General features: G+C 35.5%; 2 protein-coding genes across 3 annotated transcripts; both read left to right on the top strand.

The window, feature by feature from the left end:
* Positions 1-107,127: 107,127 nt before the first annotated feature.
* MEOX2 (mesenchyme homeobox 2) lies at positions 107,128-171,483 on the top strand. Its single transcript, XM_059073961.2, has 3 exons — positions 107,128-108,123; positions 155,844-156,016; positions 170,083-171,483. Exons 1-3 carry the CDS (start codon positions 107,610-107,612, stop codon positions 170,305-170,307), a joined length of 912 nt encoding a protein of 303 aa, XP_058929944.1. The 5' UTR covers positions 107,128-107,609; the 3' UTR covers positions 170,308-171,483.
* Positions 171,484-236,741: 65,258 nt separating this feature from the next.
* Positions 236,742-575,863, top strand: AGMO (alkylglycerol monooxygenase). 2 transcript variants are annotated; one of them, XM_059073960.2, is made up of 13 exons: positions 236,742-237,288; positions 239,280-239,410; positions 249,315-249,466; positions 341,693-341,796; positions 357,034-357,129; positions 383,269-383,335; positions 385,543-385,608; positions 385,699-385,778; positions 389,407-389,541; positions 391,008-391,124; positions 404,077-404,159; positions 409,704-409,809; positions 557,900-559,542. In XM_059073960.2, the coding sequence occupies exons 1-13, from the start codon at positions 237,163-237,165 to the stop codon at positions 557,972-557,974; spliced, it is 1,338 nt and encodes a 445-aa protein (XP_058929943.1). In that variant the 5' UTR covers positions 236,742-237,162; the 3' UTR covers positions 557,975-559,542. The 2 variants fall into 2 exon arrangements, with proteins under 2 accessions (XP_058929943.1, XP_066897785.1); XM_067041684.1 differs by lacking the exon at positions 557,900-559,542 and adding an exon at positions 575,798-575,863 and having other exon boundaries at positions 237,057-237,288.
* Positions 575,864-576,716: the final 853 nt, after the last annotated feature.

The raw sequence follows: 576,716 nt of genomic DNA, 5'->3' as shown, positions 1-576,716 counted from the left end.
GGCATCATTAGAAAATCTACAAACAACAAATGCTGGAGAGGGTATGAAGAAAAGGGAACCCTCTTGCACTGTTGGTGGGAATGTAAATTGATACAGCCACTATGGAGAACAGTATGAAGGTTCCTTAAAAAACTAAAAATAGAATTACCATATGATACAGCAATCCCACTACTGGGCATATACCCAGAGAAAACCATAATTCAAAAAGACACATGCACCCTAATGTTCATTGCAGCACTATTTACAATAGCCAGGTCATGGAAGCAACCTAAATGCCTGTCGACAGACGAATGGATAAAGATGTGGTACATCTTTACAATGGAATATTATTCAGCCATATAAAAGAACCATATTGAGTCATTTGTTGAGAAGTGGATGGATCTAGACTGTCATACAGACTGAATTAAGTCAGAAAGAGAAAAACAAATATCATACATTAACGCATGTATGTGGAACCTAGAAAAATGGTACAGATGAACCAGTTTGTAGGGCAGAACTTGAGACACAGACATAGAGAACAAATGTATGGACACCAAGGGGGGAAAAACCGCGGTGGGGTAGGGATGGTGGTGTGCTGAATTGGGCGATTGGGATTGACATGTATACACTGATGTGTATAAAATTAATGACCAATAAGAATCTGCCGTATAAAAAAACAAAAACAAACAAATCCAGAACTAATACTAAACTTTCTTTGGGTTATTTGTATGGAACTATGTTAATATAAATGTTTCAGACATTACATGAAATTTCTAAAAATCTTATATGTTCTGGTATAATGTTATAAGTCATAATTCTAGTTATTACTTTAAAATGTATATCTCAGAAATAACTAATTTTCCTTGTCAATTGCATTATTATGAACTTTCATCAAATCTTTAACCGTGGTCATTTTTAAGTCTTTTTTCATTTACAGACGGTTCTGGGTGTACTCTGATGCTTTCACAAAAATGTTCCTATAAAAGGGTTTCATCTTCAAGGAATTCATGGAAAAGACTCTGACAAGTACATGTTTTTGGTAACTGACTATACTGCTGAACAGAATAAGCATTTTCAGAACTCTAATGGAAAACTGATGAACTCATAAAAGTGCCAACAAAAGATCAAGATGAAAACCAAAATTAATTACATGGGACTGAGTGAACTGATGAGGATGATTATAATTTTTGTGACTTTCTGTTTGAATAATAAAAAAAAGAATGCAAAACTCAGATTAACTGGGACATATCTCAGAGTTGTGTTGGTAGTAAGCAAAATTGAGAGAGAATTTAATCTCTCTCTCTGAGACAAAAAAAGAAGTACATTTATTGCTTGTTAAAAAATGGTTATTTCCCCATACTCACTGTTCCTCAGTTGTGACAAAACTCTACTAATGTGGGCACAGTATCTGTCTGGTCCCATCTGCATAATCCCCAAGCAAAATATACTAATACACTGCCATCTCTGCTGGCATAAAAGAGAATATTGTCTCTGACCCAGAGGTCTCATGTCTTCTGCCAACAACCACGAAATAATAACAGGTTTTCTATCTTACTAACTTGCAAGTAGGGAAAATCCCATATTATACCATCACATTATATTACTGACTTAAGTATTGTTGTTTTTTTTTTTTTTTAACTTATTCTCTGTCTCTTCCACTAAAATGCAATTTCTTGAAAGTACAGACCCTTGATTTATGCCCAGCCATTACATTAAGCCTGGGACATAGTGAAACATTCAAAAAATACTTCTTGATTACATGATTAAATAACGAATACATTTTATCACAAAATAGTAAGCACCTAAAATTAGATGTATTTAACCTTCCATGCTGGGAGTAGTAAGCTATATTATATAATTTCTATTTTCTCTTCTATTGTTAAGACTATATACTTCTATTAGTGTTATAAGCAATCAATACTATAAGAAATTATAAAGAGGAGAGTTAAACTATAAGGCATGTATGAGCTTACACTGAGGAATCCTGCCTCCAAATATTTCAGAAAAATGAAAGTATGATTTTTTTCATAAGTTAATATATAGAAATGGGTCATTTGTATATAATTTATCATAAATATTTATGATAAATTTATCATATTTTAATAATATATTATCAATATTTATGATAAACGTATTTATTTGCATATTTAAATTTATCATAAATACGGTATGTGTCTGGACACTGAAAAAATTGTAAGAACAGTTGAAACTAAAATAAAATAATTTCTTGCATTCAAATTGATATATTTGGTAGAGTGATAATAAGTTTAAAAAGAGATACAATTCTTTGAGGGTTCTTTTGACGCTTGAAATGGACATATGAAAATTCATTTTTACCTTGTGAATGGTTGGCAGTGAAGCAAGATTGTTGTAGATATTTTATCTCAGAGGAATAGGTGGGTTTGACATCTGGAGGGAAGAGGTTTGAGCTCATCATTTGGGTAGAGTGGGAGGAAATGAAAACTCTGAGGAGGGTCAGAATATCTTTAAGAAGGAGGAGGATTTTGGCTAGTGACTAGATAAAGTTCCAGATGGATTGATTAGTGGTGAAGTACTGCAGAATAATGAACTATGTATGGGAGGAAGTTCATTTCAGTAACTCATTGTGTGGAGTCAGATCGGATAAGACAAAAAAATTCTAAGGGCTTTTTTACTTTCCATAGCAGAGGAAGTGTAAAGGATAGGAAGGAACACATCTCATTTCCAGAAGTTCTTTTCTAATTACCTAGAAAGCCATGTTTATGTTTCCTAAAAAATTGTACTCACAATCAAACTACCTCCAGTACATAAGCCAGACAAAGTCTTTCATGTCAAACTAATTATTTCAGACATCAAAATTTGACAAGCCATGGCTTTTCTCAAAAGACTGAGAGTGTAAATTGTTTTCCTTTATTGCTTCTCTTGAATAATTAACTCATAATAATTTTCTTCTAATTTTTAGATAAAGCTGAAAGAACACAATTATTTGATTGGAGTCAACATACTCCAAATTTCCTCAGAAACAGTGGACTGCTATCACACACATACGCACACACACACACACAAAAAAAAAAAAAAAAAAAAAAGAGAGAAGAGGGAAATTTATGTTATCTGATTACTTGTAGTAATAGTCTTGTGTTCATGACAGGGCAAGATTTTTATATACTACTGAAAAAAAAAGAATTTTAGGTTATGGTGCACAGATGACATCAACAGTCAAATGATAAGGTCAATAAAGAGAGCTGTTATAAGGTGTCAGACTAATAAAATACTTCTGGCTTGCTTCCTGAGTAAATCCTTAATAGAGAGGAAAACTATCTCTAAATTGATAATATAATCTCAACAACGCTGGAAAACGAAAACCACGTCTGCCTGGCCCAACGACACACACATTAACAGGCTATGCAGGGCATGACTCAAAAGGTACCATGCATAATATAGCAGCCCTGCACCAGTGGATTCAAAATCAGGAGGGATTTCTGTAAGACACAAAGCAGGCAGAATCAGATTAAGAGGGAAGCTGTGGCTTAACATGGTACAAAACACTTATAGACAAGCTGCCATAGACGATAGAGCAAAGTAACTGAATGTAAGGAGCAGAATGATAACCAGGGGGGCTGTTCAGGTGACTGTAAACCTCACAGGAATTAGACCTTCCTCTATATCCTGCTTTGGCTAATCTAGAGGAAGCAATGGTATCTGGACAATATCTTTAAAAGGAGCTGTGATGAAGTGTGAGAGTGGCATGGACATATATACACTACCAAACGTAGGGTGGACAGCTAGTGGGAAGCAGCCGCATGGCACAGGGAAATCAGCTCGGTGCTTTGTGACCACCTAGAGGGGCGGGATAGGGAGGGTGGGAGGGAGGGAGACGCAAGAGGGAAGAGATATGGGAACATATGTATATGTATAACTGATTCATTTTGTTGTAAAGCAGAAGCTAACACACCATTGTAACACACCATTGTAAAACAGTTATACTCCAATAAAGATGTTAAAAAAAAAAAAAAAAGGAGATGGAGCCTCACATCCAGAAGACAAACTACAATTACACCTCATACAGGCATATTCTATCCATTTCCCACAATTGATCATACCAATTCATACAAGCAGAAATAATTCTAATAAAATTTGAACAGTGTCATCAAATAAAACAATGGGCAGACAATAATGAACCACCAAATATATGAAGAAAAACCAATAATCAGAGTAACACGGAAGAAAATTTCCCCCATAAAAACTGACATCTTCAAATTAAATGCACATACAACAAAACCCTAACATGAATTAATGAAGAAAGAACTACACATTTAAATGCATGGTAAAATATAAAACTCTGATTATAAAGAGAAAAGTTAAAAGCTTCTTGAGAGACAAAAATAGCTTGCCTACAGAAGACCAAGAATTAGATCTGAATCTGGCTTCTTTCTCAATGGCAGATGCTATAGCACAAAGCGCAGTATTTATCAAGTTCAGAGAATATGATTGTGAATTTAAGTCTGAATCTTTTATCCATCCAAACCATCAATCAATAGAAAGAATAAATAAAGACATTATAAAACATAAATACTCATAAATTTCCTAATCACAGACTTTCCAAAAGAGAATTACTAGAAGATTATTCCCAACAAAATAAATCCAATAAATAGAACTAAAGTGGTAATAGACGTTATGTTAAGAAAAAACACTTTTTAAAATAGTTTAAAAGAAATACACGAAGAGTTAACAAATAAAATTGTCTAAAGAAATTTTAAGACAAATAAAAACATGATTATGTATATATAGTAAACATAAAATGTGTGTGTATCTATATTCTACAAACAAAACATTTATTTTAAAGTTGGGGAATTCACAAATTAGCCAGGAACTAGGCCACAGAGGATAGGAAATCTCTATAGATTCCAAAAAGCAGAGACCATGTGGCTCACATGGAAAAATAATGTGTATTATTTTTCAAAAATCACAATAAAAAAACTAAAAATAAATTAAAAAAATAAAAATCACAATCAGTATATCTACTTATTAATTTTTTTTTTTTTTTTTTTTTTTTTTTTTTGTGGTACGCGGGCCTCTCACTGCTGTGGCCTCTCCCATTGCGGAGCGCAGGCTCCGGACGCGCAGGCTCAGCGGCCATGGCTCACGGGCCCAGCCGCTCCGCGGCACGTGGGATCTTCCCGGACCGGGGCACGAACCCGTGTCCCCTGCATCGGCAGGCGGACTCTCAACCACTGCGCCACCAGGGAAGCCCTACTTATTAATTTTAAAAGAAATTATTTTATCTCTTGGGATAATGAAGAAATCAAGATGAAAATAAGAATCTCTTTAGAAATAAAGATAAGAATACTTTATATTAAAATCTCTGGGAGGTGACCAAAGCCATGCTCAAAAGAAAACGTTTACCCATAAATTGATTTACTAAAAATAAATAAATAAGAAAACGTAAAACTGAAGTTATCTAAGCTTCATATGAAGTAGGAAAATAAAAAGTCTAGAGCAAAAGAAAGGAATAAATTGATGAGAACACAATTTTAAAGATACACTTTGCTGAGCAGCAGAAATTAACACAACATTAACATTGTAAATCAACTATAATAATTTTTTTTTTTAATTTAAAGAGTAGTTATGGGGCACTTACCTGGTGGCGCAGTGGTTGAGAATCTGCCTGCCAATGCAGAGGACACCGGTTCGAGCCCTGGTCTGGGAAGGTCCCACATGCCGTGGAGCAACTAGGCCCGTGAGCCACACTACTGAGCCTGCGCATCTGGAGCCTGTGCTCCACAACAAGAGAGGCCACGATAGTGAGAGGCCCACGCACCGCGATGTAGAGTGGCCCCCGCTCGCCACAACTAGGAAAGCCCTTGCACAGAAACGAAGACACAACACAGCCAAAAATAAATAAATAAATAATTTAAAAATAAAGAGTAGTTATGATCAAAATGTCAAACACTATCATTTAAAGAGAAAGTTAAAGAGATAGATATAAAGTGGCAAGATGAAAAGAAAAAGAAAAAAGAAAAAACACCACTAAATATTGTCAGGAATGAGAAATAAAGCTGGAAATAGATATAAAGCTTTCCAACTCATTTTACAAAATTAGCATAATCCTGAAACAAACCAAAAGAACACAAAAAGATAAAATTAACTATTGGTCAATTGTATTTATGAACTGGTATGAAAAATCCTATATAGAATGTTAATAAATTGAATCAAGCAATATAGTAAAATAACAATGCATTATCAATAACACTTTCAGGAATATAAGAATGTTTCAGAGTGAGGGAATATTATAAATCAAGTCACTGCAGGTAAAGACTGAAGAAAAATAATATGATTTTCTCAATAAATTCCCCCCCTAAAATTTCCAAAATCAATTTTAATGGAATTTGTAGCCAGACTGCAATTGAAGGAAACTTTCTTAACTTGATAAATGTTATCTAATAGAAGTGCCACCAGAAAGCAACATACTATTAGTAAATCACTAACAAGAATCTCACTGCATTCAAGAATAAGATTATTGTCCATTATCTCCACTACTCTTTAGCACTGTGGGGACATCTTTAGCAATGTAATCACACAAGAAAAAAGGACTGAAGTATACATAGAAATGGTTAAAACTCTTATCTGCAGGTCATATGTCTTCATAAATGTATTTGTTTACTAAGCTTTCATAAAAAAGTACCACAAACTGAATGGTGTATCACAACAAAAATTTATTCTCCCACAATTCTGTAGACTAGAAGTGAAAAATCAATGTGTTGGCAGGGACATGCTTCTTCTGAGGGCTATAGGGAAGAATCCTTTCTTGCCTCTTCCTAGTTTCTAGTGGTGACTTTTGATCCTTAGTTTTCTTCTCTGTATCACTCTCATCTTTTCCTCTGTAGTCACATGGCATTCTCCCCATGTGTCTCTGTCTTCACCTGATGTTTTGCTTTTCTTGTAAGGACACCAATCATACTGGGTTAGGGCCCTCCCCTCACTAATGCCCTCATCTTAACTTGATTACATCTGCAAGGATCCTATTTCCAAATAAGGTCACTTTATGAAGTACAGAGAATTAAGACCTCAAAATACCTTTTGGGGTAATATGATTGTACCCCAAAAATAGACATACAAAGAATCAATTGAAAAACCACTGGACAATAAGCAAGCTGAAAAAGGTGACCATACGTAATATCAACATCAATTATTTATTTTCCCTTAGACTAAAAATAAAAAGTTAAAAACTGTAAGGAGAGAGAGAATGAGAGAAGGGGGAGGGTGGCTTCCATAAACAACAATAACATCAACAACAAAAGAATCTTAAAATTAGCATAAAAAGGTCATCACTATATGGAGAAAACTTCACCAATGGGCATAAACATCTGAATAAGAGAAAAGAAATTCAATGTTTCTGCATGGAAAGATACAATACAGTGACAACACTCATTCAATATAAATAAAAACACCCATTCAAATACAAGTTAATATATAAATTCAACTGTAACCTGTCACAAAAGAAATCAAGACAGCAAATTTTATATTTTTATAGAATGCAACAAGTTGTTTTTTTTTTTTCCCGAGATCATATGGAAGACAGAACTTTAAAATAAATTAAAAGATCAAACATTTATTGAAAAATAAGAACACTGAAGGGCAGTACTTGCCCTATCACATGATAGTAACAGTCACAGAATTAGTAAACATTGTAATAAATACCACTTCTGTGTCAGGCATTCATCTAAAAGCTTTACATATATATTATTTAATATAGCTAAAAACTCTTAATATCTTAATTTGACAGATGAGTTATTTGAGACACTAGATGACTAAGTATATTGCCCAAGTTATACATACCATTAGTAACTGTGTGGTCTAATTCTAGAGTCCACATCCTTGACCAATACCATATGCATCCTGATAATGAAATATATTATAAAGTCAAAGTAATTAAAACCATTTGGTATTGTCATAAGTATGGACATGTAAGTAATGGGATAGTACAGAGTCCATATACTGACCTATGTTAATGCGAGATTTCAAAAGTTCTCCAAATCATTATGAAATTTAACATGTGGAAATTCCTTATCCATTTAACAAATGTAAGTTAGATCTTATCTAATACTATCTTACCTAATAGTATTCAGTGTATATAATAATGCAAAATTACAAATAAATTAGAAGAAATATGAGAACCTGTTTTATAATTTGTTCTTTTTTTTTGCTGTACGCGGGCCTCTCACCGGTGTGGCCTCTCCCGTTGCGGAGCACAGGCTCCAGACGCGCAGGCTCAGCGGCCATGGCTCTCGGGCCCAGCCGCTCCGCGGCATGTGGGATCTTCCCGGACCGGGGCACGAACCCGTGGCCCCTGCATCAGCAGGCGGACTCTCAACAACTGCACCACCAGGAAAGCCCTGTTCTTTTTTAATAGACTTTATTTTTTAGAGCAGTTTTAGGTTCACAGCAAAATTGAGCTGTAAATGTAGAGTTTCCATATACCCTCTGTCCCCACATAGGCACATCTTCTCTTACTATCAACAGCCCACACCTGAGTGGTGGTAAAGTCATTACAATGGATAAACTTATGGTGACATCATTATCACCCAAGAAGTCCAGACTTTACATTATGCTTTGTCCTCGATGTTGTACACCATATGGGTTTTGATAAATGTATAATGATATGTATCCACCATTATAGTATCAGATAGAATAATTTCACTACCCTAAAAATAGGCCGTGTTCTGCCTAGTCATCCCTGCCTGCCTCTGCTCTCTACCTCCCACAGCTCCTGGTAACCAATGATCTTTTCACCATCACCATGCTTTTGCTTTCTCCAGTATGTCATATAGTTGGAATGATACGGTATGTAGACTTTTCAGCCTCTTTCATTTAATAATATGCACTGAAATTTCCTCCATGCCTTTTCATGGCTTGATAGCTCATTCCTTTTTAGCACTGAATAATATTCAATTTTCTGAACGTATCATAGTTTATGTCTCCATTCACCAACGAAGGACATTTTGACTGCTTCCAAGTTTTGCAATTGTGAATAGAGTTGCTATAAACATCCATCCTTTTGTGTGGACATATTAATACATTTTCAGCTCATTTTTGTATATACCAAGGAGCACTATTGTTGAATCATATGCTAAGTGTGTGTTTAGTTTTGTAAAAAGCTGCCAAACTGTCTTCCAAAGTGGTTGTAGCATTTTGTATTCCCACCAGCAATGAGAGTTTCTGGTATAATTTTCTTTTATAATCTACTTTTTTCACAGCAATTACCTTATGTATTCATTTGTTTGGTTACTCTTAGTCTGTCTTTCTTTACTGGATTGTCTTGTTTAGTACTGTCTTCCTAGGACATAAAACAGTGACTGACAAGTTACAAGTGCCTTTAGTAAATACATGATGAACAAATAAACCATTTAGTGCAGCTACTGAGACTATATAAAGAGCTCTGACAAAAGTAAATGGAGGGCTTCCCTGGTGGCGCAGTGGTTGAGAATCCGCCTGCCGATGCAGGAGACACGGGTTCGTGCCCTGGTCCGGGAAGATCCCACATGCCGTGGAGCAACTAAGCCCGTGAGCCATGGCCACTAGGCCTGCGCGTCCGGAGCCTGTGCTCCGCAATGGGAGAGGCCACAACAGTGAGAGGCCCGCATACCGCAAAAAAAAAAAAAAAAAGTAAATGGAAAACTAAATACAATCTAAAGAACACAAGTATATAAAAAAGAAATTAAAAGTAATATATAATCAATAAATATATTGAAAGAAGCTCAAATTCACTTATAATAAGAAAGACAAATCAAAAAAGCAATAAAAATATTTTTGTCCATAATACTGAAAACAATTTAATGAATAATATTGAGTATTAATATAGCTATGAAAAAACAGGCACTGTCACATACTCTTGGTGAAATTGTAAATTGGTAATTTGTAGTACATTACAAAATAAATATTTGTAGAAAAAATAAGGGCAGGAAAAATATAGATATCACTTTTTCAAAAAATTCTACTACTGGTAATCTATCTTGCAGAACTGGCTGTCCAGTTGTGTTATGTATAGTGTGACTCTTTTATGAGAGATATGTCTTTATGAATTACTTCTGTAATTTAAACAAAGTTTTAAAAAGCTAAATGAATGGTTAATTATTTCAATTCTATAACCAAATATGCATACTTTGCCAACTGGTCCAGTTAATGCCTTAATTCCAGGGGCTGAATGAAAAAAATGTTAGTTAAGTATAAGACACTTTTGCCATTGGAGATATAGCGTGTGTGTGTGTGTGTGTGTGTGTGTATGTGTGTGTGAGAGAGAGAGAGAGAAATGGCAACTTCTTAATACTGAATTTTCTAATATATTCATACATTAATATATCACTTTACATAAAAAGTTATTCCTGAATGATTAAATATTTTATTAAAGAATATGTTCCCTTGTGAAGATCAGTTATAGATTTTAAGTGCTTAAATCTTGTTCTTTTCAAGAAATATCTAATATTATATGACTAAAGGCTTAATTAACCATTAGAATCACCATCCCACCCCACATCCCATTCTCTCTCATTCTTACTACTCACTTGTGTGGAGGGAAATAGGAAATGATAAAGAACATAGAGGATTCCCCCATCATTTTTCCAAACCAAGTTTCTTTAACTGACCATGCTACTGTACAGCTGAAAGTTCCTAGAAAGCTCTGTTTCATGTACTCCTTTCAATCTCCAGAAAGTAATGTATTTAATTGAAACAGTGTAGGAAGATGTTCCCTGACAATGCTAACAATATAAATTTCTTAGTGTCTTTTTTATTAACAAAGACAATATTTTGGTCAAAATTGTTACAAATGGATACTTTGTGATTTTTAAATTCACATTTAAGTTATGCAAATGAGAGGAAAGTGAAAAAGGTCTAGCAAAAGTCTAAAATTCAATTAGACATTTCTTTTTCTTCTTTCCAATGGGTCTAATAAGAGGAAATAATCTAGTGGATTAACAAAAATGCACATATTAAAATTATTAAATTACATTGTACTGAATATATGAGATCTTTACTAAGATAAAAAACAAAGTTATGTCTTTTCAGCTATCCATATAATTCACAGCTGCTTAATTTTGTTATCCTGAGTTGGCTTCATAGCTAAAATAATTTCTGAAATCTGCTTTCTGAGATTAGCGGTGCCCTCTCCCCCAATTTGAGCAAAAATAATTGGAAAGGCACATGTGTACAAGCTTCCAGTTTATACAAGTTCATTTATTTGAAATCCCTTGAGCTCCTCCAATTAGAAAACAAGTTTTTGAGTTAATATCCTTCAATTGTTAAAAACTTGCGTCACTGCAAGAGCACAGTGAAACGTAAAAGTCCCAGCACACTGGCAGTTGATTGTGAGGGGATGTGATTGTTCCACATTTAGACTGGAAAGGGTTAGAAACTCTGCTTCCCAATGTGGTTAATGAATGAAAGGAAAATTGGACCCCTGAGCCAGAGTCAGTGACCTATGGGAGTGAAAAATGTTCACAGGTTAACAAGGGCAACTGTTCCTTGCCATAATTCCCTGAGGAGGTAAATGACAAAAGAGGCCTATAAACTTCTTTCTTGGCATTATTTATTAATCCATTTTCTTCCCAGAAAAAATACTTGGTGTAGCTCTGGAAGACACTGGCCTTGAACATCTTAAATTCTATGTTGGTTTCTTTTTATTAATGACTCATTCATTGATATATTTTACTTTAATAATTCATTTTGACATGCTTAATTTAGATGTACTAAGAGATTTAATTATCATCCCATAAAATTTTAAATATTAACAATATAATGCACTTCAATGTAAATGGCAAAGTTGAAATCAGAGCCGCTAACTTTTTAGTGACATAGTAACAGATTCCTTGTTATCTAAATGGGGCAAGTCGCTAAGGAGATTTTTTTCTCCCTTAAGTGGGAATTACATCAAACTTTTGTTTAAAAATATTGTTTTCTCCTGGACTGAAGGGAGTTTTCATAGCCATGGCCAAGCCACCACCCCTGGTCATGTTCAGATACAGAACCCCTGATTGGCTATTGATGAGTCATTCCTAGTGAGGAATTTTATCTTAACACCTGCCTTATCGTTAACATCCTTTTCAACTTCTAGAAAAACAATAACCAAAAAGGAAAAAAAAAATATTTGGGACCAGTCCAGTTTTGAAACACCTGGCTTAGAGATAAAGACTACAATTTTAGGCATTTATAATGTCTTTAGTTTTGGCCTGGAATTTGTTCCTCCTGTTGTGAGCATCTGCTGACTTTATCTTTGGTTGGGTCTTACTTCAGTCTAGTAAATTATAAAATGACAAGATATTCTCTGTTGCCATGGAAAACTCTGTGTATCAGAAAATCTCTGAAGCTCTAGCTTCACAGTAAACACATTCAATGAGTTGAAGAAACATTACAACACTAGCTCTAATGAATCAGTCAGTAATCCTTTATGATGTAAATACAATCTGATATTGATAATTTTCAACTGAAAGTTAAAGAGGATATCCCAGGCTTATGTGACCCTATGAACCAAAACAGAACCATTAAAAAAAATTACAGACAGGAAATACATAGCTGGAAACCAGAAGCACCAGTTTTACTTGGGCTATTAAAAAAATTCACAGTTAACTAAATAAAAAATATTTATTCTACTTATTTTTTCCTCGGTATCTAGATGTGTCCCATATTGTTGCTTGTGAAAAGGTTATTACAAGGGCATAAATTTGTTTTAAAACTATGCGCTAATTTGCTAGGTAAACAGCATAAATTACTGAGCAATTACATAATTTATGCTATTATATCAATTAGTTGTATTGATTTTTAAAAATGTACTTTTCTCCTGTGTACATACATGCTCTGACATTGGACAGTCCTTGCCTGAGGCTCATTTAGCTAATTTCTAGGCAACCAGAAACTATCTGGATGGAAACCATAGGGACAGTGTCTCAGCAAAATTAACCGGCTTCAGAGAGCTTGCCTTGCAAAACCATATTAACTAAGTGATGGCAAATGTCATAATACTAAAAACAAAGCTAAAACAAATAAATAAATAAAGACCTTAAATAGCTTCATATGGTCCCTTTTATGTTTTGCTTTCTGGAGACTCAGCTGGCACTAGCTTGATGAGAAGGAATGATAGAGAAAGGAAAACAAGTCAGCAAAGGGCAGAGGAAAGAATGTGAGAGAGGTTGTGGTTAAAACTATGATCACAGCGAGTATGCTCAAGAGTTCCTTTAAAATGACAAGCTTCAAACACTAACAAGTATTGCTGAAGATGCGGAGAAACTGGAATCCTCATTCGTTGCTGAGGATGTAAAATAGTTCAACCACTTTGGAAAAGAGTCTGGCAATTTCTCAAAAGGTTAAAGATAGTTACCATATGATCCAGTAATTCCTCTCCTAGGTATGTACCTGTTATGGATGGATTGTAATTAATTCACTGCCACCACAGACCAAGAGTGCACAGGCCCAGGGGGCAAGGCTCTCTCCTGCTAGGTTACTGAAGGTGAGGCCACCTCCTTGGTTTCAGTAGACCAGGCTGTTCCTGTCTGGGGCCTCAGGGGCAAAGTCATAGCCTATGGCTGAGAGGGCAGGGCCACCAGTCAGAGCCAACGGGATGTGGCTGGTGCCCTATGTGCCCTAACAGCGAGGCCCCATTCCAGCGGGCCTGGAAGGAGTGGTCACCACCATGGTAGACCCAAAGCGCAGAGCATCTAGTCAAAGAGGACTATTCTGAAATCATAAGATCTAACAGAAGCTACTTTGCTGAATTTTAGACTTAAGTAGGGCCTGTTATCCCTTTCTTCTTTATAATTTGTCCCTTTGGAATGGAAATTGTTACGCTATGCCCGTCCTATCACTGTAGTTTAGAAGCTCATAACTTGTCTAGTTTTACAGTTTCATACCTGGAGAGGAATTTTACCTCAGGACAAATTATACCCTGAGCTTCAGTTACACTTGACTTAGATGATATTTAGATAAGACTTTGGACTTGGAGTTGATGCTTTTGGGGCTGCTGGGATAAGGTGAATGTACTTGGCATACAAGAAGAATATGAATTTGGATGGGGCAAGACTATAGAAAGTTATGGACTGAGTTGTGTCACCCACCCCATTCCATATGTTGAATCCCCAATCCTCAATGGGACTCAGTTTGGATATAAGGCCTTTAATGAAGTAATTAAAGTTAAATGAGGTCATAAGGATGAGGCCCCAGTCTAAATAATCTGCTGTCTTTATAAGAAAAGGAAGAGACACCAGGAGTATATGTGTACAGAAAGAAGTCCATGTGTCAGTACAGTTAGAAGGTAGCCATCTGCAAGTGAGGAGAGATTTCACAAGAAATCAATCCTTCCAGCACCTTGATCTTGGAATTCCAGCCTATAGAACTGTGAGAAAATAAACTGCTGTTGTTTAAGCTAGTCAGTCTGTGGTATTCTGTTACAGCAGCTTGAGCAGACTAACACAAGGTGTGAAAAAGATATGTCTATGCAAATCTCTGCACATGAATTCCATAGAAGCATTATTCTTAATAGTCAAAATATGGAAACAACCCAAACGTCCATTAACTGATGAACAGATAAACAAAATGTGGCATATTCGTACAATGAAATATTGTTTGACCATAAAAAGAAATAAAGTACTGATACATGTGATGACATGTATGAGCCTTGAAAACATTAAGCTAAATAAAAGAAACTAGGCACAAAACACCACATTTTGTATGGATCCATTTACATGAAATGTCCAGAAAAGACAAGTCTATAGGAAAAGAAAGAAAATTAGTAGTTGCCTATATCAGAGGGTGGAGGGGTAAGGGGAGTGATAGCTTAACAGGTACAGAGTTTCTTTTTGGAGTGATGAAAATGTTCTAAACTTAGACTGTAGTGATGATTGCACAAGTCTGTGAATATACTGAACATTATTGACCTCTACATTTTAAATTGGTGAATTTTATCTCAATACTTTTCATTGGCATCCTCCAAGGCCATACTAATTAATACTGACAGGTGTTGTTCACAGATAGTATATCCAATGACACTGTTTATCAGGCATGACTCTCTCTAATATGGAAAGAACACCTCTGGTTTCTTCTTCCAGTCCTAAAAGTTTATGGCAAGCGCTTCATTTTCCTCTTTATCTCTTCCACTCTTCTTTCCTTTACCTTCTCTTCCCTTTACTTCTTTTAATGAATAATTTAGTCCTGAAAGCTTTAGATTAGGCAGATCAAGGTAAGTGACTACATCAGCATTATAATGGGAGATATGAGGCTCAGAGACGGGTGTCAGAGTCCAAGTGGGGTGAGGAGTGTGCCCACATGGCAAGAATACCTTGGAAAGATTGTCTGAGTTCTACTGGGTTAAGAAGGGTGTCTACATGAGGGTTTTCCTGGCATAAGGTGTCAGAGCCTAATCAAGGTGAGAGGGAATCCCTATAGAAGGGTTGCCCCATGTAGAGTGTCAGGGCCTGAGTGGGATGAGGAAAGAATACAAACAGCAAAGTTCCAAAGCAGGGAGTCAGAGAAAGAGCAGAGTGAGAAGTGCGTTCCTGAGGAGGAACAGCCTGGTGTGAGACATTAGAGCCCAAGAAGGGCAAGGAATATATCCAAGCAAGTGGGCAATTAGAATCCAAGCAAGGTGAGGAGGACATGCATGTAGAAGAACAGCCCAGCATGAGTTGTTGGAGCCCAAATGTGCTAACTAGGGTTTCTATGCAAGAAGGTGGGTGACCCTGAGTGGAGAGTCAGAGCCTGAGCAAGGTGAGAAGAATGTCCATATAGAGGGGCTGCATCGTATGAGGTGTTGAAGCCCAAGAAAGCTGAAAAGAGCACTGATATGGAAGAGGGTAGACAATGCCTTGGGAGTCAAAGCTCAGATGGGGTGATGAGGTATCCACAAGGATGATGTGATGGCAGGAAGATGAAAAATTGTTTACATCCAGGGAAAATACTTGAGTAAATAAATAAGGGGTACCACATTATTCACTGTATGAGAGAGAATTTACAAATATCACAATGGAGAAAGCTAGATAAACTGTTCTGTTACACAGGAATTAGAGGTTTTGGTGTGAATTCATAATCTCATCTATATACCTTATGGTCATGATAAAGGATATGCAAGGTATACAAAAGAATTACATTTGTTCTCAAATTTTAATGTACTTAAGAATCACCAGGCATGATATTTTAAATGATTCTCAAACATATTCCAGGAAAATCAGAAAATAGATCATGATCAAATAGACTTATCTCAGGAAAGCAAGGGTGGTTTAACATTTGAAAATCAATGTAATTCACTATGTTGATAGAACTATAAAAAAAGACTATGTGATTATTTCAGTTGACACAAAACTGCAACTGATAAAATTTAATGCCTTTCATAAGAAACTATCAGCGAATTAAGAATAGAAAGCAACTTCACTAATATGATTTATGACATTTACCAATTTGGCCTACTTTCACTGGGCTAAAACTTTATTAGGATAGCACTGCATATTGGTACGCTTCCTTAGCAATCATCCTTCCTTCCTCTCCTATCAGATTTGAATTGTGGTCTGAAGGCTATTCCATATTCTCTGATTCTCCCCTTTATCCTTCATAGCTACTTCCATGAATAATCTTTTTCACACCTAATCCCATTTTAATGTTTGACTTTCAGAGGACATGAATTATGAACATGTAGTTCCAAAAACATGTGTGTACAAATGTTAATGACAACACAATTCTTAATAGCTCCTTAATGGAAGCAACCCTGATGCCTATGAATAGGAGGATTGATTAATTGTGGTATGTGTAATGGTGTGAAAGGTTATTAGTACCCCTTATCCTGAATTTCCTTATCTGTGAAATGGAGATACAATAATATCTCCTCTATCATACGTTTTATGAAAGGTTAAATATATTCATGAATGTGAGGTGCTGAGAATAATTCTTAAATTTGGTTATTCTAATATGATTATATAAATTACCAGTTATCATTATGAACATGATTAGTCTTTTTTCTACTGAATATTAAAGTTTTTAAATTAATTTTCTTCATAATTTTTCTTTCTGCTTAAAAAATATAACTTCATATTTTGATCATGTCAGACTTGAACTCATCATTCTTCTGTTATTGATATGTCATTTGTGGTCAGAGAACATGTTTTATGGTTTCAACCCTTTTAAATTTGTAGAAATTTTTTTAATGGCTTAACATATTATCTGTCCTGGAGAATATCCCATGCGCACTAGAAACAGCATGTATTCTGCTATTGTTGGGCTGCAATCAACAGATGTGTGTTAAGGCTAACTGGGTTATACTGTTATTCTTTTCTGATATTCTGCCTAGTAATTATAATTATTATTGAAAGTGGGGTACTGAAGTCTCCAAATATTATCATTGAATTGTCTGTCTCTCCCTTCAATTCTGTCAGTTTTTGCTTCATTTTTTGGGGGAACTCTTTTTTCTTAAGTGGATATATAAATTCATAACAGTTTTATCATCTTGATGAATAGACTCTTTTGTCAAAATAAAATATTTCTCCTTGTCTTTAGTAACAATTTTTGTCTGAAAGTATATTTTGTCTGATTTTAGTATAACCGTTCAAACTCTCTTGTGGTTTCTGTTTGAATGGTATTTATTTTTTCATCATATACTTTCAACTTATTTTTGTCTTTGAATTAATGTCTCTGTATCTTGCAGACAGCATATAGTTGGACCTTTTTAAAAAATCCATTCTGCAAATATGTTTTTTGATTGGAAAGTTTAGCCCATCTACAGTTAATGTAATTATGAATAAAGTAGGATTTGCATTTGCCATTTTCTATTTGTTTTCCATAAGTCTTATGTTGTTTATTTTGCTGTTGCTGCCATTCCTCTATCCCTCCATAAGTGCTTCCTTCTGCATTAAGTAGAGGTTTTCTAGTAACATACTATTTTAAAACTTTTGTTTCTTTTACTACTTTTTGAGGTATTCTCTGAGTGATTGCCCTAGGATTACAATTAGCATCTTAACTGAAACAATCTAGTTCAAATAAATATCTACTTAATTTTAATATTATATAAAAGCTTTGCTCCAATATAGGCCCATTCCCTCCCCACTCCTTTGTGCTACTATCATACTACAAATTACATCTTTGTACATTATAATCTCATCAACACAGCTTTGTAATTATTGATTTACACATTTGTCTTTTGTATCAGATAAAATATTTACAAACAAAAAGATAAATATACCGTAATCTTTATTAATTTCTGTAATTACCTTTATCAGTGTTTCTACTTCTTCATGTTGAAGCAAGTTATTATCATCTAGTTTCATTTTAGCCTGAAGGTCTTCCTTTAATATTTCTTGTAGGGCAGATCTGCTAATAATAAAGTCTTTTAGTTTTAGTGTCTGAAAATGAATTAATTTTTCCTTTATTTTTGAAGAATGTTTTTGTAAAATACATAATTCTTGGGTAAGTCTTTTTCAGCAAGTTGAAATTGTCATCTCATTCCTTCCAGTTTCCATGGTTTCTGATGAAAAGTCAGCCATTGATCTTATTGTGGTCTCTCCCTGGGCTGCGGATTCAGACCATTTTTCTGCTCACTAGTCCTCTGCCAAAGCTCACTTTTGCCACCATCGGGAGTACGCACAAGGAGTTGGCCACAATTGTGTGGGTGAGGCACACAGAGCTGGCGGTGCCCGTCAAACACTGGGAGGATCTACAGGTGAGGCATCCCCAGTGGCTCATGGGCAGCTTCTTTATAAAGTCTATGGTGTGATCCATGTCCCTTTAATGCCCTGCGAGAGTCCTACCTGCCACTCTCCCAGCCTCTTTGCGTCTCCAACTCCTATAGCTTACAACACAGTACTTTGGATGCAGAGAGAGAGAAATGGGCCTTTGTGACAGCATCCCACCCACCCAGCTGGGAAAACTGGGTACTCACTCAAATGCTCTTCCCTTCCTCCTTGGGAGAAATCTCCGGCCAAGAAGGTCTCTCTTGGAATTAGACTATGCCACTTTGGGTTGCGGTGATATAGATAAAATCAAATCCTTCCTCTTACCCTCTCTAATGCCTCCAAAATTGTTTTTGTTGTTGTTGTTGTTTCAATTAAGTGCTGGAACTTCTCCTGGACTTCCATAAAAGCTCACCTATCCATAAGTAATTTTCTAATACAGTGTTTTCCAGGAGAGAACACAGACAGAGGGGGGCTCTGAGAGTACCTAGAGCCAGTTCAAAGACCACTGCAGGGTCCACTACCAAGACGAAGTCTGAATGCCTATTACCCACTGCTCGGGTGAGTCTTCCAGGTTCCTTGGCATATGGTGCTGGATCCCATAGCTCCCTCAGAGGTACTTTTGTCTGTGGATGGATGCCATATTGTTGTTGAAGGGGAAATACAATGAGGAATGTCTTATACAGCCATCTTGCTGATATCACTTCCACATCATCCATTTCTCTTGAATAAATGCTCCCAGTATTGTTGTAAGCCTATGGTCAATTTCCAGAGTTCTGGAAATGTTAATTTTGACTATTTTTGTTCACATTACTTTTATGGAAGCAAGGGTTTTCAGAATTCCTTACTTGGCCATTCCATGGTGCTTCTCCTGCCTTCCTTTTTCACCATAGAATATGGTTATCATCATCTAGACTTAAACATTTTAAATGATATCTTTGCAGAAGAACTATACCAATAAGATGAATAAACTTTCAGAAATGTAAACTTGATTGAGGTATCCCTTATTATTTAAACTGTCCAAGTTCTCAGATCAGACATTTCTGAATAAAAATCAAAGCTCTTATGATATCTAGTTCCAAATTCACTATTTCCTTCCAGGCATCCTATGACTCAGAAATGTTTGCCAAGTGTTTTGCCCTCACTCACAGCTTTCAGTTTTTACATACTCTGTTCCCTTTGCTTGGCCATCTTGCCTAATGAATTCCTTCTAGTCATTCTTCAAGTCAAATATCAAGTCAAAACTCAATCACTTCTTCTCTGAAGACTTTCTGTAATCCCAGAGGTAATGACTTTTTATATCTTCATCACGCTGTGTGCATTCCTCTATTAAATCACTTTTTACATAGTATGTAATTGTGGTTTGCCATCTCTTTCCCCACCACTTTAGGGGTTGGAATTACAGAATTTCAATTTTTTAAACCCTATGCTTAGGAAAATGCCTGCCATATAGTATGAACTGTTTGAATGTTGTCTGAATAACTGGGTGAGAGAGAGTTGAGAGTCATAGACAAGGAAGTTTGGAAGTGGGAGATAGCAATTAAGAGGATCATGGTGCTAGCTGTTTTCAACCAGAGAATATATTTGGATACTTTTCTTTATCCCTTTTCCAGTAAATGATAAATGGCTTTCTGCCCTGGTGAAGAGAGTCCCCTTTAGCTTAGTAATGCCTGAGTGCACTAAGTACACTAAGAATTAATGGTTCAGGGCTCAAAGGAAAAGATTTGGCACAGGCAGGGATGGGAGAAGAATTATGCAGCCAAAATATTTCTCTTCATTTTTTCCTCAACCTCTGTGAAGGGAGAAAACATAAAACTGAATATTATATTAAGCATTAAACAAAGATAATATTCTAACTCTATGATTAAAGGATAATGGTGTTCTTGTGATGGTGTCAGTTATAATAAACTAAATAAATTATAAGTAGTAATCTTGTTTGTAGGAAGTTATACTGGTTGACATGTCATATCTTTTCCATTTGTAGTTTCCCAAACTTTCTGATTTGTTTCCAACAAAAATTGATGTTGGTAAGATGAATAAAAACCTAAGCATGGGAAGAAGTTGATGGATAGCTTTATGTGGTCTGCATGGAAAAATCCTCCTCAGGAAGGAACACAAATTACTAACTGGAAAAGGGTGGGAAGAATAACTCATGTCAGTAAAAAAAAAGTTATGAAAAATCAAAAGGTCAGAACTTTGGATATTTGTAAGTTAAGGTGTATTTTGACTTGTCCTGGAGAGACTCAAAAACTACAATTGAACTGAATTATTTCCAGTGAAATTACTTGGCTCAAATAATTTCCTATTTCAATACCTTGCTTGCTATGAGGACAAGTGAAATAGACCAGTGCAACTAATAAGCCAAATTACATAATATTTGGGGGAGACCTTGAAACATGACAGTGTAAACTATATTGCATCCATATTTCTATTCATGCACCATTATTGTAATCAACAATTAGTTGTTCAAAGTAACCAAGACTTTACTTAAACTTTTTTATATTCCTTCTATACGTAGAAAGGTAGATTAATTTCTTGTACAAAAAGAGAAATTTATGTGTGACAGATATAAATTTCATCGATTATTTTAAAATCCAGAATTTTAAAAATACAAATAGCAAATACTGGCTTTTCTGTCACTTCATTTAAAATACTACTAACTGATTAAAAATAATGCTACTAATATATATATTACTTTGAGCAAGATATCATCTGTCAGTTATCTGGTATTCAAGAAAACAAATGTGCTAAAGACATTGATCTGAAATATATTAAATTTCCACTTCCTTTTATTAGCTGGTATCCCAGTTATTACATATATCACATATACATATAACTACATATAATATATAATCATATACAATTATATATGATATATACATGTTTTTAATTCAGTTAATTTATTCCAGTACTCAAAGAATATTCTAGCCTGTTAATAAAGGCAAAAATTGCTAACCCTTCCTAATTTACATGAAACGTATTATTAGTCCCCCTTTATAGTGAGGAAAGTGAGTCGCACAGAGCTTAATTTATTCATCCACGTTCACACAACTAGCAAGAAGTTAAGCTGAAGTTGGAACACAAGAATGTTTGACTTCATGTTTTTCCCTCCTCTTTTCTTCCTTTTTTCAACACTTACTTTTGAGTGTTCACTATACACCAGGTATTGTGCTGTACACCAGGAATTTAATCATGAGAAGATCCCCAAAAAGGAAATTAGTGAGTTAGGCAACAAATAATGTGTCATGGTTGACTGAAAATAGAGTTGGTATTTCTAACAGTACTGTCAAGGAGCATAAAGACAGGGACCATCAGAAATAATAGTAGTTGTCCTAGGGCGGGCTTTTGGACTGAGGACAGGGCAGGGGGTGAGGGATATCCACTAAGTTATGGGTTAGAAAAAGAAGTCCTATAGAGAAAGATCATGGATTAAAAAGAAATGACAGGGACTTCCATGGGGATCCAGTGGTAAAGAATCCACTTTCCAATGCAGGGGACATGGGTTCGATCCCTGGTGGGGGAGCTTCCCACATGCCACGGGGCAACTAAGCCTGTGTGCCACAACTACTGAGCCTGTGCGCCTCAACTAGAGAGCCCGTGTGCCACAAACTACAGAGCCCATGTGCTCTGGAACCCACGCGCCACAACTACAGATCCCACACACGCCACAGCGAAAGATCCCGCATGCCCCAATGAAGATCTTGTGTGCCGCCATTAAGACCCGACGCAGCCAAAAAAAAAAAAAAAAAAAAAAAAGGAATGATAACGGGAGATAAATAGTGGTTGAGATGACAGTGAGTATTAGGACATTCTAGGACAGAGGTAAAAGTGAGAATGAGCCCCAAATGAGTTTAGAAAGACAATTTCTCTAGGGCAGGTCAATATTTGCAATAGGCAGAAGTTTAAAACTTTTGGTTACAGGAATTAAATTCTAAAGGTAGAAGTCTGGTAGGTTTTAGATTAGAAAGGGGGGCAAGCAAAGGAATGACATTATTGCTGACATAGATGATGGTATGGCTAAACATCTATACCTAGGAAATGCCAAAACATGCAGATGTCTCTTAAGTGATCTTAGCTATATAAAGAGAGAATAAAAGTACCCCCAAATCAGACAGATCATTACAATAAACAGGGACAACAGAAAAAAAAAAAGAAGAAAAATAAGATTTGGAGAAACACCCATGGGGTTTTTCTTCCTTTCTTAAATTTCTGAATGACTAATTTGTCCCCGGATACCACAAACATCAACTACTCATTCCAAAACTGCTTAGAACATTTTTTTGAGTTTTTTAAAAAACATTTTTCAATCATTAGTCCAAGTTTATATAAGCAAGTTTAGATACAGCCCCTCTGAGCATTCTTATTTAATGATATACGGGATGCTGTACTTTTGAATTGGGTAAATTTCCACTTACTTTATATTTAGGCCTCCCAGGACCTTGTTCTATAATATAGAAGAAAAGCAACTCGATTCCACAGAGGCTACATGTAAGTTATGGCATTCTCATAAATGTTAGTTGGGCTACCCTAGAGAAGAAGCAAAAAGAGATACTCCATAGAATAGTCAGCAGTAGTGAATGAAAAATCTCTAGTTAGATCCAAGAGAGAGAGTATGGAATGTATTATAGCCAAGTGGCTTCAGTGTAGCTGTCACGGTTTATATTACATCATGGTTAAGAGCACAGATTCTAAAGATAGGATAACTGGGCTTCAATCTCAGCTCTGCTACTTACTAGCTGTGTGATGCAATAAAGTCATCCAACCCCTCTGCATCTCTGCTTGCTTATTAGTAAAATGAAAATATTATAATAGGATCTACTTCAAAGAGTATTATGACAGTTACAGGAGTTGATATATATAAAGTGCCTTGACCAGAACTCTACAATTATTATTATTGTTATTATTATTTTTTTGTGGTTGGTTACACAATGTATATAGGCTTTGGCAGTAAATAGTCTTAGCATGGACAAACCAGCAGTGTGCCTATTTTCTGCTCACGTAACTAGAATCTGACAGAAACTAAATTGAGACTCAAAAACCTCATTGACTACTCCTTACTAAAAATTCAGGTTCATATGACCACAGGCAGAAGTCATATAACTGACATTCTGAACTAAAATAAAACTACCTAACCTAGTATTACCAGTTTGATAATCTTGAATAAGAGATCTCCTACTATGCCTTCTATAATATAAATGTTTTCCTAACACACTCTCCTTTGCCACCATTATGCAAAGTATGGAGTACTGACCAGAAGATATCTCATCAACTTTGATCTGACCACGGAAGCAATTAGGTTTTTGCTCTTCTTTCCCAGACATCATATTTAGCATTAGTTTTTCTAGAAGTTTTAACATACTTTCACTCATATTGTTTGAATTTAGAGTTAACTAAACCCCTGGGCTGTCCTCAATATTCTGGAAGTTGCTGCAGTGACAGGCAAGATGAGCTCCACTTTATTGCATCTCTTAACTTAATAAACTACCTATTTTAGTTTATTTCCAGTGAAAAATGACTTCATGCTTGCTGACACATGTTCAGTGGTTATACAAGAAATGTTGATATTTTGTCTTTCGTGCATCAACTCAGTCTTCTCACTCTCTTGCACTTCCGCTTTCCAATTTCTTTGAAGCCACTGTCCATCTGACATGAAAAATGTACTTATAGTCATGTGGCTAATTATTTCAAGGAGAGGTGAAAAAAAATCTCGAATATGGCATGATTAACTCCATCTGCTTCAGCTAAAGCAATTGCATACTTCAGAATTTCTTTGCAAAGACAAATTTTCAGCAATTTACTTTTGTTAAATACTGCATTCCGTTCCTCCAATGCTGGACTGATTTTTTAATGTATCTTCAGAGAATCAACACTATCCCATAGCACATCTTAAAGATCATATACTTTTCCTGTGAAATTTTATGCACGTGAATTCTCTTTGTTAGCTTTTATCAAATTATTATCACTTCTCATGTCATTATTCAGGTTTTTAGCTCCTGGCTTTCTAACTTCCCATTGCAAAAGTGAATGGTCTCATGATGGTTGACTGTTCCGTTCAAGATCTGAGGTGAAGAGGTAGAGATGGGGATGAGGCCAGACTAAGGAGTGCTATTCATATCCTTGATATATGACTATTATCTCTGCTACTCAGTTTCATAGCAGCAATGTTTCTCCTGTTGCCATCAGACAGGATTATTTGCAATAAAGCTCTTAAGAGTTTTGCAACTAACCCCAAGGCTGGGGCTGGATCTGAGATGTGCTACTTAGTATCTGATAATCTTAGGTTTTTTAGACTCCCTAACTCTCAGATTCCTCATATGTTAATGAAGATAATTAAGACTGGAATATTCCTGGAGAGTTGTTAAAGGATTAAGATAAATTATTTAAAGTGTTCCATATAATGCCTGACACAGAGATTACTCAATAAACATAGCTATTACTATTTCTGAAAATATGCACTCTTCAAAAGTATTTGTGAAATAACTATTAATTTAGATTAAATTACCTTGTATCAGGTTATGATTAAATGTAAAAGAATTAGAATTTGTTGATGGCTTAAAGTAAACAGAACTTTAAGAATATATACGATTTTATAATCTTTTTGCTTAAACCCTAAAGTACTTGAGAAAAAAAGGAGACAAAATAGCAATATGATTTAATATTTACTAGGTCTAAAAATTAAAAAGATGACAAATGCCCAAATAAGAACCTATCCACTCCTTGATGATTTCTTCCACCACATCACTATTACACTTTCTGAATTCTTACACATATTCTGTACCTAAAAATTTACCAGTAAAGTATTAAACTCATGTTAATTTTGATAACTTTCACATTTTTTTTTTTTTTTTTTTTTTTGTGATATGCGGGCCTCTCACTGTTGTGGCCTCTCCCGTTGCGAAGCACAGGCTCCGGACGCGCAGGCTCAGCGTCCATGGCTCACGGGCCCAGCCGCTCCGCGGCATGTGGGATCTTCCCGGACCGGGGCACGAACCCGTGTCCCCTGCATCGGCAGGCGGATTCTCAACCACTGCGCCACCAGGGAAGCCCTGTTTCACATTTTTTAGCCTATATTTAAAAATGCAGTATACCCCTAATGACTTAAGATCCTTTAGTAGATAGGTGTATATGCCTTAAGCTTTAGAACAAAACCAGCATCACCTCCTCATCTGGTTTGACTATATTGGTCTTAATGAACGAAGAATAATGAACGAAGAATAACTTATTCATAATTACCAGAATAACTTATTCTGGTAATTCCATAGTTTGAGAAGATTGTGTTACATGGTGGGCCTGGATCTCTCTTCAGGAAAGGACTTCTTGTCAAGTATGGCTGGGACTGCTATTGGTGAACAGTGTTTAGCTGTCAGCCACCCTGGTGATTGCATCAGATGTAGAGATCTGCCTCACCTAAGGTTTTGTCCTTTCCTATGAGACAGCCTGCGACCTGGGACCTGAGACCCTTTGCTGCAGTGCTTGCACCTGGACAAATGTCTCCCAAGCAACAAAATACAAAGAAACTATAAGGGACTAAAAATAACTGCATGCATGCACATAATTAGTTGGGACTAATTATGAACAAGATACAAAAAGACCAAAAACTCAGCAAAAGTAGGGTACTGCACATGCACCTTGCACATAGCACCACCAATGGGGTAAGCAGACTACCTAAGCCACCCCTCTGGCCCATCCCCTGGACCTGCCCCTACCCTCACCCCATATAAGGAACCAGCTTGCCCCGCCTCGGGGAGAGAACAAGGGAAACTATTACTTGTTTTCACTCCCTCCTGCTGCAGCAGGAGCCCCAATAACGCCTTGTGTGAATTTCTTACCTGGCTCTTATCAATTTCTACTGATTAAGGGAGGCCAAGAACCTTGGTCAGTAACACCTAGAGTGACCCCACTTTCTCTTTGCAGTATCCTTGACCACCCTAACTAAAATTGCAGCTCCTTTCCCATAGCAGTACACATGCACTTCTATGTTTATTTCTTTCAATAACATTGCTATATGACATACCTGATACATTTATTTACTTATGTGCCACTGTTTCTCTCTCCCCTTCAGAATACAAGCTCAATGAAGGCAACATTTGAGGTCTGTTTTGTTTACTGCTATATCCCAAGTGCTCAGAAGAGTACCTGAAACATAATAATTGTTCAATAATTGTTTTTTAAATAGCTATGAACTGTAGAGTAAATATCCTACTCTCTGTTAAGGAAGAAAGGTGAAATATGTAGTGTTCAATAAAATAAACAAAAGTTGTGTTTGTAATTTGGATTTTCCCAAAGTTCAGCTTCAATGATAAAAGATGCTTATTTATAATGATGAAGCTCTACTTTATTTTTCCCTTGGTTATTTATCCATGAATGTTTATTTCCTTAGTCAAAATCTAGGAGGAGAGGAAAAATGTGTGGCAGTCAATATAGCTCCCTTTTATACACAGCTGCCCAAGGCCACTTAGCTATCTCTTTGTCATTAAAAAAAAAAAAAAAAAGTCTGAGTTTTGCTTCCTAAATTTGGCTTCAAATCTTCTTATACATACTTGAATCTCTCACATCCAGCAATTTAATTTCACATCAAGAACTCCCTTTTTATGGGGGGTGAGGGATAGTTTGGGAGTTTGGGACTGACATGTACACACTGCTATATTTAAAATGGATAACCAACGAGGACCTACTGGATAGCTTAGGGAACTCCGCTCAACACTCTGCAATAACCTAAACGAGAAAAGAATTTGAAAAAGAACAGATACATGTATATGTATAACTGAATCACTTTGCTGTACACCTGAAACCAACACAACACTGTTAATCAACTATACTCCAATGTAAAATTTAAAACAACAAAAAAACACACACACAAAATTTCCTTTTTAAAGAAAACCTATTCTTTTAATGGGTTTTTCATTCAAAGGCTTCCCAAGAAACTGTTTCATAAACTCTCCTCTCTATGCTTGCTCTCAGTACAAGGCACAGCAAATTATTAGCAATTGAAACTCTGCTTCTTTGTCCAATTGGGGTTCCAGGTCACTGGTCCCAGAGTATACCCAGTAAAGTATTCCCTGATAGCTGGGAGGAAAAGTTAGCTTAAAATATTCTTGTAAAAGTTTTACTGAGCTATATCTTACATATCATACAATTCATCCATTTCAAGTGTATATTTTAAAGATTATTAATATTACTATCTAGTATAAACATCATCATAGATCAGTTTTAGAACATTTTTATTTCTCAATAAGATTGTTCTTATCCACTTATGTTTAATGACCATTCCCAGCTTCAGGCAACCATTAATTTACTTTATTTCTTTAAAAATTTGCATATTCTGGATATTTCATATAAATAGAATTATACAATACGTGCATAATATGTCTGGCTTCTGTCATTCAGCATAATGTTTTGAAGTTCTTCCATGATATAGCATATGTCAATAGTTTTAGTGTTGAATAGTATTTCATTGTATGGATATGCCACATTTTGTTGATCCACCTATTTTGTCTATCAAGTTGATTGGCAGTTTTTCAGTTTTGGGACATGATGAGTAATGTAACTGTGAATGTGTCCTTGTGGGGACATATGTGCTCAATTCTCTTATGTAGATATCTAGTAATTTTATGTTTAACTTTTTGAGAAACTGACAAACCATTGTCCAAAGTGGTTGTAAAAATTTCATTCCCACCAGAATGTTTCTTCACATCCCCCATCAACATTTGCTATTGTCAGTTTCATTTATTACAGGCATTCTAGGTGGTTTGAAATGACATCTTACTGTGGTTTTAAACTGCATTTCTGTGAACAGGGGGATGGGAGTAGGCCAAGTTAAACATCAAAGACACCACTGTTTTTACTGAAGTTTGGTAGTTTTTCTTGAATAATCCATCTTCAGATAGTTGGAAGCCCTTGGTTGATTTCTAGAGTTCTGAAAGAGTTTGTTTTGCTGATATTTGTTGTTTTTGTGGAGGAGATTTACCAAGGTTCTCACTTCACCACTCCATAAGTCCTGCTCAAATCTAAAATGTTGTTATGATAAGTTTTAATTTTATAAAATTCATCTTTATTCAGAGATTTCTTAATTCTCCCTCTATATTATCTCTTTTTACTACTTGACTTCTCAACATTTAAAATGTTCTCCATTAGAAATTTATTTTGATAGAAGCTAGCCAGCTGTCTAACCACCACATGTTAAATAGTATTTCCCTTTTCTTCCTTGCATGCTTGTATCACTCCTTGCCAACTATAGGCTTTTTTCAAGCTTGTACTTTTATTAAGAATGATGCATTTATTTATACATTTTTTTGAACACAGAAAAGTTAACAGAAAAATAATAGCCCACTGAAATACTGAAATGCCACTTAAATGCTATTATCTATATGTTACATTATTTGTCTATTTCTCTATCTACTTATGCTTTCTGAAGTTTCACCTGTATGTAATTTTTACATGAACACACTGGCCAACAAATGCAGAGACATCCAATCATCGCGTCAAAAACTCTTCAACTTTCCATTATTGGGAAAATGCCATGATGATGATGATGATGAAATAGTAATAATAACAAACACATAGTGTCTGTTATGTAACAGGTTCTGTCCTACTTATAAATATTAACTCATTTAATTTTTATATCAACTCTATGAGGTAGGTACTACTATGATCCCCATTTTCCAGATGAAGAAACTGAGGCACAGAAGGGTTAAATAACTTGTCCATGGTGACTCAGCTAGAAAATAGTGGAGTTGGGAATTCCAGTTCCAGAATCTTTACTGTCAAATCTTATTACTATCCTGGTTTTACATGAGTTAACTACGGCATACAACGGTTAAGAGTTGTTCGACCGGTAACTGGTACAACTAACACTTTGATTCACTCAGGCTCTACAGGTGGCAGAGGGCAACTACTGGGGATATAGTACACACACGCCCCCAGGTTTAAGTTGGGAAGATAGTTTGGGGAGGAAGAGATTCCCACTGTCTATATTACCTAGGACTTAAGCTACATTCCAGAGATCCATTCCCTGACTTCTTGCTTAGAGGGGAGTGTGACAAGACAGTGCAGATGTACCCAGCTAGAAGAAAATTGGAAAATTGGAAGCAACAGGAGTTTGAATTCCAAAATGAGCTGTTAGAACATTTCACTCCAGTAGCAATCTGCCTATAGCAATATCCCAGCTACAAGGGCAGAACCACTCCAACGCCTACAAAGAGATGCTGGAAAAAGGTATAGACAATAAACTTATGAACCACCTGCTTGAGCATCTGTGCTCTTCTGTATTAACTGGCAGCCCAGGCTGACTGATACGATACTCTAGAGTCTAGAAGCACTAATGGCTCTTACATCCTGACAACTCTGGGCATGCTGGCAACACACACATCGACTGTGTCACACATAGTGGCCAGTTCAGACAAAGAGACCTTCCTAGAATACCCTAGGATTACCACCTCAGGCAGAGAGCCCCTCTCCCTCCTCAGAACCCAGGAAGGCTCCTGGCCATCCTACCCAGGCAGCACACAAAGCAGGAAAAGGGCCAGCTGAGATCTCTCTAAATTTTGCTAGACCATCTCCTCTTTTATCTTCTTTCATCTGCACAAAATTTTAATGTTCATTTCCCCAAACTTTTTCAGGGCATGGTTTTCAAGTGCTCACTCCAGCCAGTGAATGCATTCCTGTTAGTTTCAAAATGTTAACATTGACAGGTGACAGGTAGTAACAGTTTATAAGAATTTTCTATGTTTCTAAGCATTTGCTTACTTTAACTATTGGACGTAAACTTGGAATTTCTTCAACAGGTAATGGTAAACATATGTCATTGATTTGGAACTCAATATAATGCATGAAAGTATTTATGAGAATCACATGCACCTCAGAGTGTCACAGAGAAATACTCTGGCAGAATCTGCTTATGCCTTCTGTAGTATGTATTCAATCAGAGAACATTATATATTACTTTCTCAAGAGTTTTACAATTGAGCTTATTTAGTGGTGACTATGGAATAAATGTTTTATTATATATACAATAAATATATATAACTAAATTAGACATGATTAATATCATTGATCTGTTAGAATATGTATTATATAAGTTAACTTTGTTGTAGTAGACATAAGTTTTTTTTTAAACCCAGTTAAAATAATATTTCACTGGACTTCAGAATCTGGTAGCAAATCTACTGGAGGACTTGTGAACAACACAGATAAGGAAATTGTTTCCCTTGGCTCATGAGCCAGATTACACTGTAAAAGGCCATCCTGCCTACACACACACATTGACTACCTTGCACACACATATAAGTTCACTGATGTGACCATTCCCTCCACCATGCTTGCCCCCAGGGACGATTCCTGACAGAGAATGAATGCATGATGAACTGCATTTTGTCCTGTTGTTTATATATGAGAGTCCAAGAGAACATGGCTTGAGTTTTCAGTTGTGAATCATATCCAGTAACATGTTCAAGTCAGTTTTTTAAGAAAGGATTCAGGTAATGTTTTTCTCTATCTTCTGCAAGAACAAAAGTATTCTCTCTTGTGTTATGCAACTGTTGATAAGCCTGTCCTGAGGTTTTGTGTGTAGATGGAGTGCCTTATCCATGAATGGGGAGGTTTCTATCCCAGTCCGAAGATTTACCAACAGATTTTCAAGATAGAGAAAAAGGATGAAAACGGGGTATTTTATAGTTATAGGTGTTTGCTTTTGTTGTTTTAAGATGTAGAAATGGCAAATGGCAATTCAATGTTAAGGATGATACTATTATAAAAAATGATCGAAACATTTAAAGATCTTGGCAGTCTAAGTTCATTTAAAGCAATGTTTTTCAAACTGTGGTACCCTGAACAGCAGCATTACTTAAGGAATTTTTCCATTTCACCCATCAATTTTGTGGGCAAAGAGTTATTTATAACATTCCCTTATTACTTTTTAAATATCCATGGCATCAGTAGTAATGAACACCCCCATTTATTTCTGATACTAGTAATTTGTAGCTTTTCTCTTTTTTCTCCTTGGTTAGCCCGGCTAGAGTTGTATACATTTTACTAGTCTTCTAGAAGACCAGCTTTTGGTTTCATTGATTTTATCTATTGATCTGTTTCTATTTGATTTCTGCTCTAATTTTTATTTATTTTATGCTTACTTTGGTTTTAATTTGCCCTTCTTTTCTAGTTTCCTAATATAGAAGCTTAGGTTTCTTAGTTTAGACCTTTCTTCTTTTTATTTTATTTTATTTTTTAAATTTTTATTTATTTTTTTTAACATCTTTATTGGACTATAATTGCTTTACAATGGTGTGTTACTTTCTGCTTTACAACAAAGTGAATCAGTTATACATACACATATGTTCCCATATCTCTTCCCTCTTGCATCTCCCTCCCTCCCACCCTCCCTATCCCACCCCTCTAGGTGGTCACAAACCACCTAGCTGATCTCCCTGTGCCATGCGGCTGCTTCCCACTAGCTATCCACCCTACATTTGGTAGTGTATATATATGTCCATGCCACTCTCTCATTTCGTCACAGCTTATCCTTCCCCCTCCCCATATCCTCAAGGCCATGCTCTAGTAGGTCTCTGTTTTATTCCCATCCTACCCCTAGGCTCTTCATGACATTTTTTTTTCTTAGATTCCATATATATGTGTTAGCATACGGTATTTGTTTTTCTCCTTCTGACTTACTTCACTCTGTATGACAGACTCCAGGTCCATCCACCTCATTACAAATAACTCAGTTTCATTTCTTTTTATGGGTGAGAAATATTCCATTGTATATATGTGCCACATCATCTTTATCCATTCAGCTGTTGATGGACACTTAGGTTGCTTCCATGTCCTGGCTAATGTAAATAGAGCTGCAATGAACATTTTGGTACATGACACTTTTTGAATTATGGTTTTCTCAGGGAATATGCCCAGTAGTGGGATTGCTGGGTCATATGGCAGTTCTATTTGTAGTTTTTTGAGGAACCTCCCTACTGTTCTCCATAGCGGCTGTATCAATTTACATTCCCACCAACAGTACAAGAGTGTTCCTTTTTCTCCACACCCTCTCCAGCATTTATTGTTTCTAGATTTTTTGATAATGGCCATTCTGACCAGTGTGAGATGATATCTCATTGTAGTTTTGATTTGAATTTCTTTAATGATTAATGATGTTGAGCATTCTTTTATGTGTTTGTTGGCAATCTGTATGTCTTCTTTGAAGAAATGTCTATTTAGGTCTTCTGCCCATTTTTGGATTGGGTTGTTTGTTTTTTTGTTATTGAGATGCATGATTTGCTTATAAATTTTGGAGATTAATCCTTTGTTAGTTGCTTCATTTGCAACTATTTTCTCCCATTCTGAGGGTTGTCTTTTGGTCTTGTTTATGGTATCCTTTGCTGTGCAAAAGATTTTAAGTTTCATTGGGTCCCATTTGTTTATTTTTTCATTTTATTTCCATTTCTCTAGGAGGTGGGTCAAAAAGGATCTTGTTATGATTTATGTCATAGAGTGTTCTGCCTATGTTTTCCTCTAAGAGTTTGATTTGATAGTGTCTGGCCTTACATTTAGGTCTTTAATCCATTTTGAGGTTATTTTTGTGTATGGTGTTAGGTAGTGTTCTAATTTCATACTTTTACATGTAGCTGTCCAGTTTTCCCAGCGCCACTTATTGAAGAGGCTGTCTTTTCTCCACTGTATATTCTTACCTCCTTTATGAAAGATAAGGTGACCATATGTGTGTGGGTTTACCTCTGGGCTTTCTATCCTGTTCCATTGATCTATATTTCTGTTTTTGTGCCAGTACCATACTATCTTGATTACTGTAGATTTGTAGTATAGTCTGAAGTCAGGGAGCCTGATTCCTCCAGCTCCATTTTTCATTCTCAAGATTACTTTGGCAATTTGGGGTCTTTTGTGAAATTTTTTGTTCTAGTTCTGTAAAAAATGCCAGTGGTAGTTTGATAGGGATTGCATTGAATCTGTAGATTGCTTTAGGTAGTAGAGTCATTTTCACAATGTTGATTCTTTCAATCCTAGAACATGGTATATCTCTCCATCTATTTGTACAATGTTTAATTTCCTTCATCAGTGTCTTATAATTTTCTGCATACAGGTCTTTTGTCTCCTTAGGTATGTTTATTCCTACATATTTTATTCTTTTTGTTGCAGTGGAAAATGGGAGTGTTTTCTTAATTTCACTCTCATATTTTTCATCATTAGTGTATAAGTATGCCAGAGATTTCTGTGCATTAATTTTGTATCCTGCTACTTTATCAAATTCATTGATTAGCTCTAGTAGTTTTCTGGTCGCATCTTTAGGACTCTCTATGTATAGTATCATGTCATCTGCAAACAGTGACAGCTTTACTTCTTCTTTTCCAATTTGGATTCCTTTTATTTCTTTATCTTCTCTGATTGCTGTGGCTAGAACTTCCAAAACTATGTTGAATACGAGTGGTGAGAGTGGGCAACCTTGTCTTATTCCTGACCTTAGTGGAAATGGTTTCAGTTTTTCACCACTGAGGACAATGTTGGCTGTGGGTTTGTCATATATGGCCTTTATTATGTTGAGGAAAGTTCCTTCTATGCCTACTTTCTGCAGGGTTTTTTTTTTTTTTTATCATAAATGGGTGTTGAATTTTGTCAAAAGTTTCTCTGCATCTATTGAGATGATCATATGGTTTTTCTCCTTCAGTTTGCTTATATGGTGTATCACGTTGATTGATTTGCATATATTGAAGAATCCTTGCATTCCTGGAATAAACCCCACTTGATCATGGTGTATAATCCTTTTAATGTGCTCTTGGATTATCTTTGCTAGTATTTTGGTGAGGATTCTTGCATCTATGTTCATCAGGGATATTGGCCTGTAGTTTTCTCTTTGTGACGTCTTTGTCTGGTTTTGATATCAGGGTGATGGTGGCCTCGTAGAATGAGTTTGGGAGTGTTCCTCCCTCTGTTATCTTTTAGAAGAGTTTGAGAAGGATAGGTGTTAGCTTTTCTCTAAATGTTTGATAGAATTCGCCTGTGAAGCCAACTGGTCCTGGGCTTTTGTTTGTTGGAAGATTTTTAATCACAGTTTCAATTTCAGTGCTTGTGATTGGTCTGTTCATATTTTCTATTTCTTCCTGGTTCAGTCTCGGCAGGTTGTGCATTTCTAAGAATTTTTCCATTTCTTTCAGGTTGTCCATTTTATTGGCATAGAGTTGCTTGTAGTAATCTCTCATAATCTTTTGTATTTCTGCAGTGTCAGTTGTTACTTCTCCTTTTTCATTTCTAAGTCTATAGATTTGAGTCTTCTCCCTTTTTTTCTTGATGAGTCTGGCTAATGGTTTGTCAATTTTGTTTATCTTTTCAAAGAACCAGCTTTTAGTTTTATTGATCTTTGCTACCATTTCCTTCATTTTTTCTCATTTATTTCTGATCTGATCTTTATGATTTCTTTCCTTCTGCTAAATTTGGCATTTTTTTGTTCTTCTTTCTCTAATTGCTTTAGGTGCAAGGTTGGGTTGTTTATTCGAGATGTTTCCTGTTTCTTAAGGTAGGATTGTATTGCTATAAACTTCCCTCTTAGAACTGCTTTTGCTGCAACCCATAGGTTTTGGGTCGTTGTGTCTCAATTGTCATTTGTTTCTAGGTATTTTTTGATTTCCTGTTTGATTTCTTCAGTGATCACTTCGTTATTAAGTAGTGTATTGTTTAGCCTCCATGTGTTTGTATTTTTTACAGATCTTTTCCTGTAATTTATATCTAGTCTCATAGTGCTGTAGTCGGAAAAGATACTTGATGTGATTTCAATTTTCTTAAATTTACCAAGATAGATTTGTGACCCAAGATATGATCTATCCTGGAGAATGTTCCATGAGCACTTGAGAAAAATGTGTATTCTGTTGTTTTTGGATGGAATGTCCTATATCAATTAAGTCCATCTTGTTTAATGTATCATTTAAAACTTGTGTTTCCTTATTTTCATTTTGGATGATCTGTCCATTGGTGAAAGTGGGGTGTTAAAGTCCCCTACTATGATTGTGTTACTGTCGATTTCCCCTTTTATGGTTGTTAGTATTTGCCTTATGTATTGAGGTGCTCCTATGTTGGGTGCACAAATATTTACACTTGTTATATCTTCTTCATGGATCGATCCCTTGATCATTATGTAGTGTCCTTCTTGGTCTCTTGTAATAGTCTTTATTTTAAAGTCTACTTTGCCGGATATGAGAATTGCTACTCCAGCTTTCTTCTGATTTCCATTTGCATGGGATATCTTTTTCCATCCACTCAATTTCAGTCTGTATGTGTCCCTAGGTCTGAAGTGGGTCTCTTGTAGACAGCATATATATGGGTCTTGTTTTTGTATCCATTCAGCCAGTCTGTGTCTTTTGGTAGGAGCATTTAATCCATTTACATTTAAGGTAATTATTAATATGTATGTTCCTATTACCATTTACTTAATTATTTCCGGTTTGTTCTTGTAGGTCTTTTCCTTCTCTTGTGTTTCTTGCCTAGAGAAGTTCCTTTAGCATTTGTTGTAAAGCTGGTTTGGTGGTACTGAATTCTCTCAGCTTTTGCTTGTCTGTAAAGGTTTTAATTTCTCCATCAAATCTGAATGAAATCCTTGCTGGGTAAAGTAATCTTGGTTGTAGGTTTTTCTCCTTCATCACTTTAAATATGTACTGCCACTCCTTTCTGGCTTGCAAAGTTTCTGCTGAAAAATCAGCCATTAACCTTATGGGGATTCCCTTGTGTGTTATTTGTTGTTTTTCCTTTGCTGCTTTTAATATGTTTTCTTTGTAATTAATTTTTGATAGTTTGATTAATATGTGTCTTGGTGTGTTTCTCCTTGGGTTTATCCTGTTTGGGACTCTCTTTGCTTCCTGGACTTGATTAACTATTTCCTTTCCCATATTAGGGAAGTTTTCAACTATAATCTCTTCAAATATTTTCTCAGTCCCTTTCTTTTTCTCTTCTTCTTCTGGGACCCCTATAATTTGAATGTTGGTGCGTTTAATGTTGTCCCAGAGGTCTCTGAGACTATCATCAGTTCTTTGCATTCTTTTTTCCCTATTCTGCTCTGCAGTAGTTATTTCCACTATTTTATCTTCCAGGTCACTTATCCATTCTTCTGCCTCAGTTATTCTGCTATTGATCCCATCTAGAGTATTTTAAATTTCATTCATTGTGTTGTTCATCATTGTTTGTTTTCTCTTTAATTCTTCTAGGTCCTTGTTAAATGTTTCTTGCATTTTCTCTATTCTATTTCCAAGATTTTGGATCATCTTTACTATCATTATTCTGAATTCTTTTTCAGGTAGACTGCCTATTTCCTCTTCATTTCTTAGGTCTGGTGGGTTTTTACCTTGCTCCTTCATCTGCTGTGTGTTTTCCTTTCTTTTCATTTCGCTTATCTTACTGTGTTTAGGTCTCCTTTTCTCAGGCTGCAGGTTCATAGTTCCCATTGTTTTTGGTGTCTGTCCTCAGTGGCTAAGGTTGGTTCAGTGGGTTGAGTAGGTTTCCTGGTTGAGGGTAGTAGTGTCTGTGTTCTGGTGGATGAGGCTGGATCTTGTCTTTCTGGTGGGCAGATCCACGTCTGGTGGTGTGTTTTGGGGTGTCTGTAGCCTTATTATGATTTTAGGCAGCCTCTCTGCTAATGGATGGGGTTGTGTTCCTGTCTTGCTAGTTGTTTGGAATAGGGTGTCCAGCACTGTAGCTTGCTGGTCGTTGAGTGAAGCTGGGTCTTGGTGTTGAGATGGATATCTCTGGGAGATTTTCACCGTTTGCTATTACATGGAGCTGGGAGGTCTCTTGTGGACCAGTGTCCTGAAGTTGGTTCTCCCACCTCAGAGACACAGCCCTGACGCCTGGCTGGAGCACCAAGAGCCTTTAATCCACACAGCTCACAATAAAAGGGAGAAAGAAAGAAAGAAAGAAAGAAAGAAAGAAAGAAAGAAAGAAAGAAAGAAAGAAAGAAAGAAAGAAAGAAAGAAAGAAAGAAAGAAAGAAAGAAAGAAAGAAAGAAAGAAAGAAAGAAAGAAAGAAGAAGAAGGAAGAGAAGGAAGGAAGGAAGGAAGGAAGGAAGGAAGGAGAGAAAGAAAGAAAGAAAGAAAGAAAGAGAAAGAAAGAAAAGAAGAAAGGAAGGAAGGAAGGAAGGAAGGAAGGAAGGAAGGAAGGAAGGAAGGAAGGAAGGAAGGAAGGAAGGAAGGAAGGAAGGGGATAAAATAAAGTAGGATAAAATAAAGTTGTTACAATAAAAAATAATTATTAAGAAGAACAATTCTTTAAATTAAAAAAAAAAAACAAAAACAGGACGGTCAGAACCCTAGGACAAATGATGAAAGCAAAGCTATACAGACAAAATCTCACACAGAAGCATACACATACACACTCACAAAAAGAGAAAAAGCGGTAAAAAGTAATATATCTTGCTCCCAAAGTCCACCTCCTCAATTTGGGATGATTTGTTGTCTATTCAGGTATTCCACAGATACAGGGTACATCAAGTTGATAGTGGAGCTTTAATCCGCTGCTTCTGAGGCTGCTGGGAGAGATTTCCCTTTCTCTTCTTGTTCGCACAGCTCCAGAGGTTCATCTTTGGATTTGGCCCCGCCTCTGCGTGTAGGTCGCCTGAGGGCGTCTGCTCTTCGCTCAGACAGAACGGGGTTAAAGGAGCAGCTGATTCGGGGGGCTCTGGCTCACTCAGGCAGGTGGGAGGGAGGGGTATGGATGCAGGGCGAGCCTGCCATGGCAGAGGCTGGCATGACGTTGCACCAGCCTGAGGTGTGCCATGCGTTCTTCCGGGGAAGTTGTCCCTGGATCCCGGGACCCTGGCAGTGGTGGGCTGCACAGGCTCCCAGGAGGGGAGGTGTGGAGAGTGACCTGTGCTCGCACACAAGCTTCTTGGTGGCTGCAGCAGCGGTCTTAGCGTCTCATGCCCGTCTCTGGTGTCCGCGCTGATAGCCACGGCTCACACCTGTTTCTTGAGCTCCTTTAAGCAGCTTGCTTAATCCCCTCTCCTCGAGCACCAGGAAACATAGAGGCAAGAAAAAGTCCCTTGCTTCTTTGGCAGCTCCAGACTTCTCCCAGACTCCCTCCCGGCTAGCTGTGGTGCACTAACCCCTTCAGGCTGTGTTCGCGCCGCCAGACCTCTCCCTGCGACCCAATGGAAGCCGGAGCCTCAGCTCCCAGCCCCCGTCCGTCCCGGCGGGTGAGCAGACAAGCCTCTCAGTCTGGTGAGTGCTGGTCGGCACTGATCCTCTGTGCAGGAATCTCTCCGCTTTGCCCTTCGCACCCTGTTACTGTGCTCTCTTCCGTGGCTCCGAAGCTTCCCTCCTTGGCCACCTGCAGTCTCCACCCGTGAAGGGGCTTCTAGTATGCGGAAACCTTTCCTTCTTCACAGCTCCCTCCCACTGCTTCAGGTCCCATCCCTATTCTTTTGTCTCTGTTTATTCTTTTTTCTTTTGCCCTACCCAGGTACGTGGGGAATTTCTTGCCTTTTGGAAGGTCTGAGGTCTTCTGCCAGCGTTCGGTGGGTGTTCTATAGGAGCAGTTCCACGTGTAGATGTATTTCTGATGTATCTGTGGGGAGGAAGGTGATCTCCGCGTGTCACTCTTCCGCCGTCTGCTCTCTAACCTCCTTTCTTCTTTTTTAATATATGCATTCAATACTATAAATATCCTTCTAAGCACTGCTTTCACTGTATTCTACAAACTTCAATATGTTGTATTTTCATTTTCATTTGGTTTAAAATATATCTTTATTCATCTTGAGATTTCTTATTGCACTGGTGTTACTTAGAAGTGTGCTATCTAATCTACAAATATTTTGGGAATTTCCAGCTATCTTTCCATTTATTTTTAATTTAATTACATTGTGAACTGAAAGCATACTTTATATAATTTCTATTGTTTTAAATTCGTTAAAGTGTGTTACATGGCCCAGAATATGGTCTATATTGATGAATGCTCCATGTGAGCTTGAGAAGAATGTGCATTCTGATATTATTAGATAAAATAATTTATAAAAGTCAATTAGAGCCAATTGATTGATGGGTGTTGTTCAGTTCAATTATATTCTTAATTTTCTGCCTACTCGTCTGTCGATTGGTGATGAAATATCCAAATATAATAGTAGATGGATGTCTATTTCTCCTTGAAGTTTTATGAATTTCTCTCTTAAATATTTTGACAGTTTTTAAATGCATAAACATTAATGATTGTTATGCCTTCTTAGAGAATTGATTCCTTTATGCTTATGCAATATCCTCTATATTCCTGATAATTTTCCTTGCCCTGAAGTATGCTTTGCCTGGAATATTATTCTAGATTCCTTTTGATGAGTGTTAGCATGATATATCTTTCAACTTCCCTTTATTTTTTAACCTATTTGTCTTTTAAAAATTTTTTCTTCCAGTTTTGTTGAGATATAGTTGACACTGTAAAAGTTTAAGGTATACAGCATAATGATTTGATTTGTATAATGAAGTGATTATCACAAAAAGTTTAGTGAATATCCACCAAATCATATAGATACAAAATTAAAGAAATAGAAAAAATAATTAAAATTTTTAAAATATTTTTTCTTGTGCTGAGAACTCTTAGGATTTACCCTCTTAACAGCTTTCATATATAACATAGAGCAGTGTTAATTATTAATTATATTTATCATGTTGTATATTAAATTCCTAGTATTTATTTATCTTATAACTGGAAGTTTATACCTTTTGACTACCTTCATCCAATTCTCCATTCCCCCAAGCCCTTGGCTCTGGTAATCACAAATCTGATCTTTTTCTGTGAGTTTGTTTTTGAAGTATAATTGACCTAAAACATTATGTTAGTTGCTGTTACACAACATGACTCAATATTTCTATACACTTTAAATTGATCAGCACAGATAAGTCTACTTACAATATATGACAATACAAAGATATTACTGTACATAGTTATTGACTTTATTTCCTACACTGTATATTTCATACCTGTGACTCATTTGTTTTGCAACTGGAAGTTTGTACCTTTTACTCTCCCTCAACTATTTTTTCCCTTTCCCCACAGCCCCCCGGCAATCACCTGTTTGTTCTCTATAACTGTTTTATGTTTGTTCATTTTAATATTTTAGCTTCAACATATAAGTGAAACCATACAATATTTGTCTTCATCTGTCTGACTTACTTCACTTAGCATAATATCCTCTAGGACCATCCATGTTGTCACAAATGGCAAGATTTCATTCTTTTTTATGGTTGAATAGTATTCCATTGTATATATATATATATATATGTGTGTGTGTGTGTGTGTGTGTATACCACATCTTCTTTATCCATTCATCTGTTGATGGGGACTTCGGTTGCTTCCATATCTTGGCTATTATAAATAATGCTGCAATGAACAAAGGTGTGCATGTATCATTTCAATTAGTGTTTTTGTTTTCTTCAGATAAATACCCCAAAGTGGAATTGCTGGAACATAGAGTAGTTCTGTTTTTAATTTTCTGAGGTATCTCAATATTGCTTTCCATAATGAGTGCAACAATTTACATTCCCACCAACAGTGTATGAGGGTTCCCTTTTCTCTACATCCTTGCCAACACTTTGTACTCTTTTGGATAATAGCCATTCTGACAGGTGTGAAGTGATACCTCATTGTGATTTTGATTTGCATTTGCCTGATGATTAGTGATCTTGAGCATCCTTTCATGCTCCTGTTGGTCATCTGTTATGTCTTCCTTGAAAAAATGTTTATTCAGATCCTCTGCCTTTTTTTTTTTTTTTTTTTTTTTTTTGCCGTATGCGGGCCTCTCACCATTGTGGCCTCTCCCGTTGCAGAGCACAGGCTCCACACATGCAGGCTCAGCGGCCATGGCTCACAGGCCTAGCTGCCCCACGGCATGTGGGATCTTCCCAGACTGTGGCACGAACCCATGTCCCCTGCATCGGCAGGCAGACTCCCAACCACTGCACCACCAGGGAAGCCCCTCTGTCCATTTTTTAATCAGGTTTTTTGTCTGTTTGTTTGTTTTTCTGATGTTGAGTTGTATGAGTCCTTTGTATATCTTGGATATTAAACCCTTATTGGATACACCATTTGTAAACAACTTCTCCCATTCAATAGGTGGCCTTTACGTTTTGTTAGTAGTTCCCTTCTCTGTGCAAAAGCTTTTTAGTTTAATGTATTCCCATTTGTTTATTTTTGCTTTTGTTCCCCCTTGCCTGAGGAGCCATATCCAAAAAATATTACAAAGATCGATATCAAAAAGCATACTGCTATGTTTATCAAAAAGCATACTGCTTATGTTTTCTTCTAGAAGTTGTATGCTTCCGATTTAAATCTAGAATCCATTTTGAGTTCACTTTTGTTATGTGGTGTGAGAAAATGTTCTAGTTTCATTCTTTTACAAGTAGCTGTCTAGTTTTCCCAGCACCACTTATTGAAGAGTCTATCTTGTCTCTATTGTATATTCTTGCTTCCTTTGTCACAAATTAATTGATCATAAGTGCATGCGTTTATTTCTGGACTCTCTATTCTGTCCCATTGATCTATGTGTTGTTTGTGTGCCAGTACCATACTGCTTAGATTACTGTAGTTTTGTAGTATAGTTTGAAATCAGGGAGGGTGATACTTCCAGCTTTGTTCTTTTTTCTCAACATTGTTTTGGCTTTTCTGGGTCTTTTGTTATTTCATAGAAATTTTAGAATTATTTGTTCCAGTTCTGTGGAAAATGCCCTTAGTATTTTAATAGGGATTACACTGACTCTGTAGACTGCCTTAGGTAGTATGGTCATTCTAACAATATTATTTCTTCCAATCCATGAACACGGTATACGTTTCCATCTGTCTGTGTCGTCTTCAATTTCTTTCACCAGTGTCCTAGAATTTTCTGAGTCCATGTCTTTCACCTCCTTAGATTTAGTCCTGGGTATTTTACTCTTTTTGATGTGATTGTAAATGGGATTGTTTTCTTAATTTATCTTTCTGATAGCTCATTGTTAGTGTACAGAAATGCAACAGATTTCTGTATATTAATTTTGTATCCTGCAACTTTCCTGAATTCACTGTTGAGCTCTAGTAGTTTTTTAGTGGTGTCTTGAGGATTTTCTATACATAGCATCATGTAATCTGGAAACAGTGACTATTTTACTTCTTCCCTTTCTATTTGGATTCCTTTTATTTATTTATTTTTTTCTTGTCTGAATTGCTGTAAGTAGGATTTTCAATACCATGTTGAATAAAAGTGGTGAGAGTGGGCATCCTTGTCTTGTTCCTGATCTTAGAGGAAATGATTTAACCTATTTAAGCCTTAAATTCTACTAGAGTTGTAACTGTTTTCTTTCACTGCACTTGTTCTGTTTTGTTTGTTTTTGTCTTCTACTCTTTTTTTGCCTTCTCTGATTTAGTTGAGCATTTTATATGATTCTATTTTCTCACCTCTCTTAGCATATCAATTGTAATTTTTAAAACAAAATTTAAAGGTTGCCCTACTGTTTTTAATATACGTTTATAAGTAATCTAAGTCAATTCTCCTGTAACACTATGCTGCTTCATAGGCAGTCCAAGTTACTTATAACACAGCATTCCCACTTCATCCTTCCCATCCCTAGTAACACTGCTGTCATTCAGTATCCATAACCTATAATCAACAAGCACATTACTGTTATAATTATTTTAGACAACTGGTTTCTGTTAGATCAATTAAGAATAATAAAAATATTTTATTTTACCTTCATTTATTTCCTTCTCTAATGCTATTCCTTTCTCTGTGTAGATATGAGTTTCTGACCTACATCATTTTTATTCTTTCTGAAAAATTTTTAACATTTCTTGCAAAGTTGATCTACTGACAACATATTCCCTCAAGTTTTATTTGTCTGAGAAAGTCTTTATTTCTCTTTCACTTTTGAAAGGTAATATTGATGGTATAATAGTCTCCTTTGAGGCTAAGCCTTTGTTAAGAAGGACGGAATACTATGAGCTTATTTCCAAATAGTTACTTTATCCCTCCCCTCTGCTAGAAGCATAACAGAATTTTCCTCCGACTTTCACCTTGAGATCCTGGTGGGCTCCTGGAGGTAAAACTCAGAATATATGCCAGCCCCTTTAAGGCTGAGCCCAGAAAGTTTCATCTTTCAAGTTAGTCCAAAGTCAATCATACTTTAAAAAAATGTTCTTTTGTTAAAAGAACACTTAACATGAGATTTACCCTCTTAAAAATTAAATGTACAATATATTATTGTTAACTGTAGGCAAAATGTTGTACATTTAAATGTGACTCCTTCTGTTCTTGGTAAACTGTGATTCTCTGTATTCCCCCTGTCTCTTCAGTTTTCAGGGCACTCCTTTGCCCTGTGGATTCTAAACAGACCTGTTAATTCTCACTATGTTTAGCTTTTTTTTTTCCTTTTTGTGAGAATGGGATTGATTACTTCTAAGCTCTTTACATGTTGGACAGAAAGTTGAGAATATGTTTTTATTTGTAAAGCACCAATGGCAAAAATTAAAATCATAACAATGCCATTTTTTTAAATTACAAAAAAGATCTGCTAATTCAACTTTTCAATACTTTCCCATTGGTAACCCTGACAATGATGAACTTCACTGGAGAGCTTTGCGCCCAGAAAACAGGGATGGTTACAAAATCTCCACCACTACTTTATTTTATAGAATCCCCCACTCTTTTGTGTTCCAGGAAATGGCTTACTGTGAAGAACTACCCTTCTCCACGTGACATTAAAACTCGCTGTCCACTCTTTTGTGACTGCCTTCAGACTAGCGGCTGACCCCCTCCTTACCTATAACAACTGCAGATAAGGACCCTCCAAATTCTTACTCTTTGTCTCAAAGATGATTAGCAGAAATACTTGTCCTCTAATACCAGCTAGATGCAGAGATAAATGTCATATTCAGCTGGCTGAGACTCTCACTAATTATAAAAACATTCCTTACTATATAATCACCCTACCTATAAACTGTGTATTCCCACCTATATATACATTCAAAGCAAAACCACTCTACTGAGAAACTTTGATGTTCAGATCTGAGGTGCTCTCTCTATTGGAACAGCCTGAATAAAATCATTTTCCTTACTTGTCTGGATTTTTGTCTTCGACACACATCCTAGCAAATCTATACATAATTTCCCCTGTTTTATGAAACAGCTTTAAAGACTTTACTATCTTTTTTTCTTTTTTAGGCTCAATAACTTTTTAGCATTGAAGTATAGTTGATTTACACTATTGTGTTAGTTTCAGGTGTAGAGCATAGTGATTCAGTTATATATATATATTTTTTCAGATTATTTTCCATTATAGGTTATTACAATATATTGAATATATTTCCCTGTGCTATGCAGTAAATCCTTGTTGCTTATCTATTTTATGTATAGTAGTTAGTATCTATTAATTGCATACTGCTAATTTATCCCTACCCTCATCCCTTTTTCCTTTGGTAGCCAGAAGTTTCTCTTCTATATCTGTGAGTCTGTTTCTGTTTTGTATATAGATTCATTTGTATTATTTTTTAGATTCCACGTATAAATCATATCATATAATATTTGTCTTTCTCTGTCTTACTTCACTTAGCATAATATTCTCTAGGTCTATCTATGTTGTTGCAAATGGCAATATTTTATTCTTTTATATGGCTGAGTAATATTCCATTTTATACACATATATATGTATATAAATATATATATATATACACACCACATCTTCTTAAGCCAAATGCCTGTTGATGGGCACTTGGGTTGTTTCCATATCTTGGCTATTGCAAATTGTGCTGCTATGAACACTGGGGTGCATAAGACTTTATCATTTTAACTTGTTATGAATTTTTCAACCTGAAGCTTTGACTGATAAATTCAAGAATTAATAAAACTATCGGACATTTAATCATATTATCCCATGCCCCAAAGAATCAAGTTGCAAGAAAAAGTTATGATTTTAATGTCAATACAGATAAATCTGTGATATTATAAGAAACATCTTTTTTCAAAACATGATTTTTATTCTGAGAGCTTCCATAGAAAATTACTATATTAATAAGATTGTTTTCCAATATTTTGATATTTTAAGTTATATATAATCTTGTTTGTTATCTAATCCAAATCCTAATACCATCTTGACATAGAATCTGAAATAAATGCAAACAAACAAAAATTAAATATCCTAACTCTAATCACACATTCTTTCAGGAGGCTTATAAATGATGCCTCTTGCAATCCTATGTTCTCAGAACAACAGACTTTGATAGTGAAATTCAATTACAACCTATACTTGGCAGTATACAGTCTTCTAACAGAATGTCAAAATGGAAACCCTTCTGTTTCAGTTCTGGCTCAGATTTCAAATTCCAAGAAGAAAACAATAATGAGCAAGTGCTTCCACATTCCACACTGAGGTGAAATACTGCCTATATCAGACTAGCAAAGGAAAGAGCAAGGAAACAAAAATGAAAGCTGCTTTTCAAGTCCTAGTTAAATACTCACCACAGCACAAATAGTTCAAGGATTAAGCAGCTTAGAGAAATAACTTTTTTCTGGATAAAGTTGTTAAACTGCTATGGCATTTTTTTCCTGCCCTCCAAGGATGGTATTCTATTCTTAACTTAATTCACTAAGAGGGGGTTTAATCTAAGCATTTGGAGACCTTGATATATGTGCTCTGGAGTGAAGGAAGAGCATGTAGGCACCTGAGAAATCTGAGAGAGAGAGAGAGAAGTGAGGTAGCCATCACACACCTCCCTGCAATAATATGTGAGTGTGTTCTATAACCTAGAGTTGTGCCAAAAGAGAAAGAGCTGGTGGTCAGGAATGGAATTAAAAAGGACCATCTGCAGGTTTGATATTACCCAACCAAATGGGTACGCCTTCAGAAATCCAAGGCTGAGGAAGGAATCTGGAGTTGGGGGGCAAGGGACAAACAAACAGGCACATCACCTGAGTAACCAGAAGTGCAGTAGAACACTCCATGAGAGAAAGAGTTAAATTTCAATATCTACTAAAGCAAGATCATGACAGTACTAGATCAGTAAAACAATTCCTTCCCTTACCTCTCTTTTCTTTCAACTTCACTGGAGAGGGTAGAAATGTGGGTTAGCGAGCCGGCAAGTTGTGGGGGGTGGGGATGGAGAGAAAGAAGCAATGGTTGGCAAAATAGAGAAAATGAAGGCATATTTCTTTTTTGTTACAGGCTCCACACCTGAACAGGTGCAACAAGGGAGAATGGAGAGAAGAGATCATTAATTATAAGTGAAATGGGTTTTGACAATTACATGAATCTAGACATTTTAATTACTAAAATAAGACCAGACAAAGACATGAGGGCTGTCTTAGATGTCACCAAAGACAGGAAATAACTAGCCCCATAGAAAACTTTGAATAGGCAAAGGGGAAATAGAATATAATTCTTTTCTGCTTGCACCATATGGAGACATTCTTCCTGTGTAAAGTTACAGGAAATTGCTACTGTTTAGCACCATCCAAAATCAGGGTCCATTTTAACCATAAACTCCCTTCATGAACATAACCATTAAATTAAAAACACCACCTGTAACTGCCCCAGTTCTCAATGATCATCAAATTTTTGGAACTCTTATATTTCAGATTTCCTTCACCTTCTACTCTGAATTTAGTATAAAATATTTTGTGTTGATTTTTCTTATTTTAATGACATATAGTTGTCCCACAATATTTAGTGTTTAATATCTATCAGTCTATCCATCAACATCAATATGTTAAATTTATCCATCAATTCTAAATGTTTTCCCACCAGCCTTTGTCATTCTTCCCACTCACCACTCTGCACCATTCCCCAGCTCCAGGCAATCACTAATCTATTTTCTCTCACTATAGATTATGTAGATTTTATATATATACATATACATAAAACATATATAATTCACTTATGTAAAATTCCAGAAAAAAAAAACCTAATATGTATCTATATCTATACACAGAGAGAGAGGGAGAGAGGGTGAGCACGCGCATGTTAGTCCAGGGTCTGATGACCTGAGCACCAGGAGCACTGAGGAGAGGATATCAATGTACCAGCTGAAACAGTCAGGCAGAGAGTCAATTCAACTTTCCTCCACCTTTTTGTTCTATTCAAGACCTCAGTGGATTAGGTGATATCCACCCACGTTGGGGAGAGCCACCTTCTTTACTCAGTCCACCAATTTAAATGTCATTCTCTTCCAGAAACGCCCTCACAAACATACCCAGAATTAATGTTTAATCAGCTACCCGGGCATTCTATGGCCCAGTCAATTTGACACATAAAATTAACCATCCCAGAAATCATTCACTATGAACCCTTTTTTATCTGGCATCTTACACTCAACATAATTATTTTGATATTCAACAATTCATGTTGCAGAGCAGAATCTATTTCATAGATATTCATTTATTCATTCGCCTTTTGATGGACATTCAGGTTGTTTTCAAGTTACTGCTATGAATAAAACTGCTGTGAACATTTGTGTTCAATATTTATATGGATATCTACTTTGGTTTCTCTTGGATAAATGCCTAATTGTTAAATAGCTGGATCATAATATATGTTTAACTTTCTAAGAAACTTCCAAATAGTTTTATCAAGTGGTTGCATAATTTTTACATTCCCACTTGCAGTGTATAAGAGTTTTAGTTATTCCACTTCCTCACCAATACTTATTATTACCTGAATTTCTGATTTTATACATTCTATGGGTATATTGGTATCTCATTATAGTGCTAATCTGAATTTCTTTAATGACTTATGGTGTTGAGCATTTTTTCATGTGCTTATTTGCCATCAATTAGAGTTACAGCTAATAACCCAAAAGTAATATAAAATGGAATCATAAATACATTCAACCTGAAAGAAGACAAAAAAGGAAGAGGAAAAAGATAAGAAATGAGACAATTAAGAAACAAATAATGAGGTAATTTAATCAACAATATCAATAATCACATTCAACATAAATGATCTAAACACTCCAATTAAAAGACAGAGATTGCTAGATTGTGTAAAACAGTAAGATCCAAATACAACTGCATGAAAGAAATGCACTTTAAGTATACAGACAGTAATGGATGAAAATTAACGCAATAGGAGAAAATACCATAGTAACATTAGTGAAAACAATGCTAAAGTGGCTGTCGTAATTTAAGACATAAGAGATTTTAGAACTAAGAATATTAAAGGGGCTAAAAAGGGTCATTTCATAATGATAAAGGGATCAACATAAAAATGTAACAGTCCTAAATGTGTGTACACTAAACAACAGAGCTTCAAAATACATAAAGAACAAAGTGATGATACTATAAGAAAAACATAAACAAAACCATATATGTAGGACCAGATTGCCTCCTTCTCTCAATGACTGATATATCAATTAGACGGAATACCCTTAAGGATATAAAAACCATGACCAAAATTACCAACCAACATGAACAACTGATATTTATGAAACACTGCATTCAACAACAGATTATACATTCGTTTCAAGTGCACACAGAACATTTACCAAGAAAGGATTTATTCAGGGCCATAAAAGAAGTCTCAATTTAGAAAGTCTCAAATTATACTAAGTGTGTTATCTGACCATAATGGAATTAAATTACTAACCAATAACAGTAAAATATTAGGAAAGTCCCAAAATATCTGGAAACTATTAATATAAGACAAAATTTTAAATAATCCATAAATCAAAGAATATATGAAAAAAGAAATTAGAAAGCATTCTGAACTGAAGAAAAATGAAAACACAACCTATCAAAAATTCTGAGATGCAGCTGAAACTGTACTAAAAGATAAAATTATAGCACAAAATAGCTATGTTAAAAAGAAAATTATCACATCAGTAGTCTAATCTATATTCAGAAAGTAGCAAAATCTGAGAAAATGAATCATAAAGGAAACACAAGAAAGAAATAGTAATTATGAAAAACAGAAATAAATGGAAACAAAATAAATAAAAGTGAAAACTGCTTCTTTGAGAAGACCAATAAAACTGATAAACTTCTAATCAGATCAATAAAGAAAACAAGTGAGAAGGCACAAATTACCAAATTTGGAACAAGAGAGGTAATGTCATTACAAATTTTAAACACTCAAAGAAAAATAAGGGAATATAATAAATTTTATGACAATAAATTTGACAATGTGAAGAAATGAAAAACTTCCTTGAAAGACCCTAACCAACAAAGCTCATTCAAAAATAAATAGATCATTTTAATAGCCCTAAATCTATTAAAGTAATGAAACTATTAGCTAAAATCTTCCTATAATGAAAAATCCACAATCAGATAGTTTCACTGGAAAATTCTACTGAACATTTACATTCCACAAAAAACCTTCAAGAAAACTGAAGAGGGAGGAACATTTCCCAACTCTGTGTGGCCATTATGATCCTGATCCAAAACCACAAAATAATTACAACGAAAGAAAGCTAGATATGAGTATCCTTTATGATCACAGATGTAAACATTCCTAAAAAGTTTTAGCAACTCAATCCACCAATATGTAAAAAAAATGCATCATGACTAATGGGGTTTATCCCAGGGGTACCTGCTTAGTCTCACTTGAAAATTAACCAATGTAATTCTCTGTATTAACAGCTTAAAAAGGTAAAACTGTGTGATCATCTGAATAGTTGCAGAAAAAGTGTTTGACGAAATACACTATCCATTCCTGATCAAAACTTTCAGCGGTAAGAATAGAAGTGAACTTCAAACTACAAGAAGATCATGAGTTGGTTTACTACTGGACTGGAAAAGCTCTTTACCTCTCCGGATGCCTGGGTACCTGGTTTGTAACTTTAGGACCAGAAAAAGGCAGTAGGTTTTATGATGTGCTGTTTAAGGTCTGAAACTCTTCTGATGACCTTCTTGGTCAGTTTCTTTACTGATGCTTGCAACTAGTGTAACCACTTTGACAACCTTGCTTGGCAGATTAAATGGCCAATGAAAGCTTCTCAGGGAACTCTTCTGAAGCCAACATTCCTTGCACAGATCAGCCAGTTCAAGCTGGAGACACAGCATGGTATGGTACACGTGTGCTACATGTTTATGAACCAGGAACTCCCCTGTGGAATGTCTCTCAGCCCCTTGCTGCTTGCCTGCATTCTCTTTCTCATTCTGTACCTTATCCTTTGCCTCTAAACAGTACCCTCAAATGTGTGTGCACTGTGGAGTTTGGGGAATGCTTTCAAATATCAATAATGATAAAAATCTTTGCAATCTGTTAAATGGCATCTACAAAAAACTAACAGCTTATACTTAATGGTGAAAGACTCAATATTCTCCTCTAAAGTTAGGAACAATGCAAGGTGGTAATAATTTTCATTATTTCTGTTCAACATTATGCTGGAGCTTCTAGCCTGTGCATTCAGGTAGAAGAAGAACTAAAAGGCAATCATCTATGTACAAAATCCTACAAAATTTATAAAACAAGCTATCAGATCTAGTAAATGCGTTTAACAAGATTGCAAGGATACAAGATCAATTTACAAAATTAATCACAGTTATATTATATTATCAGTGAATAAGTGGAAACTGAAATTATGAAAATAATGCCACATAATATCAAATATATGAAATATTTAGGTATAAATTTGACAGAACAGGTATAAGACCTATACACTAAAAATTAAAAAACATACCTGGGATAAAATAAAGACCCAAATAGATGTAGAAATATCTTGAATCCATAATTTGGATGACTCAATATTGTTAAGACATTAATTCTTTGCAAATGTATCTTCCTGTTTATTTTGGTTGTGTCACGCAGCTTGCAGGATCTTAGTTCCCCGACCAAGGGTTGAATCTGGGCCACCACAGTGAAGGTGCTGAGTCCTAAACACTGGACCACCAGGGAATTTCTCTTTAGATTCAATGCAGTCCCAATCAAAATCCCTGTGGGCTTTATTTTAGAAATCAACAATTTGTTTCTCAAATTTATGTGGAAATACTAAATGTCTGCCTTTCAAAGACACTGTTATTAAAACAAAAAGGCAAGAAAAGGACTGGGATAAAATATGCCTAAGACACGTATCTGAGAAAGAACTCTTGTCTCGAATATATAAAGAATTCCTCTAAATCAATAATTAGAAAATTACACAATTTAAAAATGGGTAAAATATTTTAAGACACTCTTATTTTGATGTTTATGTTTTTATGTGGGTAAGCCTGGCATAGACTACATTTCTTTAGGCCACCAGCACCAATCACAATTAACAAAGATGTTTTAAATACGTCCAAACCTATAAAGAAGGATTTAAATGAAATCTGCTGCCATAAAATTTGTATTTTTTCCTAGAGTCTTTATGAAAGTTATAAATGGAATAACCTATTGTGAATTTTCAAACTACTGAATACAGCAGTTCAGCAATGCTATAAGACTCTCCCTGTGCAATTTTGGTGCCTTTTTTTGTTTGGTAGTCTAGACATAGCCTGTTTCTTAGACATGTTTATAAATGGATTGGAAAGGTGGTCTAAATAAAGGCATTACTGAAATACAAAGCGTCTTTTTGTTATACATTGTTGTTATTAAGAAGATTCCAAAAGAGGGCTTCTGGCAATGAGTCATATATTCTGACAGATGTTTTCTACAGATGAGAGTTCAGCTCCACCCTTCCCAACAATGTAAGTTTTAGAAGGAGAGGTCTGTCTTTTGGAGCCCTTGGGAAATAAGTTGTAGTGTAGACTGTGTTTCTTAAAACCACTCCTATAATTGTTTGAAATCCAATGGCAAAGGTCTTTTCTGGTAAATAAATAATTTTGGAACTTTAAAACTTTCAACGCACTTGTTCCTTGATTCAAAACTACAGTCTTGCAAGAGAACTTGAAAAACAAAGGAATGGAAAAACACTAGGAAAGCTAATTTTACTTCATGAATGTGAAATTAAGTGTGAAGACAAAGATTCCTTGCATCCTAAAGTATGGAAGAAGCTTAAGAAATTGCCTGATCCAATTTCTTCTTTCACAGATAAGGAAACTGAGGCCCAGAGTGAGTAGGAGTAAGGAGGTAGAAGTGGAAACCAACAAGCCAAGATCCTACTTCTAGTTCAGTGTTATTCCCATTACACCTTCTAGAATGACAGGAAGAAATAATCTCTGACAAAATAATTAAAAACACTTAGAGTGGTCAAATAAATTGCCCAAGATCATATAGCAAGTAAGTGGCAATGCTGGGACAAGAATCTATATATCTGAGACCCCAAAGAACATGATTTATACTATACCACTATATTCTTTATATAGTATTATAAAACTAATTAAAATATATTTTTGTTAAAATATATTTGAGTTCCATGAATGAAAATTTCTGGTTTGAATCACCACTGTATTCTTTAGCATATCAAAAATACACAATAAATGTTGGATATTCATTCACCAATTCACAAATATTGAATATTTTAATGTATATAATCTTTAACCTGATGCATACCAACTACATACTTAGGAGACAATGGACATTTGTGCTGGTTATAATTCTCTGACAGCAAGAACTTTTCTCCTCTGAAACTCTCTTAGAGATGATTTTTCATGACCCAAGATGATCTGGAGTGGTGAAGAAAGTTTCTAGTTGATTTAATTTACTCATAGTGAAAAAAGTAATAGAAGAATTATATAGATTTCTATTGATATATGGGCACAGACATATGCAATCCTACAATTAATTTCATTTTCCTAGAGGAATTAAGAGAGATTGGACTGAAAGAAAGGTGAGAAAATACTCCAATATAAAATTAAAAGTTAGGGACTTCCCTGGTGGCGCAGTGGTTGAGAGTCCATCTGCTGATGCAGGGGACGCGGGTTTGTGCCCCAATCTGGGAAGATCCCACATGCCACGGAGCGGCTAGGCCCATAAGCCATGGCCACTGAGCCTGCGCGTCTGGAGCCTGTGCTCCGCAATGGGAGAGGCCACAACAGTGAGAGGCTCACGTACCACAAAAAAAAAAAAAAAAAAAAAAAAAAAGAATCCACCTGCGAATGCAGGGGACACGGGTTCAAGCCCTGGTCCAGAAAGATCCCACATGCCGCAGAGCAACTAAGTTGAGCCCACATGCTGCAACTACTGAAGCCCATGTGCATACAGCCCATGCTCTGCAACAAGAGAAGCCGTTGCAATGAGAAGCCCACATACCACAACAAAGAGTAGCCCCTGCTCGCTGCAACTAGAGGAAAGCCCACCCGCAGCAATGAAGACCCAACACAGCCAAAAATTAAATTAAATTTTAAAAAAATTAAAAGTTAAAAAAAAAAGGTGATAAAATGAACAAAGAAAAATTTCCCAAGTATAAATGTATTTATCTTGATTCCCCTAGTAATCTGGGATTTGCTCCTGGAGCATCTCTCTCTAGCTATAATTTCTCATTTTCTATTTCTCTTTCAGTGTCTCAATCTTCCATCTTTTAAAACACGTTCACTGAAATCTGATTACTGTCCGTAAATCTAGCCCTATACTACCACTGTAATCACTGTTATATTGATAATCACTATGAAGTTATGAAACAATAATTTGTAGGGAAATAACATCGTAAACTTGTTTATACATGCCTCTCACAAATATGCTAAAAATTGGCTCTGCCTTAAAAATATAGCATATGAAGTAACTGTGCAAAACATACTACTTCTGGCAAGCATAATCTCAATTCTTTTATTCTTTGTAAATACTTCAATTATGTCTGCTAAATAGTTTTAAAATTTCCTTTTACATACTGCCATGATTAAGAGCAGACTGTACAAGGCTGATATATTTTACATGTTTTTAAAGTGCATGTGCATGTGGTGAGTTTTCTGTAGTTATATGTGCATTCTGATAAATGAAGTCTATTGCTCCATGTAGTCCTTGCTTAATGTAAAATCCCCCCCAAAAAAAAGAATTGTGGTTAATGTATTATATATGTATATATATTTTTTCTTTTTCTTTTGTGGTATGCAGGCCTCTCACCATCGTGGCCTCTCCCGTTGTGGAGCACAGGCTCCAGATGTGCAAGCCCAGCGGCCATGGGTCACGGGCCCAGGTGCTCCATGGCACGTGGGATCCTCCTGGACCGGGGCACGAATCTGTATTCCCTGCATCCACAGTCAGACTCTCAACCATTGAGCCACCAGGGAAGCCCAGTTTAATGTATTTTTAATCATTCTAAGTACAACTGTTTAAAATATAAAGTTTAAAATACTATATTAAAACAGAAGAATACATTTAATCTTAGTAAACTACACCAAAGTAAATAGCATATTAATAAAGAGCAGCTCTTACATATAAAGTTTAGTAAAATATGAGAAACAGAACTTAGTAAATAATTTCCAAAACAATTTAGTCAGATGTAGTAAATAAAATGAATAAAAGTAATGAAGATGCAAATAATACCTCTGCAAACATAAAAAGATCCTCATCTTCATTAATTTAATATAACTAAAATAATGTTATACTTTTTTCACAGCTACTTAACTAAATCAAAACACTGATAGAATACAATGTTGTCAAGGATGTGGTAAAAGGGCACTCAAATATTTGGTGTGAGTAGATATGAGTTTTGAAGCAAAGTCTGGGAATATGTATGTAATTTTAAAATTTGTCTACTCTTTGCCTCAATGATTCAGACTTTAAGAATCTACTTTTCGAGGGACTTCAAGACGGCAGAGGAGCTAAAATGTGGAGATCACCTTCCTCCCCACAAATACATCAAAAATACATCTGCATGTGGAACAACTCCTACAGAACACCTACTGAATGCTGGCAGAAGACCTCAGACTTCCCAAAAGACAAGAAAATTCCCACGAACCTGGGTAGGACAAAAAAAAGCGAAAAAAGAATTGGGATGGGACCTGCACCTCTGGGAGGGAGCTGTGAAGGAGCAAATGTTTCCACACAGTAGGAAGCAACTGCACTGGCGGAGATGGTGAGTGGGTTGAGGGGAAGCTTCGGAGCCACGGAGGAGAACACAACAACAGGGGTGCAGAGGGCAAAGCAGAGAGATTCCCACACAGAGGATCCGTGCCGACCAGCACTCACCAGCCTGAGATGCTTGCCTGCTCATCCGCCAGGGAGGGTGGGGCTGGGAGCTGAGGTTTGGGCTTCAGAGGTCAGAGAGAGCACTGGGGTTGGCTGCGTGAACACAGCCTAAAGAGGGTTAGTGCACGACAGCTAGCCAGGAGGGAGTCTGGGAAAAAGTCTGGACCTGCCTAAGAGGCAAGGGACCATTGTTTCTGGGTGCATGAGGAGAGGAGATTCCTTCCCTGACTGCCCAAAGAAGGCAGAGCACCACCTAAATGACCTCCAGAGATGGGTGTGAGCCATGGCTATCATCTCAGACCCCAGAGATGGGCATGAAACGCTAACACTGCTGCTGCAGCCACCAAGAATCCTGTGTGCAAGCACAGGTCACTCTCCATACCCCCTGGGAACCTGTGCAGCACGCCACTGCCAGGGTCCTGTGATCCAGTGACAACTTCCCTGGGAGAACACACAGTACACCTCAGGCTGTTACAATGTCACGCCAGCCTCTGCTGCTGCAGAATCACCCTGCATTCCAATTATAACTACTGCACCCCGCCCTCCCCCTGGCCTGAATGAGCAAGAGCCCCCTAATCAGCTACTGCTTTAACCCCATCCTGTCTCAGTGAAGAACAGATGCCCTCAGGCGACCTACACAGAGAGGAGAGGCCAAAACAAAACTGAACCCCAGGAGCTGTGCGAACAAAGAATAGAAAGGGAAATTTCTCCCAGCAGCCTCAGGAGCGGCAGATTAAATACCCACAATCAAGTTGATGTATCCTGCATCTGTGGAATACCTGAATAGACAATGAATCATCCCTAAATTGAGGCAGACTTGGGGTTTGGAAGGAATTGCAGACTTGGGGTTTGCTGTCTGTGACTGATTTGTTTCTGATTTTCTATGTTTATCTTACTTTAGTTTTGAGTGCTTGTTATCATTGGTGGATATGTTTATTGGTTTGGTTGCTCTCTTCTTTTTTTATCCTTAGTATTATTTTTTACTTTAATAATTTTAAAAAATTATTTATTTTCTTTCTTTTTTTCTTCCTTTTTTTCTGAGCCACGTTGCTGACAGGGGCTTGGTGCTCCGGCCTGGTGTCAGGTCTGAGCCTCTGAGGTGGGAGAGCTGAGTTCAGGACATTGGACCACCAGAAACCTCACGGCCCCACGTAATATCAATCAGCAAGAGCTCTCCCAGAGATCTCCGTCTCAATGCCAAGACCCAGATCCACACAAAGGCCAGCAAGCTCTCTGCTGGACACCCCATGCCAAACAACTAGCAAGACAGGAACACAACCCCACTCATTAGCAGACAGGCTGCCTAAAATCATACTAAATTCACAAACACCCCAAATCACACCACCGGATGTGGCCCTGCCCACTAGAAAGACAAGATCCAGCCCCAACCACCAGGAAACAGGCAACAGTCCCCTACACCAGGAAGTTACACAAGACATTGAACTAACCTCACCCACTGGGGGCAGACACCAAAAACAATAGGAACTACGAACCTGCAGCCTGCGAAAAATAGACCCCAAACACAGTAGGTTAAACAAAATGAGAAGACAGAGAAATACACAGTAGATAAAGGAGGAAGGTAAAAACCCACCAAACCAAACAAATGAGGAAGAAATAGGCAGTGTACCTGAAAAAGAATTCAGAGTGATGGTAGTAAAGGTGATCCAAACTCTTGGAAATACAATGGAGAAAACACAAGAAACGTTTAACTAGACCTAGAAGAATTAAAGAGCAAACAAACAATGATGAACAACACAATAAATGAAATGAAAAATTCTCTAGAAGGAATCAGTAGCATAGTAACTGAAGCAGAAGAATGGATAAGTGACCTGGAAGATAAAAAGTGGAAATAACTACCACAGAGCAGAATAAAGAAAGAAGAATGAAGAGAATTGAGGACAGCTCAGAGAGCTCAGAAACAACATTAAACACACCAACATTTGAATTATAGAGGTCCCAGAAGAAGAAGAGAAAAAGGAAGGGTCTGAGAAAAATATTTGAAGAGATTATGGTTGAAAACTTCCCTAACATGAGAAAGGAAATAGTCAATCAAGTCTAGGAAGCATAGAGAGTCCCATACAGGATAAACCTAAGGAGAAACACACCAAGACACATATTAATCAAACTATCAAAAACTAAATACAAAGAAAAAATATTAAAAATAGCAAGGGAAAAACAACAAATGACATACAAGGGAATTCCCATAAGGTCAACAGCTGATCTTTCAGCAGAAACTATGCAAGCCAGAAGGGATTGGCAGGACACATTTAAAGTGATGAGAGCTAAAAATCTAAAAGCAAGATTACTCTACCCAGCAAGGATATCATTCACATTCGACAGAGAATTTAAAACCTTTACAGACAAGCAAAAGCTAAGAGAATTCATCACCACCAAACCAGTTTTACAACAAATGCTAAAGGAACTTCTCTAGGCAGGAAACACAAGAGAAAGAAAAGACCTACATAAACAAACCCCAAACAATTAAGAAAATGGTAATAGGAACACACACATTGACAGTTATCTTAAATGTAAATGGATTAAATTCTCCAACCAAAAGACACAGACTGGCTCAATGGATACAAAAACAAGACCCATATATATGCTATCTACAAGAGACCCACTTCTGACCTAGGGACACATACAGACTGAAAGTGAAGGGATGGAAAAAGATATTCCATGCAAATGGAAATCAAAAGAAAGCTGGAGTAGCAATTCTCATATCAGACAAAACAGACTTTAAAATAAAGACTATTATAAGAGACAAATAAGGACACTACATAATGATCAAGGGATCAATCCAAGAAGAAGATATAACAATTGTATATATTTATGCACCAAACATAGGAGCACCTCAATACATAAGGCAAATGCTAACAGCCATAAAAGGGGAAATCGACAGTAACACAATAGTAGAGGACTTTAACACCCCACTTTCACCAATGGACAGATCATTCCAAAATGAAAATAAACAGGGAAACACAAGCTTTAAATGAGACATTAAACAAGATGGACTTAATTGATATTTGTAGGACATTCTATCCAAAAACAACAGAATACACATTCTTTTCAAGTGCTCACGGAACATTCTCCAGGACAGATCATATCTTGGGTCATAAATCACACCTTGGTAAATTTAAGAAAACTGAAATCATATCAGATATCTTTTCTGACCACAACACTATGAGACTAACCATCAATTACAAGAAAAAAATCTGTAAAAGATACAAACACATGGAGGCTAAACAACACACTACTAAATAACCAAGAGATCACTGAAGAAGTCAAAGAGAAAATCAAAAAATACCTAGAAACAAATGACAATGAAAACATGATGACCCAAAACCTATGGGATATAGTAAAAGCAGTTCTAAGAGGGAAGTTTATAGCAATACAATCCTACCTCAAGAAACAAGAAGCATCTCAAATAAACAACCTAAACTTACACCTAAAGCAATTAGAGAAAGAACAAAAAAACCCAAAGTTATCAGAAGGAAAGAAATCATAAAGATCACATCAGAGATAAATGAAATAGAAATGAAGGAAAAAATAGCAAAGATCAATAAAACTATAAGCTGGTTTTCTGAGAAGATAAAATTGATAAACCATTAGTCAGACTCATCAAGAAAAAAAGGGAGAAGACTCAAATCAATAGAATTAGAAATGAAAAAGGAGAAGCAACAACTGACACTGCAGAAATAGAAAGGATGATGAGAGATTACTACAAGCAACTATATGCCAAAAATATGGACAACCTGGAAGAATTGGACAAATTCTTAAAAGCACAACCTTCTGAGACTGAACCAGGAAGATTAAGAAAATATAAACAGACAAATCTGAAGCACTGAAATTGAAACTGTGATTAAAAATCTTCCAACAAACAAAAGTCCAGGACAAGATGGCTTCACAGGCGAATTCTATCAAACATTTAGAGAAGAGCTAACACCTATCCTTCTCAAACTTTTCCAAAATATAGCAGAGGGTGGAACACTCCCAAACTCATTCTACAAGGCCACCATCACCCTGATACCAAAACCAGACAAAGATGTCACAAAGAAAGAATTTTACAGGCCAATATCACTGATGAACATGATGCAAAAATCCTCAACAAAATACTAGCAAACAGAATCCAATAGCACATTAAAAGGATCATACACCATGATCACGTGGGGTTTATCCCAGGAATGCAAGGATTCTTCAATATACACAAATCAATCAATGTGATATACCATAACAAACCGAAGATTAAAACCATATGATCATCTCAATAGAAGCTGAAAAAGCTTTCAACAAAATTCAACACCCATTTATGACAAAAACTCTCCAGAAAGTAGGCATAGAGGGAGCCTACCTCAACATAATAAAGGCCATATATGACAAACTCTAACCAACATTGTTGTCAATGTTGAAAAAATGAAACCATTTCCTCTAAGATCAGGAACAAGACAAGGTTGCCCACTCTCACTGCTATTATTCAACATAGTTTTGGAAGTTTTAGTTAAAGCAATCAGAGAAGAAAAAGAAATAAAAGGAATCCAAATTGGAAAAGAAAAAGAAGAACTGTCACTGCAGATGACATGATACTATACATAGAGAACCCTAAAGATGCTACCAGAAAACTACTACAGCTAATCAGTGAATGTGGTAAACTTGCAGGATACAAAATTAGTGCACGGAAATCTCTTGCATTCCTATACACTAATGATGAAAAATCTGAAAGAGAAATTAAGGAAACACTCCCACTGACCATTGCAACAAAAAGAATTAAATACCTAGGAATAAACCTACCTAAGGAAACAAAACACCAATATGCAGACAACTATAAGACACTGATGAAAGAAACTAAAGATGATACAAACAGATGGAGAGACGTACCATGTGTTTGGATTGGAAGAATCAACATTGTGAAAATGACCATACTACCCAAAGCAATCCACAGATTCAGTGCAATCCCTATCAACCTATCAATGGCATTTTTCACAGAACTAGAACAAAAATTTCACAATTTGTATGGAAACACAAAAGACCCCGAATAGCCACAGCAATCCTGAAAAAGAAAAATGGAGCTGGCGGAATCAGGCTCCCTGTCTTCGGACTATACTACAAAGCTACAGTTATCAAGACAGCATGGTACTGGTACAAAAACAGAAATATAGATCAATGGAACAGGATAGAAAGCCCAGCGATAAACCCACACACATATGCTCACCTTATCTTTGATGAAGGAGGCAAGAATATACAATGGAGAGAAAACAGTCTCTTCAATAAATGGTGCTGGGGAAACTGGACTGCTACATGTAAAAGAATGAAATTAGAACACTCCCTAGCACTATATACAAAAATAAACTCAAAATGGATTAAAGACCTAAATGTAAGGCCAGACACTATCAAACTCTTAGAGGAAAACAGGCAGAACACTCTATGACATAAATCATAGCAAGATCATTTTTGACCCACCTCCTAGAGAAATGGAAATAAAAAAAATAAATAAACAAATGAGACCTAATGAAACTTAAAAGCTTTTGCACAGCAAGGGAAACCATAAACAAGACGAAAAGACAACCCTCGGAATGGGAGAAAATATTTGCAAATGAAGCAACTGACAAAGGATTAATCTCCAAAATATACAAGCAGCTCATGCATCTCAATAACAAAAAAACAAACAACCCAATTCAAAAATGGGAAGAAGAGCTAAATAGACTTTTGTCCAAAGCAGATATACAGATTGCCAACAAACACATGAAAAGGATGCTCAATAACACTAATCATTAGAGAAATGCAAATCAAAACTATAATGAGGTATCACCTCACACCGGTCAGAATGGCCATCATCAAAAGGTCTACAAACAATAAATGCTGGAGAGGTTGTGCAGAAAAGGGAACCCCCTTGCACTGTTGGTGGGAATGTAAATTGATACAGCCACTATGGAGAAGAGTATGGAGGTTCCTTAGAAAACTACAAATAGAACTGACATATGACCCAGTAATCCCACCACTGGGCACAGACCCTGAGAAAACCATAATTCAAAAAGAGTCATGTACCACTATGTTCACTGCAGAACTATTTACAATAGCCAGGACATGGAAGCAACCTGAGTGTCCATCAACAGATGAATGGATAAAGATGTGGCACATATATACAATGGAATATTACTCAGCTATAAAAAGAAACTGAATTGTTATTTGTAGTGAGGTGGATGGACCTAGAGTCTGTCATACAGAGTGAAGTTAGAGAAAAACAAATACCTATGCTAACACATACATATGGAATCTGAAAAAAAAAAGGTTCTGAGGAACCTAGGGGCAGGACAGGAATAAAGACGCAGACATAGAGAATGGACTTGAGGACACAGGGAGGGGGAAGGGTAAGGTGGGATGAAGTCAGAGAGTAGCACTAACATATATACACTACCAAATGTAAAACAGATAGCTAGTAGGAAGCAGCTGCATCCCACAGGGAGATCAGCTCTGTGCTTTGTGACCACCTAGAGGGGTGGAATACGGAGGGTGGGAGGGAGACACAAGGAGGGGAAAGGGGATATATGTATACATATAGCTGATTCACTTTGTTATACAGCAGAAACTAACACAACATTTTAAAGCAATTATACTCCAATAAAGATGTTAAAAAAAATAAGTGAGATCCTCAGTATAATTCGAGCTCCAGTATGGATTAAGGCCACGAAGATATGCCAACTGGTGTATTTCAGCAGACATTAAAGTTAATTCAGAACCTATGCAGTAGAGGTGCAAAGCCAATCCACACCCGTTTATATCTTTTTGATGTATAAATTCGTTCTGTAAATTTTAGATTTAAAAAAAAAAAAGAATGTATTTTTCAGTTATACGGGCCTAACCACGGTAGCACACACACACACACACACACACATGCACACACATATTCACACACTCACAGAGAGTAATACTGGTTGCAAACATTACATGCAGTTTCAATGTCAGTAAAGTAAATAAGAAAAAAAAATATAGTACCTTTATTCAAAGATTACTCTGAAACTATTAAATGGAATGAGATATTGACCTCTAAATCTACATATGATAGTCTATTAAGTAGATAAAAATGCCAAAACCAATATATGTAACATGATTCCAGTTTTGTAAACATGAAACTAATTAATGAATGTAATAAATGTATCAGAGTACACATGCACATATGTACAAATGTGTGGAAATCAGAAAAAATGTATTTAGCAAATTCTGTAGTGGTTACATTTGGGAGATGGAAGTGACCATGCAAACATAAGAATGACTTTCACTGTGTAAGGTAAAAAAGTAAAGAATTTGAGGTTATTGGTGGTTTCTCTTTTTTGTGACTACAAGTTTAAAAAGAGGAAGGAAAGATGATGGCACACTGGCTACTAAACTATAGATTTATTGCAACACATTATATCTGATTTATTAAATGAAATGTAGGAATTCTGCATCAATAGGAGAACCAAAAAATTTGGACTGTGGCCCAGGTAGAATTAGCCCCACTGGAAATAGCTGGTCTCTGGAAACTAGATAGATATCTATGATAGTCAGGTTTATGTAGGAACAGTTTCCAAGGTGATATAGTGGATGGTAAGCAACATACAACACCATGAGAACTGGGCATATCAGTCAATAAGCAAAGATCCAAGTAGTATATATAAAGTTAGCACCAAAGAGCTACTGCTAGTTAGAAACTCCAACCACTGGGTTAAGTTACTGGTCTCCTTATATAACCTTGGATCCTTGTGGGAAACACAACAGGGTATCAGGGCATACAGTTGTGTACTATGTAGCTACTGAAATATGGATAAGGGATGAAAAATCACTGTCCCAAAGAACAAGACAAAGACCACATTTAAGACCAGCTAAAATATTAATTTCAAGTTGAGATACTGAGCTACACACTCAGGAGACCTGTCTAGAACAGAAAAGGAAGACAATTCACCTGAACTAAAAAAGATCTGTCTCACATCCCTGCTTGCAATTTGGCTGAACCACCAGTAAAACACAAATTATTGATATTTCTCCTTCCCTCATAAAAAAATTGACAGTTTCAAATTTTCCTATTGCTCCCCATAGCACCATAATAATTTAGTCCACTAGACTCAAAATTTAGAATTGTCTGTAACTCTTTTTCTCCTTTATCAACATCCAGAAATCTCGACAACCATAACCCAAGTCCACATATCTTTGTTTCATTCTAATTACTTAAATAGTCTTTTGACTTATGTTTCTTTTTCTGATCAACCCTCCTGAGAAGTGTCAAGATAATCTTTTTCAAATTAAATCTTACAAAGTCTCTATTCATCCCAAGGACGTCAGCTATAATGAAATGCTGTCTCTCAGACAGCCATACTCCCAGACTCTCCCTTCTCAGATGGTTTGCATTGCCACGACCCTGGGTAATTTTCCAACTCTAGAAATTGAGAAAAGTTTCCCTCTAAGTATAACAGAGCAGAGTGGTTAAGATAATGGCCTCTAAAACAAGACTCGATTCGTTCTGAAACTGCATAATCACATTGCAGCGATACAACTTTTAGAAACATGATTTAATCACTTTAAGCTTAAGTTTACTTATCCATAAAATAGGCATAATATTTCATAAAATTTTTATTTAATATAATTGTTGTTAGAATTCAATGTTTTCTTCCATATAAAGTTTGTTGTTATTGTTTTGGCAGAGAGGCTGACACATAATTAACAATTATTATCATCATCATCACAATCAGCATTCCTTCAAAAGACAGCATTTTTCTTTCTTTCTTTTTTTTTTTTTTTCTTTTTGGTACACGGGGCCTCCCACTGCTGTGGCCTCTCCCATTGTGGAGCACAGGCTCTGAAAGCGCAGGCTCAACGGCCATGGCTCACCGGGCCCAGCCGCTCCGCGGCACGTGGGATCTTCCGGGACCGGGGCACGAACCCGTGTTCCCTGAATCGGCAGGCGGACTCTCAACCACTGCGCCACCAGGGAAGCCCCGTCTTTATGTATTTCTTACCAGTGTACTCATGTAGCCTTTTAAAAGTATACAAAATATTTTTGTTCCTGCAAAGAATATTATGAAGTTTTATATAAGAAGAAATAACTTACTGATATGATGCTTTCCTCATCTTTCAAATTCTCCTGCTTTTTCCTCCATAGCACAAGCCTGTGGTTCTTTCCACTCTAACCTTTTGGTGAAAAGCCTTCCTTGGAAATTTGTCAATCCAAAACTAAATCTCTTTTTGCTAAAGAAAATCCAGGTGCAGATTAATCCAGGTATCTATGTTCTTGAACTCATTATTTTCCAAGTTAAGGGCAGTGTTATTTTAATGAACCAAAAGTGGCTGAGGAAATAAATGAATGCCTCGGATGAGTACACGGGAAACTCCTGAACTAATTCAAAGGAAATGTAGCAATGATTCCCCGGAACCAAAAAGTCATCAGGAATCCCAAGGACGGCTCCATCATCTTCTGGCCACTGAGGCTGGCTCATCAAACTGAATTTCTTTATTAAGTGCCAAGGGTCCAGACGGACCCCTCTACTATGGCCTGTGCTTGGTGAAGTTCCGGGAGCAAGAATCCCCAGCAGCCAGGGCCCTGGGGGTTGTCCCATCTCTGCAAGCCTACAAGCAAGCCGGTCCTGCTGCTGGAGAGAGAAGCGCGGCGTATAACGCAGGAACCACTCCATCCTATCGTGCCTAGCTCGCTTCACGTGCTCCGCACTTGCGAGGACCAGTAATACTTCTCATGGGCGACGACGGTGGACAGGCTGCTGAAACTGATGTTGCACAGACAGCAGTACCTGTGGTTGCCGGGGCTCTGTAATGTCCTAATCCGTCTGAGTGGGAAAGGGACGTGGGGGGAAGCCAGCACAGCTTCCAGCGCCGGTGAAGGGCTGCGGGCTGGCGTGGTGGAGGGGAACCCGGCCAGACTGGGGCGGCTCCTTCAGTTCCGTGGAGGCTGTCCGGGGAGGGGAGGCGAGGGGCCGAGGCTACGAAGAGGTGGTGAGTGAAGGCGGTGAGCGTTAGGCCGGTGACCAGGCGCCCGCCCGGAAGCTGCACGACGATCGCTCCCCAGCAGGCCGCGCGCCAGGCGGAAGTGCTCCAGACGGTCTCCCAGGACCACGCAGTCCGGGTGCGTAAGGACGCACGACGGCAGCCCGGGCGCTGGCGAAGGTGTGCAGGCGCAGAGGCACCAGCGCTTTTTGTGTGCCAGGTGGGACTCGAGGCTGTGCAAGCTCACGTTGCGGGGTGTGCCCTTGTGGTAGTTGGCCAGTGGGTGCGGGGAAAGCGCGTCGCGGGGGGTGGGGGGACCTGGTGCCCCGGCTTGCTCAGGTCGATGGGAGTCTTTGGGGGACTGCACTAGGTCAGTAAGCCAGTCCCCTTCCCCTTTGGCTCTCGCTCCTGGCGTGGCGATGCAGAATTACCCTGGTGATTTTCTGCCACTCGTTAAGCCGAATACCCAATACATTGAATTTGCAACTATATTTTTCTGTTTAATGATCAACTTACACATTGCTGAACTTGGGCACTGGCTCACAGAATGTATAACCTTAAGGTTTCAGTGTCCAAAACTCTCCTAATATCTCTGACACCATTAGTAGGAGTGTTGGGAAGAGAATCAGATTGGTCGCTGACCCACCAAGAAACTGAATAGCTTTAAATCAAATGTCTATTCTTGTCCAGTCAGAAATGGCCAGAGGTGGAGCTTTCTCTACACCCACTGCTCAGTCGTCAGATACTATGAGCCAAAACAACGTCTCTGAAAAGGAAACCTAGAAAAGACAGGTGAATTGGCTGACACATTAGCGGCAGTGTCCTTTGCCTAAACCTCCAGCAACACCAAATTTAATATCTCAAGAGAATCATCACTGATTAGCCAGTCATAAGGCACTAGCGTCTTCTATCTCTTCTATTATTTATGCTAAGTATAGCTCATTGTTCATTTTTTGTTAATCTTCTACTGTGTTAATACTAGCAATATCTTTTTTGACATTGATGGAGGACCTATTCATATCACATATTCGATGCAAGGGGGAGTTGAGTTTAGTGGAATGGGAATTGAGTTAAAAATATGCAGGAATTGAAGAAAACTTAAGGGAAATGGTTCTTTGTTCTGTACTCAGACTCTTCTACCACATGCCTCAACTTCCAGGGGGAATGAGGGGCTTTCCAAAACCAAACCTGTATAGGTTTCCAGGATATTCTTTCCAAGACAAGGTCAGACGTTGATGGTAGGGAATCCAGTGGTTCCTTCTCTTCCTATTGTATGTCATAGGCATTATTGACCAGCAACATTCCCAATCTATAACACAAGGAAAGAACAGTCTTTTCAAATACATCATTCTTTCCACATTTGAATAGTCATTATATATTGGTATGCAGGGTCTTCTGCCCCAGAAGTTGTGTGCAGAAATGTACAAATTGAATAAAAGGTCAGGCCATTCTAGTATTCCACCTGAAAACGTCAAGAGTGGCCTTGGCCAGGTCTAACTATGCACTGGAATCAGATGGGAGTTTTGATAACCTACTATTGTCCAAGATCCACCCCTGAACAATTTAATCAGTATGTTTGGTTATAGGGTTACCCGTTGGTATTTCTTTAAAGTTACCCTGGTGATTCTTATGTGTAGTCAGGTTTGAGAAGCATAGGCTAGGTCTTTGGGGAATAAAAATTATTAAGAAGGCATAGAAGCAGATTCTAGCCAGCTGGCTGTACTTCTCCAAACTTAAGAAATAACAATAACATCAACAACAACAAAAAACCACCACTGGAGGAAGTCAGGAAAACCCAAGCATTCAAGAAACTGTGGGCAGCCTAGATGCTTCATAGAAAGGGCTGTCACTCAATCATAGCTCCCAAAACTGTGTTCTCCACCTCAGGCGTGGGGCAGAGGCCACTAGATTCAAATTAAGCTGTTCCAGATTATGTACTTTAAATACAAAGAAAAAAGCATAGCATGTTATGCTTACTGGGCCATTGTAGCTAAGATTTATTCATAAACTAATGATATTGATCCTAAGATTTTTCTGGGACTACTATCAAGATATAAGAAGGGGAAGAACACTGAATGATGAATAATAATAATTGTCATCTGGTAAGTTATAGTGCAGTTTTTTCAAAGCGTGGCCTTAGACAAGTCTCTTAATCAAGCTGCCTCTCAATTTCCTCGTTTCTACAGTTACTAAGTTGATCTGTTTGTTTACTCAGTCATCCATTCATTTATGCAGGGAACTTACACTGGTTATCTGTAGTCAGGCCTTGTCCAGTTTTAGGATTACTAAATGGATCCAGCATGCTTTCTGCCTTTAAAATCTTGACTTCCAAGTAAGTGGTTACAGTGCAATGTGAGTAGGAAGCTTGGGTAGATAAATAGAGGGACTGAAGAGGTCAGGAAAGATTACTCATAGGAGTGCCCTTTTTGTAGACAGAATTAGTAGGGAACTCCCTGGCTGTCCAGTGGTTAGGACTCCGTGCTTTCACTGCCAAGGGCCAGGGTTCTATCCCTGGGAACTAAGATCCAGCAAGCCGCATGGTGTGGCCAAAAAAGAAAAAAAAAGTAGTTAGAATTAGTAAACATTTAGTAGAATGCCATCATGAAATGAATGAATATGTCCTAAATATATGATATTGGGGTTAGGAGTAGGTGATTGAGAGAGAAAGCACACGGCCTTTAAAATAACTGTCACCAGTTCGGTGTGGGTGAATTTCAGGTTTCAGATAAAGAAGTGAGGAGATAATATCTTAATATGAGGGACTGTTGTTGAGTACCAGTGTGTATTTTTATGTAGTGATGGTGGGATAATCACATTAGGAAAATCAGTGTGAGAACTGTGGAAAGGATAAATTGCAGAATGGTGTGATTGAGGTTAGGAACACAGGGACTGAAGCGGTAGTTCAGAGGAAAAGTTATAATGGCCTGAAGTAAGAGCTTTTCTGGTAATACAATTTTCATTCTGTGTTAGAAAGAGAGAATGAAAAAGTGAATTCATAACCTCCAAAAAGTAACACCTACAAAGTATATTTAATGGCATTTTCACGGTACAAATAATGTATGTGTATATATTTAGAACTTGGAGGCCAAGTTTTCATTATCTTCTTCTAATTACCAGTTAACACTATTATATTACTGTGAGAATGAATACATCTATAGGGATGTTGACTAGTAGTACTGGGTTTGAAGATAGACCCAGATTTCTAAACAGCTCTATACATCTTTACTTATCTCATCTCTAATATAGCCCTAACGATTTTCAGAAAAATAGCATGTAATGTCAACTCTGTAGTTAAACTATACGAAACAAACCTATGGGAACTATCGAGTTATCAGTCTTTACTACTGAAAACATAACACAGTGTAAGTAGAGCTACTCTAAATGGTTCACATTACATTTAGGTAATATTTTGAGTGAGATGAAGACAGAGAGATTTTCACCCAAACAACTAGTTTAAATTGCCTACATTTGCATCCCAGATTGTTTTTGGTGAAGTGAACCAAGTATATAAAAAAGCTTCCTTTCCAAAAAGGAAAAGTCCTTTATATTGCTGAGGTCTGGACAAATGCAAACTGAATACTCTTTCTTCCTAAAAGTGAAACAATCAGAACATTATTTGTGTCCCTTTAAAATTCTTCATAAAGTTTTTAACAAAGTCAACCAAAATAGAGCTTTATGATCCAGCAAATGTTCTTTTCATTCATTTCATTTATAATGCATAATGGAGATTATGTATGAAAGAAGAAATGTCTTGAGGTAAATAATATGTACAACTTTTTATTGTTTATGCTTATAAGCAAATTATCTTTTTGAATCTTTAGTGTAGATTCAAGTGCCAAAGCCAATTCAGTTACCCATGGAAGCATTTATGTTTCATCTTGGAAACTTGCTTACCCTTTGGCCTCCCAGTTTAGACCAGTTCTCTTCTGCTTTTCTAATTGTGCAGTGAAAAGAGAGACATATTGGGCCTCAAAAGGACATTTATTTCAAAATGCTGAAATAATTTCTCTGATTCTGTCAAAAGAGGAGGAAAAAGAGGAAGAGGAAGAAAGGGAGGGTAGGAAATGAGAATAGGCCAATTGACTGTTAGTTTTGGAAAGAAAAACCTATACCACATGCCCATGAGAGATTTTAATGTCTTTAACTAAAGCAGTGTTCCAAGGCAAAATTTAGAATAGTGTGCCTCCCATTCAGCATGCTCTAAACCAAATGACTATACAAAAACGTCTTGTGATAACATTTTAATGATTTAGTAATATGTTTCATTTCAATTATTTTCAAGTACCACAAGAGAAAAATAAAGACTAATGGGCCTTTAAATGTAAAGCTCAAATCTGTATTAGGATAAAAGGTAGGATTTTTCTGTACCCTAAAATACCATGAGAAGGCCAGTGACACAGAAAGTCATGGAAGTATTCTCTGCATAACACACCATCACAGTTAGAAAGACATGGACAAAGTATGGACACTATATTGTCCTGGAGAAAATATTGGTCCTGACTAAAATTAATTGAATTTTCCAATAGTAATTAGCTTAGGAAGCTGTGTTTTTGTGTGACCCGTGGATCTATATATAGTGATCCATGGACTATCTGACTACATACTTTTGGCTAGCTGGAAACCACCTACATCATTTATTATGAGGCCATATAAAAAGGAAAAAATGATGAGTTCAAAATAAAATGTTTTATTTTAGACACCACTGTATATTGCATGGCTTAAGAAAGTATTTGAGTTATTTACAGTCAGAGGCCTTGTTTTAGAATCTTTTCTTCCATTGCATTTTGAACTGCAACTGGTAGATGGCACTGACAGGGTGTGATTCACTGTCAGGGATGAAAACATTCTTCCAGTCTTTTCTCAGAATTTCAAAAGCAAGTTCCATATTTGCAGAATCTGTTGAGGGAATGTTCATCAGTGTTACATATACTGAGAATTGATTTTACAAGTAATTCTCAGAAATGTCATTGTATTTTGTGAAGTGCTTTTGGTTGGCTGTTGTTCCAGATAATTAAGATGTCTAAATCTAGTGTTCCTGACAGACTTCTACTTCTCCAACACTTAAGCAAATTTTCCAGTTTTTCTTAAGTTGGTTTTTGTTTTTGTGACTTTTTTCCCCCACATCTGGGTGCCAGCGATGGATCATATAGGTATAGGAAGTAGAGGCTTTTTTAGGAGATAAGACCTTTCTTTCTTGTCAGTTGCTGTAACTATATCCTGTTCCAATTCAACTCTTTAATTCCATAACATCTAAACCTTTAAAATCATGCAGGGCTGGTGCAACATTTGTCTTTATCACCTTTCAGCCACATAACAGATTAAGACTATCTTGTTCACTTGCTTGCGAGTTTAATGAATAATTTTAAAACATAAGAAAAAGGACTGTGAAGTTTGTAGGAAAAGCAAATAATTCAGAGGGGAAAAGAAAGAAGAGGAACAAAACAAGGAAATATATCTTTCAGGTTTAATTTCCTTAGAGGTAGAGTGGTGGAGTCAGCCATTTTCGTGGTTCAGTCAACACAAGTTCAAAACATCTGACCACTGGAAAAATAGGGGTTTTCCACATCTGCATATTATGGGTCATTTCATAACAACAACAACAACAATAACAATACTTTTAGAAGTTTTTTTCTTAGATTTACTCTGTTACTAGAAATTAAAATGTAATTATCTGGAGGAGTTATCTGCTATTGGTTTAGAGTCTACATTTAAAATATAAATTTTAAAATAAATACATATACAATAATTGGCAAATGTCTTTGTTCAAAGGATTACAAAGTTAACAGGGCTCACCTGTCACCTAAGGATGTCCATTTTCTAATAGTTATAGCTAAAGAATTCCATAAAGACCATCTTAAATGTATAGTTTTTAGATTGGTATTCCATATTAAAAGCAGATAAGGGATATTCTTTTTTTTTTTTTTTTTTTTTTTTTTAGTTTTGTCTTGAAAGATTTTATGTTTCTTTTGGTGGGGGTTGAAATTCATTTTATTTTATTAAAATTGAAGTACAGTTGATTTACAATGTTGTGTTAGTTTCAGGTGTACACCACAGTGATTCAGTTCATATATATATTCTTTTCCCTTATAGGTTATTACAAAATATTGAGTATAGTTCCCTGTGCTCTACAGTAGGTCCTTGTTGGTTACCTATTTTACATAGATAAGGAATATTCTTAAAGATAATGTCTTCTCTTTTCTCTATGAAGATCATGGTATTTAGTATAGGCCATGTATAAACTGGGCACTCAAGAAGCCTTCTAAATTTGAGGCATTAAAATCTATACAATTTTAATACAACATTTTCACATTCTTAAATTTTAAAAGTATAGAGTTTGACTTTTTAACTTTAAAATTCAATTCTGGGTGATCTCTAAGTATTTATTTCTTGCCAAAAATATGAAAATAGAAAAAGCGGTAATGTAAAAAAATACTTTTATCATCTAAATTAAATACGTTATTACAATATTTTCTTTTCCTTTATAGATTACTTTTATTTCCAACTATAACTCAAATGCTCAAAATTCATTATACCATGTATAGGTGTGACTCAGTTAATTATGCCATCTTGAGCATCTGGTATATTGAAAGAAATGTTATACAGTGTGAAATAATGGTTCATATTCACTGCTGAGAATCATAGGGAAATGAAAATTCTCCTAGGGTGTCAAGAATTCGGGAACCCAAATGTATATCCTCCTGATATCAGTACACAAGTGTGGAAAGAACGAGACAGTAGTCATACAACCTGGGCTTCTTTGTTTGCATAGAACCATGATCTTTTTGACTTGATTTTAAACCAAGTCAATGGCTTTTAGTCACCCATTGGGTTTTTACTTTTTTCTTTTTTTCTGTTATAATTGTGTTTATTTGGGAAAAATATGCACATGTATGTATTAATTGAACATATATATATATATATACTTATATATGTATTTAGAATATATATTTAGAGTTCTAGGATATCAGAGGTCTAAATTATCCCAAGACTATTTGAAGATTTGTCATCATGGTAATGGCAATCATAAATCATGAACATTGAGAATGTCCTAACTACATCAGTCCCTAAACCACAACCCTTAATGAGCTTTTCTCACCCAATTATAAGCACTTTGCAAACTCCCCAAGATTGGATCTGTTTAACATAATTTGTCTTTTTAAAAACAAACACTTTTTAAAACAATAGGTAACTTATGGAAAAGGTAACTGGAAATATGTCACTGAATAAATGAAATTAGATGGGAAAATGCAATCATTTAGAAAGTCCAATTATCATTTTCAAGAAAAGAGCCTATTATTACTATATGAACATAGTTACAATTAGATTATAGCCAGATTGTTACTTTGCAAATCACAGGCTGTTATGTATCATTAAATACGTCCAACTTAGATGGTGATCTTGTAGATAGAGGTAATTAAAATAAAAGGCTTTTATTTTCACCTAAATTGGTTGAAAATAAAAGAAAATCTTTTTTTGTGGTTCAATGTATGAAGCACAGTATTACAAATATAAAAATTTTAAGATGTTATGAGAAACGCCAAAATGTCTTTAAAACAAACTTTTTCATACTAAGGTATTGTATATTCAGATATTGAAAATTTAAAATCAAGACTATTGATTAGAATTGGACAAGAAGTCAGAAATTCTGCTTAGTACTTCTAACTGCCTACCTGTATTTCTTCAACTATATCAGTATTATTTTGCCTCAATCCATTAATTTCTTCTTAAAATCAACTCAACCTTTATGAGTGTCTTAATTTAAAATGTACATTGATAAAATTAACTATTAAATTAATATTAATATTAAATAACATTAAATAGCTATTTTAATATTCTATTTCTGTGATAATATAGAGATTTTTAAATATCATGTAGTAGTTATTATAGATGTGAACATTTAATTTCTATGATTAGCAATAAAATGTCTCTTAACATTTCTCTGTACCTGAGCCTGGATTCAGAAATAGATTTTTTGTTGTAGTGTCTTTTTCAAACACAGGCTTGTTTTCTTCAGATTGGCAAGATATGTTATTAATTTAAAATAAGTCTTATGAAAATTACATAGGAAGAAAATATATTTTCAGATCATGTCACTTTATTATTTTTATGGCAGAAATACATAGTACTTTCCCAGTTTATATTCCACTTTAATGTGGTAGGTATGTGTGTATACATATATATATCCAAATTACTAACACAAATGAAAGGTTCTCTGTCTCTCTAGGTAGATAGATATATCTACAAAGAAGATATGACATATATTAGGTATTAGATAAATATTAGGTATAAGATATAAGTATAGATATCTATATTTCTATATACATTTATCTTTATATATAGAGAAATATATATATCTATAGAGAGATCTCTGTATATACATATCTATCTGTCTATATAGATAGGTAGAAAGAGGGAGAGTCAGACAATCTTTCATTTATTTTAAAAGTTAGGACATGTGTTTTCTATGTTTTGAAAGTAAGAAAACCTTATGCTAGCATATCTAACTGGAGAAATCATATTAAATCTCTAGTGGTGATTAAATAATTAAAATTTGTTCTTTAACATCTTCTGGAAGAGGACAAAAAGAATAATTTCAACATACACATTTTAATCCCAGATAATCGCCAGTTTAAAAAATGTATGGTCTTTAATATTCTCATTTGCTTGCAAATTTGAATAAATCCTTATAGCGCTTAATGGATATTTGTTGAGCAAAGGAATAAAAATCAGTGTTGTTAATGGTGGTTGCATTTCCAACCTGACCCACAATGTTTAGCCTACATATGTGCATAAAGGATAATTCTGTACTAGTATTGCAAAAAATATTAAACATAAGAAAAATTCAGTCCGAATCCTATCCTGAGATGCCACAATCACACCCCAGCTCTGACACTGGAATAGGAAGACCCTAGCAGGTTTTAGTATTTGGTATTTCATGAACTGTAAGCTACCATTTGTGGTGCCATGTCTGGGACAAGTGGTCTGGTAGGACCAGGGAAGAAGTGGAAATGCGGGTTGGAAGGAAAGCTCTGTTAGGGGGCTCTGTAAAAAGGGCTCCATTTTTATCTCCTTGTGATTCTTTTCCCTTTTTTTTTTGTTGTTTGCCTTCCCCATTAAGAATGTACAGGGCTTCCCTGGTGGCGCAGTGGTTGAGAATCCGCCTGCCGATGCAGGGGATACGGGTTCGTGCCCCGGTCCGGGAAGAACCCACATGCCGCGGAGCGGCTGGGCCCGTGAGCCATGGCCGCTGAGCCTGTGCGTCCAGAGCCTGTGCTCCGCAACGGGAGAGGCCACAACAGTGAGAAGCCCGCGTACCACCAAAAAAAAAAAAAAAAAAAAAAAAAAAAAAAAAAAAAAGAATGTACAGACATACAAGCACAGAGGAATAATAATTATAAAAGGTGCAGAAGACTTCAGATGAGGTTCCCATAGAGGGTCCTGTGTACTCAGAGCCACTCTAACGGCTGTGAATCTGATCACTTCCTTATATCTCTTGGAAGGTTACCTCTGAAAGAAGAATGACGGGATGAGATCTGTATTATCAGGAGAGGTGGGATGGGCACAATGGGAAGCAAGGGTGTGCTCTCCTCACCTTCTTCATGCTCTTTTCACTATCAGTCCTGACATGACAAATCCTGCCCTTGCTCAGAATTGAGGTGAAGAAATGTGACCATCCCAGAAATTAGATGAAGTGAGAAATGTGACTATCCCAGAATTTAGATGAAGTAGGAAACATGACTAGGTCTAAAGGGAAAACAATATAGTTATTGAAGTTAATGTGCATGTGTATTTTTATGTGTAAGTGTGTAGATATAGTCTAGGAAACATCAGATTTTGAGGTGATGAGATAGCAAGCAATCAAATGTAATAGGGAAGAAAGATCTGGAAATCCCTTGGAATATCATTTTTGGAAGGGGAAAAGATTTACCAAATCCCTAGGCTGGAAGGAAGACTGTTAATTCTAAGTGACATTTAGATTTAAGGGACATTTAAATTGGATTCAGGCAAATTGAGAATGTATCTCTACTTTTAATTGTGCACTGATTTCCTTATAAAAAGTACATTTCTTTGTTTTCAGGCACATTAGTTCCTCTCCCAGTATGTTCACAGAAAGTTTCAAAAGTGAGCTTCCAAAAATAACACAAAAATTATAACACAACATGTCATCATAAAACGATGAATCTGCACATTGGCAGAACCATGATATAACAGTAGTCAAACATTCTTACTTGAAAAGTTAATGATTTTCCCCATGTGACACTTTTCAGTTTTACTTCTAAAAATTTTTATTTCCATCTTCACTTTTCCACACTTTCAGCCCTAGATTTGATACCAAATTCCAAAGTGACTTTAGTGAAAGAAATTTGTCAAATTAATTCTTATAATCTCAGAAATATAGAATGTATGCACTGAAAGTATGACATTTTTTCCCCCCTTAAGTAAGTTCTGGAATTTAGTTTAAGGAACACATATCCCATATTACCAACTTTTCCATCCATGTTGATTTATATCTAAGAAGTAATATCAGCCTGTTCTTGTTTTGGAATTACTGCAATCCAGATCATTGTCAGTGTTACAACAGTAATAAATGAAATTATTTTTAATAAGCTATCACCATGGTACAATATAAATGAAAGGAGTATTAAGATAACGTTATGTGACTTAAAGTGGACATTTTTGCAGATCAGTAGTCATATTCTTACCAGTTAATACCATACACAGGACGGTGTGTGTGTGTCTGTGTGTGTATGTAAAATAAAGGCTGGTTCACTGTCCTAAATTTCTCTCATAGTACAATGGCTCCCCTAAGAGGGGTATAATATTCCATTGACTGGTTTGTGGATTCATTTGCTGTGAGTTATTTCTGGTCAGTGGAAAGCACGCAGTTAACTTTTGGGTATTATTTAAGCAGACACTCTATGATTTTACCAGAGATTGTTTCTGTAGAAATAAATCTGTGTACTATTTGTCTCGTCAGAAAGAGACCATGCTGACATGGAATCAGTGGAGGATTGGAAAATGGATCAGAGGTTGAGAGGAAAGAGAAAGGGGAAATCTGCTTATGTTAATAATATATATAGGATAGAAAAAACAAAATATGTTCTTTTATACCTCCAAAAAGGACAAGTTTTTGAAATAGTGTGTGCGTAGAGCTATATCCAGGAAAACCTTAATTGATTTAACTTCTCTACACATATATTTCGCTCTCTTCTCTATATTACATAAGCTTTTTGTCAGTGATTTCTGCTTCCCTCATTTCTGGGTATATTTCATCATTTTTACACCATCTTGTACTTGTTTTAGGAAGAGACGTAAATATGTAATTCTCAAAGTCCTGAAAAAAGAAAGTTCTCTTACCTTCTCATCCTATACATGAAAAAAGAGCATGTATATGCACACAGACACATATATATACACACATACCATCGCTTTTGACTTTTCATCCTAACAATGCACAGTGAAAAGGATATTACTTGTCTGTTGAGGAAAAGACATTTAATATATCACTATAACAGACAATGACTTTTAAAAATCCTTTAAACTACACATCTTTTTATAGTAACTGCATTTTTCACATTTAAAGGATGGATAGTTACCTTCTAAAGCAAGCTTCTAGACTTAGAATGTTTTTTAGCTGTAATACTTGAAGTGGGTATATAGTGATTGCCATATAAATTGTTAAAATTAGAGGCTGAATAAACATGCTAGATATTTATCTTCTTTGCTTTTCCTTTCTCCCATCATTTCTGTAAAGCAATGGCTTGGGTTTTTAAAATAGGAGCTGTGCCCGTCCTATTTACAGACAGCATTTCTTTTGGTTTAGGTTTAGGTATGAATTTGTCTAATAAGTGATTACTAATACTACCCAAGTAAATAGTGAAATCACTGTTCGCTATTTCTTCAGGAAGATATAATTCAGTAAGATTTAATTGAAAATATAATAGGGAAGTATTTTCAATGTTTCTGCTGATTTCTATAGGAGTGTTGTGTTACATATTTGTCCGATGCTTTTATAAGGGGCATTCTTTTCATAAACGTTGTGGTTATCATTCTTGATTGTTTGGCCTTGACAGTTACTCCTAAGGCTAATTTTTACAATGTATTTTTAAAACAAATGTAATGAAATTTTAAAAGATATTTTCACAAAAACACAGGTCACAAAACAAATATTAAAACCTTAATACAACTGAACATCCACATGCAAAAAAATGAATCTAGACGCAGACCTTACCTGCTGCACAAAAATTAACTCAAAATGGATTACAGATGTAAATATATAAAATGTGAATTCATAAAACTCCTAGAAGATAACAGGAGAATATCTAGATGGCCTTAAGTATGATGATGACCTTTTAGATTCAATTCCAAAGGCATGATTCATGAAAGAAAGACTTGAGAAGTTGGACTTCATTAAGATTAAAAAAAAGACCCTTCTGCTCTGTGAATGACAATATCAAGAAAATGAGAAGACAAGCCACAGACTGAGAGAAAATATTTGCAAAAGACATATCTGATAAAGTAATATTATCCAAAATATACAAAAAAACTTAAAACTCAACAATAAGAAAGTAAACAAACCAACTAAAAAATAGGCCAAAAAGCTTAGCAGACACCTCAGCATAGAAGATATACAGATGGCAAATAAGCATGTGAAAAGACCCTCCACATCATATATTATTTGGAAACTGAAAATTAGAACAACAATAAATTACCACTACACACCAATTTAGAATGGCAAAATCCAAACACTGCCAACACCAAATGCTGACAGGAATGTGAAGCAACAGGAGCTGTCATTCACTGCAAAATGGTACAGCCATTTTGGAAGACAGTTTTGCAGTTTCTTACACAACTAAACACAGTACCATACGATCCAGCAATTACAGTCCTTGGTATTTACAGAAATGGGTTGAAATCTTATGTCCACACAAAAACCTGCACACGGATGTTTATGGCATTTTATTTTTAACTGACAAAACTTGGAGGCAACCAACATATCATTCATTGGTGAATGGATGCATAAACTGTGATATGTCCAGACAATGGAATATTGTTCAGTACTAAAAAGAAATGAGCTATCAAAACATGAAAAAACATGGAGGAAATTTACATGCATAGTAAGTGGAAGAAGCCAATCCGAAAAGATTCCATGCCGTGTAATTCCAACTATATGACATTCTAGAAAGGACAAAATTACGAAGACAGTAAAAAGATTGGTGGTTAATTGCTCGGGGTTATGTGAAGGGAGGGATGAGGAGGCAGAGCACAGAGGATTTTTAGGGCAGTGAAACTATTCTATATGATACTGTAATCGTGTACAGATGTCCTTACACATTTGTCAAAACCCACAGAATATACAGCACCAAGAGTGAACGCTAAGGTAAATTATGGACTTTGGGTGATAATGATGTGTCAATGTAGGTTCACCAGTTGTTAACAAATGTACCACTCTGGTGGGGCGTGTTGATAGTGGGGGAAGCTCTGTGTGTGTGGAGGCAGGGGTTAGATGGGAACTCTCTAATTGTCTGCTTAATTTTGCTGTGAACCTAAAAAATAAAGTCCATTAAAAACCAAAATAAAAGTTTAGTAGTATGTTTTCTTTAAGTAAATTGAAATTATGTCAAAAATAAATGTAACTATAAATTAGCTTCCTTTCCAGGTCTCAAAGTACTTTAAAGACATCACCTCATAACTATTTTGTCCTTGAAAATATCTCAATACTTCACAGGAATTTTTATTAGTTATCAGCATACAGTTATTGAAGTAGATTTTAATGTTTAATTTCGTATTATAGATGAGAATGGGGGTAAATTTCAAAACAAATAATTACCTGGTAGAACTAATTCCTGATTTGGGCCAATGGTGAAGAAAATGGATAAAAGATCTTGGAAATCAACATATTATCTGAAATTTTTATTTTATCCACTAATTTTAACCTTCTACTAAAACTATCTTCAGAGTTAATAACCAAGATGGGGCAAAATCTGTTTGATTTGTAATGCTTTCTTTCTTTGTTCCTTTTCATTTTGGAAACTACTAATCAAGAAAAACCCAAAAGTAGATAGAAAAATAGGCATAAAAGAAAATCAATTAGTTTGGATTTCTCAAAGCTAGGCAATTTACATTTAGCTGAAACTAGCACAAATTAAAAGCTGAAAGTTTATAGGCCTCAAAACTGTCTAGTACTGATATATGAGATGAATCTGATTTCTAAATGTAGTTAAGTCTATTTTAGCTTTTCATAACAATTTTCCATAGCAGATGTTGAATTTTTAAATTTACTATTTATTTCCTTATTTTACTTGTTTGTTTTTGCAGAAGGGGTAGAGGGTTATTCAACATATAAATCTTTTGAAGTAACCAATTCTGTTTCAGCAACCTATAATCACTAATTAGTCTGTATCTACTCATAGATTTCCCAAATAGAATTCAGAATCTATGACTAATATTAATGGAAGTTGGACAGATGACTAGGCAAACCGTATCTACTGTGAGAAACAGTAACAAGTGTTCAGTATAATTCAATTAAATTAATGTGTGAATATCCTCTTGGAATTATGAATGGAGATTTCCAGAGAGTAACCCATAAATTAACCTGAGAATCTTCATTTAATGTGAGCAATCATTTTAATCCATGGGATGGAAAAATGATATTTTTTTTCTTCTTACCAATGATGAATTTTATGATGGTAAAATTTTTATTAATAATACCCAAAGTGTAATATTCTAGGAACCATTCCATTTGTAATTCTTTAAGAATCCTGTTGCTGAATGAAATGGGAACTGTTATAACCACAGTTTTCCTGCAGCACGGCAGTATGAATGGTCTTTTTCTAAGTGGCATTTCCATCACATGGATTGAATTTTAAACTTTTTTTCAGTGACCAATCAGACATTATAAAATAGTTATGCTACTGACTTGGTATGTGTTCAATGTCAAGCCACTTTTTTCCATTTACAGCTTGAGAAGATTGTAAAGCCATTAAAATTTTTAAACTTGTGGCTCAAAGGGACTTTCTGCAGTTAGACTGCTTTTAATTTTCACATTCTATTTAGTGAACACCTGCCTTTGTTTGAATAGTGAACTAAACAAAGTAAGACTTATTAGGTTTTCTTTTTTCTGGTATTTTTATTGTGGAGCTCAGATAAAAATAGATGCTCTTTTATATATTAAATATTTAAATAAAGAAAAAAGCAAAAGGGAACTGTTTATAGTTAGTCTTTACATATTCATAAATATATACTTGCAAGACCCTATTTTTTAAAACTTTGCCTTCAGTTACTTACAGTAATGGAGTATGATTGAAGGAAAGAATGCCTCGTTCTGTTTAACTGAGAATGTTGGTGGTTCTTGACCAGTAATTTAAGATGTAGTGGACTGATGCTACTGTCAGTATGCTCATTTCTGAGCACCCCATTGAATAATGATTTCGCTAAAGGCTGACATTGTATTGTTTACCTTTGGAACCAAATCTCCAATAGAGTCCAGCACACAGTAGGCAATTAATAGCTGCTAAGTTGAATTGAAATGACCATCTTTCAGAACGCAGCCTTTATTTCATCAACTAATTTTGAGTACTAACTTTGTACCAGGCACTCTTTGAAGGTGCTTGGGTTACAAAGGTGAAAAATTAGTCCCGTCCTCAAAAACTCACAGCCAAGTAAAGAAAAACAAATTTGTGGTGATAATAGGATGTGGCAAGTGATGTGCTAGAGCAGGATTCTCAACCCTAACTTCACATTAGAATCACTTGAGAAGTTTAAAAAAAAAATTCCCATGTCCAGGTTCCCTCCCAAACCAATTGAATCAGAATATTTGAGAGTGGTTTCAAGCCACCAGTATTTTGAAATGATCCACGAAGTAAACTCAACATGCAGAAGGTTGAGAAATACTGTGCTGAGGCAAGCAAGGTCGTAAGAAAGGTGTTCTTAATTCAACTTGATAGAATCGGGGAAATGTATCCAGAGAAGTTGTAACTTAAGCTAACCTTTAAATAATGCAAAAGGGAAAAGGTGGCTAATGGGAAGGAAGAGCATGATTTTTAGGAACCAGAGGTAGTTTGTTGTGATTAGCATTTAGAGTATATATAGGCAAAATTAAGGCTATAACATGTAAAAATTAGATATGTTACATAAAGGGAATACATGATTGACTCTTCAATATTCATTATACTCCAGATAATTATTCTCCAGATAGTGATATACCTATCATAGTAATTTGGTTCTTTCTCTAATAATTGGCTCAGTAAACAGGAAATCAAAGAGAAAAACTTCCTTGCTCCATGGAGAAGAGAAACAACTTTTTCTCCAAGCAGGGTGAGAATTATGTTCCATAGGTACTGCTGGAATCCATCTTGCAAACATGAAAGAAGCCAGATTGAGAATAATTAACTGACACAAGGCAGAGCCAAAAATCTTGAGAAGCAGGGCTTGAACTCTGAGGGACCTAGCCCAGAGCCCAATCTCTCTCTAAACTCCATGTTATGTGAAATTCAAAATAGCCTTCTTGTTAAGCTACTTTGAGTCTGGCTTTCTTGCAGCAAACTCATTGAATCAGTCCATCATGGCAAAAGATTTTTACTTTGACAGCAAGCAGAATGTATTGTGGCAATTTAGGAAGGGGATTTTAAAGAGGAAAGTAACACTGTTCTACCTTCAAATGGGATCTTTCTATATATGAGGCATTCTGTGTGTGCTTTATATTTGTATAAAAAAATCTTATAAACAAATCTGGGTTTTATTCTCCAGGCAATAGTATGTAGGTTGGTTTGATGAGGCCTAAAGCAGAAGCAAAAGAACATGGAAGTTATTTTTACAAACTGTGCAATAAAGATGATTATGGAGGAAAAGAGAAAGAGGCAAAACATATTTAGGAGATAGAATTTAGGATTGATAAGATTTGACAACTGGTTGAGTTTTATGGCGAAGAGAAATGGAAGGTTCTAGAATAAACTATTCCTTAGAAATATTTGACTATATCTAAATGAGAAGGGCTTGAGATGAATATGAAACGCTGGCTAGTTGGTCCTGGTTTTTGTCATGAACGTAACTTGGACAGAGAAAGTGGTACAGGAATAAAGTTACTCAAGTTTTCTTGTTACTCTGTGCATAAAATAAGTATCAACAATTATAAATTGTAAGTCAGAAGATTTCATGCAGCATAGAAAATGCATTGTGTAAATCTTATTGGAATTTCAAGAAGACTAGACCCTGAAGTTTTCCTGTTGAGCAGGTATGGTAAGTAAAACTGAAATGACTTTTTTCTATTTTTACTTGCTGTAAGTGTGTGAACTCTGACAGAGAATCTAATTATATAGTGTATTTTAGGTAAATTTTTATTTCAAAGGGTGTAAAAATATTGTTTATATTTTTCAGTAACCTCAGTCTCCAGCGTTTATTTCTCATGCAATTTTCCTTTAAATAGGAATTCTCCTTCCATAGGAATTTTCATTACCTTTAGTTAATGAAGTACAGATAGTATTACTTCATTGGTATAATATTCCTTCTCATATATTAGTTATAGTTTTATACTCTATACCTTTATATTGCACAGATCACACATGATTAAATATTGACTTTTATTTAGCATTACCAACACAGTGGAATTAGAATGGTGTTTTTGTAATCCAGGCCATGACCTTGTATCTATCATATTACTATACTTTTGAATTTAATACAGTTTGAGTAGCAGAGCTAAAATGGGTACATCTGAAAGAATGTGCCTAAAAGCCAAATTATTTTTTTTTCAAGTTAGAGCAATCTTATAATTTATTGTCTAAACTAAGACACTTTTTAAAAAATATATTTTTAACATCTTTATTGGATTATAATTGCTTTACAATGGTGTGTTAGTTTCTGCTTTATAACAAAGTGAATCAGCTATACATATTCATATATCCCCATATCTCCTCCCTCTTGCATCTCCCTCCCATCCTCCCTATCCCACCCCTCTAGGTGGTCACAAAGCACCTAGCTGATCTCCCTGTGCTATGCAGTTGCTTCCCCCTAGCTATCTGTTTTACATTTGGTAGTGTATATATGTCCATGCCACTCTCTCACTTCGTCCCGGCTTACCCTTCCCCTTCTCCGTGTCCTCAAAAATATTTTAAATTATGTGTATTTTCATCTCTTCAAGAGCTGTTAATCAGAGACTTCAAATTTACTAAAATAACACTTGGAATATAATGTTTCAGTTAATTTTCCAGTTAAATTATATATGACTCAACACTAAGGCAGCCTTTAAATCAGATATTTCAAAGAACTGTTAAAAATGATAGAGTATGCAGTTGGTGCTATTGCATGCTTAATGCTTGAGGGGCAACAGGAGGTACAGAACAATGGCTAACAATTATTGAGCACTTACTGTCTGCCCAGTACTGCTCCATTTACCTGACATAGAATACTTCATTAAATCCTCACTCCAGTAATACTTCTGATATTTTTTCACTTTCAGATGAAGACACTGAAGTACAAAGAGATTAAATATTGTGCCAAGGTCATGGAACAGAATTTAGTAAAGCCAGGATACAGATCTAGACTCTTAAACCCTGGCGACCCAAAGGTATTAATCTGCTGCTTCCCATAGGAATCTATGGAGATAAGTAAGCTTAACTGAAACAACTAGGGTGAAACACTTTTCCGCCCCGTAATATGAATTATAAAAGCTGTAAGTGCTTAGAGAAAGTAGAAAATCAACAAAGACTTTATGTCGTAAATACATGGATTGCAATGTGAAAGTATTGGACATTAGTGTAGTCCTTGCTTCCAAGAGCTCTGCAAACTTGGGCAAAGTATTAACCTCTCTGGTAAATTCATTGAGAATAAATACAGGCATACTTTGTTTTATTGTCCTTTATTTTATTGTACTTTGCAGATATTGTGCTTTTTTACAAATTGAAAATTGGTGGCAACCCTACATCAAGTAAATCTATTGGTGCCATTTTTCCAACAGCATTTGGTCACTTTGTGTCTTTGTGTCACATTTTGGTAATTCTCATAATATTTCAAGCTTTTTCATTATTATTATATTTGTTATGGTGATCTGTCACCAGTGATCTTTGATGTTACTGTTATAATTTTTTGGGGGTGCCATGAACCATGACCGTATAAGACTACAAACTTAATCAGTAAATATAGATGTTCTGATTGCTCCACCAACTGGCAGTTCCCCATCTCTGTCCCTCTCCTTGGGGCCTCCCTATTCCCAGAGATACAACAATATTGAAATTAGGCCTATTAATAACCCTACAATGGCCTCTAAGTATTCAAGTGAAAGGAAGAATCACATCTCTCACTTTAAGTCAAAAGCTAGAAATGATTAAGCTTAGTGAGGGAGGCATGTCGAAAGTCAAGATAGGTTGAAAGCTAGCCCTCTTACAATAAACAATTAGCCAGGTTGCAAATGCAAAGGGAAAGTCATTGAAAGAAATTACTCCAGTGAACACATGGATGATAGGAAAGTGAAACAGCCTTATTGCTGATATAGAGAACGTTTTAGTGGTCTGGATAGAAAATCAGACCAGCCACAGCATTCCCTTAAGCCAAAGCCTGATCCAGAGAAAGACCCTAACTCTCTTCAGTTATGTGAAGGCTGAGAGAGGTGAGGAAGCTTCTGAAGAAAAGTGTGAAGCTAGCAGAGGTTCATTCATGAGGTTTAAGGAGAGAAGCCACCTCCATAACGTCAAAGTGCAAGATGAAGCAGCAAGTGCTGATATAGAAGCTGCAGCAAGTTATCCAGAAGATCTAGCTAAGATAATTAATGAAGGTGGCTACACTAAACAACAGATTTTCAAAGTAGACTAAACAGCCCTTCATTGGAAGAAGCTGTCCTCTGGCACTTTCATAGCTAGAGAGGAGAAGTCAATGCCTGACTTCAAAGTTTCAAAGAGCAAGCTGACTCTCTTGTTAGGGCCTAATGCAGCTGGTGACTTTAAGTTGAAACCAGTGCACATTTACCATTCTGAAAATCCTAGGACTCTTAAGAATTATGCTAACTCTATTCTACCTGTGCTCTATAAATGGACCAACAAAGCTTGGATGACAGCACATCTGTTTACAACATGGTTTACTGAAGATTTTTAAGCCCACTGCTGAGACCTACTGCTCAGAAAAAAATATTTCTTTCAAAATATTGTCAATATGGTCAATGCACCTGGTTACCCAAGAGCTCTGATGGAGATATAAAATGAGATACATGTTTTCATGCCTGCTAACACAACATCCATTCTGCAACCCATGGATCAAGGAGTAATTTTGACTTTGAAATCTTGTTATTTAAGAAATACATTTTGTAAGGAATTTCATACATAATTCATTTCCTCTGATGGATCTGGGCAGAGTAAAATAAATTGAAAACCTTCTGGAAAGCATTCACCATTCTAGATGTCATTAAGACCATTCATAATTCATGTGAAGAGGTCAAAATATCAACATTAACAGGAGTTTAAAAGAAGTTGATTCCAGCCCTCATGGATGACTTTGAATTCAAGACTTCAGTGGAGGAAGTAACTGCAGATGTTGTGGAAATAACAAGAGAACTTGAATTAGAAGTGGAGCCTGAAGATGTGACTGAATTGCTGCAATCTCATGATAAAACTTAAATAGATAAGGAGTTGCTTCTTATGGATGAGCAAAGAAAGTGGTTTCTTAAGATGGAATCTAATTCTGATGAAGATTCTGTGAAGACTGTTGAAATGACAACAAACAATTTGGAATATTACATAAACTTAAATGATCAAACTGCAGGGTTTGAGAAGATTGGTTCTGATTTTGGAAGAAGTTTTACTGTGAATAAAATGCTATCAAACAGTATTGCATGCTACAGAGAAATCATTTGTGAAAGAAAGACGCAGTCAATGTGGCAGACTTCTGTTGTCTTCTTTTAGGTTTGTGTTGCCACCTTATCCTTCAGCAACCACCACTCTGATCGGTCAGCAGCCATCAACATCCAGGCAAGACCTTCCACTGGCAAATAGATTACAACTTGCAAAAGGCTCAGATGATGATTAACAGTTTTTAGAGATAAAGCCTTTTAAAATTAAGGTATGTACATTGTTTCTTAAAGACAATGCTATCACACACTTATAGACTATAGTGTAAACATAATTTTTATATGCACTGTAAAACCAAAAAATTCATGGGACTCGCTTTATTGTGATATTCACTTTATTGTGGTGTTCTGGAACAAACCTGCAATGTCTCTGAGGTATGCCTGCATAATCCAACTAAGAGTATTGTTTGTTCTGTTTGCTTTTTGAGAAGCAATAAATGATATATGTAGAAGACTAAGTAAATAAAGTATATAGTTTATTACTGGCAAAAGTGAGTCTTGGACTGGGCCTTTAAGCATTTAGAGAGAAGGAAAAAAAGAGAGTGAAAAAATAAAAGAAGGCATGTATTGCTATATCTTTGAGTCATATCCATCTAGTGATGGATATACTCCTGTCTTTAAACAGGGAAGACACAAAATCTTTAATGAAACGCCACTTAAAAAGATTTAAGTGGATCAGATTAGATTTGCATTTTCCATTTGAGGAAGGAATATTTATTTTGTCTTTCCCATGCCAGGTATAATTACTTGCTTAACGTTTAAGATCAACTATTTGCATCATGTTAAAAAGGGTATTTATCAGACTACAATCTTGCCTGACTGTAAGGTGATTTTTTTTCTTCCCTAGGAAGATGGAAAACAGAGATTTTGGCCATCGTGGATTTATAAACTTTGAGGAATGTAGGTAAATAGCTATATGTCTATTTATATTATTTAACCTATCAATTTTCAAAAACATACTTAAATTAAACCCTATGTAAAATAATATATTATTTAGAAATGTTGCTATTTTCTACTCTCCACTTTTATGGAATGCTTTCATTCCCTATATTAGATTGATTAGTGTTCTTCCAAAATTCATGTCTACCTGGTACCTCAGAATATGATCTTATTTGTAAATAGAGTATTTACAGATGTTACTGGTTAAGATGTGGTCATACTATTTAGATTAGACTGAGCTCTAAATCCAATATGACTGGTTTACTTATAAGAAAAAAAAGAGACACAGTGAGCAAGGCCACATAATGATGGAGGCATGAGTGATGTATCTACAGCCAAAGAACATCAGAGATTGCTAGCTCCCATCAGAAGGTAGGAAGAAGCAACAAAGGATCCTTCTCTAGTGTTTTCAGAGGGACCATGGCCCTGCTAACACCTTGATTTCAGACTACTAGTCTCCAGAACTATAAATTTCTCCTGTTTTATAATACTCGATTTCTGGTAATTTGTTATAGCAGCCCTAGGAATACATTTACAGTAATATATTTACATTTTTAATATACATTTCAACACCAGTGCATTCATACACACAAGAGTCACTTTTTGAATCTTCCAAGGCAGTTTTCAAGAGTACTAATCCTCACCTTCTATAATTTTGAGACACAGAACTTTTAAAAACTTCATAATTCTTTCACATGAAATTTTATCTCACTTTTTATGTACTGGTTGCACAATATTAAGACATTATTTTATTTTTCCTAGAAGTGTATCTGCTTGATCTCACAACTTAATCATTCCCTATTTTTAAGTAATTTTAAAGAGACTTCTTTACAGGACTCCAAACTAATTAGATATCTAACACTTGTAATTCTGAGAACATTTCCTAGGAAAAAAAATTAAATCTGTGTTAAATTTCTTTTCCTTCTTTTTTTTAACACTCTATTATGGGTGATTTCTATAAACATTAAAATTATTATTATCATTTACTTTATTATTGATTGAAGTTACTTCAGATTAAATGTCTTTCCAAAGGGTGGTTTGTAGTTCAAAATAAAGTGAGAGAGTGACCCATATGTGACTATGCAAGGATTCAAAGTTCCATAATGTGGCTTCCTGTTTCCTCTAAGATAATATTGGGAAAACATGCTACCTTAAGTTTAAGCAAACAGGAGAGTTGCTTGACTGAACTTAATGGTCAATTCTTGATCATTTCATAGAATGATGAAGTGTGATTTAAGGTTGACAACGCAAGTTATAAATTTGCATGAAAGAGTCTTTAAAATTCTGATCTGAAGTCCAAAGTACTTTCTTCTGATATGTGTCTAAAAATTGCATGTTTAACAACTTTCTGAGGTCTTAATGAAAGAGTTGTTTAGTTGATTTTCTTTACTAAGTTCTTATTGGTCAGAATGTTGATTTTGATTACATTATTACATATTATAAAATTTAGTAATTGTATTATTTCTTACTTATGTATTATAGAATTGATTACAGATACATAAGGAGAATATTGTATATCAAATTTCAGCATCCTTAAACAGTAAGGTTGAACGAAAAATGTACATGGAAAAGGTAAACCAAGGCCTCCAAGCAATATTCCTTATTATTATTTACAAATTCTTATTATTCTTTAATAATTATTCTTTAATATCAAAGTGTTAGTTTATTAAAACTCCACAATCCCATCCCAATGTATAGAAAAGATATAATGACTTTAAAAATATGTTTTACAAGTAGCATACTTCTCTCTCTCTCTTCCTTTAAACAAACTCCGTACTTATAGTAACCCTCTCTGACTTCCAAGAAGTATTATTTTTTCCTTATTTTTTGCCTTTTCCAACTAGTTCTCAATTATCCACTTAATAAATATTGACATGTATTAAATAAGGAGAACATAATCAGTTTCTTTCCTTCAACATTAACTTCTTAAAAGTTGCTTCTTCCTTAGGAACAAACAAACAAAAGCATTTCCACTATCTTTGCCTCTCCTGTAGATAACTGCACTATTTTCTTTTTTCCGGCTGTTGTACAAATTTTTGAAAAATGCTGCATTCCCTTCTTTCCCTTGCATTCCAGATCCAAGAATACTCTGCTGAAACATTCTGTATGCTGTTAACTGTATCCTTTTCTGTGTCTTTTCTCAAATATTATCTTCCACAATAGTTCGACTCTACTTGAAACTATTCATCACCCATTTATAAAATTTTTGCCTTCTCTTGGCTTTCAGAATAGTGTGCTATGTCTGCCACTTGCTTCTCTAATATTTCATCTGACAAGCCTTCCTTTTGGTTTTCAATTCTTTTCTTTCTCTCTGTGAGGCTACCAACACTGAACTCTTATTTTTATATTGTTACCTTTTATACTCTCAGAAAGCTCATTCATCATCATAACTTCAATGATCACTTGGCAACCAAGTCTTACTTTTATCCTTACTTCTAATGTATGCTCCAGTTCATCTAATAAAGGGATCTATTCAGTAAGCAAACATCAGCTCAAATCCCATGTATTTAATATAAAACTCACCACCTTCCTCTCTAAATGAAATCCCTTTTTGATGTTTCCAATTCTGTCAACTACAAAAATGTTCTCCTAGTCCCAAAAGGATGGACACCATGACCATCAATAACTACTTTTCTTTCTTTTTACGGTACTCGGGCCTCTCACTGTTGCGGCCTCTCCCGTTGCGGAGCACACGCTCCGGACGTGCAGGCTCAGCGGCCATGGCTCCCGGGCCCAGCCGGTCCGCGGCATGGGCGGTCCCCAGACCGGGGCACGAACCCGTGTCCCCTGCATCGGCAGGCGGACTCTCAACCACTGCGCCACCAGGGAAGCCCTATAACTACTTTTCTGATCCTAAAACATAATCAGTTGACTTGACAATTCCTATTTATCTAACTTGCTGCCCAAATAATGCCTAAGCACTCCCTCTAAATGAAATTTCAAACTTCCTTCAAATTTATGCTTTTTTATCTTCCTACAGAAGCTTTGCAATTCTCTCTAAGATGTAAAACCTTTTTTTTACATTCATAAAAAACAGAAGAATGTCTGTTTTTATATATCTAGCTTCCTCATGTATATAAATCTTCTCTTACTAAAAATACAGCAAGTTTCCTTAGGACAGGAATATGACTATTCTTTTAAAATATTACCTTTATGATGCACACTTCTTTGGAGCTCTTTGGGCTTATATCATGTCTGACTTAGTTGAATTATTGGATTATTAACAATTTTCTAGCAAAGTTGGGTAAGTGTTTAATAATTAAAACCCAAAGTGTTTTAGTACAGAATGAGCAATTATTTACATATAACATATTTAAAATTAAAAATGAGGCCCAATGGGAAAAGGTAAAGCAGAAGAAAAATCTGTAACATTTTTTTTTAAACCTTACTGGTTGTCACTTATTTCAAACCAGAATCACTATAACCAAATGCTGGCAAATGTAGGGATCTGTATATCCTTTAGTGCCTATTGAAGTAAGCATTGATTCATGTTTTTAAATGATAGAAATTTATTTTTATTTTAAGGTATATTTTTGACATTTTTAACCTTCATTTTTCCACTAGAGAACCAAATTATTAAAATTAACTTGAAGGTTTTCATTTTCACTAAATATAATGGTAGAATATTCATGCTTTATATGTACATTCTCTCTCAGTTAAATCAGTAATGCTTGTCTACATAAATAGAGAAAATGATTTTCATTTTATTTTGATTAACAATTCTTGCTCAATATTGACATGTGTTGATTAAAAGTGTAATTTGCTTTTATGGCACATGGTTAATATTATTTACCGGTTATATAACTGTCAAAATCTGTGATGTTAAGGAAACAATTGTGGACATTTGTAATAAACATAGACTTCTAAAAACGCTAACATCAGTCTAATCTGAATTTTGTAGCTCATTCTGTGAATGTTCATATTAACATGACTAAAATAGAGAAAAAACATTTTTATTAGGAAACACTTTGGGACTTCCCTCGTGGCGCAGTGGTTAAGAATCCACCTGCCAATGCACGGGACACGGGTTCAAGCCCTGGTCTGGGAAGATCCCACATGCCACGCAGCAACTAAGCCCTTGTGCCACAACTACTGAACCTGTGCTCTAGAGCCCATGAGCCACAACTACTGAGCCTGCGTGCTGCAACTACTGAAGCCTATGAACCTAGAGCCCGTGCTCCGTAACAAGAGAAGCCACCGCAGTGAGAAGCCCACGAACTGCAATGAAGAGTAGCCCCTACTTACTGCAACTAGAGAAAAGCCTGCACGTAGCAACGAAGACCCAACGCAGCCAAAATTAAATAAATAAATTAATTTATTTTTTAAAAAAGAAACACTTTGAAAATCTTGGGTATACACACACATGCATGTACACACACACACACACTTTTAAGAGTGGGAGTCTTGAAAAATTAGATTTTAAATTAGGTAATTAAATTAGATACACCTGTAAAAATACTGAGTGAATACGTGTGAGTATATATGTATCACATCAGGTAAGAATCACCATTTTCATTGCCGTTATTTTGATGACTAAATATAGCCTGTGATGATAATATTAAAATAAAGGAAGGGAACTACAATTTCATGACTGACTAATAAAGTTCAAATACTGTATAATGTAAATCCTAATACTGTTTCAGTAGTATATATTTTGCAAGGAGACTTTTATGGGTAGTTATTTTTAGTTAGAGTTGGCTACACAAAATAAAAGAATAATCTTTAAAATTTTAAGAGGATAATAAAATAATAATATTTCACATATATATTTTGATATGAATTAGGGCAGTCCACTTTTCTCAATCATCAGATTAGTTCTTTCAAGATGTAAGTTTGTATTAACTGAGACCACTTAGAAATGCTGGGTCAAATTACTAATAGCCAAATTAACTTTGTAATTTAACCAAAACAAAATTTTGACCCAGCAATCTGACTACTGGGTATATACCCTGAGAAAAGCATAATTCAAAAAGACACATGTACCCCAATGTTCATTGCAGCACTATTTACAATAGCCAGGTCATGGAAGCAACCTAAATGCCCATCGACTGATGAATGGATGAAGAAGATGTGGTACATATATACAATGGAATATTACTCAGCCATAAAAAGGAACAAACTGGGTCATTTGTAGAGACTTGGGTGGACCTAGAGACTGTCATAGAGTGAAGTAAGTCAGAAAGAGAAAAACAGATATTGTATATTAACATGTATATGTGGAATCTAGAAAAATGGTACAGATGAACCTGTTTGCAAGGCAGAAATAGACACAGACATAGAGAACAAACATATGGACACCAAGGGGGGGAAAGGAGGGGTGGGATGAATTGGGAGATTGGGATTGATATATATACGCTAATATGTATAAAAGAGTTAACTAATGAGAACCTGCTGTATAGCACAGGGAATTCTACTCAGTGCTCTGTGGTGACCTAAATGGGAAGGAAATCCAAAAAAAGAGGGGATATATGTATACATATAGCTGATTCACTTTGCTGTACAGCAGAAACTAACACAATATTGTAAAGCAACTATACCCCAATTTTAAAAAAAAAACAAATTTTGCTTTGAATTTTTCTCCACCTGAGAAGCATGCTTGTTAAATATTAGCATTTTAGAAAGAAAATATGTATGCAGTAATAGCAATAGGGAAGAAGTCAATGAGGTATGCTTGTACCAATGGTAATTAAGTAATATGTTACAAGTGCTTCAGTAATACACTTTCATTATTCCCAGATAAAATTCCTCTTATACACACATCATATAGCTCATGTTGTTGTATACATGTGCCCTTGTAAATAAGCTTGGCTACTATGGCAATGTTAAGTGATGTCACAGTTCTTTGGGGGCCATAGTTTTGTTAAAGTCCCCAGCAAAATCAAGTACCAGATGAGAAGTCAATGCTACTTTGACTGTCATCTGTGGCCTGGCTGGATGCAGCTCTCATGAAGTATGGAGAGAAAGTCATGATGAATAATGAACATTTCAATTGGTAGATTTCTTGTTTTTGCATCGGTACCTTTAAGGCTAAAGAACTGTATTGGGTTTATTATCTTAAGGAAATTCTTAGAACAATTGTCTCATTAAAGTAGAACCATGCCCACTTTCTTCATATATGTTATACTTCAATAAAAAATTTTGGAAAATATAAAAGTATGCTATCATTTGTAAGGGACATTCATCTAGAATTTGGGAATTCCTATGTTTGTTAATATCAGGTATATTCATGTTTCTTCCTCCCCAGTTAAACAAAGTATAACTAAATATGAGAAAGACCTCTTCAGATCCTTAGTGAGAGCTTCAAGAAGATAATAAGCAAATAATAGCAAACATCAGTGCTGTTTTGAAATGCAGTATTAGGTTTGTTGGTCAACTATCTGAGATTTAAATTTTGTCACAGCCCATAAACACATTACAACGAATTTAACTTAGGACCTTATGGGTCATTCACAAGTCATCAATAGCCTTTGTACTCTTTAAATAAAGAGGATTGAACTAGATGAGCTCTAAATTCTCTTCCAGCCCTAAGATTTGTTGTTGCACTTCCCTGGTGGCGCAGTGGTTAAGAATTCGCCTGCCAATGCAGGGGACATGGGTTCGAGCCCTGGTCCAGGAAGATTCCACATGCTGCAGAGCAACTAAGCCTGTGCACCACAACTACTGAGCCTGCATGCTGCAACTACTGAAGCCCACGCGCCTGGAGCCCATGATCTGCAACAAGAAAAGCCACTGCAATGAGAAGCCTGTGCACCACAACGAAGAGTAGCCCCCACTCGCTGCGACTAGAGAAAGCCTGTGCACAGCAACGAAGACCCAAATCAGCCAAAAATAAATAAATAAATTTATTTTTTTAAAAAAAGATTCGTTGTTAATTTTACATTTCAATGAATTTCCAGCCTGATTTAAACTCTGATGATGCCAAGGGTATTTTAATATTAAAGATATCAATAACATTATCTAAGTCATATACTAGAGATGGAGGAGGTAGAGAGAGAGAGGAGAGGGAAAGGAAGAGAGAGGATGTTTCTTTACTGCACATGGATATTAAACTGTGTTTTCTTGTGCAATACGTTCACTATCAAGTAAGGAAAGGAAACTTCTTTGGTTATGTGTTAGAAATTTGAATGTGCTATTTTTGCATTGTTAGTTAAATAACGTATTTCCCAAAATGATATCAACTGGGAGTAAAGGATAATAGTTTGAGCTCTGCAGTGTGTGTGAAAATCTCAAGTTGCTGGAACTCTGTGAACTTCTGCTTTAACACTGTAGCAACTCATGCTTCTTAAACAATGGAAGGCATCATGTGATACTCTGAACTTTTCCTTGTCATACATTAATATGAGAACACCTTCTACTGTTCTGACCCCCACTAAATATTAAACCTTGCCATTGCCAAAAAAAAAAAAAAAATCCCTTGCTCATCTCTACTTTCACACATGGGAGATTTGGTTTCAAATTTACTGTAACTCAAACCGTTAAGGACTATATTTGTCCAAGACAACACCTTAGTTTATACTCCAGACACTGCCATGCAGCCAGTGTAAACTCTCAGTCTTAGGTGTAGTGTACCCCATATGCTTCACCATACTGTACAGGCAGACAACTGAATCTTTTCACATTTGAGTCAATTCAGATTAGTAGTTATAAATTGGAGATAGCATAATAATACAGTTTTAGACTGATGGATGTTATTTAGAAAGAGGAACAATAGTTTCTAAGGGAAAGGTATAACGAAGATAATCACTATTTGACACAAACTTCTAGTCAGTCAATAATTATATGATGATTATTTCTATACAGGATGGAACTATTTAACATGTAAAAAGTTTATTCAAACCGCAAAGACTTTTTCTACTTCACAGGACATCTTTTTATTGTATAGAAAAAATAATGTTGTTTTCTTGATTATAAAAGTGACATAGCTTCATTATAAAATTAGAAAACAACTTTGAAACATCTGAAGAAATAATACAAATATCTACTAATCTCACCAACCAGAGATAACATTCATTAAACTGCTGTAATTTTGAGTATATCTATTGATATCATATATTTGTGTATATATAATATACATAACAAATATATACAAACCAAAGATGTATGATGTGGTTGTTTTTGGATCATCTTTTACATATGTTTGTAGCCTGCTTTTTTCTTAGAATTATATCATGATTCTATATTCTTATTAGTTTAGAACATGATTTTTAATAGTTGCACTATAGCATAATGATTTATCATAAAGCAATTAATTTTATTTTTAGATGTACATTTTCAATACAATGACTATCACTTCAGACAATTGATTATATACAAACTTTTTGATATATCTGATTATTTCCTTTGAATATATTAATTCATCTGAAATTATTGAATCAAAAGTTAACATTTACTGCTGATTTTGTCTTGGTAACCTGTTTTAACTACACTCTTACCAGTAGTGTATGAGATTTATTATTTTCTTAAATCCTTGTCATGGTAACTTGTTTTTTAAACTTTGTCAATTTGGTAGAAGGAAAAAATGCTATCATCTTTAACTTGCATTTTCGTTACAAGTAGCTTGCAATATTTTTATATTTCTTGATCATATGTATTTTTTCTTTGATAATTTAGAAGTTTGTGTCACTTGCCCCCTTTTCTGTCTGGCAATCCGTTTTTTTGGCACTGAATTCTGTACGGACTAGATCCTTTTTGGATTCTGTTAAGTAACACTGCGCTGTTCAGATCTTATGGAGATGTTCCTCATATAGATTTTTTTTCTCTAATTTTGACTCTTGGTAAATATAGGGTTATTACATTAAAATTTTGTCCACTAAAAGTATTTCTATAGTCATAAAGTTTGACAATCTAACTTTATATATATATTTTTTAAATAGAAAATCTGAAGGAACTGATGACTAGACACTTGAAGACAGAAAAAAGAAAATAATGTGGTTCAAATATTTACCACGGGAGTGTGCCTATCAAATAAATCAGTGGACCAGGAAAACACAGGTATGGCATTTCAGGGGCCATTTTGCTGGGTGGATTGTATATATTAGTGAGATTAGCAGTTTTCAGGTTGTGTCGCTAGCTCCTTTGTTTCTTTGTAGGTACTACCCACAAACCTGTGGTAGGTGAGAAGGCAAAACACTAGGCATGTGCTACCAGATTCCCTTTACCTGAGTCCATCATAACTACTCTCATTCTCTCTGTTAACTTCACATAGTTGGTTCTATAATGAATTTCTTTTGTAAAAGATAAAAGAGGGTCCTTCTGATAATTAGGGTTCTGAAATGACTGCTCTGGGAGGTTTTCCTTTCTTTGTGTTAAATTATTTAGTTATATCAAATTCTACTGTAAATCACCAGAAAAACTTTCTGGGGGCTTCCCTGGTGGCGCAGTGGTTGAGAGTCCGTCTGCCGATGCAGATGCAGGGGACACGGATTCGTGCCCCAGTCCGAGAAGATCCCATATGCCGCGGAGCGGCTGGGCCCATGAGCCATGGCCGCTGAGCCTGCGCGTCCGGAGCCTGTGCTCCGCAGCGGGAGAGGCCACAACAGTGAGAGGCCCGCGTACCGCAAAAAAAAAAAAAAAAAAAAAAAAAAAAAAAACAAAAAAACCAAAAAAAAACTTCCTGGAACTAGGAAGAGTTTCAATTCTAAAATAATAGAAATTTTAATCGGCATAATAAAATGTAGGTTCATGTTTATAGCTATCTCAGATTATTCAGGCATAGATGATATAGCGAGTTCTGAACATTATCTATGTAACAATTAGCTTACTTTTAGCGTAATTCATATACACAATATATAAATGAAGCATAAGTTATATACATAGATGTTAAATCTTAAGTTCTACAATGTTACTTGTTTGGGGGTATTTTGTTTCACCGTTAAAATGTCTTAATTCTTTGGAATTCAAGGGGTTGCATATTTCAACAAAATGGAAGGTAGGATTAGTCCATTTGTTATGCCACTAAACATCTGCTATTAAAAAATGTTCGTTACTTTTAAACAAAAGGCTAGATCCAGTAAAACCTAAAATAAAATGTCCCAAATGCTACTATAAATTTATTCCAAAGTAGTATAGTTAAGCAATGTTAGATAGCTTCTTCCTTAGAACTTAATAGTCCTTTTGGCCATACTGAAGAGTTTTTGTCACTCACCCCAATTTCTAGGTTTTATATGCTGAGAGGTCTTTTAAAATCATAGTTTGAAGCAAGTAAAAAAGTTAAGTGAAATGTGTGTAACCTAAATGTATGATCATTATGTACAAAATGCTGAGAATAGAGTTACATTTATCGTTAGTATATCATTTACTCATTCAACAAACATTTATGGAATCTTGTCTTAGGACAAGATGCTTTAAGATATTAGAGTGTTAATTGGGGAAATAGTGGAATGAACAAATATATATAAGTAAATACTTTCAAAAAAATTTTTACAGGGATTTCTTTTTAGATAGAATAAGATCTTTAGGATAGAGGATAATGAAAATTATCATTATGATAACAATATCTATCACTGATACACACACACACTAGACTTAGATTGACTTGCTAGTTTGTCAACATGAAATTATAGAAATAAAGATTTTTATTTAGAAATGAGAAAACCTAGACACAAAAAGTTAATTAACCTGGCCACAAAGTGCTAATAAGTGACAAATACAAGACACAGCCCAAAATGTCATCTTCAAGTCTATGCAGTGAACCATTACAGAATGGACAGTATTGATTGAAAATAAAATACAACATCTGAAAGGGAATGAACCTAATTTACACATAGAGACTGGCGTACCAACCCAGCTTCCGATACTTGAAGACAAATTCCCCAAAGAATTTGAACCACTCTCACTGTGTGTGGACACAACTATTGTTCTAAGTCCAGTGACAATCAGGTATGAACTTCTGCTCTGGAGCAAAGAAACAAAGCAAAAACTACAAAAATCAAAAATAAAACAAAACAAAATTGAAGCTGGGCTGAGCATTTTATCTGTTAATTTTCATTGCAGTTAGAGTTGCAGTTACACTTTCCTGATATGATATAGCAGCTACATGGGTTCTGAAGTCCAAAGATAAAGTGAAACTTACGGATCTAAGGGTTCTACTGAGTATGTTTATTGAATACTTTGTGCCAGACACTGTGCTAGAAAAACATTAACAAAAAATTCCAGGAAGACTCAAGGGATATACAGTTAGTGGTGTAAATTAGGCCTATTAGGAACAAATTTGAAGTCTGCCAAAGCCTGGTGTGGGAGAAACATTTACTGCTCACCAAACAGCCATGTGCTTCAGAATATTTTCCAGACCCCTTGCAAGTATATTAGGCTTTGTTCTGGCCTACAAACTGTAAGTAAAAATGACATGTATCACCTTTGCATCAAAGTATATAAGACCAGGTGTGTGACCCTCCACTTCCATCTTCCCCTGCTGTGGAGTTTTGTTATGGAGGAACACGTTGAGATGACTATTTCACAAGGTCAGTATCTGCCTGGAGAGCCAACCATCTTGCATCAAAATTTGCAGGAATAAGAGCTAAACTTTTGCCAAGGGAATAAGATGTAGAAGTTAACTCATTGTGGCAGCATTGTCTAGTTCATCATGAATAATACACGGCTCTTTTTTTTTTTTCTGCAAGGGCTATTGCTAAACAAACTCTTTCAAGCATATCAATAGTTAATTAACAGTGATGCTCCTGATGCACAGAGAAATAATTGAATGTCTTCAAATCGGATGTTTTGCCACTCTAGGGATTTCCTGTGCTTCCTTGAGGTCTTGTTCTGGAGATTTCCAGGTGTGGTACCACATTGTGAAGCTCCTAATCATGGGGTCAAGAGGATCAACTTACAGAGAGATTTCAGGTCTTACATCATTCTGACAGATCTATATGTAATTTGGTACCTATTTGTGAGGGAGAGAATAAAACAGAGAAAAAGTTAAATTACATCCTCTAGATCAGCATTGTCCAAGAGAAATATTATATAAACAACATTTGTAATTTTAACTATTCTAGTAGCTATATTAAAAAAAGGAAAGGGAAAGAAAATTGATTTTTAATAATGTATTTTATCGAGGCCAGTATATCCATCAAATATCATTTTAACATATAATCAGTATAAAAGGTTATTAACTTCACTTGAAGTCTTTGAAACCTGATGTGCACTTTAATCTTAAAGCATATCTTAATTTAGACTGGTCACATTTCAAATGCTCAATAACCACATGAGGCTGTATTTAACAGCACAGCTCTAGATTTAACTTAAATGTATTCCACGTTTATTAAGTTTATGTTAGGCATTGTATTAGGCACACTCACAACATTGTTGAATTTATTCATTGTAATATTCTTTTGAGTTAACAAATGAATGCACTCACAGAGTCAGAAAATGATAGAGCTAAGATTCAAAACCATTCTCCCTCCTGCTTCTGGAGATGGGGTGATGCTCTAGGCAAGTAGATTGCAATGGAGAGTCCCGTGTCATCCAACTAAGAACAGTGAGGCCCCCCAATAAGGTAATGGCACTGGTGATGGAGAGAAGGATGAAGTTAATGAACGTTAAAGCGGTATAGTCGGAACTGCTCTACCTAATGACTGATTGCATACAGGATGGTGAGAATGGAGGGGCTTGTCGAGGGTGAGTTCCTACTTCTGACTGGAGAAACTGGATTGGCAATGATGCAGTTCAGAGAGAGAATGACATGCGACTTGTTAAGCTGAAGTTGAGATTTAGCAATTTTGGATCACTGGAATTGCTACTACAGTGCAAGGAACCTAACCCATTTTTTTGGTTTGTTTTAGCCATGACTAGGTTACATTTGGTCACAAATGCCACATGATAATGATTTAACACCTGCTAACTACTTATGAAAAATAATATCTGCCTAACAGAACTACATATGGATTGGCAAGTCTTTAGTATTATTACAGAAGGAGGAACACCAACATCTAATTCAACAACCTCAGATTTACAGCACGTAGAAGCTTCTATGTGCTTCTTTATATCTTTTTAAAAGATACCCATTTAGCTTTGTCACCACACATGCAACAGTGAAGATTTTTGTGGGGTTTCATAGTTATGTGCTTATCTTTAGACCCGGAAGAGCAATTCCAAGTGATGCCACCTGGGCCTGAGCCGTCTGCCTTGGCAGGGTCTATCAGATGGTGGTAGGCCATGTACTTTGGAAAATATGATCTTAATAATCCAAAGCAACTCAGGGTTTTACTCTGATCAAATCACATCATTTACTGCATAATGCAGGATACAAGAGGTGACTAAGAACAAAACTTGGAGGAACCCAAGCATCTCATAAGCAATTGACAGGGACTACTGGCCCACAGATGGTAACTTGTCGTGAAAAAAAAAAAAAAAGTAACAGTAATCCTAGAAAGTCATAATTGAGCTATTTTTATTTCTCTATATTTACTATAAATATTCTTAAAGCTGTTTGCAGTAAGTGGAGGTGTTATTGTATTCGATAATGGGTAAAATTTATTTAAATTGACTTTGAGTATGTCTTCACAGACACCTACTGAAACCAGCACATGTAGTTATCTTAAATAAGGTATGCGCAGAAATTCTGTTGCAGATTGCTACAGGTGCTCTAGATTAAAGAAAAGAACTGTTAGGTCTCCCACTACTCATGCAGCCCACTTTCAAGATCAGTAGTAAGATTTACTGTATTTTGTCATAAAGTATTCTAAGATTGTTTAGACTATTTCAGTCATGACTGTTTTCCTGTCCATTAGTTACTTATGCCCTCAAGAAGTAGTCTTTAGAAATATGAAATTTGACAAAAGTGATAACTGCAATTCTGAGGTAATAAGGCAAGTTTCATGCAGAATGAATTTGCCAAGCAGGGGCTATCTTTTATAGCCACTCTGTGTTGAACAGGTTTCAACTGGTACTCATACACTCATGTAGTATGGAGAAAGCTTTACTTTGATTACAGGTCTCCCTGTTAGAAAAACAAAAACTGTTAGCTGATGGTAGGAGGAATTGCCTTATCCTGAGCCCTTGGGCTCACAGCTGATATTCCTTCTGAGTTCTGGTTAGTGATTTATTCTACCGGGATTCCCTTGTACTTTGAAGTGCTCTAGGATGCAGTTAGCCCAATACTTTTCTTTATCCCCCTCAGTCACTGAAAGCTGTTGAAAACCAGCTATTCCCTTCCCAAATACTAGTACCCCAACTTAGCAAAAAATCATCCTTTAAAAATAAATAAAATTTAGAAAAACAATTGACTACATTGAGTATCAGGTTACAGATTTGTAAGCTGAGAAGGCAACAATTATTCAGAACCTCAAACATTCAGTAGCTTGCACATTTCTAAGCATTGACCTCATCTGTACCTACATTTCACATTATGCACATGCGATTACTTGAAACTGTTTCTCAAACAGTATTTTGTTTTTATTACTTTTGTCAAAAATGTAAATGCCATATATATGTTTAAACATAAACCTTTCTGATTACTTATTTTTAAAATTCCAGTTAAACTAAAACATGTTCCTGGGATCCTTTTACCATTATTATAAGTGTACATGGCTTATGAATTACAAGTATAGAATTATTTTCTGCATATTTAAGCTTATCTTATTTCTCTTCCTTTCCCCCTGTTAAAATACTTTCTTCTGGCTTTCCCTTGACCTAATCTGTCCTTTGATCATCCTTCTAATTTCTTAGGTCAACCGAGGCATAAGCAGATATTTGTCATTTAGTCATTTTCATTCTTGTTTTGATCCATTTTCATATGTCTATTACCTTGTATAAAATTACTCCAGATCGTTTCTCAAAATCTTTTACAAATCTGAGCTGAATCAAAGTACTAATATTAAACTCTTAAAAATATTTTGTTATAAGACCTCTTGTATTTGGCCTGCACTTTCCATTTTATTTGGTAAGCAAAAAATTTTCCCTTTATTCCTATAAACACAAATGTTGATATCAAAGGCAGCTGGTCTTTCTTTGCCGAGTCTGAATTATATAAATTGGAGTGTGCAGTTGAATATTTTGGGGAAGCTATACCAACACAGCTAAAACACAGAGGTTTTTAGTGATACAAATCATAAACCCAGGCTCACAATGAAAGAGATACTTTAAGAATAAAACATGCTACAAATTGATGAAGCATGAAAAATAAAAACACATAAGAAAAACCTACCATAGTGTCAAAATTACATTAGTTGTGTTAAACTCTTCAAGTTGGAAAACTTAAAACAGAAGACTAAGGTTTTAACTAAAATTCCCCTCTTTAGTTTTGATTGAATTTTTCTTCCCCAAGATTTATGAACGTGTTCTAAATTCAATCTGCTTAAAAGTATAACATTGCTTTTTATGACATGGGAGAAATGGTTTATTTCCTATAAAATATGGATAGAAATGTAATGCTATGTGTTTGATGGTATAGAATATATAATGTAATAAATAGCATTTCATTATGGAACTGTTTTGCTTTCTTATGCCTCTACATCTTATAGTTAGATATGTAAAGGAGGCAATTTTCAACTATAAAAATTTAAGATGCATACTTTATCATTAAAAATAACATACAAGTTGAGTGCAAATGAAGATGTAGGAATCGAATGTAATTATTCCTCATATGCATCATTTTAAAGTAACTTTGTTGAATAATTCTAGATTTAAGACGTATGGACAAAAGGAAGTTCAGTTAGAAGTTTTTGAAATTTGAGAGGTAGTCATTGTCTTCCTAATTTGAACACCCCCGCAACAAAATATATAATTAGGACTTCATGAAATGTATGTGGAAAGCAACTGGAATTAGGGAAGACTGCATATATTTTGAATTTTTAATTAAATCATAAATTTAATATTATCAGTCATAATCTATATTTCATGCTAGTTTTCAGCACATTATTTACTATATGGCACTTGAAGAAAACAACCAATTTCTAAAAGAAATCATAAATCTAAATGTAGGAAGAGATAGAAATTAGAAAAACCTTATGCTGAATATTATTTTATACTTTTCAGAGTAATGAATAGTTATTCATGTCTTCTAGTATATGTAGAAGGATAACAGATTTTACTGTGAAAGCACCAATTATTATGTAAAAATAGTAATTTATTTTAAAAATCAGTAAAATATATAGAATCACTAAATAACATGCAATAGCCAAATTTTTCCTTAAATTTTATAGTTCATGATTCCTGGAGAAAGGCAATTCTTAAGTTCTGTAAAATGGAGCACATCATAAATCACATAAATTACCATTGAGTATTTAGCATCTTTGAATATATTTTCAAAATTCTTTATTTCAAAAGAACCGACTTTATTTCTTGGAGAAGTGTAGCAGAAATAATATTTATACTCTCAACAAAACTTTCAGAGACAAATTCTGGTTTCAAGATAATCTTCCATACTTAAATTCATATATCATGACTATATGTTACCAAGGCAATTTTATCTAGCAGGTAAAATTCAAAATAAAGTTGTATAATATCTGTAGCTAAAGATCATTTTTAATTCAAAATATTTTATTACCATTATATCTCATGTCACAAACTTAAAGAAGAATGGCAACTCTTAAAAGAATCGTCATGAGTCTTAGAATTTAAACATAAATTTTTCAGCTTGCTTAATTTAAGTTGTTTTCCCCTTAAAATATTCTTAATTAAAAAATACCTCTGCCTTTACTATTGAATATCATTTCATTAAGCAGAAGGATCATAGATATACACATTTATCAAGTTTAAAGAGCTTAGCACATGTTTAAAATAATTTTGATCATGTTTTCTACAAAAGATGAGCAGCTTACATTTTTCATATATTCAGCCTCTTGTTATAATGTGCTGCTTGATATCAAAATCTTGCATAAAATATTATTATTAATGAAACATTTTTTACAGAAATTCAAGTATATTGTAAATATACGGTAAATACTATGCTATATATAGTTTAAAATGAATGCTATAGAAATTCTCTAATAAATTTGGTAATTTTTACCATTCTCCATGAAATTAGCCATTTGAGGTAAAAAGGCATCTTTCAACATTGGGTTTTATAGATGTAGACAGTGATGTAGCTATTATAGAAAATGCTAGGGATTTTTCCTGTTATTATTGCATTAAAAATTATCTATGACCTAGAAAATAAAAGTTAATATTTTATGTTTTTCCAAATATTCTAAGAAATGAGACTTTACAAAAACTTTATGGAATAATTAATACATATTTAGAAATTCAGAGAAAACAAACCAGTCATATTTAATTCTGGAATGCATCAAGATCTGCTTTTTTTACATTTTTTTCCTTTGAATCACACTTTTTCTCTTCCAAGTAACATTTTCCTTATATTATACTTTCTATTAGACATCAAGTTTACTGATATATGTTTTGGGTCTACATTTAAAAACACCTTTTCTGCTAGCTTTCTTTTAACTGTGTGCCTTTCAAAGAGACTCCTTTCTTTTCTAATCTTTTCTAATTTTTCTTTACCAGACTTTTAGCCCCACACTCAGCTGACTGACTGAGACAGGTTGTAAAGAAATTTCTGGACATGTTGTTAACATCTGACACAGTGAGAATAAAAGCCAGCACAGTCACAAGGCAGGTTCAAGGAGAAGTGGCAGCTCCTGGAGAGGAAAACTGTGTGTTTGCTAGTTGCTGGTTACCTGCAACACACTGGTTAAATTCAAATCCATTCATTTCTTGTGTCTCTCCCTCTAAACCACTGTAATGCAAACCAAAAGGACCTTTATGGATGTTTTTTATTGATGTGTGCAAATCAAATGTATCTTTAATTAGTCTTGTCTGACATTTTCCACAATACTTTTAGTAGACAGTATTATATAAATATTTCTGGTGACTTTATGGAGGTGGTTGCCTAAATTGTTCTTTGGATAAAGCCTTTAATGCTTTCACCCAGGATCCATAGAGGAGCTACCCGAGTTTAGGAAGTTTATAACTTTTAATATCAGAGGACATATTGAAACCATAAACACAATGAAAATTCAAAAAATATTCCGACGATATTAGAAGAATATATCCCCTCCTTTTTTATCCTTAAAGAGCCAAGGGCGTGGGGAGTGGCAGGAAGAAACATTCTTAAGATCTAAGCCCTGGACGCCATCCTGCGAGCGCTTAAAACCCTTAGAAGCGTGCAACGTGAAGAACACCCCCTTTCGAAATCTAAAACAATATTAGATTCCCAAAACATATCGGCAAAGAAAGCCTTACCGTAAAACGCTTGCAGCAGGTTCCAGCTCAGACCCAGACTGAAAAGTTGAGCAGCTGGTGAACAAAAGTTTTAGCTTTTTTTTTTTTTTTTTTTTTTTTTTTTACGAAGTCTGCAAAACTAATTTCCCTCAAAATAGGGCTCAATTTCCGTTAAAGAAAGCAGCGCTTACAAATCTCAGAATTCCTGATCACCCCCACCCTATCCCACCTCTGAGCACTGGAAAACAATTCGAACTTTGACACGGATGTGAAGGTTTATTGCGAAGCCACTATTCTACAGGACAACTTAAAAGAAAAGGGAGATGATCAGGCTGAAGCCTGAGGGACGGGGCTAGGGAAAAGGTTCTGCCTTGGTGACATTTCTCAAAGATTAATCAATACTTTTTCCTAATTCAAACCAGATGTCTGGCCCAGTTTGCTGTACCCATTAATCCCATTAACAACTTCAAAGACCTGGTCCCTGTCCTCTGGACACCTGAGACAATGAAAATAACAGGTTGACGCTGCTGGTGGCACATTTGGGGTCCCGGGCAGGATAGGTGAGCGCCGATATTCTCCTGATGCGACACGTCCCAGGAGGGACGCGACTGTTTCTGCAGCTCATTATGAGCGGGCGGCGTGCTTACCTTGTGTAAACGACTTGGCCCCCAGCAGACGGTGTCGTCCCTCAAGCATGTGACGATATCAAAGCCCAGCCGCCACTCGCGTTAATTTACTGGTGGCAAGTTTTCTAATTCATTTTCTATGATGCAAGATTGTAACCAGGGAGACCCGAACTTTAAGGGATACCGAAGTGCAATTTTTTTTTCAGTAAATGGAACCATGGGGGGGGGGTGCGATTAAGCTGATTTATCTTTGAGCGGAAGAGAGATGGGTTTCTGGAGGAAAGCAAGGGGACGTGGGCTGGCTCCTGAGGGAAAAGACTGGAAATGTGCGTGCAATATACACTTCACTTGTGACCGGGACGTAATCGCTTCAGAATACTCCTGATCCAGGAAAAGTTCTTCTTGGTGGACAAGTGGCTAGGAAATGGAGTGGGACTAGGAAATCGGGAGGGAGGACATTTGCGGAAAGCAGAGGAAAAGACCCCACCTGGCACCGCAGGTGAGGATGCCAGAGCCAGGACATCTGCAACTGTCACCGCCCCATGCTTCCTACCACCCCACCGGGTCTCGTTCCTTGCAGCACCGAAAATGGCCCTTTCTTTGCTCGTGGGTCACTTCCCTACATCCTCGGATCTGACGTCCCAGCCCATTAACAGCCCACCCACAGACACCGGCTGTAAAAAGCTAGTAGTGCCCCTGCGCACAGGGCACGAGTTGATGTGAAGTTTGAGAAACTTATCTGAGCGCGCGCCAAGCTAGCTCTGGTCTTTTTCCTTAATCCTACTGGTGCTCCTCCACAGTTAGGAGCAGCCCAAGCTTTTCTGCAGGTGACAGTGCCCAAGGGGCACTGACAAGACACCTTTCATGAGAGCAGTGAGCAGGTCGGACCCTGGGTGCGGGGTTGGGGCCGGCGGGCGCGGCGGCGCGGCCTGGCCGATGGAGTGGGAAGGGGAGCCGCTGCCCGCCGGGGCTCGGGTTTGGGCGCCAGGCGCGCCGCTTGCAGTCCCGGCTGTTGGCAGGGGCGGGCGGGCGTGGGCGCGCTGCGTGCGTCCAGCCGGCGATAGGAAGTGGAACTGCGAGCGCATGGCGCGGACTGAGCCGGAGTTTTGGAGGGAGTTCGCATGTGGTCAGCACTGGGCTCCTAAGCCAGCCCCCAGCTCACGTTACACTCTATTTATAACCTCTCAGAGCCGTTTCCCCTTGAAAGCAGTTCTCTGGGACCACCTTCTTTTGGCTTCAACCTCTCCTACTCTTAACATCTGAGTAGCTCGGAGGGAAGCTCCTCCAGGTCCGAGTGTTTATATGTAAAGGAGACTGGCCGCTAGGGCTCAGGACCGGGATTATCCGAGCTCTGCTGAAACGCGGGCGGCTATTGCTTTGGGAGGGGGAAAAGTCACACGGTTTCCAGGGAAAAGTAACAGAGGGTTGGTGGCGTTTGGAACCGTCGTGAAGTCTTCTGCCTGGAACCCGAGACTTGCATGCTATGGAACACCCGCTCTTTGGCTGCCTGCGCAGCCCTCACGCCACCGCGCAAGGCTTGCACCCGTTCTCCCAGTCCTCTCTCGCCCTCCATGGAAGATCTGACCATATGTCCTATCCCGAGCTCTCCACTTCTTCCTCGTCTTGCATAATCGCGGGATACCCCAACGAGGAGGGCATGTTTGCCAGCCAGCATCACAGGGGGCACCACCACCACCACCACCATCACCACCACCACCACCAGCAGCAGCAGCACCAGGCTCTGCAAACCAACTGGCACCTCCCGCAGATGTCCTCCCCGCCAAGCGCGGCTCGGCACAGCCTCTGCCTCCAGCCGGACTCGGGAGGGCCCCCGGAGCTGGGAAGCAGCCCGCCGGTCCTGTGTTCCAACTCTTCCAGCTTGGGCTCCAGCACCCCGACCGGGGCCGCGTGCCCGCCAGGGGACTACGGCCGCCAGGCGCTGTCACCCGCGGAGGCGGAGAAGAGAAGTGGCGGCAAGAGGAAAAGCGATAGCTCAGGTAAGGGCGCGCCGGGCACCCTCGGCGAAAGGGGGCGGAGAGTTGACTGGGAAGATTCTCTCACTAGAATGAGGCGGCGGGCGTTATGGTACACGTCTTTCCTCCCTGGCTCCTCGCCGCCAAATTCGGCGAGGCTGCTTTGGTCCTTTTATTTTGGGGGCACGTGTTTCTCCGAGCGCAACACTCAGCCAACTGCGTTAAGCTCTCCAAGATTCAAACTAGTTTACCAGAGCGTTAAGAAAAAAGGACAAGTGACAAGTATGTGAAATCGATTGCGAAGCGTGACCTTCCATCTGAGCGATGGGGAGAGGATTGCACCCTGGGATGCAGCGTCCGCTGGCCGTGCGTGCGGGTGCAGTTCCTTGACTTTTCCATTGCAAGTTTCCCGACTCTGAGTGGCTAGATTTTTCCCATCGTTAACTGGATTTCCAAATTATTGCACAATAGTTGGAACTTGCAATGGAACTTGGCAGAGCATATGAGAAAAAAGTTTTCGTTTTTTTTTTTTTTTTTAAATTCTGATTTCAGAGTTCTTTAAATAGCACCCTATTCCAAATGGTAAAAATTTCCCTTTCTTGGGGAAGAAGACAGTCTAGGAATTCAGAGGATTTTAAGGAATGCCAAAGAATTGTAACTAAATACATGCTCAGACCCTTGAAGAAAGACGATTCTTAATAGTAGTTGTATTTATGTGATGCTAACCAAAAAGAAAATCTAAGTTTTTAAAGTGGAAAGTAAAATTCTCCTCCAGGTGAGTATTATCGGAAACAAGTACTGGGAAACAAACATCAACCCGGGTAGCGCTGGTACTGGAGGGTGTGTGTGCGCAGGAGGCTCAGACCTACGTGGGGATAACTTGAGCCGCCACGCAAAAGGGGAACCTTACTGCATGCGGATGCCTGAAGGCACAGGCTGCCAACTAAATTTGAGCAGTCCAGAGAAACTGAAGTTTTGCAGGCAACTCATCAAAGCCCTGACCTATCTATATCCTTATGAAATTGTTAAAAGATGCTTTATAATTAAGGAGGTTGTGAGTTTTCTTCTGTAGCTATAGTGCAGCCTGCGTTCCGTCTTTTCGAAAGCTGTCGTTTGTTTAATATAATATTTACATATTTTCTTTCTTTGCGGAATTGGTTTAACAGTCCTGGAAGATAATTCCAGATATTGGTTTGAAAGACTGAAAAATGTCTATCCTTTATAATGCTTTAGGTAAGATCCCACATGAATGACAACGAATGAGCCGCATATTCCATGTTCTTTTGCAGCAATGGTAACAGTTATTCTTAAGCGTTAGTATCGGATGGATTCTTCTATCACAAACTTAAAATCTGACTTTTACATTCCAAGGTCGGGTGAACTTCTAATGCCCCATCACAAATTAGTTTATATCCAAGAAAGCTGCCAGCAGTATCACGCATTTTAATGGTTTTTACTAACCATAAGTGAAACACTCTTCGGACAGAGAGTTAAAAGGTTAATCATAGCAAGGTTTCCATCTTCATTAGGAAAAAAAAAAGTCAATTTTAGAATGAGATCATTTTATAGAGTTAGCATTTGATATCAATATAACTTTTCTGGGATAAGAGGATCCGAGGTCAGTTTGGTCAGCGGCACTTTAGCAATTACCAGAAGCTCTTACTGTTCATTTTACTTTCTGCAGTGAGAAACCTATGTGATGGATTGTTTCATATGCTTCCTCAACTGAGCCAATGCACCTAAGTCTCATAGGGCAAATTGAATTTTCATATAGGCATATGTTATTCTGGTTGAGGAGAAATAAGGAAAGTGGGATCTAAGAACTGGTTCCCTTCAATTATTTTAATAACAACTTTCTTAAGAATATTGGTTATATTAACAAGTGCTACCCTGCTTTGGTGGGAAATAACCATATAGCAAAATAAGTTTATTTTTTCATGTTGAAGCTGGTAATTAAAGTCCTGGAAAAACAAACAAAAGTTTTCATCAGCTACATAAAGTATTAATAGATTACATCTTGAGCGGGAAATACAATTAGCCATCACCAGGGGTAGAATCACTGGGGAGTTAGAATGAACATTTTCTTTGATGAGATATTTTGAAAGAACTCTTGGCTATCTAAAAAGAAATATAACAATAGTTTCTGGTTAAATATCTGTATACTCTTTGAAAATAAAATTTAATTAGCTAAATTCAATATTTTAGTTAATTAATATTTGTTAGGTCTTTAGCTAGATTTAAATTCAAGGTAGCTTTTTTCCTGGAATGAAATTGTATTTGGTCTTCTATAATTTACGTTCACAGTTATTTCATTTCATATTATTGTAAGGGCATCTTGAGCTAGCAGAAACTAAAGCAAAGTACAAAGTCAGTGTAATTTTGGCATATTGTTAACACATATATCTCTCATTACTTATAGCATAGTTTTAATGTTTCAATATTTGCAAAAAATTATATTAATTTCTGCACTCTTGAAATTTTAAAATTGTGTTAGACAAAACTCACATCATGCATTATAGAGACCATTTATATTTTGTTAGGCAGTTTATAATTTCTGTATATTTCTAGTTGAGAGTAAATGTAATACATAAACCCAGGGCAAAGTTGGAACCAAAATTCTGTATCCTTGCATCTCATACCCAGATTGTTTGAATATGTGTATGACTGTGTGAAATTCTAATGGAATTTTAAGCCCTGGAAAATACTGGAAAACACCCCAATATTTATCCATGGTACTGATGCTAAAACTATAATACGTAACATTTTCCAGTCTGCATTTACATGTGTTCCCCTTCCCAAACACACGTGAACACATGCATATACAAACTCAAGAAGTTTAAGGGTCTAGAAGGAAATACTTATCGACTTTAGGCTTCCATTATAGTTTACTGACAATTGAAAACAACGAAGTTTAATAGAAAATCACACTATTTTTTTATATGTGTTAAGCATATTTGCAACTTTGAACCTGTGCTTTCCAGCACTATTAGCAAAACCAACATCTGCCATGCCTTCAGAGGAACTCTTAAAAATCAAAACTTTACAACTGTACTTAAAACAATCTATACAAAACAGGTGATTCTGAAAAAATGTCTATAAATAGTGTGAATTACTTAGCTTCAGTTACTTTTATTGTTCACCAAGCAATGTAGTAATAAGTATAAACTGCCTACTTTCAGTTAATATCACCAAAATAGATTAATCAATCTAACTTTAGTTTTTATGCAGGTAATATACAGTATAAATATGTAAGTATTTTATATTCAAATTAATTAATTTTATAAAAAATCAAAATTATATCAAAAAGGAAGGGAGTGATTCGAGGGTAGTGATTTTACAAGGTTTTGAATCCTATTAGTTTCTTGTAAAATTGTAAATATTTTATTATAGCTACAAGATCATAAAATACCTGTTGTCAAATTATGTCTGTCTGTATGCCTGGCTCTGCAGAATGATACACAAGTATTATGTTAATATGCTAGAAATTAAATACAGAGTAATGTCATACCTACCCTAACTCTAGACTTATATTACACTTTTTTCTTGATATTTCTATCGTCATGTTTTCTGAAAGAAAAAAAGTTACTTTATTATTCATCTCTGTGTTGCTGGATGATGACTTTTTAGTATTTGCTTTAGAATTTAAAATACAGTCTTTTGGATATAGATGATTATAGGACAGTATTGAAGAATTAAGGGCCTTGAATCTATGGAATTTAAAAAGTACCATTTTCAGTCTTTTTCTTGGAGTGGTAGATTAATTTTAGGTGTGAACATTTTTAAACGATGACCTGAGATTAAAAAACTGCTAAGTACCATTGACCTACATGAGCATTCTCAAATGATTACACTCAAAAGTCAAGAGCAGCAACTCGTTTAGAATCAAGACTCTTTATTGTGGAAAGTCAGCAGTGGATGGAAGGAAGAATGCAAATAAATACTGAAATAGTTTCTATTTCTCCGTAAATATCTTTATTTATAGTTGATTTGAAAAGGAAAAGCATCAAATGTAATACATGACACTGCTAAAACTTTCATATGGGTTAAAAAGCCTTTACCAAGTATTTAAAATTTTAATCTTTTTTACAGTAATTATCAATGGAAACCATTATGTTGGCACACAGTAAGCTGATCGCCACTAATAAACTGAAAAACATATTTTAAACATTACCTTGTTTGTCTGTGTTTGGAAACACAGACCCTTCATCACAGCGTTGGAATTTATAATAACATAATTTTTATTATAAGAGCTAAACCGTCTTAAGAAATTAATTTTAAACAAAAATAAAATAACAGTAGAGACAACCCATCCCCTTAGAATCAGAGAAACTTGAGAGACTAATTCTATATTTAGTAGAAGAATTAACTTTTTTTAAAAGAAATAACCTATGTGTGAATTAATAGCTGAATTATGTAAAAAAAAAAAATCCCCACATATAAATCTATTACATGTGTTTAGCTTAGTAATGGTGCCAGTTTTATTCATTTACCATATTAAAATATGTATATGCTGGGAAATTTCATTATTTACTGTATTAAAAATGGCAGCCAGAAACACACAAAAAATGTGATGGCTTCTTAGATTTTCATTTCAAATGAAAATAAACCATATAATACAATAATATATTTTAGTTTTAGGCTGTGTTATAATATAGTTTAGTTTTAGACTGTGTTCACGTCAGTAATTTATTTTTAAAATTTCAGAGTGAGGTTTTTTTCCCAAGAATTGCTATAATTATTACAAACATTTACGAGTGATAAATGATAAGGGTGAAAAGATATTAGCAAATAAAATACACACAGGAACTCCTTAGCTAGTATTTGTTGACTTAATAGTTGTGGATGATTTGTCTCTCATTTTTTTGCATTTTTGCCATGTTGTTTTTTATAATTATAAAAAATTTTGTGAGGAAAATATATTAGCGCGTGAAGTAAGACTACCAGGAGTAGAATTCTTTGCCACTTGATTGTAATCATAAAATAAGAAGGATTAATTATTGAGTGGCCAGCTAAATTACATTGTATTGGTGACTGATTTCAACGGTTTCATTTAAAAAAAAGATAAAACACAAACCAAGATCAAAGTCCACAAACTAGAAATTGTATTAGATATGATGTATTTACTATTTTTCATATTTAAACAGCAAAACACATTTTATTGTCACAACTTATTTCTCTCATGTGTTTTAGTCATTAATATGGTTTAGTTATCAATAATAAGCTTTTTGTAAAGTTTATAAAGAAAATCAAACACTAACATATTTCCAATTTTTGTTATGATACCTTTATGGTTATTTATTGGAATAGCTGTATCAAACTGAAACCCCCAAGTAGAGATGGAGTAACACAATAAAGAAAAACGAGTTACAACACTCTCTCATTCTCCACACTACTTCTAAATCATAGTCATCGGTGAGGTTCAAAATTCAATTGGAAGAAACCTTGTAGAATATTTTATTACTCTCGTGAAGTAAAACTTAAAATAGTAAAGGTCATTTTAGATCCCAGGCTTCTATTTGCATTACCTATGTAGAGGCATAAGTAACTTAAATCGGATCCTCTTTTCTCTAATGATTTTCTACGTACATTACAAAAATGTAAGGAATTTGTTTTCCCTTTAAGGAATTGTGTTAGATAGTATTTTATGATACAAATTAATAAATAATATATCTATTAATCCATTTGTATAAATTTCAGATGTTTTTTCATACTTCAGAGTAAATATTTCTTTTTAAAACCTTTTGAAATGCTTCTTACTAAATTAACTGAGAATCACTTGGTAAAAATATACCTTCATTTGGAATTGATTGGGTCAATTATTAATATTCCTTTATATTTGGAATTTTAAATATACAATTAAAGTCCCCTTATCCATGAAACCTTTATTTATAATGTCACACATTCCACAGCAATATAATATTTCTGAATTTAACGTGTTACTGCCTGCAAATTTGGTACTTTTTTGGTACCAAATTTGGTAATTTGGGTACTTTTTGGTACAAATTTGGAATATTGATTTTCATAGGGCTCTGAAATTATTTTATGATATGCTGTTTGATCTCTTCCATGTGCATATGAATAAGAAAAATCAGGTGAAATCTGTATTAATAAGAACACATTTTTGGAAGGGGTGTGTATGGGGAAAATTCTTTCAAAAATAATTACTTTGCTCTCTATACTATATAGATTTAAAAATTAATAAATTTAATCTTCAGTTTATCTGATATTATACCTATGTTACTTTTAAAAGTTAGCATTTCCTTAAAAGTTTAATACTTCTAAAATATTTGTGTATTTTGGTGACTTAATTCTTACATCCTTGGAGTTTTTAGTTTTATTGCAAATATGTTTAGTAGGTAATAACTCGTAGTAGCGAAAATGTTAGGGTTTTGTTTAAAGATTTAAATTCAGAAATCGTTGCTCTTCAAAATTTCATAGAATCAATTCGATGAGAATGTTTCAAATATATCGGGTTGGGCAAAAAGTTCGTTCGGGTTTTTCTGTAACATCTTACAGAAAAACCCGAACGAACTTTTTGGCCAAGCCAACATTTAACTATCCTAGTGTTTGTTTTCATAAGCCTTCTTGCTAAGATGTTATAGGTATGTTTCTTGAAGCTATATAGACTGTATTGGTTGAAATTGTGAATATAAGGTGTTTATTTTTTATAGTTTTTAGTCCCTACTGTATTTTAATAGAAAGGTTAATGGTATAAAAAAACAGTGAATGTGCTGAATTAACTAGGACATGGCAGCTACACTTAAAGCACACTGTATACATATAACTGATTCACTTTGTTATGCACCAGAAACTAACACAACATTGTAAAGCAATTACACTCCAATAAAGGTGTTAAAAAATACAATAAACATTGAAAAAGAATTATTTATATAAATGTATATATACACTAATAGATAGAATTTCAAATTTAATTTCTTAATAACAGATCATCTGAACTAAAGTATCCACATTAGAGATGATAATATGATGTTAAATGTGCTAGTTACAAAATAAAATATTAATTTTGAAGCACATACGGCTGTGAGGAGAGTCCAACAGGCTGAAGCTGATAATCAGTGCTAGTCATAAAATCAAATCTGCCAGCACCCTGCAGTTTCTGTTTTCTTTGTTTTTCTCTCCACACATTTCAAGAGATTTTATAATGCTGCAAGAAAAAAAAAATATCCCAGTTATCTTACATGACTGTGGGCAAGAAAAATGATTAAGATGAAGTCATCTCTCTCTCAGGCTCTGTGGAAACCTAGAGGAGAGTCCAGCTTGGGTTGGTGGATGCCAGTAGAATTTTAAAGGCCTAGAGTTTTGCTCTTTGAAAATATAGCCTTAAAGCTTTGCCAGAAATAACACCCAAATAAAAACTTATTTTTGCAAATGATAGTTATTTGCAAGTGTAGTGGTGAAATATATTCGGTGTCTGTATAGGCGGCTTCTTACAACTTTCTGTACTGCACAGGAAACTTTTGGATGAGTATTCTTAGCCTCCTGAAAAACTAGCAAACTAAACTGAGGTGTATTCTTATTAGTTTAAAAAAATGGCCAATGACTCTTATCAAATAAACAATGAATACCCAGTAAATTTCACAAAATATTGATTTTATTTTGTTAGTTAAAATACACAGCTCAGTAAAATAGAATTATGCCGTCAAAAACTTACTGGGAACTAAGTTGATAAATAGTAGCTTTGATTTTGTAGGATGCCAGTAATTTAGCAAATGGCTTTCACATTTTAAGAACCATCAAAAGAGAGCTTTACTCCCAACTGGATACATTGACTTTTAAGTGATATCCTTCTTATTTAATATTTTCAAAGGTGAAATGAGTTTTTCAGTATTTTCAATGTCTTTAACAATGAAAATCTCCCCAACTACAGGATACATTTACTTTGTTGTTTTTTTTTTTCCTTATTTGTAGTATAAATGGATCTGGATGCATTAAACTAGAGAATATCTACATGTAAACTACTAAGAAAGACTGAAATGACAGGAAGACCAGAGGTTAGGCACCCAAATTTAGGGGCCTGCTGCCACACACATTTCCAGGATTACTATCTTTTGAACATTTACCTTCAAAATTCAGGGACTTGTGGAGGCCTTTTCTTCCAGAACTATTCTTTGTTCCTAGAAGTAGAGCACCCCATTTTTTCTTGGATACCCAGATGTTTGGGAAAATAAGAAGAAACAGCAATACTACTTTTTTTTTCATTTTTAGTCAGTAGCTTATAGATTATGAAGGATTTATCTTATTTCTTTGTTATCCTATTAGACAAGGAAATAGGTGGCTCACCCATAGCAATAACTGAAGGGAGGTTGATGGTGACTATTTAATGGTGGACAGTGTGTCGGGAAGCAGCAGGATGGGGCATCACTCAGAGCCTGTCCACAATTGGAAAACATTAACGCCTGTAAACCTGACAAAATAGAGGGAGCTTTTACACGGATCTGGAATCCAGTAAGAGCAGCAGGACAGAAGCCTTCCAGCAAAGTTGGGACTTCAGGTGGAAGATTGCAGCTAATCTCAAATATCATGCAGTAGCCTCTCTGCATGCCTTCCCATCTCCTTCTCTTGTCTCCCACTGGCCAGATATAATCAGAATACAGAGAAACAGATCCCAGAGGTCTCGGTGGATAAAATCCATAGAGGTCAACCTAAAGGAATGCAGGCCATAGAAGAGAAATGTCAAGAGTTGATCTGGGACAACACAACAGATCCTTCTGTCTCTTCTAACTATGATTTAACTTCTCTGTAGTGTAGTTTCCTAAAAATTAAAGTGAGTCAGTAAACATAAAGTACTTAAAACAATGTCTGGCTCAGTAAGTGTTGTTATTTTTATCTTCTATCAATGTAGGTGCAATTATGTTGTGGGTATACACCATCTGGAAACAATCTCTGTCTTATGTTGCCTGTTTATTTGTACTTTACTGCAAATATTACTGTAGGAGATGTTGCTTGCCTGAGATTGCTATTTAAAATAATCTGCAACTGTCCCTAGAATTATGGCGCATGCCATTTTCCTGAAATGTAGGATGAGTTTTAGACCAAGCTGTGGAAGAGACTCAAGTTTCCTTCACTTAATAACCCTTAAGATTCCCATTCTTTACCCTTTTTGTTTGGACATCTCCTAACCTTTCTCAAATGTCTCCTACCACTTCTCCATCGAACACCTGTTTTCAAGAGGAATGTACAAAGGGGTATTTAGTCAAGAGGGAACAGAGCTTAAACCAAAGGGTTTTAAATATGAAAATAAAATATCAGGTCTCTCTTGCCGTTGTTAACTAGGAAGTTGGACTTGACATTTTTCTGCTGTGTTATAAAGTTCATTGCTGAGAGAATTTACATATTATAGCCCTATGTTATTTTTGATGGTTCCATTTGGAGACCCTCATGAATGGTAAATATGCAAATGTTACAAAAAACTAAAAATGTATTATATCTCACATAAAATGCATAAAAACAGTTTTATAATGGTGATAAGTCATTTTTTCAAAGGAAATGATTATTTATTTGTTTGTTTATTTATTTATATTTAATAAATTCCTGAGAATTATTGCTTAGGTTGAGGCAATAGAGAACAAAACCTGCCCAAGTTGTAAGTCCTGGGTGATTGGCTAGTTTTGTTCTATTCAGCTTACTCACCTCTCCTACGCCCACAATTTAATGTGGCGAATTCAGAAATGTATTTCAGGGAAATTTTAGATTATTATATGTGATGCTCTGTGGCAGTTGTTTTTGAATAAATAGTAGAATCAAATACTACATTAAAATTCTAAATGTCAAGAGCTAACTCTTTCAAAGCTCTTAGATTGACAGCAATTTAATCCCTAAAATGAGAGAGTTTTAAAGGACTATTGATTACTTCTCTGCTAGATAATGGGAGGGCTGAGAGGTGGTAGGGACAGGGGTACAGGAAGAAAACAAAACATTACATGTTCAGTAATACACAGAAGCAACAAGAAAGAGCCAACTTCATCAACTATTTCGTTCCTCTTGGGTTTCAAGGGTAGGCTTGATTTGTCAGTTTTCTAAATGACTTATAATCGATAATGTTTCAACAGATGATTAGAATCAGAATTATCAGGACACTAGAAGAGACCCAAGGCATCACGCAGTTCAATTAATGTATCTTCTAGATGAGAGAGTGCACCCAGAGAAGTTGAGTAATGTCTGTGCACTCAGCCAAGTAGTACCAACTGAACTTCCATATCTTAACTTCAGCCTAGTGCCCTTAAAAGGAAAATCTCATATCATATTTTGAAACTTTAAGGTTTAGTCTTCCCAATGAAAGTAAATTTCAGCTCATTTAAAATGTTGGCTACTGCTTTTGAGTGAATAAAAATTTGGCAAAATGCTTTACCTGGGTGTAAACTACCTCTCTCTGAATCTGAATTTATGATGACCTTGGTCATTTTTCATTCTTGTTTTATAAATATGAACACTGTTATTCTTTCTTAGCTTCAGTTTCCTGATGTAGTTCTTGCTATGGGTTACCATTGTGCCTGCATATTTTTGACACCTTGTACAATAAACCATAGCATTTTAAGTTTAATATATGGTATTGTGCAGATGGACTTTGCTATATGATATCTATAGGTAATAGGTATTTATATAAAGGGAATCATATTTTGGGTAGCCACTTGTGAACTGAAGAACCTGTCTCCTGTTTTAAAATGTTTAATGCAATACTAGTAGATTTTATTTAATTGGGCTTTACCTATAACATATTTGCATTTTGTGTGCAATGTAATAAATAGCTACAAGTAGACACCAAGCAACTTTCCCTTGTCTCAAGTCTTAACTTTAACTCCATTTAAAAATAATTATTGATGTTATTTTTTAATTGAATACAATCTTTTTTTTTGCCCAGAAGATACTAAAAAATGTTAATGATTGACCATTTTTTGCTTTTGCTAACCAGATGTGCCTTCCTTGTTTCTCCTCCTGTTCTGCTGACACCCATCTTCCCCATCATCTGTAAACACCAGACCCATGTGCTTCTCCCCAATACAGTGAACCGTGTAACCTCTGGAACACTCTAACACCGACCTCTCATAGTAATTCCAGATCCTTAGTTCTTACTAGACCCTCGAAAACAAAATTAAACATAAAATATACACTTGGTTCTTCCAAGAATTTTTTTCCTCTTTTGTCTAAACACAACTCTATTTCCAAAGTGATAAAAAATAATTCCTCTTCTACGTAGTTCATTTTAATTTACAGTCAAAATCCCTTCATGTTAATGGTCTCAATTGATGATTTTCTACTCCTTTTCCACTAGACTTAAATTCAAAGTCAGTCATGCCGCCTTTTCCTACACAGCTCAGGCCAAATCCATTCTATTGCATATCACTCTATATTATTTTTCGTATTCCTACTTTGATGTTTCTTGCACTTAATTTTGTTCTCTCTCCAGAATTTCTGATGTAGCTCTCTCTTCCAAATATCTTTACTTCTGCTCATTCTTCCCTAATGAAATCCTACATTCAACATATAGTAATATTTCGACTTTGTCATTCCTCTTCTTGGAATTCTGCATTAAACTGAAAGTATTCTACACTGACAATATGAATGTTTAATTATAGGCTTTGATGCATATGCATGGAGTGGCTAATGGTCGTCAATGATATACCACTAGGTTTTACTTGTACTGCTTCTTGTGTGCAATTACTTTTTGTTTAATATCATTTATATCTAATTATATGTTATATATTACATACAATTAAATATATAATATAATCTCATACATATTACATATAAAATCTGATAGATATATTTAGAGAAGTTTTTTTCTGACAAAGTCATCTTTCATTTAGTCTTTGGAGTACAATGTGAAATATTACTTTAAAACTGTGTTCTGGGGCTTCCCTGGTGGCACAGTGGTTGAGAGTCTGCCTGCCGATGCAGGGGACACGGGTTTGTGCCCGGGACCTGGAAGACTCCACATGCCGCGGAGCTGCTGGGCCCGTGAGCCCTGGCCGCTGAGCCTGCACTCCGCAACGGAAGAGGCCACAACAGTGAGAGGCCCGCGTACCACAAAAAAAAAAACCCCAAAAAACTGTGTTCTGATAATTCCTAATGTGGGTACCTAAATATATATAGTCATAATTTCATTCAAGAATTTTTCCCACAAGATTTTCTGCATCTTCCATTTGACAAGACATGCTACATATTACTTACTATCCAATTTCTTCTGCTAAAAATTTAGGGATATATATTAATAGGATTCCATCTACAATCTCCCAACTCAGTCATTAAAGGCTTTGTTGACCAGCAGGGCCAGTTTTGTTGATATTGCTTTTTTTTTAACCAATATTTCCTCAATAAATTTTGTTTATATCTACCCCTTTTTAAAAAGTTTATTATTTTGAGAAAATTGTATAATCACATATAGTTGTAAGAAATAATACAGAGGGATCTCGATACCCTTTACTTAGTTTTCCCCAGTGTTAATATTGTAATATAGTTATACAACCAGGAACTGACATTGGTAAAATCCACTAATCTTATTCAGATTTCACTAGTTCTATTGCACTCTTGTGTGTATGTGTGTATGTGTGTGTGTATTTAGCTCTATGCTGCCTGCCAGATTTATTTTGTATTTTGATTCTGAAGCCTGTAATATCTTTTTCCAATATGTATATATTATTTTCATTAATATACAGCTTGTGACACCTTCTCAGGTCAATACCACCCTAAGCTAATGACTGCATTTCTCTTACCACATTAATGTCTGTATTCTGCATAACAACACAGTTAAATTTGCTGTTTTATTTTGCATGTCTCTAGTCTTTGATTTGAATTACATGTATTCCCAAAGAAAAAGTCTATCTTCTTTTTCTTTTAATGTGGTATCCAGCATTAGGATAGGTGCATAGAAGTGCTTGGTAAATGCCATCTGTGGCATAGAAAATGCTTCACTAATGTTGAATGAATTGTTTGTATCAGGGGTTTTCTGAGACTCTTGGTTCCAGGATTCTAGTAGTTGGGCAAATTCAGAAGATTGTTGGTCAATCCATAAGGGAGTTTAATGAATATTGACTTTAAGTAATTATCTGTATTTGTTTCTGAATGATTTTTATGGATGCTTTCTAAAGTGAAATACCTTTGATTACATGGCATATACTTACCATTTGTGAATTAATCGAGACAAAAATAAATACTCATTTATTAGAAACTTTATTATAAATCAGCGAAAATCATCTACATTTTAAAAGGTAAGGTGCATATACTTTCAACAATTTAGTGATTGTTAAGCCCAGTTTCCCATTAACTACTGTATAGAAATGTCTTATTCCATTATTTTGGGGTGCGGCGAGATTTTATGAAAATTCTGTGCAGTTATGCTGTGAATTGTTGAGCTTTTGCACATTACATACAACCAAGTAATCATAGTACTTAAAATGTCTGTCTAACAAAGCCAAAAAATTAAATTAAACTTGAAATTATCAGGCATTTCAGGAAAATATGGAGTATTGATCAATCAGTATTGTAGTGTTGGATAGTGGCACAAATGGTGATTTGAAAAAGAAGGTAGATAATTTTCAAATTTTTCAAGTATGCTGAATTTTTAAAAAGAAATGAAAAATCCCTTTTCTGAGTGCCTTGATACTGTGATGCTGATTCAATCCATGATGCCTCAGCCTGTATCATTCTGCTTTAAGTATGACTGGTTAACCAGATTCAAACAATGGTATGTGATTAGACAATGTGGATCCAAGACACTGACAAGTGACCACACATGAGTTGGTCTGGCTAGTAAGGAAAGAGCAATGACAGCGAGAAGTGGGCAGGCTAAAAAAAATCATCTCAGGCTTCCCTGGTGGCGCAGTGGTTGAGAGTCCGCCTGCCGATGCAGGGGACACGGGTTCGTGCCCTGGTCCGGGAAGATCCCACATGCCGTGGAGCGGCTGGGCCCGTGAGCCATGGCCACTGAGCCTGCGCGTCCGGGGCCTGTGCTCCACATCGGGAGAGGCCACAGCAGTGAGAGGCCCGCATACCATAAAAAACAAAACAACAACAAATCATCTCACTTGTGGTTTTGAGCTTAGTCACACATCACATGAGCTGTCTCATGAAAAGAAAGTTTGCAGTAAGTCTACTAATTCAAGTAAGTTAGCATTTATTTCTGTAAAAGAGGTAAAATTAATCCATATTGCAAAACATTTTGACAATTTAAAAAAAAATCTGTTATCCATGACGCTGATACTGATTCTACTTTAACAATTCCTTCAGCTCATAAAGAAAAATAACTTTCAGATTTTCCATGCTTCTGGACCTTTTCATTAACATGGTATCATGAGATTACTTTATTAAGACCAGTAACTCCCAACACTGATGTTACATTGGAATGATCTGGGCAATCTTGAAAAATTCTCGTGCCTCATAGAGTATGATTAAGTTAATCTAAAGCAGAGCTGGAATTTTTAAAATTTTATAATGGAAAATTATATCATTAAAAGAATAGAGATAATAGTATAATGAACCCTCAGGTGCCCATCATGTTCAATATAGATTAACATGTGGCAAATCTTAACTCATTTATACCATTCCATTCCTCTCTTACCTTGTTCCAATTACTTTGAAACAAATCTCAGATTTCTTGTTATTTCATCTGAACACTGATACTTTTAAAAAGCTCTCAAGTGATCTAATGTATAGCCAAGACAGAGAACTACCGATGGAATACTCTTGTTTCTAGGTTAAAAAGCTATGAGGAGCAGGGACTCTGTATTCTAAACCTTACCCTTTTCTGCCCATGGAGAGCAATGTTAGACACGGTTGCTCAATAAAATATTACACATTTCTTAGAAATGGCTATTTGTATATCTCTGTTTATCACCAATAATCATAATACTCTCCTATGCTGTGTAGTATGGTAGTCGCTAGCTATATATGACTATTTAAATTTTAATTAATTAAAGTTGATTAAATTTAAAAACCAGTTCCTTTGTGTCAGTAAACACATTCCAAATACTCACTAGCCACATGTGGCTAATTGGCGAATGTAGTGCAGTTATAGAACATTTCAATCTGTTAGAAAGTCCACTTGAACAGTGCTTCTAGACAAAAAGACAAGCTTTCTGACTCTTCGGCTATTGAAAGAGTCATCAAGAATGGGAACCTTCTCAAGTAGAGAAAGATAGTGAGAATTCAAATACCACACAAAGCCAAATTCAGTTAAAAGTATAGCTGTAAACGTTGAAAAATATCTGAAATTAAAATGTAAGGAGCATTACTTTGCTAAAAGATTTCTTGGATAAATGCTTGCTTTACTCAACCACATGTTTACTAAAATAAGATACATTCATGGGTTTGAAAAGGCCAAAGTGTACCTTAAAATAATGGTTAATTAAACATAATGTGTAATGTGGGATTTGGGCACTTACCAAAATAAAAGCAAAATGAGAGATGTTAAATTGTTGAATTATAAATGCAGAATTAAAACGAAGTAAATCACAACATAATGATGAATGTGAATGTAAAAAATAATAGAATTTTGGAAGTGGGAAGGCAAACAATGAAAGCATATTCAAAAATGTAAGGTCAACTAGGGAGATTCTTCGAGGCCTCTTGAGGAATAGGGAGGAGAGCATTTTTCTGGGAACGGGTGGGGAACATGCCAGGAATTAGGCTAGATTTTCCAGGGGGAAAGTATGAAAACTTAATAGAATCAGACAGTGGCAATTAATGACAAAGAATTATTAACTTTTAAAGCCTCTCAAAAGATTTGGTCTTTTATAGTCCCTGGTATGAATTCCAGAATTGCAAGTCAGGTAGCTGACAAACAGAAGAGTGTATTAGAGAAGATTTTTAACTTTGGGGGAAGAAAATGAGGATAAAATATTCATCTTGGCATTAGCAAAGAGCAAATGCAAGGAAAAGTGAAGTATAGGGAGTCTCACATCTGTCCTGTGAACCATCTGGGCCTGTTTGGCTGCAGCCATACATTACACAATTAAGCTGCCAACCGCAGAGTTTTGAATATGTGGGAAGCAGGACTATTCATCAGTGGATTCATCTTTAATAGAGATTAATTGGTAACTAATTGATGATTGAACTGCTGGTGATTTATGGGAGAGAAGGCGATATTAATACTACATATTAAGCAAAGATCTCACTGGATACTTTCATGTTAGAATTTATGAGTTGAGAGTGTATATTCATGTAGGAAAATGTAGGAAAAATGTTAATGATTGTGTTCGGACTATCTTAGGAACACAAAAAAAAACAAACATATATATTATAGCACTGGGCCAAGCATACGTAAGTGTCCAGGCAACTTTCACTGTTTTTTGAGAGATTTTGGAATAGAATCAGGCCAGACCGAATGTAATTTGTAATAAAGTGTTATTGGCAGTGTAGAAGAAGAGTAAAGAAAACATTTTAGTAATTTTCAGTGAGCGAAATTTTGTATTGAAAATTTTCTCATAAGATGTTGGTGGCCATTGATGTGTAAATGTGTGGATGTGGTCATCTCTGTTACTAACGGCAATTGGTTTTTTACTTTAGATGAATAAATCTTAGTTTTTCCAAGTTAAAAAACAAAAGATGCTTTTTCCATGGACTCAGTAATAGAGATAAGGGGTTATATTTTTATGAAAACCAGATAGAAGAAAGTCTGCATTGGCAAAGCATCTCTATTTTAAAAAGAGCATCGCTAATTAAAGAATGTTAGCTAAATGCAATAGAGTTGAATGGATGTTAGTACACAGTAGACATAGGTGACTTCCAGATTGAATGGTTTTACCTTGACAACTCAGGTTGTGAAAAAGCCAAACTAAACCAATAGGAAATTTAAATATGTTATTCAAAGTGGGTGGAATAAAGAGTTTCCACAATTTAACAGTGTCCTGAAGAGGTGCTGAATGAGGGAGGGGCTGCTTCACACAAGAGTCACAAGCAGAACTATTATTAAGGGATGTTCTTCATGAGGTAGTTGTGCTATTCTCAGTTCAGCTATAAATACCCTCACATTTTCTCTACCCTTCTCCTAATATTAGAAACAAAAACTGAAACACAGAAAGTTCTCATTTTACATTTTCTGATATAATTATACTTCTTTTTGAACCACCTATTAACATTAGGAAGCAGCATTAGTATTTTAGATAAAGCTGAAATCCTTACAAACAAGTAACTCAGAGAAAGACTATCTGGATAAATGGTAATTAGTATCAAATTGTAGCCTATCCTCCCCCTGCCCCCAGAAACACAGAGGACACACACACCAATGCCATTGGTATTTCAGTAGCCTCATAATTCACAAACTCAGACATAACTCATTAAATGAGTACTCTGTGCGAGGGACTTGGTTCTGTGATGTGGGTACACTGATAGGAATAGAACACCTTGAGGTTTCTGGAAGGGGCTATAGCATAGTAGGGAAGGCAAAGATGGAAACATCTAGATGCAGCAATATAATAGAAGAAATAATAATGTAGCAAAGGTGATGAAAACCTCCTGAGAAATCCAGGAAGGTTTCAGAAAGTACATGACACCTCCCTCAGTTCCTCTCATTTCTTACTTCTCCCTTCTGAAGCCATGAGTACCTAAAAATCTGTGGCCTGGATCAGATCACCCTTGGAGAAAAATATGAGTATCCTAGTTGAATTTTGAAGATATGAGATGCAGAGTAGGTTTTGGGCTCCTGGGATCCTGTACAAAAACATGCACAAGAGTTCCCCAGGACACTCATATCCATATCCTTAATCGTTATGATTTAAGCATTCATTTGTCTTATGCACCAAGTTTTGTGGGGCAGTAATTGATTTTACATAGCTAAACTTTGTAATTCAAAAATTTTATCCCCAGGTTATTATTTGCTAAAATCACAGTGAAAGGTAAAAGATGCTAGCTGGTTAAATATATATGCTGTATTATACTTGGCATGATATCGATGTTATCTTGATAAGGCAGGAGAGGATTAGGCCCATGGAGTACATTGTGGAGTACATTTATAGGCATGACTGTGATGTTATTAGCTCTCCCGTATATGAAGGGCTGACTTTACTAGAATATTGTGAAACAAGTGAAATGACTTTTAGTCCTTCCTAGGTTTCCCTTCTTGAGTCTTCTTGACATTTCTCTCCATCTTTATCTTGAGATCTGTTAAGACTTTCCTGCAGACTATATTTAAGCACCTTCACAGAATGGTAGAACTGGAAGGGATTCTAGAATTTATCAAAACCACCCTGTCAATCTTAAAGATGAGAAAATTGAGGCTCAGAGAGTGACATCCCTAAAATAATGTATGCAGAGATGGGGCTAATAACTTCCAATTCAGTAACTTTCTCTTATTTCTATAATCTGCTGTTTGAAAATGTCACCCCATTTATTTAATATTAAGATGTCAAATAGCTACACTCTCTCTTGCTCAACTGTTCACTTTCTATAGTAAGGGTACTGATAGCATATAAATCTACTTTCCTGGACTAGCAATATTATCATTTTATTACCACTATCCACTTGGTTTGAATGAATACTGAGTGTTAGTTAGCTGATTTCTTTTACTTGAATCTGGAAGGAGTAGAATTTCCTTGGATGGGATCTCAGTGTCTGCCTTGCTTAACATTTACTTCCTGGTAAAACTGGTCATTCATTGAGGAGGAATAATTTGGGCCATTCTGGAGTTGATATCTATTCTTCATATTTACTCTGAAAATTTAAACATTAACATATATTTTATCAGTGATTAATGTAAAAATGAAATCTATAGTATTGTTATACTTGAAATTACTTCATGATCTGGCCTTTGAGGGTTCCCCAGTATTGCAAAAGTGTTCTTTCTCAATTCCAGACATCTTACTTGAATTTTTTTGTTTCATCACTTTTTGCTTTTAATATTCCTTTGGTTATCTTCCAAAACATATTCAGTGTTACCAGTTCATCAGGGTGCTTTTTTTTTTTTTTTTTTTTCTCTTAGTTTAGGGTAATAGTAGCTTTCTTTGCTCATTTTCTTTCATCTAAGTTATTCTGGAAATGTATGTGGAAGAAGTTGTATCAGTTCACACATTTGACTATATTGAATCGCATGGGTTTGATTTGCCATAATGTATAACATTGTCTTGAACATTTAGAGTGTGCTTAGAAGAAAGCCTGAACTGTAAGAAAAGGTTTTTTTGTGGGTGATGTCCACTTAACTAATAAATCTGTCATCACTGACTGGTCTCCATTTCCTCAGAAATAAACAAATCACTATTAAGTTCTTTGAAGCAGGAGACTGCCAGGAAACACGAAAGTCACTTTTGCTTCATCCTCCAAGATAAAGTATTTAATAAGTGGAAATGAGATGCAACAGAAGGAGCCATGGGGTCTTCACACCTGCTAGAAAGTCCAGCAGGTCTCCGCAGAGCAGGAATGCAAACAAACCTCAGACCTTGACGTTCAGCAAAAGCGCATAGACGAAGCCAAGAATAAACTTTGGAAGGCCCTTGGAAACTTCTTAAGTTGAAAGCCTGAATTATGGAAACCTAGGAAATTTGAAGAGGAAAGGCCAGGAATCTGGAGGCCTGTGACCTCCAACTGAATTAGGCATATAGTTGTTTTATCTTTAGGGTATTTCATTTTCTACTTTAAATCAAATGGCAATTGATCCTTATATAAGAACATTTATTAGAAAGACAGGGCCTTGGTTAAGGAGTAAATGTCAAGCATCCATCACTGAGGGCTTTTTGTTTGTTTGTTTGCTTGCTTTTTTAATTTCAGAGAATTCCAGACCTATGTTTTATTTTTGTTTATCTCGATCAAAATAAATGGGTTTCTTTAAAGTAAATGCACATGTATTCTATCCAGGAATTCACTTGGGAAATACAAAGTCAAGTCAGAGGCAGAACAAAAAAAGAAGCCAAATGTTAACACTCCTAGAAAGACCAAAAAGCAAATAAGATACAAAGGAAATAAAAAAAAAGAAAACTCAAGTATATCTCCCAATTAAATTTAAAAGGGTGATACATTGCTATTTTCTTTAAATTTTGTGTTCATCCCTTATTTTTAATTAAGGAATTTATTTGTCTCAGTAACAGAGCAAATTTCTCTTAACCCATTTCCTTTACATGTAGTTCTTAGCTCTGTGAGCACCAGTTACTGTGATTGATATTTGTTTTAACATCATAATGCTAAAAACAAAAACAAAAGCAAAAGCAAAAGCAAAACACACGATCCAAATTACAATTTTTGTTTGAACTAAAAGCTTTTTTCATCTCAAGGTTGATAAACCTCTTAACTCAGGTGATAGACTGATACGTACATACATACATACATAGATTTCAAATAGATGATGTAGAAAGGACCAAGAGCATAACTGGGGAGATCAAGACAGTAAGTTATTTTGTGTCTGCCAATAGCCCAGTGACTGGAATAATGCCATTACTGTACTCAGGCTTCTCACTGCCTGCTTTATACTAGTCTGTCACTACTTTAAGGATGCCTGCACTCTGCAATTATTTATAATGGTTCTGCCTTCAAGAAACTTGCACATTTACTTTTCCTTTTAAAAATAAATTTAATGCTATGCCATCAGATATTTTAAAAATTATTATAGAAATTTCTCTTGCTTGACATGAACAGATTTGGTGCCAAGATGAGAGTTCTTATTTCATTCCATCATTTTAAAATGGAATCTTTCTATTTATCACCTTATCATTGATAAATTTATCATTATATTGGTTTTCAGAGATTCCTGGTACTTTTAAACAAATAACAGTTTGTAGCTACCAAAGAGTGTCATACCAGTATGCTCGTGCAGCCTCAGTCATTGGGAGCTACAATAGGAAAGTTGATTTTCTATCCACAGGTTTGGCTTTGGTTATTTACAGATGTGGAAATGACCTCTGTGTTAGTATATTTGAGTCTTGAGTAATTTACATCTCTCAATTATTTGATAAAAAGGTATAGAGGCCTTTTAATTCTAGGGCAGTATTGATAATACCTTAGACTTTGAGCTCCAGAACATGAAGAATTTATTGTCTGTTAGGCTATTACTTTCTAATTATGGGAAACATTGATTGGTTTAATGGAACTGTGTTTTTACATTTTCATATGTAGGACATTAAATCATAAATCTCTTAGAATAGTTTCATTCTTTATAAATCTCAGGATGAAATACAAATAAATTACCAAAAATACTCAGTCACTGCACTGTGTGGATAGTAAAGAGGATGTGGAAAAATGTTGAAGGAATGGGGGCCTGCTCCATTGTTCTAAGCCAAAAATATCAAAATTTGGCTTATAAGACTATGGAAACTAAAAGTCTGCTTATTCCTATAGGGGATTAATGCATTACTCAACCTTGAAAATTTATATTGCCTGGCAACTACAGAATATGTTTGATTTCCAATCCTATCTTTATTCCTTTATTTTGAATCCAGTATCATTCTCAGGTTCGATCTGCTGACAGTTAAAATCTCTTTGGAACATTGTACAGCTGATATTCTCCTCACGCTACAGGAGCCATTTGATATATCCACTTTATTGATTATAGAGTTGATTCAAGATTTCTTCCTATATCTGCTTAATTGCTTTTAGTTTAAGAAAATGGAGAACTGAAAAACACTAAAAGTCAAACCTTTGCCTAAAGAACAAGTATTATGTATTTCATTAATATGGCACTGTTCCTTGAAGACCTCAAAGTTGTTAAATATAGAATTCTCTAAATAATAGTCTTTGGTTGATTTTATTTTTTCATTTTCAAAGATAATCCAGAAGGCAAATAGCAGTTGTGGTGTTGATTTTCCACTCCAGATTTCCTTAGTCAACACCAGGAAAGAGAATAAAGTTTAGTGAGGGGGAGCAGTGAGTGGTCTTGTCCTTTGTAATTCCAGGGTGTAAGGATGGTCTTGCCTAAAATAAATATGAAATGGTTAACTGTGCAAAGTTCTAACTACAAAATTATGTTCTTTTACCCTATTGAACTTGACTCTTCCCATTGTGTAATGCTATCTCGTATTATGTGATTAAATATAATTATGGTGGTAGTAGCACCTATATCTGCTACCCCAGCCAGTCATTATCTGTTGCTGGAAAATTTGTCAATTAGCTCAAGTGGATAGAGTGCTAATAATGCCAAAACCACAAGCTCAGGTTTTGTGACATTAGCTTCTTTTAGAGAATGACTTTCTTTGGTAGCTATAGAGCACTGCCCTAATCATCACCAGTCATATAATGAATGCATTCTCTGTTACACAGGGAACTGTGTGTGTTTGCTCAGCCATAAATGGAAAACCCATGCAAGAAGGCCACTTTGAAATGGCTGATCATATTTTTTGGATGATTGATTTATCACCCCAACTTGTTCAGTCATTCAGTCATTTATAATGTGCACATTGAGTGCCTCCTATTGGCAAAGTGCTGTACTTTCCTTCCTCATTTTTTAAATGCAAGTATGAACATTGATTTAAACATCCTTCAAGGACCACTGACTGTGTGTCAGCACAGTGCTAGAACTTTAAAATGGGATTGGTTGTTTTCGAACCAGGGTGATTTCATATCCAAGGTGACAGTTGGCAATATATAGAGACAGATACTTGTCACAACTTGAATGTAGGTGAAATGCTATTGGAGTCTACTGGTTGGTGGCCAAGGATCCTACTAAACATCTTCCAATGCACAGGACAGTGCCCACAACAAAGAATTATCTGGTCCAAAGGTCAGTAGTGCCTAAAATGAGAATTCCTTGGGGTGAGGATGGGGAGGGAGGGATGGAGAGACTCTAAAGAATAAGGTCATTTTCTTGCTCTGAAGGCACAACCATCTAAACCTACCCCGATTAAAACCCTCAGATTAATAATATACTCCGTGTTGTTCACAGCCCACACTTTCTTACCCATGTTTTTTTCACCAATACTCTAGCATTCTCCATATGGGATCTTCAATCCCAGGAGAGCATTACTTTCCAAAGGGAAGGGCATTCTGTGCTAATTTGTGTTTGTAAAACTTCGTTCTTGCTATGTCCTTTGTATGGAATACTCTTATTTCTACATCTACAGAAATTCCTCTCATTCTTAAAGCCCCACCCCAGACGTCACTTCCTCCTTAAAGTCATCCTTAACTCACCCTAGAAAAGGTATTTACTCCCTCCCTCTCAATAGTCTTGTAGCTTATTGTGCATACTTTATTTTTGAATGAGTCATCTGCATTAAAATTTTGTATTAACCTATATCTCCTAACCTTGATAGCAGAGATTGAGCCTTTACCTCCAAGTTCATAGGATGGTGTCTGACATGGAGTTACTGTTTTAAGTATTTGATAAAAGAATAAAATAAATACCTGAATCAACTGTAGAAAGAGAATGAAGGACCTAAATTGCACAAAACTTTTAAATATAAATAAACGTGATTCTCTTTACTCTCAAGTTTTAAAAATTCTGTGTTTGGACATTAGTCATCCTTTGACATCTAACAGACATAAATATGAAATTTGCATTCCACACAGGAGAGTAAAAGCTCATTTCCTTTTCTCCTACTACTAATCCCTATACTTGAAAATAAACACATGGAAATTGCTTGCAAAAAAGACGTAACTTTATGGTTTCTACACCACTCGTATTTTAAAATAACATTGCATAGTTTATAAGTTTATACATTAAAAGTAAATTTGGGGGCTTCTTTTTCCAGAAAGATAGAATAAATGTACTTTTGTGGATTCCTTCCATTAAGTACCACTGAAAATACTGGACACTGTAGTTAAACAAACTTAAGATGATTCTGAAAGGTAGAGAAAGGAAGGCAGAATGGCTAGGGAATTTGACGTGAGAAATGACATGGTGGTCAGGTCCCTGAGTTGGCTTTTGCCTTCTGTGTCCCAGACTTGGAGCTGAAGAAGACAGCAACCTCAAAACGCCAACAAACACAAACAAAAAGTCTCTGGCAAAAGTCTGCTGTCTTTGGGCAAAGGTCCAGAAAAGGGGTAGCCTCACAGAGCAAAATACTTCAAGACAACAACTGCTCTACTCAAGCAAAACAACTTTTGCTCTATGAAAGCCCCTATTCAGAGGGTCAGGAATTAAAGAGGAGTTAACTATTGATGAATCTCACCAAGTTGGATAATCTCCAGAGAAAGATGGTGAGAAAAAAGTCAATCCCAGAGGTTATAAATATGTTGTATTATTCCATTTATATAACATGCTTGAAAGGAAAATTTACAGAAATAGAACAGATTAGCAGTTGCTAGAAATAAAGGGATGGAGCCCAGGGGGCACTGGCCTATAAAACAGTAGTATGAGCGATCTTTATGGTGATGGAAATGTTCTGAATCTTGACTGTTTCAATGCCAACAGCCTGACTGTATATTGTGCTCTACTGTTGCAAAATTACCATTGGGTAAAACTCGTCAAAGAGTACTTGGAATTTCCTTGTGTTATTTATGGCTGCATGTGAATCAACAATCATCTCAAAATTTAAAAGTTAATTTAATAAAAAATTATGATGCCTTAGTAGTTCTTTAGCATATCTTTATATAAAATAATATATATTTATTTAACTTTTTATATGGGCCATTATATAGTTTATACTCATAGTGTATATTTTCTCTTCCAAAGAGAAGATGTTAGTGCTGCCTTTCAAATAGGAACTACTTCTTTTGGCTGAGAATAGAAGATCTGCTTACATGACTGGTGTTTACAAAAGATGTCACAACATATGTTCCATGCTTTTATGCCACATACATTTTGTTGAAAATATTGTAAATTACTTAGAGTATTCAGGGAACATGAGTAATTACAAAGGAGTTTTACTCTTAGTGAAAAGCTTCTATAGGGGTATCCTAAGAATACCCTGTTACAACTAGTTCACCTACCATAGTTTCTTTTGAGCAGTAAAAAAAAAAAAAAAGCATAACTGCATTTGAAAATGAATTTTCAGAAAAAGTCAAAAGAAAATGAATTAAGTGCTGAGATGCCTCTATGTTCAAAGCAGTCGAAGAATAACACCCTATCATTATACCCAATAGTAAGTATCACCCTATTAAACATGGTATTTTGCAAGCTGTTTAGATCCCTTTTTGGAAGAATATAAGTCTGAGAAGCCAATGAGTTTATCATTGGATGGGTTCTAGATCATTCCTTCTTCCCAGGGTGTGCTTGTTAAGGTCCAGTGGCCTTATGCTGATGCAGCAAAATTAACTAATCATGTCAGTTTATTAATAATGTGGTCCCCTATGTAATTAAAGACCTTGAGAATTTTGAAATGATATGGCTTTGAAGTTTTTATATTGGGAAGGTTCAAGCTATTAAATGTTGCTCATGTGGTTTTTTCTCCTTATTTTGCATTTATTTCATTCTTTGCATTTCTTTTGATGTGGGTTCAAAATGAAGTACTTGGACAAGATTGTTGTGTTCAATGGCTAAATGCACAGACTTTAGAGGAAGAATCCTCAGGATTAAACCCTAGCTTTGGCCAGCCGTGCATGTGTTATTGGACCTCTCTGTGCCTCAGTTTCCTTATTCCTGAAATGAGGGATTGAGTCAATAAATGTAGGTGCTTAGAATACAGCCTGGTACGTAATAAGCACAACTTAGGGGGTAGCCATTACTATTATATCAACATCAAGAATGCTGTAAAATTCCACTATATTCTTAAAGAATTTCTCTTTTTTTAGTGATCAGAAATGGTATTGTATCGGAATTTTACCATAGGCAATAACTTACCATCTTTGACCATCAAGCTTACACTAGAATTAATTGATTGGTTTTTATTCAGTGCCTACCATGCACTACTATTAGTGATGATACATTAAATCATCCCTGCTTTTATTTACTCTGGACAGGAGAATGAAGACTTCCATAGCAGTATAGAGGAAGCTTATACCATATTTCATTTATAAATACCAAAATTAGACATTCAAAACGAATCTTTTATTCCCCCTGTTTTAAAACCATCAGTGGCTTTTTAAAAAATTTATTTATTTATTTATTTATTTATCTTTTATTTTTGGCTGCATTGGGTCTCCATTGCCGCACGCGGGTTTTCTCTAGTTGCGACAAGAGGGGGCTAGTGTTGGTTGCCGTGCGCGGGCTTCTCTTGTTGCGGAGCACGGGCTCTAGGTGCGCGGGCTTCAGTAGTTGTGGCACTCGGGCTCATTAGTCGTGGCTCACGGGCTTTAGGGCGCAGGCTCAGTAGTTGTGGTGCACAGGCTTAGTTGCTCTGCGGCATGTGGGATCTTCCTGGACCAGAGATCGAACCTGTGTCCTTTGCATTGGCAGGCAGATTCTTAACCACTGCAGCCTGGTTCAGGAAACCGCCTCTTTCCCCATATCCTCATTTCTAGCACTTTGAGGTAGTTAGTGTTCCTGGCACATTCAAGGTGCTCCATCTCAGTCCTCTGTTCACTCTGTTTCTAATGCAATTCTGGGTTTCTCTTTTAGGCAAACTCTTCTCCATTTCCAAATTCTGGCTCACATTTGCCTTCTGTGGGTTCCATCTTAACTAAAATAAAGCAAACTGAGTGCTTCTCTCTTTTCAAACCACTATGGAAGTACCTCTACCCTACCCCCTTCATTATATTGACTTATTTCTTTTCAGTCTAATTGATTTTATATTTCAAAGTTTATAACTACAGGAAAAAACAATGAAGAGTATAATTGACATCCATGTTTTTTTTTTTTCTCTCTCTCTTTCCCTCTCTCCCTGCCTCTCTCTCTCTTCTTTTTCTCCCTCTCTTTTTGCCCCCCACTCTCTCCTCTCTAATACTCTGAGCTCCTCAGGGGCAGGAGGAATTTTTTGCTCACCTTCATGTCTGCTGTGCCCAGAACAGTTATTGGCACATAGGAAGCATTCAGTAAATATTTTATGAATAATTGCATCCACAGGAGATGGAATTAGTTTAAAATGTTCTTGGGATAGAGTACTGAGACCAGCATCATTTGAACATATGATACCTACCTTGATAAAATAAGAACATAGTTTCTTAGGCAGAGTAAGAGCAAATTCAAATATCCAGTGTGAATCGAGCTGATTGGTTATTGTGGTAATCTTAGCACGAAATGCTGAACCTGACTCAGGTGTTGTTTACCTTCTCAAAGGAAAATTACACAAAACATTGCGACTAATAGGTTGTGGGGGGATGGGAAAAAGTGGAAGGAATCAAAATGCTTTAAGGATTTTGAGCCTGGAATTGAGAAAACTGTCATGCCACTGATAGGGAGTTTGGAAAAGGTAACTAGTTTAGTTTTTTTTTTTTTTTTTTTTTTGTGGTACGCGGGCCTCTCGCTGTTGTGGCCTCTCCCGTTGCGGAGCACAGGCTCCGGACGCGCAGGCTCAGCGGCCATGGCTCACGGGCCCAGCCGCTCCGCGGCATGTGGGATCTTCCCGGACCGGGGACGAACCCGTGTCCCCTGCATCGGCAGGCGGGCTCTCAACCACTGCGCTACCAGGGAAGCCCACTAGTTTAGTTTTGAGGCGGAAAACAACCAAGAGGGAATGCCAGAAGGCAGTCAGAAGTGGGACTGAGAGAGCTCTCCTGACATCCACCCTACTTAGTTGTTGATCCCCAAAACCTTTGATCTGTAATCCTTTCTGGTCACCAACTTTGAGAGTTTAGAATAAATTGTCTTGCAACACACACAAGTCCATCTTAGCCTTTATCTCTATAGTGTTGTCTAAATTTGAAAGTCTTCTGTTTTACTTTTCCATGAGGTATCAGGCTCTCTGCTGAACTAGAGCTCTGCCCTGAATTTCAGATGGTTTGTCAGCAGCATAGTGTCCTGATCTACCCTTCCTTGTTCCACGAGCCTGTACTCTGGGCACCTGTACTTTTGCCATATCCCCTTCCTTACCACTGTAATAGAACTTTTTTTTTTTTTTTTTTTCTGGTCAGAAACGTATTACTTCCTTAGCCTGTCATTCAAGGCACCAGATGGCCTCAGCCTATTTTCTGGGGTGATTCTGTCATCTATTCCATGTGTATTGTATAATCTAGGTACTTGCTATTTTCTGCGCTCACTAGTTGGTTTCTAATCTTACTTTTTACTCTTATTTTCCCTGTTACCTGGAAAGGTATCTCTGCCATTTCCCATTGTAGAAGCCCTGCCTTTTTTAAAGTACCATCATAAATGTAATTTGTTCATGAAACTTTTCATAATTGCTCAATTTCATGTGATTTTTTTTTTCTTCTTTGATTATCCATGGGCGTTTGTATCTCTATTCCGGCACTAAGCCTGTTCTTTGAAGTTTTGAATTATTTTTGAACTTAAAAAATGAAGTTACATGATATATGACTTACCAGTTTGTATGTATTCAATAAATATTAGTTGAGTGGAATTCATATGGTAATTGACACCTTGAAGATGGAGAACTGTTAAGATATGAAAATTTGTAATGGAAGATAGCAGATTAAGCATAGCCCTTTGGAGAATTCCCCATTTTGAGAGAAAAGAATAAGGGGAACAGAAATGAGGAAGCCCAGACAGGGTGACTTGCTTTGGTTATTCAGGGAGTTGTGGGAGGCCCTCCCTAGAACTCAGGTCAACTGCAGCTTATTAATCCTTTACAGAGTGAGACATTTCTTCTCCTATTTTATAGTTGTACTGCAAGTGGGTGCCAGAGGAAAAGGGTATTCCCTGCCTAACTGGACTGCAACCTCATACCTCTTTAAGTCCTCTGAATGACCAATTATGTTGCAAGGTTCTTAACAAAGGACCCTTGATTCAGATCCTGAAGCACTAGGGTATTAATGCTGCAGCACTTTCTTTGCATACTAGTTCAGTTAAATTTTTCTCAAAGCTGGTTCCTATTTCTGGTAGTAACTCTTCAGTTCTGGAACTTTAGTTCCAGCCAAAATAAACTATTGTCTCAGGTCTGTATTTTTCCTGAAGCACCATGGCATTTTTATGGAATGTGGAGACAGTTTTATGTATGACTTTAATGGTAACAATAAAGGACCCAGATCCGCTTCTCTGGCCCGCTATCCTTACCTCTCTAGTCCAGCAGTGATTATATAGACTCCAAAAAGAGGGCCATCTTAAACCTTCCAAATGAAATCTGTCATTTATTTACTGTGTGATGAGATATTCACTTTCCTGGTTTTATTTTTTTCCTCATCCACAGCAGCATCAATTTTTTTTTTTATGTGTAGTTGGTTACATTTCTAAAGAGGAAAAAGAAGTCCCCTACTACATGATTGTATGGTTCAAAATTGTCTTGTTATCCAATTAACTAATGCTATTTAAGTCAACTTTTAAAGTAGCTGTGCTTTATCTGTAAACATTTATTATTCATGCTGCTAATGACAATTCGGAGAAGAAAATATTACATTAAATCTTGAAGACTTTTTAAATATGAAAGAGACAAAACTGCCTATTCTTGGTATTTCTTCCAATATGTATTAATTTAATTAAAAAACACATGTCATAAGGATGAATTTGAATACTTTGGGAGTATTTCTAGCATGATAGGATATTCAGCATTTTGAAGACCAGATTTTCCCACTTTAATGAATGGATAAAGGAAATCCTTCTGAGATTATTATGTTTCCATTATTTGAGTTTGTCTTGTGAACTCTCCAAAACATGGTTTGTAAATTGAGGCATTTAAAAATAAAAAGAGTTCTGAAGTCAAGTATTTGTAAGAAGATGAGCTAATGCATACATGCTAATCCTAGAAAAAGTGATCGTTCTTTTCAAAGTTAATTAAATTTTAAAAGTCCTATTGTTTTGTTAATGGTCATCTTTTAAAATGAGAAATTATGTTCTACCAATTTCAGGAAAATTGCACTAATAAACATTCCAGGATTCGTAGTTGTTATTGGCTATTAAAAGCAATTATAAAGTTTAAATCTTGTAGCGTTGCCACTAGAATGTAATAACTGTTCACAGCAGCTTTAGTTTCATGTTCCATAAAATTGAGCTTCCTGTCTTTACATTTTATAACCTAGATCATGATCCTTGAGATTTTGCTATGTTAATGCATACAATTGCTAAGGAAAGGAAATAGTGTAATATGAGAAGACAAAGAAATTGAACCATCAAAGTAGACTTTTGCATAGTAAGCAGAATCTTGGTGCTTGTTGAACTTAGCTATAGAATTTACTAAAACATATCTTTGAGCCATATGTCTGAAAATGTCTTACCATTTTAATGGGGAAAGCACAGATACCTCACTGAGATACCGTTATGATGAGTTCATGAGGCAAACCTGGATTATTGGTAAAAATGAGCAATGAAAATATTCTTCCAACACTCATTTTATGTATATTTAAGTGTCACAGGTTTGTGGGAATTGCATGACGGTTTATTTTTCTCAACAGAAACCTTAATTCATATTTTTAGAGCATAATCATTATCAAAAAAGACGTTACTTAAGCTAATAAAAACTTTCTTCCTGTAGAACTATTGAAATACCTAAAATAAAATGATTTCTACTACTAGTCTTATTTATGAACATTAGATAAATTTTAGCTTTAGCTATGGGTTAACATAATAAATATATTTGTTATATTTTTTTCTTGGTGTGTATACCATTCTCTGTAACACGGAGAATGTGTGGATAATACTGTATATAAATTGCATTTAGTGTGGCAAATATATTTTGAAATATACACATCACATTCAATATAGTTCCTTGAGGATAATGAGCTATCATTAAAGAGAAAATACTTGTTAAAATCAATTATTATCTTAGAGGGGAAGAGTTAATACAGATTCACTAAAGCATTACCAAACCACTAATCTGGATATTAATTTTATGTCAGTGTGATTTATTTAAGTGAAAAATGCTGGAGCTCTTCTCAAATTCGTGATTAAATATAATTATGAATTATGGAGCTTTCTCTTTTTATTATAAAAAACTTCTTAAGTTCCATGGAGTACTTTCTTTTAATAAGTCATTGCTTTATAGCTAACTAAATGCATGAAGAGCTCTGTTTGTAATATAATGAGCAATTAAATTATAGTCACTTGAGTATAGTATTTCCAATAGCCTTGATCTTTAATACCATGGATTTTACTGAGTTTGACATACTTCAAACTCAAGTTCAAAACTTTTCTATGTTGCAAAGATATTCTCTTCTTCAGTTGAGAAATAGTATATTCCAGAGTTGAAGGGAGGAAATGTGTAGGTATTTGAAGGAGACAATAATAGAAAACCAGTATCACTTTTATTTGATGTCTGGGGAGAAAAAGAATATATTGTAAAAATATATTTTCAAAGTGCTATATAAACTTTGTCCCAGATAAAATGTTCTATTTATTTATGGGGATGTTTATAAAGTACTTTCATGTATATTATCTCATTTGTTCATTTAAGAAACCTGAGGCTGGCAGTAAACTGAGAACAAAAGGATTACAACTATTAAATAAATGAACAGGGTTTCACACCACTGAAGTTTTCACAAGTGTGTTGCCGTTTTCATTTCCATAGCTATTGCCAGAAAACTTGGTGTTTTAGTGTAAATTAATTGACATTTCTTGTGTGGCTACTAACATGGAGCTTAATTATAAACACATTCTTTTTAATTTCCAGTATTTCATAGTAAGTGCTCATTATGGAAGATTCCCTTTGATGTTGTAATTAAATATAAGCTTAAAAATAGGAAAATTTTCCCTTAGTACTGCCACAAGTACATACCTGTAAGCACACACTTAAATGTGTGTGAAACAAAATGCACATGACACAAAAATACTCATACACATTTCTCAGAATGCTACAAGGCTTATATACATAGTAGTTTTCTTTTGTTTACTATTTGAAAGCCAACTATTTCTAGAGACTAGGTACTTTGTATAGTTTACTTACATTGTCTGGTACTTAAAATAGCATGATAACCAAGAAAGCATCTAAGAAATACTTTTATCTTTGTTGACAGTTCTGATAATTCAGGTACTCTGTTGTCTTCCAAACAATTATTCATCTTTTTCTTTGTTTCAATTTGCTAGTTCCTTAAGTAATTTCAATGTGGAAACATCTTCAAGAGAAAACAACACCAGTATTCATCTTAAGAGAAAAATATTATTGCAATGGTGGGAAATTTGGAGGGTTTTTTCACTCTTATGCGACCGTGTCTGTGCTTTTAGTTTCCAATACTTGGATATTGAAGGGTGGTCTTTTTCTTCTTGACATATTTTATTCTATGCTTTAGGTTTGCACAGCTATTATTTCATTTAAACGACAAAACACTCAGATGCAGTGATCATTGCTGGATACCCCAATAATCTATGATTAGCAACAGCTCCCTGTGTGCTGAACAGAATTAAAAAGAAATATTTTTCACTTACTTATAGCAACTTCTAACCTTTTCTTTGTTCACAGTGACATAAGCAAAGCCTCTGTGATTTACCCATTTTGATGAATTGATTGTCAGATCAGCACAGCAGGAAGGGTTTTTAATGAATCATAGATAAATGTCATCAGTTCTATAGATAAACTTAGAATACTGCTCTGAATAGTATTGTCAAATCATTGAGATCATTCCCAGGTTAGCTAATCATACCCTCTTAGCCTAATCTATCTCTCTTTTCTAGAAGGTTCTAACCATAGGTTGTTATCCATGATGTTATGATAGTTTCTGAATCCCAGTATTCAGCTTTGTGAAATAGTAAGGTGTTACAGCAGTGTGCTAGGGCCAGTTAGTAGTGGCTCTAGAGAGGCAATTTTTAAATTTTCAGGAAGTTTGAGAGCTAGTTGCCATCACATTAACTTACTGGCTTGAAATTCACTATGGTGAGAGTATTTACAACATGAAAATACAAACCAGAGCATTTCCCCCCACCTTCCAGCACACAACTGGATAAAATTCATTTGTAGTCATTCAAAAAGAGAATTCAAATATTGCATATGATTGAAAATGTAAAAATCTAGAAGTGCTTTATGTATGTACCAAAATTTGCCTGAATTTGACTAAATGCCTATGTGACCAATGGTGACTAAATAAAACAAAATATTTTAGATATTCAGAGTATAAATATATATGTACTCACACATACAAACATATATACACTTTTTATCTTGGCTTACTTTGAAAATAAAAGACAATGATGTTTAATTACACTCAGGAAAAATGTATGCTTTAATTTTGGCTACACTTTTTAGTAGCAAAGCTGTAAAAAGAAAGTATGAAAGAAATAAAATCATACAGGCTTGCAACACCCATTTATTTTTTAAAAGGAAACAATTAAACCTTGCTGATTAGCCAAAGAAATTATGAGCACAGGTGGGTCTTTTAACATGTGTGTTGGTAGAAAGAGCTAGAAAATATAATCACCTCCTTTTGAAATCAATATCATTTTTTAAAAAACAAATCAACATGTATTTAACTAAATGGTAGGTGAGAAATGACAACTAAGCAATTCAAATAAAATTAAAAGACTAATAAATGTGATTTAGTAAAAATTTCAGTTAGTTAAATCTTACTCATGATATGTTTTAAGCTTAATAATATTATTAATAATAGGTGTGTATTATTGGATTCATAATACATCTCAGATATACACACTGTAAATTTGCTCATTTTTCTCTGTATAGCAATCATGTGTGGATTCTGTACATGCGGAATCTGAATTTCAAAAGACTTAAGACCACACAGATTGTAAGTAGCTACAGTGGACTTCTAGCTTAGGTTGGCTGGCTTCAAAGCTCCTGATACTTTCTCTAAGTCATTCTTCCCTTTTAAATACATAAAAGTTGTAAGTAATATGTAAAGCTGTAAAATGTATATAGCTTTAATTGTAACCACAATTCTGTTTAATCAAGGCAAAACTTTAAAAAATGTATACTATTCAGATTTTTTTCCACCTATTGAAAATTATTGCAAGAGAACAGAGGATACACTTTGCATGTGTGTGTGTATGTGTGTTGGAAAATTACATTTTAGAAATAAATTTTGTACTCCTTTTGTACAACACAGGTGTTGACCCACAGGTGTTAAGTAAAACATAATGTTGATACTTCAAGCCCCTTTCCCTCCACAGTGTAGTGGAATACTGAATGCTATTCAATACCTAACCTTCATTTCAAAAGTTACAGGCTGTGATCTGTGACATGTGAAAAAATTATTAAACTGTGAGTTTTAACGGAATGCCTTATTTGATGTAAAATTACAAGCCATGAATTGTCAGGAGGACCTAGATGAAAGCTTTCCTTTTCATAAACTTAACTCTGTACCATTTATATATTATCTTGGGAGAGATTCAAAAATAAGTGTAGAGGGTTTCCCTGGTGGCACAGTGGTTGAGAGTCCGCCTGCCGATGCAGGGGACACGGGTTTGTGCCCCGGTCCGGGAAGATCCCACATGCCGCGGAGCGTCTGGGCCCGTGAGCCATGGCCGCTGAGCCTGCGTGTCCGGAGCCTGTGCTCCGCAACGGGAGAGGCCACAACAGTGAGAGGCCCGCGTACCACACACAAAAAAAGATGGATTATAGCATAAACTGGTATGCAAATGCCACTTTATTATTGAGCCTCAGAGTTCAACAAGATTGTCAGATCCCAACACTCCTTTCTCCACAAACAGGCAGATCCCAGACTCGACCATCGTTCCTACCTTCTTTTGTCCAAGAAGTGTAACTCTAGAATCAGTCTTTCTGATCTCAACCTCTTCCTTCATCTCTCAGAATAATATATATATACTAAATGGAGGTTTATCTTTTCCTCTTATTCATTGCAACCATTCTGGCTACACTGGTCTCTGTCATCAGCCACCTTTGCTTCCGTATTCTTTATCACATAGCCTGGTAGTTCTTAACATTTTACCGTCAAAAATTCTTTTAAATTATCATTTCATCTCTTCAGACAGATCTTTTGTTTCAGATTTTTTTCAAAGTAAATTTCACTGCAGTTTTTCCCAACTCAAAATATATATAAGTAGTAAGTAGTAGTAATAATTATGAGGAGAAAGAGGATGGTATGACTTGTACACTTTGAGAACCATCAACACTTCTGTCATTTTAATATTATTATGCTCAAACATTTACATCAGACATTTTAATTTTGTAAAATTATTAAATCACAAGTTGATTTAATCATAGAGCACTGATTTTATTTTTATTGTTTTTTATTTTTTATAAAGCATGTACTACTTAGTGTATGTAAACAGAATTCTATTTGTGGAGAGTAGTACCTAAGTAATGTTCCATGAATGTAAGTCATAAATTCTTAGACTTCTCCCAATTGCAAAAATCCCTTTACAAAAACAATCACAAATTGACTTAATGCAGATTGGTCACCCTGAGGCTGTTTTCCTTCTTGCCAGTACAGCTGCAGCAGAGAAATGGATCACAAAGCATTGAATTCTACCAGCAGCAGTCAAAAGGAAACCGATTGCTGCTTGGTGCATGGGCCGGAATCCCAATTTGGCTGGGATTTTCCAATTATTTTTATTGTATTACTTTTATCTATTAATTATGTTTATAACTTATCTTTTATTGCTGTGAAATTAAAGAAAAATCAATTTATTAGTCATTTGCTATTAATCTTCCCATATAGTTATTTCTGAGGTTAAAAAATACATATGTGATTAACTTCTCAAGCCCCCTATGTGAAGAAAGTTGTAAGTAGACTATATATGGGTTCATAATGCTGTTTAGTAAATACTTCTGATTTTATTTTTTTAATCAATTTAAGAATGTTAGTTAAACATTTTGTATATTCTAATATCGAGGCAGAATATGACTCTTCTCTACCTAAAACCATATACCTGGCTGCTAGGATTCTTTGCAGGAGAATAAACACATGCAGGTAGGCGCACGCGCGCAAACACACACACACACACACACACACACACACACACACACACACTATCTGACTCCAGGTTTGGTTAAATTTCATCAAATATCCCAATAAAACTTTCAGAGGAAACAAGAATTCATACATTGATCCCACTGGGCCTTATACAATGTCACCTCAACAGTTTAATTGGAAAAATCATAATTAAACCTTCAGCTTCATTTGTAGACTAGCCAAAAATAATACACAGATCCTTTGAGAGATTTGTGCATTTTTCAATGTAAAATAAAGCTCTGCTAGTTACTGTGTAAATTCTAAAGTTCCTAGGTTTTAGGTTGACTTCTGTTTTCAGAACAAAATTTTCATATGCTTAAAAAAAATACTTTCTAACTCCTGATTCTATCAAATCTATCATTTTCAATTACTGAGGTCCTTAGAGCCTAGTTCCCCCCTAATAATGGCTAGAGCTTGCAGTTGGTTACTGAGTGCCCACAGTATGCAAGTACTATGCTAAATGATATACTTAATTTTATCTCCTTCACTTTAATTCTATGTTAAATATGCGGAAAAGGAAGTTTAATGGTTGAATATGCAGATAAGTGGCAGGGTCTTAACATCTGCTCATTTGGCATTTTAGATAATAAAGATTCTGTTTGTGTAGTTTTCATAGCCATATTTAGTATCACAATTAAATAGTGATGTTTCTGAAATCCTTGTTCTTTGGAAGACGCCATGCAAAAGGTAAGGATATTTAAGGAGTTGGAAAAATGCTTTTATGTCTCTTTCTATAACTGAATGACACTTGAGGCCTATAAACATGACCTGATAGTATGTGATCTCTGATGAGCACTTTAGTCACTCTGAGTCTCTTTATTTCTTATCTATAAATATAGCAGGTGGAACTAGATGATTGGTAAGAAACTGTTCAAGTTCTAAAATTCATGCATATTAAATCAAGATTTATTAATTAAACCAAGATTTACTAATTAAATTATATATATTTAATAAAATAATCGATTTATTATAGCTCTTACGTGATTTGACATATTGTAGAAACATAGTGTTGACCAAAAAACTTCATGAGCAATTTTAATCTGCAGACAGTCTAGTCATTGACTTGGAGGAGGTAAGGCTTGGCTGTGGAATAAAAGTGGTGGTATTTGCACATAAGACATTTACTTCTGAATCAAGTTGGTCATTCCTAGAGAGAGTTGTGTAACTTGGAGTTATTGATGTTTTTGTTTTTGTTTTTTTTTAAAGAAGATGTTACGGGTAGAAGTTTATTAATTAATTTATTTTTGTTGTGTTGGGTCTTCGTTTCTGTGCGAGGGCTTTCTCTAGTTGTGGCAAGTGGGGGCCACTCTTCATCGTGGTGCGCAGGCCTCTCACTGTCGCGGCCTCTCTTGTTGCAGAGCACAGGCTCCAGACGCGCAGGCTCAGTAGTTGTGGCTCACGAGCCTGGTTGCTCCGCGGCATGTGGGATCCTCCCAGACCAGGGCTCGATCCCGTGTCCCCTGGATTAGCAGGCAGATTCTCAACCACTGCACCACCAGGGAAGCCCTGATGTTTTGTCTCAGATATTATCTGTACTCAGTGGTTCTCAACTGGGAGTAATTTTGCCCCTTGGGGGCACTGAAAACAATTGGAGACATTTTGAGTGTCACGACTGGGGTAAGGTTGCCAGATTTCACCAATATAAATACACAATTCCAAGTTAAATTTGAATTTTCGATCAAAGATCAATATTTTTAATATAAGTATGTCCCATGCAATATTTGGGGTATACTTAACTAAAATGCTGTTCATTGCTTATCTGGATTTTAAATTGAAATGGAAGTCCTGTGTAGTATCTGACAACACTGAAGTGGAGATGGGAGTTGCTGCAGGCATCTAGTGAGTCTTAGAAGCCAGGGATGCTGCTAAATATCTGACAATGCTCAGGACAGCCATCACCCATTTATCTTGAATATGCTCATATTTCACTGCATATAAATGTAATAAGAATTATCCAGTCCAAAATGTCAATAGTGCTGAGGGTGGGAATTATGAACTATGTATAATCAGTTCCTTCACTTAATATAACATTTAATCTCTTGGGTTTTAAATTTTATAATCGTGACACTGCTTTGGCACTTTTCTATCTGAATATGTCTCCATATTCAGATAGAATATGGACCTGTCTCCATCTGCCATCAATTATATGAAAGATGTGTGGTTTGAAAAGTTAATACAAAGCAATATTGAGTGATGCTCTTTTTTTAAGCTGAAGGTCATTCAAATTTTTATAACAGAAGAAAGCCCCTTAGGATTGTCACTGAAATCATAACTCATGACCACAGCATGGAAATCAAAGATCCAGAACAGATTCAGAGTTAGGTGCTTAGCATTGGGAATATGAACATGAATAAGGCAAATTTCTTAATATTAAATTACCTAAAGTCTAGAATCCAGAGAAGCAAAGCAGACATGAAATAAATGAAAAGCTCAGTAATTTATAAGAGTTACTGCTATAAAAATATATTAAAGTCACTTGCCAAAAAATATGTATGGTGAATTGCCAAAAAAGGCTGAGAACAATGGCATAAATGCAAGCCCCCACACTCTTAGAAAACGTAGACTTGTCTTCCAGTATATAAAAGAAACCTATGGAAGCTCGGCTCTTCCATGTCCATGGAATTTATCAAGCTGTTAGCAGAATTGGTGCTGAATTTTCTAAGGCCTCACCGCAAAAGCTATATGGTGCTGTCTGAAGTCGAAAGGGATCTCAGTCCCTTTTGACCTGTTGACAGATGTAAATTAGAAATGTCACGATTCTTCTGGCCATTGCCAAGTGACGTAGATCCTTGATTTCTGAAAGAGTTTCTTTCCCTCCTCATTCTCTCAGGGACACTGTAACACCATGTAACCCCATGCCGTTTGCTGACATAGAGCTGAATAGAAGGTGAATGAGAAATGGATTAGAGGTTTGCATCCTCTTCATGTCCTTGACTATTGCTTATGTGTGTATTAAAATGTAAATATCAATGCCCGTATTCATCCCCAATTACTGAATAAATGAGAACAATAGTTGACATCAAACATTTATGTTCTAGTAGGGGAAGTAAAGTATCCATACAGTGGCAGAATATGGTAAGCATTGTAAAAAGGAAATATGACCATTTCATGGGATTCCAGAGGAGAGGTGCACTTTTAAACTAATGTGATCAGGGAAAATATAATGGAATGCTGTATGTCAAAAGCTCTTCTCTAGGGGTTCCTGGTCCCATTGGAGGTGGAAATGATGATCCTTGTGAAAGCCTTTGCTATCAGGCACAATCCAAGCAGGTACATGTGCCTTGTTCTGTTGCATACCCTTTTCCTGGGATATAGCTAGAGGCACAAAGTCAATTCTAGTCTTCTGTAATGAGTTTCTGAGCCTAGAAGTGGTGTAGCAAGATTGGAGACATTTACGTTTACCCTGAAGATATGTGTTGATTTTGTTTTTGTGTTAAATACTTTGAATTTGGTAGTGAGAACTAAATCTGTGCTAAATTTGACTCAAGTTAAGTTGCACTATATTTCCATTTTATGTGTCTTTGGCTTCTTTTTCAATTTTTAGCAAAAATACTGTTTTTATTAAATATATTTGAATTGTACATCAATCATGATATTAACTTCATCAAAATTTCTTAGTTCTTTGTCATTTCACTTTGTATTTCTGTCACAAAAGAAGAAAAATTTAGTTGGCCTCTTACTATCAGAAAGAACTACATAGTAAATAAATAATAAAAACACCAAGGTAATGAATTAAAAACAAATCAACTGTTCACGTTTCATTATTTAAAAACAAAGGGACTCCATCGAGAAGAAGCTGTAAGGTAAAACTATATTCATATATTGATGGGCACAAAAAGTACAGAATTGAAATGAGTTATTGCTTAGGTACCTATTTTATTTTGATAATTTTTATTACATATATTTTTATTGAGGAAAACTGACATACAATATTATAGCAGTTTCAGGTGTAAAACATAGTGATTCAGCATTTGTATATATTGTGGAATGATCACCGCAATAAGTCTAGTTACCATTTGTAACCATACAACATTAATACGATATTATTGACTCTATTCCCCATACTATACTTTACATTCCCATGATTTATTTATTTTATAACCAGAAATTTGTACTTCTTGATCTCCTTCACCCATATCATGGCCCCCCAGGCCCCCAACTTCCCTCTGCAAACATCAATCTGTTCTCTGTATCTCTGAGCCTGGGTGTTATTTTGTTTTGTTTGTTTGTTTTGTTTTGCTTTTTAGATTCCACATATAAGTGAAATCTTGTAGTATTTGTCTTTCTCTGACTTATTTCACTTAGCATAATACCCTCAAGGTCCATCCATTTTGTCATAAATGGTAAGACATCATTCTTTTTTACAACTGAGTAATATTCTATTGTATATGTATGTACACCACAATTTTTTTATCCATTCATTCATCCATGAACATTTATGTTATTTCCATATCTTGACTATTGCAAATAATGCTGCAGTGAAGATGTGTATATGTTTTTGAATTAGTTTTTAAATTTTCTTTGGAGAGATACTCAGTGGTGGAATTGTTAGATCATATGGTAGATCTATTTTTAAGTTTTGGAAGAACCTCCATACTGTTTTTCCATAGTGGCTGTACCAACTTACATTCCCATCAAACAGTGCATGAAGGTTCCCATTTCTTCACATCCTCACCAACACTGTTATTTGTTACACTGTTATTTGTTGTCTTTTTGTTAATAGCCATTCTGACAGATGTGAGATTATATCTCATTGTGGTTTTGATTTACATTTCCCTAATGATTAGTGATGTTGAGCATCTTTTCAAGTGCCTTTTTTTGTTATTGAGTTGTATAAGTTCTTTATATATTTTAGACATTAACCCCTAATTGGAAATATGATTTTCAAATATCTTCTCCCATTTACTAGGTTGCCTTTTCATTTTTTTGATGGCTTACATCACTGTATAGAAGCTTTTTAGTTGGATATAATCCCATTTGTTTATTTTTGCTTTTTTTCCTTTGACTTTGGAGTCATATAAAAAAGAAATTGTTAAGACCAATGTCAGGGGGCTTAATGCTTATGTTTTCTTCTAGGAATTTTATGGTTTCAGGTTTTACATTCAAGTGTTTAATCCATTTTGCATTAATTTCTGTATACAGTGTAAGATAGTGGTTCAGTTTCTTACTTTTGCATACAGCTGTCCAGATTTCCCAACACCATTTATTGAAGAAGCTGTCCTTTCTCCATTGTATATTCTTACCTCCTTTGTTGTAAATTCGTTAACCATATATGGTGGATTTATTTCTGGGCTCTCTCTTCTGTTCCAATGATCTCTATGTCTGTTTTTTATGCTAATACCATATTGTTTTGGTTACTATAGCTTTGTAATATAGTTTAAAATCAAGGAGGGTGATATTTTCAGCTTTGTTCTTCTTTCTTAAGATTGTTTTTGGCTATTTGGGGTCTTTTGTTGTTCCATACAAATTTTAGAATTATTTGTTCTAGTTCTGTTAAAAATGCATTGGAATTTTTATAAGGATTACATTGAATCTGTATATTGCTTAGGATAGTATGGACATTTTAACAGTATTAAATATGAACATACTGATTACTAATAAGAAGATTGAATCATTAATCAAAAACCTCCCAGCAAACAAAATCCAGGACCAGATGTTTCACTGGCAAATTCTACCAAACATTTAAAGAAGAGTTAATATCTATCCTTCTCAAAGTCTTTCAAAAAATTGAGGAAGAGGAAACACTTCCAAACTTATTTTATGAGGTCAGCATTACCCTGATACCAAAACCAAACAAGAACAACATACACACATAAAATTACAGGCCAATATTGCTGATGAACATAGATACAAAAATTCCCAACAAAATATTAGCAAACCAAATCTAACAATACATTAAGTATTAGCAAACCAAATCTAATGATACATTAATGTATTAACAATACATTAATATGATCAAGTGGAATTTTTCAAGGATGGTTTAACATTTGCACATCAATCAACGTGATAGGCCACATTGTCAAAATGAAAGATAAAAATCATATGATCATCTCAATAGATGCAAAAAAAGCATTTGACAAAATTCAGCTTCCATTTATGGTTAAAAAATAACCTCTCAGCAAAGTGGTAGAAAGGAAATGCATCTCAACATAATAAAGGCCATGTATGACAAAGCTACAGCTAATATTATACTCAATGGTAAAAGGCTGAAAGCTTTTCCTCTATGATCAGGAACAAGACAGGGATGTCCATTATTGCCACTTTTATTCAACATAGTATTGGAAGTCTAAGCCACAGCAGTTAGGAAAGAAAAAGCAGTAAAAGACATAAATTGGAAAGAAAGAAGTAAAAACCATCACTATTTGCAGTTGACATAATACTAAATATAGAAAACCCTAAATACGCTACCAAAAAAACTGTTAGAAATAATAAATGAATTCAGTAAAGTTGCAGGACACAAAATTAATATGCAAAAATCTGTTGCATTTCTATACACTAGAAATGAACTATCAGAAAGATAACTCAAGAAAACAATCTCATTTACAATATCATCAAAAAGAAGAAAATATCAATACCTAGGAGTAAATTTAACCAAAGAGGTGAAAGACCTATACATTAAAAACTATAAGACATTGATGAAAGAAAGTGAAGAAGATACAAAAAATGGAAAGATACCCTGTACCCCTGGATTGGAAGAATTAATATTGTTAAAATGCCCGTATCTACTTTAAATTGGCTAAAATTCCTATAACTGCTATCATCTTAAAATTATAGAGGAGGGAGGAGGCAAAGAGAAGGACTTTGTTATATTATTTGCCAGTTTATCCTAGGAATGCAATGCAATGCCAAGGTAAGATTATTACCTACTGTGGGGAAGCATCTATGTATAAGGTGTGGGTGACTTTAAGAGACCCAAATATTTTATTTTTATGTATATTCTGAGGTATTTGTTTTTAAATTATTTATATCCAGATTCATACCAAGTTATTAAATTGGTACTAATTTAAGAACAATCTTGTGCTATTATGTCTCTCTCTTTCGCTCTCATTCTAAAATGTGACCTAAAAATACATAGATTTTATAAAGTATCTCAAGTATTCATACTCTTTTCCTCTATGTAATTACATTGTGTGGTATGATTCTGTAATGTTACCAATTATAATATTTGCTTATGTAGGTAGCTACTGCTAAATACTGACACAGTCATGTACACTGAATTTTGATTTTTCTGACTTTAAGAATTAGTTGTATAAAATTATGCCCAAGTGTACTGGGAAAAAGTCAAATCTGTAAACTAAAATTTACTCTGACATAATAGTAACTATTCTATTACATAAAAGTTTTAGCTCTGCACAGTTAATCTTTCAATATCTCCCACCAAGTAAGAACCTAAATGCCTTTAACAGAAATGAATTGGGTATCCTTTATAAATCATTTGTTCAAAACATACAATTGGCAACACAAATGTAATAAAAATAAATATATCTTCAGTTTCACTAATGTGAGATTTATCTGACTTATTTCATTCCTGAAAGCATACTAGACAATCCCATGAGTAATCAAGGAGGCAGTGAAGAGGGAGGCTGGATGGTAAAAGAGTACATTCACCAATTGATAATCACTAGTCCAGCCCATAGAATGACTTTTGCATGTTGAATACAACTATTACTAAACTGTTACTAAAAATGGAAATTTCTTTTTTGTTTTTGGTCTTTGAAATTTGGGTTTGCTTTGTAAGAGAAACTGTTATAGTAGCTCTACCTTTTTCCCATCAATGGTATAAGAAACAGTGGATATTTTCAATGCTAATTTCTATTCTAGATTTAGCATAGTAGTTTTCAATCCTTTTTTTCCCTTACATACCGCAGTGTATAATAGCCACATTCATTAGTAATAGTAGCTCACTATGATTGTAGTTCTCAAATCTGGAGAGTGGATCACCTAGAGGATTTAAGAACTCCTGGGGAAGATTATTTACTCTGAAAAAAAAAAAAAAATCTGGAAAGGCTGAAATGCCCACTCATTAAGAAGCTGGAGTAGCAAGTTGGATAAGTTTCCCATAAGGAAGGCAATTTCCCATTTAAATGTGAAAATTACTAGCATCAATAGGATTATTCTATAAATTACCCTACATCTATCCACTATCTCTATGACTATATAAATATAATTATTAGCTTCCTATATCTACTATTTGTGGAGCTTTGTTAATAATAACAGAATATCTCTCATTTTGAATAGCTTACAGAACGTTAATACAAGAAGTTGCAAAGCACTAGAATAGACTGTGGCTTAGTATTCATTTTTTTCTTCAGAATATGAAATAAATATTCATTTTAGTCTAAGCTATGGAGACCTTCCTTTACATTTTGATATTTTACAGACATTGGTAAATTATGTTCTTCATTTAAACAAGTTAATAAGTTTACTCAGAGTAGCCAAAAATATACTCAATCATACTTTATTATTTCTCTTTTGCTAAAAGATATTCTGTGCCACTAGTGAACAGACCAAGCCCTCACATTACTTGTCGTCAGTAAAACATTATTATCTTTTGGCATCCTCTTGCACTAGGGGAAATAAAAAGTCACATGTGGAGAAGTTCTAAATACTAGACACAAACGATCCTTGGAGGGCAATTTTTATCCTCCACGGAAGTATTGCAGACTTCTTCCATTAGCATAGTCCCAGGGAGCAAAAGGTTAGGGAACTGGGACTGCCAACTATACCTGAACACATAAGTCAACATTTCCTCCAAGCCGTGAGGGAGTGTGAGAGTGCACCCACATGTGCATTAAAGTATCTGAGACGAGAAACAACAATTGTACTATTTTACATTGCAATGTACTGTACAGATGGTGACATTTTGTTTGCGGTTGTAGGCAAGAAAGGAGGGCAGTTTCCAGACTCCCCCTTCAACACCTACCATTTGGCATAGGATATGGGAGGTTGAAGAAAACGGAGGGAGTTTTGCCTCAGTTGAAACAGCTGGGAAACAGATGGAAGCTAATGTGCAATTTGCCAAAAGCCTCGTCCAAGGCTCTCACCCCTTTTCCACCAAAAAAAAGCTAGTCAGGTGATAGTAGTAGAAGCTTCAGGGTCAGCAAGCGAAGGACTTTGCAAAATACAGGGGAAAAAAGTCAAAAAATGTTTAAAATCCAAGATTATAGAAAATATAAGTCCAGAAATGCAATCCCAAGGAGCATGTTTTTCACAGGAAAAAAAAAGTGGGAGCATCATGGGTGGAAACCACAGGAGAATCACAGATCCAAGGATAAAAGTGTCCACATAATTGACATTGGTGCTACCTCAGCTACATTGACATTCTTTTTTAGGTAATGAAATCAAGAAGCACATACCCACTCTTTGTCATGTTAATTACAATATAATTGTTCCATTTGTGCTTATTGTAAGTGTGCACAAGTCACATAATTTTAATCACTGGATTTCACTTTGTGAGCTACTTTGGTTTGGAATTCAGGCACTTGGTAAGTTGCTTTTGGATATAAATGTTGAATTATAGCCAGAATTTTGTTCAAATTCAGTCACTGGATGTATAAACCTTCTCTTGTATATTTCTAGTTTCAGTGGGCATGCATATAGATCCACTGCATGCAACCCTTCTTCCAAGAACTGGCCCAAGTTTTGTATGTTTGTGTGTGTCTGTGGCATTTTTGAAGTACTGCTGAATACTGCGAAAGTTAAAAGAAATTGGTTTCAAAAATAAATACAACTTAGTAGGCTTTCCTCAATGTGAATTTGTTCATTCATGCTTATATAAGGGAATGTGTTAACCATGAATCATTCCAATTGAATTGCTTATGAGAAAAAATGCCCTGGCTTTGCTTTCAGTTTCCAGAGTTGCATTACTGAAGGGAAAAGAGCATTGTCCCCACATAAAGAATAATCAGCCACAGATTTCAGACTAAACATGGCTCCAAACTGGCAAAAATATACTTTTGATTCACGTGAGAACAAGAGTCCTTGTGAGAGGGACTTATCTGAATATTCTGGGCTGTGACTGAGTTTGCCTCTGCCAGTACAGCTGATGGAAAAGTTAAAAAAAAAAAAAAAAGAAATCAATCATTGGAAAGTTTTGTTCGCATAATACCAGAATAGCAAAATGCACCAAAAATGTGGAGGTTGGCAAATCTGTGGCTTCAAAAAGTGGATAATGCAGGTTCCACTTAGATCCAGGTAAGTTCACATGGTGTAAACACAGCCCAGCTGAGAACTCACACATCTTCTAATCTGTAACTCATCTGGTCCCAGTGGCTTACAATCAGATACAGTCAGCCTGTGTCTAACATATCACAAACGACTTTTTGCACTGAATAAAGCCCTGACTGCCCTGTCAAGTTGGGGAGGCAGTCAACACGGGGCTATGTGACAAGCCCAGAAATGTGGTCTGTGAATTCTAAAGAATTTATGACAGTGCCAGTGCGCCAGTCAGTGAAACATGCCCTGTGATCCCTCACAGGAAATTAATGGCCAAGTATGCCAAAATTTTGATGCATACCTATTGCCACTGCTGCTACTAGACCTAGAAAACTTTACATTTGGCCAGCGTAGATTCTGGTAAGAATCAAATCAAAACTGTTTACATTAGAGCACCTTGTCTGGCGGATTTCCATTATGCAGACCCCTCTTGACTTTAGTTAGACTTCCCCCAGCCAGACAGAAAGGAAAAGAACACTAAAAAACCAATATCTTATACATAGCATATTTAAGCATCACTGGATGAAGAAACAAATACCACCTTAAAAGGTCCTTCATAAAGCTGTACCATACTATATTTGTCAATTAAAAAAAAGTCACACTTCGTAATCTGATTGACTGTCATTTTTCCTATATCATTTCTCTCATTTGGCTTCATAGAAGAGTTCATTGTATCACTACCTGGTAAAGGCATCACTATTTGTGTGTACAGGCTCAAAAATAATTAGAAAACTGAAATAATTTTTGAGAGAGTACAGACATGCCACTTTATCTTGATTATGCTGATATTTCACTGAGGTAAATTTGACATGAATTATTAGAGCTGGTATGATTATCTATTACTTTTTATATGTAGATTTTTTTTTCCATTATAGACACACGTTCTGTTCTTCAGTATATTAAGAATGTCTTCTAACCTACATCTCAGGGATATTATGAAGATAAGTAAAATAATTCTATGTTAATTATGTCTTGAACTCTTAGAAGAAAAGATGGCATGATATGCTTGCTGTAAATTATGATTTTTTTCTACAGGGCATTATAAGATTTGGTGTTTGGGTACCTAATTTTAGGTGTTGTGCATCTTATGTTTATCTCATATGTAGGGAAAAAACATTTAAAACTCTGTTCACATTTTGAGTTAAATGAACAAAATTGTATTTATAGATTCCACATTGCACTAAGTATTACTCAAAATAAAAGAAGAGCATTGCTATTCCCTTCAAGGAGACTGCATTTAAATTGAAATTTAAAAACCAATACACACACACATACACACACACACACACACACACACACACACACACACTTACATATGCTTACTCTGAGCTTGAACTGACTTTTATGGTCCAGTTGCTAGATATTTGAATTGCTCAGATAGTCACATACTGAGTCACCACTCTTTCTTAGGATCACTCTGTTTAGTCATACTTAGACCTCAAGAATTTATGTTGAAAAACTTATTAAAAGAAATTTTATATCTGAATAGTTTCAGATATAAAATTGTTTTCTAGAGGGGCTTTGTTTTATCTTGTTATTATAACAACATGTTAAGAGCAGTTAAGTCTTTTGTTCCTATTTCAAACGAAGAAAACTAGACACTTCCCCAATTAGGTTGTGAGTCACTTGGGGGCACCCTGGGAAAAAAAGAAATTTATCTCACCCTGTTGAGATAAGTCTTACTGTCTTTGGTCTCTCTCTATTTTTACCATGTCTAACGCTACCTGAAAAAGTAGTTACTCAGTAAATGTTTCTGGTATGAATGATATGATTGAACATGTTTAAATGAATGAACTAATTCTAATTCTCTCTTTTATTTTCAGACTCCCAGGAAGGAAATTACAAGTCAGAAGTCAATAGCAAACCCAGGAAGGAAAGAACAGCTTTTACCAAAGAGCAAATCAGAGAACTTGAAGCAGAATTTGCCCATCATAATTATCTGACCAGACTGAGGCGATATGAGATAGCAGTGAATCTGGATCTCACTGAAAGACAGGTAATGTCGGATATTGAGATTATATGATACTTTTAATTGCTTTGGGTCAACAGTCTTCTCCCGCCATTTTTGAAATATCTAGATCTGTGGTTCTTAAATATCATTGGAAAGACAGATATTCTCTTTCATGATGAAGCTTTTGCCCAGCAAAATGACAAAATTAAGAAATAATAAGATAGCCATGTTTTATAGAAAACTGCGTTTATTCAGTTTGAGGAATCATCCTTTGTTCTGTGATTGTACCTTTCTTATATTTTTTTATTTTAAAACATTATTTCTTTTATATAATGACGGCATATGGAGAGGAATTTTATTTGCTTATATTTTAAACTCTCCTTATTTTGCATAATAGAAAGTTGGCAGTCCCATGTTAGTTTCCTCTATTGCTCAGGTTAGGGTTTATGTTGCACATTAACCCCCAAACCTCAGTGACATAAGAAAAAAGTTCATTGTTTGTTCACTCTCCATATTAACTTTACAAGTCCAGCACTCCAAATAATCACTCAGGGACCCAATCTGACCCTCTGGCATCCTGACATGTGGTGTCCTTGGTAACCACAGGAGGTAAGAAAGCGTTGGAGGTTCATGCATTGACCTTTAAATGTTTTCACCTGGAAATGACCCATGTCACTTCCATTTACACTCTAATGTCCGGAAAGAGTCAATGGTACCACTTAAATTCAAGGGAGCTGGGAAATTATGGGAGCAAGGCTACATAGATAATTGGTAAACATTTCTACCCCATTACTTCAAATATTTTTGAAATTGTATTGGTCTCAAAAATTCAAAATTCTGGTGCCCACTCATTTAGAGAACACTTTGAAATCATTAGTAACCTGTGGACACCAGTTAATAAGACCTAAATAATATTTTAAATTAATTACTTTTTAGGTCCTTTCTTGTATTTTAATTGAATGGCAAATGATTTGCTCTAGTCGTGTTCCCAGAGCACTCCTTATATGGATTCTGATTTTCCCTAGGAGAATCTACCCTACTGATGGTTAATAGTTGCTAATCTTTAGGAAAACATTCCTGAAAGGCAAATGCAAACATCTTTATGGACAGTGCAGTTTTGATTGGCACTCTTAGGAGTAGAGTCTCATTTCCTCTTCCACTGTATGCACCTCCTCCAGGGATCCCACTGGAAGCAAAGAAAGATCAACATGGTGTGGACAGATGAATACTGTCTTAGGAGAGCAAGTTATTTTATCCAACTTCTTCAATCATCTGCTTTCCTTATGTTAATTTCTGCATTTCAGGTTTTAGTAGGATAATTCTGGGTAGTGAAAATATACAGAGGAACACTTTTATGTGGTTTTATTTATTGGCAGTTTATATTTTATTAAATATTACGACTAGTACCGAAGTTATGGAGCACAACATTTTCCTTCCCTTGAACTTCACATACAAAGTTCTCTCCATAAGTGTGCAACATTTGGCATGCTGGAAAGTAGGATCCAAAATCTACATCGTCAGACATCTGTTTTTTTGCTTTTATTTTTGTTTAACTGGAAACAGAAAAAAAGGAGGGTGGAATTATACATTAATGTTTTTGTATAGAGACAGTGAATTCTAGGAAATGAAACAATATTTTAAATGATACATAAAGGAAATAAGAAACTAGGGTTTGCTTGTAATCTACAGAAATATGGGATGCATTACTGTGTTTAGTGTAGAGAAAAGTCAAGATCTGTGCTTTCTTTTCTCGGAATGTCCTATGGTTACCTGTCATTATCTGATCATAGTGCAGAGGTCTCACTTTGGCTAAGAATAATGTCTTTTTCGGAGAAATTCTGTAAATTTGGTTTGGGAATTTTGAAGGTATTTGGGGTATTACTTCTTTTTTCCTAACTGGCTTGCCATTCTTGCAAAAGAATCAGAAGCCATTATGTGAAAAACTTATGTACATATATATACATACCCCCACACACACTATATACATGCACACGCACAATTTTAATCTTTGTTTTTTAAAAAGAGTCCCTTTAAAATTTGTATCACTTAGCCTTTGCTGTGTAACAAGCCACTCAAAAGTCTTAATGGCTTTAAATAATAACCAACATTTAATTTGCTCAAAATTTTGAAGATCAGAGATTTTGACTGGGCTCAATTGGCCTGCTTCTGGCCTTACCTAGCCCTCATGGAACTGTAGTCAGCTGGTGGGTAACTAAGAATTGGTTGGTGTAGGCAGCCTCACCTGGGACATCTTGTCCCTGTTGCATATGTGGTTTCATCTTCTAATAGGCTCTCTGGGATTCACAAATGGTGGTAGAAGCATTCCCAGGAGTATTTAGAGGAAAAACACCAATGTACAAGGGCTTTCAAAGCTTCTGCTTGCATCATGTTTACTAATGTCCCATTGTCTAAAGTGAATCATATGACCAAGTTCCGTGTCATTGTAAGAGAGGACCGCCTATGGGAGTAGACACATGGAAGGAAGGCAAAATATTTTGGAGGTCATTAGGGAAACAATCTAACTATAGCCTCATAGAGGGGAAAAATAACAACAACAACAAACACTGAGAATTAATTAGGTTTTCAAAGAATTGAAAATTTTGTATTGTGTGGAAGAGTTTTTTTATCCTATAAATCTCTATTAACAGTTTTGCAAGTTAATAAGAAAATATGATGGATGCATGTGGAATCTAAATTCCCAATCAAAATTATGTCTTTAGTTTTTGTTAGTCAGAAAAAAAGTTAATTGTTATGAGAAAAATCTGAACAATAATCCTAGATTTGCCAATTGGAATTGGGTATTCGTAGGCAAGTAACAATCTCCTCAAGGCATAAAATGGAAATTAAAACTACCTTCTCTTTCTTCTACTCAGGTTTATATGTCACAATGAATGTGAAAGAAATTTTAGCATAAACTATAAAACAAATCTATCACCCAGAAGGGGGAAAACTTCTTTGCTATGCAAGGCATAGTGAGTTAATCCTTTTGTAACACAAATATTTGTTGAGCTAGATGATAGAAATAAAATTTTGTTAAAATAAGCTGGACAAGTCTGGTAGAACTCATGGAAGAAGCAAAAATTGAACAAGTGTTAACTATTGTGATGAGTGTTGAATATCAAAAGAGAGGAATGACAGGGTCATCTGAGAGAATGTTTCTGGTTATGCCAAATGTTCATGTCTTTTTCCTCTACTTCTGTACACATTCAATATCTTAAATTAAGAATCTGAAGACTTTTTTTCTGGGCTGAATTTTACTATGCTAAATTCATCAGAAAAATATTGTATGCTGTCAATCAATTTTGCTATTCTTAAAGATCTGAAAGCATATTCCTCCAAGATGCCAGAGTGCTCATTCCAGTGAGATATTTTCAGTTTATTTTCTCATGGTTGGGCTTTTAAAATTATAAACATAGAGTTATAAACTGAACCCTTTGCATTCATCTTCTTTTAATTGAGGTACAGCTATTCCATTACTTTGATTTTGCATTAATGTCATACATACTTACCTATGTAATCTATATCTTGACATATGAAATGTTAAATAACTCCCCTTTTATAGGATTTCCACATGTAAAATATTCTAATTATAGATGTACAATTTTTCAGTTCCATTCTGCTGCAAGATTTATTTTTTCCATACTTTAAAATACATGAGATTTATTAAAGTAACTTAAATGTATACACCAAAGAATATTATATCTAACTCCATTTTGTTCAGTGTTTTCCTTAACTTTAATAGAATGTTTAATCTCCTAAGAAAACTTTTATTGATTTTTTAAAAGGCTTTCAGATTCAAATATAGAAAAAGAACTTGTATGTTTTAATAAAGTAAAGGGAAAAAACAACAAATATTGAACCATTTCCATTAATAGCACAATTGTTTCACAAGAAATAACTTTCTCCTAAATGAAAACTTACTTTATAACCAGAAACAGTTTTTAGATGTAATTTTATTTAGAACATTTACATAATTGCCTATAAAATACGTATATGTATAATTGATATGTTATTTGTAGATACTGCTCCCTTGTTTATATCACCCCATCAATATACTTGCCACAATGCTCTGATGGGCCACATACATGTGATTATAAATATTTGCAATAATGATTAGGTTTCCTTTTAGAAAAAAGTAAGGTACACTAAATCCTTAAATATCACTCGGGACTCAAATTTTCAAATCTGAAGAATAGTTCTGAAATCTCCAAAGAAATCGGACTTTTATGTTTGTGTCTCCTATAATGCAATGCCTATACAGGTAGGGGAAGTCTGTAATCCCCTTTTAACTCCATTGGGCCAAAGAAGAAGAAGAAAGAAGGAGAAAAAGAGGCTTATCCTACAAAGGAATTCCATGTTAGCACTTAGGTGTTAAAGAAAATTGCTTTATGTTAAATAAAAATGGATACACTGGAACAAAGTTGAGCTTTAAATATTTTAATTATATAGTGGTTTTTTGTGGAACAGTTACCACTCTAGTAACCTTCCAGTTTCTAATTTACAACCTCAAGTGTACAACATGTTCTCATATACCCTTCTCAGTAAACATCTAATAATCCTCAGTTGGCAGAGCCACTTGGAATACTTTGAAGAGCCAGTCAGTCTAAAGACCCTCCTGTCCCAAGACTTTTTTTTAAGTTTGACAAGCTTATTCTGGCTTTTTCATCCATCCAGATACACTTGGAAAAAGCTCATGCCAAATTTTTAATGTCTCACAATGGGAAGAAGAGGGAAGGCAGCTGCATAAAACTATAGGAGTGACAAAATGGACATATTTATAGAGTTAAGGCTGCCAAATATAGAAAGAATGGGAGATCCTTCCTTTTCACAAAATCATTTCACAGAGTTAATCAAAGGTGCAGTGTTGCAGATTTGTAAGCTAAGATTACCAGGATAAACAGCCTGAATTCATGATACCTCTGCCAAGATAAATGGAAAATCCCACCTAGTTGGATCATATTACATTAGTGGGAATGAGAGGGATTATGTTTTGTTTGTTACTCATAATTCATTAAATGGCTCAATGCCAAGTATTTTCCAAATAGACGTCCGTTTTTTGGATGACTGTGAAGGAGAATTTTTCCTGTGCCAAATAAATAGTGGTTTTGTGTTTTACTAAGCATTTTGCGCAATCCGTCCCCTTTGCAGGTTTATTTCTATACATTTCTATGAATACTTTCAGTTACTTAGGTAATAAATTATGTCTCCAAGATCAGACATATTGTCTATTCAAGGTAATCCAAGAATACCTGTTGTAGCCAGTGATCTTAGATATTTCCTCATTTCTTTAGAGTAGTATTTAACAGTCACGTAGAGTAACGGTTAGATATTTCTTTTGTTTAAATCATGGTGTGCCTGCTAATTTGAGAGATTAAATATGATTTGACTCTGATGGGAAAAATGGGGTAGAATAGGGTGGACAGTTTGATGGTGGAATATACAATGGAATCTTAGTTCAAAATAAAAAGAGATATTTCCTGAATAATGCTGTTTGTTTTTTTAAAGAAATGCATATCAACAATGTGTGGTGAGCTCTAAAAGCCACATTCAGAACTGCCTTAGGTTCCACAAAACAAAGGCTATGATGTAAAATTTAAGAATATCAATAATAAAGAAAAATCTATAAGGAGAAGATTAACAATTCCACCCTCTCCTAAATTAATTTTCAGAGATATTAGCTGTATAAAGTAGAAGGCTGAGAAATAAGCATTTGAACCCTAACCATTTACCAATGTAAATATCCAAGTTTGAAATAATATAGAAAAAAATTAGAAAAATAAGACTCCACCCTTATTGAACCAGCCTTGAGAGTATGTAAAGAATCTATTTTTTAAAACGTTCTTAGGTAGATGAATAGAGAGATAGACATAGACATATACAGAAACATCACTATCTACCTATATGTATATACACACACATACAAAATGAGCCTTAATTTTAGGTATTTCCTCAATAAGGAAACAAATAACTAACTTATATTTAATCAACAAATTGACAGTAACATTCTGAAACATATCATGCATTGCAACACAGATCATCATTTAAAGTATAATGTTAAAGAAAAAATCTTCTGTAATGAAAGATTACTCCTTTCCCACAGTATCCTTGAGATCATATAAGTTTTTTTCATGTAATTTAAAATGAATTCTAAAACTAAGAAGCTTCTGGAAATTTTGAGAAGCCGGTTCAAGTTTTATGTTGACATATTCAACTTTAAAGAGACGTTCTGTTATCTAAAAATGTATATAGGGCATTGCATATGCTCTATGATAACTATAAAATAGTAAATACAGATCTAATAATGGACAATTTCTAGAAAATTTGGCTATAAAAGACTTTCTACCAATTAATCTCCCTATTTCCATGACTCCTCATGAAAACCTGAGATGCATTTAACTTAGGATGGATTTTAACTTCATTTCTCTTTTTCACTTCTAATTCTTATGCTGAACAGTATTTTTTCAATTTTTTGAAATTTTCCCAGTTACTGAAATTACTGAATACTTTTGTGGTCAGTGTATATTCATATGATAGTAATAATTGCCATTATAAGTTCTTAGAATAATTTTGGAGACAGCCCCAACATCTATTAAAAGTGTAGTGAAGGTTCACATGTATTCTGATATTGAAATTAGTTGTCAAGAAATAATCAGAATATTTAATTAGATTGAATCATAAGAATTGCCAATATTCTACTGCTCTTATAAGAATGGTGAGTTTCTGTGTTTCAATCAAATATTTACATTTGATAGATTTCACTTAATTAGACAGTGGCTAGGATAAAGTTCATTTCTTAAAATTGTATATATTGATTGTGATATATTGCTAACTATTGTTAAACATTATCCCAGAGATTAGGCAAGATGTTGCTAGCAAAGGTCATCATTCTAGTTGATCTTAGTAGTTTAAACAAGATAAGTACCAGTTGTGGGTCAGAATACACAATTTCCATGTATTCAAGAATTGCTATTCAGGAATTTGTTAAAACAGTAATGGAGAAAAATGCCTAATTTAGTTTTGATATTTCCACTCAGATTTGCTGAAGTCATTTACTCATGATATACTGAACTAAACAATATTTCACTTAGAATAACTAAAAGATGTATCTGGTTTTTAAAATCTTGTATAGAAATAGTGTAGTGAATTTTCACTTTAAATTAATATTAATAAAGTAGGTCATTTGAATTGAATTTCATCAGGTATGACAAAAGAGGTATAATTGTTAGCATTTACTACTACTATGACATTTCTAAAGGGTCCAATTTAAAAGTGGTCAGTCCTCTAAGAATTTTGTTCATCATGTGAATGATTACTCTGGCTGCATTTTTTTAAGGAGAATATAATACATATGATTGGCTTGTAATAGTACCCATTGCATTACCATTTATTATGGAGAATTTCATTTGTTGCCTAGAAAATAGTTTATTTCTTGTTCAACATGTTATTTGCCCACGGCTGCCAATGGCTAATGTGTATTCAGTTTGTTCAAAGACATGTGAAATAGTAAATGTTTTATGACTACATTTTTTTTTAGTGAGCCTGGTTCTCAAGTATTCTAAGTACAAAAAGAAAAAAAGAGACTTTGAAACTGAAAATTATAGAGGCCAGAAAATGATTTCCTGGTCTTAAACATTGTGTTAAAATAGAGGAGAAAGATGAGTGGCAGTCCTCTATGCAGGGATTCAGGCTTTAGTCATGGAATATGTCCTAACCCCCTTCACCCCCCAACACACACAAAGACAGACAGACAGACACACACACACACACACACACCCCACGTCCCAACCCTATGTTGCACTGCTATAGAAACAGCAGTCAACCGGTAGCTCCCACGTGCTTCTTGGAAATAGCCGAGGGATTCCTCCTCTTAATCAGATATAAATCTATTCAGACAAGAAGAGTAAATAAGCTTTTTTATCCCCCATTTTTCATCCTTACCTTATAGAGCATTCTTGGTTCTAATTCTTCAGTTTAACCACTGACTTTGCCACTGAATTACTTTGATAAGTCTTACTGGGATCCTTTTATTGATACAGTAGGTTTAGTAGATCAACTGCCATGATCAAATTTAATCACACCTGTGATAAAATTATATTCATAAAATTACTCCTTTGCATGTTTTCACATGTTAAAGATGTGAATAAATATTTGTTAGTGTTTACAGTATTTCAAGTGTTCATATACAAGAAGAAACAGTTGAAATAGTAAATCTACAAACTCCAGATGTTTAGAGACATCTAGATATGTCACTGAAATATTTAGTTTTCATCCAGCTGTTATGTGTTATGATTGTTTCTTCAAAGGACAGACATTTATGGTAGTCTATAAATATGGGTTATAGTATTATGTAGATTCTACTTTCTATCAACCTGTTTGCCTCTGGCCATCTTAGAAAATTGTATGACAATGCAGCTACATATTTCATTTGTGTTCTCCTGATATATTGTGAACCCTCAAGGACAGGTATTATGAACTTAAACATAGAAGGCCATATGTGAATGACTAAATAAAGAGATAAAACGAACGTTTAGCAAATAGTAACAATGATTCTCAGTTACAGTATTTTTATTAAAGAGAAAAATTAGATTTCTAGATTCTGAAATATAATTTAAACAAATTAGCTACAGTAAGATTCTCTTAGTTGCTTTCTTCATTAACGAGAGTCAAGATGTGAATAAATGTTTTCCTATTTATTTAAATACTAGTTTGATTATCCAGGCAATGTGAATACTAAATACTTGTAAACTAGGGGATTAAAAAGTGAGGCTTGGGCTTCCCTGGTGGCGCAGTGGTTGAGAGTCCGCCTGCCGATGCAGGGGACACGGGTTCGTGCCCTGGTCCGGGAGGATCCCGCATGCCGCGGAGCGGCTGGGCCCGTGGGCCATGGCCGCTGAGCCTGTGCGTCCAGAGCCTGTGCTCCGCAGCGGGAGAGGCCACAGCAGTGAGAGGCCCGCATACCGCAAAAAAAAAAAAAAAAAAAAAAAAAAAAAAAGTGAGGCTTCATAATAATCAGATGTTCTGAAAAGTAAGGTTTATAACTGAGCACTTTAAATATTTACTACTAATACTGCAGGCTATTATTTCCTTTGTTATTTTTTTATTTTGAAGGTTTTGTTGAAAAATATTACCTTCATGCAGAAATATTAAGAGCCTATAAGTTTGGTTCGTATTGCTTTGGTTTCATGAAAAATGATATTTTTTCATTACTGAGATTCTTGTGGGAGAAAGAATTTATTTTTATCTGAGTTATTAATCATACTATGTAACAAACATACTTCATATGGAATCTTGCCCTAGATCCAATCTTAAAAAAAGGAAATACTAAAACCAAAACTCGTTAACCAGCATTTCCAGAGAAATTGCCTATAGCAGATAAATTGACTTTAAGCCCAAATAAAATAATAAAAGTTCACAATATTTATACATCATACTCCAAGATGGACAGATTTGTTTTAGTTGTATGCAAAATATTTGATGATTCAATTTCCTAGCACCTAAGGTACTACCTTAGGTTACTAGAACAAAAAATTCAGAGACACACAGAATGCCAGTAACAACAAGAGCATGAGATTCCCAGAGGAAAGAAATCATTTGCTATAATAATTGTGTGGCGGCAAAACAGTGTCGGACATTGAATGTAGGGGTAGAGTTCATGCCATCTCATGGAGCATTGGGGGAACCTCTTATTAGGGGATTAGCAATGACACCAACTACAACAACAAGCAGTTTAAGGATATTCTGTAAAGATGAAGCTAATCTTTACTCATCTCAGTATATGCCAAAGGCCTCATATACAGTCAGTAAACTGCCCTTGAGGGCAGGAACTATTTCTTATTTATTTGTACACATTCCTCAATCTAACCCCTCTTACCTGTTACTAAACATTTAGTAATATTGAGTGTATGAAAGAATGACTAGAGATTCCAAGTCACCAAGGAAACACAAGATTAGTTTTAATCTACTTAGTTTATAAGTGCAGATTATTATATGAAACACATTTGAAAATTTTAATCAAAATAATTTGCATATTTTAAAAATTGTCAAGCATATGAATGATTATTCATTAGCTATCTTACAAAAGTATTTTTTCAATCCAGCCAATGAATCTGGATTATTAAGTGATAATAAATTAAACTATAAAGTTTCTTTATTTATAAAACCATGGAGTTATTATTCTAATGGCAATATTGACATAATCCGGAATTACTTTTATAGATTTGTTTTTAATACTGTGATAGTTGTAGAAAAACATATGCTTTTCCCCAAAATCTTCCTCTCCTTATTTCAGTTCATCCCAATATTTTATAGTATATTTGAAAATACAACTGGACACACTGACTTTTGAAGTTCTGTACTCTTCCTTCCCTTTTTTATATGGTGTACTCATCATGCATCTGTTTCTGTGTTTTGTTCCATTAGTAAATTCATGGAGTTCCTGTATCAAATATGTAGCTTGAAATAAGAAAATACCTCAAGGTATTTCAAGAAATACCTCAAGAAAATACCAAAAGGTATTAGAATTATTAGATTTATTATATAATCATCAAATGCTTTCACATATACATGCATATATCTATATATCCATATATATGTATGGATACATAACTACTATTGAAAACTCTGAAGTCTTTCATTTGTCTGTTTAAGAAAATGAAATGGCAAAATTTCACATGGTAGACATAGGAAACAACACAAAATAACCTATACTGTTTCTAAAATCAATACCATATTCTTACATTTTTCTCATTTAGAATTGCACATAACAGGTTTTATACTGGTATTATAGAATTAATGCACCCCTCCTCCCAGAAAAGGAAATAAGTGTAGATTTAAAGAAATCTATTCCTCCCATTTTCTGCCAAGATTATTTTGGCTGGATGTTTCACTCTTTGGTGACAATGATGATGATGTGTTTCTTCCATCTGGAATTGTCCATGGAGAAAATGTCCCTATGGAGAATCTTGAAAAGCTCATTATTCCAATATTACAAATATGAAAATTGAGGCAGAGAGAAGTACAATTTTCTCAAATTCACACAGAAACTCACAAGTGAAGCCAGGAGTAGAGCCCAACTCATGTGGAAGAGATCTAATGAAACATGCAATGTCAAACTTGCAAAGGTAATTAAATTGAGTAGTATAATTACCTAAATTACAGTACAGGAAAATAGTGTCATATTTACAAACCTAATTATATTGAGTAGGAGAATTACCTGAATGATAGTAATCATATGGATGGAGTTCACATACTTCATATTCTTTACTTTTGTAACCTGAAGGCTTAAAAAGCAGGAGTTTGAAATATAACAGGAACAAAACCAAAAAAAAAAAAAATCAATTTGGAGCCAAACAAACCCCCAGGTTTAAATTCTGGCACCACATTTTCCCATCTGTGTACTCTTAGGCAAGTCACTTAACCTTTGAATCTCAACTGCCTCAATTATAAAATAGGAATTATATAGAAAAAATTTTGAGTATTTGAAAAATGCATATATAGCACCTATCAGTATAGGGGCTTAGCCCTAAGTAGATATGTGATTAAAAATCACAGGTTGTCATTTGGCTATTAAGTAATAATAATACAAGAACACCAATCAGCTAGTTTTTAATCAGTCTATTTTACTACATATTCTGTGTTTCTAAGCAATCTTTTCCTACATTTTCTTATTTTTGATTGGTAAATGGATTAATATATGTACGGATAATGTATGATATAAAATTTTAATTATGGCCTGATAGAACAATGAAAATCCAGAGTTGAGAAATGACTTGGTTTAAATATTTTTTGGTGCCAGCAGCTGAGGAAACTGTACAAATTTTGATGGAGTATTGTGATTTGAAGACCACTAAAATAAGTACATCTTTAGAAATGTAATATGTTTCTCTTTACTTTCTCTTTAGCACTCTGCTTTTACAGAAATTGAGATTGTTTCTAAAATGAAAATGGAAAATATTCAAAATATTTCTGGAGTAGAATAAAACAGAACTACCTCTGCCAGATATAAAGACTTACTATGAAATTATTATAATTAAGACTGCAGTTTTGTCAAAAGGATATAACAAATGAGTGCATCAATAAAGCTATGTGTAAATGGAAACTTGATGTATGACAAAGTTGAAAACAATAATTTCTGGAAAAAGGGTGGATGATTCATTAAATGGTCTTGGAATAACTTATTATACAACTGGAATAAAGTAAATTTAGAAATTTTCTTTGCAGTATATACTAAAATCAGTACGTCATGGATTGAGCACTTCAATTTGAAATGCAAACCTTAAAACTTTTAAAAGAAGACAAAGAAGAATATCCTAATGGTCTCAGAAGAAAGAAGATTTTTAGAGATGACATGAAAAAGATAGCCATAAGAGAAACAATTGATAAATTTGAATATAATAAATTTTAGAGTTTCTGATCATCAAAAGATACTCTAAGGAAAGGAAATGGACACACTATAAATTGAGAGACTATAGTAACAGCCATATAACCATAAAGCATTAAATTAGCATTCAGAACATATTTTAAGAGTCCATAAGGAATGAAATTAAATCCAGAAACAACTCAGTGCAACCCAAAGATGTGGAGACATTTCACAAAAGAAGAGATACAAATGGGCCATAAACACTTAAAGATGGTGTAGTTTATAGTAATCAGGAAATGCAAACTAAGAACATGGTGCGATAACGTTTATAGTCATTATATTGGAAAAAAACTGACTGATAACTCCAAGTATTGACAAAGATGTGGACTGATAAGAACTCTTACACCCCGGACTGTAGGGGGTTAAATTGATGAAGCTTTGGAAAATAATTTTTCTGTATTATCATGTTAAATTCAACATTCATACATGCTGTGTATGATGGCAACTCCTGGATGTATACTCAGAGAAGTTCTATCACATGTTTATCACAACACAAATGCAAGAATATTTATAACAGCATCATTTATAATGGAAAAAACCAAGTTGTTCAAGTGTCCATGAACAGGAGAATGGGTACACTGTGATATATTCACACGATGAAATCGTATACAGTCATGAAAAATGAATGAATGCAGTCCCTTGAATCAACATGGATAAGACAAGAAGGCTATAGTTAAAAACATTCCATTTCAATAAATCTAAAAGACAGGTGAAATTAAACAGTACTCTTTAGGGTCACATGCAGTGAAAAAAGCTGTTGTCTTTGTTTATTTCTTTGTTTCAAATAAGGGCTTGGGGATGATAAACACAAAATTCAGGCTTGTGGTAACTTTGAGTGGGGTAGACAGAGAAATGCAATGTAAAAGGAATAGTTAGCCTAATAAGAATATACAGTGATGAGAAGTGCAACAGGAAAGGAAGTGAGTTCCTCCTAAACAAGAAAATGAAATGATGCCATTATTATTATGGTTGTGGTCATGGATGGTCATTTAATGCATGTCTCTACAAAGCTGATGAGACTAACATAATATACAATCTCAGTATTAACAATTAACAAGTATCAGTGAAAATTTTGGATCTTGATCTTGTTTTGAGGAGATCACTGGAATCACATATATGTAAAGTAAAATAAAAGTACTAAGGGCAGAAAAAAAAAGCATAGTTCAAAAGAAGATGGACTCACTCTGAGGTGGAATGGTCAAGTAAAGCTTTGGGAATGCAGCCGTGGACTGCAGCGGCACAGAATGACCTTCCAGATGTAGCTTCATCAGTAGCTCCCTGAGCGTTTTAAAAATGGGTTCAGGAATTGACAGCCCAGGGCGGGAGGAGGGCTGTTGTTTGACCCAGACAATTATTAAATGTTCGTTCTAATTCACAGAAACTCTTTGTAAAGCTAAATACCTTTGAACAACCTAAAATGATAAGAGTACTTTCCCATCTATTTTTTATACTGTATGTCATAAAATGTGAAATATAGTACTTGGTACCTTCTGAAAGTTTTAAAATTATTCTCATGAACATGGGACATGATTAAATTCTATGTTGATTTATTTTCATATTCACTGTTTCATAGTGTGTTTGTATAAGCCTTTGAAAAGCTATTTTTTTCACTGATGACCAAAGGGGAAGAAAAAAATGGTCCACTTAACTTTCTTTCGTGCTTTCTTTTGTTTGCTCCCTTTCTTCGTTAAAGGTGAAAGTCTGGTTCCAGAACAGGCGAATGAAGTGGAAGAGAGTAAAAGGAGGACAGCAAGGAGCTGCTGCTCGAGAAAAGGAACTGGTGAATGTGAAAAAAGGAACACTTCTCCCTTCAGAGCTTTCGGGAATCGGTGCAGCCACTCTCCAACAAACAGGGGACTCTCTAGCGAATGAAGACAGCCACGACAGTGACCACAGCTCAGAGCATGCACACTTATGATATACACAGAGGGGATCAGCTCCATTCTCAGGAAAGAAATGTGATGGCAAGCCTTCTTCAAACATCGTTTACACAGAGAGATGACTAGGACCGTGATTTTTAATATTATTAAATTCAGGCATCTCGAGTCTGTTTCTCATGATATATAGAGGGTTTACACTCAGTGCCACTTATTAAAGATTCTTCTACAGTGAAGATGGAGGTGAACTTGTTTTGAATATTCCAGATGTGTTGGTCGTGTGTATGGCAGTGAGCAGCTTTGTGTTTGCTTTTGCTTGCACTGAAAATTAAATTGCTATCAAGAGCAAACTATGAGACATGTGCATTGAAGGTGCCTCCAGAGTGAAGATGCAGAAGGTGAATTTGCTCTGAACATTCCAGATGTCTGAGGTCATGTGTGTGACAGTGGGCAGGTATTTGCTCTTGCTTGCACTGACAGTTACACTACTATCAAGAATAAACCATGAAACATTTTATCCTGAACAGCCACAGTGCCTGACATCACTCTTAAGTGGGTTAAAAAATGTATTTTAACTCTGTATATATTACCCTTAAGTCATTTTACTGTCTTCACTAAGTTTAGCAATGCATTCGTATTAGCTGATGAAAATAGGCACTCATGATGACAGCCAGAACCAGCTTCTTGTCTTTTTATACATTTTGTCATCCCAGAAACAATCAGCACATGCTTACTTGTGTTTGAGTAGAGAAAAATACATTAGAGTCTGATAGGACATATTCTTGTACCACAGACAAAACAAATCTTATGTTGCATTTTCTATCAACTGCTGCTAATACATTATAATAAAACTTACCTAGCTCCTCAATTCTTCCTATCGTATAGCTTGGAAAAAAAATTTAGAATCATAGGCAAATCAGTTACTTGCAGAAAGAGCTTTGTATGACAGACATTGTCTGATTTTATTTCTATAAAATGTTAGCTGTTGTGAATATGACTTAATTAACAAGAAAAAGGGTTCCCCCCGATTGGCCACGGTGTTAGACAAGTTGCAAAACAAAATTGATTCCTCAAGTTGGTAGAAGGTAAAATTCTGAATGTTTTCAAATTAAATTCAGTAAAAACACATTATTTTTTCATATATGATGTATTCATGCAGAACAACAATCTTTGTATTTTGTAAAAAAAGTGTTTAATAAATGATCCTTTGTAAATAATTTTGGTCTCCCTACAGTGATTTCCTAAATGTTTACAGGTTTTCATGATAATGCTGAAGTGCCAATTCGTCTGCACTTGTGTAAATCCAGATAATCATAATTAGTGAATCATCTACTTTTTTAAATTTCTGAACTTTTTTATTACTGAAAAAAATCCTTGTGTAATAAAAAAGCATCTGAGAATAGGCATGTGGTAAGCCATTTCCCTGATTTGAAGAATATGCCAAATAGATTTCTTTGTATGTTTTATGAAATCAAAGACAAAAGTAGGAGAAAAAGTAGTATTATTCACCACAATGTGAGAAACAACACAGTCATACGTTTTTAAGCTTATGTATAAATAGAGATGAATTATCCAATGATTGTTTCTAAGTAAAAATATCCAGAGTTGTTGATGTGAAAATAAGCTAAATAAGCTAATCAGAATTCTTAGTCCTAGTGGACATTACCAATATAAGAAGTTAAGCATTATGTTAACTTAATGTACTTTGTATCATGCATGATCACACATACATTGGATACCTACATCCTACTTAATAACTTTATAACACTGTTTTTCTTGTGTCCCATATTTTAACCCAAAATATTTTGAAATATCCAGCAGTTCCCCCATCCCCTAAGTAATTAGAAATAAAAATAAAGAACACTAATCCGTAAAAATTTCCAAAAACCTCATTATTGGATTTCATTTGCTTTAGAATGGTGAGACTGACAAAAAAATAGATTTGGTTAATTTTAATTTGCTTAGTCTAGCATGATATATACAGAGTATTCAAGAAATAGAATAATTAGATTGTTCATATCACATTTTTCCCTTTGTGTAATAAATTTTATCACGGCAGTTAGCAATATTTCTAAATTAACTTTTGGGGGGAGGCAATTCAGATTAACATCTTCCAGGCATAAAACAGACACTCTTCTATCAATTACTTGAATGAATACAAAGTATATTTGTACTGATGACATCTACTTGGGTGGACTGACTTTCTTACTTTGGATTTAAAGTCAAAACATCTTGACAGATTAGAGAAGTGGGAAGATAAAAATCCAATTGAGTTCTATAGGGACAAAGTGGAGAATATTTCATTTCAGCAGGAAAATAATCTCCAGTAATAAGAGGAAAGGACAGCTGAAAAGCAGCTAAAATGAGAGCTAAGGGCTGTGGCCAAATAGAAAGATATGAGAATTACCACTTAGCATGATAAATGAAGTAGGAAAAAGTGATTCTGAATAGATACAACATTTAGGGAATGTGAAGCATTTGTATTGTGGACCATTCCTTTATTAGAGAATCGTAAGCTATTCTAAAATGATGTAATGAAATTTGACTCCGGAGAACGTTGAGAATCACTAGGCAGAATAGGCCACTGGCTGACCAAAAGGGGACATCATTTTATTCACAGTGGATTAAAGTGATCCACCATATAAGATGCTGGAACACATTAGCAAAATGATGACACACTGACAGGTAAACAAGCAGGCTAGGTTAATTTTAATTGGAAGAACTTACTGTCTTTTTGGAGTATTTTTGTATTCTCTTATCTTAAAAGTGGTGCTTAAGTTTGTTAGACAGTGACTCAACATCCTTCTAGAATTAAAATCCCATAAGGAAACTTCAGATATACTCACGTACTATCGGGTTTAATTTACTCCAGAAATGACAAAATCTAAAAGAACTTTATTTCTTTTCATTCTACACTGGGATCCTGGCTTGCCATGGTATCTTTTCACATAATGCCCTTTTCATATAATTCTGTGTCAGAGTTTGAAGCTCCATGGAACTTTATAATTGCATGAAAGTACCTTTCTCTGAAAATAGTATGGAATCATGGTTAGAGTCATTTTTCCAGCAGGATTTAGAGGGATGAACACTACAATGTTTTTCCAAAAGCTGATCCACATACTTTTACCTCATTATTAATATGATCCCAATTACCTCTTACTTCCCATATTTACCTATAGGGTTGTCAACCTATATTTTCCCCTTCATAGACCTGAGAACTGAAGTTGCCATTTTGTTGTTTTTGTAAACAAACTAAATGCACTTAAAATTATCCCACCCACAGGTTTAGTACACTCCTGAATGACATTACATAAAATAAATGTGAGAATAACTTGTGAAATTCAATAAGGGCTTTCCTTAGGATAATAGGATGAGATTGGAGGGTGGATAGAAAAGTGAAGTAAATTATAAAAATATATATTTTATGTTTCTAATGCTACTGGTTTCCAATAACATTTTTTAAATTACTGGCATATTTATAATGGCAAAGGCTAATTTTCTTCTGAGAGAAGTTTAGAGAAAACTATAGAGCTAAAATAAAATCAGCAACAAGATGGTAGCTATCCTAAGTTAGTGACTAGAAAGGTTTACTGTAAAATTTGTTCACCTTAATTTCTAAATATATTTAGGCTGCTGAATTTTAAGAATAAGTCACTTATACCACAGCCTATTTTCTAATAAAAGGGTATTAACATAATTCAGTTAATATTAGAGGTGATTGGTATTTAGATTACAATGCAATGTTTAAACTATCAAATACAAATACATAATTGGTGTAGTTATTTGAACCATTTGGGGAATAATTGTATTTTCTTGTTAGCTCCTTTTGTTGCATTCCTTCAGAAAAAGCAATCTGTAAGTAAAAACAAATTCAGAGCTACTGTGAATTCAGCATTTAGTTTGATATTCTAAACATTTCAAATCTTATGAGCATTAGAAATCTGCAGGATCGATCTGCAAATACTGTTATAAAAGTGGGTTTTTTTGTTATGTTTTCATTTTCCCTAAATATGCCTGAAGCTAACCAGAATATTGAAGAACAGTCCTTTTCATGGCTACCTCAACATTTCTGCTTTTAGCTCTTATAAAATAGCGCTAGAGGTAGTGGACAAAGGAACAAAAACGGCCCCAGAAAAAGATGGCTACACCAAACTCTGAAAAACCTATAAAATATGTACTTCAGGACATAAATATGGCTTTTCTTTATCTAATTCCTTATTATATATTTTAAATACTCTCATCTTGACATTTAAAATGGTTAAATATATTGAGAGTACATTTAACAGAGTAAACATTTTTTTTTTACTTTTATATCTTTTTTTCTCCATAATAGCTACTAACTTTTATTCAAACCCAGCTTCAAACTGTGGTCAAGAAAAAAATCAAGAAAAATGTTTACTGGGTTACAGTATATTCAGCCAGCTCAGTGAACCCCCTTTAGGATATTGGTCACTTTTGTGTCAAGATGATTCTCAGAAACACTTTCCAATGGAGAATGAATTTGTAAATATAAATTATTGTCACATCCACTTCATGTAAGGGATGCTATAGTGATTTAGTGTATAGTAATATCAAGTTTAGGCTATAATTTATATTTCTGCCTTTTATGAACTAAATGCACTGACACAAACATGTATTTGCTTTAAATGAAAGAGAAATCACAGTGTTAAGGAACAATTACATTATCCTAAAAGTATTTAAACATACACTGCATTTTTGCATACATGTTAATAATATTGGTAGTTGAAAATATTAAATATTATGCCACTTTTTATATTTAGTACACATGTTAACTTTAAAAATATATCATTACTTGCTCAGTTTGATGAAATGTTAGACCCACACTATACGTTTAAAGCCAGACTACAAATCCTAGGTAAATTATTTGCTTGGCTTTCACTTTCTTTAGGGAACAGTTCAATTTTCTTTGGATTTGCCAACACTGGGATATAGTAATTTTTCATGACATCAGGCCCGTAAAGTGTAAGAGAATGTTTTCATGTTTAAAAACATTGAAAAGTAGACAGAGAACATTTTATCTAAAATGATAAAATTGAAAAAGACTTCTTCAATTGTTCAATAGAAAAAGATAAAGTAACTCATGACATTAGAAATTTTATGAAAGTAGCATCAACTCAACTTCTTTTAGAAGAATTCATTAGATATTCTTTTCGAATTTGCCTCTCGGACCACCACAAGTTTTGACAAATTTTGGCTCTGTAGAAAGATGCAATTTTAGCTGATGTCAAAGAATGATGATGGACAAGATCTATCAGTTGTAACTAAAATGAAATACTTACTGAATGTCATACCACTCATGAGGTTAGAGTCAGAACATTTATAAGGAGACTGTCTTATTAGAATGTTCAGTTTGACAACAGACCACAAGTCAGATTGATTAAATGAAAAGGTGCTTAATCGTGACCATTCTCTTATCTGGTAGCCTTGTGAAGACTCTATCAGCATCTTTACTGTTACCCTGATTACTAAAATGTACTATTGACATAGAAATTGTGTAAGTCTCTTTAACTAGATTTAGGCTTACTTGTTGGCAATATTCAAATTATGTGTAGATGTTCTCTTAGGAGAGATACTGTCTGCGTGTTCTTGGAATATATATGGGTAACAGGAACTTTTTATGTACATTACACAAAATTTTAGAAAATATTTTTCAGCAAAAATGTATATTTTGAGTAATAGTTGAAACATAGCATACATGCTGCTCTGTAAGCTGTTTGTTTTGGTTTGGTTTGGTTTTAATAATATAAGCATATTTAATACCTAAATAGTATTCCCTTATGTGGATGTAGTATGCAATATTGAATAAATCCTTTATTAGTGAATATTTACTCCCCCTCCCCCAAATTTTCCCTAAACAATATTGAAATGAACTTCTTTTTACATTCCTTTTTGCAAAATCTAATTTTTCCCATGAAGGGATTTTTATAGGAGGTAGATTATTTGGGACAAGGAGGTGTGCTCATTGCTAGGAATTTTTGTACCCATTGCCGATTTGCCGCCTAAAAATACCAATTTACACACCTACCTATGATTATGCAACAGTTACTCTTTTCCAAACAGCATTTGAAGTTCTAGGTGGTTCTCTGGGCAGAAGGACAGAAGAATGCAGGGGTCCTTTGCTAAAGCCACTTACAAACTATTTAGGGAAATTTAACTCATGAAAATAGTTGTCCTCATTTCCATTCTTCTTCTGCTATAATCAGTTCTCCACACTGCAGCCAAAGTGGTTCCTTTAAAATGCAAATCAGATTAATAAGTGGTTCATGGTGACTCTTGCAAATGTAAAATTTCAAGTGAAAGCTGTAGTCCATAATGTAACATTTGTAGGTGTTTTTAAAAGGCAAATCAGATCATGTCCCTCCTTTGGGTACAATACTCCAGTGGCTCAGAATAAAAACCAAAACCTTCACCTGGGCCTCAAAACAGTCAAATCTGACCACAAACTGCTGACTTGTCTTGTCTGCCAATACTTTTTCTGCATGGCCTCAGCTCCAGCCACTCTTGGCTTCCTGCCTACCCTTGACCACGCTGAGTTCATGCCTCTCTCATTCAGGCCTTGCATTCCCCAACCCCTCTGCCTGGAATGCTCTTCCACCACATAGGTCTCGGACTTACTCCCTCATTTCCTTTAGCCTTCCACTTCCTCATATAGGCAATCGTGATCTTAAATAAAACGGCACCACCTGCACCTGTCACATTCTACCCCTTTAAGTAGTATTGTTTTTTTCCTTTTTAGCTGTTAGGTAGGTATCTACTGATTTTTTTCCCCTTATTGATTGCAGACTTTCTGGGAGCAAGGACTTTGTGTATTGGGCTCATTACTCAGTCTCTAGTACGTTGAAGTGTCCTTGGAAGCCCGACCACCAGCCCATATCCTGAATTTGTGGGAATTAGAAAAGGGCCCTTCTGCCTCAAAATATCAGAATGCCAATGCTCAGTGAGCAGAGTGTGCGTTGTAAAACTGCATAGTAATTGTGAAGTAAATCGCATGACCTGGTGGTGAGCAACGCATGATTTGCACAATTATAAACATCAATCCTGTGCTTGAAAGGTTATATTACTGAACCAAGTTCCTTTGCCCTGTGAGCGGCAAGCCAAATGCTGAGAAGCCAAGGTTTGCAACCAAGAAAGTTTATTCACAAAGGCAGCCAAGCAAGGAAATAGAGAACAAGTCTTCGATCCGCCTCCGTGAAGGCAAAGGGGCTGGGATATATATATATATTTTTTTAATTAATTTATTTATTTTTGGCTGTGTTGGGTCTTTGTTTCTGTGCGAGGGCTTTCTCTAGTTGCGGTGAGCGGGGGCCACTCTTCATCGCGGTGCGCGGGCCTCTCACTATCGCGGCCCCTCTTGCTGCGGAGCACAGTCTCCAGACGCGCAGGCTCAGTAGCTGTGTTTCACGGGCCCAGCCGCTCCGCGGCGTGTGGGATCCTCCAGGACCGGGGCACGAACCCGTGTCCCCTGCATTGGCAGGAGGATTCTCAACCACTGCGCCACCAGGGAAGCCCCTGGGGCTCGGATATTTATGGGGTGCGCCTGGTGGTCCTAAGCTGGCGAAAGGTTATTGGAAGCGGGAAGACGTGAGTTAATCCGCGGAGGCGTATTCCATATCTGCGGAATTGCAGCTGCATATTCAAAATGGAGGCGCTTAGAACAGGGGTCCCCAACCCCCAGGCCACGGACCGCTATGTGTCTTCCGCCTTTGAGGAACCGGCTGCACAGCAGGAGGAGAGCGGCAGGTGAGCCAGGGAAGCTTCATCGGCAGCTCCGCTTCGCTCCCATTACCGCCTGACCACCCTTCCCCCACCCATGTCTGTGGAAAAATTTTCTTCCACGAAACTAGTCCCTGGTGCCAAAAAGTTTGGGGACCGCTGGCTTAGAAGGATCTGAGGGTGGAATTTTCCAGTCCTCTGACTTCAAAAGGCCATTCATCTGCACAGGCCCCGTTTTAGGGTCGGTGGTCCCAACTGGCCTTAGCGGGCTCGCTACTGGGCAAGAGCTGACTTCAAGTTCTTGTAAAACAGCTGGGCTACTTGAAGCTGGGAAGGTAGGCAATGAAAGAGAGGAAAAGAAAAAGGAAAAATATTGCCAGCTTAATCAGTGAAGGCCCTTTACAAGCAGAGGGCTTTTTTTTTTCTTTTTTTTTTTTTTTTTTTTGCGGTATGCGGGCCTCTCACTGTTGTGGCCTCTCCCGTTGCGGAGCACAGGCTCCGGACGCGCAGGCCCGGCGGCCATGGCTCACGGGCCCAGCCGCTCCGCGGCATGTGGGATCCTCCCGGACCGGGGCACGAACCCGTGACCCCTGCATCGGCAGGCAGGCTCTCAACCACTGCACCACCAGGGAAGCCCAAGCAGAGGGCTTTTGACAAGCTGTTCCCATATCTGTTGCTCTTCAGGACAAGCTCAGGAGTTCCCGTTAGCCGTCAGCTTCTGTTAAGTCCGTGGGGCATGGTTTCAGTTGTAGCAAGCAATAAATATTTGTTGAATTAATTCATGAGTGAAATGACATGACATCCATTCAAAGATATACCTGTAGATCCAAATTCGTTGTAAAATGTAGCTCTGGAACATTTTCTTAATGGGCAGTACATGGGTGTCACAAGCCAAAGCAAAAATTTAGTTAGAGTCTTTGAAATTGTACTAATAATATACCAAGTCGGATGAGAATAAATAGAAAAGTTGAGAATAGGCTTTAACAGATGTTCATTTATAGTTGGAGAGAAAAGGGAAAACTTTGCTTCTGCTCAGGTGCCTGTCTTGAAATTCTCACAATTTTTTTTGCAGACAGTTTGGCTGGTTTCCAAACATACATCATTGCTTGTCTGATATGAGCAATGCCATCTGTGCAGTATGGAAATCCTTCTTTAAAAATGGACTGCTAATTGTACTCTGGGCAAGTGCTGTTAAAGTGAAATCAGGTGTCAAGCTTACAGTGGTCTAAAATGACTATGCTATGTTGAAAAAGAATGGCATTACCATGTTGTAAAATGGAATTTAAGCATGGCATGTAAGCATTCCATTTTTGGGGTGTTGTAAAGGTCAGACTGCATAGCAAAGCTGTAAAACTTTCAAACTACTTCCACCATCAGCAATGGAATAAAGCTTTACTTTAAATCAAGGATATAGGCTACATCAAAGTTATATATTTCCTCACTAAAATATCTTTCCAATTATAGTTTTTCTGAAAATTACGTGAAGCAGGAACTGAAAAATATGACTACCGATTCCAAAATAATTAATTAATTTTGTAAAATTAGTCAAAATTAGTTTTTCACAGTTATTAAATGGAACCCATTTTATTATTGGAATAAATAGACTCACTGGAGTCTTTTTTAGCCCTCTGCAGGGCAAAATAACCAATTTATTTTCCTTAAAAGTATTAATTAAATAGAATTATTATAGGCTACCACAGTTATTATTCTACAGATTCATGATGACACACTCACCTGATACTGTGCTAATTCATATAATGCAAGATAGAAAAACCTCTCAGACAAATTTTAAAGTATGGGTATAGATGGGTCTCCAATAAAAAGTCATCATCGCTATAAACTCTAACTTTGTTAATGCTTACGGCATGTGACCTTTCCTATCTGTGATATGGTTAATGCATTATACCGTTTAATCCTTGCAGCAGCTCTGTAAGAGTCCAGTATTGTTCTAGGCTACAGATGAGATCATTGAAGCTTAGCAAGTTAAAGCATCTTGGCTAAACCCACACACCACTAAATGGGGCTTATAGTCAAATCTGTTGAACCCCAAAGCCTGTGTTTTGACCACTCCAAAAATAGTCTCTTCATAAAGCAAGCATATTAGGTAGAAAGATTTCCCTTATTAGCCCATCTAATCGCAAAGGAAATGTCACCAGCATAGCAAAATATTGTAACTTACATACCACTTGATCTCAGCTAAAATTTCAGCCACTGTAGCCAAGGCAAACAGAGCTACAAACAGGAAGTTTAAAAGGCCCCTCCTTTACCATGAATCTAGTGGGTCTGTTAAAGCCAAGAGACTTAAGTCAGGAAGACTTATTCTTACATGTAGTTCCAGTTAGCTCTGTTATCTTGTTTTGTTACCTAGTCCAAGCTTGTACTGCTCGCCACAGGACAGGCCACCAAATAGACTAGTCGGTGGGGCAAGGAACAGCAACTTAATTCAGAAAGCCAGCAGACCAAGAAGTTGGTGGATTAATGTCCCAAAGAACCATCTACCCGAGTTAGAATTCAGGCTTCTTTTATACAAAAAGGCAGTGCAGGAGCAGCACCCTGGCTGGTTGTTAACAAATTTCTTGGTGCAGGAATCCTTTGTTCTGGCAGCTGTCCATGTAGGTCTGCTCACAGTGTTCCTATAAACCTCCAACAAGACAATTGTTATTTTCTGTTCTGCAACTTTTTATGAAGGTCAGAGCCTTGAGAATGGGCTATTTGCATATTTCTGGCTATAGGCAATACTCTTAGAAAGATGCAGAGCCAGCGTGACCAAGCACAGGCAACAGAGCACAAGGGTTGGAGCTAAAGGAGTAGATCCAATATGGAGTCAGATTTGTTCTTCTCTGTCACAGTTTCTCATCTTGCAATGGATTCAAATTATCAAATAAGACTTGGAAAGTTGTTACTGCCAGACGCTGGGTTTTGAACAGAACTGGAAGCTTAAGGATCAAAGGAGAATCCAGAAAAATGATAAAAAGTCATTTGGAGCTGTTAAAACGTAAACTGAGGTATATTAAAACTTTTAAGAGTCTGAGCAAAAAGTGATTCAAATTGGGCAGCAGCAAACCAGAGGTGGTTAGGAGCACTCTGCTGACAGGAGCTTGAAGAGAGACTTATATAGAGAAAGTTTGGAAGCAAAGTAAGAAAAATATTGATTGGTTATAGCTTAAATCCTAGTTTGCTGTTTGTAATCGGTTGTCCTTAGCATTTTAATTTCATATCCTTGAGGCATTTATAGGCTTAGATTTTGGTTTGCTTACATTGGCTGCCACGGCATTAGAGCCACCTCCGTCTAATTAAGGAAACGAATTAACTTTACATGATAAATCTCTGCATTACAGCAGGATTTAGTTCATTAAAGTGTGTTAAAAACAAGACAACAGGGCTTCCCTGGTGGCGCAGTGGTTGAGAATCCGCCTGCCGATGCAGGGGACGCGGGTTCGTGCCCCGGTCCGGGAGGATCCCACGTGCCGCGGAGCGGCTGGGCCCGTGAGCCATGGCCGCTGCGCCTGCGCGTCCGGAGCCTGTGCTCTGCAGCGGGAGAGGCCACAACAGTGAGAGGCCCGCGTACCACAAAAAAAACAAACAAACAAAAAAAAAAAAACAAGACAACAAGGCCCCAAATTGAGTTGCTTATGCTAAATCTCATGTCAGCAAACCAAGACTTAATTAACATTTTGGCTCTCCCAGAAAATCAATCTTCAGGCATTCAAGTATCACCTGATCAGCACTAGTTAGGTAATCTGTCGATTAGGTAACAGATCTTTGCCATCCCCTAAAGGAAAGTAACTTTGTAATAACCAGCCCACTTCTTTGTCAGTATAACGTTCTTGTTCCTGTTCCCTTTTGCCTCTAAAGGTTTTTCATTTCGTACATGTCCTCAGAGCTCAGATTGGAATTGATTTTTGCTCACATAAACGCTTAAATTTAATATGCCTCAGTTTATCTTTTAACAGTCCTGGAGTTGGAAGAGGGAACTGAAGAGACCCCCAACGGCCCCAGGAGCAATGAGCCAGCAGGTGAAGGTACCTGTCGAGCCCCTTCAGTGCTGCCTTTGGAGGTGGGGAGTAAGTCCCTCTCCGATCATAGCACTGCAGCTTTTGCATCATGAGCTTTCAGACTTTGAGCATTTCTGGGTCTGGGGTAGGGCTGGGTCTGCCTGGGTCCAGTGTGAGGTTTCAGGTGGGTAAAATTTTGCTTTAAAACTGCACAAATGGGTTAACTTTACCAAAGATCATCCTGAATTACAGTGGCCACAGTGGAGAACTTTTAACCTAGATTAGCTTATCCAAAAAGAGATCTCAGCCAAACCTTCACCATAAAGGATACAGGGAAATTATTTTTCCTCCTCCACAGTTGCTGGTGACCAGGGAGAGATTTGCTGGGACACCCCACTTGCTCTAGAGCCTGTAGAAAGGATGCTGGGAAAACTGACAGAAGCCAGCAAAGGGTAAGAATTTTTATCAAAGCTCTCCCAGATGTCTATTTTTGTTCCCGGGTAAGAGAGGAAGGTGAAATTTCATATTGCCCCTTTTTTTCACATTGGCAGGAAAAAACATGTGTAAGAGTTAGATCTCTGAATTGTGACTTGTAAATTTGCTTTCAGGTACTCTTTGGTTGTTGATCCATCCTCTCCAGGGACAGCTATTGCCTTCTTGTTTGGCTTCTTGTTCTGTGTCCTAAGAACTTGGCTTTCTGCCTGACTGGGGCACACAGGTTCTTGTGTGTCCAGGCAGCTTAACCGTCAGGTTGGGGGCCCCGAAAATACGGCTTAACAGAAATGTGGGTTTCACTCCATTTATGGCTAGGGTCTCACCAATCGTTGCCGGCTCTCAGGGACATTTTCTTTCTTTTGGTTTTCCTTGGGTGTGGCTCTGGATCTTAGGAGGGTAGTATCTTTACTTTCTTTGGGGATGCTTCTTATATCCATGCGATTGTTCAGTACTTCCAGGAATATTGACTATTTGTACCAGCTGAAACCTGATAAAATTTTCTAAAAAATCTCTATGGTGAGATGTTGGTGAAATTGAAAGCTGATATTCAAAGCTGGATAGGAACATTTTTTTTTTTTTTTAAGCTTTCTTCCCTAAGAAGCTAAGATTCTGAGGCCTTTGTGGAAGGATTTACCCCAACATTCCAAAGATATGTTCCAAATGTAGAACATAGGAGTTTTTTATTTCCACCTTAGTTGAAAATCTTCTCCTTGTTATAAAGAAGCAAATTAAAGATAATGTGATGGCTGGGTCAGCCTCTTGATATCATTCTGATTGCAACCCCATTCTTTGAGGAGTGAAAAAACAACTGTACTCGTTTTACAAATCCAGTCTTTACAAGAACAGAAATGCAGCTCTAGAAATAATTCAAAGGCCACCTATCCTTTTGACCAGTCCCCAAACCTCCTCTAAAAGGCTTGCCGATATTGCAAAAGATCTGGACTTAGAAAAAAAAAAAAAAAAAATCTCTTCCTAGAGAAACTGATATCTTTTCTTTGTGCTTTTGAGAAGTAAATGTTCTACCCAGTCTCCTCTATGAACCCAGAGCTGTAAGACCTCTGTTTACATCTCTCTATATGTTTATGTGTATCTATGTATGTACATTATATAGATGAGTGATTTTCTTTCTGCCTCCAATGGAATTTCCAAAATTAATTTGTAAAACCTCAATTTAACTGGCTTAAAGAAAACTAAGCATTTATATAAATCAAGCATACTCTCAGAAATATAGAAACTAACCCAAACATTTTCAAGTTCAAGTGATCTAGGATAGTCTTCAGTAAATAAAAGCTAGTTTAAGCTTGTTGGTTTAATTAAAACAGGCATATCTTTAGAGCTATTAATAGTAAATATAATGCAGGCATGTAACTTTTATTCTACCTAGGTTTACTAAAAGTCAAATAAGCTCATGTTATCTCTGTTACAGAATTTGTCAGTAAGAGAACTTAAGGTGATGATTAGCTGTTCAATGTCTCATGGAATTTTCACAAGTAATCTAAATGTATTGTTAAGAACAAATAAGTTAAATAGAAATAAGTAAGATAAAAGTTTAAAAATGAGCTTTTCAACAATAATTATCTTTATGGTATGTCTACTTAAAAATACTTTCCAAAATATTTTTGGTAACTTGAATCATTACATTTATGCTGAGAAAATTAAATGATGAATATTCATTGAATATCTAGATTGTTTTGGAATAAGATAAAATACTGAAAAATTAATTACTGAACACAGGTTTATTCATTTTGGGCTTTCTTTTACCAAGGAGCTAGAGATATTTGGGTCTACTAAACATGTGTGTGCCACACTGGAAAGTTTACTATGAGGAGGAATACATCAATACTTCTAGAAATGCAGAGATGTATTTATAAATTTGCCAATATACAGCATAACAGACAGTCCACAATTTCTTCTTAATTTTCACTAGGAATTAAGGATTCTAAGGGTTAAGAATTCTAATAAATATATGTAATTTAAACTACTTAGAGGGTGAAAAGAAACAGCTGTGTACAATAAATAGGTAAGGAAAGTAAAGTGACTGGTTGTTGCAGAACGAGTAAAAGGAAAAAAAACATAGGACAAAAACTGAATGAATGTAAGAAAGTTTAGAAGTTTTGTGGAAAAGGAATCCTGGGAAAGAAATTTTATATGTGCTCAAGCTTGCTAAGATTCAAAGGGATTTATTTAAATTTTTTAAAAATGAGGTTTAATATTAAAAGTATGCTGGGGCAAAATTAGAATTTGGTTTTCTTCCTGTTGAAAGGACAACGTTTGTTTAGATGTTGGTCTTCTCTTATAAGAAATTGTAAACAAAGATATTGCTTTACATTTGAGTAATCTGCCTGAACAGCAAAGATTTTCCATCTTAAAATAATTTACTGGGCTTTACATTGTCTTTATCAGGTTTTTGATTACTTAAGAAATCCCAGTCTTTTCAATATTAACAACTGTACAACCTTCTGTTTTTGCCTTTAACATCTTCTGCTGTCACTTTGGTTAAATAGAAAATTAAATGGTATTTCATAATGATTCTGAATTCCTCTCATGTAATCTAAATTTTAATTGAAAAATTAATCTACCATGTATATTTATAGTGAGTGACTCACTAGCCAAAACCTATAATACATTTTTAGCTAACATAACCATAAAATATGCAATGTAACAAAACTATGTAGGATAAGCAATGTTAGATTTTACCAACATTGATTAATGAGTGATTACTTTTATGATGGCATAAGACTATTCTATTACTTAGACCTTATTATGTGATTGTCTGTCTGACGAGTTCAGTGGCTTGTTGTGTGTGTTGTTTGGCTTATAATTGAATTTTGCTATTAATTTATATTATCTGTCTTTGCTCAATGATAAATAAAAGTTGTTTTTTTAAAATTTTTTTCTAGAGGTCTAGGTTAGATACAATACCCTAGGGTCCTGCTTTTACTGGTTCAGTCCTTTCCAAATACCAGTGGATTTATCCAGTCTTCCATCTGAAGGGATGATTGAGGAGTATCTCTGCCTATGACATTATAGCAAGTAGTTGGCAGGGACTACTTTCAATAATCAGGGACGTTTAATGTCTTGGATTAGCTTTAAATGAGCTCTGAAATAGGGAACTCTCTGTGAGGAGGACATGAGTATGAGCTGAAATCTAAGTAGGTGAACTGAGATTCTGGATCAGTTGTTATAGATTGGCTCTTCAACACTTTCACCATTTTTCTGAAAATGGATATAGTTCAGTGTTTTGAAATTGCCCAAATCAACCATTTGATCTTTCTACCAAAACAAAGGTGTGTACTTTTCCTTTCATGAAATGCTTTGTAAACCCTCTTCTATTCATTCTTCATGTGTAACCAATATAGACATTCTTTTTAGATCTCTGCCACTCTCTCTTTACTATAATAAAGAAAAAATATATATTTATAAGGTTTCTGTTTATATCGAATACAATAAGTGCATATTTTACTTTATTAATCTGTTTTTAAATGGATTAATCAATTTTCATCAATTGTTTGTTTCCTTATAAAGCCCAGAGCTGATTTAAAAACCAGTATTCTCAATGGAAAGAAGCAAAATTCCTTGGAAAGGGATTTTTAGGTAAATATGCTGAGAGAGAAAGAAATTAACATAGAATATCATGTGTTAAGATATGTAATATAAATTAGATAAAGGCTTGCAAACAATTGAACATGTAAATCATTTTTTAGTTATATACAGTTTTCAAATATTATTAAAGCTCTCTATATAACCTGGGATTGAGACAGGAAGGTCTTCTGTAAAGTTGCAAACTGAGAATATGTTTCCAGCATATACTGATATTTCAGTAGCATCAAGTTCACAGTTGAATGGAAAAACTACGCTGAGATAAAAATTTTTTTTAATTGACTATGAGCTTAGGAATTCTACTTCATATATGTAAAGTAATACTTCCATTTCACTTTTGTAAATTCATTTTCTTTTATGCACTTAAGAGAGTTCATTACCAACATGACAGTCTGTACTTTTTTGACTTTAACCACATAGCTATTTCAGATGAACTTTAACAGGTGGCATTCACATCATGTATATTCAGGCTGCCCAGTGATGGCAAATGCAAAGAGTCAGCTCCAAACGTATAAGAAATATTGTTTTTCTAGATACTTTTCCTGTAACAGAACACATCTCCACCTGGAACAAATCCACAGATACTTCAAAGTATAGTAAATCCCCATCTAAGCTTATTTGACCTTTCATTTCTTAAACCCACTCCTCCTGTGTTATGTCCTACTCAAGTGATACCACTAAGATCCTCCTAGATGCTCAAATTTTAATTCTGAGTTTCTTCCCTTTGACTCCTTCCCTGCCCTCAAACTCAAACTGATGGTAGATAGTTCAGTTAACTTCATTTTACGTCCATCCCTTACACTCCATCTTTGCTCTCATTAACTTGACCGAGCCACTCATTATTATTAGAGACCTGAATGATTTTACATTCCTCCAGAAGGATTCAAGTTTGCTTCTGGAATTCTTTTGGGTAGGAACACATAATTCAATTAGGAATGAGGTTTTTTTTTTAGCTGAATTTGTCTACTTGAGGCTGGTCTATTTCTAATTTATCCTTATTCTAGTTTGTTTGAGCCTCTCTTCATTATTGGAAACAGAACTGTAATTTTTGTCCCACACTTTACACCCAATCTTAGTCCCATCAAATTATTGAAAGTTTTGCTGAGCTTCTGATTTTATCATTTACTTCTTTCAGCTCAGTTATTTAGCCCCTGAGCTGATACTTAGAATCAGCAAATGGTTTAATGCAGAAAAAGTACTAAATGTCAGAATCACTAAAATTCGCTTCCTTTCTCCTCAGGTCCAGGGCTTATCAAGTCCTGCCTGGATCACTCTCTAATGCCTTCAAATAGAGATGCTTAAAAAAAATGCTTTTTTGAGGTGAAGTTCACATAACATAAAATTAATCCTTTCACAGGAGATCAATCAAGTAGCATTAAGTACATTCAAAATGTTGTGCAACCACTATTTCTGTCTACTTCCAAAACATTTTATCAACGTAAAAGAAAAACTCTATAACCATTAAGCAATTACTTCCCATTAACCCTCTCACCCTCCATCAGTTTTCTGCCTCTAAGGATTTACCTACTCTGGATATTTAACATGAATGAAATCATTCAATATGTGACCTTTTGTGTCTGGCTTCTTTCATTTAATATAATGTTTTCAAGAATCATATATGTTGTACTATGTATTAGCACATTATTCATTTAAAAATTTTTTTAATTGAAGTATAGTTGATTTACAGGTGTACAAGTTTCAGGTGTACAGTACATATTCTTTTTCAGATTCTTTTCCTTTATAGGTTATTACATAATATTGAGTATAGTTCCCTGTTCTATACAGTAGGTCCTTGTTGGTTATCTGTTTTGTACATAGTACCATACTGTGTATATGTTAATCCCAGCTTCCTAATTTGTACCTCACACACGCCCTTTCCCCTTTGGTAACCATAAAGTTGTTTTCTGTGTCTGTGAGTCCCCCTCTCTTTTGGAAATAAGTTCATTTCTGTCTTTTTAAAATTTTAGATTCCACATATTAGTGATATCATATGATATTTGTCTTTCTTTGTCTGGCTTGCTTCTCTTAGTATGATAATCTCTAGGTCCATCCATGTTGCTGCCAATGGCATTATTTCATTCTTTTTATGGCTGAGTAATATTCCATTGCATATATAGACCACATCTTCTTTATCTGTTCATCTGTCAATGGGCGTTTTACTTGCTTCCACATCTTAGCTATTATAAATAGTGCTGCAATGAACATTGGGGTGTGTATGTCTTTTCCAATTACAGTTTTCTCCAGATATATGCCCTTGAGTGGGATTGCTGGATCATACGGTAGCTCTATTGTTAGTTTTTTAAGAAACTTGTTCTCCATAGTGGCTGCACCAATTTACATTCCCACCAACAGTATAGGAGAGTTCCCTTCTTTCCGTACCCTCTATAGCATTTATTATGTGTAGACTTTATGATAATGGTCATTCTGACTGGTGTGAGGTGACACCACATTGAAGTTTTGATTTGCATTTCTGTAATAATTAGTGATTTTGAGCATCTTTTCAGGTGCCTCTTGGCCATCCATATGTCTTCTTTGGAGAAATGTCTATTTAGGTCAGCATATCATTGATTTTTATGGCTGAATAATATTCTGTTGTATGTTTACATCACATTTTGCTTCTCTGTTTATCTGTTAATGGACACTTGAACGGTTCCCACCTTTTGGCTATTTCAAATAGTGCTGCTGTAAGCACACATATCCAAGTATTTGTTAAGTACCTGTTTTCAGTTATTTGGTATATATACCTAGAAGTGAAATTGTTGGGTCATATGGTAATTCTTTGTGTTTTTTTTTTTTTTTTTTAATAATAGTAGCCATTCTAATGGGTGTGAAGTGGTATCTCACTGTGGTTTTAATTTGCATTTCACTACTGATGAATCTTGAGCATCTTTTCATGTGCTTGTTGGACATATGTATATCAGGTTTGGAGAAATGGTTATTCAATAATGCTAAGATGTCAATTCTTGCCAATGCAATCTATTTAACACAATCTCAATCAAAATCCCAGCAAGTTATATTGATTCTGAAGTTTAAATGAAAAATCAAAAGACCTAGAATAACCAACATAGTACAGGAGAAGAAAAACACAGTCAGAGAATTGACACTAACCAACTTCAAGACAATATAAAGCTACCATAATCAAGATGTGTGGTATTGGTTAAAGAATAGAAAACTAGATCAATTGATCACAACAGACAGCCCAGAAATAGACCCACACAAATACAGTCAATTGATCTTTGACACAGGGCAAAGGAAATTCAATGGAGAAAGAATAATCTTTTCAACAGATGGTGCTGGAACAACTAGACATCCATATACAATTAAAAAAAATAAATCTAGACATAGACCTATGCCTTTCACAAATATTAACTCAAAATAAATCATTATCCTAAATATGAAATGCAAAACTGTAAAATTTTTAGAAGATAAGGTAAGAGAATGTCTGATGTTGGGTTTGGCAATGACTTATTAAATGGAACACCAAAAATGTACTCCATGAAAGAAAAATGTGATAGGTTGGTCTTTTTGAAGTTAAAAACTTTTGCTCTGTGAAAGACACTAAGACAAAGGAAATACAAGCCAAAGCCTGGGAGAAAATATTTGCAAAACACATATCTGATAAAGACTTTTATCCAAAACATACAAAGAAATTGTAAAATTTAACAGTAAGAAAGCAAACAACTGAATAAAAAAATGGATAAAATATATGAAAAGACCCTTAACCAACAAGATATACAGATGACAAATAAGCATATGAAAAGATGTGCAGCATCATAAATCATTAGGAAATTAAAAATTAAAACAATGAGATACTACTACACACCTATTTAGACCACGATTAGAAAAATAGCGCCACCAGGGCTTCCCTGGTGGCGCAGTGGTTGAGAGTTCGCCTGCCGATTCAGGGGACACAGGTTCGTGCCCTGGTCTGGGAAGATCCCACATGCCACAGGCCCGTGAGCCATGGCCACTGAGCCTGCACATCCGGAACCTGTGCTCCACAACGGGAGAGGCCACAACAGTGAGAGGCCTGCGTACCACAAAAAAAAAGACAAAAAAAAAAAGACAAAAAAAAAAAATAGCAACACTAAGTTTTGGCAAGAGTGCAGAGCAACAAGAACTGTCATTTATTGCTGGTCAATGCAAAAGTATAACCATTTTGAAAGACATTTTGGTAATTTCTTATGAATCTAAATATAATGTTACCATATGATCCAAACACTCAAACTCCTCAATATGTACCCAACTGAGTTGAAAACTTATGTCTACATAAAAACCTGCACATAAATGTTTAGCAACTTTATTGATAGTTGCCAAAACTTTGAGGTAAAAAAGGTATACTTCAATAGGTAAATGGATAAACCAACTGTGGTACATCCATACGATGAAATATTATTCAGTGATAAGAATAAATGAGCTATCAAGCCACAAAAAGAAATGAAAGGACTTTAAATTCATATTGGCAAGTTAAAGAAGTTGATCTGAAAAGGCTATAGAATGTATGATTCCAACTGTCTGACATTCTGAAAAAGACAAAACAATAGAGACAGTAAAATGAACACTGGTTGTCAAAAGGAGGGCAGAAGGGGAGAGATGAATAGGTGAAGAACAAGAAATGGATTTTTAGGTGTACAAAATACTAATCTGTATGATTCTGTAATAGTAATAGATCTATGACATTACACATCTTAAAGAATGCATAGAACTCTACAACACAAAATGAATTAAAATATAAATTATAGTTATCATTGGATTAAAAAATAGAAAATTAATAAAATAAAGCCAGGCATAATATTTGCATTAGCAATAATCCATATTCAAAGAATTTTATTTTCAGTTGTTTTGAATTATTTACGCATTTAATTAGGCCCTAGTTTGCAAGCTAACATTTTGCAACTTTCTCTGGTATTTATTTATTGATGTCCTACTAATCAGTAATTTAATGGCTTACATCAAGTTTGGTTTTCCTTTGGCATTCTGTAACTGTAAATACAATGGAAAAATTTGGGTATCATTATTTGCTTTACATTATACTGAAGTGTCTAATTTTTCAATCATCTAACTGACTTATTCCTCATGGTCTTTTCTACCTGCCCCCCTACCCACTTAAATATGGTTCTGCACTTATCTCACATTTCTTTTTCCTCTCTATCTATCCTACTTTTGTGAATTTATTTCCCAGTTCTATGCAGTTGAATATTTATCATTGCCATATTTAAATTTCTAACTTGAATATTTAAAAATTTGCTATAAATGTCTTATTTGACCTTTCACCTGAAAGCTCAACATATCTAAAACTGAATTTATCATCATTTTCCAAAATGCACATCTTCTCATTCCCATGAAATGTGCCCTCATGCTTATAAGAACTCAGCCTTGAATAGTTGGAATAATTATTTCAAATACCCTCTTGCCCCAGAGCCAGGCTTCCATTGTAATGGCTCTTTTATCCATATCTTTTATCTGATTCCTGTCATCACTACCAGGTTCTGACCACATCACATCTGAAGCCATTTCTGAAGCCTGCTAATTGTCCCTCTACTCTACCTTCTAGGTCTTCCAATTCTTTTTATCAAATTCTGCAGGTTTGATTTTCTGTTAACACCATTTTCACACACTAACTTCGCTTCAGAAACACAGGGTTCAATTGTCATAGACGCATTCATCGTCTTCCATAATTTGGCTCTTGGATACCTCTTCATATTTCATTCTCACTACAGGAATACACCAGCCCTAGCCCCCCAAAAAACAACAAGAAAACCACAAAAAAACAAAAAGCAAAACAAAACCAAAACAAACAAACAAAAAACTATTGATTTGTTCACAGAATTTGCCTCCAGGCGTACATTCCCAATTAGTATATTTTATTTCCTTCACACTCTCACCCAAATATCAACATCCTACTCATCTCCCACCTTCTCTGGTCTCACTCTTTTCAGTTTCTGTAGATCTTATTGATTTTAGTATTACATTTTACTGTAACTCATCTTTTTATGTCCTGTTTCCACAACATCATTGCAAGTTCTTGTTGGGGTGAGGGGAGTTTCCTATCCTGAGCCCAGATAATGGCCATAATTTATACCCTGAAGTGCAGTCTTTCCTACAAAGAATAGTAACCTTGCAGTCAGAAAAAGTCCATAAGAGAAAATACCACAGAAGACTTTTCTCTTCTGAAGGGAGAGGTGGTGTGTTTTGACATTTATTGATTCAAAAATGCTTACTGAGATCTTAATTTTTATAAGAACTTGGACTGGGCTGTAGGACACCAGCAATGAAGAAAACACTAGCATTTTTATTAATTATTTTTCTAAGCATATTGCATTTTGCCTTCTTAACTTTCTAGGGCCTATACCTTTTTTTAAAAAAAAGAGTTATCAGGCATATGCTGTGTAAATATTTGCAAAGTTAAGGAGAAAAATTCTAGTACTCAAAGCAGCAAGGAAATTCTTTGAGGAAAAAACTATTTAAACTAGAGCCATATGCATCCTTTTCTATGTGGCCATACTATGCCAAGGACACAGGCCCTTAACTCTGCTTTATAGATTAGCACAATGGAGTTTTTCCAGGTGGGCCAGGGTCTATGCCAAATTTGCCTCAGTGAAATCTACAGAACAGGCTTTCCTATTTTAAGAACTCATAAGCTATGAAGACAGAAGTCATCCAAGTCTCCATTTTCAGAACTCATAATGGCAGTATTTCTTTCAGCTTCCTCAAACTTGCTTTGAAATAGGTTTGCATTTTGTGGTGATTCTTAAAAATTAATAAGTTCTGTAAAACTCATGCTCTGTTGGATCTTGGTTCATCCAACATTTCTCGGGATATTTATATTTTTATATCAACAAGAAACCTGTTATGTAATACTTGTTTGCAGTAGGAGTTATTAAAAGCATGCCCTTTAGATTTTTGTTGGAAATTAGAAACGAGTTCATTTCAAATATTTTCATATCGATATCTGTACTCTGCTAATTTAATAAGGATTGCAAAAAATTTAGAATGAATTAACTGGCATCCTTCATAATGACATGGGGTGATTAAATGTCTTCACAAGGACGGTAATAGCAACCTCTGCTAATAATCGCTAGAACCATAATTATGTCAAAAAATTTTATTTCCTTTTGAGACTGTGTTTACAGTAAGAATTCTCCAGCAATACAGAACTGGGAGAAAAAGAAGAAAAAGAACTCAGAGAATAAATAGAACATAAATAAACATATGGCAAGATGACAGACTTAAATAACCATATCAATAATTACATTAAACGTAAACATTCTATGTACCACAATTGTCAGGAAGCATTTGTCAGAATGAATATAAAAGCAAGACCAAACTATATAATGTCTACAGAAAATACTCTTAAATATAAAGATCCAAATAGATTAAAAGTAAAAAAGTAAAAAGATATCCAATGCTAGCACTAACCAAAAGAAAGCTGAAAGGGCAGTATTATTATTAGACAAACTAGATTTCAGAGGAAAAATATAAATACTGCTAAAGAAGTGTATTTCAAAAAAAAGTGTATTTCATAATGATAAGAAGCCTACTGATTAAGATGATATAGCAATCCTAAATATTTACCATCTAATAACAGAGCTCTAAAATACATGAGGAAAAAGCTTATAAATCTAGAAGGAAAATAAAGAAATCCAAAATTATAGTCAATTTTAATACCACCCTCTCAAAAATAAAATGAACAAGTAGAAATCTGTAAGGACATAAAAACTTAAACACTAACAACTTGGTGTATTTGATATTTATATAACACTTCAGACAACAGCAAACTATACATTTTTCTCCCCAGTGCATAAGAAACATTAAGATAAACCATATTCTGGGTCATAAAACAAGGCTCAATAAATGTGAAAAGTTTCAAGTCTTAAAAAATACATCCTTTAAATACAAAATGAAACTAAATTAGAAATCAATATCAGAAAGAGCTCTAGAAACATTGAAATATTTGCAACATACGTAACACACAGCAATAATCATATATAAGAGTAAATCATAAAGGGAATTAAAAATATGGAAAACTAAATAAAAACAAAAAATAACATCAAAGCTTGTCTTATTCTCAGATGACATTTTAATATATATATAGAATATCTGTATCTACAAGATACCTACTAGAACTAATTAGTGAGTTTAGCAATTTTGTAGTATGTAAAATATAAGATTAATTGTACTTCCATATACTAGTAAGGAACGATTAGAAATTGAAAGTAAAGGATGAATACCATTTACAATAGCATCAAAAATTATGAGATAGGGATAAGTATGACAAAATTTGGTCAACAACTGTATACAGAAAGCTATAATACACAGTGAGATAAAAGGAAGTCCTAAGTAAGTGGAAAGATGTGTCAAATTCATTGATCAGAAGACTCAAGATGGTTAAGATGTTAATTCTTTCCAAATTGATCTATAGAGTCCATGCAATGCCAATTAAAATCCTATCCGTTTTTTGGTAGAAATTGACTACAAATTCTAAAATTCATATGGAAATTCAAATGACCTAGAATAGTCAAAATAGGTTTGAATAAGAAGAACAAAGTATGAGAACTAATACTACTAATAAGAGATTTCAATACTTATACAAAGCTCCAATAATCAAGAAAATGTATTGATGTACAGATAAACAAGTACATTAATGGAACATAATACAGGGTCCAGAAATAGGTCTGCACATATATGGACAACTGGTTTTCAACAAAGAAACAGAACAGTTCAGTGGAGAGAATATAATCTTTTCAATACATGTTGCTGGGACAATTGGCTATCCAAATGCAAAAAAAAAAAAAAAAAGTTATGAATTTTGGTCCATACCTTGCACCATATACAAAAATTAACTGAAAAGATTTCATATACCTAATATAAAACCTAAACCTATAAATCTTGTAGAATACAGGAGAAAACATTTATTTTCATGGGTTAGACAAAGATTTTTTAGGTATAAAGCAAAAGCACAATACATAAAATAAAAACTTAAGTTGGACTTCATCAAAATAAAAAAACTTCTGTGTTTCTAGAGACAGTGTTAAGAGAATGGAGACAAGCCTAAGGCTGATAGAAAATAAATTCAAATCATAACTAATAAAGGACTTATATCAAAATATATAAAGAATTCTCAAAACTCAATAAAAAGCAAAACAAAAGCGACAATGAAAAACACAACTCGGGCTTCCCTGGTGGCGCAGTGGTTGAGGGTCCGCCTGCCAATGCAGGGGACATGGGTTCATGCCCCGATCCAGGAGGATCCCACATGCCGCCGAGCGGCTGGGCCCATGAGCCATGGGCGCTGAGCCTGTGCGTCCATCTGGAGCCTGTGCTCTGCAACGGGAGAGGCCACAACAGTGCGAGGCCTGCGTACCACAAAAAAAAAAAAAAAAAAAAAAAAAAAACAAAACAAAAAAAAACACAACTCAATGAAAAGATGGGTGAAAGATTTGGACAGACAGTTCACCAAAGGAGTTATAGAGCTGGCAAATAAGCACATGAAAAGATACTCAACATTAATATTCATCACCTATTTGAAAAGCTACAGTTAAAAGGATTGACTCTGCTGAGTATTGCAAAGGATAGAAACTGGAACTCTCCTACTCTCACTCTTGGTAGAATTGTAAAATTTTATGACAACTTTGGACAGCAGTTTGGCAGTTCTTAAAACGTTAAACATACACTTACCTTATGATCCAGCCATTTCACTTCCAGGTATTTCCCCAAGAGAAATTAAAGCATTTGGTCATACAAAGATGTGTATGTGAATGTTCACAGCAGTCTTATTAGTTACAGTAAAAAACTGGAAAGAACTTAATGTTCATTAACAGATGAATGAATAAAACAAATTATGGTAAGTCCATGTAATGGACACTATTCAACAATAAAAATGAATAAACTATTGATATACACAGTTGCATGACTCACAAATGCTGGGTGAAAGAAGCCAGCAGAAAAGAAATATAGTACCTACAATATTATTCCATTCAAGGAACATTTTTAAAATGTAAACTAATTTGTAATGACAGAAAGTAGTTCTGTGGTTGGCTGGGGCTGGGGATAGAATTAGGAGGTGGTTTATGGGGACAGAATTAGAAGGATATACTGATCTTCCTTCATTTATGATGAGGTTACATCATGATAAACCCATCATAAGTTGAAAATGTTATAAGTTGAAGTGCAGTTAATACACCTAACCTACAGAACATCATAGCTTAGCCTAGGCTGCCTTCAACATGCTCAGAACATTTACATTAACCTACAGTGAGACAAAATCATTTAACACAAAGCCTATTTTATAATTAAGTATAGAATATCTCATGTAATTTGTTGAATACTGTATTGAAAGAGAAAAATACATTGTAGCCTGGATACAGAATGGTTGAAAGTGTATAGGTTGTTTACCCGTGTGATCAAGTGGTTCATTGGGAGTATCATACCACATATTGCTACTGAACCAAACTTGGGTCTGCTCATCCACACACAGTAAATCCAATCTACTGACACCAGGTTGTGGTAAAGGAAAGTATAGCGTTTATTGCAGGGTGCCAAGCAAGGAGAACAGGCAACTCATGCTCAAAAGACCCAAATTCCCTGATGGCTTTCAGGGAAGGGGTTTTAAAGGCAATGTGAGGGAGGCGGCCACATGGGCATGATCAGCTCACGCTGAGTTCTGAGATTGGTTGGCATCAGGTGAAGTTTCAAGCATCATCAGCCTTCTGGTTTCAACCAGTCTAGCGTCTATGTTCTTGCAGTCAGCAGTTTTCAGTCTGCTTCCTGTAAAAACAACTGAGGAGTGTGTGTCAGGCCTTTATCTATAGCTTTCAGGGAACTGTGAATTCAGTGATTCTGCTGTGTGGTGGATTTATAGTTGAAATTGTTACCAGTTTCGCAGTCCAACAGCTATTCTTTGTTTCTACATCTTCACATTTCTTAATCATTAACTCTTGAGTCAGCCTTTTGAGACTTGAGAGGCTCAGGAGAGTAAAGTAAAAGTCTTTTACTCCCAAGGGTAGGGACACAGGGGCTTGTATATGGTTTCAATGCCCCCTTTTCTTTGATAGTAATCTTGAGGGGAATGGGTTCAGGAAAAAAAAAGGGAGTAAAGTTTTGGGTTGAGAGTTAATCATAAACTCAGCAGAGGAACTCAGTTTTAGGGGGACTCAGTTTCAATATCGCAAGCATGGGAAAAGACCAAAATCCAAAATTTGAAGTATAGTTTCTACTGAATGCATATCTTTTTTACATCATCGTAAAGCTGAAAAATCGTGAGTTAAATCCTCATTAACTTGGGGACCATCTGTACATATTATAAAGGCTGTGAGGAAATTTTGGATGTGACAAATACGTTCATTATCTTAATTATGGTGATAGTTTCATGGATGTGTACATACATATATGAATAATGGACTTTAAATGTGTATAGCTTGTTGTATGTCAATTATACCTCAAAGAGATGTTTAAAAATACTTTTATCCAGGTTGCACTTTGAGCGAATCTTTTATCTTTGCATGATTTTGGAAGAAAATGCCTTGGTAATTTGGAAAATATCTGTCACCAAATTATGCTGTTAAGCTAATGGTGGCCTCTACAAATTTTCCAAGATGATATTTTTTCATTCAGAAGATAGAATTCTTGTCAAATGGCAGATTGACTTACTTCAGTTTCTTGAAAATGTCTCTAAGTCAGAATAACCGTGGTTTGTCATTATGTCAAAATGGTTTCTATGAAAAAAGTGGAGAGTTAAGCTCACAACTCAATCATAAATGTGCTTTTTCTTGAGATTTACATTGTACTTCAATGTGCAATAGCAGGGCTTGATGAGCACTCTCATCTTGTCACACAGAATATTATAAAGACGTGAACTCAAGGGTTGAGGTTTTAATGTAATTAACAATTTTAACTGCTTCAGCAAGGACACGTTTAAATGTAACTGTTTTTTCCTTTTGGTTTTGCACTGCCACTGTGCAGTGATGAAGAGTACACTGATTCCTAGTACAGTTTGTTGTCAGCAGTTTCACCCACCATTGCTTTTGTACACAGTGAAAAAGGCATATAATGTCTTAGTGCCATTATAAAAATAGTTTTGACCTTTCAGCCCAGGAAAGAGTCTTGGGGAACCCTGGGGTTTTGCAGACCACACTGTGAGAACCATTGGAAGTGATGACATAATTGCAAGATAGAAAAACAATTTGAGGCATTGTAAAGGCAAATAGTAGGGGGGAAAAAGCAATGAAAAACACCTGGGAAAAAAACTAAACAATTAATTTATGTTCCAAATATAAAGCAAACTAAAATGTGGCAAAATTTTAAACAGTTCAGAGAGTGTCTTAAATATGAATGCTGTTCAATTTTTCTTGCATAGTCCAGGGTTCCTGACATTAGAGCAGATGAAAAAGAAATATAATCCTTGTCTATTCCTTGGCCAGTAGTGACCAATATTTATACAGTCATGTAATTCAGATCTTATTTATTTTCAACCTTAAAGTGCACAAATCATGTAAGACCTGCTTAGACTTGCAAAACAAATTCATGTATTATCATTGACTTTGTGAAAGAAGAACTCACCAAGGATGGGGTTTGGAAGTGGCAACTGGCAGGAAAGGTGCAGGAAAGAGCAAGGCTGCTAAAAAATAGGAAGCAAGAGATACCGTTGAATGTTGATTGAACAAGGAACTCAGATTTAAATAAAGTTTTTGAAGTTACAATTGTAATAATTATAAATAATCCTACAAATAGTGACATTTAAAGGAGAAGATGTGGAGGAGTGTGATGTCATGAGTGAGCGAAATCTTCACTTTCCAGGGCAAAGTGATCAGTGGTTAATAGAGGAAACCAATGAATCCACATTGGAATAGGAGAGTCATAGAAATAGCTTCTGACAGAGTTTAAAGTATAAACAATAGAATTCTGTTTCTAGGGAATAGAACTGATGTAAGGAGGAAGATGCTTTTCGACATTACATCTTCTGTAGTGTTTTTTAAATAAAAGCAGGTATTGAGGGCTTCCCTGGTGGCGCAGTGGTTGAGAATCCGCCTGCCGATGCAGGAGACACGGGTTCGTGCCCTGGTCCGGGAAGATCCCACATGCCGCGGAGCAACTAAGCCCGTGAGCCATGGCCGCTGAGCCTGTGCGTCCGGAGCCTGTGCTCCGCAACGGGAGAGGCCACAACAGTGAGAGGCCCGCATACCGCAAAAAAAAAAAAAAAAAAAAAAAAAAGAAAGCAGGTATTGAATACATAATTATGTTAATAACAATGTATAATATTAAATAATATGTATTGTTTATATATTATTAACTGTAAAAATTATTTATATTTTTGTTTTTTTAATTTGTTTGCTTCTTTATTTAAAAGAAATATTCCAATCACTAAAAAGTTGGATTACAATAAGTACAAAGAACTTTTTTGCTGAATCAATTTTGAGTAGATTGCTGATCTGCTTGTTATATTATAATTTAAATATATTTATATATTATATACTGCAAAATATATTAAATAATTATAAAATTATATAATTAACAACATATAAGTAAACAACTATTTTATATGTTTTATATAAATAAACAACTATTTTATATGAGTTATGGTTTAACTCATATGCATTGCTCTCATGATAATGATACCTTGAGTCTGTAAAGCTTGATCCCCTTGAGTTTATAGACTTTGTTTATTCTCTATATTCTAATATTTAGTACAAGGTCTGGCATATGGTAGGTGCTCAATAACTATTAAGTAAATGTATAGCCCTCATGATATTCTTGTGGGTCCAGGGAATACTGTGATATCCTTTAAATAATTTCATCTGATACAACTTCACTTTTCTCCACCTATTCTATTGTAAAACAGAATTACAGTCTGGTAGTAAGTGCCCTTTTCAAGAAAGGGAAGGAAGGAAATTAATGTTTTTTGAGTGCCTACTTTTTGCCTCATGCATCATTTGATTTAATCTTTATAATAATCGTAGGTATAAATTATGATAACAAGACCATTGCAGTCATCCTGCATGCCCTGCTTGTAGAGGGCCAGGCAAATGGAAGAGCCTCAATAAAGAGTCGTTGAAGAAATAAATATCATTTAAACAAAATTATTTTAGTTGAGAAACAGAGGAAGCAAAGCATCAGAAACTTAAAGCAACTTTTTCAGAGCTTTGTTAGAGTCACTAAATGGTTTGAAATGTACATCTGGCAGAGCCCAAAGCCTGGGAATTCACATCATGCCCTAGTGTGGCACTAGGAAGCAGCCTGTCAACTCTGTGTGACAGCTCAGCGTTATGAGTTTTGTTTTCTAAATTAGTCTGGTTTTATTTGACTTCAAGGAAAGGACTTTATGTCTGACCCTTGAACAATCTTCCAGAATAATAACGGCAATGTCCATTTCATCCCCGATTAACAGGCTGATTCTTTACAGCTCCTTTCCTAGAGGACGCTACAGCTCTGTGAGTAACATGCTATTGATTTTCAGGGCCCAGTTTTCCTCTAAAAAAAATTTGCAGGAAATTGATACCAGTGATGGTAGCTATTATGTTTCACATTCTTACAGCCTCCAGGAATCTGGCTGCCTGAGTTTTATCATGTAGCATGTTAGGGAGTGAGATTCAACCAGGCCTTGATTTAGCATTGCCTTTGAAGCTTCACCAAGCAACCTGGCTCAGTCATGATGGCCTAATCCAAGCATATTCCATTTTCTGTTAGATATGTCAGTGCCATATATATAAATTTTTAAGTGTAATACACACACCCCTAACCTATAGGTGCTGGCCAAAATGCAGCTTTTGGTTTGGCATTCTCTGTACTGAGTCTGCGCTATACTTGGTAGCCAGACTAATAATAAATGTCATATAAATCTCTAAAAATAGACCACTGCCAATTTTGATATAGTCTGCAAATAGTTGGAAAAACAGTATAAGAGTCGCTTTTTCAAGGATGGTCTCTTTTTTGTTAGCTTATTTAATATTACAAGATAATGTTAAATGACAGAAATAAATTACATTGGCTCAGCTCTGAATAGGATTTCAAATGTAATAAGTGGCTGCTTATTTCACGTTGTTCTGTCTATAGCTTCTCTCCAATTTGCACTTCATGAGTTGTGTTTAGTTGAGGTCCAGGATTCAGAAACTCAAGCAGGAAGCATGTGGGGATTCTCTGCTTTGAATTGTGGATGGGTTAGAAATAACCCAGAGAAGTGAGAACATTGCCTGCTTTCCAAGTGGGCTAAATTTCTGATCCCACTCAAGTTGGATGGATATCATTATGTCTTCTAGATATTTACATATCTAAATGGATTTAATGTGAAGCATTCTGAAGTCAGTAGGTGGGAAAATTCTAGGTTATTAAAATTTATATTGTTTTTAAAAATATGGCTATTTGAATCAGACTTCACTGTTTCAGCTTTCACTTCCCAGGAGGATCAATATGACTATATTCTACCTCCTTCTTGTTGCCCCCTTTACAGTCCTTTCTGCTAAGGCACTGAGCACATTATCCCAAGGGTGGGCTCACATGGTTGTCAGTGACAAAACTGCAAGCTCCTCAAAGTTAGGTTCTTTATCTTTGCCACCTTTAATTCATAGTGATGGTCCAAAAAAATGTTGTATTTACCTTCATCATAGTTCCCTTCGACTTTGGTTGCATTTTAAGTTATAAATATGACCTTGAATAATTTAAGTACGCCTTCTGACCCCCAGCTTCCTCATTTGTAAAATGGGATAAAAATATACAGCTTGGGAGACAAGGATTAAATAAGATAATACAATATTAGTTAAATTTTAGTCATGTGAGTATCAAATTTGAAAATTCTGCCAGGCCAATCATTTATCAAGTGTCTTTAAGTTAATTGCTTTTAAAAAATAATACAACTGGGACTTCCCTGACAATCCAGGGGTTAAGACTTCACCTTCTAATGCAGGGCGTGCGGGCCTAGTCGGGGAACTAATATCCCACATGCCTTGTGGCCAAACAGAAACAAAAACAAAATAAACCCAAAAACATAAAACAGAAGTGGTATTGTAACAAATGCAATAAAGACTTTAAAAATGATCCACATCAAAAAAAAAAAATCTTAAAAAAAGTAATACAGGGCTTCCCTGGTGGCGCAGCGGTTGCGAGTCCGCCTGCCGATGCAGGGGACACGGGTTCGTGCCCCGGTCCGGGAGGATCCCACATGCCGCAGAGCGGCTGGGCCCGTGAGCCATGGCCACTGACCCTGTGCATCCGGAGCTTGTGCTCCGCAGCGGGAGAGGCCACAACAGTGAGAGGTCCGCCTACCGCCAAAAACAAACAAACAAACAAAAGTAATACAACTATTTAAAGAAGAAACTTTGTATTACAAACATGAATGCATACTAAAGAATACTTTCTATAGATGGCAATTTAAAAAAATAACATAACAAAAATTAAATGTCATTAACTAACATAATAAAAATAACTTAAATACAAATAATAAAAATTTAATTTACAAAGTGCTTATAGCTGAAGAAAGTTCCTGAATGAATAAAGGAAACTATTAAAAATTAGTTGGCAATGAACTCAGCATTGGACTGTGTATTGCTCTCTTTAAGATGAAGATGAGGTTCTTCATCTGTAAGACATCTCAATGTTTTTCCTTTGATATCAATTAGCATAGGAATGCCAAATGATATGTGTGCAGCAGGAATTAATATTGTATCATTAATTGGATTGTCATTTAAAATTTTAATAGAGGTGGGCAGCCTTACCGTCTGTACAGGAGGGGTACATATGATTATTAATTTACCTCAAGATATGTTGAGTTATCAAAGAGACACTACATGTTTGAAAACTCAGGAATATTCAGTGTTTCATAGGTAAAGTATTAAGTACATGAACGGGCAAATTTGCTTTCTTAGAGAACTTCTAAGAAAAATTTCTAACTTTTTCAAGGAATATTACAAATAAATTTAACAAAAAAATATTTAAATTGGCTGATAGTTTAAACAGAGCTGCCAAACATTTACCTTAAAAGAATATTGAAAAAGTTAAAGATAAAAGCAAGATAAAGACTAGTACAAATCATGTATTAATGGTTTTAAAAAAGGAAAAGCCCATCATTGCTGCCTAGTTGTAGGAGGCTCTAATGCAGGTTGGAGCTAGCATGGAGCTGGAACTTGCCAGATTGCTCCTTTTGCTGTTGGGCTTAGAGGCCTCTGCCCTAAAGCAGGCATGACCTAGTCTCTAAACCCACTATCCAAGCCATGGATCACACAGTAGGGCATTGTATAGTCCTAGAGATAGCATGGATATTTGCATATTAGGTCATAGTATAATAATAATACCAATGAAGTTGGAAAATCCTGAGAAATTGTGTGCTTCAAACATTCTCCGTCTCTCTCTCTGTCTCACTGTCTCTCTGTCTCTGTTTTTGTCATGCATGAAAAGCTGACATATTAAGCTCTTTGGTTGACAACATCTACCTGGCTAGTGTCAGGAGAAGTAGAATTGACAAGACTTGGAGATAGAATGGATGTGAGAGTGGGAATACTCAGGATGTATCTACACTGGAGAAATATCTATACTTAAAAAGTGGCAATATTCACAGGGGTAGGACATAGGAAAGATAAACAGCCTTGATGATAGTGATGTGAGGAGAGGATCAGGGATAAACAATGATGAGCTCAATATTGACATGTTAAGTTCTAAATGTGTCTGTAGTATATGAGTAGGGATATACAGGAGTCAGTGTGTATTCAAAGAAGACCAGTTGAAGATTGGCCTATTTACACTATTCATGAAGAATGAGAAGGATCGGGCTTCCCTGGTGGTGCAGTGGTTGAGAATCTGCCTGCCAATGCAGGGGACACGGGCTCGAGCCCTGGTCCAGGAAGATCCTGCATGCCACGGAGCAGCTGGGCCCGTGTGCCACAGCTGCGAAGCCTGCACTCTGGAGCCCGCGAGCCACAACTCCTGAAGCCTGCGTGCCTACAGCCCGTGCTCTGCAACAAGAGAAGCCACCACGAGGAGAAGCCCGCGCACCGCAACGAAGATCCAATGCAGCCAAAAATAAATAAGTAAAACAAATACATTAAAAAAAAAAAAAAAAAGGAATGAGAAGGACCCAAGGATTTTAGGAGGCTGGGAAAAGTACTCAAGGCAGAGGCAAAAATAAGCCTCAAGGGGGCTGAGGTGTATTTGAGATACTGACGGAAGATCACAAGGAGTGAAGTGAAGGGGGTGGGGCACTCAGGGAGGTAGTTGCTGGGACAGCCTGGGGTCAGTGCATGTTCCACACTCAAATCCAGGTAACGTGGGCATGAGAATGTGTTCTCATTTTCTTCCAAAAGCAATGAAAAGGAATGTAAAAAGTTTTTTTTAGCATCTTTATTGGAGTGTAATTTGTTTATAATGGTGTGTTCGTTTCTGCTGTATAACAAAGTGAATCAGCTCTACCTATATCCCCATATCTCCTCCCTCTTGCGGCTCCCTCCCACCCTCCCTATCCCACCCCTCTAGGTGGTCACAAAGCACCAAGCTGATCTCCCTGTGCTATGCAGCTGCTTCCCACTAGCTATCTATTTTACATTTGGTAGTGTATATATGTCCATGCCACTCTCTCACTTCATCCCAGCTTACCACGTCCCCTTGATGTGTCCTCAAGTCCATGCTATTACGTCTGCATCTTTATTCCTGTCCTGCCCGTAGGTTCTTCAGAACCTTTTTTTGTTTTTTTAGATTCCATATATATGTGTTAGCATATGGTATTTGTTTTTCTCTATCTGACTTACTTCACTCTGTATGACTGACTCTGGGTCTATCCACCTCAGTACAAATAACTCAATTTCGTTTCTTTTTATGGCTGAGTAATATTCCATTGTATATATGTGCCACATCTTCTTTATCCATTCATCTGTTGATGGACTCTTAGGTTGCTTCCATGTCCTGGCTATTGTAAATAGTGCTGCAATGAACATCGAGGTACATGTCTCTTTTTGAATTATGGTTTTCTCAGGGTCTATGCCCAGTAGTGGGCTTGCTGAGTCATATGATAGTTCTATTTTTAGTTTTTTAAGGAACCTCCATACTGTTCTCCATAGTGGCTGATTCACTTTACATTCACACCAACAGTGCAAGAGGATTTTCTTTTCTCTACACCCTCTCCAGCATTTATTGTCTATAGACTTTTTGATGATGGCCATTCTGACAGGTGTGAGGTGATACCTCATTGTAGTTTTAATTTGCATTTCTCAGATGATCAGTGGTATTGAGCATCTTTTCATATGTGTGTTGGCAATCTGTATATCTTCTTTGGAGAAATGTCTCTTTAGATCTTCTACCCATTTTTTAATTGGGTTGTTTGTTTTTTTTGATATTGAGCTGCATGAGATGATTGTATATTTTGGAGATTAATCCTTTGTCAGTTGCTTCATTTGCAAATATTTTTTTCCCATTCTGAGAGTTGTCTTTTCGTCTTTTTTATGGTTCCTTTGCTGTGCAAAAGCTTTTAAGTTTCATTAGGTTCCATGTGTTTATTTTTGTTTTTATCTCCATTTCTCTAGAAGGTGGGTCAAAAGGATCTTGCTGTGATTTATATCATAGAGTGATCTGCCTATGTTTTCCTCTAAGAGTCTTAGAGTGTCTGGCCTTACTTACATTTAGGTCTTTAATCCATTTTGAGTTTATTTTTGTGTATGGTGTTAGGGAGTGTTCTAATTTCATTCTTTTTTTTTTTTTTTTTTTCTGTATGCGGGCCTCTCACTCTTGTGGCCTCTTCCATTGCAGAGCACAGGTTCCGGACATGCAGGCTTAGCAGCCATGGCTCACGGGCCCAGCCGCTCTATGGCATGTGGGATCTTCCCGGACATATACCCTGCGTTGGCAGGCGGACTCTCAACCACTGCAGCACCAGGGAAGCCCTAATTTCATTCTTTTACATGTAGCTGTCTAGTTTTCCCAGCACCACTTATTGAAGAAGTTGTCTTTTCTCCATTGTATATTCTTGACTCCTTTATCAAAAATAAGGTGACCATACGTGCATGGCTTTGTCTATGGGCTTTCTATCCTGTTCCATTGATCTATATTTCTGCTTTTGTACCAGTAGCATGTTTTCTTGATTACTGTAACTTTGTAGTGTAGTTTGAAGTCTGGGAGCCTGATTCCTCCAGCTCCATTTTTCTTTCTCAAGATTGTTTTGGCTATGCAGGGTCTTTGTGTTTCCATACAAATTTTGAAATTTTTGTTTTAGTTCTGTGAAAAATTCCATTGGTAGTTTGAGAGGGATTGCATTGGATCTATAGATTGCTTTGGGTAGTACAGTCATTTTCACAATGTTGATTCTTCCAATCCAGGAACATGGTATATCTCTCCATCCATTAGTATCATCTTTAATTACTTTCATCAGTGTTTTATAGTTTTCTGCATACAGGTCTTTTGTCTCCTTAGGTAGGTTTATTCCTAGGTATTTTATTCTTTTTGTTGCAGTGGTAAATGGAAGTGTTTCCTTAATTTCTCTCTCAGACAATTCATCATTAGTGTGTAGGAATGCAAGAGATTTCTGTGCATTAATTTTGTACCCTGCTACTTTACTAAATTCATTGATTAGCTCTAGTAGTTTTCTGGTAGCCTCTTTAGAATTCTGTATGTACAGTATCATGTCCTCTGCAAACAGTGACAGCTTCACTTCTTTTCCGATTTGGATTCCTTTTATTTCTTCTTCTTCTCTGATTGCTGTAGCTAAAACTTCCACAACTATGTGGAATAATAGCAGTGAGAATGGGCAACCTTGTCTTGTTCCTGATCTTAGTGGAAATGGTTTCAGTTTTTCACCATTGAGAACAATGTTGGCTGTAGGTTTGTCATATACGGCCTTTATTATGTTGGGGTAAGTTCCCTCTATGCCCACTTTCTGGGGAGTTTTTATCATAAATGGGTGATATTTCTTGAAAGCTTTTTCTGCATCTATTAAGATGATCATATGGTTTTTCTTCAATTTGTTAATATGGTATGTCACATTGATTGATTTGCGTATAGTGAAAAGTCCTGGGATAAACCCCACTTGAACATGGTGTATGATCCTTTTAATGTGCTGTTGGATTCTGTTTGCTAGTATTTTCTTGAGGATTTTTGCATCTGTGTTCATCAGTGATATTGGCCTGTAGTTTTCTTTTTTGTGACATATTTTTCTGGTTTTGGTATCAGGGTGATGGTGCCCTTTTAGAATGAGTTTGGGAGTGTTCCTCCCTCTGCTACATTTTGGAAGAGTTTGAGAAGGATAGGTGTTACCTGTTCTCTAAATGTTTGATAGAATTCGTCTGTGAAGCCATCTGCTCCTGGGCTTTTGTTTCTTGGAAGATGTTTAATCACAGTTTCAATTTCAGTGCTTGTGATTGATCTGTTTATATTTTCTATTTCTTCCTGGTTCAGTGTCAGAAGTTTGTGTTTTTCTAAGAATTTGTCCATTTCTTCTACGTTGTCCATTTTACTGGCATATAGCTGCTTGTAGTAATCTCTCATGATCCACTGTATTTCTGCACTGTCAGTTGTCACTTATTTTTCATTTCAAATTCTGTTGATTTGCATCTTCTCCCTTTTTTTTTTTTTTTTTTTTGTTGCGGTACGCAGACCTCTCAGTGTTGTGGCCTCTCCTGTTGCAGAGCACAGGCTCTGGATGCGCAGGCTCAGCGGCCATGGCTCACAGGCCTAGCCGCTCCACGGCATGTGGGATCTTCCGGGACCAGGGCACGAACCCGTATCCCCTGCATCGGCAGGCGGACTCTCAACTACTGCGCCACCAGGGAAGCCCTGCCTCTTTTTCTTGATGAGTCTGGCTAATGGTTTATCAATTTTGTTTATCTTCTCAAAGAACCAGCTTTTAGCTTTTTTGATCTTTACTACTGTTTCCTTCATTTCTATTTCATTTATTTCTGATCTGATCTTTATGATTTCTTTCCTTCTGCTAACTTTGTGTTTTTTTGTTCTTCTTGCTCTAATTGCTTTAGGTGTAAGGTTAGGTTGTTTATTTGAGATGTTTCTTGTTTCTTGAGGTAGGATTGTATTGCTATAAACTTCCCTCTTAGAACTGACTTTGCTGCATCCTATAGGTTTTGGGTCATCGTGTTTTCATTGTCATTTGTTTCTGGGTGTTTTTTTAATTTCCTCTTTTATTTCTTCAGTGATCTCTTGGTTATTTCGTAGTGTATTATTTAGCCTCCATGTGTTTTTATTTTTTAAGTCTTTTTTCTGTAATTGATATCTAGTCTTATAGCATTGTGGTTGGAAAAGATACTTGATGTGATTTCAGTTTTCTTAAATTTACTAAGCCTTGATTTGTGCCCCAAGATATGATCTAGCCTGGAGAATGTTCCATGAGCACTTGAGAAGAAAGTGTATTCTGTTGTTTTGGGATGGAATATCCTATAAATTTCAATTAAGTCCATCTTGTTTAATGTATCATTTAAAGCTTGTGTTTCCTTATTTATTTTCATTTTGGATGATCTGTCCATTGGTTAAAGTAGGGTGTTAAAGTCCCCTAGTCTTATTGTGTTACTGTCGATTTCCCCTTTTATGGCTGTTATCATTTGCCTTATGTATTGAGGTGCTGCTATGTTGGGTGCATAAATATTTACACTTGTTATATCTTCTTCTTGGATTGACCCCTTGATCATTATGTAGTGTCCTTCTTTGTCTCTTATAATAATCTTTATTTTAAAGTCTATTCTGTCTGACATGAGAATTGCTACTCCAGCTTTCTTTTGATTCCACATGCATGGAATATTTTTCCAACCCCTCACTTTGAGTCTGTACATGTCCCTAGGTCTGAAGTGGGTCTCTTATAGGCAGCATATATATGGGTCTTGTTTTTGTATCCATTCAGCCAGTCTTTGTGTTTTGGTTGGAGCATTTAATCCATTTACATTTAAGGTAATTATTGATATGTATGTTCCTATGACCATTTTCTTAAATGTGTTGGGTTTGTTTTTGTAGGTCCTTTTCTTCTCTTGTGTTTCCCACTTAGAGAATTTCCTTTAGCATTTGTTGTAAAGCTGGTTTGGTGATGCTGCATTCTCTTAGCTTTTGTTTGTCTGTAAAGGTTTTAATTTCTCCATTGAATCTGAATGAGATCCTTGCTGGGTAGAGTAATCTTGGTTATAGGTTTCTCCCTCTCATCACTTTAAATATGTCCTGCCACACCCTTCTGGCTTGAAGTTTCTGCTGAAAGATCAGCTGTTAACCTTATGGGGATCCCCTAATATGTTAATTTTTCTTCTCTGTTGCTGCTTGTAATATTTTTCTTTGTGTTTAATTTTTGATAGTTTGATAATATGTGTCTTGGCATATTTCTCCTTGTGTTTATCCTGTATGGGACTCTCTGTGCTTCCTGGACTTCATTGACTATTTCGTTTCCCATATTATGGAAGTTTTCAACTATAATCTCTTCAAATATTTTCTCACTCCCTTTTTTCTTTTTTTTTTTTTTTTTTTTTTCTGTGGTACGCGGGCCTCTCACTGTTGTGGCCTCTCCCGTTGCGGAGCACAGGCTCAGCAACCATGGCTCATGGGCCCAGCCGCTCCGCAGCATGTGGGATCTTCCCAGACCGGGGCCTGAACCCGTGTCCCCTGCATCAGCAAGCGGATTCTCAACCACTGCGCCACCAGGGAAGCCCTCACTCCCTTTCTTTTTCTCTTTTTCTTCTAAGACCCCATAATTTGAATGTTGGTGTGTTTAATTGTTGTCCCAGAGGTCTCTGAGACTGTCCTCAATTCTTTTCATTCTTTTTTCTTTATTCTGCTCTGTGGTTGTTATTTACACTATTTTATCTTCCAGTTCACTTCTCCTTTCTTCTGCCTCAGTTATTCTGCTATTGATCCCTTCCAGTGTATTTTTAATTTCATTTATTGTGTTGTTCATCATTGTTTGTTTGGTCTTTATTTCTTCTAGGTCCTTGTTAAATGTTTCTTTTATTTTCTCCATTCTATTTCCAAGATTTTGGATCACCTTTACTATCGTTACTCTGAATTCTCTTTCAGGTAGACTGCCTATTTCCTCTTCATTTGTTTGGTCTGGTGGGTTTTTACCTTGTTCCTTCATCTGCTGTGCGTTTCTCTGTCTTCTCATTGTGCTTAACTTACTGTGTTTGTGGTCTCCTTTCCACAGGCTGCGGGTTCGTAGTTCCTGCTGTTTCTGGTGTCTGCTCCCGGTGGGTAAGCTTGTTTCAGTGGGTTGTGTAAGCTTCCTCGTGAAGGGGACTGGTGCCTGTGTTCTAATGGGTAAGGCTGGATCTTGTCGTTCTGGTGGGCAGGACCACGTCCAGTGGTGTGTTTTGGGTTGTCTGTGAACTTATTATGATATTAGGCAGCCTCTCTGCTAATGAGTGGGTTTGTTTTCCTGTCTTGCTAGTTGTTTGGCATGGAGTGTCCAGCAGTGAAGCTTGCTGGTCATTAAGTGGAGCTGGGTCTTAGTGTTGAGATTCAGATCTCTGAGAGAGCTCTCGCCGATTGATATTACAAGGGCCCAGGAGGTCTCTGGTGAACTTGTGTCCTGAAGTCGGCTCTCCCACCTCAGAGGCTCAGACCTGACACCTGGCTGGAGCACGAAGACACTGCTAGTGTTGGAGCATCTCCTGCTGAGGCGAGGGATGGCTGTGTCTCACTCCAGGGACAAGGACACTGGCAGCAGAAGTTCTGGGAAGTACTCCTTGGCATGAGCCCTCCCAGAGTCTGCCATTAGCCCCACCAAAAAGAGGGAGTGTAAAATTTTAAGGGGGAGAAAGGATTGGTATGATTGACGTACTAAAAAGATATTTCTAGTTGCTCTGTGACTAGTGGATTCAAGCTTGTTGGAGAGAAAGGGAAAGAAGGAGTCAGAATTGGATCAATGGTTTTCAATTTTTTTTTTTTTTTTTAACTGCAATTTACACTTAGATGTAAATTTTCAACCTGTGAGATGTGAATGTCTGTGAGGGGTGTGTATGTGACTGCAAAAAAAATTCATGAAATGGTGCTTGATGTTATCACTGGTCAGGAATGATGGCATTTTGAAATAATTTTATTATCTTCTTTTGGTTCTGTTTTATTTTTAAAATTCTACTCACATCCTACCATGTTGATTTCACAGCCCACTAGTAGGTTGTGATCCTACCCTGGTTTGCTGGTAGAACTTACAGGAGTTGACGTTAAACTACACATGGGAAGTAAGAAAAATGGAAGCATTAACGTAGATCCCCAGATGTATGCTGTACAGTGAAATTTGACAGAATAGCTGAATATTCCCCATAAAGCCACGGTGGAATTGGGAACATCCTGCATATTGTAAGGTGAATCTATGGATTAGTGTGTTTTATCTGTTATAAATACCAACAAATATGCTATTAACGTGTGTGCAACTATTTGCATGGATATATGGGTTTTTCTCTGTACATTTCTAGGAGTTAAATGGGTACTTCATAAGATAAGTCTATGTTTAATTTTTTAAGAATCTGTGAAAAGGCCTTCCATAGTGATCTGTACCATTTTCCATGCCCACCAGTAGTACACGATGGCCACAGTTCCTCCACCTCCTCACAAATGCTCATTATCACCAGTCTTGTAAAATCCATTTTAATTGGTATTTAATGATTTTAATTTGCATTTCTCTAATGACTAATGACATTGAGCATGATTTGAGTACTGATTTGCCATTTGAATGATGTTTGGTGAAGTGTCTCTTTAAATCTCTTGCCGACTTTTAAAAATATTAGGTTGCTTTTGAGTTTTGTTTTTAGAGTTATTTGTTTATTCTGGTTCCAGTTCTCATAATAAATACAGGATTTGTAAACACTTTTCCCCAGTCTGGGGTCATCTTTGATTCTCTTAACAGTGACTTTTGAAGAGTGGACATTTTAAATTTTGATGTAATTCTTGAGGGAGTGGGAAAGGTGCAGAAGGTATGTGGCTTTGGATATATTTGTGTGAGGTATCTTCTTTTACTTTAAAGAACGCCTATGACTCCAGAGTTTTCTTCATGAGTGAAGAAAGCAACAAGCAGATCATAGGCATCAAATTCAACGCTTTGCACAGGGCAGGTGACAGTGATGTGCAGTAATGTTCCAGAGACATCAGCAAAAAGGAACCAAAGATATCTTTGAGAAATTTCTGATTTCAGTTGGCACAGAAGAATTCTTGACCAGGTGATGGCAACAACAGCACATTGATTAATTATAAGGCAAACAAGTTCTGGTAGTGTTGTGGAGTCATCCAGACCCAAGGGCAGAGTTTTACGTTTAGGTTACATAAGCAAGGTGGGACTGTCCTTTTCCAGCAAGGAACCCTGACCCCCAAGTAAGATTCCTGAACTTCCTGCAGAAGGAGGACATGGGGGAGTGATGCAGAAGCATATGTTCCTGAGAATTGTTTGTTCTGATGCTACTGTATAGCCTTATTTGCTCTACCCCCAAATGAAGATCCAGACATCCCAGTTACATGTTTGAAGTATAGAGCAGTATAGTTCCTTATACAAAATATTGAATAAATTTAATTCCTTTCTCCCAAGAAAAAGTCTGAAGTGAAAGTCAACTATGATTCAAAAAGTAGTGATCTCTTTATTTTGGGAGATGATGCTTGAAATAAAAATTAAAAATAAGTGAAAAATATATCAGTTTGATGGGATCACGTATTGGTGCCCTAAAACTCTTCAGTTTTTTCCATTGGCATCACCAGCATCCCATTCAATGCTGGCTCTTCTTAATTACAATCTGTGCTTTTGTGAGGATAGTAAAAATTTACAGGTGTCTCCTGAGAATGCCTATCAAAATAGGGCACTACTAGAGAATTGCTTTTTTCACTCATTAAATAATCTATTAACGTAAAAATTCTTTACCTTGTGACAAGAAGAAATGAAAACATCTTACACCAATACACTCAATAAAGCTTAAGAAAGCAGAATGAAATAGGTGATAAAAATTAAGCAAGAAAAATGTGGGTAGAATCAACGTGGATCCAGGGTGAGTTTTGTATGCCACCAGTTGGATCCTACACACTTGCTAGATTTATGTCATAAATTTGGCAGTAAGCTACATATTAAACCATCTGAAGTGGGAAACATGATTAGGTAGGTGATCATCCATAAAGTTATATAATGTGAATGCTGTTCAGGAGAAACACATTATTCTTGGTACTGAAACTAGAGAGAAATTCTTAACCATATGTCCTAGAGAATGATAAGAACTGGATTTATGTCTACGATGAATTGCTTCAACTCTGTTTTATAAAAGAAGGTTCACGGGGCCTTTCATCAGCAGACATCAGTTCCTGTGATGGATATTTAGGTAAAGGACTTTGTCTGATCTGCTGGTGTTATTAGAAACATACTTTTGTATGTGGTGTAGAACAGTAATCCAGCCTTTTTACTTATTTTCAGAAATATACAAATCTTTTATCATGATTTTTCTCTCAAATCAGTGGGTGTTAATTACTATTACCAAAGATAGGTTTCCATTCTTCCTCCCCCTCACCCCCCAGAGAACAGCCCTAAAGAGACCCTAAGTAAGATAGCAATCCCCCAATCATGCACTGTGTCATACACATTCTCAGAGCTGTTTGCAACTGTTAGATTAACAGGGATTCTCTAGTAAATTACAACTGGGAAACTGCAAGTTGAACAAATTAAAATAAATTTCTTTGTTGCTGGACTTGTCAGAACCTTTAAAATATTTATTACACACAAAATTTATCTTTAAGTGTTATGTGTATTATTTTATTTTCCAAACTTATTTTCAAAAAAAAGCCTCTCTTTGCAGAGACTCTTATGAGCTCTTTCAAGAAATACTCTTGAGATCTTCCACATTCTTTTATTGTGTACTGTGCATTTGGATTAATTCTAACATTGACTCAAAATCAATCCTGTAAAGAGTGAGTTACATATATTCTGACACTGATATGAGTGCAGAACTTTGAGTTGCTCTTTTGGCACTGAGTACTGTTAAAATAACAATGAGATGTATTAACTTGATGGGATTTTAAAGAGATAACTTCTGAAATACTATTTGTTTTTTATGCTCTGAACTGAAGTGCATGCCATAAATTTCTTTAAAGATCATGTTGTACCTGATCTTTGCCTTCTAAGTCGTGGAAAGGACTTTGGCCCAAAGTAATAAAATCTGATCTAAGAAAATAGATTAAGTTTCATACATTGCCATTTTCTAATGAAAAGTATTAATACAAAGGATTCAAAGACTCTTAGAGACAATATTAAAAATTTGGCAACACATAGCTATGTTGTAGAAAAAAGTGCCCTCCAAATACATAGGAATAAAATAGGAATGAAGATAATAAACTTGCATTAAGACAACTTACATATTCTACACAAATTATGCAGCCATATAGATCTGAAAAAGAGAATAAAAAATAAAAATAATCCTGGATATACCAAGTGCTATAAAGCATGCAGAGCAATTGGAACTTCCATACTGGTGAGACTGCTAAATGATGCATACATTTGGGAAAACAGTTTGGCAGTTTCTTACTATTAAAAGATACGCTTGACATTGGATGGGCGGAGTCAAGATGGTGGCATGGGAAGACGCAGAGGTTGCATCTCCCCATAACTAGTGCACCTGCCGGAAGCTGGTGGGGGACCTCAATGCCAAAGGAGTTGGGAGGAACCCCCAAGCAACCTTCTAAAATGTGGGGGGACTGAGAGGGGTGGAGAAATGGAGGCTGGACAGGACTGGCGCCCCTTAGGGGAGGCTGGGAGGGGAGAGGGGTTCTCACGCCTGAAGGGACCCTCAGGGGCTAGGATCAGGAGGGAGCACACCTAGTGTTTCCCCTGCCCAATCAGCCCAGGAAGCCTGCCTGGCTCTCAGGCTGGGTTCTATGCCCTCAGAGGCCCCCTCCAAGCCACATGGGTCTTGGGGACATAGGAGGGAGTCCGGGGGAGAACAGGAGAGGCATGTGGGAGGGGCCCTCTAGGACCAGAGGAGCAGGAGAGGCACAGAGGGCATTAGCCCTGACCACTCACACTGGGAAGCCTGCTGGTCTCCCAGGCTGGGTCCTCCCCCATCTGAGATCAGAGGCAAGCTTGAGCCTCTTCTGTTACCTTTAGCCCAAGCCCTACCCACCCCCCAAGGGCCTTTTCCAGCCCCGTGGGTCCTAAGCATAGGCCACACCCACTTCATAAACTCCAACCTCCCTAAGCCCCGCCCCCCACAACCAAGGCATTTTCCACCATTTTTTTTCCTCCTCCTTTTTACTATTGTGGTTCTGTTTTACCTTCTGATTATTGTTTCATCTATATTTTTATTTTTATATTCTTTCTAACATATTTGTTAGTTTTCTTGTCTATTTTTTACTCTTTGTTATTGTTCTGCTCCTTTTTCTCTTTTCTTTTTTTTTTTTTTTTTGCCACCTCATGCGGCTTGTAGGATCTTGGTTCACAAGTCAGGGGTTGGGCCAAAGCTCCTGCAGTGGGAGCTCCAAGTCTGAACCACTTGACTAACAGAGAACCTCAGAACCCAGGGAATATTTGTTAGAGTGCGTTCAACTGTAGATCCTAATCTCGAAACCAAAACCCAGCTCCACCCAACAGACTACAAACTCCAGTGCTGGAAGCTACAGACCAAACAACCAGTAAGTCAGGAACACAATCGCACCTATAAAAAAAAAAAATATATATATATATATATATATATATATATATATATATATATATATATATGGCAAAAAACGATGTCACAGATGAAGGAGCAAGGTAAAAACCTACAAGACCAAATAAATGAAGAGAAAATATGCAATCTACCTGAAAAAGAATTCAGAGTAGTGATGGTAAATATGATCCAGAATCTCGGAAATAGAATGGAGGATTGAATTCAGAAAATAAAAGAAATGTTAAACAAATATCTAGAAGAACTAAAGAATAGAGGTGAACAACACAATAACGGAAATGAAAAATACACTAGAGGGAATCAATAACATAATAACTGAGGCAGAAGAATGAATAAGTGAGCTGAAGGACAGAATGGTGGAAATAACTGCTGAGGAGCAGAATAAAGAAAAAAGAATGAAAAGAATTGAAGACAATCTCAGAGACCTCTGGGACAACACTAAATGCACCAACATTCAAATTATAGGGGTTCCAGAAGATGAAGAGAAAAAGAAAGGGTCTGAGAGAATATTTGAAGAGATTATAATGGAAAACTTCCCTAACATGGGAAAGGAAATAGCCACCAAGTCCAGGAACCACAGAGAGTCCCATAGAGGATAAACCCAAGGAAAAACACACCAAGACACATATTAATCAAATTAACAAAAATTAAATTCAGAGAAAAAATATTAAAAGCAGCAAGGGAAAGGCAAAAAATAACATACAAAGGAATCCCTATAAGGTTATCAGCTGATATTTCAGTGGAAACTCTGCAGGCCAGAAGGGAGTGGCAGGATATACTTAAAGTGATGAAAGAGAAAAATCTACAAGCAAGATTACTCTACCCAGCAAGGATCTCATTCGGATTCAAAGGAGAAATCCAAAGCTTTTCAGAAAAGCGAAAGCTAAGAGAATTCAGCACCACCAAACCAGCTTTACAACAAATGCTAAAGGAACTTCTCTAGGCAGGAAACACAAGAGAAGGAAAAGACCCACTAAACCAAACCCAAAACAATTAAGAAAATGGTAATAGGAACATACATATAGATAATAACCTTGAATGTAAATGGATTAAATGCCCCAATCAAAAGACACAACTGGCTGAAAGGATACAAAAACAGGACCCATATATATGCTGTCTACAAGGAACCCACTTCAGACCTAGGGACACATACAGATTGAAAGTGAAGAGATGGAAAAAAGATATACCATGCAAATGGAAATCAAAAGAAAGCTGGAGTAGCAATACTTGTATCAGATGAAAGACTTTAAAATAATGCTGTTACAAGAGATAAGGAAGAACAGTACATAATGATCAAGGGATCAATCCAAGAAGAAGATATAACAATTATAAATGTTTATGCACCCAACATAGAAGCACCTCAATACATAAGGCAAATGCTAACAACCATGACAGGGGAAATCAACAGTAACATAATAATAGTTGGGAACTTTAACACCCTACTTACACCAATGGACAGATCATTCAAACAGAAAACAAATAAGGAAACACAAGCTTTAAATGACACAATAGACCAGATAGATTTAATTGATATTTATAGAACATTCCACCCAAAAGTGGCAGAGTATGCTTTCTTCTCAAGTGCACACAGAACATTCTCCAGGATAAATCACATCTTGGGTCACAAATCAAGCCTCGGAAAATTTTAATAAATTGAAATCATATCAAGCATCTTTTCTGACCACAACACTATGAGATTGGAAATTAATTACAGGGAAAAAAACTGTAAAAAATACAGAAACATGGAGGTTAAACAGTGTCCTACTAAATAACCAAGAGATCAATGAAGAAATCAAAGAAGAAATTAAAAAATACATAGAAACAAATAATGAAAACATGATGACCCAAAACCTATGGGATGCAGCAAAAGCAGTTTTAAGAGGGCAGTTTATAGCAATTCAATCTCACCTCAAAAAAACAAGAAAAATCTCAAATAAACAATCAAACACTACACCTAAGCAACTAGAGGATTAAGAGCAAAGAAAACCCAAAGTCAGTAGAAGGAAAGAAACCATAAATATCAGCACAAAAATAAATGAAATAGAAACAAAGAAAACAAGAGCAAAGATCAGTAAAACTAAAAGTTAGTTCTTTGAGAAAATAAACAAAATTGATAAACCCTTAGTCAGACTCATCAAGAAAAATCAATAAAACGCAAATCAATAAAATTAGAAATGAAGGGCTTCCCTGATGGCGCAGTGGTTGAGAGTCTGCCTGCTAAGGCAGGGGACGTGGGTTCATGCCCTGATCCGGGAAGATCCCACATGCTGTGGAGCAGCTGGGCCCGTGAGCCATGGCTACTGAGCCTGCACGTCCAGAGCCTGTGCTCCACAAAGGGAGAGGCCACAACAGTGAAAGGTCCGTGTACCGCATACACACGCACACAAAAATTAGAAGTGAAAAAGGAGCAATCACAATAGACGCCGCAGAAATACAAAGGATTATAAGAGACTACTATAAACAACTATATGCCAATAAAATGGACAACCATGGGGCTTCCCTGGTGGTGCAGTGGTTGGGAGTCTGCCTGCCGATGCAGGGGACGCGGGCTCGTGCCCCGGTCCGGGAGGATCCCACGTGCCTCTAAGCGGCTGGGCCCGTGGGCCATGGCCACTGAGCCTGCTCATCCGGAGCCTGTGCTCCGCAACGGGAGAGGCCACAACAGTAAGAGGCCCGTGTACCGCAAAAAAAAAAAAAAAAAAAAAAAAAAAAAAAAAAAGGACAACCATGAAGTAATGGACAGATTCTTGGAAAGGTACAATTTTCCAAGACTGAACTAGGAAGAATTAGAAAATACAAGCAGACCTAACACAAGTAATGAAATTGAAACAGTAATTAAAACTCTTCCAACAAACAAAAGTCCTGGACAATGGTGTCACAGGCAAATTCTATCAAACATTTAGAGGAGAACTAACACCGATCCTTCTCAAAATCTCCCATAAAATTGCAGAAGGAGGAACACTCCTAAATTCGTTCTACAAAGCCACCATCATCCTGATACCAAAACCAGAAAAAGATATCACAGAAGAAAATTATCGACCGATATCACTGATGAACATAGATGCAAAAATCATTAACAAAATACTAGCAAACAGGATCCAACAATATAATAAAGAATCATACGCCAGATCAAGTGGGACTTATCCCAGGAATGTGAGGATTCTTCAATATATGCAAATCAATCAATGTGATACACCACATTAACAAATTAAGGAATAAAGACCATATGATCATCTCAATAGATGCAGAAAAAACTTCTGACAAAATTCAACACCGATTTATGATAAAAATTTTCCAGAAAATGTGCATAGAGGGAAGCTACCTCAACATAATAAAGGTCGTACATGACAAACCCACAGCAAACATCATACTCAGTGGTGAAAAACTGAAAACATTTCCACTAAGATCAGGAACAAGACAAGGATGTCCACTCTTGCCACTCTTATACAACATAGTTTTGGACGTTCTAGCCACGGCAATCAGAGAACAAATAGAAACAGAAGGAATACAAGTTGGAAAAGAAGAAGTAAAACTGTCACTGTTTGCAGATAACATGATACTATACATAGAAAATCCTAAAGATGCCACCAGAAAATTATTAGAACTAATCAATGAATTTGGTAAGGTTGCAGGATACAAAGTTAATGCACAGAAATTTCTGGCATTCCTATACACTAACAATGAAAAGTCAGAAAGAGAAATTAAGAAAACAAACCCATTTACCATTGCAGCAAAAAGAATAAAATACCTAGGAATAAACCTACCTACGGAGGTAAAAGACTTGTACTCAGAAAACTATAAAACACTGATGAAAGAAATCAAAGGTGATATAAACAGATGGAGAAATATACCATGTTCTTGGATTGGAAGAATTAATATTGTGAAAATGACTATACTACCCAAAGTAATCTACAGATTCAGTGCAATCCCTATCAAATTTCCAATGCTATTCATCACAGAATTAGAACAAAAAAATTTTACAATATGTATGGAGACACAAAAGACTCCGAATAGCCAAAGCAATCTTGAGAAAGAAAAACGGAGCTGGAGGAATCAGGCTCCCTGACATCAAACTACACTACAAAGCTACAGTAATCAAGATAGTACGGTACTGGCACAAAAATAGAAATATAGATCAATGGAACAGGATAGAATGCCCAGAGATATACCCATGTATATATGGTCACCTAATTTATGACAAAGGAGACAAGAACATACAATGGAGAAAAGACAGCCTCTTCAATAAACAGTGTTAGGACAACTGCACAGCTACACATAAAAGAATGAAATTAGAACACTCCCTAACACCATATGCAAAAATAAACTCCAAATGAATTAAAGACCTAAATGTAAGACCAGACACTATAAAACTCTTAGAGGAAAACATAGGAAAAAAACTCTTTGACATGAACCACTGCAACATCTTTTTGGACCCTCCTCCTAGAGTAATGAAAATAAAACAAAAAATAAACAAGTGGGACTTATTTAAACATAATATCTTTTGCACAGCAAAGGAAACCATAAACAAGATGAAAAGACAACCCTCCGAATGGAAGAAAATGTTTGCAAATGAAATAACAGACAAAGGATTAATCTCCAAAATATACAAACAGCTCATGGAGCTCAATATCAAAAAAACAAACAACCCAATTTAAAAATGGGTGGAAGACCTAAATAGACATTTCACCAAAGAAAACATACAGATGGCCAAGAGGCACCTGAAAAGATGCTCAACATGACTAATTATTAGAGAAATGCAAATCAACACTACAATGAGGTATCAGCTCACACCGGTCAGAATGGCCATTATCAAAAAATCTAGAAATAATAAGTTCTGGAGAGGGTATGGTGAAAAGGGAACCCTCCTGCACTGTTGGTCGGAGTGTAAGTTGATATAACCACTATGGAGAAGAGTATGGATGTTCCTTAAGAAACTAAAAATAGAACTACCATATGACCCAGCAATCCCACTACTGGGCATAGACCCTGAGAAAACAATTCAAAAAGAGACATGTACCACAATGTTCATCTCAGCACTATGTACAATAGCCAGGACATGGAAGGAACCTAAGTGTCCATTGACAGATGAATGGATAAAGAAGATGTGGCACATATATACAGTGGAATATTACTCAGCCATTAAAAAATCGAAATTGAGTCATTTGTAGTGAGGTGGATGGATGTAGTCTGTGATAAAGAGCAAAGTAAGAAAGAGAAAAACAAATACCATATGCTAATTCATATATATAGAATCTAAAAAAAAAAAAATGGTACTGATGGACCTAGTGGCAGGGCAGGAATAAAGATGCAGACATAGAGAATGGACTTGAGGACACAGGGGGGAAAGGGAGGAGAAGCTGTGGTGAAGTGAGAGAGTGTCATGGACGTATATACACTACCAAATGTAAAATAGATAGCTAATGGGAAGGAGCAGCAGAGCATAGAGCGGTCAGCTCGGTGCTTTGCGCCCACCTAGAGGGGTGGGATAGGGAGGGTGGGAGGGAGGCTCAAGAGGGAGGGGATATGGGAATGTATGTATGCATATCGCTGATTCACTTTGTTGTACAATAGAAAGTAACACAGCATTGTGAAGCAATTATACTCTGGTAAAGATGTATTAAAAAAAAAACAACTGAATTATCCTGGCAGACCCAGTGTAATCACAAGAGTCCATAAACTAGAAAGAGGAGGACCGAGTAGGGCAATAAGAGAAGCATTTAACCCCCTGTCATTTAAAAATGGAGGAAGGAGGAATGACTTTCAAAGTCCATGCTGGTACTGATATGCAACTGTAGGTTCTGCATAGCAAGAAAGAGTTATGATCACCTTGGTCTCCAAGGCCATAAGATATATGTGAGAGTTTGACCAAGATGGTGGAGTAAAAGGACATGCTCTCATTGCCTCTTGTGAGAAGATCAGAATCACAACTAACTGCTGAACAACCATCGACAGGAAGACACTAGAAATCACCAAAAAAGATACCCCACATCCAAAGACAAAGGAGAAGCCACAATGAGACGGTAGGAGGGGCTCAATCACAATAAAATCAAATCCCATAACTGCTGGGTGGGTGACTCACAAACTGGAGAACACTTATACCACAGAAGTCCACCCACTGGAGGGAAGGTTCTGAGCCCCATGTCAGGCTTCCCAACCTTGGGGTCTAGCAAAGGGAGGAGGAATTCCTAGAGAATCAGACTTTGAAGGTTAGCACGATTTGATTACAGGACTCTTGACAGGACTGGGGGAAACAGAGACTCCAGTCTTGGAGGGCACACACAAAGTAGTGTGTGCATAAGGACCCGGGGAAGGAGAAGTGACCCTGTAGGAGACTGAACCAGACCTACCTGCTAGTGTTGGAGGGTCTCCTGCAGAGGCGGGGGGTGGCTGTGGCTCACCATGAGGACAAGGACACTGGCAGCAGAAGTTCTGGGAAGTACTCCTTGGCGTGAGTCCTCCAAGAGTCCACCATTAGCCCCACCAAAGAGCCCTGGTAGGCTCCAGTGTTGGGTCGCCTCAGGCCAAACAACCAACAGGGAGGGAGCCCAGCCCCACCTATCAGCAGTCAAGTGTATTAAAGTTTTACTGAGCTCTGCCCACCAGATCAACACCCAGCTCTATCCACCTCCTGTCCCTCCCATCAGGAAACTTGCAGAAGCCTCTTAGATAGCCTCATCCCCCAGAGGACAGACAGCAGAAGCAAGAAGAACTACAATCCTGCAGCCACATTCACAGAAAGATAGACAAGACAAAAAAGGCAGAGGACTACGTACCAGATGAAGAAATAAGATAAAACCACAGAAAAACAAGTAGATGAAGTGGAGATAGGCTACCTTCCAGAAAAATAATTCAGAATAATGATAGTGAAGATGATCCAGGATCCTCAGAAAAAGAATGGAGGCAAAGATCAAGAAGATGCAAGAAATGTTTAACAAAGACCTAGAAGAATTAAAGAAGAAACAGAGATGAACAATACAATAACTGAAATGAAAACTACACTAAAAGGAATCAATAGCAGAATAACTGAGGCAGAAGAATGAATAAGTGACCTGGAAGACAGAATGGTGGAATTCACTGTGGCAGAACAGAATAAAGAAAAAAGAATGAAAAGAAATGAAGACAGCCTAAGAGACCTCTGGGTCAACATTAAACACAACAATATTCTCATTATAGGGGTCTCAGAAGGAGAAGAGAGAGAGAAAGGACCCAAGAAAATATTTGAAGAGATTACAGTCAAAAACTTCCCTAACATGGGAAAGGAAATAGCCATCCAAGTCCAGGAACTGCAGAGAGTCCCATACAGGATAAACTCAGGAGAAACATGCCGAGACACATAGTAATCAAATTGGCAAAAATTAAAGACAAAGAAAAATTATTGAAAGCAGCAAGGGAAAAATGACAAATAACATACAAGGGAACTCCCATAAGGTTAACAGCTGATTTCTTAGCAGAAACTCTACAAGCCAGAAGGGAGTGTCATGATATACTTAAAGTGATGAAAGGGAAGAACATACAAGCAAGATTACTCTACCCAGCAAGGATCTCATTCAGATTCAATGGAGAAATCAAAAGCTTTACAGACAAGCCAAAACTAGCAGAATTCAGCACCACCAAACCAGCTCTACAACAAATGCTAAATGAACTTCTCTAAGTGGGAAACACAAGAGAAGAAAAGGACCTACAAAAAGAAACCCAAAACAATTAAGAAAATGGTTATAGGAACATACATATAGATAATTATCTTAAACGTGAATGGATTAAATGGTCCAACCAAAAGACACAGGCTTGCTAAATAGATACAAAAACAAGACCCATCTATATGCTGTCTACAAGAGATCCACTTCAGACCTAGGGACACATACAGACTGAAAGTGAGGGGATGGAAAAAGATATTCCATACACATGGAAATGAAAAGAAAGGTGGAGTAGCAATACTCCTATCAGATAAAATAGACTTTAAAATAAAAAATGTTACAAGACACAAGGAAGGACATTACATAATGATCAAGGGATCAATCCAAGAAGATATAACAATTACAAATATATATGCACCCAACATAGGAGCAGCTCAATACATAAGGCAACTGCTAACAGCTATAAAAGAGGAAATTGGCAGTAACACAATAGTGGGGGACTTTAACACCTCACTTACACCAATGGACAGATCAACCAAAATGGAAATAAATAAGAAAACAGAAGCTTTAAAGGACACAGTAGACCAGATAGATTCAATTGATATTTATAGAACATTCCATCCAAAAAGAGCAGAACTTTCTTCTCAAGTGCGCATGGAATGGTCTCCAGGATAGATCACATCTTGGATCACAAATCAAGCCTCAGTAATTTAAGAAAATTGAAATCATATCAAGCATCTTTTCTTACCACAATGCTATGAGATTAGAAATGAATTACAGGGAAAAAAAACGTAAAGAACACAAACATATGGAGGCTAAACAATACGTTACTAAATAACCAAGAGACCACTGAAGAAATCAAAGAGGAAATCAAAAAATACCTAGAGACATGACAATGAAAACACGATGATCCAAAACCTATGGGATGCAGCAAAAGCAGTTCTGAGAGGGAAGTTTATAGCTATACAAGCCTACCTCAAGAAACAAGAAACATCTCAAATAAACAATCTAATCTTACACCTAAAGAAACTAGAGAAAGAAGAACAAACAAAATCCAAAGTTAGCAGAGGAAAGAAATCATAAATATCAGAGCAGAAATAAATGAAATGGAAATGAAGAAAACAATAGCAAAGATCAATAAAACAAAGTTTGTTCTTTGAGAAGATAAAGAAAATTGATAAACTCTTAGCCAGACTCATCAAGAAAAAGAGGGAGAGGACTCAAATCAATAAAAGTAGAAATGAAAAAGGAGAAGTTACAACAGACACTGCAGAAATACAAAGCATCTTAAGAGACTAACACAAGGAACTCTATGCCAATAAAATGGACAACCTGGAAGAAATGGACAAATTCTTCGAAAGGTATAACCTTCCAAGAGTGAACCAGGAAGAAATAGAAAATAAGAACAGACCAATCACAAGTAATGAAATTGAAACTGTGATTAAAAATCTTCCAACAAACAAAAGTCCAGGACTAGATGGCTTCACAGGTGAATTCTGTCAAACATTTAAAGAAGAGCTAACACCCATCCTTCTCAAACTCTTCCAAAAAATCGAGGAGGAATGAACACTCCCAAACTCATTCTATGAGACCACCATCACCCTGATAGCAAAACTAGACAAAGATACTACAAAAAAAATTACAGACCAATATCACTGATGAATATAGATGCAAAAATCCTCAACCAAATTCTAGCAAACAGAATTCAACAACACATTAAAAGGATCATAGACCATGATCAAGTGGGATTTATCCCAGGTATGCAAGGATTCTTCAATATACGCAAATCAATGTGATAAACCATATTAACAAATTGAAGAATAAAAACCATATGATAATCTCAAAAGATGCAGAAAAACCTTCGACAAAATTCAACACCCATTTATGATAAAAACTCTCCAGAAAGTGGGCACAAAGGGAACCTACCTCAACATTATAAAAGCCATATATGACAAACACACAGCAAACATCATTCTCAAACTGAAAGCATTTCCTCTAAGATCAGGAACAAGACAAGGATGTCCACTCTCACCACTGTTATTTGACATAGTTTTGGAAGTCCTAGCCATGACCATCAGAGAAGAAAAAGAAATAAAAGGAATAAAAATTGGAAAAGAAAGTAAAACTGTCACTGTTTGCAGATGGCATGATACTATACATAGAGAATCCTAAAGATGCCACCAGAAAACTACTAGAACTAATCAATGAATTCGGTAAAGTTGCAGGATACAAAATTAATACACAGAAATCTCTTGCATTCCTATACACTAATGATGAAAAATCTGAAAGAGAAATTAAGGAAACACTCCCATTTACCACTGAAACAAAAAGAATAAAATACCTAGGAATAAACCTACCTAAGGAGACAAAAGACCTGTATGCAGAAAACTATAAGACACTGATGAAAGAAATTAAAGATGATACCAACAGATGGAGAGATATACCATGTTCTTGGATTGGAAGAATCAATATTGTGAAAATGACTATACTACCCAAAGCAATCTGCAGATTCAGTTCAATCCCTATCAAATTACCACTGGCATTTTTTACGGAACCTGAACAAAAAATCTTAAAATTTGTATGGAAACACAAAAGACTTCGCATAGCCAAAGCAGTCTTGAGGGAAAAAAACGGAGCTGGAGGAAACAGACTCTCTGACTTCAGACTATACTACAAAGCTACAGTAATCAAGACGATATGATACTGGCACAAAAACAGAAACATAGATCAATGGAACAAGATTGAAAGCCTAGAGATAAACCCACGCACCTATGGTCAACTAATCTATGACAAAGGAGGCAAAGGTATACAATGGAGAAAAGACAGCCTCTTCAATAAGTGGTGCTGGGAAAACTGGACAGCTACCTGTAGAAGTATGAAATTAGAACACTCCCTAACACCATACACAAAAATAAACTCAAAATGGGTTAAAGACCTAAATGTAAGGCCAGACACTATCAAACTCTTAGAGGAAAACATAGGCAGAACACTCTATGACATAAATTACAGCAAGATATTTTTTGTTCCACCTCCTAGAGTAATGGAAATAAAAACAAAAATCAACAAATGGGACCTAATTAAACTTCAAAGCTTTTGCACAGCAAAGGAAACCATAAACAAGATGAAAAGACAACCCTCACAATGGGAGAAAATTTTTGCAAACAAATCAATGGACAAAGGATTAATCTCCAAAATATATAAACAGCTCATGCAGCTCAATATTAAAAAAAAAACCAATCCAAAAATGGGCAGAAGACCTAAATAGACATTCCTCCAAAGAAGACATACAGATGGCCAAGAAGCTCATGAAAAGCTGCTCAACACCACTAATTATTAGAGAAATGCAAATCAAAACTACAATGAGGTATCACCTCACACCAGTTAGAATGGGCATCATCAGAAAATCTACAAACAACAAATGCTGGAGAGGGTGTGGAGTAAAGGGAACCCTCTTGCACTGTTGGTGGGAATGTAAATTGATACAGCCACTGTGGAGAACAGTATGGAGGTTCCTTAGAAAACTAAAAATAGAATTACCATATGACCCAGCAATCCCACTACTAGGCATATACCCAGAGAAAACCATAACTCAAAAAGACACATGCACCCCAATGTTCATTGCAGCACTATTTACAATAGCCAGGTCATGGAAGCAACCTAAATGCCCATGGACAGACGAATGGATAAAGAAGTTGTGGTACATATATACAATGGAATATTACTCAGCCACAAAAAGGAACAAAATTGGGTCATTTGTTGAGACATGGATGGATCTAGAGATTGTCATACAGAGTGAAGTAAGTCAGAAAGAGAAAAACACATGTCGTATATTAACACATATATGTGGAACCTAGAAAAATGGTACAGATGAACTGGTTTGCAGGGCAGAAATTGAGACACAGTTGTAGAGAACAAACGTGTGGACACCAAGGGGGGAAAGCGGCGGGAGTGGTGATGGTGGTGGTGGTGGTGTGATAAATTGGGTGATTGAGATTGACATGTATACACTGATGTGTGTAAAATTGATGACAAATAAGAACCTGCTGTATACAAAAATAAATAAAATTTTAAAAAAACTACACTGGACATTCTAGCAGCTGAAAATGAGACTGTTAATACTCAAAAAAAAAAGATATGCCTACTAATATTTAACATAGGAACATGATATAGCCTTTCAGTTACTTCCATAATAAGATTATTCATAATAATGTGCAAATTATATATTTTATGTTTTCTCTATTTGAACTATAAAAATTTTGTCATGCAAATAAAATAAACATACTAGACATGATTTTCAAATTAAAAATGAGTATTTTTTATGCATATGAACAGGGCTAGAAAATCTATATATGGAAATCATTCTTACATTTGGCTTGTAGCTCTTCTATTCTTGTCAGTACTTTTTCCTTTCTATTTGTAACTAATTCTCCTATTTTGAGCTTTGAATTTCAGATTTATATATCCAATTGCTACATCATCTCCACTTAGATGTCTGTAGCCATCTCATACCATGTTTAAAGCCAAATCCCCCAGTTTGTCCATTGTAGTTAATAACCACTCCATTCTTTCATCTACTTAAACCAAATTTTTGAAACTATGCCTGTTCCCTTATCCAGTCAGTTAGTAAACCTTGTCAGCTTTTTTTAAAAATTAATTAATCTATTTTTATTTTTGGCTGCATTGGGTCTTTATTGGAGCACACAGGCTTTCTCTAGTTGTGGAGAGCAGGGGGTATTCTTTGTTGCAGTGTGTGGGCTTCTCATTGTGATGGCTTCTCTTGTTGTGGAGCATGGGCTCTAGGCATGTGGGCTTCAGTAGTTGTGGCATGCGGGCTCAGTAGTTGTGGCTCGCAGGCTCTAGAGAGCAGAATCAGTAGTTGTGGTGCATGGGCTTAGTTGCTCCGCAACATGTGGGATCTTCCCGGGCCAGGGCTTGAACCTGTGTCCCCTGTGCTGACAGGTGGATTCTTAACCACTGTGCCACCAGGGAAGTCCTTGTCAGGTTTATAATCAAAATGTATCCAGAATCTTTCCACTTCTCACTACTTCCACTGAAACCTTCCTAGTGTAAGTCACTTTCGTGTAGTTCCTGGACTGTATTAATCACTTCTGAATACTCCCTTGCGTTCATCCTCCTCCTCTAAAGCCTATTCCTCACAAAGAAACCAGACTGATGTCAGATTATGTGATTCTTCTGATCAAAACCCTCCAATGCCTTTTTGTCTATATTGGTTAGGCCACCATTAGCCTCAAATAATAACAAATGAAACACAAAACACATTATAATTATAAATTTTGCTTACAGAATTTTCTGATTGATGGATAGCTCTCCTCCAAGTAGCGACTCAAAGACCAAGACATCTTCCATTTTGAGACTTTGTCATTCATCATGTGACTTCCAAATTTTAAAAAGGTGGACCTAAAATTACGCATAGTGTGAACTCATTTACGTGAAATAATGTCCCTGAAAAAACCTTAAACATAAGATGTATTGATAGTTAAAATGTTAATGAGTCTCTAATTTGATTAGTGGGATTATGATGGTTTGCTTTTTTTCTTAAGCATATTCTGCATTTTTCGATATTTCTACAGTGAACTAACTTATATTGCTTTTATGACCTTAGAAAAATAAACTTTTAAGGAGGGTGATATAAGATCATGTTTCCAGTCTAATTCCCAGAAATTCACTCAAATGACTAAAAAGGATATATGAAGAGGTGTTATCGACTGAATTGTGACTCCTCAAAATTCATATGTTGAAGTCTTTCCTCCCAATATGGCTGCATTTGGATATAGGGCGTTTACAGCAGTAACTAAGGTCAAATGATGCCTCTTGGGTGGAGCCCTAATCTGATAGGACTGGTGGTCTTATAAGAGTAAGAGAAATGACAAGTATGTGTGTACACAAAGGAAAGGCCATATGAGGACATGGCAAAAGGACATCCATCTACAAGCCAAGGAGAGAGGCATCAGAAGAAACCAAACCTGCCAACACATTGATCTTGGACTTCCAGCCTCCAGAACTGAGAAAATAAATTTATGTTGATTAAGCCACTACGTCTATGACATTTTGTTAAGGCAGCTTTAGCAAATTAATATAGGAGAGAAAGAACTTCATCAGTTCTGGAGTAAATGGAAAAGTAAATATCCCCTTTTTCAGAGGGATAAAATTGTAGTAGCACCAAGAAAAAAATGAGTCTCCTTTCTTGCATCCACATTGAAGTTCAACTTAATGTGTGATTTTTAACACTTAATAGAAAGATGATTACACAATAAGCTACTTCTCCAACCCAGTTTTGCAAAAGCAGAGTTTGATCCCTCCATTGTGGTGGATGAACCCTGTAATCTGCATGTGGTCAGGACTGGTGGTGAGAACTACAGCTAAGACTGACTCAGTCTAATTGGAATCATTTTGGCCGTTGGTGCCAAAGACAGCAGAGGAGGATGGGGTCATCTAGGGTGGAGGGGAGGATAGAATTTCTCACAAAAGAGAGAAGCCAAATGCTGAGAACCTTTCCCATAAACAAATTCTTATTTTTCCCAGTTGTCAAATTGTCCAAAATCAAAAGACAGGGTTTCTGACTGGAAGCCGTTCATGATGGACCTTGGACACTCCAATGGTCTTTTTGTATGACAAGTAATATAGGTCAAGAAGAGAGTCAAGATGAGGAAAGCTGGCCACCACTACAGCAGTTCCAACTGGCTGAAAAAACAGGCAGAGACTGGTGGAGACTTGTCATATTCAGAGCTCCCCCCCCCTCAGGTTGAATTAATAAGATAAACCTAATCTCCAAAATGTCACATAGGCCTGAAGATATAGTACCAAGGAATAATCATCCACATGTGTTTATTTTGGGGAAAAAAAAGCACAAAAAGACCTGTACCCATTCAAAGATAAACAAATTGGGGATGAGGCCACAGAAAGAGATTTCCAAAAGTAGATGAAGGGCATCCTTTTGAGTATCCTGAGTATTACCATCCCCAGGTAATTAAGAAGAATTTTAGGCAGCACATGAAGAAGTTAAATAGGAAAAAAAATCTGAAGAAAAAAGAGATTATATGATAAGAAATAGACATAATAGAAATACTAAGAGAGTTAAGGAAAGGATTTAAGAAAACAAATAATGTTACTGTAGAATTTAAAGTAGAACCTGAAGGAAAAAAACAGTGAAGAAAAATACACCTACAGCATAACCTTGAGCAAATCAGAGCACATTAGAAAATAAAAGATGAAAGTGGTCAGAGACAATATATGTATGTGAAAGACAAATGTGATCTGCTAAACAGATAAATCACATTTGTGAATAAGTATTAAAAAAATGGAATAGAAATAATAGCCAAAAATACAATTACAGAAAATTTCCTTAAAGGAAAGGAAAATTAGAATCTGAGGTTTAAGGAGGTTTACCTCTTTAAAATATTCCTATCAAAGAAACTACATACCAAAATGATTTAATTTCAAGGACATAAAAGTATTCTATGAACATCTAAGAGGCAGAAATGGCTAACCTAGGGAAAAAAAAAGTCAAGTTGAACTCAGACTTCATATTAATCTGAAATGTTAAATACGAAAAGAAAATGCAGAGCTCTACATAGAAACTCTCCTCCTCCCCTTATCTTACAATGAACACCTTAGAAAATTGTTTTTCCGTGATTTATAATTTCATGAACATTGAAATTGTGTCACATGCATAAGATGCTATGATGAGGAAGACTTTATAATTACTAAAGAGTGTTATGTTTAGTGTTAGTTATAAGGTATTGCTTCTCATATCCAAGTTCACACTTCATTGCCTGATCTGCAAAAATGGATCTGAGCCCTTAAATATTGGTCGTGTGCTAGCTGACATAACGTTAGGCTTTGCCAGGAGTGGGCCCTGCACAGTCACTGTTGAAGGAAAAGGTTTTCCTCTCGGGTTTCTTGTGCTCACTTGGCAGTACCACACAGCACTGTGCAGCATCAGGATTCTCCAGTGCCCAGTTCCTGCAATGCTTGGAAGCCAGAGCCTTTACCCCCTCAGGTGGTTTTGTAGGGAAGTGCCTTGGTGAGATACCCATGGTAAAGAGCTTCCTTAGTCATCCTAGAGGGCATATTTGTTGGATTGAATCCTTGGAAACTTCCCAGGTGAAATCTGAAACTGTCCCCCATACACGGAGGGCAAGGGGAGACCAAAGAAAGAGGCCACTCCAGATTGGGAGGTGGCAGGTTTAACAGGCAAGAAAACTTACATACAAGGCTTGTCTGCAAGCAGCCACAGAACAAGTAGACCTCTGCACCCATCTGCCAGAATCTTAAAAGTTTATATGAGGTCTTGACTGGTTCAGTCACTAGTCAGTCCAGACATTTCAACAATACATTGCTCTCTCAAGACTGTGTCCTTGAAAATGGCTCCAGCTGTGGGAAGGGTGGGCAGAGCTATATGTATTCCAAGGACAGGGGAGGAGATGAGGAGCCTCTGAGTGCCTCCAGTTGGGTTAAAGCTAGTGGGTCAGCCAGCAGTCTTGTCCTCCTCCAAAACAATTTCTGGCAAGTTCCTTAGTCCAGCCCTAGAGGTACTGCCTGCCCCTTTCATCTGCTATTGCTATACTGTTTCTGGTTCCCTTAAATTTTATTGGTCACTCTGTCATTATTCCAATTCCCAATTATAGCTGACAATTCTTTATAATTTCCCTGTTTGAATTACTGTGATTTCTCTTTGTTATCAATATCACTAGAGGTTCCTAATATCAATAGGAATGGACAGTTATCAATATCACTAGAGGTTCCCAATCAGTTTTTGTTTGTTTGTTTTTCTTTTCTTTCTTTTTTTTTTTTTTTTTTGTGGTACGCGGGCCTTTCACTGCTGTGGCCTCTCCCGTTGCGGAGCACAGGCTCCGGATGCGCAGGCTCAGCGGCCACGGCTCAAGCGCCCAGCCGCTCCACGGCATGTGGGATCTTCCCGGACTGGGGCACGAACCCGTGTCCCCTGCATCGGCAGGCGGGCTCTCAGCCACTGCGCCACCAGGGAAGCCCCCAATCAGTTTTTTAAATGATTTTTATTTACAAAAAGTTTCTGGTGGCTTTTTGTGCTGAGTTATTTGCAAACGTGGGCACCAAGAGTAGCAGGTTTTCATGTCTTGCATTCTCATGAGATGCTTCTTACTCATATTAGGCTCTTCCCAAGCATTTCCACTTTAACTGGATTAAAGAAGGGACTGCCAGCAAGGCCCCATTGACTAGGAAGTTGTGACTGAGATATTTGGGCAGAAAGACACCTGGGACTATCTTGGGCTTCCTATTTCTAGTTCAGGTAAAGGCTTAACATCCTCTGTTCTACATACCTTGGCTTCACCTGACAGATTTCCAGTGAAAGTGTTTGTCTCTGTTGAATTTTTTTTTTGTGGGGGGACAAATATTTGACCTAGAGATTTATATTTACCTAAGTTACTCCTCACATATATAGGTAAGAAAATATTATAGTATAACATGCATTCATATATGTAAACTTCCGGAAAAAAGAAAGAAAACTTTGCACTCTAAGCCAGTACAAAAAAAGAAGAATGGAGAAAATAAGGAATACAAGGATTGGTAGTGAGCATTAGCAACATTTAAATACAGAGTTAAGTTTAAATGATTGCAGTATATAGATTCATTTGTTCCAGACAAGTTTACTGAATGCCTGTGATGTCAATGCTTCCAAATCAATCATGAATTTAGTGAAGTTCTAGTAAAATACCAATAGAACTCCTTCAAGTTTAGTCTTAATAATTCATGAGAGCAAATGTGAAAAAAGTTTACAATTTCTGAAAAACAATATTCATAAATGAGCAACTGTTCTACAAGTTACCAGAACTTATTACGATAATACAGTAATTAAGACAGCATGGTACCAGCACAAGAATAGACACATGCATCAGTGGACCTGAGTGGAGAGCCTGGAAACAGTCAAGTAGAAGAATAGTGTGAAAAGTATTGACTCTAATTAATGGTATGGGAAGAACTGTGATCCATCAAAGGGAGTTAGGGAGGTTATAACATGAAATAATGACTTCATAACATTTACAAAACTAAATTCCAGTTGATGGAAGGAATGATGCCTAAAAATCCTAGAAGAAAGCATTCGAGAAGAAAATATAAAACATCTTTTTTACAGAATTCTGGTGAAAAAACATTTATAAGCAAGACCCAAAGTCAGAAGTAATAAAATAAAAGGTAATAGCACACACACAGTTACAATTGCTGTATGACAACATATTTATAGCAAAGTTAAAATAAAATAAAAAATGAGAGAACATTTACCACATAGATGAGAGAAATATATACATATATGGAATAGAAATAGCCCATAAATCAATACAAAAAGACAATATAATAAAATCATGTGCAACGTGTATTAAAAAGTAAATCACACACAAAGAAAAGCAAATGGCTAATAAATGTATTGAGAAGATTTTCAAAGTCACTGGGGAAATGCAAATTAAAACAAGATGTCGTTTTTTACCAATTGGCTAAAAACTGTAAAAGATTGATAGTAGCCAGCATTAGCAAGAGAGAAATGCAATTTTGGAGGTGAAGTTGGCATGACTATCAAAATATAAATTTTATAAAGCCTTCAACAACGTAATTCCACTGCTAGAAATCTAATTCGAAAATGTGCACAAGTGTACAAGGTATTTATACAGTGATGTTCGTTGCTGCATTAAACTTATTAGCCGAATTGCAAGACTACACTTAATTGCACAACAATGGGGAAACAGTTAAGTAAGTTATGATGGTGTACTGGCCCTTGGTTGACTTTTTCTTTAGATCCAGTCCTCCCCTTCTCCTTCCCTGCTGTGTTCTCCAGGAGCTGGCCCCTGCAGACTTCCTTTCCTAGGATCCTCCCTCACCTGGCTTTGGACTCCTTTAGGCCAAGGGAAAGTACTGCTGGGAGATTGGTTGGCAGGAAGTACTTTTTTCATCCCCTCTCTGCTCTTCCTTGACAGGCCCATCATGTTTCTAACTTTTCCTGGGTGACCACAGCCCCCACGCTTTACTCACATAACCTCTTTTTCCATCTATAGTTTAAGGATGCTAGTGGCTTCCTATTGATATTAACCTTTAGATTGCCTCTTTATGCCCATTTGGCTTTTTACTTCTTTCATCATCTCTGTAATTAATTCTTTGCATTAAAGTTCTTTACTTTAAATACTTTAAATAATTTTGTTTGCCTGCTTGGAATACGCTCACAACAGTGCAGCCAGTAAAAAAAAAAAAAAAAAAAAATGCTGTATCACCATATACAGAGTGGAAGAATTTTCCTGATAAGTTGTTGACTTCAAGAAGGAAAGTTGCTATATCTTTATTTAATATGGTCAGTTAAAAAAAAATCAATGTGTGTGTGTGTTTAAATGTTAAATGATGATAATGATAATGATGATAACAATTAACATTTGTAGGGAGAAACAGTTATGACAAAATACCCTCCAGGATAAGTTGTTAGTGAGAAGTTGAAGGGAGGCGTGTATGTACTTTTTGAGGGGAAGGTGTGCTCCTACTTTTAACTTTATATACCTCTATGTGTGGATTTTTTTTCTCCCATGATGCATAATATTTGTAATTTCAAAGAATTTTTAAAGCAGGTAAAATATTGTGTCTAATACGATCACTTTCATTAAATATGTATGTCCATATGTATTCATTTGTAATGGGAATCCCCTGAAAGTACAGTCAGTTCTGCAATATTTTGAAAGTACAAATTTGTTTCAACAGGATTAATATATTACGGAATAATTTGAGTGTGCCATCTATGTTTGTATGTGATTTTGTCAGGGATAAATTCCAGGTGAATGCTAAAGGTAGCACCCAACTAAACAGAAAGGCTTAGGAAGACACAAAATGCACGCATCTGCACGCACCTTAAACATCTACCAGTGTCCCCAGTCTACCTATGTGTTATGAACTATGGTATCCTGACCTCTGGTTTTACAACTTTTCTGTATGATTGCAGATAAGCCTCCTTGCATACTCCACAGTAACTCAAAATCTGCAACTCTTCCAAGGCCCGCTTCCATGAACAAAGGTCAGGTCAGGTCTTTTTCAAGATGAAATACCATATTTATTGTAGTATTTATGCATTTCTTCACCATATAACATGTGTCAACTACAAATTGGCACTTGCCATTGGTACTTGCCATCTACCTCTACAAGATTAAATCATGTGCTGCTGCAGCTGCTGACTTTCAACACCCCCTGAAAGGAGCTCAGGGTGGAGAGCAGAAATGAGGCACTCTGTGCTCTGGGAAAAACTGGCAAAACAGGTCTTCAGATAGTTAGATATTTTCAGGAGCCAATTTATGAGCCCAATTCTTGTATCTCCTCACATCTAGAAAAGCACTAAAATCTTTTATGGCGACATCTGTTCCTCGTGACTAGCAGTAACCATCACGAGACTAGTAGAAACCTTCTACAAAAAATACGTGCTTGATTGCATGTACACCCCTTCGCCAAAATCACATATATACTGACCTTCCCCCCTACCTCTTTGGAGCAGTTTTTCAGAGCTATCTGAAATGCTGTCTCCTGGGCTCTAGTCCTCATTTTGCCCCAGATACAACTTAACTTGCAACTCTCACGTTGTGCTTTTTTTTTTAAGTCAACACATGCATGTGTAAAAGTGTGCTACCATTTTTATTAGGTTCCGATTCTTTTCTCCTTGTGGACCATTAAGATGTTTTTGAGTATTGCACTCTAAGTATTGCCCCATGGTTTTTATTGCACAAACTTGCATAGTGCAGTGATTTTTAGCAACAAGTATGTCATGACAGTGGAACTGATTATACATATATTAAAATGTTAGTAGTGTCTCTGGGTAGTAACTTGTTTGTTGCTTATCTATAGTATTTACTTATTTCTCCTAAAACAATCATATATTAATAATCTAATTAAATCTACATAAACATTTTTAAAAGATGAGGTGGTAACCAAAGCATGACCGCAGCTTTTCTAGGTGGAGGGCTAATCAGGAAAGCTCCAGGTACTCACTGGTGATGCAATCAATTAAGGGCCTTCTAGTCTAAGAGGCACAGTCAACCTATGCTCCTTCTGGAAAACAGAGATAAGGTCTCTCAGCAACATCTTAACAGCTTCTTCAGAGTCCCCATTAGTACTAAGAATACAGATGTGAATAGTTGCGATCCATTAAACAATGCAAATCATGCAAGAAGCTACATGCCCCTAAATTGGTTTTCAGACATTAAGATATTAACATGATACACATCCAGAAATATATAGGTAATCACCAGTAAGATATGTTCAGTGCTTATTGACTTTTGAGCTTAGTCTTATTAAGTGAGATTAGAACACCTTGTCTTTTCAGGAAATGTGACTCTTTGGGGAGACTACAAACCTGAACACGATGTGAATTTCAAAAGGGAGAGAAAAAAATGTATTTTCCTCATGTGATTGGAGCTTTGAATTTCCACCCACTTTTTCAGAGCGAACTTTCACCTGCTATCACTTTTTTTCCTTCTCCTTTCCAAGGAGGTATCATGTGGTTTTGTTTGTTTGTCTTTTTTCTTTTTTAATGATAAATTATTCCACCTGCTGCCAGACTCCACTGTTTATCCTTGATTTGGGCAGGAGCCCTTCCTCCCATTCCCTTCCCCCACGTGGGCTGTTTCTGGGACAGCGTCCCTGAACTCTGAACTCGTTCCTGATTGATCCTTGTATTTTCCGGTCTCTCCACACAGAATCTGCTGTTGGCTGTGCTCTGTGGGGCTTTGCTTTTAGCTGTTCTCCGACAAAGGGCTTGATCTGTGCAGCACATCTCGTCCTCTTTGTTCAGCCTCTGGCTCCAACCACTGAATCACAAATACTCTCCAGCTGGGAGTCAGACAAGGGCAGAGATGAAGAACCCAGAAGCCCAACAGGATGTTTCGGTTTCCCAGGGAATTCGCATGATGTTTTACGTGATGAAGCCCAATGAAACGTCATTTGAAACCCTGGAAGAGGTGCCTGATTATGTACAAAAGGTGAGACTCTTAGGTTGCTTCTGTGTCCTGGCTATCGTAAACAGAGCTACAATGAACATTGTGGTACATGACTCTTTTTGAATTATGGTTTTCTCAGGGAGGTGGATGGACCTGGAGTCTGTCATACAGAGTGAAGTTAAGTCAGAAAGAGAAAAACAAATACTGTATGCTAACACATATATATGGAATCTGAAAAAAAAAAAAAAGGTTGTGAAGAACCTAGGGGCAGGACAAGAATAAAGATGCAGATGTAGAGAATGGACTTGAGGACACAGGGAGGGGGAAGGGTAAGCTGGGACGAAGTGAGAGAGTGGCATGGACATATATACACTACCAAATGTAAAATAGATAGCTAGTGGAAGCAGCTGCATAGCACAGGGAGATCAGCTTGGTGCTTTGTGACCACCTAGAGGGGTGGGATAGGGAGGGTGGGAGGGAGACGCAAGGGGGAGGAGTTATGGGGATATATGTATATGTACAGCTGATTCATTTTGTTATACAGCAGAAACTAACATACCATTGTAAAGCAATTACAGTGCAATAAAGATGTTAAAAAACAAAAACGGGTGAGACTCTCCGGGAAGAGGCTACTCTTGCTTTTCTCTTAATAAGAAGTAAGTTAAACACATTTGGGGGTTTCGTTCATGTTCATTCTTCAAATAATTCTAATAAAAAATAATAGTTTCAAAAAAGCATGGGGCAAAAGTAGAATTTCCACTTGAATTGAATGTCCATGCAGTATCCATGACCATCTTCTCCTATTAAACTTGTCTTCCCTGATATGTTACTCCAGACTATGATAAAACTTTAAAAAAGTTTTCCTGGACACAGTGGCCTTACAAATTTAGCTGTTAGAAGCTCAGTACCTAGTGGTTATGTGACATCACTAAACTTTGTAACAATTTTGTTTCTAAAGGGAAAACTTGTCTACCACCTCCCAGGAGCGATTTGCTCTTTATTTTAGCAGCATAGTTCTGCAGAATGAATACACAGCTGACTGAGTTCAACCCTGACTTCCCAAGTCTCAGCTTAAACCAAGTTTTCTTTGAAACTCAGGTGTTCAGAGGCATGTTTCACTTCCGTTTCCTGCCTATGATTGGAAGTGGAAATATCCAGAATTAGAACTTGAATGTTTAAGTTCCCTACCCTGTCAAAGTTGTTCCTACAACACTTACTAGTTGAGATCAGAAATAGAAAAGAAAATGACATCAGAGAGTATGTTCTTGTGAGTTCAGTTTAGAAAACTTCAGTACTCATAATCAGCTTCCAAATGAGTGAAACCTATAACTTTTTCAGGATTTGATATCACTCCTTCTTTCTGATTTTTTAAAGAAAAAACTGTGGTACTTGCATCTTCATAAATCATTTTTTTAAATATTATGACACCAAACCTAGTCCAATATTTGTCATCAATTGTGGATGACAAGAATTTTTTTCTGTGATATAAGAAAAAAATACTGTATGAATAAAACTTGATGCCTAAAACAAGCATTTAAAATGACCTCATTCTCTGAAATACTCAGAAGCAAATTCTTTGTTCTTACAGTTTCAATTTTGTGATTCCTGTAATTCTAATATGAAAAACTAGAATTATGTGCATCCTTAAGGAAAGCCTTTTAAAATGGGCCTTAGACATGTAGATAATAGACTTCTGATTATTGCACTTATTTTCAAATGTATTTTTTTAGATCTAACTTGAAACACGTCCTGCCTAATCTTTTTATTTTCTTGGCAGAATTATCATGGTTACATCTATAGTTATATTTCATGTCCAAACTGGATGATAGAATTTGAGCACCTGTTTAGCGTGTGTCTGAAATAATCAGATTTCTTTGCCTGTTGGGAGGAAATGATCCTCTAGGATAGGTATATACCTTTTCTGCTATGAACTATCACTCTGGGCCTCCCACTTTGGGAATGACTAATCAGGAAACTTGGAAGAATTTCATACCGAGCACAATAGCATCTCTTTTCTGCAATTTCCTTTCCAGGCAACTCCATTTTTCATTTCCTTGATGCTGCTTGAACTGGTTGTCAGCTGGATTCGCAAAGGGAAGCCACCGGGTCCTTTGGATGATGCCTTAACATCGATGTCAGCCGGTGTTCTGTCTCGGCTTCCGAGGTGAGTTAGCTGGTCAGCAACACTGAGTGAATAAACTGAAATTCTCCAAGTAAGATTGAAAAGAAACCCACTGTATGGGGAATTGGTCTATTTTCACATACATCCCCAAAGAACTCAGCTACTGTCATTATTTAACTTTTTGATGTTTTGTTCATCATGGATTTTTTACATTTGTTATTAAAAATATTCTAAGTATTATTTATCTTAATTTCTGAATTTATTGGTGCCTTCTTAAATTTTGTGCCCAAGACAAGTGCTTCACTAGTCTTACGCTAGTCTCAGGCCCGAGTGATGTTCTAGTTATCTATTGGAAAATTAATTTGGCCTCAGGTAAATTCACATGCTGTAGCAATCTGGGGTGCAGACACTCCCTACTCAAAGTCATACAAAGTTCTGGATTACTACAGTGGTCTCTTAAGTGGTATCATTGTCTCTAGTCCTACTTCATTTACAGCCAAACATTTCCATAATGTGAGTCTGGTGGAAACTCTTCATAGGTTCCTTATAGCCTGAGGATAACTTCTTGCCTGATCTATGGAGGCCTTTGTTTATCCAGCTTTGCTTCTGGTGCCTTCTTTCTTCTTCCCCCTTTGCAATAGTTGTTCCCTCCATACTCTGCTACTTACCATTACCAAGATGTCTCACGTGGTCATCTGAGTGGCCAACACCCATTCATTTCTTAAGTCTAAGCATAGACTTCTCCTGAAGAGTCATACTCTTCAGCAAATCTTGCCTGTTTTCCAACCCTATTTTAGGCACCACTTCACTATGGGCTCTAGTCACTGTGGAGTATTGTGCTTACCCCATCATAGAATTGTCACATGATATTAAGCTCACCTGTTTGCCTCCCAGCCCTTCCTGCAGGCTTGCGTGCGACTTGAGAAACAGAGGTGTTCTTTTAGTTTTAACTCCTGTGCCTGTACTGATGTATGATACGTGGTCGATTTTTTTTTTTGAAAAAAACACATTCTTATAGTGTTATGTTGATGGTGAAGTCTGAGGATGAAGGGACCAAAAGGCAGTAAACAATTAATGACCTACTACTGTTTAGAAAGTAAATTGTAATGTGTTTAGAGGAGATACCAATGAATGGAAAGCTCTTCGGTATATGAGTGTTTTCCAAAGAGCAGAGGGTGAGGGAAGATTCCCTTAGAAATCTGTGCTTTGCGTTGCTGAAGAATGTTCTCATTCCAGTTTCCCACCCATTGCTTCTTTTACTGTTTTAAGAGCTTTACTTCTAACCAGTGCTCATTGCTTTGGAATGTTTGTACGAACCGCCCAGTGGGAAACCAAGGTGGATTTTGAAAAAATAAAATGAAAACTTAATGATATCTGAGGAAAGGTAAAATAATTTCATATAATTGCATAAAATTGTTTAGATAGAAAGTAAACCTAAATGTAAAATATTTTTCATAAATGTTACTATGAAAAAGGTAGGATAATAGTTATAAAATAATAATAGTAATAACCATCATAAAAGAGTCTCTAAAAAGCTACTCATATGGTTGCACATTCCTGTCAGGATCAGAGAATAATATCTCAAATTATTCTCAGTTAATTTCCGGAATACACTAATTAAGAGTTTACAACTACCCATAATTTCCTCTATTTCATGTCTCCCTTGAACAGAACTGAACAAGAAATACATTCAACATACTCAAGGGACATGTATGTTTGATTATTGAAAAATACCCAGTTGGTTCCAATAATTCATTCTGAGAAAGTTAAGTGTATAGGTTTATGCAAATTGGATGGTTGATGAACTGTCAAAATAACTTGATAACTGAGAAGTGCCCTGCAGGTACAATTATGGATCACATATTTTGTTGAGCTGGAATGAATTTATTAAGAACTCAGGGAGACATAAGTTGAATGAATGCTTCAGCATTTCTTTTACTTTTTAAAGTTTGACTCTGGTCACAAGTGAGATTAGATTCTTCTCTTATACTATTGTAACAACTAGAAATATGAACTGTATCCTCAGTACTCTATGTCTGTTCAACACCGTGATTAAAAGAATAAAAAGGTACAGAGTTCTAACAGGAGACCCAATGATTAAATAGATATTTCTGCTAAAAAAGAAACCCCTAAATATAAGGGAAATGGCAGGGGGAGGAGGGGAGAGAGAAAGAGAGAGAGAGAGAGAGAGAGAGAGAGAGAAACCCAAACAAACCAGTCCTTCAGGGATAAGCCTGCAGTTCTTTTTCTTCACATCCCACTACTCATAACACTCCTTAAGCTAACACAAGCTGTGAACTCTGGTGCCCTTTGAAAGAAAGGGAAAAGGTTGTGAACTTGAATTTGGAGCATATTTTTCTATAGTTGTATTTTGAATGAGAACAGCATCTTGCTTCTCTTTTTGTTCACAATCCTAAATTATGAAATGTGGATAACTTTGTAAGTTTTCTAAAGAATTTTGTCTTTCAAAGTCTTATCTGAAAGATCTCAGCAAAGCAGATTATTTGAAAATAAAATTTCAAAATATTTTCGTATACTGTGTTGCTATTAAAACGAATTCATAGATATAAGCAGAGAAGGAAAGCTGATCCTTAGGATGCACTCCCCTCAATCCCCTTTCAGCACAAGACGAGAAGGGGGATTTGACAGAAACTCTTAGAACAATATTTCAGTTGAAGCCACAGCATCAAGGGGAATCCTCCTGCAAATCGTTAACAGCTGAAGGTTAGATTAACATGGCATTGATCATACCCTCTCGGAGGGACTAATTTCACTTTCTATACCAACAACAGGGGCTTGCCACGTCCTTAAAATACATGATTGCAAGAAAAATGGTAGTATACCATTTGTTAATCCCCTGTGAGGAATTATACTTTGGATAATAATTTGAAATAGGCATGTGGCCTCTGAAAAAAGAAGTTGGGGAAATCAAAGTGCAACCATGAACATGTTTTTCCACTTTGCCATTCATGTAATGGAAATGCTGTGTGCAGACTTTGAGGAAAAACAATGTTTATTTGAGGATCTCAATTTCGTTATTACATAAAAGTCAAAGTACCTTGAAGATTGGTAGCATACTTACCATATTGATGGAAAAGATATATGTGTATCTTTTCAAATCTTTATGTAAGGGAAAATATTCATCATAGACAAGATTGTACCTTGTTTACAAGCCTGTTGGACAGACCATGATCTGTAATAAAACTCCATCTGTCCTAAGAACCAGATTCTGGGCAGGCCTGCATCTGTTTTGCTCTTCTGGAATCCAGTAGGCAGACTTCCGAGTCAGAATCTAGTCCTGAAATTATCGGCAGATATGTGTATTTATTGTAGTTAAATGCAGTATATCATATGCAGATAATCTGCCTTTATATCAATTACTTGCATTTGTAACTATAAAAAATTAAACTGAACAAAATAATGACTAAATCAATTTTAAAAAATCTATCTGAAACTTGTGAAATATCCTGCTACTGAGTGAAATGCTAATGAGTGAAAAATAATTACGTCTTTTTTTCTTGCTTGTTGAAGCAGAACTCACAGTTTCCAATCCTTCATTAGAAAATCGGGACTTCAATTTGTTACTTCCTTCCAATGTTTCTGCTTCCATAAATTGCATCCTCCCCAGAGAAATTTTATTCCTGATATAAATATCTACAGTATGTTTGTTTTTAATGGGTTCATTTATTCTGTTGAAACAGCAGATTATAAATCAAATTGCAATAGGTTGGAGGGATAATTTAAGTAGGTAAATTTTCAAATGAGTTGGGGACACTCTACTTTTAATACACATGGGTCACCGCCAATTTTTACTATGGAGCTAGGTCTGCAATGTTGGACCAAAGGTATCTACAGTTTTACTGGCCATGGCTGCCATGGAATTTTCCACTCCTGACAAGAAAGTTTCAATTCATAAAAAAAAAAAAAAAAAAAAAAAAAATTAAAGAGGAGGAAATTAAACTTATTTTAGATATGTTTGACTCCTTGGGGTGGGACTAGAGAATAAACGAAAATTGTGTACTGCATTTTTACACTAGACTTTAGTAGCAGAGGCAATACTGTTTTTGGCAACGTGGACTTCTGAAAAACAAGTACCTGTCATTTGGGATGATGACTTTAGTCAACAGTTATTCATTGTCCTAAGTAAGAGATAAATTCATTTATGTAATGTTAATAATGGTATGTTAATAATGTTAATAATATAATATTTTTATTAACTTAGAAAATTATGAAACGAACACCCCATGAGAACAAAATATATCTAAAAAATCTGCTGGTTTGTTAATTATTTTTGCTAGAGAGAATGCCCCCTTAACTTTTACATGTCCCCTTAACTTTTACCTTAGAAACCTTATAAATAGACTTTGTTATTAATGGTGTGACTTCAGAGCTAGCTCTTAGACTATCCTTCCCAAATGAATGCAAGCTTCCTTGCACTTATTAGTCTGGCTTTGTGTGCTTATTCAGTAGAGTAATTGAATTACTTGAAGTAATTTACTTCTTGCAAAGTAAAAAATGTAGCACATTTACTTCTTCCAAATCTACCACATTGTGTTTACAAAAGTCTATGGTTTTGTGGTTGTTTTAAAAAGAAATTAAATTAAATGATTGTTTCATAAATGTCATTTCACAGTAGGAAATAGCAGTACAAATGTCTGCCTGCAGAAGGTAGAGCTTGTGTTATGTATTTCGTTATTACTGAGCAAAAATCAATATTCCACTAGATGGAGCAAAAGTGGCAGTAGCTTTACAGATAGAGAGTGCAAGTTCCTGGGCCAGGTATAAGAGATTTTGAAATAAACAATGCAATTTCTCAGAAAATTCAATATATATAGTTATATATATAATATATAGTTATATATATTAATTTATTTATAACTTCGTGAAACTTATAAGGGCATTTCAAATGATCGCATTTAAATATTGGTTTATTTTCTAATTTATGACAAGATTGTTAGAAATAAAAAGTCTAATTTATTTTTTTCAATTTTACATAATCTGGCCAAATTTCTCTAATGACAGTTGTAAAATAGTACAAGTTGGCAGATGTCTGTGAACACTGAGTATGTAATTCAACTTACTTTGAAAGTTGCTTTGAAATTTTAACAGTTTGCAATGAGAGCCTTACATCAAATTTCATGTGCTTGAGTAATGATTAGAGCATGAGAGTATTTGAGAGCTAGATAATTTTAGGGTCCATTCAGCCTAATGCTCTCATGTCAACTTAGCTGGGAGATAGTGAGATGGTGAACATCCTGTCCAGTGTTACCTTTCTCTATTTTTAATGATGGGAACATTCAAACTCAGACGACTTTGATAACAAATTAGCTTTGTAATTCTCAATCCTCAAATAATATTTATTCTCATTTATTGATTATTGAAAAATTTCAACATTATAAAGTAACTTTATATTTTTAAAAATCCAGCATCAGTACTGGAATACTATTTTGGTATCTTACCACATTTTACAGTTACTAAACATTGACAGGACAGATTTTATTTTTATTGAAGTGTAGTTGATTTAGTGTTGTGTTAATTACTGCTCTACAGCAAAGTGATTCAGTTATAAATATATATATATATACACATATATACATTCTTTTTTAAAATATTCTTTTCCTTTATCATAGGATATTGAATATAGTTCTCTGTGCTATGCAGTAGGACCTTGTTGTTTGTCCATTCTGTATATAAATGCTCACATCTGCTAACCCCAATCTCCCACTCCATCCCTCCCCCTTGACAACCACCAGTCTGACAGGACAAATTTCTAGTGTGGACAGAAAAGCTTACATAAAACACATGAAAAATTAACTGTCTTTCATTTGCCAGAAGATATACTTCAGACACAAGAGAAATAGCTATTTGGAGGGAATTTAAAAAGAATATAGGACAAAATGGGAGGGGAGTCTCTACACATACAGGTTGTTAATTAGAGGAGTCTAATGCCTCCTTATATTTAGATTATTTTCTCCGTCTTGCATTCAAACTTAATGAATAAAAGGGATCTAGCATTTGGTTATTCAAAGCCCCTGTGCTACCTAATTTCCATCTCCACATGATAAAGTAAGCTCACTATATATGCATATTACATATGTCTCTTTCCACAGGATAGGAGTTAGAGTTGTCGTTTGAATTCCAGAGTGCAGAGTCATATACTGGGATTGGGGGCTGGGAGAGAATGAAGGAATTGGGAAGAGAAAGAGGAAGAGGGTTAGTTTTACGATTCAAGGTCCGGTGGGAACATTTTTGAAAATATAGGTGCTATTTCCTGCAATCAAGGGCTTTCCAGAACTTGATAATCATTTCCCAGGTGTATCTCTTGCCGAATTGTTTTTAGTGTGGGCACTCCATGGCTGTTTTTTCCCATTTATGATGGAAGAGGATCATATTCATCTTGCTGATAGAGAACTGGGAATTTAATTCCCACAGCTTCTCCACTCTTTCCCTTCACCTTGAGGAAAGTTTGGCTTTGTGCTAAGGTGTGAAAAAAAAAAAAGAAAAAGCCTTGACTGTAGTATGTCAAGCATATTTCAGCTCGATTTGTGTCAACCCTAATAAGTAAGTTGACAGAATAATAAATTGGGTGCCTGCTCAAGACCTGGCACCTGTACAGGAAATAAAGTATTTCAATTACAGGCAGGTTCTTTTTGTTTTACACATGGAAGGTTTCCAGGGACCCTCTTTCTATTATTGAAGTTTTGGTATCTGAAAGCCTATTTCAATTGTCACTAGAAAACTGACAAGAAAGACAGCAACTTTAAAAAGAGATACTGAACTGGTGGGACATTGATGAGGCAGGTGGCTCTATTTGCCCTCCTCACCAATGTGTCCTCCCTTTCTTGTGCTGTGCCTGGCACCTAGTAGGCACTTAACATGAATTTTTTGAATGATTGAATGAGTCCGTGAATTGACCTGCTTTGACACCATGTAGTAAAGTGGATATTAAAAAAACTGTAGATTATTTCAACTTTCTATTGCATTTTCCTAAGTTTTAATTTTTTCTTTCTAGATCAGTCTTTTTTAGGGTTATCAACTGGGGCAGTTTTGCCCCCGGGAGACATTTGGACATTTTGTTGTCACACCTGGGGTGGAGGGCTGTGCTACTGGCATCTAGTGGGCAGAGGCCAGGGATGCTGCTGAACATCCTACAATGCACAGGATAGGCCCACACAACAAAGAATCATCTGGCCCAAATAGCAACAGTGTCAGATTTTAGAATTTCTGTTTTAGAAAAATTAAGTTAGACCATATAAAATTGATATTATTCACCATTTTTTTTTCTAAAACTTGAATTTTATGTGGTTAATCCTCTACTAATGAGTACTAAGGAGCAATTATAAGGTTTCATAATTTGGGTAACAGTTTTCACAGGACAGACCCCTACAACACAGAATTATCTTGTCCAAATGTCAATAATGACACTGTTCAGAAGCCTTAGTCTAGATGTATAAGAATTACCAACCAAGCTAACATGCTTTAAAATAAAATTCCTTCTATTCTCTCTACCTTTATAAATAACCTGGATGACAAATTGGAAGACACATTTCAAATTTCAAGTTCTTGGATTCCTCAGAGTTCCAGAACAGGGTGAGAGGCCCTGGCCCATGGCCTGTCTTGTCTCATGAGGTACCTCACACACCTGTGTGTGCACACCCCAGCTGGGACTGCTCGTCCCAGCTCTGTTTACACGTCCAAAGAAGCCACTTTTGTCTACCTCGTCATGCTGAAGACTTTACACACCTGCATAGGTGGACCCTCTGGAGGCCTGGACCAGGAAAGAGGCCCATGCAGTCCTGAAAGCAGGCTCAGGGCCATTTGACAGAGGATTCTGGAGTATCCAAGGCATTGCCTGAGTTGTGACAGGGGTGCTGGGTAGGTGGTCTCCTTGGATCAAGGACTCACACTTAAGGACAAAATTGCTCTTTCCAACCATATAATTGTTGGAGGAGTTCATGGAGACGATGCGACCCTGGTTGACTTATAAGCTGGACTTACCCTTACCCTTTCACTTACTCTCTCCCCTTCCATGGAATGTAAGTTCCACCTACAATCCCCTGCTAACAGCTGTTTCAAGGACGCAGCCTTGAGAGAGTAAGGTATTGTTGAGACCATCTGGACTGAATAAGTGACTTGAACCCAGTTAAGACCTTTCTAGAAAATTTTAACATTCTGGAGTGAGACTATGGAGATTTACATGTCTTAGAGCCACCGAAGACAAACCTCCTCTCTTAAGTTCCTTGTTTGTTAAAACTGCCACTTCCCAGTCTGGAGTGTTCTGTCTCTTTCTTTAGTTTCTTCTTACCCTCCATGTATGGGGACCAATTTACAAACCTAGAGTAATCTTAAATTGAAAACTGAGTTTTAAGATCTGATGATGTGTACACCTTTTTCAAAGTGTAGGCATTTGGCATTTCTATTAGTTATTTATATTAATGCTGTTGTGAAGAAACCTAGTATTTTATGTTACTGATTAAATAATAACTTGAAGGATTCAAAATGTGAGACAATTTTAAAGTTATTAAATCACAGTTAAAGTCATATCATAACTAACGTCAACATTAGATTAAAAGTAAACATCCGAGTCTCCAACAAAACCAGTAACATGCTAATTCATAGACGCTATGTAAAGGGAAATACTAGTAAAATAATGAATTTTAACAATAAACTAATGAGCTGCTTCTTTGACTCTTATTTAAAGTTAGAATATTTCAGAACTTTCTCACTTGTTCATGGTTTATAAATAAATCTTTATTAGGTAGAATAATTCATTTTACATATGAGTGATAAATATTAATGAAAAAGTCAGTTCAGTCATATCTATAAAAGTGATAGGGCTTCCCTGGTGGCGCAGTGGTTGAGAATCTGCCTGCCGATGCAGGGGACACGGGTTTGTGCCCCTGTCCGGGAAGATCCCAAATGTCACAGAGCGGCTGGGCCCGTGAGCCATGGCCGCTGAGCCTGCACGTCCAGAGCCTGTGCTCTGCAACGGGAGAAGCCACAACAGTGAGAGGCCCACGTACCGCAAAAAAAAAAAAAAAAAAAAAAAGGAGGGATAAAAGGAATGATGATCTTAAGTCCGATCCTAAATTTGATCACAGGAAATTTAAAAGGAAAAATACTACTCTTTATAAAATTGAAGTATATTATGTAGATTTTTGAAATAAGAATTTACAGAAGCTTGGTAGAATATGTAGTAAGAGATATGCTGTTTGGGTTTTAAAAACAATTGTTTATTTCAAGGGAAAAATTATTCCCTTATATTTTGAGATCCATAATTTATATCACTATAAGAAATACTGATATGCTATGAGAATCCAATTTGTAGTCTTAAGAATAATATCTAGAAAACATAGTGGTGTGTGTGTGTGTGTGTGTGTGTGTGTGTGAAAGAGAGGAGGGACTAGACAGGAAGAGAGAGAAGAGAGTTAGTCAGAAGCAACTTTAATCTAAAGGCAAACTTTATGGGATTAATATATTTTAAGACAGTAGTCATTTTGCAGTCCCTTTAAAAAATATGCTATTTATAATTTTCCACTTTTAACATTTCCTTTAAAAAGCACCCTTCTTGTGTTCTTTACTAAGATTTAGAAATGACAGTCACAGAAAAAGTAATAGTTTTGTCATTTTTATGTTATATGGTTTCCATGAAAAGTATTTTTAAGAGACATATAAAGGGAACTTCCTAAATTCCATGAAATAAGGGAATAGTTGGCATCCATGATTCCTATGAAACAAAAGGAAACATCATGTGAATCATTTTGATACCAAGGAAACTGAGCCTCTTCAAAGGTATGATAGAGCAGTAAGAAACCAAGAGAAAGGAGGAAAGGATTTTATTTTTATATATGAACATATTAATTTTTAAATATTATCTAAAATGTTTTAGCATAATTTTATATCTAAAATATAGTTTAATCATTGCTTATACATTTTATCTTTCCAGTTTGTTTTCCAGGAGCATTGAACTGACCAGTTACATTTATATCTGGGAGAACTACAGGCTCATCAGTTTGCCTTGGGATTCTCCATGGACTTGGTATTTAACTTTCTTGGGAGTTGACTTTGGTTACTACTGGTTTCATCGTATGGCTCATGGTAAGTTGCAAACCAAGACTTTTTTGATACTCAACTTATGTTGAACTGTGTTTGCCACATAGTTGGCATTCAGTAAATATTTATTGAACAAGTGACTAAATGAATAACTTAGTTTATTTTACAGCATCTAAAGATTAGTAATGAAAGTTCATTTTGTAATTTAAATGAAAACAATCTGAAGTCATTGTTGAAAAAAAGTGAAATTACTAGAGGTACATGTTTCACACCCCTTGTATCTAATTTATTTTTAAAACCATTTAGAAAGTGCTGACTATAGCATCACTTCACACCCCAATTATCAAGGGTCTTTCAGAAGAGCTTTGTAACAGCATGGAATCCTAGGTAACCTGCTGTCATATGTAAGCCTGATTCATGTTCTTGGCAGTATTGCCATATTTACAAATGAAAATGCAATTAGCTAGGCATTAGCCATAATGCACTTTAGTGTGACCACAGCTTTGCAAAATTTCTCATCTGCTACAAAGCCTTCTTACGGTACTGGTTCACTGAACTTGCTTTTGGGGATTCTTGGCCACACCTTCCAAAGAAATGTTTTGTTATGGAATGGAAAATGGAAGAGCATGGAGCTGTCTAAATCTCTCGTGGGATAAGCAGAAATTGGAGAACTATTGTAGAGCTAAGATGAACAAGTGGTCTCTAAGGAATTAGGCATGCAAAATATTTCTGAAGGGAAACGGAGGAAAGTGCTAATTTGGAAAAACTACTGAAGAGCAGAACTCAGGATTTCAGTGGGTAGTTGGGTTGAGTGGGTGGGGAGGAAGGAAGGAAGAGGAAGAAACCTGGAATAATAATAAAAAATAGATGGGAAATGGAAAGAAGAGCTCTGAGATCAGGTTGAATAACTGAGCTATGTGTGTAGGAGTATGTGTGACCAAATATCCTTCCCAAGCAAGGATGAAGGAAATTGGAGTAGCATGGACAGCGTTATGCTTAAGGCAGTTAAACTTTAAACATGGCATTATTTTGTTAAGCACTTTAAATGTGTACATTTAATGAAACTATAAAAAGTGTTAATTCATTAAAAAGTTTGGAGTGAACAAATAAACTAGAAAAAGTTATTTATTTTGTGTGTGATAACCTTTGTCTTTGAAAATAATAGGTCAGCTCCTTACATCATTTCCTTATATATAAATGTAAGAGGATACTCCCAAATTGAACGTGATTAAGAATAAAATAGGGTTGATGTGGTAAACTTGGTATTTTTTTTCAAAATAGTAGTTTACTACCTGAAATAAACCCATTGGCAATTTTCCTCACTTTCTATGCAGCAAATGGGTAATGCAGAAAGCATTTACATTGTATTACTTAATTTCAGGAACCTTCTAATATCGCACTGTCCTGTACAGATGTGCTTGTTTGGAAAATCTGCAAATTTGCTTAATATTTGAAAGTGCATTATAACAGGAAACAAAGAACCAACAGAATATTACTAAATATAAAACTTAAAAAATACATTGATTGTAAGTGCTCTCAGAGAATAGCAATAAAGTAAAATAATATATTAAAAACATGGAACCAAGGCTGTTTAAAGTATGCTTCCCATTAGAAAATTTTGAACCAAGTCCAGTAAAGGCAGGCATTAAAAAAATCTGAAAACCTTCTGGAAAAACACTCACCACTTTCAGGCTATGATGCTTACTCATAAGTTCAAAGACTTTTGACTTGTGATGGAAAGCTAGTTGGAAAAAAATGATATCTCACTGTGCAAATATATAACATAGTTATAGACTATATTCCCTGCACTGTACATTTCATACCCATGGCTCATTTATTTGAATCTGGAAGTTTGTACCTCTTAATCTCCTTCACCTACTTCTTTCTTCCCCACCACCCCCATCCCCTCACAGCTACCTGTTTGTTCTCTGTATCTATAACTCTGTTTTTGTTTTGTTATGTTTATTTGTTTTGTTTTTTTAGATTTCACATATAAGTGAAATAATACAGTATTTGCCTTTCTCTGTCTGACTTATTTCACTTAGCATAATACCCTGTAGGTCCCTCCATGTTGTCACAAATTGCAAGATTTCATTCTTTTTTTATGATTGAGTAATATTCTGTTATGTATATACATACCACCTCTTCTTTATCCATTCATCTCTGATGGGTGTTTAAGTTTCTTCCATTTCTTGGCTATAGTAAATTGTGTTGCAATGAACATAGGGATGCATATACCTTTTCTAAGTACTGTTTTTGTTTTCTTTGGATAAGTACCCAGGTGTGGAATTGCTGGACTGTATGGTAGTTTTATTTTTAATTTTTTGAGGAATCTCCATGTTGTTCTCCATATTGGCTGTACCAATTTACATTCCAGCCAACCGTGCACAAGGTTCCTCTTTTTACACATCTTAGATAACACTCCTTATTTGTTGTATTTTTCATAATAGGCATTTTGACTGGTATGAGATGACATCTCATTGTGGTTTTGATTTGCATTTTCCTAATGATTACTGATGTTGAACATCTTTTCATGGCCCTGTTGAACATCTATATGTCTTCTCTGGAAAATGTTTATTACAATATTCTGCCAATTTTAAAATCAGGTTGCTTGTTTTTTTGATGTTGAGTTTCTATGAGTTCTTTGTATATTTTGGATATTAACACCTTATCAAATATATCATTTGTAAATATCTTCTTCCATTCATTGGTGGCCTTTTCATTTTGTTGATAGTTTCTTCTGCTGTGCAAAAGCTTTTTAGTTTGATGTAGTGCCATTTATTTATTTTAGTTTTTGTTTCCCTTGACTGAGGAGACACATTCAAAAAAATTTTTTACTAAGACTGATGTCAAAGACAGTATTGCCTATGTTTTCTAGAATTTTTATGGTTTCAGGTCTTACATTTAACTCTTTAATCCATTTGGAATTTATTTTGGTGCATGGTGTGTGAGAATAGTTCAGTTTGATTCTTCTGCATATAGCTGTCCATTTTTCCCAGCACCATCTACTGAAGAGGCTATCTTTTCCCCATTGTATAATCTTGCCTCCTTTGTTGTAGACTAATTGCCCATATAAGTGTGGGTTCATTTCTGGGATCTCTATTCTCTTCCATTGATCTGTGTATCTCTTTTTGTATCAGTACCATACTGTTTAGATGACTGTACCTTTGTAGTGTAGTTTGAAATCAAGGTGTGTGATACCTCCAACTTTGTTCTTCTTTCTTAATATTGTTTTGGCTGTTCACTTTTTTTGTGTTTCCATACAAATTTGTCTCGTTTGTGCCAAATATTTTTGCTCCAAAGGAGAATTTGAAAAGTTTCTGTTACTAAAGGCATATGATGCATTAGCAAATAAGATCTATGAGCAAAGCCATTTTAGACAACAAAAGGCCAAATCAAGTGGAATCTATCCTCTTTCACTTATTAAACAAGTGTAATTGTGACTGAATTTAGTGTCATAATATTAAAATATACAATAAAAGAGACTAAGCATGGTGAAGTACTAGGAAAATACTCTAAGTGAAAATTCCAGCAAGAATCATTAACTAACTTAGAGACTTTTTTCTATGATTATAATCTTTTCATTCATGCATCCAGTCATTCATGCATTAACTTTTTCAACAAATATTTAATGACCATCTATCTTATATGAACCCTATATTAGGCATCAGAGGTAGCTTGGATAATAACATATCTGAACACCAGTTATTCATTTTATTATGGGTAAAAGACATTAACAATTAACTACAATAATGATAGGGGAAGTGCAAAGATGATTTTGGAGTGAATTCTTAAAATTCATACAAGAAACTTTGTCCTTCTCATTGGCATTAGTTCTTAAATTTCCAAACTTCTGAATATGCTGATTAACTTTTCTCAAAGTGGTTATATAAAAACCAAATGGAATTATGTTAAAAACTCATATTCCTTCAGACCCCAGGGACTATTCATTGGAATGAAATCTCACGGCGTTCCTCACCTCAGCACCAAGACCAAGCTCTACCCAATAGCCTACAAACCCCAGTGTTGGAAGCCTCAGGCCAAACAACCAGTAAGACAGGAACACGATCCCATTCATTAAAAAAAAAAAAAAAAAAATGAGATGGTAAAAAAATATGTCACAGATGAAGGAGCAAGGTAAAAACCTACAAGACCAAATAAATGAAGAGGAAATATGCAATCTACCTGAAAAAGAATTCAGAGTAGTGATAGTGAAGGTGATCCAGAATCTCAGAAATAGAATGGAGGCATGGGTTAAGAAAATACAAGAAATGTTTAACAAAGATCTAGAAGAACTAAAGAACAAACAAACAGAGATGAACAACATAATAACTGAAATGAAAAATACACTAGAAGGAATCAATAACAGAATAACTGAGGCAGAAGAATGAATAAGTGAGCTGGAAGACAAAATGGTGGAAATAACTGCCGAGGAACAGAATAAAGAAAAATAGACTGAAAAGAATTGAATAAAATCTCAGAGACCTCTGGGACAACACTATATACACCAACATTCGAATTATAGAGCTCCCAGAAGAAGAAGAGAAAAAGAAAGGGTCTGAGAAAATATTTGAAGAGATTATAGTTGAAAACTTCCCTAACATGGGAAAAGAAATAGTCACCCAAGTCTAGGGAGCACAGAGAGTCCCATACAGGATAAACCCTAGGAAAAAAACATCAAGACACATATTAATCAAACAAACAAAAATTAAATTCAAAGAAAAAATATTAAAAGCAGCAAGGGAAAAACAAAAAATAACATACAAAGGAATCCCCATAGGGTATCAGCTGATTTTTCAGTGAAAACTCTGCAGGCCAGAAGGGAGTGTCAGGATATACTTAAAGTGAGGAAAGAGAAAAACCTACAACCAAGATTACTCTACCCAGCAAGGATCTCATTCAAATTTGATGGAAAAGTCAAAAGGTTTTCAGAAAAGCAAAAGTTAAGAGAATTCAGCACCACCAAACCAACTTTACAACAAATGCTAAAGAAACTTCCCTAAGCAGGAAACACAACAGAAGAAAAAGACCCACAAAACCAAACCCCAAACAATTAAGAAAATGGTAATAGGAACATACATATTGATAATAACGTTGAATGTAAATGGATTAAATGCCCCAACCAAAAGACACAGACTGGCTGAATGGATATAAAAACAAGACTCATATATATGCTGTCTACAAGGGACCCACTTCAGACCTAGGGACACATGCAGATTGAAAGTGAAAGGATGGAAAAAGATATTCCATGCCAATTGAAATCAAAAGGAAGCTGGAGTAGCAATTCTCATATCAGATAAAATAGACTTTAAAATAAAAACTGTTACAAGAGATAAGGAAGGACACTACATAATGATCAAAGGATCAATCCAAGAAGATATAATAATTATAAATGTTTATGCACCCAACATAGGAGCACCTCAATACATAAGGCAAATGCTAACAATCATGAAAGGAGAAATCGACAGTAACACAATAACAGTAGGGAACTTTAACCTCCCACTTACACCAATATTCAGATCATCCAAGCAGAAGATACATAAGGAAACAAAGCTTTAAATGGCACAATAGACCAGATAGATCTAATTGATATTTATAGAACATTCCACCCAAATGACAGAATACACTTCCTTCTCAAGTGCACATGGAACATTCTCCAGGATAGTAGACATCTTGGGTCACAAATCAAGCCTTGGAAAATTTAAGAAAATTGAAATCATATCAAGCGTCTTTTCTGACCACAACGCTGTGAGATTGGAAATCAATTACAGGGAAAAAAAAACTGTAAAAATCACAAATACATAGAGGCTAAACAGTGCACTATTAAATAACCAAGAGAACACTGAAGAAATCAAAGAAGAAATAAAAAGATACATAGAAACAAATAACAATGAAAACACGGCGACCCAAAACCTATGGGACGCAGCAAAAACAGTTCTAAGAGGGAAGTTTATAGCAATTCAATCTCACCTCAAAAACCAAGAAAAATCTCAAATAAATTATCTAACCCTACACCTAAAACAACTAGAGAAATAAAAACAAAGAAAACCCAAAGTCAGAAGAAGGAAAGAAATAATAAAGATCAGAGCAGAAATAAATGAAATGGAAATGAAGAAAACAATAACAAAGATCAATAAAACTAAAAGTTTGTTGTTTGAGAAGATAAACAAAATTGATAAACCCTTAGCCAGATTCATCAATAAAAAAGAGAGAGGATGCAAATCAGTAAAATTAGAAATGAAAAAGGAGCAATCAAAACTGACACTGCAGAAATACAAAAGATTATAAGAGACTACTACAAACAACTATATGCCAATAAAATGGACAACCATGAAGAAATGGACAGATTCTTGTAAAGTTACAATTATCCAAGACTGAACCAGGAAGAATTAGAAAATATAAACAGACCTATCACAGGTAATGAAATTGAAACCATAATTAAAAATCTTCCAACAAACAAAAGTCCAGGATGATGGCCTCAGAGGCAAATTCTATCATTTAAAGAAGAGCTAACACCCATCCTTCTCTAACTCTTCCAAAAATTGCAGAGGGAGAAACACTCCCAAATTCATTCTGCAAAGCCACCTTCACCCTGATACCAAAACCAGGAAAATATGTCACAAAAAAAGAAAATTATAGACCAATATCACTGATGAACATAGTTGCAAAAATCCTGAACAAAATACTAGCAAATGGAATCCAACAGCACATTAAAAGGATCATACACCATGATCAAGTGGGATTTATCCCAGGGATGCAAGAGTTCTTCAGTTTATACAAATCAATCAATGTGATACACCACATTAACAAATTAAGGAATAAAAACCATATGATCATCTCAATAGGTGCAGAAAAAGCTTCCAACAAAATTCAATACCCACTTATGATAAAAACTCTCCAGAAAATGGGCATAGAGGGAACCTACCTCAACATAATAAAGGCTGTATATGACAAACCCACAGCAAGCATCATACTCAATGGTGAAAAACTAGAAGCACTTCCACTAACATCAGGAACAAGACAAGGATGTCCACTCTCTCCACTCATATTCAACATAGTTTTGGAAGTCCTAGCCACCACAATCAGAGAAGAAAAAGAAATAAAAGGAATACAAATTTGCAAAGAAGATGTAAAACTGTCACTGTTTGCCGATGACATGATACTATACATAGAAAATCCTAAAGATGCCACCAGAAAACTATTGGAACTAATCAATGAATTTGGTAAGGCTGCAGGTTACAAAATTAATATGCAGAAATCTCTGGCATTCCTATACACCAACAAGGAAAAATCAGAAAGAGAAATTAAAGAAACACTCCCATTTACCACTGCAACAAAAAGAATAAAATACCTAGGAATAAACCTGCCTAAGGAGGTAAAACACTTGTACTTACAAAACTATAAAACACTGATGAAAGAAATCAATGATGAAATAAACAGATGGAGAAATATATCATGTTCTTGGATTGGAAGAATCAACATTGTGAAAATGACTATACTACCCAAAGCAATCTACAGATTCAATGCAATCCTTATCAAACTACCAATGGCATTTATCACAAAACTAGAACAAAACATTTTACAATTTGTATGGAAACACAAAAGACCCCGAATAGCCAAAGCAATCTTGAGAAAGAAAAATGGAGTTGGAGGAATCAGGCTCCCTGACTTCAAACTATACCACAAAGCTACAGTAATCAAGGGTATGGTACTGGCACAAAAACAGAAATATAGATCAATGGTACAAGATCGAATGCCTAGAGATAAACCCACATGCACATGGGCACCTAATTTACGACAAAGGATGCAAGAACTTACAATGGAGAAAAGATAGCCTCTTCAATAAGCGGTGCTCAGAAAACTGGACAGCTACATGTAAAAGAAAGAAATTAGAACACTACCTAACACCATACACAAAAATAAACTCCAAATGGATTAAAGACTTAAATGTAAGACCAGACACTATAAAACTCTTAAAGCAAAACACAGGCAAAACACTCTTTGACATAAACCATAGCAAGATCTTTTTTGACCTGCCTCCTAGAGTAATGGAAATAAAAACAAAAATAAAGAAATGGGACTTAATTAAAGTTAAAAGCTTTTGCACAGCAAAGGAAACCATAAACAAGACAAAAAGACAACCCTCAGAATGGGAGAAAATCGTTGCAAATGAAAATGCAGACAAAGGATAATCTCCAGAATATACAAACAACTCATGGAGCTCAATATCAAAAAAACCAAACAATCCAGTTAAAAAATGGGCGGAAGACCTAAATAGACATTTCACCAAGGAAGACATACAGATGGCCAAGAGGCATATGAATAGCTGCTCAATATCACTAATCATTAGAGCAATGCAAATGAAAGCTACAATGAGGTATCACCTCACCCCAATCAGAATGGCCATTATCAAAAATTGTAGAAACAATAAATGCTAGAAAGGGTGTGGTGAAAAGTGAACCCTCCTGCACTGTTGGTGGGAATGTAAATTGATAAAACCACTATGCAAAACAGTCGGGAGGTTCCTTATAAAACTAAAAATAGAACTACCATATGACCCAGAAATCCCACTACTGGGTATATGACCTGAGAAAACCATAATTCAAAAAGAGACATGTACCACAATGTTCACTGCAGCAGTATTTACAATAGCTAGGACATGGAAGCAACCTAAATGTCCATTGACAGATGAATGGATAAAGAAGATGTGGCACATATATACAATGGAATATTACTCTGCCATAAAAAGAAGCAAAACTGAGTTATTTGTAGTGAGGTGGATGGACCTAGAGTCTGTCATACAGAGTGAAGTCATAAAGAGAAAAAAAAATACTATGTGCTAACACATATATATGGAATCTAAAAAAAAAAAATGGTACTCATGAACCTAGTTGCAGGGCAGGAATAAACTGATAGACATAGAAATTGGACTTGAGGACATGGGATGGGAGGGTGAAGCTGGGGTGAAGTGAGAGTAGCATCGGCATATATACACTACTGAATGTAAAATAGTTGGCTGGTTGGAAGCAGCAGCATGACACAAGGAGATCGGCTCGGTGCTTTGCGATGACCTAGAAGGGTAGGAGAGGGAGGATGGGAGGGAGGCTTAAGAGGGAGGGGATATGGGGACATGCGTATGCACGTGGCTTTTTCACTTTGTTGTGCAATATAAACTAACACAGTATTGTGAAGTAATTATACTCCAATAGAGATCTACTAAAAAAAACCCCTCATATTCCTGAAATGATGATGCCAGTAATAGTATTAATATTAATACTAATAACTAGAAATCAACTATTATTGAAAGCCATTGGAGAAGCAACAAGTATAGTGGTAGAAAAATGTAGATTTTGAAGGCAGAATATTGGAAGACTCAATATTCTCAGCATGTCAATTCTTTCTAACTTGCTCCATATATTCAATTTATTCCCAGTCAAAATCTTAGCAAGTTACTTTGTGGGTATTGACAAATTGATTCTAAAGTTTATATGGAGAGGCAGAAGACTAGCCAATACAGAATATTGAAGGAGAATAAAAGGATAGCCAACAAAATATTGACAGAGAAGAACAAAGTTGGAAGACTGACACTACCCTACTTCAAGACTTATTATGAAGCTATAGTGGTCAAGAGAGTGTGGTACTGACAAAAGAAAGACAAATAGATCAGTGGAACAGATTAGAGACCCCCAAATAGATCCACATAATTATGGTCAACTGACTTTCAACAAGAGAGCAAAGGCAATGCAATGAAGCAGAGTCTTTTCAAAAAATAGTGCTGGAACAACTGGACATCTACATGTAAAAAAATGATTCTGAATACAGACCTAACAACCCTTCACAAAAGTTAACTCAAAATGGACCACAGACCTAAATAGCAAACAAAACTATAAAACTCTTTGAGGGTAACATAAGAGTAAACCTATAAGATTTTGGGTATTGAGATGACTTTTCAGGTACAACAAAAAAGGCAGGATCCATGAAAAAATAGATAAGCTGGACTTCATTAAAATTAAAAACTTCTGCTCTGTGAAAGACAGTGTCAAGAGGATGAGAAGATAAGCCAGATGGGAGAAAGTATTTGCAAAATACACATCTGATAATGGACTGTTATCTAAAATATACAAAGAACTATTATAGACAATCTCTGTAAGTAGATTATAAGGAATGATCCCTGGAGCTAAACTGCCTGGGGTCAGACCTTGGCTCTACTACTTACTATGTACTACTGAGCAAATTATGTCTCCTCTTATTTTTCCTTATTTGTAAGATGCAAATAACAATAGTGTAACCCACATAAGATCATTGTGAGGTTTAAATAAATTGCAATTGAGAAAACACTTAGGGCAGAGACTGATACATAATTAAGTAAAACAATAAATATTAACTATTATGTTGTCAGGTCTCTCTGTTCATATATTATATATAATAATATTATGAAAATTATCATCTTTTCTTTAAATGATACTTAAATATATTAGTTGTTAAAATAATTATCTTTCTCAAAATGCATAATTAAGTTTACTTATCCTCATACAAACTCAATTTTTTCTTATTGTTACCTGCAGATAATAATAATACTTAATGAAGGATCTTGTAAAGATGTCCTATATATTTGTATCATTGGGTATATGTAGAAATGTATTATATAATATATACTAAAGCTAGAGAATTCTGATTATATCAAACAGGTCATGTGGATTTTGATTTATCAATTTTAACAAAATCATCTCTGTGTTTAATAAGGTGCATATTATTGGAAAATGAACATTTCAGGCCTCACCACCAGGTCAGATATATAGACAATAGGGAACACTGAAAGACTGTGTTTTAGGCTTCCACTCATACAGATATGATATTAACAGTCTTTTCCTAAATGAATAGTTGTCAACTATAGTAATAAAATTACAGTATCCTTTGCTTTTAAAATTGTTTCTTTCCTCAAGTGAATGTCATATAATTTGAAATTTTTTTTGGTAGGTCAAACTTATTCATACTCTTTTTTCCTTCAAACATCATTGTTTTTACCTTGTTCTTTTGGAAGAAACAAAATCTATTAGAATTTATAAATTTTATCTATATTTTAAAGTTTCTTGTGTTGCCTTCTCAGCTTAATTAAATATTAATTTGTCAAAAGATTTTTCCTTAGAGATTGAAATCTCTTTTCCAGGACCTAGAAAATGACTTGAAAAAAATCACTAAAACAGATTTGTTCTTTCTTCTCTTACACTAATAGGTAATTTGACTTTGTCCTTTTTCTTACAATTTGAAGCCTCATATTTCTTAGAATGCTTTCCAAAATGTAATTTTGTGTTATGGGCATTTCTAAAGTATGTGTTTGATTTTTTTCCCCTCTCCAAATTCACACAAATCTTGATAATGCAAAAACCCCCCACAACTGTAGGATTTTGCAGTATGTTGCTTGTGCTGCATCATTTTTTTTTTAAACAAATGTTCAGTGCCAGCTCTGTGCCTTAGAGCTGTTTGAAGCACTGAAGGGGACATGTCCTCTAACGTGAAGTGCTTATACCATGAGTTAAACAAACGGTACAGGCAAGTCCCAGAAAAATGCACCAGATGTGCAGGTGGTAGTTAAATCAACAAGAAATTTTATTTCATTGTACTAGATTTCATTAGCAGTACTCCCTTTTTCTTTAGAAATTTTGAAATATAGTGGGAAAATATGTCATTATGCAGAATTTTAAGGGCTCCATCATGGTGATAATATTGCTTCAGGAAAAAAAAAATTGCTCAAAATTAAAGAATAGAGTGACTTGCACTTAAAGCATAAAGCCACGTGAGTCAGAAGTATTGATAGAAAGCAAAGAAAGCAAATGAGTTTGAGTAGAAGATATTTAGTGCAGGCAGTTACATATAAATCATATTTATAACAGTAATCTATAATTTAAAAAATTTACTAAAAAGAAACTGTGCAAGCAATCATATAATTTAAGACTAAAGCCAGATAATGGTTATAGAGACACATTGTTATCATCATAGCTTATTTTTTAGACTAGATAAAGATCAGTAGAAAACTGGGATATGAAAAAGGATAGATATAATTATTAATGTTAAGAAAAGAGTTTGATTACTATTTTATGAAAATGGAGATGAATAAGCATATTGCAGTGTAAAGAAATATGTAGCCACAGGATAACATGAACTTCTTGGAAGGATGATCCATATTTCCTTAGATCCTAAGTACCCCCCATCTTTTTACTGACTCTAAATGCATACTTCAGCATATACACAGATCAAAAACTTCAGCAGGGAGAACTAAAAGATACCTCTCTGAGTGGTTTTGCCAAAAGATTGTGAGTGAAGGGTGAGCACTGAACTTCACTAAAATTTAAATGTAAGTAGGATGTTCTACAGGTGGCAGGAAGTCTTCTTGCCATTTTTAAATCCTATGGGACTCCAGAGTTTGAATCTTCTGAACTTGAATTAAGTATAGTAAACAAAAATATTTGTGAATATATTAAGGCCAGATAAGTACCAGACCTAATAGGACAAGAAGTCGTCCTATTAGGCATTGAAAACCTGTCACTTTATGAAATAATATTAATACTGCCTAACATTTACTGAGTTCTTTCTCAGTGTTTCTAAGTGCTTCTTATACATTTTCATATTTAATTAAAACAACCAGGTGATGACTTCTATCACAGCACTTTGACAAAAGAGGAAACTAAAACAAATATTGTTTAAGTAACTTGCCCAGCTGTCAGAGTTGACGTGCCACAACCTGAATATTTTGATCGGGGGCCACTGATCTGAATCTCTTGGCTTTGTTATTACTCTAGCCTCTTAATAAAATTAACTTTTACTTAAATAAAATATATACTAATATCACCATCTGTCCAATCTATTTATTTTAGATTGTTGTTGACATATATAAATCCTCAAATATTTGGTAGGAAAGAAAATTTAAATTTAGTAATTTGGTTGTTAAAGTGTCAAAAAACTTATTGAAAATGAGAATTAAGCTCCTGTAGGATACAACGGGGCTTACCCTTTTTCTCTCCTCATACAATCAATATTATACTCATATTGCTGTCCTTTTAAGCCTAGAGCACACTGTTTGTTAGCTGATTGACTTGTGTTGTGATACTCTTTGTGGCTGCACGTTAGAATCACCTTGGAAGCTTTAAAAAACCTAGACTAGAAACAGAACCACTTAAATTAGAATCTCTGGGCAAGGAACTTGGGCTTAGTTGTGTTTGTTGTTGTTGTTGTTTTTAATGTCTTTATTGGAGTGTAATTGCTTTACAATGGTGTTTTAGTTTCTACTTTATAACAAAGTGAATCAGCTATACATATATATATATATATATCCCCATATCTCTTCCTTTTTGTGTCTCCCTCCCACCTTCCCTATCCCATCCCTCTAGGTGGTCACAAAGCACCGAGCTGATCTCCCTGTGCTATGCGGCTGCTTCCCACTAACTATCTATTTTACATTTGGTAGTGTATATATGTCCATGCCACTCTCTAGCATTTTGCTCTTAACTTTTCATATTTGCATTTCTATTCTCTTACACTGAAAATCTTGACTTGAAATAATATTAATGTATTTAATTATTTGCTATGTCATATAGTACATGTATTTTTCCTTGATGAATTGACAAATTTAAATTATGAAGTGTGAGATCCTTATCTTTTGAAAGTACAAATCTTCTTCATTGGTGCTCAAGCTCCCTCCTTCTTATATTCAAATTGTATTTCCTTTGCCCCCAAAAATGTGCTTGTTTTATAACTGTGTGGACCGTCCGTGTCTGTTCTTTCAGATGAAGGCTTTGTTCTTTACTCTATAGAAGCAAGTGTTAATGGAGCATATGCCCCTCGTCCTCCTGTGCTCCTTTCTCCAGAGCCAGAAGAAATTCAGACTGCTTATTTTTATACTTACTGATATCCTGGGGAAAAAGGTAAAGTAGGGTTTATAAAACCTGGACAAAAGAAGGATGTAACTTTTTCAGTTCTCCCAAGGGCTGAATCTCGGCTGAAATAACTGACAGTTTTGAGACATACAGAAGGAAATGATGAGTTAGGATAAATGTCCAGATGTGTGCACAACAGATGTATAAGGTTACATTTTAAGACAAGGAATGCAATACCTGTATTTTTAGAGGGGAAGTTGTAAATAGTAAATACATAACAACTATTAATCATAGTCTGACTCTTCAAGATTTTAAAGTAGCAAATACATTTTTCATCTCTACACTATTTAGCAGTGCTTAAAAAAAACTTTATATAAGTAAAACCATATCAGAAAGATCATAGATTGAATTAAATCAAATGGGGATTTAGAATATGATAATTCTTGCTTTATTATCTTTAATATGTGGTGGAACATTTTTGGTGAATTTGTTTTTACCGTGAAAGAAAAGTAGACTTTTTTTAAACCTTTACTCATCTATACCTACAAATTTCTTGCTCTTCTTTCTTAGACGGTACTAAACATCCTCAGAAACACCTTGCAAGTATTCCGAGTCACCACAGGCTAGGGCATACTGTTAAAGAAAGATAGCAAAATTACTTTGTTGCTTCTAAATCCTACAGAACATGTCATCCTTTAGCAGTATATTTCTTAATTCTGTCTTACGAACTAGTATGAATAATATCTTAAAATATATAGTATGAAAAATGGAGTATTTTCGACCTGAGAAAGCTATTGTTCCTGTGTAGGATAGATACTGCCCTCATTCAAATATTCATTTATATATAGCAAAATATTCTTTTTGTTCTACATGGTTACCATGCCTTGCATGCTTCTTAGAAGCCAAAACATACATCCATGGGAATGATGACAAAGCACATCCTAACTCGGGAATTTTAAAGGGCTCTAGGATTTGAAGTTGACACTTCTTTGGCTGAGTTCCAACACACAACTAGGGAGAAGAAAGAAGCCATTTGGGTTCCGTGTGTCCCTAAATCTCATGTAGTTTTGGAGAGAACGGTGATGTCCAAAGTAAAAGTACGATAACTTGCTCAGATAATAGGAAGTTGCTTCGCAGTGAAATAGGTGACCTTTAATAATGAGAAATTTGTCAGTGGAAATGCACTAGAGAGTTGGACCAGGGTGAAATCTTGTAGTCGACTCAGGAGCATAAACAGACAGAAAGTGATTCCTCACATTGGATGAGAAATTTTAAAAGTCACAGCACTTCCTTTTCATCCTTTGTAAATGCACCCAAGGGAGGAGCTACCTCTCTGGGGTTTAACTTCCTCCTGTTGTAGACAGCTGGTGGGAGGAAGAGAGGGGGAAACCACAGAAAGAGGTGTTCAACCCTGGTTAAGGTGTTCAAGTATCACAGAGCTCATCAGTGTCTTCCCTTTCTCAGAATAGCCTCCCAATGCTAACAGAGATGTTGCTTCCCTCCTTCCCTTATTTGTTTGAGTGCAGAGGTGGGGAGCAAGCTGCCAAAATGTTGACCTATCTCTGGAAAAGTGTCCACACTTTAATCAGTACCTCTAAAGACCATAAGAGAGAGGTGTTGGATAGAAGGGTTAATTTAGTTATTCTCATGAAATGTACCACTAAAACTGTTTCTTTTCTTCCCTCACTGACATTAAGAAGTAATGCATATGACAATTCTTTTATCAAGATGTAAAAGCATTTTCATATACTCATATACTCTTCTAAGGCATTCATTTACTTCCTTTCTTAGTTTTCAGATGCCCTTCATTGTCGGACAATTTCATACAGAGGATAAGAGGAGAGGTTATTTATGTATTTATTTTTTAATTGAAGTATAGTTGATTTACAATGCTGTGTTAGTTTCTGGTATACAGCAAAGTGATTCAGTTATACATATGTGTGCTCATATATACTTTTCCATTATGGTTTATTATAAGATATTGAATATAGTTCCCTGTGCTATACAGTAGGACCTTGTTTATCTATAGTAGTTTCTATCTGTGAATCCCAAACTCCTAATTTATCCCTCCCCACTCTCTTTCTCCTTTGGTAACCATAAATTTGTTTTCTATGCCTGTGAGTCTGTTTCTGTTTTGTAAATAAGTTCATTTGTATCATTTTTTTTAGATTCCACATATAAGTGATTTCATATGATATTTGTCTTTCTTGTGTGACTTACTTTACTTATTATGATAATCTCTAGGTCTGTCCATGTTGCTACAAATGGCATTATTTCATTTTTTAATGGCTGAGTAATATTCCATTGTATCAAGATACCACATCTTTTTTATCCATTCATCTCTCAATGGACATTTAGGTTGCTTCCATGTCTTGACTATTGTAAATAGTGTGGCTATGAGCATTGGAGTGCGTGTATCTCTTCGAATTAGAGTTCTCTCCAGATATATGCCCAGGAGTGGGATTGCTGGATCATATGATAGCTCTGTTTTAGTTAGGGAACCTCCATACTGTTCTCCATAATGGCTGCACCAATTTACATTCCCACCAACAACGTAGGAGGGTTCCCTTTTCTCCACATCCCCTCCAGCATTTATTATTTGTAGACTTTTTCACGATGGCCAGTCTGACTGGTGTGAGATGATACCTCATCATAGTCTTGATTTGCATTTCTCTAATAATTAGCTACGCTGATCATCTTTTCATGTGAAGAGGAGAGGTTTTAAAGTCAGATTGACCTGATTTCAAATTCTGACTCCATCATCTATTAATTACTGTGACCTGGTACAAATTACTCAATTTTTCTGAGTCTCAATTTATTTTTTTGTAAAATGGGCATTAATATTATACACCTCTCAAAGTGCTTTGAGGCTAAATGAAATAATTATGTGTTTGATGGCTGGCACACAGTACATACCTTATCCATGATACTTCTTGTAATTACTATATGGTAAGTATGTGTTGACTATTTCATGAATTCCAGAATTCCAGACTGTAAAAGATAGTGCTAATTGATTGTAGTGCATTGTCTCACTGATGCCATACAGTCTCAGAATCTTTTTTAGCAGAGTGCTCTAAACAATTACTTCTAAGAATGAAACTTACGTTCCATCACTTTCTGAGAATGGAATGTGAGAAGATCAGAGCAGGAATCTTGTCTTACTCATCTTGGAAAATTCACCATCAATTACCAATTGGTATATTCTACATGTTTATAAATGCCTTCTGAATTAATATTCTAGATGAGTACTAGTCATTGTACTACTTTGCATTTACACTTTATCTTTTTTAAAAATTAAAATAATACCTTCCCTTACATCTTTTAGTCTTGAATTGCTACAAGAGACGCAGGGTAAGTAGGTTTAGAGAGCCAGGAATTTATGAGTTCCATTTTGGACGTGTTGAAATTGGAGTATCTGTTAGACTCTCAAGTGGAAATGTCAAGGAGGAAGTTTTATGTAAGACTGATGTTCAGGGAGGAGGTCCGGGCTGGAAATATAAATGAGCACATTGTTAACACACTGATGGTATTTAAAACTATGGGAGAGATTGAGGTCCAAAGGAGTAAACCTAAAAAGGGAAGATGCTCCAAAAGCTGAGCCCTGTGATGTTCCATTATTTGTGTTTGGCGCGCAAGGGGGAGCCAGCAAATGAGACTGGGAAGGCAGCAGAAAAGTCACAGAAGAAATCGAAGAAAGTATGGTATATCAAGGAGAAGGTCATGATGAACTGTATCAAATAGTGCTAAGAGATTCCTGATTTAGGAATAGTAGGCCAGGTTGCTGGGACTAACTTCCTCTCTGAGGGCAACTAAAACTGCTGGATGAAATGTAAAAACGGTCTTAACAGCTTCAGAGACATGTCCAAATAGTGAGGAATCACCAGGTCACATACTGAAGACAGCAAGGACACCAAAATTAAGGTAGCACTCCAATCCACTTTTATTGTGTGGGCTTCTGTTAGTTTTCTTTTCCTGAAGAAACAGCTATTAAAATGAATGGTGATTTTTGTTGTCTTTGGGAACAAGGGGGTAGAGACCCCAAAGATGGGGACTCTATCAATTAAGCTGAGACCTCAAGATGTAAGGGTCGAACAAACATAAACCCACCCATTCACTTACACTCCCACTAGAGTGCGGGAGAAATTGTCTGGTTGCTGGGAAAATAAAGGAAATAAAGAAAGATAAAAACAAAACTGATCCCTAAGAGTTTGTAAATCAAACACCAGCCCAAACATAATTATAGTCAAGATGTGCACTGCCAGGTTTATACAAGACATTTCAGGCCATGAATGTAGTTTGAAGTGGTGCTCCAGCTACCTGCCAACTAAAGCAAATGCCTCTGGAAAAATAGTGATGCTTATCTATGCCTCAATTATTTTTTCAACTTTTCAACAGCAATGACCAGCACATATCACAGAAAATCAGGCACACAAGGAAAGAAGCAATTATATTTGACAACCAGCAAAAACAACAGACAAATGGAACTCACTTGCAGAGATTTCAGACACCAATAGTATCAGATGCAGATTTTAGCAAGTACATTATTTATTTATATTTTTGTGGTATGCGGGCCCTATCACTGCTGCGGCCTCTCCCGCCTCGGAGCACAGGCTCCAGACGCACAGGCTCAGCGGCCATGGCTCACGGGCCCAGCCACTCCACGGCATGTGGGATCCTCCAGGACTGGGGCACGAACCCGTGTCCCCTGCATCGGCAGGCGGACTCTCGACCACTGCACCACCAGGGAAGCCCGCGAGTACATTTATTATGTTTAAAGACATTTTTTAAACCTTGCAAATAAATAGACATATTAGGAAAACAATTTTAAGTGGCATTGCAAATTTGCAAAAATAAATAGAATTTATAGAAATGAAAAATACAAATTTGAAATTGAAAACTGTGTACTCAGATTTGATAACAGAATGTATGAAGCAGAAGAGAATATTTTTCAGTAGTAGAGCAAAAGAAACTATAAAGAATGTAGCCTAGAGGAAAAAAAGGGGTGAAAACCGTGGAAGAAAGTTTATAAAAAAGAATAGAGTGAAGTCTTATGTACGTTGAAGAGGACCATTTCTCTAAAACTTCATAGTTCCTGGAGCTAATCCTAACATTACTTCAAAAATTTTCCAAATAAATGAAAATGTTATTGAAATGGAAAAAGCCTTAGAAAATATTGTCTGAAGACACTGACCTATAAATTACTGACCCCAAATAATCAATTTTATTAAATGTGTAGGTAAAACTCTCATTTATATATTTCTCAGTTGAAAAAGAAATATCAAATTTCATCCTAAGTGAATTATAATGAGAGAAATCAATGTTGTTTGCTGAAGTTATTTTTAAAGAGAATACAAGAGATTAGTAAATTCAAAAAACATTAAACGTGTGATTCTGAGTGTGCAACGTTTAGATGAATGATACACGCTGCATCAAAATAAGTTCTATTTAATTTATTTAAATTATTTTGTCTGGTTTCTTTTCTTAATCAGTAGTATCTAACTATTTGCCCTTAAATAAGCTACTTATTGTTTCGAAACCTCCCTTCCCTTAACGAAAAACTAGAAATAATAAAACTCTCCCCTTTTGATTAGATTATTATAGGTCTCATTTGAGGTGATTTGTGTCAGACTGTTAAGGGCTACTCAATTCTAAGAAGTGGTTGCAAGCAGAGCTTCTGAAGCTCCCATAGAAACAAGCTTATTCTGTTAATTTTTAGCATGATTGATGGTTTCTTTTTGTTATTCATCCATGTTCTCAAAAGAAGCTAAATTATCTAGAAGGTAGTTTCTAGATCTAATTACATTTACCTGAATGGAATGTATTAAGATATATCTCTACGTTAAATTTTCACACATTATTATTTACATGACATAAAAAAATAGAAATATGCCAAAAATATGGCTAAATTTTATTTGCTTTCATTATAAAAACACACTTTTCTACACTCAGTCAAGGTTAGTATGGGTGAGGGGTGAAAAGGGAAAAGAATCTGTTTTGGGGCTTGATGTGCACAGGCCGTGTCTTGTGTTGGCATTCTTGTTGGTGGGCTCTCCTTGGCAATTGTATCTCTTCCCTTGTGTAGTGGGTTGAGTTCAGTCTTGTTACCATATTCTTTTTTTTCTTTTTAACATCTTTACTGGAGTATAATTGCTTTACAATGGTGAGTTAGTTTCTGCTTTATAACAAGGTGAATCAGCTATACATATACATATATCCCCATATCTCCTCCCTCTTGCGTCTCCCTCCCACCCTCCCTATCCCACCCCTCTAGGTGGACACAAAGCACTGAGTTGATCTCCCTGTGCTATGCGGCTGCTTCCCACTAGGTAGCTATTTTACATTTGGTAGTGTATATATGTCCATGCCACTCTCTCACTTCGTCCCAGCTTACCCTTCCCCCTCCCCATGTTCTCAAGTCCATTCTCTACGTCTGTGTCTTTATTCCTGTACTGCCCATATGTTTTTCAGAACCTTTTTTTTTTTTTTAGATTCCATATATATGTGTTAGCATACGGTATTTGTTTTTCTCTTTCTGACTTACTTCACAGTTAGTATGACAGTCTCTAGGTCCATCCACCTCACCACAAATAACTCAATTTCATTTCTTTTTATGGCTGAGTAATATTCCATTGTACATATGTGCCACATCTTCTTTATCCATTCATCTGTCGATGGACACTTAGGTTGCTTCCATGTCCTGGCTATTGTAAACAGAACTGCAGTGAACATAGTGGTACATGACTCTTTTTGAATTATGGTTTTCTCAGGGTACGTGCCCAGTAGTGGGATTGCTGGGTGGTATGATAGTTCTATTTTTAGTTTAACACAGACCTGTAGGTAATGAATTCTCCAAACTTTTGTTTGTTTGAAAAAGCCTCTATTTCATTCCCATTTAAATTTTTATTATGGTGAATTTTTAACACAGACAAAAATAGGTACTTAGCACTCATCATCCACCCAACAGACATCACCCCATGACAGTCCTACTGCTTTCACACCCATATCCATTCAAATTAGTGTTGGAGCAAGACTTAGACATTGTATCAGTGCATTCATTTGATCTGTTAATGATTTAGTTTAATATCTAAAGAATAAGCCATTTTCCCGTCTTTTATATATTTACCTGACCAATGTCACATGTAAAAATGGTTAAAAAGAATTGCTTCATATCATGTGCTATCCATTCAATGTTCCAATTTCTCATTGTCTCATGAATGTCATAATATTTTTGAGCTTAGTTTTTTCATAAGGATAGCAATAAAGTCCTTACATTGCAATGGTTGCTTTATTGGTTAAATCTCTTTTAATTATAAATTTCACTTCTCTCTCCTTTTTTCCCCCCTTGTAATTTATTTGTTAAAGGAATTGTGTCTCTTTTTCCCACACGAATACTCTTGATAGATAACTACTGCATTGTAGTTATCTGTCAATGCTCAGGGAGTAATGCAGATGCCTGGAATAAACACAAATGGCCACAGAGGACAGCAGGGTCATAAAAATGGTATCATAGAAGGCAAGTGTAGCACAGGTTCCAAGCACAGACTCTGGAATCTGATGCCTGGTGTTTGAATCTCAGCTCTATCACTTAGAATTTTTGCAACCTGGGCAAGTTTCTTAACCTCTTTATGTCTCAGTTTCCTCATTTATAAAAAGAAAGTAACAGTATCTACCTTTGTATCATTTATGTGCAATTCCTGGCATATAGTAAATGCTCAATTACTGAAACTTCACTTGGTTCATCTTTAGAGGCTTGGAGAAAAATTCAGATTACTGAGTTCAAAGTATCTTTCCAAGTAAATTTAGTAATTTGATTTAACTTTTGAATTTAATTAAAATCAGACAAATCATAGTTCAAATGAAAATTAATATTCCTTCTAGGTAGCTTTGATCTTTATAAGATTAAAATTATATTTTCGTGACCCTCTCTAAATTTGCCATTGTGGTAGTTTAGACTTTGGCAACTTGCCAAGTATGTAGGTGGACACTTCATTTTAAAATACTGAATTTTGTATCATGCTGAAGCTATTAAGCTTTAAAGTCATCAGACTACTTATCTGATAGTCATTTTTGTTTTACTTTTCTTCTTTAAAAACAGAAATAAAGAGTATATTTGAACTACTTAGACTCACTCTGTTATTAAAATGTAAATAAGAACAATATTTCTAAAAATCATAGAGATGGGACTTATCCAGAATATTTTAAAGTTTCAACTGCTTGGAGATTTAATATCAGTTGATTTTTATCGAAGTAGTTGTATTTATTATGCTCATATCAACTCCTCTTTGTCTCCAGGAATAAAAATTCAAGACCTCTTGCAACTCTGTAAAACAAGTAGATGCTCAATGCCTGTTTTTGTTTATTTTAGTAACATAAGAAACTAATTGGAAGGAAGAGTGACATAGTCCTTGGTTTCATTTGGAAAATATGGAAATAACATCTGCCTACTTGGTTGAAGTGGCAGAAAGTAGTTTTAGCTGTAGACTTGAGTTAGCACAGATATCTGTAAATTCTGCTAAATTATTGACTGTCTTTCAACCAGACAGATGCATCTTAGCTTTATATTATCTTCTATGAATACCAGGTCTGTGCCTCACTCTAGCTTGATTGTATGGTCCATCGTCTGTACTGCTCATAAATCCTGATGACCTTGAGAAGAACAAAAAGAAAAGCAAACAGCATTTTCTCCTGTTATTTTTAATAGACACTATCTCTCTTATTTTAAGTAGAATGAAAAGATTCCATTCATTTGTATTTTCATTATTACTAAAAAATAGGTAGCAGCTTAGCAGTAGGGGATTTGATGTGAAGCATGGATAAACCCAGAGCTATAGGTCTGTGCCCACTGGAGAGCATACTTGGGGAACTGGATTAATGCCTCTTATAATAATCATGAAATTAGCATTGACATTATAAACTTGAGAGCTTGGAGCACATAATAATCCTAGAAAAACACATTAGAGAAGAAGGAGAAATGCTTACTAATAATACTAAAAACAATAATCTTTTTTTCTTTAAAAAAGAGATGAATATTGAACTGAGTGTTTTACATTTTTCTGAGGCAATATTAGAAAATAATTCCTGGTTCAGGACTTTTTTCTGGGACCTGTGATTGAATGTTTTCTCTTAACCTTTTTTTTTTTTTTTTAATTTTAGTTAGAAAAGGAAAAATCTGTCTTACCAGATTTTTAAAAATCCTGTCTAAGTAATAAACTTGTATCCAAGAATGTAGTTGTTAGAAAGTACTGTTATCTATTTAAAACTTACGGAAACACTTAATTTTTAAGGCAGCATTAACTAGGGTTGAATTATGGAACAATTCCTCCGGAAGTTCATGTCAGAGGAATGTTATTGCCAAATAAATCCACTGTGATCAGTTGAGCGACAGTGAATAGGAAAAGCACTTAAACTAATTGGACACTCAGGGGTACCTTTCCAGAGTCTGTTGTGACATGTTAGCTGTGTAACTCCCATTAAAACCAGTGGGGGTTTTGAAGTTGAAATTCATCTTTACAGATTAAAGCCTTCCTTCTTAACACGTGGCGCTGTAGAAACCATCAGAGAAGCCCAGGGTTGGAACATATCAAATGTTCTTTGGAAAGTAGTGATACTAATTTTTTCCCCTCACATTTATCATTATAAACTTTCTAGATATAAATTTTGATGCATTCAACTGAAGATGGAAAGAGAAGATAAGATATTTATGTTAGAATTTATGCATTAAAATCATGATTTTTGCAGTTGATGTGCTGGATAAGAAAATCATTACTTCCTTTTAAAATGTTTCCTTATATTCCATCCAAAAATGTCTCCTTCTTAGATCTCCACTCCCTCTGCTGGTATTAAGATACATGCCTACATTTCTTCTGGAAGAATTAGAGGGCTTTTAGATAAATTGGTTGGGGTGCCTCTAGGATTGCTTTGGGGAGAAAGAATGATTTTTAAAACTACACAGAGACATCTCCTTATGTAATCTGAAAAATAAAAGCTTATTTTACTTATTACAGAAATGTAATATAGTTTTTATTAGTTTTTTGAAATGGGAAGGCAAGAAATATGATTTACTTCCTATCATTGACTTTAGAGAAATGTTTGTGATATTGTCAGTTAGAGAATACTAATCAATGTTTACATTTATTGCATGCCTTGATTCATGTTGTACAAAAGGTTTCTATTGTAATTTTAAGTCTTTCAATGGTATTTAAATACAATATTTGAGTGATATTCTTGAAAAATATATTAATTGTTAAATCAATAAATACTAGATAGAATAAGCAAAATTGGCCCCCAACTTCCTGCTCTGTCATTTAACAATTGGATGGTCAAGGATAATTTAACTTCTTTTATCCTACTTTTTTTGTCTGTAAAATTGTGATAACAAAACCTCCTTATCCAGGTGGTTGTGAGCAGTAAGTGACTCAATAGATGTTTAGCACTGACAATTTGTTTGATGATGATCTCTATCCTAGATTGAGACAGGCCTTCCAAACTGCCTCCGAGAAAGGAATGAATAAATAAATTGAGAGAATAAATGAATAATTTAGAAGTTGTGGACACTTTGGCTCTGATTTGTCTTTTTCTGAATCAGTGCCTCAAATCCAAAAATAACACCATGATAATGGTGGCTTAGGGCAGTGGTGTGGACAGATAAAGGAAGGTGTGTGAGGGAAGTTATTATTGTTATCATTTTGTGTGCCTAAATTTAAACCTCTGTTCCTAGCACAGAGTCAGAAATAGAATACATGATGGAGTTCCCATCTGAACACAGATTTTCAGGCATCAAATTCAGTGTTCTTTTTTCTATCACACTTAACACTGTCCTGCCCATTCAAGACTAAATGAAATAAGAAAGGAATTTTCTGTTTCTCTAAATATATTTTCCTCTTTTACTTTCCATATTTTTGCTTCTACCTACCTAACATATACTTACCTAAAACATTATTTTTCATCTTAGTTGCCAAACTGAAGTCTTCCTTTCTGCAGTTCATCATTTATTCCTTAGAATAATTTGCCCAGGCATTTCCTAGGGTGACCCTTACAGAATCCAGGAGAAGAGATGAGATGGAAGTTTATGAGCAGGCAACACAGGATGCAAATATTAGCCAGACCCTTGCAACCATCAGTGACCCTCTGGAGAACTGACCCTGTGAGCTGAGGACCACTGCTTTGATAATTTTAAGAGGTCCATTGTTTATTATAAATTGTCTCCCTCTCCGAGGTGACAGCAGCAGTATATATGATTATAAATTACTTCCCAGCATCCTGTCTCTGGCACTCACCCATGCTACCAGAATGTGTGTGGATAGGGGGTTGGGCAGTGGTGGGTAGTGAAAGAATGTTTAGAAATGAGGGAGGAGGGGCAGGGCTGCATGCAGTTGATCTCCTCTAATCTGAAAAGGTGTGAAAAATCAGGGAATTTTGGAGAGATTAAAAGAAAAAGATTTGAGTCATAAAATTACAGAATGTCAATTCTAGAACAAATGGTATTCTAAGATATTTGACTTAAAACCCTCATTTGGAAGGTGAGAAAAATGCATGCCCAGAGAGGATAAGTGGATTAATCTGTTGTCTAAAATATGAGATTTGTGCTTAGGTTTGTGAACTTCAATACTGGAGAAACCTTACTGCCTCCGAGCTGTTCTTTTTATTTATACTTGCTGAGTAGTTTTGCTAAAATTTATTTTAAAGGCACAATGAAATTGCAATATTAGCTAAATATAGAATTAATTTAGCCACCTTAATGGGAAACGTCCTTGAAATCAGTTAGGTTCTTCTGCAGTTCATTTTGATATATTCCCTTGGGATTATTTACTCTTGGATTATAACATTTTAATGGTTTCTACTTTTCACAGAGATTTCCTCTCCTTCTTCTTTTATGCTTTCTACTTTTTTTTTGTTCAAGTACACTCACCTTCCTATTAAACTTATAATTACTGTCCTGAGTCTACTCTTGATTTTAAAAACTCATATGCTGCTGATACCCTTTCCCCACTATCACCACAGATCAATCACTTAACACTCTTTTCGTTTAGTTCTCCCTCATTTCATCTCACTCCTTTCTCTGTAGGATGCAATAATGCAGTTCTTGTGTACTAATTTGATTTGACCCAAACCCAGTCATTAAAGTGATTGAATCATTTAGTCACATACTTTATTATTACTCTTTTAATTTTTATGGAAATTTCAAATATATGCAAAAGTGGAAAGAATACAACAATAAACATCAAGGTACTCATTATCCAATTTCAGAATTATCAACATTCAGCCATTCTTATTTCATCCATCACAAGCACACGATTTTGCCTGAAATGTTATAAAACAATCAAAACATTATGTTTCACCTATGAATATTTTAGATCACAACTGTAACAACACTTTTATTTTAAATAATAACGATGCTATTACCACATGACACAATTTATAATAATTCCTTAATAGCGTCTAATGAACAGTTTGTGTTTGTTTTTAACAACTGATTGTTAAAATTAGAATCTAAGTAAGGTGTATTTACATCAAATGTTTTATAGCTTTTTAAGATCTCTATAACAATCTACCCTTTTTCTGTTGAAAAAGTATGTGTCATCTTCTTTTCCAAGACCTTCACATATTTAATTCTCTCAATACCATTTAACTTTTAATTTCCTTCACCCTAATATTTCATGAAAGCCATAATTAGATCTAGAGAATTGATTAGATTTAAGTCGAATTTTGCTGGAAGGTGGGAAGGACAAAGATACTTCCAAGGTGATGCTATATACACCTATGTTAACATATCATGTCCAGTGCCAGGTTAATCCATCCATTTTGAAGGTCCACATCAGCTCTCAATCTAGGAACTATAACACCCAGTGTCAGAACTTTCTTAATTAATGATCTCATCAGGACTTGTCAGATGGCAATTTTCTAAGTGTATTATTTCTCCTGCATTGAACAATTACAAAGAAAAGTTTCCCCTTACTATATATTTATTTATGGTTAACTAGTTAACCAACTATTTAGTTCAGGAAAGGCAGGGTAAATTCTTGTTTTGTTCCTGTTAATTTTCAGATTCATGAATTCATGTCCTAGCAAAGATGATCCATGAGTGTACCTTTCTTTTGGAATATTGTAATAAAATCCTGGCTTTATGAGCTTTCTAAAATGTATTTGCTGTTTTAAATCCTTGAGAGTCATCACTTGTTTTCATACTGGAGTACCTCTATGACCTTTTGATATGACCTTAATGGTCTTTGATAAACTTTTTGCTTTCAGTCAAGATAAGCTGACCTAGCTTGATAGTGTACATTTTCTGACCCAAATCTGGAGTTAGTTTTTTTTTCCAAAAAATTCTGATTTCATTTAAGGTAGATAGTATACAGGGGTTACAGTCCAGGTGCTACGATGTTCATTTCTAGGAGATTGTCACTGCTTATAGGCCATTTTAGTGGACAGAAGTATGAAATACTTTTCTTTCTTTAAAAAAAGAAATATGGGAAATTAGAAAGCGTTTGTGGGGTTTCTTTGGACTACACTTGAAATTTTTCTGTAAGTTTGGTGTAATATCAAAATAAAAAGTAACACAAGAACATATGAATTTATACTGATACTTGCAAATAAAAATAAATATTGTAGGGTTTTCCTTCTTGGATTTTTAAAATCTTTTTCACTTAAAATGAAAATTTTGCTTCCTAATAAAATTAATGTAATTACTTATCTACTGTATCCTACTCTCTTTAAAAACAAAGCCCCTTAATGCAGTTTTAGACTACTTTGTGGCTCTTTTTGTCATTTGGATATATCTCACTAAGGATAAACACTCAAAATATTCTGTTTAAAATCACTAGAAATAAAGTTACTTTGATGTTCCATTAACTGGGTATTCAGTTAATCACACTTGTTAATTTTTTTCAGTTTCTAAACTTTGCTTTTTAAAATTTTAATCTTGTTTCTTAATTAGATAAAATATTTGCATCCAACGTCAAAAGTATGTCAACACACATTCAGAAAGAATTCGCTTTAATATAACAGACATGTACATACACCGAATTCTGTCCTTTCCCATCTGCCTAAACATTTTTTTACGAATTCTTATTTCAAAATTCAAATGCTTCTTTTTAGAAAAAAAAATTTGTGTGTGTGTATATATATGTGTATATATAATTGTATTCTCTCCTTTTCTTCACAAAAATTGCTTGATTATGGTTAAGTATCACTTTGTACATTGCTTTTTTCACTTAATATATTTGGAGATCATTTTGAAAAAGCTTAAAGAGATCTCCCTTGTTTGATTACAGTTGCATATTACATTGTGGGGATGTATCATAGTTTATCCAGGCCGTTCAGTGTTGTTGGTTATTTGGATTATCTCAGTCTTTGGCAGCAGTAAATAGCCTTGTCTATATATTCTTTATTATTTCTTGGCAGTGTATATCTAACATAGGTTTTTTAAAGGAGACCACAAAGGGAAAGTGAATATGCAATAACTATCAAGTTATTGTAAAATTCCCTTCCAGTGGCATTGATCCATTTTGTATACACATCAGCCTTGAATAGAGCACCAGTTTCTTCACATCCTGTCCAAAATGAGTGTAGTGTCCAACTTCTAAATATGGGCCAATCTGATAGGTGAAAATAGTATCTCAGAGCAATTTTAATGGCATAGAAATGCATTTGGAGCACCTGTGGTTGGTAGAATAAATGTTCATGTATATTATGAGTTTTCATGCACATGTATCTCCCAATAAACCCTTTCCGAGGCAAGCGTTTTCTTCAAAGCTGTGTTCAGTTCTGTGCAAGGCAGAAGGCACACATGAAGGGAGAGCCTGGGGTAAACATTTTATTAGATAGATGGCTGCAATGGAATGAAAGCATCATCAGCATTGTTCTCAAACTTACCACCAGAGAGGATGAAGTGTCCATATGTGCTGCACTGAAGTATTTATCACTTCCTTGTGGTCACTTAATAATGGTCTTCTCTGAAAAGATCTGAGAACCCTGATTTAAAACTTTAAGTGTTACTCATTTTAAGAACAAGGATAGGAGAATACTTGTGAGTCTATGAATCTTCATATTTTCTTCTTTAACCACTCATGACTCATGCAAGTGCAAATGTTCTTTGAGGAGGACATGACTTATGTATCAGAGATTTTTTTCATATTTAGGTATCAGATAAAATGTTCTTACATTTTAGAAACTGCTGCAAAAGAGTTTGCAATTTATAAACACTGCTGGGAAAATATACAATAGATGTCTTCAGAAAGTGCATTTCTCACTGTTTCTCATTTATATTCTAAAATCACAATGAAACAAGAACCAGACACCCTTTACATGTTTGTACCTCTGATTAAATTAGACACTTGTGGTAAATCAAAATGTATTTTGTACGTGAAGGTATAGGAAGCCAAATTGCTATTTGGGCTGGAGATTTTCTAGAGAAAAAAATAAGCACATTGTTTTGATTTGGTCACTGCATCAGTAAGTTTAATTTTCCAATTGACTAGAGAGATGCTGTAATACCTTATACAAACATGATTTGTAACCTTCTAACCTCTTTTATTCTGAGCACACAAAATTAAACTATTTTTCATCTGTAACAAACTGCAGAAACATGGGCATGGAAAAGTCATTCTTTGCTTCCTCTAGGTATACAAGTGACTTAAACAATATAAATAAGAATAATGTCTCCCAAAAAGGGCAATCTTCAGTTTCCTGATGCAAAAATTGGAGTCACTCTCAAAACCATTAAATCATCCCTTTAAGCTCCCCTTTTTGTTAATATACAAAGTAAATTATCACTATCACATTTTTCCACAGGAAAAACTTTTGCAAGGAGTTATATCCACTTATTTTTTGAGTGCCAAGAAATCTCAACTACTTTTTTCTTAATTCTATCTTTTTGGACAGCTTGTATTGTTTTGTTCTTCTGTAATAGTAGATATACTTAACATTCAGACAGCCACATTAATAGTCTCTGTAAGTCTGGGGACAAATTATGTTTAATCAACGTCATCTAATTCACTGAGGGGAAACGACCTAACTTTCCACGTAGACTAAGTGTGTGGAAGGGGCAGCCTACATAGTATAATTTGAAGAGCCTTCTTGCTGCCGAACATTTCTGCCATCAAGCATGGAATGGTGCCCCGCAAATATATAGTTCCAAACATTTCTTTTAATTAAGGCATTGGTCTCTAAATAAGCTGTTTATCAAAATCTCTCAGTAAGGTTTCTAAACACTCAATTTCTCAAGTCCCACTGACCTACTCTAAGATTCTCCTAGAGACAAACACAAAACTTAATAATTTTTTTAATGTTGATATTTATAGGCTTTCAGTTTGGGAACCACTGAGTTAAGGAACTATAATATTTATGTCCCTCTGTTAAATTGCAATTGCCCTATGAGTGGAAATAGACTGTATTGGGATTCGCAAAACAGGTGAGTGCCAGGCAGTGTTAATATCAGTGCAGCAAAAGATGCTTTTATTGCAGTTCACCTGGCTTCTCTGTGTTTCTATAAGTGTCTTCCTGTCTCTTCACACTTTCTTTCCCTCATCAAGACATGGTTTTAAAAAGAATCTAATAATCGTGTTCAGAGTTGAGCTTTAGAGTTAATTCCACTGAATGTGTATGCACTCTCACTATTTGTAAATATCAAAGGAATGGATGTCTAATGGTTAAATAAGGAGATATTCTTTTACAGCTTTCCTTTATGAGATGTGACACCTCATTTCACTTGTCAAAGCCATCTAAGAGGTTCTTTACTCCTTGCTAATATTTATACCTGTATTTATAGAGTTCTTTACAATTTAAAACACTTTCTCGACTATGTTTTTTATTTGATGCTAAAAAACAAATCCATGTGAAATAAGATGGTTTTATTGTAGAAACAAAAACTCAAAGAGGTAATGTTGCTTGAGAGACCATACGAACAAGTGGTTACAGTCTGCAGCTTTGGAGCATGACAGGTCAGTTCCAAATCTTGGCTACATGATGGATCCCTGAGCAAAATATTTTACGTCTCTGGCTCACCCTTTCTCACCTGAAAAATAGGAACAGTAGGGTTGTTGTGAAGATTAAAGGTGTTTAAGTGATTTTAATAAACACCTCAGTGCTCAACAAACAAAAGCTATTTGCACAAATAAATGGGACAACTAGGGTGAGGATTCCAGTTCTCTGACTTAGAGTTCATTGCTCTTTCCTCTCTAGCACACCTTAGTTGCTTGTTGCCAGATCTATTTCAGATATTACAGCTAGCAGAGAGCTGGGCAAAAATGGAATACAGTGTAGATAAGTTTTGAGAGTAGAGAAATAGGTTCAAGGCTAGGGGCATTGTGAGGGACAGCAGGTCTGTGAAGTACCACTGAGGTTTGGGGTAACTGGGAAAATGATCAATAATTAATAAAATAGTGAATGACTGTGAATAAATGAATACTGCACGAGGGCTGAAGTAACTCAAATGGGCCTTGCTAATTTCATTAAATTCCTAAACTACTACTAATTTTGAAGTAGGACTTTGAAAACATATATTTAAGCAGTATTTTATTATGCATATTTCAATCACCTAGAAAAGTTGAAAGAATTGCTGGTGAACACCCATATAACCATCCACTATCTAGATCCTACAATTGCCTTTTTGTTATATTTGCTTTATCACAGATCTACCCATTTGTCCAGTCATCTCACAGCAATTGCAGTAGGTGAGGTATTAACATTTCCACTGGTTCCTCCAGCCCGGATTCCTACAAGCTAGGGAGAAAGTGTCAGGTGACATCAGAACACAGAGTGAGTTACACTGCAAGAGAGAGACTTTGAATTTAGGGAACCCAGGTCTTTTATAATAGACAGTAAGCATCCTTTCCCTTTGTGTCAAAGAGACTCTCTATCTGAAATGTAGTAATTTGTTATTCACTGCCTGTGTAGTTACTCTCTGAAGATGGTAGTGTGCTCCCATGGGAGTTGAAGTCTTTCCACTCACCTTAAGGATAGGTGTGATGATATTTGCATGTCACCCAGGCTGTGTGAGACAATATTCAATTATATTGCTTCTTTAATATGCTTTTAGTGTTTTATAGGTATTATAAACTGAATGTTAGTATTCTCTCAAAATTCATATGTTGAAGCTCTAAGCCGTTTGTGCTCATATTTGGAGGTAGAGCCTTTGGAAGATAATCAGGTTTATTTTAGGTCATGAGGGTAGGAACTTTATTATGGGATTGCAGCCTATATAAAGAGGAAGAGATCCATGTGCTTGCACCCGGGAAAGGCCATGTGAGCACACCCTGAGAAGGCAGCTGTCTACCCACCAGGAAGAGTGCTCTCACCAAGAACCAAATCTGCCAGCACTTTGACCTTGGACTTCCCAGCCTCTAGATCTGTGAGAGATAAAAATCTATTTTTCAAGACGCTCAGTCTCTGGTATTTTGTTACAGCAGCCCGAGCAGTCTAAGACAGTAGATGTGCTTAAAAATAGAGCTATGGGAAGCTCTGGACTATAGGAATTTAAAATCAAAACCACTTTTCCCCTTTAGTTACTGTGTAAGGCTTACAAAATCTCTCCTTCTATTTTTAAAGAGAAATGATGTATGAACTAATTTGGTAAGACTACTTGGGCATCAAGTAATTCTAAGCAAACAATATTTTGATGACATAAGGGTAAATGAATCAGAAACACATGGACCAAGTTATCTCTGAAATACTTTGGAGCATAAACATGAAGGGGAAGGGGCAGTGTTTGGAAGGATGCCAAATCCTACGGGGCACTCAAGTTAGCTTGAGAAGAGGGGGGGTCTTACTATTTAGAGGAGCAACCAGAGGCTTCTGAGTCCTGGAATTTAAGGTGCCAGAATCTTAAATATTTGAAGCACGAGGCAAAATGCTGTAAATCAAGTGTGTACTAGCAAAGGTATCAATGCATCAATGGTTATTTTTGCTTATGAGAGTTGTATTTGCCAAAGTTTTGTTTACTAAAGTAAACAAATAAAAAACTCATACTTTTGGTTATACTGCCATGCTAAAATTTCTTAGGTCCTAGAGGCATCAAAAGTGAGGCAAAATTATTTAGAATTTATTTATAATTAGTGACAGCTGCCTGTTTATCCAATTTATAAAGATTGGTCAATAGAGTCACAAGAGGGCGGTGACTGCGTATCAGTATTACAGTTTCTTCAGGACACTGTATTTAGTCTGGTAGGTTGTGACTGTATTTCTAAGCTCCTATATAATGGAGCTCTTGATTCAAGAACTTTTTCATAATACTTGAGGATATTTATACATTTAGCACTTTCTGTAAACTAGCTACTTACTTGCATAATTATCAAGACTACTGAGGAAAAAAGCAACATTTTCTCTGCTCAAACCTCCAACCACGGTGAATGTGCTTCTCCCATGTGGAGCTTGGTCTATAAGTACCTTTTCTAGATGGACTGTGAACAGCTTCACTGGACCCTTACCTAAGTGTTCACTACAGCTGTTTCAGCTGACGCATGTTAATCAGTATAAACACACTACAACATCATTTCATGTATTTATACTATAATTGCACATTTTAATTTCAGTCATTAAACATATTTAGAGTACATTAATTTTTAAATGAAGTAATTATTTTAATTGTGGCATGAATATACTCAACCATAATGTGCTCAATCTGGTACTAAATTCAGTTTTCACATATGCTTCAACCTGTGAATAACTATGCTCAAATATCCTGAACCCCTTATGTTTTAATTTTGATGAGCCTCTGTTTTCAAATCAAAACCTGGTAGAGCAGTGCCTTGTGAAAGGCCCTTTCTCTCTGTCTTAAGAAAGTAGTCAGGATGGATTTACTTAGTCCCCGCTATGAGTAAATATACTCTGCCAGATTCTGAAGGTATACAGTGCTGTGGGATTCACTCATTGAGCTTGAAAGCCTTAATTTAGTGTTAAGGAGGAAATAAACATGCATTACAAATAAATATCTGTAAAACCATGTCCCAGTTTTGATCTTTGTACAGGGATTAGGTAAGTAAATATACTGGTCCTTAGGAAATACACATGAAAAGATTTAGGGGTAAAGAAACACGAGGCCGCCAAGTTACTAACAAATGGTCAGAAAACAATCTGCTGTGTGTGTGTGTGTGTTCATGTGCACACAAAAGAGAGAGAGAAAGGCAGTGAATAATAAATGGGGCAAGTGCAAAAAGATTGGTCAGTATGGGTAATGATTATATGCGTCTTTCTTGTACCTTGTTTGAAATTTTTAACTAAGCTTGAAGTTTTTTTTTTTAAAACAAGAATAAAGCTCTGATATAAAATTTTATTAGAGCAATTCGGCAATGTCTAATTCTAGCTCCTTAAGATGTTTATAAATGAGGCTTAAAACAAAATTTTTACTCTTAGGCATCTATCCTAAGGAAATAATTGGAAAATTGTTTATTGCAGCATTGATTATAGTACCAAACACTTGAAAAACATACTGAATATCTCATAACAAGAGAAGAAAGTGATGAGGTCAGAAATGGCAAATTTCATTTGTAGGAGGCAAAAGGTCTGGCAAAAAACCAAACCAAACCAAACCAAACCAAAACCAAAGTAGGACCAGAGGAAAAAGATATAAAGAGACCAGGATTAAGGCAGAGTTTTGGAAGCAGTCTTCCTCCCTCCCTCTCTCCCTCTCTTCCTTCCTTCCTTCCTTCATTGCTCTATGAATTCAATGTGTATTTTTTGCATGCCTACTAAGTCCCAAGGACTCTACTAGCATTGGGAAAATAATGATGAACTAGGTAAGGAACGTCCCTTTATTGAGCTAATGGTCTAGTAAAATAATAACAACAAAAGAAGGTGATTAAGAGTGTTTAATAATGTAAAAACCTTGAGTAAGAAAGAACATAAAGAAGGTCAGAAATATTTGTGGTCAGACCCATTCAGGGAGCATTCAGGAGCAAAAGGGAAGGGTATTCTTTAATGTAAGTGCATGTGGATTATCTGAATTTTTACTATGTGAACATATTCCACTTTTGTTAAAAAAATAAATTAGTTTTTCATAAGTCCAATATCTACCACTTTGTGAAAGAGTCAAAAATAATTTAATGAGGTTAAGATTTCCTATGTTCTTCATTTTGCAAAGTTATTCCTTTTCCTTAATAGAGGAACCTGAAGAAGCCATTTACTGAGAAATTTAGAGAGTCATTCTGAACTTCTGAACAGAAGTTCCCAGAGTTCTTGGCTTATGATGCTCTTACTGTCTCAGTTACTTTTTCGTAGCATCCCTAGGCTAAGAGAAATAGCCAACCGTCCTGTTTATTAGGCAGTTAGGTCAAATCAACTTGAAAGTATTTATGTCCTAACAACTTAGTAGCTGTTTGAAAAGATGACGTATAAACTGCAAACATTTATTTCATTCTTAAAAAACCATAATTACTTTCTAATGGGATATGTGTGTCTATTGGGCACTGCACAGTTTCTCAAATCTGGGAATCAGATTGTACACCAATGCTCTCATTTCCTTTCCTGTATTGCGTAATGCATGGTACTTATGTTTTATGAAAACCCCACTTCACCAAGACAGGATGTCTTAGAAAGTAATGTGGTGCAATGTAACGTTGGACCCATGAATGCTTTGAGTTAGTAATTTGTATGGTATCACACAGATGTCAAGTATAGCTGTGAGGGGGCTGGGGTACCTGAGGAGCAATTTGGAAACTGCAATTCTAGACAATTCCATTTCTGGCTCCACAGAACTTGTGTACCCTTGTGGAAAAGCAGAACATTTCCATTGCTAGTGAGTGAATTATTATTATTTATTATTATTATTATTTGTACTTGGTCTCAGAAGGACCAGCTGCAAACTGCAGTAAGTTGCATTTATCCACCTTGGTAGCTCAGCAGAAGGACACTGCCTTATCTCCAGAAAGGAGTTGTACTAACCCTGAGGTGGAGTAGAATGTAAAAAAGGACTAGACTTTGACAATCGGGTTCTAGCTGTGTATTAAGCCAGTCATTTCACTTCACAGAGATTCAGTTTCCCCAAATGAAAAACACATCTTGCTCTATTTACAACCCTAGAATGAGTCTTATCAAATAAAATGTTCTGTCTGAAAGCACTTTAGAATGCAGGAAACGCTCCATAAATATGATATTTTAATACTGCCATCACTGTTGGTGTTGCCACTGTGCAAGGTCTTAGTGGCTAGATCATTTATTCTAGAAGTAGTGCACATATTCCTAGCTTCGGCTAACTAGAGTAATTGGTGTGAAGTCAGGACAATATCTCTCCTTCTCTCAACCAGCTGAAAAATGATATTCAGTCTCTCTGATTTTAAGATTCAGAAAATGGCTACTTAGTTCCTCTGCAAAGATATACATATTGTTTATTCACTCCAAATATAAAAAAACTGCCCAGAGAGAAGTCTTTTGTCTCCATCTTCTCGATTCCCTGTAGGGTGCTCTTTGGTCCTCACAAATAACAGAAATGTGACTTTAGCATGAACTAATGAACACCGTGTCTTTAAGATGGATCATAAGAGAATCCATTTGCTTCTGGGATGTCATCCTAGGTTGTGCTGTTAAAGTGTAGCCTCGAGACATAGTACTTTATTTTTTGTTACTAGTATGATGAAGTGAAATAAATGAGTTAATATTGTTCAAGTCCTTCGAACGTTATATACAGTGCTTATTTTTTGGTATGACACATAATAAGTATTATATTTAAGTGTTTAATAGCAGAAACTTGGGTGAATTTATTTATTTTCAGTCTCATAACTAATGGAGAGCAAACAGAATAAATATCAGTGAGACCATTTCAGCAAGTAATGTTAAGATCGCTGTGGGATTGAGACTGTTCCTAGCACTACTTATCTCATAATACCCTCTGTAGTTTATTTTTCTATTTCACATACATGACATTGAAAAATAATTACTTGCTCACATGTTTGTCTCCCCAGCTATACTAAGAGATTCTGGTTGGTAGGGACTTTTTCTCCATCATCTCTGTGTATTCCAGGGCCTGGACATACAGTAGTTGTTTGATACATCTTTGTTAATTAATGGACTGATAAATGAAAGAAACAGTAAGTAAATGTAATCCTACCTAACTATAAGATTGAGCAGATTAGAATTCTCAGTTTTATGGACACTGAACCATCAGGATCCTCCTTTATGCATCCACTTGGCATGAAATCATGATGGTAGGTGACATTCTTACCAAAGTATTGATTCTTGAGCTAAGCTAGTATTGATAACTAGTTTCATCAGTATAGGTGATTAGTGACTGTCTTCAAGTATCTTATAAATTTTGATTTTAAAATTATAAGACTTTTTTTTTTGGAAAACGTGTTTCTTATGACCTCAAAGTCTGGGGCAGACAACAGTATTCTGTCTTTTCCCCCACATTTATTTTGTATAAGAAATGACAGGATTTCTTTTTATTTTCTTGTATTGATTTCCCTCTTTACTTGATTTAAATTCCGTATGCTCCCTGCGTTTAGAATTGTCTATTACTAAAATGTTCCTTGCAGATTGTTCAGTTTATGGTGCACAATATTACTTTTTCATTGGTAATTGCACTGCAGATTATTATATGAAAAAAGATCCATTCTTTTCTTGAGGCATAAAACCAAGTTCCTGTCTGTGTTGCGGATGTTAAAAATCCCAAGACACGTAAGGAAGAAGAGTGGGAGTATTAACTCTAGAAAAAAACCTTTGGCCAAATACCCTTGAAAAGCCTCTCTCATCACAGCACAGGGGATTAAGATTGTTAAGAACGATCTTTCTGAGAGAACTACTTTATGCAATTATAATAAAATATTGAGCATTTCTTTGGATTTTATGCACATTCCTTTCCAAGAGGAAATCCCAAAACATTTTGTAAAATCTCACAAATGTATACTACCACCAAGTAAAATGAATGATTTAAATAAATTATCAACATTTCAGAAACAATAATTTAGTTGATCCATAAAATATCCCAAATACTAAATTGCTAAAAGTAAGTTTTTCCCATCTAAAAGTATATGATGTTTACAACTCAGGAGTCTATTTTTATATAAATCTACTATTTTAAAATAGCTTAGGTAAGCCTTCTAAAAGTAGAACAAGGATAACATTGAAATAAGTTACTGATAGTACCCTGAAATTAGACATCTTTCAAATTCAGAGTGCCATGTGCATAGAGTAGCATAAGTTCTAAAAATAATTTCTTTTAAAAAATATTTGAACTTTCTTCCACTTATTTATTTGTAATATTTTAAATTGGCCCTATTGTGCTTGGGGCCATTTACTCATGATTATACTGAAGTAGGTTTGCTTTCTTTATTGCAAATTCTTCTCCCTAAAACTCACGATCTTCATCTTAAAATGCAAACCCTATCACCCTTTCGAAGTGGACACACGCTCTGACCTATTTATTACCTTGGATGACATCGGGTTGACAAACCACAGGAGTCTAGGCTACTGTGCCCAATAGAATTGATGACGACGATCATTGCAACCAGGGCTTTAAGTGTACACTGGTTGTTAAGATAAACACAAAATGTTGGTGCCAAGAGAATCAGCCCAACAGAGCTGTAGATGGATGTTATTTTTACGAAGAAGTCCTCTGGTGATAAAACAGTGTTGACCCCGTTAGTGGGGGCTCCATAAATCTTTCCTGGCTGAAGGTTCCTGGCCGTGTAGGTTGGAGGGTGGACAAAAGAATCAAAAGATCCAGGATGTACTGTACGTGTGAGGATTGCCTATGGGACTCTGCAATAATATAACAATAGCCAAGACTGCAAGGCACAGCTTCAGTTCCTGCCTGCTTTCAACTGCTTCTAATAACAGTTTTAATTTTAGGTTCTTCTTTTTCTTCTGCATTAAAGAAAATTCTTACAGTTGTATAGTTTTTACTGTCATTTGGGGCTTTCGTTCCCCAATGAAAGGCTTCCCATGATTCTACATGATCTTATAATAAATATTAGTTATTTTATTGTTATTTTTATGGCCATTATGAAAGTAATGTTTCTCAGTTATTTATGTTGAACATGTTCAAGAGCCTTTCCTAAATTCAAAAAAAAATCATTAACAACTACAGACTTCACCTTTTTTATACTAGTGGTCATAGTTTGAAGACACAGTATATAATTTGTTGAATTCTCTATATTTTGTCAATTACTACAAATGAAATTAAGGATAAATTGATTATCTTACATTGTAACTATTTCCCAAACCATTCTATTTGATTAAAAATCTTTAGTTTTAATAAACCAACTTATCACACAATCAGTTTATCAAATATTGTCATTTATTTCCATCCATTTTAAAATATATTATTACTGACACAAATTATATTTCTATTATTGTTTACATATAGTGTAAGGATCACAACAGACTGTTTTTATATACCTATCATTAGGCATAAGCAGGTCAAACATATAGTCTTTCTTGCTGGCAGTTCTAAACTATCCTGGAAATAGTTTGTGAGAATCCAAATTCAATAATCTTTAAATATTTATTAAATACTCCTAACTATTCAGCACTGTTAGGTGCTTTGTAGCTTAAACAAATATGTGATGTGATCCTTAATGATTTCCTAAGGTTAGATCCAAGCCTGATAATTCCCCATGCTTTGCCAAATACATGATAAAACAAGGTTTATGTTATATGGCCCACGACAATGTCAAGTATGGGCTTGTTTAAAAATTGTTGAGTCTGGTTGCTTAAAGTCACTTTCACATATTACCAAAAAAATATTACCATGAAGACAGAGAGTATGACAGAGGTCAACTACCTTTTTAGTACATTTCCCTGAAAAACAAAAGTCCTCTTCTTTTGTAATAAGGTATCTGGCTGTAAGTACCCGTTGTGAATGATCAATAATCAAAACTATTAAAAAAAAATCATTTGCCTGGGAAACTACAATTCCAAAGAGCATCTTTAATAATCTAGGCTAAATGGCTTCACTAGGAGTATAATATTTAAAAACTTTCTATGTTCTGTTTAGCTGAAGTTCAAGTTGAATAGCTTTTGAAAGTTGGGAAAAATGTGTTCCACATTTCAATAAACTTAGTGGCTTTATGCCTTGTTCTCTGCTTATGGGCCAGCAATAAAATGTGCCGCTTCCTTCTCTTCTTAGAAACAGAGCTTCATTCTAAGTAGATCTTGGGGGAAATTATATGTTTATTGTTAAGGAGATAAAACACTGATGACTTAAAGTTTTAATTCTTGCTGTTTATTTTTTTTAAGATTTTTAATTCGTTAGGTCATTATCCTCAGAAGCTGATGTTCTATTCTGTGTCTGTTCTAATCACATTGCAGGTGAAAATACATTTTAGTTGTAATTGACATTCTAAGAATTAATAAAATATTTTCAAATATTTTTAAGGGCTCTGAATATAGTTTTTATCACTTTTGAAAGCTCTGCCTATTTTATATACTTTTCTCCTCAAAATGTCTGACATCATTTGGCAAAAATGGTTTAAATATAAAATGGAAGGTGTGATTAGGAAACATGTTTAAATAAAATAGTAAATTTTCTCATTGTTGTTCATAGTGTTTCAGGAGAGACTGGATTCTTGTGTGTTTAGGAAATTTGCAATTTTAAAATGTATTTTTAAAAATAATTTTATATATAAGTAAATTTCCCAAACAAAACTTTCTGTATAAACAGAATCACTGTCCAATTGATCAGATACTAAACTTATTATGAAAGTGAAAATATACTCTTTAGCTCTTCTTCTCTACAAATGTAAGTATGTTATTCAATTTGCTTTAATATATTCACTTATCCTCCAAATTAAATTTGCCAGGACAGGAGGTCGTAAGATGCTCTAGTCACAAAGCTTATGTGACCATATATGGATTTTGACTTATCTGTGTTCCATTCCATGGCTAGTCTCTAATTCCTACTATAATTTAATTGTCAGTGATTTTGTTTTGTTTCACATTTTTATTATTTTTTACAATTCATTTTGAGTCTTTTTTTTTCACCAAGTTGGAGCATAAAATACAACTTTTTATTTAAAACCTTTATTAAAAACTTTAATCCACTATTACTTTAAATATAATAGATTAGAGTCAATTTTGGAGTAGTTAATAATAAGTAATTCCCTGTTGTTTTCATTCATTCTTAACTTTTCTTAATGTACTTAGGCCAAATGAGATTTGACAGATCTTCTATACAGGATGGGAGGGATGGAGGAGGTGTCTGGTGGTGTCAAAAAAACAAGGCAGCAAAGAAAGATACTCTTGTCAGTGGTTCTTTGTTTTTGTCTCACTTGCGTATATTTTTGTGCAGCATAACGTAGAGCAGACAAGTTACTTAAAGCAAAATAATTTTGCCCATTTTTTTCCCAGTGAGTAAGAGATTTCCCATAAAGGACATATTTAGTCAAATTAATCATGATTTTTTTTGAGATAAGATATAAAGAAGTATTACTGTATTTTTTCAGAAATCTAAAGTGAGTATTGTTAATTTTATTTTCCATGACAATAAAACCACTATTACCATGCAGGGTGTATTATAATTGGCCTCTTATAATTTAGCTTAAGTTTTCTTAAATTAATTACAGCACAATTTCTTTTTAACTACCACATTTTGTCAGTCTCTCTATATTTACTTTTTCCTTTTTACAAACTTAACTTGATTTTTTTTTCCCCTATGTGTTTATTTAGAATGGTTTACAAAAATTCAGGAGTCATTTGAATGTTTTGCTCTGTCAAACAAAATCTCCATATGTTCCTGTTTAGTAGGTGTTATCACTTTCTGAAACTTATTTCAGTTACTGAGACAGTATTTTTCGTAAATCCAGGATCACAAGATTGAACTGCACGTAGGCCACGTCACTCTCTAGAAACAATATTCTGCTTCCTAAATCCAAATTACACACCCTTGACCGTCTGGAGACTTTGTGTTGAGGTGTTCCTGGAGACCACTGAGGTTGGGCGATAGAGTCTAGATACTGAACAGCCCTTTTGCAGCCCAGGTCAGCTTTCAAACATTGAATAGCAACACTTCTGCACATATGAAAGGTAGCTTGTGTTATCTCCAAAGGATACAGTAAGAGTACAATGCATGGTACAGTGGAAAAAGTGGTTGTGTTGCAATCATACTGTTCTGTTTGTGAAATTTACAACTGCTCTCGATAAGCTTTTCTTAACCCTACAAAACACAGAAATTGCAAAAACGTAGTTAAGTAGAATTGAGCTTCACTTAAGAAGACCAACAAAAAATGTCTCTGTAGTATACCAGTAGCCTTAGAATATTTCATGCCTTAGAGCCACAAATAAGTCCTATTTATAAAAGAGACGTTGATACAAGGAAGCAAAGCGTGCTTCACTGAGAAGGTAGCCTTATTTGTGAACAAAAGAATTACTCCTCCTTGGTTATAAGAATAGTAAGAATGGCTTACACTGCTGGTGGGAATGTAAATTGGTGCAGCCACTATGGAAAACAGTATGGAGTTTCCTTAAAAAGCTAAAAATAGAGTTGCCATATGATCCAGCAACCCCACTCCTGGGCATATATCCAGACAAAACTCTAATTGGAAAAGATACATGCATCCCTATGTTCATAGCAGCACTATTTACAGTAGCCAAGACATGGAAGCAACCTAAATGTTTGTCGACAAATGAATAGATAAAGAAGATGGAATACTGCTCAGCCATAAAAAAGAATGAAGTAATGCAACATGGATGGACATGGAGATTATCATACAAAGTGAAGCAAGTCAGACAGAGAAAGACAAATATCGTATGATATCAATACAAATGAACTTATTTATGAAACAGAAACAGACTCACAGACATAGAAAACAACCTTATGGTTACCAAAGAGGAAAGGGGATTGGGGAGGGATAAATTAGGAGTTTGGGATTAGCAGATACAAACTACTACATATAAAATAGATACACAACAAGGTCCTACTGTTTAGCACAGGGAACTATATTCAACATCCTGTAATAAACCATAATGGAAAAGAATATGAAAAAGAATATGCATATATATGTATAACTGAATCACTTTGCTGTATACCAGAAACTAACACAATGTTGTCATCAACTATGCTTCAATTATAAAAAGAATAGTGAAAAGGAGTAACACAATCCTGGTAGTGATCAAGAGGGCACCTTGTGAGGAGTGTGAAACCTGTAATTTGTCATCTAAGTTTTCTTCCAAGGCTGCCATCAATCTCCATCAGGCCCCAACTTCTCCCATACCCCCTACCAAAATGGGAGAAATATTTCTGTTATGCTTTAAGAAATGAGTTACAATGTGCATTTGTTAACACTGAGCAGGTCTCCCTCACCGCCAAAGCACAAACCACCACAGAGACCCCAGGTGAACATGAGAAAATTGATGAAGGCTGCTAAAAGCTCATGACTGCAGATACAGGTCATGTATACAGACCTATCTCCTACCAACCTCGCCCCTTGGAAGTTGCAAGAACTCACTGCTGTGGGGAGACCTGATCTGGCTGTGCCTAATGGGCACTGAGGAGGAAGAGGAGAACTTGGAATTAGAAGAGGAACACTGAACAGATGTGCTGGAGACCTGATCTTTAGCATCCCTGGCCCTCTGCCCACTCCTTTTCTGTGCCAGCCTCTGTGGGTCTGATCAGTTTTTACTTAAGTACAGTAAAAAGTCTGAGTAAAATTAAATATGGGTTTCTTGGGTTTGTTTTTATCTTCTGGGCTGACATTTTTGGCCATCAGTCTCTCTCTCTCTCTCTCTCTCTCTCTCTCTCTCTAAGTCTTTCATTTTCCCATGCTTAAAAACAAAGCAACTTTTTCTTATCACCATCTGTCTTGTATCTCTCTGTACTCATATCGCTTTGTCTTATGTAATCTCTCATTCACTTCTCATAGCTGCCAGCCTTTAATAGTTCCCATCCACCTCCTACATATTTAATTTATGTGTAAACTTAGCTGCATAGAAATCATAAGACCTTTTAAACAGGTTGGTCCTCAATATATTTTTAAGTATGTGATATTTTTTTCTCCAGCTCTGAGACATCTCATATTTTAGTGTTTTTCTTCTATTTTCATAGATTTTACCCTTTTATTTTCCTTTTTTATAATTTCATTTTCAGAATTTGGTACAGAAGAAATGCTACCACAAAATAAAAATGGTAAGTATCCCTGTTTTTTTCCTAGCAAATAGAAGTGTTTAAATCAGGCACTGTTTCTTCCTTACTGTTTGATAGAATTCATTCATGAAAACATCTGGGCCTGGATATTTAGTTTGGGTACATTTCTAATTACAGATTTAATTTCTTTAGGACACATACCAATATACAGATGTTCTAATATTGTTTCCTTTTCCATAAGTTTTCGCTTATAGGTATTTGTTCAACTTATCTAAATTTTCAAAATATGTTGCCATGAAGTTGTTCATAATATCATCCTATTCACATTTTTTTAAACTGTAGAATTTAGTGTATCTTATTTTTTTGTTCCCTATATAGGTAATGTATGCCTTCCTTATATTTTTCTTGATCAGTCTTGCTACTGGTACATCATTTTTTCAGTTTTTTAATAAGAACATCTATCACTTTGTTTGAGTCTCTCTATTGTACATTTATTTTATGTTTCTTTTACTTCTGATCTTTTATTATTTCCTTCTTTCTCTTCTCTTTGAGTTTAATTTTATTTTTTAACTTTTAAATATGGACATTTATATCATTGATTTTCAACCTTCTTTATTAATTTGTGAAAAACTGTAAGTTACACTCAGCACAGCTTTATACATATCTCACAGTGTGATTTATGTTTTTATTATCATTTAGTTTGTTGTGACTTCTTTTTGGACCATTGTGTTACTTATAAGTGTATTGCTTAATTTCCAAAGTTGGTAGTATCCTGGTTAGATTTTTCATATTGATTTCTAGCTTAATCTCACTGTGTTCTGAGAATATGCTCTGAACTATTTCAGTCTTTTGAAAATTATTAAACTTGGTTATAGTCCACCATTTAGCCCCAAAATTGCTACAGGAGCTCTCAAAAGGAATTGAATTCTGTTTTGCTAGATCCTAAACAAGAAAATTAACAAATTTGATCTAATTTCTATATCCTTATTAAGTTTTTTTGTCTCCTTGTCTTAGTTATTGAAAGGTATGTTAAATCTCATAGTCTGAATACATATTGATTTATTTATCTTTTAGTTCTGTCATTTTCTTTTGCTTAAAAATTTGGAAGCTATACTATTAGGTATATACAGTTAAGACAGAGTTTCCTTACAGATTGATCTTCTTATCATTATGAAATATTCCTCTTTATTGTTAGAGATGTTTTATGACCTTTTAGAAGCAAGGAAACTGTCTAGTTCTTCTTCACATTCAGCTTTGATGTCTTTGGCAGAGATTCAAGGACTCTGTGGTAACTCCCAACACTTATGTCACTCTCAGAGTGTTCTCAAAGTCCTTTCCTACTGACAAAGATTCCACTGCACTTTTCCAGACCTTCCCATTATTAGGAACTGTGGATAGGATCCCTGTAATAAAATACTTTGTATTCAGAACCATCATATTTTCTCCCCTATTTCCTTTTCCTTTTATATGCCACTATTTTCCTTTAAAGCAGTAAAGAGGAACTATTAAAATATAGAAACTATTAAAATCTAGAAAGTAATTTAAATCTAATTTACTAAATTAAATCTATTTAATCTATTAAAATCTCAAAGTCCACTTTGACACTGTAAACTCAAAGTAATTTTCCTTTGAGTCCACAGTCTTGTGATGTGGCAATATATATTAATTCTATATCTGCTTCCATTTCTCTCTGACGCCTAAGAACCTGTAGCTGGGAGGGTTTCTTATTCATTAATCAGTCATCATGACCAACACACAGTTAGTTCTCACTCACTTAACCTTAGGTGGGGCTTGACTGAGGCTTCAAACAATTATCATCACCTTCCTGTGGCAATAACAGATGACTTTTCCAATATATGTATGTAATGGCAAGACTCAGAAAAAATATGGACTATAAGATTCAAACTATAGGGACTTCCCTGGTGGTGCGGTGGTAGAGAATCCACCTACAATGCAGGGGACGCAGGTTTGATCCCTGGTTGGGGAACTAAGATCCCACATGCCGTGGAGCAAACCACATGCCACAACTACTGAGCTGGCGCGCCTCAACTAGAGAGCCTGTGTGCCACAAACTACAAAGCCCACACGCTCTGGAACCCATGACCCACAGCTAGAGAGAGAAAACCCACACGCCACAACTAGAGAGAAGCCCGCGCACCGCAACGAAAGATCCCGCATGCCTCAACAAAGATCCCATGTGCTGCAGCTAAGACTCGACAAAGCCAAAAGTTAAATAAATAAATAAATAAATAAATAATGGGGGGAAATCAAAAAAAAAAAAAATTCAAACTATAAACTTTTCTTATGAAATGGGAAATAAAGAAATTTCCATCTAAAAGTGACTTACACTTTGCTGCTAAAGAATTCAGCTAATTTGGGGGAAGTGTTTGAATTAGTATGGAGCCAGAGGGAGATTTCCAGCCAAAATCAGGGCAGTTAAAATTTTTAACCTAATCTTACGCTGCTTGTGATATCCCGTTATTGATTTGCTGCTTAGTGATAGGAAATGCTATGACTTTTATTCTATGAAGCTGTATGATTTTCTCTGTATCTTTATTGCCTTTAGTGCTCTCCTCTGCCCCCCATGGCATCAACCACATGCTTAAGGCTACTCAATTCTGCATTTCTACTCCATCCCCCATTCCAAACTTTAGGAAGTTATGTTCAACTGACTCGAGACATCATTACCTTTCTCCTAGAACTTGAAACTGAAGATGCTTTGAACAGAACTTCTCTATGCTCATAAACATATACTTTCTTCCACATGACTGAAGCACCCATACTCTAATCTGAAAAAATGAATTTTCCTTTATTACATGCACCAGCAATTTATGATCACTTTCTAATTATTACCATACGAGACTAATAGTTCCATCTCAGAAATAACTACCGACAGAACATTTCTATATTTGTTTTGTTTCAAGCTCACTATCTTCTCAGGCTATGGTACCTGCTTCTGATTTGGTCACCCTGCTATCCTCCCTTTTCTTGTCCATCTACCTTACCAACAAGCCAGAGTAATTTTCCTAAATAAACCTGTTCATGTCACCTTTTTGCTTAAAGTCATCCACTGACTCTTGGCTGCAAAAATATAGTTTAAAATTCTTACCAAGGACAACTTCTTCATAACCTGGGTCCTTCTTACAATCCCGGCCCTGTTACTAACTGTTCATCACCACGCCTACCATATACTTTTTTGCAGCCATCTATTTATATTCCTTGTCTCCCTTATAGAGAGGAAATGCCCAGGCTTAGGGGAAGCCCTCGGTATATATGGAATGCATGAGAAGAAAGATGCATGACAAGACAGGTCAATTTTTATTGGAAATGACTCTCACTAAATTTTGTCTGTCAGTGTTAACCCAGACCACAATGGCTTCTTTGTTTTCATCCCATGGTAATCCATGCAAAAAAATGGTAATCTCTTTCTGCTTTGAGCCATCTGTATTCAGTGGAGCTACTTAATAACGTAAAACTGTAGCTGTGGACTAGAGTGGCTAGAACATTGGCTCAGGAATCTGGAGATCCTGGTTCTAGTCCTGTGAATTTGAGCAAATCACCTAATGTCTCAGTGGCTCATTTTCATCTAGGTCTTTTCAGCTTTACAATTCTGTGGATTTAGACTGAGCTTTAGATCACTTGTGTTTGTATTAGGTCCATTCTGTTTTTCTGCACTCTGATTGGATTCTTCCCTTTCCTGGTCCTGCCTCATTTCACTTTTGTCATTTTAAACTCTGGTATCACAAACATAAAAGGGCCTCTTATTTTGGGATGTCCCTTATTTTCCATACCAATTAAGTCTTGTAGTCGCTATCATTTCTGCAGAGCAAATGATTATGTAAAATCATGCATCTTTGATTTGTCTCTACAGATATGTATATTGATTCTAATGAAATCATTTAGAATGCATGAGCAATTGTGTGTCTAACTTCTTCAGCCTCAGAGCTGTATCACTCACAGGCACAATATTATTGGCTCATTTGTCTGACATCACATGATATAAAGTTACTATACAAACTTACATTTCCAGTGCTACCTATCCCGGATGATGAACCACATGATAGATTAAAGTTCTAGGGCACCAAATTTAGGATAAAGCTGCTTATCCGCGGTGTATATCTTTCAAAAACCAAATCATTAACTCGAAAATAAAAGAGGAGGTCTTAAGTCAAAATAATTGCTTAAGATTTTATCTGATCTGAAGAGTCTTGTCTTTAATGTAAATAACAGACTCTGGCTGGCCTTGGAGTGAGAACAGGAACACGATCAGCATTGACAACACATGCCATGGCCAGTGTCTGAGGTTCCCATCGTTCTGTGTGGTGTCCTGTTCAGTTCAGCAAATTCCAGAGGATTTTGCACCCCATTGACTGTACTAGTGACGAGATCTCATGTCTGTCAGCAGACGGGAAAGTCAACAGCCTGTTGTGTGCATGTGTTGGACTCAACTGTTCTGGTTTTTGTAGAGTGTATTGGCTGGTTTGCTTCAGTGATCACTTTACAGTCTGCTCCACACTGAGTTTGGAAAGAAAAAACCTGTGAAACATTTTCCTTGTACTTCAGTATGTCTTCAGTGATACTTGAGAGAAGTGGTCCTTCCTCTTATAGAAGGACCCATTTTATAGACAAGGAACTAAAGGCTAGAGGGATTAAGTGATGTGCTCAAGGTCACATATCAAATTAGGGAATTTGTTAGGTATATGAATTTAATTTCTCCTAACTCAGAGTCCAGGCTTTCCCTTGTCTCTGCTCATTTTCCAATTAAGGCTAGAGCTGTATTTAATTCATATGTATGATTAAACTATCACTACAAAGAGGCTTTACTTTTCTGTACCCATGAGTGGATGTTAGCTGGTCAAAGACGGAGCATTTCTCTGGAGGTTATGTCTCTTTAATATGCACAGGGGAAAGGTTCAAGGGCTCTCCCTCTTATATTTTGGGAGTCCCTCCAAAATAAGAAACATGGTTGCACAGTGGCCCAAATTCAACTGACATCCTGCACAGAAGCCTTTCTCAAATTTGGCTGGGTATCAGAATCACCAAGGGTTATATGATTATGTATTTATTCATCTATTATGTTTTTATTTATTTACATGTTCATATAGATTCTCAAGTGTAATGACAGAGCAGCAGAATCGAAATCTCTGTTGGCAAGATCAGGGAATCTATATTGGTTTAATGTTCTGAGGTAATTCTGACTTGCAGTCAGTTTTTGGACTCACAGCCTTTGTGGAAGGAGGACTCAGCTGTTTGTGGTTTTCTGCTGTAGCATAAGCGTTTGTAACACTACGCGCTACAACTGGAAATGTTTAGGTCATGTAACATCTTTCAATACAGTTTGGAAAGTTTGCTCCACATTGACAAGTCCATGCTTTCCTGCTCTTTTCATAAGGTATTATGTTCTCCATAATATGCAACTAAACAGCCATCAGAAATGGACAAGTGTTTTTTTGGACTGAATTATGCCTGGGAAGTGTAGAACATCTCTTTTTCTCTACTGGTCTTCTTGCCCTAACCTAAGGGGCAGTGACATCACTTGGAACAGTTGTAGCATTTTAAATGTGTGTGTAGAAAGTAATTTCAAACTTTGAAATACCACACAGAAATTCTAGGGGAACAAAGCTTTAGATTGTCATCTATAAAAATTGTCTTTATGGATTATTCATGATAATTCCTACATTTCATCAAAGTGTCAAGCATGAACTCCAAGTTAAAATTATGGCTTTCAAAGCAGAGGGAAGGAAGGAGTGATTAAGCTGATGTGTGCATTATTTATAAAAGGAGCGACTGTGGGGAAATGTTGACATTTAGGTGAATAGCTTAAAATTGCTCACTGTAAATTAGTAACCTCTAAGTATACTTGCCTCTTTATTGTTAGACTTTTTGACTTAAAAATCTGAAACTGACTTAATCATTCAACTGCTTTCCTGTATGAGAAAACCAATTTCATAGCAGTGATCCTGAAGAAGAAACATAAAATCAAAAAAGAAAGGAAACATCACTTTTGAGGGTGTAGAGTATCAAGGCACTACTATTTCTTGTGATAATTAATGGTAAGAAATTTGGAATCCAATAAGGAAAAAAAGTTATCTTACAGGTTCACTGAGCATCAGAGAGCTAGTCATACTTCACTGACATTTTAGATACCAGCTACCTAGAAATATTAGGCGGTCCCCAAGAATTGCCTACTTTTTCCTCTCAAAGTTTGTGAACTATGAAACTTTTTATTCTACTGGCAAATAGACAATTTTTTCTCATTTCCTTGCCCCAATTTCTTATTCATTTACATTCATCGTATACTGCTGTGCTGAATATAGTTATACCTTGAAACATGATAGGATTATGCAAGGAGACAGAGTGAATGTGTATGTAACAGTTATTTGATGAAAACCTATGCTGTTGTCTCTGGGGAAGATTCTGTAATCCAGTTTAGTTACTTTTGTCAGTGGCATCCAGCTACTGCAGCCAAGTGATCCTTTCTTGTTTATACATTGCTCTAGGTTGTTTCCATCTTCAGTGCTTTATTTCAAAGTTTCATTCACTCCTTAATCTGAGATTCTCAACTTTGCCTAACACATAAAGCCGTTTGGAGAATGTGTCTTCTTAAAAAAGCACTTTCTAGAATGGATAGTTAATGACAGACATAATTTTGTTGTATATACATAATTTGTTTAGCACACTGATGTAATTCAGTGAAAAAAAAACCACGCTCAGAGGATTGGGGGCTTTGTTTAGGTACACCCTCTGGTCTGAAGTAGATCATGATGGTTAAGAGGCAGTCTTGAGACTCAGAATGCTGGGGTTCAAATCCCAGCCCGATTGGTGAGTTACTTTGTTTCCATTTCCTCATCTATAACATTGGGAGGATAATAATAATAAAATTAATCTTGGAGGGCTGTTGTAAGAATTAAATTATGTGACATGTGAAGTCCTTCAAATACAGCAAGCTTTCACCTATTTTGCTTTACATATGTTTTGCAGTGTTTGGAAATGGGCATCCAATGTTTTAAAGTCCAGGAGACATAACCTTATCAACAACTTTCAAAGTTTGATAAAAGGAAAACACCTCTTTGGTTCTTTATCATTTTATTCTCCTCGCAGAGAACACAAACCAACAACTAGTCAGAAAGAACTCTTTACAAAATAGAAAAGGAAAAAAAAAAGATTAAAATCACCACCACCACAAAGCCAGATTTGTTATCTTCTCCCAATTTTTCTAAAAGAATCCACTTTGAAGGAGAAAGTTGTAGATAAAATAACATACTTTATGCCCATATAAATACAGAGACAAAACAGCAATATTCTTTATCCATGTCCTGCCCTCCATGGAGCTTCTTGTCAAATAAACACATTGGGGCATGAAGAAGCATTCCATGGAAAGGATATCTTCAGAGACTGAATTTTTCATGAATGTTATAGTTCACTACTTTCAGTAAAATGTCAAGAGTGATACAATCCATCTGTGGATTAATGTACCCTCACAGAAATCTTTGTAATGTGAGATCCTGTTTTGGAAAACTGTTACCTTGGTTTCTACAATTCCTTCTTAATATCCTCTGCTTATTCAAACAGCAATGATTCTTGGTAATTGAGGTCATCTTCTAGTCCTTAAGGATAAGGGCAAAACAGAAGTGAACTGAGATTTCTACTTTGAAATGTTTTCCCACTTTGTACATATTTATATCAATAAGTTTCCTCTTAAAGTGACAATTCTATCACTTGCCTAGAAGTTTTGCCTCAGTCCAATTTGAACTAGACTTAACATTTCACTTGCTTTGATTATTAAACTCCAGTACATCGCTGATGTTCTGTTAAGTGATGATTTGGAAGTATCTCTACCTCAGGGTTTGAAAATGAGGGCTCACAGAAGTGAATTTTTTATCTGTCTTTTTTAGATCTCATGTAGAAAATACAACCATTTACATTTACAGCTCAGTTAAATCCTCTTTACGTCCTGCATCTCAAGTCATTTTCCTTCTTTAGTTTTTTGCCTACAGTCATGTCTAGCTGAGTTACAACATTAGAAATTCTAAATAAGGAGGAAAAGCATCATTTGATTTACATTTAATACACTTAAATTCTTTCTTAGTAAGTATAATTGTAGATTTACAGATTCTTGATATTTTCCTCTGAGGAAAATTAGGTTTGGCTATGCTAAAGAAATAAATGACAAACATATGAGAGTTCATTTTACAGTGTGGAACTGTAAAAATAGGATGTCAGATCTCCTATTGTTTGGTTTCCTACTCGGGTTTGTTCTAAATGTGCAGTCAACAGCTACTTTCAGGTCTACTCTTAATCACATTACACAAACTCAGTTATCTTATAAAACAGTTCACTCACATAGAAAGATGGAATATTTTGGTCTAATAACATGTATTTACAGCATACGCCAATAGTGATTGGTATAAGTTAAGGCACAACGTGTAGGTCAGTATTGCCATGACAAAGTTCCTTTAAATATTATCAAGAAATATGATCACATTAATGTTATTAAAATATCAAATACAGTTTTCAAAATAAAAATATTTTAAAATTAATTGTGACATCGGGTTCTTCCTGTGATTTCGCCACACGACTGTGCAACCTTTCTCAAGTCAGCACTACATTTCACTTTCTTATGTGTGAACTTGAAGGTCTGGGTGACGTCTAAGGTTGTTTCTCAGTTCTAAAATATGATTCTACAGTGTTTCAGCATGCTAAGGATATCCCAGATTCAGTTCTATATTGCCATTTTACAGAGGGGAAATCAGTTAAAATAATTTGCTAATTGCATACATCTGAGTGGTCCAGAGCACTGAGTACAAGGTGCTGTGAAATTTAGAGATTTGAGTCATTATAGTCCTTAAGTTCAAAGGCTTGAAAGTGTGTTGCAAGCTGCTAAAATTCAATACGTCTTTCAAAAACTTTTCATCAGAAATTATAGGCTCAGGCATTTTGAATGACTAGATCATTCAGAATCAGGCTCATCTTTATTGTTATAATTTTTTTTTGGGGGGGGTACTTTATTTTTTATTGAAGTGTAATTGTACAATGTTGTGTTAGTTTCACGTGTACAGCAAAGTTATTCAGTTATACAGATTCTTTTTCAGATTCTTTTCCCCTTATAGGTTATTACAAAATATTGAGTGTACATTCACTGTGCTTTGCAGTAGGTCCTTGTTGGTTATCTATCTATTTTATATACAGTAGTGTGTATATGTTAATCCCAAACTCCTAATCTGTCCCTACCCCCCTTTCCCCTTTGGTAACCATAAATTTGTTTTCTATGTCTGTGAGTCTATTTCTGTTTTGTATGTAAGTTCATTTGTATCATTTTTTTTAATACGAAATTCTTTGTTTGAATGCTCCAGTCTCTGGGCAGCCGAGTCACTCTGCTAATCAGTCTATACTTAAATGACTTCCAAAAGTGCAAACCGATCTGCTGCTTTTCCTCCTCAGAGATTTGCTATCCCATTTGTTTTTAAGCTTTTTGAAAGAAAAAAAAAAATTTTGGCTTTACATAAGAGCTGTGCCGTGTGGAAGTTTTGCAAATTTTAAATTGCAGTCAAGATCACCACTTGCAGGTGAAACATTATCTGGTCATCTTGTCATTAGTGCTGACAGCTTTGGCTGGGGTCAAAGTTAAGAAAAATGCTGGAATGAACTTGGAAACAGTCATATGTTCCTCATCCGTCACCTCATTAATCACCAAGTTAACATTGTCTCTGAAACAATGCTACTTTAGTGTAGGGTAATCCTCATTTATAGTTATGCTACTAAACAATATTCAAGAGTAAAGATTCCCCTCCATGCCCTGCCAAGTATGGCTGAGACACGACAATCATGACATTATTCATTGATAATTAAAGCAGAAAGAAGGATCCTGGGCCATGCTCTCATTCTTATACAGAATAGAATATGCTCATAAGAGGTTCCATGTAGACCTATAATTATTATCTCATTTTTGGGGGGTACTATTAGTATCATAGTTTATGGCTAGAAACACAGTGAAGTCAGAAAATATTAAATTTAAAGTCCTGTACTTCAGTGTGTTACCTCTGTTCACTAATGTCTGTGGTATTTAATATCTCATCTCCAGCTTGCAAAGTTCTGAGATCATACCAGTGTGCGACATCAATACAAAGAATTATAGAGGAAATGGGGAAATGATAATGATGACAATTGGGTATGATTCTGATTTATGTGCACACTAGTCTAGAGGTATAAATAGACCACTTAGGGAAATGTGTTCATCTGAATGTGTTGGAGTTGCAATAGATCACTAAATCCAGAGGGCAAATATATCACCACAAATACTTAATTTTTACTTAGAAACAGCTGTGTGTCCTGGAAGGATCTGGTTATTCTTTTAAAAAATATACAATTTAGGTCTAAGATTATGAATATGTTTAGTTATTCATAAAAATATATACATGCCATATATAATAAAAAGAAATGTGTTACCTATTCACACTCCCGAAAGAAAAGGGTACATTTGAAGTAAATATTTGTATATATGGGTATTCTAAAAAGCTCTGTAAGTATATATATTATTAAATGTTTATGTTCCTGTAGTTTACTGTCCTTGAGAATTAAAATAACAGAATTAATAACAATTAAAAAATAGTGCAGGGAGCTTAGCTTGGTGCTCTGTGGTGACCTACCTGGGTGGGATGGGGAGAGTGGGAGGGAGGCCCAAGAGGGAGGGGATATATGTACACATATAGCTGATTCACTTTGTTGTACAGCAGAAACTAACACAACATTGTAAAGCAACTATACCCCACTAAAAAAAAAAAGAAAGAAAAATAGCAACGTTTCTAAGTGATCTAAAGTTACTTAAAGTTTAATTCTGGTATTACATAGGTTTGAGAGGAGCAGTTTCACTTAGGTCATATTAGAGTATTCTAAAGTTTTCCCATATTTTAATATAATAAGACTTCAAATTGAGATTTTATTTGTGAAAGTCAATCTATTAACAGGCTAATTATGGATACCTGAAGTTGTAATATTATAGAAAGAGATTGAGTCTATTATTTCCTACTGTTGGAAGATGTATAAGCCCCTGTAATAGATAAAAATTTTTTAATGTGAAAAAACTGAAGTCATGGTAATACAATATGACTATTTTGACTATTAATGTTACATTCACTTTCAAATTTCTTGCTATATGCTTCTTAGAGCTGTGCCATATAGCTTCCAACACTTTACCAAACTCTTCCTACAAAAGTTAAAAGTAATCTCCTAATGATTGAATTACATGGCATATATCCAGACCTTATTTTATTTGATCTCTTTCCATACGACTCCGTCTTTCTATTTCATGACACCTCTTCCAAGTCTCCTACATCTTTACTACCCTTTCTAGTCATTCACCATTCCTTTTATTTTTATTTTTTTAATGGAGACCTTAAAAATCGTTTCCATTAGGTTTTTGTTGTTTGGTCCATTTACCATTAAGTCAGCTATTCCTGAATGAGATCATCCATTCTTTTGGTTTTCTCTAGATGCCTTTCCAAGTGTGTTGAGCATTACAACCCTCTCTACTGAGATCTAGATTTCTATTATTAACTGTATCTCCCAGACATTTCTTCTTGGATATCCTCTAGCCCCTTCAAAATTAATGTGTGTTAAGGTGAAACCTTATTCCATACAGGCTCTCCTCATGTATTTTATATCTCTATTAGTTATGTTGCCATCTCAAAGGCATCTCACAGGTAAAGGTGTTGCTTCTTTTCTCTAATTCTCTTTCACATTCGGCCAGTCGCAAAATCCTGTCAATTTACTACAAGAGGTTCTTGAGTCTGCCCATCCCTTTTCATTCTTATGGTCCTAGCTCACTCTATTTCTTGCGGTAAGGCACAAGGAGCTCAGCTGACCAACCGAGGTTACACAGCTGGTAACTGCCTCAGCAGGTGGCCGAACTCCAGTGAGTCTCTCTGGCTGCATGTTCTTTAGTCAGTTATTGAATGGTACAATCCAGCCATTCATTTTGTTAAAATTGGTTTTGTAGATGTTGTAGTTGTGGTTGCTTTTACATGGGCTTTTACTTGATTAAAAATCTGTGTTAGACATTATGGATAAAATATTAACTGACTTTCCTCAGCTATCATACATGAAGATACTGTGATATTACTGTATTATTTCATCAGAAGTTCCATCTCAGTAGCTTTTGAAAAGAGGAATAAACTATACATTTATATATGAGATTTTCAAAATAGTCTTCAAATAGACAAAGTAAAAGTCATAAGATATTAAAATAGCTTATAACAGGGGAGTTCTAAAGTTCTCATTTCCAAAATGAGATATATATTTTTTCAAAGATTAATTGAGTTTATACCTCTGAGGTACCATCTTATCAAGTGTAGAAAAAAAAAATCACACACATACACTTATACATATGCACATATGCTTGTATATAAATTATATATACATATATATGTAATTTGTGTACATAAATACATATACACTTGTATGTATACATAAATATTTAATGCATATGTATAATTATTACATGTATTTAGTACCACATATATGTATTATGCATGTACATATACAATTGACAGGACTACACTTTTCCTACAGTGAAGTTGTTAAGCAGTATAGGAAATTTCAAACATGAATGATCTTGTCTTTGAACGTTCAGAAAAAATAATTCTTGTATTATATAGAAAATATATCCTTGGCATAGTCATCTTGGTACCAAGGTCTGGTACTGTTACAATTCAGGGCAAAGATAAAAACAAAAATAAAGAAATCTTTGCATTGTGTGTGCTGCCACTTGTAAGAATATTACAATGGATATATCAATTGTAATAGTATTGTTGCCATCACCATTTTGGATTAGTGATTTAGACCCAACATTTAAACTCACTACCTTCTTGATGGTTATCCCAGAAACAGATGAGAATTTAATGAATTGCCACCTATTCGGTCAGGAGGCGGGAAGAGAGCTGTTAGATCTGTTAGAACATCTTGTTAAGTGAGGCAAAGGAAGAGTTACAAATGAAAAACAGACTATTAGGTTTGCTGAGGTCAAAGGAGAAGTTGAGTTTGTGTGGGAGGTGACGGGGGCCTCACAGGGGTCAGGGGTGGGACAAATCCCTCACCCGCATCTCAGGATCATACTATAGTGAACAGTGAGCATCTTCCTAAAACATTAACTATAGAATCTCCCTTCTAAAAGGATTCAAGGTCTTCATCTTTCATTATATTTCCTTAAAATTATAGAATTATGAATATGGCTTAGTGAATTCAAATATAGATTTATTTAACAAATCCCATAACTGCCCCAGAAATAATATCCCAAAAGTACAGATACCTGTTATTTAATATGGTGCAAATACCCTGTGTAAAATTCTGGATTTTCTATTTGCCTGGAAGAGCCATTATAGATACAGTGTTGGGGTGTAAATATTTTCAGGAATCCTATTATTAAATTTCCATGCACTGTTGTAAAGTTTTATTCCTTTTGTATACATTTAAAGGCTTTTAATTCTGGTTTTGGGGGGTTTTATTTTTGGTAAAGAACAGTATGATGCCTTCAATTAAAACAAGCTTCATTAAGAAACACGTATGTCCAAACAAGTAAAAATACTGTAACCATTTACACTGTCAGGACAAATATTGTAGCTGCCATTCCTTTCCCATAAATTAAGCCTGATGTGTCTGGCCAAGTTTGCCTCCAACAACAGAATCCTCTTGCTCTTCTTAGGCCTTTAACGTTCCCTAAATGTCCCCCTTTCCTGCTCAATATATTTCACATGTCCATGTGAAATCAGGGGAGCCATAGTAAATTCAACACATCTATTAGGCAAGTAAGAATACAACATTTCATTGTTGTCTGGATCGTGCTTTCCAGGTAAAATCCCTGGAGACTATTAGATTGAATAACATTTACATTCTTCCAGTCTTTGTTCTATATTTTTACATTTAGCAGTACTGTAAAACTGTATGATCCATATTTGACAATGTTCTTGCAACAGTACTTGAGAATCAACAGGTCCATGCTAGTAAATACTGTTTTATACCCCTAATTTGTAGTTACCTTACTAAGTCATCACTAATCCTTGTCCTCTCTATTTCCTGGTGACCCTTATCTACTACTGTTAACACAGTAAAAGACAGTAGAGTGCCTATGAAGTATGGGATCTAGACCCAGCATTTTACTTGAAACTGACTTTGTTGTTTATCAAACATTTACACAGTGTTTAAAATGGGAGTACTTAAAACTGCTTGAAATGCTTTACACATATTAACTTATTTCATTCTATAGAAATACTATGAGAAATGTATGATTATTAGTTCCTTAAATAGATGATTAAATTGCATCACAGAGAATTCAAAGTCACACAACTCTCAAACAGCAGAGCAGTTATTCAGACCCATGTAGTTTACTTCTAAAATCTGCACTCTTAAATTTTTCTATGCTACTTCTCCATTTTACAACCTTGGGCAATTTCCTTAACCTTTCTCAGCCTTTCTTCATATATAAAATAGGACTGCTAACTATACCTAGTTCACAGGTTTGTGAAAATTAGATGTGATAATAGTCATAAATGCTTAGAGCAGTACTTGGCATGTAGTGTTAACTACTGTTATTTTCAACATCACTTTCCCTACTGACCTTCTTTTATTTCTTTAGAAGCACTGTGCTCCTACCCTAATCAGGATTTTGCACATGCAAGCTGAAATTCTCCCTCTCTCTACCTCTGACCCTCTTGACCTTCATTTCCAATTAGCCTATATGCTTAGACCTGTACAAATGTACCTTCTTCAGGGAAGCCTTTCCTGACCTTCATACTGGGTGAGCACTCCTCACCCTTTAGCTTTGGCTCCCTAGAAAAAAGAGCCTGAGGTAAAGGCATATGTTTTTTCCATTTGGCTGGACACTTTCTAGGTAAGTGCAATCCCAAGGAAGAGGGAGTGAGGAAAATGAAAGGCAGGCATTAAAGGAGAGAGATAGTAAATGCAAGGGAGTACATTACTCAATTGGCCTAGCTTCTTGTCAAGCTGATTGCTCCTTTACCCACTGCATCTTCCAAGAGTCCCGATAAGCTCCCTAATTGGTCCACCAGGGTTAGGAATGGAAAATAATTTATTCTTCTGGCTCTTGTTTCCATTAGCCAAAGGTGGTCCATAAGGTTTTAAGGCCTTTACATTTTTGTGTGCATACCTGGGTGCCAAGCAGATCTACCTTGGCTCTTGCTTTGAAGGTAACATCAGACTCACAAGGTGAAAGGTTAGAGGTGCTTTGCAAAACCTTGATGTAAGACACAGTCCATGTGCACCCTTGAGTCACATGAGAGATGAAACAGCCACCACTACAGGCCACCTGGGTGTGTACTGGGGACTGTAGGTGGCTGCAGTATCAGAATTTGGTCTCATGATTTCAAGAAGAGCACAGATAGGATATCTCAGGTTATAAAGCAGGTCAAGTACACAAACTGAGTAGAAGAGATGCAGAATTCAGACCAGTATGCCCTCTTGTTCACATTTATAAATCCAGGTCTCTTTTCCTTTATACTATTTATCATAGTTTACAGTTGCATATTTTTTTGTAAGATTATTTACATTAATTCTTGTCTACTGCACTAGACCAAAAGAATCCTTAAGGATAGGAAGGGAGCATAAGGTTCAGATTACCTGGATTTGAATCCTGGCTTCACTAATTACTAACTCTGTGTCTTTGGGAAAATTATCTCACTTCTCTGTGCCCCATTTCTACACTTATACATCAGGATAAAGATAGAACCACTATGACTATTAAAGGAGAGGCACTCAATAAATATTAGCTATTGTCACTGTCATCACCGTCATCATTCTCTTTGTGCCTGCAGCAATTAGCACATTGCTGCCTACAGAACAGGCTCTGGAATAATAGAGCATGAGATCTGTGATGACTGAGGTTTTGGTCTTCTCCATTCCTTTTTGGACCTCGGACTTATAAAGGAGAATTTAAAATGTACTAGGTATTTCAAGAAGAATGTTTAGAATGATTAGATAAAAGAGACAATGAACACCAATGTGTTTGTTCCATTTGTGTTCTGGAAAGTGAATCTTACACTGATTTAGAAGAGGCTTTACAATAGTCTAGAGTAGTTTTTATAATAATAAACTCTTTATTGTATTTGTCTTGGTTGACCTGTAGGACAGTGGTCTCCAACCTTTTTGGTACCAGGGACCGGTTTCATGGAAGAGAATTTTTCCACAGACTGGAGTGGGGAGGTGGTTTTGGGGTGATTCAGGCACATTACATTTATTGTGCACTTTATTTCTATTATTATTACATTGTAATATATAATGAAATAATTATACAACTCACCATAATGCAGAATCAGTGGGAGCGCTGAGCTTGTTTTCACTTGCCACTCACTGAGAGGGTTTTGATATGAGTCTGCAAGCAATTGATTTATTATGCTCTCTGTGCAGTCAGACCTCTCTGCTAATGATAATCTGTATTTGCAGCCATTCCTCAGAGCTAGCATCATCGCCTCAGCTCCACCCCAGATCATCAGGCATTAGATTCTCATAAGGAGTGCACAACCTAGATCCCCTGCATGCTCAGTTCACAGTAAGGTTCGTGCTCAAATGCCACTGCTGATCTGACAGGAGATGGAGCTCAGGTGGTAATGCAAGTGATGGGGAGCGGCTATAAATAGAGATGATGCTCCCTATTTTGCATAAATTCGTTTATAAATCAATATTATTCTTCCATTATGGATCAGACATATGAAATGTTTATATAGGACATTTTGGCCAATCACATGATAGATCTTAGTATGCTCTTGTCCCTGTGATAGAGTTCTATAAAGAGAAATTTATAACTTTTGCAGTTAGTGAATCAGAAATGTAGACAGGTTTGGATAGTTGATACAGACCTACAGTTGCTACATGTCTTTTGGGTGCATGACTGTGATTTAGCCATGCCTATTAAACTTTTATTTTTAGTGCTCAGTAGTCAAGGCTTATCATTTTGCTACAGGAAATATGGTTTCTTTTAAGTTATTCCTAGTATATTTTCATTCTTAATTGGGTATTTGAATTTGCAGGACTTTGCCAGTGATTGCACACTGTAGAAAGAAAAACTTCTATGACATTAGTAGAATTGATTTTCCAACAGACTAATAAGTAATCTCAATGACTTATAGTTGATGGAACAATTATATAAAAACGTTTGATTTTTACAGCCTTGAAACCTTCCATCTTTTGTAGAACATCAAATAAATTTGAATAGAATAATTTCACTTTACCAAAATTTTACAATACATCAGTGTCAACTGATATTTATCAAGATCATGTGGTGTGTTGGGCATTATTTAGGGTACTGCAAATATGTACAAAGAAATTAGCTTTCTGATATGCTGTAAAACTTATCTTACTTAGAAATTCTAGGTTGATATAGGTGATAAAATGGGCCTACATTATCCTACATATTTTGTGTCTTCTTTTTGTTTTAGAAAACTTTTTACTTTTCCAAGTAAGATTCTTCTGGGTCCAGCTTAATAGCATTCAACCTTAAGCTTGTGGACCTGTGGTCATTTGCAGAACTAATATGAATTATTTCAAACATTTGTGCTGCATAAATAAAGAAGGGGTCTTATTTCATTTATTTTAGTGTTTGTAATATTTGTCTATCATGACATTGAATCTCTGGTCCTTTTGCCAAATATAACCACAAAATAGTATTCTTATTTTCCTAGGAGTCCTGGGAATTTGTACCACACTTCTTCGAGTAAATACATGTGTAAATATGTGAGCTTCTCAGCCCCCCAAAGACCCTGGTTTTCCTTTCTTGGCAAGGGAAATGAATTCTAAAATCCTGAATCATTTACTGAGTATGCTTTCCTTCTGATCTCCCAGGGGTCTGATCAACAAAGTGCCAAAAGACGTGCTCCTTCTAGAGAGACTAGCAGCCCAGGTCTCTCTGCAGGAGGATTTGATGAATGTTAATGAAAACCCCTACTGCTCAGAAATAGACAAGTTCGAGCTCTGGTAAAACAGGTCCTTGGTGGTTATGCTAATATCTAAGTAGATCACCATTTCCTATAGTTTTTACTGAAGCTCTTTATGCTTGACTTTAAGTATAACCCATTATGGTTGTTATTATTATCTAGAGGTGGTAAAGATGAAGTTGCAACATTGAGAGGAAATATGAATGATGCTGTTTCTCCTCAGCCTTTATTTAACATGTGTTTTTTGAAAACAGAAAGGTCTTTTTTTTTTTGAAAACAGAAAGGGTGATCAAGTTGTTTTTATATACATGGGGTTAAATATAGGATATTTATAATTAGCTGGTTTATATATATATTTATGATTATATGGGATATATATGATTATATGGGATATTTATGATTACTATATTTATGATTATTTTAAAGAAATGCTATGCCAATCTCAAAAGCATGCAGCATTGTAATGAGACAGTTAACAGGGGGTCAGAAATTTCCAGCTACTTTGAAGCAATGACTTCTGGTTTGATGACCCGTGCTTTAGCTGGGGATGTCCCCTCATCTCTGGACACTTACACAACTTTCATTTCCTTTGTTCAATAGCAGGCCCCACTGAAGCAGGGACTACCTCTTTCTTCTTCAACACTGGCTGTATTACACACTAGGCACACAATAAACGTCTGTTGCGTGAATTACTAGAACATTATGATTATAATTCAGTGAAGAAATCACACACTAATATATCACAATCTTTATTTTGTTGATAATCATAGAAATTACTTTAGCTTTCTCAAAAACTCAGTTTAATTCCCAGTTCAGAAGTTATCGTTTCTTTTTATTTCATATTTTCCTAAACTGCTGCTTCATAGACGTTATTTTTGCTCCAACTTTCTCTGATCAGCTGCCTATAAAAGTTCCAAATTACGAATGTTTCTTACTTTCTTACTATTGTCTTATTTTTAAATCATGTCAATGTGAGTCGAAAATCTTATTTCTAAATGGCATATAGCCAAGGTCAATATTTAATTTCTGAGTTCTCACTGAAGAGTTTATTAAATTAATATTCTTTCTTTTCAGCCATTATTTAATAGTCATATGCATTTTAATATAGTAAGTATAATTGAACACAATCTTAGTTAAATAAGATAAAATATTTTCCATAATTATGATGAATGTACTTTTCTGAGGCTCATCATAAAGAAAACATTACTGGAACATGTGTGATTATAGATATTATGTCTATGAAAAATTGAAAAATGGGGACTTGCATCTAAGTTTTGACAAGCAGGTTTTGTTAGAAAAAAATGTGAAATTGGATAAATAGCCACTTTGAAACCTCATGTGTCTCTTTTGTTCACTATTGTACCCCCAGGACTGCAAAGTACCTGAGTAATCTTGCTACACCCACAATAAGCACTCATTAGGTATTTACTATGACAAATAAAATTTAATCGATGAATGAATGAAACAATGAAAATTCTAATAAATATTAATCACAGCATTGCTTAAAATTCAATATCAAGCATGCCCTGTAAAACATGCCATCCTTCTTATAGAATCCGGTAAGATGAAGGAGACTACCTGTATCTGAAAGAGTAACTATTACAGTTTGCCTTGTCAAATAGCTTGACATATAGACATTTTGCTCTTCTTACTCTTATTTTTCTGTCTTAGTTTAAACTGAGTAAAAATCTATGCCTTTTTAAAAATACACTTTGTTTAGAACCATCATAGAATCTATGAACACAAGTTATTCATGGCTTGGGCAATGTTTCTTTTTTTTTAATGACTGAAAATCATGTCTTTTGCAAAGAAAGGTCAAACCTAAATTTTATCCATCCCTGAAAAGTTGAAAATGAATTATTTTAAGATTCAGAAGGGTTCATTCCAGGACCTTTTATGATATCTATGCCTCCCTGGGGAGAGGGCAGGAAATGAGAGCATTCTGAACACGACCACTCCTCCCTCCCTCTCAGCATCCTGAGGCCCTTGCACAAGGGCCTCTGTCATCTGAGAACTCCCTCGAACCCCTGCCCACAAGCACCTTTCTCACTGTACCACTTACACTGTTAAATGAACCCTCTTAAACTACCTTTATTGATTCAGTCCTTATAAAACAAAAACAAACAAAGAGTTTTAAGTCAGAACAACTCATTGGATGATATTATTTACCTTGGCTTAACGAAGTCAGTCAAATTGATGAAACCAGTGTGTGCATAGACACGGCTTAAAGTGCTAGAGCTGATGTTTTAAAAAACCATTAAATTTTATGATATAGTTTTAAAACAGGACATGTGAGTGTGAGCAGTATTGCAAATTATCAAATATCTTTACAGGGGTTCTGTATGTATTAGATTGTACTATGTGAAATTGCTGATATTCACCTGCTTCTGACCTAAAAAAAAAAAATGGTAATTTTGTGGGCTTCAGTCTGTCATATAATGGAAAATAACTCCCTAATGTAGGCTGACATTTTGTAAAGTCCTGAGTCATGTTAAGCTAATTAAAAGAAGGAAGAACATGTCACAGGGGTGGGAGAGGGGAGTGTCCTTTTTGGATTTGGAAGCAGAAGTTCAAGGTTCCACACTTGGCTCTATTATTTAGTGGTTGTGTAGTCTTAGGCAACTCTCTAATCCCCTTTGATCTTCAGTTTTCTCTTTGATAAAGCAGATGTATTAATAACACTCTCAACAGTTGTTGCAAGGATTAAAGGAGGTGATGTATGTGAAAGTACTTTGCAAACCATAGAGATAAAATCCAAGATAATATGCAGACTTCTGTTTAAGACTGTCTAGCAAAAGTACGATGAATAATGAGAAAAACAAAAAAAACTTTTCTCTTGTATAACTGATTTCTATCATAAAATGAAAAAAGCTGTAAAATATTATACTTGTTGCTTTATAAGACAGACATCCCATGTGCATTTTTAAGCTATGATATCTGCCAATAAAATTCCCAGGCTAGGCCATTCCTTTCCTATGAAAGCAAGTCACACCACTCCCAAGCTTCATGCAAACTGTCAGTACCATCTAAAAATATTCCTGCATATTATGAATTAATGCTTCCCACTTTGACATTACAATATCATTTTTATATACTCTCTCAGCACTTTCCTCCAAGCATGATTTTATTAATGCTCATTTTCAGTACAAGACAAAAATCTTTGCAAATATTTGTTCTTGTTTTTCTTTGGAACTGTGAGAGAAGACTGCTGGCTTTTGAAGGAGGGACAGGATGTATTTTTGGGCTGTAGTTGTACTTGGCTTGATCCGCTGAAGGAGAGATGGTGTTCTTAGGTGCCAATATTTGGTTTAGAGCTAACAGCAGAAAAATAGCTACTTTTGTAATCCAAGTGATGCTTTCTTATAGGCAAGTGAGAGAATAAATAGAAATAGTCCTATGAGCTAAATTACCTTGGTTTTTTTTTTTTTTTGCTTCCTAGTTCTAAATATTTTTATGTAAATTTATCCCAATTTACTTCATTATGTAGTATATAATTGGAATTACAATTTTGAATATCACAGGTGGGTTAGATTTTAAAAGTGTATGTATCTGTACTAAAGAATATAACATGGCAAGGATGTGATTTCATTATTAACTGTAAAACTAAGTTAAAGCAGGTGTAATTTATTCTTCATATTTGTGTCTTCTGCATAAAACATGACTGTCATAATTGACAGTTGGAGTCCAAATAATGATATTACTGTAATCATATATCTTATAAAAGGTATTTACATTTTAAGGAACTAGGTGTATAGTCTTATCTTTGATAAACTTATCAACTAAATTTGAGGCAAGTAGTATTATCATGGCAAGCTAATCCACTGTAGCTCTTTTCTAAGACATTTAAAAGTACTGGTAATAATTTCAATAAACCTTAGTTACACACTATGTCTGTGTAAACTTTAGCAGGGTAAATATTAAACCCATAGCAGAGTTTCTCAGAATGTACTGCACAGAACAAATATTCTACTGGATACTGAGAGGAATTTTGTGGGAAAATTATCAAATTGTTGAATAAGTTAAGAAAACCCAAGTTTAAATAAAGTTAAATGTGTTTCTTCACTCTGAACCTTTGTTATCTTACTAAGTATCAAATATCTCTAGGAGGAGGATACAGATTTATTAAATTTATCTGACTACTGAATTACTAGTAGATTTTAGAAAACTCTGATTTTGAAATATAATATGCAAAAGGAATCAATATTTCAAATTGTTTGTTGGAAAAGTTGATAGTCTTAAAATAAAAATCCCCAATTTTCTTTGGAACACTAAAGTTCATTTTTTAAAAAAAGACAATATTGTATGTTACATTGATAAGAATTACTAAATGATAACTTTACAGATTGTTATACCAGTTTATAGTACAATATCATGGATACTGCTTACACTTAAACATGGCTGATTGACCACTTTCATTTATCTCTGCTTCTTTGAGAAGCCTCATGAAAATTACAGTAAGACACTGACAAAGAAAGCCATAAACCCCAAGAACGTTAAGCAACAAGTGGAGGGTACTGCAACAAAATCTTGAAAGCTGAAAGTTGATGAACAAGAATTAAACTAATTTGCTGAATCAAGAAGGCTGAAACCCAAATTTATTGAGTATGAAGCCAAGAATAAAGATGATCTGCCTGAGAAAACCCTAGAAAATCTCAAAAAGTGGAGACAGTAGGTGCATCTGAAGAGGATGTACAGTTGGAGTTAAAAACTGAGGACAAGTAGAAATTCCTTCTAAGCATTAGTGTTCCCCAGGTCCCCAGAAGAGCTGGGCAAACTTTATTTCCTTATTCAGGGGAAGACAGGAAGCTTACTTTCTGGTCTCAGTGAAACAGAAGGCCCTTGCACTTGGGAATAGCAAATAGAGATGAAGGCAAGATAACTAAACTGAACACAGGAAAACTGAGGGAATCTTTCCTCCCCACTGGCTTCAAAAATATCTGGAGAGTTCTTATAACATCCTGGTCCACAATAAGAGGATTTCTCCCTGACCTACAGATATTCAAAGTGTCAGAGAAATATGAAGATCAAAATAAAAAACAAAACAACAGCAATAGCAATAAAAGTAACTTGGGTGAAACAAAGACAATGCAAGGAGCAAAAGAAATAGTTTTTAAATCCTATTATAATTAAATTACAATTATGTCTTTAGAGAAGGAAGAGTAGATACTGTATTTATGAAACAAGAATAGAATGCTAAATAAAAGAAATAGACAAGAACAGAAGTGAGTTCTTACAAATTAACTCTATGGGAACAGAAAGAAAATACTACAAACAAGGGTTGAAAGATAAAGTTAAGAAAATCTTCTGGATAGAATAAAAACAAAAAAAGAAGAAAAAACTAGAAATAAGTTTTTTTTTTAATTAGAGGATTAGTACAGGAGGTCTAATTTAGTGTAATCAACATACTTTTAAAATTTAAGAAGAAAGTGAGAGGAAGCCACATACAGAAATTTTCCATGTACCCCTTCCCCCCACACATGCATAGCTGCCCCATTATCAATATGACCCACCACATGGTGCATTTGCTACAATTGACTAACCTACATTGACACATCATAATTACCCAAAGTCCATAGTGAACATTTCAGCTTACTTTTGGTGTTGTATGTTCTATGGTTTTGGATGAATGTATAATGACATGTATCCGTTATTATGGAATAATGTAGAGTATTTTCATTGCCTTAATAATCCTCTGAACTCTAGCTATTCACCCCTCCCTCCATTCCAACCATGACACCACTGATCTTTTTACACTCTCCATAGTTTTCCCTTTTCCAGAAGGTCCTATAAATGTAATCATATATTATGTAACCTTTTTAGATTAGCTTCTTTCACTTGTTAATGTGCATATTTAAGGTTCCTGCATATGTTTTCAGGGCTGGATAGCTCATTTCTTTTTGGTGTTGCATAATATTCTATTTGGATATACCACAGTTTATCCATTATCCTACTGGAAAATATTTTGGTTGTTCCAAATTTTCACAATTATGCATAAAGCTGCCATGAACATTCATGTGTAGGTTTTTGTGTGTATGTAAGTCTTCAGCTCCTCTGAATAAATACAAAGGTGTGCAATGCAAGGAGCAAAAGAAATCGTTTTTAAATCCTATTATAATTAAATTACAATTATGTCTTTAGAGAAGGAAGAGTAGGTACTGTATTTATGAAACAATAATAGAATGCTAAATAAAAGAAATATGCAAGAACATAAGTGATCCAGTGATCATATGGTAAGAGTATGTTTAGTTTTGTAAGAAACCACCAAATTGTTAGAATCATACAGTGTGTAGACTTTTCAGATGGGCTTCCTTCACTTTTCATACTTAAATATCTTTTCATGGCTTAATAGCTCATTTCTTTTTAGCACTGAATAATATTCCATTATCTGGGTATAACACAGCTTATTTATCCATTCACCTACTTAAAGACACTTTGGTTACTTCCAAGTTTTGGCAATTATGAATAAAGCTGCTCTGAACATCTGTGTTTAGGTTTTTGTGTGGATATAAGTATTCAAATCTTTTGAGTAAATACCAAAGAGCATGATTGCTGGATCTTGTGCTGAGTATGTTTAGTTTTGTAAGAAACTGCCAAAATGTCTTCCAAAGTAGCTGCACCATTTTTCATTCCTACCAGAAATAATGAGAATTCCTGTTGTTCCACATCCTCATCAGCATTTGATGTTGGCAGCGTTCCAGATTTGGGCTATTCTGATAGGTGTGTAGTGATATCTCATTGTTGTTTGAATTTGCCTTTCCCTGGGGATATATAATGTGGAGGATCTTTTCATATGCTAGTTGCCACATGTATATCTTCTTTGGTGAGGATTTCGTCTTTGGCCTATTTTTTTTTTAATTGGGTTGTTTGTTTTCTTATTTTGGAGTTTTAAAGGGTCTTTGTGCATTTTGGATAACAAGCCCTTATCAGTTGTGTCTTTTGTAAATATTTTCTCTCAGTCTGACTTGTCTTCTCATCCCCCCAACATTATCTTTCACAAAGCAATTTTTAATTTTAATGAAGTCCATCTCATCAATTCTTTAATGTTCGATTTGGTGTTGTATCTAAAAAGTCATTGCAATACCAAAGGTTATCTAGATTTTCTACTATCTTATCTTCTAGGAGTTTCTGAGTCTTGTATTTTACATTTAGGTCTGTGCTGCATTTTGAGTTAATATTTGTGAATGATTGTAAGACCTAGATTCTTTTTTTTTTCCTTGTAGATGTCCAACATTCTAGAACCATTTGTTGAAAACACTATCTTTGCCTCACTGTATTGCCTTTGCTCTTTTGTCACAGATTAGCTGACTATATTTATGTGAGTTATTTCTGGGTTCTCTATTCTGTTCAATTGATTGACCTGTCTGTTCTTTCACCAATACCACACTGTCTTTAATACTGTAGTTTACAGTAAATCTTGAAGTCAGGTAGTGTCAGTTCTTCAATATTTTTCTTTAATAATGTGTTAGCTATTCTGGGTCCTTAGCTTCTCTACAAAACTTTAGAATCGATGTGTCAATATCCAAAAAATAACTTGCTGCAATTTTGATTGGAATTGCATTGAATCTATAAATCAAGTTTAGAAGGACTGACATCTTGACCTGACCATAAGGAGTCTTCCTGTCCATGAACATGGACTATCTCTCCATTTATTTAGTTCTTCTTGAATTTTATTCAGTAGAGTTCTTTAGTGTTCCTCATATAGGTCTTACACATAATTTATTAGATTTATACCTAAGTATTTCATATTTGATGTGCTAATGGAAGTGGTATTGTGTTTTTAATTTCTTTTTTGTTTGTTTTAAGCCACCAGGTTTATCTTTTTAAATTTTTATTAGAGTATAGTTGATTTAAAATGTTGTGGTAATTTCTACTATATAGCAAAGTGAATCAGTTATACATACACATATATCCACACTTTTAAAAATTCTTTTCCCATATAGGTTATTACAGAGTACTGAGGAGAGTCCCCTGTGCTATACAGTATGCCATTATTAGTTATCTATTTTATATATAGTAGCGTGTATATGTCAATACCAGTCTCCCAATTTATCCCTACCCCCTTGCTTTCCTCCCTGATAACCGTGTTTGTTTTCTACATCTGTGTGTGTGTCATTAATTTCAACTTCCAGTTGTTCATTGTTGGTATATTTGAAATCAATTGACTTTTGTATGTTAACCTTGTTTCTTGTAACTTCCTATAATCTCTTATTATTTCCAGGAGCTTTTAAATCAATCCTTAGGGATTCTTCACACATACGATCATGTCATGTGTGAACAAACACAATCTTCCTTCCCAATCTGTATACCTTTTATTTCCGTTTCTTGTCTGATTGTATTAGCTAGAACTTCCAGTACAATGTTGAAAAGGAGTTGTAAGAGGAGACATCATTACCTTATTCTTGATCTTCAAGTTTTTCACCATTAAGTATCTTGTTAGCTATAGGCTTTTTATAGATATTAATTATCTAATTAAGGAAGCTCCCCTGTATTCTTAGTTTACTGAGACTTTTTACCATGAATGGGTTCTGGATTCTGACAAATGCTTTTTCTGTATCTATTGATATGATTATGTGATTTTTCTTTTTTAGCCTGTTGATGTGATGGGTTACATTATTTTTTGAATGTTGAACCAGGCTTTGCATACCTGGGATAAATCCCACTTGATTGTGATGTATAATTCTTTTTTATATGCTGTTGGAGTCACTTTGCTAACATTTTATTAAGGATTTTGCATCTATCTTTAATGACAGATATCAGTCTGTAGTTTTCTTTTCTTGTAATGTCTGTGTATGGTTTTGGTTAACTAACTTTTTTTTTTTCATCCAGAAAGAAAGAATAGAGAAAATGGAAAGAAACTTATTATCAAAGAGATAAATAAATAAATTTTTTGAGACCTAAGGGATGGCAGTTCCCAAATTTAGCATGTTCCAGTTAAGTAAATGAAAATAACAATCATACTTAAACACTTCATTATGAAATTTCAGAACATTAGGGATAAAAATGTACACTAACTTCCTGAAGAAAGGTGAACAAATCAGATCAGTCATCCAATGGTGATGGGATAAAAATGGCATGAAATTTCTCACCAGCACCAAGATGCTAGGGTCTAGTATATCAATGTGTTCAAAATTCTGAAGAAAAAAAATAATTCCCAACCTGAAATCATATACCTAAGCAAACTATCAATCAAGTATGTGCATAGAATAAAAATATATTCAGATGTGCCTGATATCAAAACTTACCTCCTGTGGACTAGAAGTGGTATTTATCAAGAGAAGAGAATAATTAAAGAAAGAGGAAGAAGAAGTGGTATCTAGGAAATAGGAAATGCAATGGGAGAGACATTAAAGGAAACTCCAAATTTGTTGTCCTCAGACAAAAACTATGAAGCCAACCTGAGAACAATCAATCTGGATTGAGAGGCTGATGACCCGAAGTCTTCATGAACTATATCCAAAAAGAAAAATAAAAGAGAACTTTCATAGACTACCTGATATATCTGAATGTATTAAAAGAGAATCTTTCTGCAGCAAAATTTGGGGACAAATTACTGATAAATAGAAAAGCAAATTTCAGGTAAACAAAATGTGGAAGAAGAAGAAAATTTCATAATATGCTGCATAGCTCAGTGGTGCATAATATTTTCAAAGTCACAAAATATACACATTTAATATTTCTTTATCAAAAATAATGATGACAACCTTTTTGGGAGAAAGTGAAGAGAGGAAGTTTGTGGTATGTGTGTGTGTTTGTGTGTAAGTGTAAGTTTTTGTGTAAGCACATATTCTCTACATGTGTATTCTCTGGAGTACACATCTAGGGGTATAATTACAGAGTCATGTGGTAACTCTATATTTAACTTTTTGAGAAACCTTTAAACTGTTTTCTAAAGCAGTTGCACATCCCCATCAGCATGACTTTACATCCCCATCAGCTATGTATGACTGTTCTAATTTCTACACATCTTCACTAACACTTGTTATTGTCCACTTTTAAAATTATAGCCATCTTTGTAGGTAAGAAATGGTATCTTACTGTGGTTTTAATTTGCATTTCACTTATAACTAATGATGTTGAACATCTTTTCATGTGTTTACTGGTCTTCTGTATATCTCTTTGAGAGAAGTGTCTATTCAAATATTTTGCTCACACTTAAATCAGATAATCTGTCTTATTGTTGAGTTACAAGAGTTCTTTATATGTTTTGGATACTAGGTCTTTATCAGATACGTGACTTGAAAATATTTTCTTTCATTCTGTGGGTTGTCTTTCACTTTTTTGATAGAGTCCTTTGATGCATAAATGTTTTACTTTTTAATTAAAGCCAATATGTCTATTTTTTCTCTTCTTGCTTGGGCTTTGGTATCATATCTAAGAAAATATTGCCTAAGCCAAGGTCACAGAGATATACACATATGTTTTCTTCCAGGAGTTTTATAGCTGTAGTTCTTATATTTTGGTCCATTTTGAGTTATTTTGTGCATAGGATGAACACAGTGATTTGCAAACAGAGGTTGCACGGAAAAAATTTATTGAATTAAACTGAGTTGAGGGTGAGATGACTAGAGCATTGTCTTCTGATAGAATTTTATTCCACTGAGAAAGTATAGAGCTAGAATTGTCCAGGCAGAGAGATAAAAGGTGAATACTTTAAAATGCATTCCACACCCAGTATGATATATGGGAAAAACACGAAATAAAAATTGTAGAGACTGAGATTATAGTTGATTGGTTGAGAGTATGATTGTGATACATAAACTATAGTAAAGTATGTGGATCACTATAAATTGTTGCACATAGGTAAGAAGTGATTATTTGTACTATTAGTCTAGTTTTGTTGCCAAATTGTTTTGTGTAAGTTACTCACTCTCTGCATCTCACTTTCCTTCTCTACCTGAAAACTTGATAATGTCCAGGGATTGCATATATTGCAGTGAGAAGAATAAAAAAACAAGTGCAGGCAGAGGCCAGGAGATTTGTCATAGTGATATTCTAAGGAAAGCAAATAAAAAAATGTACATCAAGAAATAAGAGTACCCAAGAACTGTCATTCAGGTGAGATAAGAGCATGGAGGACCAGAATAATTAATAACTGGGAGAAGAAAATCCTAAAAGCAAGTTTTATGCAAATTGTATAACATATATCAAATACAAAGGGGAATAATTTAATTTTTATTTTTTATACTGCAAAAGTAAGCTATGAGATTCACATACAAAATTAAGCAGTACATTAACCCTTAACTGATAGTGAAAGTTGGGAGTCAAGATTCTAGTTCCTAGATATTAACACTGTAATAACTCTATAACATTTAACACTTGGTTATTATCAGGTTACAATTTTTGTTTGTTTGTTTTCCTTCTCTCCTCCTTCCCTCCCTTCCTTCCTCTTTTCTTCCCTTTTCTTTTTTCTTTCTTTTTTCCTTCTCTTTTTCTTTCTTTCTTCCTCTCTCTGTCTCTCTCACTCTCTCTCTCTTTCCTTTGTTCAAATTTCCAATTTCTTAAAGAAATATCAATTTTACTGGCTAATGATATTACTAGCCATTGTTTGTACCATACCAAGTCAGAACCAGCCTATTCCTAGCATGAGTGTTTGTGCAAATGAATGTAAAGTCCTGTTGATACAATGCTCTCCTGCAAACATTTGCCAAAATGCCATTGTCCTTCTAATGAAGAAACTGAAGCCAAACATGATTAAGGAATATAATATAATAATAATGTAATGATTTGCATTAGTTTATACTAGAATTTGAGGCATTTAAAGTCTTGTGCCTTTTGCATTACTAGAAAAACCCTTATTATAGATTAGAATGTTACTATGTTCAAGTATCCCTTTTGAAAGTGAAATGGTCCCTTATAATCATGTCTGAGAGCATAGTACCAAGAGGTCAAAGGTTATACAGAAGGAGCGGTCCCCAGGAGGTCCTTGGGGAAGAAAGAAAGAAAAAAGTGAGGGAGGAAGGAAGGAAGGAAAGACAGACTCATGTCTTTATACTATTTCAAAGTGTCTAACAATATTTTGTTTTGAAGCAGCTGTGAATCAGTAGCACAAGGTCAGTGTTCCCTTCTCTTTCAATGGTGGACAAAAATCCCCATAGCCATTCAACACAGTATAATAACAGATAAATGTTATCAAATTAAAGGCAATGTGTGAAGCTCTCTGTAACCCTGGGCCTCTCACTAAGCCCGTTGTCTGCACATGTGCCATCCAACATTGCTGAAATAGTGACATTGTCTTGAGACACTTCAATATTATACACTTTTTGAAACAACAGAGAAGGATGTAATTATCTCATTGTAGTTTCATGTGGCCAATTTTTATTAGCCTAATTCTTTGAAAATGGATAATTCATATGAGTTGTGTTTCTCTGTTAACCAGAATATTTAATTACCCAGAACTCCTTATGTCCTATTTTAGAAAGATTATTAGAGTCACTCTTACCTTGTTAAAATATAGGAAATAAATTATAAGCATTGTCTTCTTTGAGCCTTATATCTTCCATTACAGTGAAAATAATTTTATATCATATCCGGTTTCTTTTCTATTAAAAATAATGTATGTAGCCCTCTAGAGAATTGCTTGCTTTCCCTGATGAAGAGGCTATAAGAGCCCAGCTACGATTCTGGTTAAAAAAGAGCTGAGAGTATTGAAACATCTTTTGCTGAAATTTTTATCTTCTTATAGCAAAATCTGATGCTAAACAATTTTCCTAACATATTTAGCTTCATCTTTCACTGCAAGAAAACACTGTGATTAAACAAGTAACAATAGTTAACATTATCTATTGAAGATTTTTTCTTTATTTTTGTTCAAATTTTATTTTTGCCCCTTCCAAAGTATTGCATAAAAGAATTTGTTTAATTTTCTTGTTAGTATTTCACGTTTTCATTCCTAAATATATTTTTCAAATAAAAGTAAAAAATTGTCAAATGGCTCCATTCTATTAAAGGAGAGTGAATTGGCCAGCAACAGGCCTTTGAGTAAAACCAAAGAAAGTAGCATATACTCATGAACATTTGATTGCTGGGAGCACATTTTATGGCTAAAAAGGTACAGAATCCAACAGCTTTATGCATTGACAGTAATATCAGGCACTTTGTATTTGTGTGTGTGTGTGTGTGTGTGTGCGTGTGTGTGTGTATGTATGTATGTGTGTTTATGTGTGTGTGGTTGTGAATAGATTAACCAAGATGAATAATCTCATTTACATAAATATTCACTCTAAAATCCATAGAGGGACTTGTTCTTTTCTTCCTTTCTTTTTTTTTTTAAAGTAAATACACTTAAATAAATATTTTTGGTGAAATTTCAAAATATTAGTGCAAATATTTTGAGGAAAAAAATAGTATTTTCAGTAAATTTAACTGAAATATAAGTTTAAAATGTTTAGTTGATATAATAGAAATCATCTGTGATATTTTACTAAAACTTCACTGAGGCTTTTAAATAAAAATTAAGCTTCATGATTACATAAATTAAATTGGAAAAAGAGTTGAGCAGAAATTCATTTAAGTGTCTGTGTCTTAGAACTAATTATTGTAAAATTTGAGAAAAGGGGCTTTTAAGATGTGATGAAGTGTTAAGTGGTCCTTCTTCATTTAAAACAAGTGATGTTTGAATTCCATTTTTTCTTTCCCTAAATGGAACATTATTAAATTGTTCATATTTTGTATTCTTCGCTTTGAACATTAGTAATAGTTCCTAAAAATACACAAAAAATGATTTTTTTTTTTTTTTTTTTTTTTGCGTTACGTAGGCCTCTAACTGCTGTGGCCTCTCCCGTTGCGGAGCACAGGCTCTGGATACGCAGGCCCAGCGGCCATGGCCCACGGGTCCAACCACTCTGCGGCATGCGGGATCTTCCCGGACCGGGGCACGAACCCGCGTCCCCCGCAGCGGCAGGCAGACTCCCAACCACTGCGCCACCAGGGAAGCCCCCAAAAATGATTTTTTAAACCAAGTAGTACTTTACCTTTTTTAAGCCAAGTAATACTTTGTAAAACTAAAAAATATACGTCAATTGGGTTAATCTCAATGTCAATGTTTTGAATTTGTTTTAAAGGAAGGCATACTCTAACAATTATTTTGCATTATATATATATATATATATAATTTTTTTAATGAAAGTTGCTCTCTTAGTATACTAAACTCCAGCCTTCTAGAAATTATTATTTTAACATTCAGACAGAGCTTCAACCCTAACCTTTTCTGAGGATGTAACCTGACTAATCAGGTCTCAGCTATATAATCTTTCCCTGATCTCCATTATATGCAATGTTTACGCAACTAGTGGTTTACTATTTTCTAATATTTACTTTTTCATATGAATATCTTTATCTTCTCTTTCTGTATAAAGAAAAAACTTTTAAAAGTAGGCACTAGGCATCACTCACTGTACATTTTATGTCATGTAATGCTGTGGGCAGGTACCTATATTAGAGCTCAGAAAAAAGTATGGGCTCTGGGGCCAGATGGGCCTGGATTCAGATTCTGGCTTTGCATCTTTGTAGCTGTGATCTTGAAAAGTTGTTTCCTCAATTTCCTATTCTTTAAAACAGCAAGAAAATAAGAGTTAACTCGTTAAGCTTAGCAAGGATTATCTCAAGTATCTGCCTAGAACTGTACACATTTTCACTCTTCAGTGTATGTTATCTTTCATTTCTCCTTCAAACTGCCTTCACCTTTCCTCACAATTGCTTGCAAGAATCATTTCTTTTTAGTCTTTACTACCCACCACTCTTTATTATGGTTGCTTTTTGGTGTCCCTAATTCAAAAGTAATATAAAAAACCTGGTAGAATTTTACTTACATTTGGTAAAGTCTTGGCAGTGACCTAGGTAAAAACTAAAACAAACAAACAAAAACCAATCTAAACTACTAGAGAAATCACTCATGGCTGTTAAGATCAACTTGAGTTTTTATGCTTAATGGTTTTGCTTGCAAACAACTGGATATCTATTTCATTGGACAGTTCAAAGAATTAGGTAATTTGCTTAAAGCACGGAGACAATAAGACCAATGTGGTAGGTCAGATCACCATGTGGTTAATTGTTTTCACTGGATTTGGTGGTTTTGACTACATTTGTGACCTGAGGCAATCAAATGAGTAACTCATTTCTATCAATCAGAATCCAACTCATCTATAAGAAAGAAAAATCCACATTCTATTTCTGCTTGATATTATAAAGGTAGCCATATTGCTCTTCAAGAAAAACAATACCCTCACTCACTCACTGAGATGAGAACATTGCAGACTTTCAATTTAAATGACTTTGCCACCATCACACAGCTTCTGAACATACTGCTTCCACAATAGCACTTTTTTTTTTTTTTGCACTGAGGAGCTCAACATATCTCAAACACCTGTTTCATGTCATCTTATATAAATTCCTTTCATTTTACTTACATTGCAAGGGTTCCCTCCTATTGCTCTACTCTCCATAGGGGTGGAGGTATAGCTGGAACATGTTATACTGTGGAAATTACGTCTAAAAAGCACACTGACAATTGCTATTATTAACACAATTGATCACTAAGCTCTTTTGTCTCCAAAAAGAGGGTCAAGACATCCTTAAATAGATCCAGATTCTCCCAGGCTACCATGAGGATGATATTTTGGTGAAAAGTTTAATGAGAGAGGAAATTTCAAATCTCTTCTACCATTGGTTAGATAAACAACATTGGTCCCTTTCAGCTAACATGGTCATTTATTCCCCTCAGTCCCGCCATTTGGTTCCTCAGCCTCTAACCACTAAGTTTTGAGCACTGGGGGAAAGGTTTCATTGGCATCACTTACTACCATTAAAGCACTTCCCTTCTGAATGTTGGCTGCCAAAGTATGTGGTATCCTGTGGAGCAAAAGGATGAGGACATAGATTGCAGTGAGGCTGAACAGTTTGCACTTCCTAGCAGTGACACCAGACATCAATCTTTCCAAAAGACAGCCGAGAACACATGAACATAAGAACTCTTTAAAAAGAACAAACGAGGCATTATCCAACCAAAAAAAAAAAAAAAAAAAAAAAAAAAGCCACCAAAGCATTTTCCTAGTAAGTTTTCCAAAGATGAAAATGCACTGAAATAGGTTGTCATGATCGTTGCTTAAAGAAACAAATAAAAAGCAATCTCTACTTTATAGAGTAGATATTTATGAGGTTTAAATTATTTACAGCATAGTGTTTGAGAATCATTTAATTGCCTCTCAAAGTATGAGGGTGTTTCATGTTTTACATGTGCATATCAGCTGGCCTTACAAAAGAATGCTAATTTGGTCACAGTTAATCTGTTTCACATGGTCTACAGCATCAACCGTGACATCATTATAGGAAATCACATTATGCAACTCTGCAACACCAGGAGAACTGGGGTGGGTTTTTTTGGCCATATGACAAGGTTTCAGACAAGATGATCACAAGAAAAGAGGGAATTACTAGGCGAAATGTGTTCAAATCATTGTTTTGACCTATGTGAATTTGTCGTGTTATCTGCTAATAGATTTATGGCTGCTTAAATTCACACTGCACTGCAAAGCTCAGAGATCAAGGGCAGTTATTGTGGACTCATGGGTGTTAGATTGTGCTGAGAAATGTTGCACATGTGCCTTAAAATTTGGTAATATTTTGCTTCATGACCTTTTACCTGGAACCTATTTAATTGATCTTCATTGCTTGCAAAATAACTTTTAAAATAACAGTTCCACATACTAATGACATTATAAAACATTTCCAACAACTTGTTTTCAAAATTATATTGAAATACAATGGTCCTCTTAGGGAAGAGTATTTTTTCAATAAAATATCTGATCCTTTGTATTTGACAGGGTAGAATTAAGTTCAGTTCACAGAACACCACACGTATTTGGAATGGCAGAAAGAAAGGGCAAGAGGAGTGTGTGGAACCCTTAACTTCCCTTGGATATCACGAGCAAGTGTGGGTTACCTAGCAGCAAAACCACAGGGATAGCCCTTTGTGTTTTGACAATATCTTTGTTTTCCATTTGGGGATTTGAAAATTTTTAGGGTGTTTTGTGTACCCATATTCTTTGATTTTTTTTTTTTAATGTTTGAGGCTTCTGAAAAAAAAAATAATGCTAAAGTGCTGTATCACCTTCCTATTCTCCCAACCTCATAAGTGTATCAAAAATAAGTAAAGATTAACTTCATGATAAGGTAAGCTTAACTGTAAGCAGGTGAGATAGCTCTAGTCATAACTTCTTGCAGATGGTTAAGAAATCTGTAAACAGCATCCAGGTGGACAGGCTCCAAGTTTGATGTTCTAACTTCAGGACTAGAGGGGCAGTAATACACCATTTAATAATATTCAAAATACCTTGAGGAATTAGAGGAAAATTTTCTGTAGTATAAAAGCTGTCTCATTATTTTAGAGTTTGTGTCAAATAGGTTTTGAGTTTCTTCATATACTGTTCCTTATGGATTTTTCCTAAAAAGTCAAATCTTTGACGAAAGAATCTTACATTTTATTGTTGACTTTCACAAATAATGTTTTTTTATGTTACCTTTGCCATTCCACTTTTCTCTTTATATATTTTTTTTATATATGGTTGTTCCTATTAGTAATAAAACCAACTTTAAGCCTGTTTGCTACCATGTATTAGAAGACTATCACAAACTAATGTGGAGTCATTTAAAAAATTTATTCATTTAGTGATACTGGGTTTTGTCCTGATCATGTGCTAAGCATTGCATAAATATCAAAAGAGAGGTCAGGGCTTCCCTGGTGGCACAGTGGTTGAAAGTCTGCCTGCCAATGCAGGCGACACGGTTTCATGCCCCAGTCTGGGAGGACCCCACATGCCGCGGAGCGGCTGGGCCCGTGAGCCATGGCTGCTGAGCCTGCACGTCCGGAGCCCGTGCTCCTCAACAGGGGAGGCCACAACAGTGAGAGGCCCATGTACCGCAAAAAAAAAAAAAAAAAAAAAAAAAAAAAAAAAAGTCAGAAGGTTACAAAAAAGTACTGAGATCTAGTTCTGCTTTGAGACCTTCCCTGGCTGTCATCTCCCTTGCCTGGGTGGCCAAGGTGGTAGTAATGCCATTAAGAAAGAAGGACGACAGGGGACAGGAAGTAAGACCATGAGATAGACTCAGGGTACAATATGTATAGAATTCTTAAAAGGAATTCAGACCCAGAGTCCATGGAAACCTGTAGACTGAAGTATTTGGGAGCCATCAATTTTTGGATCAGTGATTCTTGACATCATTGGTGGTAGCACACCATGAAAATCAGAGTGAAGAGTAAAGAAAAACAAGAGTTGGTCCCTTTAAGGTGGGTGAGAATCAGGAAAGAAGTCAGGGAATTGCACCTGGATGAATAAAGAGGAAAACTGGGAGCAAGGGGTGTTACTAAAGCCAGAAGAAAAGATTTTCAAACAGAAGCAATGGTCATATGTTTCAGAAAGTTCAAATAGGACGGCATCTAAAATGAGGTCTTTAGTTTTGGCAATAAAAGAGGCCAATAATGATTTTGGAGAGAACTAAGTGCTATTAACGATGAGCTTAAGAATGAATGCGAGGTAAGTAAGTAAATAATCTGCTCTTTTAAGATGTTTGAGATAAAAACAAATTAAGGGAAAGCCAAGGGTTCATGTTTTACAAAATGAAATGTTTAGATATGACTTGAAATTAGGGAGATGGAATCAGTGGGAAGGAAAAAGAAAAATTTAAAAAGCATTGATTTTACTAATGAAAATACATGTATTTAGCAAATAAAATCAACAGTTATTTATTTGATTATTGATTATTCAAAAATAGCTTTATTTGGTAATCATAGAAAAGAAAATACACTAGTGATCTACTATACAAAGATAATAGGCGCTGTGGAAAATACAACAATGGACAAATTAATCCCTCGAATTAAGAAGTTCATAAAATAAGGGAGGATACAAAATAGCAGAGTTATTTGTGACATTAGAGACCAAGGAGAATAAGGATTACACAATAATTGTAGCTGGGAGGGCTGAATATGATTTCCTGAAGAAAATGACACATGCAGTTATTCTTGAAAGATGAAGAATATTTTGACAGGTCACACAAAGATGGGATCAGGAAAGTGCTGAGGGTGTTCAAGATGCCCAGAGAATGGATGGTACATGAGAAAAAAAAGAGGAAGATACATATTTTTTCATGTACTATTCATGTGTCACAAACTGTTACTCTTCCGATTTTATTTGTCATTTGAAAATGTAAAAACCATTCTTAGCTTGTTGGCTGTACAAAGCAGTTTGTGGGCTGGAGTTTGGCCTGTGATGTCAGTTTGCTGACCTGCACTAGATTGTGAATGATATAAATGCAGAGTATCTTACACATAGATATCACACAGTGAATATTTTCTTGTTGTACCGAGGCAAAGAGGCCTTAATCCAGGACAGCAGGTATGAGATAGGAAAGGAAAAAATCAGGTGTTTTGGTGGATTGATGGCAGTCAGTCGGGGAGTCTTGCTGGGGGCTAGAGGGAGGGAAAAGGAATGATCAAAGGTACAATAGTCATAATACAAGATCAGAAACAGAAAGAAGAAGCATGGGCAGAAAACAATGAATTCATTTAACAAATAGCATTTGGGGTTGAAGGTCATGCAGCAATGCAGTCATGGTTGGGGACTTGGGAGGTAGAATATGAAGTTTTGTCTATTAGAATGATGGGGGATATGGTCCTGCACAACCACTTCCATCTCTCAATGGCCAAAGAATATTCCAAGACCTCTTCCTCAAATAGTAGTGAGACTCGGTCGTCATTGATAGCCTCCCTTTTAAACCAGACATATATTCAGATTTCAGATATACATTTACTTTGCAGGGAACAGAGGAAAGGGCAAAGTAACTGATCACAGTAACAAATAACATTCAGTTCTATGATGTGTCAGCAAATGATAATAACAGAGTGAGGAACAAATGCGTAGAATGAAATCTATCAGATGCAGATTGGTTCCTCAAAGATCAGGGACAATGCTAATCTATGTCAGAATGAAACCATTCACAAAGGATAGACTGACCTGTTCCAGTTGGGACATCCAGTGCTGATTCACTCTGGCACCTTCATTGGACACCATCGCATTTCTTGCAAATTCAGTAATCTTCCAAGCTTCTAACTCGTTTGCTATGAAGCAGTAAAAATTAGTTTCAGAACACAAAGGCAAATGGTAAGACCAATAGAAAGCCCTTATTATTGGCAAAGAGATCCTGGTAGGTTTTGTTGCTGCTGTTGACAGGGGTAATCTATATCCACTCAGGAGGCTTAATAGAGGGAGAATAAAGACAGATTGCAGCCACCTTCTAACTAGTGGTTTTAGTGCCATTTTTTCCTGCTTTCCTGTCTTTTCCTGACAATCCCTGGTTGTTTTGCTTTCCTGTTCACTTCCTTACGTTGCTCTCCTTTCAAACTTTGGAGGTTAATTTGTTCTTGGATTCTGTGACTTGTGGAGACAAATTATAGAAATCATTATTCCAAACATAATACAGCAGAAGTTCACTGGGTCTCACCACAGGCGAGCATGCTGCACGGGAGTGCTTGCCAATTCTAGCTCACTCTATTGACATAAAGACAGTTCTTCTCCCACGATTTCTGCCCCCAGATTGTGCTAGTTAGGTTATTAGGAATGCCAAATATATGTCATTAAATCCTCTGGAAGGTTTCTTGCTTTTATTCTATGTAAAGCATGTGGATTCCTTAGAATCTGAATATATTGGAAATCTCATGATAAAATCACTAACAGCCCCCAAAAGCTAAACCATGATATTACTGTGCTGTTGCTAACCAGGACCCACATGCACTAGAATCTGGTTTTATTAAATGGATAAGTGACCTTCATGAGGCGTAAAAATTGTCAAATTCATAATTGTTTTAAAATGTAATACTGATAACTTTTATTTCAAAGAATTTGTATTTAATTCTGCCAACTTTTGCAGAGAGGGATAGTTTTCCTATAAGCACAGCTTATTTTCCACATGGTTGAAAGGTATGGGAATCTCCCTTAACCAAAAATCTCTCTTCACTAGTCTATTGTATTTCTGGAAATGTCAGTATTCAAGCCACTTAATACTTTAGTTCAATAACACTTTTTCTATTGAGTGAGGAAGAGCTCCTTCCACGTATTAGCAAGGATATAATCAGGATTCTCTAGCAAATTACTTGGCCCATGGCCTAGGGCTGAGGTAATATCAAATAGAAAGAAGAGAAATCTAGGTGAATATTTAGTCTTGGCAAGTATCAATACCCCAAATGGCTAAGAGCACAGGGATATAAATGGAGAATGATGGAGCTTAGAGTAGGAAGAGTGTGCATGACATCAAACTGTTATTCACAACATTCTTTTCAGGCAGACTATAACCTTCTAATAGAGTGGACAGTAAAGTTACAAATTTCCATTTTATTCTTAAGCTAGTAGACAACCAGTTTATCTCATGGGTTGGAAGTGTTGCAGAGATTATATGGACTGACAACCTACAATAAAGCTTAGTCTACTCTGAGAGACGGAGTAGACTGCAAAGTAGAACTCTCTCTACGTTCATATGTAAATGCACTACTATTTCTTTCTACTCTTTCGGTGGAGCCTTAAGCACCATACTATGTATCTGTGTACCTAAAAGTGGAATGTAATATGAAACTACATGTATTTTATATCTGTCTACCTCGAATATAAATACATAAACATGCATACACGCAAATGTACAGTAAACATATGAGTGCACCTGTGTGTAAGTTACACTGGAAATGTACCTCATTTTCTTTTCTCTTTATAGATTCACTTTCATCCTTTCCCTGATTCAATTCTTAAAATATGTATATGAGCAATTTCCTCATATGGATGAGCAATAATTAGAAATCTTGGTTGTAAACTGGCTCTTAGGAACGAGGTGCACATTTTCAAAGAGAAATGCCTCCTTTTGAACTTAGGTTCTAAATCTGCCTATATAAAGACATAGTTCATCATAAAACTGAAAGAAAGCTGTTCTATAGGACGTAATTACCATGTTCAGTAATATTTCAGGTGGGAAATGCTTTTAGCCTTTCAACTTGGGAAACCAAGAGCATTTCTCTCTTTGCAGTGGGATGAGGAACCCCCTCTCACTTTCTATTCCACCTGCCTGGCCTAGGTTGAAGGAAGTACACCTTTAATTTCAAGATATGGCTGGTTTTGTGTTTTCTGGTCTGGGACAAGGGCTCTAACCTGGAAGGTTAGTTGAAGATGGTGAAGTGTAGTGAGAGATTGGAAGTGAGAGACTTTGCAGGGCTAATCCTAGTGCCCAGTATGAGTTCCTTTCTTTCAATCACTCCTCAAGGCCTGTCTGCTTCCCTTCCTATTCCTAATACCTCTTGCTTATCATAGGAGCCTTTATTCCTGGGATTGTAATCTAACTCCCTGTGGAAGAGAACATGGTCCTATAGCTTCTCTCCTTCTCTGTCAAGGAAAGCTCAGTTCTGCTAAAGTTTTCTAAAAGTTCTTACTCCTTGATCTGGCAAGGCAACGAGGAAAGTTTTCCTATTCTATATATGTTTAGGTAGTAAAGGTAGAAATAAGTTCATACATAACTAATAAAATGGTGGTCTTTGGTGAACAAAATTTAGATTCATCTGCATTGTGAGGAAAGCGAATAGTCAGGCTTGGGCTTTCCAGAGCAGGGTGGTGATGAAAGGAGAGGAGTATAAGGACAGGAATAGTGTTGAGAAGACAATGGGGACTCGAGGAGCATGGAAATGAGACTGGGGTATCACATGCTACTAACAAGATATGTGACATTTCTCTTTCCTTCACATTCCCAGCCCTGTTACACACACCTGCCCCAAGGCAAGGCAAACCTTTCATTATAATGAAATGAGGGGAGACTCAAGGTAGTAGAAGAAAGAGAAAGAGAGTAAACATGTGCCGGATATGTTCTGGATTCCCTATTGCCATCTCTTTGAAGCACTCATTTTGGAAGGCTAATGATAAGAAAGTACGTTACTTTGAGCTATGCTAGTTGGAGGTTGCTTTTAGAAACACAGTTACCTAGTATGCTATGAAGTGCTTTCCTCATAGAAGTCAGTCCATAGGAAACACTGAGTGATAGAGAACATAGATCTGTAATAAGGTCACTGATATTGGGGGGTTTTGCATCATATTCATATGTATTAAGAGCAAAAATTACTAGTGGGGAATAAGGTCTCTGAGCGATAACAAATCCCAGTGACTTAGCACAATAGATTTATTTCTCATTCACATCCTGCTTAAATAAGGGTCAATGGGAGCTTTCTATTCTACACTGGTAGTCAGATAGCCAAGATCCTTCTGTCTTGTTTCTTTGCATACCCTAAGGCCTCAGCATCCTCCATTGAATATCCTGTCTGGCAGTTGGAGGGGAACAGAGAGAGTGCAAAGGATCACACCAGTTCTCTACCACTGCCCGGGGTGACACACATTATTTTTACTCACACTGCATCATTGAGAATCAGACACACAAACCCACTGAGGGGCAGTGTGGCTAGAAAATATGGTTTCTGCCAATGATAAAATTTATTAATATGTCATAAGAAAAATAATCATTACTTATTCAAGTTATTAAATATCATATATCCCTTTCCTCATTTATAAAAGGGAAACTATACAAACATCTACCTCTAGTATAGTTACAGATAATATGAATTATATGAATTAATATATATAGTGTGTTTAAAATATCGCCTAGAACATGATAAGCCCTTCTGTGTGTTTACAATCATTGCTATTATTATTATCATTAATCAGTCTCATCTTTGAGTAAAGTCAAGGAGGAACTCATTGCATTTCTAACCATTAGGTAAGTAGGCAATGACCCAAATTTAAATTGTATGAGATATTGTAAAATCTCATTTCTGGAAAATGTGGAGAATAGACATATAGAAAGACAGGTAGGGAAGGGGTCACTTAATCTGTCAGACAGAGTGAAAGCTAATGTCTTCTTATATTTCATGGAAGCCTTGGTTATAATAATCTTTCAAAAGTTGTTATGAAACAATGACTACAAAGTGATACAGAACATGTATAATTTACACAGAATTATTTTTATTTTAAGGGATGTAAAAGTTTCCTGTATTAGCAAGTTCTTTCTATATCTTTCTTTTGCTTCTATTTAGATGTAAGTTCTTTGAGGGATGTTTTTTGTTTGTTTGATTGATTGCATGTTTTTATCTATCAGAATATCCACAAAGATATACATAGTAGGGATTCAATAAGTTAGTGCTAAATAAATCCTTATTTTTTAAAAAATACACAGTTTAAATGAAATCTTATCAAGTATAATCTTAATTTTTAGACTTTCCTAAATGAATTTAAAATAGAATACAATTGAACTAAATATGGACATGTCAAAATTCTGAAATTTTAAAATCACATTTTTCATTTTTAATGATAGTGGATATGGTAGGTGGAAATAACATTCTTTTATATCTTCAATTAATTTTAACATTTCATCCAAATAACAATAATAAGCATCATATTTTTTCTTGCTTTTGCATTGTATAGAAATGGAAGTTTTGATTGAAAAGATGATATACATTCTTAAGGATTTATTTTTGCTTCATACTAAAAAGCTGTATCTTCTTTTATTTTTTGTTTAAATTTTGAAAGAATTTAAACATGAATGGAGAACTAGTCTTTTAAAATTCTGCATGCTAGCTTTTAAAGACTTCCATTTGAACATAAATTTTAAAAAAGTGTTAAAGTTGTTATTGCTAGAAAGATTAGAGACAGTTTAGTGTTTGTGACAATTTTAGAGCCATCATTTGTTACCTCCTCTAGAATCTACATGTTGCCAAACGTATAGATAAAAAGTGAATATTTGGTCAGTCCTTCAGATGACTGGTTTCTATGATGCTGAACATCTGGATATATGCAAAATGTGTTGAACAAAAATATGGAGGTCCAGCCAGTTTATCAATTATATTCTCATTGATTTGACATTTTTAGATATACTTAGTCATTTATGTTTTGGTATTAAGTGGACAAAGGACAGATTACAAAAAAATACTCAATGAAGACTATCAATCACTATTCACTGAATTAGCAATATCATCAATTTTATCATCACTTTGATTTGTTGCTATAGGAAGTGAATGAAATTGTGATGACAAAACTGATGATGTCATCATCAATGCATTCAATGAGGGTATATTCTTTGTTATTTCACCAGCAATTAAATTTTCCATTTAGACTTAACTTTGACAGTTGGAGTCTGTTACTAATATTTTGATTGCTTCGTTCATTTACTTTTTTGAAATCATTTATCAATCATGCTTATCTGTTGGAAAGAGATAGAACAAATTTTTAAAGGATTCACTTATACCTCGTACTGATATTTTCAAATTCAGAGTGGCAATTGTTTTCATTCAAAAATTGACTAGTTCAGTGTTTTGTAGTGTCAGATTTCCTGCAAAAGGCAGTAAGCAGTAGCTCCAATTCAAGAGATTTAACACCATCATTTAATAATGTGTGTTGAGCTCCTTAATGTTCTTTACTTATTGGAAATTACCAAATACATGTCATCTGGGGCTCACAGAATAGTTGGTCCCAGTCACCTCCATTTCTGAAGGAGAAATAAAACTCCAAGAGGGGAAGGAATGCATCAAATAAATCACTGTTGAGAGAGAGAGACACAAAATTTTAAAAAGCTTTCTTTCCTTTAATGAAACTTTTTTCCCTCTCCCTTTTAATTTCATTTTTATTACTTATAAAATAAAGAATTTGAACTAAGTAACCTCATAAACTCCTTGCAGTTCTCATGTTCCATAGTTACCACGCAATATATTAAATGTTCCATCAAGTGTTACTAGCATGCCTTTCTTGGTGCAAACACCAACATTTTGCAACTATGCCTGAACATTTTTTCCTTCACAGCTCGAAGGTTTTCCAAATTATGAGTGAAGGCAATATCATCACCCCCAGGATGCCCCAAGACTTCCTGTCCACTACTGAAGATTAAATAGCTATCATATAGCTGTAAAAATTCCTTGTAGACCTTGTTTGTGTCTCAGATTAACCTAAAGAATTATTTCTCTCCATTTGATAGGTGACGAGAAATGACAAAAGAGACTTAGATATACTTTAGATGTGTAATACATATAGAATCTGTTAGCTTCTAAATTACAAGTTTACTCTGCTTACAAATTTGTCCTCATTCTGAAAAGTTTCTTGGAAGTAACCTCTGTTCTTATACACACTAAAAATATCTTTTAATATAACTCTCGAGTATATAAATTGGATTTCATCAAAATAAAAACCCGGTGTTCTTCATTAGGTACTGTAAAAAAAAATGAAAAGTCAAACCGCAGACTGGGAGGAAATATTTGTGTGCAGAATATATAAAGATATCTCAAAACTCAATAATAAAAAAACAACCCAATTAAACTGTGGGCACTAATTTTGAATAGACAAAGAAGACATATAAATGGCAAATAAGCACATGGAGAGGTAATCATTGTCATTCGCTATTGCAGAGAAGCAAATTAAAATTTCAATGTGATAATAATACACACCTATTATCATATATGTTATATATGAATGTTATCATATAAATAAATAAAATAAAATTAATAATGTTAAGGGCTGTCAGAGATGTGTAGCAAATTTAACTCTCACATACTGCTGGTGGTAATACAAAATGGCACGGTCAGTTTGGAAAATGTTTTGACAGTTTTTGACAACCTAATGTAAACATCCCATACAATTCAGTAATCTCACTCCTGAGTATGTGCCAAAGTGCAATGAAACAGGTTCATATGAAAACTATACTAGAAAATTTATTGATGCTTTATTTGTAATTGCCAAATACTGGAAACACTTGAAATGTTCAACTACTAAGTGGATCAAAACAAAACAAAACAAAAACTGTGGTACATCCATACAAATGCAATACTACTCAGCAAAAAAGGGAACAACTGATAAACACAGCAAAATGGAGGAATCTGTGATGCATTATGCTAAGTGAAAGAAACCAAATCAATGGATACTAGGGACTGAGAATGAGGTCAAGGAGAGTTAATCACAATATTAATTTTCTACTGCTTTGTAACACATCCGTGACTTCTCTCACAGCTTCTGTAGGTCAGAAATCAGTGCACAGCTTAGATCAGTGCTTCTGGCTCAAGGTCTTTCATGAGACTATAGTTAAGCAGTTAAGCTGTCTTCTGGCTGTAGTGTTATCTGAAAACTCAAGTGGGGGTGGATCGGCTTCCAAACTCACTTACATGGTTGTTGGTGGGATTCAGTTTCTTGTGGAGTTTGGGTTGAGGAGCTTAGTTCCTTGCTAACTGGTTAACCTGAGGCCTCTCCTAGTTCCCTATCATATGTGCTTCTCCAAAGGGCAGTTCATAGCACAGCAGGTGACTTTGCTCAGACAGAGTATATGAGAGTACAAGAGATAGCACCTAAGACATAAGCCACAGTCTTTTTATAACCTAATATCAGAAGTGACATCCCATCACCTTTGCCAACATTACATTTACTAGAAGGGAGTCATTAAATCCAGCCCACACTCAAGGAGTGGATTTATATAGGGGGTTGAACACCAGTAGGCAAGAATCACTGAGTGCCATCTTAGAGGCCACCTCCTATAGGAATCCTCTGGATCCCATGGATTCTTATTTCTTTCACATTCAAAACACACTCACCTCTCCCAAGGTCCTAAACATTTCATCCCATCACATTATCAGTTCAAAGTCCAGAATCTCATCATCTGAATCTGGGAGCCATGGTAGAGTCAGCCTGCTATACACAAAGTACAACAGGGAACTTTGGGGTGTGATCAACACTGTTCCATATCTTATATTGATTGTGACAGTGATCACACAGTGGTGTTTATTTGGTAAAAACTCGTAGAACTAAATATCAGAAGGGATGGATTTCACTGTATGTAAGTTGTACCTTAATTTACAAAAAATAGAAACAAGGTAACAAACTCAAGAATATAACATACATACAAACACACATATTACATTAAATTTTGGCCAAACCAATGGAATGATTGGTCAATGTATTAATAAAATATATTTAAAGAAATCTATATTTTGGCACTGGAAAGTAGCATTATTATTTCTGATATCATTAAAAAGCCATAATAACATATCATATGCTTAGAAAATCAATAATTTTTTCTTAAAGGAAAAGAAAATTATTATTGTTGACAACTTATAATTTTATTAATATTTTTTCACAGAAAGAAGTTTATTGTGATAATATCAATTTTTTCTCCTTAACATTTGGTTTTCTTCCTTAGAACAGACAACTCATCAATTCAAGTATTAGGGAAGATGAACATATATATAAATGTACTATTAACTTTTTCTCATTTTATTTACTAAAAAACTGTGGGGACAATTTTCTATAAAATGTATTTTTATAACCACCTTTGAAAATAATTTGCTTCAAGTAAACTGAATATAGACTGTGAAAAAAAAATTCTATATTTCTTCTTGTTTTTCCCAATTCTGAAAAGTGACAGAGGTAAGGCAGTGGGATCCAGTTACTGCACCCTGTTTATACAGCTGTACTTCATTGAATGAAGGCTTGTGTTACACACAGTTTGTGATAGGAAGTAAATGCTTTTAAAACAACTATAGAGACAGGTCTTTAACCTCCACCCTCGTGGATTCTTTGTTCCACCATTTAGCTTCTGTGGAGATTACAAGGAGGTAGTTCCACTGCATATTATTACCCTCTAATTAAACCCCATCTGATTAGCTCATCCACTAGTGAAATCATAACATGGATACATTATGATGAATTTTTTAAAACAAATCCTGAAAGGTCCAACAAAGTAGTGTTTTTATTTGTAATGAAGTTTTTATGTGACAAATTCTGAAGTGTTCAATAATGGGTATGTTCTAAAGAGAAAGTGGTGTTTAGATTACTTCAGATGTTCAATCTGTAAGAAGGTTTAAAAGATTTAGGAGATTCATCAAATTTATTACCTCTTAATAATATTCCACACAACATCCGAAGATTTCAAGTGCCATGGGATTCTTTGTATCTCTCTTATTTATAGCTATATAGGCTAGTCAGTAAACCAGAGATTTAGATTCTAGGTTATTTCAGAGATTATGCTTGGCAAGTTAGAGATCATTATACTGAAGTAGTTCTCATTTGTGTAAGAACAATTTCCTTCATTGCTCGAGTAGAAATACAGGGTCATTACTAGGAATGATTAAAATGATTAAAATGTGAAACCAGTCAGGATCTAAGTTAGATATAAACTGATGGTTTGTGAAAATACTTGCCCCACTTGAAAATATATGACTTTAATAGAAATGACTTCTGATTGAGCTACGTATTCATAATCCTGTTCATAATCTCATTCTCACAGAACTAAACTATGAATATATGGCAGCTGCAGAGACCAATAACTCCATATTTCCACTTTTAGGTTCACTGTTCAGTTCCCATGCATCCAAGCCTAAAAAATTAAAAATTTCTAATCTATACTGGCAGGGATACAATTATCACATCATATGTTTAATTCTATCTCGTATATTTGTAGCAAAGGACAAAATATAAGTTAGTTTAGCTAAGAGCATACTTTCTTTTACTAAAACAATATATGGCATTTTGATCTGTAATTCTGGTAGGAAATGAAAAATGAGGGCAGAATGAAAAATGTGGGCTTGTTTTCTTAAATTCCATATACTTAGGTGGTTATTATAGTGGCACATTTGCTGTTGAAAAGGCAAGCAACTATCCTTTAGGTATATATGAATCTCAAGACAGTATGAGGACAATTTACTTAATGTTCAGTGAAAATTAACAATTTGCATTTTCTTTTTTATTTTGAGGACAAACAGCAATTATGTGGGACAGTTTTAGAAATGGTATACTGTTTTGGTGAGGTATGGGAAGAACTATATGTAACTATTAGTTTTGAATATATATCTGTAAATAAAACTGAAACCTTAAATCTTAGGGCCAGATGTTATTCTGCTTTGCCTCTTATTCCAAGAGACAGATTTTGAAATTTCTTAAAAAGCCATTAGGGAAGAATATTATGAAACATTTCATTCCAAAATTTATACACCAATTTCTCCCATCAGAGTACTCTTCTTTAATTAGAAATATGTTATTACATGCTGAAAAATTATCACAATGCATTGACTGTATTTGTTACAACATTACCAGTTAGCTTTTATGATTTGTCATATTGTAATATGTTAGGAAAGTGTAAAGTTTGGAAGTCATTTCAGTTTGCTGAAGGCATTTAATTATACCATATACACTATACATATTTATTGGCTATGTTTCAATATTTTTATTTCTTTGTAATTTATACCCTCTCTGCTTCCAAAAATGATTTGAGGCAGCTCATTTTAATTATAATTATATTGGCTAGCTTTTTCAGAGATGTTCGAGGTTTTTCTTCTTCACTCAGCAGAGCAGCATGCATAACTGAAAATGAAAGTTGCTTTGTTCTTATTGTCATGGCTCATTTCAAATTGTGTGTTTTGCAGAGGTTAATATTATGTGGGCTGCACACCAAACACACCACAGTTCAGAAGACTATAACTTATCCACAGCACTGAGACAATCTGTCTTCCAACTGTACACTTCCTGGGTAAGTTTATGAAATTGAATAAAGGTGATAATATAATTTCATTTAGTCGCAACTGTTTCTGTTTCCTCCAAGTAAATGAATAGAAGCTGTTTTACAAAAAATGCTTCTTTCTCCTCTGTAAGGCCAGACACTAAAGTGTTTCTTTCTCCTCTGTGAAACCAGACACACATGAAAGAAGTGTTTTTTTCCAATGGTAGTCTTCTACTTGAGCCCCCAAAACTCACAGTGAGAAAGTGGCTGGCTGTTCTTTATTTACTGTCAACTATGGAGTGTGATATATAGACAATGTATCTCAATTCAAATATATGCAAAGATTTCATTAGAAAGTTTTAAAAACAGTTTTAAAAAAATCAGTTCCCATTTCTGCATGCTTGAGTAAAATCTAATTAAATCCTTTGCTTTTTATCTGTATATTAGCATAGTTAATTCAATGCTCAACAGAAAGTTTGGCTCTAAAGTATTTTAACATAAGGAAATGACAAGACTAATGAATACCAGAAATTGCCTCTAGTTCTAAGATTCTTCTGATTCTCTGGGCAAATCTGATCCACTTGGTATCAGACCTCATCTGTGATTGTCCCTCTTTAGCTCTTCTGAGCTGTCTAAAGTACTGCTGCTAAAATGCACCTTGAACTAGAAAGTCAGAGTTATCAATGTATAAGTGCATTCATCAGTAGCTGTTTACTAATGATAAATTATAATGATAATAATATAAATGTTAAACTGTATGTTCTTAATAGTTTGCATGTATAATACTTCTATTAGATATGATTATTGAATATTTTCTATTTGCCAGACAGTCATCTAAGACCTCTTTATGTATTAATTCATTTGTTCTTCATGACAACTTCAAGGCATGGGTACTGTATAACTCTCATTTCAAAATGATAACTGAGTCCATAGTTCAGTCACAAAACTAGTAAAGGGAGGGGTAGAATTTGAACTCATTCAACCTGGCTGCAAAGATCTTAACCTCTACACTAAATCCTCTTCTATTTACCTCTTGTTTTTCACTTATGTCATCTCTCTTGAGCCCTGCCCACCATGCTATGCTAGATCAAGTATTACCATTATCCAGGTATCTGTAGGTCAATGAGGTTAATTACACAACCAGTAAGTGACAGAGTCCCATATTTGAAATCAGATACCTCATAATCAATAGAAAGATATACTGGCATGTGTTCTGACTCAAACAGGAGCATAGGCCATACAAATGGATAAGCCAGTGATGGCACTAATACATCTGCTGAAAAGGATATTGAAGGAAATCCACCCCCTGCTCCCCACACCATACACCTATGTTACAGCTTATATTAATTTCCTAGGCCAGTTGTAACAAAGTACCACAAACTGCGTGGTTTAGAACAACAGAATTGTATTGTCTCACAGTTCTGGAGGCCAGAAGGTTGAAACCAATGCTGGCAGGGTCATGGTCCCTCTGAAGACTCTAGGGGAGCAGCTGTTCAAGTCCTTTCTCCTAGCTTCTCCAATCTTCACTCCCCATGGGAGTCTGATCTTCGCATGGGGGTCTCCCTGTGTCTGTGTTCAAATTTCTCTTTTTTTATAAGGACACTAGTCATATTGGATTAGGAGCCCACCCTACTCTCTTATGACCATATCTTAACTAATCACATCTGCAATGATCCTATTTCCAAATAAGGTCACATTATGAGGTATTAGGGAATAGGATTTTGACACATGAACTTTAGAGTGACATGATTCAATGTATAACACAGCTCTAAGCAATATAGATGGAAAAGATAGATAGATAGATAGATAGATAATTTCCCCCTCACATCTTCTATCGCCAGCTTGTGCTGGAACTTTAGATGGTTAAAAGTAGAGGAAAAGACTACCTGTTACACAGCTGTATATACCTCAAGACTGGTCCAGTGAATGGAGGGAAGGACAGGCTCCTGACTGGGGAGGAGAATACTGTCCACACTACCTTCTTAAGGAATAGCTCCATTAATACAAATTTCTATTATCCTATACAAAATAGACTGACTATATGACTGATTAAAATAATAATCTCAAAAATATTTATTCTCTCCTGATTTATATATTACTCTTTGCATAAGGATAACTCAAGCCACCAGTAGTTACATTTTGGGGGAGAAAGTCTCCAAGGTATGTAGCTATGTTGGAAGTTGCTCCAGGGAAATCAGTGTCGTTAATGAGTTAATTATCTGAGGAATGATCAAAGGAAAATTTTCTATCTGAGCATCAGAGATTTCAGAAGTAGAAGAAACCTGGGAGATACTATATTTAAATCATCTATTTTTAAAGCTACAAAATGAATCTCAGGGGAGCCCACCCATCATCCAGTATTGAACATTGTTGGTTGGAACAGTCCAGACATCTGACTCCCATCTTTATCCTGGTCTAGCTTGTGTCCTTTCCTCTATTATATCAATGCATCCAAAGATACAGATTAGTGAAAACTGAAGTGAAATGCAGGTTCACACCTATTTATTGCCAGACTAAATTCCCTTTATAACCTCTTATCACTTTGCCAAAGACACAGAAAATATGCTGAATAAGTAAATGAGCATTGGGAACGCATTACAGCTGTTAATTTGGGGTGGAGATGGGGAGGAAGAGAGGATTTCCAGTATGAGACATGAAAGGTAGGGATTGTCAATCAGCCTGGATTCTTGGTTAATATTTGTAAGTGTGCCAGAAAGTAACTTGGATGGTTTCAGGATCTGTGATGGTTGCCAGTCTGTGATAGGTCTTTCTAGACATTAAAATCAGAGTTGTCAGGTCTCTTCATTTTCTTTGAATCTTTTGTAAGATTCTTTTCATCGATACAGCTATATAAGGCATATAATTTGATAGCTACTAAGGTAACAATGTATTTTAGAACAAATAATAAATGGGTCATGTCTTTGGAGAGAAAATTGATTTGTGAAATGAAAAGCAAAATTAAGGTCAGAGTGCTTTTCTTTGACATTACTATGAAAATTAGGGTGGCAGGAGTGTCATTTAAAGTAGTTAAAGATGAGAATTTATAACCATACTTTTTGCATTTTTTAAATCCAGTTTTAGGTGATTTACCGTTACTTATCCCCAAAGAGCTACAATTAGTGGAGTACATTTTTTTCCCCAAATTATTGATTTATTTTTTATTGAAGTGTAGTCAGTGTACAATATTATATGTTACAGGTATATAAAATAGTGATTCACAATTTTTAAAGGTTATAGTTCAGGGCTTCCCTGGTGGCGCAGTGGTTGAGAGTCCGCGTGACGATGCAGGGGACACGGGTTCGTGCCCTGGTCCGGGAGGATCCCACGTGCTGCGGAGCAGCTGAGCCCGTGAGCCATGGCCGCTGGGCCTGCGCGTCCTGAGCCTGTGCTCCGCAGCGGGAGAGGCCACAACAGTGAGAGGCCCGCATACCGGAAAAAAAAAAAAAAAAAAAAAAAGGTTATAGTTCATTTATAGTTATTATAAAATATTGGCTATATTCCCTGTATTTGTTGGGGAAGCTAGTAAAGTAGTCGTGTTCAGGCTTCAGAGACCACACTAGGCCTCTCTCTGACCTGACAATGACACTAAAGCTGGCTGCATGCCAAACTGCTGAGCTACACCCAGGCCAAAGGGGTGGCGCCAGCACACTTTGTAAACCACTAGATAAGATAGAGAGTAAAGTCCTGGGACTTCTTGCACCTTGAGGTTCTGGCCAGCCCCTGGGGATCAAGAACATTCCAAGACTTATGAGTTAAGACCAAGGCATTTATGACAATAACCAGAGCTGCAAACTTGCATGTAGGCTGATTGTTATCAGCTTGCGGCCTGGTGCTAAAAACTGGGCTCCTTCGAGTGGCAAACTGAAGTCTCACCTGTGGGGTGGATGCACCGCCCGGGACCCTTCCCAACTGGGACTCCAGCTTGCTGTTTGAATCTGGATGTAGGTGTCTGCCCAATCTGGTGATATATACTCTGTTATGTCTCTCTAATACTTTTATTCATCCCCTTCTAATGACTGTATATTGAAATTAAGTTAAATAATCTTCTATTAAAAAATTAATTAAATCTACTCATTTGTATGAGATGAGTGGTTATTTTGCCAGTGAATCCAATAAACCGTGAGACAGAAAGCAGGCTTTCATCAAAACAGTATTGTACAATATATCCTTGTTTATTTTGTACATTATAGTTTATACCTCTTAATTCCCTATCCCTATATTGCCCCTTCTGGTAGTGCCTTTTTAAGTGAGGCTTATTCATTATATAATTAAATATATGGTTTTCCTTGCTACTTCAGTCTCTTATTATACATCTTAATCAATATAATGATAGTCTTAAACATGATAGTCTCTCCACTTTGCAAATAATAAAATGTGTTCAGACCCATGAATATTATGTAATATATAATAGGGTCAGGGTTAACATCTCATTTTCTTCCAACTTTATAAATAAAATATCTGAATGCTAAAGTTTTATATTCAAAACATAGTTATAGAAGTGCTCAAAAAATAAAAGAATGGGATAAGTCAAAGAGTCACAGGAGCCAATTTGAAAGAGCTCCCAATAGCCAAAATGTGGAACAATTTGAACAACAAAATATATAACATAGTGTGAAGTTATAATCCAAAGTATAAAATAAATATCTTTGAAATCAGTCCACATTGACATCGATAAATGATTAAATACAGAAATAAATAGGAACAAATAAATGGGAAACAAAATCCCCTAAAGAATTTCAAGAGAATTTCAAATTATATATGTAGATACTGCCCCCATCCAGGAAATGGAGATTAATGCCTCCTTTACCATTGCCCTTTGAGTGTGGACTCTAGTAACTCCTTCACAAAGAATAGAGTATCGAAAGTGACAAAGGGTGGGGTAGAAGTGGAAGTTCAACTTTAGAGTGGAGAAACTTAGCAAACACAATAAATCACAGGTCAAAGTTTACATCATCAGGTTATATTGGTAGCAGGCACCCTTTGATAAGATGTGATAAAAATATGCTGTTGGTATGCTATTGGTAGTATGTACCCTATGACAAGATACATGGGAATGGACCTTCACGCCTGTGGTCTTTGTCACCAAAACCCATAACCCCAGTCTAACCATAAGAAAAGACATGTGTCAAACCCAAAGTGAGTGACATTCTACAAAATACCTAACCAGTACTCCAAAGTGTAAAGGTTATGAAACACAGAGAACGTCTGAGAAACTGTCACAGATCAGAGGAGACTATAAGAGACAAAACTAAATGTAATGTTTTATCCTAGATGGATCCTAAAGCAGAAAAAGAATATTAGGGGGGAAGAAAAACAGAACTGATGAAATCTAAATAAGGTGTAGAGTTTAGTGGAGTTTAGTTAAAAGTAATGTACCACTGTCACTTCCTTAGTTGTTTCAATGCAGCTTGGTAATATGTTAACAACAGAGAGACTGAGGGGAGCAGGGGAGGTAATGTGGCAACTTCCTATATTATCTTTGCCACCCTTTTGCAAGTATAAAACTATTATAAAACAAATAGTTCATTAAAAATAGAGCTACATGTCCATACCTGCATTTTCGAACTCAGAGCCACTGTAGATCATATACCAACTCTAGAAAAAAACAACTTAGATCTAGCCATTAGCAATAGACATTGATTCCTGGAATCCCCTAGAGTATCATAAAGAACAATGATTCAGCCATGTAATTGTTAAACTGGCTGTTGTTCTAAAGTAACTATGTTTCCATTCTGAATCTCTCAATCCAACGCTCATTTTCCAAAATGTCAGCTCTGAACAAGCTAAACTTCTTTATAGCTGTTAGAAAGGAACCTCATAGAGTCCTTATCACAGGCAGAGCTGGTCTACACCTGATCCAACCTGTTTCCAATCTCATCTTCCACCCTCCCCCATTGTCACCCCATCCAGTTTAACAATTAATTTTCAATTCTCTAAATCTACCATGACATAATGCCTTGATATTTTATTGAATATACAGTTATCTCTGCCTAGAAAGTTATTTATGCTTTACCTCTGATTGTTATATCCTTCAAGATTCATTTCTCTTTTACAGCCACCTTCCTAACTTCCCCTAGGTCACTTTTTTTTTTTCTTTCTGTCCTCCCATAAAGCCTTGCATATTCTATTATAATACTTATTTGCATTGCTGTCTTTCACACCAGCATGTAAACTTTGAAGGAAATGAACCTACTTCTATTTTGTCACTGTTACATACTTAGCATGTATAAAGTGCCTCATGCAGTCAGTGCTTAATAAATGCACATAACATGAATGAATGAAACAAAAAGTTTAATGGTTGTCAAAGAAATTATTTTTCTAAGTTACCTAGGGTAAGACCAGTGTGTGAAATAATTTAAATCTGTCACTCATTTAAATGTTTATGATCTAACAGATCCTCAAAAAATTAGAGCACAGGGTGAGTAACTTAATTACTTTTTGGAATAAAATATATTTTTTAACATATTTGAATAACATATGAAGCTACTGAATGGGAAATACTAAGCTGTCTACATTTCAATAGGTGAGTGTTTCTTTTAAAAGCAGTAAAAAATGATAAACAGTTAGTTTAAATGACTGGGTTATGTAAATTTTTTTAGCGCTGTAGTATATCTCAGAGGTACTTGCTTTTTAGGTTGGTATTATCAGTATTACAAGAATTAATAAAATATGTTTAGAGCATACTAGCAGTCTAAAAAGAAGTAAATTTTAACTAGTTTCAGAGGAAAGACATACAGTTAAAATATCAATTTGTGAAAACCTTTATATCTATAAGTTAGGGAATATGTAAATGTATGATGATATTATTTTTGAGCATAATAATTTCAAAATACATATTAATTTAATTGAGGAAACAGTAGAGAACAATTCACTTGGAAGAAAGAAGTCTGGGTTCCAGCCTTAGATCAGTTATTAGCTAGATTTGCCACCCTGAACAAATTAAGTAATGTTTGAATCTCAGTGATTTTGAACATGAAATTCGGCATTAATATTTGCTCTGCCTTCTCATATTGTTATTGGAAGATCACCTTAAATAATGAGTATGTAAATTCTTCGAACTATATCAAGTATGATTCACATGTATAATATTGTTTTTATATTACACATAAAATCGCAGAGGAACTTTTAGTGAAATCTCAGATCTTTTTATTATGACATACTCTCTGCCAAACTACATAAGCAAAGACTGTTTTTCAATATATGGGAGTTGGAGTTATACAGAGATAAATCTGAACAAATAAAGACACAGGAAACTAACAATTCTGATGTAAAGCAGTCAAATGTAGTGGGAATAAAATTCTCTCAACTCTTATGTCACAGAAGGAAAACATGCCTTGAGCCCCCCATGAAGTAAAAAAGACAAAACTTCTCTCAGGACCTTGCCTCAGAACTCCAAGGTATCCCTTCACCACCCTCAACCTCCATTCAAAGACATTAGTAAGACAAAGTTTATGTCCATACATTAAATAAAAGAAGCACTTTGCCAGTTTGTGTGTTGACCAGTTATAGATCCTTGATCCTAGCACAGATTCTAGCACAGCAAAATGGAACTATTCTGGTGCTTACCAAGCCATTTTGAAATTTGGTAAAAATAAAATTTTCCCCTAATTTTTGATATTTTTCTTTACAGAAATCTGATAGTCACTTGTAGTCCTTATAATGAAGGATAAATAAGGGGAATCATAGTGAAGACCTCTACATAAAATAACATTATCTTATTGGCATTTAAAAAAAATGTTCAAGTGGCTAAAACACTCCCTTTACATGTTATTTTTCTTGTTTTGAGAAACGCATCTACTCATGTTTTTTTCTATACACTTTTGACTGACAGAGGTCTTCACGGTGGCAGAGGTTGGGATATGAAGAGTAGTAAGACATGAGCTTTTGTTCTTAAGGTGATTGCTTTCCTTGGAGGGATTCAATCAAGTCTACAGCCATTGTAACACAAATTGTTAAGGATTTAGAGAGAGATGTCTGGTCTGAGAACCAAGGAGGGTCAAGTGAAGCATCACAGAAGAAACGAGGCTTGAGCCCAATCTGTAAGAAGAAAAAAAATTTGCCATGATTATGGTTGTAAGTGGAACATTATGTAGAAGGAGAATGTCTGAGAAAAACAAAATTATGAACAAATATGATAAACGTAGGGAATGGCAATTAACATGTATGGTATGTGTATTATTTTCTTAGAACTGCCCTAACAAAGTACCAAAAACTGTGACTTAGAACACCTGAAGTGCATTGTCTCACACTCTGGAGGCTAGAAATCTAAGGTCAAGTTATCTGCAGGATTGGTTCCTTCTGAGGGCTGTGAGGAAGCATCAGATCCACAGCTTCTTGTGGTTTGCTGGCAGTTTTTGGTGTTCCTTGTGTTGTAGATGTATCACTCCGATTGCTGCCTTCCTCGTCACATGAAGTTCTTCCTGGGTTCATGTCTGTCTCTGTGTCCAAATTTTCCCTTTTTAGGGGACATAATTCAACCCATCACAGTATGAGTATGGCTGGAATATAGGATGTATAAGAAGGCGGAATGGGGAAAAGGGGAGATGGCTAAGAGCACAGAAATGGGAACAGAAGGTGGGCCAGATTTCTTAAAGAAGACTTTCTAAGTGGAAACACAAGCACTTTCTCCAAACATAACAATTTAAGTAGATGCATTTTAAGGACAGAGATGAGTGCTCTACCTGCAATCAGAGGAATTGGCTCTGTGTCATTGCTAATCACAGACTTAAGGAATTATTCAATCTTTAGTTTCTCAATTCTCAAGGAAAATGTCTGTAAAGTATTACAGAAATAAACAAGAATCATAGAAGTGCAGATATTAGGTTAAACTACTTTATTAAAATAAAGTAGACATGAATCTGGAGCTCAAAAGATTTTTTAAAAAATATTTCTTTCAAAGTAATTATACCCTGAGCTTCAACCATTTTGCTTACAGCTTATTCATGGACAGCTCTCCTCTGTCAAGCCCTGCTTTTTCTCCCAACTTGTCATTCCTCGTGGCTTTCCTTCCTACTTCATCTAACCTAAGATGCTTAATGCCCATGACTCTAGCAAGCACAGGCTACCTCCTTCTGCTACATCTGCCCTTAGGTCCCCAAGCCTTGCTTGAATCCATCCGGTCACTCACCTGCTTCACTCCCACACCCAGCTTGCTGAGCGCCATGGGTGTTCTCCATCACCAGCTGGGAGTTTGGTACCCCTCCACGAATGGTTTCCAAACCCAAATGAGCTGTCAGTGCTGCTTACCAAGCCATAAACATGAACCTCTCCCCTACCAGGGAGAAGCCTTTCTAAAATTCCTCAGTCTCCTCAAGATCTTTCCACTGCTGCCCCTGTTTGTCAGCCAATAAATGAATTTAAAAGTTCACAGAGAAATTAAGTTTTTCTGGTTTTCCCTCTCTATATTTCTGTTCAGATATTTTCATTAAGATTTGTGAATTCACAAGTACATACACTTTAAAAAATTTTAAATTTAATTTAATTTAAAAAATTTATATTATATTGGAGTATAATTGATTAACAATGTTGTATTTGTTTCAGGCATACAGCAAAGTGATTCAGTTATACATATGCATGTATCTATTCTTTTTCAAGTTCTTTTCCCATTTAGGTTCATAGATAACCAACAAGGACCTACTGCATATACTTTACCTCTAGTTTTGCAGAAAATGTTCACCTCTCTTCAGTAGGTCTAATCCTTAGATTGGTGACATTCGTCCTACTGTGTTCCTCTGTTGGACTTTGTCCTGTCAATGACTCCTGGCATTTGTCCCTCTCTTCCTTTCAACTGGCTCCTTCTGAATATACCATAAATATATTCATGTCTCTCACATTAAAACACACACACACACACACACACACACACACAATATCTTCTCCCTCATCCATATGTTCTATTCAAGAAATACCTCTAGCTCTCTCCTTCCTTGTTCTTGGAGAAAGAGAGAAGTAAATCAAACCTACCTCTGTTTCATCACCTCAATGAATGATTCTCCAACTTACTGAGGTTTGCATTCCAGGCCTACTGCTCCACTGATCCATAGCTGCAAATTCAGTGTCGTTTTTTAGGTCAGTTGATATTTGCAGGACATATTTGCTTCCTCAACAGCTTTCTTGGAATATTCCTCAAGGGCTTCAACACAATATACTCTAAGATGAACTTTATAAATCTACTTTTCCTCCTATTCATCATCTTGGTGAACAACATCACCCTTCACACAAGCCAGGTATCTGGGTGTCTTCTAATTCTCCTCTGTTTCTCTCATCTCCTATGTTTAAATAGTTAGCAAATCCATTGATCTGTTGTATATATTCTGCCTCTTCATTCCCATGGCTGCTGCTGTGGTGAATGTGCATGATTTTTCACTGGGCTATACAAATAGGATTTCATACCACTTTTATATTTCTTCCAAGCTTAAAAATCACACGTTAACTACTCTCTCCTGGCCTAGGATAAATCCAATCTCCTTAGAATGGCATTAAAATGCTCCCTCTCTGGTTTGACCAATGTCTAAATTATCTTTTGTTTTTGTTTGGCTGTGGTGAGCCACAGATTTCCCCAGAGACTTCCTGTTGAAAGCTATAGATTGTTTATTTAGAAAATCACACATTCTCCCATACATACAAGTTCACACTTTATTATAGTCCTATCCAGGGGGTTCACAGACTCCTTGAGATCTATCCATGAATTCCATGGTTCCCCCCAATCTCTTGTCCATTCTCTAATGGCTTCTGCAGTGCCAGAATACTTACAGTTCCCCCTCAAGGCCATGTTGCTTCTTGCTTCATGATGCTTCCTCATACAACCCCTGCCTGCCCCATTTACTTGATGAACAGAATAAAACCCACTCATCTCCTTCCCATTAGCCTAAGGTCATCTCTAGACCTATTTTCATTCTCTCCTCACACATACAGATCTGTGTTGTTTCTCTCCTTCATGACCCTATATGACCTCTATCAAAAGATAATAAAATAACCAAAGGTAGGTAATGTAATTTAAGGCTAAAGAGCCGTGGAGTCAGAATAACATGGGTTTGAATGCATGGCAGAAATGGATATATTCGGGAAACAGTATAATATCCTCTGGCCCAGGTACTGAGAGTTTAAGTTTGAGGAAGGAGAAATTTCTTCTGACAAATTAGTACCGTCCAAAGCTTTATGATGGAGGTGGCATTTAAACCAGTTTTAAAAACTGTATAGGATTTGGAAGTAGAGAAGAAGATAAGAATTCTCAGAACTAGATGACATTTACTAAGCTGATTTCAATTTTAGAAATCGGAACCTTGTATCATGAGACTCTTTTCATAGTATTATATTAATCAAAAGAAATTAATTTTAATATGGTTCATGTGACTTACTCCCTGACATATATCTTTATTTCTTATTAGAAATGTTATTTTTATAATTTATGCTGAGTTCATTTTTCTAATTGTAATTTCATCATTACATTTACTGATTTGTAAGATTTGAAACATTGTTTCATCAATTTTTTTTTTTTTTTGGTGGTACGCGGGCCTCTCACTGTTGTGGCCTCTCCCATTGCGGAGCAACAGGCTCCGGATGCGCAGGCTCAGTGGCCATGGCTCACGGGCCCAGCCGCTCCGCGGCATGTGGGATCTTCCCCAACCGGGGCACGGACCCGTGTCCCCTGCATCGGCAGGTGGATTCTCAACCACTGCGCCACAAGGGAAGACGAGTCAATTTTTTAAAGTTGAAGTATAGTTGATTTATAATGTTTCAGGTGTATAGCAAAGTGATTCAGTTAAATATACATATATGTGTGTATATATATATATATATATATATATATATATATATATATATATACACACACATATATATATATACTTTTCCACATTCTTCCCCATTATAGGTTATTACAAGATATTGAATATAGTTCCCTGTGCTAAAGTAGATCCTTGTTGTTTATCTATTTTATATATAGTACTGTGTATCTGTTAATCTCAATATCCTAATTTATCCAAACCCTCTTCCCCCTTTCCCTTTGGTAATTATGTTTGTTTTCCATGCCTGTGAGTCAATTTCTGTTTTGTAAATAAATTCATTTGCATCATATTTTTTATTCCACATATAAGTGATATCATATGATAATTGTCTTGCTCTGTCTGACTTACTTTACTTAGTGTGATAATCTCTAGATCCATCCACGTTGCTGCCAACAGCATTATTTCATTCTTTTTTTTAATGGCTGAGTAATATTCCATTGTATCAAGATACCACATCTTCTAGAAAAAAAAAAGAAAGAAAAGAAAAAAAAAAAAGATACCACATCTTCTTTATCCATTCATCTGTCGATGGACATTCAGGTTGCTTCCATGTCTTGGCTATTGTAAATAGTGCTGCTATGAACATTGAGGTGTATGGATCTTTCAAATTAGAGTTCTCTTCAGCTATATGCCCATGAGTGGGATTGCAGGATCATATGGTAACTCTATTTTTACTTTTTAAGGAACCTCCATACTGTTCTCTACAGTGGCTGCACCAATTTACATTCCCACCAACAGAGTAGGAGGGTTCTCTTTTCTCCACACCCTCTCCAGCATTGATTATTTTTAGAGATTTTTATGATGGTCATTCTGAGTGGTGTGAGGCCATACCTCATTGTAGTTTTGATTTGCATTTCTCTAATAATTAGTGATGTTGAGCATCTTTTCAGGTGCCTGTTGGCCATCTGGATGTCTTCTTTGGAGAAATGTCTGTTTCTGCCCATTTTTTGATTGGATTTTTTTTTAATATTGAGCTGTATGAGCTGTTTGTTTATTTTTGAAATAAAGCCCTTGTCAATAGCATCATATGCAAATATTTTCTTCCATTCCATATGTTTTGTTTTTGTTTATGGTTTCCTTTGCTCTGCAAAAGCTTTTAAGTTTAATTAGGTCCCATTGTTTATTTTTGCTTTTGTTTCCATTACTCTAAGAGATGGATTCAAAAAAATATCGCTGCAATTTATATCAAAGAGTGTTCTGCCTATGTTTCCCTCTAGGAATTTTATAGTATCCAGTCTTACATTTGGGTCATTAATCCATTTTAAGATTATTTTGGTATATGGTGTTAGAAAATGTTCTAATTTTATTGTTTTACATGTAGCTGTCCAGTTTTCCTAGTACCAGTTATTGAAGAGACTGTCTTTTCTCCATTATATATTCTTGCCTTATTTGTCATAGATTAATTGACTGTAAGAACGTGGGTTTATTTCTGGACTTTCTAACCTGTTCCATTGATCTATGTGTTTGGTTTTGTGCCAGTACCATACCGTTTTGATTACTGTAGTTTTGTAGTATAGTCTGAAGTCAGGCAGCATGGTTCCTCCAGCTCTGATCTTCTTTCTCAAGCTTGTTTTGGCTATTTGGGGTCTTTTGTGCTGCCATACAAATTAAAAAACTTTTTGTTCTAGTTTTGTGAAAAATACCATTTGTAATTTGATAAAGATTGCATTGAATCTGTATATTGCCTTGGGTAATATGGTCATATTAGAATACTGATTCTTCCAATTCAACAACAGGGTGCATCAAATACGTTTTTAGGAAATCTTATGGGAAATTCCTTAAGAAAGTGTTCTATGGACTAACAAGCTTGTGGTTTGTACTAACATGATAAAGTCTCTGAGAAGTTCTATGGTAAAGGAAGTTCACTTGCCTTACTCAACTCTTCACAGTTTATCTGTGAAGATAAACTATTATTTTCCATAATAGCTGTTGTTATCTCAAAGGACTATTTCTTCACACTTTGAGGAATTATAATGAACTATAGTCATCTTGTATGAACTCTTTTTCCAGATAGAACTATTTATTAAGCATCAAGATAAGTTTGTTCTATATTTTTATTTACATCTCAAAGTTTCCAAAATATTCCTTAACTTAAAATACTTAAATCATTAGTCATGTATGTGTTTCAAATATTTTTTTCACCTATTGTAAGAGAACTATATTAATATATTCTCAAATCAAATCACAATATTTGAGATTTTTTGGAACTAAAAAGATGGTTAGATTTCGGATGGTCTTCTCCTTCACCAGTCATTTGAGGAAACTGTAGCCTAGAGAAGTTTAAGAAATTTGTAAATATTACAGAGCCATTCTGTAGTGGAATGAAGGTTTAAAAGGGAATGTCTTGAGTAAGAGCCCAGCATTCTTTTGTTGTTCACTAATCTAATCCATTGCTTAATAATGAATTTATAAATAATGAAACTGATCTTGTTGTGATGACAGCTGAGATTTTTCATGACTTAAAGTTCGAAATAAAAACTCTAAGAGTTTACGGAAATGTCTGATTTCAAATATATCCTCATTACTAAACGTTGTTGAAATGGTATTTGGCCTAATTGAGAACAAAAGCTTTAAAATAATTCAGAAATAAAATTGTAGTATTCTGAAAACATGTTTTTAAAATATCTCATCTTTTGGAAATATTAACTTTATAAAACCCAAAATGTAGAGTCGAAGTCTGATTCTTTTTCTTCCTGTTTTGTTGTTTAGTTTTTCATTTAATAAAAAGTTTTCTTACAACATGAAACCACTCATGGGGATCAAAGTCATTGGGAGAACACAGCAGATTGTGCTTACTCGTTGATTCTAACCACTGGTTTACGAATAAGTTGTTTTCCTAGGGCAGAGCCATTTCCGTCTGTTAGGAAATAGGGACCTTAAAAACTTGTTTCCACAATGGCATAATATCATAGCTCTTGCTTTACTAACTTTGAAAAAAATCAGGAGATACTGTCAACCACAAAATAATAAAGTAAAATTTAAGAGGGAAAATGTATTCTTTCCCCTTCTCATATGAAGTTACTGTCCTTTACTATAATTTCATTTGGTTACTCAGAATGCCATAATAACACAGTGTTTAGGAGCTGTAAATATATAAAGGCACATGCTCCTACATTTCTTTTACTTAAAGAAAGTGAGTATTTTTGAATATATTAAAAAACCTCTTTACTTCCAGGAAATACACCCAACCTTTTCAAGATTAAGGAAATAACATACATTGTATGCTATGTTAACGAGACAATATTAAATGTGAAATAGAAGTCCAGTGGACTTAGCTCCAACATGTCTATAACTTTATCATCATGTGGAAAAATTAATGTTGCAAAGTCAAACATGGCAATAAAATGTATAGAATAAGATATATTTGCTAGAAATAAGGCATATTTGCTGAAGGATAGACTCAAAATATTGAATCATTAGTAATAGTATACGTTATGTTGAGAAATCCTATGTGCAAATTTACAATGTTTTAATCTCTCAGATATTCTACTCTCCACTGGCCCTCTTCATACCACCTTCAGTCTATGCTGTTCATCTTCAGTTCAATCTCCTCTACCAGTTTTGGATCCACACAAAGGTAATTTTTTTTCTCAAGTTTTATACCTAAGTAGCCTAAAGCAACGTCCTAGAAATCCACTAGCAGATGATTTATTGTGTAAGAAAAACCTTTGTCTGCCTTCTTTAAGGAGAAACATGTGTTCATTTTTATTCCTTTTTACTGAATATATATTGCAACATTTATAAGAAGCAATGAGGCCAGTTGGTCTCAATTAAATAAAATAATTTTTGAACTGTTAAGTACCAAAATGTTTTAATACTGTACTCAATACAATATCTTCCTGTATTACAGTTTATTAAACATAAAGATGTTGAAATTCATTTCAATTTAGAGATAAATTTATATATATATTTGTGAATATTTTGTTTATATATTTAATATATACTAGTTATAATTTATATGTATAATATAATTTATTGTTATATAATGAACAATAATTATATAAGATATATAATGTTTTTACATTTTTATTTATATATACATATATATATCAATAGGTGGAAACTGCTTGAAAACTCCTTGAAAAACATTTAATGCTTAAAGAAATTATCTAAATATTTTTTTATTGGAAATCTTCCTCTAGTTTTAGAGTTTAGGTTTTATTTAAAGAGTGTTCAGTAAGGTTTTTCTTCCAGAAAAGTGAATAGATATAATTTCTTGGGTCTTCTGTGGTATTTCAAATTGTCGGACTTGAATGTTTGCAGATAGACCATTAAGCAACTGATTGTTTTATGAACTATCATACTGATCTGGTTGTTAAATACCAAAAATCACAGACCCTGAAAAATTCTTACTTATGCACATTAGAACCCTTTCAAGCATTTGGTATTTATCAGAAGCCTTTTGAAGTTCTAGAGGAAGCATGCTGACAGGTGTTGCAACTGGTTGAACACTACCACAAATCACAGCTGCATTAGATGCCAAAGCTTGATACAACAAAGTGCATTATTTCATTAATCTGCAGTATTTCATGCTACTGATTTACTTGGAATAAAGAGACTGTTACCATGACTTTGGACGTATGTGGCATTATTTAAAGATCTGTCATGAAATAGTATTGCATTTTATGGTAGCTGACATACATCAAACAGTCAATACTACAACCATCTGAAAGAGTTGTTGAGGCCAATTCTGACTCTAGAGGTCAAAGACAAATTTGTTTAAATCAGTGGAGGGAAGCTTTCTGATGATTTACATGGAGGGGTTAAAGGAGAAATACATTTTTATAGCAGCTCTGGTCCAGGTCATGCCATGTGTTGGGTCTGGTATTAGTCTGGATACAGAATAATGGTGCCTAAGTAACTTTCGCCTTTTCCTGTGGCCCTCCGAGAAGCCCATGAGCCAGGGCTTGAGTTCTATACTAAGAAGTAAACGGGGAGTAGAGGAAAGCCAGTGGTCAGACATTTCTTTTAAGCTCAGAAGCTCCATGTGGCTTCATTCTAACTTGAAAGCAATGCATTAGAGCCTCTCACTTGTGTTGTACTTTAGACTTTACAAGTATTGTACGCGTATAGTTACTACAGTTCAGCGGCACAGAAGTAAGAGCATACCTTCTGAAATTAAGGTTTGATTCTTGGAATTTTAAATTATACATTAGCTGTGAATACATTTCTAAAAGTTTTACAGCTGTGTACTTAATTGCATTAATTATTATAGACAGCATACTACCATTTGTTTACGAATAACAGAACCACTCAGGAAGTAGAGCCAAGAGATTTGTAGCAGTGGCTGCTTCTGGAGAGAGGAGCAAGTGATATAAAGAACTGGAGTGAGGAGAAGACTTAACCTTTTTAAAAGAAAAAAAAATATTATCATGCTTTTGCCCTACTTTTTAGAGATGAATATATATTAGATTAAGAAATAACAAATAGGGGCTTCGCTGGTGGCGCAGTGGTTGAGAGTCCGCCTGCCGATGCAGGGGACACGTGTTTGTGCCCCGGTCCGGGAAGATCCTACATGCGACGGAGAGGCTAGGTGCGTGAGCCATGGCTGCTGAGCCTGCGTGTCCGGAGCCTGTGCTCCGGAACGGGAGAGGCCACAACAGTGAGAGGCCCGTGTACCACACACACACACACACACCCCCAAAAAAATAACAAATAAAAACGAAAACAGTGGCCTTCACCCTAGAAAAATACCCACTTTGTGACTCTAAAATATGTTAAGCCCTTTAGGCCACTTTGGCACTGTTTAATTTCAGGCATCATACTTGGGTCTCCATTCATAGAAATAATATATGAGCCATAGATGTGGAAGTGTTGACCAAAGAGCCCTGTACATACCTGGATGGAAGTTTGATTTCTTACAGTTATTTCACTTCTGCTGACATCCATAAAATCACTTTTCACTCTGAGGGGAATCTGGCCTAAAGGAAGTACGATTTTCTAAAAGTGAAGAAAAGTTTATTCACTTCAATCAGATGAGGATAAGAGGAAGAAAAAAAAAACTAGCAACATGTTTTTGAAAGATTGTAAATGAGACATAAAGAAGGTCATATAACGAACTAAAGAGTTTATAACGAAATTTTCTACTTAGTTTTGAGTTACTTCAATGAAGAAACAATAACATCTATCTCTTCCTTTTTTTCAAAATTACAAAACATTCTGCTTAAAACTGTACACTGTTGCTTAATTTTTATGACAACATTTTTGTTTATTGTTCATTCATCTAAAGTGTCTGCAGTCCATAGTCAATTATACGCTTTTCTTGTGAGTTTGCTAAATGTAATTAGAAAAATATTTATTTAATACATGTTTTAAACTTAGTAACTATGGAATATTGGAATTATTTTTTAAGCTATTAGATGATATTTGGGTGTCAGCTGATTTAGATAATACAGTAATGGTAGTAACTTTATCTGTTACCTTTGATTTAACTTAAATTTGCTATCATATTGTTCATATACATATCAGATGATGCTTGAGCAAAGAAATATAAAAATAATTACTTGGTATTGAAGATTTGAACCATATGATTCGATGATTTTTATAGTGTTAAACTGAAGCTTCTACATGGAACATTATTTTCAGTTACAAACATGAGTGATCTCTTTATGTACTAATATGGACAGATCTCCAAATAAATCAAGTTACATAACAGGGTATAGTGTATACTAATATTTATATGTTAAAAAAGAAAACAACTCTATGTTTTATATGTTCACATATGCCTAAAATGACTCTAGAAATACATGTGGTTAGCCAACTGTTTTCCCAGGGGAGGGATATTTGGGATGCCTGGGAGATAGGATTACAATGAAACGTTAACATTAATTTTACCCAGTCTAATGTGGGTTAAGAGCTATCTTTTGGTGGTAATACTTCCCTAATAACTAACAATGTTGAACAGTATTACATGTATTTATTGGACACTGATACATTTGTTAACGAACTGTTCAAACTCTTATTTTTTAAGTTGTTTGCCTAATTGATTTGTTAAAATTCTTTATAGATTCTAGATATAAATCAATGTCAAATATATGTATTTTAAATATATTCCCTCAGCTTGTAGCATGCCTTTTTATTTTCTCCCTGATGACTTTTCATGAAAAGAAATATTAAATTTTGAAGATTAATTTATCATTTAAAATTTTTATGGTTAGTTTCGTTGTATTTTCTCTAAGAAATATTTGACTATCACAAACTTTCAAATAAATTATCTTACGATTTCTTTTGGAACTTTCTGAACTTTAATTTTCTCTTTGGGTCTGTAATATTGGAACAAATTTTTGTGAATGGCATTTGGTAGGGGTCAAAATTCATTATCTCTATGCACACATCCTCTTACTCCAGCACTATTTGTTGTGGAGACTTTCTTTTATCCATTGAGTTATATGGGTTCTTTCTTGAAATGAAATTGGCCATATATATGGTTGGATCTAATTTTAGACTTCTCTTTCATTGATTTATTTGTCTCCTCTTATACAAATCCCTAACTTTATAGATTACTGTATCTTTATAGGGAGAATTGTTTGTACAAGTTGTAAACTAATTTAAACTTCTCTAGGCTGTCTCCCATGTACGATTTTATGGGCTTTTATTTCTTTCTTTCCTGTATTTATGTTATTTATTTTTCTTGCTTTATTAGAGTTCACAGACAGTGTATTTTAAATCAAATTTTGGAAAAAATTTCTGGTCATTATTTCCTTAAAGATTATATCTATACCTTTCTCTCTTTCCTCTCCTGGGACTCTAAATACATGTTTATTAGATGACTTGATGTTGACTCACAGATCAATAATGCTCCATAATTTTTAAAATTTCACTTTTTTTTCTTATTTAGATTGGATAATTTCGATTAATTTGTCTTCACGTTCATTTACCCTTTTACTTGCTCTTACCAATCTGCTTTTAAGCCCACTAGGTGGATTTCTCACATCAGATATTATGCTTTAAGTTTTAGAATTTTTATTTCTCTGCTGAAATTGTCACCTATTATGACTATCTTTTCCTTTAAGTCTTAATTATAATAATTATGTTTAAATTCTGGTTTGCTAATTCCAACATCTGAGTCATGCACAAGTCGTTTGCACTTCAATCGGCTTTTTCTTCCTCAATATGGATCACTTTTTTGTCTTCTTTGTATATTTAGTAAATTATTACTAGCCAGTCTTTATGGAAAACTTGTTGTAGGGACTCCAGATTCTTCTATGTTTCTCTGACCATTTATTTATTTTTTATTGTAGGAGGCAGCAGAATAATTAGCTAACTGTCTTGTGTTTTTGGAGGCTTTGATGAACACTTTGACAGGACATCCGTCTTTTAGTACTGGCTTTAGTCCTGGGGCGTATACCTTATCTTTGGTGGTCTTTAATATTAGGACAAGGCCTATCTTTTCTTGTTTTTGTTTTATTTTTTAGGGTTTTTTTCTTTAATTAATTAATTTATTTGTATTCATTTTTGGCTGTGTTGGGTCTTCATTGCTGTGCACCAGCTTTCTCTAGTTGCGGCGAGTAGGGGCTATTCTTCGTTGCAGTGTGTGGACTTCTCATTGTTGTGACTTCTCGTGGTGCAAATTGTGGGCTCTAGGCACGGGGTCTTCAGTAGTTGTGGCACATGGGCTCAGTAGTTGTGGCTCACGGACGCTAGAGTGCGGGCTCAGTAGTTGCGGTGCACAGGCTTAGTTGCTCCACTGCATGTGGGATCTTCCTGGGCCAGGGATCAAACCCGTGTCCCCTGCACTGGCAGGCAGATTCTTAACCACTGTGCCACAAGAGAAGCCCATTTTTTAAATTATCACCCTTCATTTTTCTTTTTTTTTTTTAACATCTTTATTGGAGTATAATTGCTTTACCTGTTGTGTTAGTTTCTGCTGTATAACAAAGTGAATCAGCTGTATGTATACATATATCACCATATCCCCTCCCTCTTGTACCTTCCTGTTTATTTTTGTTTTTATTTCCATTTCTCTAGGAGGTGGGTCTAAAAGGGTCTTACTGTGATTTATGTCATAGAGTGTTCTGCCTATTTTTTCCTCTAAGGGTTTTATAGTGTCTGGTCTTACATTTAGGTCTTTAATCTAGTTTGAGTTCATTTTTGTATACAGTGTCAGGGAGTGTTCTAATTTCATTCTTTTACATGTAGCTGTCCAGTTTTCCCAGCACCACTTATTGAAGAGACCGTCTTTTCTCCATTGTATATTTTTGCCTCCTTTTAAAAGATAAGGTGACCATATGTGTGTGGGTTTCTCTCTGGGCTTTCTATCCTTTGCCATAGATCTATATTTCTGTTTTTGTGCCAGTACCATACTGTCTTGATTACTGTAGCTTTGTAGTAGTGTGAAGTCTGGGAGCCTGATTCTTCCAGCTCCGTTTTTCTTTCTCATGATCACTTTGGCTATTCGGGGTCTTTTGTGTTTCCATACAAATTGTGAAACTTTTTGTTCTACTTCTGTGAAAAATGCCATTGGTAGTTTGATAGGGATTGCACTGAATCTGTGGATTGTTTTGGGTAGTATAGTCATTTTCACAATGTTGATTCTTCCAGTCCAAGAACGTGGTGTATCTCTCCATCTGTTGGTATCATCTTTAATTTCTTTCATCAGTGTCTTATAGTTTTCTGCATACAGGTCTTTTGTCTCCTTAGGTAGGTTTATTCCTAGGTATTTTATTCTTTTCATTGCATTGGTAAATGGGAGTGTTTCCTTAATGTCTCTTTCAGATTGTTCATCATTAGTGTATAGGAATGCAAGAGATTTCTGTGCATTAATTTTGTATCCTGCTACTTTACCAAAATCATTGATTAGCTCTAGTAGTTCTCTGGTAGCATCTTTAGGATTCTCTATGTATAGTATCACATCATCTGCAAACAGTGACAGTTTTACTTCTTCTTTTCCGATTTGGATTCCTTTTCTGTTTATTCTCTGATTGCTGTGGCTAAAACTTCCAAAACTATGTTGAATAATAGTGGTGAGAGTGGGCAACCTTGTCTTGTTCCTGATCTTAGAGGAGATAGTTTCAATATTTCACCATTGAGAACGATGTTGGCTGTGGGTTTGTCACATATGGCCTTTATTATGTTGAGGTGGGTTCCCTCTATGTCTGCTTTTTGGGGAGTTTTTATCATAAATTGGTGTTGAATTTTGTTGAAAGCTTTTTCTGCATCTACTGAGATTATCATATGGTTTTTATCCTTCAGTTTGTTAATATGGTATATCACATTGATTGATTTGTCTATATTGAAGAATCCTTGCATTTGTGGGATAAACCCCACAAGATCATGGTATATGATCCTTTAAATGTTCTGTTGGATTCTGTTTTCTAGTATTTTGTTGAGGATTTCTGCATCGATGTTCATCAGTGATATTGGCCTGTAGTTTTCTTTTTTTGTAACACCTCTGTCTTGTTTTGGTATCAGGGTGATGGTGGCCTCGTAGAATGAGTTTGGGCGTTTTACTCCTTCTGCTATATTTTTGAAGAGTGTGAGAAGGGTAGGTGTTAGCTCTTCTCTAAATGTTTGATAGAATTCGCCTGTGAAGCCACCTGGTCCTGGGCTTTTGTTTGTTGGAAGATTTTTAATCACAGTCTCAATTTTAGTGCTTGTGATTGGAATGTTTATATTTTCTCTTTCTTCCTGGTTCAGTCTCAGAAGGTTGTGCATTTCTAACAATTTGTCCATTTCTTCCAGTTTATCCATTTTACTGATATATGGTTGTTTGTAGTAATCTCTCATGATCCTTTGTATTTCTGCAGTGTCACTTGTTACTTCTTTTTCATTTCTAATTCTGTTGATTTGAGTCTTCTCTCTTTTTTTCTTGATGAGTCTAGCTAATGGTTTATCAATTTTTTTTAACTTCTCAAAGAACCAGATTTTAGTTTTATTGATTTTTGTTTTGATTGATTTTGTTTATTGATCTATTGTTTCCTTCATTTCTGTTTCATTTATTTCTGATCTGATCTTTATGATTTCTTTCCTTCTGCTAACTTTGTCATTTTTTTGTTCATATTTCTCTAATTGCTTTAGGTGTAAGGTTAGGTTGTTCATCTGAGATTTTTCTTGTTTCTTGAGACAAGATTGTAATAAACTTCCCTGTTAGAACTGCTTTTGCTGCATCCTATAGGTTTTGGGTCGTCGTGTTTTCACTGTCATTTGTTTCTAGGTATTTTTGATTTCCTCTTTGATTTCTTCAGTGATCTCTTGGTTATTTAGTAGTGTATTGTTTAGCTTCCACATGTTTATATTTTTTAGTTTTTTTCCTGTAATTGATATCTTGTCTCAAAGGTTGTGTTCGGAAAAGATACTTTATAAGATTTCAGTTTTCTCAAATTTACCAGGGCCTGATTTGTGACCCAAGGTATGATTTATCCTGGAGAATGTTCCATGTGCATTTGAGAAGAAAGTGTATTCTGTTGTTTTTGGGTGGAATGTCCTATAAATATCAATTAAGTGCATCTTGTTTAATGTGTCATTTAAAGCTTGTGTTTCCTCATTTATTTTCATTTTGAATGATCTGTCATTGGTGAATGTGGGATGTTAAATTATCCTACTACTATTGTGTTACCATTGATTTCCCTTTTTATGGCTGTTAACATTTTCCTTATGTATTGGGTTACTCCTATGTTGGGTGCATAAATATATACAATTGTTGTATCTTCTTGGATTGATCCCTTGATCATTATGTAGTATCCTTCTTTGTCTCTTGTAATAGTCTTTATTTTAAAGTCTATTTTATCTGATATGAGAATTGCTACTCCAGCTTTCTTTTGATTTCCATTTGCATGGAATATCTTTTTCCATCCCCTTGCTTTCAGTCTGTATGTGTCCCTAGATCTGAAGTGGGTCTCTTGTAGACAGCATGTATACAGGTCTTGTATTTGTGTCCATTCAGCCAATCTTTGTCTTTTCGTTGGAGCATTTAATACACTCACATTTAAGGTAATTATCAATATGTATGCTCCTATTACCATTTTCTTAATTGTTTTCGGTTTGTTTTTGTAGATCTTTTCCTTCCCTTGTGTTTCCTGCCTAGAGAAGTTCCTTTAGTATTTGTTGTAAAGCTGGTTTGGTGGTGCTGAATTCTCTTAACTTTTGCTTGTCTATAAAAGTTTTAATTTCTCCATCAAATCTGAATGAGATCCTTGCTGGATAGAGTAATCTTGGTTGTAGGTTTTACCCTTTCATCAGTTTAAATAGGTCCTGCCATTCCATTCTGGCTTGCAGAATTGCTGCTAAAAGTTCAGCTGTTAACTTTGTGGGGATTGCCTCGTATGTATGTTTTTTGTTGCTTTTCCCTTGGTGCTTTTAGTATTTTTTCTTTGTATTTAATTGTTGAAAGTTTGATTAATATGTGTTGTGGCATGTTTCTCCTTGGGTTTATCCTGTATGGGACTCTCTGTGCTTCCTGGACTTGATTGACTATTTCCTTTCCCATGTTAGGGAAGTTTTCAACTATAATCTCTTCAAATATTTTCTCCAACCCTTTCTTTTTCTCTTCTTCTTCTGGGACCTGTATAATTTGAATGTTGGTGCATTTAATGTTGCCCCAGGGGTCTCTGAGACGGTCCTCAATTCTTTTCATTCTTTTTTCTTTATTCTGCTCTGTGGTAGTTATTTCCACTATTTTATATTCCCGGTCATTTATCTGTTCTTCTGCCTCATTTATTCTGCTATTGATTCCTTCTGGAGAATTTTAAATTTCATTTATTGTGTTGTTCATCATTGTCTGTTTGCTCTTTAGTTCTTCTACTTCCTTGTTAAATGTTTCTTGTATTTTTTCCATTCTATTTCCAAGATTTTGGATCATCTTTACTATCATTACTCTGAATTCTTTTTCAGGTAGACTGCCTGTTTCCTCTTCATTTGTTTGATCTGGTAGGTTTTTACCTTGGTCCTTCATCTGCTGCATATTTCTCTGTCTTCTCATTTTGTTTAGCTTACTGTGTTTGGGGTCTTCTTTTCACAGGCTGCAGTTTCATAGTTCCGTTGTTTTTGGTGTCTGCCCCCAGTAGGTGAGTTTAGTTCAGTGGCTTGTGTAGGCTTCCCGGTGGAGGGGACTGGTGCCTGTGTTCTGGTGAGTGGGGCTAGGTCTTGTCTTTCCGGTGGGCAGGGCCATGTCCAGTGGTGTGTTTTGGGGTGTTTGTGAACTTAGTATGATTTTAGTCAGCTAATAGGTGGGGTTGTGTTCCTGTCTTGCTAGTTGATTGGCATGGAGCATCCAGCACTTGAGCTAGCTGGCTGTTGGGTGGAGCTGGGTCTTAGCATTGAGACAGAGATCTCTGGGAGATCTCTCACCTATTGATATTATGTGGAGCTGGGAGGTCTCTGGTGGTCCAGTGTCCTGAACTTGGCTCTCCCACCTCAGAGGCTCAGGCCTGACACGAGGGCAGAGCACCAGGACCCTGTCAGCCACATGGCTGCTAGTGTTGGAGTATCTTCTGCAGAGGTGTGGGGTGGCTGTGGCTCACCATGGGGACAAGGACACTGGCAGCAGAAGTTCTGGGAAGTAATCCTTGGCAAGAACCCTCCTGGAGTCCGCCATTAGCCCCACCAAAGAGCGTGTAGCCTCCTTTTGTTTGTTTGTTAATGAAATGCATAAGGTGTTTACAGAGCCCCTTTAACTTGGTAGAATATGAATTCTCAATTTTCTCTTGCCAGTACCAGGTAGCAGTTGAAATTCCTGCTCATTACCCTCGTAACTTTTCAGCAAGTTCCTTAATGTCTTGTCCCATGCATGAATAATATAAGAGTCAGCCAAGACTCTTAATTCAAGATTCAGGTTTGAGGGCCGTTTGTGAGCTGATGATGTGGCTCCTCCCCTTGTGGTGCCACAGGATTTCTCCTTTCAATTTGCAGTCACTCTTGCAGTCTCAAAATTTGATCTCTGACTTCTAACGTAGTGGGACCAGCACTTTCTCTTCAAGCTCTACCACCTCCAGCTCCCCTTTTCCTTGCAATCAGGACATGACTTAGTGTGGCCATTCTAGTAGAATCCTACTGTGCAGACTATATCCACCAAGAACAAACATCACTGTTTTGCCATCACTTGCCATCAGTGATCTACTTGACAAGCTGTGAAGAAAACAAATTCTCATCAGCAACACCATAAAATCATGCAACTGCCCCAGTCAGATCTTTTCTCTGTGGATATATTCATGATAGACCTGTACAGTAAGGGTCAGTAGAAATTAGCATACAGGAGAACTGCAAAGTGTAATGTGCACAGTTAGAAAGCATGAGAAGCATACAGTGGTATTTTGAAGCAATATAGCTAGTGAGACTATAGAAGCCAGAAATTTGCAGAAGCCAGGGCAAATAGAGAAGAATAGGAAAAAGTAACATGATAGCAGCAAAAACAAGAGAGTGGTAGCAGCATGAGCAGAGATTTAGGACACCTGAATTCTTGATGATATAACTAATAAAGTATTTTTCTTATTGCCCCGTTGCATCTAACATTATGTTTGTTGTGGAAGTTTGGCAGTGTTTATCTATTTTTCAATATCTTATCAGGTCTACTCAAGACCCAGTCATGTGTAAAAATTTAGCTCTCTTTTACCTAGCTATATCTATTTTAATATATCTTTTTAATAAACCATTGAGAAAGAATGAAATATGTAATATTTGTGATATAAATTTTGTCATAATTGCAGAGAAACGTGTTTATCTCACATCTCTGTAGCTGTTGTTTTTGCCCTTTGTGTAGGTGGGAAATGTATTGGAATTATTAAGCTAGTCAACAAGTCTTTTTCATTAAAAAATTTATATTCGTTTTGCATAAAGAAAAGTGACATCTGGGAAGACATTCTTGAATATTTCATGTACTATAATTATTTAAAATTAAATATGAGTATTGTAATCACACAATTATTCATCTCAAGTGCTTTTTTTGAAACACGATAAAAGTAAGAAATACCATTTGCATACTGTAAACTGTGTTTTCCTTTTGGGGTCTTAGAGGTTAAATTACCTTAATTTAAATCCTGACTTCATTTATTACGATCACTGCAAATTTGTGTGTGTTTATTTTTAATTAAAGTATAGTTGATTTACAACGTTGTGTTAATTTCTGCTGTATAGCAAAGTGATTCAGTTATACATATATATATATTTTTTCATATTCTTTTCCATTTTGGTTGATCACAGGATATTGAATAGAGTTTCCTGTGCTACACCATAGGACCTTGTTGTTTATCCATCCTATGTATCCAAATGTATCCATTTATCCATCCTTGCATCTTCTAATCCCAAACTCCCAGTCCATCCCTCCCCAACCCTGCCTCCACCTTGGCAACCACAGATCTGTTCTCTATGCCTGTGAGTCTGTTTCTATTTCATAGATAAGTTCATTTATGTCATATTTTATGTCACATGTAAATTATATCATATGGTCTTTGTCTTTCTCTTTCTGACTTACTTCACTTAGTATGATCATCTCTAGGTCCATCCATGTTGCTGCAAATGGCATTATTTCCTTCTTTTTTTTGGTTGAGTAGTATTCCATTTTATATATGTACCATTCATCTGTTGATGGACATTTAGGTTGTTTCAATGTTTCGGCTGTTGTGAATCATCACTGCAACTTTGGACTGTTTACCTTCCTATGCCTCAGTTTCCTCATATGTAAAATAAAAATAGTAACACTACGTAGCATTGTTGTGAGGCTTATAAAAGAGTTCATGTTACAATCTGTTGAGTAGAACAGTTGGCACATAAAAAGTACTAAAAAATATTTTCAGTGCTATTATTATTGTTATTATTTCTGCACTCTAGATACCTGTTTTATTGTATGTCACTTACTATCCATTCCTAGTCATCATTATAATTGTGTATATTTTATGACATATTTTAATATAATACATACTTTGTTTTGTATGAATTACTAATAAGAATAAATGCAGTTGGATTCTTTTGTTTTTTAAAAAATTTATTATTTATTTATTTATTTTTAATTTTTGGCTGTGTTGGGTCTTTGTTGCTGTGCACGGGCTTTCTCTAGTTGTGGCAAGCAGGGGCTACTATTCGTTGCAGGGCATGGGCTTCTCATTGTGGTGGCTTCTCTTGTTGTGGAACACAGGCTCTAGGTACACAGGCTTCAGTAGTTACAGCATGTGGGCTCAGTAGTTGTGGCATGCAGGCTCTAGGGCGCGCAGGCTCCATAGCTGTGGCACATGGGCTCTAGCATGCAGGCTCAGTAGTTGTGGCGCACAGGCTTAGCTGCTCTGTGGCATGTGGAATCTTCCTGGACCAGGGATTGAACCTGTGTTCCCTGCATTGGCAGGCAGATTCTTAACCACTGCACCACCAGGGAAGTCCCATGCAGTTGGATTTTGAACTTGAATAATTAATTAATGCACAAATTTACTTTAGGAAAAAAAATTCATTCTTAACTCTAAGAGTTTCAGATTGTTATCATGAAATGCATTGTTCAGGTTTTTTAAAATCTTTTTTTTGTGTGATTTAGAAACTAATCAATATAAAACATTTTTAAATTTGCCAAGTTCAGTATATCTTGTTAAATATTTTAATTATTATATCCCCACAGACATTCACTGAGCTCCTAGCCTATTACATTCCTACTCTTGCATGTAATAACAAAAGCCAAAATTGGGTTAAAGACAGGAATAATGAGATGCAATATTCTGGAAGGAGGAAAAGTATCTGAGTTTGAAAGATATTAAAAAAAGACAAATTGGGCTTCCCTGCTGGTGCAGTGGTTGAGAGTCCGCCTGCTGATGCAGGGGATATGGGTTCCTGCCCCATTCCGGGAAGATCACATATGCCGCGGAACGGCTAGGCCCGTGAGCCATGGCCGTTGAGCCTGCGTGTCCGACAGGCTCCACAATGGGAGAGGCCACAACAGAGAGAGGCCCGCGTACCGCAAAAAAAAAAAAAAAAAAAAAAAAAAGTTTAGCAGAATAAACAATTACAGTCATCCCAGGCCAATAATTCTGTTACTGATAGCTGTTATTGGCTGAGATATCCCAAAGAAAATATGATTAAATGACAGTTCTGTTTGTCTATTAACTTATTTCATTTTGTATATTACATACTTAGCTGGCACTCAGTTTTTCAGCATTTTATTAAATTATTAGATTTATTATTTATTTTAAAATTAAATTTACCTTATTTTATTGCATTATAAAAATGTTTGAAAATATTAAATTTTAAGTATCTTAACAAATATTATCTCATTAAATCTTCAAAGCAACTCTATGAAATACGAATACTATTTCTTCCAGTTAAATATACTAAGTAACTTATTCTGGGTCATGTGATTGGTAAATGTCAAAGCTGGGCTTTGTATCCAGTAGTCAGGATCCAGATTCCTTTTTCTCATCCACTATACTATACAGCTTCCCTATAGATGGGTCATTTCTGATCCTAATGTTATAATAAAATAGCTACCATGTATTAAGCACTGAGTATGTGCAAAGCAAAAATTTTTCATTTAATTCCCATAAAATAATTTGAGTCACTAAAGACCAATTAAACTTTTACAGGTTGTAAAGAATTAATGTAAGTTCAAATAACTTCAGTTAATGGAGCTTTATTTTAAGGGGACAACATATAGAAGTACATGCAGCAGGAAACCATACCAGAAATTTAACAGACAATTTTAGAAAACTGAAATTTTTATATTCACTAACTCTGTGAGCAAACACCATCCCTTTTAAAGCTAAGAATATTGAGATTCTACAGTTTATATAAAGTAACATAGCTGGCTCAGAGCTAATTTTTTGCCATTACTCACACATCATACTTCTTCAAACAAAATTTTTGATTACATCTCAGCATAGCATGGCAGAATGCCACAGGGTTCATAAAGAATCAATATGGTACAGTGAAAAGATCATGGCTATCGGTTACTTGAGACAGAACTCAGTTGTAATATTACCTATACCAAACTGCTGTGTGACCTTCAGACACATCTACTTGTCCCTCTTAAAATTTAATCTATTCTCAGAGGCTGCTCCTGCTGAAAATTCTTTGGTGATGTTCCATGACTTGCTGAGTTAAGTCTAAATTTCTTGCATTTCATGTTTCTCACGCACTGACTTTCAAATAGATCTCCTGGTATATATCCCATTACTTTCCATTCTGTACAATTCAGTCAAACTAGACCATTTCCATTTCCCAAATACATCTGATATATGATCATTGTAGTGCCTCTCCTTTTTATATTTTCTACATGTTGCTATTCTATACATTTTGCAAGGCCCAACTCAGTTCCCTCTTCTCCATAAAGTGTTTCCTTTATTAAGAGCAAACACCTATGTAGCTCAGACCATGTGTCAGTCACTATGTTAAGTATTTCACAAGATGCACTTATTTGATTATACAATATATTTACTAATGCAACCCTACTGTCCCCGTTCAAAATGAGGAAATTGAACTATATAGAGATGAACTTGTTTAATGTTGTTGCAGCTAGTTTGTAGTAGATCTGTGATTCAAAACCTGGTAAACAGGGACTTCCCTGATGGCGCAGTGGTTAAGAATCTGCCTGCCAATGCAGGTGACACGGGTTCAAGCCCTGGTCCAGGAAGATCCTACATGCCGCAGAGCAACCAAGCCCGTACGCCGCAACTACTGGGCCTGCGCTCTAGAGCCCGCAAGCCACAACTACTGAGCCCACGTGCCATAACTACTGAAGCCCGTGTGCCTAGAGCCCGTGCTCCGCACCAAGAGAAGCCACTGCAATGAGAAGCCCATGCACCACAAAGAAAAGTAGCCCCCACTCACTGCAACTAGAAAAAGCACGCGCGCAGCAATGAAGACCCAACGCAGCAAAAATTAATTAATTAATTAATTTAAAAAACAAAACAAAAAAAACCTGGTAAACAATTCTCTCTCCTTTCCTCCTTTGAAGTCCTGTATCATTTATTTCACATCTCTTGGTACCTGTGTTAAGTATATAGTCTGGAAAATAATACGCTTTCAACCAATAGCAAGTATGAAAAAGCAAAAAAACAACCAAAACTAAACAAACCCTGCATATTGGAACACAGAGAGAGAGCTAATAGAAGCAAGTGTAACTGTTGCTGGTCACCCGCATGCATTAGAATTATTTGTTCTTACTCAAGATATAGAATCATGGTCCCGTTCTGAGAACCACAGAATCTAAACCTCTGGAGAGCAAGTGTAGGAAACTGCATTTTGAGCAAGCTTCTCAAGAGATTAGACTGAACATTGTTGTGATGAAGTTTGAGCACAATGAATGCAAGAGCTGACAGTAAACTTCTTGAAGACAAAGACTATGTTTTATACCTCTTTGTTTTCCCATTGTCTTAAACTTGGATGATTATCAGTAAATATCTTTTTCATGAATGAATGAATTGATCATGTTAACCACATTCTTTATAATATGTGTACATATTGAAGAGAAGGAGAAACAAGAAAAGAGTACCCATGGCAAAGATTTGAATGAGAGAGAATGTACTGTGGAATGAATTGTGTTCCTCCAAAATTCATATGGTGAAGGCTTAATGCCCAAAGTGATGATATTTGGAGATGGAGCCTTTAGGAGGTAATCAAGTCTTGAAGGTGGAGCCCTCATGATGGGATTAGTGCTCATAGAAGAAGAGACAAAGAGGAGAGGATACAGAAAGAAGGTGGCTTTCACAAGATGCTGAATTTGCTGGCACCTTAATCTTGGACTTCTTACCTTCTATCACTGTGAGAAATAAATGTTTGTTGTTTAAGCCACACAGTCTATTGTATTTAGTTACAGCATCCCAAACTGACTAAGACATGATGTACAGTTAAAAAATAAATAAGTAAATCTTTAATAAATTTTGAGGGATAAGGGGAGAAGTTGTCCTTTAGCTTGTCCTGAGAAGGAAAATATGCAAATAGGAGCAGGGCAAATTAATTTATGACAAACAGATACTTGTAGCTTCCAAACAACTAATTGAGAAATCATGCTATGATATTTGACTTTAAGCAATTGGTATTTACAAATATTTAACAGACTAAAATTTATAATGAGTGACAGGAGATCTGACCTATGAGACTGTAAACATTAAAATGCAGATTTATATCTAATGCTTAGTAACTGCCAGGTACATGGTCAGTAATCACTGACATTTGTTGATTAATGAATGTAAAAGCGACACTGAAATTGGGAATATGATCATCATGGCAGACACAATGTACTGAGCCTTAGAACGAGTCAAACATTTGGAATATGTGTAAAAACTTCCTGAACTCTCAGTTTATCAGTTACCGTCTTTAACATGATGTTACTACCACCAATAACAATGTGGTTCCTTTTCTCACTGAGTGACCAAACTGGTAAATATAAAATGATGTTACACAAGAATGAAGTTTTACATAGTTATGCCTATGAATATTTCCCATTTTTCTTAGGTCAATTTAATTGGTGTTGCTTTTAAAAAGTCACTTGGAATCTACCTCCCTTTGAAGGAACACATTCAGCAGCTACTTACATTCATTTTTCTAAGGAAAAGTTAAAAGTGTTGCTCAAAATGTAAGCTGAGATGAATTCAAATAGAATGCTAACTTGTCCACCTCTTGTCCTCTTGTTTGAGGAATAATAGAATCATAAGTGACAAGAGTCAGCCTTTAAGGTAATTTATTGCAAACACAGTTCTTTAAATCCCTTGTTTATTGTATAAACATAGCCTAGTCTCATTCCTCTTAAAACCAAGCTTTTAACTCTTTAACCCTATGGTATGGATTCATCAAAAATTTACTCCCTATGAAGCTCTTTATGATCTCAACAGTCCTGATTCCTCCAGATTGTTTTATTTCCAAACTATAAATATTTTTTTTTCACTTCTCAGTGTGGAAATTCAGCTACCTCCATATTACATGCTTACTGAAGTAGAAAACTGCCTAATCAGATAGGAAAACATTTGGCTGTGAATAAATCAGCATTTGTCGAGGATTTCAAAGTGTGAAAGTAGGCAGACAAGCCCAGATCCTAAGAGCTCTGCTTTCTCTTGCTTCCCTGTAGAGAAATCAGAGGCTAATATGGCCTCCACTACCATCTGTCTAAATACTTGAATGTGTTGTCTTGAATTAACACAGCAGATCTAGTGGGAGGTATAATTAAGATTTTATTTTTACATCTCATCACCAGATGCTCTACAATATAAATGTATCCATAAATGTCAGATTGATTAAGTTTTTAATAAGGAAAACAATGGGTGTTTAAAGATCAACTAATTCAGAACAAGAAGTAAAATTATTTTAATATGTTGACTTGTAGTGTTTATGGATTTTATCCTTTTTCTAAAACTTTAAGTGAGGAACTGCTATAGATTTTCTTGAGGGAGAAAAACCTATTCATACATATATATATATATATATATATATATATATATATATATATGCAAACAATAAAAATCTAACATTGTCACTCATTCTACCTTTAAATTAATAGTTAAACTACCTGCTAATAAATTGTAATTTCCATTGTTTTACTCTGTGACCTTTCAAAAGATCTTAACACAGTACTTTCCATAAAATATGCACTCAGTAAATACCTATTGAATAAATGAAACCCACATAGGTTATTTTAATTTCCATACAGTCAGATGAAGTTTATGAACAAGGGAGAATTCTCTACAACATTCTCTGGCAACAAGCAATGGAACTGTTTGCAAAGCAGCACTATAGAAAACTAAGCAAAAGCATTTATCTCTATTAAGGGTAATTTTCAGCTTGAGACCTGGAAAAGGAACTCAGTTTGCTTCTTGTTAAATAACTCTTGTGCCAGTTACACATTCAGATTTATTGTAAGCTCAAATGTCTGTGCTGTGCATTGTAATTGAAAACAAAACAAAACAAAACAAGAATGATTTTCTCATCCTTCCCCCCAAATCACAAAATTTTATGAGAAAGATAAGTTTTTAGAAAAGCTTTGTTTCTGAAATAGCTTTACCTTTCCATTGAAGAGAACATTGGGCTGTAAATAAGCTTCCTGTGTGAAGAACCTGTATATCACTTTATTTCTTTTTGCCTCTAAAACCTAATAAAGTTCATAGAAATTCAATAAATGTTTGCAGAATGAATGGAATCCCTGACAAGAGACTTCTTGCTCTGATTATTCTGCAAGTAGCTTTAATAAAAGACTTTGATAAGGACTTATAAATACAGGTTTTAATCCTCTGAAACAAATTATTTCCAACCCTAATAGAAAACCCTTATTAGTAGTTTGGTACCTGAAATTGTCATTGATTGGTATTTGAGTTTGTATTTAATATTTAGTATATATAATAAATATATTTAATAGGAATAAGTATATGTATATACATTAATATTTTTGTCTTTCAGGTTTTTAAATCTGTAAATGGGACTAAAATACTGGAGGGCATTATTGAAAAGTCATAGAAATATTTATGATCAATTACTTTTCAAAAAGATATGCATGAGCCTGTAGTTAATTGTAAAGATCTTTCCAAATAAAAGATTCTCCAAATTTTTAATACAAAAACACCCATGCATACACATATATATAGATAGGTAGAAATGTAGATAGATAGATAGATAGATAGTTGAAAGAAAGAAGGAAAAAGTTAAAAAGAGAGAGAGGGGAAGAAAGGAAAAAAGGAAAGAAGGAAGAAAGAAAGAAAATTAGATGAGAAAAAGGCAAGTAATCATAATATAACTGTTAGTCCATTTAATTTTAGTTTGGGTTTGCACTGAATCTTGCCACTAATTTACCTGAAAAGTTTTGCTGTTTTTAGTCTGCACTTCAAGCATATGTTTCTTAGTTAAATATAACATGACAATGATTTTTATATCAGATGATAAATGTATTGGGAACTGGCTTAGCATTTCCCTAAAATACTGATGCAGTGAAACCCACAGGCCTGCAGTGGTATGGGTCCCTCTGGAACATCAATCACGCATGATGCTGTAAGGAGAAGTCTTGACTACTTAGAGTCAATGTCGTCACTGTAACCTACGCTCATCTGAATGCAGGCTTTTTTCTGCTATGGAGATTTCATTTCACTTCACCCTCAACCCAGTTACCCCTCAGCATTTATCATATTGTTAGCACATTCATTTTTATAATGAGAATTCTGTAAAACACATGCTTTTAAAGACATATTTTCCCTATTATAATTTTTTCCTCTCAGACAGCATGCGTGAATATTTGTAAGCGTCTCTGATTTGGAAAGAACTTTACATATAACTATAAGCTCATGCCTTCTTTCTTAAAAGTAAGTTGTTATAAGGATTTCTATGGCCTTTCAATAATATATTTTAGCATTTTGGTGCCAGTCTGCAGATAGAAAAACTGCACGGTAGAAATGTAATATGGTATTCACATATTATTCTGAAATTGGAAAAAAAAATAGAATTAAGAGTTTTTAAAATTAGAGTTAGAAAGTCTCTTCCCTATCCTCAATAGTCAAAGTGAGGTGAGAGGGGGCAATTTTCTAAGCAATACAGACAAATGAAATACTTTTCTCTTGAATTAATCACTTTTGTTGAAAGGAAAGCTTGTCATCCAACTTGACCATCCGGTAATTATTTCTGTTTTCTTAAGTGAACTATAAAAATCTAACTCATGTTTCCCAATCAGAAGAATCCATGAAACTAATTAAGAAATGTATAGAATGGACTAAATTACTTTTATAAGAAATAATTTCAGACAAGACGCTAATTTAGAACACTTACTTTGATGCTTGTAGAGGTCAACTCTAAGAGATTTTTCAGTTTCAATTGGAAAGACCTACTGAGGTATGTTTTTCATGTAATGTAAGGTAGTGAGAAAACTTCTGAGAACTATATCATGGAAAGAATTAATTGCAATCGGTTCATAATAGACATTTAAACATTTGATTTACCACATGTACTTAGTTTATCAATTTCCAAAGCCAAATGATTTCAGGCTGGTAACCTACGTACTATGAAGGTGTCATCACTCTGTTAGACTTCTAGGTTATCCAGCTCGCTCAAAGTGTAACTGGAGGGTGGGTGGGGTGCGGGTGTCATGAGAACTCGCAAAGGAAATTTCAAAAGCACTTGATGACATGGAAACTACATTTTCTATTTCTGATTCATTTCATTGAAACTGAAGCCCACACAAACCAGTGCTAAGAGAGCATAAAGATAATTCAACTGCCAATGATTATCATAATTCAATTATCTCATCATCTAGCCTCTGTGATTTTCTGTGTGTGTGGTTTTTTTTTGTTGTTAGCCCTTTATTTTAGTTATTTATCTTAATTTTTCACCTCACTAAAACAAAAATTATGTTTGGTCTCACTTTCCTGGCTTTAAACTCTAAGAACACTCCAGACTCATGTTTTGCCTCTAGCCTTGGCAGTAACTACCAGGCTCACTCCCTATTGCACCCCTTCCTCCAACTTCCCAATTAGAAGACAGAAATTATACAGAGCCTCCCTCCTGAACTCCACAAGACTAGAACACAGTAAGACATTCATACCTACACAGAGTTTCTCCACCTTGGCACTATTGACATTTTGGACCAGATAGCTCTTATTTTTGGGGAATGTCTTGTACCCTGTGGGGTGGTTAGTGGCACTAAAACCTACTACTCAGTAGATACAATACACTTTCCCCAGCTGAGACAACCAAAAATATCTCCAGACATTGCCACCAGTCGCCTGGGAGCATAATCACCCCTGTTTAAGAACCATTACTATAAAGGCAGAAGTGTGGAGGGCAGTAAAGTTGATTTATCTACCCAATATAATCTTGCTGAAAAATCACTATGTGCAAACCAATGTTATATGTGCTGTGAGAAACTTCAAGAAGGGTGAGGCCCAGTTTCTGTCTTCACAGAAATGAACACAAATAATTAGGACATAGGACAGACCGACATCAAAAGTAGTGGTATCTTGATATGTACTCAGAGAAAGGAAAACAAAATTCCCTTTGGAAAAATCCAGAAGAGTGCTTGGAAAATTTAGCTAGGTCTTGGAGGTAGAGCATGATTCCAACAGGTCAGGATGGGACATGAGGGTCTTAGAGGCAAAAGAAAGAACATTGGGATAGGTCTTGAGGAAAAATGTGAACAGCTTTGAATTCCAGTTGGTTTGGACTTTATTTAGTTCATTATGAAGATCCTTTTATTTGAGTTCATTTTAGTTGTGATGAGAGGAAATGACATGATGAAATGACACTATGAAACACATGGTTCCTGTTCTCTTACTTTTACATTTAACTCTTCTTCCCTACATCCACCATAAATTGTGGAGAGAGAAATAAGGAGTTTGTGACCACTCCAGCAAATCCAGTCCAGAGCACTTCTGCTGGATAAAGGTTAATCAATAGAATGGATGGAGCTTATAATTATAAAATTGTTACTTTTATTATTTATTTATTTTTAATAATTTATTATTAAACAGTAAAAACAGCTTAAGAAACAATCTTTTGGAAAACAATGATTTCACAAAATAGACAGAAAAAAATGTTAAAGTTACTGTCTTTGAAAATTGGGTGGGAAATTAGCACCCAAGTTTTAATAATACAGAAACTAAAAACACAATATAAATAAGAAGGGCAAAGGCAACAACCTAAAGCACTCTGTTTAGGACATTGATTCTTTTTTTTTTTTTTGTGGTACGTGGGCCTCTCACTGTTGTGGCCTCTCCCGTTGCGGAGCACAGGCTCCGGACGCGCAGGCTCAGCGGCCATGGCTCACGGGCCCAGCCGCTCCGCGGCATGTGGGATCCTCCCGGACCGGGGCACGAACCCGTGTTCCCTGCATTGGCAGGCGGACTCTCAACCACTGCGCCACCAGGGAAGCCCTAGGACATTTATTCTTAACCTCTGGGGACTTATGAATCCCTTTGAGTATATTATGAAAATGGTAGTTTTTCCCCAAGAAAATACCCACAGTCACATATTCATAAAATTTGGTATGACACTTCAGGGTATTCCTGGCCTTCTGAAGCCCATAAATGGCCCTTCTAGGCATCCATGGCCCTCAGATTATAAAACCCTGATAGAAAACTACAGTCTACAAGACACAGACCGTTGCTTCAGAGACCTAAGAAGCCCCAGAAGTGCCTAAAATACCATGAGCGCAATGTAGAACCTGGGCTCTTTCTAAATAACTGGATTTCATTTGGAAATGTAGTCAAAAAGCCCTTAGTTATCATTTCCCGTTAAAGTTCTAAAAATTTAGATTTCTTTTACTTGATGGAAAATGTGCTATATCTCTTAAAGCAACATGATAGAAAAATAGAAGGATTAGTGAGTTGAAACTGAGAAGACTTTAGGGCTTCTTCTAAGAGGTTTAAAGTTGGATTAGTAATTAACTTCTCCGAGCTTCAGTTTTATGCTTTTTTGTAATAGAGTATTGCACTATATTATTTTTAAGTCCTCTATATGTTCTAAAATTTTATAATTTAAATTAACTCATCTAAATCTTAGAAAAAGCAAGACAAATAACTTCTAAGAATGAGAATAGCTCCAGTTATTTTCACAGTAAAATATTTTTAAGAAGTGATTCAAAGCTAGATGCGGTTGAATTTCTAAATGACTGAATTTGCAAAAGTGGGTGATAAGTCGTCACACTCAGCTCTTATTAGTTATTAATTACTTCTCCATGACTTTGAACCAGAAGGATTTACTACAAGAGAGGTTCTGACTGGGCTGTCTGAATGATGAATCACTTCCCACACCGAGGTGGTCTTCCCCAGCTCCAAGGTACTCATAGGCACTACAAGGAAATTTAACTCTGGTTGCCTATGTTATACTTGGCATTTTACTAAAAAAAGAAAAAAAAAGGAATTTTCAATATTGATATCACCATGCTTTAGCCTGCAGAAGCAAAAGATTTTCTTTGAGGAAAAGTACTTGACATTAAAAAAATAATGCCCTCAGCCAAGGCTCCAATCAAATGAATTCACTTACCATTTGTGTGGCTTTAAATCTGGCTGCACACACGCCAGGACCAAGGATTAGAAATGCATCTGGGTAGCAGAAACCAGTTAGTGTAGTCTCCTCTACCCCCTTTTGTTGTCTGTTTTTGTAACATATGTTAGCCACCAAAGACACAAACAAGGATAAAATCGTTTTCTCCTTTCCCATCTGGTTCTCTGCCAGAGATACAAAGCCTGAGCAAAGCATCAGATTTCAATGTCCTGACTGCTGAGAAACCCCCTTCTTGCTCTCTATCCATCACCATTCTTCTTCTCAACAAATATTTTTCCACCAGTACGAAGCAATGTAGTCCAATAAAATTAGGGGTTATTTCTACTTACTCCCCCCCAATTTCTGGTCATTAATAGTGCATTTGTGGGATAATATTTTTGCCTCTTATTTCACAGGACTGTGGTCTGATTTAAGGGCTATATATTCACAGTATTTTGAACTCCTGAAATTAAAAATTGCAGAGATTTTTTTTTTCATGTATAAATGAGTTCTGTTGTATGAATCAACCAAAAAGTCTTATGGATCAACCAAAGAAGTCTGTTGTTTGGATCTCATAATACATTTCTTATGGATAACTTTAAAAATGGCTATAGAACTCTAGATTAGAAAAGAGAGACAAGAAGAAAGAGAGAGAGAGGGAGAGAGAGAGAGATAACATATTACATATCCTCTGCATTGCAAACATTTGCATCCTTTGCATGCCTGTACCGTAATGGAAACCGAGAACCCCTTAGAAGCTGGGCAGCAGGGAAGGAGGCAAGGAGTGTTTCTTTCAGGTGTGCATTGAGTCTAATAAGGAGATGCTGGTGACACCTGCCCTATGAAGAGATGCTACATTGTTATGTGGCAACGCTGCTGCTGCTTCTCCTTCAGGAACGTGCAGGACCCCACAAGCTGAGGACCGTGTGGCTCCTGCGGCTGTGCACGTTTGCAGAGCAATTTTAAATTGGGTGTTTCAGTGTCAGAAGTTGCCAAAAAATGACTAAACCCTGCTATATAAAGAGTTACCACATAGATGTATGTTTGGGACTATAGGGATCTATCAATATTAATATTTTCAACTGACTGAGCATTACTATATATTACTAGAGTAGTAATTTATTTAAATTTGTCTTAAAAATATTAAAACATTCAGAAAAGTAGAGAGATTAATAGAATGAATGTTTCTAGCTCCATAACTTCAATTTAAAAATCATTATGATATCTTGTAATAACCTATAATGGAAAAGAATCTGAAAAATAATAGATAATAGATAGATATGTATGACTGAATCACTTTGCTGTACACCTGAAACGAATACAACTTTGTAAAATCAACTATATTTCAATAAAAACACTATGATTTTGATTCATTTTCATCAGTTATTCTTTTTTCTTTTTCCTTTTCATTGCCAAATATGATGAAGCAAAACCTAGATCTCATGTCATGTATACTTTAGTTATACAACTCTTAAGAAACAATTACATTTTCTCATGCAATGACAATGCCATCATAACTCCTAATAAAACAGTATCTTTATCGTATCATACTATGTTTATAATCAGTTTTCTCTCATTGCCTATAAAATGCCTTTTATATTTGGTTTGTTCAAATCAGTATCTAAACAAGATCCCCACAATATGTTTGGTTGTTATGTATCTTAAATATCTTTTCATCCGAAGCAGTCCCAGCTCCCTGTTTTTTCTCATACCACTGACTTGTTGCCAAATTCATGTCAGTGTTATGATTTCAGTGACTATTTTTCCCCTTAAGTATCATTTAACATATTACTTTATTCCTTATATATCCTTTAAATGGAAGTTAACTTTAAAGGTGAGTAATTTCTTAAAATATCATGACAGTGTATTGATTTTGTCATAAATAGGCTCTAAGAGATCTATTTAGATTGTGATTAAAGAAAAGTAAAAGACTTATCTGCCATGGTTGATGGAAGAAAGAATAATGTAATTGAGATTAAAAGCGTTCCCACATTGTCCAATATTAACTGTATGACATAATGGATATCTTAAGTATGGCCTGCTGTTCTAATTTATGGTAACTACCTGGTTTCTACACTCCTTAGAGTGTGCAGACTCTGGCATAGGGGATTCTTACTGAGAAATGTTGAGAGAGAACATTAGAGAATAATAGACACGATTTTAAAGGGTCTCTAATTCCAAAAAAGCCCCTTTACATATTTGACTTTGAATCATGCCTCAGAAATGGACTGGAAGATGGGGCATCTACCGTAAGAGAACATTTAGGAGTCTGAATAAGCAAAGATCACCGTAATGCAACTGCAATACCAAGTTACTGCATGACTGATTATTGGGTGAAACCAACTCCAGAAAATGGGTATAATACTGGGTTTCCCTTTGCTGAGTTATGCTCTGTTAACATAAGTCATCAAAGACATAGCTGATAGGTGAAGAACATAAAATGACGTGAAACTCGAAAGAAGTATGCCTTGGCAATAGTAGCATCTAAATACATTGTAACATTTGTAATCCTCAGAACATTATTATGTAGATACTATTATTTCCATTTTAAAGATAAGGAATCTGACTTATAAAAAGCTTAAGTAATTTCCCCAATACCACATAATAATAAATAGAGAATTCAGCAACTGAACTGAGGCAGTCAATTCACTACTCTTAACCTCACTACTATACTATATGTCTCTTAGAATATCATGATGAGCTAATTGTTATCTTTATATGAACACCAGAAGATAGAGAACCTTCTTCGGGTTCTGATGCCAGCCATGGAACTAGCAATATTTCTTAACCCATATGGGATTTTAATGTGAGTACTTAAATATTATATATAATTTAATAACTATGTTCCTTTTCTTTTAAACAGGTCATCAATAACCTTGGTCCTTTGGAACTGATTCTTAATACTCCTAGCCATCATAGGGTTCATCATGGTGAGGAAATTCGATCTCTTCTTTCGTTCCTTCCTCATTTCTTGAAAAATGACATTATTGTTTTGTATCACTTCAGCACAATTACCCGCCCTAGTCACCACACACTGCAAATAGGCATTTGTTTCTTCCTGGACAAACCTCATCTATAAAGAAAGGACTGGAGGAAAACAAAACAAAACAAAATCCTCTCCATAGCTGACTTTTGAATTTCCTTTTTGCTTAGCTCTCCTCAGATGTAGTGGGAAAAGGAGTTAACCAGCTGAGGGGGTACACGCTTCATATTGTGAGGAGCTTGTTGAAAGTTACTCCTTGACCCCATGCTGAGGGTCATTCCTGTGTACAGTCAGAGTGTCTTGGTCTTAAAAACTGTTGATATTTAAGGAAAGCCTAATAAACAGCACTTTCCTGCCTAAATTCTATGAACTCAACATACACTGCTTTTTCCTGACAAAGAAAAAAATCCCACGTGACTACTGCCTAAGGTTTAAAGACACTAGCTTAAGAAATAACAGAAGTATTTACATTTGTGCACCAAAAGACCTGTACAAGAGTGTGCATATTGGCATTATTTGTAATAGGTAATAGGAAAAAAAGATATAATTCGCATGTTTGTCAGCAGTAGAACAGGTGCATTGTAGACTATTCATGTAATGGAGAACTACATCGCAATGAAAATGTCCAAACTATTATAACATGTAATGACATGAATAAATCTCACAAATGCCACTTTGAGACAGGAAAGCTAGTAAGAAAATAATAAATATTATTGTTCTGTTTTTATAAGTTTCCAGGCATCACAGGCAGTAGTACTGGCACACATCAGGCCTGCCTTCCCAAGGTGGGCAGGTCCCTTTCCCTGGGGCAGCGAGCAGAGCAAAAGCACAAGCTCCTCCAGGTGGGGAGAGGGTGGGGTCCTGCTGCACATGTGCAGTTTCCTCTTCCAAACTCTGCAGTCATACCTCCACCCCAGGGAATTATTACTGAGTTGGCGCAGAGGTCAAGAGCATTATGCTCTTGCTGTTCCCTCCATATTAAATGAAACACAAGGACTGGAGAAAAACATGTGCACATTGAAGAAGAAATAGTTGCTAGTTTCCTTTTTGGCCTTAGAGCACCTTCACATGCATGTTGCTTTATATCAGGCATTTTCAGCCTCTGCACCATTAACATTTTGGACCAGATAGTTCTTCACTTGGGAATGCAGGGCGGGTGTGCAGGCTGCCCTGTGTATTATAAGATGTTGGTCTCTACGTATTAGATGCTAATAGTCTCCCCTCCAATTATGACTCTTAACAGTGTCTCCAGACATTGCCATATATTCCCCGAGGTTCAAAGTGCTCCCTCACCCAACTGGGAGCCACTGTTTAGCCTACGTGTGGCAATGAGTGGTGGAACTGTGTAGCCAGCCCCACTTTACTTTTGTACCAGGGGAGAATTTTCCTTGTACCTTTACGTTCACGTGTACATTTGCATGTACAGAAGACGTGTAAAGAAATGAGGACACGTGGAGACAGTTGAATTTATTGAAGTAGTGGCTTGGTGGATTAATATTCTCTTTCCTTTGATTTACAATCATGTGGATATGATTGTGTTTATTTAAGTTTTTTTTAATTAAGAAACTATGTCCAACTATTTAAATTTAAACTATTATTTAAGTATTTGGGACATTAAAATAGCATGTATGTTATGAGTCAATGGATATAATCAAAGGTGACTTAATTTTTACTTATGTCTTTTGTGATGAAAAATATAGAAAAGTCTTACTGTAAGTGGAAAATTTTCTTCCTGGAAAAGAGGTAGTGAAAAGGTGTAAAGGTCACATCAAAATCAAAAACAAAAAATACAAATATACATATATTATTGATACTTATCTTATTACATATTGCCTTTTGTTCTGGACCATTTAATTTTTAATTATTACTCCTTAATAGTCCTAAAAAAAAGAATTACTTAGAATTATCCCAGATTTTTTAAGACCAGAAAAATTGTGAAGGAGGCTTTTTTAAAAATCTGGGATAATTCTAAATATCTATGGCTTTAAGGAAGTCTTTGCTCTTTTTAGTAAAGTCAATTGGAAAATAAATACTTAGTTTACTAGCAAATAAAGTCTAGTGTTTTCAGTGAAAAGATATTTTTAGGAATATCATTGTTTCAAAAAGTATAACTTCCTTTTTCAAAAATTTTTTAAAAAATATTTTGTCTCATAGGCAGAAATCGTTATTGCGTAGACAAAAATTTTGCCGGAACTCTTATTATATGGGATAGAATTTTTGGTAAGTAAAAACTATGAGCATTTAAAAAATTAAATTAGCTCCTTCATTCACAGAAAGTCAAAAATCATATCATTATTGTTTATCTTCCAGGAACATTTGAGGCAGAAAAGGAAAAAGTTGTATATGGTCTAACACATCCCATTAATTCATTTGAACCTTTCAAGGTGCAGGTAATGTACTTTTTATTTTATTTTTATTTTATTTCTTCTGAATTGATTCCATCCTTTTATAAATTTTATATTTGAAAGAAAAATCAGCTGTTGAAAGGTGGAAGTACATTACACTAGCCTTAAATATATATATATATTTTAACTGTAAAAGAATTTAGAAATAACTCTGGCACTCAAAGCCCTGAATCAAATTGGGCAGAATACATTTGAAAACAATTCATTGTAAGAATTTTAAAATATGTCTGTTACCTAGAATTAAAAGAAATAGCTCTTTAGCAAACATACCCTTTCTCAGAATAGACCTGAAATATATTCATGTATTCAGAAGGAGAGGTAGTAAAATGTATAATTAAGGCTGATCCCAGAGTAAGAAAAATATTTGCTTCAAGCCTGCATGACTGGTTAGAAATTCAGGGTGAGGCCTTTGCCCTCCTCTTCTCGGACGGAGGTGTCAGGAGCTATTACGGGTTGGTTAGGTTTGCACGTTGCCTCACCTGCTAAGACTTGTTGCCCTGGACGTCAGACATGTGGTATTGGTTGTTCGCTGGTCTCCGTGGTTGGCACTAGAGAAATGAGGAATGTCTGTGAAGCTCTGATCCGTCAGTAGCAGAGCACCGCAGACACTCCCAGGGGTCAGGACTAGTAAATGAGAAAAAGATAAAAATGCTTGAAAAAATGAAGAGGTCAGTCAATGACAGCTCAGTCTAGGGGACTGGATATACAGCATTCAGAAAGGGAAGAAAGTACAGGTTCATGTTGGGTCTTCTTTTCAAAGCTACTTCTTCAAGGTTTTTAGAGAAAGTTAAAGTAACAAAATAAATGGACATTTATTGAATTTTACTATGTACAGGACATTGCTATCAGCACACATGTTTAATTTAAACATTACTAAAACCTTATAAGGTAGTGGTTCTTTTTAGCCTCAGTTTTTTGGTGGATGAAACTGAGGTTCTCAGGATTTAAATAATTCACCCGACTATACACAGTTTGTCAGATGCAAACCTAAGTACGGTGGGTTGAAGGCCAATCCCCAAACTTGGTTAACTCAATTTTCAAGTGAAAAGCATTTTTATGTCGACGTTCAGAAGAGAAAAGTTGATTATATCTCTTCTTTCTTCTCAACTAGTGTCATTTCTCTCTCTGTCTTTGGTTCTCTCTCTCTATTGGTTACGCATTACCAAGAATATGATAGATTTTTTTCAGGAGAATACTAACAAATATTTCCAAGTACTTTCTTCATAATAAACATTTCTAGGTACCTTCTTTATAGAACTGAAATCAGTTTCAAGATAATACATTGAGAGCCACTTCTTCACTGGGTGTGGTCTTGTCTTCATAATGTAGAGATTAAGAAGGAAATACAGCTTGGTTTCTGCCCTCTAGGAGAGAGCCTTTCAAACTTAATGTGCATATGAATCATGGGAGGATCTTATTAAAGTAGGGTTCAGTAGGTCTGAAATCTGGCCAAGATACTGTGTTTCTAACAAACTCCCAGGAGATGCCAACACTGCTGGTTCATGGCAGTCCTTTAGCTAGCAAGGCTTTGGGAGTGTACACACATGGAGGAAAAGGGGTTCATATTCGAGATACAATAAGAAGTTGAAAACTGCATCACATGAGCTGCACAAGGAGTTGGATGATTAGGATTTGGAGACAAAATATTCAATCACAGGTCTTTATGAGCTGCTGCTAAATCTGTCCTCATGTAAATATTGCCTTTGGCATGATAATTGTCACAACTGTGTCTAAGTTTTAGTATCCTACATACTTATATTGTTAGAAATATCAAATCAGCAAGTTATAATAATTAGGAGTTCCTAAACCTACAAAATCACGTACTTACTTTCACTTGTATTCCTTTACATTAGCTAAATTTCTCACCCTCCCATCAGAGGCATCAAAGGCACTTTAGGATGGCCCCTGTTCGATGGAGAGGCTTATTTCCCCTTTAATACTAGGTACAGACCATTCATTTTGCTTTCCTTTGGAGTCCTAGAGTTTCAGAGCACTGGAAAACAAGTAAGTGAGAAAGTACTCCTTATTTAAAAGCCCTGTATTCCCATGGCTTGTGTCTAGAATGATAGCAGTAAAATTTCAGTCAGTTTTTTTTTTGTTTGTTTGGTGGTATTGTGTCTTTGTTGCTGCGCGCAGGCTTTCTCTAGTTGTATCTAGTGGGGGCTACTCTTCACTGCAGTGCATGGGCTTCTCATTGCGGTGGCTTCTCTTGTTGCAGAGCATGGGCTCTAGGCATGCAGGCTTCAGTAGTTGCAGCACGTGGGCTCAGTAGCTGTGACATGCAGGCCCTAGAGCGCATGGGCTTCAGTAATTGCGGCACATGGGCTAGGTAGTTGTGGCGTGTGGGTTCTAGGGTGTGCAGGCTTCAGTAGTTGTGGCGCATGGGCTTAGTTGCTCTGCGGCATGTGAGATCTTCCCAGACCAGGGATCAAAGCTGTGTTCCCTGCATTGGCAGGTGGATTCTTAACCACTCTGCCACCAGGGAAGTCTTGTACTCAGTTTTTAAAATAACAAAACAGGTAAGTATTTTAATGCGTGTTGTAACATTAATTTTCTGTTATTATTATTGCAAAGCCTCAGGATAAGTTTCCATCTAACATTTCCTTTTTCTTTAAAATTTGCTCAGCTAAATCTTACATTGTTGCTTAATTGCTTCAGATTCCTTTTTATAATATTTCAAGTAATTTTAAAAACAATTTTTATAATGCTAGCAGTTTAAATTCTGTAAGAGATAGTGAAAATACCAATGAGACCACATATTCTGATAGAGCCATAAAGTTTTTCTACATTAATTTATCACTACATGTATAATAGAATTCATTGTGAGAGTCAACAGCTGATGCCCAATATCTAGGATTATTTTTAATCCTATGATGCATTTTTATAACATATATGATATGTATAGCTATTTATCCTAATAGCCAGTATTTGTTGAGTCCTTGTCATGTGTGGGCATACTTTTAACTTTATACATATCAAATGTGTGTTATTTAAAGAATGTGAAATCCTGCTATAAGCCTCAAGGTAAACTTCTGACTCAGCAAACTTTTCCTATTACAGAATGTCGTCTATCTATTTAATCCTCAGAGGTCTACCATCAGAAATGGTTTTGAACATTTTTTCTTAAAATGAGGTGTTTGTCTGTAGTTCAATACATTAAATAAAAGATTATTTTAAAAATATATAACAGATATACAATATTTGTATGATTCCATGTTCAACTTTAAAAACCATTTAGCGAGTCTAAAAAAGATGTCATTCAATGTGGCTGTCGAGTGTACAGGCTGCTAGTAAAATCCATTGGAAGCAAATTCTCTGAACTCACTTTTTAATTGCCCTATTATTAAATTTCATGTTTATAATTTTGTGGAGCTTCAGAAATATTGACAAGAACACATTTAAATGTAAAGATATGCAGAATGCATAGAATAAATTTCAATTTATAATGCAATTGGATATTAATCAATATTAGCAAATTATACATAACCTATATATTAAAGAGTAATTTGTAAGTTACATTAAACAATAAAATAAAATGCATGATTTAATGTATTTAATCTTTTTTGTTATGGTCTTTTCTTACCTTAAATAGACTATATTTTTATTCTTCTAGTTCCACCATTTACTTACCATATGGACTACATTCTGGGCCACACCTGGATTCTTCAATAAGTTTTCTGTCATATTTAAAGGACCAGGATGGGGTCCAGGCAAACCAAGACTTGGACTGAATGAAGAAATCCCAGAGGTAAATAAAGTTCATGAATTCGATAATGGCAAAGATTAATTTCATATTGTCAGGTCTACAGACAGCCTGTAATACATGCTGACTTCATACAAATCTGAAAAAAGATGTTCCCTTAGGCAGATACAGCCCTGTAATGTGTAAATTAATAAGTGGACACCACCTAGGGGCCATTAAGAGGGGTGCCTTCTCCCAGGTTGACACTGACTCTTACTAGGGCGCATGGTTCTGGGCAGAGCAGCAGAGGCTAGTTTTCTTGGCTCAAACCCACAGCTGAGAGCCTTTGTGTAGTGCAGAAACCACACAGACATTTATGGATCCGTCACAGAGAGCCTTAGAGAAGATTCAGTCTAGTCTTCATTTTGTCCATGAAAAACTGAGGTCTCCAGAATAAAAGGTCTAAAGTCATACCGAAATTATCTGCTTATTAGATTAGATCACAACTTTATTCATTCCACAGTGGTGTAGTAGCATTAAATACAGAAATCCCATGAAAAACTAAAAATAAACAAGGTAGAGATTTAAAACACTGAAAATCAAATGAAAAATTCAGTTTCAATATGGAATTTCTCTTATGAAATGGAGAAAAAGGAATTTCTTTCCTATCATTTAGGATATATATTGAGATTGCTTATCAAAATAACTGTCATTGATAGTAATATAGAAATAATAAGCTACTGTTGATTTCAAAGATAATTATGAGTATAAAAATTAGCCAGTATTCAAGAAAATGAAATATGTTTTATTTGAATATTGTTATTTTTCAAAAATCCTGATGTGAATAAGGATATTTTCTCCTCCACTTATGAAAGCTGCTGTGTTGGAATTTCCAGATACTTGGTTATGTTCACAGTTAGTTATATAACAATGATCTAACTTGATATAGGTGAAAATAATTTGCTTATTTCAGCTCCAGAAAGTCTAGTCAGCTACGGTTCATTTATTATTTTCCTTTTTTGCAATAGATAATTCAAAGTGAATGTTTTAAAATCATATTGATGCCTAAATCTGCATTATAAGGATAGGATTATATTATTTCTAGAAAACTGTACTTTGGGAAAGCTGTTTTCAATAAGACAGTATTTGCCTTTAAAGCATGATTATCTACACTATCCCAAATCACCTTCCATTTTCTCTTTTGCTATACTTTGATGTATAATCATGGACATATTTTCATATTTCGTATTACGTGTTCATTTTGTTTATGTTAATCATCAGTATCAATTCTTACAGTGCTCTATATAAAGCAGAGTAGATCAAAATCATAATGCTTCTGAAATGAAAAACAAGTCTCCTAATTTTTACATTTTTTCTATCCAAAGTAATAAATGTTAGAGTCGTTTCGAGGATTAAAAAAGATAGCAAGACCTTTCATTTCTCTTTGTATATCTCCTCTTCACTTAGTGTGAATTTCAATGAAAGAGATAAGTGAACAATATAATGGAAAGGCTTCGTTCTTATCTTCCTAGGTCAAGGGGGAAGAAGTTCCCTTCTCATCATCAGCATCTCAGCTATTAAAGATGTATGCAGTTGTACAGTTTGTTCTGATGCTGACATTTTATGAAGAGACCTATACAGATAAAGCTGTAAGTGGTGCTCATTTTAAATAGAGTGTGAAAAAGTTATCTGTCACTTTGAAGATGAAAATAAGCTCCCTCTATTATAACTGTGCTCTATTCTTTTCTGTAATAATCTTTGAATTTTGGCAATGTCTCACATTTAAACAGGTAAACTGATTCTTCTAGAATTAATTTAATTAATGTAAGTTAATTAATTATATCCAAAGTGTTCTGTATAAGATGTCCATCAAATGGTATATAATTGATCTAAAATATAAGTAGGAAATGATTTGTCACAAATAAATTCTTCAACACTTAAAAGAAAAGTATTTCAGAAGCTACAATTAAATGTGTTGGGGAAAGCAGACTTTATAGCAATTTCAACATGCTTATCTTCAGTTAAAGATTACCCTGGTAACTTGAATGTAGGGGGTTTGCAATGTATGGTTAACTTCATTTATTTTGTCCTTTCTAAATATTCGAAATATTCCTGAAGCACAAGAGCACTGGACCAGGGTTTAGAATCTGGATTCTGATTCAGGCATTACCACCTGGGGAATCAGTTTTTGGCTACCTGAGAGTACCCTCACTGCCTATATTTTGGAGAAAACAAAAATAGCATAATGTATGTAAAAATGCACTGTAAACCATAAAAAGATTAAAAACAGAGGTATTTTTAAATATTTGCTTTGTTTCACAGATTTATTCATATTACATTCTTCCAAAAAGGATTTACAGTAATTCAAAGAGGTACATAAATTATAGTAAAGTAACTAAGTTGGAAGTAGGTGAAATTGAAAATAGGATGACAGAAGAATGAAAAATCAGTATCTGACTTTGTTACCAAGAAAGTATGTACCTCATGAAAGAACCTCACTGAGTCAGGAATGTTGAGTCCTCACATAGCAGCAATGTATGAGTAATGTTTACGCTCTAAAGAAACAGGGAAAGGGGACTTCCATTTCTAGCAAAATGGTGGGTTAGATACACCTACTTCTTTTTAAGGCATATCAAACACCTGAAATTGCTGGACAAAATGTAATTTTTAAGAAAACCCTTTAAATACACTACATAGATGAGTAGGCAAAAATTGAGGTACTCCTTAGAGGCTAAAAATGTTGAGAAAATGCAAATCCAATGAGGTGCTCTTCCTGACAGCTATCCCAGGCACTGAAAAATCTCTGTTGATCAAGACCGTAAGGGACCCAAAACAAAGTTGAGAGCCTACGTGGGTGGAAAGTCAGTTAAAGAACTTCAAGTAAAACAACTGAAAGCAAAAGAAATACTCTCAGCACGGAGAGGGGGAGGAGGATGAGAAAAAGAAACGTAAAAAGGAAACTTACCCATACTGGACTTGGCTTTGAGGAGGCATAAAAAAGTCTTCCCTGAGAATTTTTGACTACAAACCACCTCTCACTCAGATATGGATCCAGGATTTACACTAACCATTGACTTATAAACCTAAACTAAGTGTGTAGTCTCAGATTAGGACTCATGTTTAGAAGACCCATGTTCAAATCATGCTTAGAGCAATCCCCTCAAGCTCAGGTCTCAGCATAGTCCCCCAGGTAATGTCTCAATAATGATGAACTGAGAGATAAAAAGCACAGAAACACAGTAGGAGAAAGCCACTATGACAAAGCATTAACAGAAACAACAAGCGACAGAATTATACCCTCAGAAACAACAGATTTTGAAAATAAAATCAATTAAAAGATAAATTAAGTAAATTTAATATATTTGAAGAAACAAAAGTTGAAATTTAAAAGAAATTAGAAATTATGGAAAATCAAGAAACAATGATGAAACACATTTAGAAATAATCAAATTAGAGTTCTAGAACACAAAAATATAATGGACATAAGGAAGTCAATGACTTCATTGGCAGTTTAAAGACAACTAAAGAGAGAATTAGTGCATTAAAAGAGCAAAAAAAGTATCCATTATACAGTGAAAACAATGATATTAAAAAACATAACAGAAGTTATCTTTAGACATAAAAAAATAATGTTTAAAAGTCTAAGATAATGTAAGAATTCAGGAAAAATGCAGATGAATACAAATAGGATTAGTGGGCAGTGAATTCAAAAAAGATAAATTACCTTTTTCAAAGATTAAGTAAGTGCTATTGACAGATATCAGTCTGTCCATGAAAGCTCCATAATAGAAGTTAATAAATGATATACACAGAAAAATTAGTCTATTATAAGTTCTTTTAAATAACTTTAATATATAAAGCCTATGGAATTATATTTAATAATTAGATACCATTGTAAAAAATCATAGTATATTCTATTGGAACAATTCCAAGTATTCCATATGACTCACACAGTGAGTTCTATAAATAAGTCTACTCGAAATCGGTCACTGAGTGTATTAAGAAGGACTCTTTGGTTGTATATGACAGAAATTCAACTTAGAGTGAATTTATTAACTCATATAACTGAAGAGTCTGGGGTTTTTCTTCTTTAGGCAGTTCTGGATCCAGTGAGTCAAGTAACTTCATCAGGAATCTTCTCATTCTTTTCTGAAGTTATGCATTTCTCAAAGCAGATTCTCCTACAAGCTCTCAACCTTCATGGTAGCAAGATGGTTACAAGCAGCTCTAGCTTTAAATACTTCCACACAAGGATCTCCAGAAGTGAAAGTTCCAAGTTGGAGTCTGATGTTATGGGTGGGTTCATCTGGGTATCACCAAACCCATCAATGTGATCAGGCCTGGATCACAGACCATTTAATCTATCAATGGGAGGACAGGGCCAGTGATAGGAAGGCTTGAAAGACATATTGAGACGATAGTTTATAGAAAAAAGGAAATAGACTCAAATAAGCAAAGATAACAAATGTTAGATCTATATGAATCCTTCTCACTCCTAAATACTATGTGATTTGAACTTCTTTTCAAAGAATATTCTTTTAACACTTATAAATGTATAGTAACATAATAAACCTTCCTGTAGGATATCATTTTAAAGTATCTATGAAATGAGTGTCCATTAGATATCTTCTGTTCTAAGGAACAGATTATCCAGTTAAATATGGCTTAAGTATAACTGAAAATTCAGAGGTGAATATTTCCAGGATTGATTAGTTCAGCAGTTCAAACATGTAGAGTTTCCAAAAAGGCTTCTCTACAGTTCTCTGGGCTTTCATCATCATAATTACAGCAACTCAAGGCATCATGTCCTCACACTGTGACCAAAGGCAGCAAGTTCAGTTCTCCTAGAGCATCTTGTAAATTTCACTTAAGAAGGTGGGGAAAAAAGTCCCAGAGTATTTCCCAGCAAATATCCTTTCATGTCTCATTGCTCAGGACTGATTCACATGCCCACACTGAAACAATAACTAACACTACTTCATGAATTAACCATGAATGAATTATACCAAGCATAAATCATGCCCTGGGGATAAAGAGTTCACTTTGCCTCTGAGTTCATTCCTTTCTTATACCTGGACAAAATCAGCATAGTATGAGTATAGAAGATATAGGGGATATTTTCTGGTTGGGCAAATAGCAGTGTATGTCACAGTGTGTCCTACTAAATAAAATAGGATTACAAGATGTTTACAGAGACTATTGGATAATATATTGAAGAAAGTCATTTCAATGTTAAACATTATTTAAAGACTTTAACGATTGGTATTTTCCATATGTATTTGTGTTTTTAGCATTTAAAATTAATAACCCCAAATTGCTGCACATAGTGACTCCAATTTTGGACACTAGACAAGTTCACATGTTCTCTCTGCCCACGTACAATGATTTTTTTTAAGCTACAGAAAAACTCATTCCTGATTATAGGAGAAAACAATGATTTAAATTCTGGTTTCCATTTTGTGGACTGAAAAAAAGAAATAGGATATGATGTGACCAGAAATGCTTTGAAAACATCACGGAAGAATATATAACGGCTTATTATTTGCTGGTTCATACATGTACTGCAACTAATGTAACCAGTTCCAAATTGTAGCAGGTTCATTTGCCTTTAGCTTCAAAAGAGACAAAATTTGAACCCAAGAATTTCTTTCAGGAGCAAAGCTTTCTTAAAAGCAGCATGGATTACATCACTCTTAGCAGTGCACAAGTAGATGTCAAACTACCATAATGGTTATTAGGCTTATTAATTGCTTAACCCAAGGTCTCATAATCTTGTCTTCAAGTATTACATAATTAACCCATCACTGATTACTTTGTCAAACTACTTTTTTATTTTAATTTGTTCACCTAAGTTATAATTAAAATATGCCTGTGTTAATAGAGTTTAGATAATTGAATAACACCAGAAGAAAACCTACATCATCTACATCTAAATATCTAACTCTTGATATACTGATCAATACTAAGTACAGTTTGCAATATTGAATTTTTTTTAGTTGTAGTAAATACAGTTTCAAATTAACCTAATTCATAGAAATAAAAATGAAAATTTACCCATTTTGATTTTGAAATAGAGGCCTTAATATTAAGCTCACCAAGAGAATTTGAAGGTCTAGGCATGTGTGAATGCTTCTTGGGTTAAAATGTAGCCAGACAGGGTGTATGTTAAAATATGTAACTCATAGCATGGTTTTCACAAGATTTTTCCACTGTTGTAAAAAAACTATATGAGAAACTCATGTAGATATGTTGACAAAGAGAAATATCAAGTGATGAAATCCTTTTCAAATTGAAATTAGAGTTGGAGACAGCTTCATCCCTGACACAAATTAATTTGGAAAAGTGCAGTTGCTTGTTTCCCACACGTTTTTCTTTGCTAAAAACATGCTGTGCAAATAGGAAAAAAAGGTTGCTTATTTGCAAAATTCTATAGTGCCTTTCTAGTCTCAGGGATGTTTAAAAGCATCTGAAGACATTAAAATCCAACAGCAATATTTTTTTTTCCAGATTCACTGTAGCCAATAATCACATAGAAAAGTTGTGGCTGACCTGTAATTGCGGACCCTGCTGTAGTCCCACAGCCTTTTCAGTTTATGCATATACCAGAGTAGATAAATACTTACTTGTTTAATGTGTGCAAGTTCTGTATAAATAACTTTGGGAGTCAAAATAGTAATTAGATGGCCACCAAAAAGGTGGAAAAGGCACTCTTCTTTCTTACTGAAACTTGCAATGTATACATTTAAATATATAGTGTTTAGTTTAGTGATATGACCCACAGTCTTTTATGTTGATTTTAGTTTAGTAATGCTTGGGAAATCAATTCCTCAGCTGCCAGGGTCCACCTCATGGGGTGATATCATGAATACGGGTTTGAAATGGAAATATGGATGCACTAGCATGTTTCCAAAGTAAAACTGTAAAGGCAATGCTATCCTTTTCAATAATAGACACACTCGAAACAGTTTGAATATTTAACAGGGTCTTTAATAGAATATATAATAAAGTTACTGTAGATATGTCTAGCCCAGATTATTTGGTGATATATTTCAATACGAGACATCTGAGAATATCCAATATAAATTTGGAAACAGGTTTTTATAGTCTTAAATTCCCCTGGTTACTGTACTCTGTAAAACATTATGGGCACTAAAATTTTGTAACCAATGCTTTCATATTGACATGTTTTAACAGACCCTTAGAAAAAATCAATATATTTAGTGGTACTCTCATAACAGAGAGTGTCGCTTGCACAATTTAGATCTAACTTAGGTCCTACGTGAAACCTCTCAAGTCAGTATTCGGCACATACTGTTTTCTTCCAGCACAGCCCACTGGGATTTAATTTAATTTCCTAAAGTTCTTAGGTGGTAACTGAAGTAATATGAAAAAAGAAATGTGAGCTAAATTGAGCATCGATTATAATTTAAATCCATGAAATGAATGTAATAAATGTATATTAGTAAAGGAAGGATATTAACCAAAGCTACCTGTCTGATAAGCATAGACTTTGGGAACTTAGAAAAGTGATCACTGTGAAAAATCTATTTTTGTCCACTATTTTGAAATATAATAAAGTGGGAAATTGAACATTTAAAAATGCCTTTTGCATCAAATAATGAAATATTAACTGTGAAATTAAATATATCTTCATACTATTAGTACTGTCTCAAAATTTGTTTAGCATCAGGCAGCTCTTTTAGAAGCTATCATATAATAAATAAAACCAACCATGAACTGCTTATAATTTGAATTAAGATCTCATTTTGACTTATTAAAAATATGTAAAAATTAGATATTTAATTCAGCTTTGGAAACTCAAAATCTCAATGCACCGGTTTGTTTTTTTATATCCTTATTGAAGTATGATTGCTTTGCAATGTTGTGTTAGTTTCTGTTGTACAACAAAGTGAATCAGCTATAAGTATACGTATATTCCCACATCCCCTCCCTCTGGAGCCTCCCTCCCATCCTCCCTATACCACCCCTCTAGGTGGTCACAAAGCACCGAGCTGATCTCCCTCTGCTATGCAGCAGCTTCCCACTAGCCATCCATTTTACATTTAGTAGTGTATATATGTTAATGCCACTCTCTCACTTCGTCCCAGCTTCCCCTTCCCCCCGTGTCCTCAAGTCCGTCCTCTACATCTGCATCTTTATTCTTCCCCTGCCACTAGGTTCATCAGTACCAAATTTTTAGATTCCATATATGTGCATTAGCATATGGTATTTGTTTTTCTCTTTCTGACTTACTTCACTCTGTATGACAAACTCTAGGTCCATCCACCTCATTACGAATAACTCAATTTTATTCCTTTCTATGGCTGAGTAACATTCCATTGTATATATGTCAATGCACAGATTTCTCTACCCAATGCCCAGTGAATCATGAGGCTGTCCAGTCTGGCTGATGGGAACTTGTACTCTAGCTGGCCCTGTTGTGAGCTCTGGGTATTGAAAGCTCTAGTCCTTTTCTAACCTTTGATAGTCTCCTCACATGCATGAGCTGATATACAAGACTTGATGGGCACCCGCTGCAGATGAATAGAGTTCTGTCTATGCAGCTCTTTCTCTCAAATAATAGCCCCCCTGGCTTCTCCCAAATCCCAGTTCCATCTCCTCAAATCAGGGAGTCCACCAGGCCCCTCTGAGTTCCCTCTATGCGACACCATAGAAACTCTCTCAAGGTAGTAACCTGGAGCAATAGTGAGGGGTCATGTTATTTGTATCCTGTTTCCCTGGGATCACTGACCTTTGTTGCCTGGTGTCCAGGGTCTTGAAAACAATTGTTTCAGATATGTTGTTTTGCTTTGTTTTGTTTTGTTTTCTAGTGAGAGGGAAAATCAGTCCTTGTTTCTCTGTTTAGTTGGGTGCACATTCATTATTAACAGAGTGGAATCATAGCTTGAAATATGACTACAACATAACTCTTCTTCAAGTTATGTTACTTAAAGTTTTTAAAATAAAATGTTTTGCTTTTATTTCTTACACATTTTTGTAGAAACTTACTATTCCATACCAATTCAGTGCTTCTGAACTATATATTTGTTATACATTTTAGGCAATATATTTTCACCTTTGATATATTTATTTAGTTTGCTTCTTGTTTGAAATTATAGAAAATGTTCATTCTAATCATATTTCTTTATGTATGCTTCAACAGTAACCAAACGTTCTGAAAATATTAAAAATAATATATAGTCAATACTGATACATATATTTTTAAAAACAGGATAATTTCAATATAGATTCTTGAGATCCATATAGAATTACAAATTGCTTTATGATTATCACCTTGAGTTTTCTTCCTGTGTCTATGTTGTAATACTGGGAAGGATCGTCAAGCCTTAGGTTTCAGCTCAAGGTATCTAAAAGGAGCATCAGAATCACAGGGACGATGAGGTAGCAGAGCAAGTGTGCCCCAAACCAAATTTTCTGCCTTTATCTCAGAGGTTACAGACACTTAAGTATTATGAAATTTTTGACCTTATTTTACAGATATTTGGGAAGATGAACATTTTGAGTGAAAATAATGACTTTAGTAGATCTTTTCAGAAACTCCTAAAAATGCACAACCCTGATACAATAAAATCAAGACATTTTCATTTCTAAATCCTTAGAATAAGACTATGGAAAATACTATCAAATTATCTCTGGCAATACACAAAGTTCTTAAAAAAAGAATGTATACAGACACTTATTTTTTTAGGACATAGTGTATGGAGCTGATATTTCCCTTTGTGAGATTTGTCGGGTGGGAAAACGTGAAAGGTAATTATGTTGATCACCACAATTTTTCTGTGGAATAGTTAGAGGGTGATATCCCCATTCAAGGAGAAAAAGGCTTTCTTCTTTATATACCTGTGGGCAAAAGAAGGACTTCTCACACCTTCATTAATTGTTTAAGCAACATTGCATCAAACATGTAATTGTAATTTTTGAGTTCCTATGTAGTTAACGTTGCCTCATGAGTATTTTTTCTCATCTACTTAAAGTTTCAGGGATGTTTGCTTTTTTCAAGCATAAAAATCTGGACAGCAATTCCTGTACTGAGAAACCTATGGAAATAAGAAGTACCAAACTGCTTGGGATTTGAAAGATAATTTTAAAGGAGGAAAATTAGCTCCTTGCTTCATAAGCTTTTTATAGTTATGGACCTTCTCATTTTTTGTGATAAAGACTTATGATATATTCCAAGCCTAATTTAGAATAATTCCATTTTAGCACTTTAGGACAGCAATATCTTACATGAAAGATATACTAGCAATGAATGGTACAAAATGGTAGTAAACACAATGAAAAATGAAATTGTACTGTTATTAAAAATTAACAAGCTTCATGTCATTTAACATCTTGTTTAAAACACAGGAGGCTAAGTATTTACAGTGGTCAAAGTCTATAAACTCTGTTCTATTTTTCCCTCCTTTTTGGTCTAGTGTAGTTGGACTATGGTCCTACCAGTAGGGATTAAGTTAGTGTGATTTCTAGGCAGGGATTTTGTCTTTCTTGCTCACTCACTTAAACTCCTATTTACCACAGTTCCTAGCAAATCCTCAATACATATTCATGGAATGAATGTGTAAAAATCAGAGAAGATCAACTGATTAGCCTATCAAAGGATATAATATGGAAAAACTTAAGAGTTTCATAGGAAAACAGACTCTCTAAAGGAAGCATGCGTTCAATATTGGATTTCTTCTTCTGATAATCTTAGTTTCCTTTAAACTCAAACAGTTTTAGGACAGTTTTGTTCTTTAAGAAATTAAACATAGAAATATTAAAGTATTTAATGTTTTAAATATTTAACATAAGCATTTAGTACATTAATATTAAATTATTAAATAATTATAATTTTAAAAGGACTAAAATATTAATATTAAATTAAATATTAATGTTGTAATATTAAATTATTTATTAAGCCAATTAGAATTATATTAAAGGTATGAATAATAAACACAAATGTAAAATAATTCAATAATTCAATCAGTCTTTCAAAAACCATATTAGCTACTGACTATGTGCTGGGCAGTGTCCTAGGCGCTTGGGATATAATAGTGAATAAAAAGATAAAACCTCTCTTAGGGAGTGAGAGAAGACAACAAACAGCTAGAGAATGAACAAACAAATATATAAGTGTATGGGCGTGATAAGTTGTATGGAGGAAAATACAACAGAATAAGGTTATAGAGCATTGTGGAGAAGTACTATTTTATACAGGATGAACAAGGACATGCAGTAGTTACCTGAATGAAATGAAGGAATAAACCATAAGGATCATTGTGGGAAGTCATTTCAAGCCTAAGAGACAGTAGATGAAACAGATTTGAGTGGGAAGGAAGTTTGTCATATTCAAGGAAGAGCAAAATTTCTGATGTAGCTTAAGAATGAAAGACAGAAATGATTCAGGAATTATATGATAATAGGGGGTATGTTGTGTAGAGGCCAGAGTAAGGACTCTGAGCTTTATTCTTACTGAGATTTCAAGCTCCTGGGGGGGTTAGAACATAAGAATGATATAATATGACTTAGTTTTAAAGAGATAGCTCTGGCTACATATCAGGGGAGGAAAGCCAGGATAGGTGGACACACTATTTAGAGTCAGAGAGACCAGTTAGGAGGGTATTTTAATATAGCAGAGATAATGTTGGGGGTGAAACATGGTATTTTGTGTGTGTGCTGTTTGTAGCAAATATCTTTATTCTGGATGTATTTCAAATATAGTGCTGATGGGCTTCCCTGGTGGCGCAGTGGTTGAGAGTCCGCCTGCCGATGCAGGGGACACGGGTTCGTGCCCTGGTCCGGGAGGATCCCACATGCCGCGGAGGGCCCCGTGAGCCATGGCCGCTGGGCCTGCGTGTCCGGAGCCTGTGCTCCACAACGGGAGGGGCCACAGTGGTGAGAGGCCCGCCTACCGCAAAAAAAAAAAAAAAAAAAAAAAAACAAACAAACAAAAAAACTATATATATATATAGTGCTGATGTATTAGAATTAGATAGTGAGAGAGTCAAGGATGAGTTATGGGTTTTTGGCTTAAGCAAATGAAAAACTGTGTACCATCCCTAAAACAAAGAGAAGTGGGGCGCATGTGGTGTGGAGAAGGAAATCAAATACAGGGTTTTAGGCAGGCTAAGTTTCAGATGTGTAATAGCCAAGTAGAAGCTTCACTAGGCAGCCAGATAGATGTATTAAGTTGGTTTTCACTCAGACACCATTAGCCAGGAAGCAGTTTGTGGAGAGAGGAGTTCTTTATTCTTTTTTTGTCCAGGGATCATAAATTCCCTAACCAAAACAAACAATGTGTTTTGTCCTGTCTCTGAAATTCCTATGATATTTGAAAGAGCTAATAAACCTTTTATTTGTGCTTCTTTAACTTATTGTAATTAATTAAGATTAGCCTAAGAGCCATTTAGAAAACTAGTATAGCCTGAATATACAATGATAATCATCATATCACTAATTGACTTCTTACTTTATGCCAAGCACTCTTCTAAATACTTTATTATAGTCTTTGGCAAACTCATATTGTATTTCAGATGTACTGAACACACAAGAGAGACTTAGAAATGCTCAATAATTTGACTGGTTACATGGCTAACAGGTTCAAATAATTTCAAGCGCTGCATTCTTATAGAGCATTTAAAATCATGCTATAGGTTTGGGGCACAAATCATTTCTCCCTTCCATATGAATTTTTCCCTAAAAGATCAAAAAGAAGCAATAATGGTGTAAGAAGCATTTTTCTTTAGAGACAAAAGAGTTCCTCTAAGCAAACATTAATCTACTCAAGCACACCTAGTTACTTCTACCACCAAGAAAATATTTTTCTGGTGTGTTTTTTGTTTTTGTTTTTCTGCTTTACTGTCCCAAAGCAGCCACCACGGAATTCTACATACCCAAATAGTACTCTCCTGCTCTCCATTCAAACGATCTGGAGTTCACTGAACTCCCCACCCTATATCTGATATCCAGCACTGTCTCCATATTCCTAAACGTTTTGCACTTTTTATTCAGTTTTTTGAGCACTCAACAATACTCTTCTACTAAACTATTGCCCTGGAGGGTTAAAGCCCCTTGGCAATTCTGGGTGCCATTGTAGGCATTTAGAAAGTAACTAGGGAGGTGTTAGAAGTTGGCCATGAGAGACAGCGCTGATTTAGAAGATGATATGGAACTGAGATATTGGATGTGAGCAGCAATTGCAATTGGTAACTTTTGTTTATAACTTTGGACAGATGCTACTTAGTTGTAGGTGTGTATGTTAGTTAGTAATGACTTGAAATTACCTCTAGTTATTTCAGGAAAAAGAAAAAAGAGAGAGCAATCAATCACTATTTTAGCCAACATAAAACAACCTTTGGTGTTCTCATAAAGGTGAAACATAAAATACCATCAGTGAGTAGGGAAATCATGCATTGGCTGTGCATCCAACTCCTTGCTTTTACTGATCCACTCTCAATCTGAAGTGGTAACCATCTGGCCCTAACATGAGCGATGTAACTTCAGTATAGATCTCTGCTTCTGCCCCCTTTAAGTTTGTTGCTCATATGTGTTCTACCATTGTCACACTTAAGGGTCAGGTGGGTCTGTTTTGAATTTCAGAGGCATCATTTATTTCTGTGTGATGATGGAAAAGTTACTTCATCTTTTGATTCCAGCTTTGTTTTTTCATATATGAAGCATATATGATGATACCTACTCTGCAAGTTTGTTGGGAATATGAAAAGAATTAGCATGTGTGAAACACATAGCATGGAAGCTATAAAATAGTAAATGCTCAATAAACATTATTATTAAATTTTTACCTGTAAACAAAATGCATAATTAATTTATGATTATAACAAAGAAATATGTGGGTTTTGTTACTAATTCAAAAAAGGACCCTTGACATGTACAGAGGAACATACAGATTTCATCAAATAAAAATGTGAGTGGATGTGCGTAATTTCTTTCATGTATGTGTTTGCACTCATAAACACATTCTCCTTTAAATATTTTCTTTATTAAAGACACTTTTGGGTTTGAAACCACGAAGAATTGGTGATATTAAAAATAACCATTAAAGGGCTTCCCTGGTGGCGCAGTGGTTGAGAGTCCGCCTGCCGATGCAGGGGACACGGGTTCATGCCCTGGTCCGGGAGGATCCCACGTGCCGCGGAGCGGCTGGGCCCGTGAGCCATGGCCGCTGAGCCTGCGCGTCCGGAGCCTGTGCTCCGCAACGAGAGAGGCCGCAACAGTGAGCGGCCCGCGTACCGCAAAAAAATAAAAAAATAAAAAAAATTTAAAAAAACCATTGAAATGTGGTATTTATTCATAAAAATGTAAGTGATTTCTCCATATGTGGGGCCGTGTTTCAAAGAATTACAAAAGCCAAAACTTTAAAGGAGAATTATTAGAAAGAACACTTTAAGCAAAATATCATTAGAATTGTCTAATTCATTCTCCAAGTGTCCAACAAGATATATTCAACCTCTTGAAAAATGTCAGTAACAAATGGTATAACATAAAATAAAATTGAGTCTGTTATTCTTGTCAGCTTTAAATTCGGATGCTCCTTTGGATGACTCACCTAAAGATCCATTGGTCTCTGTGTTTGTTTGACAGGCACTATCACAGGTCACTCTCCTTCTGAGGGCTTGCTTCATTATCCTGACCTTGACCTCCATGGGATTTCTTCTGGATCAAAAGTAAGAAGTGAAATTCTTTCATTTTATGTAACTTTATAATGTGGTTTTAAAAATATAAGTGAAATTTTGAAATTCACCAAACATTTGTTATTAAAAAAATAAAGTTGAAACTATAAATTCACACCTTCATTTTAAATGAGACAGAGTAGTGGTTTGTCTGGTTTTAAATCAAAGGTCCATTTAAAATCTAAGCCCTTTAAATGAAATTGTGGTTTTTCAAGTATATTAAGAAAACTTATAAAATATAATGATTAAGTCAGCAAAACATAGAGTATAACTCTGAGTACTTAATAAAATCTAAAAATTATTTATTTTTCCTTTGCTATTGAACAGTTCAGAATATACACCTAAGTGTATGTATAGTTGTCTCTCGGTATTGGCAAGAGATTGGTTCCAGGACCTAGCCCCGCCCACCCCCATACCAAAATCTGCAGATGCTCAAGTCCCTTATGTAAAATGGCATAGTATTTGCACAGAACCTATGCACATGCTCCCATAAATTTAAATCATCTATCTAGATTATTTATAATACCTAATACAATGTATGTGCTATGTACATAGTTGTAAATACAATATAAATGCTATGTAGATAGTTGCTGGCAGTGGGAAATTCAAGTTTTACTTTTTGGAAGTTTCTGGAATTTTTTAAAAATATTCTTTCATCTGCAGTTGGTTGAATCTGAGATGCAGAACCCATGAATATGGAGGGCCAACTGCATATTTAAAGTTTATGTCCTTTACCCTCACACAGCATAGTATTTAATGAATCCAGTTTTAAATACTACTCTGGCCAGAAAGTACATTCACTTGAAGAATTTTAAATTGCCTTTATGACTGAAGATATATAGCAAAACACCCACTTGTTATTGCTTAGTATTTATCAATCATTAAAATTAATATTAATACCAATACTTATGTACTTAATATGTGCCACAGAATGCTTAATTATTTCTTGTAACACTTTAAGATAAGAATTACTATAAACTCCATTTTACAGGTTATTTAAGTCAGACAGAAGAACACTAAGAGATAGAACAGAACACAAACCCAAGCAATATGACCCCAGAATTCACATATTATAGAATTTACATATAACTGAAAAATGGCAAAAAAGCTCAGTCATTCTTGAAATCTTATCATCGTTGTAGTGTAATTGTTTCTCAAGTAGGTAACCAATAACCAGATTACTTTCAGGAAATTTTAAATGTAAAAGTCCAGTAAACATGCATTTAATCTATATTGAATATCATGTCACTTTCCTAAGAAATGCTTAATAGCTTCTCTGGAATATCAGTAGATTCTGAAGTTTCATCAAGATGCAGGTCCAAATAGTTAATGGAACTGTGTACAATATGCCTTCTCTATAAACATTTGGAAGAATGATGCGGCTGGCACACTTCACATATGTAAATGGTGTGTAGAATTTTAAACGTATTTCCTTTTATAGTTTAAAAATTGTGTTTATTTTATCATTTAACTTGTTTGGCTTTCCATCCATCCCTACTTTTCTATACTAGAAATAAAATACATACTAAGCCATAAGAAGAGAAAATGGAAAACTGAGTCACAAGATAGTCTGAAATAATTACCCAGATCCAAAGAATCAGGATCACATTTTAAAGATCACAGTTCTGTTGGTTCCATATACATAGTAAAATTATCAATCAGCCAATAACAATAACATAGTTTTATGTTTTTAATAAAGATTTTTTGTTTCCATGGATATAAATAAATAGGCCAAATAAGCAAGCTATTGATTTTATCACAATATATCCTATGATACATTAAGTTATTCTTATTGTATATGTTTATATAAAGTCTCCCCTGCCTCTGGCCTTATTTAGGAACTCATACTGAGATATAGGTATATCATTGTGCAAAGGAAGCCAGAAGAGAATGAAATGATATTTTTAAAGTGCTGAAAGAAAATTACTGCTAACCTGTAATTCTATATCCAGCAAAAATGTAGGTGAAGTAAAAACTATTTATACAAATTTCTCTAGCAAGCTTCACATTTGATAGTGAAATGTTGAAAATTTTCCTTTGAAACTGAGCAGCCTTAGATATGCTCATTATTTAACACTGGGCTGGAAACTGTCAGTGGAGAAAGGAAAGAGAAAGAAAGAAAAGCCATAAGGATTTGAAAGGAATTAATAAATTAATTAGAAAACTAATTTATGTTAATTAGTCTAAAATCTAATTAGAATTAATTAGAAAATCTAAGGAATCTATAGGGAATTTTTTCAAATTAATGGATGAATTTCAGAAAAGTTTTAAAGAAATTATCATCAACAATATTTTTATGTACTAGGAAATATAAAACTTTATGCAATAGCATCAAATATATCAAATACCAAGAAAAACCAATCCTAAAAAAATGAGTACAAAATCTCTAAACTACACTATAGAACTATTGAAATCCTGTGAAAAATAAAGAATTTTTTAAATTGGAGAGTTAACTATTCATAAATTAGAATCCTCAATATTGTAAAGATTACAATTTCAGCAATTGATTTACATTTTCAGTGCAATTTGAATTAAAATGATAAAAGGTCTCTTCTTTGTGGAATTTGACAGGATCGTTCTAAAATACATGTATATGGAAATGCAAAGGCCCAGTAATAGCCAGCACAATCTTGAGATTTTTTTACAATGGCAAGAATTGAGTTACTGGCTGTCAAGATTTATTATAAAGCTACAGTAATTAGACATGTTTTATTGGCACAGAGATTAGAACAGAGAAACTAGAAACAGATCTATGCATATATATGGACTTGATTTGTGACAAAGGTGTCCCTGCAGAGCTATGGAAAAATGCTATCTTTTCAATAAATGGTCTTAGAAAAAGTGGATTTCCACATAGGAATAAGAAAAATAAACTTGACAAATATTTCACACCATAAAAAATTAATTCTGGGGTCAGGGGATTGCAGATTTAAAAGTGGGAGGAAAGCCAGTACAGACTCCAGCATAGTATAGTAACATATCTCTATAACCTTGGAGTAGGTAAAAATATTAAATGGTCCACAGAAATCCCTAATCACATAGATGAAACTGATGAATTAGATTAGAATATTATGGAAGTCAGTTCTTCAAAAATTAACTCTTATTAAGACAGTACAAAAGTAAAATTTTCAGGTAGGAGATGGTATTTGCCAATTTTTATAAGCAGCAAAGATCTTGTATCACAAATGGCTAAAATTTAAAAACTTGACAATACCACCTGTTGGAATGCTCACACCCTAAAGGAAGCAGTTTATATTGTGATACCTAACTTGAAAAACTGTTTCAGAATTTTACTAAATTTGAAGATGTGTGTGTGTGGGTGTGGGTGTATGTGTATATATATATATATATATATATACACATACACCCACCCACACACACACACACACACACACACACACACACACATACCCTATAACCCGGCCATTCAATTCCAGATATATACTAACAATGCACCCCAAAATCACGTGAAAGAATGTTCAGAAAGCATTGTTCCTAATAAACAAATGTGGCCAACAATCCAAATGTCCTTCACAAGGTGAATGGATGCATGAATATTCGTCAGTTCACACAATGGAATACTATGCACAAGTGAAGAATGACCTACTGCTGCATGCAGAGTCGTAGATGTATCTCACTAACAACACTGATTGAAAGATGCTAAATACAAAAAGGTGCACACAATATAATTTCATTTACAAAAAGTAAAAAAAAAAGATAAAAGAACAGTTTTTAGAAATTTATGCTAAAGCAATAAAAATATAAGTAAAAGAGAGCAAGAAATGGTATGATTACCATAAATGATAAACTAACAGGTTGTGATTCTTTTTGCAACAGAGGGAGGGTGGAAGTATTGAGGAGGTGAGATGTCTTTGGGGGGGCTACTATTGAGTAGTGGTTATATGGTTGTTTATTTGTTGAAAATCATTGAGCTGCATATTTCTGTTTTTTGTACTTCTCCCTATGTATGTTTCATTTCACAATATAAAGTTAAACAGTAAACGATAGAACAGAATTAATAAAAATAAATGTGTTTTAAATTAGAAATTTTATTTTCTTTTTTATCACTGAGAATTACCCAAATATCAATTTAAAAAATAATAGTTTACAGTAATGAAATAAGATTATTTTACAAGGGAAAAATTTCTTCTTTTTCACATACACAAAAATCACATTACTTGGATGCAAATAAATCATGAACTGTCACCTGTTTTAACTGAGTTTAAACTATTTGGTAGAAATGTATTGTCTATTTTTGCACAAAAATGTTATATTCAATTTTATAGAAACAACATGTCATAATTTTTTTAAAAAAAATATTTAATTATTTATTTTGGACTGCGTTGGGTCTTCATTGCTGTGCTTAGGCTTTTCTCTAGTTGTGGCGAGCGGGGGCCACTCTTCCGTGTGATGAGCAGGCTTCTCATTACGGTGGCTTCTCTTTTGTTGCGGAGCACGGGCTCTGGGTGCGTGGGCTTCAGGAGTTGTGGCAAGGGGTTCAGTAGTTGTGGCTCGTGGGCTCTAGAGCGCAGGCTCAGTAGTTGTGGCACACCGGCTTAGCTGCTCCATGGCATGTGGGATCTTCCTGGACCAGCGCTCGAACCCGTGTCCCCTGCATTGGCCAGCAGATTCTTAACAGCTGCGCCACTAGGGAAGTCCACAACATGTCATAATTGATGGCAGAAGAATTTTTTAAGCTTAATAAATACACTATTTTTGATTTTTTATACTTTTTTCTTTACCTCTATACTCTAACTAAATAAAACTTTATTGTAATGACATTAATTCGATAATATTTTATTAAAAAATTCACCTTTCATAAAAATACCATTTGTCTTTTATGAAAATATTTAATTATACAATAAATCTTGGTTGACTATTATATGAAGTCTGTTTTAATCCGATAAAGTAGCTATTCATTCCTATTATTATAAGGCAATTTATAAATGTCTATCTGTGTGACCCTCAACTCCATTTTAAATACATCTACCTATTTTATATGTTAGAGTTTGAATTTCAAGAATACTATATATAATGAAAATATTCATCACAAAATAATTAATAAAGATCTATGCTGCCTATCATGTTAGACTTAACTACACATTGTCATGTTCCCAATATTTCATAATTCGAGCGTTCATTATTTTAGAGTACTGTCGTTAACTATGTCAGTCCTCCTAAGAAGTCATTTATTAAATGAATGAAGTTTGAAGGTATTGGGTGAGTGAGGGGAGTCTAGTCTTGAAACCCTAGAAATTTAGTTGTCTAATATTTTATTTATTAGTTGAAAATGTTTCACCCTAATTCAGCAATTCTCAAACTAAGCAGTAAATTGATAAAGAATAGATTTTCTTTAAAAGATGCATTTTGTGTCTTAGTTTAATGCCTTTTTTCAAGCAGCTTCAGAGGCACATGCTCCTCAAATATATTAAAATACTATGTGTTTCTTGAAAATTAAATGTATATCACTCTATTAATTATACCAGGTAATAAAGAGCATATTTAAAGCTAATGCATGTAAATGACATTTTATTTCAGACCTAAGGCAGCTGTTCTGGAAACTTTCCGTTGCTTGGTGTTCCTAATGCTGTGTAGATTGAGTCATCTGAAGCCTTTCATCCCTTCTTCGTCATTTGCTTTTGAGGTAAGATATTTGCTTTAGGTAGCTATAGCAGGATTAGACATCTGTTGCATATTTAATTCATTCATTCAACTATGTTTTTGTCTATTTATTTTGTGACTAGTATTTGTGGGAAATTTTTACCCATTCACTTACTTGCCAGTACTTATTTCTTGTGTCACCTTGAGCTAGTTAATGTTGTTGAGTCTCAGTTTTATGGTCTCTAAATTTGGATTGATACTATTAACCTTCATAAAGTGGTTGGACAAATTGCATTGCATGATGTTTATAAAGAAAGTAGGCCATGTAGTTGTTTCTCAACAAGTGGTAGAAGTGACTTTACAAAAAGTTCTTGGCAGAGACTCTGCCATTTGAGATTTTTCTTTTTAGGCTGTTAAAGTGAAAATTGTGACTAGGATGTTTTGTTAATTACTTGCGAGAGTTAATAATTCTATAGAAATAAAATCATTAATGTAATTGAGATTTTTCTACAACTGAAAAATATGTTTAATTTGACCTGTTAGGATTAAAACTTATCTTCCAAGAACACTGAACTTTTGGATTCATATTTATGATTTTGAATCTTAGATAACTGTTAAAAAACATAATTCTCATCACTAATGTTTTAATGGACATGGTTTTATTTTTTTAAATCAAGGGTTATATTGTTTAACTTTGTTAACATAAATGCTAACATTCTCTCCAGTGTTAATGGAAAACTGAAAGAGACACTTTCATAATTGAGTAATATTTATAAGTTGGGACAGACTCTTTGGAAGACAATTCAGTGATACTTATCAAATTACAAATATTCATACCCTTTGACCCAGCTTTCCACTCCAAGGAATTTGTGCTACACAAATGATACACTCACACGTGTGCAAACTGATGTATATGCAAAATTAGTCATTTGTAATGGAATGACTGAAAACAACCTAATAGCCATTAATAGGGAACTGCTTAAATTTTGTGCTTCACTCACAAAGTAGAATATGCATTAACAATGGAAAGAGCAAAGTTTTTAATACCAGTATGGAGCATTTATAAAAAATACATATATATTTGAGCTTGCTGCATCATGTGTTATATCTGAGAGAGAGAGAGGGAGAGAGAGAGAGGGGAAAAGAGAGAAAGAGAAAGAAAGAGAACAAAAATTGAAACAGGAGAATCTGTGAAGTATGCTACCATACAAGGCGTATAAGTATAAAAATGAAGAAGGGGAGTTATATGCATATAAATGTACAAATATTTTTACATGTATGTAAATGTATCCAGAAATATAAACAAGATCCTTACACGTGGTTGCCTGTGGGAAAGTGAATTGTGTGACTAGAAGAAAGGAATAGGGGGAAGATTCTTCTTTAAGTTAATATTTTTTGGTACCTTAAAATTTCGGAACCATGTAAATATATTTCCAATTTTTTAAAAAATCTAAATTAAAAAATGAAGTATTAAATCTTAGTACCAGGATCTTGGATATCATCTAATCTAATGTATATATTTAAACAGGCATTAAATAAAGTTAATATGTCTATATATATTTTGTTTCTTGAGGTTACAACCTAAAATCAAAATAAAGAAGCATAAATTGTACATGTTTCATGAAGTTTAGAAATATAAATGCAAAAAAAAGCCTTAAAAATAAAAAATCATAGCATTTTCACATTTTACATGAGGGAAGCCCTTGTAATTGGAGGCATGACGGAGAGTAATTCCATTTAATGAACCCACTCTTGGGTATATTGTGGTAGTTTATCTTAAATGCTCCAGAACAAAGAGAGAATGTAGGTTCTTTAAGTTGTCCATGTTGCAAACGTGAAAAGGTATAGTTACAAAAAACACTGGGGTTTTTGATGGTGGGATAGTGAAGGGCAGTGTAGTGTGTCCAGCTTTTGAGGGTGATGATCTCTAGGGGTGAAACTATCTATTTACTTAAATTAGTCAGTAGGTGAAAGTGAATGTTAGGACTTGAGCTTTGAAGCCATATTGTCTGAATTTGATTCCTGGCTCAGGAACTTACTTTCTGTGTGTCCTTGGGCAGTTATTTGATCACTTAAATATTCCTGGCCTTAACTTCCTCATCTGTAAAGGGATAAACTAATAATGTCTATCAAATAGGGTTTTGAGAATTAAATGAGATAATCTATGTAAGAGATTTAGTACAGTGCTTAACACATAGTACATGCTTAATAAATGTTAGGTGCTATCATTATTATTTTATATGAGCTTAAGGATCCCTTGAAATAATTTTTTGGCTTGCTACGAGATCCAGAAGTCAAGTTTGGGAACTACTGACATAGGGGTTGGGAAGAAGCAACAATGTTGAACTTCATGTTATGGTAATGAATTCTTAGCCTGACACTCACTTATTTGGACATTGGACTCTGCCTCAGGTCGTTCGCCTGTAAAATAGGTTTAACGAGAGCTAATATGCATAGAGCTCATACTATGTTCTAAAAGACTTACCTGCATTATTCTGTCGAGTCTTCATATCAAACTCATGATGTGGTTACTATTATTATTTTCATAATGGAAAACTGAGTAACAGGTTGCATCACTTGTTTGAATTCACATAGGTAATACACAAACAAGTCAGGATACAGCAAAGGCAGTCTGACACCATAGCTCTTGATCACTAAGCAATGTTTTCTTCCATGTATTGATAGCAGTACTCACCTACCTCAAGGGGTTTAGATGAAATTTCAGATGCAGTGTAACAAAAGTACCTTGAAAAATGTGGAGAGCTAAAAGGTCTTATCCATTTAGCTGCAAAATGTTCTGAAAAGACTAATAGTTTGAATAAGTTACCTCTGAATTATCTTTGGTTTATGATTCAAGGAAGGGAGGACCGTGGCCAAATCTTTCAAGCTGCTTACCTATTCTTTCCAGAAAGGCACACACATGGCCAATTCTTCAAGAGCAGATATTGCCTGTGATTTGCCACTAAAAGATTTCCTTAAAGTGGTTTAATAATGATGTCTACTCCATGTGGCTTGGTGGAAAAATTAAATGACACAAAGGAAGAACATAGGGAGCACTTGATACATTTTAATTATCATTATTCATATTACTATCATTACTGCTATTATTGTTATTTAAAAAGTATTTGTACTACTATTATCATTATTAAAATATTATTGTTGTTAACCACTGAATTTCTGAGGTTAAACCTGAGTAAGTCTTCTCTGACCAGAGGTCAATAACTATATGGTAAAGACTGGGCAAGTATTTTATTATCAACATTTTTACCTGTGAAATAGGCTTTTTTCCACTTCTTTTTAAAGTTCAAAAATTAAAAAATTAAAACCAGTTACCAAATCTTGTTTCCTAATTGTGAATTTCAAATTTGTGTTTTCCTAACATTTTTATTTCTTAGAACTTTATGTAAATGTTTGCCATTTATCAGAGTTTTACTAAAACTGTTCTTTGCACCCCACAAGTTGTACAGAAACCTAATGAATGGCCTCAGTGACTCCCTTCAATATGAATTAGGACTGACTGACTAGGAGTGATTATCCTACAAGGATACAGTGTTCTTATCATTTTTCTTTGAAGCTATCATTAGAATCAGAGACATTGAAGCAATTAATCCTCTTTCTTTTATAAATCAATGTTGTATGTATTGCCAACATCAGCTTGTAGCCCGATGACTCTTCTCTATTTATCTGGAAGGCTGGTTGGAGGTTGTCTGTTATCTTGCTTTATTATGTAAGCCAAATTCCATAGGTGTGCATGACAACAGTCCTACATTAAACAAGCATACTGCTGACCACACCTATTCAGCTAAAAACACATACACACAAGCACACACAGACTAGAAAATTGACCTTAAATTATTTTTCACTTAGATTATAAAAGAGCTCTTAGGTAGTTACATTTCTGAGTCAGAAATACAAGGTATAATTTGAATCTGATCCTGTGACTTCCATGTGGAAGTTTTATTCCCTTTAGCTTGGATCCACAGGAACATTAAGTAAGGGTGTAGTACTCTTGCTATTTATAAATAAAATTTACTGGTATACAAGTGCATAGTTGTCTATCTAGTGCATGAAATGATTAATCCATGCCCTTGTACATTTCTTTTTGGATAGATCAATCAATATCTTGACTGACTCACATACTTTTTAAAAAACTTGCTGTTTTATGTATAAGAAATTTGACAGAAAACCAATCACCTCACTGTTTCATTCACTCATTTCTCACTCACATAAGCAACATATATTTTTTTTTCTGCTGGCTCAGGTACAATTTGTTTTTTCTAAGATCACCTATGAATTTGTGATTGATTTAACTTGCATCAGTAGCTTTAAACGTTCTAACCTGATAGACACTTAAAGAGAAGATAGCAAGGTCAAAGATGAATAAATATTTTGATAAGGATATAGGTATATAAGATAATGGGAAATACTTGTTTGCATGTATTTTGATACTATGTATATTTTGTTTCACATAACTTTTTATTTAATTGAGGAGATAGTTTAGGGTACTGGAAAAAGCATTGGCTTTGAAGTCACACAAATCTAAGTGCCATCTCCAGCTCTGCCAATTGGTTGTATGGCCTTGAGAGATTATCTAAAATAACCACACCTTCGTTTCCTCAACAAAAAGGAGAATAGAAAACGTATGGAAGTTGTTTTTATATTCAAAGAAGTAAAGAGGATAGTCTGTAGAACCCACCATAATATCTGGCATGTAAGAAATAATTATATCCACTCATCTATACCATATTCACACACACACCACATACACACATTTAAAACAATGTTTTGAGAACTAGGGCATTAAAAACAATGAAAACGAAAACCTGAGAATAACTGCTTATTAGTTGATTCCAAAACAACATGCAATGTCTATAAATTTAGACCTCAGAAAAACCCTAAATTCTTACAGTTTTTGCCTGAATCATTAAAATGGAAACACATCACTGTTAAATGGTGAACCAACTTATGTCTACTGAAGATGTGCACAAGAGGGGAGTAGAATTTGAACAAGCAGAGGGGAAGGTGGAGAGCACTTGACTGAAGGGAGATTACAGTGAAAGGTCTGGAAGCAAGGGTGGCCATGGACTGTTTGAGTGATGAGATGAACCTAGTGACAAGAGCCCAAAGAGTGAGTCCTAATAGGAGGTAAACACATGCTTGCAGAAGACAGAATCAGCCTGCCTAATGCTCTAAGTGGCAAAAAGAAACGTTTATTCAACACTTACTGAACGCCTGATCCAGCAGAAACATAGCTAAAGCCTTCCCTTTGTGAGCTCAATTTTAATCGGTGTATTAATTTTTGATTGCTGTAAAAAATGACCATAAATTTAGTGGCTTAAAACAACACACATTTATTCTCTAACAGTTTCCATGGGTCAGGAAGTCAGACACAGTTTCATTCTATACTCTGCTCTCTGCTCAGGATCTCAAAAGCCTGCATTTCAGGTGTCCGCTAGATTGTGTTCTTATCTGGAGGCTTATCTATGGAAAGACCCACTTCCAAGCTCACTCAGGTTGTTGACAGAATTCATTTCCTTGCAGCTGTATGACTTAGGACCCCACTTTCTGTGGCTTTTGACTGGAGGCTGCCCTGAGGTCCCAGAGGCTGCCCGCAGGTCCCTGCCATGTGGGCTTCCTCTGCATGGCCGTCTACTTCATCAAAACCCAAAGAAAAACTCTTGCTTCAGGAAGGGCTCAGGGCCTCTTTGAAGGATTTTTACCTGATTCAGCCAGGTTCATCCAGGATACTCTACTTTTATCAAATGAAAAAGTAGATGTCCTCTTAGTGCCCTGACCACATTTTCTACTACTTTCCTTCTTGCTTGCTCAATTCCAGGCATGTGCAGTGTTCTAGAAACATGTTCAGTATACCCTGCCTCAGTACCTTTGCTCTTGATTTTACCTTTGCCTGCTCTTTCCCAGGAATCCACATGACTTTTGCCCTCATATCAGGTCTTACCTGAAACGCCACCAGCCTTCCTTGGGTACGATTTTTGTTGTTGTTATTATTTTCTACTTTTGCCTCGTCCACCCCTGATTTAATTTTCCCCTTAGTATTTATATGTATATAGATATTTGTCTGTATTATTGTTCGTACTCTCTCCAACTGTGGCAGACAGAACCTTGAGTGACCCCATAATCCCTGCCTCTGCTGTTTATGACCTGTCAGCCTATATAATCCCCTCCTCCAGAATGTGAGTGAGACTTGTGAATGCTTCTAGCCAATAGAATATGGTAAAGACTTCAACATTTACTTATTGATTCAGTAAATGTTGAGTGAACACTGATTGTACCTACTCCACAGCTATAATCACCCAAATGGGGTAGAGCAAGTTGTTGGAATTTTCACCTTACATAGAATGCTGAATTAAATATTGAATACTTCAAATAAAAAGGCATGCATATTCAGATGTCCCTTGTTATCCAAATGGTTGATCAAAATGCGTGTATCAGAAAGTGAAGGGAGGTTTAGCAGTTCTTAGCAGTATCATGTTTCATGGAGTCTTCCTTTCTTCTTTCTTCTTTTTAGTAAAATTCAATCTTCTTTGGTGTTTAAGTTATCTGTTCTACAAAGGAAACCAGCCCCAAATTTAATGTCTTAAAATAATGAAAATATATTATTTCCCACAATTCTGTGGTGTTTCTACCGCTGTTTTAATGTAGGCTCACCTTTCAGGCTGTATTCAGTGTAAGGGTCAGCTGGCCTGAATGTACACAAGGGTCACATGAGGGGGTGTCCATTTTGGCTGTTGAGGGGAACACCTTTATTTTCACTCCACAAGACCTCTCTCCAGTGGACCAGACCAGGTTTTTAACCTGACAATTTCAGGATCATGACAACTGAATCTACCACACTTCTTGAAGCCTAAGCTCTGGAACTCAAAAAGTGTCATTTCTTCCATATTCCATTGGTCAAAGAACATCACCAGGCCAGCCATTGTTCAAGGAGTAGAAAGATAGACAACATCTCTTGATTAGAACAGGCAATTATAAAAGGGTATGATGAATTTATGGCCATTATCCAGTCTATCACACTTGGATTTTATATTATTTAGGTTCATCTCACAATGATGATTAGTATATCACAGGATGTAGACATATGTGCCTGAAGCCATCTTAGTTGGTTCATTTCAACTGTACATCTGTCCTCATTATGAATGTGGAGAATAGACTGCACCCAACTTTTTTTCATGAAATATATGCTAGTCTGCCATAAACATACATATCCATACACATATGGATTTATGTGGAAAAATAACACGCGCACAGGCACGCACGCACGCACACACACACATACACACAGACTTATGATATTCAGTATAGAGCAGTTTTGACTAATCTATTTCAATATTATTCAAACCTCAAATATTTTTATCAACCATACAAAGTTTGCATTTATGAAAAGTACCTATATGTTTTAAATAATACTTTCTTCATATCAACTCATAATTTTTCCATTATATAGTATTTATTATACATTAAATTATATAAAATAGTTTTTAAAAGACAGAATGAAAACCACCCACCTTAAAAATAAATATTACAATACCAATGAAGTATTGTTAACACTATGATGTGCTACCTGGGTGATCCTGCTCTATATCACACTCCCACAGATACTACCATTGTTTTGTACTTTGTGTTTATCATTGCCATGCTTTTTCTAAACAAATTCTAATTTTCCCATATATTTTAAAATTTATCACTGAGCAATATTTGATTTATTTAAAAACTTTGAGTAAAACAAAATATCATATATGTATAGTTTCGTGCAATTTCCTTTAATTTACTGAATGTTTTGTTTCTAAAATATAGCCTTTTTATTGCATGTATTGTAGTTTACATACCTTGTATGACTATATCCAATACCCATTCTCTAATGTTTGTTTCTAGCTTTTACTTTTACAATGCTACAATGAAAATTAGTGCACAGATCTTGCAGTGCACATAGCATATATGTAGTTTCTCTGGGGTTATACAACTACATGTGGAATTGTTGGATTGTAGGAAATGTGGCCTGATTACATTCCTAAGAGAACACTAATTTGTTTTCCAAAGTTATTATAAAATTTACCACTAAAAGAGTATAAATTCCCTCCCCAAAGTCAGAATTGTCAGCTTTCTTAACTTTTGTTCATCTGGGGTATTAAATGATATCTCACTGTATTCCTAATTACCATCTTCTTGTTTATTACTGAAGATGATCATTATTTCATCTTCATTGCTTATTTATGTTTCTTTTCCAGTGATATGCACTTGCATGTCATTTACCTATTTTTTTCTATTTGGTTGTTATTTAGTTCTTCTGCTTTTTAGAAATTCTGTGTATGATACCATTCCTTCATCATTTATATTTGTTAAAAGTATCTTTCCTCAGCTTGTAGTTTGTCTCATTGCCCCTGGATTGAACTCAGATAGGTTTTATTTCCACAGAGTAATGCCATATAATAGTATACTACCTCCACACATAAACATGATACTACCATTCATTATTACTAATTCTGATAAACATATACTTTTTCTTATATACATAGTGCTAAATATATCCAGCTACAGTTTTTCCTGTAACTACCAGTATAAGCCTATATGAATCTTGGACAGGGTTATGAATCTAGTCTACAATTATGCAAAAATAAAAAGCTAACATATAATATGAAGTTTAATTCCACAAGCCTGATTCTTTAGCAAGGTTTATTGGCTGTTTGAATTTTAAATACATAGATCAGAATTTCCCCTATCCTTTTTTGGGAGAAAGTACTCAAAGTTAATTCAAAATCTTTACATTATATCAAAACTGCTAAAATACTGAAATGCTCCTATGTCTGTAATACTACATTACAGAGAATATATGAGTCTTCTATTAAACAGCCCAAATATTAGCCATTATTTTCTGTTCATTTGCTATTTATCTAATAGGTGAATATAATCCACTTCACCAGCCAGATCACAGTTCCAGAATGTAATCCCTTTTGTACTCTTTAAAATAAGAAATTTGAAAATAACCTGCGTGTGACATATTAGAGTATATGTTTTATAGGACGTAAGAGATATTTATTTTTAGGAATATATGCAACATTCACGGAATAGAATAAAATACACAAACATTGAGGTTGTTAGCAAATTTCCTTTAGATTTTTTTGTGTGTTTATATAAGAAAGTTTTTCACTCTTTTGCCTTCAACTCTAATTCAATTTAGGTATCATTGCCACTTTCTTTTAAAATGTTTTTATTCTTTCACTCTCCCTTATATTCCTTGCATATTTATTATCTAAAGATATAAAATTTTCTATGTATATCACATACAAACAGCAAATACTCTGTTCCAGGTCCTGTGCAGAGAGTTTTTTGTGTGTAAACTCATTGACAATGCACACGTATCTCTCATGTCCACTCATATACTGTTCTATAAGAGTGGATAGAACATAAGTAATGCATTGAGTGTGGAGCAGGATGAGTAGCAAGTGAAAATAAACTGATTGAGGTGATTTATATGAGGCTCCTATTTACTCCTCTCCACTGCCTGTGTTTTTTCTAGAAAGAATTACTTTTTCTTTCTATGAGCGACAAAATACTTGGTAACCAAAATAAAACAATATTAGAATATAGTACTGCTATTTTTGTTTTACGATAGCACAAAGAGACTACACTTGACACAGTGGATTGTAGATGATCACGTTAAAATTCCTGAAATTTACTGGCCCTAGTATGAGATTTTTAAAATAAATTTTGAATCTACATACAAGAAAATATTAATCCCTGATCGTTCTATATATATATATCATCTTTTTCTATTAAGATGGTTAAAAATTAAGAGATATAAATATATCTTATATTTTTACCCACCTGTCCCTTCTCCCTTAGGCTTTTATTTGAAAAGTATTAGCCTGGACATCTACAAAGTATGGTTGCTTTTTCAAATACTTTATCTTCAAGGAAATTTTCACCATCAAGCACTTTTCACCACATTTTAATACTATATGAATTATGAGGAACACTAATTTTACGTATTTCTGTTAACTTATACACAAACAATCAAAGCATAGGTATTTTATGGAAAAATTTACATCAAAATATATTGAGTTTAAAAAAATATTTTAAATGCCTTTCTTTTAGTTTAGTTTTTGTTTCCTTGCTTTTGCTTGTTTCATTTTTCTTGTTTGAAAATAGGAAGTGATTACTTGCCCAGAGATTAACTAGAAGAGAAAACATGTTGAATTTATTTCGATATCACCAACTTTGGAATTTTGAGTGAGTTTTAAAATGGATACCATCTCTCTTAATTATATTGCTTAGATAAAAACAAAAATTTAGGAATGTTAGAAGTCTAGTATTCTGCATCGCCCCTTCCTGACCACTGAACCAGTTTCCATCCTGTTGACTCACATCACTCTACATTTTTCATGGCTGTCCTTTTACCTGACTTATTTGTGGGTATAATCTACCGATGTCAGCATAGTGAATTACAAGCAGCAGCTTAAGGTAAACATCATTTACTCATAAGATATTATTTCCGCATCACCTTGGTTTTCGACTTGGCGTTTACAAAATAAAAGAAATCCTGTCCCTTTTTATAATCACCTGTTTTACATTTGAAATAACAAAGAGCCTTGAAATTTGCCTTCTCTAGTCTGAGTGTGCCACGCTATGTGCTATGATTTATGACCTGAGCATCCAACACTCTCCATATACACTAACAAGATGGCCCACTGCATTTGAAATATATCCCCCAAATGAAAGCAAACACAGCCTTGTGATATAAAGCCTTGTCTTCATGCAAGGAATTAAACATACACAAGTTCTAATTTTTAGTCTTTCTTTTTGCGTTGCCTTTAAGAATGGCTAAAATAAGTTAAGATCCATGGGTGGACAGGATTTCACACAGTAGATGAGGGCTCTAAGGGGAATCCTGACCCTGAGAAAAAGGTGCAGGGATACTTGGCAGAATGTCAGCATGGTTTCCACTAGTACATGACAGGGACTCATTATGGGCTTGCTGTTGCCTGTAAGCTGGTTTCACTACCATCAACTATGAGGCCAGAATGCCTGGTTCCAGATGCTCTCGCCAATTGACCGTAAAATTACTATGCATTTCTGGCCAAACCCAAGATTTTAAAAGCTCCCCTTCCCCTCCCCTCAACACCCTAACCCCCAATTCCCTCTAAAAAGCTGCTCATTATTCTTCCTTTGCCCCCTGATCTCAGCAAAAGAAATACTTCTGGAATCAATTAGAAATGTCTGCCCTTGATGAGGTTTGCACGTGAGTTTGGAGTTGTGAGGCTTTGATAGTGGCAGCCAACAGCTGCAGTTTCAGGTGGTAAAATCTAAGAAGGAATTTTCCAGGGTTTATTTACCATCATGAAAATTTTTAAAATAGGCAAGACACGTTAGGAGACCGTCTCATATGCCTTTGAAAATGAAGTTAAATTTGGATTATATATTTATTTTATCTACAGTGAGCAAACTGGAGATCTCTGATTGGGGGAATCTTTCCATTGCTTTAATAGATTGTGTCAAATGGTTATAAATTTTGGAAATAGGGATCTCCTTTCTGAAGGTTAATGGTAAAAGAACATCTGTTATTTCTTATGTCATATTAATTGCTTGACAAGTAAGATAATCAAGGTTAAGGGAAATTAAAACGCATCTTCTGAAAATAATGTGAATTAATACTGTGTAATACATTTGCCTACTCTTTTTCTCTCTAGCTATATGTATATATGTTATTTAATAAAAACTATAATAAGAATTTTTTTCCTTTTTAACTATAGCTATTTAGTAAGCTTTTATTAATGCTTATTTGATAAGATGCTATAAGCTTCTTTTTATATTTTGTGTCCAATCAGCTACTGTAGCATGAAAATGATATGATTTTCCTAAAGCCAAATTAAAAGGCAAAGTAACACAGGTATTCAAATTATCACTGGGCACATGTCCTTTTCTTTCCTTAAGTACATGACATGCTTCCTGGAAGTCTGCTTTTTGTTTCTTCTGCTGACTAAAAAGCAGAGAAAATTTCAACAGTACATTTTTAGCCCTAAAATTTTCACTCATGCCTTCAAGAAATATTATCAAATTTTTTTCTCAGAGGATCACCATTAAAAAAAGAGTTTTAGTTCCCAGAACTACCTATTACTTCTTAGTCAAATGGAACTTTAAGCACCTGTTATTTCCTCTTAAAGTATTGCAATTTCTACTTATATAATGGTGGAGAGGTATGTAGAAAGAATTCTGTGTCTGTTTCTCTTGTAGTATCTTCATATTTAACGGCAACAGAGATAAGTTTAAATTTGCATTTTTATGAGAACTCTTTCCACATGTGCAGACATCTGTCTACCAGTTAGTCTGGTTTCTAGATTGAAGTATATTAGTTAGTAAAACTAAATGAATAAATTACTGTAGTATCAAGTGTACCGAATATATTATACAATTCTATTATATTCATGGAATAACTTTAAGTAGGCTGAAAAACTCAATTGCTTAAAATACCTAATGTCACATGTATGCCACAATGTAATAAAGGTCAAAAAGACATATATTACCTAATAGTTTGCTGGGTAAAGTAGCATACCACCACCAACAAGAACCAAAAGAAACAAGACTGAACAACTTAATTACCATCTTTCAGAAATAATGCCTCATTTATCCTTCTCAAGGTCCTCCATATGCTCTGTATGTTATTGGTGAGCCAAACTTCCTTTTACTGAGTAAAACAAAAAAAGCTATATGCACCCTTTAAGAACATTCTAAAAATTACTTCTTTGTGATCAACTTGTTACAGAAAGGAAAAGATGACTAATTTGTTCTTTCCTTTTCTCTGAGATGAAACATCCCGTGTGTTTTCTAAGAGCAAAATCTGTCTGTTTGGTATTAAGCCCATTGATAGTTGCAAACCTGCTAATAACCATTTGGAAATGCAATCTCAGAGCAAAGGATCTAGCTGATGGAGAATTACCACCTGACACCCTTACTTGTGACTCCTAAGTTTGCTGTTTAACTGGTATTATCTTCTCTTCACACTTACATAATGGATCAGGGAATCAGCTGATACAGATTAAAAGCTAATATGGATTTTCAACACAGCTTATGCTGCATTTTATATTATTCCTACCAAAATGCAATACTTTTAAGGAATTTGATCTAGTGTACAGCACAAGAGGATACTACCTCTTTTAAATTGTGTTTATTTATGACAGTGTCTGATACTGGCTCAGCCTAGCTTTGTACAAGTGTTTAAAATACTGTGATGAGATGGAGAAAAAACTGGCATCAGGTTCCAGACACATGGATGTTATGAATTAACACCATGAGGAAAGTCACTTAGTTCTCAATTTCACCATCTGTAAAGTCAAGGGAATGAAGTTGATTTCTAAAGTTACTTCAATGTTTAAGGTTTCATACTGGCTATGTAATTTTTAAAAAACAGATTAAATCGATACTATTGGTTTACATTCATATGATTAATTCACTAAGAAGAGTGGGATTCTGAGGAATCTTTGGGAAATGAAGTATTGAGTCTATGAGATTTTTCAGTACATGCTCTGTGAGAACATAAAAGATAGGACTGGGACAATAATAATCCTAATCGTGCTTTGTGAGAATTTCATTGCATCTGCATATAATCACCACTTCACCCTTTTCAACCTATAGAGTCACTCCAAACAAATGAATAATCAAAATAGATTTTAAAAGTTTGCTTGCTATAAGTCCATTTTCCAGATAAGCTTTCTTACTGGTGATGATGGAGCTTAGAAGGGTTCCAGGCCAGTGGAAATGGAGTCAGGTCATTGGAGTGGACTCCAAAACAAATCTGTGACTGGGAGAACACTGGATATTGAAATACTAAACCCAGTATCTATCATATAAGTTGAAAGCAAGTCTTTAACAAGGCTCTCTGAGAATCCTTGTGCCAAAAACTGATAATAGCTGTGCATAGAGAGTGTTATCAATATTTAGCAAATTGTTATTTTTAATGTGCCTAGAGTAAAGGCAACCAGAGGAATACATTCCTTCCACTTTGTTCTCCTAAAGTGTCAATTATAAATCACGGAGGTGTCACTCACAGAAAGAAGTCTCAATGTGAGACACATGAGTGGTATACAATAAGCATGTGAAAGTGTTTAATCAAAATACATTAGTCATATAACTTAGAAAAAACTTTGTTTGATCTTCCATTTTTTGTTAGTGATACTATGTGGGAATTGCAGTGCAAAAAAATATTTTCCTCAGTTTGCTAAATATTCTTCAGATGATTCCTGAAAGCTATGGATAATTTTGTGTTAGATTTCCATTTATTTTAAAACCAACAACTAAAATGGTAGACCGATTTCAATATGCAATGGTACTTTTAGCTCAGGCTTATTTCATTATTCCAGAGGAAAATCTTCATATGAAAATCAGGGAGATTCTTTATTTATATTTATCCTCAGTAATAATGGCCTTGAAAAAGTAGGTTATCTGACTGTATGAATACACAAATGCTACGAAGTGGCAAATGGAAGGGACTGTAGCCAAAGGTATAGTAGATTAATACATACTTGAGAGTACCTGTTCCCAATTAACCATAGAATATATTCCAGGTTATTACAGATGTAAATATGACACCACCAAAAGAAACTAACAAAGTTTCAATAACTGACCCTAAAGAAATGGAGATCTATGAACTGTCAGACAAAGAATTCAGAATAATCTTCTTAAGGAAGTTTAGTGAACTACAAGAAGGCACAAACAGACAACTAAACAAAACTAGGAAAACAATGTTATGAACAGAATGAGAAGTTTGACAAGGAAATAGCAACCATTAAAAAAAAAGCAACAGGAAAACTAGAGTTGAAAAATACAAAACCTGAACTGAAGAATTCAATAGAGGTTTTCAAAAATAGATGTGACCACACAAAAGAAAGATTCATCTACATAGAGGACAGGACATTTGAACTACCCAGTCAAAGGATCAAAAAAATAAAAATAAAAGAGAAAAAAAAAAAGTGAAGAAAGCCTACTATGGGAATGGTAATTACAGCATGCAATGAAAATATATAATATTTGCATTATGGGAATTCCAGAATGAGAAGAGAAAGATAAAGGGATAGAATATTTAAAGCAACAGTGGCTGAAAACTACCCAAACATAGGGAGAGAAATGGACATACAGATCCATGAGGCCCAAAGGCTCCAAATAGGTTGAAACCATATAGGGCTAGTTAAATTGTCAAAAATCAAAGACAAAAAAATAATTTTAAGAGCAGCAAGAGAAGAGAAAAGTTATGTACGAGGTAATCCCCATAAAAGTATCAGTGAATTTCTCAATAGAAACTATTATGGCCAGGACGGAAAGAACATAACTGTCAACTGAGAATTCTATATCCAGTGAAGCTATTCTTCAGAAACAAAGTAGGGATAAAGACACCTGAACAAACAAAAGCAAAGGGAATTTATTACCACAAGACCTGCCTTACAAAAAATGCTAAAGGGGGTTCTTCAGTGGAATTAAAATAATGCTAATTAGCAACATAAAAACATAAAAGGGTAGCACAAATCTCACTGTCAATGGTAAATATATAGTCATAGTTAGACTTTGTAATATGATAATATCGGTACATAACTCACAACTTTAGTTTAAAAGTTAAAAAAAGAACATGTAAAAATAACCATGACTACAAGTCTAATCTGTTTTAGTTATACAATATAAAAATGTGTAAGTTGTAAAAAACAACATCCTAAAATATGAGGGGAAGAGAAGTGAAAGTGTAAAGTTTAGAAATTTTATTGAAGTTAAGCTGTTATCAATTTTAAATAGGCTGTTAAAATTATAAGATATTTTAAGTAAGCTTCACAGTAACCAGAAATAAAAATCCTGTAGAAATTACACAAAAGAACTATAGACTATAAAGAAGTTAAAGCATACTGATACTAAAAGACATCATGACACAAAACAGACAGCAGGGTAAGAAACAAGGAACAACGGATCTATAAAACAACCAGAAAACAATTAACAAAATGGCAATTGTAAGTCCTTATCTATCACTAATTTCATATAAATGTAAATTGATTAAAATTTCTGATCAAAAGTCATAGAATAGCTCAAATGGATAAAAAAAACAAAATCCAACAATATTATGCCTACAAGAGATGCACTTTAGCCTTAAAGACACACATAGACTGAGAGTAAAGGTATGGAAAAGACATTTCAAGCAGATGGTATCAAAATAAAAGTAGAAATAGCTATACTCAGACAAAATAGGCTTTAAACTAAAAATGGTAAAAAGAGACAAATAAAATCATTATATAATGATAAAGAGCTCAATCCATCAAGAAGATATAGCATTTGTAAATATTTTTGCATCCAACAGTAGAGAACCTAAATATATAAAGCAAAATCTAACAGAGCTAAAGGGAGAAATAATCAGTAACACAATAATAGTTGGGGACTTTAATCCCCACTCTCAATAATGGATAGATTATTGAGGAAATCAATGAGGAAACAGTGAGAATCAATGAGGAAACAGTGATCTGAACAACACTATAGATTAAATGGACCTAACAGACATATAGAAAACAGACACATACAAAATATTTTATCTGACAACAGTGGAATACATTCTTCTCAAGTGCACATGTAACATTTTCTAGGAAAGACCATATGTTAGGCCACAAAACAAGTCTTAGCAAATTCAAGAAGACAGGAATCATACCAAATATCTTCTCTGACCACAATGGCATGAAACTAGAAAGCAATAACAAGAAAAAAACTGGAAAAGTCATGAACACATGGAAATTAAATAACACTCTCCTGAACGACCCAATGGGCCAAAGAAGAAATTACAGTGGAAATAAAAATGGTTCTTGAGACAAATTAAAATGAAAATACAACATACCAGACTTATAGGATGCAGCAAAATCAGTTCTAAGAGGGAAGTTCATAACAATAAGTGCATACATTAAGGAGCAAGAAAGATCCCAAATAAACAACCTAACTCTATAACTTAAGGAACTAGAAAACAGAGAACAAACTGAGCCCAAAATTAGCAGGAAAAAAAAAAGGAAAGAAAAGAAATGAAGATTAGAGCAAAAATAAATGAAATAGCCAAAAAAATAGAAAAGATTAATTAAAATAGATGATTCTTTAAAAAGCTAAACAAAAGTGACAAACCTTTATCAAGACTAACCAAGAAAAAGGACCCAAATCAACAAAATTATAAATGTAAAAGGAGACATTACAACTGATACCACAGAAATTCAAGAGATCATAACAGGCTGCTATGAACAACTATGTGCCAATAAACTATCAGCCTTGAAGAAATGGAAAAAAGTTTAGAAACATACAACTTATTAAGACTGAATCAGAAAGAAATAGAGAATATGAATAGAACACTTGTTAGTAAGGAGATTTAATCAGTAACCAAATATCTCCCAACAAATAAAAGCCCAGGACCAGATGGCTTCATTGGTGAATTCTACCAAACATTTAAAGAAAAAATAGCATCAATCCTTATCAAAATCTTCTCAAAATTGAAGTGGAGTGGACACTTCAAAACTAATTTTACAAGCCCAGAATTATTCTGATACCAAAACCAGAAAAAGACATTACTAGAAAAGAAAACTTCAGGCCAATATCCCTGATGAGTATAGATGCAAAAATTCTCCATCAAATACTAGCATACCAAATTCAGCAGCATATTAAAAAGATCATTTACCATGATCAAATGGGATTTATCCCTAGGATTCAAGGATGGCACAACATACACAATCAATCAATATGATCCATCACTTTAATAGAATGAGAAAATAATCATATGATCATTTCAGTAGACACAGAAAAAGCATTTGGCAAAATTCAACATCCTTTTATTATAAAAACTCTTAACAAATTAAGCATAGAAAGAACATATATCAACATATTAAATGCTAACTATGACAAGTCCACAGCTAACATACTCAGTGGTGGAAAGTTGGAAGTTTTTCTCTAAGATCAGGATAAGGGTGCCCCCTCTCACCACTCCTATTCAACATAGTACGATAAGTCTGAACTAAAGCAAATAGGCAATACAAAGAAATAAAAGGTATCGAATTGGAAAGGAAGAAGTAAAATTATCTCTGTTTGCATGTGATATGATTTTATGTAGAGAAAATCCTAAAGCCTCAAATAAAATTTGTTAGATCTAGTCAATGAATTCAGTAGAGTTTCTGGATACAAAATTAACATACAAAAATCAATAGTATTTCTATACAATTATAAATTTCTGAAAAAGAAATTAAAAAAAGAAATAAAGAAATCGATCTCATTTATAAAATGATCAAAAACAATAAAATACTTAGGAATAAATTTAACTAAAAAGATGAAATTTCTCTGCTGAAAACTAAAGGACATCGAAAGAAATTGAAGAAGACACAAATAAATGGAAAGGTATCCATGTTCATGGATTGGAAGAATTAATATTGTTAACATGTCAATACTACCAAAAGCCTTCTATACATTCAATGTAATCCCTATCAAGATTCCAATGACATTTTTAGCAGAAGTAGAAAAAATAGCCCTAAAATTTACGTCTAACCACAAAAGGCCCTGAATAGCCAAAGAATTCCAAGAAAGAACAAAGCAGGAGGTATCACACTTCCTGATATACTATAGAGCTATAGTCATCAAAACTGTATGGTACTGGCAAATAGACCAGTTGAACAGTATCAAGAGCCCAGAAATAAACTTGAGTATATATGGTCAATTAATACTTGATAAGGGAGATAAGAATACTCAGTGGAGAAAGGACAGTCTCTTCAATGAATGGTGCTGAAATAATTGGATATTCACATATAAAAGAATGAAACTGGACCCATATCTTTTCCTGCTTACAAAAATTAACTCAAAATAGATTAAAGACTTCAATATAAGACCTGAAACCATAAAACTCCTAGAAGAAAACAAGCATAAACCTCCTTAACATGGGTCTTAGTAATGATTTTTTTTTAATATGACACAAACAACAAAATGAAAATTACATAAGTGGGACTACATCATACTAAAAAGCTTCTGCACAGCAAAGAAACCATCAACAAAGTGAAAAGACAATCCTTGAAATGGGAAAAAAATATTTGCAAAATATATATCTGATAAGGGACTAATATCCAAAAATATAAAGAACTCATACAACTCAATAGCAAACTCCTCCAAATTTCCCTATTAACAATAGACAAAAGAGCTGAATAGATAATTCTCCAAAGAAGATCTAGGAAGGACCAACACATACATGAAAAAATACTCAATATCACCAGTCATTAGGGAAACACAAATTAAAACTACTAGATATCATCTTATACCTATTAGAATGACTATCATAAAAAACATAGATAAATGCTGGCCTGAATGTGTAGCAAAGCATCCCTTGTATACTGTTGGTGGATTGTAAATTAGTACAACCGCTGTGGCAAACGGTATAGAGTATCGTCAAGAATTAAAAATGGAACTAACATATGATCCAGCAATTACACTTCTGAGAATACATTCAAAGGAAATGAAAATACTAACTTAAAAAAAATCTGCATCCTCATGTTTATAGCAGCATTAATTACAATAGCCAAGACATGGCTTATAAGTTAAATAACTACTAGGATGTAATGTACAACATGATGACTATAGCTAACACTGCTGCATGACATATAGAAAAGTTGTTAAGAAAGTAAATTCTAAGAGTTCTTATCACAAGAAGTTAATTTTATTTCTTTTCTTTTTAATGTATCTATATGAAAAGATGGACGTTAGCTGAACCTAGTGTGGTAATTATTTCACAATGTAAGTAAATGAAACTATCATGCTGTATGACTTAAACTTATACAGTAATGCATGTCAATTATTTTTCAATAAAACTGGAAAAAGTTTTGATAGTTTACCAACATTTTTAAATCAGGAGACTTTAAGAACCTGGATTAATGATTTCTCTTGAAAAATTTAAAGATCTGGCAACACTGAACTGGCATTCCCTTAGGACATTAATGAGTTAAAAGCCAAAGAATGGTTTTGAATCCATGAATGGTCCTCTAGACAGGGTTTTGACACTTTCAGGTCATAGACATCAAGAAGGACAGGCAAATAAAAGTTACAGACAGCATGTAAGTCCCTGTAACTTTGTGCCATGGAAGAAAATGACTAGATTACTTATTATAGATTAAAGGAGGATGTTTCAATATTGAGATGAAAATAAATGGAGGGATAAATCACTGTTGTCAGCTTTCATCATTTGGGATATTTTAGAATTGGAAGAAACCAAATTATCCTTTTTGACACTTTACAGATGTGCCCTACATCTAAGAGATTAAGTGACATGGATCTAAATCTTTTGGTGTTTGTATATTTCTGGTTTGTAGGTGCATGAAATTTGTCAGGAGGTGCACACAAACACACACACACACACACAATAACACTGGAATGCTCTAGGGAGAGAAATTGCATGGCAGGAGAACAGATGTGGAAGGGACCTTTTCACAGAATCTTTAAAGGTTGATTCATGTGACTGTACGACCTATTTTTATGACCTATGTTGATATGCCAAATAGTAATTTTTTCCATGAATGTGTAAGAAATAAACATAATACACTAAAGCATGTACATTTAGATATATAAAATGGTTATTTGTAAATGCAATTTTAATTCAAACAAATGGATCTAATTTAAAAAAAGAACAAGGTACACTTCAATTTAGACAATTTTGCTTTTTGCTGATAATCAACACTAAAATAACTGTTTTTTTCAGAGCCATATGTTGAATATACTCAACTCATTTGTCTGATTTTAACCCTTGAATAATTTTTAAAAATTAACCTCCTGACTAAAGTCAAACTGTTGAATTTTTCTGAGTATAACTTTTAAAAACTGCTTTACATTTTACTTCTAGATCTGTGATTTAGAAAAATGAGGGGGCTTGAAATATAAGGAAGGTATAACAATACCATATTCCTCTTATTATTCAGGTGTTATGCAAGAATGAGTAAAGTAAATTATCCTCTTAACTGTCAAATAAAAATTGTGTGATGAGGTAAGATTAGCAAATATCATGCTTTACCATTGAATCCTAAGCCCAGAACTCTTGAAACACTTTGTAATATTTAAATGTTAGAAATATGTGTTATGAAGAAATGAATATACAAAGCCCAAGTTATTTACTAAATAAAGTATTTGAGACCTAGACCAAACAATGCTGTTACTTCTTTCCCAATGGGATTTGAGTGATTACATCTGTCTTGGCAAAAGTGGATTGGTTTATCTTAATGTAAAGTCCATGTAATGCTTATATTATATTGTTTACATTGCTGATTGAATGCTAATATACAGTGTGTGCAGTTTGAGATGCCTGTTTCCAGTTTGAAGGGTATAGTTTTTATATGACGAAGAATACTATCAATGGGTTTTGATATTTACCTGAATATAATGCATCATTTTTGTATTACATCTACCAAGAAAGGATCAGTATTTTTCTTCTATTAACAACAAAAATCTATTTAAATGATCCTTTCTTTTATTTATAAGGTAAATGTTTAGTTATATTGAACAATAATTATATTAGCACTTATTAAGAATAAATATTTTATTACTAAAACATTGATGTTTCACTCAACTTACTGAATTTAATACATGCATCAATCAGTCACACACTCAAGAAATATTAGTACAACTTTGTGATGGAATTGTTATCATAGAGGTTAGGAACAGGGAGTGGGAACTCACAAATTTTGGTTTGGGTTCTGGCTTTGATATTTACAAGTTGTGTGAAAATTAGTAAGTTTTCAAGCTTTCAGGGGATAAAAATAGAATTGTTGCAAGAATTAAATGATGCATTGGATGTAAAACACTTAATTTTGCTGCATGGTGCATATTTAACAAGTGCTAGCTGGTGTTGTTACTGATGATGAAAACAACAGTAACAACAGCACCAGTGCCAAGTATTGAGACCGATACTAGGGGAAAATGGCAAATGAGACATTATCCCAGTCTTTAAGAATGTGGAAATAGACAGACTAATAATTCCAGTAGAGTGTTGTTGTTGTTTTTTGCGGTACGCGGGCCTCTCACTATTATGGCCTCTACCGTTGCGGAGCATAGGCTCCAGACGCGCAGGCTCCACGGCATGTGGGATCTTCCCGGACCGGGGCACGAACCCGTGTCCCCTGCATCGGCAGGCGGATTCTCAACCACTGCGCCACCAGGGAAGCCCTCCAGTAACCTTTGATAAATGCTGTGTTAAAGTTATGCACAGCATGCTCTGAGAGAACAAAGAAGAAGAGCATGAACAATCTAGTTGTGGTGTGTGATGAGATTTCCCGAGGTGATGATGTGTATCTTGAGCATGAGTGGAAGTTTACAAACTGAAGGGTTTTGAGAGAGGGCATGTCAAGCAGACCAAGCAGCTTGGGCCAAGGCGGTAGGTGAGAAAATGGCCACCATGTTGGGGAATTGACAGTAGTTCTTTATGGCTCTAGTGTTAGGTGACAGTGGAAGAATGCAAGGGATAATATTAGAAAAATGAAAAGTGTGATAGCAGAAACAGAAGTGTAGCGAGTACACAATAGGAGTTTGGGGTTTTGTCCTCGCGGCATTACCACCAATGCCATTGAAGAGTTTTAAGCACAGAGGCCGTTTGCTTAGACTCACATTTTAGTATAATCACTGAAACAGTTTTGTAAAGAATTGGTAGGGAACAGGTAAGAGACAGGAAATGTATTAGGGATTAATTGTAGTAATCCTGGTAAGATATGACAGTGACTTGAACTAGGATAGTCACTCTATGGAGAGAGGGATAGAGAAAAGTGAGAAATTTAGGATAATTTATATCAGCATCTCAAGAAAATTACAATCTCATCAGAGAGATAAAACTAATAGAAGAGAGTGAGGTAACTAATTCAGGTAAAATATTGAGAGAGGTTATATTTAAGTTTAGAGATTTATTCAATCAATGAAAAAGCATCATACCATTTAGGTGGTCCTACATCCATATTCCTAGTTTCAAATTGTAATATATTTCTGCTCCGCAGATTAATTCTAGGTCTGAAACCATTAGTCTGTTGCAAAATTAGCAATGCCTGAAACTCTGTGCTGCTTTAGCTTTGTGGAGAGAAACCCAAACTCCTTAAGGAAATTAGGACACCAGTATTTGTAATTATATATATGTATGCATTTATTTATTCAGTAAATATTATTGAGTGCCTATTATGTGTCATATATGCCTGTAGGTGTTTCATATATATCAGTGACAAAAAATATGTGTTATTTTCTAAATGGGTAATCAAAAACTTCTTGATTTAAGCTTGGAATTGTATCTTTTTATTTGTAACAGCCCGACTGATAGCCAAGTTGTTTCTTTTTTAAAATCCCAAATCTGTAAGAGGAAAATGATAGCCAGCATCATCCAGTGAATTTTATGGATAGTTAAAGTAAAAATTATTATTGTCTAAATCTTGTTTCCCATATGTACATGAGTGAGAACAAATTTCAACTTTTAAACCATGTTTAAGACATGCTACCAGAAGGAAAAATTTTGTCCGCTATTTCAGTACTAAGTAATAAATGGATCTCACTCCTCTGCTTTTCATGACTTTAAATCATTTTTGAAAGGCAATCACTAATATCATATACAAGTTTTGCAGAGGTTTTTGTGGTAAACATTACAGCAAATTTAAGTGCAAACTATGAAGCTTGTGTCATTTTCAAACATATACAGATGAAAATAAAACAGCAGTGAGGTGAAGCAAGGGGGTTGGTAAGGAATTGTGTATATGATAGATTTTTTTGTTTGTTAGTTTTGTAATTTGATCCTTTGAATTATATTTCTTTCTTTGATAGTAATAAGCCCTGAAAGAATATGATATCATAAATGCCAAAAGTGAAACCAGACCTATAAAAGATCCTATTAATACTTTCCCTAACCCCTTTCATTCAAAAATCTTCTAAACTAAATATTCAGGCCTGTTTGCCTTACTTTTCATGTCACTTAGAGGTATGCTGGTGTTAGGATAGGAAATGAGTTAAATATTTAATAGAATGTCACCTATACTTATTATAATTTGATATTCAAAGCTTAATTAAAGATGAAATAAGGGTGAATGAACAAGAAGAGTGTTCAAGCACTCATTGACAGAAAGGCAATTTTGTACTGAATATATTAAGAGAAAAAGGCATTGATATATTCTACCATAAGAGGTACATAGTTAGAAATTAATATAATTGATCATTTTACAGTGGAGAGTTATGAAATATACTATATACTAACATGCTATTACTACTAACATGCTATATACTATTGCAAAGGGTTCCTTAGAATGTAACTGAATATGAAATATAATGTAGGTTTTAATAATTGCTATAGGAAAATATAAAATTTCTTAAAGATTTCCATTTGTGTAATTATTATTAGGTGCAAGAAAGGCAAAACATCCATTAAAACAAAGGCCACTGATGTTTACCAAGTGTCTACTCCATTCTAAGTATGCATTTTCATGTACTCACAGCATCTTTTAGTATGTGTTATTATATGCACTTTTCAGATGAGGGAATTGAGACCTAGAAAGTTAGTTAACTTGTCCAAGGTCATATGATTGTAAGTTATAAGGGTAGAATTCAAACCTCTTTTCTAACTGTACATTTGCTATTATACTATATTCCCACATAATAGTATTATGTTATTTTGTCTCCCAAAGAATAACAATGACTGTGTTGATGAGAATATTAACACATATGACAGTTCCCTTATAAATACATACATTAATGAAATAAGCTATTTTTTTAAAGTCTGATCAGGACAGCAAGCCCAAATCTCTTGACCTCCTAAAAATATTCCCATTCTGAGAACTTTTATTGATGAGACTGCCTAAAAACTTGGAAGACGTGATATGAATCCTGGTCTAGCTAATGGCAGATATGGGGAATGATGGAAGGTGGGAGTTTACCAGTGAAGTGATTAACACTGGATTTTAAAAACAAGTTAACTCTCCTTAGGTGGGAAAGGATTTGGAAGTCATACATGAATTTACTTCGATTTAATTTTGGAGCAACAACCTTGACTTTTCCCTCCTTCTTCATTCCTTCTGGTTTCCACAGCAATGTACTCTTGTGGTTTTTATTCCTGCCTTACTAGCCCCTCCTTTTTAGCTGCTAGAAGCAACTTTTTTTCTCACCATCATTTCTCATGGTGCCTCAGGCTCAGTTCTCTTACTTTCACTCTGTGTCATCTACTCCCAACCCAAGACAATTTACCCTAGTATTGTGGATTTCAATGCCTTCTAAATGCTATTGACCTAAAATTTTATCTACCCTTTCCTGGTTTCTCCATTGAATTTCAGACTTATAAATCTAATTACCTACTCTGTATCTAAGAGGGGCAATGCAAGTTTGGAAATAATAGGAGTTGTATAAGCTGGAGATGTAAATTTGGGAGACAACTACTTAAAGATCCATGGGAACTGATGAGTTTGGAGAGGCAAGTTAGGTTTCTTATATTATTCTAACTACAAAAATGCAGACCTAAAACAATTTCACGGCTCACTCATATTACTTTATTTGAATACATGTAAATCTAATTAAGCTATACAATGGTTATTTCTATTTGAAACAATTTTTTCTTTGTTTTAGAACCACCAGTTAGCATTTTAACCAATTTATGTATGAGAGAACAGATAAAATTACAACTTGGTATTATTACCAGTTCTTCAATTCTGTATGAAGCAGCAGGGATTCAACCTCCTATACCAAACATTGATCTGTTAAAGATCTAACAGATGTAAATACTTGCAGGCAATGTGATTGGGTGAAGATGATTCATTCTGTGCACTACATTTTAAATGAAATTCAGTGTCATGAAATCTTCTCTTTTTTGAAATATACTTTCATTCATCCCTTCATTTGTCCACTCATTTATAATCCCCCAAATACATTTATTTTAAAGTTAGTTTACTTTTTAGGATGCATAGAAGTACTAGGTCTTCTGGTTCCTGAGTAGAGACTACAGTAAGGGAGGGAGGAGGGCTGTGGAGGTACCCACACGTGGAAGAGTTTTAAAGTGCATCTCCGTCAGATGCTGACCTTCAAATTACATAATCAGAGGTGAAAGCTTCACAGTTTTACAGCTAGCAAATCTGAAAGCAGAGATACAGCAGCAAAATATTTGTTGTAACAATAACTTGAATGATTAAGATGAAATTATATATATTGTTTTTATCTATGGTTAGCAATAAATTCTTATAACTTTTAAATATTTGCCTATCAAATGAATGTGTGAAATTTTACCTTTTTCTTTGGGGGTGAAGAAAGCGTTTTGTAACTTGACAGAGGTGGTTGTTGCCCAACACTGCACTAAAGTCCTCTGAACTGTACACATTTAAGTGATTCATTTTATGTTATGTGAATTTGCCCTCAGTAAAAAAAAAAAAAAAATGAAAAATAGTGTCATGCAGAGGAAAAAAGATGAAATCAATGTTTCAAATTTCTCTAGATTGTAAAAAACAAAACTAAAACCCCCCTGTTTACATACAGGAAAGTATTTCTAAAGTACTTAGAAAACAGACCTCTCCACCAGAGATAAAATTTTCATAACATATTCCCCCTAGCCATCCTAAGTCACTGCTTAATTAAAGCCCCAGATCCTCTATTATGTCTGCCTGGGAGCCTTTAAGTGCTTTCTTCAGTTAATTGCTGGAGCTAAGAATCCACTGGAGAGTGGCTTCCTCTTGCTACTCAAAGTTAGGAAGGTGGAGCCCAGGTGCCTTAATTTATCTGCCCATGGTCAAAAGGGATAGCAATCTGGTAAATGTCAGAAACAGCCGGCAAGACGCGGCCAGTCGCTGCACTCAGAGACAGGTGGACGAAGACTGCTAAAGAGATTTCACCCCTGAGTGCTGCCTCGGCAGTGGCTGCATTTTGTGAACATGTTGCTAGCAAGCTTTAAGATGTGCTGGGTGAGCAGGTGGGTTGCACTTGACCCTCGCATGTCCCCTGGCAGAATTACAAAGCGCTCTTCTCTGGGGAGATGCTGCCTATCTTGCAGGTAAGGGTGGATTTAACCAGTCTTCCCATCTGCCCCTTTTTCCAAAATCCTTTGCTCAGTTTGGAAGATCTCTGAGCCGGTAGAGATGAGCAGTGGGGGTGGATGTCATTGTATCCCCTTTAGCTTTGCTGAGTGAGGGGATACACCCCTATTTTATGGATAATCACTCCTCTCATTGCCTGTCTCCCCTTTGTATTTTGTCTTCCCCCTCAGAATAATTGAGAATGTAAATTACGTAATTATAAAATATGTTCTGTTATTGAAATGTGATTTTTGGCTTAAGGTGTTTCCTCTTGTGTACTTCTGGCATTAATGTTTGGTACTGTTATAGGTTTTGAATGAAAGAAACTGTAGAGAGAGTGGGTATACTTGATTCCAACTTTAGAAAGCCTGTGGTTGCCCTTGGGCTGCTTCCTCTGGGAGAGCCCTTGGTCCTTATCTCACAGACTTAGAGCTGGGACATTTTGCTGCCGCGATAAAAAGACCCAGTTACTTTCTTTTAAGGAAATTTGATGGCATATAACATAGTGATATACATGGTTACATATGTTGGGGTGCCCCCAGGGAGGGAAGTGGAAAGTTTGACAATCCTGCATATGTTTTCAGATGTTGAAGTTCATGAACTCTAAAGGACCAGGTGTCAAAATGGTTTTGTTTATGTGTTTTGGGAAAATTACAGTCTAAATGTAAATACAGTCTAGGCCATCTTGATTTGCTGAAATATGTGTAGGGCCTGATAAGACAAATACTTAATAAATGCCTTTCTAATAATGTAAATGCTACAACCTAGAATTTAGTAGATATGTCTAAATTGGAAGTAACTCATAGTTTAGTTTCTCTGTGACTTTCTCGGTGTGTATCAAAACACACAAAGTAGTCAAATTCCAAGTACTTGAAGATGAGTATAACAGCCCAGATCCTAGAATCTAAAGAATGTCCTTAATATATTCAGTGGCACACATTTAAATAACAAATTTCCCCAAAATCATTAACTCAGAACACATAACTTCATAAAATATTTTTTATTCAACAGCAATCCTTAAACATGAATCAGTAGGATTAATTTGGGGATTGAAGAGGAAGAATAACAAGTGGGTATGCAGAAAGTTAATGGTGGATATTTTTTTCCCTATTGAGTCAACCAATTTTATAGGAAAGAACAGTGTCCGCCAAATTTAAAGAAAACAAATAAACCCTAAAATAGTATGGTTGCTTTGATTCAGTTGGCACGGAGATTTTCTAAGTAAAGGAAAGAACTGGGTGGACATATATTTGTGGTGAGAGCATAGTTGTAGGGTTTTTTGTTGTTCTTTTGGTGGGTGTGATGGATTTCTTTTGCTGTCATAATTTGTGAATGTGAATTGAATGTGGTAGAAGTGAAGGCCCTTAAATTGTTTTGATATGTTTGTGTTTATGTGTGTATAGAGGTTATTTACTTTTCACATGAATGAAAGAATTTAAATAATAGAGTAGTGGATTTCTCCCAGTCAAGCACTTAGCTTTGAGATTAGTATGTATTTTTATAGGGCCCCATTTCTGTCGTGTATTTCAGATTAGATTTGCTTATGATGAAGTATTTTCTCATGATAGTGATTCGTTTAAGACACTAAAATAATTTCTTTATGGATTGGTTCTATATGTGTATATGAAATTCCTACACTTGGCTTCATGTGATCTATTTAGAGTAACATGAAGACTACTGTTAAGTTTTGGTGAGAAATCTGAATATTGTGAGTGGCTACAGAAACCATAACTGAAGACAGATAATATGTAGAGTGTAGACTGCTACTGTATTATCTAAGTTATGGATATGAAAGCTAAAGTATATTTATCTACACATGCTACAATAAATCTTAACAGTAACTGGTATGCAGAGAACATTTGAAAGGTAGTCCTGGCCAGACGCAAGTCATTTGGCAGTGGCCTTGCCTAGTATATATTTTCAGGCCTGTCTGCACAAAGAGGCTGGCATGTTAACCATGATCTCTATTCCATGTGATGGATTTCTATCCAAGTAAGTGAGTGACTAAATATTTTCCGGTGGAATCTAGGCACCATAAAATCACTGAAGCCAAATAAAAAAGTTGTCGACCTTTCTAAAATGTAATTATAATAGCTTTGCGTACCACTATGACAGAAGAAATATTTCCACTTAGATCACCAAATAATGGAATGGGTTGAACCTAATTGGAAAAAAAAAAGTAATACGAGTATACTGCTAATATTTCTTTTTATCAGCAGTAATGAATGTATTACTGAATTTTTATGAATTTCCAGAAAACTTCCTGGTCATTAACAATAACTGAATACACTGATTCCACATCCAACTCTATCAAAGAAAAGAAATCCAATCTGAACCCACTGAAAACCCATGCCATCATCACTTCATCTCATTTATTCTACACAGAACCAGTTGAGAAACCGAACACTTTACATTAGTTTATTTGTATTACCCTAAGCAATTAGAGATGAATATGCCTTCCCAAGCGATGTAAATGTGAGGCTCCCTTTGTGGCAGGTTGTTTAAATTTACAACATAAAGCTAGCATTTCCATCTCCAATAAAATCCAAACAGACATTTAATTTTGGTGCATGACATTTCTGACTAAAATAGAGCCAGAAAAGGCTCTAGGACAGCTCTTATTGTTCATGAATTTGAACAAATTGGGGATCTGTGAATTTATAGCCAGGTTTTTCTGTACTATTGTTTAAAGTAGCACACATGGAAAACACGCCATGGGTGTGTTGTAATTCAGCTTTAATGATGTAACACTTGGTTTCAGTCAGTTGTTGGAGGGCTGAAAGTGACATTGGTTTTGTGCTTCAGACGTTGCATGTAACTTAGCAATTATAGTAAGGCTTTCAATAATGGCTGTTGGCGGGATATCCGCAAGTGAAGTCATAGCAATTTTGAAAGAGAAAGCTAATAAAAATACACCTGCTTGTAGTGGAAAGTGAGCCTTTAATATCTCTGCTTTGAAGTTGGGAGAAGCCTTTGGTATTAACTAACAGATATTATGATGTAAGAATAATCCACTGCCCCAGGGGAGAGCAAGGTTGAAGTTACAAAAGACTGTTATTTTCTAATCACCTACTTTTCAGTCACTCTAATATCATGAAAGGAGAATAGAATGAGGTGATGTTTTTTCTGAAATACCTCAAAGATACTACATTTGAAAGCAAATCGTAATTGTAAATATACAAGCTAGCACATACATATTCCTTAAACTAGTCAATAAGGGCATAAATAACACTTTTTAGTAAGTGTGTTTTTGTTGTCAGAGACTTCAGAATAATGTGAAATTTTACATTCTAATGTTATCGTTTCAAGATGACGTTTAAAGTTTCAAATTTTGCTTTATGAGTTTTTCTTTCTCCTTCCTCCTTTTCCTTGGCCACTTCTAAAGTCATTTATTTATAGTTATTTACGTGTAAAAAAATGAGAAAATAAAGGTGTTTGTGAAACTTCCTTTTACCTCATTTAGAGTATTATTGCTCTCAGGAATCCTCTTTGTGATATGGGAAATTACTTCCCTCTCTTGTTCACTTGCTTCCTTCACACTTACTTGGGCTTACTTGTAATCTATAGTAACTTTAATGGGACATTTAAAATATTTAGTCCATAATAAATGCTGATATATTGAGATCATTGGAAGAGATATTAAGGAATAAATACAGTTGGAATTTGGAAATTCTGCAGAGAAAAATGACTATTAAGTACCATACTACAATTACTTTTACCACTTTTCCTGATACTTATTGCAATATTTTAACTCTTAAGTGTGATGTCTAGATTAGTGTGAAATAATTTGTACAATCAATATTTTTCCAAGTGCTTTAAATGTGGATGGTTTTTTGTAGTCATTTTCTCTACAAGTGTATTCTTGAACCCATGGCATTAACTTTCTTTTTTTTTTCTTCTTCTCTTTTTTTTTTTTCCCTTTTCAATTCAGTAGTGCATCTCAATAGAGAGTATCAAGTAACCCAAAGGGTATACATTAGCACTTGTCAGGGCCACATCAACATGCTAAGCACATTGAAACTTATTACCAAGTTCAAAGAGAGTATATGGATTCTAAATCCCTTGTTAATGTGGTAAAGAATCATCATCAACATGTTTATTTTGTTGAAAGGAAGTTACATTTTATTTCTCATTTATGAAATGGACTTTGATGTTTCTTTAAGCCAGAGGGATTTTTTTCCCCCAATTCATTTACTGTATCAGCTAAGTGCACTCTCATTAGAGAATGAGAAGTCTTTTTTGGGGGAAAGGAGTAGAGTTGTTTTCTCTATAGAATTTCAGTGTGTGATTTGCATTTAACTTTGAAAGTGGATTGTTGTTGCGTCTTGACACCTGCTGAGATGAGTATCCATTTCAGGCTACAAAGTGGTGCTCTGAAATAAATATTAGCAAGCTTGTTCAATTTTGTCAGCTGTGTCATCACATTAGTGCAAGATATTATGGTAAAATAGACTTGAACTCAATTTTCTGGTTGTATGTTTGGGCTATAAGCTTTTCCTTCTAGTATGCATCAATAATTTCTATTGCCGGAGAGATTCCAAGGATTAAAAAAGAGAAACTGATCAATTTAACATTTATATGCCCAGAAAGCATCATGTAATTTATACCACAATGTGAGACAATGGTATTATTCTGTAATATCTGCCAGAGAAACGAGAGGTGAAATATAGTTTTAAATATCATTATGTAACAAAAATGTAAAATGTATTTTTATTTTGGTAATGAATATAAATATAAATTATTTGGTTAAATCATTTTATTTTGAATAATAGTAATTATTTATTAAGCCCCAACTAAGTACCAGACACTCTCCTGGGCCTCTGGCTTCATTTAGTTTATCTCATTTCATATTAACTATTCTTGGAATTTTATATAGAATGGCCTTGTTTCGTATTTTGACTTGCCCAAAGTCATATAACTAATAAGCGGAAAAATCAGGATATCAGATTAGGATGGGCCAGAAGCTGGAGGCGAGGTAGGCAAGGGAAAATGAGGTAAAATATCAGAAAGAGGGTATAATAAGAGAATATATTAAAGAAAAATGTAAGTGAAGTACACGGAATCCAGTGCCTGAAGATGTGGTCTTTTAAAATTTTTGTGAGAGTTCCTGATAAGAGAGATTTTGGTCTCAGGGGTGCTTTTGACAGCTGAAATCCATTCAGTTCCTCATATATTGCTGTGTTCGTATGATAAACCAGAGGCAGGCACAGAGTAAACTGTCAGTAACAAAGAGGGGAGTCCTGACAGGGAGGAAGATGCCAGTGTCCAGTGAAGGTGTATATTAATCAACATTTTTTGCTCACAAAAAGACTGACATCATTTTTTTGTTTAGTGCAGTCTTCTGTGTCTTTTAGGACCCCAGGCTCCTTCCATCTTATGGTTTCTCCTCCCACTCTTTTCTGAAGGAAGAGTAGAAGGGGAGGAGAAGATTGTCCACTAGAGGGCTTTAGGCCATGGTGGAAGCAGCACATATAACCTCTCCTCCCATTTCTTTGTCAGGACTTAGTCAGATGGCCATTCTTAATTAAACATGAGGCTGAAAAATACAATCGAGCCTAACAAGAGACAGTTATGTTTTAGCAAACACTTAGTCTCGGCTATAAGTTGCAAAAATCTATATGGTAGCACAACCTGTCCTGAGACATGTCTCTCTGTGTTTTTTTTCTGTGTTTAAGCACCAGCCCCACCTCTCCCCCCTGCCTCAATATACAATTTTAATAGCACCTTTTGCAATCTTTTAAAGCACATACTGTGTGCTAGTCACTATACTAACCTCTTGGTTTACATTTCTTCATTTTATCCCCATAACAATTCCATAAGATATGTTACTCATGTTATAGTTATTTTGCCTACATAACAAGATATCCTAAATCTTAGTGGCTTAACAGTAGCAATCATTTATATTCTCATAGCTCCTTTGGGTCAGGAATTCAGGAAAGGCTTAGCTGGGCAGTCATTACTTAGCTGGGAGTCTATCTCTGCTGCAGTGGCAGTCACATGTTGGCTGGGGATGAAGTCATCTAAAGGCTTGACTAGGACTGGAGGTCTCACTTCCAAAGCTTGAAAGATGAAACCAGTCATGGACTTGGTAACTTCAGTTCCTCTGTATCGACCTGTCTTCTTGCTTGCTTAAATGTCTTTAAAACATGGCTTCTGGGTTGCCCAGAGTGAACAGTCTCTGAGGTGAGGGGAGAAGCTGTAATGCCTTTTATGACCTAATTTAGAAGTCCCACAATATCACTTCACCATATTCTATGGGTCACACAGGGCCAATCCTGATTCATTGTGGGAGGATCTTTTATATAACAGTGTGACTACCAGAGGATAGATCACTGGGATCATTTTGCAGGTTGATTCGTACACTTCCATTTAGGAGGTAAGGATGGTGAGGCTTAAAGAAGGTTAAGTGTATTGCTCAAGGTCACATAATTAGCAAGCCCATACCCCCACACAGAATGCTTGGCTTTAAAATCCATAATATTAACAATGAAAATGCATTGTCACTATGACCAGATAAAATACATAGGCATGTGTTTCTCCCAGAAAAAAATATGTGCAACCAGTAAGCACAAACAGAAGCAAAAGCTACTATAGAAATTCAAATAGTTCAAATGTCAGAATTTGAAATAAAGGGAGTGCTTAGTATCAGAAAAGCTCAGACCTTTCTTGCAACTCAGATCTAGAAATTACAACATAAATGATTCTCAAAATATTCTTTTTCCATACTACATATTGTATTAGTAAGTCATCAGTTCCTTTTGGGGTATTGAAATTAGCAGAAGAGGAGGGACTAGGTGAGGATTATAGTTAGGGTTGAAGTTCAACCTTACCAAAAGCCCCTTTCTGGAGCCAGGACAATTACTCCTATTTTTTTCTCCACCCCCGATGATAAAGTTAACTATTATCAATGGTTTTAAAGTGAAGCACAGTTAGGCTGTGAGCCTAGGATTCTATTTTCTTAGACTATTTGTAAGTAGGTTGGCAGATGGATATTTTAGTTTTATAACACTGTGAAATAATCCAGCTTATCATTGGTGATAACAATAAAAAGAATATGATGTTTAAAAATTAATAGTCTCAAAAAGTTAAGAAATCGTTGTATAATGTCTTGTCATTAAATTTAATGTAGCAAAAATAAATGATGCCATGCAATTCCGTATGTTAGTGACATTTTCCCCTCCACTAGTCCATAAGCTACTTGAGCGCAAGATACATGTCTCGTTTTATTTTCAGTCTCTGACATTAAGTACAGAGTTAATACTCCACTAACTTTAGTGAGCTGCATTTCACTCTCTACCAAACTCAACAAGGAAAAGACATTCATGGAAATGAATCTCCCTTATGCTCCTCCAGCAAATAGCATCCAAACTCCCACAGGTGGGTTTGAATCTAAAGCTACCACTTCCTATCCCATGATCACTCTGTTTCCCTTTCTGTAAAATGGAGAGGCAGGGACATTGGTTTTGAGAGGATTAAATAGGATAATGAAGTTAATGAAGAGAACATTTCTAATACAGATAACAGTAGGTGGCAACTATAGTGACTATATAAAAATGGTACTTGCTACTTGCTAGATTATTCCACTCTGAAAGTAAAGATATATTGGAATAGTTCCTCTTTCATTTTCATTTCAGAAAGGAATGTTTTTCCTTCAAGGCAAGTACTCATTGTTTACCTGGCCCCAGGCTTCTTGATTATAGTCAATGTCTTGTCAAACTTTTTAGGAACTTCCAATTAGTTGTGAAGGTTTTCTCCGTCTGCCCTATCAAACTTTAACTGGAGATCCTCATGACCTCCCTTCTTATATTTCTGAAATTTTTAATAACTTGTTTTTATTATTCGTGATTTAAGTCATTGAAAAAAATACTTAGTGGGCATAACTATGTGCCAGGAATTTTCTTAGTTTCTAGAGATATGTTAGAAACAATACAAACAAAAATCAAAGCTCTCAGGGGGCTAACATTTTAGTAAAGAAAGAAAGACTGTAGAAATAGTTTAATAAAATACACCATGTGTTACATAGTGGTAAGTCAGATGTGAGGAATAACAAAACAAAGGAAGTGAAAAGGGAACTGGGGAGGGAAGGAATGCAAGAGATGTGTGTGTGTTCCAGCATACTCTCAGCAAACACCTGAAAAAGGTACAGGTACAAACCATACAGTTATTTTAGGAAACAGGAATCCAGTCAGAGAGAAAGGATAATTCTAAACCCTGCTACAAGAGGATGATTGGTGTGTTCAAGGAAGAGCTATAAGAGCAATGGGACTGGAAAGGATGGATAGAAGGAGAGAGGAGTAGAAGATGTGTCAAATAAATAACATGGGAACAGAGTTCATCAAGACTTATTGGCTAGTATTAGGGATACATGGGAAAATATTGGAAATTTTTGAGCAGAAGAGTAATGGGATATGACTTAACTTTTCAAAAATCACTTGAGGGCTTCCCTGGGGGTGCAGTCGTTAAGAAACCACCTGCCGGGCTTCTCTGGTGGCGCAGTGGTTGGGGGTCCACCTGCCGATGCAGGGGACACGGGTTCGTGCCCCGGTCCGGGAAGATCCCACATGCCGTGGAGCGGCTGGGCCCGTGAGCCATGGCCACTGAGCCTGTGCGCCCAGAGCCTGTGCTCTGCAACGGAAGGGGCCACAACAGTGAGAGGCCTGCGTACCACAAAAAAAAAAAAAAAAAAAAAAAAAAAAAGAATCTACCTGCCGATGCAGGGGGACACGGGTTTGAGCCCTGGTCTGGGAAGATCCCACATGCCACAGAGCAACTAAACCTGTGCACCACAACTACTGAGCCTGTGCTCTAGAGCCCGTGAGCCACAACTACTGAAGCCCACGTGCCTAGAGCCCATGCTCTGCAACAAGAGAAGCCGCTGCAATGAGAAGCTGGCGCACCGTGACGAAGACCCAACACAGCCAATAAATAGATTAATTAATTAATTAATTAAATTTTTTAAAAAATCACTTGAAAACGTAGCTTTAAAAGGAATATTGATTATTTTGAAATAAAAACATAATGAGTTTCCTTTGCCTGTCTAAAACCCTTAGTGACTGCTTCTGGGCATCAGGCTTAGTATAATAAGATCCTTTTTGATTAACTTCTCCAACACCAGATTTTTCTTTCAGTTATCCTGGTATCTTCCTCTTTGAAGGAATGCATTTTTCATAGTTACTATAGCCTGAGTACAGGCTACTCATGTGGGAAATATCTCCTTTCCTTGTTCTTCAATGACAATCCTCTTTTTTAAATTTGCCTGAATTTTTAACAGCTTAAGAAATCAGCTTACCATTGTCTCATGGAGGCCTCTACTCTCTCGCTCCTACTTCCAAACTATATACACCCCAAAGGTAGATAACTTTCCTGTAGTAGCCCATTGTAATTTATATTTCCTATATCATTGTGCTATAGTTGTCTCTTTTCTAACCTTTTCTTTTGCATTAAACTCCTAAGTTTCATAACTGAGTTGCAATAAAGGATATGCAGCCTCCTTAACTCAGTGGCTGACACACTGTTGGTGCTGAACAAAAGATCTTTGCATGTGAGCAAGTGAGGCTCCAGGAAGATGCATTAGGCTAAGTCTGGTCATCTGTACACGTGTTCCTTTTCTTTCTGGAATTCAGGTTCAAGTAGTCTTTTTGGTAGCTGATACAGTCTACCTATCCCAAGGTGTTTTGTCTCCTCAAACACTGGTTCCTCCTTCTTCTCTGGACCCTAGCCTCAAGGATTTTTCATTTTTAGTGTTCTTTCTCCTAATTGCAAATATAAAACAGAAAATATCATTTAGGTGCTCTTTGACAGAGAAGTCACAAAACATTTCTTCCATACATAGTAAGTTGAGAACAGAGCTGAGTTGCTATGTGTATTCTAGGCAGTTAACTAGACCTACTCTTAAGCTAAGAGGTTCATTTCTGTACAAGGGCTTCATAACACAGCATGGGGTTCAAACCTTTGCCTCGGCATAATTACAAATACTAAACATTATGAACTTTCAGGATTGATCAAAAAGAATTGAAATAATTTACATTAAATCTACAAAAGCCAAAATTCTCTTCTCTGGGAAGTTGTAAACTTTCCAGCATTTCACAAAATCTTTCCTATGTCAGTGCTGGGACTACAGTTTTTAAATCTTTTCCAAGATAATACCTGGCAGTCTGACAAGTTGCATTATTGAAGGCAGGATGCAGCAAATCTGTTTTTTTCTTTTTCACCATAGCTGTTGCACACAGAAACCCTTCTCCTATGATTACCCTACTTCCCAGAGGCCTAAAGATGCAACCCACAACAAATGGATGTTATCTATTTGTCTCAAGTAGGCCATTTGTATTTTTGAAGTTGATGTCCATTCCAAATTGGTGATCCTAGAGTTTTGTCATCTCCTCACAATAGGGAAGGCCACTTCTTTAAGTGAAATCATTATAACCACATGTAAGAGATACTATATGATAAAGATCAAGAATGAATGTTTCATATGATCAGTCGGTTCAGAAAAAAATAAGCAAAATGGAGATAGAATAATCTTTAAAGCATTATTGAAAGCTCTAGAGAAGTCTTGTAGAACAGATAGAACATTGAGAGGCAGGTACACAAGTAAAGATGTCTGTGGGTTTTGTGTTGGAGAATCTATATTCAGGAAAGGGGACTCTAAAGAGACAAAGTAATGTCAACTTTGAATTCATTTACATTTTGCCAAGCTACTACAGTCTAAAAATCACCTATTTCCCCTTCCCCCCATTCATATTAAACTGCTCTATGTCAGTTTCTAAGTAATGAAATATAGTCAAATGTAAACTTGGTGGGAATTTTGCCATATAGATGCCCAGGCTCCATCTAGTGGCAGAAGGTAACTAAGTCTTTACCATCTTCCCTGAGCCTTAAATAGAATTAATATGGATTAAGTTTTATATTCTTTCTAAGAAACAGTAATATCCAAGGTTAAAAACTTGTTTCCACCATATTAGTTTTGTACCACTTCTAATGAGACTATTTTATTTCTTCTGCTTTATAAAATTTAACCTACACAGTAATTACAGTGAATATCCATTTTTGTAAGTTTTTGTTCTTTTGGTTTCTTCATTTTTTTTTTGTCATTCAAGAGGACAGACACAAATTGCACAATCAAGCTAAGATGTCATAAGTTGTCTCATGGTTCAAAAAATGATAAAGCTTATGAACAAAAAATAATAACAAATTAATGAAACAATGATATAATTAAAGAAAGTTAGAATTGGGTGAAAAATATAAGTTGACTAGCTAAAAGTGAGATGCGAAGTGGTAAAGTACAATACTATATTTTCAATTTAAGCATTTTACTTCTTACATGGTATTTCTTTCAGTGTCTTGAGTTGTTATTTTCTCCTGTTTCAACAGTTTTTTCCTTAAATATATTTTAAAATCCTGATGGATTAAGGTATTGTCATTTGCCTGTGTGTACATACATATGATTGTGTGTGTGTGTGTGTGTGTGTGTGTGTGTAGGGTGTTTTACTCTTTATCAGATCAGTTTGGATGTGAATTTTGTGAGGGAAGTTAGTTTAAAAAAACAAATATCTTACCAGCTTTTTATAGTAAATTTTCATCTGAGATGCCTTCATCCCTCACTTATTTAACTATTACAGGTAAAATTATGTATTAAATTTTACATATAAATATTAAACATATACTTGTTAATATTTATAATTATGTATATCTGAAAATATTAGATTAAATGGATACAATTTATTCACTTCTAAAACCTTCCCAATAAAAGTGTCATTGCAAATTTAAAATGCATTTTGGTTTGGATATGAAATCTGAGCATCTCTGCGTAAGACCAGCTCTATATATCTATTATATATTTCTCAAGGGTGACTTTTTCTTTTTTAATTAAAGACTTTATCTTTTAAGAGCAGTTTTATGTTCACAGCAAAATTGAGAATAAAGTACAGAGATTTCCCATGTACTTTGTGCCTTCTCACATGCATAGCCTCACCCATTATCAACATTCCCCACAAGAGTGGTCCATGTGTTACAATTGTAACCCACATTGACACATCAAAATCACCCCAAGTTTATAGTTTACATTAGGGCTCACTCGATGTTGTACATTCTGTGGGCTTGGACACATGTGTAATATCATGTATCCATCATTATAGTACCATCCAGAGTGTTTTCCCTCCTCTAACAATTCTTTGTGCCAGATTTACTCCTTCCTTCCCCCCAATCCCTGGCAACCACTGATCTGTTTACTGTCTCCATAATTTTTCTTTTTCTAGATGTTTCTTTTGCCAATATTTTTGCCCAGTCTGTGGCTTACTTATGTTCTCATTCCCTTAATATTGACTTTCACAGAGCAGGCCTGATGGTAGTAGCTGAGTGACAAGTTACTGCTGTGAAGTGATAAGCACAATTATCTGATAGAAGTATTGGCCTAAACTAGCCTTTTTTTTTTTTACCAGCAAAAGGAAGTCTTTTACTTTACAAATTTGGGGCGTGGGGAGAAAGATGAGAGTAAATATAATTCAAAGTTTTCCCCTCAAACAGCTCTAAACGCTTCTGCCTAGCACTCAATGTCTTGGTGATATATTCTCATTTGCTAACTAACTGCATTTCCCATTTTTTTCCAAAGATAGACTCCATTTTAATCAAGTCTCCTCAAAGTCCACAAACAAACCATATTCGTGCTTTCTTTATGCCTTTCTCAAGAAATATTCACTTTCTGGCTGTTGTCTGTGGTTAAATGAACTGAAAGCCGGAAAAAAACACATATTTGACAGGATCTCACGTCTGTTGTGATAATACTACCATCTTAAAGTAAGTATGACATCATAACAGTATCTAGTTCAGTATCATGGGGCTTTCTCCTAGTCACCCACTACATACCTGCTTTAAAGCCCAGAGTCTGGAGGCATGCTTTTCCATCGTACAACCCTTTGCTCTGGCAAAAGTCACAAACTCCAAGCTCAAGAGAGAGCCCCGAATGATCTGTGAATATCCAAGTTATTTTGTATCTAAATATTATAAAAGATTGGGAGTATTTCAGTATCCTACCTGAATATTTCAGTAGGTTGCTGTAGCATGGAATCAGAGATATATCAATTGTTTAAAGAAAAAAACCATAAAGAACAACAAATGTTTTAAAATAAAACTGGAAAGATCAGTATAATTTGACAGCATGCCTCCTACCATCTCCATATTAAATATTAATGTTGTGCACACTGTATTTTTCCTCTCGGTTTTTCTCTTACCCCCTTAAAAGGAAGGTAAAGGGATTTTTCCCATGATGGTTATTATTTTCCCAGTATGCCTTCCTCTAATTCGTTCATATCAAAGAATTTAAAAACAAAACAGTACAAATATATATACAAAAACTTGAACAGTCAATTAATTTGTTTCTGACTATTGGAACACATTCTTAAGGTAAACTGCCTGTATCTGCAGATTATTTAATAAATTTGTTCTGCTCTTAACTCTACTATGAAAAACAAGATTATTCTTTATCAGTATATTTGCTTATTGTCTTTTAATATTGGAAGTTTAAAAGAATTCTTATTACTCCAAAGATTGCACTATTTCCGAAGTATGAGGTATTTATTTAAGCATTAGATATGCCTAATTTCTATCCGTTAATTGTTTTTTAGGTTATACAGGTTGATCTTCATAGTTATGTGTATATAGTTTACTATTTTCTTTACACAGAAAGAAATTAATATAGGATATTTAAATCAGAATTTACCAGTCCTGATAACTTGTGCTTTTACTCTCTTCACCTCTTATTGGCCCATTCCTATCCCATTTGGTATGACATACATCTGACAATTTTTCATTAAGATTTATAAAGTGGGGCTTCCCTGGTGGCGCAGTGGTTGCGAGTCCATCTGCCGATGCAGGGGACACGGGTTCGTGCCCCAGTCTGGGAAGATCCCACGTGCCATGGAGCGGCTGGTCCCGTGAGCCATGGCTGCTGAGCCTGTGCGTCCGGAGCCTGTGCCCCGCAACAGGAGAGGCCACGACAGTGAGAGGCCCGCGTACCACAAAAAAAAAAAAAAAAGATTCATAAAGTGTATTTGATTTTTCAATTAAGATTTGCTAATGATGTTATTTCGTATTGCATTTTTCTTATTAATCATATATTTCTATTCAATGAGGAAATAAAGTTTCCTGTAGTAATTAAATTTTTTTAAACATCTTTATTGGAGTATAGTTGCTTTACAATGTTGTGTTAGTTTCTGCTGTATAACAAAGTGATTCAGCTATATGTATACATATATCCCCATATCCCCTCCCTCTTGCATCACCCTCCCACCCTCCCTATACCACCCCTCTAGGTGGTCGCAAAGCACCGAGCTGATCTACCTGTGCTATGCAGGTGCTTCCCACTAGCTATCTATTTTACACTTGATAGTGTGTATATGTGAATGCTACTCTCTCACTTCGTCCCATCTTACCCTTCCCCCTCCCTGTGTCCTCAAGCCCATTCTCTATGTCTGCGTCTTTATTCCTGTCCTGCCCCTATGTTCATCAGAACCTTTTTTTTTTTTTTTAGCTTCCATATATGTGTGTTAGTATATGGTATTTGTTTTTCTCTTTCTGACTTACTTCACTCTGTATGACAGACTCTAGGTCCATCCACTTCACTACAAATAACTCCATTTCATTTCTCTTTATGGCTGAGCAATATTCCATTGTATACATGTGCCACATCTTCTTTATCCAACCTAAGTTGATGGACACTTAGGTTGCTTCCATGACCTGACTATTGTAAATAGTGCTGCAATGAACATTGTGGTACATGACTCTTTGAATTATGGTTTTCTCAGGGTCTGTGCCCAGTGGTGGGATTGCTGGGTCATATTGTTCTATTTTTAGTTTTTTAACGAACCTCCGTACTGTTCCCCATTGTGGCTATATCAATTTACATTCCCACCAACAGTGCAAGAGGGTTCCCTTTTCTCAACACTGTCTCCAACATATATTGTTTGTAGATTTCTTGACGATGGCCATTCTGACCGGTGTGAGGTGATACCTTGTAGTTTTGATTTGCACTTCTCTAATGATTAGTGATGTTGAGCATCCTTTCATGTGTTTGTTGGCAATCTGTATATCTGCTTTGGACAAACGTCTATTTAGATCTTTTGCCTATTTTTGGATTGGGTTGTTTGTTTTCATGATATTGAGCTGCATGTGCTGCTTATATATTTTGGAGATTAATCCTTTGTCAGTTGCTTCATTTACAAATATTTTCTCCCATTCTGAGGGTTGCCTTTTGGTCTTGTTTATGGTTTCCTTTGCACAGAATTCTCTGGCATTCCTATACACTAATGATGAAAAATCTGAAAGTGAAATTAAGAAAACACTCCCATTTACCATTGCAACAAAAAGAATAAAATATCTAGGAATAAACCTACCTAAGGAGATAAAATAGCTATATGCAGAAAATTATAAGACACTGATGAAAGAAATTAAAGATACAAATAGATGGAGAGATAAACCATGTTCTTGGATTGGAAGAATCAACATTGTGAAAATGACTCTACTACCCAATCTACAGATTCAATGCAATCCCTGTCAGACTACCACTGGCATTTTTCACAGAACTAGAACAAAAAAATTTCACAATTTGTATGGAAACACAAAAGACCCCGAATAGCCAAAGCAATCTTGAGAACGAAAAATAGAGCTGGAGGAATCAGGCTCCCTGACTTCAGACTATACTACAAAGCTACAGTCATCAAGGCAGTATGGTACTGGCACAAAAACAGAAATATCAATCAATGGAACAGGATAGACAGCCCAGAGATAAACCCACACATATATGGTCACCTTATCTTTGATAAAGGAAGCAAGAATATACAGTGGAGAAAAGGCAGCCTCTTCAATAAGTGGTGCTGGGAAAACTGGACAGGTACACTTAAAAGTATGAAATTAGAACACTCCCTAACACCATACACAAAAATAAACTCAAAATGGATTGAAGACCTAAAGGTAAGGCTAGACACTATCAAACTCCTAGAGGAAAACATAGGCAGAACACTCTATGACATAAATCACAGCAAGATCCTTTTTGACCCACCTTCTAGAGAAATGGAAATAAAAGCAAAAATAAACAAATGGGATATAATGAAACTTAAAAGCTTTTGCACAACATTTTGATCTTTTAATGTATCATTTAAAGCTTGTGTGTCCTTACTTATTTCCATTTTGGATGATCTGTCCATTGATGAAAGTGGGGTGTTACTGTCCCCTACTATGATTGTCTTACTGTCTATTTTCCCTTTTATGGCTGTTAGCATTTGCCTTATGTATTAAGGTGCTCCTATGTTGGGTGCGTAAATATTTACAATTGTTACATCTTCTTCTTGGATTGATCCCTTGATCATTATGTAGTGTCCTTCTTTGTCTCTTGTAATAGCCTTTATTTTAAAGTTTATTTTTTCTGATATGAGAATTGCTACTCCAGCTTTCTTTTGATTTCCATGTGCATGGAATATCTTTTTCCATTCCCTCACTTTCAGTCTTTATGTGTCCCTAGGTCTGAAGTGGGTCTCTTGTAGACAGCATATATACAGGTCTTGTTTTTGTAGCCATTCAGCCAGTCTATGTCTTTTGACTGGAGCATTTAATCCATTCACATTTAAGGTAATTATCAATATGTATGTTCCTATTACCATTTTCTTAATTGTTTTATGTTTGTTTTTGCTGGTGTTTTCCTTCCCTTGTGTTTCCTGCCTAGATTAGTTCCTTTAGTATTTGTTGGAAATATGTTTTTCGTGGTGCTGAGTTCTCTTAGCTTTTGCTTGTCTGTAAAGTTTTTAATTTCTCCATCGAATCTGAATGAGATCCTTGCTGCGTAGAATAATCTTGGTTGTAGGTTTTTCCCTTTCGTCACTTTAAATATGTTCTGCCACTCCCTTGTGGCTTGCAGAATTGCTGCTGAAAGTTCAGCTGTTAACCTTTTGGGGATTCCCTTGTATGTTTTTTGTTGCTTTTCCCTTGCTACTCTTAATATTTTTTCTTGTATTTAATTTTTGATAGATTGATTAATATGTGTTTTGGCATGTTCTCCTTGGATTTATCCTGTATGGGACTCTCTGTGCTTCCTGGACTTGATCAACTATTTGCTTTCCCATGTTAGGGAAGTTTTCAACTATAATCTCTTCAAATATTTTCTCAGTCCTTTTTTTTTTTTTTCTCTCTTATTCTGGGACCCCTATAATTCGAATTTTGGTGCATTTAATGTTGTCCTGAGGTCTCTGAGATTGTCCTCAATTCTTTTCATTCTTTTTTCTTTATTCTGCTCTGTGGTAGTTATTTCCACTATTTTATCTTCCAGGTCACTTATCCGTTCTTCTGCCTCATTGTTCTGCTATTGATTCCTTCTAGAGAATTTTAATTTCATTTATTGTGTTGTTCATCATTGTTTGTTTGCCGTTTAGTTCTCCTAGGTCCTTGTTAAACGTTTCTTGTATTTTTTCCATTCTATTTCCAAGATTTTGGTCATCATTACTGTCATTACTCTGAATTCTTTTTCAGGTAGACTGTCTATTTCCTCTTCATATGATTGGTTTGGTGGGTTTTTCCCTTGCTCATTCATCTGCTGCATAGTTCTCTGTCTTCTCATTTTGTTTAACTTATTGTGTTTGGGGTCTCCTTTTCAAAGACTGCAGGTTTGTAATTCCCATTGTTTTTGGTGTCTGCCCCCAGTGGATGAGGTTTGTTCAGTGTCTTGTGTAAGCTTCCTGGTGGAAGGGACTGGTGCCTGTGTTCTGGTGGGTGGGGCTGGATCTTTTCTCTCCAGTGGGCAGGACCACATCCAATGGTAGGTTTTGGGGTGTCTATGACCTTATTATGATTTTAGGCAGTCTCTCTGCTAATGAATGGGGTTGTGTTCCAGTCTTACTATTTGTTTGGCATGGGGCATCCAGCACTGGAGCTTGCTGGCCATTGGGTGGAGCTGGGTGTTAGCGTTGAGACAGAGATCTCTGGGAGAGCTGTCACCGATTGGTCCAATGTCCTGAACTCAGCTCTCGCACCTCAGAGTCTCAGTCCTGACGTCAGGCCAGAGCACCAAGACCCTGTTTGCCACATGGCTCAGAAGAAAATGGAGAAATAAATAAATAAATAAATAAATAAATATTAAAAATAATAAATAAATAAATTAAGAAAAATTATTAACATAAAAAATAATTTTAGAAAAAGAGAGAGCAACCAAACCAATAAACAAATCCACCAATGATAACAAGAGCTAAAAACTAAACTAAGATAAACATAAATATCAGAAACAAATCAGTCATAGACAGCAAACCTCAAGTGTACATTTGCTCCTAAAGTCTACCGCCTCTATTTTGGGACAATCCATTGTCTCTTCAGGTATTCCACACATGAAGCGTACATCAAGTTGCTTGTGGGGATTTAATCTGCTGCTACTGAGGCTGCATGGAGAAATTTCCCTTTTTCTTCTTTGTTCGCAAAGCTCCTGGGGTTCAGATTTGGTTTTGGCCCCACCTCTGTTTGTACGTGCCCTCTGGCACCTGTTTCCTGCCCACACAGGACAGGTTTAAAGCAGCGGCTGATTAGGGGGCTCTGGCTCACTCAGGTCAGAGGGAGGGAGAGGTATGGAATGCAGGGTGAGCCTGCGCAGCCGAGGCCAGCGTGACTTTGCAATAGTCTGAGGCGCACCGTATGTTCTCCCAGGGAAGTTGTCCCTGGATCACAGTACCCTGGAGTGGCATGCTGCACAGGTTTCCGGGGGGGGGGGGGGGGGTATGGAAAGTGACCTATGCTTGCGCACAGGATTCTTGGTGGCTGCAGCAGCAGCGTTAGCATTTCATGCCCGTCTCAGGGGTCCAAGCTGATAGCCGTGGCTCGCACCCATCTCTGGAGGTCATTTAGGCAGTGCTCTGCCTTCTCTGGGCAGACAGGGAAGGAATCTCCTCTCCTTGTGCACCCTGAAACAATGTTCCCTTGCCTCTTAGGCAGGTCCAGACTTTTTTCCAGACTCCCTCTCGGCTAGCTGTGGCACACTAGCCCCCTTCAGGCCATGTTCACGCAGCCAGCTCCAGTCCCGTCCCTGGGATCCAACCTCTGAAGCCCGAACCTCAGCTCCCAGCCCCCGCCCACCCCAGCGGGTGAGCAGGCAAGCCTCTCGGGCTGGTGAGTGCTAGTTGGCAACAATCCTCTGTGCGGGAATCTCTCCACCTTGCCCTCTGCACCCCTGTTGCTGCGCTCTCCTCCGTGGCTCCAAAGCTTCCCCCCCGCCACCCCCCAGTCTCCACCAGTGAAGGAGCTTCCTAGTGTGTGGAAACTTTTCCTCCTTCACAGCTCCCTCCCAGAGGTGCTGGTCCTGTCTCTATTCTTTTGTCTCTGTTTTTTCTTTTGCCCTACCCAGGTATGTGGGGATTTTCTTGCCTTTTGGGAAGTCTGAGCTCTTCTGCCTAGAATTTTTTTTTTAAAGCCTAACCTATTTTGTTTAGTTTATTTCCATTTTCAATAATTTTATTACTCTACAAAACCCAGTAGAAAAAAGAATAAACACCTAATTTTCCATTGTCATAGCCCAAGATTTTCGGCTCTGAAGAGAGGGTCTGTTATGAAGGTTAAAGCAGAAAAAAGTAGCCAGCTTACTAGCCTATGGAGTATAATAACCAATCTACCCATATTTTCAGAATCTCTTTAAATTCAAGTTACAGAAAAAAAAAAAGTATTGAAACAAAATCTCAGGTCTCATTTGTCTTTCTCTTTTCTATTAAAGTTTAAAGTTTATTTTTGTTGAATAGATGTCTTCTAAATGTAGCAGTGATATATGTCTTTTAAAATTTTTATATCTTGCACTGTTAAATACAAAATTTTCAGCAAATTGTCTTATCTACAAATGCAAACTGTAGAGATGCGTCCTTTCTTTATATCATGCAGTCGTCTTTGCCCCTGCCCCTTGCCCCAAGAAAACCCTCAAGAGCTCCATTCTTAGTTAATGTTGGACATACCTGTTCTTATTTGGAGGTGATGATGTATATATAAGCATTTGCCACCAACAGATCCTCGCCATTGCTTCGTGTAAGAATATATCCCACTTGGAAACCTTTAGTGCCAGATGTGTTTAGAATCCAGTATATTTTAGAGCTTTTAAAAGATACATGTACCATGTATTATGCAACACCCCTTGGGGGTCTGTTGCAGCACCCTTAGTCCAGCAATCAATACTTTTTGTAGCAAATTTGCCAGCCAAAAAAAAAAAAAAAATTGTGGGGGGGCACATTTTTGTCTAAATGAAGAATATTAATAGCCTTCTGTCAATTCCAGTTAAGTTCTATGGCAAAATAAAATAAGAAACACGCATGTACACACAGACTTAACAGTTGGATTTCAGAGCTTTTAAATTTCATAAAAGAATTGTAAATTGTACAAAGAATCATTTCTGGAGGTGTCTCCATCTCTCTCTCTGCCAGAATAGGGGCTTAAATGAAATGGGGTGAGTGGATTTAGAGTTAGTTTCTTAGCAGAGTTATTTAGGACAATTTCCATAACATTTAGCTTCACGTTAAAAAAAAGTCATACGACATTTAAACTTTGTGTTTTTAAAGACTAAAAAAACCTGCTATATAACCCAAATGTAACATATATTTGACAATTATGTTAAACACAGTCGTTTTCTTAATTTGATTTCTCTGATCAGAAAGGGAAAGTTTGTGCTTTTTCTGTTTTTCTAATTTGGAGATTGTTTTTTCAAGCTCATTTATATCCATGCATTTAATAGGACTTATGTAACACTGTGTGACATCTATCATCTCATTTAATAATGGCTGTCAGTTCATTTCCCAGTAAAGACAGGGAAACCAAGAATGTTGAGCTACTTTGGAAATCTAACCATTTAGGAAATAAATCCTCTCTAAGTTTATATTTAATGTTCCTTTTTATTATTTTCATATTATGAAAATGCAATGTGAACATTTTAATGTGTAAATGGAGAGTTGAGTGATTTAATGTCCTTTTTTTTTTCTTTATACAAACTTAACTATAATTCACTTAGAATATTTAAAGGCAAAATTTCTAGTCAATTGTAGAACTAGTATGAGAAGGCTTGGGAAAGGAATCAAGGTATTAGAATTTTCACCTACAGAGGTGAGTATGTTACAGCTTCTCTGGCTACTTTGAAGATTTTGTCTTTGGTTTTCTGTAGTTTCACTAAAATACATACGGTTTTAGATTCTTTTTATTTATTTGCTTAGGATTCTCTGGGTTTCTGAAAGTTATGAATTGATGTCTTTTATCAGTTTGGGAAATTCTTGCCTTTAATCCCTTTAAATACTGCTTCTGATGCATTCTCTCTGCCATCTCATCCTAAAACTCTAATTAAACATATTTTAAAACTTCATTATTGTGTCCTTTTACACTCCCTTCTTTTTTTAATTTTTTTAATTTTTTTAAATTTTGTGGTACGCGGGCCTCTCACTGTTGTGGCCTCTCCTGTTGCGGAGCACAGGCTCTGGACACGCAGGCTCAGCAGCCAAGGCTCACGGGCCCAGCCGCTCCGTGGCATGTGGAATCTTCCCGGACCGGGGCACGAACCCGTGTCCCCTGCATCGGTAGGTGGATTCTCAACCACTGCGCCACCAGGGAAGCTCTACACTCCCTTCTGTTTCGTCCTCCCACCTTCACTCCTGTCCTCTACCTCCTGAATTTTACTCTGGATTGACTTTTTAGGTTTATACTTGACTTCTTCTGTTTTTACTTCGTATATGTCTAATTTGCTCCAAAGAAAAACCACTGAATTGTTACATTTTTTGTTTCTATATCTAACTAGTTCTTTTTCATATCTTTTATGTAACTTTACCATTTTCCATCGACAAAACTGAAGCTTGGCATATACCTCCTTAAAAATGTTAAAGATGTGTATCTATAATCTATGTCAAATAATACCAATATCTTTTAGTACCTAAGATTCTATTCTGTTGTCTTTCATTTCTCTTGCTTCTCATTCATGGAGTCTTCTCTCCTATGTTTCTGGTGATTGTTAATTGTGTGATAGATATTAAATTTAAAGTTTAATTTATAGAGATTAATGAGTCCTAGGAAAATCCACCAAAGAAGATCTTAAATTACCATTGGCATAGTCTCTAACAATCCAGATAACCTTAATTCAACCTTGAGGCATGATATTTTCTACATACATGTTTCAAAACCAAGCTTCAGAGCATGCAAAGCATGGTTTACTTGGTTTATCCTGTCAGTCCAAGGATGCATCCTTTTGGTCTTCAATTCAAATTCAGGGTTGATTGACCAGAGTCTCTCCTATGGGAAACCCTAGACTTTGATTTTCTTCCTCCATCCTCTCCCAATTGGTAAATTCAGCGAGAGCAAGAGAATCCTTAATGTTGGACTCACTTCTCTGGATTTCCATCCTCTCCCATTGCTTGCTCTGATAATGCCACACAAGCATTCTTTAATTTCCCCCAAAATATTTTAAAATGATTTTGTCTCATTTTTTTAGTTTCTTCATTGGAAGAGTGATTACCAAGTTTGCCATTCATCAAAGAGGAAATTCCATAGGAAGGCACCAACAATCAACTTTGTGTAGAATAGAAATGAGTAGGAGGAATTTAGGTCAGGACGAGGCTGGTAGAGGAAAAAGAGGGTGAAGGAAAAGCCCCACTGAGAGATTTTGGCAATAATCAGTGGTAGAAGTAGGAATAAAGTAGGATCATGGAAGTCAAAGGGAGAAAGAGTTTCAAGAAGAGATAATGAGTAGCACTGTAAGAATGACCAAATAGGATGAGTACTGAGCAAAGGGTAACTGGATTTGGTAATTAGGAAAGCATTAGAGAATTTAATGTGAACAACTTCAGGACTAATTTTAGAGTTTTCTGAATTACTAGTTACGTAAAAAAGAGTATTTACCAGCTTCTTTAAGAAGCTGGGTAAAGGCAAGAAAAGAAAAAGGGTTTTGAGACAATGTAGGACATAATTCTAGTCCATATATTTTAAAACATTTTAAATTAGATCTTACCGTGATTAAATTGGAATTAAATTTCTTTGTGAACAGACTCCACTGACAATGCTTACCAAACCAATCCTAAAATCTGACAAGACATATAAGAGAAATTTCTTTTAAGGTTGGAAGAAAAATAGTATTAAATCTTCCATATTTTGCTTAATTTGATAATATTTAATTTCTGTGAACTCATCTGCAAACATATCCACCTGTCCGAAAATATCGTTTAGGAATTCAAGACCAGAAAGGTATTTTTATCTTTAAACGGATACATTTTTAAATAATACCATTTTGAGAGATACAGTATATATCCAAGGCTCTATCTTTATCAGCAGAAACCTGAACTTGATTGCCTTGTGTTAGAATAAAACTCACATGATGGACAATTCTGAGACTTATAAATCTTTTTTATTTGTATATAACAAAGAATACAGAGTGAAGTAGGTCAGAAAGAGAAAAACAAATATCGTATATTAATGCATATATGTGGAACCTAGAAAAGTGGTACAGATGAACCGGTTTGCAGGGCAGAAATAGAGACCCAGATGTAGAGAACAAATGTATGGACACCAAGGGGGGAAAGGGGTGGGCGGGGGGCATGGTGGTGGTGGTGTGATGAATTGGGAGATTGGGATTGACTTGTATACACCAATATGTATAAAATAGATAACTAATAAGAACCTGCTGTATAAAAAAATAAATAAAATAAAATTCAAAAAATCAAAAAAAAAAAAAGAAACCTTTCTGAATCCCTTCCCATGGAAATTATTAAATGGTGCTATTCATTGAATACTACCATTGCTTTACTGAGTGACAAATTCTCTTCTCCTGCTTACTCTACCGCGGGGTACCCAACCCCTGGGCCGCGGACCAGTACCGGGCCATGGCCTGTTAGGAACTGGGCCGCACAGCGGGAGGTGAGCAGTGGGCGAGCAAGCAAAGCTTCACTTGCCCTCCCCATTGCTCCCCATCACTCGCATTACTGCCTGAACCATCACCCCCCCACCTCCCATCTGTGGAAAAATTGTCTTCCACAAAACTGGTCCCTGGTGCCAAAAAGGTTGGGGACCGCTGCTATACCAGACACTTGTATCAAATAACTTCCGACTGTGTTTGGGAATTAATAAATGAATGAAAGTCTTCTGGGATATTTTACTTTACTATTCGTGGCTTTAATAATAATGTGTTCACGTTCACTCCAATCAAGTTCATCTTTAAGAGGATTTTAACAGGTTTTTAAAATTGTAAGGAAGTTTAGACCAACCAATACGTTAGGAAATTTCTCTTATTACAAGATGATTTTGAACCCAATAACTTTAGGGAATTTGAAACTTTTGCCTTCTCCCACTGCTGATTTAATAAAGAAAACTGGATTACTCATATTGATTTATTCTAGTCTGCATTTATTTTATGTCCCAACACTAAATATAAGCTTCTGGTTTCATCTAGATGTCTGCCAATGGTCATGTTGCAGTTGGTTAAATAAACTTTCACAGTGTCCTGGGATTATGGAATTGACTACTTTTCAGGGTCATAAATTTATACCTTATATATGTTAGATATACAGTTCCAGTCAAAAATAATCTTAAAAATAACAAAGATTAAGTTAATATTGATCTGCAATATAGTGGAATATTTCTCTGATTTGTGCTAAATAATGACAGAATTTACTAAAATGAAAGTCAAAGTTACTATTTTGAGAGTCAGTCACAAGGAAGATTCACTTGACTGATTGGGGGAAAAGCAGAGTTGTAAATTGAAAGTCTTTTCTAAAGTACTTATGGTTTAATAACAATGCCACATGTGGATATACTTGATGTATTTCTTTTTTCCTATGTCCATCTTGCCAGTTATAGAAAGCAAAAAGCTAAACATTCTCTTTATGTGAAGACAATTTAGTTTTACTACTGTGAAACTGGAATGCCACTGGCAGACAGTGAATTATGCTATCTACATACTGCCTAAAATTTTAAAAATAATAATTTAAGTGACATACAGTCAATAAACCTCTAAAGTGGACTGATTTATTTAGTTACACAGGAATCTACTTTGAAACTTTTTTTCTTGGATTTCTTGCTAAAAATTATATTGCTTACAAAGTTAAAGAGTAAATATAGGGCTTCCCTGGTGGCACAGTTGTTGAGAGTCCGCCTGCCAATGCAGGGGACACGGGTTCGTGCCCTGGTCTGGGAATATCCCACATGCCGCTCAAAAAAAAAAAAAAAAAAAAAAAGAGTAAATATATAGCCTATTAAGGACTTCAGTATGGTACAGCAAAAAAATATGTTTACTTTACTGAGATCCCCTTTGCCTAGTGATCTAATGAAAAATTTTTTTGCATATTTGTTAGGAAAGATAGCAGTCTCGTGGGCAGTCTTTAGACAACCATGCAACCACAAAAGAATAGATCTTTGGCCTGGAACACTTCTTTACCTAGAGATAAAGTGCCAACAGACTATGCAGGGTTTATCACCTTGAATGGGAACATCTTTCTCTATTTCAGACTCAGTGAGCATTCCTTTGTTCTGCTGTAGGATGTGTGTCACTCTCCCACAGTCTTCTGTATTTCAGACTACATGCAGAAGGAGAAGGGGTCCTTCTACTGCATAAAGAGAGGGGCGCTAAGCTAATTGCCCTGTTTCCACTGCCAAGAGGACCCACTAGCCATATAAGAACTGATGCACACTATTGGTGCTGATCTTGCTCTGACTCTTCTCTTCCTCGTTTAAAGCAGATTTCCACCCAGTGCTTGACTGTGCTGTGTTTTCCATGGCGAGTCCTATACCAAGATGCAGTGGGCAGAAGTGTTTGGACCTCTCTTCCTGGTGGCTGGCATTGTGATGATCTTTGCTATCCTCCATGGAATTGGAGTACTCGCCTGGCATTGATAACTGGTGCCTGATGTTCTAATCAACAGTATTGATTCTAATAATATCTCTCAAAATTAATGCTTTTTGGAACATCATTTAGAAATTGTTTCTCTAGATAACTGAAATTTCAGGTATTAGAAAGGTCTTGTTTTTTGACATTTATTAAACTGCTAAATTAATATGAAGTTGACCTACAATTAAGAAAATTTTGAAAAATGGTGTGATGGTCCTTTAAAATCTATTTACTCTATGGATATAGTTGACATTCTTCATTATGGTCCTCTTTAGGAAGTTAACAGGTATAGTTATGTAATCTTGACAAACTCATTTATATCTGTCTTCTGTATTGATGTCTGTTAATTTTGTAACTGGTTTTATTTTTCTATGTGTGTTGGTTGCTAAATAGCCGAGAGTCAAATATGCAGCAAATATCCACATATGTTTTGCTTTTCTCTTCACTTGCACTTCAACTTTACTTTAAATGTTTCGCTGCATGTATGTTATCTATTGTTGCAATAACAAATGACCACAAATTTAATGACCTAAAACAACAAAGATTTATGATTTCACAGCTCTGCACGTCAGAAGTCTAGGTTGGCTCAGCTCTTTCCTCTGCTCCAAGTTTCAAAGGGCAAAATCAAGGTGTCAGTCTGCTGGGTTCTTATCAGGAGACTTTAGGAAAAATTTACTCCAAGTTCATTTAGGTTGTTGATAAAACCCAGAGCCTAGTGGTTGTAGGACTGACATTCCCATTTCTTTTGCTGTCTATCAGCTAGGGGCTGCTGTTAATTGCCAAAAGCCCTCCCTCCAATCCCTACGTTAAGACCTCTGCATCTTGGAGCTAATAGTGTAGTGACATATTAAATCCTACTCAGGTTTGAAATCTCTGATTTCCTCTTCTGCTACATATTTTTTCTCCTCTTTTTCCTCTAGCCAGAGAAATTTCACTGCTTTCAAGGACTCAGGTGATTAGATGGGGTCCATCTGCATAATTCAGGATGATCTTCCTATCTTAAGGTTTATAAACTTAATTATATCTGCAGAATCCCTTTTGCCATGTAAGGCAATGTACTCACAATCCCAGAGATTAGGGCATGGACATCTTTGGGGGGTCATTACCTAACCTACTGCAGTACACTTTATAAATATTTGTGTACTGTTTTTTGACATGTCATAAATAACATTTTAAGAATAAATCAAGAAAAATGATTAGATTGTGTTCCAATGAACTGGGGAAAAAAGCCCTCAGATTAATGTAGATACAAGAAAATTTTCATTAAATTTTTGAAGGATAAAATTTTATTTATAGTACAATGTAGGTGTTTTCATTTTTAATTTTAGATTTAGGTATATAAAATAAACATTTACAAACTTTAAACATATTTCACCGGGTTTTTTGGCCTATTTTCCTAAGTTACTGAACAAAATAAATGTCTGTCTGTGAATTATATCACTATATTACTATGACATTATTGTTTTTCCTTATCTCTCTTCTTTGTGTTTGAGTTCATGAAGCAGTTGCTTTATTGAACTAAATTTTGTGTTTATCAGAACCTTAAATCCTTTCACTCTCTAAAATACAGGCATAACTGTTAGTAAAAATTCCCCAATCTTTTCAGGAAGCCTAGCTGTTAGGGTGTGGGGTTTTTTTTTTAATTATACTGACAAAAGTAAGATAAATCTGAGCCCAACTGCTTAGTAGTTTTAGAGTATTTAAATGTTATGTAAACTTCCTATTTTGTTTCCTCATTTGTAAATGTGTTTAATAGTAGTTACCTCATAGGACTGAGGGTAGTAACTGTAAATTGTTTAGCAGTATGTCTGGAATGTAGTTAATAGAAAGTCAATGAGGGAGGATTTATTTACATGCCTTTATTGCCATGAAAAAGGACAAATCATAAAAGGGCTTTCTCTGTTCACCTAAAACTTGTTTTCATTTTTAGCCCCTTAAGACATTGATCATAGTCTTTCGTTGCATACTGAGTGTTCACATAGACATTCCTACGTGTTAACCATCTCTTTTTCTGTATTTTTTCTGCATCTCTGACCTTCTGTCTCAGTCACTTTTCTTCTGATGAAGTTCAGAAGAATTTCCTTCAGGGGCTGTTAGCTGGCAGTGGACTTTCCAAGTTTTTGTTTGTCTGAAAATATTTTTATTTCACAACTCCATTCTTTTTGTTGTAAGATTTTTTTTTTTTTTTGATGTGGACCATTTTTTTTAAGTCTTTATTGAATTTGTTACAATATTGCTTCTGTTTTATGTTTTGATTTTTTGACCCTGAGGCATGTGGAATCATAACTCCCCGACCAGAGATCGAACCCACACCCCCTGCACTGGAAGGTGAAGTCTTAACCACTGGACCACCAGGAAATGCCAACAACTCCATTCTTGAAAGATCTCCCTGTGCCTTTCCCCCAGGTGTAGAATTCTAGGTCGGCAGCTATTTTCTTTCAGCACGCTAAAGATGTATTTGATTGTCTTAGGACTTCCGTGACTATTCTTGAGAGGTCAGCTCTCATCCCAACTGTCAATTATTTGGAGGCAACCTGCCTTTTATTCTTCCCCTGCCCTAGAAACTTTAAGCATTTCCTTTCTGTATTGTGTTTTATATCTAGGCTTGACTTTCTTTGTATTTATTGTGCTTGGCATTCATCTGACTTTGTGAAGCTATGAAATTGTGTTTTATATCAGTCCTGGAAAATCTCCAGCCTTTCACTTCTCAAATACTGCCACTCCCCAACTCTCTCTTCCTTTCCTTTTGGAACTCTGATTAAATGTATGTTAGACCTTCTCACCCGATCTTCCATGTCTTTTAATTTCTCTCTCTCTCTTTAAAAAATATATATATATATATATTTTTTTTTTCTCCCACTACTGCATTTAGATAAAATGTACTTAACAGTTTACAAACCATTTCTTCATGTGTATCTAATCTGATATTATAATCTGATGTTAAACCCAACTATTGAGCTTAAAGATTCTGGTTATTCTATTTTTTATTACCAGGAGTACTGTTTCCTTAAAATGTATTACTTTATAGTTTATTTCCTGCAAATATTTTCAAATGTATCTTTTATTTTTTTCAATATGGCAAAAGGCAAATGAGTTTTTCTTAGAATATATGTCTGGTAATTTCAACAGACTTGTTTTAACTTTCTATTATTTGTGTTTATTTTCACTCAGGATGCTTTGTTTTCTTGTGAACTTGATCGCTTTTCATTATATGTTGCCCACTGCCTTTAAAAAATTATATATAGTGATTCATTAAGGCCTAAATTGAGTGGTTTCCTCCAGAGAGAATTTGTGTCTGCTTTGGCTAGACAGTTGAAGATTCAATCAGACAAGTTATTTGGTCCCCCTAAGATATATGGACTTTGCTACACGTCTGAGCAAGTGTTGGCTTGTGATTGCAACTTCTTAGGGACCCTTTTCTCCTACCTCCTCTCAGGGCCTAAGCAAATTTATTTCTGGTATCCTAGTGTTAGAAAGGTAGGTGGGATCACTTGAGATTCCAGATTAATGTGGAGGGGGGTTTCTGTTAGATTTCTCACATTGCATGGTTCTTAGATTTTCATTTATTTCCCCTTCATCGAGATGAGGGCGTCAAAAAATAAGTAATATTCGATACAGCACAGATATCCTCAGCCCCAAATTAGTTCTCACACTCTTGAGTTCCCATTTTCCCTTGAATTTTTGGTTCTGTAATTCTCTCATTAGCTCTTCAGTACATATATATATATATATATATATATATATATATATATATATATATATATATATCTCCAGCATCTTTGTTTTTAGTAGAAGGGTTGTTTAACTCTGTGTGGTAGGCAGAATAATGGCTCCCTAAATATGTCCATATCCTAATTTCCAGAACCTATGAATATGCGCTATGTTATAAGGTATGGCAAGGAGAATTGGAGGTTGCAGACAGAATTAATGTTGTTAATCATCTGACGTTGAGATGGGGAGATTGTCCTGAATTGTCTGGGTGGGCCCAGTGTAATCACAAGGGCTTTAAAAAGTGAAAGGAGGCAGGAGAGTCTGAGTGAGGTGATGTGAGAAGCACTCAACTGGTTATTACTGGCTTTGAAGATGGAAGAGGGCCTTGAGCCAAAGAATGTGGGCAGCCTCTAGAAGCTGGAAAAAGCAAGGAAACGGATTCTCCCTTAGAGCCTCCAGAGAGGAAGGTAGCCCTGCCAACATACTTGATTTTAGAACAGTAAGACCCAGTTCAGACCTCTGACCTCCAGAACTGTAAAATAATTAATTTGTGTTATTTTAAACCACTAGATTTGTGGTAATTTATAACAGCAGCAATAGGAAAATAATATACTTTATCTTACCAGGAATAGAAGCTCCTAATTTTTTTAATAAAGAGTATAAATATTAAAAATAATGGTAGTACTGTCTCTATAGTCCTGGTTATTTTACACTAATTATTTAAAACATTATAATAGTGAAATAACGTGATACTGAGGAAAATGAGGGCATTTTTGTCTGATCCAATTTGTTATATTAGTGATTGATGCTCTCTACCTTAAATCCCTATTGATTTGAAGCTAAAAGACAAAATATTTCAAATGGTTACCAAATATGCTTATTTCTGGCAAAGTGATAGAAACTGAAATTTTAACTGGGTCCCTTCCTCCAAAGTTATAGCTAAGGATAGAATGGAAATTTTTGCTAAAAATATTATCTTGACTTTTTAAGCAAATATAAACCTAAATAACCACAGCTCTGATCATTTACTGCATGTGCATTTTTGTGAGAGGTTTTACATTTGTTTAAATAACATTACTGATTCAAATTATTCTTTAAATTAAAACCAAACTCGATCTATTTAAAGTGTGCCAAGTTACTCAGCCTTCCTGCTATGTGTCTGCTCACAGCAGCTGCTAATCCTAAAAGGACTGGCACGGACCGTGTGAGGACCTTGGGGATAGGATCCTACGACAAATCATGATGAGCAAAAATTTCCTTCCAGACAGCATATGATATATATGTTTTGTCGTAAAATTTATATGAAGTTGAAAGAATATAAATAAATTTAGCATTAATTTGGAAACCTGCAAAAATGGGATTGGGAGAATTAGACCTCACTTCTACTGATCCTGGAGTCAAGTATACTTTCCAGTGGGTGACAATGTTTATTAAATATGGGGAATGCTATTTATTAAGTAGAATGATGATCATTTACTCAGGGACCTTAGGCAAGTCCTTCTTGGCCTTCTTCGTATTATCTCTCAAATGATAAAGAATAAATATAATAACTAAAGTTTTTTCTCTCTCTAACATTCTATTTTAGAGAGGCTACACACTCCCAAACCTACACAAACATATATACGCTCACATAATATTATTATAATATATATAAATATAGTAATAAATAAGGACCCTCCTGTAACATTCTAAATGTGTTTTTTAAAATAAAATTCAATAAAAACAGCACCTGAGTTACATTGGCTAGATGAGAGATCTTATGTTCCAGGGAGGAGCTGGAAAAAGGTACAAATCATTGTGACTAGGGCAATGGTCTTCAAAATTGCCTTAGTTCCCTCTAACCCATAAAGTTTATTTTATAACTTTTTTGATATAGTTGAAGATCGTCACTATTACTGAGAGATGTTAAGAAAGTATAAAGTATTTCTTTATACTTTATTACTTTATACTCTGCTGATCATCTTTTACTGGTACCTACTCAAAAATTTGGAGATGTCCTCCTATGGAAAAAATGTTGGCCCTACTCATCTTGCTGGTCTGTAAAACAGCTCAGAGAGGAAAATGATGATTCTTCATAATGTGTGCCTGCAGTTGCAATTAACGTGTTCCCCCAAAGGATTTTTAGCAGGGCTTGTCTTTCTAGAATAGACCATGACTCTTCTATACTGAGTAGCTGATAAATAACTGCTTGAAGGGAATGCTGCTGATGGACTATTTCTTGATGTCGCTGTTTCAGCCTGTGACTTCAGCCCAGTATCTGGGACAATGGAATGCATAGTAAATCTGCTTAATATTAAGAAATGTTAAACTTTTAAGTTGTGAATTTAAGCCAAATCTCTCTGTGTGACCAACTACAAGTCAGTGATTTTGAAATCAAACTAAAATTGGATTAAATATTAATTTTACCACACAGTGACCAAAGGACTTTGGATAAATTACTTAAATATTGTGAAACTTTATTTCCTTATTCACAAAATGTAGAAAACATGCCTGCTTCCAAGAGTTATTTGAGATCCTCTGTAAACTGTAAAGCATGTCATGTTTGTTGTTATATTCTCATTATATGCAATGTAATAATATGATTATCAACAGATACAGGAATATCAAAGGGCTTTGCTTAGTAGAGAAGTATTTTTGTGATTTTATCTGTTTAACATTTTGAGTTATAAGTTTGAAAGCTCTGATGAAAATGAATTTAAGGATATCAACTTTGTCCTTGAGAAGCTTACAGTAAATTGATACATGCAAATGAGGAAACAGTTATTGCACAAAGTGAAAACCTCTAGGATATAGGTAGAGGATACTACAGGAGTATAGTAGAAGGGATATCCAATCTTGACTAGTAGCTCAGAAAGGGCTTCTCAAATGATGTAAACTTGGTTAAAGGCTTACAGAAGAATGAGAGTAAATTGAGCAGGATAAGGGAAAGAGGACCCATTTTTAAATAGGAAGAAAAGCATGTGTAAAGTTACGACAACTTTTCTATATTCAGGGAGTAACACAAGTTTTGGAGTGGCGGGTACCTGTGTAGAGAGTGAATGGGATTATGATGAGTTAGGGAAAAATACATACAGGATAAGAAGAATTTATCCCACTCTGTTGTTATGAGAAGAACCAAAATTTAATAGTAGAAGTGACATGAATGGATTTGCTCTTTGGAAGATTCTTCTGGCAGTTTGTGGGTGATGTATGGAGAGCTGGAGGAAACCAGTGAGAAATAGCAGGCAAGGCTGGAGGCCTGAGGTCTTGCGGGGAAATTCTGGGTATTTAGAAAGTAGGGCTGAAAATAGACGAAAGCATTAAGCATTGGGAACAAAAGGGATTGACTAGAGAGATTTAAGAGAGAGACTATCTGACGTGTTTACTAACTGGTCAGAGGTGGAGGATACCTGTGGAGTCTTGCATAGTCTCTTGAATTTCAGAATTAGTGAATTCATACTGTTATTGAGATAGAAACATGGGAAAGGCAAAGATTTGAAAGGAAAGATACTGAGTTTATTTGTTAGCCTGTTTATACTGAGGTACATGTGAGATACCTGAATCTCAGTTGCAAGTCTGAAACTCAGGAAAATAAGCCAGGCCTGGAGGTATACATTTGGGTGCAGTTTGAAGGTGGTAATTGCAACCATCAGCACAGAAGCAATCACCTAGGGAAATTTTTTATTGTTCCTCACTTTGACGCAATTACATGATTAGGTAATTATAATGTCTACTTCCCGTAGGTGTCATAAGAGAAAAAAAAAATGTCTTGTCTAAGTTAGTGATTTATTTTAAAACATCCACATTAGCTTTTAAAAAATCAGGTAAATTAAAGAGTCATATTATGTTAGATTTTAAATTGATTTGCCCATCTAAGAAAAAGGTCCTATATCAGGTACTGTCACTGTCACTTTTAGATTATTTTCAATTATACCTGTAAGTAAGTGTATGCCTGTCTTAGTTTTTACCCATGTGAAAAAATGGGTGATTCAGTTTTTTCCAAATAAATGGGTTTGGCTTGAAGACAAGTCATGTCAAACAAGAATTCCCACATTTTAGGATCCCAAAACAATCCATCATGATGGAATATAAATAATGTCTTTATCCTTCAAAGACTATTAGAGTTAGGGGACTAGACTAGACATTTTATTTTATTTATTTTATATTATTATTTTTTTTAGACTAGACATTTTAGATAGTGTAATATATGTATCTCATCATCATTACTGGTAGATTTGTCTTATTAGCAATGAATGTAATAATTTTGTAATTACGAATTTAAAATTATTATATTTTTCTTTCTGGAGTCACTTTATCATTGTTTTATGTTTAGTAACTTTAAATGTAGATATTTTCATTGCTTTTTAAAAATAAATTTATTTTATTTATTTATTTTTGGCTGCACGGGGTCTTCGTTGCTGCGTGCAGGCTTTCTCTAGTTGCGGCGAGCGGGGGCTACTCCTCCTTGCGGTGCGTGGGCTTCTCATTGCAGTGGCTTCTCTTGTTGTGGAACACGGGCTCTAGGCACGTGGGCTTCAGTAGTTGTGGCTCGTGGGCTCAGTAGTTGTGGCTCTCAGGTTCTAGGGCACAGACTCAGTAGCTCCGTGGCATGTGTAACCTTCCCAGACCAGGGCTCAAACCCGTGTCCCCTGCATTGGCAGGCGGATTCTTAACCCCTGCACCACCAGGGAAGCCCACTTACATTGCTTTTTAACATCAAAACTCCCCCAAATCTTATGTGCTTTAATGACGTTTATTTCTCATAATTGTAACTTATGCATTTAGAAATGGTGAACTATTTTACATAAAGAAAGTTCATTATCTTTGTTATGGTGATTATAACTTATCTTAATAATATTTTACACCTCAGATGTATGATTTATGTATTTCCAGTAGCCCTCTTCCAGTGTGGTGTACTTAGCATAATAAAGTAGAAATCTTAGTTTGGGGAAATACTGTTCAGCCTACAAGAATTAATACAATCTAAAATAGTAGGTGAAAATTTAAACTGTGCTAATTCTAAACATTAAAATCTAACCATTCAAAGCATTAACAATCCTTAACAGTGTCATAAATCATTTTAAGTTTTTAGCAAGGTAACAAAAATTGCTATATTTTGTAATGCTTTTTTTTACGTAGTCATATTTTTTATAAGTAAATTTGGGCTCTAGGCCAAGGAGAACTTTGGACAACTTTTAAGTTTGAGAGACTGTCTCACAGCTGGAAAGCACCCCAAAGTGGATTGATTGGAGAAGAATATGTTTTCCATTATCCAGCTCTCTACCAAACTATTTCTTGTAGCTTGAAAATAATAAAGGTTTTGTAAGCCCCAAGAGGTCTTTTTTGATCCATGAATGAAGTTACCCTGGATTCATATAACTAAAATCTGACTTCCTTTCAGCCATTGAAATTCGAAACCCTTCCATTTATTAGTATAGAATAAGAAAATTCTTCCCTGTCAAAACTTTGTATTTTAATGAAGTCAATGTCGATGCATATCACAAGTTTTTGTTGCAATTAAGGTGAGTATAATATGATGTATAAGAAACTGTAAAGTGAGTAATGGAAGTAGGTTAATTAAAACAATATTAGGGGATGCATTCAAGTAGCCTTCTAATTACTTTTAAGAACTTTCTTTTATCAAAAGTTATACTTTTTTTCTTTTACTTACACAAAATTATTTTATTATGAATTTCCAGAAAAATAAGATATTTGAAGACTTTTGATTGTTGTTGCTTAAAATTTGTTGTTACCCAGAATTTTAAGGTGAAAAAAATATCTTTAAAAAATGTCTTGTTCTTCTAACCCATCCACGTATCCATAATGCCATTTTACCCATGTTTGGGTATTATACATTTTTAGTACCTTTTTGCAGAGGAAGCCAAGTATCATTCATAGAATCTTCTATATGATTTCTCTTGAGCTACAGTTTCCATTTTATAATAGCACAGTGGAAAAAATTAATTTGTTATGTATAACTGTGGTACACTAGTAATAAATTAGCATATCTAAGGTAAAATCCAGATTACCATTCCAAATTCTAAATCACATATATATCCAGATTATATATACGTGGGAATGTAGTTTTGAAGCAATTTTACTCAGAATAAAATTGGGAATTTTTTGGAAGATGGTGGGGTAGGAGTTTATTTATTTATCTTTGCTGTGTTGGGTCTTCGTTTCTGTGCGAGGGCTTTCTCTAGTTGTGGCCAGCGGGGGCCACTCTTCATCGCGGTGCGCGGGCCTCTCACTATCGCGGCCTCTCTTGTTGCGGAGCACAGGCTCCAGACGCGCAGGCTCAGTAATTGTGGCTCACGGGCCTAGTTGCTCCGCCGCATGTGGGATCCTCCCAGACCAGGGCTCGAACCCGTGTCCTCTGCATTGGCAGGCAGATTCTCAACCACTGCGCCACCAGGGAAGCCCCAGGGAAGCCCCCGGAAATTATTATTAAGAATTATTTACTATAACTATTTGAGTCAAAGGAAATAGCTATAAAATCACAAGGTTTAAAAAGGGGCACAATCACCCATCTTGCCGGTTGAAAAGAAATTGATGCAACATGTTGAACTTTGATCATTCAGGTTTCACCAGTGAACCCAAACACACAGAAAATCCTTTACTTCAGTTTACTTCAATAAGTGCCAATCCCTATTGCTCCATATCCAGGAGAGGTGGGGAAATGGAGGAATAAAAAAAATCTGCAGATAATCCTCAAATCTGGATTTAGACAATATTTTTTACTTCCTGTCCTCTCAAACTTTTTCTTTTTTTTAACCAGACTTCCCGACAGAATTGCCTTCTCCTTGCCCCTGCCTGCCCTCTCGTGGAGAGTAGCAGGAGCTTGAGGAGAAAAAGCAAGGGAAAAGACACGTGGCAGAACATCCATGGTGAGATGATGAATAATTACTTAAGATAGGTGTAACCACATGTCATTGGACAATAGCATCTAGTAAACTTTCGTATATTTCAAAACAGTGCCCTACTTTTAATATTAAATTCCTTATACACTACTGAATGTCAGCTGGCTCACTCTGCCTTAAGATTTCAGGAGGGAATCCCAGAGGAAAGGGAAAGCAAGAGGAAATTGTTATCCAGTGTGCTTCCCAAGGTTTAACTAAATCATTGGCCAGAGTCGACTTTCTTATTAAGTGTTGGTGCTTTGTGTAAGTGAAAGAGTAACAGTGTCTCATATTTCCATGAGAATATTTGGGGGGATGGGAGGACAGATGGGAGAAGACATCTCACTTTTCAGTTCTGTTTAAATAACATGATTAATAGTTTCATCTCAGTTCCTGAAGGCAGCATCCTAAAAAATGAGAGTTTCTGTTTCTTTGGGTTCATTGGACTATTAAAAAAGTCATGGCCCAGTAAAGTTTCAGTCATGGGCTTTTGAAATAAACAGAATCTTTGACTCATAACTAATAACTGAATAAGTAAGAGTTTTATTATGAAATAATCAGAAAAATCCTTCAACTGTAAAATCTCCCCTATATTTCCATAATGAAACACTGAATGACAAACACTGAATCACCACCGTTTAACATATTGAGAACTCATAATTGTTTGGTTGTCCTTATACCAATAGATTTGACATTGTACCCAATATTTCTGTCCTGGTTTGGCCATGTGCCTCGGTCCAGTTCTTCCCTTCCACAGCTGTTTGCTGGGTGCATTCTTCCTTAAATAATGGGGCTCTGTGGAGAAGACCTCAAGGGGATTGAGGGACTAGAGAGGGCTGGAGGAGAGAAAAGGATGAAAGAAACTTTAAAAGATGAAACAAATGTTAGGAGTTTATGTAGGTCAAGTCATTTAAGTTTCCATTAATTTATATTGTAATATGGGGATTTTTCAGCTACTTTGAGCCAAGAACCCACATATTTTATAGAATAAAAAAATTCTGAGGATACTATCAAGCCTTGGATAAGGGTGTTGGCTTGGTATTTTTTTTTGTAAAAGGACTGAAAGTTGAACCAACCTAAATTTATGTTTTAGACTTGGGATTCTAGGTGTCCATAGAAAATAGTATCAGATATTTTGAGCTATTAGAGACATGCCCATGGCCTTGTTCCCTTCCAAGTAAAGATCATTATTTTAATGATAAACAGAAGACATTAATAGAAAAAGAACTGATTCCCACAATTAAACAAAGACCAAAAAAAAAAGCTGTGTGTGTGTCTGTGTGTATATGCATATCTATTTGTGTATAGGGAAGTACCTATATACATATTTCTTTTTATCTTTTCTACCTAACGTTTTTAAAAGGCAGGGCTGACTTAATATTCCATTTTTTCCATAGCTTGCATCAAGTTCCCCACGCTCCGCTTCTTTCTTTTGCTTTTCAGCACCTTCCTACCCCTCACATTCTTTTACGGCACAGCACAACTCTCGCACTTTTTTCTAACAAGAAACACACATTGCAGTGAAACAGCCGAGGTCATCCTCATGATCGCGTCATAGGTCAAGCAAGATCACTTACATTTTCAAGGGGGTCACTTCTTCTCACTGGGTGGGATATGACCTTTTTCTTTTTCATAGAAGAGAAACCACCCCAGATGTTCACCACCCATTCTCTCTTTTTTTCTAGTCTCTTCCTTGTTTGCTGCCAAACACACACTTAGGCATCATTCATCTTGCTAGTTATCTTCTGCTATGTTGAGAAACGATTGATCTTTATTTCTATCTGATGTATCTTAAATACAACAAAACAAAACAAACAAAAACCCCAACTGATACTTAGAATAAACTTTAGGTCGCAGATACTTATTCTTTAACTTGAATGTCTAATTCTGAAAACTCCTGTATTATTCAGCCATTGCTCTGCATCGCTGTTGCTATTTTAATATCATCTGTGGACTGCACTTTTCTCATCACCATTTGCATTGGGAGCTGTCTTCTGAGAAGTAGCTCTAACAATGCACTTACTTCTGTTCTTCCTGTGTGGATTGTTCTTCCTGTTTCTTCACTGACTCTCCACAATTTCTGTCTTTTAAGGTCCTTCAAATTTTCTCACCTAATACAACCAAGTTCGCAGGTGTTTTGTATTGATTAAAAACATGTAGAATAAAAGGAATCCAAATTGGCAAAGAAGAAGTAAAGCTGTTACTGTGTGCAGATGACATGATACTATACATAGGAATCCTAAGGATGCTACCGGAAATCTACTAGAGCTAATCAATGAATCTGGAAAAGTAGCAGGATACAAAATTAATGCACAGAAATCTCTGGCATTCTTATACATTAATGATGAAAAATCTGAGAATGAAATATAAAAATTACTCCCATTTACCATTGCAACAAAAAGAATAAAATATTTAGGAATAAATCTACCTAAGGAGACAAAAGACCTATATGCAGAAAATTATAAGACACTGATGAAAGAAATTAAAGATGATACAAATAGATGGAGAGATACACCATGTTCTTGGATTGGAAGAATCAACATTGTGAAAATGAGTATACTACTCAAAGCAATCTACAGATTCAATGTGATCCCTATCAAACTACCACTGGCAGTTTTTACAGAACTAGAACAAAAAATTTCACAAGTTATATGGAAACACAAAAGACCCCGAATAGCCAAAGCAATCTTGAGAACGAAAAATGGAGCTAGAGGAATCAGGCTCCCTGACTTCAGACTATACTACAAAGCTACAATCATCAAGACAGTATGGTACTGGCACAAAAACAGAAATGTAGATCAATGGAACAGGATAGACAGCCCAGAGATAAACCCACACATATATGGTCACCTTATCTTTGATAAAGGAGGCAAGAATATACAGTGGGGAAAAGACAGCCTCTTCAATAAGTGGTGCTGGGAAAACTGGACCAGGTACATGTAAAAGTATGAGATTAGAACACTCCCTAACACTATACACAAAAATAAGCTGTAAATGGATTAAAGACCTAAATGTAAGGCTAGACACTCTCAAACTGTTAGGGGAAAACATAGGCAGAACACTCTATGACATCAATCACAGCAAGATCCTTTTTGTCCCACCTCCTAGAGAAATGGAAATAAAAACAAGAATAAACAAATTGGACCTAATAAAACTTAAAAGCTTTTGCACAGCAAAGGATCCCATAAACAAGATGAAAAGACAACCCACAGAATGGGAGAAAATATTTGCAAATGAAGCAACTGACAAAGGATTAATCTCCACAATTTATAAGCAACTCATGCAGCTCAATAACAAAAAAACAAACAACCCAATCCAAAAATGGGCAGAAGACTTAAATAGACATTTCTCCAAAGAAGATATAGAGATTGCCAACAAACACATGAAAGAATGCTCAACATCATTAATCATTAGAGAAATGCAAATCAAAACTACAATGAGATATCATCTCACACCGGTCAGAATGGCCATCATCAAAAAATCTAGAAACAATAAATGTTGGAGAGGGTGTGGAGAAAAGGGAACACTTTTGCACTGCTGGTGGGAATGTAAATTAATACAGCCACTATGGAGAACAGTATGGAGGTTCCTTAAAATCTAAAAATAGAACTACCATACGACCCAGCAATCCCACTACTGGGCATATACCCTGAGAAAGCCATAATTCAAAAGGAGTAATGTACCACAATGTCCATTGCAGCTCTATTTGCAATAGCCAGGACATGGAAGCAACCTAAGTGTCCATCAACAGATGAATGGATAAAGAAGATGTGGCACATATATACAATGGAATATTACTCAGCCATAAAAAGAAATGAAACTGAGTTATTTGTAGTGAGCTGGATAGACCTGGAATCTGTCATACAGAGTGAAGTAAGTCAGAAGGAGAAAAACAAATACTGTATGCTAACACATATATATGGAATCTAAGAAAAAAAAATGTCACGAAGAGCCTGGGGTAGAACGGGAATAAAACACAGACCTACTAGAGCATGGACTTGAGGATATGGGGAGGGGGAAGGGTAAGCTGTGACGAAGTGAGAGAGTGGCATGGACATATATACACTACCAAACGTAGAGTGGATAGCTACTGGGAAGCAGCCGCATGGCACAGGGAGATCAGCTGGTAGCTTTGTGACCACCTAGATGGGCGGGATAGGGAGGGTGGGAGGGAGGGAGATGCAAGAGGGAAGAGATATGGGAACATATGTATATGTATAACTGACTCACTTTGTTGTAAAGCAGAAACTAACACACCATTGTAAAGCAATTATACTCCAATAAAGATGTTAAAATATATATAATTCTCCTCTTTTAATCTTTCATAAGTGTAGTCAAGAAGAAATATGGGCAGAAATAATTATTACTATCAACAACAATTTCATGGCTTGAACCCTGCCTTCTTTATGAAGCTCAACCCTAGTTGATTTGTTCATTTGACATATATTAATTGAAAACATACTACATGCCAGGTACTGCTCCAGTTACTAGAAGCACATCAGTGAGCAAAACAAAACAAAAAAGGCTTCTCATCATGGAGCTTACAGTCTAAAGAAAATAGACTTTCTAATTCAAATAAGCCAATATATTGGAAAATAAATATCTGCTCTGTAACCACTACTGAACTGAAAGCCCTATACCAGTCAGCTTGATTTATGTATTTTTTTTCTTATTTCCAGTGATTTTAATTTTTAAATAACTTTTACATTTTCCATCTCTTTTTCATTCCTAAGTTTGTTTTTATTAAGTTCTGGAGTTGGAACAAAATAATACATTTTAAAATAAGGAAATCTTGAAAAAATATCCCATACCTTCTGTCACCATACCAATTTTATTAGGGAACATTAATACCCTATAAAAAATCCGTAACCAACATGATTTTCAAAAAAAGTTCACTGTGTCATTTTTTGGTTAGAAGAACAATTCTGTAAATTAAAATCACATGTCTCTTGAGATGAAACATTTCTTTCCAAAGAAAGTGTGTTCATTTGAGAGATGAAAAATATTTATGGAGACCAAACTAACAGCTTATCTTAAAGGGACATTTTACCCTTAAAAAATCTAATGATAAGTAGCAAATAATTAATTCCATCAAAAGGATCAATTATTAACCTTTTAATTGTGAATTATTTTTAAAACTGGAGAAAACATAGCAAACGTGTATGTACCCAGAGAGTTTTATCAAATCTCATTATGCCCCAACTGCTTAATAATTTTAAGTAAATAAAATATTACAAAAAATGTTGAGGCGCTCTCTCTATATACTTTTCTTTAATATCATTTTCCTCCTTTCAGTACTAGAAGTCTATAAGTAGCTTCTATTATAAATTCACGGAGGACTACATTCTGACTTTCAGGGGTTCTTTTGTCTTTTGGGGCCACTTTCTCCATAATAAAGTTCTTACAAACTTGTATTTTCCAACTGTTTTGGTAGTAAGATGAATATAATCCAGGGTGAATTCTTTGTTATATATTAAATGTTATTATATTCATTTTTTTCTGGTTTAAAAACATTAAAATTAAAAGTTTTTTGAGCCCCTGGGGCCTTGGCACTGTGGCTGTTATACCTAGTGGATAAGTCAGTCCTGATTTCAGTCTTTATCATTCCTATGTTTTTGCTTATATATTTATCCATAAAGATTAATTCTTAAATCTGCCACTTGTTGGATTGTTTTTAGATCATGTTATGAGAATTAGTTGCATAATTTTGGTTGTCCTACTCTGGCATTTAAAAAAATAAGAATACGTATCTGCCTTTGTTTTGTGGTTACATTCACTACCTGCATTCAGATTACCATCAATGACATTTTTAACTTCACCCACAAACACATACAATCACTAAAACAATGTAAATATGGAAAAGACTTTTAAAATATACAGTTGCTTCTTGGAACATAAGAATTTGTTTTCCTGTTTTCCAGCGGAAAATTACTATGTGTGTGTGTTTATGTGTGTTTAAATCAGAGGAGAGATTCAACAGACTCCTTAGTGTAACTTGTTATATACTGCAAACTTACACTTAAATATTAGCATGTTTAGAAATTAATCTCTGGAAAACTGCATTTTGCCATGGAGAGAGTGTCTGCGGCTGTTTGGCTTTACATTTCAGTGCCATAATTTGTGTCATTTTTTTTTTTTTTTTGGACAAGCACTACTACAGAATGTCATCCACACCTTTAAGATTTGCTAATTTCCTCCAGGAGTTTTGCTCTTTCTCTTGCCAGTTAGTGGTAGAAAAATTGCTTCTTCCATTCATCAGATGAGGTCATACTCTGTTACTCTTCACATGAGAAGGCACTATGAGTGTTATATTTAAATGATATCGGCAAGGAAAACGTAGCTTGTTTCTTTTGAAGATGATTTCTGTGCTTTTACTCTCTGAGGATTTTAAGATAACTGTACTAAGCTATTTTCTTGAAAATTTTTAAATTTTATTCACCTCAATTAATAATGAACAATGGCTGTAACAGCCACTGTTTTATATCTTTTGAGATGTCAGTACCACTATGATAAATTAATCCTGTCATATAGCTGCTATGGCCGAGAATATGCTGTGCACTCAACATATCCAAATCTGGTTAAGCTACTGAACTGTCAATCTAGGATCCATGTTTGCTGGTGAAAGACACTCACCACTTTTGCTATCATGAACTCTCATTTAGTGGACCTATTTGCTAGCAACTAAAAATGCCCAGCATTTCCTAATTGTGCTTTTATTTTTCCCCCTCTATCTGACATTGCTTCTACCTTTACCTCTTGTATCTCTCTATGTCCAAATCCTAACTGCCTCTCCAAGTGTCAACTCAAATGCTGCGAATTTCTTAGAATCTTCCTCATTTCCTACTTGGTTACCTCCACCTCTATTTTCCCCCATTTCTCTCAGGATGGGAGTATTTGTTGTCTTCTGAAATCCCATGCCTTTGCCCGTGTTTATTTAATGGTATTCACAGCTTTCTTCCTCATGTCATGGTTTACCCATATCTTCTTTACATGTTCTTATCTGCTAAGTAAGGACAGAGGATATGTTGAATATATATTTCTAATCCATAAAACGCTGAGCATAATATTAGCCCTTAGTAAATGCTTACATTAGAAATAGGAATCAGCTGTTACTAGTCCTAGATTAGGTATTGAGATACATATTTGAGAAATACACTTTATTTCTTCTCTCAAGAAGTTCAGTCTACTTGAAGACACGAAGAAAAAATAAATTATGGCAAAGCACTCTTATCAGTAATACCATAGAGGTATGAACAGGGAGCACAGAACAAAGAGAAATGATATTCTCCAGAAAATATACTTTTCTTTCATCAAAACAATGCTGTTGATATCACATGATATATGATAACTAAAGCTTAGTGAGGTTAATTTGCTCAACATAAATAACATAAGTAAAAGGAACAGGTTTTGAATTTCAGGTCTGGCTAATCTTAACTTGAATGTGAGGAGAAGAACCTAACAGTTTGGGGAGATGATGAGAAAGTGGCTAGAGATCAATTAGAAGAGGAGGAGGTAACACTTGAGCTGAGCCTTGAAAGTTGAGTAGAAATAGCAATGTAGGGAGACCTGGAGGACAATGATAAAAGCAGACATGAGGTGTGAAATATCATAGGGAGTTAGGGGAAATGAAAATAGTTCAGTGTAAGTGAGACAAAAGTGATGAAGTAAGTAGACAAGAGTAAAATCATAGAGGACATTGGCACTAGACATCTGTGTTTCAACCCAATAATGATGAAGCGTTTTAAGCAGAAGAATAAAATGGTTAGTGTTGCTCTAGTAGATCACAGGCAAGTATAATATTTAAGAGGCTATAGAGAACAAACTGGTGGTTACCAGTGGGGAGAGGGAAGGGGAAGAGGCAAGACAAGGGTAGGGAATTGAGAGATACAAACTACGATGTATAAAATAAATAAGCAAAAAGGATATATTTTACAGTACAGGGAAATATAACCATTATTTTGTAATAACTTTAAATGAACTATAATCTATAAAAATATCCAATCGCTATGTTGTATACCTGAAATTAATATAATATTGGAAATCAACTATACTTCAGTAAAAAAAATTGTAATAACATACTTTAATTCTCATTTTAAAAAAGAGGCTATAGCTTGAAATGAGTAAGTGGCAATGATAATGGAAAAATGTAAAAGAGATAGGAGGTAAGTAGAAGATACAATTGATCAGATGTTAAATGATTAGAGTGGTGTGAAGGAAAATCATTAAGGGGGGAGAAATCAGAATTAATGGGCTAGATTATAAAATAGAAAAGTGTGTGTTGAACTAATTTAATATTCTTAATGTATTTTATATCACATTAATCATATTTTGTGGAAATTAATTAGCTTATAGTTTGCCAAGATAATTTTTATTATACATAGCTAGTCTCTGTTTCGTAGCTTTAAACAGATAGTCTTCAAAAGCTCAGAGGATATGAATATTTATCTTCTTTTTATGGATTTATCCAAATATTCCATATCAAATGTGCTTGGATATTTTATTGACTTATCTTGAGTTAAGGTATAGTGCCTTTAGAAAGGAGTCATGTTAAAAAATGGACTAAAATATTTACTTTCACCATTGAATTTAGCATCTCCCCTAAGAATAAATATTTAACCAATTAGAAGAGTCTTCATGGCTATTTGAATTTCATGTTAATTCAATATCTATCATTTATCCTTTACACAAAACTCATTCACTCATGTTTTCCTACTTTCTGTCAACTGGTTAAATGCATATAATTCTGTCTTCATACTTGAATTGATTTCATGGAAATATTCCTGGAGTAAATACTTTCATAATTGTTTGAAAATCTTTTACATTCTCACATGATAAGCTCAATGTTGCCCAGGGAGGGGAATATACTGGTTAGATATTTTTCTTTTGCACATTTGTATGCCTTAGTCTCAAGTCCTTAGCCAAAAACAACACTAGCTTGTCTGTGATTTACTCTGTAGTAAATCAAAAAAAGAGGTGAACCTTTTCTTTCAAAGTCTGCCTGTTTTGGCAAGCTTTCATGAGTCGTTAGATGCTGAAAATTTACCACACTGTACAATTATAGCTCCATTTCTATTAAGATATTTGACTTGAAAAAACTCCATTTAAAACTGTATTCCATAATGCCAATAACTACAATACTAAAACGTAGCACTACCTAGGGTTGATATACTCTATTCGTTTAGAAGTATTAAAAGTATTTTCTGTTTTCACTGCTCCACATTCTTCACAGCCCTGCGTCAGTGCGGTTGGTTTGGATGGTATTACTCCAGGGATTTCATGCCCATGTTACCTTGAACACTGGAATTAGAATTGTTAACAATGGCTCACTAGTGATAGATTAAATTGGGATTCTTTTTATGTCAGTTAAGTGAGTATTTATTGAGCAAGTACTTTCCTCTGTGGATAGGTGTGTGTGTGTGTGTATGTGTGTGTGTGTGTGTGTGTGTGTGTGTGTGTGTGTGTGTGGTGTGATATGGCTTGGCAGTATGTGAACGAAAGGCATAGATATCTATGGTATAAGGTAGTCTGTAAACTCAATGCTGTACGCAAGTTCAAAACATAGTTGAGGAACAGCCAAGGGAGAGGTTTGTTCCATCTGAAGGATCTTAAGAAGACTATGGTAATGTGGAAAACTGGGGGAAAACCCTCATAAAACCCTAGTTTTGGCTTCTTTCAGGTGCAAGGACAAATCCCAGCTCAGCTAATTTTATAGTTTTTTGATGTGGCAAGTTATTTGGTGTTCCTGAACTCCTAATTTCCTAATTTGGAAAAGAAAAATAAAAGTACTCTGGTTTGGGGTGGTAAGGGACTATTACAGAATTAATATTGTTAAAATACTTTTACTAGTAATCCCTCAATTACATTCCTTTTATGATATGTTTTCACTGATGTTATTACTATGCTTATTATTACTAATTATTAATTTTACTATTGAATAAGGGGGAATTTAAGCCATGACCTAAAATATGAGGAAGACTTTAACAAGGAGATGGAAAAGGGATGGCTATTTTACTCAGATGCAATGGGTACCGTGAGCAAGGGTTTGAGGCTGGGACAGTATAAGGCCCATAGTACATCTGCCAAGAGTTGCTCGTATCAAAAATCTTCTAAGTGGAAAACTCCTATTTTCTAAGACCAAATGAGATTAGATGAGATTAGACCTTGTCTAATCTGGAACTCATAATTTAGCCAAATAAACTGTGATCCTTGGAGAAGGCAAAAGTTATACAAAAGTGTATGTTAGTGGGGAGAGATCCTCTGACGTTAACTAACTTATCGAGGCATAATGTAGAATGCTTTCTCTATTGGTTGAGAGATTAAAGTTGGTTATTGTATGGTCTCATTCACTATAAAATTTTGTAATTCTGGGTAAAAATACTATCAACTTAAATCAGATTATTTCTATATTTTTTTCATGAAATACTTTTGTTTCATCCATAAATGTTTGTATTTAAGAAAGACAGTTTAAGAACCTTTTATATACAGTATAATACTCTGATATTCTTCAATTAGCATTGTGTTGTTTATATTTTCAATATGTTTATAGAACTCAACACCATAATTTAATGATCACAAAAATATGCATGTAATGATGGCATAAAGTTCTGTGTAAATAGCCTGTATTTATGGAATGCAGATTTCCACATCTTCTTTATCCATTCAGCTGTCAAAGGAAACAGGTTGCTTCTATACCTTAGTTATTGTAAGTAATGCTGCAATGAACATAGGGGTGTACATATATTTTGTAAGTAGTGTTTTTGTTTTCTTTGGATAAATCCCAGGAGTATAATTGCTGGATCATACAGAGTCCTATTTTCAATTTTTGAGGAACCTCCATACTGTTTGCCATAGTGGCTGCACCAATTTACATTCCCACCAACAGTGTAAGAAGTTTCCCTTTTCTCCAAATTCTCACCACCACTTTTTATTTCTTGTCTTTTCGATAATAGCCATTCTGACAAATATGAGGTGGTATCTCATTGTGATTTTGATTTGCACTTCCCTGATGGTTAGTGTTGTTAAGCATATTTTCATGTGCCTGTTGGCCATTTGTATGTCTTCTTTGGAAAAATGTCTATTCAGGTCCTCTGCCCATTTTTTAATTGGATTGCTTGCTTTTTTGATATAGAGTTGTATGAGTACTTTATATATTTTAGATATCAACCGCTTATCAGAGAAATCATTTGCAAATATCTTCTCCCATTCAGTAGGTTGCCTTTTTGTTTTGCTGACCGTTTCCTTTGCTGTGCAAAACCTTTTTAGTTTGATTTAGTCCCATTTGTTTATTTTTGCTTGTGTTGCATTTGTCTAAGGAGACAGATCCAAAAAAATATTGCTAGAACTGACATTAAAGAGCAGAGCATACTGCCTGTGTTTGCTTCAAGGAACTTTATGGTTTCAGGTCTTACATTTTAGTCTTTAATCCATTTTGAGTTTTTGTGGTTTTTTTATGCAAGAATGTGGTCCAGTTTCATTCTTTTGCATGTAGGCATCCTATTTTCCAAGCACCTTTTATTGAAGAGATTCTTTTCCTCATTGTATATAATTGCCTCCTTTATCGTAGATTAATTCATGATAGAAATGCTGATTTATTTCTGTATTATTTTAATTCAAATTTATTGTGTTAAAAGTGAGGATTAAATTTTAGATCACCTTGTCATTCTCTAATCATGTGTTTGTTAATTGGAAGGTATAAACTATAGTCTCCTTCCCACCTCCACATTTCCTATCATCCCTCCCTGAATTATTTTTCTCCATAGCAATTACTACCAATATATTATGTCACACTTATTTGTCTTATTTAGTGTCTATCCCTCCTGCATAAGGGCAGCAGGTTTTGTCTGCTTGCGTGCTGCTATTTCTTCAGATTTAGAACAGTGCTTGTTATATAGCATGTGCTTAGTAAAAATTTGTTAAGTGAATAAGTGGTTAATTATACTACTTTTATTTTGGTCAGTTTTTTAGTCCATTTATCTTTTAAGTAATATATGTTTTCTAAATATAAATGAGGACTGTATACAACAGTCCTTTATATTATGCTCTGAAAATATTTTCCTAGTTTGTAGTTTGACATAAATACTAAATAAATATATATATAATCAATAAATATATACATTTATTTATGTCAATATAGACATAAATATTGTTGATATTTCAATATTGGCAATATTTATGTCAGTGTAGATGTTTTAGGAATATAAAGAAAGACTAGAATGGTGGTTACCAGGGGTTGGAGAGTGGAGGAAATGGGGAGATGTTGGTCAAAGAGTTCAAACTTACAGTTTTAAGATGAATAAGTTCTAGGGATCTAATGTATAGCACGGGGATTATAGTTAACAACAGTGTACTGCATAGTTGAAAGTTGCTAACAGAGTACATCTTAAATGTTCTCACTACGGTAGAGATGGTAGATATGTGATGTGATGGAGGTGTTAGCTATCACTATAGTGGTAATCCTTTTGCAATATATAAGTGTATCACATCAACAAGTTGTATACTTTAAACTGACACCATGTTGTATGTCAATTATATCTCAATAAAGTGGAAAAAATAGTTGTTTTCAACTTGTGAACATCTGTTCATCTGTTCATCTTTTCTTTTGCAATTATGATTATATCCATAGCTTTCAAGATTAGAATTTTCTCTACTTATTTTTGAGGTTGTAAAAAGTAATTCAGTTCTATTAGATTTTACTTTATGGTGGTTTCTTTTATTATTTTTTATTATTATTTTATTTAGGTCTTATTTAGGTTGAAGCAATCAGAGATCAAGAAATAAGTATTTCTCTAGGTATGATCATATCAATGTTTCTGTTAAGAAGAAACAAAATCTTTCTTGATTCTCATGCACCTATGTATAGCACCCATAATAAGTGTGCAGTAAATGTTTGATTATGGTTTTGTGATGAATAATATAAACATTTAATTTAGGGTAAATTTTAACATATTATCTTTAGTACATACTATTGGCATTATCTCAAAGTTGTTACAAAACTACTTCATTATATTTCTAGAATTGGAAATATTTATAATATCTTGGAATACACTGTTACCATTTTTGCATCAGGCGTGATGAAATTATGACCTTCCATTCTGATACAAGTTTTTGCCTTCAGTTTGTGTAATCACTGCTCTTGGATATTGTCAATTTATGTTTCTCAGCATGTGTGCACCCATTTTTTTCCTCCAACTTCTACTACCAGTTGAAGTAGATAAATAGGAAGCTGTGTGCCCTCCTTGGTGAGCATATAGCACCATAATGAGTCACTAACAAAAGGTGGATGTGGAAAAAAAAGTGAATTGTTGTACTGAACTGTATAAACCAGTTTGTCCCTGAATAATTGTTTTACCATAAGTAAAATATTGAGTGAAAAATATGGATTGGTTTAAATGAAATTGTTGTTGGGACATCCCAGAATAAAAGTCCGGATATCTTTTTAGCTTTGAAAATTATTATGACTTAAGAAATTCACTTTCTTTCATGAAATGTTTTAAACTACATTAAATTTATTTTCTAAGTCTTTTTCACTGAGTGAGTCCAGCTATCTTTAGGTTACTGCATAAAACACATTTTGGTGTAGTCAATGTATCTCACTATAATTATCTGTAATGTATTTTTCCATGAAGCAAAAGAGAAATGAGTTTGAAAATAACAGGTTTTTTTCTAAGTAAAATAATGAGGATTAGCTACACAAGAAACATTAGCCAATTTTTTAATAACTGTTTTTAACTAAATTTTAAGGGATTTCTCTTTAATGAGAAGCAACCTCCCACCTACTAAAATTCTCGGAAACAAAGTAAGCGCCTCTAATGGGATGATTTTATCCAAAAGGTCAAAGAAAGAACTTTTCCATTTTCTCTAAATTATCTTTTCCATTAAATGATAGTTTTAGCAAAAGTAAAGGAGTTTATTTCCCAGTTATGTCAATGTTTTAGACATCCGATTGCCCCTTCCTTGGACTTTTCAAAATTGGCTACAATTTTGAGCCATCTTAAATCTCATCTAGTTTGAGATTACTGATTGTAATAGACCCTTTATTTTGTTTCTCTAGATATTTTGATGCCATTTGTATATATTCTGTTATGCTATTCAGATACATGGTGAGAAAACATATGAAAGAAGAATAAAGTATTTTATTTGTAATATTTATGTTAGTGAGGAGAATGAGTTCATAAAAACTGTTGAAGGAAAACTCCCCATACTCAAAAAGTTTGTATCTCTCTCTTAGACTTCTCTAGGATATTTTTATGAAGCTGTGAGCTATTGGGAAAAAATCTGAAAATGACAAACAGTGAGCAGAGGACAAATAGAAATAGAAGTAGCAATAAACCATATGGGTAGAGAAATGAATCACAGTCCAAAGGAAAAACTCTTTATATAGTAAAAATTTAATATGAGAGAGTTACAAGCACAGAACCTTCCACAGTAATCGTCCCTTTGATGTTAATTAAAATTACTTTTTAAATGGGGATCTAAAAAATAGTCAATGTTAAAGTATCTATTTGAAAATCTACCTTATTGCAGTAGACACTAATTAATAATGCAGAAAAGCCTTGATGATACTTTAATCCAAGGTACATTTTTTTCCTGAACAAAATTTAAGTATTTTTTGCCTGGGGCTATCTATTTCTATGCTTTTATTACAGACTGTTTAAGATCTGTGTATGCCAATTATTTTACTATGAAGAAATTCTTTTTATGCCATTTCTGACGGAGTTACCGATGTGTGGTTAAAGTAGTTAAAAAAAATTCTTTTGAACTTTTTCTTAAAGTATCATTTGAAAATGGATAATTATCAATATTTCAAAAAGGTTGTTTTTAGGTATCATTATTTTAGATGCATGCATATAATTAACCAATATAACCCTAAAATATGTGTTGCTTTCTTCTCTTTTCTGATATTTCAAACCTCCATTTAGTTTATTTTTTAACGTATGATATTCTGTTGCAAGTCTCATTCTTTTCTGCATAGAAATAACCTGCATGGCAATGTATCATTTCATTATTTAATTCAAAAACAAGCTCTGCGTTTTCTTGGTGTTGTGCTTATCAGTGAAGACTACAGGAATTTCCAAAAACATATTCATGTTAAATCTATTATAATCTCATTTTTGTTTAAAAAAAATAAGTAAAGATTGCAGATGAATCAGGTGGACATAGGAATTTTGTAACACTAAAAAACAAAACATCAGTAGAATCAGTATTTTTTTTAACATCTTTATTGGAGTATAATTGCTTTACAATGGTGTGTTAGTTTCTGCTTTATAACAAAGTGAATCAGTTATACATATACATATGTTCCCATATCTCTCAGTCTTGCGTCTCCATCCCTCCCAACCTCTCTATCCCACCCCTCTAGGTGGTCACAAAGCACTGAGCTGATTTCCCTGTGCTATGCGGCTGCTTCCCACTAGCTATCAATTTTACGTTTGGTAGTGTATATATGTCTATGCCACTCTCTCACTTCGTCACAGCTTACCCTTCCCCCTCCCCATATCCTCAGGTCCATTCTCTAGTAGGTCTGTGTCTTTATTCCTGTCTTACCCCGAGTTTCTTCATGACATTTTTTTTTCTTAGATTCCATATATATGTGTTGGCATATAGTATTTGTTTTTCTCTTTCTGACTTACTTCACTCTGTATGACAGACTCTAGGTCCATCCACCTCACTACAAATAACTCAATTTTGTTTGTTTTTATGGCTGAGTAATATTCCATTGTACATATGTGCCATATCTTCTTTATCCATTCATCCGATGATGGACACTTAGGTTGCTTCCATCTCCAGGCTCTTGTAAATAGAGCTGCAATGAACATTTTGGTGCATGACTCCATTTGAATTATGGTTTTCTCAGAGTATATGCCCAGTAGTGGGATTGCTGGGTCGTATGGTAGTACTATTTGTAGTTTTTTAAGGAACCTCCATTCTGTTCTCCATAGTGGCTGTATCAATTTACATTCCCACCAGCACTGCAAGAGGGTTCCCTTTTCCCCCCACCCTCTCCAGCATTTATTGTTTCTAGAGTTTTTGATGATGGCCATTCTGACTGGTGTGAGATGATATCTCATTGTAGTTTTTTTTTTGTTGCTGTTTGTTTTTTTTGTGGTACGCGGGCCTCTCTCTGCTGTGGCCTCTCCCGTTGCAGAGCACAGGCTTCGGACGCGCAGGCTCAGCAGCCATGGCTCACGGGCCCTGCCGCTCCGCAGCATGTGGGACCACCGGGGCACGAACCCGTGTCCCCTGCATCGGCAGGCGGATTCTCAACAACTGCGCCACCAGGGAAGCCCCTCATTGTAGTTTTGATTTGCATTTCTCTAATGATTAATGAGCATTCTTTCATGTGTTTGTTGGCAATCTCTATATCTTCTTTGGAGAAATGTCTGTTTAGTTCTTCTGCCCATATTTGGATTGGGTTGTTTGCTTTTTTGTTATTGAGCTGCATGAGCTGCTTGTAAATTTTGGAGATTAATCCTTTGTCAGTTGCTTTATTTGCAAATATTTTCTTCCATTTTGAGGGTTGTGTTTTGGTCTTGTTTATGGTTTCCTTTGGTGTGCAAAAGCTTTTAAGTTTCATTAGGTCCCATTTGTTTATTCTTGTTTTTATTTCCATTTCTCTAAGAGGTGGGACAAAAAGGATCTTGCTGTGATTTATGTCATAGAGTGTTCTGCCTAAGTTTTCCTCTAACAGTTTGATAGTTTCTGGCCTTACATTTAGGTCTTTAATCCATTTTGAGCTTATTTTTGTGTATAGTGTTAGGGAGTGTTCTAATCTCATACTTTTACATGTACCTGTCCAGTTTTCCCAACACCACTTATTGAAGAGGCTGTCTTTTCTCCATTGTATATTCTTGCCTCCTTTATCAAAGATAAGGTGACCATATGTGCATGGTTTTATCTCTGGGCTTTCTATCCTGGTCCATTGATCTATATGTCTGTTTTTGTGCCAGTACCATACTGTCTTGGTTACTGTAGCTTTGTAGTATAGTCTGAAGTCAGGGAGCCTGATTCCTCCAGCTCCATTTTTTGTTCTCAAGATTGCTTTGGCTAGAATCAGTATTTTTAAGTGCAGATAATGAAACAGCAGGTAGTGCCAGGTAGGTCATTTGATCCTTTAAAAATTAAAAAAAATAAATAAAGGGAGAGAGAGGAGTTTAAACAAAAACAGTATCCAGACCCTCTAACTGGAAAAGTTATCTTTGGTCTCACATAATCTATACCCACTTCAGAAATTCATTGCCAATTGTGTGCCTCAAAATTAGAAGCCATGAGAAAGTAGAAACATACTGATTCATTACCAAAGATGATAACTTTTGTAAAATTATAACCTAATATAATACCTTGATTCTACATTTACATGGATACTGTAAATCACACTGTTTTAAGATGGCAATGTGGTTAGGAATGTTATACATTTAATGAGGAATGGAGACTCATGTGCTTTTAGTTTATTATTCTGAGTTTTCATATTATGCTAAACAGATCACTTAAAATACAGTTTTGGTTAACTACAAAGAAAAACTCCATAAAATAAATCTGTTTAGGGTATGAGATTGGGTGTGGTGCTGAACAGCAGTTTTATGTTTTAGCATAAATTGTTAAATGGGTGGTCATCTCCACTGCCCACACTGGTTGTACACAGAAGTTTTAAAAAGGAGGGCGAAAGCATATGATTTCCCTTTAGATGGAGCAGCCATTGAAACATTTATTTACTGTCCTTCCCTCCGCCTACCCCGTCAGAGCCAGGCAGACTTTTAATTGCCATTCATATTACTATAAGGTCCCAAACACAGAGTGTTTCAGGTAAATTATGTTTCTAAGTAAAATGTATAACATCCTTTGGATCAATTCTTCTTGTTACATTGGATTTTCTTAATATTCTGTGCCCTAAAGAGTATTCATAATTAATCAGAGGGAAAATTCTTAAAAAGCATTCTGTGACTTAAGTAGAAAGAGATGTTCTTTGTATTTTACAATCAAGAGATTTCAGTTAAATTTCTTTTCTATGGCCTAAATGTAAACACAATATCTGTAATAAATATTGCATTGTTATAAGATGAGCATAGAGGAATTGGTATTTCAATAAAGTGATGTCAAACTTTGTTTTATAATAATAGCATTAAACAATTATAATATTTCCATAACAGGTACCCATTTAATATTTAAATTATATAAATATCTGCCTGAGATAGGAGTCCTGTGCTGTGTATGGTTATCATTCTTAGACACTCATTCCATATTTGTCCATATGGTTTATGTAAATAATGCATTAGAAACATTTTCACTTCTTTTGACTTCATGGATTATCATTCATGTTGTACTTTGTAGAATTTTTTTTAAAGTACATTTCATACTAAAGCCAAACAAAAAACTATGTTAAAAAGTTAAGGCAATTGCTTTTATCATTCTTACCTAAAAAGTATTGAATCTTAGAAATACAAATGTAAGATTCTCATAGAGAATTGTTCCTCTTTATTTAGAAACTTACTAGGAGAACATTATGGAGCATCTCTCTATTATTATTTTCTCTGGTGTCTTCATGGTAATTTTTTGGGTAGTTAAGCAGTTTTTTCTTTTCCAATACAATCTAAGAATATATCCATGTACTTGACTGGCCTTTTCTGTGAATACAGTGAGACATTAGTAACCAATTGAGAACTCTAATCCTCTATATTTCTCCATAGCATTTATTTGTTTGTAAATAAGTTGGAAGTTTGAAGGATTGTTTTTCTTTTACTGATATTTCTCTTTTAAATTCATGCTCATACGTACTTCATCACCCATTAACACACTCAACCATCGCTTATTGAACATCTGTTACTTATTAGGCATGGTACTCAATATTGGATTTAGAAGAATAATCTTGATAGACATGGTCCCTGTCCATAAAATTTAGAGTTTGCTATGAGCAGTAATGTGAATGAAGATGTATACATTGTTCTAGAAGGGCATAGGAGGGACACTAACTAGCCTGGACTGGAATGGCCATGAGAAAACTGGCTAGAGGAAATTGTACTAAAAGCTAAGAACTGAAGGGGGTCTTAGCTACTGAGGTGTATGATAAGGATTATGAAACCGGGGAGTTTCAGAGAGTACCTTAGGGAAAAGAGAGAATCTGTCTATCTGTGAAGACTAGAAGGCAAAAGAAACATGACTAGAGTTTTCAGGGAACTTGAAGTAGTTCAGTGTGCTCAGTATATAGTATAGAAGTGGCAATGTGAAGGAGTTGAGGTTGGAGATGTAAGCGAGTGCCAGATTATGCTGGATTGTTTAAATTGTGGAGTTTGGACTTTATCCTGAGAAGAATTTAAAGTCATTAAAATAATTTAAGGGAAGGATTCCCACAATCCTAATTGCTTTATAAAATGTTGCTCTTTTGTGCCATGGAGAATGAACTGGTGGGTTCAAGGGACATTGTGAAAGGTAATATCTGAACAAGCCAATCTGAAAATTGCTTTTACTTTCTTATTCTAAGTAAAACCAGGGGACACTCTATCACCTAGAGCCCTGTCCGGTTATAGTTCTTTTTTTCTTCCACATCAATTGAGTCAGTGGGTCTAGGAGTGAGGTAGGTAGTTTCTTGGCTCTTCACTGATGTCTTGACTCCATTATCTCTCTCTGCTTCATAATAACAATCAGCTTTGTATCTCATCCAGTTAGACTATATCAAATACTACCCCTCACCATTGTCCTCCTATTGGCCACCAGGTTATGCCCTCTTATTCCTTAATGGTTTTTAACTCCTGGCTATGTTCATTCTACCCAATACCACTCTCAACTAAACTTTGGGCAGTGACCTTTGTCATTACCAATATGTTCTGGCATGTCCACATTCCCAATTCCATATATCCCACTCACTGTCCACCACTTCCTGTTTTACAGGTATCCCACTTCTAGTATCTCTACTATTACAGTATTTCCACTGCCCCATCACGTTGAATCGGTGGAATGTTTTACCTTTTTACATCCCCAATGCCCCCTCATCCCTCCTTCTTTAATGTAAATCTCATGGCCAGTCACTATAATAACAACTTCACATATATAGTCACAACCTCTTTCCTCCTTTACTTTGTCATGGTGCTTTGCAAAACCATAACCCTGGTTAATTCCAAACCTTCACCTGTTCCTTGCCTGCATCTGATTTGTTGAACGTGGTTAGAATAAAAAGAGAAAAAGTGTAATACCATCCAGATTTATTTTGCTTCAAATTCATGTTCAGAAAATGCACATTGGTCCTTCATCCTGCCCATAAATCGTTCTTTCTTTTCCATCCATTCTCTCTCCCATTCTCCCAGGTGATTATTGTATATCATCTAGCTTCTACTTGAACTGTCAGTAGCTACTCTCCATTGCCACTCCTAGCTGATAGTCTTACTTCTTGTTTAATTGACAAACTTGAAGCAATAAGGAAAGAATGTTGGTAAACTCCTGCCTACCATCATTGGTGTCTCCATGCTATGCCACCTCTCCTATTTGCACACATGTATGTTCTTTGTTTCTCCCCAAGCTTTTGCTTTTGAGAAGACCTCATCTTTTCTCACCTACACAAAAGTATCACTCCAGCAATTCTTCTTTCTGTTCCACATTGCCAATTTCCCTGTGCTATTTCTCTCATCTCAAAACAACTATAGTAACAAATTCACTTTGCTCTTTATCCCATGAGTTACTACATATTTATCAAATTTAATCTCACTACTCTTCTGAATCTGTTTTTATGAAGTTTATAAATAACTTCTACTGAATCCAATGGTTCTCAATTTGTTTTTATCTCTCAGCATCATTTGACATAGTGGATCATATCCTCTTCCTGGAAACATTCTCTCCACTTGGCTCTCTGTATGTCACAACCCCTTGGTTTGCCTTCTGACTTATTGGTCCCCTTTTCTCAGTCTCTGTTCCATCTTTTTATAAACCCACTTAGAGTGCTCCAGCACTCAGTCTGTGGCTCTCTCCTCTCTCTACCTTCACCCCCTTAGTAAGCTTATTCAGCCTAACAGATTTAAATATCTAAATGTATCTACCAGGCTGTGCCTCCTCTCTGAATTAATCATACCACAATACTGATACAACACTTCCAGCTGGATGCCTAATAGAACTGAAAGTGTCACATGTCCTTAACTGATCTTCTGGTATTCACCACCCTCTTACTGAAAAACAAAACAAAGGGAAAACAAAAACACAAAACACCTGCTCACTCACAGTTTTCTCTGTCTTGGTTATTCCTGCCAAACCCTTGTAGTCATCCTTGAGTCTTCTTTTTCTTGCACCCCGCATCTAGTTTATCTGGAATTCCTGTTGGCTGTAGCTTCAGAATATAACCAGAATCCAACCACTTCTCACCACTTACACTATCACTCGCTCTGAGCCAAGTCACCATCATCTCTCACCTTTATTATTGTAATAGCCTCCTAACTGGTCTCTTTTATTACTATTTTGATCTCCTACAGCCTTTTCTCAACACGCCAGCCAGTATGAAGCTATTAAAATGCTAACTCATAGCACATTACTTTGTTCAATTAATGTGTCTCTATTTCACTCAAAATCTCAAGTCTTTACTATGGCTTATAAATTCTGACATAAATTTTTCTTTCTCCTTTTACTCTCTCCCTTGCCCATTCAATTCCAAATGAGCTTACTTCTAAAACATTCTGGGTACATTCCCACTTGAGGATTTGTCACTCTCTGTTTCCTCTGCTGCAAATGCTCTTCACCTTGAGAAATACATGACATTTGAGCAACCTCGTTAACATGAAGTCCATTGATGTATTAGTTATCTATTGATGCATAAAAGTAGTACCACAAATTTAGCAACTTAAAATAACACACATTTATTTCCTCACAGTTTCTATGAGTCAAGAGTCCAGTCATGGCTTAACTGTGTCCTCTGCACAGCTGCAATCAAGCTGCCAAGGCTGCAGTCACATCTGGGGCTTGATTATGTATCTTGATGATCTACCTATATCCTTGCTCATATGGTTGTTGGCAGCATTCAATTATTCGTGGCCTGTTGGAGTGAGAGATTAAGATTCTTGGCTGGAGTCTGCCCTCAGCTCCTTTCCAGATAGGTCTTCCCAACATGGCCACTTTCTTCCTCAAAGTCAGAAATGGAAAGATATTACAATCATCTGTAATGTGATCACAGAAGTGATATTCTGCCACCTTTAATATATTCCAATAACAAATGGAATAAAGAAGTCACAGGCTCCACTCATACTCAAGGAGACAGGATATCATAATTGTAAGAGTACCAGAAGGTGGAGCTCATGTGGTGCCACCTTAGAGTATGTCCATCATACTTTACCACCATATTTAAGATCGTAACCACCTTGAACTTTTAACTTCTAAAGAAGTTCTTATCCTCTTCAAGTTTTTTTTTCTCCATAATACTTAACAACTTCTAACACACTGTATAATTTATTTTTTCACTGTGATTATTGTGAGTGAAAGAGTTAACAGAACTCTTTTCCCCACATATCTTCCATTAAACCCCTGGCTCTGTTTCCCTGAAAAGACCTAAATATGGTGTCCATTATATTATGAAGCATTGTTGCTAATTATTACCCCTGATGGGTAAATTCCATCAGACTGGGAGGAAATAAGAATGACCTATAAATACCTAATAAGAACATCATATTTTAAGCTTCTCTGAATGTCTTGAGTCTTGGAACTAGGGTGTCCCTTGCAAGGGACACTGAAATTTACACCCATGGAATTATTAAAGATACATTAACACATGCAAGGCATGGAGATGAGAGGCAGAGTGGTGCTGGTGAGCAGTTCCTGCACCTGCCCCATGGGAACCTCACATCCTTATACCTCAGCTGTCTGCTGTGAGACTACTGCAAGGACCCCACTGGGAGGAATGCCTGACACTGGCCTTCCAGAAAGCTGTGGTTCCTGTCCTACACCGTTCTGCATAGACTGAGCAGTCCTTTGACTCTGAATGTTTACTAGAGACTAAAAAGCCCCCCTGATAGGCTTATAATTATTATCTGTCTCCCTTTCTGGAATATTAACTCCATAAGGGCAAGGCCTCTTGACTGTTTTATTTTCCAGGAATTCTGGCAGTACCACTCCCTCCCTTTGTCCCCTTGCCCTAAGGATGTTGTGGCTTCCTTTCTGCATTGACTCTCTCCCCGGATTGGTTTTGTAGCTCTTTCATCACAGATGTAACAGATTTGTTGCATTAACTTCCCTCTGTTTTAATTACCTAGGATAGTTTTCATTTTCCTGGCTGGTACCTGACTGACACTGATTAAGCACAAAATTCCAACATTCTTTGAGAGAGGATCTAATTGCTTATATGTGGTATGGTGCCCACTCCTGAATTTGTCATCTGTGCACAAAGAAACAGGGCCATGTAGTATGGGACTGATGGGAACATCAGAGGACTATCTCAGAGAAAGAGACAGTCATATTGAGCTGGACTGGGATATATAATGTTTTCCTTGAGCTGTCAAATATTAATATATTCAAGCAAAACTTGCTTGGATCAAAAGCACATAGATATATGTATGAACAAACTTTGTTGGTTCAGAAACAACTTTTGCTGGCTTAGACATTCACACATAAATTCTTCATTTCCTCATTGGCCTATGCTTTGTCTGTTTGACCCTACAGTAAAATTCCAAGGTGAAACTTTTCAAATGTTTTCAAGTGGTCACTTCAGGAGTTTTTTCAACCTCAAATTATATACTCAAATCAGTTCAACCACATAAGTCTATGGGTGTGTGATTCAATTTCCAATTAAACTCATTTCTGTCTGAGCCTTCTGCTTACTGGAATATATTATCAAAGCATCAGACAGTTGGAATAATGCTTGAATGCTCCCAGATTATGGTTCTACCTATTACAGAATAAACAGATCATTAATATTTATATCTAGCACATGCTTCACACATGCAGAACAATTTTTTTTTTAATATTGTGTGCCTTAATTTTTCAACTGATTCCTTAAGAAGAAAATCTAGCTGTTCCCTAAGTGTCTGAGGATTCTTTCTGTAATACTGGGAATATCCTACTAAATACTTTTTGACAGCCAACTTGGTCATTAATAAAAATTAGTAGACTGTTGGGCTTCCCTGGTGGCGCAGTGGTTGAGAGTCTGCCTGCCGATGCAGGGGACGCGGGTTCGTGCCCCGGTCCGGGAAGATCCCACGTGCCGCGGAGCGGCTGGGCCCGTGAGTCATGGCCGCTGAGCCTGCGTGTCCAGAGCCTGTGCTCCGCAACGGGAGAAGCCACGACAGTGAGATACCCGCGTACCGCAAAAAAAACAAAACAAACAAACAAAAAATTAGTAGACTGTGATTGTTTACAATAGATCTTCACACGGTTTCCCAGAGATCATCTAGAAAAGTCTAGGTCAGCCAAAGAATATGAATATTGGATTTTAGTTAATAATCATTTTCAAAAATGTGGTAACTCAGAACAATTACATCACTTTGTTGAAGACTTCAACCACAGTTCCTAAAAGACTGAACACAAATCCATGAGTGGAGTGCAATCATCTGTCTCTTAGCCTGGAATAAATACTGACAGATGCAACTTGTGAAAAGGTTGTTTATCAAAAGATCAAAAGATACATTATAATTAAGAATTTAAAACACATTTTGGACATTTCGCTAAGAGGAAATGTTATATAAGTCTAAAGTTTTCAAGCTAAATTTTTTTTTCCCCCTTTGCGGTACGCTGGCCTCTCACTGCTGTGGCCTCTCCTGCCGCGGAGCACAGGCTCCGGACGCGCAGGCTCAGCAGCCATGGCTCAGGGGCCCAGCCGCTCCGCGGCATGTGGGATCTTCCCAGACCGGGGCACGAACCCGTGTCGCCTGCATCGGCAGGCAGACTCTCAACCACTGCGCCACCAGGAGAGCCCCCTAAGCTAAATTTTATAAACCATTAAACCTGTGATATTAGGTCATGATCCTTTGGTAATTTCACATCTGGGGGAAAAGTTTTGAGAGAGGGCATTTCTTACCCATTACCCATGGGTAAGAAATGAGTATGGCTCTAGGAAATTTTGTGAAGTAGATGTACCTTATTTTTTGCATCCTATCTCCTTTCTGTTCTCCTCTTCACATCTCTGTAACTCTTCTACATATCCATAGCCTTCCTATAAACCTAAGCCTTGCTTCCACACATTCTACTGGGGTCTGCCTTCAGCTGGGGATGGCTTTTTATGGAAAAGTATGTCATGGGTCGAAATTGCTTTTTTTAAATGAACTTTTATCCTGATTAACACTATCATTTCTTCAGCACAACAGACATGGTGTGGTAGAAAAACAATGACAAATTAGAATATTGTAAGTTTGAAGTAACTAAATATTTTTGCATCTTTGTCTAGGTATTCTAATCTTAAGAAGATCTTCATTCACATAATTCCCATAATCTTACCCTCCACTTTTTATGTGTCCTTAGTTACCATTATTCTTCTTCCCATACCCTCACCCAAGAATAAAACACACTCTCTGTATCCTGCTTCCTTCCTCCTAAACCTACTGCACTTTGAATTCCACTCATACTTTTTTACTGATATCTCTCTATTAAGATCAGCAGTAACTTTCTAACTGATGAATTCTGTGGCCATTATTCAGATCTCTACATGACTGTTCTGACTTTTTTCACAGTTAAATACTAACGCTTCCTTGAAAAAAAAGAAATCTCTTTTCTCTTGGTTTCTGTGACATGTAATGCTCATCTTATCTCTCTGGACAATCCTTCATAGTCTTGTAGTCTTCAGAGGTTCTTGATGTCTTGAATGTTTCTTAAGGACTGGAAAAAAAAAAAGAAAGAAAGAAAGAAAAAAAAAACCTCATCAGTACTCACTCACTAAGTTGAGTTTTTCACTGCATGTACATAAAGATTTATTCCCCTTGTTATCAAAGGGCTTCGAGTCTAATGAGGAAATCAGACAATAAAACGAGACATTTTCATTTACTGTGGTAATCGTCATTATAGAAATAGGATTATCAAGCTGTCTCCTTGGTTAAAATACTTTTCTGCCTCTGTACTGTACCCAAGACTCCTGAGGATAGTAGAACTGCCTTCCTACAACAGTTACCTACCCAGCTCAGCATCATTTCTCACTACTCCCCCAAAAGCAGTCTATGTTGTAGACTGGAAATAGCCACAAGATAATATGTGTCTTATGTGTCACTACTCTTAAATTCACTGTCCACGACAAGCGTCATTAGTTGCTTACAGCACTCATTCCCACTGAAGCTGGTTCAGGAGAAGCTGCAAAATCTCTACATTTGGAGGGAGGAACTGAAGGCTTACAAGCCACCCCTTGGCAGTACCAACAGTCTAGTGGGAATGGAAATTTTTCTTAGCACAGTTATTTCCAACTAATACAAGTTTGCATTCATGTTGAAGCTCATTGCCATCCCCGTTCTACCTAGCCTATTCTAAACTACTTCTTTGTTGTATTTTTCCACCTCTCCTTAACTTAACACCTCATTCCTTAACTTCCTCCTCTGTGTTCTGGGTGGTTCTTATTCTACCCCAAATTTTGAAGGCAAGAGAAATTTCATCCATATAATCCTCAAAGAAAAGATTTGCTTCTTGACTAGAATCTGAACTGAAAAGGGTGGGGGGGGACTACATGTTGTGCTAGATCGTGGACTTTAAGACACTAATTTTGACGTTAAGCTGCTACCCACGACAGCTAATGATTTTCCTGTCCACTCTTGCATGGGCTACATTTATACCTAGGATTTCTTCATTTTGGAACATTCTTTTACTGCTCTGCTTAGCTAATTCCTTCCTTCTTTTTAAGAGTTCAGTCTTCTACTTTCTCTAGGAAGCTTTCTTGAGCTCCCTGTCCCCTCAACCCATTTTCTGGTGAAGGTAGGAATTCATCCTTTAACCACTTTATGTACCCTTCTATCAAAGCACCTTCTGAGTTGTCATTTATACCTTTGCCTCTACCACTGACCTCAATTTTGTATCTCTTATTGCTAGTGTCTAGCATGTTTTGGCATGTGTGGAAATTTTTATTGAATGAAATAATGAATAATTGAATCTTTAACTGATAGTGTATAAAGTAGTAAAAACATTTGGTCATGTTGGGAAAAATATTTTATTATTACTTTTCGGAACACACACCTTTCCTTCTTTTGTGTATAGAGTATATTCCATTAGCATTAGAACTCTGTAAATGTTTGTTTGTCTGTGTATTTTGGGGTTAATTCGAATATGGCCTTGTTGGTAAATGGTAATGGCACAGTGGCTATTCATATGTGTGAAATTTTTATATAAATATATATATGTGCTCACAAGTGTATGTGCATATATGTGTGTGTGTATGTCTCCAAGTTATTGTAACAAAGTGTAACTAGAATTATTATAATTTGGGGGCTATCATTGTTTCATCATATTGCACTTTTTTAACATTTGAAATTTTAATGAATTTTAAGGAAAAATATTTTCCATTTTACTTAAATGATATAGATAGGATAATATTCTATCTAAACAAAATAAATGCCATTTATTCCACTTTCTAAAACTGGGTCATATATGTATGAGAAATTTTGGTAATGGTAATTTCTCTTTAGATATGATAGATATGAGGACAGATCACAAAGTAATTGGACACTCAAACTCAGGAATTAGATAGGTTCAAACCTAGTCACTTACCTGCATGACCATTAATAAGTTCATTGATCTCTCTTTGTCTCCCTTTTATCATCTTTAAAATAGAAATCGTAATGGCGCCTCCCTCATAATTTTGCTGTAGGGAACAAGTAGATGATTCATATTAAGGCTTCAGCACAGTACTTCGACATATTGCTCAATATTGCTGGTGTTGGTGAAATAAAAATGTAATTCATAGTATATAATACTTACTACCATCTCTGATAGCTCAGAAATCATACTGTGTTGATTTCTTTCCCCTACCGTCTTTAAAAAACTACTGTTTTACAGTGTAAAATTTTCCAAGCTTTTCGTGCCAAACCTTTTATTTTTCAGTTCTATTCCATATGCAAAGTCAGAGCAAGGGAACATTTTGAAACAACCTTCACTTATTTTATTAACTCCTGAATATCTGCCTGAAGAGAAACAGTAACAAATTCATCCAAGTTATAAGCTCAGAGTTCCAAATTGAAAATTCAATACTGTGTTTAGTTTATTCAAATACAAACACCTTTGAAAATATTTTCATTTTTATTCCATTCTGGCAAAAATAATATTTGTTTATTGTAGGAAATTTTTTAAAAATTGAAAAGTTAAAATCACCTATATTTCCACCAGTCACATGAAACAGCAGCAGACACTTGGATCCAAAACCTTCCAGTATTTTATGTACTTGTACTTAACGTGTTTGTATACATACCCTGTTTATAAATAAGATCATACTTAACATACAGTTTTCTAATCTGTCTTTTCAACTTGAAAATGTATTGAGAATACAGGTATATATAATTATTTGCATCACTTAAAAAAGCGGCCTAGCATTTATTTGTATTGATAACTATAATTTATTTCTCCACTATTGAGCATTTTCAGTTGTTTATCAATTTCCTTAGTATAACCAGTGCTGTGAGATCAATGTCCTGACAAATATACTCCTTCAAATATTCATGATTCTTTCCTTAGGCCATATTCCTAACAATAGAATGGTATTAGATCAAGGAATACACGCCTTTTTTAGACTTTTAAAACACTTTGCTAAATTGCTTTCTGGAATGGTGTTTCAATTTTTATATGCACTAGCAATGTATGAATTATTTTCCTTATAAGTTTCATAAGAAACACATTATAAATCATATTTTAATTTGCATCTCTTTAATTACCAGTGAATTTGACATTAAAAAAAATTGTATATTTGCTCCTAAAGAAGGCTGAGGTTGAGTCAGATCCAAAGAATCTGGAGAAACCCTGAGAATTATATCACAGAAACCAAAGTGATAGAGTTTCAAGAAAGGTGTTGTTAGAAATCACTTAAGATAAGGACTGCAAGATTCCCAGAGGGCACTGGTGGTGCATCAAGGAGAGGCTCAGAAGACTGGTGGGAAAAAGATTCCAATTTTGGGTGGAGGCATGGAATAAGAAGCCAGAAAGGAGGACCCTGTCTATGGAATACACTTTTTAGAAGCTTAACTTTAGAAGGAGGGCAAAAGGGGGAAAAGGACCAAAGGGGAAAGAGGACAAAAAGGAAAGTTTAGGGGCTTCCCTGGTAGCGCAGTGGTTGAGAGTCCACCTGCCGATGCAGGGGACACAGGTTCGTGCCCCGGTCTGGGAAGATCCCACATGCCGCGGAGCGGCTGGGCGCTTGAGCCACGGCCACTGAGCCTGCGCGTCCAGAGAATGTGCTCCGCGGCAGGAGAGGCCACAGCAGTGAGAGACCCGCGTACCGCAAAAAAAAAAAAAAAAAAAAAAAAAAAAAAAGAAAGAAAGTTTAGAGAGTCTTAAGCCTGTTTAAAGGTGGACTAGAAAGTGAGAAGCTCTAGATGAAAAAGAAAAAAAAAAATGAGGCATTTGATTTGCAGGTAGGTGTGCAATGAAGGAGTTGGATATGAGGCTCAGAGCACTGTGGAGGACCCATCAGCTGGATATCCCTTATCATGGAAAGTTGGAAGAGATAAGATAAAAAATATTAAATATATAATATATAAAACATATATAACATGTTATTGGTTGGGGGGAGACTACAAGAGTTGGAGAAAGCTCTGCTTGATAGCTTTTATTGGAAAAGGATGCATCATAATTTGTGGAGAGTGAATAAACTTCAAGTCATCATCTATTAAGTGACTTTTTTTATCTGCCAAGGAATATAAGAAACAAGGTTCTTTTAGTAGTTGTTCCTCCAGAAAGTCACTATGTAAAACATATTTTAGGGGGTTTTAATTAACAGCAGGTAGCATTTACTACCACAGAAGCAAATTTATTCATTAGTTAAACAAATTCCTACTGAGTACCAAATGCAGCATATTCAGTTTAGAAATGCTTATCTATTTTAACCACTGGAAGCTATTTTATAAACCCAGCATCCTTAGAGAGCTGTTGCTGGAATATGTAATTATTTTGGCATAAAACTTAATCCCTAAAAATGCAGTTTGAATTACTGCATGATTTCTTTATCTTTAGTAAGTGAGGGTTTGTGATGAAACAGATGAGACTTTTATTCAGCTTTAAAAAAAAAAATGTTTTCAATGATGTATTCTAGCAAAGTACCTCTATTTTCTATTGTAAGACATCTCTTAATCATACTGGACAGTTTCATTGTATCTGCAATAAAGGAAATGAACAATGGAAACATTTATGTAGTGTCTAATTGTCTGGGGATGATGATCTATAAGATGCAGACCTATTATTTAATGCTTTGGGGATTCCCTTCTCTTCCTCCATCATTCCTTTGAGCTCTGGTTTCTGTACTAATCCTAGGGAGAAAACACAAGCATTTATGTTATTTCTGGATTGGAAAATTAGACTTGTACTTAACAGTTAAAGAATATTCTTAATTAACTAAAAATAGAGGTGGTTAAATTGTCATGAGTAATGACTGTGGCATTTTTCTCCTTTTTAATAGAGGTAATGGTCTATAACTCTGGGCACTCTGGACATATATGTGAAACACTTCCAATTTATAAGTTTGTGATTTTAGGTTTTGAATATTTATGGTGCACTATACCTCTACCATGGTGATTTATTTTTACTGAGCCTCATGGGCTGCATATTGTCTTGCCAAGTTGGTGGAGGATCAGAAGATGAAAGAAAGGCTGAATGCTATTTTGTTCCTTGTTGAGCTAATTAGGAATCTAGGGCTTATTTAGAAACCTGCAAATCTCAGACTCAGTCTATTAGTCTAGCTCAGGCTCTAATTTAGACTGTATTTAGTTTTCCCTCAGGTCAAAGGGGAAAGAGAGGTATATTCTTAAGTCGCAGATCTCAGAGGAAAAAGAGAAAAGAAAGTTAGGCAGTGATGACATTGGGAATCTGGTAGAGTGGGAGATTAGTTGGGAGGAAGGACATCTTTCATTGTAGTAAAGTGAAAGGAAATTAAGTATTTGTAGTAGAATGTGTCATATTATATACAATAACCTGATCTATTAGAGAGTTAGGACTTCCATGTGATCTGGAATACTCAGATCATCTGCTACTGACATTGTTATCCTTATAATCCACAGACTAACCTTTATTTTAAATTTTCTAGACTCTAAAATATCTTTTTTATAGTCTAACAGTAGTATGTATTATTATTTTCAAGATAGTAAGTCAAGTAAAATTCACTTTATTTTCATCTCTTTAAGAATTAGTGAATACTGTCTTTGATTAAGACAGGAAAGAAGCTCTGGTCTCATCATCAATACATTAATGGTGTAAACTATTACTTCTACAAAATGGGAAGATTTGTTCTCTTTGTGTTGATTTTTATTTAGCTGTTGTTTCAGAATATACCCTAATGGGGCAAGTTGGGGGACAGGTGTTTACGCAATGCCCTTAATGCATACACTACACAAAATCAGGTAAGGGATATAAAAGATGAACAATGTAAAGCCCCTGTTCTAGGAGAATTTACCAAAAAATAAGGGAGAGAATGTTCATAAACAACAGTGACGCAAGATGGTTCTTTCTTATATTTGAACACGTCTTTGAAGAAATAATCACTGGTTCAAAAAATCAAGTCGTTAGACAAAGGTACATATTGAGAACATTTATTCCCTCTTACTTTTTATGTATCTTGTATATCCTTTCCAGTATTTCTTTATGCAAATGTAACTATCTGTATGTTTCCTCCTTTCTTATACACATAATTTACTATTTACACACCATTTTACCCCTTGTACAAGGTTTTCTAGGAGTTGTGAGCAAAACACTTGAAGAAGGGACAAAAGACGGAAATAACTTCTAGCTAAGAGTTGAGGGATGTTTCAAGGATGAGTTTTTGTTTAAGTCCTAAAATATGGTAATACAGCAAAAAAAACATTCTATATGAAAGAATATCAAAAGCTCAGAGGCAGGAAGTAGAAGTTCAGGAAATAATTAGAAAATATTAAGTTGAACTATAAATGGATAGAGTAGTGGGAGAAACTGAATGAGTGGTTTGGGGGAATTCTGGGCATTTTTGTCTCTTGTAACCTCAACATTTTCCATCCTTTGGAAAAAAAATACACCAATCTTGTGTTGCTGGAGTTGGTGGATTTCTGGGTTTTGACTGCTAAAATTGCCTTTGACTAAACAACTCCATGGTTTTTATATTACTACTTAAAATATTTAAAAATTCAATTTTAAGCTTAACTGGCATATGTTTTGATCACTTCGTAGCTTCTCTTTGAAACTCTCCAGCCATGATCACTGCAAACTCTTCTCAGCTTAGCGTCAAATGATGTTGACACTACCCATAGCTAAGGGTCATGGGCCAACACTAAAAAAAACTAAACAAACAAAAAAACAGAGATTCTTCCAAGTCTTAAGGAATAAAATGGATCTGGATTGATTTAACTTTTTGCTCTGTCTTCTAGGGAAAACTCTAGCTCTTATGATTTCTGTGTAGCAAGGGTACATCAATTTTAACTAGATGCACTCTTGGGTCTCCAGATGATATCATAATAATAGGGTAGTCGAGAGAATAATAATGCTGTAGCTGCTTGAGAGAACGAAGAAACATTGATGAATGTTTACCACCCAACTCTAAAAAGATACTTTGCTTAAATTTAATTTGAAGATTTCTTTCCTGATGATTTAGATTTAGTGAGTAGGCTCGTAAAAGTGGTCCCTTGAGAGCTGACCATTCTGTGCATATTAAGACTAAGTAGATTTTTTTTCATGTAAATCTCTATTTTTCAAACTATTATAAAATTATAAATATCATATGATAGAGTGGGCTTTTAAAGTGATATAAGAAATTCCTTCGAGCTGTTTCCACATTCTTCCCAAACTCTTTTTCCAAACAACAGTGCTTGTTTTTTGACTTAAAAGTTTTCCTCCATCTTAGGTTAGTGAATCTGGTAAAATACTGTAGTAGCATCTATTGTCGACACTTAGTGTTATTTACCTTATTTCTATAATTCAATAAATTAAATCATTTTATGTTTTAAATATAAGTAAGGTAATTGTCAGGTGATATAGTTTCTGTTCATTATTTCACATATTTATTTTATGTTGTACATAATTTGGCTTATCATGTATTTTCCCCTGAAGTTTTTTACCCTACAATGGGGAAGGTGGTAATTATGTAAATAGTTAGGTCCTTCTCTAATATAATCTCAGTTTTATTGATTAAACATAGAAATTCTTTACTCCTTTTCTATGATGCAGTTTTTAAATCAGTTGTTCATTGATCAACTTGATTCTCTGTCCTGGTATCTGGAACTAATATGTGTCAAAATTAAGGATTGGATCTTCATAATCACCAGTTAGCAGCCCAGCCTCATTGGTCTTTTGTCTTCTTTCCTCCAGCATTTAGTCTTAAGACTGTTGATATTATTTATCACTAGTGATAATTTTTTCCAAACATTGTGATTAAAAAATATGTGATTTCATATCTGATTTCATTCCTGTAAACTAATAATGTAAAATACTGGTCTATCAAGAGAATTAGAATTTGAATCTAGTCCCTAGCTAAAAAAAATTCATCCACAATCTCATCTGGTGATGAGACTCTATATCAACCAAGATAACTTATTTATCAACTTGTTCACAAAGTCTCACTTTCAATCCAAAGCTGAGTTCAACAGTCCAAAACTGTTGTTTCGCCTGAACTTTGCCCAATTCCAAATAGTTCTCTGCCTTTACAACTTACTTTAAAATCACCTAGCCCAGGCAAAAGCAAAACAAAACAAACAAAAATTAATATCGTCCTCCAATTTCCCTTGTCTATAACAGTCCTAAGATTTGTTTGTTATTCTTAGGTGGTATTACCCTTCCCTGAATTACATCTAATAAACTTAGTTTGACTTGATCAACAGATTTTTACTGATCTTTCTGAGGGAACTGACAGTCAACAGATGGAGAGAAGAAAATTCTGAGAGTCCAATAAATGCCTCCATCTTTGACCCATATCAGTTGTCTTTTTTGTTTTGTTTTTTATGATGGAAGGAAGGGCATAACAGTAAACAGATGGGAGAGTTGCTTTTCCCATGGAATCATCATTTCCTAAACATTGTCCACCTCGTGACTTCCCTAATCTTAACGTGGCTGCTGCATGTTAACCTGGTGGCTTGATGCCAAGACCAGTCCTACCACAGTGAGTGCTTACATTTGAGTGTTCACCTTTCCTGAATGGAAACCGGCTGACACTCCCTGATATAGATTATTCCTTCTTTCGGCACCATTTGTGACAGTCATTAAAGCTGTCTGGAATCTAAACCCAGCTGGTATGATGGACAAAACATTGTTAATAGTTAAAGATATAGCTAGAATTCTGCTTTCACTGGTTATTAGACCGAGAGCCTGAGGAAATCAATTATCTCCAGTGAACTTCATTTCTCATTCTGGGAAAATAAAAGTAACAAGGGATATTGTTTAACATCCCACTTATTTTTTATTTTTTTTTTAAGTTTTAAAGCTTCTAGCATGGACCTGAGCATATTGCAAACGTTCAGGAATGACTGATGTTTCTTTGTTTCTTCTTTTCCTTTAATAATGTCTTTCATCTCTGAAAATTGCCCTATAGAATAGTTTTTTAACCTGACAGCATCTGTATTTGTTATAAATATGGAATATCAGAGATACAGTTATTTTAAAAGTTATTAGAAGTTAGTTTTTATATTGCATATAACTTTCCTTTCAGATTAATTTTGCTTTTAACCTTAATAAAGACTAGATTGAACCTACCTATAGGATAAAGAAACACCCTGGGTCTGCCTTCATCTCTGCACCTAAGTCCAAGTGACAGCTTAAGTGGAAGAAAGCAAATCATAGAAGGGACATTGTTAGAAAAGAACTGAATAAGATAGAAGAATGTATCCTAAGTAGATTTTACTGCTCTCAACTCTTATCAGATGAAAATTTTCCACTAAGGAGAGTTGTCAGATAAAATACAAAAGCTCAATTAAGTTTAAATTTCAGGTAAACTACTAATAATTTTAGTATAAGTATATCCTAATATTACTTGGGATGAATTATATGCCAATAAAATGGACAACCATGAAGAAATGGACAAATGCTTGGAAAGGTACAATTTTCCAAGACCGAACCAAGAAGAGTTAGAAAATATAAACAAACCTATCACAAGTAATGAAATTGAAACTGTAATTTAAAATCTTCCAACAAACAAAAGTCCAGGACCAAATGGCTTCACAGGTGAATTCTATCAAAAATTTAGAAAAGAGCTAACACCCATCCTTCTCAAGCTCTTCCAAAAAATTGCAGAGGGAGGAACACTCACAAATTCGTTCTCTGAAGCCACCATCACCCTGATCCCAAAACCAGACAAAGGTGTCACACACACAAAAAAATTACAGACCAATATCACTGATGAACATAGATGCAAAAATCTTCAACAAAATACTAGCAAACAGAATCCAACAACACATTAAAAGGATCATTCACCATGATCAAGAAGGATTTATCCCAGGAATGAAAGGATTATTAAATATATGCCAATCAATCACTGTGATACACTGTATTAACAAATTAAGGAATAAAATCCATATCATCTTCTCAATAGATGCAGAAAAAGCTTTTGACAAAATTCAACACCCATTTATGATTTAAAAAAAAAAAAAAACTCTCCAGAAAATGGGCATAGGAGGAACCTACCTGAACATAATAAAGGCCATATATGACAAAACCACAACAAACGTCATTCTTAATGGTGAAACACTGAAAGCATTTGCACTAAGATCAGGAACAATACAAGGATGTCCACTCTTGCCACTGTTATTCAACATAGTTTTAGAAGTCCTAAGCATGGCAATCAGAGAAGAAAAAGAAATAAAAGGAATACAAATTGGAAAAAAAGAAGTAAAACTGTCACTCTTTGCAGATGGAATGATACTATTCGTAGAAAATCCTAAAGATGCTACCAGAAAACTACTAGAACTAATCAATGAATTTGATAAGGTTGCAGGATACAAAATTAATGCACAGAAATCTCTGGCGTTCCTCTACACTAAGAACAAAAAATCAGAAAGAGAAATTAAGGAAACAATCCCATTTACCATTACAACAAAAAGAATAAAATACCTAGGAATAAACCTACCTAAAGAGGCAAAAGCCTTGTACTCAGAAAACTATAAAACACTGATGAAAGGAATCAAAGATGACATGAACAAATGGAGAAATATACCATGTTCTTGGATTGGAAGAATCAATATTGTGAAAATGACTACTACCCAAAGCAATGTACAGATTCAGTGCAATCCCTATCAAACTACCAATGGCATTCTTCACAGAATCAGAACAAAAAAGTTTCAATTCATATGGAGACACAAAAGACCCCAAATAGCCAAAGCAATCTTAAGAAAGAAAAAGCTGGAGGAGTCAGGCTCCCGACTTCAAACTATACTACAAAGCTACAGTCATCATGACAGTATGGTACTGGCACAAAAACAAATATAGATCAATGGTACAGGATAGAAAGCCCATAGATAAACCCACACACATATGGTCACCTAATTTACGACAAAGGAGGCAAAAACATACAATGGAGAAAAGACAGCCTCTTCAATAAGTGGTGCTGAGAAAACTGGACAGCTCCATGTAAAAGAATGAAATTATAACACTACATAACACCATACCCCAAAATAAACCCCAAATGGATCAAAGACCTAAATGTAAGACCGAACATTATAAAACTCTTAGAGGAAAACATAGGGAAAATATTCTTTGACATAAACCACAGCAAGATCTTTTTTGACTCACTAGAGGAATGAAAATAAAAACAAAAATAAACAAATGGGACCTAATGAAATTTAAAAGCTTTGCACAGCCAAGGAAACCATAAATGAGACAAAAAGACAAACCTCAGAATGGGAGAAAATATTTGCAAATGAAGCAACAGACAAAGGATTAATCTCTAAAATATACAAACAGCTCATGGAGCTCAATATCAAAAAAACAAACAACCCAATTAAAAAATGAGTGAGGACTTCCCTGGTGGCTCAGTGGTTGAGAGTCTGCCAGCCATTGCAGGGGACACAGGTTCATGCCCTGGTCCGGGAAGATCCCACATGCCATGGAGCGGCTAGGCCCATGAGCCATGGTCGCTGAGCCTCCGCTTCCAGAGTCTGTGCTCCAGAACGGGAGAGGCCACAACAGTGAGAAGCCTGCATACCGAAAAAAAAAAAAAAAAAAAAAAGAACAGCCTTGAAAAAGTGGGTGAAAGACCTAAATAGACATTTCACCAAAGAAGACATACAGATGGCCAACAGGCACATGAAAACCTGCTCAACATCACTAATTATTAGAGAAATGCAAATCAAAAAATCAAAACTACAGTGAGGTATCACCTCACACCGGTTAGAATGGGCATCATCAGAAAATCTACAAACAGCAAATGCTAGAGAGGGTGTAGAGAAAAGGGAACCCTTTCGCACTGTTGGTAGGAATGTAAATTGATACAGCCACTATGGGAAAACAAACAGTATGGAAGTTCCTTAAAAAAACTAGAAATAGAACTATCACATGACCCAGCCATCCCAGTACTGGGCATATACCCTGAGAAAACCATAATTCAAAGGGACATATGTATCCCAGTGTTCATTGCAGCACTATTTACAATAGCTAGGACATGGAAATAACCTAAATGTCCAGCAACAGAGGAATGGATAATGAAGATATGGTACATATATACAATGGAATATTAGCTATAATGAACGAAATTGGGTCATTTGTAGAGATATGGATGGACCTAGAGTCTGTCATACAGAGTGAAGCAAGCCAGAAAAAGAAAAACAAATATCAATATTAACGCACATATGTGGAATCTAGAAAAATGGTACAGATGAACCTATTTGCAGGGCACGAATAGAGACATAGATGTAGAGGATGGACATGTGGACAGAGGCAGGAAGGGGTGGGTGGGATGAATTGGGAGATGGGGTTTGACATAAATACAGTAACGTGTAAAATAGATAGTTAGTGGGGACCTGCTGTAAAGCACAGGGAGCTCATCTCTGTGCTATGTGACAGCCTAGGTGGGTGGGATGGGGGGTGGCGGGGGGTGGGGAGGGAGATCCAAGAGGGAGCGGATATAGTTATACATACAGATAATTCACTTCATTGTATAGCAGAAACTAACACAGCATGTAAAGCAATTATACTCCAATAAAAATAAATAAATTTCAGATAAACTACTAATAATTTTTAGTATGTCCCAGTATTACTTGGGATGAATTATGCTAAAAACATATTTTTTATCTGAAATTCAAATTTAACTTAGTGTCCTATATTTTTATTTGCTAGATATGGAAACTTTAATATGAAGAGAACTGGCATAGTTGATATTAATTGTACTTTTAATAAAAAGATGTTTATTATATATAATTATATTATCTCTTTAATGTAGTTTGATCATTTGTCAGGAGAAGTCACTTTTTTCTCTTTTAAAACTTTCTATTGGCAACAGCAGTTATTGCTTCATAATGAGTTAAAGCAACAACACAAAAGAAAAAAATATATAGTTGCAAGGGAAAATATTAGTTGCAAAATGCACTGATGAGAAAATACATGTGTGAAAAATAGCCTATTCTTACACGTCCTAGACAAAACTCTAAGGTTTGCTTTTAAGTCTAAAAACCGGTGAGGTCTGTTAAACAGTTGTATTCAATTCAACTGTTAATTGAATACAATTAATTATGTTAATTGTATATGAATATACCAATGTTCATATATTCAATTGTATATGAATATACAAAATATACAAATATGTTAATTTGTAGACACATCTACACAGTTAAATCAAATCAAATTAAATTATTTATAAAACACACTAAGTTATAAATTATCCTGATTGGTTTATTAACATAAATGGTGCTTTAAAAAGCATATTAAAATGTCAACTTAAAACAGTTAATTTATTTGACAGGCATACTGCTTTCAAACAAAAAAATTGCTATAGTAGTCTTTTAAGAGATGTAAAGAACCCAAAGTATATACTCCCACACCCAGCTTGGACAGTGAAGACCAAATTACAGGCCCCCATACAGCCTAGTATGTACATTCACATGACTACTATTCCATTGTCTTCTTTAGCATGACTTTAGCTCAGGAAAATTGCTTGATATTTCGTACTGGTCCAGATTGATCCATCTTCAACAGAAAGCATTAGCATACAATTTGTGCCCTCAGTTCTGTAAATCTTTTGCCTCATATATCTTCAGCTTGTTTTTGCAACCAATCCTAGACTCTTTAATTTGGATCTATAGCTAATACTAATCAAGTCATTCCTTTGTTAAGACCTGCCTTATACCAAGTTTTCAATACTCAGTAAGTTCTGACCTCTGATTCTGTCCTCAGAGACACTGCTGCAGCTCTGGAGGTGTTGATCCACTTTAGGGCAGTAAGCAGCCACTCAGCTTTGTCTTATCAACAAGCAGTGTTGGTGATATTTGGGGAGCTGGCCTTCCACAAGGCTAAGGGCACAGACCTAGAACCAGACTTCCCAAGTTCAAATCTCACTTCTCCTACTCACTACCTGTGTGATCTTGGGCAAGTTACTTAACCTCTCTGTGCCTCAATTTCCTCAGCTGTAAAGTGGAGCATAATAAAACCTCCTTCACAAAATCATTGTGTTGATTAATACATATGCAAACAACTTTAAATAGTACCTGGCATGTAGTTATAGGGATGTGTTATGAAATTATTAATGTTAATATTACTGTTTGTTTTATTTAAATTAGTATAATTATAATTATTTAAATTATTAAATGCCCTAGGGCATTTAAAATATTTTTATTTTCAAAAATAATTACACATAACTTTCCATGACCATTTTATTGTGTAATATGATGTATTTTATTTATAATAATAGAATGTATAATTGGAAATTTTTTTCTTAAACAAATTGTATAATTTTCATTTTCTCAAATTCTCTGAAATGCATACCTTTGAATTTCCTTCATTTTCCACAGACGTTAACTTTAACGTATAATCTTTTTTGCCATTATGTTTTAAACTCTAACTTTAGATTAATTTGTTAATAACATTAAAAATTATGAATAATTTAAAATAGAATTAGCTTTAAAAATGTATATGTACATTTTGTGTGCATGTATGTGTGTGCAGGCATGTGTGTATATGCGTGTTTATTGTAGAAGAGGAATAACTAAATACTTGTTAACAATGACAAAGAAGTCTTTATTTAAGAATATTGCAATAGAGCTCTCCTGTATTACAATACAGGAGAGAAACTGAATTCAATTCCCCTAAAACCAAATATGGGAGGATTTGTAAATGCTGGGGTGAGCTAATGGAAAAGTACCTGAGGATGTTCATGGGAGATTGGTCTGTGTAATTAGACCATCTGTATTTGATATTGTCACTTGCTGAAGTTAGACTGCTACCTTCTCACAGGGACCGGAGATAGGAGGGTCTTGATGATTACATTTCAAAACAATGGCTTCCAGGTCCCTGAGAAAGACATTTCTGGGTTGTAAAACTGGTAAGAGTCTGGGAGACTAACATCTCAAAGGGGCAGAGAAATAATTTACAACTGAAAGTTTTCTAAAGTAACTACTCTAAGAAGAGGGATGTCTGGTGCCTGGAGTCAGGTCGAAGACTGTCTAAAGTTTGGTCAATCTGAAGGAAACTTAAGTCCTTCTTGGTCAATATATATGTATATAACTATTATTTAAAGGACAACTTTGGATATTTTACACCTGCAAAAGGAATGTTTATCTTAACTTTTATCTTTAGTGAACTCTTACAGAAGCATATCTTTTAGTTTCCCTGACATTTTATATCCCATCTCCTGAAATAGACCTTAAATTTCATAGTTTTGTGTGGTCAGATTTTGAATGTAAATTGTTGTATAGGCAAGGGGAAAAAATCTCTAGATCTAACTCAAATATGCTAGATACACATTGTCACAGAACTGTAGGCAGGGTTTTAAATACCACGTAGACCTATTTCTTCTTCTCACAAATGAAGAGAACACTGGGGATACAAAAGGATAAGGATGTCTGTATGAGCTTCTTTTTTCCTAAATGTTTTTTTCATCTTTTCTGGTGAAAATCTCTGAAAACTCTGACATAAGCATGACCCTCCAAAGAAGAAAGAGCATACAACAATGGTAGACACAGTTTCTCCATGCACGTGTTCTGGATCTCAGCTGCTGCTTCTGGAAGCTACTTCCCCCCGTTTTCTCTCCATTGTGTGGTGTGACTGTGTGCAGACATAGAGCTTCATAGCAAAATAATCTTTCAGAAAGTTCCAAGAGTTATAAGGCAAATTAGAGGTTGATTACACAGTGGTTATAGAAGAAAAGCATTCAAAATCTCTTTCTTTGCCTTAATTATAAAGATCTCTTCACTTTTTATAGTGGGGTTTGAATATTTTCTCTTTCTTAGATAGCTGTTTCTTAGCTATTTAGGTTTCAGGTGATGGTTGCACTTGTCATGACCTTCAGTCTGGTTTTCGTGTAATTACAGTGTTAGGAACGCTTTTAAGAGAATTTTGATGATAGAATAGAAAGTAGTATGAAAATCTGATGTATATAAAAAAGCCCCAGGCCAACTTTTTACCACTAACCAATAATTAGACTCTAACTTTTAAATTAGGACAACTTCCAATATATAACAGGAGGGCAGCACACCCAAATCTCTTGTTATTTAAATTATGTATTTCTAATTCATGTCTCAGTTGATTGTCTTTCACTTCATTGCATCTGCCAATTACATCATCTGTGGCTGCTCCTTTAAGCTTTTGAATTACACACTTTAGTCCCGGGACCAGTTATTGTCTCTATACAGATCTCTTATGTCTAAGTCAAAGCAGGGATCTTGGAACAGTATTTTCACATCTAACATCTGATACAGTTCAAGACAGGGATCTTTATCTTCTTTTGCCATACTTACCTATCAAAAGCTGTTTCCTTTTGTTCTCTGTTTTGTTAATAAATATATGATTCCCCTCCAAATTTATGAAAAATACAATAACATCTTATACAATAACAGATTTTTTTCCTTAAAATCTTCAGAATAACTGTCTTCAATTAAGGAATCATTTTCATATCTTTAATTGTTATATACTGGTAATGTTTTAAAAATGTATAATAAATTCCTTATACTTGCCCCTCTCAGGCCATAGAAAGCAGTTTCTAGTTTCCCCTCTTAGGCCATAGAAAGCAGTTTCTAGTTTCCCCTCTTAGGCCATAGAAAGCAGTTTCTAGTTTCCCCTCTTAGGCCATAGAAAGCAGTTTCTAGTTTCCCCTCTTAGGCCATAGAAAGCAGTTTCTAGTTTCCTTTATTTAATATTTCTTTAGGGTGTTTTTTGTTTATTTGTTTTTGCGGTACACGGCCCTCTCACCGCTGTGACCTCTCCCGTTGCGGAGCACAGGCTCAGCGGCCATGGCTCACGGGCCCAGCCGCTCCGCGGCATGTGGGATCTTCCCGGACCGGGGCATGAACCCGTGTTCCCTGCATCGGCAGGCAGATTCTCAACCACTGCGCCACCAGGGAAGCCCTCTTTAGGGTGTTTGGAACACTGTTTTAAAGTTGTTCCTCATGTTCCCCACCCACTAATGTTTCTAGGAATCCCCTCCTAAAAGATACCAAAGGGCAGACAAGAAAAAATTACTTTTGGTGTGGAATTTCATTCCAATCTCCCCATTTTTCCTTAAAAATCACATAAATTCTGCCGTCTGAAACCCAATATTGCCTTGTTTACCAGTTCGTTTTTAAAAAGTAATGTTTTAAATTACTTCCTTCTTCTATCCAAAGAGAGTAAAATTGACAAAAAATCAGCAGTATGGTTTCTGGGCATTTCATGTTCATGTTCACAGGGTTCTGTGGCGTTTGGAGGAGATAGTGATATCAGTCTCTATTTTTCTTCTTTAGGATCTGTTTTCCAAAACAATAATTAATTAGTGTCTGGAAAAAACCAAAAACAACCCAACAACTTATTTCTACACTAACAGGAAGCAGCACTGTGGAGTCAGTGTGGTAGTTGTCTGTGAACAGAGTTAGGTTTGAAGGAACCCTTTACATATTATAAGTAAGTGACCAAACTTACTCACCAGTGCTTAGATGAGGAAACACTGCTAAGGTCAACATTTATGGTAGTTACTTAACGTGTTATGATGAAGAGTGAAATTTTATTTTAGTTAACGGGCACTCCATTCCGTGGACAATTATTCATTAGAGTATTTGCCATACTCTAGGCATTTTGCAAAATTCTAGGGATGAAAACACAAATGAAACAAGGAAGGTCTTTGTCCACATGAAGCTAAAGGTCATTGGGAATGAAAATGCACAGATAATTTCAGTACAGTAAAAACCATGTTTGGGCACATACACTATTATAGGTAGTGAGAGGTTATAAGATAAATATTGGATAAAGCAGCTCAAATTCCTGAGTAAGAGTCTCAGAGGAGTGTTTCTTTGAGCAGGGATTTGCAGAATGCATAGGAGAAAGAAGAGTCATTCTAGGCAGAGGAGACTTGTAACAAATAGCGTGATATGCTCAAAGAACAATAAGTAGCTCAGGATAACTAAACCAAGAGTGGGGGATGGGAAAACATAAGCGTGAAAAGTGGGCAGGCAAAACATCTTAGAAAATGTTATGTTGTAAACCAGGGGTCTGCAGGCTGCCTTTTGTTTTGGTACTGCCCACAAGCTAAGAATGATTTCTATATGTTTAAATTGTAGAATAAAAATCAAAAGAAGAATATTTTGTGCCACATGAAATCATATGAAGTTCAAGTTTCAGTGTACACAAATAAAGTTTTATTGACCATAGCCTCTCCCTTCCGTTTACAGATTGTCTGAGGCTGCTTTCACACTAGGATGGCAGAAATGAGTGGTTATGACAGAGACCATATGGCCTGCAAAACCCAAAATATTTACCCTGTGTTCCCTTCCAGAAAAATTTTGCTGACCCTTACTGTAGACCAAACACTTTAAGAGTGTACGCTGTAAGAGAAAAAAGCTATGGATGGATTTTAAGGAAGAAAGTGTCTCACTAAGAGCTGTTTTATAAACTATTTCTTGGGTGGCATGTTTTGAAAACTTTTTGAGTGCAGGCAAGACCGGTGTCCAAGTGACCTAAGGCATCAGCAGATAAGCAAGTCAAGACATTTTTGGTCCCTGGCTGTGCTAGGGAGATGAAAAAGATATTAGTATATGATACTAACTTTGGGAGAGATAGACATTCACACAGAATAAAGTACGTGGAGATGGCAAGAAAACAACCAAGTCCTTTTTGAGATAGGAAATTATGAACCTCACATTGGAAGATTCACATTATAATCTATTTGCTAAACACAAACTCACCTGTGGTCCAAAAAGATAAATGGATAGAAGGTCTATTTTTAATCCCTTTCTAGAGGTTGTTGCTAGTGGTTGAGTTTCAGGAAAATATTTATTTTGATCTTTCTCTAATGTGTATAAAACACATTATACACATTATATAAGGATTTGGTCAAATCCTCATAATATTTTTTATCAGATTTTTTTTTTTTTTTTTTTTTTTTTTGCGGTATGCGGGCCTCTCACTGTTGTGGCCTCTCCCGTTGCGGAGCACAGGCTCCGGACGCACAGGCCCAGCGGCCATGGCTCACGGGCTCAGTTGCGCCGCGGCATGTGGGATCTTCCCGGACCAGGGCACGAACCCGTGTCTCCTGCATCGGCAGGCGGATTCTCAACCACTGCGCCACCAGGGAAGCCCTATCAGATTTTTTTAAGACATGTCCAACTACATCATCAGCGATGTATGTTGTATGGGGATAACTTGCTGGTTTCTCCCTGATCCGTTCCCTGCCTTTTCCTTGCTCTTTTCTGGATTGAGGGGACTGAACCCTGCCAAGTACATTGCTGGGCTCCTTAACCTCTGTCTTCCACCTCATTCTGGCCACTGTAGGGCAGCAGTGGGATATTTATTGATGGTTGGGAGGAAGACAGAAGCCAGAGTCCTTTCCCCTCTGTCTGCTCTGGGCAGCATCTTCAGCAGTGGTTGTGTCTCCTTGGTGTTTGCAGCTTCTGCTGTTGTTCCAGTCCTTGAACCTTGTCTCCCAGACCCTGGTAACTACATTCTCGCTCCCTTGGTCCCTCTAGCCTAGGTAGCCAAGTCTTCTTGCTGTGATTAATCTATTGCTGTGGTTAATCTATTGCTATGGTTAATCTCTAAATTACTACACCGTTTCCTGTTGGTTTTTGTGTTCTGCCATGACTTTTTTTTTATTGGCTGCTTCTTTAATTCTTTTATTTCGATTGTGGTAAAATTTTCACAACAGAAAGTTGATTAATTTGACCATTTCTAATTCTGCAAATCAGTGTATTTTAAGTCAACATTTCAGGTGTACAATTCAGTGGCCTAGAGTATATTCACAATGTTATGTATCCATCACCACTATTTCCAAATCTTTTCCATCATCCAAAACAAAAATGCTGTAACTATTGAGCAGTAATTGCCTAATCCCCTCTCCCCCAGACCCTGGTCACCTCTGTTCTCTGCCATCAGTTTTGTCACTGGTTCTCCATGTTCAATCCCTCCCTCAAGCTCCCTGGAGTGGGCTGTTTTTCAGCCTGGGCTTTGCCTGATAGACATTGTGAGTCCACTCTGAGAGAGGTTTTCCTTACTCCCATCCAGGCAAGTGTGCACAATACCAGGCTGTGGCTGGCACTTTACATGGATTTGTTTTAGCCCACACAACTTAATACACTTGTCATAAAACATCTTCATAGTAGTTCAAACCAAAAAGACTAATATGCTCGTGTAAAAAAAAATCCATAGATTTGGAGGCTATTAATCCCCTTTCTCTTTTTCTGATGTCTTTAATTTTTCCCTTTGTATTCTTGGGTTTTTTTTTTTTTTTGAGAGTTGATAATGAATCGAAAACAATAAGTGACTATTTCTTTAGAACAGCAGTCTGACTTTCAGATAGAAATCATGGTATAAAATTCCACCTATGCCACAATTTGATATTTTAAAATCTCTATTTCCTCTTTGAAATGTTTTATTCATTTCTCTTTGAGCTCTTCTGTCTTTTTCCTTCTCCTTAAAAACCAAATTTCAACTGAGTAAATTTGAAGAGCTTACAGGCTTTATTTAATGGTTCATGAATCAGGCAGCATCCCATCTAGCAAATATAAATGAGCTCCCTTTGAGGAACTGTACAAAATGGAAAGCTTTTGTAGGCAGATTGAGACAGGGACAAGGAAAGAGTGGCTTTCCTCAGCATTCTTGGGGTTTGGAAGGGATCTGTCAGGCCGATTACCTCACTGGTGCTGACCAGGAAATTCCAGACTGACCCATTAAGATTACTTTGCTGGGAGAGGTTGAAACTGTAATTAGGTTGGGTATTAAATCTCCCTTTGTTTGTTGATGTGGACTTAGCCTATTGTTGTAGCCATTTTGAAGCCATTTTGAGCCTATTGTCTCTTTTTAAATACATCCTAAGCTCTTTTCTTCCCAGTCACACTGTGACTAGCATCTACCTACTGAAGATGACAGGTTGAACCAGATGGGATTTTCCTGAATTTCCATTTTTTGTGGTTTGCACATTTCAAGTTAAATCTTGCTGTAATTATTGTGTTTTTATAGAGTACTGAAGTGTTGAATTTTAATTAAGGCAATTTTCTTAATAAAACTTCCTTTGATTCAGGTTCTACTCATTGGCAGATGTTTTCTTCCCTGCTGTGTGGTACACGTTCTTCAAATCATGTAGCATAGATTTTAAGTTCTAAAGGCAGAATTCCTTTCTCCATAAAATATTTTAGTGTTAATGAACTGATTACTTTGAGCTCTTCCCTAATCATCTTATCCATCAAGTTAGCAGTGGTGCGAGACTCACATTTTTATGCCTCATATCCTGACAGGCTGATGCATGACTAAGGCTATTTGGTTTATAAAAAGGGGTGGGACTAGGACAGCAAAGGGGAGACAGAGCGAGGGAAGGAGGAGAAAAAAAGCGCATGTTCAATCTTTCACGTACTAAATTTGTGACCTTGTGCAAGTCGCTTAGCTTCACAAATCCTATTTCCCCAAGTGCATGTGGATACTCAACATCTCCATGTCCCATGCCTGGTAAGGAGCAGATGTTACCAGTCAGATTGTTGGACTAGCATCGTACAGAGTCAGCAGATGAGTGATGGAGAGAGGCGAATGCTTTGCATTGAAGGGGTCAGTTTGATAGCTGAGGAAAAGAGAAGAAAACATTCAGCAGATGGCAAGACAAAAGATATTTAAAAATCACTTTGGAAATTTTTGTGAGAAAGATAGAGAACAGATACTTATATGACAAATATGACATTTGGGGAAAGGATGATGAAAATGATTTTAAGAGCTTTTTATTTTCTGTGTATAACCCCCCTTTGACATTTTTTGAAGAGTTTGCAATGAATATATAAATTACCTCTCCATTACTTTTGATTGTCAGATTGGTGTTACTTTGGCCATGACCCCATGCTATGTCTGGGCCACAAAGTTGAGCAGCTTTTTAACCAGTTACATATGAAAAGAGGTGCAGAAGAAAGAGAAGAAATAGGTGTTGAAGATCGCATTATTTCATTTTACCCTCACACAACCCTGCAAGATGGTAACATTATCCCCACAGATAATTCAGTAATGCCTAGAAGACCTAGGATCCTAACCCAGGTCTGACTGGCTCCTCTAGATTTTGCTTTGCAAAATGAAATATACATATGAGCTAATTAGGGCCATTCATTATGCAGAGCTGTTGAATAAACACAGATATATACTTTCTTAAATGGCGTGATGGTTAACACATGATTTTTCTCTTAAAACATAATCACCTCATAAAATAAAATGCAAAATTTGCATTATTTTAAAAACAAAATGGAACTTCAAAGAAAGCTCATATGTGAGAGCTGACAATTTGATCTATGCCTTCAGATAAGGTGGGGAATGTGGAGGACCAAATGGGTGTACATTGGCTCATATTGCTGGGGAAGTGAGAGACGATTGTGGAAGCAACATCCATCAAACTGTCTTATTGATAGGTTTTGACTGTAAAACAAAAAAGATAAAAATGTATTAGAAGTAGAGCAAGTTTCCCAGTGTAACAGAAGGTAGCAGTGATCATATTCCTGTCCTCCGGTAACTTCTGTTTGCCCTACTGCAACCATCCAACTAATATATTCAGGAATTAATGAGAAATCAAAGGGGAAACACTTTATATTTTGTGATGCTCTGAAAACCCTCTTCTGATGATGCTTTAAATTGTAAATGAGTGAATTTTGTGCATTGTTATTGTACGGAGCTCAGCTGAACTGAGAAAGAGAGAGCTGAGCTGCCAGGTGTCAGAGTAGCTGATTAAGCAACAAAGCCCAAAATGAAGTTAGGCCTTTAAAACTGTGATGGTATAAGCAGGAGTCCACAACCAGAGAAAGCACCAACTCCCCCTGTTCCTTTCTCCTCACACAGGTGGAGGGTCAGGTGCATCAGCACAGACATGGGGGCTGTGGCGCTCGTGTCTCACCGCTGAGGGAGCCCCAAATAAAATGCTCTGGCAGTTTTATGGACCCTGGGTTGGGGAGAGCCAAGGGGGAAAGGTTAGGAGTGGAAAAATACCGGGTCTTGAATCCGAGTGGAGTCTTCTCTAAGTTTCCCTTACCTTCCCCCTCAAGAAGGTCTCAGCAGAGGCATCTGCAGGAGACCTCTGCCCGAGGCCTCAGATCAAGAAACCTGGGGATGAAGTTGCCCAGGCTCAGAATGTCAATATGTGAAAGAGCTTATCCCACCTGGGGTGGGAGTAGTGGGGATGGGGGAGTGGGAGGGGAGGGCTGAGTCTCCGGCTGCAACTCCCTCCAGACTGTGCCCCAAGGCTAGTTCCGGGAGGGCAGCTTTCCCCCTGGAGGCCTGCCAGGTAAAACCTTTGTAAAGGCCTATAGTCAGGCCTAGAAAATTACATACTGGTTTTTAAGCAGAAGCTGGACTCCCCAATTATCTTTATTGGTGAACTTTTCTGACCTTTAAATTTTCAGAGTACCAAAGAAGCTTATCACTGTAAGGAGGAAATGTAAGAACCTTGGTATTCTTTTGCAAGGGGGAAAAACAAAAACAGAAACAAAAAAACTACTACTTGAGCTATTACTGCTTTTTTCTTCTTTCCTGAAGGAAAATTCTCACAAATTTCTGCAGTCAGCCCCAGGAAGCCACTGTTTTTGCGGCTGCTCTATTTCATCCTCTCTCTTCCTCCTCTTGGTGGACGTGTGTGTGAGTGTGTGTGTGTGTGTGTGTGTGTGTGCGCGCGCGCGCGCCATACGCAGGCCTCTCACTGTTGTGGCCTCTCCTGTTGCGGAGCACAGGCTCCGGAGGCTCAGGCTCCGCGGCCATGGCTCACAGGCCCAGCTCCGTGGCACGTGGGATCTTCCCGGACCGGGGCACGAAACCGCGTCCCTTGCATCCGCAGGCGGACTCTCGACCTGTGTGCCACCAGGGAAGCCCTTTTTGTTGACTTTTAATGGGGAAAGTAATCATTTTAGAAAGGCTGGCTTAAAATTTTGTATGTGCCTATATGTAGACACTTGCTGTGTTAAAATGAGAAATTAATGTAAATTGTATATGTTATAATATTAATTTGGGTTTCATGAATTAAAAATGGGAAATATGGTTTGTTTTTAACGATGGCTACAACTTGCAAATCAATTATTGGAGGCACAGTCTGAAAGTATCAAGTGACTATTTCAGATTCCCTTTCAGGATAGCATCTACCGTGTTTTGGGTTCTACAGTAATGAATGTCTTCATAGAAAGTGTGAGCTTCGTGGTTTGCAAGACACAAAATGTCCTGGTTCAAATCATGAGTATTTTATATATATGATTTTTCATTTTTCCATAATCATTGTCATTTCTGGCATTTTTATTCTTATAGTAGGATAAATTATTTTTGATTTGACCTTGACCTGAGTGAAAGTTTTGTGAAATTGGCAAAGCCCTCATATTTCTTTTCCCTGTGCTGAGCCCACTTTTCAGAGGGATGTTTGTCTTTTCTTCTTCCCTTCCCTTTATTTTTTGGAAGGTTAGGGGGAATGTGTAGATGAAGAGAAGTTTCTAATATAAAGGAGTAAGGCAGTAGCAAGACAAAAACTCCATTCTGTTGGGGATAGCCTTTCTTTGTTTTTCTAATTTCAACCACTAAAATTCACCTCTCATTTTATACATACAATCTATACTAGTATGAACACCGTGTGAAGGAATTTTGTGGATCAAATGTTTGCCATGTTCGTGTACAGTATCTCTGGTTGTAAACATGATAAAATTATCAGTGAAACTCCCGAATTTGATCCTGAAGTGAAGGGTGTTGTCCAATGAATCATTTATGTTTGTAGGAGGCAGCATTGTAGCTAACAGAACAGGAATGGGACCCAGATGTTTTTCTGAAAAGTTGGTTGCACTGGAGGCAAGGAGCATTACCTAAAGTGGAGGGGGTCATATGGAAGTGAAGGTTGGAAACATCCCATTACAAGTCATATATCACTGAGCTGACAGCATGGGTTTCAGCTTGTTTTTATTTAAATCATGAAAGCAGCTGCTCAGCTGTCTAGCTGTATTAAATTTAACCCCTTTTCCTGGCAATTGAATTCAGTAATTTATGCAATTTTGATTGGCCCACTGCATAAATATCATTTGGAGAGCTTTCACTTATTCTTGTCCCTTAAATTCACATCCAGATTGATGATTGGCTAATTTTTCTCCTGAATGAGAATGCTTGCAGATAATGCACCTGGCTGAGTCTATTAAGGCGAATCACAGAGGAATACTGTAATTTCAGCTTTGGCAGATAATTGCTATGGCAAAACATGAATGAATGCCAGATAGCTTTTTAGTGATCATTTGTATCTCTTGGTATCTTGTACTTATTTTCCTTTAGCTATTGTCTTTCTTCTTTTTCTCTTAGTGACTTGCTCTTTCACTTCTCTACATGCATTTCCAATATGTCCTTCTGTCTAACTCTTAATATTTTGAATTGTGCCTCTTGGCTCTTCTACTTGACCCTTTCACAACTCTCCTCCAGACTTTTTTCCTCAATCTTTCTTTGCCTCTCCTACACTGTGCCTCTCTTTCCTAGTACTCAGCCTCCCTTTAAACCCCTTTCCAGTTTTATAACCTGCAGAGTTGGTTTAAATTACCTTTCCTTGAGCTCTGTGGATCTTTTGGGATTTTCCATGCCTTCCATGAAGTATGTTTTGTCAACATTGGAGCACCTTCAACTCATGTTTTGGCCACATGTGCCTCAAGCTACCTGCTAATTTAAGATATATTTTATCACTTGCCCACCAAAGTAGAGACTAACTGTGTTGCCTGTTGGAAAAGTATAGACTTTAATTTCCTGTGGAAAGAAACAATATGGAAAGAAACACAAGTTTTATTTAAAACAATAGGAGAAATGGATAAAAATAGGGGTAAGCTGGTTCTAGGGGAAAAGATGAAAATAAGGCACAGTTTTCACATTTCTCTGGATTTTTCAGGTAATTACTTAAGTAATAATTCAGCATTCTTCTCTAATTATAATTAAGGGTTCTTGGCTTTCTTCTGTGAGATGATAATTTATTGGAGATACAGTCTGAAAAAGGCATTTCTTTGTTTTTCCTTTTATTGATTTTATAATGATGTCTTCTGTTGGATTATTTTTCATGGATGTGAAACTCTTCAGAAGGTGACTCTGATAATAAGTTATATCTGTAAGATTAGCATCCAATGCTTTTGCCCTAAAAATAGTTGGAAATTAAGGTTTGAGAATAAGTTAGTGTTCCGTTATGTGCCAGAATGATTCGCTATGGGTCAGTGAGCAAGCTGACATTATCCAGGGCTATTTTCTCCAGGGCTAATAATAAAGTAAAGGTCCTATGCAGAGAGAATTTTTTTTTTTTTTCTCAAAAGCCCCCTCTACCAAAACAGAAATTCTGACCCTATATTTCTATTCTCTAAAAATGTAGCATGTACTTACTGCTATATTTAAAATAGAGGATCAACAAGGGCCTACTGCTATAGCTCAGGGAACTCTGCTCAATACTCTGTAACAACCTAAATGGGAAAAGAATTTGAAAAAGAATAGATATATGTATATGTATAACTGAATTACTTTGCAGTACCCCTGAAACTAATAAAACATTGTTAATCAACTATACGCCAATGTAAAATAAATATATATATATATAAATAAATAAAAGGAAAAAATTAAAATGTAGCATGGCTCAATGAGCTAAGTAATGGACTGGAACATCAAGGACTATTTGTTAACCTAGGACCTATAGAAGATTGTTATGATTAATTTTATATCTACTGTTGTCTCATTAGAAATCAATTCAGAATATCCTTCTCAGAATTTGAGTCAGAAGATAATTGCCATCTCACAGCATAACTGACTTTTCTAAGGTCATGTATGACAATGGCTAAACAATATAGAATCCCTGTAAACAAAGAGCAAACTGGTTTCTTTTAGTGCAGATCATCTCCTTGCCTGGCAGTCTGACTTTAGATACAGATCTAGGCCAGTGATATTTGAAATAAAGAGTGCATTATCAGATGTTATGAAGAGGTAACATCGAGCTCAAAGTTCTGCTTTTTGGATACCCTCCAGACCCAGGTCTGATAAGATTTTAGTGAATAAAACCTGATGTGAGAAAGGCTGGTTTTTATTAGGGCAGAGGATGAATAGGATGGAGGCAAATAAAGCCACGACAAACTTGGGTCACAATTATACCTATGAAATATGCAATGAGAAAATGTCTATCACAGTAGGGGCTGACTTGTCCTGTTCATTCACTCAGTAAATATTTATTGAAAAAGTACTATCAGTTCAGATAGTGGGCTCGGTGCCTAGGTGCCCAGGTAAGAGGAGAACTGTAGAAAAAAACTGTCAAGAAAAAGCCAAGTTTCACAGAATGAATACCATAATTTGGATCAATCAGTTTAATCAGTACTTAAATAATTAAGAAGATGCATTAAAATATTTACTATGTCTGTGCTTGTCTTTCCTGAATATTTCATAAACCAAGATATATTTATTTACTCCTATGAACAATAAATGCCCTTAGGGATGAATATGTTGTTTTTTTTATTGAGAGCTAGATGAGTAACAATTCCAATAGAAGCTGAATAACCTTAGCAATTATCAAAAAAAACTCAACAAAGGCCATTAAGGTGCCTTTTTCATCCCTCAGATTAACATATATTTTTAAAAACAGATCATACTAAGATCGGTGTGAGTGTAATGAGATGTTCATACTTTTATACTTCTAGTTGTATTATAAATTTTCACACACTTTTACTGGGAGCTTTGACAATAGGTATGGAGAAATTTAAAATATTTGTGGTCTTTTGTAGTAATTCCAACCACAGAAACATGTCATAAGAAAATACAAAGATTAGCTGAAAGGTTGTCGTATAGAGATTACCATCACCTTACTATTTATAGAGGTAAATTATTAGGAGCATATGGAATATGCAGTTTTAGGGAATGAATAAAATCGTGAGCATTTATGCAGTGAAACACTACATAATTCTTAAGAATCCTATTTTTGAAGAATATGTGATCACAAAGTAAAATGTTCACATGTGTTAAATTGAAAATATATCAAAATATTTAGTATGATTTTAACATGCATTGAATAAAAAGAGAGAAATATAAAGAAAAAAATTGAAGGAATTATACCAAATGTTAATAATGTCTTCCCAAACTACCTCCACCACTGAATTAGGATCTTTATTTTTGTTTTTTATAATATTCCTATTTCCAATATTTCGACAATGTGTGTATATTTTTATTAAACAAAAATTAAACGTTTAAAACCCATCCAGTATTACTAGATGTGTAATATGAAGCAAAATAATTTGTAAGACTTTTGACGATATAATTGGACCCTGTTACTAATATCGCCAAATTTGCTAACTGTTTTGATCCTCTTCGTGAGCCAACCATTGTGTCATATTTCCTATGGACAGTCCTATCTAACCTCTTAGAGTTAGAATAGGAAAGTAGTGCTCAGACAAGCAGCAGAAGAGAAATTTCAAGCATAGAGTTCCAGGGACATTGGGTGATGAGGAAGGGATATAGGACAGTTAGAGGTCAAAGGTTTGACCACAGTGTATAGTTCCAAAGAACAGTGTGGCTCTGTGAAATCCTTTTCCCTTTTATTATACTCCTATTCTAGAACTCTTTGGAAGCCTGGAGTATCAGGAGGAATATCATACCTCCTTAAAAATAGTGGCTCTCTGACTTCTAGATCTGTTTCATTCTTATTACCCATGTGTAATAATCCTGACACACATCATTGTAAATAAATGTTATATATCAAAGGTTCATTAAAAGAATACTTCAAATAACAGTTATTTGACAATGAAGGTATGATTCTCCAGCCAAGTTTGCTTAGAGCACATATTTTTAGCACATTTCCCAATAAAGCTGTTGATTTAAAAATATTTGCATGTTTGCATATTCATAATTTATTTGTCAGGATTCAATTAATCCTACAGATCTCAAGAATTCAAATGCCATAACATTGCTGTTCATCTGTAGTTAGATGTAGTCATCATTATAACAAATTTTAAATAGCTGAGGGCAGGAATTAGAAAAGATATAGGGAAAAATGTGTTTAAGTAAAAACTACACATTATCTAGACTCCTGGAAAAGGACTTTTCAGGTATCAGATTCTTATTCTAGTGAAGCTATTTTACAGCTCTATAAATTATAGATAACTCATAGCAAGGTAAAAATAGCTCTTATCTGTAGGCATGTAAATTCTATCCTGTCTAGCTCCCTCTTTCACATGACAAAAATCAATTTTACATCCTATTGCATTCATTTTAATATTTTGTAAAAGTGCCTGTTCTTAATATTCTCTTTTGACCCAGTTATAAGATCTGCCTGAGTTCAACCCCTAACAAACGTTCATTCACATACCTAGATGAGATTCACTTTGTTTTCTGAAAATTATCTTTTTTTTTTTTTTTTTTTGCTCGGCGGCCATGGCTCACGGGCCCAGCCGCTCCGCGGCATGTGGGATCTTCCCGGACCGGGGCACGAACCCGTGTCCCCTGCATCGGCAGGTGGACTCTCAACCACTGTGCCACCAGGGAAGCCCCTGAAAATTATATTTTTAAAAGAAAAGCAAGTAGTCATTTCTACTTGGAAATGTGATGGAGAATCTCAATATAATGATATCACTGCAACTATAGTTTCCTCAAAATTTTTATCTGCTAATTTCATCTTGCATATCAGATAATACCATTTCTAGTAACCCTTAGTATCAATACTAAATTGAACAGGAATAATGATCAAATTAGAAATACCAATTACTGTGCTATTTTGAATTTTCTTCACATCTTTTAGGTTTTGGCAGAAACTGGATTTCAATAATTTCTTTAAATTTGGTCATTCATTTAAAGTTTGCAAAGCTTTTGGATTCCAACTATTATGCTTCACCTATGCCCATAAGATCTTAAAGTGGTGTTGGTGTTTGAATTAAATATAAAATTTAACCAAATGCAATGCTTGATTTTTTTAGTGTATCTGGGATTCACATGAGCCCATGTACATGCATAGGTGCACACATGCATATTTTGAGACATTTCCAGAAAGATGAATCTATACTGTAATCATTTTATCAATATTAAATTCTTTGCATGTGGCAATAGTTTTGTAATTATGTAGGGCAAAGTCCTTGTTCTTAGGAAACAAATAGTAAAGCATATAGGTGTAAAATTTCTTGTTATTTGCAATTTCAAATGGTAAAAAAATGTTTAGAAGGAGGGAGAAGGATCGATAGGGGAGAAAACACCTATGGCCAACTATAATATATATGTGAAAGATGTAAAGATTATAGAGGTATTTGTGGTACTATTCTTTTTCCATTTTTTGTAGGTTTAAAATTTTCATAATAAGAAGGTGGGGGAAATTGATCATTTATTTAACATATTAGAGGATAAGTTAGTAGATGCAACAGTTTTCTCTATAACCAAGTAATGTTGCTAGTTATTACTGAACATTTCTAATTATTAGTTAAGTAAGTTGCAAAAGGGGGCTAACACAGAAAAAAGTTTTGCCTTTAAGGAACTATTTAGGTGAATGTTAAAAATCACCAAATTTCCATTCATTCATATTCTCTCTCCCTCTCTTTCTCTGTCTCTCTCACACATACATTTTCTTTCTTTTTCTCTGTTTTACTTTAAAAATATTTTGAGCCTTTTGTCTAAATTTGCTGTTAATCAGACTGAGTCTCACTTCATTCATGCTATATAAATATTAAGAATCTTTGACTTTTAAATTGACAGAAATTGTTATGAAATTGGTGAAACTATACAACGTGTGTCTAGTAATCACCTGATCATTGATAGATACTGGAAAAGAGGTAAAACTATGTTCCTTCTGTTGAGTTTTTCTCCAGGAGGAGAGCAAGTGGCTATTCCTTGAAGGAAGCAAATGCTTAAATTTAACTTTATGGATGGCATGTTTAACATCAAACTGCACAATATTTTCTTTAAAGGACTCCCATATGTTTATTCTCTCTTTAAAAGGAATTCCATAATTTACTTCCAGTATGTCTGCAAAAAAGGCAAAGTAATATATCCAACTCTTCAGTAAGGTGAAAAAATATCAAAGTTGACTGCTAAGAAATCAAGACTGTATTTGATTTTTTAGGGGAAAAGAGAATTATGCATATGTTTGCTACTATTGCCCTTTGTCTCAGAGAGGGAAATAAAGAATTCAAAGAGAAAGACAAGGAGGTTCTTCCTTTTAATCCTGTCATTTTTTTTCCCTCTCTTTATTATGATGTAGGTAAAGTTGTTAGTTCATGAAAGGCACCTCTGCAGTATTCAGCCTTATCAGCCAGATTCCAAAGTTTTGATAGATGACTTAACAAAAGCTGAGCTCAGGCTCAAGAAACTGTCAGATGGACTTTACTTCCAGAAGGGTTGGAAGAGATTCATGGAAATCACCCTGTAACTCTGATCCGACACACATGTCCTCAATATCCAGAAGCCAAATAGGGGCCAAATTATTCTTCTGCATTTACTATTGGCCCAGTACCAAGGAGGCACACTGATTCAGAAAAATTTTAAATAAGTTGATCCGATTTGCTTCTCTTTCTCCTTCTAATCTTTGGGGGATGTAAAAGGAAACCAAATGGTTAAAAATTCTAATATCTTGATTTTATTTTTCCTATTCTCAAATTTATTGTACGCTTCTGTGGTGTTCATGGTTTTCTAAGATTTATGAATATTATTACCGAAAATAACATCATTATAAGCCTACATATCACTTTGGAAACATACTTTATTTAAAATTAGATTAATGTTATTTACTTTAAGGGACAGATGTTAAGAATCCTATATGATGATGTTAATAATAATAATAAGCATGCATTGACATCAATTAATAGCCAGTTCTAGACTTGGTTTTACAATCAGTTCTAAAACTTAAATAATGGTAAAATGAGGTTAAATTTCTATTGAAATAACTTGCAAATCCATACTTAAACAAACATTTCTGGATTGATACAATGTACTATTTTTACATACACTGTGATGTATTACATGTAAAAACTGACTTTGGTATGTATAAGACAATACGTCAAATGCTTTAGAGGGAAACAAATTGAATTGGATATTTTTCCTGGCCTTAAAGCACAGTTGGGTAGGTGTATAAGATATTCAGTAGCCATCACTGCAGGCAATATGTAGTAAATGCAATAAAAGAAATAAAGGCGGGAAATCTGGAGGTTTAGAGGAGGTAGAGATTCTATATTTTTGAGAACTGAGATCATGGGCTATTCCATGAGGGAAGTAACATTGAAGCCTACCTTGAAGGATGGGTGGGATTTAAGGAAATAGGATTGGAGGAAAAGAGAAGTAGAAAGAGGGAGCATGAAGAAAGCAGCACAACAAGGAAAGAACTGGGGTGCATTTAGGAAACAAGTAATAAGCTGTCTGGTTTTTCTGAAAATATGCTACAGGATTATTAGAAGAGTACAAAAATATTTTCTTTTTTTTTTTTTTTTTTTTTTTGCGGTATGCGGGCCTCTCACTGTTGTGGCCTCTCCCGCTGCGGAGCACAGGCTCCGGACGCGCAGGCCCAGCGGCCACGGCTCACGGGCCCAGCCGCTCCGCGGCATGTGGGATCTTCCCGGACCAGGGCACGAACCCGTGTCTCCTGCATCGGCAGGCGGACTCCCAACCACTGCGCCACCAGGGAAGCCCCAAAAATATTTTCTTATGTATATATTTCTTGGGGGAACTCATTCACTCTCATGGTTAAATCCCCTATAATCCTTTAAATCCATCTTGTTTTCTCTATCCCCACTGCCAAAACTATTCTAGTTCTGGCCCCTGTCATCGTCAGCTTACGGAGAGAGCATCCTACCAGGTCTCTCCCGCAGTGCGCCAGTCACCACCCTTCACACCACAGCCAGGTGCTGCAGAACAAAGTTAATCATTTCACTTTGTGATGAAAATCCCTCAGTTGCCTGCCCAGTCTTAAGCAAACCTTATCTCTCTCTACTTTTTTCCTGTGCTTTTGGGGTTAGACCGTTCCGAACGTCTCTTAATTCTTCCAATGCGTGCTCTTTTTTTTCTCCCTGGTTATTTGCCTCTAGCCCCCACATTTTCCATTCTTTTTTCCACTAGCAAACTCCCCTTTATCTCTAATGTTTAAATATCATTTGTTTAACCATGCAATCACTCTTTCATAAAGATTTAGTTGAGGAAATAATGTATTCCAGGCACTTCATTCTTCCAAGACACTTGCCTTGATCTCCCAGCTGTGTTGTGTGGCCCTGCTACGCACAGCACCCTGTATTGCCACTGTCGGTTCAGTGATCTGTATTATCTATTCGAATACAAATCTCAGACGAATAGAAATAGCCTGATGAATGTTGTTGAGTATTGTACAGATAATTCATGCACAGAGGTAAAACAAATTTGAGCGATCAATTAATAAACCTATGAATCTTTCTCTTACTACACATGAATATGCCAGATTTTCCTGATTTGAATGATCTCTTGCTCAATTTACCTCACATATTTTATACTTCTGTAATGGTATTCTCCTACAAAATCATCCAGTGAGATACCCATTCTTCACTGTGGTTTTGAATACCCCCATAGAAAGATTTATTTTTCGAATTTTCTTTTACTCTCAAATATGTTAAAAGAGAGTCAGGCCAACAAGGGTGACTGTGGACTCCTTTCTTCATTTGTGTTACTTCTCCTTCTTTCCACCCCATTTCTACCTTGACTGTGTCCTGAACCTTCACAGGTCTCATTAACTCCCTCTTTTGAATTAAAAATACTTTTTATTTTTTTTTGGCTGCATTGGGTCTTGTTGCTGCGTGCGGGCTTTCTTCTAGTTGCGGTGAGCGGGGACTGCTCTTCGTTGCGGTGCATGGGCTTCTCATTGAAGTGGCTTCACTTGTCATGGAGCACGGGCTCTAGGCGCGCGGGCTTCAGTAGTTGCAGCGTGTGGGCTCAATAGTTGTGGCTCGCAGGCTCTAGAGCGCAGGCTCAGTAGTTGTGGTGCATGGGCTTAGTTGCTCCGCATCATGTGGAATCTTCCCAGACCAGGGCACAAACCTGTGTCCCCTGCATTGGCAGGCGGATTCTTAACCACTGTGCCACCAGGGAAGCCCTAAAAATACTTTTAAACTATAATTTTTTTCAAACTATGGAAAAATTAAGCAAATCATTTAAAAATACCCACAATTTAACACTAAATTTAATCAGAGTTAAAATTTTAAATTTATTCTTTTCCAGCTGTATTGAGGTATATTCACAAATAACACTGTAAGATATGTAAAGTGTACATGTAAAGATTTGCTGTATATATACATTGTGATAGAATTCCCCATCAAATTCATTACCACATCCATCACCATGGAGAGTTAAGTTCTACTCTATTAGCAAATTTCATTTATACAATACAGTGTTATATGGTATATATCTATAGTTATATAGTTATCAACTATAGTCACCATGTTAAGCATTAGATCCTCAAACCTTATTTATCTTATAACTGAAAGTTTGTACCCTTTTACCAACATCTCCTTATTTCTTCATTCTCTACCCCAACAGCCACTGGCAACCACTTTTCTACTCTATTTTTCTTCAGGTTCCACATATAAGTGATTCTAACATGTGTTAGATTCTAATTAGACACATGTGTCTAATTAGACACATGTAACTTCCATGTCTCCAACTCTTTTTCATATTGTTTCTATAACTGTCTCTTTAGCATTTCCATCTTCTTGTTTCCTAATTTTATTTTCTTCTGTGTATAATGAGCTTTTTCACCAGCACATTGGATTTTTAATTTTAATAACTATATTTGTTTTGAGATTTTTTATTTGATTTATGTTTAAATTTATCTCCTGTTTTTTCTTAGTCCCTTGTTTGTTCCTCATTATTTCTACTATTTTTATCCCTTTAAAATATAAAGAAAATTCTTACTTTATTCTATCTTTCCAAATGCTTCTTTAGTTCTTGCATTCATGGTATAAATTATCCATTTCTTCTATCTGTTAGAATCTCCCTTGGGATGTTTTTGGTTTGCTTTTATAAATGTGTGTGAGTGTATGGATGTGTGTATACTTACATTTTTACTGTAAGCTCATCCTCACTGGGGATTTTTATAGCCCTGGGCTTCTCATGTACCTTGGCATATGATAGCATCTTTATGATTTAATATTTATTTCTTTTGGGCCACCAGCAATTTCATGTTACAGACCTATTTTTATGTTAGTTTAGCATCTTGGGTATCTGAACCACCCTCACTTCTAGAACAAATGTTGGCTGTTCAATATCTCATGCAACACTTTGATTTTTTTCCCATTTTTAGCATAGGGTGAACTAAAAGCTTCCTTGCCACCTCTCTGGGCCAGTGTTTGTTTCATACCATCTTTTCATGGATTGGGCATAATGTAGAATGACCACCTCTGGCATCACAACACTTAAAGATTCAAGACCACATTTCATGGCTCTGTCGAGCATTAAAACTCCAGTTCCAGCTTTGTCTTCCCTCCCGTTCCTGCTCTTTTCTCCAGCATCTAGCATTCCCTTTCTTTCTTTTGAGATAAGGTATATATTAGGTTTTCAAAGGTTACATTTATGTAACATTTCAATGTATTTGTAGTAGAAGAGGGTTCTGTATCTGTGTAATATGTCACTTTACTGAAAGGCTCACCCCCTTTGACAGTGTGTATTATAAATATAGTACTGTTTTATACTATTTCTCTATCACTTTAGTTTTAGTACATATCTAGGAATGTAATGCATGCTCAATAGATTTGTGTTAGTCTGTTGATCCTGGAACTTCCAACTCTGCCATGAAATAAGTAACTCTTAGTTTTATGCTTTATGTTTTATATAAAAAGAACCTAAACAATAACATACTTAATTTTATCAGGCATATTCTGAATCTAATATGCAATTTGACCAAATAGGATTTTTTATATTGTTAGACTTTGTACGGTTAGAAAATTTTATATTTTTATTTAATCTTATGACTATTTATAAGTAATTCATATAGAATTTCACTCAAAAGATTTGACTTGTTCCTTTACCATAAAAATATAAGTTAATTGTTATGGTGTGAAAATCAAGGCTCCTGGAATTTAGTATTACTCACGAGTGCATTGGTACATTTGTGGCTACAGTTGAAAGAAAGAGAAAAGGAATGAGAAGGAAAGGAAAAGAAAAAGAAAAAGAAATCCTGTAAAATCATAACCATGGAGAAAGTGCAGTTTTCTAATTCCCATTTAAAATTTCCCCATGAGAACAGGCAACCCCTTCATGGACTTGAACAGAGATGGGGTTTGAGCACAAAGCCATGAATTTTCTGATTGCTATTTGGCCTGAAGGTTTGCTGGAAGCATCACTGTCCTAGTTAGACTATTTTCCAGCTTTTAAATGTACTAGAGCATGATTGTATTATGTGTTGACCCTGATTTATGTTGAAATCCCAGAAACATTTTTTCCAGAAGAAGTGCTTTGTGTATGTGTGAGCCTTTGAGGCCTGACCCCATCTGAGAGTTGACTGGCTCACCTCAGTGTACTGTTCATTTATTCAGATGGCTGGACTCGAAAGGAGGAATCTTTAAATATCCAGTGGTATTTCAGTGAAATAAATATTATGAAGCAGATACGGGTTGTTTAAAATGTATCACTATGATGTAATACGTCAATGCTCAATTATACGTTTGCATGCACCTTAAAAAATTCTGTCTCCAGAGAAAAACTGATTGTCATAATACCACGTTTCAATTAAACCCACATCCCAGGCATTCTGAGTTCCAAATTCCTGAAACCCTCAAGTTAATGTGTTCCATGTTGTGGGGTTAATTTACATAAAGTTCTGGAGCTCCTGCTGCACTGTTTCAAATCTTGGTAGCTTTGATATTCTCCATAGTGCTATACACAAATATTATAAACCAGTTTTCACAGAGACAAGTTATGACTATCAGCAGGAATTAGTTTCATACAGTGATCTCTAACCATATTGTACCAGAACATTATCCAGGCCCCCTTATTTCTGAACTTCATTTTGCAGTCCCTATAAAACACATCTGTTCCACTGTGTGTGTTGTGAAAATTAAATGTACTAATATCATTCCGACTGACCCGGCCACCAAACTCATGTGGGAGAAATCCAGTCCACAACCCAAGCTGTGTTGAGGCTTCAGGTCTTGTGGGAGCTTGTAACTCACTTCACCACAGCAAAGGAAAAAATTAAAGAGGGGGAAAAAATGGAAAAGAAAAGTAACATTTTTGAATATGTGTGCTTTCTTTTGACAAGAGCATAGAAAAATTGTCAGTTATAAGGCACTTCAGTCAATATTCATCCTAGTGAAATTTTCAAGGGTCATGATAGTCATCTCATTCCAGGTTTCTGTAATTTTCTCTGTTTAACTCCTGCTTTATAACAAGGGGAATCCCTGTACTAAATACTCTGTGATGGACTGGTTTATTGCAGAAGGTCATAATTAGGTTTTAAAAAAAAAAGATAGTATTCAAATCTAAAATTAGTTTACTTATAACAGAGAGTCCTGATACATCATATTTGTTGTGACAGAATTTGAATTAGATTTATTCACTTGAATGTTTGAAATAAAACTTCTGCCTACATAGGTCTTAAAGGATCACTGCTGTCAAAGATGCAGTTAGAAATAGCAATGGAAACCAAAAGCTGAGGGCAGTTAAAACATTTCAAAACAAAAATTTTTATGGCAAAGAAGTCAAGCTAAATATTCTCCTGCATATTAAGGTAAAGTGGAGTAACATCATATGTGCATTTAAGCTACTCTCAGGATTTGGAACTTATTGCTAACTCCAAGATGCACTCTAATATCTTGTTTGACCTTCACAAAAGCAAACACGTTCATCTAACATGTAGTACTAGAGTAATAGAGGCTCAATATTAAAAATAAAAAAGAGTAAACCTTACAGATAACCAGAAACAATTTAGAGCTCATTATCAATTTCCTTCCTTCCTTCCTTCTTTTTTTTTTCTTTCTTTTTTTTTTCCTGCTAAGTTTTGTCACTTAACCAAAAGGCAAGATTGGTTTAAATTATCAGACATCTACATACTTTCTGTTGATTGTTCTCTTCAGTATAGCACAAGGGTTCTCGAACTTCAGTGTGTGAAGGAATTACCATAAAGGGTTTGTGTACACAAACTATTATACTATAGGGGTTATTTAAGGGATTTTCTAGGGTAATTTTAACTCTGGACAACTTTTGTTGTATGTGCTAACTTCAGAAGCTAACCAAGGTGGTTCCACTTGCCTTTACTTATTTATGAAAATTATTAACACATTTCCCCAGAATCCATAAAATATACTTTTGGCATAATTATAAACACATTTACAGCTACATAAATGCTTTCTGAAAACTCATACTCTACTAAAATATAATTATCCCTTTTTTCAATATCTTATGTTGGTTACTAGTTTCCCCCAGATTTTTTATAATACTGTTTTTAAGGATCCATGTAATAATCCCTCTCCCTCACCCCTTCTCTCCTTTCTCTTGCACTGGAGAGAAAAACAATTGACAATGAATTATGGACTAGATAAAAACTAAAAGTTTTGAAGATCTCATTTTATAACTTGACCTAGACAATACATTAATGGCCAAACTTTATTTCTTCCCCTACCCCAGCTTTATTGAAGTATAACTATATTTCTTAAACTTTAAACTTAAGCAGGTAAGTTATTTAACCCTGAAATTTCTGTTGTCCTTAAAATTCATCATTATTTCCCAATAACTATCAAAATTGTCCATTACTTGTTTTTATTTCAGTATATGCCTCTGCAAATTTTTCTAAGAATCACGCTGCAGCTACTTCTCTGTACCTTTTTGATGATGTCCACTAAGTTATTTTTTCAAAGATGAACCTTAAGTTTCTAAATTTCAGGCAACAGAGTGCCAGAACGTCAGCTTATGTCCAGGGAGACGATTAGGGATCTTGATATTTAAAATGGACAATTTGGAAATCATTTTTCCCATCCTTTGCCAGTCTCTTCATATATTCCACATGTGTAGAGAATGATTTTTTTAAAGTCTTTTTCCCTGTCATTTCCTCTGTTATTTCAATTACCTTATTGTGGTAGTATTGTGGGCAAGATGAAGCATTTCTGATATGTTCTTTTTATTAAAAATTTAATTATTTGGGGGAACTATCCCAGGAATTTTCTACCATTGTGATATTGTCTTCGCCAATTCGATTACTTTTCAGATAATAGAACTGAGAACAGGCTTTAGAGACTTTTCTATTTCTATTCTGTCATTGAACAGAAAAAGAAACTAAAGAAACTGACATGCTGAGAAAATAAAATGTCTCAATCATTTTATGAAAGAAAGCACGAGAAATGAGGTTTTAGGGCTCTCAGCCAGTGTTTTTCCCAGGGCACCAAATTTAGGATTTTGAAGACTTCTTTATCCTTGTGATTGTGGTTTTTGAAGGTGATGGATGAGAGGATCCACTGGAATGAAAGAAGTGAATATTAGAATTTCTATTTATAGTCATTTTATCCCATCTTTCTTTGAAAAGAAACCTCTTTTTATATGTCTTAGAATATACAAATAATAATTTAAAGTGAAAAAATTGTAAAGGTAAATATAATGGGGGGAATAACTGCTATGATATATTTTCAAACAAAGTTTAGAAAATACTGCCATAGAAGTGGACCTAATATCAATAGTGACAATAACAAATCAGTAGCATCAACTAAACTACTGATATTTTTTGAGCACTTTCATGTATGAAACCCTGTAATAATGTAATTCCAACATTATTTTAATTTAATTATTCCAACAACCCTTGTAAGATCATCTACGTTTTTCAGGTGAAGGTACTAAGGCAGAGAGGCATTAAATAACTTGTTCAATGAATGGACTTTAACATAGTTCTGTGATTGACCTCTTTTTAGTAAAACATTTTTATTTTATATTTAACCTCAATATTGTGAAGATAATTTGACCTGAAGATTTAGAAATACATATATATAGATAGATAGATAGATAGATAGATAGATAGATAGATAGATAGATAGATATAAAACCAACCTTTAATAGATATGTTCATGAAAAACTGTATAGGTCTAAGTTCTATGAATGAATTCAGGGACTATATTGCTCACCAGTGAGTTATGTCAACAATGAAGTGCCTGGCATAAAATAAGAGTGATAAATATTCATGTAGTGGATACAACCCAATGGGGACTGAGTCAATGTAATTTTTTATACATATATTCACCTTTGAACTAGGCGCCATGCTATTTTTTCTTATGGATACCACACCTAGCACTAAATAAATAATCTTTTTACATTTTTCTAAAAATACATATTTCAAGAAACACCACCACTCGGAATTATTTATTTACTGTAGAATTTTTGAGAAAAATATTTTCCATTATATTACCCAGGATACCCCTGCAGTAGCATCTGTGTAAGAAACAATTGTTTTAACAATTTTAGATATGAAAAGGAAATTTAATTTAACATGAGAGATCAAAACAGAGGACCATTAGAAACTATTACTTTTTCCATACTTTTGTCATAAATAAGGAGTTAAAAAGGACACTTTAGGACACTAAAAGATATAGTTCAGAAGGCTGGCATGATGAAAACTCATCAGGAACATCAAACTCTCCCATGTTCTTACAGGATGAGATGCATAATGGAACTATCAATACTCCAAACAATGATCAATCTGTAATTGTACTTACCCACTAAAATCCTACTCTACTTTGTAGGAGAATTATGTTTTCCCAGCAATAATTATATATTCACAGTTTTAAAAGCATCATTTTAACTATGACCATCCATGATACAGAGCTGGCATTTATAAAATCTCACATGTTCCAAATTCTACTTATAATTTTTGTCTCCTTATCTGTCACTGTGTTTTCACTTTTTATTTATTGAATCTTTTTAGCATGAAAATTAACACACTTTTATAATCTATCTTATATCTTGATAAAGCTTTAAATTTAAAAAATTGAATCAATATTCACCATAATCTTGTGAAAATTAGAGACACTATTATTCCAATTTTATAGAGGCAGGAACTGAAATTCTAAGTAATCTCTGAGGTAAAATAATTTGTGTTGAGTTGGGACAACCTAATCTTCTTCTTCCTTTTCCAGAGTTCTTCTGGTTAGACTAAGGTCACTTTATCTCCCAAGTTAATTGTAATGTGTATGTGGTTTATCATTCTTAGCCTTCACTAATTTACCAATGATATTCAGATTTCCTGGCAGTAGCTTAATTTTTGGATTAGCAATTGATCACTTTGTCCAAAACTATTTTTCTAGTACAATTTGAAAAACATTCCCTCTGTTGCTTTTTTTCAGTAGCATTTGTTCTTTGAAAGAGTCTAATTAAAATCCATATCAAAGAATATATACTGGGTCTTGGAGGAAAGAAAATTATGGCAAAAATAATAGATATATTGAAGAGAATTGGCCTGGCCAAAGGTCACTTTTGTGAATTATTGAGATAAAAATAAATGAGAATCTTAAGGTAAAAAATTGAATTCAATTCTGTTCTTTGGGAGAGGAACATCACTTTGTTGTACAGAAAATTGAATAGTCACCTAGAAATATAGATTACTGAAGCTCCAACTCATTTCTTACAATGTTCAAATATATTTTTGATCTAATATGTAAAATATAGAAACCATTAAAAAATAATAAACCTGTATATGTACCTATAGGCATGAGTGAGTCACTTAAATCTTTCAGTTTTCAACTCTCAGATCCGAAGTGTGGATATATATATGTATATATATATGTATATATATATATATGTATATATATATAATATATGGAAAATTCATCTTAATTAAAATGTAAATGAACATCTTCTCTAGGTTTATAGACCTGATATTAATATAAAGAGGACCTTATGTAATATTTCATTAATATACTTTATAGGAAATTTTACATATATTAAAAGTTTAAAATAGTATTTTTGAATATATGTGAATGAAAAGGAAAATGTGCTGTAAAGCAAATGGATAATGCAACATCTGATTGTTTTTTGCCTGGGTTGTGGGAAAAATGAGAAATCAAGTGAATTAAGTACGCATTTTGACCTTGCTGTTTCATAAAGGAACGTTGACCCCGTAATGTGGAAATTTCACATCTTTACAATTTTCTCTGTATAGATTGGGCTCTTTCCTAGAAGCTCATGTTATCATGTTTCCTTTAATAATCTTTGCTTTCATAATTAAAGCCCTTATTATTTTTACCCTCATCATCAGTGTCGTCATTATCACTATTTGGAGCAAAGGAGATGTAGGGCTTTTGAACAGGCTCACACCTTTTTAATAGCTTTAAAAGCTAGAAAATATGCTCTTTGAATGTTTGTAGTGTTTATGTAATCAGTACCTACATTGCCAAGGCTTATTGAAAACAGCTGGGTGCCTGCTGCCTGCCTCACCCTTTGTTGGAACTGTTGCCAGAACAGGTAGTCAGAAATGGAAAGTAAGGGAAAATTCAGACATCTGGGGTGTCTTCTCAGGAAAGCAGCTGTGGCTTCCTTAGGAAGCAGTCATTGTTTCCCATCAGCCAAGACTCTGTATACCCTTGGGTCCAGTTCTGGCACGGCTGGCCTAGGAGGATGCAGTTTATGACTTAGGACTTACGCGAGAAACCATTTGGGCAGTCCCATCTCTGGCAGAACATTGAGAGAAATCCCCCAAGCTGCAAGCCATATGTGAGCTGTTGGCCTTCTATTTAGCCTACTCTGGGAGGTTCCCATTTACTGGGGCTCTGATCATTCCTTTGACACAAGCAAAAACAATACAAAAGGATCTTTTCAAAACATATCTTTCCAAGATATACTGGCCTGTTTTAAAAACCAGACATGACTATTATTTCTGTAAACATGGCATTTTTTCCCCCAAAATGAACTCATTTTTAAGAGACTTGTTTTGTTTCCTAGATAGAAGGCAAGGCAAGTACAAGGAATTTTTTTTAACAGCAGGGTAAAAGTCCTGGATTAGCAGTCTTGAATGGTATTCTGCATGCGTAAATATATTCTCTTCCAGATATAAATTTTTGTACATCAAGTATTAAAAGTTGTTATTCATGTGACAAGACCTGGGCTGTTGATTTATGTCAGAGAGATGCCAAGAGCATTGCTATGTAGGACACCCTGAGAATCAGCATGGTATTGTGGTAGGATTATCTGGCAGGAACTGCCACTCATTTACCAGGAGAATGGCATTTTGATGGATTAGAACAGAACAATTTTCTTGATAATTTTTGTTGAAACAAAGCTCTGGTTTTAGAATGTAAATGCTTTACATTTTAGTCATCAGAAAAAGGGCATTAGAAAGGTATGATACTTTGAATTATAGATTAAATATAATGTTTTTTATCATTTGAGGGTTCTGTTAGGACACTTAAGAACCATGATTAATCCAGCAACATTTTATTCAAAAATCTTCATTTTCAAAACATACTGGATATGAGGCAAACAATTTTATGCCAATGTTAGGCATACTCAGGAAAACTAAATAAAATTTTATTTCTAGTAGCCAGAACTTGTTGGCAGAAATATAAAAGCAAAAATTATAATAGCAATTAATTTTGAAATTCACTGAACTATCTTACACTTAAAAAGAAAGTGAAGTCATAGTACACAGGGCAAGGAGTCAGGTTATTTTTAATGTTTTACCTATTGCTAACTTTAATACATAAAAATGTCTCAGCACAGAGTCAAACTAGGTAATGTTCATTGGGCCCCTTGTTATTTTTCCTACTCTTGTTTTATTCTTGACTTTATAAAAACTAAAACAGACTATCCTTAAAATTTTTCATTGCCCTGATTTTTTTTCCTTCTCACATTCATAAAAAGTAAAGAATGTGAGGCTCCATGATAAGTATAAGAGGAAGATTATGAGTGTAAAAAGACTCTTTCCATAAAATATATATCTCCTAAGATATTTTTCCCAAAAGAATGGTCAACATTGACCCAAACATTCATTCTCACAAGTGATATTTGGACCTTTATTAATTTGACCTTATTATAACTCTCTCTCCATGTCTTCATAATGTTTTCTCTCCTGTAGTTCAAGAAAAATTTCTAAAATCTTATCATTAAGAACTTGGACAATTAGAAAAATACAAAGTTAGGCTTCAGTTTTGACAAGGCACATATTCTGGTCATACTTTGTATATAAATCATGCCTTATCAACTTTGGTTGTCTCTCTAATTTTTCTCTATGTGGTAAGTTGGGCATTTCTTTGTACCTGTCCTTTTGACAAACTTCAACTAACAACAACAACAAAACTAACCTGGAAAAAACTGAGAAAAAGGAAGGCTGGATATTGAGAGTATATGTATTAAAATATTTAGAAAATTTCCAGGAAATCAGTATAAATCGAAGATGTATCATTGCATATAAGGAAAGGCAAGAATGTAGTAAGTAATCCAAGGTAATTTAAAAATCCATGTTACTGGATAGTCGTACCCATAGAATAAGGGTTGGTAATACTGGAAATATTTAAAGTAATATATCTAAAAAAACACTTTATTCATAACTTTGAATTCAGAGAGGAAAAATCCGCAGATGTTTTTGAGAAATGTAGCATCTATTTTCACTTTATGCTAATTATAGTTTATTCGGTTTCCACTAGATGGGTTTGTATGCACAGTAGCTAATTCATGCCAACTGTCTTCAAGTATATCCTCTGAATTGTAGGTGGGTTTTAGAGACCTCTAAGTGATCTCTAATCTTCTTACTAATACTATGGTTTTCAAATGTCATTGTGGTATCTCAAAGGTGATCTGGGTGAACAATGGGATATTCTATAGGAGTACTGCGGAAAAGGATAAACATTTTCTTGAGCAATTTAGACTTGAAGAAGTGAATAACTTATTGTACATAATAGAAGGTAATCAACTCTGGGGAACTGAAGAAATGGTTGCAATAAAGATTCTGCATTTGTTATCTAGATTAACTTAGTGCTTTAGTGCTTCTTTGTCACTGAAATTATATGGGTCCTTTGACCCCACTGAGTAGTAAAATAATGAAATACCTGATTTTTCTGGTTTCGGAGTTCAGCTGAATTATTTTAAAACTCTGTTCTAATGTTTCTTTTGTGTTTATTTTCTTTTTAAAAAACATTATTGTGGTATGCTTAGTGTATTCTCTCGTTTAAACATTAATTTCAGAAGATGTTTAATGGTTGAGGAAAACACATTCTTTTCAAATGAGCCACTGTTAGTACATGGACATTCATGTGAACTTTCTTTTCATGTTTTTCCATAGTTAAGAACATAAATATATATTTTTAAACTAATGTAAAATTATAATGTTTGATTTAAAGTCTAAATAGAAATGAATTATTACTGAATCTTTATAAGAACACATATTTAACATAGCTATGATTATATCTGCTCTTGAATATGGTATAGAAATAAGCACAGAGAACACAGGACTTCCAAGTAATAGTAGTAGTTTCTGGAAATATTTCTCTTAAGCCCTTTGTTCATTTGTCTGCATATAACTCAGTATTTTGATCATATATAGAATATACTGGAAGTAAAATCAATAATTCTCAATTTGTTATGAGTTGGAATTTGTCAAATTCTGTTCTTGCAAAACTCTAGGGGAAAAAATTATTGTTAACTAATATATTCCAATGTTCTCATTTCAGAAGGACCTTCAATACATGTGGCTTCAATTTCTACTCTAGTTCTGTTTGTGTTTATTTCTTCTCTTGCATTAATAGGAAATAGAGATATTTTGTAGCAATTCAGGTCTCATCTCTGCTTAAATTCTTATCTGTACAGCAGACAGTAGTCATGTTTAAAAAACAAATTATAATGTTCAAAATTATAGAGGACACCTACAAGATGGCAGAGGAGTAAGACGTGGATATCACCTTTCTCCCCACAAATATATCAGAAATACATCTACATGTGGAAAAACTCCTACAGAACACCTGCTGAATGCTAGCAGGAGACCTCAGACTTCCCAAAAGAGCCATGTGGCTGACAGGATCTTGGTGCTCTGGCCGGTGTCAGGCCTGTGCCTCTGAGGTACGAGAGCCGAGTTCAGGATATTGGTACACCAGAGACCTCCCAGCTCCACATAACATGAAATGGCGAAAGCTCTCCCAGATATCTCCATTTCAACGCTAAGACCCAGCTCCATTCAACAACCAGCAAGCTACAGTGCTGGACACCCTATGCCAAACAACTAGCAAGACAGGAAAACAACCACACCCATTAGCAGAGAGGGGTCTAAAATCATACTAAGGTCACAGACACCCCAAAACACACCACAGAACATGGTCCTGCCCACCAGAAAGACAAGATCTAGCTTCATCCAGCAGAACACAGGCACTAGTCCCCTCCACCAGGAAGCCTACACAACCCACTGAATCAACCTTTGCCACTGGGGGCAGACACCAAAAAGAAAGGGAACTATGAACATGCAGCCTGCGAAAAGGAGACCCCAAACACAGTAAGTTAAACAAAATGAGAAGACAGAGAAACACACAGCAGATGAAGGACCAAGGTAAAAACCCACCAGACCAAACAAATGAAGAGGAAATAGGCAGTTTACCTGAAAAAGAATTCAGAGTAATGATAGTAAAGATGATCCAAAGTCTTGGAAATAGAATGGAGGAAATATAAGAAATGTTTAAGAAGGACCTAGAAGAACTAAAGGGCAAACAAACAATGATGAACAACACAAAAAAATGAAATGAAAAATTCTCTAGAAGGAATCAAAAGAAGAATAACTGAGGCAGAAGAACGGATAAGTGACCTGGAAGATAAAAGAATGGAAATAACTACTGCAAAGCAGAATAGAGAAAAAAGAATGAAAAGAATTGAGGACAGTCTCAGAGACCTCTGGGACAACATTAAATGCACCAACATTTGAATGATAGGGTTCCCAGAAGAAGAGGAGAAAAAGAAAGGGACTGAGAAAATATTTGAAGAGATTATAGTTGAAAACTTCCCTAATATGGGAAAAGAAATAGTTAATCAAGTCCATGAAACACAGAGCGTCCCATCAAGAATAAATCCAAGGAGAAACACACCAAGACACATATTAATCAAACTATCAAAAATTAAATAAAAAGAAAATATATTAAAAGCAGCAAGGAAAAAACAACAAATAAAATACAAAGTAATTCCCATGAGGTTAACAGCTGATCGTTCAGCAGAAACACTACAAGCCAGAAGGGAGGGAAAGGACATATTTAAAGTGATGAAAGGGAAAAACCTACAACCAAGAGTACCCAGCAAGGATCTCATTCAGGTTCGATGGAGAAATTAAAACCTTTACAGACAAGCAAAAACTAAGAGAATTCAGCATCACCAGAGCAGCTTTACAACAAATGCTAAACAAACTTCTCTAGGCAGGAAATACAAGAGAAATAAAAAGACCTACAAAAACATACCCTAAACAATTAAGAAAATGGTAATAGGAACATACATGTTGAGAATTACCTTAAATTTAAATGGATTAAATGCTCCAACCAAAAGACATACACTGGTTGAATGGATACAAAAACAAGACCCGTATATATGCTGTCTACAAGAGACCCACTTCAGACTTAGGGACACATACAGACTGAAAGTGAGGGGATGGAAAAGATATTCTGTGCAAATCGAAATCAAAAGAAAGCAGGAGTAGCAATTCTCATATCAGAAAAAAAAAATAGACTTTAAAATAAAGACTTATTATAAGGGACAAAGAAGGACACTACATAATGATCAAGGGATCAATCCAAGAAGAAGATATAACAATTGTACGTTTTTATGCACTAGGAGCACCTCAATACATAAGGCAAATGCTAACAGCCATAAAAGGGGAAATCAACAGTAAGACAACCATAATAGGGAACTTTAACACCCCACTTTCACCAATGGACAGATCATCCAAAATGAAAATAAGTAAGGAAACACAAGCTTTAAATGATACATTAAACAAGATGGACTTAACTGATATTTATAGGACATTCCATCCCAAAACAACAGAATACACAGTTTTCCCAAGTGCTCATGGAACATTCTCCAGGATAGATCACATCTTGGGTCACAAATGAAGCCTTGGTAAATTTAAGGAAATTGAAATCGTATCAAGTACCTTTTCCGACCACAACGCTATGAGACTAGATATCAATTACAGGAAAAAAAATCTGTAAAAATTACAAACACAAGGAGGCTAAACAATACACTACTAAATAACCAAGGGAGCACTGAAGGAATCAAAGAGGAAATCAAAAAATACCTAGAAAAAAATGGCAATGAAAACAGGATGACCCAAAACCTATGGGATACAGCAAAAGCAGTTCTAAGAGGGAAGTTTATAGTGATACAATCCTACCTCAAGAAACAAGAAACATCTCAAAAAAATAACCTAACCTTACACCAATTGGAAAAAGAAGAACAAAAAAGCACCCAAAGTTAGCAAAAAGAAAGAAATCATAAGGATGAGATCAGAAATAAATGAAAAAGAAATGAAGGAAACGATAGCAAAGATCAATAAAAGTAAAAGCTGATTCTTTGAGAAGATAAACAAAACTGATAAACCATTAGCCAGACTCATCAAGAAAAAAAGGGAGAAGACTCAAATCAACAGAATTAGAAATGAAAAAGGAGAAGTAACACCTGACACTGCAGAAAATCAAAGGATCATGAGAGATTAGCAGAAGCAACTATATGCCTATAAAATGGACAACCTGGAAGAAATGGACAAATTGTTAGAAAAGCACAGCCTTCTGAGACTGAACCAGGAAGAAGGAGAAAATATAAACAGACCAATCACAAGCACTGAAATTGAGACTGTGATTAAAAATCTTCCAACAAACAAAAAGCCCAGGACAAGATGGCTTCACAGGCGAATTCTATCAAACATTTAGAGAAGAGCTAACACCTATCCTTCTCAAACACTAGGAAAATATAGCAGAGGGAGGAACACTCTCAAACTCATTCTATGAGGCCACCCTCACCCTGATACCAAAACCAGACAAAGATGTCACAAAGAAAGAAAACTACAGGCCAATAACACTAATGGACATAGATGCAAAAATGCTCAACAAAATACTAGCAAACAGAATCCAACAGCACATTAAAGGGATCATACACCATGATTAAGTGGGATTTATCCTAGGAATGCAAGGATTCTCCAATGTATGCAAATCAATCAGTGTGATGAACCATATTAAGAAATTGAAACAGAAATACCATATGATCATCTCAATAGATGCAGAAACAGCTTTTGATAAAATTCAACACCATTTATGATAAAAACCCTCCAGAAAGTAGGTATAGAGGGAACTTACCTCAACATAATAAAGGCCATATGTGACAAACCCACAGCCAGCATCGTTCTCAATGGTGAAAAACTGAAACCATTTCCTCTAAGATCATGAACAAGACAAGATTGTCCACTGTCACCACTGTTATTCAACATAGTTTTGGAAGTTTTAGCCACAGCAATCAGAGAAGAAAAAGAAATAAAAGGAATCCAAATCAGAAAAGAAGTAAATCTGTCACTATTTGCAGGTGACATGATGCTATACGTAGAGAACCCTAAAGATGCTACCAGAAAACTTCTAGAGCTAATCAATGAATTGGGTAAATTAGCGGGATACAAAATTAATGCACAGAAATTGCCTGAATTCCTACACAGTAATGATGAAAAATGTGGAACAGCAATTAATGAAACACACCCATTTCCCATTGCAAACAAGTGTAAAATACATAGGTATAAACCTACCTAAGGAGACAAAAGACCTGTATGCAGAAAACTATAAGACAGTGATGAAAGAAATTAAAGATGATAAAATCAGATGGAGAGAAATACTACATTCTTGGGTTGGAAGAATCAACATTGTGAAAATGACTCTACTACCCAAAGCAATCTACAGATTCAATGCAATCCGTATCAAACTACCAATGGCATTTTTCACAGAACTGGAACAAAAATTTTCGCAATTTGAATGGAAACACAACAGACCCCGAATAGCAAAAACAATCTTGAGAAAGAAAAACAGAGCTGGAGGAATCAGGCTCCTGGACTTCAGACTATACTACAAAGCTACGGTAATCAAGACAGTATGGTACTGACACAAAAACAGAAATATAGATCAATGGAACAGCATAGAAAGGCCAGAGATAAACCCACGCACCTATGGTCAACTAATCTATGACAAAGGAGGAAAGGATATACAATGGAGAAAAGACAGCCTCTTCATTAAGTGGTGCTGGGAAAACTGGACAGCTACATGTAAAGGAATGCAGTCAGAACACTCCCTTACACCATACACAAAAATAGACTCAAAATGGATTAAAGAGCTAAATGTAAGGCCAGACACTATAAAACTCTTAGAGGAAAACAGGCAGAATACTCTATGACATAAATCACAGCAAGATCCTTTTTGACCCACCGCCTAGAGAAATGGAAATAAAAACAAGAATAAACAAATGGGACCTAATGAAACTTAAAAGCTTTTGCACAGCAAAGGAAACCATAAACGGGATGAAAAGATAACTTTCAGAATGGGAGAAAATATTTGCAAGTCAAGTAACTGACAAAGGATTAATCTCCAAAATTTACAAGCAGCTCATGCAGCTCACTATCAAAAAATCAAACAACCCAATCCAAAAATGGGAAGAAGACCTAAATAGACATTTCTCCAAAGAAGATATACAGATTGCCAGCAAAGACATGAAAGGATGCGCAACATCATTAATCATTAGAGGAATGCAAATCAAAACTGCAATGAGGTATCACCTCACACCAGTCAGAATGGCCATCATCAAAAAATCTACAAACAATAAATGCTGGAGAGGGAGTGGTGAAAAGGGAATCCTCTTGCACTGTTGCTGGGAGTGTAAATTGATATAGCCACTATGGAGAATAGTATGGAGATTTCTTAAAAAACTAGCAATAGAACTACCATACGACCCAGTAATCTCACTACTGGGCATATACACTGAGAAAACCATAATTTGAAAAGAGTCATGTACCACAATGTTCATTGCAGCACTATTTATAACAGCCAGGACATGGAAGCAACCTAAATGTCCATTGACAGATGAATGGATAAAGAAACTGTGGCACATATATACAATGGAATATTACTCAGCCCTAAAAAGAAATGAAATTGAGTTATTTGTAGTGAGGTGGATGGACCTGGAGTCTGTCATGCAGCGTGAAGTGAGTCAGAGGGAGAAAAGCAAATACCATATGGTAACACATATATTCTGAACCATTCAGAAAATGGTCTGAAGAACCTAGGAGCAGGACAGGAATAGAGACACAGACATAGAGAATGTACTTGAGGACACGGGGAGGGGGAAGGGTAAGCTGGAAGAAAGTGAGAGAGTGGCATGGACTTATATACACTACCAAATATAAAATAGATAGCTAGTGGGAAGCAGCTGCATAGCACAGGGAGATCAGCTCGGTGCTTTGTGACCACCTAGAGGCGTGGGATAGGGAGTGTGGGAGGGAGATACAAGAAGGAGGACATATGGGGCTGTGTGTATATGTGTGGCTGATTCACTTTTTTATAAAGCAGAAGCTAGCACAGCATTGTGAAGCAATTGTACTCTAATAGAGATGTTAAAAAAATAAATAAATAAATAAGACATCTCCCCCTCAAAAAAAAAAAAAATAGTGGATTATATTACACTAAGGCTGTCAGTAGTCAAGGAAATCATTTTTTCACCCTTAATATTCAAATGATGTAAGAGGAGCTATATGTACCTTATACCTATAACTATTTTATACTGACACCATTAATGCACATCAAACATTTTGACATTATAAAACTCTTTATCATATAAAATATTACTGTCACTTGATTGAATAGATTTTTATTTTTGTCCTCCTTCATCTTTTTTTTTCACAATAATTATATGAGTCAAATACTTGTCTGATAAAAAAAAGAAAGTTGTGAGAAGAGAAGAAAAAAATGTTTGAAACAGGGTCCAGTTAAGAAAACAGAAAGCACTCTAGGTATTTCAAACAATGGGATGTTAATACAAGGAACTGGTTTCAAAGGCATTGGAAGGGGTGGAAGAGCAAATGGAAGGAGTTGGGACTGGAGGACCAAAAGGGATGAATCAGTGAGACCCAGAGATCAGAAGATGTGGGTGCGCTGCCACTCAGCTCACAAGCTGGTGCTGGCTGTGGTGAGACACTACTGCAGTTGGTTTCCAGATCCATTGAAGAGGCACTACCTTGAGCACAGCTGGAACTTCTGAGAGCAGTGCTGCCTATGCCCAGGCTGCTGCCATCCAGATCACCTCCCCTCAATTGTCATTACAGCTTCATCAATAACTGCCCCCAAGGACCAGAGCCCGAAGCAGAAAGCTGCCCTCTTCCTCCTGCCTCCTGCTCTCTACCACAATTCTGCTACCTTCTGTTTTCTGGTTGCTCTTTCTTGTCCTTTGGGCTCCATTTCATCCTTGTCATCAGGACCACTGTGTCCCTGCCTGTCCTCGCTAAACACACTGCTCCCTGGCTGACCTCATCACAGCACCATTTCTTTTTTTTTTTTTTTTTTTTAATTTTTGTTGGGGTGTGATTGATTTACAATATTGTGTTAGTTTCAGGTGTACAGCAGGGTGAATCAGCTATACATATACATATACCCACTCTTTTTCTTTTTTTCTTTTTGATTTTTTTCCATATAGGCCATTATGGAGTATTGAGTAGAGTTCCCTGTGTTACATGGCAGGTTCTTATTTGTTGTCTGTTTTATATATGGCAGTGTGTATATGTCAATCCCAGTCTCCCATTTATCCCTCCCCCCCTTTATAACCTGGTAACCATAAGTTTGTTTTCTACATCCTTGACTCTACTTCTGTTTTGTAAATAAGTTCATTTGTACCATTTTTTTTTTTAGATTCCACATATAAGCAATATCATGTGATATTTGTCTTTCTGTGTCTGGCTTGCTTCACTCAGTATGACAGTCGCTAGGTCCTTCCATGTTGTTGTAAATGCACAATGCCATTTCTAATGGCAAAAACATGATTCTGAAATGACTCAAGTGTTCAACAGTACAGCATTGGATAAATATAGGTTATTCTTTAGATGGAATACTATGCACCATTTGGTGAAAACTGCACTGTACAACTGTTGACATTGAGAGACATTTATGGAATTGCTTAGTTAATAAACCATGTTATAATATTACATGTAAAAAATATATATTTAACAAACAATTGGTTTTCTTCAAATAATTCAGTAAAAACTTCTGTACATTTAACGTGTTTCCCTTAAAACAAATTGCTGCTGTTGTGGTTGTTACACTTGTGTTAAATAGCCAGTTAACTGATATTTTATGAACCTGATCAATGTCAGAGAAGGAATTTTTAAATAAAAATATACTTTTCAGTTTATAGATGGGGTATGATTTATTAGTGATACAAAATAGGTACATTTATTCCAGGAGAATTTTAGGAAATCAATGTGGAGGTATAAATTTTGTTCAAAATGTACACAGTGGAGTACAAGCCTACCTTGGAGATACTGCGGATTTGGTTCCAGACCACCATAGTAAAGAAATATTACAATAAAGTGAGTTACACAAATATTCTGGTTCCCCACTGCATATAAGTTATGTTTATACTATATTGTAGTCTATTAAGTGTACAATAGCATTATGTCTAAAAAATTTTTACATACCTTAATTAAAAAATACTTTATTGCTAAAAGTGCTATCATCTAAGCCTTCAGTGAGTTATGGTAGTACCATCAAAGATCACAGATCACCATAACAAATATAATAATAATAAAGTTTGAAATTTGTGAGAATTACCAAAATGTGACAGAGAGATAGGAAGTGAGCAAGTGTAGTTGGAGAAATGGCATCTATAAACTTGCTTCATACAAGTTTGGTACAGACAATACTGTACTGACTTCAGACTATATTACAAAGCTACAGTCTTCAAAACAGTATGGTACTAGGCAGAATGAGACATACAGATCAACGGAACAGAATAGAAAGCCCAAAAATCAACCCATGCACTTATGGTCAATCTACAGCAAAGGAAGCAAGACTATACAGTGGAGAAAGACAGTTTCTTCAACAAGTGGTGCTACAAAGATTAGACAGCTACATGTAAAAGAATGAAATTAGAACAGTCTCTAACACCATATACAAAAATAAAATAAAAATGGATTAAAGACATAAATGTAAGACCAGATACTATAAAACTCATAAAGGAAAACATGGGCAGAACAGTCTGTGACATAAATCACAGCAATATTTTTTTGGATCCATTTCCTCGAGTAGTGGAAACAAACCAAAAAAATAAATAGGAACTAATTAAACTTAAAAGTTTTTGCACAGCAAATAGAGTCCATAAACAAAACGAAAAGACAACCTATGGAGTGGGAGAAAATATTTGCAAACGATGTGACTGACAAGGGATTAATTTCCAAAATATACAAGCAGCTCATATAGCTTAATATCAAAAAACAAACAACCCAATCAAAAAATGGGCAGAAAGCCTAAATAGACATTTCTCCAAAGAAGACATAGAGATGGCCAACAGGCACATGAAAAGATGCTTAACATCGCTCATTATTAGAGAAATGCAAATCAAAACTAGAATGAGGTATTACTTCACACCAGTGAGAATGGCCATCGTTTAAAAGTCTACAAATAAGAAATGCTGGAGAGGATGTGGAGAAAAGGGAACCCTCCTGCACTGTTGGTGGGAATGTAACTTCATGCAGCCACTATGGAGAACAGTATGGAGGTTCTTTAAAAAACTGAAAATAGATTTACCATATGATCCAGCAATCCCACTCTCAGGCAAATATCTGGAGTAAACTCTAATTTGAAAAGATACATGCACCCCAGTGTTCACAGAAGCACCATTTCCAACAGCCAAGATGTGGAAGCAACCTAAATGTCCACTGACACGTTAATAGGTAAAGGAGGTGTGATACATATATATACAATTCAGTGTTACTCTGCCATGAAAAAGAGTTAAATAATACCATTTGCAGCAACATGGATGGACCTAAAGATTATCATATTAAGTGAAGTAAGCCAGAGAAAGGCAAATATCATATGATATCACTTATATGTGGAATCTAAAAAGATGACACAAATGAACTTATTTATGAAACAGAAATAGACTCACAGACATAGAAACCAAACTTATGGTTACCAAAGGGGGGGATAGCAGGGGAGGGGTGAGAGATAAATTAGGAGTTTGGGATTAACATATACACACTACTCTATGTAAAATAGATAACCAACAAGGACCAACTGTATAGCCCAGGGAACTATACTCAATATCTTGTAATAACCTATAATGGAAAAGAATCTGAAAAAGCATAGATATATATGTATATATGTATGTATAACTGAATCACTTTGCTGTACCCCTGAAACTAATACAACATTGTAAATTAGCTATTTCAATTTTATAAAGTTAAAAAAAAAAAAAACGGATTAGATGCCTGATTTGCTCCATTTTTAATAAAGGCTCTAAAAACACAGACCTAACAGGGAGAGGCAGTAGAATGACACGTCAGTTCCCGCTGACATTTTATTATGGATTAATGGCTCAGATTAGCCACCTGCCAATTGGTGAACTTTGGGAAAAGGGGCGGAGAAAATGTGGAGAGCATCTGTACAGGCCAAAGTTCAGGCATCAGAGTGGAGGGCCCTGGGAAGTCAAGGAAATAGCCTGAAGACAAGGGCCACTAATGATGTGTTACACAGGGAGGGCTTGACACCAAGAGTGAACTTCCTCTGTTTCATATTTTGAATCCAGCTGTTAAAATCATGGGACTTGCCCAGACCTAGAATAAAATAAGTGTTCATTGAGTTTGTACATATCTGGAAGCATCATATCTACAGATTCAGGAAGAATATTGCAAATAAAAAGTGTTGTGGTTGCCATGTGGTCTAACACTGGCCTAATTAGTAATTCTCCTGCCTTCATTGTACAAATTGTTGATTGAGAAAGATGTTAATGAGCAATTATCTCAAATGACACTTTTAATCTGATCAGCTATGGCGAACTAAAATGAACAGCCTAATACAAAAATCAGGAGAAAGATTGGACAAGAGAAAATTTAAAATGAAATGACTATAATAATCAAGTGATCATATTGAGTCCATGTTAGGTAGTTTTCCAGCTTAAAATTATATATGAAATGTATGTTTAGATCTGTTATAAGTATATACACACATTCAAAAATATAAAGGCAAATCTGTGTTTTCCTATTTATTTTCTAATAAAACTGGGTGTCTATTTCAGGGTCATGCATATTTTGAGAAGGACATATTCATTGCATTTAATTTCTATGATCTTGTGCCAATCTGGATTTCATTATATATTAAAAAAATCCACTTTATGCTTAAAATATTGATTGTGAACAGGTCTTAGAAACCTAGTAGTTAGTGGCAAAAAAGTACAGTGATTACTAAAAAAGAGAAAATGAATTCACAATTGATGTTCATATTCACTGAACTAACTTCCCAGGATGTGTAGTTTGATTTCCTGGGGGACATTAAGTAAACAAAAAACATCATACAAGCTCTGATATTTAGTAGTTTTGTGATTGCTTGGTAAACCACATAAATTATGAGTTCCCATTGCCTCACCAGTAAACTGGACACCAATTCTCCAAGTTTGCTGTGAGAATAAAACATTATAATCTAGTAAAGTCACCTAAGACAATGTCCAGCCTAAGCAAGGGTTTCACTGTGCATTAATCTTACATGTGAATCTGACCCCTTCGCTTCATTAGCTTTTCTCCTCCTTTTGGAGGGATAATACATAGGGGCCTGAAAAAATAGAAAACCAAAAACAGAGAAACAAAATAAAACTACAAACTGTGCAACATTGTATTTTTTGGTAAGAAGGTAAAAACATTTTAGGTAATATGATAAGATCTTTGTGTTTTAATTAGGGATGAGTCCTTAGGGAAAAAGAACTGGATTTATAGATTCAAAAGTGGAAAGATTTAGTTGGGAAGTGGTGAATTAACAACAAAGGCAGGGACTGAATTATAATCTTTCTCACACTCTTGTTAGATCAGAGGTTCTTAATATTTCAGAGATCCTAGATGAAAGTATGGATAGTCTAGTGGGTGGAGAGTAGGGAGGAGGAGAATTATGACATGCAAAATTTTACACACAGTTGTAGAGGTTTCATTCTCCCTAGACTTCAACCAATGAAATAATCCATGTGACCCTAGACACTAGATTGAAAACCAATAAAAATTTCTGCTGCCAAATATTTTTCAGATGCCAGTGCCTTGCACAGCACAAAGTATCAATTAGTTGCTCAATTAATATTATGGATCCAAATTAAACTATTCACCACGATATCATAGATTTATCATCTCCATCCCACTTGAAAGCTGTCTTCTCAGCTATCCCTGTGCCAACATTAACCCATATTTATATACAAATGTAATTCACTGCACAATCTACTAACTTTCACAAATACTCCCTTATCTTGATATTACTTTGCTTGGCACCACGTGAGAAATCCCATGAGGTCATTTTACTTGAAGTACAGTCAAAGGAAACAAAATCAAAACCAGCCTTTAAGTATATTGCATTTGATTTCTGAGGCAACTCCAGAATGTTAATATTATTCTTGAATCCTGCTTCAAAATAACTTTTGATTATATTTTGGGTATTTTTTTGTTATATTGTGGATGTTATAGGCTGAAAGTAACACATGGATTTGAATAAAATTATCAGATTAGCTAATGTGAAGAATAATGGTTCTCCAGAAAGAACAAGAAGGTTCATATGAAACTGAACAACCTACCCATCTAATCTAAATATCCAGGTTTAAGAGGGTTTTGTTGTTGTTTTTATTTTCATATCCAGGCTTTAATAGCAAATTCATGGCAGTTGAGGGTATTTTCTGTGAATGAATGACTGGCCTCAGTTAATGGCCTTGGCTTCACTTTAGTCCATCACCCCAGAATGTTCCCCATCCCTTCATCTTATTAGTTAACTATGTCTCTTTGTACATTTTAATGGATCTTTCAGCAATTGTGATCTTTCTGGGGAGAGGCAAGTGGTCATATTTTAATCATTTGAAGAAGAAGTTTGCACAGTAAAAATAAATATGGAGAAACCCTTTCACAGCTTTCCCCATATCCCCAGCTGTTTGGACATTTTTCATCATCACTCTAATAACACATAAAATGGAGATCATAAAAGAAATCCTGTAGCTTAATTTTAGTGTATAGGTAAAGGGTAAAGGTTGACTTTGGAAAGCTCTGAGGTGTAAGGACTGTGACCAGTGCCTAGATTTTACCTCAAGAAGAGGAGAAGATGTGTGTTTAGGTCATTTTGGCATTTAGATGACACAACAATGAGAATTTCTGCAACCGGTTAATTCTTCCAGAGGATGGCTGTATTATCATTCTTGCTAGGATCATAAGAAGTCAACAGTTTTGCTTGGTTAAATTTTGGTGATTTATTGGGAATGTGTGGTGTTACTCGAAAGCAAAGGGGTAAACTCAATGAACTCTTATGATTGTTTATTATGATTTAGTATGTCTTCAATTTTAAACAGAATTTTGCAGTTACAGTTTTACACCTGGTAAGATCAAAAGACTAAGTAGTTAAGTCAGCAGTGTTTATACTTTAATTCACGTTGGGTGACGTTCATAATATGGTAGATCACATTGCCTCAGAGAGAAATGATTCCTTAATAGTGTTTTTATTTCGCCTTTTCCAAAGACTTCTTAAACTATATAAATAATAAGATTGTTTAGTACAATACAAACAACATGCAGTGTATCCAAAAGCCAGAAGACAGTTCTGTTTCATTCACTGCCTAATTTACATAGCCGCATCCCTAGAAATGACCCAGATTTTTGAGGATATTTTATTTTAAAAGCCACAGAAACAAAACGTTTTACTCCTACTCTTCACATAACATGTTTTAAGTTGGGGTGGCTAAATTCTATCAGTGAGCAACTGCTAGATTCAATTTGAATAATTTAATTGCTTAAAATATGTATATTCATTTTCCCCTAGAAAGGTATTTCTAACTCAGTGGAACAGGAGTATTGAATCAATTTTAATTATTCTTCCTCTCTGTATTTTATTTCTTCAGATTTTTTTTTCCATCTGCATTGCTTTCTGGGGAGTAAGAAGCATGAAACAACTTGTCTCAGACCCTCAGAAATGACTAAACGTTTGTATACAGCTCTCTTGTTTTAATCATTTGTCCACAACCATAATATATTACTACTGCCTATGGAAGTATAATTATCTTATATAATGATTATATGAACGGTTTCTCTAATGTGAGGTAAATACATTTATCTACTCTTGCTTCCTTTCCGCATTTATTATTCTCTATTAAAATTAAAGTCAGCTGCAGTTACTTTATTGCTAGGGTTAAAAGAAAATGATTTCAAATAGAATGATGTCACATCCACTGGTAACATCTAAGCCAATGAGTATGAGAAGAAACAATAAAACTTCAAAACAGTAAAAAGAATGAAGATTTTATTAGCATTGTTTAGATAACTTTTCATTTGCTGTCTGCTAAAATTGTGCTTGGATACATATTTGTTGTCATAAAAATGTATTACATGAGTTGTCTGCCTAAGGCTAGGTTTACCTTTGAAAGCCATACAACCTAAGGAGTAACATTACAGAAAATGACATCACTGAAATGAAAATCGCCAGAATTCGGCATAATTCATTTATTCCGTAGATTAATTTGTGATACATCTGTCTAATGTGTTTGGTCAGTTTGTTTTGGCACATTGAGGAGTGTGCAGTATTTCTGTGCTATTTTAAATTGTCACAATCATGTTAAAAGACTCTCTAAATAAAATTGCCCAAGCATTGTGTGTATATTATTCATTGGGATTTGTAAAAATCTGCCAAGTATTTCATCAGGAGGGAACTGACAGAGATAAGCATGAAATGGTTCAAAGGGGGAAGGTCTGAAAACAGTTGGAATTTTTTTCTTTCCTTCTTCCAGTATTTCTTAGATGTAAAGTTACAGTTTAAGTAATCAAAGTTATAAGCACTAAAACAGTTAATACTGTCCTTCACTGAGCTTTGCCTATATTCTTTGCCGGTTTAAAGAGACTGATCAGTTGGTTGACTTATTTTTAATATGTGTTTTCTAACCTTTGAACAGAGAAAAGTTGTGGAACTAGTAAAAAGAATCAAACTGCAGGTGTCTGTGTGGACTCATGATGAAAAACTGAAGCATATTTATTTTGCAGACTGGAAAAGCAGAGGAAGATTAAATTTTGCCTGATGGAAAAAATTAACAAATTATATCTCAAGCGTCAGAAGTAGGGAATTGGCTTTGCTTCATTCACCTTTTTTTACTTCTTAATTTAACACAGAGCTAGAGCAAATACTTGAACCCGTAACAGATATTAGTCCCTATTCTCCCTTACCAACAGTTCTTGCTGGGCTTTGCATATTTAGAATCGTATTAAAGCAGGGAAACCTCTGTTGGCTTGAAATTGCTAATTTCATAGCATAAAAACTCTGAATACCTATATTCTACATCCTAAAACCCTTCAGTCTATAGGTTACAGCCTTCAAGAACAGCAAAGAAAAAAGAGCTTCCACAAATCTGTAAGTAGATATTTAATGTGTTAGGACAGTTTTTTGATTTCCCCATGAGTCATGTATAAACATGTATATATGCTTGAATATATATGAATTTATAGGAGTGGTCTAGGAATGAGCTTAATAATGGAAATAAAGAATTCAAAATTGATGAAAGATATTTTTATGCTGAAGTTTAGTTTTCTTTTAGTCAACTCAAATTAATCCATTTTCTTTTCTCTCTTAGTTACTCACACTATGATTATAAATTATTATTATTGTTTTTTTTTAGAAATGCAGACATTTTCAAGCTAGGAATTTGCAGGCCTTTGAAAGTAGAAGTGATTCCCAAATAGGTAGTATTCCCAAGGCCTGTGTGTGTTAATCAGGGCACATTTTTCTTCACCTTCAACCTTGTTAATTTTCCAGTCAAGTTTTCTCTTGTCGAGCACTAATACATGATGACAGATCATATAACTATTATTAATGTTGTAAATTAATCTTGAGTGATACCATGTAATTTATGCTTACTCTTGACTGGAAACACTTTACCTCTCTCTCTCTCTCATTCTCTCAAGAGAAAAAGCACTAAAAATAGGGCTCATCAATTACTCAGAACTTGTACTGGAGAGAGGTCAACTGACTTTGAAATGATTATGAATATTCTCAGGTTTGATAATCTACCATAAGGAAGGCTAGAGAGAGGGAAGACATATTTGTTTATTGAGTAATACTCGATTAGCATTCTTTCCTTTACCCTCTAAAATCCTGGGAATTAAGTGCTGTTGATACCGTTTTATAGAAGAGAATTCTGAGGCTGAGAGAGTTTTAAAAACGTGCTCAGACCTATCATGCTTAATCGATTGTCAGAAGAAAATTTAAAACCTCTGAGTTCTGACATTGAAGGCCATGTTTCTCCTTTACCTGATATCAGATACCCAAGGCAAAACTTCAGAATACAGGCTTAGGAGTTTACGTTCAGAGAACTTCCTATTCAATTTGATGCTCCAGGGTACAAAACAAAGTTCAGAAAAAAAGTAGTTTGGTTACAGGATGGATTAGTTGACTAGGTGCATGAGTACTGAACATATGATCTTTCTGAAAGTGATAAGGCCCCAGGGTATTTTATAGGTTTGCCATATGTCTAAAAGAAGTCCATTCCTGTACTTGATTTGATTTGATAAAATTGCCCATTACTCTAGCTCTATTTGTTGTGTTTACTTCCCATTCATCTTGTTCTTTCTAATTATTTTGGTTAAACTTAATCTAATCCTCTCATGGCCATGATATTCAGCAATATGTGGATCCTGTCCTTGAGTATCTGAAGTTCAATTGATCACCAAAGTACATGAACCTTTTTTATAGTTAGCATTACCAGCTTGCATTAATGTTTATCAGAGGTTCTTACATTTCACTTTACTGGTCCTATATATTCAATTATTCAGTGTACTTTCTGCAATAGAACCATTGAGTGGAATTCTTTTTTTTTTTTTTTTTTTTTTTGCGTTACGCGGGCCTCTCACTGCTGTGGCCTCTCCCGTTGCGGAGCACAGGCTCCGGACGCGCAGGCCCAGTGGCCGTGGCTCACGGGCCCAGCCGCTCCGCAGCATGTGGGATCTTCCTGGACCGGGGCACGAACCGTGTCCCCTGCATCGTCAGGCAGAGTCTCAACCACTGCGCCACCAGGGAAGCCCTGAGTGGAATTCTTTAACGTATGGTGTACATTATGATGAACATAATGTGATTTATTAGGGAAAGCAACAGTAGTTAGAAAGTGAGTTCCCTTTTTTTATGCCCTCTCCTCTATATTTTTACATTTGTAGCTTCCAGAATCCCAAGGAAAGATAGAAAACACAGAGGCAGTTTGGCTTTCAGAATCTTAAAAGATTTTTCATGTCACTGTTTTCAGCAGCACTATGGAAGGTGTCAGGGCCCATCTTAAGCCTACCTCAAGGAAAGTAGATTTAACAATGTTCTATCTGTTACTGGGGTATTTTTTCAGAACTTGCTCCAGTCTGCTGCCTTTTCTTCTCAATAGCATAACAGATAACTTCTCCCTCACCAAAAACTCAACTGGAAAAAGTCAGTAGCAAAAAAAAATCAAATAAGCAAGCATTGATGGTTTTCTCTTGTGGGTTTTGTCTGCTTTTTGGAATTCTGCAAGAGTCATACCTCTTTAGTCAGATTTTCCAACCATTCCAGACTCACCAGTATCCATCAATCATAAATTCATTCCCTAGGTGTGTTCTCCTTTAGTTTTAACATCAATAAATCCCAAATCCTAACTTGCATAGATTTACATTACAGAAAACAGGAAGTAGCCTTTGTCTTTATGTATCAGGATTATCCGTGGATCTTTTTAAAAATGAAAACTTGCTGGTAGGAACATTGGAATTCTGATTTAGTAAGATTCAAGTGATACCAGAGAGTCTGTATTGTTCAAGGTTCTACTAATGATAAGTTACAGAGGCTATAAGCAATCTAGAGTGAAACTAAACTTCTCTAGACCCTCTCCTTGAGATTCAGAAATATGCAGAAGAGATGTACCATGTAAGGGAATATTGTTTCTATAGCTAATTAAAAGAATGGGGTGATAATGACTAAATAAGCATGGATATTTAGATATGCCATCCAAGGAAAAGTATACTTTACTATGAGATTATTTTGCATATGCTCACAAACCTGAAAAAAAACCTGAAAGTGTAAAGCCTAGGTAAGCATCAGTGAGATGGGGAGAGGACAGAAGTCTAGCAGGCAAAGGAAACATGATCCCTACTGGGCATTTACCCTGAGAAAACCATAATTCAAAAAGAGTCTTGTACGTCAATGTTCATTGCAGCACTGTTTACAATAGCCAGGACATGGAAGCAACCTAAGTGACCATCAACAGACAAATGGATAAAGAAGATGTGGCACATATATACAATGGAATATTACTCAGCCATAAAAAGAAATGAAATTGAGTTATTTTTAGTGAGGTGGATGGACCTAGAGTCTATCATACAGAGTGAAGTAAGTCAGAAAAACAAATACCATATGCTAACACATATATATAGAATCTAAAAAAAAAAAAAAATTGGTTCTGATGAACCAAGGGGCAGGACAGGAATAAAGATTCAGACGTAGAGAATGGACTTGAGGACACAGGGAGAGAGAAGGGTAAGCTGGGACGAAGTGAGAGAGTGGCATGAACATATATACACTACCAAATGTGAAATAGATATCTAGTGGGAAGCAGCCACATAGCACAGGGAGATCAGCTCAGTGCTTTGTGACCACCTAGAGGGGTGGGATAGGGAGGGTGGGAGGGAGAGGCAAGAGGGAGGGGATATGGGGATATATGTATACATATAGCTGATTCACTTTGTTATACAGCAGAAACTAACACAACACTGTAAAGGAATTATACTCCAATAAAGATGTTAAATAAATAAATAACTTTCAGAAAAAAAGGAAGCATGATCAAAAAATATTGGTGCCATAGCCGTGTTTATATTTGCCCCTGATGTTTCATTTTTAATAAAATATTAATAGCAGAATTAAAATGTACTGGATTAAGTTTGATAGACATAGATTTTGTACTTTTGGCTTTTGCCAGGGCTTCTTGTGATAAAGTGAAAGGTGGATGTGCAGTGAAGAGAGTTCTCACTTTAATATAAAGTTAAGTATGAAAGATGTCCATATATAATAGTTTCTGTTCCTCCTGCTCTGCCCTATTCAGACAAAATGCAACTAACCTCTCCTTTCAGGAATAGTACACAGCATGCATTTTACTTTGCTGGTAAAATGCTGTGTGCTAAGACAATCAGTGTCTAAGGATGGCTAATTCCTTCTGGGCAGGAGATGTGGAGAGACTGTCTAACAATGGCATCTGGCAGCTACGTGGCACACTAAGAAGCCTTACCTTGTCCTATATAATACTCTGCAGGAACAAAACCATCAGGCTGCTAATTTGCATCAGTAAGTCAAAAAGTTGATAAGTAAATGCATGGTTAATGATAAATTAAGTACTGTATTTTTTCCAGAAAATTCATGCTAAATATGTAACTTGCATAAAATGTTTATCAATCTGTACTCACTCTTTCATCTGCCTGCAATGTCTTCCTCCAGATGTTGGCATTATGGGTTGAATTATGTCCACCCAAAATTCACATGTTCGAGTCTTAACCGCCCCCTGCCGAAAACCTAAGATGTGACCTTATTTGGAAATAGTGTAGTTAATAGATGTAATTAGGTTGAGATGAGGTTATACTAGAGTAGCATGGACCCTTACCCAATACGACTGGTGTTCTTATAAAACGTGGAAATGTGGGCAAACATACACTCAGGGAGAATGCAGTGGAAACATGAAGGCAAAAATCAGGATGATGTGTCTCCCGGTCAAGAACAACCATGGTTGCCTGCAAAACTATCAGAAGCTCGGAGAGAGTCATAGAACATATATTCCCTCACAACTCTAGGAAGGAACCAAACCCAGTGACACTTTAGTTTTGGACTTCTAGCCTCCAGAACTGTGAGACCACAAATTTCTGATGTTTCAGCCACCCAGTTTGCGGTACATTGCTGTGGAAGCCCTAGCAAACTGATATTGTTTGTATGATTTGATCTCTAACCTCAACAGGTCTTTAATCAAATGCCTTCTTAATGAAGTTTTCTCTCACTAAAATCACACACACACACGCACACACACACACACACACACACACACACACACACACACACACACACATCCATCCCAAAAGAGTTCTTCTATTTATTTTTCTCCTTATTACTTGCATGCTTTAGTTTTACTTATCTTTCTTGTTTATTTTATTTAAATCAACAGAGAATACATAGTACTCTCCGCTAAGTGTCTGTGAGAGCAGGGATTTCTTATAGGTTTTTTTTTTTTTTTTTTTTTTTGCGGTACGCGGGCCTCTCACTGTTGTGGCCTCTCCCTTTGTGGAGCACAGGCTCCGGATGCACAGGCTCAGCGGTCATGGCTCACGGGCCCAGTCGCTCCGCGGCACGTGGGATCTTCCCAGACTGGGGCATGAACCTGTGTCCCCTGCATCGGCAGGCGGACTCTCAACCACTGCGCCACCAGGGAAGTCCTTCTTATAGTTTTACAGTCCTGTTTCCCTAGCTACTCAAATAATGACTGACACACAGGAGGTGTTCAATAAGTACGTGTCATGAGTGAATAAATGAACTCCCTAGTTATTTAAGACCATATATTAACCCAAGGTAAAACTAGTATCTTTCAGTCTCAGTTTTGGCTGAATCCCAAGATAATAGTTACCAGCTAATCCTAAATTCCAAAGTGAGATTATAGAAAACCATGAAGGACCTCCACTGTCTTAAATCCATGCAGAGACTCTTAATTCCTCACACCAAAGAAGATTTGTGAGTTTAGGAAATGAGAATAGGAGAGAGAATTTCTGGAGAGAGCTTGATGGAATGAAGATTCCACCTGTCCCTCGCTTCACATGGGAAAAGTTGGCAGTGCTTCCTTCCCCTTCCCTCAAACTTCGTAAGCGAAGCTTCAGAGAGGCCAACTAAGAGCTAGCTATTCATCCTCTGAAGTTTGTGGCATGCTTCAGTGGACTTTTGTCCGACCCATGTCTGTCTGGCCAAGTGGCCAGTGGCTGCATTTGGGAAGTAACCACACTTATGGCACTGGGTCTCATTTAAAAGTTTTCCCATGAACTAGAAGGCCACAGTGAGTGTGAGAGCTGGCATAGGACAGCTGGGGGGACAGTACGCCCGTTGAGAGATGCTGGAGATGTACAGCCCAATGGTGACATGAGGTTGGAGCCAGGAGCAGCAGTTGGGAAGGCATCACCCTTATCAGGAATCGACCTGAGAGATCCTAGTGGACAGTTAGACTTATTTCCCCCCAGGGTGTGGGGAAATAGCAGGAAATCAGTGGTGGCCAGGAAAGCTCTTTCCTGACCCTTAGGCTTCAACCATGACTAAGCTCTGGGCTTCAGCAGAGAAGACATGATAAAGTAAAGAGAAACCAAGATCAAAACCCCAATACCCCTCCTACAGGACACATACACACACACACACAGAGCACACAGCACACGCTCACAGGTTCACTACATACTTCTCACCTGCAGCAGGCCAAATCGGGAGGGCGGGGTCACAGGAGAGGAAGGACCTAATAAAGTTCAGAGTTGGTTTTCAAACAAAGGCATCTCAAGGGCAGAGAAATGGCTTGGGCTTTACAGAGAGAATGGAGGAGGAGTGGAGAAAATTAAAGCAACCATTTTCTTTTGTGTTCTGTGAGTCCTGCGTTTTCAGCATACTGGTCCTGTACTTCACTGTGCAAATAGGGAAGAGCATCTCTTTATGAACATTATATGAAAATTCCAGGATGCAATCTACGTATATGCTTTATGTATAATAATCCATAGATAGTCTCATTTTCCAAGTCTGCAGCATTTATCACTCTTATTTTAAAAACAATACAATTTAACCAAATTATAAAAATTTTCTAACACAGACTAGCTGTCTTGAGACTTCTGAAAGATGGTATGATAAGATTATTTACTTTTTAAAAGTAAAAAGAATGACTTTATGAACCAATTTCTGTAGCAAGTAGTGTGGGAAAGGTGAATAGGTCTAAAGTAATAGTTTTCTCTGTTTCAGCACTTTTGAAAGGCACAAAAGGGAATAAGACGAATCCAGAAATTCATTATGTCTCTCCAGTTTTTCCTTTTCCCATATGAGCAGAGCCGGGAAGTGTACAGACACATTAGAGAATGTTTCCACTGTGTGGGAGAAACATCTGCAGAGTAGGCCTTTGACCACCAGAAGTAGAGAGAAAGAAGCATACGGGGGCGGAAGCAGCAGACACGAAAAGAAAAACTGGGAGCTGGCTAGGCCCAAACATCCAACTGACTTGCCTAACCTTCTGTTTACCTTTTCCATTACATAAGAAGACTAAGAGCAGTAACATTCGTAAGAAAAACAGTTTTTAAGTATGGTGTTGAAATAGAGTTCATAGCACACCCTTCATTTTTTCTTTTTCTGTTGAGTATGGGAAATGATAGTATTCTGCTTTGCCCATCACCTGCTCTAGAGCCTATGCTGGGTGGTTTTCATGGATTTCTTCCTACTGGTCCTTTGCAGCCATTTATTACGATGGCTATGCCAAAGCCCAGAAGCTGCAGGCCTCTCCGCTCAAACCAGAGGGAAGCACAGTGAAGACAGAGATGAACTCTGAGTAAATTCCTCATAAAACATCAGGGGCAAATATGGGCTTTGAAAATGCAAATGATTATCATTAGAAAGTAATATGCGAGTGACTACTGGAGAAACATTTGAAAGAACAATGTGGTCTAGCAAAACAATCCTGCAATCTGCATTCAATCATCACTAACCTAAAATGCTTGCAATGGTCCTTTGTATTGTTGGGAGCCAAGTGTTTTCTGGAACTCTTGAAGCCAGTTTTACCAAGTAGCAAATTACCAACAAAATATTAGTGAAAAAATAACCAGCCTTAGACTTGACTTTTCCAGTAAAGGGGAGACTCTCCAACTGTAATGACCAAGGTATTGAGAGCAACAAGAATATTGATATACATACCTGTAAATGCTCACAGATGAGTTTTGGGGGTTGGTTTGTTTTCGTCTACAGCATGTGGGTCTGGACATCTTGCCCACTAAATAGCTTATGTATGAGGACAGTTAAAATTCAGTATACAGAATTTTGAAAATTATATGGGACAGAGCTATATTTAGAAGATTGGACAGGAAGAATACATACCACAAACTTTGGGAACCTACTTAATTAATTTTGATTCTAGGCCAATATAACAAGTCTCTTAAGTGCAATGGGATTGAAATTCTATTAACCTTATTCTCATAGAAAACAAGACACATATTCTTTAGAGATGATGGTTTTCACTATTCACCATTGGTTCAGAGCCTTACTGAACAAGGCTCTTGGGCTCTCATCTTCAAAAAGAAAGTTATAGTCCTGGATATGATTAAGTTTCAGACAAATCATCTGCCTTCACCCCTCACACCTGGCATCCATGAGAAGGGTAGCCTCCTTGGGATGCAGACTGTCAGTCACAAGGCAGAAGCCCTGCTGTCTTTCATGAAAGAACTACTTATCCTGGAGCCATATATCATACATGGCCAAAGTATGTGGTTTAGGAGATGTCAAGCATACTCAGAAATCCTAGGCCTCATTCATTCAGCTCCCAGAAACAGAAATATATTCATAAGAAGCCTTTTCAACAAAATACAATAAAGTTTGAATGAAGTTGAAACCCAGTGTGTTTACTGCCAAAAAACAGACAAGGAAACTGAAAGACGTTAGATTTTCTAACTTAAATGTTTCATACCTTTCAATTTATTTCTCTGAAAGGGACTGATAAAATTACTTAAAATCAATATTCAACCAAAATATGCATTGAAGATGAACAGTGAATAAGATGAAGACCACTTTGGAGGCAGTTTTAAAGATGATTAAGTAAAGTATATTATAATATGGATATAAAAGAAATGCTTTCATGAATTTTAATCTGACAGAATTTTTTTAAACTTTATATTCTGGGGAACGTTTAAAAGAATAGATTTTTAAAATTTTATTGTTAATGCCAGTATCACACAATAAAACAATTTATTCGTAGCTCTCATGATTCTTTTTATAAAATAACCTTTTTTTCTTTCTCTCTCCTTCCTTCCTTCCTTCTTTCCTTCTTGCCTTCATTCCTTCTCTCCTTCCTCCCTCTTTCCCTTCCTTCCTCCTTCCCTCCTTCCTTTGCCTTTCTCCAAAGAGAAATACCATTTTATTTCTTTTAAAGCTTCAGAAATTCAAATTCAAATGAGCATTCTGATATTTGAGATGGAGATTAAATATAGGATAATTGTTAAAATATTCACATTGGTGGAGATGGGGGAGATTAAATTAAAGTCTGTTTCCCCAGGAGGTATTACTTTTAACAGATTTTAAGCAAATTATTAGAACATGCTGTTTTCTGTCTAATCAAAATGGGCTTAACAAAGACAATCACATTTTAGAAAACTGTACTTGCAATTTTATTGTAATTTTTTATATTTAATAAACTGGAAAAAAATCCCTATGTTGTCTTTTCTGTGCCCCTCATGGCATTAAAGACAATTGATTTTATGTGGGTTTTTACTTGAATATAATTCCATGATGCTAAAAGGCCTAATTCACTCTAATCTAACTGCAGTTTGGCCCCCAAATATGTCATAGATGCTAACAGGTTATCAGTTTTTTGCCTTGTGCACTAACTCCTTGGATCTTCACATCTACACTAGTAAGTAGTCATTATGTCCATTTTACAGCTGAGAACACTGAGCCTTTGAGAGAGTAAGCACCTTGCTAAAACTCATATGGTGGTTAAATGGAAGGATCCGAAAGAGAACCAGGAGTATTTGAATCTAGAATCTGATATTTTACATCATCTCTCACTGAACTGAAAGTCAAGAATAAAATCTAGACAAATAAAGGTGCTTAAGTCTGGTTTTTCCCCAAGGAAAGTGATTCATCTAAAGCATGAAATTAACATTTTATATGTTGGAACTTGAAACATCAGAATATCATGAGAGATAGTAAAAAAAAAAAATGAACACTTGCAAACTTCAAACACCTGGTCCATTGTTCTCTTTCACTCTGCAGATCCATTTACTTGGATCTTCTTCCAACTGTGTGGGTTTCGGATATGAGCAATTTTATTTTCTCTGAAGTCAGGGGGGAGAAAGGAAAATATATAAAAAGGGTAAAGTAGACATATAAAGAGAGAACCCTTCTCAATTGCTAATATATGCCATCATGATCAATAATGAAAAGCATATGTGAACCAAAAAAATATATTCTCCAATATGTTTTACTAATATTTTTATTGTGGTAAAATACACATAATATAACACTGACAACTTAACCATTTTTGAGTGTACAGTTCAATGGCATTAAGTATATTCCCATTGATGTGTAATTATCCCCACCATCCTTCTCCAGAACTTTTCATCTTCCAAACCTGAAACTCTGTAAGCATTAAACACTAACTCTCCCTTCCTCCAGTCCCTGGAAACCACCACCCTATGTTCTGTTTCTATGAGTTTAAGTATTCTAGGCACCTCAAAAGAGTGGACTCATACCATATTTGTCCTTACGCGACAGGCTTATTCCACTTAGCATCATGTTTTCAAGATTCATCCATGTTGTATCCTGTAGAATGTCCTACCTTTTTAAGGCTGAATATTCCATTATATGCATATGACACATTTTGTTTATCCTTTCGTCCATTGATGGACACTTGGGTTGCTTCCACCTTTGGGCTATTGTGACAATGCTGCTGTGAATATAGTTGTACAATGTATGTTTTTAGCTATAAGTTCTATCGACAACACCCTCAGAAGCTTTGGAAATCCCTGACTTGTACTCATTCACTGTTAACAAAGTAACAAAGTTTCCTGTTTTCTTTCTTAGGAGCTGCCTATATTAAAACTAAATACAACAAACAATCATCAGAATCAAAACAAAGATATCCAAAACTCCTGTAATTTTATGTTATGATGAATATTAAAATTAAAGAAAAACAAGGGAGGCTTCCAATATCAAATGATGTATTGAACTTACAAGTCTATCTCCTTTCCCTCCTAAGAATCCATTCCTTTTGGAGTAATAGAATTTAAAAAGTATGTATCTAGAAATAAAGAAGAGAATAAGAGGGGAAGAATTAGAAAGCTAGAAGCTTTGGGGAGGTGAGAGCCAGTTCATGGGTAAGTAGTGACTGGTAAAGTAGTCTGGAATAGGGCCCAGTGAAGAATATGAATGGAGTGCCTCTACATAAGAAAAAAGGAGATTTGTCCCTGAGGAATCTCAACAGATAGAAATGGATAGGAATGAAATGTGGGAATTAAAATAAGAATTCATTAAAATTGTATGTGGAAGACTTCTCTGCATTTAGCATGAAATGCCAAGAGCCAGGTGATTCTGCCCCAGAAAAATAAAATGAGAATTTTTCTCTAATGAACTTTAAAAAATTTAGGAGTTGGTACCCCAGAACAAAGCCTACTTCATTTGGGCCTTTAATCGTTCCAAAATTTAACACAAGGCTCCTTGACTGTTTACATGCAGCCTCAGTAGGGGAGGCAGGAATCTCTACTTGTGGACAAAGTACATAGTCATTTTTACTACAGCCTCTTTCTCATCAAGAAACACTAGAGGAGGAAAGCTGCCAAAAAACACACAAAACAAACAAAAAACCCACCAACTTATACACACAGGAACAACAAAAACAACAACAAAAAGATCTGTAATCAGACACATCACCATGAAATTTCTGTGCAGTAAGGCTCCTAAGTGTTTCCAGAGAGAAAGACCAGGTTATGGACCAAATGTTTTTCAGATTTCTCAGTAGCAATAGTCTGGTGGAAGACAACACAACAATGCCTTCAGAGGACTGAGGGAAAATGAGGTTGAACCTAGAATTCCAAATCAGTCAATCTATCAATGAAGTAGGTAGATAGAATAAAGACATTTAAGTCATTCAGAAAAGTTTTCCCTGGAAAATTCCTTTCTTAGTGAGTTTTTCAACCAAGTGCTCTGGCAAAACAAGGAATAAACCAAGAAAGAGGAAAATATGATCCAGGAAATAATAGATTCAACATTTCCAAGAAGACAGTAAGAGGATTTTTCAGGATGATGCCAAGTACCAAGAACAGAGATTGGAGGTCTGCAGAATCAGGAGGTGTGAAGGGAGTGGAATACTTAGGTAATATGATCTTGGGAATAACTGAGGATTTCTTGGGGTATAAATATAAAATTAATTTTAGTTTTGCCCCAAATTTTTGCCATTGAGAGACACAGGAGTGGATAAGGACCCCCAAAAGAAAGAAAGATAGTAAAGCATCTTTATTTATTCCTAGAATGCTTTTTAGAAATAGTGTACAATGTAACTATAGCTATTGAAGAGAATGTGTATGTCTTTAACTTTAGCATTGTAAAACAAGAGAATCAGAAAGCAAATAGGGAGTGGGGAGGGGATAGAGAGAAGTGGAGATATTGGTGGAAGCTCTAATGTCTTCCATTTTACAGAGAGAGGGGTTAAAAGATGCTGTTTATGGAAAATGGATGAAAAATGGAGGTTTAAGAAAGTTTTCTGATGTAGAGGGGGAAAGGAGATGTAGCAGGTGACACACGTGAGCCAATTACTTTCTTATTATAAGAAGAAATCAATAGACAATGTGTATATTTTGTGAACCCAAAAAAAAGTGTTATGAAAGTGAATTTAAACATTGAAATAAATACCAGTGAAATTGAAACCAGAAAATAGTAAGAGGATTTGCTTCTGAAGGAATAGAACTTTTGGTGGGCTGGGAGGACACTGTTCATTTTCATTTTCTTGTATTATTATTTTCATTACTATATAATCCTTCTTATGCTTTGTTTTTTACAATGTTGTGTTAGTTTCGGGTGTACAGCAAAGTGAATCAGTTATACATATACATATATCCACTGTTTTTTACACTCTTTTCCCATATAGGCCATTACAAAGTACTGAATAGAGTTCCCTGTGCTATACAGTAGGTCCTTATTAGTTACCTGTTTTATATATAGTCGTGTGTATATGTCAATCCCAATCTCCCATTTTTTTGCCTCGGCCCCGCTTACCCCCTGGTAACCCTTCTTATGCTCTTTGAGTTTTTAAAAAAAACAATGTGAATTTTCTTATAAAAATAAAAGCACTTAATTTAAGAGAAAGAACAGAGTTCGTAAAGAACAGAGTTTGTGCAAACTATGAGAAACACCTTTTTCTTTTTATTAACTCAGGTATTAACTTTTCTCTTGTTTGTGGCATGTTTCAAATTCAGGAACCTAATCTTATTTTAAAAAGCAATGCTTTCATATCCTTTAGTCTCTAAGATTTCGAAGAGTGCAGATGGCATGAGATCCTTTTTCATTTCTCTCTTGATAAATTAAGTAGATACAAATTCTGAAGTCTAAAACTAGAAAAAGGTAAAGTTATATAAGTGTAATGGAATGAAACAAAATGACAGGCATGACCTGAATTTGTTAGCCATTCCTCCCAATGCCATTGCACTTCTGCTCTTTGTATATGGTCACACCATTTCTTCCTCATTACCTTAGTTCAGAAGTTCCATGAGTCTGCAATGGATCTGCTCTGCGATTTACATACCATGTTAAAATCTGTTAGGACTCAATTTATACTGATAACATATGAGTAAATACAAATTTCAGACTAAAATTCCTTCCCATTTTTGACAAAATTCTAAATCCTCAATTTTCTCCAGCCTTGAATTCTGTATATTGTTGCTGAATTAATTTGAAAACTCTAGTAATTAATACTTATTCTTAATATGATGTTTCATTTAAGGTAAATTAAAGTTCTGTGATAGTAAAAACAGAATGGAGATAAAGACTAGTGATGTTATTATTTTTAAAAAGACATTGTGCATTTCAAAGATTAAAATGCCATGTGAAAATATGTAAACAATTTTTTTGAACAGAAAATCATTTGTGGATTAACATTTGGAAATGGGAACTAACAAGGAGGAATTAGATCTTTATACAGAGAAGAGACACAAAGAAAGAAGTAGGGATTATCTAGAAAACACTCAGATGTTTCCTTAGTATTTTCTTCCACTTCATGTACCATAATTCCTACCTACACTAACTACATGAATTCCTACCCCCCTCAAAAAATAATAACCATTATGTATTTTAAAACTACTGTCCCTTGTTGGATTGCTTAGACCAGCTCTAGAAATTCTGAGTACATGAAACGAGAAAGAAGGGAAAATAATATTCTCCTTTGTACTGCAAGATAATTATATATTAAATGACTAGACTTGCTCTTTACTTTTTTGATACTGACATCTATTGGAAAACAGGAGAATATGTGTATGTTTGGTTTTTGAAGGCAAATAAAAATGGATTCATTAAATTTAAAACCCCATTTTAAATTAAAAATTAAGAATGTAAAATAGATTAACCATTTTAATGACACCATTCTCTAACTGACTGAAAACACATTTACATGAGTTTTCAGTATTTATAGGCCTTTTTTGAAGCCAGTAGTTGTTATTGCAAATATAATTACATATTCTTTACAACTCATGTAATCTAGGCAATGTGTTCATGATTCAAACTAACAATTGAACATTATGTAGTGAAAGAAAAGAGTAAAGTTTGACTTGTTAGAATGTACTCTATCAGGCTCTAAAGAAAAGATTTTTTTTCTTTCTATCATGAATCAATAACATAAAGAAAAGGAAGTTTTTTGAACTAATTTCATTGATTCAACATGTGACTACCCTTTTAAAAAATATTTGGGGAATATTTTAGCTAGGTTTTTTCCCAATCTGTCACTTGAGCAAAAATATGTTTGCCCAACAAAGCATATATGTTACTCTATAACTACTAGTCAAACTTCTCTTCAATTAAGTAGATCTGGATGTACTAGGCCTACGTAGGGCATTTTGTGTTTAGAGGAACTCTCAGACAATCTGTGGAAATACAGAACACACAACTCCAAGGCCCAAGCCCTGTTTGATAAAACAACCTATTAGGTACATATTTTTCCTACATTCAGCTGGGTTGCAGACCTTACCAAATATCCCAACATTTTCTTTGAGCTTTAACCAATATAAGAAAATCAAGCATGTGATGGAGAAAAGTACCCTTCTTAAAATTTAACTTCTCTCTTTTCTTGATTGAAAATTAGACATTTAAAATCACAAAAGTAATACATGATTAAATGCAAATAGTATATAGAGAGTAAAAAGTGATCATTCCTTTTTGCCCTTCCCTAATACTACTCCCCTCCCCCCAGGAAAAAAACCTTAACTTAATTTTTCTAGACTATATGCATTTACATATCTATGGATATGTATACAGAAAAGGTGTGGCACATGTATCTATCTATTTATTTATACACATATGCATCTACGTGTTTAGGGGCAAATATTAATTCTAGCAATTCAAGAAATACATACAAGTATTGGAAGAAGTCTAAAAAATAATTAACAATTCCCCCAAATGCTACTGTCGAGGAATATTGGTCCTCAGTTTTTTATAAACACCATTTCAGACCTCTTGCATCTATAAACACATATGTAAATAAGAAAGATAAAATGTGATCATACTCCATGTTATTTTAAAATTTTAAATATATTAAAGTTAACATGACATAGAACTAGAAGAAATTGAAATAAAGCAAAAGGAATCACAGAGCTTTAAATCAATGTTTCTTTACACTAAAAGATATTAATTCCTAAAGATAGATCCCTCTAAACATAAGAGAAAAATATGAAGATAATATTAAAGAAATATGAATTAAAACATATTTTTTTCTTAAGCTGCATTTTCAGATTTATACATTATCTATTGACTCTTTGTTATGCAAAATAAGGAACTTTGCAAACTTAAACTCCCAACTTCTTTTTTCATTTCTTATTCCATTTTCTTGTAGCCCTATTTATTTCACATGGCCATGGTTCTGTAATCGTAAGTACTACAATTTAGTAGTTTTATATTTATCTATTTTATATTTCATTTATCAATTTTAATTATCTTATACTCATTCTTTTGCCCACTCCAGTCATAGTTTCATTTTGAATCTTGGGGTAATAATCAATGAAGCGGATACATAGCTTAATTTCAACCTGGTTTCCGGGGGATTGATCTTACTCACATTGCTGTAAGAAATCAATGTGGATTTTAAAATGTTTAGAGTCAGTACTATGTAAAAGTTCAAGAGATGGAAAATTTGTTTCATAAAAATAGATGATATTTTCTCCCTTTCTATAAAATAAGACATGCCATAATGTTTCTTTGTTTTTAATTTTTGTTGAGTTCCTTTGCATGCATTTGGCCTTTCTGCTGTGATATAAGGAATTTTATTTAACAGAACTAGGTGAAAAATCAAATTCAGTTAAAAAAAGTACATATCATAAGAGAAGCTATAAAGAAATATTTTACCTCTTAAGCAGATATAATGTGATATAATTCTTTCAGAAGTCGTTATCTTTGAGATTTTCTTCTCACCTAAGTTTTTGTGTCTATCAGTTGTGCTGGTCAGAGATTTCACATGTAAAGCCTTCACTGGGTGGAGTTTGTATTTGGATACAAAGGAGGGAAAGACAAAAGAGCACTTCTCTCTCTGCCAACACCTGTCTGTTTGTCCCTTTCCACCCATTTTGGATTCTGGATAAGCATCATTCTTCTCTCCAGCCTATGGAGGCACTCACAAGCTTGCTTGCTGAGCCCTCAAAGTCCATTTCTGCAATACTAGGACTGGGGTTTGAGGACCTCTCTTGGGTGTGTTCAACAACCAATGAAAGCCTTAGGGTTGCAGCCTGTCAACAAATGCTGTTCTTCACTCCAACTATGCCAAAGATCAGATTTTGTTTAAGTCCTGATGTTTTCGTCAATCCAGGCATGATCAATGAATCCGCCTCGCCTTGCTAAGTCTTACAAAATGACTACAACAATCCCACGTGTGACCCTCTCTGTGGGACTAGAAGTAACTAGTAAGTACTGTCTTCACTCTGAGCCCTGAGATGACTCTGGGAGAGAGATGAACTGGAAAGATTTAACCCGTTCGTCACTACCCGTTGTTACTTATCAGTCACTTATTGGTGTTTGAGGAACATTCCCTATGGACAGCTTCATACCTCTGTCTGACTTGCTGGCTATCCTGTGCCCAAAGCGTAGCCATGGGCACCTCTTTCCTCCTCATTCCTGAGTCTGAGATACACGCAGGGTTATAATGAAGACTGTGATTTAATTTAGGATTTCTTGGCTACAAACAATTAACTCTCAAATTTAATATGATGCTTCTGTGCCTCCAAATCTTGCCGTGGTGATGCATAGAACTCTCTGGGGCGTCTTCATGGGGGAATGCAAAAGAAAAGCACTTTTCTCACTTTTGAGATGTAGTTGAGATGTAGTTACGAATTTGAGATTATCCCAGGTTCTCAATACTTGTTCCATAAGTGGCCTCTAGTGCTGGGTCACAGACATGGTTACTAAGATATCTAGGTGTGTCTCCAGCTCTGAGATAATCCATCTCTTCACAATTTCTGACATTCTTTAAACTCAGCTCACATCTGTGGCATGATCCTTCCCATGAATTTCTCAAGTTTCTTAATATATATTGTAGTGTTTATAATAGTTAAAAGGAAGATAATTTGAATGTTAATAAGAAAGTGATAAAAATAAATTATGGTACATACATGTAGTGGAATACTCGGCAGCTAATTAAATGATGATGTGGATCTTTTCATTATTGACATGAAAAGACTTAACAAATTGCTTCATGAAAAAAAAAGTGCTAAATACATTACATATCAATG

This window comes from Kogia breviceps, chromosome 9 (genome assembly GCF_026419965.1).
Source record: "Kogia breviceps isolate mKogBre1 chromosome 9, mKogBre1 haplotype 1, whole genome shotgun sequence".
NCBI classification, from domain to species: domain Eukaryota; kingdom Metazoa; phylum Chordata; class Mammalia; order Artiodactyla; family Physeteridae; genus Kogia; species Kogia breviceps.
Note: the sequence above shows the minus strand (reverse complement) of the source record. Positions and strands in the feature narration are given on the sequence as shown.

Coding starts and splice junctions, on each gene's coding strand:
- MEOX2 (XM_059073961.2), top strand. CDS start 107,610: ATGGAACACCCGCTCTTTGGCTGCCTGCGCAGCCCTCACGCCACCGCG. Junction 108,124..155,843: donor GAGGAAAAGCGATAGCTCAG/GTAAGGGCGCGC, acceptor TTTTATTTTCAG/ACTCCCAGGAAGGAAATTAC. Junction 156,017..170,082: donor TGGATCTCACTGAAAGACAG/GTAATGTCGGAT, acceptor TCTTCGTTAAAG/GTGAAAGTCTGGTTCCAGAA.
- AGMO (XM_059073960.2), top strand. CDS start 237,163: ATGAAGAACCCAGAAGCCCAACAGGATGTTTCGGTTTCCCAGGGAATT. Junction 383,336..385,542: donor CCATCATAGGGTTCATCATG/GTGAGGAAATTC, acceptor TTTGTCTCATAG/GCAGAAATCGTTATTGCGTA. Junction 391,125..404,076: donor AGACCTATACAGATAAAGCT/GTAAGTGGTGCT, acceptor TTTGTTTGACAG/GCACTATCACAGGTCACTCT.